General features: G+C 43.8%; 2 protein-coding genes and 2 non-coding genes across 9 annotated transcripts; 3 read left to right on the top strand and 1 right to left on the bottom strand.

The window, feature by feature from the left end:
* Nucleotides 1–3,483: 3,483 nt before the first annotated feature.
* LOC114808538 lies at nt 3,484–3,621 on the top strand. The gene has a single exon (XR_003756385.1). It is a non-coding gene; the product is annotated as a small nucleolar RNA SNORA7 (small nucleolar RNA).
* Nucleotides 3,622–45,744: 42,123 nt separating this feature from the next.
* On the top strand, nt 45,745–233,795 carry LOC100088891 (guanine nucleotide-binding protein subunit alpha-14). The gene is made up of 7 exons (XM_029056338.2): nt 45,745–45,997; nt 156,597–156,781; nt 224,167–224,321; nt 227,626–227,754; nt 228,616–228,745; nt 231,357–231,510; nt 232,595–233,795. Exons 1-7 carry the CDS (start codon nt 45,871–45,873, stop codon nt 232,783–232,785), a joined length of 1,071 nt encoding a protein of 356 aa, XP_028912171.1. The 5' UTR covers nt 45,745–45,870; the 3' UTR covers nt 232,786–233,795.
* Nucleotides 233,796–234,922: 1,127 nt separating this feature from the next.
* VPS13A (vacuolar protein sorting 13 homolog A) lies at nt 234,923–398,091 on the bottom strand. 6 transcript variants are annotated; one of them, XM_029056117.2, is made up of 72 exons: nt 397,835–398,090; nt 379,265–379,308; nt 377,793–377,835; nt 373,238–373,333; nt 372,607–372,708; nt 371,087–371,193; nt 370,858–370,917; nt 369,434–369,493; nt 368,870–368,950; nt 366,722–366,779; nt 365,452–365,579; nt 365,137–365,243; nt 364,791–364,962; nt 361,238–361,300; nt 357,745–357,874; nt 356,250–356,344; nt 354,790–354,932; nt 350,583–350,769; nt 350,375–350,489; nt 347,725–347,864; nt 345,577–345,709; nt 339,252–339,369; nt 335,503–335,641; nt 334,709–334,793; nt 330,677–330,846; nt 329,653–329,812; nt 328,068–328,147; nt 324,368–324,427; nt 324,125–324,281; nt 323,224–323,340; nt 323,041–323,144; nt 322,430–322,597; nt 319,376–319,680; nt 315,568–315,715; nt 315,126–315,273; nt 314,345–314,472; nt 313,340–313,509; nt 312,075–312,292; nt 310,292–310,524; nt 308,548–308,640; nt 305,138–305,494; nt 303,190–303,291; nt 302,075–302,233; nt 301,309–301,564; nt 299,303–299,463; nt 297,701–297,804; nt 295,340–295,622; nt 294,246–294,641; nt 293,808–293,912; nt 293,561–293,707; nt 289,283–289,411; nt 288,907–289,040; nt 287,436–287,565; nt 285,341–285,576; nt 281,809–281,962; nt 280,770–280,916; nt 278,019–278,100; nt 276,569–276,638; nt 274,914–275,019; nt 274,067–274,180; nt 272,240–272,385; nt 270,860–270,941; nt 270,075–270,188; nt 268,003–268,078; nt 267,743–267,906; nt 266,310–266,355; nt 266,106–266,229; nt 263,909–264,023; nt 245,742–245,827; nt 244,713–244,836; nt 243,932–244,006; nt 234,923–238,501 (listed from the first exon to the last, which is right to left on the bottom strand). In XM_029056117.2, the coding sequence occupies exons 1-72, from the start codon at nt 397,932–397,934 to the stop codon at nt 238,451–238,453; spliced, it is 9,540 nt and encodes a 3,179-aa protein (XP_028911950.1). In that variant the 5' UTR covers nt 397,935–398,090; the 3' UTR covers nt 234,923–238,450. The 6 variants fall into 6 exon arrangements, 4 of the variants coding, with proteins under 4 accessions (XP_028911950.1, XP_028911953.1, XP_028911952.1 ...); XR_003756046.2 differs by lacking the exons at nt 234,923–238,501; nt 243,932–244,006; nt 244,713–244,836 and adding an exon at nt 246,070–246,168 and having other exon boundaries at nt 397,835–398,091; XR_003756044.2 differs by lacking the exons at nt 234,923–238,501; nt 243,932–244,006; nt 244,713–244,836 and adding an exon at nt 251,901–252,255 and having other exon boundaries at nt 245,757–245,827; nt 397,835–398,091.
* LOC114808536 lies at nt 278,429–278,564 on the top strand. The gene has a single exon (XR_003756383.1). It is a non-coding gene; the product is annotated as a small nucleolar RNA SNORA7 (small nucleolar RNA).
* Nucleotides 398,092–435,041: the final 36,950 nt, after the last annotated feature.

Below are 435,041 nucleotides of genomic sequence, written 5' to 3'. Positions count from 1 at the left end.
ATGTTCACTAGCACAAGAAAGCTGTAATATGTGTTTTAAGAAAACTTTAAACTTGCCTTTGTCTGAAACTTACTGGCAATGTCCTGACATACCAAGGATAATGCAGCTGTAAGGGCAGTTTACTTTTTATAAGTCAGACTATTTTGATTGTCAAGGTGTATGAACTGTAGTTTTTAAATCATACTGCCACATGATTGTGAAATCTAATTCTGTTTAAGCTTGGAAGTGAAGGAGAGAATGTAATCTGGATTTCAGTCAGAACTGACTGCTTTATTTGCAAAAATGTTAAAGGGGGGAAAGGGCTGCATATTAAGATACTGCAAGACTCCCAGCCTTTGGTGGTTTAAGATGCAAATGACCTTCCAACTGCTCATCTTAATAACCCTTTCCTGTGTTTTCCATTCCTCATAAGAGAGTGAAATAATAAAACATAGCAAAATGTTAACCCACATCAAAAATAAAGTGTACCTAAATAATGTATTATGTGCTGCTCTTCTTGAAACTTCTGTAAGGATGACCCAAGCATTTATTGGTAAATTGACAATCACTGTAGTTCATTTAACCAAATAAGTGGGTGCAGAGTGTGTTTTACCTGGCCTTCTAAAGACCTACCTTTGCTAACACACATTAGATCTGTAAAAATAGTTTCTCTCCATCTCTGTATTTGCAATGATAACTGGATCAATCCTGGTCTTTGAGATTCCATTGTGTTGCTACCATCCAACTGGGAAAAGAAAATGGCGGATTCTATGGAGAATGCCCATATTGTGGGCATTCCGGCATCTGCTGTTTAGTCTGCTGTCTAAACTTTCCATTTGTTTTCACTTAGTATACCAAACGGTTAGCATTGAGTAATCGTTGGACTGCCTCTTCTCCAGTCTACTAGTGTAAGTTCAGAAACACTCTCGCCGACCAGTTCCCCAGCACCATATGTTCAAAGGAGTAGGTTTGTCCTCACCCACTTCTGACCGTTTGTTCTTCTGTATGATTCAGAGTTCCAGCCGACCAAAGGAAAAATCACCCAGACTATGAGGACATACATTCGGCCCTTGATATTATTGCCCTGCTCCATCTTTTTGTGGTAAAGGGTATTCCATGACCCCGTCAAACGGCAGGGACTGTCTCTATCTGTTGCCGACTTGTTCATTCCAAGCGCTTAGTACAGTGCTCTGCACATAGTAAGCGCTCAATAAATACTATTGAATTGAATGAAAAAAGTTTGGCTGGCAGGGGCAGAGGGGATGAATACTGAGGTGCAGTGGGAGTGGATGGGGTGGGGGTTCAGTTGGTTGGAAGAAATGGTTCTGGTCCTTATTTTTCCCCTCAAAAGGTGTTCTAGAGTATAACCAGCTGCTGGACCCCCTCACATGTCATTATGGTGGAAACTCTTGAGACTTGCATAGATAGGGAGTTTGGTCAGAAACATTTTTAACTGACAATATTTAAGAGACTCATCTTTGCTGTTCTTAAAATGTCATTCAAATGCATGTATTGTCTATTGTTTGGGGATGGGAAATAGTTTTTGAAAAAAAACTAATATTGTATGATCATTCCCCAAATTCTCTTGCTGGTTAAAAATAGTGGTTTTGGCGGTCATTGTGTACCACACTATTCTTCATTCCTTGAGTTGGGCTTCTCCTGAAGTACTCCGGCTTCCTGTCGTTCTAGAATGCATTTCATGATGATGAGAATCGGAATAAATCTCTTTATTCCATTGATATGTTAGACTGAACATGTCTTTCCTAATTAGACATATTGAATACTTTCTAAACATCAAAGCCCTTTTTCAAGACCAGTAGATTTCCAACCCAAAGCTTCAGTGACTTTGAGACTTTCTTTCTGTTGGGGAAGGGTAGGATTAGCCTTGTGTGATGTCCCTAGGAGATGGGACAGAGACAGCCTGGCAGGTGGCTGCCATCAAACGCCCTTGATCTCCCAGAAAAAAAGTTGGGGGTAGACCAACACTGCTCATCTTAGAACAAATACCACAATTATAATTATTACCGCTAACATGAGCTGTAGTAGGTGGAAAAGATTTTTAAAATAGTGAAATAGGTACTCATCACTGTTGATAAGTATGTGGTCATGTGTTAAAAAATTCTATGAATGATTTTTTTTAATTCAAGTAATGTTGGGTTTCAATTTCAAAAATTAGCAGTTTTCTTTTAGCTCAGATTTGTAGGATCGTATGCAACATGTGCAGACGTACGCATATTGCCATCCTTCACCTTTGAAGATGACGCTTTGAGGACAAGGGTCTATCTCAAGCCTGATGCAGGGTTGACATACCCTCCCACACTGATCGCAAGCAGGATAGATCCTGGTGACTTTCTGTTATTGCACAAGCAAGTTGAAGTTTACCAGGCATGGTCCTCTGCAGAACCAGGTCTGAGGTTGGTGAGGTCGGTAAAGTTTAGGCTACCTTTTCTAGCCCCTCCCTCCCTCCACCCCACCCCACCCCACCCCCGACTCAGGGTGACCAGCACACCTCTAATAGGGCCGCTAACCAGGGTTTCACCAAATGACGCTGCACACATGAAGCGCTCAACAACTACCATTGATCGCTGACTCACCTCCTCAGCAATCCAACGACTAATGTCCCCAATCGTCTATTGGCATTGGGCTATCGTTTAGGGGCAGAGGAGTATCCCACTGACAGTAAGACATTCGCTTGAGAGGACTTTTCAGTATTAGCGCTGGTTTGCGGGGTGCTGCTTTCTCTCAGCCTGTGACCAGTAGCAAGAATTGCAGAGTGGCAGATTGGGTGGGTATATTTTCAGGCTTTTTCAAGTTAAATCCTAATTTGGAAAAACCAACTAGGTTCAAGTTCAAGTTCTAGGAAGAGAAGCAGAAAACTATTTCCTGGTCTGTTAAGCTGCTGACTAGCATGATAGACCAGAACATACAGTATGGTTCGTTTTACTGTGTCCATTTCAACACTCATGTGGTGACTCTGACAACTCTCACATCATCAATCGCCTTGAGAAAAAAAATTGGTTTGGCAACATGTTGTGAACTGTGGTACTTGAGGGACTACATGGTGGTCTGAACCCTTGAAGTTAGCGAACATCTCGCTTGTGTCTAGGGACCCGGTGGCAGTGGGTTGATAGTGACAATGACTTTCTCCAGAAGGCCAATGCACTGGGCAATGGTTTAAAGATACAACAAAAGTTAAATCTCCATGTCTCCCTGGGTGGAAGGGATGGGAAAACCTTTGGCTTGGCTCCTATGCCTCATGGATCAACAATGTGGAATTTAGTGCCTTTCAGGTAATTACACAGGGAAGATCTTAATCGACCAATCAATCAATCAATGCTATTTTTTGAGCCCTTACTATGTGCAGAGCACTGTACTAAGCACTCGGTAGAGTACAATACAGCATAGCAGACATATTCCCTGCCCACAAGGATCTTACAGTCTAGAAGGGGAGACGGACATTAATATAAATTAGTTACTTATATAATTTAAAGGTATGTACATAAGCCCCTCTCAGGGTCACACCTGGAGAGTTTGCAGTACTCTACCAGTCAAGACTACAGGAGTGAGAGTGAAACAGAGCCATACCCATTCCATTCCTAGCTTGAGCAGCAGCTAGTGAGTGGAAGGCAATCTGCTACAAGTCAAAACTCACCTGTGCTGGGCAGCAGCGGCATGGGAGGGAGTCGAGGGCAGAGACTCATTTACTGCGCGAAAGGAGATGATGGTAAACCACTTGCGTATTTTTACCAAGAAAACATTATGGATATGCTACTGGAACGATTGCATATGGAAGCGGGGCATTCTGGGAGAAATGTGTCTATGGTGTCGCTATGGGTTGGACACGACTCGACAGCGCAAGACAACAACAAAGGTACATAAGCGCTGTGGGGTTGAAGGTGGGGCGAATATCAAATGCATCAAGGTCACAAATCCAAGTGCATAGATGACAAAGAAGGGAGAGGGAGCCGGGGAAAAGAGGGCCCAGTGGGAGAAGGCCTCATGGAGGAGATGGGATTTTAGGGAGAAGAGTCACTTGAGGGGCGCCTTCTACTTGGAAAAGCCTTCCCCTCAGTCCCTGCGGACACGGTGTCATTGTTACAACTGATAATTCTGAAACATTTACAATGAAAGAAAGTATGGCACTGAGATGCAGTGGGGTGATTACATGAAACTCATTTCAGACACGGTCCCTATTCCACAAGGGGCTCCCAATATAAATTAAGGGGGAGGGAGGCATGATGAGTCAGACACATAGAACATTGGGAACCTAATTTGAACAGGAAGAATCCTAGTTAAAATTCATCAAATCAGAATGATTAACAATCAAAAATATGTAAGAGTTCATCTCTGGACACTCCTCCAACTTGAGGCCAGAGGGGTTCTGGGTGAGCAAGAGCCACGATATTCTAACTTCCTGAAGGTGGTCTCAGCCCTCAGATCTATCCGGGGTGTCCCCACAGTCCGGTGAGGGGGGAACCCCAGGCTGGGTCGTGTGGCAGGTAACTTCTGAGCCCAAGGAGCTGAAGGTCTGTGGTAAATGAGGTTAGTGATTCTCCGGCAGTGGGGTAAGGATCTGAAAAGGGACTGCTATTAACAGCACAGCTAGAAGGGCTGGTTCTCAGTAGAATGCTCGCAATAATTACGCGCCACATGAGCCATCACCTTGACAGCCTTTGCTCTTATGCCAGGGACACTGGTCTTGCTCATGGCTTCAGTCACTACATCAAGAGGAAAAACTAAAAACGAATATTTGAACCCAAAATATCAATCCTCTAAGATGGCTTGAGCCCAAGAGAGCAGGTTGAGATGTTGATGCATAGGCCGTGGACACAGACGGCGAAATCGTCCAGCCTGCGTATCATAAAGCATCAGCAACAAAAGTGCTGTTTTACGCAGACATGTTTTTATGCCACTGTCATGCATCTCTCTGCCCCCCATCCCCATTTCCTCTTGCTGAATTCTCTTCAAACTCAATGTTCTCCCTTCCCTTTTCCCAGTGTTCAGTCATTTCCCTGTGGTGCTAAATGAGTCCAAGGACATATTAGGACAAGGAAGGTGGAGCTGGGACTCTCGGATCATTTTTGATTGTTGAAGTCTGTGGTTAGTACCTGTGAAGGACTCACCTTGCAGCCCTCTACCCACTCTGGCAGACGTTTACCACCCCCACCACATAGCGGCTCTTCCGTTACTGTTCATCCTCCAAACTTCTACTACCGAAGCAGCTGTACACCTCCCTGTCCTTCTCCCTGTAAAGTTAGCAGTGCTTTAGCTGCAGCTGCTTCAAGGAGGCACGAACTCAAGTGAGGGGGGGAAAGAGGAGCCCTATGGTGCTGGGAAAAAACACCGTAACCCTCCCATTCTTACCTAGCAACACTCAAACTTCAACCAGTTCCAGGGTCCCTGAATTTGGCCATTTTAAAGAACAAGAGGTTCATTTAGCAAAACCCTCCACCCCCACTCTCAATTATCCAGGAGTGGAATTTTCAATCAGTGGCTTATCCTTATGCTTCCTTTCCTCCCTGAAGTTTCCTGGGTAGGGATTGTCTCTATTTGTTGCTGAAGTGCTCAATAAATACGATTGAAGGAATAAATGAATGAATGAATTCAGAGCACTGTACTAAGCTCTTGGGAGAGCCCAGTACAACAGAATTAACAGAGCCGTTCCCTGCTCGTGAGGAGCTTGCAGTCTAGAGAATGTCCCATTGAGAACGATGGACAAGCCTCAGGCCTGAAACCCCAGAAAAGAGAACCTGCACAGAGGAATCGATTCCAATGCTAGCGGTCTGGTCGGAGTGTGATTCTATTGCTAGCGGTCTGGTTGGAGCGTTGGTGAGTTCTCATCCCTGCCTGGCAGGTTCCCCCTGGGGCACCTCAGCCAGCAGGGGGGCAGCAATATAGCGCCAAGCTTTTGATTTTTTCAGCTGCAAGGCCAATTTATTATAATGATAATGATGGTATTTACTACGCCTAGATTCAAGATAGTCAGATTGAACATGGTCCTGTCCCACCCGAGACTCACAGACAAAGGGGAAGGGAGAACAGGGATCTTAACCCCATTTAACGGATGAAACTGAAGCACAGAGAAGCAGGCAAGTGGTGAAGCTGGGACTAGAACCCAAGTCTTCTGACTCCCAGTCCTTACTCTTTCCCCTAGGCCATGTTGGCTCCCAAAGGGACTGCCACATACTTCCAACACTGGGCAGTAGTGCCATGCCTTGGAGAGCAGTTGCCTTGATAGCTGCTATGGTCATCCTTACCCACACTGGCCAGCTGTTTTTCAGGATTTCTGTCCACTTTATGGAGCATGCTAGGCAGTTTTGGGGGGTCAGAAACCTTCACCACTGATGGCATAGCCCCATTCAATCAATCGATGGTATTTATTGGACACATTGTGTGCAGAGCTCTTGGGAGACAATCGTATAGCAAGAGTTGGTAGACATGTTTCCTTCCCACAACCCAGCAGGCATTCCCCAACTTGCAGAGCTTGGTCATGAATCCAGGTTTCCTTATTCCCAGAGTTGTGATCGTTCCACTAGAGCAAAGACAGGACTAAAAGAGTTACCTAAAGTGAGGATTCAATACCTGTTCTCCCTCCTACTTAGACTGTGAACCCCAATGCGGGACAGGGACTGTGTCCAACCCAATTACCTTGTATCTATCCCAGTGTTTAGTACAGGGTCTGGCACATAGTAAGCGCTTAAGAAATAATGATAATAATAGTGTTGGTATTTGTTAAGTGCTTACTATGTGCAGAGCACTGTTCTAAGCTCTGGGATAGATACAGGGTAATCAGGTTGTCCCACTGAGGCTCACAGTCTTCATCCCCATTTTACAGATGAGGGAACTGAGGCACAGAGAAGTGAAGTGACTTGCCCACAGTCACACAGCTGACAAGTGGCATACCTGGGATTCGAACTCATGACCGCTGACTCCCAAGCCCAGGCTCTTTCCACTAAGCCATGCTACCACAATTATTATGATCCACTTAACAAATACGATGATGATGATAACAATAATAATAAGTTACTATCAGGAGATTTGGATTAACCAGGTAAGCTCTTTCCCCAGCGGCTCTAGTCCTTTGGAAGTTGGCCGGAGACGATAGATGAATCCCAAATCATGACCCATTCTAAGTCGGAAAACCATGATATGACAAGGCTTCAGCTACCTCTATGTGGACACCTCCCAAATCTACCTCACAAAGCCCGAGCTTCTCACCTGCTCTTCACTCTCATATTTCCTCTTGCCTCCAGGACATCTTTGTGTGCCTGTCCCACTGACACCTTAAACTCAACATGGCTAAATGGAGCTCCTCATCTTCTCTCCTAAACCCACTCCTCCTAACTTTCTTAATACCACCATTCTCTCTGTCTCAGAAGCCTGTGGTCTTTGTGCCTTCTTTGAGTCCTGGCTGTCTCAACTCTCACATTCAGTAAATCTAACAGCGATGCCTGTAACCTTGGCATCACCCTTGACTTGGTATCAGTATCAGAAAATCTACCAGTTTTCGCCTCCAGTGCACTTCCCAGCTCCTCCTCTTTCTCTCCTCTCAAATGAAGGCACCCAAGTTCAATCTCTCACTACTTCCCAACTGCTGCATTCCTTTCCTCACTGGTCACCCTGCCTCCAACCCCTCCCTTCTTCAGTCTATACTACCCTCTGCTGGCTGGATCATTGTTTCTAAAACATTGTTCTCCACACTTATCTCTTCCTCAGAAACTTCCAGATGCTGCCTGCTTCTCTCCACATTAAGCAGAAACTCTTGTTCATGGGCTGTAAGAACCACACCAGCTCTCTCCATTTTACTTACTTGCTCTTTTCACCTGCTATTCTCCAGCTTGCATTCTTCATTCCTCTGAAGCTAATCTTCTTCTTACTGTGCCTCACTCTCTGACCTCTTGCTCACATCCGTTTCCTTGACAGGAACTCCCTCCTCCTTCAGCTCTCTTTAAACACTCAGCAGGGCATAGTCAAATAGTCATGGAACTGAGAGAGTTCTAGATCCCTCTCTGCCTTTGACCTGTGTAACCTTGAGCAAGACATGTAATGTCTCTGTGCCTCAGTTTCCTCATCTGTATAAATGGAGATAATAATATCAGCCTCTCCTTAGCTCACCAGGATGTTGTGAAGATAAAAAGAGAACTGATGTAAAAACACTTTGGGGAAATAAAAGCCCTAGAAAAAAAGATGGCATTATCATTATTGTTATTATTATTCTTATTCAGTTACTGAATCCTGTTAATTTTTCCACCAGATCTACCTTTTATTGAGCACTTACTATATGAAGAGCACTGTACCTAGAGCTTGGGAGAGTATAGCAGAGTAGGAAGACATGATCCCTGCCCTCAAGCCTCTTACGATCTCTAGAATGGTCTAAGAAGGGTCAGGCATTAAAATAAATTAAAGGTAAGAGGAGCAACCAAGTATAAGAACATATATGTATGCAATGTGGGGAATTGTGATGGGGAAACAGGGTAAGTGCTTAGAGGAGATGGATTCAAGTGCATAGGTAATGCAGCATGGAAGGAAAATGGGATGGAGAGATGAAAGATTAGTCAGAGAAGGCTTTCTGGAAGATATGTGATTTTAGTAGGACTTTGAAAATGGAAAGAGTTGTGATCTGTCAGGTAATGTAGAGGGGAGGAATTCCAGACAGGAGGGAGAAAGTGTAGCAGCAAAGGAGATGAGAGCTAGATACAGTCAATAGGATGGCATTAGAGGAACAAGTGCATGTGCTGGGTTTTAGGGGGAGAGGAGTGAGGCTAGGTAGAGGTAAGAGAACCGATTGAGTCCCTTAAAGTCAATGCTGAGGAGTTTCTGCTCAATGCAGAAATGGGTGAACAACCACTGGATGTTTTTGAGGAGTCGGGAGACACGTGCAGTAGAATTTTTTAGAAAAAGAATCTGGGCAACGTAGTGAAGTATGGGCTGGAGAGGGAAGAGGCTGGAGGCAGGGAAGTCAGGGAGGAGGCAGATGCAAAAGTTGAGACAGGATTTGACGAGTGTTTGGACGTGTGGTAAGTAATTTGGGTGGAGAGGAATGGGCACTGGAGATGTTGTAGAGACAGAATCAATCAATCATATTGATTGAGTGCTTACTGTGTGCAGAGTATAACAAAGTTGGTAGACACGTTCCCTGCCCACAAGGAGCTTACAGCCTAAAAGGAACTTGCAGTGTAGAGGGCTAACAGGATTCCATGACAGACTGAATATATGGCTTGAATGAGGAAGATGAGTCAAGGATGAAGCCATGTTTATGGGCTTGTGAGACAGGGAGGATGGTGGTGCCTTCCTCCTGCCTGGAATGCTCCCAACTTTAATTCCATCAGACACCAGGCCTCCTTATCTTCAAAACTCTCCTCCAGGAGCTTTATTTTTTCTTTTCCTCAACTCATATTCACTCAACTCTCACCTCAGCATTTTTGTACCAATTGACTTACATGCTGTCCTATTTAAGCACTTTGTCAACCACATATCTTTCCACCCACTTCTTCTTCTTCCTATCTGCAAATTATTTTGTGTCTGTCTACTCCATTAGGCTGCAAGTTCCTCGAGGGCAGGATTCACATCTTCTCCTTTTCGGCTGAGTGTTGACCCTGTGTGGAGGGTAAGGAAGGGGCTCTCTCAGGAACCCATTCTGCTCAAAAGGGTGGAAATGCTGACCTAGGCCATCCTGCCTCTTCCTTCGCTGCCTCCACCGTGAGTCTTGCATGGGGACTTCAGCAGGGACGTCCCCTATTCTGGTGGGCCTCACCTGCAGCTCACAGCAATGGGGCCAGGGAGATGAGCCCAGTTAGCTGCCCTTCCCACTCCTGCCCACCCCACCAGCCCTTTCCACAACCCCTAGACCTTCCCACCCTACCAGTTATTTTCTAACTGGTGAAATTCCTTTCCAATAGGCATGGTAGTGAACCACCCCAACTGGGGGTATCTGGTGCAGTACAAGGGAAGCAGCGAATGGTGCTGGTGGATTACCTGCAAGTGGGAGTTTTCAGTCCCATCTCTCTGTGTTCAGCCACAAAGCCTGACCTCATGCCCAGAGGAGCCCCCTCACCACTTCTGCCTTTTGGCAAATATAAACATCTTGGGATCCTGATGCCATTTAAATGACTCAAAATTGGAGAGGAAGCTACAGGGATGGAACTTTAGAACAATTACCACCGGATTCACCCTTCTTGTCGCCCCTGCCGGGAGGCAGTGTCAATTAATGGGAAAGGACACAGGTTTGGGAGTCAGGAGACCAGCTTTGTCATGGGCTTCCTGCGTGACCTCTCTGAGTTCACTTCATAAAAATTAATAATTATGGAACTTGTTAAGTGTTTACTATGTGGCAAGCACTGTTCTAAGCGCTGGGGAAGATACAAGTTAATCAGGTTGGACACAGTCCCTGGCCCACATGGGGCTCACACTCTGATCCCCATTTTACAGATGAGGTAACTGAGGCACAGAGAAGTTAAGTGACTTTCCCAAGGTCACACAGCAGACAGATGGCGGAGCTGGGATTAGAACCCAGATCCTCTGACTCCCAGACCTGTACTCTATCCACTAAGTCAAGCTGCTGTGCCTCGGTTTCCTCATCTGTCAAACCAGGAGGATAATACCTGCCTCTTCCTTCCCTCACAGGGGTGCTGTGAGGACAAACTAAGATAAGTAATGTGAAAGTACTTTGAAGAAATAAAAGCACCGTACAAATTCAAGGTATCATTATGATCATACAGCATGGGAAGGAGAGTCGTGCCACTGAAGCTGATAGGATACACATTCCCTGCAGCACTTTCTCCAAATGACAGAGGCTTTCAGAGCTTTCAGGAAAATGTATGAGACACTTCAGACTGAAAAGCCTGGACCAATCCAAATGAAAACCATCAGAGATTATTAAGAAGGATGAAAGCTGGGATTTTGAAGACCTGCTTCCACGCTGTTTGGTGCCCCAGTGATTTTCTTAGCTTGGGAAGGGAGAGACTTCTATGGGGTGGAGGTTGTGAACTTATATCATTTGTGAGGGGCCAAAGTTAAAAGAAATCGTATTTTCAGAATGATATTATGTTGTCAGAGAGAGCAGCCAAGGTTCCAAATGGCATGTGTGTCCTGACTCCTGAACTCAAGGCTATGGAGAAGAAGACTGCAGTTTTTGGAAGAACGTTCTTCCCTAGCACACAGTGAACAATGAGAAAGTGTCTAATCAAAACAGCACCTGTTATAGTCATCCCCACGTGCACAGACCTATAGACCTGCAGCCTCAAAGAGAACGGGCTTAAAGAGACCAGGCGTTCCACTATACACATCCCCTTTAAGGAGGCAGTGTGGCCTAATGGAAACAGCACAGGCCTGGGAGTCAGGTGACTTGGGCTCTAATCCCAGCTCTACCACTGGCCTGCTGGGTGACCTTGGGCAAGTCGCTTCACTTTTCTGGGCCTCAGTTTCCCCATCTGTAAAAAGGGGATAAGATACCTGTTCTCGTTCCCTCTTGGACTGTGATGCCTGTGTGGGAAAGGGACTGCCTTGATTATCCTGTATCTACCCCAGTGCTCGGGAGATAGTAAGCACTTAAATAAATCCCCTAATTAGTCATTATACGCCCACTCTCAACTGCCATAGTGACATTAAGAAGGGAAGGAAGAGGAAGAAAGAAAAGAGCAGGCTGGAGGAAATCCTCACCATTCCCTGAGCCTACCACCTTCTGTGTCCCCGAATCATTATGGAGCTGGAATTGGTGGGGATCTGACTTTCTCTTTCCCCCTTCCTTCCATAATAGTAGGAATAATAATAGTTGCAGTAGTCCTAACTACTAGGAATAGGAGTAGTAATAATAACGTGTATCAGGCATCCCCTGCCTGGAGTGCATGGTACTAGACACTTGGGAAGTACAAAACAAGTGACGTTCCCTGTCCGCGAGGAACTTACTCTATAACAGTGAAGCCACGGGGAAAAATCCACAAGCAGAGTATTCAAAATGAATGGTTGAATGTACAATTGAGTGAACATATAGACAAAACTGCTGAAGAGAGGTGTGAATAACTATGTAAGTACTAGAGAGGGCTGCTGAGTTTCTATAATTCAGGATTCTGGGAATTAACCGGGGAAGGCTTGTCGGAGGAGGTGGGATTTCGGGAGGGCTTTAGATGTGGGGAAAGCTGTGGACTCTCAGATTTGGGGAGGGAGAGAACTCCAGGCTGGGGGAACTGCAGGAGTGAGAGAACTGAAGCAGGGGTATCCCCTCTTCAGAGTCCACAGTGGAGCAACTGCTCCAGAAACCAGTAAAGTGAGCCTTTCAAGTATATTTCCGGGGCTGCTTTAACTCCTTCTTTTCCCTGAGCCACTCCTACAAAAGGGACCCCGTAAACCAGAGGGCAAGGCTCCAGGTAAGAGCCTGTCCTGAAGTTATACAATAGAAAAAGATGTGGCAGCTCAGTTAGGTCTGGTCTTTGGAAGAAGTTAGATTTTTATTATGGAACCAGGAGATGAGGGCCCCTCTCAACATGAGTCTAGGGATGCTGCACCTGGAACACTGTGTTCAGCATAGGGCACCTCAGGACCAGAAGTAATAGAATTGGAGGGAGGCCAGAGAACAATAAAATCAGTTAGGGAATTGCTGGGTTGGTTTTGGATGGAAAATGAAGTGAATTCACTATTAGCTGAAAGATGTCATCTACATGTATTTGCATGCTGAAGCCACCATAAAATAATTGGACTAATTTAACCTAAATCAAGATGAAAAACTTGTATGGGTAAAACACCACTCTACCCCACGTAAGCAAGTCGGGGGACAGCTTGGGCAAAGCAATGCAGTTTAATTAATCAATCAATCAATCGACATTTATTGAGTGTTTACCGTGTGCCTAGCACAGTACCAAGTGCTTGGAAGAGTACAACACAAGAGAGTTGATAGACATGATTCCTGCCCACCAGGAGTACACAGTCTACAGGGGAGAACGACATTAAAATCAAATACATGTAGGGGAAGCGGTAGAGTATAAGGATATGTACATAAGTGCTGTGGGGCTGGGCTAAGTACCAAAGCATTTAAGGGGTACACAGCCAAGTGCTTAGCAGACATGGAGGGGAGGACAGATGGGGGAAATGAGGGCTTATGGAAGACCCTTGGAGATTTTAGGAGGGATTCGAAGGTGAATAGGGTGGTGGTCTGTTGGATATGAAGGGGGAGGGAGATACAGGTCAGAGGGAGGATGTTGGCAAGGGGCCAGGGACGAGATAGATGATATGGAGATACAGTGAGTAGGTCTGTGTTAGAGGAGTGCAGAGCGCAGGTTCGGTGGCAGTAAGAGAGCAGTGAGATAGAGTAGGAGGGAGAGAGCTGATTGAGTGCTTTAAAGCTGACGGTATGGAGTTTCTGTTGATGCAGAGGTAGGTGGACAACAGTTGGAGGTTTTTGAGGAGTGGGGAGATATGGACTGAATAGATTTTCAAAAAAATGATCTTGGCAGCAGAACGAAGTATGGACTGGAGAGGGGAGAGATAGGAAATAGGGATGTCAGAGAGAAGGCTGATGCAGTAGTTAAGGCAGGAAATGATGAGTGCTTAGATCAGCATGGTAACAGTTTGGATGGAGAGGAAAGGGTGGATTCTAGAGAAGTTGGGAAGATAGAACCTACCGGATTTGGCGACAGATTGAATTTATGAGTTAACGTGAGAGGAATAGAAGATAAGGTCAAGATTATGTACAGGCTTGGGAAATCAATCAATCAATTGTATTTATTGAGTGCTTACTATGTACATAGCACTGTACTATATGTTTGGGAGAGTATAATATAACAGCTGTGAAAGAGGGAGGATGGCGGTACTGTTTATGGTGATAGGAAAGTCAGGGGCAGGATAGAGTTTGGGTGGGAAGATGAGGAATTCTGCTTTGGCCACATTAAGTTTGAGGTGTCAGTGGGACAACCACATAGAAATGTCCTGAAGGTGGAGGAAATGTGAGACTGCAGGGAAGAGAGGTCAGGGCTGGATGGGTAGTTTTGGGAATTATCCAGGTAGAAAAGGTAGATGAAGCCAAAGGAGTGAATGCATTTAGAGGGACAACAGAAGGGGACTGAGAATTGAGCCTTGAGACACTCCCACTGTTAGAGGGTGGGAGGCAGAGGAGGAGCCTGTGAAAGAGACTGAGAATGAGTGGCCAGAGAGATAGGAGAACCAGGAGAGGACAGTGTCAGTAAAGCCAAAGTTAGCTAATGTTTCCAGGAGAAGAAGGTGATCCACAGTATCAAAGGCAGCTGAGAGGTTAAGGGGGATTAGGATGGAATAGACGCCATTGGATTTGGCAAGAGGAGGTCATCCGTGACAACTGAGTGAAGGGAGCAGATGCCAGATTTAAGAATAATAATAATAATAGTAATGGAATTTGTTAAGCACTTACTATGTGCCAAGCACTGTTCTAAGCTCTGAGGTAGGTACAAGGTAACCAAGTTGTCCCAAGTGGGGCTCATCCTCTTAATCCCCATTTTACAGATGAAGTAACTGAAGAACAGAGAAGTTAAATGGCTTGCCCAAAGTCACACAGCTGACAAACGGGGGAGCCGGCATTAGAACCCAAGTCCTCTGACTCCCAAGTCCGTGCTCTTTCCACTAAACCACGCTGCATCTCTTTAATGGAAAAGAGCATGAGTCTAGGGGACTTTAACGGGAGAGACAGACATAAGACTATTTCCTTGATTCTATTTAGTTGCCATTGTTTTTACGAGATGTCCTTCCCCTTGACTCTATTTATTGCCATTGTTCTTGTCTGTCTGTCTCCCCCGATTAGACTGTAAGCCCGTCAAACGGCAGGGACTGTCTCTATCTGTTGCCGACTTGTTCATTCCAAGCGCTTAGTACAGTGCTCTGCACATAGTAAGCGCTCAATAAATACTATTAAATGAATGAATGAACAAGTCATCAGGATACAAAATTGCATGGGCAATTGAATAACCATATATACATAAGTGCTGAGGAAGGGTCTAAGTAAGTACATAAGCGTATCAAGGTGAGGATGATGGAGCAATAAGTGGCCCAGCTGTTCCTCAGCTCTGGAGAAGATACTGCACAAATGCCCTCCCCCTCACTGACTGGATCTCCCATCCTGCTCTGTACAAGCACGGCAGGGAGAGGGCAGAGCGGCGACAGGCCTTCCAGACTTTTAGAACACTGAGGTGGCTGTGCCTGTGGTGACTGTTGGACTCTGAACAGCCTGACCCGAGCAGTGAGCAGCATCAAACTGTTCCTTCGTCACAGTGCTCTTTAGCTATTTCTGTACTCATTGTTGTCCTTGGATTTTGTTTTTTTAAGTTGTCTTTCTGATTCTGTTGTTCCACATTTCTTTATGTGTCTGTTGCCCACATTGTGTCTGTTGTCTGTCTAAAACCTTCTCCTACTTGTTTTAGACTGTGAGCCCCTTGGGGGCCAGGGACTGGATCTAATTTTCATCTGTGCACTTTTTCCTCCAGTGCGCAGTACAGGGCCTTGCACACAGTAGAAGCTTAATAAATACTACTGAATGAATGAATGAATGGACGGATGAATGAACAGATGGATGAAACTGCCGCATTCATTCATTCAATCGTATTTATTGAGTGCCTACTGTATGCAGAGCACTGTACTAAGTGCTTGGAGAGTACAATTTGGCAACAGATAGAGACAATCCCTACCCAACAACGGACTCACAGTCTATGTGACCTTGGGCAAGTCATTTAAACTTTCTGTGCCTCAGTTTCCTCATCCTTAAAATGAGGAAAATAATACCAGCCATGGGGATAGTTTGAGGATCAAATGAGATTATTGATGCGAAAGAGCTTTGGAAATAAATAGAAATTCAAGATAGTACTATTCATTCATTCATTCATTCAATCAATCAATTGTATTTATTGAGCACTTACTGTGTGCAGAGCACTGTACTAAGCACATGGAAAGTACAATTCTGCAACAGATAGAGACAATCCAGATCATGTTCATTGGGGGGGTGGGCGGGGCTTCCAAAGACAATGTGGGTTTGGGGGGCGGGGGGGTGGGTTGTCCCAGAAGGAAAGGCCTAGCAGGAGAGCTGAGGTCCAGCAGCTCAAAAAATCCTATGGTTACCATCCCATGAGGATCTGACTGCCCCAGTCCTGGGGAAAACCTATCTGCTCTGCTAGGAATCCAAGGAGCAAAATCCCAGAAGTCATCCTCTTTGGAATCTGTTCCAGTCTACCCTGGGAGGAAGTTTATGGGCTCAGAACCTCAAGCTGGGAGATTGTTTCCTGAATGGGCCTGGCTGAGGCATCCCTTCCTCTTCCTCTCCCTCCTGTGCTCAGATCAGTTCAGCTAGCAGCTAATGCCAATACAGCCTTAAGCGCTAGGCCTGCTGATTCATCATTCAAGACTTTGGGGACTTGGGCTAAAAGCAAACGAGTCCGGTCTTTATGAATTGGATCCTGGGCTGAATCAGCAGGCACTGCAGTGCCCCGCCCCCCGGCCCCCCTCACAGCCCTCGCCCCACCCCCACCCCGAGGCGGAAATGCGGAAATAGCTCCTGGGTTCTCATTAGTGAACCCTGGAGGCCACAAATTCCTTGCATTAAGAACAAGATGATGTGGTCAGGCAGCTATGTGAAGCCCATACTTTAATCATTTGTGCATTTCTGGTATGATGAAATACCAAGAAGAACGAATGGATCCTGATCTTTAAAATGCCCCTTCTTTGTGGCCTGGCTCGCCCTCAGATAACCCTCAGACAAACAAGCTAGGAGGAAACATTAAATGGGGAGCAGGGACCCAGTTCCCCATTTCGTGCTAGTCCTCTGCTTGTTTCTCTGAAATGATAGAGCTGACACATCCATTAACTCCTTCCACTCCCATGGGTGTCCTTCTGTCTGGACTTCCAGATTGGCTGTTAAAAGACAGTTGAGTCTTGAGTCTTGATTACCCTAACAGATATTACCCATAATCCAGCTGTTGGGAAACATGGCTCAGTAGGCCGACTCTCTCAGATGGCTCCCAGCCTCCAGTTGCAGCCCATTGAGCAGACAGCAGGAATTTAATTCCTGAAATCCATAGCGGTGATGGTCATGGCCTTGCTAGAAATGCACTGCCAACCCAAACAGATTCTCACACCAGAGGTCTCCTGTCCAAGTGTGAGCCATTTAATCAGTGAATCAAATCAATTGATGGTATTTATTGAGCGCTTGCTATGTGCAGAACACCACACTAATTGTTTACATAGTAGAAACATCCTGAAAGATTGGGATTTGCCAACAAACAGCACCAGAGGGGGCGAGGGGCTGCTCAGTGCTTGGGTGTCACTCTGGCATTGAATTCAGCCTGTGAATTCAGCAATGGGGCTGCAGGCTTCCAGATGTACATGTGTGCTCACTTGTTCAGGGTGGGCCTCATTGGGTTCCACCTCTCGGGGTGGCGCTGGATTGCCACAGTGATGTTGACTGGACTGTGAATTTTGCTGGTAAGAAAATGGATAGGGGGCAGGATCTCCAGGCTCATCTTCCTCTCTCCTGTTGCTGTGGGTTGCAGGGGCATGCCCTGCCTCATTTTGGGGATCTTCCCAGTGGAGCCCCTTGAGCAGGGATGGTGGGAAGGGGAGAAAAGCAGGATGACCTGGTCCAGCAGCACCACACTTTGGGGGCTGGATTCACCTGTGCTAATCTGGTGCCCAGAACAGGATTTCCTGCCTAGAACACCCTGAAGTCCAAATTTCCACACTTCACAACTGAGCACCCTCTAGTAGGTTCTGTGTTTTTTTAGAGGCATTCAGCATCCTCTGAGAGAGGGAGCCTGAGACTTCACAACAGAGACAATACCACCACAGTCTAGACCCCAGAACCAAATGTGCCCTCCCATCTCCACGGGAGGAGCGGGCTTGAAATGGGCAGAGAAAGGATGCAATAAAAGGAGGGGGAAGGGAGAGGGAAGAGCGTAGGACAAGAGGAGATGGGAGGTAAAGGACAGAGGAAGAGAGAGGAGCAAGCGAAGGAAAACAAGTAAAGGAATAGGCTTTTCTGGACAAAGACAGGGTCCGAAGGATAGAAAATTCAGGCATGAATTGGCTGGAAGCACAAATCTCCAGCCTGTCATGGAATTGTCCTTGGAGGAATTCCAAGACCAGTAAAACAACTTGGTAAAAGCACAAGGGGGGAAAAGAGAACCAGCTCACCAATAATAAACAAATCAATCAATTGCAGGGAGATCTCAGAAAGAAATAATCAGGAAGCAACATTCAATCCTGTGCTGCATGTCCTTCCCCAGCCAAAAAAGCTTGTAGTGAGTCGTGAGAGCTTCATGAGCTTCGCCAGAGAAAGGGTCTCTGGTTACATTCATAGTTCAAGCCAGGGCAGTGTCTCCTCTTTGGGATAAAGTGATCCAGACTGGAAAACCAATGTCCTGACTAACGGGCCCTTAGAACCTCTCCTTTCAATGGTGAAACTCATGTTCTGAAGAGAAAGAAGGGAATTATGGTGGAAGTGATTTGTTTTGTATCGGAGGAGTGATTTAAGAACTCGAGCCATTCCAACATAATTCCCAGCATTCGAATGGTGTCACTGAACACTAAGTACATGCTTGGTTGCATTTATGGTAGGCTGCCATGAACAACAGGCCATTTAAAATGTTTGCTCTTTGCAAAGCAGAAGGCATGTGGCAAAGCAGTCATTTGTGAAGTCTGTCCAAGACCCTCTTTGCTCACACCACCCTGCTGTCAGTTTGCAAATGGTTCTCACCACTTAAAGGGAGAGCTAGCATTCACTGGAAACTGTAGCCTTTCATTAATCCTGCAGAGACATGCAACTCCAGTAGCTAGATGCTCCGGGAGTGTGTTAAATCCATTGACAGAATTTTCAAAGATGTCACACTCACAAGGAAATGTGTGGGAGAATGATAAGGGGGAAAGAGTTTTGAAAATGAATGTACCTCTTGGGAATATTCATTATGTAAAAGAGAGGCAGAATGCCAATAGACCGGTGGTGGAGCCAATACAAATACATCTAATTGTCTCCCACCCAGAAAGCCTTTGGATCTGCAGTCCACGCCGATGTTTTCTTTATTCAGTGGCTACTGGGTCTCTTGCAGATTAGTAACTTTCGCTTTTCCAATATGGAGCTCAGGAGTCCTTGATTCCCCTATAGGGGCTGTCAGAGAGCTTTTTGGTCAGGTTCTCATTACAGCCCCTGCACTCATTTTTAAATAAGCTTCCTCTTATCATCAACCTAGGAGGCTTACTATTGTCTAGGCATGTTGAACGAAGGAAGCTGCGTTGTTGGAGAGAAGGGATGTGTCCATAGGGGAAATTAGTCTTGAGAGCTTTTACAATTGGGTGAAGGGAGGTTGGGGGCTAGGGAAGGGGGAAGTGCCACAGATGCACTGACCTAGGAAGCCCCCTGCGGCTGTCAGGGAGGACCCACTAGTCTGATCTCAACAACACCCTCTCTGCCTCCCCCATCCCCTCTTTCCTCCACCATTATTCCTGCCCTGGGCTAAAATAGGGGAAGAGGGAGGAGCACAAGTGTGGAGCCTGCCAGGGGAACTCATTCTTGCCAGGGTGAGAAATGGAAGAGGTAGGTGGGATTTGGGCTTTTCAGGCCTTCTGGACCTTCTGGACTTCCACTAGCTTTGGCCGCACACAGCTTCACTTTGGCTCTGAATTCAGTGAGATGTTTAGCCTGTCTACTTTGAGATGAGTAAGGTTTTTCCCTTAAAAGAGCTAGTGAAAGGGCATAACTCCCAGGAGGAGGCAATCAATCAATCAATGGTATTTATTGAGCACTTGCTGTGTGTAGAGCACTGTACTAAGCCCTTGGGAGAGTACAATATAACAGGCGGAAGGGACTGAAATGCTGGTTTTGAAAATGAGCCAGAGGGCAGGTTTAATTCCAGGTCTTCTTCTATAACCTTGGCTAAGGAAATGATGTAGAAAATGTCTAGGTATCTTTTGGTCCAGCTGCTTTCATGAATTACTTTCCACTTCAAGCACCACTGATCACCCAGGAGAAGAAGAGTTGAAATATGGACAATCTCTGTAAGGCCAAGTTTATAGAAGAGAAAAACACAGCTGAAATCACTCTAATGAAGTGCACTTGGAAAGCTGTTAAACTCAGAGGAAACGGGAGGGAGAGAATTCTATTGCCAAATACGGGGAGATGTAAAACTGTTTCTGCATTCCTTCAAACGATACCTCTCCCCTGCCCGCCCTCCCCTTGATTAAACCAATTGTGCAGTGTTCAGAAAGAAAAATCACAACAGCCATTTTGAAATTCTCATTATCAGTGAAATTTTCTTAATAATTTTGGAAGATCTGGTTTGAGGGATGTATATTTCAATATTTGAAGGAAAGGTATTGCACTCGCCCCCAGTGCGACCCTCAGAAATGTTGAAATAGAGACTTTCTTATACTTTGGGCTTCATAACGTGACATCTGCCCTTTCTTTCATTTTGTCTTAGGGATCAGTAATCAGAGTGGGAGGCAGAAGGAGGCAGAGGGATGGCAATGGCAACATCAGTGCACATCTCTCTTCTCCTCTTTCTGTCCCCCCGTTCTTGCCACACACCCATTCTCCCTACCTTGACCAACCTAGTCTGGGATCCACTCCAGCCCCCACCTCCACCCATCAACGTGCAAATTGCCATTCTGCCTGCTGCGTATGCACTCCTGCTCCCTAGGCAAGGCACTGCTCCCTCTCCTTGAGATGTACCAGCTTAAAAACAGGGCAGCCCCCGTGGGGACACAGCTGGGATGTGGAGACCAGTGTTCCCGAGAGAGTCAGACCTTATTCTTTACAGAATAATCCCACTCGAGGTTTCTCTCCACCCTACTTTTTGAGAGCATTGGACTCTTTGCCTAAAGTTCAGAAGGCAAATACGTGACTCAGTGGAAAGAGCACGGGCTTTGGAGTCAGAGGTCATGGGTTCAAATCCCGGCTCGGCCACTTGTCAGCTGTGTGACTTTGGGCAAGTCACTTAACTTCTCGGTGCCTCAGTTACCTCATCTGTAAAATGGGGATTAAGACTGTTAGCCCCATGTGGGACAACCTGATTCCCCTGTGTCTACCCCAGCGCTTAGAACAGTGCTCGGCACATAGTAAGCGCTTAACAAATACCAACATTATTATTATTATTATTAAATACGTTTCTCCTTGCATCTACATTCCAAAGTTTAATCTGGTGACAGGCAAAGAATAATTTTGGATTCAAGATCACATTCTAGACTTGTGGATGTGCACAAGGTGGTCAAAGTCAGTAGCCCAGAGCTTTCCGAGTATTCTGTTCTAAATCAGGTAGTTAGAAAAGAGGAAGCGAGAAGAGCAAAGTGGGAATAGATATAAAAGAAATGTTAGAAGGGCAAATCAGCAGTGATATCATCAGTGATATTTACTGAGCACTTACTATGTGCAGAACACTGTTCTTATCAAAAGGAGTCTTTGAGACCCATCAAATAAGTATGTAAGGATTGTTAGGATTGCATCAGGGGAAGCAGCGTGGCTCAGTGGAAAGAGCCTGGGCTTCAGAGTCAGAGGTCACGGGTTCGTCTCCCGACTCTGCCACTTGTCAGCTGTGTGACTGTGGGCAAGTCACTTAACTTCTCTGTGCCTCAGTTACCTCATCTGTAAAATGGGGATGAAGACTGTGAGCCCCACGTGGGACAACCTGATTCCTCTATGTCTACCCCAGCACTTAGAACAGTGCTCGGCACATAGTAAGCGCTTAACAAATACCAACATTATTATTATTATTATTATTATTATTAAAATGGGGATTAACTGTGAGCCTCACATGGGACAACCTGATTACCCTGTATCTACCCCAGCGCTTAGAACAGTGCTCTGCACATAGTAAGCGCTTAACAAATACCAACATTATTATAACATGGTATGGAGGCAGAAGGCTGTGGGAAACCTCGGGAGGTCACTTGGGCAGAAACACAGTAGACCGTCGTGGTCTAGACTTTAGGTTACTGAAAATGTGGATGGACAGATTCTCAAACCTGTGGCTCTCTTCCTTTATAGCTTCAAGAAGGTAAGAGATAAATTCAGGAATGTCAAATCCATAACAGCTTACCGGAGGGAAACTTTAAGGTCATCAGATGGTTCATCCTAACTATGCTGTTGGATGTCAAAAAGAGCCAGCTCACAATAGTCTTCGAAGCTCCTTGTTGCACAATGTCCGAGACAGAATATTGGACTGAATGTTCCATGGTCAGACTCGTTAATGACATTTTTTCATGTTCTTTCCCATTATGGATGGAACTATTTTATCTCTCTATTGGAAGATGCTGCTCTGTCATAATGCCTCTATCAGGGAAATTAAGCTGTAGAGGTTTCCTTTGAACGTAGGAGGAGATTTGGGTAATTCAGTATAAATTCAAAACTCTGCTACTTTAACCCCAGACTAACCTGCCTGGCTACAAGGATCCTGTTTCAGTCCACTTTTCTTATATCCTTTAACTATCTAAAAACATGACAGTTCTAATACTATTTATTGAATGCCCACTAGACGTAGTGCACTATACTAAGCACTTGGAAAAAAGTAAAAGAAGCATTAGACACATTCCCTGCCCACAACATGGTAACAATCTCTGCCTTGACTTTGCAACTGAAAATGACAGTTCAGTGGTGAGCACACAGAAACAGCTGAGGCCATATCGCCACTGTCATGAGATGATTCAGATGATAACTTCCTCAGTTCCTGCTGATTTGGGCCAGAATGAATCAGTGATCTGGCACAGGAATGCCACACTTACCCGTTAGTTTGCCAATACCCTGCCAGCTTCATTTCCATGTTTCCTGTTTGCCTGCAGTACTTTTCTTTCACCGTTTCAACATTGCAGGAAATTACTTGTGGACCTTTGAGAAATAATAATAATAATAATAATGTTGGTATTTGTTAAGCGCTTACTATGTGCCGAGCACTGTTCTAAGCGCTGGGGTAGACACAGGGGAATCAGGTTGTCCCACGTGGGGCTCACAGTCTTAATCCCCATTTTACAGATGAGGGAACTGAGGCACCGAGAAGTTAAGTGACTTGCCCAAAGTCACACAGCTGGCAAGTGGCAGAGCTGGGGTTCGAACCCATGACCTCTGACTCCAAAGCCCGTGCTCTTTCCAGTGAGCCACGCTGCTTCTCAATCATAACCTGTGTGTAGAGGGCTTAGAATGGCTGTCATGTGGACTCAACAGCTGCATCCTGGAATTGAGTCTTTTTCACCTAATCACTTCTGTAAGAGTTTTGGGGGGTTTTGGGGGGAGGGTGGCTTGTTGTTGTTGTTTCTAATGGAATTTATTAAGTGCTTACTATGTGCCAGGCACCATACTAAACGCTGGGGTAATGATGATGATGATGAAAATGATAATGGTATTTGTTAAGCGCTTACTATGTGTTAAGTACTGTTCTAAGTACTGGGGGAGATACAAGCTAGTCAGGTTGGACACAGTCCCTGTCCCACATGGGGCTCAGTCTTAATCACCATTTTACAGAGCAGATAACTGAGGCACAGAGAAGTGAATTGACTTGCTCAAGGTCACACAGCAGACAAGCATTGGAGCCGGGATTAGAACCCAGGACCTTCTGATTCTCAGATAATCAGATCAGTCAGAGTCCATGTTCCACACGGGGCTCACTTTTACATATGAAGTAACTGAGGCACAGAGAAGTGAAGTGACTTGCCCAAGTTCACATAACAGACTTGCCCAAATCCTTATGACTCTCAAGCCCTTGCTCTAACCACTAGACCGTGCCAGTATCTGAGAATGAAAGTGTCTCTCACTGGCCAATCTTATACAGGCATTACGGTCCTCTTCAAGGTGTATGTGGTTGCCAATCTGCAGGCCAGATTATTTAGGATGAGGGATTGGAATGCTGAAATCAATGTCCTTCACAAGAAAGCATGGCCTTCATTCTCCAGGATGCAGAATACAATATATCTCACTCTTTAGCCTCCCTCAGTGAGTAAAATTATGAAAGACAATGATGAGTACTGACAAGTATGGGCCTTTGGACCAGCAGAGAGAAAATGCAGGCAGAGGTTCCATGCAGTGATTTCCAGAATTTTAATTTTTTTTGGAGTTTCTGAAGTTTAGCAGACCCAGAGCTAATGCCTTGACAATAGGGGTGAGAAGGAAAGTAGGAAATCTGGCTTGGGCCAGAGGGAACTGGGAGGATGGGATGGAGAGAAGGAGGAGAGGATGGGGAGGAGAGAAGAAGGAGCAGAAACAAGAGGAGATTCCAAGCATGTGCTTCCCAGTTCTGTTCCTCTCCACCTCTTGCCCAACTCTCAGCACACCTCCAGGAGGGCTGAGTGAATTCTTTTATACTTGGAAACAATGTGGTGGAGCAGTAATAATCCATCTGAATGATGGGTAAGAGAGATATTTTCCTCTCCATGCCTAACCCCACAGGGGGGCTCACCTCCAGGAACTGACAACAGCTCATTCTGCCCCCTAGAAGAGAGAGTTAGGCTCCTTCTTCCTAATTGAAAGTGAACCATCCCAGCAGGACCATCTCCAGGGGGATTCTGGACTCAATGCAGACAGTGAGAAGGGAGGTTTGTGGGGAGGGGAGGAGATAAAACTTGGATTCCCAAGTGCTTCTGGGAAATGCCAATAGAGAAGTAGCATGGCTCAGTGGAAAGAGCCCGGGCTTGGGAGTCAGAGATCATGGGTTCGAAGCCCAGCTCTGCCACTTGTCAGTTGTGTGACTGTGGGCAAGTCACTTCATTTTTCTGGGCCTCAGTTCCCTCATCTGTAAAATGGAGATTAACTGTGAGCCTCACGAGGGACAACCTGATTACCTTAGCGCTTAGAACAGTGCCCTGCACATAGTAAGCGCTTAACAAATACCAACATTATTATTATAATGTTTCTAGCACTCTATGTACCAGAAACATTTAGGGCAGCACTGAAGGATCCCGTCTCTGCCCCCACAAACTTGTGTTTCCTTGCTTCGGCTAAGCTGCAGAGGGAAAACTGTGGCGGGGCGCTGGGCTTCTCATGAGGACAGCTGGAGTGCAGTTGCAGTGGCAATCGTCCTCCAACGCAGGTAAATGTGAAATATCTGCCCCGGCATTGATAGAATGATTTCCGTTAGAGAGCAATGTGGCTTTTTACTCAAATTCTTCTCAATTCCTGAAATCACCGGCAGAAATGGACACCATTTTATGCCCTGTGAAAAGAACTGAATCTGGATTATTTTCCCCTGCACCATCATTTTGGGGTCATTAAGCCTGTCAGACTTGTTTGGACCAGTCAGTCGGTCTCTCCTTTCAAGGCGTACTGCTACTGCAGGTTACCGGGCAGTCAAACACGCACTGTGAACATCAAGAGCCAAAGAAAATAAAGAAGACAGCTGGAATGCAGCTTTATCATTCACTGAAACAACAAGACAAACAGAAACTTAAACACCAATCTGAAAAAAGAATTTAATCTTACATTATTTTGAAATCATTCAATGGCTGCTTCACTTTGCTCTCTAGATTTTGGATGGAACAAGTCATCTTTCAGAAAATCTTCCAGATTTCAGGGATAGGTCCCTGAGCATTCTTAACACCTATCTTTCCCCAGGGTACCTAAATCACAGAGAGTTTATAGTAAACCTAACGTGTAGAGCTAAACTTAAAGAAGGAACTGTAGCTTATCCACAAAATGTGGCAAAATAGAAATTTCAGGATGCTGTTTGGGGTTTTGAAATTGGACCATTGTACTGTATATAAACTAGGGATCTTTGGAGAGGTGAAATCTTTTAAAATTGTTAATCCAAATAGTTGCCCATCCACCGCCCCATCAAACAGAAACTCCTTACCATCTGCTTTAAAGCAGTCAAACAGCTCTTCCTCTTTTACCTTACCTCGCTGATTTCCTACTAAACCCAGCCTGCACATTTCACTCCTCTAATTCCAACCTACTCACTGTACCTGATCTCATCTACCTCGCCACTGACACCTTGCCCACATCCTCCTTCTGGCCTGGAACTCCCTCCTCCTTCATACATGATAGACCACCACTCTACCCACCTTCACAACTTTATTAAAAACACATCTCCGAGAAGCCTTCCCTGAATAACCCTTAATTTCCCCTATTGTCCCTTCCTTCTGTGTCACCTATGCACTTGGATCTGTACCTTTTAAGCATTTGATATTCACCCCACCCTCAGTGCCACAGCACTTATGTACATATCTGTAATTGATTTTCATATCTGTCTCCCCCACTAGACTGTAGGCTCCTCGTGGGCAGGGAAGGTGTACCAATTCTATTGTATTGTACTCTCCCAAGCACCTAGTACAGTGTTCTGCACACAGTAAGTGCTCAATAAATACCACTGATTGACTGAATGATTGCACCTATGCCACATCTATCTAGGGCTATCTTCCCCTTCCTCCTAATAGAACTAGTCTGTGTTCAGGTTAATTCTGTGACAAATATCAGATTTTTTTACCATTAATATTCCTCACAGATATTAATAATACTGTAATCTGTCAGCACATTAAGAGAAGCAGCATGGCCTAGTGGATAGAGCACAGGCCTCGGAGTCAGAAGGACCTGGGTTCTACTCCCCACTCTGCCACTTAGCTGCTGTGTGACCTTTGACAAGTTACTTAACTTCTCTGTGCCTCAGTTACCTCATCTGTAAAATGGGGGTGAAAACTGTGAGCCCCACGTGGGACAAGGACTGTGTCCAACCCGATTTGCTTGTATCCAACCCAGCACTTAGTACAGATCCTGTCACATAGTAACCACTTAATAAATACTATAATTAAAGTAATCACTTAGCAAGGACCATTAAAAAAATTGGATTGCTGCTGCGAGTTCTCCTCTCTCCTCCCTCCATCACTACCCCTTGTTTCCTGATTCTGGACCACTTCACTTAGGCTCAACCTGTTCTTGGGCAAAAATTCACCTGATGGTGAGAGGCAGTGGCTAGCTATTGGATGGGTTATTCACTAACTAAACAACCCAGTGAAATTTCTAGGTAAAACAATGCCTAACTACTGAATTTAAGTTCTAAGGAAGCTGTGTGAGTGAGGAGAGGCAACACTGGTACCTGAGTCTATTAATTACAGTGAAAGTCACTCCAGTGCAGACTGTAAATCTTACTACTATCACTTAATGGCACTCTTCCCTTTTTCTCCAGGTTGAAGTTTAGATAGACATACAGCATGGCATTTGCTCTCTATTAACAAAACAGCAAATGCCATGCCATATATCTCTGAGTTTATTATTATCAGGGAGAATTACCATCTCTATTAACAAAAAGATAGTACTTCCATCCAATAAAAATAGCTTGTATAAACCTAGATTCCAAGTACCATGTAGGCATTCCGTCAGTGTTCACCGAGGGCATCATGCCAGAGTTGAGCCAAAAAAGCAACTGCTTTCCATAACATATGCAGATTGTGAGCCCTGAGTGGTACACAGACTGTGTGGATGTGATTATTTTGTATCTACCCCAGTGCTTAGCGCAGTGTGTTGGCATCTTGGAAGTGTTTAATAAATAATATATGGTTATTAAATCAACCCTTAATTATTACATTGATTCTTGTTACTGATAAGTCATTTCTGATGGGATACCAAAGGATTAGGGGATTTACCTAATTCAGCAATTTGCTGATGGAGTTGGGCTGGATCGGTTCTCCCATTAGTGGAAAGACCATGACTGGGAATCAGAAAACCTGGGTTCTAATCTCACTTTTGCCTGCTGAAGATATGCCAACATTGGTGAAGGATCACCTAGGGTTTGTTTTTTAAATGGTATTTGTTAAGTGCTTACTCTGTGCTAGGCACCGTATTAATCACTGGGGTAGAGACGAGATCATCATGTTGGATAGAGTCCGTGTCCCACATGGGACTCACACTAATACCCATTTTACAGATGAGGTAACTGAGGCCCAGAGCAGTGAAGTGACTTGCCCAAGGTCACACAGCAGACAAGTGCCTCAGTTACCTCATCCGTAAAATGTAGACTTAGACTAAGAGCCCCAAGTGGAACAACCTGATTACCTTTTATCTACCCCAGTGCTTAGAGCAGTGCTTGGAACATAGTAAGCACTTAACAAATTCCATTATTATCATTATTATTATTATTATTAAATGGCAGAGTCGGGATTAGAACCCAGGACCTTTGGACTCCCAGGCCCATCCTCCATCCTCTAGGCCACACTGCTTCTCCACACGGAGTCTGTGAGGTGGACAGGTCCATCAGGAAACCTAAAAAATAGCTGTTCATGTGGATGGTAAAGATCACCTTGGAAACCAAAGCAAATTCCCAGTTGGATCATGGTACTATACGGTGGAGCCATCGGCACTGTGCCTTGATGGGTCACTTCTTCTGTAAATAGGTCCTTCACGCAAAAATCCTTGGTGTGCTGTTGGCAGCGTGCTGCACCCCCATCTGCCTGATCGCTTGTTGAATTCCATACCTCGGTGGGAACATGGCTGAAAGGGACAAGGGAATAGGAGTGGATCACTGCAAACCACCAGCATACTAATCAATTCCTTCACACAGGTTCTTGTTCCTAAAGTCTGAAGATGGAGGCTCGTTCGTTATTCTTGATCAGAGACTCAGTCACTGTTAGTTCTACCGTAGGCCACATTGCCTCTTCCCGAGAAAAAATTTAGGCCAATCAGTCAAAAGGCGGCCTTATTTGTTTCGCCTCCAGAGTGCTAGGTTTGGGGTGGAAAAAGCTGAAGGGAAAATGGGACAAAGATAAAAATGAAAGAAAGGGATACATATTGGGAGTGGAGATTGAGGAGTGAAAAAGAAGGACCAAGACCATCATCAAGTGTAATCTTCAAGGTATATGAATGCCCTAAATTTGCTTTCCAAATAATGGAACAGGACCAAAATTCAGCTCCAACTATGTACTGAATTTCTGTGCTTTTAATTGTATGTCAATAAGGGAGGGTCTGAAGGGACGAATGGTGTCTTTGCTTATTACACAAATGACAAGTTCTGCTCTCTTCTGCACTCATGTCTTCAAATCTACAAGTGGCACTGTGCACAAACCTTGAAACTCCTTGGGACTTTTGGGAGGATTGCATTTGTTTAAAATAAGATAATTTATTTTTCTGCCTGTTGAGGTTTGAAGGATATATGAAATATTTGAGGTTCTCTCTCTCTCTCTTTCTGAGAAGACTGATGTGTGACAGAAAGGTCCCAACTTTCCATATTGCACAAATGTATAGGCTGTGCTTTTGCTCTGCACAGTGCCTGGTGCTGTTTTCACTTCTCCCTCTTGGTGTCAGAATCGTACCAAAGCCTCTGCTCCATTTGTGATGGCTCCTTGCCAGGGTGACCTGTCTTCTGCTTCTGCTTCCCAACTCTCAGCTGCTGAGCCACATCATTTGAGGTTTTGCCTCATTGGGCCTTTTTCACATTTCTACCGTCCATCCTGCTTGCTGTTTCCCCATTTCGGGCCATTGAAGAGGTAACTGAGAAAAAGCATGGCTTAGTGGAGAAGATTAGGCAGCTGCTTAACTTGTGAGGAGATGCAGCAGTAAACACAGTAAGCATGAGGGGGGAGCCTATTCGAGGAGATTTGGGTATTTCTCGGTTCACTCATTTCATCCTCCAATAAAGCTACAGAGCCTGAAACAATTTTCTGTGGTCTTCAGAAGATAACTTCCCTATCCAGCCCTAAGTGGTGATATGGTCTACTGTTGAATACAAAATACATTTTCAAATTTGCCATTAAAAAGCTTAGCTTGAGGTCTGTCTCTTCCAGGCCATTAAAGAATCTTTGGGTTTGAGTTTGTTAGATGTAAAAGACATATATATCAAACAATCAATTGATCGACGGCATTTACTGAGCACTTACTGTGTACAGAACACTGTACTGAGCGCCTGGGAGAATATGACATAACAGAATTGGTAGACATGTTCTCTGCCTATTAGATCACCGTGACATACCCATATGTGTTGGTTGCAATGCTTGGAACTTTCCAAGCAAGTCAGATAGCCATGTCTCTGTAAACTCCTTGAGGGAAAGGATTCTGTCTACACACCCCATTGTATTACACTCTCCCAAACACTTAGTACAGTGCTCTGTGCTCAGTAAGTACTCTAAAAATACCAGTGATTTACTGATTAATCTCAGCGTTTACACATTAGGAAATTACACCCTGGAAATGAGGAAAAATAGAAAAGTCGATATTTAGAATATGAGTATGACACCCCAAAGAGGTAAATAACTGATATTGTCATTGAAAACCAGGACACTGGTAAATCATCTAAGCTTGTATACTTCCCCCTTCCCTCTTGGCAACTGTGAGAAGTGGGCAGGGGAGGAGAGTATGGAATTAGAATCCTCCAGCACTCTGAGATTTTGCATACTACAGATCCCAAAATGCTTCGGGATTTAAATTGAATATGAACTGAGCTTGCTCCAGGCCAGATGGGAAAACTGAAGCATTTAATATGAGCAAGAGTAACTGGAGGTTGGTGCATGGGAAGCTGCCCAGTTTGCTCAGAATAATTTTGGGAAATCTGTCTAATTTTGCTGCCATTCTCCGCACTTATGTATGTAGATTAAATTCAATCGTATGTTCAAGTAACTACTTCATTTTAAATAGTTTTAAGTCTGTCTCCCCTATTATCAATCAATCAGTCGTATTTACTGAGTGCTTACTGTGTGCAAAGCACTGTAGTAAGCACTTGGGAGAGTAGAATAGAACGGAGTTGGTAGACACGTTCCCTGCCCACAACGAGCTTACAGTCGAGAGAAGTGTGAATGCCTTATGGACAGGGAACACCAGACTTCTTTGTTTTGCTTTTCCCCAATTCTTAGAGTGCATTGCATCCAGTGGACTTTCAGTAAAGTGCTTAGTACAGTGCTTTGCACACAGTAAGTGCTCAGTAAATCCGATTGAATGAATTACTGCTACTGCTGTTGTGAGTCAGCCAACAAAAGTCCTGAGGTGTATGGATATACTAAACTGAAACAAATGGTTAGCCTAGGGACAATCCCTCATCAGCTGTCAGTCTTAGTGGTGCTAGTAAAAGCTGTAGTATCAACCAATCAATCATTGATATTTATTAAGCACTTACTGTGTGCAGAGCACTGTACTAAATGCTTAGGAATGCACAGTACAATGGAGTTGGCAGATGCATATCCTGGGAGCTGTCCAACCTGATTACCTCATATCTCTCCCAGCATTTTGTATAGTGCCTGGCACATACTAAGTGCTTAGCAAGTACCCCTGAAAACTTGCAGCCTTTACTGAGAGCCCATTTGGTGCGGTGGACTACACTGGACTCTTGGGCAGTACTAAATAGCAAAGTGACACACTCTCTGCCCACAAGGAGCTTCCATTCGATTGGGGGAGACAAACATGAGGATATTTATACCAAAGAGGTCAAAACCAAATGAATGAATAGGCATATTCGCACAAATACCCGCGTCCTCACCCAGGAAGTCCCCTCTCAGAATCGCACCTGGAGAATCTCCAGTACTCCACCAGTCTCGACTATGGGAGAGTCAAGCAGAGGCATATCCATCTATTCCATTCCTAGCTTGACCAGTGGCTAGCAACTGGAAGGCCATCTGCTACAAGTCAAAACTCACCTGTGCTGGACAGCAGCAGCATGGGAGAGAGTCGAGGACAGAGACTCGAGTTTACTGCGCGGAAAGAGGCAATGGTAAACCCCTTCCGGATTTTTACCAAGAAAACTCTATTGATCCACTACCAGAACGACTGCAGATGGAGGTGGGGCGTTTGGAGAGAGACATGTCCATAGCGTCACTATGGGTCGGAGATGACTCGACAGCATAAGACAAGACAAGACATCCCAGTAAGTATTTCTCTCCCTGCTCCTCCTTCCTTGCCCTCCCTGGTTGCTGGTGCAGATCTCCTACACTTTCACCCCAGACCTTCAGCTTGTCCACTGCTCCATGGCCTAGTGAATACAGCATAGGCCTGAGAGTCAGAAGGACCTGGGTTGTAATCCCGCCTCTGCCATTTGTCTGCTGCATGACCTTGGGCAAGTCATTTAACTTGTCTGTGCCTCAGTTCCCTCATCTGTAAAATGGGGATTAAGACTGTGAGCCTTATGTGGGACAGGGACTGTGTCCAACCTGTGCCCACTGTGCCTAGAACAGTGTCTGGCACATAGTAAATGCTTAACAAATGCCACAATTATTATTATTATCCCCTCTGTCCCCCGCACTCCTCCCTTGCTAGAAGTCCACCATCCCCCTATGGCTTTTCTTAATTTTTCTTTAAAATTTCTCTTTGAAACTTAAAGTGGCCAGGCTGCCTCTGACCCTGGGCCTTGGCTGGGATGGGCAGGGTGGGGAGGAGCTGCAAGCTGGGGAAGGGAAGTAATGGAGAGGGTGATGGCAGGAGAGCTAAATGAAAAAGAAAAGTGAAAAAAAAGGAAAACTCCAGGCCAGTGGTAGGGACTGGTCAGTGATTTCCTCTGGGCTACAGACTACAGTTGATTTCAGCTGTGGGCTGAAAGGCTAACAGCCTCATAAACATGTCAACACCCAACAACTTAACTATCTGGATTGCTAAGCTCCTAGGGGACGGAAAGGAAGCAGTTTAATTCACCACCATGGGCTAGACAGAGGAAATCAATTCACTCTCCTCCCTGGTTGATCAATTTATCTCCAACGCAACACCCGTTATCTACATCTTCCTCCAAACCATTAGCAAATTTTGAGGCAAAACCACAGTAGAATTAGAGATGTCAATAAGGACGGTGGCCATTCTGAAGCAGTCAATCTTTCCAAACAGTTCCCAGCAGAGCATCTAAAAAATGTGATTCTAGAGACAACTGCAATTTCTAAAGTGTTCTTCCCTGGCCCAGAACTCCTTCCTTCCCACACATCAGACAGACCACAGCTCTCCCCACATGGAAAGCCATCCTAAATCCCTCCTCCTCTAACAAGCTTTCCCTAGTTCATTTCCCAGCACCCTGAGCCATATCAGCCTTTCAGCCAACTCCAGCTCTTATGAATTGATTTGCATCCTCATTAATGTCATGAGCCCATCTCTGGGGATTCCCCTCCCCCTAGTTTCAGGCACTCAAGTTATGAACCAATTGCTGGGGATTCAACTCCCCCTAGTTTCAGGTGCTCGGGTTATGAGCCCATCTCTGAGGTCCTCACCTAGCTCAGCCTCCCCAGAGGTGATTAAAGAAGGCCTACGCCCTCTAGACGCCCCCTGACCTGTTTGGCTCTGAGCTTCTAAGGATCCCCCTCTGTGTTGGGGCCTGAGACCAATCCGGCTTCCACCATGCAGCCAGACCTAGACTTTAGTCAGGCACTCAATGACAAGTTCAAAGTGAAACCAAACCATCACTATGTACAGCGAAAAGCTTTATTCAATTGTTAGTCTATTAAAGGGGTAAACACATACATGCACACACACACACACACACACACACACACACACGCATCTACCCGTCCGACCGTTTTCCCCAAGTTCAAGCAGATGGTCCCAAGTCGGAGAAGTTGGAGGAGTCCAGTTGCCCGCAGCACGGCGTTCCGGTGCAAGTCTTAGGTGGTTCCTGGCGACCGTGCCATAGGCGTCTCGGGACGAGTCTTAGGTGGTCTTGGCCCACTCTGCGGGATCTGGTTCTTTCCCCCTTTTTATTCACTCATGGTGGTTGTTTCGGGGGATCGCGTGGGTCTTGATTCGCTGCTTTGATGGTCTGCTGTCTCAAGCCCATTACCCGGTAAAGCCAGGTGGGACGGCCACTTCTCTCTCCGTGTCCGCGGGCTGTTTTTGCAAGATAGCTTATCTGGTGCACACCTCCTGCAGTCTTTCTTCTCCCCGACAGAAAGACAATTCAGTGCCTCCTCAAATTCCTCCTTTGATGTTGTTGTTCCCGGGGGTCAAAGAACAGTCTCTTATAAAATGGCTTCTGTGTTACAAAATGGAGTCACTCTTGCTCACCACAATTAGAACTCATAATACTAATAGTAACAATAATGGTATTTATTAAGCACTTAATTGTGGTATTTATTAAAAGTTTACTATGTGCCAAGCACTGTATTAAACCCTGGGGTAGATTCAAGATAATTAGGTCAGGCACAGTCCTTGTCCCACGTGGGGCCCAAAGTCTAAGAGGAAGGGAGAACAGGTATCGAATCCTCATTTTAAAGATGAGGAAACTGAGACCCAGCGAAGTTGAGTGGCTTGCCTAAAATCACACAGCAGACCAGTGGTGCGGCCAGATTAGAACACACCTCCTCTGACCAGCCCCATGATCTTTCCATTGGGCCATGCTGCTTCTCTTTCTCGTGTATATATATCCACTTTATTTATTTTTGACTTCTCTAATTGTAAATATTTTTGTTTGTCTCCCCCATTAGAATGTAAGCTCCCTGTGGGCAAGGAATGCGTCGCTTCTTGATTCTGTACTTCCCAAATGCCTAGTACAGTACACCATACCAAGTAGGTGCTCAATGCACATTGCACCTGCTGCTGCTCCTGCTGTCACCGCTGTTGCCGTCATTGCTAGAGAAAGTAGCGTGGCCTACAGAAAAGAACACAGGCCTGGGAGTCAGAGCACCCGAGTTCTAATCCCAGCCCCGCCACTTGTCTGTTGTGTGATCTTGGGCAAGTCACTCCAGTTCTCTGTGCCTGTTTCCTCTTCTATAATATGGGGGTTCAAATTATATAGTATGAGACTGGAACAGGGACTATGTCCAATCTGATTATCTGTGTCTTTCCCTTGCTTAGTCCTTTATAATTATTTTTATTATCACTACAGTCTCTGCAGGAGGGTGGTAGCTATGCCTCCATCTCCTCTTACTCCTCCGCCTCTCCTAATCAAACAGCTCACCTCCATGAATGTAGATTTAGTTTTATGTGATCTCGGCACTGTTTATTCTTGTTACTCCTGAAGTAATTCATTAAAATCCAGATTCTCACCAATGGCTTACATTCAGGAAGGCCAACCCCCCCCCCCCCACCCTACCTTCAGGTAGAATTTGATGTCACAGAATATTATCTTGATGGCCTCAGAAAGTTATTCCACTGCCCAGGTTTATTACCAGAGGGACTGACGCATTTGGGAGAATAGTGCAACAGTTGATCACCAGGTACACTTGGGCTCCCATACACGTGTCTGCACAGAGTAAAATCATCAGCTAGGAAAGAGATGTCCATGGAACTCGTCTATATGTTTAGTGACCCATGTTAGCCAGCTATCAATAAAGAGATTTGTAACTATGTAGGCCACTAGTTATCACACTGCTGAGCATACACAAATTACTGGGTCCATGAAAATAGAGGGTAAATGAAAGAACACTAAAATGAAGGAAATTAATGTATTATCAGGATCCAGAAACATTGACCCAAACAATATGAATATAAGCAAAACAGGGATTCACAAGTACCAATCATAAAACCATTTTGCATTAGATTTCTTGGGGTTCATATGTAAATACAGTACTTAATTTTTAAAGTGTTACTTTTCACATCCCATTCAGCAAAATAACATGGGAAGCAAAGTGGCCTAGTGGAAAGAGCATCAGCCTGGGAGTCACAGGACCTCAGTTCTAATCCCAGCTCCATCCCTTGTCTGCTGTGTGACGTTGAGCTAGTCACTTAACTTCTTTGTGCCTCAGTTACATCATCTGTAAAATGGGGATTAAGATTGTGAGTCTCAAATGGGACATGGACCATGTCCAATCTGATTAGCTCGTATCTCCCCTAGTGTTTAGTACAGTGCTTGGCACATAGTAAGTGCTTAACAAATGCCACTAAAAAAAAGTCAAAAAGCCTCCTTGGGCTACCAGATCAATCCACAAGTGTTATTTATTGAGCGCTTATTCTGTGCCAAGCTCTGTAGTAAGCACTTGAGAGAGCACAATGGGGTTAGTAGCCGTGATCCCTGCCTCAAGGATTTTATGATACAGTGTGGGAGTCAGCCACTAAAAATACATAACAGATAAGGGAAAGCAATAGAGAGTAGAGATATGTACATAAGTGCAAGGGAGTTCCCAAGTGATGCGGAAGAGCTGAATGGTCATCACAGAGAAGCAGTGTGGCTCAGTGGAAAGAGCCCGGGCTTGGGAGTCAGAGGTCATGGGTTCGAATCCCGTCTCTGCCACTTGTCAGCTGTGTGACTGTGGGCATGTCACTTTCTTCTCTGTGCTTCAGTTCCCTCATCTGTAAAATGGGGATTAAGACTGTGAGCCTCACGTGGGACAATCTGATTACCCTGTGTCTACCCCAGTGCTTAGAACAGTGCTATGCACGTAGTAAGTGCTTAAACAAATAATACCAACATTATTAAAAGAAGAACCTTATGATGGGAGAGGGTGAGAACCTATTTTCTTGAAAGAGTGGAGGGAGCCTTGGGAAGTTCCCTATAGCTTTCCATATCAGTGTCTCCTCTGTCGGCAACAGGAATGGGAGTCTGGAAACATAGGTTTTAGTCTCAATTCTGCCATTTGACTGCTGCAAGGCACTGGGCAAGACATTTAATTTCTCTGTAGCCCAGTTACCTCATCTGTAAAATGGGGATGAGATAGATTGTGAGCCCCATACAGAAAGAGACTGTGTCCAATCTGATAACCTTGGTTCTAGCCTGGTGTTGGGCATACAAAAAGTGCTTAATAAATACTTTGATTATTGTAACCGGGATATTGGGAGAATAGGAGACATATCTGCTGTTCTCAGGTCTTGGCCCCAGAGCTCCACGAGTCAGAGTGACCTAGAAGTAAACTAGGAGTTAAAAGAGTCACTAACACTGCTCTGGGAAAGCCCGGCTTCTGATGAAGGATAGTGCATGGAGACGGGTGATAGATGCATCTTGTTTAGGAGAGGTGTTTCTTCATCAAATTGATCTGTACAGCAGTGGGAGGTATAGACTGGAGCGAGGAGGCTAACACATTAGTCTAACTATGGCAAGACCAGAGCTTGTACCAGGGTGGTAGCAGGTGGTAGAGAAAGGGATAGATCAGGGAGATGTTGGACAAGAAAGACCAGCAGGATTTGGCAGTAGACTGAAGGTGAGTTGAAGGATAGCCAAAAATTGAAGATGACACCGAGTTTGTGGCCTTCTGGAACAGGGAGGATGGTGGTGCTCCCACCCAGACTGAGCTCCCCCTTTCCCAGACTGAGCTCCCCCTTTTCCCTCTGCTCCCTCTATCCCCCACTTCTCCTCTCCGCAGCTAAACCCTCTTCTCCCCCCCTTTCCCTCTGCTCCTCCCCCTCTCCCGTCCCATCCCCTCAGCACTGTACTCGTCCGCTCAACTGTATATATCTTCATCACCCTATTTATTTTGTTTAATGAGATGTACATCACCCTGATTCTATTTATTTGCTATTGTTTTAATGAGATGTTCTTCCCTTTGACTCTATTTATTGCCATTGTTCTTGTCTGTCTGTCTCCCCCAATTAGATTGTAAGCCTGTCAAAGGGCAGGGACTGTCTCTATCTGTTGCCGATTTGTACATTCCAAGCGCTTAGTACAGTGCTCTGCACATAGTAAGCGCTCAATAAATACTATTGAATGAATGAATGAATCAAAGTGGTAGCTATTAGGAGGCGGTTGTGCAGACAGACGGTTGCTGGGATCAGGCCTCCCAAAACCGCCCGGGGGTAGAAGTGACTGTTTGATGCTGCTTTTCCGCTCCTCTGCTCCCTGGAACAAGTGCCCCGGCCTGCATTTGCCCCCTTCTGATGCTCCTGCTGTTTTCCTGCTCCAGTCCATCCAGCTCTGAGAAGGACAACTGTATTTTTTGTTGTTCTGCTTTTATGTTTTATTTATCATTTTTGCTTTTGATTTTCCCCTGATTTTTCCAAAAGGATGAGGAAGATCTCCCCCAACCCCTTCCAGATCTCCCCCAACCCCTTCCAGCCGTCGCTCGACCCTTATTAAATCAAACTGAGTATCCCAGTCAATGATGACTCATGAATTGGGTGAAGGCAAAGGAGTGCTGTCTGCTGCTGTTGCCATCTCAGAGATATTTGTTTCTGTGTCCTGGGGCTGCACCTGTTTTCTCTATCAGTCATTGCATAACTGAGCCCAGGGGCACTGGGTGGGAGAGTGCCGGTGGCTCAGTGCAAACCATCACCACCACTGAAGAAAGGACTCAAAGACATATCCCGCTGAGGATAAGGCATGTTTTTCCCCCTCTTAACCACTGATGTCTATGCAGTACTTACCAGAATGGTAAGGGACCCCAAAGAAGTGCACTAATGGATGTTACTTGGACTAAATGCACCACAGTCTCCCTCAGTTGTAGTCATGGTTACAATTCCATCATTTTTCCTGGAGTCCCTGCCCCTATTGCTCTGTTTGCTGATGTGGCCCCCTGAGATCTTTTCTATATAAATAGGGATTTACGTGACAGGCGGGTGGATTGATTGGAGGAAAAAGCTCCAGTGCTAATCAATGTTAAGCAACCGTATTGCTTTTTGTTACAGTTTAACGCAGTGAGTCAGAGTCAGGCAAATGGACCAGTTTAAATGGGAGTCTTCTAACTGGGCCTGACAGTCTTGCATTCTTTCCCTTACTGGCATCTGTTCTCCTCTGGCCTGAAGTCTGCCTGGACTAGGGGAACTTCCCTGAAGCCACCCAGGGCAGCAGTAAGGTTTGGGGACAGGGCAAGGGGAGATGTAAAGCCTGAAATACTCTCTTCAATCAGGGTTGTCATCTTGCCTGGCTGGCACCATCCTCACCACAGTTCTCACATTCCTTCTCTCCTTCTCCATCCCTGCACTGACTCTCAAGGACTTCCATAGCCATGTGAATGTTCCCAAAGACCTTCCCACCATCCGCTTCCTCTCACTCCTCCACCCTACCGACCTTCTGCTCTATCCCACCTCACCCACTCACCAACTTAGACATCATCTTTAACCTTACCAACTCTGAAACCCCTTTATCTGAACACAGCCTCCTCACCTGCCTTCTCTCCCAAATGGCCTCTCCCCTCAAATCTGTCCTGTTTCTCCACAAAGAGCTTCAATTACACTTTCCTCTTACCCCCTCATTGAGTCACCCTTCCTTCCTGAGTTTCCCAAGAGGAGATCTGTCTCCTGTCAAAATCTACTCCCTCCATCTGTACTTCCAACTCCATCCCTTCATACCTTATTAAAACACTTTCCCCCTTCCTTCTTCCCTCCCTGACTCCACTTCTCTCCAGTGGCTCCTTTTCCACTGCTTTCAAACATGCCCATGTATCCCTATGCTAAAAAAACCCCACCCTTGACTCCACGGCTACCTCCGGTTATCACCCCAGCCCCCTCCTCCTGTTCATTTCCAAACTCCTCGAATTAGTTGACACACTCTGCCTCCATTCAGTCAATTGGTGGTATTCACTGAGCACTTACTGTGTGCCAAGCACTGTACTAGATGCTTGGGAAAGTAGAATATAATAAAGATAATAAAGTATCTTATATTAGGGTTAGGGTTAGGATAAGGGCTTAATGAATGCCATCCTTTGTATTATTATTATCTAAGAACAAATATTTGCTATTTGTTTAATTTTTCTTATAAAGTGAATGTGAGCCGTTATGAAAATATCTGACCTGTTCAGAGACTTAGGGTTCAATGGCTTGTTACCTGCAAAGACCAGTGCCAATCCTCTGGACACATCACGTCTTTCTTCGGAAAAGCTGAAGCAGCATAACATTTGGTTTATCTTCCCACTTTTCCTCCTCCCTCCCACAGGGTACCCTCCTACCCTCCCCTGCCCGGACCAGGGCCCCTGCTCTGCCCTCAGCACGGGGGGGGGGGGGGGGTAGGGGGAGGGGGGAGGGGGAGGGTGTGGGGGAGAAGTGGGTCTGGACCCTGGGAGTGGGTGGGGGGGCTGCCCTCCTCCAGAGAGAAGCAAACCTGATGGCTTTTTCCCCTCTTTCATTCATTCAATTGTATTTATTGAGCGCTTCCTGTGTGCAGAGCACTGTTCTAAGCGCTTGGAAAGTAGAATTCGGCAACAGATAGAGACAATCCCTACCCAACAACGGGCTCACAGTCTAGAAGGGGGAGACAGACAACAAAACAAAACAAGTAGACAGGCATCAATAACATCAAAATAGATAAATAGAAATTTTAGATATATGCACATCATTAATAACATAGAGTAATAAATATGTACAAATATACACAAGTGTTGTGGGATGGGGAAGGGGGTAGAGCAGAGGGAGGGAGTAGGGAGTAGATGGGGGGAGGAGGAGCAGAGGAAAAGGGGGTTCAGTCTGGGAAGGCCTCCTGGAGGAGGTGAGTTCTCAATAGGGTTTTGAAGGGGGGAAGAGAGCTAGTTTGGCAGATGTGAGGAGGGAAGGCATTCCAGGTCAGAGGTAGGACGTGGGCCAGGGGTTGATGGCGGGACAGGCGAGCACGAGGCACGTTGCAAGAGTCCTCTGGGCAACGTAGGGCATGCTGCTCCGAACTACTTATCTGGCCATGGCTTTCTTCCTTGCCTGCTGAAGGGATGTGGGGGAAGGTGAGCAGGCTGGAAGCCAGGCTTCCAGCGGCAGGAAAATGGGGGATAAACGGGTGGTCCCAACCTGCCTCCTTCCCTTTCTTGCTGGCTCTTTACTGGCAATGCCACCTCAAAAACGATCCATGTCAGATAAGTCACCAAACAAGAGAACCTCTGTACACAAAGTCGGGTTAGCTTCATCAATCAAATGATCAGTGGTATTTACTGAGCGCTTACTGTGTGCAGAGCACTGTACTAAGCGCTTGGGAGACTGCAATGCAGCAGAGTTGGTAGATACAATCCCTGCCCACAAGGAGCCTTCATGGTACCAGTGTACAGGTGTGCAAGAGCTTAGAAAGTGTGGCCAGATCCTTAGAACAAGGACCAACGACTTCAGCAGGTGGCCTGGCTTCCTATACATTTCAAGAGTAGGTCTCTTAACATTTTGAAATCCCTGTGGCCTGGGCCTAGCCCTAGGATGTAATTATGGCAGTTCTAATCTAATTCTGACCTAGGGGTGAGGCTAATTCTCGCTCTGATCACCAGTGCTTTTGACCACCTGGAGCAGAACAATGTCCTACATGCTTGGGAACATTCAGTGGAACTGAAAGGCACAGTTCCTTCTTGGAAATTTTCGATCTAAATGGAGTTATAACCTAATCTGTAGTTGAACCAGAACTTCAGTGATATGGCTAACCCCTGTGCTGGAGGTGAGCTCATTCTGTCTCTGGTTTCCTGGCGAGTCCCGGTCCTTCATCTCCCACCATTTCAACTAGAAGTTGAGGGCATGGGAACTAGATGAGGTTTCAATCTGGGCTGGAGAATTCTCCATCCTAGTTGCTCAATCTGCTTTAGAAAGAAGGGAAGATTCCCCACCATCGCTAGTTAACTAACACCTGTTATAGAGGGTTTTACAGTTCATGGGAAGGGCCTAGCACTGTTTCTTCTCTTTTCGGTTGCTTTTTGTATATTCTTACTGACTCCTCAAATGCACAGTGGAATATTTTTTTGGATTGATCATCTGACAGTTGGGGAATAGGTGTTGGAGCCCTAACATTTTGACAAAAAATGCTCTATTTGATTTAGTTCTTTGTTGGAAGGAATATGTGATTGGCAAAAAGGTGTACCAAGATCTGTACCGTAATGTTTACACGTTACTGTATGAATGCTAAGTAGGATTTGAGCATTTGAAATTTCCTGTATGTTTTCTGCAGTTATTATATCCCTTTCATGAGTTGGAAAATAAATTTAGGGGTGCACTGTAGAAGTACCGATGTCCTAAGCATTTGAGTTCTTACCCCCTTAGCATTTAGGAACTCACTCTATCTCCCCACCCCCAGTAGTCCTATGTACACACCTTTGTTTGTGTTTGTTGTTGCTTACATTATTTGTTAAGTGCTTCGTATGTGCCAGGCACTATACTAAGCGCTGGGGTAGTTAAAAGATAATTGGGTTGGATATATTCATTCAATAGTATTTATTGAGGGCTTACTATGTGCAGAGCACTGTACTAAGCGCTTGGAATGTACAAATCGGTAACAGACAGAGACAGTCCCTGCCCTTTGATAGGCTTACAGTCTAATCAGGGAAGACGGACAGACAAGAACAATAGCAATAAATAGAATCGAGGGGATGAAGATCTCATTAAAACAATGATATAGTCCCTGTCCCACATATGGTTCACAGGCTTAAATCCCCATTTTACAGAGAAGGTAAGTGGTTTGCCCAGGGTCACACGGCAGACTTTAAACTCTGTTGCTTCTCCCTCCCTGTAATTGATTTTAGTAGTTGTCTTGTCCATTAAAATGTAAGCTTTTTGAGGGTAGGAATCATGTCTAATGACTCTATTGCACAGAATAGAGAAGAACATTGCTTAGTGGATAGAGCACGGGCCCAGTAGTCAGAAGGACCCGGATTCTAGTTCCGGCTCCACTAATTAATTAATGTTGGTATTTGTTAAGTGCTTACTATGTGCCGAGCACTGTTCTAAGCGCTGGGGTAGACATAGGGGAATCAGGTTGTCCCACATGGGGCTCACAGTCTTAATCCCCATTTTACAGATGAGGGAACTGAGGCACAGAGAAGTTAAGTGACTTGCCCACAGTCACACAGCCGACAAGTGGCAGAGCTGGGATTCGAACTCATGAGCCCTGACTCCAAAGCCCGTGCTCTTTCCACTGAGCCACGCTGCTTCTCCCTGCCTACCTGCCTGCTGTGTGACCTTGGGAAAGTCACTTAACTTCTCTGTGCCTCAGTTCCCTCATCTGTAAAATGGGAATTAAGACTGTGAGCCCCCCGAGGGACATGGATTGTGTCCTCCCTGATTGCCTCGTATTTACCCCCAGCACTTAGAACAGGGCCTGGCACATAATAAGTGCCTAACGAATGACATAAAAAAAGAATAGGCACCTAACAAATACTACTGATTGATTAAATACTACTGGTAATGACTTGCTGTGATGTTCAAAAATGTGCTAGTCCCTCTTGCCTTCTTAATGGAGACCCCTTCCTAGATTTTTGAATTCCATTTTATTTGGGGCAAAGGAAGGTTCTAGCCTGCCTCTGGAGTGGAATTGAACTCTCTGGTTTGAAGGTGCATGGCTTCGAAGAAAGAGCATGTGCCTGGGAGTCAGAGGAGCTGACTTCTAATCCCGGCTCAGCCACTGACCTGCTACGTGACCTTGGCAAGTCACTTAACTTCTCCGTGCCTCGGTCACCTCAGACCGTGAGCCCCACATGGGACGTGGACTGTCTCCAACCTGATTAGCTTGGATCTACCCCAGTGCTCAGAACAGTGCCTGGCACAGAGTAAGTGCTTAGCAAATACCATGAAAAATAAAATAAAATAACTGAATAATCTTAAACACATTCTTTTCCACTTACAGATGCACGCCTGCTTAAACACTTTATTGTCTATAACTTTATCTCCTTTAGAAGACATTACATTCAGTAATAAACTTAACTGCCTTTGAAGTATGATAAAATTCTAATAATACCATAACTAGTTTATGTGCCTTGACTGTCTTTTTTTCCAAGTGAAAGAATGTCAAGCATTTGCTCTGCAAGTCTCCCCCCCTGCTGAACCCGCCTCAGTCTACTGCAGTTTGCTCTCATCTTGCTCCTTGCTCCTTCCAGGCTAACTGTTCCTTTTGCTTTCTTCCCTTTTTTTCTAGGCATTTTTTTTCTAGGCTGCTCTTGGCAGAACGTATTCTGTGTCCATCAGCTGGGATGGTCTAACGAACACTCTCAAGTGCACCGTTGCTAATCAATGCCGTGGACCTAAGGGCACAGAAAACTCTCAACCGGGGATCAGCCAGAGTGATAAATGCCTCACCCTAGGGAGCACCCAAATTTGGGTGGCCTCCAGACAGAGGCTTGGGGATTCCCAGCCCTCCTCAGGACTACAGATCGCACTCACATTTTGCCTCCCACACAGCATCCAACCCCTGCCCCCCGACCTCAACTGGGAGACCGGGAGTGGACCTTTTAAGGCTCCTCCAGATCAGACGGGACTGGAGCTCTCCGAGCTGGATCTGCACAGTCAAGGGGGGTGCCAGAATCAATTCAGCCTCTCAGCGATAGGTGATATTATTCTATTATCGCTCTCGGGTTGCAACTGCAGTGACCCTGATGGGTGTGGACTGGGGCCCAAAATTGCTGAACAATCTTTAATGATAAATTTATAACTGGATGTAACAACAGAAAGTAACTATACAATCAAGTTGAAAGGACACTTGGGGATGTGGTCTGAGCACCCTTGAATTTTCTGAGAACTTCAGCTGTTGTAAACTTAAGCAGAACTTGTGAAAAATTGCAGCTGAAAGTTTCGAACCAGTTCTCAGAGAACAGCTTCAAGTCAGATTTTACTCTTCGACGTCCCCATTTTAGATGTTCTAATGCTACTCCTAATCCTGGCTCCACCCTCCTGCCTGCTGGGTGACCTTAGGTAAATCACTGGACCTCTGTGTGCCTCATTTTCTTCAGCCGTAAAATGGGGAGGAAATACCTCTTCTTCTTCCTCCCCCTTAGGCCGTGAGCTCCAACTGGGACGGGGACTGTGTCCGAGCTGATCACCTTATGCCCGAAAGGGTCACCGTTCCCATCAAGCCATTCCTCTTATTGGAAGAAGAAATCGATCGCACTTATTGAATGTTTACTGTGTACAGAGCACTGCACTAAGCGCTTGGGAAAGTACAAAATAGCAGCATCGATCGGAAAAGGGCCACGACGAATACTTAATGTATATGCATCAAGTGTTTTTAGCGCAGGGCTAGGTGACGGACCATAAGGAAACAAGTCCATACCACCAGATTTTTATGCCGCATTAAGTTTTTTTTTAAAAAAAAAATTCATTTCACCGAACCCAGCTCCTGTTCGGGGTACTTGAGGCACCGCCACGGCACTCATTTAAAACGGCAGTTCACCTGTTCTAAATTGGCCTGGTTTGCGCTAACTGGCCGCTGCCCGGAAACGTTAACATCGCAGACGTCGACTCAATGCTCTGAAGAGAAAATGTAGACGTAGAGCTGTCAGGGAAAGGGATCCTTTCTTCAAATGCCCATCTCTACCATCTTCTGGTGAAGTGGGGTCGTGCCTCTTTGGCTTGCACGTCCGCTTCGGGCGAAAGGTATTTTCAAAGACGGGCGTGGGGGAAGTGTCGGAAGTTTAAAGCGCGCTGCCGCAGCTGCAGCGCACCGAATGTGAACCTGGGCGGGAGTGGTTGGCGGGCTCACTCCTTCAACGGGCAGGGGCTGCCAGGCACCTGGCCTGGGGTCGGTCCAGGTAGCCGGCTTGGAGTGCCGAGATCCGTGCCAACCTTTCCTACAGATTAGCATATACAAAACATCTTTCCGTTTTCCATCTCCTCCTTCTGGGAAAAAGGTCAACAGAGGGCTGATGTGATGGGGGCTGGACCCGAACCTGCGCCGAGCGGGCGAGGGCAGAGGACCCCCCCCCCCCCCCCCCCCCCCAGCTCCCGAGCCTAGAGACCTGGGTGGTGGGACGGGGCAGAAGCTCGGGGGGAAGAGGGGGATCGCTGACGCTCATTTCACCTGGCGGCTCCGCCTCTGGCCAAGGCTAGGGGGGGAAAGGGCAGGCAGTCGCGGCTCCCGAGCCAGAGGCTCCCGCGAAGGAACAGGTGCGGAGGCTCTCACCCCACCCCACCCCCCAGCATTTCCCTGGGGGCGGGGGCCCGTCCTGTGCCAGGGAGGACGGGACGCTCCGCCTCCGCCCCCGCTTCCTTCTCCTTCCCCCTCCCCGGTCCCGCCGCCCCCAGCCCCACGCTCCCCCCCGAGGAAAGCAACAGGGTGAGGCGGCGCTCCGTCCCCTCCCCTCCCTCGTCTCCCCTCCCTCCGTCCCCTCCCCTTCGCGCCCCCGCCCCCCCGGCCGTTACCTCTTCCCGGCCCGAGCGCGCCGCGGTACTTAGAGGCAGAGCGCCAGCGGACCGCACCGCGTCAAGTCGGTGGCTCCGGACCCTGACTTTCCGTCGACATCTCGACTTCTGCCGCTTCCCTCCGCAGCCGGGCCGGGTGAGGCGGCGGCGCGATGGCGAGCTGTTGCTGCTGCCTGTCGGCCGAGGAGAGGGAGTCGCAGCGCATCAGCGCCGAGATCGAGAAGCAGCTCCGCAGGGACAAGCGGGATGCGCGCCGGGAGCTCAAGCTGCTGCTGCTCGGTAAGCGATCGCCCCTCCGCTCCCTCCCCCTTCCGCATCCCCGTCCCCTCTCGCCTCTTCCTCCCCATCCCGCACACACACACACACCTTCCCCGCTTGTCCCCCGACTGGAAGGATCCCGGGCCGCCCAAAGACAGGGGCCGGAGATCCCCTCCCTGGGATCTCGGAGCGATTCTTTGGAAACTTTGAGCGGTGCCGCTTTAGCGCGCTCGGCGACAGCTCGGGAGGCTCCCGAAGTCTTGTGTGTGTGTTTCAGGGGACGCTGACTCCGCCGAGGTGGGGGACAGAGATCTGTCTAGGGGTGGCAGGGGTGACCCTCACCTCCCCAGTCCTAAACCCGCCCGGGGGTCCCCGAGACGAACTGTTTCCAGTCCGGAGAGAGCACCTTCAGTTCCCCGCCCCGAAGCGCACCCACATCCCTCATGTGTTGCCCAGACCCTTCTCGGATGGGCGCAAGAGGGAATTCTTGGAGCCTCTGGGTTCTCCTCCTGAGCGCCCCTCCGTCCCCCCAAATCTGGACCCTCTGACCTCCCTCTGTCCGGGTCGTCACCCCCTTCTAGAGAGGGGCACCCGAAGGGGCTACTTCTCAGCTCTAAGGAGTCTTTGGAGACCCGAATTAGAACTCTCGCTCCGTCTGGGCAGTTCCCGAATTGGGAGGTCCGGTCGGCCTCCATCAAGTGCCCGTTCAGCCTTTTCGGGACATCGTAAGGGGCTCCCGTCATCTAGAACGGGGAGTTTTGTGGAAGCAATCTTGGGATTTGTTTCGTCTCGGCTAGTGGATAATGCCCACCCACCCACCTCTTCCTCGCCAGTCAACTGTATTTATTGAGCGCTTACCGCGTGCAGAGCACTGTACTAAGCGCTTGGGAGAGTGCAACAGACACGTTTCCTGCCCACATCTGGCTTACGGTCTATGCCGGCACCTGTTCACGCGTGCGGTACCCTCTCCCCAACTTGGAAAATATCGTTCTGTTTGAATTGATGAATGTCCAAACCTAGAACTTAATTGTGTTTGTTTTAGCATCGCTTTCCACCTGCAGAGACCACAGGACAAGAATGTCAGCCGCAACACAGATTCCTATTTTGGACGCTTGGTCTATGTCTGTTTTCTAGCTTCCTGTAGGATCGAGTCTCCTTGCTGGTCCCTATCTGCACCCGCATTTAACAACCCCGCCCCAGGAAAGCTTCATCCTGAAAGACAGACGGCCATTCTCGATGGGGGCAAAGCTAAGATATTTGTTAACATGATTGTTTGCAATTTTTTTTCCTTCCCCTGACTAGTTTGAAAAGTCATCAGTCCCGTTGAGGCGATGAATGGGGCGAGCCTTTCAGACCGAAAAACTGCTGGATATTATCTTGCCTTTAGAATAGGCATGTAAATGTTGGTGCTTGCACAGAGATGATCTAGAACGTCTTAGGCATGGGCCAACTTAAGCGTATCCTCTAAAATTGCAACCTTTGCCAAAGCTCTTGCTATCCTAAAGCTTCGTTTCCTATCAGACTTTCCTTCTCACGTCGACTCCATTCTCCATCTGTATCAAGCTGCGTGGTGGTAAAGGTATGAGCCGTGACAGCTGCTTAGTCGGTAAACTGAAAAGCAGCTCCTCTTCCATCACAGGAAGAAGAGTGCTGTTTCCTTAAAGAAGTACATGAAAATGCTTCATTTGGGAATTAATGACATCGCCAGGTGGTTCTTCATAGAGCACGGGTTAGCGTCCGGTGCCGAAACATGAAAACTGTAGCCAAGTTCAAACACTTGATTGCAGGTTGTCAGTATGATACTATCAAAGTGATTGAGAAAAATAAAGGAGTCGAGCTAGGAAAGGATGCTCTTCATTGGATCCTGGAAATGGGGAAAAAGTTGAATAAAAAGATCCTCTGCTAACATCTTGACATCTATTTTTCAGGTTAGCTTGGGAAGAGACGGGCTGAAAAGGCAATTGCATTAAATGGAAAAAGAAAAAAAAAAGTAGAGCTCCTCTCCCTCATTTATTAGTCTGGTTAAGGAAGTGAAACCAGAAAAACATTTTTTCTGGTTAAAACTAATGCTATAAAACTCATGAAGGAGCACCCCTGCCTATATTTTAGAGGCTAATCAACAAACTTGTAGTTTACTCCCTCGTTTCCACTTGTCTTAATATTTTCAGTCCCAGGGGTCATTGGTAGATGTTATTAGTTGATCTTAGCTTCAGCTTTAGGTTAAATAAGGATATGTTGAGTGTCAGGTTGGGGTGGTGGTGGGCATAAACCCGGTGTTCCTCTAAAGATCATCCAATTATTTGAAAGTAAGAATTGGCTGTCCAGTCCCTAGAATGTGCTTGGATTTGCCAGGACAAATAGACATCTATCTCTTACTTTCGATTTTTCCTACACACTTGTGGCAGGAAATGCTCTTGTTCTCATCTATAATGATAGCTGTATTTCATATTTGTATTCTAGCGAACATTTTATGCTATACCTTTCATGTACAGATGTCTGACCAAACAGAAAGCCAGCCCCGAGTTCAGCGCTAAAGATAAAGCATAGGGGACATGTTATTTCATTACCAAATCCAAGTAGGTAGATGGGATTATTATGAAGAGCCAAGCTGTAGAGGTAGAAAAGATAAGCTAACAAGAGCATACTTTCTAAACATCCTTCCTCCCCTCTCCCCCCATTTTCTTTAAAGGGCAAGAGAGGGATATTGAAGCATAGATCAATGGGTTTTCAGCTTTTCCACCAGAGGTCTTCAGTGACGGAGGGTGTGGGTTAGGCAGTCAGTATTATAGTGGTCAGGGAGGCAGCGGTTTCTACAAATATCCAGCTGCTTCTCACCTCATCTGGGAATCCAACAAAAGGCAGGACAGTGGGTATCAAGAGCAGTGAGAAGAGGCATTGTCCCCGCTAGTGTACCCATGCCCGTTCCCCCAAAGATCATGTCTTTCAGTAGCATAGCAAGAAGCAGCCCTCACATCCCTGGAAGAACAACCTCTGCTGGAAAGGTGCAGTGGCGAGAGCAGTTTCTCTTCTTCTCTGCTCTGGCTGCTGCTGCTGCTCTATTCCTTTGGCTCTTGTTTTAGAGGATGTGGTGTGTGTGTGTTCGTGTGAGAGAGAGAGTTAGGGTGGGAGGGATATGAGGGGATGCTAGGTGTGTGTGTGTGTGGGAGGGGGCGTCCTCTCCCTCCTCAGTATTTGAGTATGTACTCTATGCAGCAAATAGGATTCATCAAAATAAAATCTCAGACAGGTCTGCATCAAAACTGGGAGTTGATTGTCATAGATGCCTGGTACTCTGCAATCAGGAAAGGAGTGGTTCTGTTTAGAGCAGAAGCTCCATAAGAATCAGGAAACAAAAAGGTAAAAAGGAAAACAGCACCAGGCTCTACAAGGAAACATGACAATACCACAAGGGTCAGCCTTTACGTGTGCACAACATGATTGCATGAAGAGTCTCTCACTGACCTTTTCAGGCACGCACACAAACATGGGTGAATTTCACCATCAGCGATGTCTTTGAGTAGGAAGGACAGCTATAGGGAAGCAGCATGGCTTCATGGAAAGAGCACCGACCTGGAAGTCAAAGAACCTGGGTTCTAATACTGGCTCTGCAACTTGTCTGCTGTGTGACCTTGGGCAAGTCACTTTACTTCTCTGTACCTCAGTTTCCTCAGCTGTAAAATGGGGATTTAATACCTGTTCTTCCTCCTGCTTTGACTGTGAGCCCCAGATGGGAACTGATGATCATGTATCTACCCCAGTGCTTGACACACAGTAAACCCTTAAATACTATAATTACTATTATTATTTTTATGCATACCTACAAGTATATGTTTGTATTTTAATTTACTTTAATTTATATGCTCACATGTGCCAAACACCATACTAAGTTATTGGGAGTACAGAAATATAGAGCATATGGTTCCTGCCCTCAAGAAGTTTAGAAATTACTGGAGAGAGGCAAACACAAATTGCGTGTGTATAAAGGAAACAAAAGGTTAAGTAGGTATTAGTACAAACAAAAACCAAAAAAATTACATGGAATAAATTGATATAATCAAATGATAAGGGTGGCTGAAGGGGATGTGACACACCTTCTGGAAGAAGTGCCTTTTTTGAAAGGAGGAAGGATGTAGCTTAGCAGAATTGAGGTGGGAGGGAGTTCCACCCAAAGGGATAGGTGTGTTCAATGGGTTAGAGATGGGAAAGTCAAGAGAAAGGTACAGGTAGAAGGCTAGTTGAGAGGAACAAAGAGTGCAAGATGGAGTGTAGGTGGAAAAGAGCTCCAATAACTTCCTCTTAAATGGATCTAGTGGGCTCTAATCCATCTTGACCTCTCAGCTGCCTTTGGCACCTGTTGATGACTCCCTTCTGCTAGAAACACTATCTGACCTCGGTTTCAGTCTCTCTCGCTGTCTCTCCTTCCCCCTCCCAGTCCCTAATTGAATGTGCAGCCAGGCTTTGTTCTGGGCTCCTTAGTCCCCTCACTCTATACTCACTGTGACAGGGAGCTCAACTGCTCACATTAGTTTCAACTATGGATGACTCTCTTCACCAGCCCAGAGGTCTCATCTGCTTTACAACCTCACATTTCCTCTAGCCTCCAGAATACCTCTTCAGGGATGTCCTACTGGCATTTCAAACTGTCTCAAACTGAACTTTACATCTTCCCCTGCTGCAAACTCACTCCTTACTTGCCCAGCGGTCGGCAACACCACCTTGGTCTCATCCTCAACGCCTTGCTGTATTTCAATTCTCACCTTCACCCTGTTGCTAAATCCTGCTAGTTTCTGCTCCGCAATGTTTCCTGGCTCTGCCCCTTCCTTTCTACGCTTAGGACCGCTTCCCTGCTCTTGACCTCTCCCTACTAGACTGTCGCATCAACCTCCTCGCTTATCTCCCGTGCCTCCATCCTCCCACCTTTTCACTCCGCTGCCCAGATCATCTTTCTCAAATGCCATTCTCAACGTATCACTTTGGCAAATTCTTCCCATGGTTATCTATATGACTCTGTCTCAAACAATTCTGATCATTGTAAGGCAGCCTTCAAGTTCCTCCACCAGATATTCCCTTCTTACATTTTGCTCCCTTCAGAGTCATCACACCCCATATCCCTCTTCAAACCTTTCTGAAAACCCACCTCTTCCAGGAGTCATTCCCCAAATACCATAACCCAGGTTGAGTAATCCCAATAGCCTCCCTTAGGTATACACTGATTTACAAACACTATTTATTAATTAATTTATCCATACTCTTGCTACTACCAACTGTGCCTATATTTCACCCTCTTGTTCCCACTGTATATGATTTATGTCTGTGTGTCTCCCCACATTCGACTGTAAGATCCTCTGTGTCAAAGGACCATATTTTTTATTTTTACTGTGCTCTTCCCAGGGCCTAGTACACAGTTCCCCATATATAATAGGTGCTCAATAAATACCAGCTGGATGTGGATAGAATCTCCCATCAGAAACAACGGATAGCGTTGGCCCTGAGGCTTCAGAATCAAGAACCTGCAGAAATAGTGAATGGGTGAATGAAGGACAGAGCGGAAAGGTAAGTTGGAGAGATCTGATAGAGAACCTTAAAGACAATTGTCAGGAGTTTGATGTGGAGGGGGCTGAACTTTGGAGGTTTTTGAGATGGGAAGGATGCATTCTGAATAGCATTTTAGGAAGATAATCTGGGCAGCAGAGTATAGAATAGAAGAGACTCAGGTGAATAAAAATGATAATACAGTATTTGTTAAAGACTTACCAAGTCCCAAACACTATGGTAAGCACTAGGGTAGATATAATCAGATCAGACGCAGTCCTTGTCTTACATGGGACTCACCGTCTAATGGGGAGGGAGAACAGGTATCTTATCACCATTTTGCCGAAGAGAAAACTGAAGGTAAGTGATGTGCCCAAGATCACACGACAGGCAAGTAGCAGCATCGGGATTAGAATCCAGGTCTCCTGACTCCTAGAACTCTGCTCTTTCCACTAGAAGCTCGAGATTGAAGGGGTATATACCTAAAAATAATTGGAGAGCCCTAAACTAGATGAAAATAACATTAGGAATTTGTTCGTGGGTACAGTGAAGAAATGATGATTTAGCAGTGAGCTTTGATGGAAAATGGGAGTGGGGATAAAGAATCAGTCAAAACTATTGAGTGCTTACTGTGGGAAGAGCACTATACTGAATACCTGGAAGAGTACAATACAAAAGAGTAGGTATAGACAATCCCTGCCCACAAGGAGCTTACAGACCGCAGCGCGGACAGACATTAAAATAAGTTGCAGATGGAGATATATATAAATAAGTGTTTGGGGGCTGGGGGAGATCAAAATGCTTAAGGGGAAAAGAAAGATATGGATAGTTAGTATAGAGGTGTTGAGGAGTAGAATCACAGGACTGGAAGGATCTTCCAGGAATGACTATATATAGCAGGCCAGGAAGGTGAAACAAGCTGGTTTTTAATGATCTTTAAAATACCATTAAAAATAGTGTAATGGGAGGTAGGGTTTCAAGAAGCTGGGTCCACATTCAGATACGTAGTCTGGACACTGGCAAAAAATTTTTGTAGCAGAATTTTATCAGTTGTAATATTAACGTTAAAGCAGAAGAGATATGAAAACAGAAACTTTCAGGAGAGAGAGAGAAAGAGAGAGAGAAGGAAGGAAAGAAAGGAGGAGAAAGTGAAGTAAGTTTGTGAGTTTTGGTTTACATATGGCATCTTAGTTCATCAAATGGCAGACTTGAAGGGAAGAAAAAGTAATAGAGAGAGATAAACCAGAAAAATAGTGTATGTTCAGAAAAGGATGGAGACTAGAAACTGAGAAAAGTCAGAAGATTATAAGTGGTCAGAACCCAGGGGAAAATACAGTCAAGTAAGCTCACCATGGGCAGGGAATGTGCCTACCCTGTGCCTATTACGGTGGCCAGCACACAGTAAGTGCTCAATAAATACAATCGATTAAAGGAATAATTTGATTTTATGCTCCTTGAGGCTAGGGATCGTGTCTACCAACTCTATTGTATTTTACTGTCTCAAGTGCTTAGTACAGTGCTCTGCACACAGTAAATGCTCAAATACAATTGATCAATTGATGCACTTCAAGGAAGGCAGCACTGCTACTACCAAGTTCCTTGAATTTATACTGCATCTTTCTTCCAAGGCATGCAGAGCCCTTTACACACATTTCATTCTCCACATGCACAGAAGGTAGGTAAGGGCCAAAAAGGTTGGCACAGGGAGGCGAAACGGTCGGCCCAGGGTTTAAAAATGAATCCTCAGCAAAGCTGAACCAATAGCACTGGCTCCCTGAGACCATAATAAATTACACTCCTGGCTCAGAGCTGAGCTTAGCACAGTGCTCTGCACACAGTAAGTGCTTAATAAATGCTATTGCTATGACTACTACGATGACCTCTCCAGCCCAATGTTCTGTCTAAACTGAGTAGTCCCACAGTACAGCTAATTGCATGAGGAAAAAGCAAGACTATTAGACCATTTCTCAGCTATGTTCCTAGGGATTTGAGAGAAACTTGTAGGTGTCTCACTCTTCCTCTTCAACCTCCTTTTGACTTGTTGCTGACTTTCACTTCTTTAAGAAAGTGAATAGATTGAATAGTGGCTGTACTCCTATTCTGTGCCAACCAAATAAGGAAGCATGTATGGACACCTCAGTTACTGGGGGTGGGGGGTGGGAGGAGGTCTTTCTTACTCAGTTAAGGAGGCTGCAGGAGACAGATTGACTTGGAGAGATTGCTGATGGAGCAAAGGGGCTCTCAGTGCATAGGGCAAGTGGTTTGAATTTTATTTCTGCACATGGTTAAATTTTTAACAGCTGCTGTAAGTAGGATGGTTGGAAATCCCAGCCCAATTCCTCGTGGGTAATAAAGACATCCGACTGGGCCAGTCCTAGATGAGCCATGAAGACTAAACCTCTCTGGCAATTAGTTCTGGCAAGCTTGTTTGAATTAGGATTCCAAGATCCACTGTACCACTAGGGAAAACATGAGTGAAGGGGGTAGAAATGAAGAGAACTGAGGAGTAGTGTGTAAAGCGGGAATCAGAAGCAGTATTGATCTAATGGAATGAGTATGGGCCTGGAAATCAGATAACCGGGCTTCTAATCTGGGCTCTGCTGTGTGACCTTGGGCAAATCACTTAACTTCTCTGTGCCTGTTTCCTCATCTGCAAAATGGGGATTGCCATTCTCCCTCCTACTTACATCGAGAGCCCCATGTGAGAAGGGCTGTGTCCGACCTCATTAGCTTGTGTCCATCTCAGCACTTATTACAGTGTCTGGCACAAAGTAAGCGTTTAACAAGTAGCATAAAAAAGCACTAAGGGAACACATACACATACCTGATAATACAAAGAGAAAAACCCCCATCAAAAAAAAGGCAAGAGACAGTGACAAAAAGTAAGAAAAATGGCTTGCTTCTCTGAGATTTCATTGATTTAGATATAGTGAATTTAATTTGTTATACCTTTGTGCTTGATAGGACCTTCCTTTTTCTTGCTACTACCATACTATGGTCTTATTGGTTTAAAGGAAGAAGATGCTGGGTATTCACTGTTTGGGGTCTTACTCTTTCACTTTGCTACTGATGGCAGATTTCTGCCTTAACACAGTGGAGGGACATTTTCTTCCCCCGTTGATTCCGTAGGTTAGTCACCCCTTACAGTGCTCTCCACAGAGTAAACGCTCAATCAGTACCCTTGATGGATTAATCTGAGATGATTTCAAATGATCATTTTATTAAAGTTTAAGGTGGACTGATTTGTTCCAGAGATACAGGAATCAACCTTGAGGGTATGCTAGCTTGGTCCAGTGGTTATCAAGTATGCTAAGTGTCACACCTGCCTGCCATCTAACTTGCAACCGGCATTTACATTCTGGAGACGTAGGAGAAGGTAAGGAAAATAATTTTTGACATGATGGCTATCTGACACACTTTCCTGGCTGCTATCAGCTAGGCTTTTCCTTTTAAAGGGGGAACCAGGAGCTGTGAGATAGCAACTAGAAGTGACACCCCTGCCTTATCCCAGGAGAGCAAGAGGCTGGCTGAACCGAGGAGGAGGTGGTCCTGAAAAGGTTCTTCCCAGAATAATTACAATAATAATAATAATTGTAGTATTTGTTACACACTTCCTGTGTGTCAGTTACGGTGCTAAGCACTGGGGTGGATACAAGCAAATCGGGTTGGACACAGTCCCTGTCCTACATGGGGCTCACAGTCTTAATCCCCATTTGACAGATGAGGTAACGGAGACACAGAGAAGTGAAGTGACTTGTCCGAGGTCACACAGTAGACAGGTGGCAGAGCCGGGACTAGAATCCAGGTCCTTCTGACTCCCTGGCCCATGCTCTTTCCACTAGGCCACGATGCTTTTCTTGAGTTCTTCTTGAGTTGGGAATCCCTTCCATTCTGCCAATTGGCCTTCTTGAGCAGTATCTGCTTTCATTAAAAATCAGTTTAAATTGCATGCTCCTTTTGGGCAGTGATCATATGTCTTCTTTCTGTTGAACTTTCTCAAGTGCTTAGTATAATGCTTTGCACTCACTATATGCCCAATATATAAACCATTAATTGATTCGAGTCTATGGTTTTGTGCAGTGTTTTCACTGATGGGAGAGGGGAGGGAGGGAAATCTCACAGGATGTTGGATCTGGTATCTTCGGTGGGTAGAGAGGAAGGCAGAGGCTGGAAAATTCACTTTCAGTTGCTTCAAAGGGGAGACGGATTGTCCATCTCCTTTTGGTAGCTAGTGACTGTACTTACTGCAGAGGGCTGAAGAACAGCATGGCTCCATATTATGTTTCTCTACTAACATTCTGTTTTTCTCTTTAAATATGTTAGGAGATTTGTGGGCTTCAGTAAGCTTCCATTAAAGTAATTTGCTCAATTTAAAAGGAGGGGGCATTCCTTAGAGGACTTGTTCAGCCTGTGTGTTAGAAATTGGAAAATACATTGTTTATTTTAGGAGGCCGACTAAATTTGTTTAACACAATCCGACAGAAATAATCCCATTGACTCTAAACTGAATATCAAAAAACAAACAAAATGCTGACAGTGGCCTGCTTTAAATTTTCTATCATGAACCACACTTTATACACAAATGTTGACTTTGGGCTGAAATGTCTTGAGCTCTTTAATACTCTTCAGGAATGTATATTTCTTTCTATAAAGAGATCCTTAGAGTATTTTCATGCTTATCTTATGGTTTGAATTTTCATGCTTATCTTAGGGTTTGAAACCTGTTCATCCTTCTGTCATTTGGTGAACTTCAATTCAGGCCATTTAATTGAATTTTAAATAAACGGCAAGGTTGTTCCATCAGCTGATATTTGAACAGTTCATGTTACCTTGAATTAAGGCAGTTCTCTTTGCCAAGACCAGAAGCTCCTCCAAGTATGGATTATTAATATCTAGAATAAAAATAGAGGATGTTTTTAGGAAAATATTTTAAGAGAGCATCATGGACAGCCCAAGTTCCTGAAACTCCTGCAGCTGCCAGTAAGAGACAATCCTTTATAACTTTGTGTGAGACTGATGATTCCTAAACAGGTGCAATGTGAACCAGGAATGCTTTGTTCAGTAGCAGTTTAGTTGTCCTAATTCAAAGATTACCTTTCCCGTAAATAGCATCTCATCGTCTATAAAGTAAATGCAATCACGGGGTCCTCTGTAGTTTGGTGGAGGTCAGTGGAGAGAGTTAAATGGATGGATCTGTTCTATAGATTTCCATTAAGAGTGACTGTCACCTCTCTATCTAGAAGTTACTGTTTTTGACTCTGCATTTCTAGTCATTTGGGAGAGCTCAAACATTCATTGTATGCCAATGCTTGTTTCTCAGGTGAATTCTAAAGGGTGGAGGAGAAAAAGAGAGTATGCTGTGATATGCTTGTAAGACTTGGTTCTGCTTCTTCGGCTGATCTGTTGCTTGACAGGTTTGCTCAAAATAAATCATCCCATCTCTGCATGCCAAGTTAGTCTGTCTGCTCTGGCCTTGGTCAGTCCCTGACCAGCCTTGAGAATCGTCTTTAGTGAGTCTTTGTAGTGTTTCTCTTGCCCATGACTTTTCCCATTTTGACTTATCATCATACAGAATCTGTTTAGGTATCACGGGGCTATCCATACTTACACATTTGTAGCCTAGCAGCATTAGTATGCAGTCAATCTTTTTTTTTCAAATGACTGAGCTCCAGGAACTGTTTGGTCATTTGATGAATAAGTGCCATAATGAAATTGCTTAGAGAATTGAATGTTATGACCATGGCAGGTCAAAATCTCACAGTTTTCTAAGAGATTGGACGTGGCTATCATTCTATAAGCCCTATTGCTTTACCTGATACCATGGCGAATCCACATTCAGTCTGTCAATCTCCTAATTAGCATTCACCTTCCTATTTTTAACATCTTGGTTTATCAGTGCCTCATTATCAATATACCTTTGAACTAGCCAGCTTCAGAGGCAGTCTTTGACTCTGTATCTCTGAAGAGCTTTGGTTACATATAGTATGTTCTGGAATAAGCTGACAGGTGGCCTTAATAAAAATAATTATGGCATTTATTAAGTGCTTACTATGTTCCCAGAATGTTTTTGGTGAAATAAAAAGCCACCATTCTTTTTGGTGGCTTAAACGTGAAATCCTCACACACTTTCCTTGTTTCTTATTGACATCAACTACTGCACCTAGGTGAAGATTTCACCCCCCTCCCCACTATCCCTTTATTCTTACTTGACCGTTATGGTTTCAGTTTAGAGAAGCTGGTAGGGGTCACTGTCATTGAGAAACCAACCCATCTGAGTTCACAATCTGATATCTTCCTTGGACTGGATGTTATAATAATAATTATGGTTTTTGTTAAGTGATTACTATGTTCCAAGCACTGTTCTAAGCACTGAGTAAATACAAGTTAATCAGGTTGGACACAGTCCCTGTCCCACATGAGGCTCACACTCTTAATCCCCATTTTACATATGAGGTAACTGAGGCACAGAGAAGTGAAATGACGTGCCCATTGTCACACAGCAGACATGTGGCAGAGCCGGGATTAGAACTCCCAGCTCATGCTCTATCCATTAGGCCACACTGCTTCTCAGCGTGACCCCATACAACCAGGGGGACTCTATTAATGAGACAGTGAAGTCATTCAACTCCCTCTTCCGTTATTTCTCTCTACCAAAATAACTATTCCTAGTTTAAGTTAAATAAGTAGCTTCTGAAAGAAATCACATAGTTAAATACATTTCACCTTCCGGTGGAGACAGGGAGATGAGAGATTAGTCAGGGAAGGCTTCATGGAGGAGATGAGACTTTAGGAGGGCTTTGAAGACGGGAAGAGTTGGGGGCTGTCAGATATGAAGTGCGAAGGAGTTCCAAGCAGGAAGAAGGGCATGAATAAGGGGTCGATGGTGAGAGAGAAGAGAATGAGATAGAGTGAGTAGGTTGGCATTAACCAATGGTATTTATTGAGCATTTACTGCGTGCGGAGTACTGTATTAAGAACTTGTGAATGTACATAGAATTGGTAGACATGATCCCTGCCCTCTAGATGCTTAAATCTAGAGTAGCAAAGTCTGCAGACTGGGTTGAAGTGGGAAAGGAGCAAGGTATTGTAGGGTGGGAGAGAGAGCTTATCCTTTTCACTTAGTGGAAAGAAAAAGGAGGTTACAGACTTATGACCTCCTGCCCAAACTGTGAAGAATGGCAGTATTTTGACTGCTCCCACATCTTTCATATGAACTTACGGACGGATCCTCTCACAAGACTTACAGTTTTGCTATACTTGTGCTAAAGCAACACGCGTATAGTGCTGCTAAATGGTGTTTTCGGGAAGGGCCCACACCCTCTGTCATCTTGTAATTTTCTTCCTTTCATCTCTTGAGTCAGGCAGAACCTCTATTTTTGATCTCTAGGGCTTAAGTTGAGACATTCTGTGAAGGTGGTTTTTGCCTGTGTATTTTGGACATCCTGTAGGTAAGGGAAAGACAGCCTGATTTGTTGTTTGATTAATCTCTTCGTCTTTGTGTGTGTTCCCAGAAGCATTTTGGTGATCACTGGCATTTTTTCTAAGTCTAAAAACTAAATTGACATCCATCAGTTACTGAGAGCTTACCTCAGACTGGAGCATGGTGAACCACTCTGCAACTTTCATTCTAATAGATTTGAGGATGGAGCAGTCAAGAAGAGCCAGACGCTCCTTTGACTGGGCCCTCGCTCCAAGTGCTTCTCTTGGTTCAGATGGTGGGGACACACTAAAGCAGGGCACCAGTGTTTTGGAGATAGATGCACTCTCAAATTTTACTCTTAGATTAAAACTCCTGGCAAAGTTACCCCTACAAACCTTTCTGCGAAGAGCTGCATGGACTTTTCTTTTTCCCAAAAGCCATAGGTTCCATGGAGCTGGGATTTTCTTGGCACTGACAATTCATCAATTGATATTCTTTTTCCGGTTTAGTCATTATATTCTCCTTTCCAGCCTGATCGAGATAGCACCCATAAATTTTTCATTAAAATGATATCTTCTGTATTTCCCCTTCTCTTCCCTAATTAGGTTGAAAGCCTTTTAAAACTATTCATTACGTACTGAACTGCCCTCGGCATGTTGTTCATTCAATAAATGTTGAAATCAAGGGTAAGAAATTATTGGAAAGGTGACCGGCAATAATAATAAAAAAAAACACAACCAAGCTGTCGTCAGCCATTGCCATAGATCCTGCCTATAATCTCTTTCAAGGTAACTACAGTGGAAATCTGATGATCTGATTGTTGGTTAACCAAACCAACTGGATATAGGAACCGAGGTTAATTTGGATAATGAAGACAAAAATGCCAGATAACCAAGTACAATTGGGTTCATGCCTGTCTGAGGAAGCCAAACAAAATTAGGTTTTCGCTATCTGAAATCGCCTCCATCCCAATTAGTTCAGATAACTGGCTTTCCATTGAACTGCTGACCTTTATGCGGGGTGTTTTCTTTCTGTGCCTCCAAAAACGGATTGGCTCGGTCACTTGTCCTGAATGGTGCCTTGTTGACTGAATGAAAAGTCATTGATTTCTGTGAGATCTCACAGTGCCTTGAAGCACCTTGGTAGCTGACAGAAGGAATTCTTAAACACATTGAGATGAACCAATTTGCAGGAGGCCGAAGGCGAAAGAAAGCTAAGAAAAGTGTTAAGTTTCATGTATAGCTTCTGCGAAAGTGGGCTCAGTTCAGAAAAGTGGGTGAATCCAAAGTGTGGGTCTGGTGTAAGATTTAATCTGCAAGCTTCGATGACTGGACAGAGGGTGGTTTTTTTTTTTAAGATGTCAGAGATGTTCAAGGCAAAGAGCTTGATTCTCCTCTATTGTGAGAGACCTCTTAAATTCTCCTCTGTGGAACTGTATGTCACAAAGGGGTTGGAAAAACACATGTTTATCATCACTAAGTTTTCACTTATAGCATCTTTGCCTCACACAACCTCCAGTTCCTGAATGGAAGAATCAAGCTCAGCAATCCTTTCCAGCTGTGGTAGCATGAGGTAGTTTGAAGAAGAGCTGTGCTAAAACAACAACAAAAAAAATCAATTTCCAGTGATGAATTGCCTAGTAGGAATCCTCCTTAAAGCACAATAATTGCTTGACTTAGTCATAGGTAGAGATGAAAATTAGATGCAAGTCAACATGGTAAAAGTAGTGCCAATAAAACATTTTACTTTTCTAAGAGTCTCCAGCAGCCTGGCAACCAAAATCTAGTGATGACTTGCCAAATGAAATCTTTCAGATGGACTCATCTGCAGTGCCCGAAACTGGATAAAATATAAAATTTCTTGAGTTTTTTTTAAAAAAATGCCAGAATAATTTTAAAGCCCCATTCAGATAGATTGAATGCGCTCATCTGGAATAGCAAAAGAGCTCCAGGACACTGGATATTTATTAAAATAGTAACATGGCAGATGCAAATGTGTGGGGAGCACTGAAACCCATTTTTCCCCTTCTTGTGAAAGCAGGAAACAAGATTAATAGGGATGAGAAACTCTTGCTAAATTAAGTGGCTGACAACGTTTTTAAAGCTCTCTTTGCAGGTTCAAGTATTTTTTAAAGAAGCCAACAGAGTTGGTTATAAAATCAGTTGGAATGATGGTTCCAGTGTAATGGCTGAACATTAATGAAGGCTTTTATTAGACTTTTGGGAGATTGGCCTTTGTAACGTGTTTCATGCCTGATCAGTTAAATAATACTTCCCATCTGCAAAGGCAGAGGATTGGAACATACGATAGACAAATCAGCAGCTAATCACTCTCTGTTCCCCACGACTCCAACAATTAACTCCAGCTTCTCCTCTTACTTCACAGCCGTTTCTGGCCTTCTTCTTGGTTCCTAACTCTTCACTAGTCCAAGGCCCAGTACTAGTCCTGACCTGTCAGGAACTGTGCTGCTAGTCCAAACCGATCTGTGTAGCTGTAGTGATAGTTTCATTCCCGGATATCAGGAGTGCAAGAAGAGGGACATCCCATCCACATGCATCTCAGGTTTGTGACTGAATAGTTAAAGTTTTTGAGTCTTTCCAGCCTGCAAGAAAGAGAAATTCGGTGGACTAAGTACTCTCTCAGTCATGTAGTCCACTTCCGATTGACATTTTCAATGTGGGATAACCCCCCTACCCCAATCCTCCCTAGGATCAGCCTTACAATTTACAAAGTGGGCCACACACATTATTAATTGCTCTGCTTCCTCTCTAGATGGGATGAGTAGAACATTTAGTTTGAACCCATGAGCACAAAGCAGGGGCCCTGAACAATCTCTTGGATTTTTTTGGACAGAATACCAGTTCTGGTTTTTCCTTCTTCCCTGCTTTATTGGTTTTTCTCTCATTGTGCCTCTAGGTGTCTATGCTTGGGAGTTATGTACCAAAAGGTTTCAGAGAAAAAGGGAAGATACAAATAGTGTAGTGAATTATGAAAAGCAAGGAGGATCAGCAAATACCTTTAGCATTGTGTGAAAACCTAACTCAGGATAATGCTTTCCCTTTCCTTAACTTCTACTTAGGCTTTCAGTTTACTTTCAGCCCTGATTTGCATTCTGTTTCATGCAAAACCTTTTCCCCATCTTCTGACTCTATCATGTTATTCCAAAGGATAAGAACCTCTGGCTTACATAAGCTTGTCTATATCTACCGCTTCTATTTCCTTTCCACCAGTTCTCCTCTCATCTCATCAGGTTTTCACCCCTTCCACTTTTTCAAAACTGCACTTTCTAAACTCCCTTACAATCTCTTCATAGCCAGGGCCAATGCGCTCTACTTATAATCCTCCTTGACCGCCCAGCCAACTTCAACACTCGTGACTACCTCCCCCTCTTTGAAACGCTGTCAGATCTTAGTTCTGGTTCTCCTCTCCTGGTTCTCCTCTTACCTCTCCAACCACTCTTCTTTTTTTTTTTTAACTGATTCCTCTTCTACTTTTCATCCTCCAATTGTGGGTGTCCTGGCGTGTTCTGTATCCTTTATTTTTTACCTTATGGTATTTGTTAAATACTTGCTCTGTGCTATGCACTGTACTAAGCGTTGGGGTAGATACAAGTTTGTCAGATTGAATACAGTCCTTATCCTCCATTGGGCTTACAGTCTTAATCCCCATTTTACAGGTGAGGGAATTGAGGCCCAGAGAAGTTGTGACTTTCCCCAAGGTCTTACAACAGACAAGTGAATGTGTCTGTTTCTGTTATTTTGTACTCTCCCAAGCGCTTAGTACAATGCTCTGCACACAGTAAGCACTCAATAAATACAATTGAATGAATGAAAAAAAAAATGACTGAATGAAGGGGTGGAGCCGGGATTAGAACTCAGGTGCTTCTTACCACCAGGCCTGTGCTCTATCTACTAGGTCATACTTTCTCTACTTTTCTCACTCTACACTCACTCTCTTGGGAAGTTCATCTATTCACATGGTTTCAGTACCATTGCTCTACAGATGACTCACTCACCTCTCTAGCCCAGCCCTTTCCACCTCTATTTAAACACACATTTTCTCTCCCTTCCAGCATATCCCACATGGATGGCCCACCAGGTCCTCAAACCCAACACCATTTCTTATCTTTCCCGCTACATCTTCCCCTCCTCCCAACTTTCCCATCCCCATCAATTCCCTCTCTCTCTGAAGCCCTCAACCTTGGGCTCATCCTTCACTGTCATTCAGCTCTCACATTCAATCCATTGCTAAATCCTGCTGATTCTTCCTCCAAAATATTTCCCGGATCCACCCCTTCCTCTTCCCACAGACAGTATCACACTTAAGCTTCTGTATCAGCCTCCTTCTGGTCTCTCTGCCTCTATCCTCTCCCCATTTCAGTTCAGACTCCACACCACTGTTCAGGTCATCTTCCTGAAACATTCATTCATTCATTCAATAGTATTTATTGAGCGCTTACTATGTGCAGAGCACTGTACTAAGCGCTTGGAATGTACAAATCGGCAACAGATAGAGACAGTCCCTGCCCTTTGACAGGCTTACAGTCTAATCGGGGGAGACAGACAAGAACAATGGCAATAAATAGAGTCAAGGGGAAGAACATCTCATAAAAACAATGGCAAATATGGCATTATGATGGCAAACATCATTAACATCTCTCCACTCCTCATAAACCTCTAAAGGCTGCCCATTTCCCTTCATATCAAACGAAAACCTATTGATTCTATTTATTTGCTATTGTTTTAATGAGATATTCTTCCCCTTGACTCTATTTATTGCCATTGTTCTTGTCTGTCCGTCTCCCCCAATTAGACTGTAAGCCCGTCAAACGGCAGGGACTGTCTCTATCTGTTGCCGACTTGTTCATTCCAAGCGCTTAGTACAGTGCTCTGCACATAGTAAGCGCTCAATAAATACTATTGAATGAATGAAAACCCTTACTGTTGGCATCAAGGCTCTCTGCCATCTCTCTTCATTTGACTTATCTCTACTGCTCATCTCTACTGCTATTACTACTTATCTCACTCGTTACTCCCTAATTTGCATTCTTTTGTTCCTTCCAAGGTCACCTCTTAACTGGATCTTGCTGTTGCCTTGCCCTCCTCCAACCGCTTGCTCATGCTGTTCCCGGCCCTGAAGCTCACTACCTCCCCAACTTCAAAACCCTCCTACAGTAATAATAATAATGATGATAATGGCATTTGTTAAGCACTTATTACGTGCCAAGCACTGTTCTAAGTGCTGGGGTAGATACAAGGTAATCAGGTTGTCCCACGTGGGGCTCACAGTCTTAATCCCCATTTTACAGATGAGGTAACTGAGGCACAGAGAAATGAAGTGGCTTGCCCGAGGCCACACAGCAGAGGAGTGGCAGAGCCAAAATTAGAACCCATGTCCTCTGACTCCCTAGCCCGGGCTCTTTCCATTAAGGCATGCTGCTTCTCTAATAATAATAATGGTATTTGTTAAGTGCTATGGGCCAAGCACTGTTCTAAACATTGGGGTAGATACAAGGTAATCAGGTTGTCCCACATGGGGCTCACAGTCTTAATCCCCGTTTTACAGATCAGGGAACTGAGGCACAGTGAAGTGACTTGCCCAAAGTCACACCGCTGACAAGTGGTGGAGCCGGGATTAGAACCCATGTCCTCTGACTCCCAAGCCTGTGCTCTTTCCACGGAGCCACTCTGCTTCTCATGCTAATCCCACTTCAGCTATCTTTCCCTGGTGAAGTCCCAACATTTTGAGTCCTACCACCCCTATAGCCAAATATTCTATATTTATACCCATCTGCAGGGCATATGTATATGTGTATATTCAGTTATTTATTCTGATCACTATATTTGTATGTATTTTTATATCTGTCTCTTCTGTTAGAGTGTAAGCTCATTGTGGGCAGAGAATGTGTGACTTGCTTCTTTGGTATACTGTAGTCTGTAAGCTTCTTGTGGGCAAGGTTTGTGTCTACTCTAGTGTATTGTACTCTCCCAGGTGCTTAGTATGGTGCTTTACACACAGTAAGAGCTCAATATACACCACTGATTGATCGACTGATTGCTCTGTGCACAATAGGTGTCCAATAAATGCTGTTGTTACAGATAAAAGGTGTGGTAGACAATATATAAAGAAGAAAATGAAAATCTACACTTGACAGCAGTATAGTACACGTTAATCACAGTGCTGTGTACCTCATGGATGCTCAATAAATGTTGATGATGAAAATGCTCTAAAGGTAAGCTTGAATTCCTCAGTAGCAGAAGTGCCCATTCTATGGAGGTTAGCCAGCCTCCCTCAGCCCAGTTCTCTTACAAGGCCTAAGAGATTCCAATCTTAGGGCTGCAAAGATCCCAAATGGTGGCTTCCTGGTCTCTTAGCTTTTTGAAGCCTGTCCCTAATGATAATAATGGTGGTATTTAAGTGCTTACTCAGTGCCAAGCACTGTGCTAAGTAAGCTCTGGTAGACACAGGATAATCACCTCTCAGTACTCATGCTCATTGAAATCCCTGCCCTTTTGCTCAAAATGAAAAGTTGGCACTTCTGCTCAGAAGCCAGAATGGTCACAACACTGGTCTTTTACAAGTGACACTGCTTCCCATAGTACGGAAGGGAGGCTCCTGGGGAAGCTTGGTCCCCGCCTGTAGCCTCCTGGCTAACATGGAATAGAGTGAGGGATTGGTCTCTCTATTCACACTGAGCTCATCAGCAGGTTCTTGCCAGAAAGAGGGGAGAGAAGGAGGTGGGATCCGAAGGGCGGGCCTCCAAACACCAAGGACAAGAAGCCCCCTTTTGGAGCCGGACTCTGATCCAGGCAACGGGAGAGAAGCAACCAAGGTAAGTCATTTCTACCTTACAAATTTATAGATAATGTGGAAGTGTCAGAATAGGAGGTCTCTTCAAATCCAAAGGGATAGACCAGACAAAAACATTTTGGGTCACAAATGTTTATCATGTTCTAAGGATGACGAATGTATAAAAACTATTTAGGTACTAACCATAACTCTCAGGGAACCACCCGGTTTATGAGTTGGCCAGGGGGAGAGTGAGTATATTTTTCATCAAGAAGAACAAATACTCGGTGCAACTTATAGTCATTCTGTGGTTTATTTTGTGTCCCTTCCTCTCTCCCTAACCTGGGAAACTTGTTCCAAGCCAAAAACTACTCATTGAACAAGCAAAGAAAAGTTTAAGTTAAGAGTCCCCCAAACAATAGAGTGGTGTGTGTACTCAAAAGGGGGAGCTTCTATCACTGATTTTATATAATGTTTTCCTTCTGCATTTGTTCCACGTAAACCAGTTGAATTGAAATGTGCCTATGATCCTTTGGGAAGTTCCCAACGGGAATGTCTGATAAGATAGTTTTAATCATGGAAGTTTGTACGAAAGGCTCCTTTCTGGTTGGAGATTGGAAAAGGAGTGCTTCCCTCTCCTGTCTCCCAGCTGAGCACTATGTACATCTATCTGTCCTACATATTTGAAGGTGACGCTGTTGACAGTGAAGTTGCATTTATGTGTGGGCATCCCTGAAGGACAAAAATATAGTGACACATCTTACAGTTATTTATTCCATCAGGTTAAGCAGCCCTTAATAGGGCTGCCATGTTTCTCTTTTTGTCTTTTCACAGTGGCACTAAACGTGATGATAACTGGTGATAAATGACCCCATACTAAGCGTGGGTGTAGTTATGAGATAATCAGGTTGGGCACATTCCCTGTCCCACACGGGGCTCATGATCTAGGTAGGTGAGAGAACAGGAATTGAATCCTCAGGTTACACATGAGGAAACTGAGGCACAGAGAAGTTAAGTGACTTGCCCAAGGTCACACAACAGGCCTGGGGTGGAGCTGGGATTAGAACAAGGTCCTCTGACTCTCAGGCCCCTGCTCTTTACTAGGCCATATTTCTTATTATCATAGGAGATTAGTTAAGTGTCGGGGTGCAGAGTGAGAGGCCAAAAGCATATCCTACTACCACAGAGTACTCATTTGAGTTCTTTTTCCAATAATGGTAATGAGATTTACTGAGCCATCTGCACTCTCCTGATTTTTTTTTTTATCTTTCCCCTGACCAGTGGCCAACAGCACTGGTGCGATGTGCCTGGGAGGAGTGGCAGGTGCAGTCCTTGAACAGAATATCTCAGTAAGACCTCCTCAGCAACAGATACCGCTGGGCCTATTTTATAAACCATTTGTCTGAAAACTCGGCACAGAGTAGTCATTCGATCATATTTATTGAGCGCTTACTGTATGCGATACCCAATAGATCCAGGTACCTGGCTGAGGCAAACAGAATGTAAAAAGCTTCCTGACATTATTCAATCTGTGCTTTGAATTGAAAGCCTAGAGCACCATATGTAGCAGTTTGAAGAGTACAGTTGACTGAGACACAGTCCCTGCCCTAAAGGGGCTTTCAGTCGACTGCAGGAGACTGGCACAAAATAATTTACAGATAGGAGGAAACGGAGAATGGAAAAGTGTACTAATAAGTGCTTAGCTAGTAAAGCATGTAAACTGATAAGTCTTAAATGAGATCAGTGGCTATGAATGCTTAAGTGCTGAAGTGGTAGTTCATTCATTCATTCAATCATATTTATTGAGCGCTTACTGTGTGCACAGCACTGTACTAAGAGTTTGAGAAAGTACGATACAACAATAAACAGTGGCAGGCTGTGACCTTTAACCCTGAACTTTTTTGAGAATGGGTTAGACTGCATGAGTAAATCCCATCCTTTGACCCTCTTGGGAATGTTATCATTACCCTTTGTGATCAAGTTTTGCAAATTGTCTTCCTTGAGGTGATTTTGAGGCAGCCAATGCTTGAGTGGCCAGCTCAACCTTGTTCTGCTCTGTTAGTTGTGGCCTTTCCTGACCCATGTTGACAATGACCAAAACTTGGACTTTATAATGAGTAACTGAATAGTTAATTCTGGTATTTGTTAATTGTGGTATTTAACTGCTTCCTATGTGCTAAGCACTGTTCTAAGAACGGGGATAGATGCAAGATAATCAGATCAGATACAATCCCTGTCTTTCATTTATGCATTCAGTTGTATTTTTGAACGCTTACTGTGTGCAGAGCACTGTACTAAGTGCTTGGGAGAGTACAATATAACAATAAACAGATACATTCCCTGCCCACAATGAGCTTACAGTCTAGAGGAGGGGAGACAGGTATTAATATAAATAAATGATATGTACATAAGTGCTGTGGAGCTGGAAGGAGGGATGAAAAAAGTGAGCAAGTCGGGGCAATGCAGAAGGGAGTGGGAGAAGAGGAAAGGGGGGCTTAGTCAGGGAAGACCTCTTGGAGGAGATGTGCCTTCAATAAGGCTTTGTTTGAGCAGGGGAGAGAATAATTGTCAGTATACAAAGGAGGGGGAGCAAATCCCCATTTTACAGATGTGGAAACTGAGGCACAGAGAGATGCTATTAATCTCCATTTTACAGCTGTGACGTGGCCAAGGTCACACAGCAGATGAGTGGCAGCTGGGTTTAGAACACATTTAATTCATATTAACATCTGTCTCCCCCTCTAGATTGTAAGCTTGTTATGGGCAGGGAATGTGTCTACTAATTCTGTTGTATTGTACTCTCCCAAGCACTTAGTGCAGTGCTCTGCACGTACTAAGCCCTCAACAAATACCATTGATTGAGTCTCTCATTCCTAGACCTGTGCTCTTTCCACTGGGCCATGCTGCTTCTCTAATAATTGCATTATTCTTAAGACAAAGGACAAATTCCAAATCCTCTGCCCTTGAATCTCCCATAGGTGAATAATAATAGTAATAGTAATAATTGTGGTGTTTAAGTGCTTATCATTTGCCAAACACTGTACTCAGCACCCGAGTAGACACAAGATAATCAGGGTGGACACAGTCCCTGCCCCCTATGTCTCACAGTTTGTAAACAATGAGTGGCCCTACTAGCATTTTTTGCTGGGTTCTGAAGTCCAGTCAGAATTCATACAAATAGCAAGGTCAGATCTTGGTCTCTTAAAAGGGAAAAAAAGTCTGTCCTTGAATTAGAAATGTTGGAAATCTCCTCTGTGCATTGCCCCCAAGATTTATATCCCTTGAACGTTTGAAGAATAACTTTGGGAGTGAAGTGGTTTCTTTTTAGAGATGAAATAGCTCCTTTAGGTCCTAGATTACCCTGTAATTTACAATACTAACAGTGGAGTCTGAGCAGAGGGGCTGAACTGGTTCCAAAACTCCTACCAGGAAATCCCAATATGAACACTTGGAAGTGGGGATGGAATTTGGGAGCAAAGTTCCTCTACCTCTGTCAGGCCACTCTAAATGGCTCTTTGTGGCTTTCTGTGTGCTCCAGGCAAACAAGGAAACTCTTGGGGCCAGATGTTGCTACTGTAGCCCATAGAGCCCTACAAAGACACTGGACCCCTGAAGGATTTCCTGGAATCTGGTGGGCCAGTATATTGATGCTGGAAAAAAAGTTAATTTTTCTCTAAAAAGTGAAACCTTACTGACAGGTATTATCAGTCCCCAAATTATCATCATTCACCTTGTCATTTTGCCCACAGTTGTTTTACAAACGTGGCAGTTATTTCAAGGCCAATTAAATAGTTTCCCTTGGATTGTGTGCATGGAACTGTACAAGAGAATTAAGTCTATGTAAAATTGTCATTACTGGATCAGACCAGTGTTTCCTCTAGACCATTATTCTGCACAGTAGCAGCATGATGTTGGTAGTCTTCCCTGACATTGACCCAAATTTTCAAATGTGCCCTCGAAAATCCCCACCATCCCCCTCTGTATTCCTATCTTTCCCTCTAGTAATTCATTGTATACTACTCAGTGAATTTATAAATTCGTCCAAAACCACCTTAAACTTAATGAAATTTAGCTGGTAATGAATTCCACATGCTTACCACCAACTGGATAAAGAAATCTTTCTTTTACTGTTTTGAATCTACTAGGTCAAGTTTCAATTGAGTGCTACTTCATCGCAATGCTGTGGGATTTAGTGAGCAATAATTCTGTATCGGTATTGCTCACATACTTCATGATTTTAAAAACTTCAATTAGGCCTCATCTGAATCTGTGTCTTTCCCGGCTGAAGAGTCTTAGTCTTTTCAAGCTATTTTAATTGGGAAATTTCTCCATCCCTTTGATCGCCATGGTTGCCCATCTCTGTCCTTGCTCTAGCTAAATTCTTCCAAAGATGTGGTGACTTGAACTTTACACAGCAGGTGGGGACAGAACATAATTTTATATAATGGAAAAACTGTGCCTTTTTGTGTTTTCTATCTCATTTCTGTCTCAATTAGCAGTAAATGGAATAGATTTTTTTTTTCAAAAGCCTTTGATATGGTTCCACACTAAAGGCTTCCAGGGGATTGGTAGAAATGTTCTGTTATAGATGATGATCATGACAAATATTTGGCTGGCTTTTTTTGGCTGCTGTTGATTTGAAAGAACAATCAATAATGACTTAGAAATCTCTTTTTTCAGTTGTGACAGATAGCCTATCATCATGTAGTTGGCACTTAGTAAGCACTTAATACCATCATTATTATGTAGTTGCAATTTTGGTTTATTTTTCCCTAGGTGCATTAATAACAATGATGATGATGACGGTATCTAAGTGCTTACTGTGTACCAAGCACTGTAGTAAACACTGAGGTAGATACAAGAAAATCAGATCAGAAACAGTCCATGTTCCACACGGGGCTCACAGTCTGTAAGTAGGAGGACGAATAGGTATCGAAACTCCATTTTACAGATGAGAAAACTGAGCCACAGAGAAGTTAAATGAGTTGCCCAAGGTCATACAAAGGAAAGTGGCAGAGATGGGATTAGAGCTCGGGTTCTCTGACTCCCAGACCCGTGCTCTTTCCACTAGGTCACACACCTGTCACTTCTGCTGAAACTTATATACTTTTTTTTCTTTTGTCAACTCGGAAATATATGGCAGGAAGACCTCATAAAATTCTCTACATAGTGTCTCACCACTCAGAAGAACTCAGTTTCAGCTGCAAACTTCTCTGCACTTCCTCTCTTGCATATCAATTATGAAGAGGCTAAAAAACAACAACCACAGTTTAGCACAGATCTCTGGGACATCCCAATATTCCAGTTCTTCTGCCTGAGAGACTGTGGAAAGAGCCCAGGCTTGGGAGTCAGAGGTCATGGGTTTGAATTCCGGCTCTGCCACTTGTCAGCTGTGTGACTGTGGGCAAGTCACTTAATTTCTCTGTGCCTCAGTTACCTCATCTCTAAAATGGGGATTAACTGTGAGCCTCACGTGGGACAACCTGATTACCCTGTATCCCTCCCAGTGCTTAGAACAGTGCTCTGCACATACTAAGCACTTAACAAGTACCAGCATTATTATTATTATTATTTATCCCTTCCCTTTGTTTCTCATCTTACCTCATTTCGTGGCTCAGTGGAAAGAGCACAGGCATGGGAGTCAGAGGTCATGGGTTCGAATCCCAGATCTGCCACTTGTCAGCTCTGTGACTGTGAGCAAGTCACTTAACTTCTCTGTGCCTCAGTTACCTCATCTGTAAAATGGGCATTTAGATTGTGAGCCTCACGTGAGACAACCTGATGACCCTGTATCTACCCCAGTGCTTAGAACAGCGCTCTGCACATAGTAAGCGCTTAACAAATATCAACATTGTTATTGTTGTTGTTGCACAGTTCTTGGTTCTGAAGCCCCCATGACTGGACCAAGGTTTATTTGCCATTGAGACTCCATCCTTATCATCATTTTCTATAACAGAACACTTCTACCAATCCCCTGGGAATCTTTGGTATGCACTATGTCAAATTATGAAAAAACAATCTACTCCATTCATTGTTAATTGAAAGTTCAAAAAACTCTAGCAGATTAGTGAGGCATGGTTTCCCCTTGTTATTTTTCCCCTGAAGGTTATTTTTTCTAGATACTCACTGATCCTAAACTTAATCATCAATTGTATTAATTTGCCCATTTATAAAGCGCTTAGTACAGTGCTCTGCACATAGTAAGTGCTCAATAAATACTATTGAATGAATGAATGAATGAAAGATGGACAAGCTCACCAGGAGTACCTTCAGTGATTTCTCTTTATCAAGTTTTATCTGGTCTAAAACCTCCTGTAGGTTTGATTCAATAATTCTGACTAATCTTCCACCAGCTCCCCCACTAACCGCCCCCCCCAAACCAATTTAGCTATAGGAATCTCTGACACCTTCCTCAGGAAAGACCAAGCTAAGGAATTCAATGAACTCCTTGGCTATCTCCTTTTCATCCCTGAGTGCAATTTCCCCTGATGATCAAATGGCCCTGTTGATTCCCTGTATGAAATGCTCCTTCTGTTCTATTTAGACAGTTTTATTATCTGGGATATCGCTTGCAAAGAGTTTCAAACTTTTTTTTTTTGAACCTTCTAATTTCCTAATTGCACCTGAATGAACACTCATTATGGCTTGTCCCGTTTGCCCACTGGGTGAGATTTCTATTTTTTTGTTGACTTTTTATCTTGCCATGCTAGCTTCCTCTGGTTCCCCCCTACCCCCCGCATTTTTTTGGTTTGTTTTTCTCTGGAAGGAAGGTCTTTGGCCCACAGCTCCTCGGGCTTTTAAAATGGTGGGTTTCTTTTAGTTACCAAGGTTCTAGTAAGTCATTTTAGCCTCTCCTTTCAACCTATTTCTAACTAAGGCCTGCATTTTTTCAGTTTCCCTTCTGGATCCTACGGTAAACTGAAACTACCCTAAATATCCTGCTGTTGCTGCGATAGCAGTGCAAAGCCATTTAGGGCTGGGCAGTTGGCTATGTTTGCTCTCAAATGCATTCTGATTGGGGTAAGCTGTTGGTGCTATGAATAAAATGTTCAAAGGAAGGGAAAACTCCAAGAGCCTGGTATGCCTTGTTAATAGAACAAGAGTTGGTAACCTTTCCACTACTCTTGCTGCCAGGGTACAAAGGAGCTATACATGAAGCATGACAGGAAGGTAACACTTAATGAGGATTTTCCTTAAATTCTGAATGTGTGTTTCCTTTGCAACAGATTGCATTGAAATATTTAACGCTAGTTTCGATGGTGAAAGAAAGAGGAGGGAAGGTGGTGGTATTTAATAAAAAAAAGAACTCTGTGTAACTCCTGAATTACAGTTCCTGTCCAGAAATTGGCTTCTGAATAAAAGGTTAGCTCATTAATGAGCAAACTTCAGGCTTACATTCTCTTGCTCTTTATATATATATATATATTTATGCTCAGCTGCTACTCCATTAGCACCAACTGGATTCAGACACATCTAACGTAGCACCATTGAGTTAAGGGCAATTTTAACTTTTGGTTGCAGTGCCTGTACCGAAACACTTGCTTTCAGGGGACAGATAGGAATCTAACCTGGAAAGTGTTCTGAGGACAGAACCTTCCCTTTGGTCACTCTGGTCTGGAAGCTGCAGATCCAGTCAACAGTTCTTGGCAGTCAGTCAGCCAATCGTATTTATTGAGTGCTTACTATATGCAGAGCATTGTACTAAACACTTGGGAGATTACAATATAACAGTCACATTCCCTGCCCACAACGATCTTACAGTCTAGAGGGGACTGACTTATGGTGTGTGGCTCCAAGAATTGGCATCTCCCCACCCCCTTCCTGAGTCTTCCTTCCTCTTTTTTTCTTCTCTTACTCTAATTTCTGGACCTATTTAAAATCTACCTGGAAAACAAACAAATGCATTGAATTTTTCACAGAGCTTTTGAAATTTTGAAGTTTGGTGGGAGCAAAAATTTGGAAAGCCACCTTCAGTCCCTCTTCCCCACTTTCACCTCCTGCTCAGCAGTGCAATTTGTGCCTGTGCGGAACCCTGGGATCTCTTCAGAAACTCCGGCACCTCTCTGGTGTGAACGATGGTGAAGGAATACTGCTGGCCTGTGGCAGGTGGCAGTCGAACTGGCAAGTCACCAGAGACTGAAATAAGGAGTCCCAGGGGGAAAAAGTAGCTGAGCCTTCACTCTTCAGCCCCACGGCTCTGGAGCACGTTGGCTGAGAGTGAATTTATTTGGCAAGGGCAGAAGTGCCTGTTGTCCAGTTTTCAGCAGTACAAATTAAGCTCCCATGAGCCCTGGAGTTCTGAGCAGATGTGCCCCCATGGCGGGTGAGTATTCACAATTTAGAAGCTAGAGGTAGGAAAGACCTTATTGGGCCACCTCAAAGCAGCATCCTCCCTAGCACAGCATTATTCACTCCAGCATCTGTCTGGGGGATGGAAAGGGCTCTGCAGAAATATGGTCCCAAAGGGAGGCCTCTTCATTGTTCAAAGGACATCTTAAGCCCAAAAAACCCCAGCTACCAGATGGCCTTTTCCATGGCGCTTGGCTACACCCTGGACCCTAGCTGCTGAGAGGTTCAAGGGGCTTGCTCTCCCTCTTTTCTCACCGCCACTTCTCCCATTAGCTGCTGGAGGAAGATATGGCAGTCTATCTATCTCATTCATTCAGTTGTATTTATTGAGCGCTTACTGTGTGCACAGCACTTGGGAGAGTACAGTACAACAATAAACAGACACATTCCCTGTCCACAACGAGCTTATCTCCTGCCACAGTACCAGCAGCAGCTAGGAGTCCTGGTGATAGAGTGACCGTGAACGCTCTCCACAGTTTGAGGGCCCCTTCATTCCAGCACCTGCCTCAGAGCCAGTTAGGGACATCCTGGTTTTGCCCCTATACAGAAAGAAGGAAACTCCAATTCAATCCAAACATGATTATCCCAAGGAGTTGGAGGGAAAAGGAACACCTCAAAATACAGAGGCTCATGAATAAGCCTGCTCCCCTGTGATAGCCCTTAGTTGTCACTTGCTCTCACTGGTTCTCTACCCTGGAATGGTCTCAAGAAGCAAAATTACAAATTTTCATATCGTGTCTTTTCTCTTCTCCTTCCCACCATCTTGTAAGGGTGTTAATGAGCTGGCTAAAAAGCATGCAGTAAAGGGGAGGAAGAGCAGGGGGAAAGATGCTAATCCATATACAAATGGCACTGCCAGTCTTTGGCTAAAAGATAGTTGGTGGTTCATGTCAATGGAGGAATCCATTTTGCTGAGGAGTCTGTTGCACAGGCAACAGTGTGGTCACTGGGGTCAGAACTCATTAACCAGCCATAATGAAAACAACCCACTTTTTTTTTTAGTTTTTGTTACAAATTAACACTATTTTGTTGTAAACATCTGCAGTTGATTAATCAACAGGGCTATGGAAACTGATGAGGATTATTTTGAATGAGAAACAGTGTCTAAGCTACCGGAGAATTACCTCATTTTCTGAAAGAAAATGTCCTTTAGTTGGCTGTCATTCTGAATCAACTCCCAGTTTAAGTTCTTAAAGGGACAGACTGGGCAGATAACTTTACTTTTTCCTTTGGGAATGAATGTTCCATGGAGGGGTTGCCTAATGGGATACCCCATCTGTCTTGCTGTGGCAAAAATGTTCTGCACAGTCTCTGAATTCCCACGCCCCTATCCACCTACCCACTTTTCATTCAGAATTGCTCCCAGGAAGGTCATCATCTAGTCATTATGTGGAATTACAGGCCTCATGTCTACAGGAAGCAGCATGTCTCAGTGGAAAGAGCCTGGGCTTTGGAGTCAGAGGTCATGAGTTCGACTCCCGGCTCTGCCACTTGTCAGCTGTGTGACTGTGGGCAAGTCACTTAGCTTCTCTGTGCCTCAGTTCCCTCATCTGTAAAATGGGGATTAACTGTGAGCCTCACGTGGGACCACCTGATTACCCTGTATCCCTCCCAGCGCTTAGAACAGTGCTCTGCACATAGTAAGCGCTTAACAAATACCAACATTATTATTATTATTATGTTAGGCAGTCCCCAAGAAGGGGGGGATAGACGGACGGGGCAGGGGGTGGTCAGGGGGTGGAAATGGACATGTGTGTATGTGTTTGTGTGATGCAAATTAGAAAAGAGCTTGAAGGGCAAAATATTGTTGCACTTGAATACGGGCGATACCTTTGAGGAGAGAAGCCATATACATAGACACTATTGATTAATGAAGAACTCGAAAATATCATAATCTCTTCTTTTCATCTGTAAAGTCAACGAAAGTGCATGACTCTTTAAGAAATGAAATGGTAATTTTAGTTTGCAAACTTTGCAGGCTAAGCGGTAACTGCATCGGTGATCTTTTTTCCTTTTGTAATAGGGTCTTAAAAGCCATGGTTTCCCAGTAAAGGGTTTATACGGGTGGTAAGATTTTCATAGATGAAGGTAGGCATGTTCTTGGAATTCAGCATTTTGTCACTGTAGAAGGAAAGGAACAGCAAGTACCCAAATGCATTTACATCTCCCCAGCAGTGTGCACGATTGGATAGCAGATTGAAGAACAACATTCACACAACCCAGAAGAGTGAATTTAACACCTATTGGGTTGAAATTGCCTTTCTTGGCCACTGCCTGTCACCTATGAGGCAAAACAAGACAGGATATTCTTCAGATCCCTCTCTCCCCCCACCCCCATGAAACTTGAATAATTCTTCTACTCACTAGAAGTTGTGAGAAGCAGCATGGCCTAGAGGACAGAACAAGGACCTAGAAGGAAGAAGGACCTGCTTTCTAGTCCCAGTTCCGCCACTTGTCTGCTATGCAACCTTGGGCAAGTCACTTAATTTTTCCATGCCTCAGTTACCTCATCTGTAAAATGGGGATTAGGACTGTCAGCCCCATTTGGGACAGGAACCATATCCAACCTGATTAACTTAATAATGTTGGTATTTGTTAAGCGCTTACTATGTGCAGAGCACTGTTCTAAGCGCTGAGCTAGATACAGGGTAATCAGGTTGTCCCACGTGAGGCTCTCAGTTAATCCCCATTTTACAGTAACTGTAGAAGCAGTATGGCTCAGTGGAAAGAGCACAGGCTTGGGAGTCAGAGGTCACGGGTTCAAATCCCTGCCCCGCCACTGTGTGACTTTGGGCAAGTCACTTAATTTATCTGTGCCTCAGTTACCTCATTTGTCAAATGGGGATTAAGACTGGGAGCCTCACGTGGGACAACCTGATCACCTTGTATCCACCCCCTCCATGCTTAAAACAGTGCTCCACACATAGTAAGCACGTAATAAATACCATCATTATTATTATTAATGCCTGGCATCTAGTAAATGCTTAACAAATACCATTTTTTTAAAAGAAGGAGAACTGACTAGGGTCTTACATAATCAAGAGGCAGTCAAGCTTTGTGTGACCTGAGAGGGTGGCCTAGTGAGAAGAGCATGGACCTGGGAATTCGAGGACCTGGGTTCTAATCCTGACTCTGCCACCTGTCTGCTATGTGATCTTGGGCAAGTCACTTCACTTCTCTGTTCCTTGGTTTCCTCATCAGTGAAATGGGGATTAAGACTGTGAGCCCCATGTGGGGCATGGACTGTATCCAACCTAATTAGCTTGTATCTGCTCCAGTGCTTAGTACAGTGTCTGGGACATAGTAAGCACAGCATGGCACAGTGGAAAGACCACGGGCTTGGGAGTCAGAGGTCATGGGTTCTAATCCCGCCCCGGCCACTTGTCAGCTGTATGACTTTGGGCAAGTCACTTAACTTCTCTGTGCTTCAGTTACCTCATCTGTAAAATGGGGATAAGACTGAAAGCCCCACGTGGGACAACCCGATCACCTTGTATCCCCTACAGTGCTTAGAACAGTGCTTTGTACATAGTAAGTGCTTAACAAATGTCATTATTGTTGTTATTATTATTTTTGTTATTAAACAGATACCATTGGAAAAAAAGGGATTCAATACCTGATCTCCCACATACTTAAACTCTGAGCCCCAAGTGTAACAGGGACTGTGTCTGACCTGCATAACTTGTATCTATGCCAGTGCTTAGCACATAGTAAGCACTTAAATATTATTATTATTATCACTTACACCAGAATTTAGTACAGTGCTTGCTATATAGCAAGTGCTTAATAAATACCAGAATTATTGTTAAGGGAGAAAGTTTCCCCTTTGAGTGTGAGCTCCTTGTGGACAGGTTACCTGTCTTGTGAACTGTTGTACTTTCCCAGGTGTTTAGTATTATAAAGCATTATGCCTACTGGGTGTTCAATATTACTAATTCTACTGGGCCCTGTGATACCTGTTTGAGAGGACAAATGGCCTTTCAGCTGGCTGAGATGAGGAATCCTCCTGGGATATCATGCCAGGCAGAGGGTCAGCTGTTGCACTTATGGGTGTCTACCCACAGGGATGTTAAGGAGAGAGCAATCTCCTTCACTAGCACATTCATTCAATCGTATATATTAAGTGTTTACTGTGTGCAGAGCACTTTACTAAGAGCTTGGGACAGTAAAATATAACAAACTGATACATTCTCTGCCCACAATGAGCTTACAGTCTAGACTGGGAGACCAACATTAATATAAATAAATTACAGATATGTACGTAAGTGCTTGAGGAGCTGGGAGGGGAGATGGACAAAGGGAGCAAGTCAGAGTGATGAGGAAAGGAGGGTTTAGTCAGGAAAGGTCTCTTGGAGGAGATGTGCTTTCAATAAGGCTTTGAAGTGGGGGAGAGTAATTTTTGGATTTGAGGAGGGAGGGCATTCCAGGCCAGAGGGAGGATGTGGGCGAGGGATCGGCGGTGAGATAGATGAGATCAGGGTACAATGAGAAGGTTAGCATTAGAGCACCATCAGCTCTTCCTATTTCTAGTTTATCCAATCTTTAACGTAGGATTTTGCAGTTAATATATTTAGACGAAAACACTTCTATCGTGTTGGACACATTTTCCGATGTTTTTTGAATAATGTACTGTAACCTGAGGAGCAAAAGTAAATATTGCAGATTTTGAATTATGACCTACGAAACTAGTTAATCCCTGAGAGAGAGATTTTTTGGCACCATGTAAAATGTCAAAATTGCCATCTTTGAATCCAGGAAGATTTGAATATATGGAGTAGGATGTAACTTTTCTGGGAGTCAAAAGGCTAGGGAGTTGAGGGCAGGAGGGGATAATTAATTAAGAGGATTCATGCCCAAGGTCAGTGTCACTCTGAATAGAGAGTTTAGGTGGGACCCAGAAAAGAATTTTTCCAGGCTGGAACATCCCAACTTGGTTAGTGTGCATATATTTTTAATGGTATTTGTTAACTGCTTGCTCTGTGCCAGGCACTAAACTAGGCACTGGAGTAGATACAAGTTTAATCAGGTTGAATACAGTCCCTGTCCTACACTGGGCTCACAGTCTTAGTCCCCATTTTACAGATGAGGTAACTGAGGCACAGAAGGTAAGTGACTTGCCTCAGGTCACACAGCAGACAAGTGGCAAAGCAAGGATTAGAATACAGCTCCTTCTGACTCCTAAGCCCATTCTCTATCCTTTAGGCCATGCTGCCTCTCTCTATTGCAGAGGGAGAAGGTGAAGCAGGTGATGATTGCTTGGAAGCCAAGGCTAGTGAGAATACGGAGGAGCAGAGGAGATGGAGAGAGGTACAGTGAAGGATTGGGAAGCAGACCGCAGAGAAGGGAAGGAGATCATTGGCAGAAGCAGTTTCTCTAGACTGTAAGTTCATTGTGGGCAGGGAATGTGTCTACCAACTCTGTATTATCCTCTCCCAATTGCTTAGTACAATACTCTGCACACAGTAAGCGCTCAGTAAATACCATTGATTGATTAAATGGAGGTGGTAGAAGCAGACAGACTGGAATAGAGTTGCCATCATTTCAGAACCAGCCTTTGGACATTTTGAGGGTTTGCCCAGCCTGATAAGGCAATATAATAATAACACTGGTGATGATATTTGTTAAGCGCTTACTATATGCCAAGCACTGTTCTAAGTGCTGGGGCACATATAAGGTAATCAGGTTGTCCCACTTGGGGCTCACAGTCTTAATCCCCATTTTACAGATGAGGTAACTGAGAATAAGCTAATTTCTAGCACACAGGAGGGAAGAGGCTGTCAAAGGCAGAGAGAGAATGGAGCTCAGAAAGAAAGCTGGGAATGTGAATGGTCAGTGATTGGATGAAACAAAGATTACGTGCATATGAATGAGACAGGGATTGCTCAGCAAGCCCGATAGCTGTTCTGATCTCTTTGGACAGTGAGGAGGTCAAAACACTTACCCCTCATCTCTGTAATCTACCTAAAGAGTTCAAATGGATAATAAGGAAAGATAAATCTTAAAAAAAAATTTGGAAGGTCTTGGCTCCAAGATAATAATAATGATAATATTAATTGTGGAAAATGTGCAGTGTGCACATTATGCAATGTGCAAAACACTGTGATAAGCACTAGGATAGATACAAGATAATCAAGTTGGGGCTCACAGTCTGCGTAGGAGGAATCAGGTCGGACATAGTCCCTGTCCTGGGGTTCACAGTCTAAGTAGGAGGGAGGAGGATTTAATTCCCATTTTACAGCTGCAGAAACTGAGGCACAGAGCAGTTAAGTGACTTGCCTAAGGTCACCCAGCAGGCAAGTGGCAGAACCGGAATTAGAACCTAGGTCCTCTGAATCCCAGGCCTGTGTTCCTTCCACTAGGCCATGCCGTCTCCCAGAATTATATGAACTGCCTGCATATCGTTTAGGTGGTAAGTGTGTAATGGAGCCATGTGGTTGCACTAGTTTGTAAAGTTATGCTTGAGCGGCTGCCAGGCGGGAATGGTTTTGGATATTAATCGCATGGCTCTTTGTGATGGTTGTTTTTATCCTTTTCCTACTTGGCAGTGACCTTTGCCCTGGACCTTGCCAGTCCCATCTATGCCTAATAAACAGTGAAGCTACAAATATGGCTCAAACCCTAACACGAACAGTACCCAAAGGCAGGGTTGGTAAGTTACTCTCAGTCTCTGGACTGTTGGCTGCTTGCCAGAATAGTCAGTCTCTAGGGCAGGAGCTGAGACTAGGCTAAGACTAAGGTGACTGACAAAGCGGGGGTATGTGTGTGTGTTTGTAGTTGACTTCCATTTTTGAAGACGACCTGGGAAGGTTGTGGCTGAAAAAGATGGCTATGTGACTCACAAGCTATTTCATCCTGAGCACGTGCAAAGACAGCCCTCCATTGCATTGCCGCGTCCACCATTAATGGCGCCTAATTCTAGTTTAGAATTTGCCCCAAGGCATCCCAATCTTCCTGAAGCTTCTACTTGAGAAGACCAATCTGTATCTTGATTGTCACATGCCCAACAGGTACACCTGCTGCCATACTGAGAGAATGGATTGAGACTGGCTTTCGCTGTGCCTTAAGGGCTCCACGCAACAGCTGCTTGGGTATCCTACCTCTTTTACATATCCCTGCTCTAGCCTAGATGGTGAGGGGGAAAAGACTCGAACAAGCTAATCAACTCGACTGCCATGAGATAACTTTGGCATCTTGGTGAGCATCTCATTTTTTAAAATGGTACTTAAGTGATTATTATGTGCCAGGTGCTAGACTAAATGCTTGGGTAGATGAAAGATAATCAACTTAGACTGAGAGCCTGATGTGGGACAGGGATTGTGTCTAAGTTGGAGAGAGGAGGACACAGTAAGCTCTCAATAAATACGATTGAATGAATGAATCCCCAGTTTACAGATGAGGTAACTGAGGCACAGAGAAGTTAAGTGACTTGCCCAAGGTAACCCAACAGAGAAGTGGGGGAGATAGGATTAGAACCCAGGTCCTCTAATTCCCAGACCAATGCTCTTTTTACTAGGCAACACTGCTTGATGCTTCTTGCCAATATCCAGTTACACTGACGGTGTTAAATGCTCCGGTGACTTAGTGATCATGTTTGGTTTGCAACCTACTCGATTGTGAACTCCTCGTGGGCAGGGATCATGTCTAACTATTGTACTCTACCTAGCGCTTAGTACACTGTTCTGCACTCACTAAATACTACTGACTGCATTTTTGGTCTGAAGCTGCCTTATACTTCAGAGAATGTTTAGTTATATTTTCTAGTAGGTGATCCAGAAGAACTCTGGCTAGTTGGGTGAAACTAGCTATATTCTTCAGAGGCGCTGTGGTAGCGTGTATGGGGACATATAGCATCTTCAGGGATGAGTAAAAGGTCATTCAGCATAATCCTGCTTTTCAGCCTTGGTATCTCGCCATAGTTCCATATAATTGATCCTCACATATCCTGAGACAGGCTTTTAAAAGCCTTTCCTTTTCAGGATCAAGAGGAGAAGCAAAGTTGTCCCAGAGCATGTCCTACTCAGTGCTTTGCTGCAAGGAGGTTTTTAATTTATCAAACCAATCTTTGTTATAACCTGTGGAGATGAAAAGTTGATCAGGGAAATCTTCCTGGAGGAAGTAGATTTTCAGAAGGGCTTTGAAAAGGGGGAGAACTGAGGTCCGGCAGATTCGGTCTCCCCCTCTAGACTGTAAGCCCATTGTGAGCAGAGAATGTGTCGACCAACTCTGTTGTACTGTACTCTCCCAAGTGTTTAGTACAGTGCTCTGCACACTGTAAGTGCTCAATAAATACCATTGATTGAAATGGGAGGATGCAGGAGAGTCAGGAACAGGGTACGGTGGGAAGGAGGGCTTGGACCTGATAATCTTGTAACAGTTAAAACAGTTCTAGGCATATACTATATTGTATTGTACTTCCCCAAGTGCTTAGTACAGTGCTCTGCCCACAGCAAGTGCTCAATTAATATCATTGATTTTTTAAAGCCAGTGGTTTGGAGTTTCATTTTGACGACCATTGAAGAATCCTTACAGGGGTCTTCATTCTTAAGAAACTTGCCATTGAGCCATCTCGATGGCTGCTGGAATTGATATGTCATACAGACCTCTCTGCCACACAGTTAAAAACATTATGCCATCAGAGTTAAGACAAGGTTCTAGTTGGCGTGGCCCTTCTGTGGGGGTGGTTATTATTTTGTGATGCAGATTTCCCTCTCCCGTTGCCCCTTCTGTGGCCAATCAATCGTATTTGAGCATTTACTGTGTGCAGAGCACTATACTAAGCAGTTGGGAGAGTACAGTATAACAGTATAACGTTTATTCATTAAATCGTATTTATTGAGCACTTACTGTGTGAAGAGCACTGTACTAAGGACTTGAGAGAATACGATACAATAATAAACAGACACATCCCCTGCCCACAACGAGCTTACAGTCTAGAGGGCACTGGAGAAATTGAAGGTGTGTGAGGGGCAGCTTCCCTCTCAGGGTCACAACTGGAGAGTTTCCAGTCAGTACTCTACCAGTCTTGATTATAGGAGAGAGAGTCAAGCAAAGGCCAGCCCATTCCTAGCTTGGGCAGTGGTTAGAGTGTGGAAGGCAATCTGCTACAAGTCAAAACTCACCTGTGCTGGGCAGCAGCAGCACGGGAGAGAGTTGAGGGTGGAGACTCAAGTTTACTGCACAGGAGACAAGGGTAAACCGCTTCTGAATTTTTACTAAGAAAACTCTATGGATACACTATGAGAACGATTGCAGATGGAGGTAGGGTGTTCTGGGAGAGATAATAATAATGTTGGTATTTGTTAAGCGCTTACTATGTGCCGAGCACTGTTCTAAGCGCTGGGGGAGATACAGGGTAATCAGGTTGTCCCACGTGAGGCTCACAGTTAATCCCCATTTTACAGATGAGCTTTGGAGAAGCAGCGTGGCTCAGTGGAAAGAGCACGGGCTTTGGAGTCAGGGCTCATGAGTTCGAATCCCAGCTCTGCCACTTGTCGGCTGTGTGACTGTGGGCAAGTCACTTCACTTCTCTGTGCCTCAGTTCCCTCATCTGTAAAAGGGGGATTAAGACTGTGAGCCCCACGTGGGACAACCTGATTCCCCTATGTCTACCCCAGCGCTTAGAACAGTGCTCGGCACATAGTAAGCGCTTAACAAATACCAACATTATTATTATTATTAGATGAGGGAACCGAGGCACAGAGAAGTTAAGTGACTTGCCCACAGTCATACAGCTGACAAGTGGCAGAGTCGGGAGTCGAACTCATGACCTCTGACTCCGAAGCCCAGGCTCTTTTCCACTGAGCCACGCTGCTTCCCGAGAGATGTGTCCATGGTGTTGCTATGGGTCGGAAATGACTCGGCATAAGACAAGACCAGAGGAGCAGCTATCTGATTGGGTAGTAGCTGGGACGAGAGCTGAGAGAGGGACCAATGAGAGTTCACACCTCAGGGGCAGAGCAGTTCCTCTTAGCCCATATGAGGATATTAGTTAACCAAAAATGTTCTCCTCATGTGGACATTATCACCTAATGTACTGAAAATGACTGTTCTTTAAAGGAAATAGGTGCTGAGCATTTACTTGCTAAATCCTATGCTTTAAAATGTGAAAGGCAATTTCCTTGATAATGTTAGCCTCAAACTCGGTAAACATGGTGAGTGCCTTACTGTGTTTCCATTTGGGATCTATTTAAAAGGATAGAAGGTAAAGCCAAATGCTGAGTAAATGGACAGAAAGGAGATGCTTACACAGAATGAGCATGTTTGCATTTTAAAAACTAATTATTGGTCCATTTATAAGTGTTCACTGTTGCCCATATGAGGGATTAGAACAAGGGTGGACAAATTATGGCCTGCAGTGACCCATGAGCCAGCTGCTTCCCCCCACAGCAGTTCCTACCTCACTTTCCCACCCCTGTATTCACTCGGCATCTTTCTGGCATGCTATGACTAGAGGCCCAAGGGCATTTGGGAGTTAGCAAAGGTATCTGCCTGCAGCCAGCTCGTGGTCAGAAAGGAGCCACCATGAGCAGAAGTTACTGTACCCTTGGATTTTATACCTGCCCCAACCCTGCTCTTCACTATTTGCTAGCTCGCAAGAGCTTACAACAGCATGGCCTAGTGGAAAGGGCACAGGCCTGGAAGTCAGAGGACCTGGGTTCTAATCCTGTGCTCTACCACTTGCCTGCTGTATGACCTTGGGCAAGTCACTTCGCTTCTCGGTGCCTCAGTTACCTCATCTGTAAAATGGGGGTTAAGATTGAAAGCCCCATGAGGGATATGGACTGTGTCCAACCTGATTAGCTTGTATCTACCCCAGTGCTTAGCAAAGTGCCTGCTACATAGTAAGCGCTTAAAAAATATCATTAAAAAAAGGCAAAACGACCAAAAACACTCCACTGGGCAGGGCATGTGAGAAGAATGGATGACAGCAGAATTCCCAAGTAGCTGCTATATGGGGTATTGAAAGAGAAGGTGGGCAAGTCAGGAGAGCAGACTAAACGCTATGAAGACATAGTGAAGCAGAGTCATGAACAATGAGATGGGGCAGGGGACTATTGAAAGGCTCCTACCTTCCCCTCTCCATAATCTATTTTAATGTCTGTCTCCCTCTTGTGGGCATGGATTGTGCCACCAACTCTGTTGTATTGTACTTTCCCAAGCACTTAGTACAGTGCTCAGTACACAGTAAGTGCTCAGAAAAAAACCACTCATTGATGGATTAATTGATTGACCACTGCAGTAAGCAGGTCATTCTGCTGGGCAAGAATCAGGAGACGGTTGCTCTCCTTGGGCAAAACCTTCACATAGGCCTCCAAAGAAAAAAGTGTGAAAACACTGACAGGCACTACATGAGACAGACCCATAAATGCAGCAAGGGTTCCTCTTCTTCTACATCTCATTATTATTATTTATTATTATTATTAGATAAGCAATTACCATATGTCAAACACTGTTCTAAGCACTGGTGTAGATACAAGTTAGTCAGGTCGTACACAGTCCCTGCCCCACAGAGGGCTCACAATCTAAGTAGTCGGAAGAACAGGTATTGATTCTCCATTTTACAGATGAGGAAACTGAGACAGACGAAAGTGTAGTGATTTGCCCATGGTCACACAGCTGGCAATTGGCAGAACTGGGATTAGATTCCTGGTCCTCTGGCTCCCAGGTCTGGGCTCTTTCCACTAAGCCACACTGCAAATGATGAGGCAGAAGTAGTGTTTTCTGCCCCATGTGCACACATGGTAAAAGTTTTTATGGAACGATGCAGTGCAGTACAGTAAGCACTTTGGAAGTCACAGCAGAAATGTAAGACATGTTTCCTGCCCACAGTGGGTTTACATTCTAATGGGGAAGGCAGACAAACATTTCAGGAGTATTGAAAACCTACTTGAAAATATCCATCTAATTCAAAGTGCCTCTGAGCTATTCACCGTGTCCTTTGGCAGCGGTGAATCTGAGGGTGAGGGTAGCCAGCAATGCTTCTCCTACCTGGGTATGGACCTTAGTGGGGAGAAAGGGCAAAGGGTAGACACGGTCAACCAGGAGTTCCTTTTTGAAATGTAGCCTGATGTTTATATAGCATCTTGAATCCCAAGCAGTCTGTAACACACAGGAAGACGTTGCCACTGAAGTGTAGTTGGTCTGAAACTTGCCAGATGGATAAACAGTGACAGTCGCCCTACTCAGTAACTTTTGGCAGAAAGTGTAGGTGAGATACCGAATCAATCAGAACTTCACGGGGAGCATTTCAGGTAACACTTAACCATTACTTCCTTCCCTGGTATCAGACTAGGGCATCTAGGCCATTCCCTTGGCAAGAGGGATGAGGTTTAGAATAAGTTGCCAAAGGCCATCCTCTGTCTCACCTGGAAGCCCCAAGGCAAGTCCGATTGGGACCAGAACTGGGTGGCCACTTTTGCATTTGGAATTGGACCACCAGGTGCGTTGGGGCTCAGGGAAAGGAAGCTAATTAATCTTAAGTGACCTGTTTGGTTAATTATCTGAGTGATCTTTATTTAGGAAACAGTAAATTGGAGGCTTTGAGCCCATAGCTCTTAAGCCTTTAAACAAAAAAAATCAACTGTGCTAATGTAGTTTCCTATTTGTTGACTCATTCTAGACATTAATAATTCTAAGTTGAAGAACCTTTTCAGTGATTAATTTTTTTTGGTCAATCCAGGTATCAACATCCATATTCCTTAATCATAAAGTCAGAGGAGGTTTATCCCTGAGAATAGTTTAAATGAACTGGCATAACCCACCCCTTCAAACCTTTGGGCATTGGGAATGTGTCTACCAACTTTGTTATACTGTGATCACCCAAGCACTTAGTACAGTGCTCTACACACAGTAAGCACTCAATAAATACGATTGATTAAAAATGGGACAAGGAATTGAATGACTCCCAAATAGATTGTATACTCTTCTCCGAGACTGTAAGCTTTTGGGGGTCAGGTATCACGTCTACTAATTCTATTGGACTGTACCCTCCCAAGCATGAAATGCAGTGTCCAGCACAGCATCAAAGTGCTCAAAAAATATCATTGGAGATTTCCAAATCTGCTGATGGAACCTCTGGCTTTTGAGTCAACCCAGAGCAGGGTGTATGGCTTTGGGCTCCTCCCTCCTCCCCTGGGCGGAGGTGCAGGGGGATACTATCCTGAAAGGGTGGGTGGTTGTGGGTGGCCATTTGAGACACCCCTTCTTGTCTGCAGCCCCTCTGGCATAAATCACCAAGTTTATAAGATGGCTGCCTAGAGAGACCCTTGAAGTGGCTCCAATTCTGTTCACCCAGGCGTCTCTAGGCAGTTGGAGTGATTTCTTCAGGACATGGTCCACTTGAGTCTAGAGAGGCCAGAAATGGATTCTCTGCAGCAGGGAAATGAAATTGTAATTCATTCATTCAATCGTATTTATTAAGCGCTTACTGTATGCAGAGATGGCACCGTATCAGTTGATGGAATTCTCTAGCTGCCACTGGCCAGCAGAGTTGAAATCTCTTTGTGGCTGCCAGCTGTTGTCCAGGTAAGCCATTGCAGTTTTTTCTTTAATTGCCCTGCCACTCGACACAGCTGCTATTCTCACCACCCTTCTTTAAACTTGCATTCCTGCTGTAGCTTCCCTGCTGCCCATCTCCACTGCACTGGTGCTGTACCCCAAAACCTCAAACACATGAGGCAGGGAAAGCTCCCTTCCTTCTCCCTCCCCCAACTCCGTGGCTTTGGGATACCAGGAAAGACCAGTATGTATGAGCCAGTGATATACAGTGCTCTGCACATAGTAAGCACTCAATAAATACTATTGAATGAATGTAAGATGGAGAGAGTTGGTGGAGAATCAACTCCGAATCAACTAATTGATCAAAAGTATTGATTGAGCCCCTGCTGTGTGCAGAACCCTGTATTAAGGACTTGAGAGCACAGGTAGATTCAGTCATTCATTCATTCAATTGTATTTATTGAGTGCTTACTATGTGCAGAGCACTGTACTATGCACTTGAAATGTACAATTCGGCCACAGATAGAGACAATCCCTGCCCAATAAGGGTAGATAATACATGATCCCTGTCCTCAAGGAGCTTATATTCTAATAGGAAAGATAGACACAAAATAATTTACTGATAGAAGGAAGAATATGTAAAACACCATGTACGAAACTGCTGTGGTTGGCTGTGAGTGCAGAAAGAGTTGGAGGTTTCTGAGGAGTGAAGCGATGTGGGCCAAGCAATATTTCAAGAAGAATATCCGGCCACAAGAGGGAAGCAAAGGCTGAAGGGGGATGAGGCTGGAGGCCGGGAGGCCATAGGAGACTGGAAATGTTGGGGAGGAAGAACTGGCAGGTTGTAGCAGTTGATGGAATGTGAAAGATAGTGAGGAGTCCTAGATGACACTAAGGTTATGGATTTTTCAGCCACGAGAAGCAGCGTGGCTCAGTGGAAAGAGCACAGCATGAGAGTCAGAGGTTATGGGTTCGAATCCCGGCTCTGCTACTTGTCAGCTGCGTGACTTTGGGCAAGTCACTTAACTTCTCTGTGCCTCAGTTCCCTCATCTGTAAAATGGGGATGAAGACTGAGTCCCACATGGGACAACCTGATTACCTTGTATCCACCCATTGCTTAGAACAGTGCTTGGCACATAGTAAGCACTTAACAAATGCCATCAGTATTATTATTCGGATAGGGATCATAGTAATAATTACGGTATTTAAGTGCTTACTATACATCGAGCACTGTTCTAAATGCTGGGGTAGTTACAAGTTACTGAGGTCAGACACAGTCCCTGTCTCACAGGGGAAATCACAGTCCAAGAAGGAGGGAGAACAGGGTGGTGAGGGTGGGATATCAAAGTGTTTTTGTGACATGGAAGTTCTGAAATGGCAGAGGGTGATAGAATGGGGAGATGAGAGATTAAACAGGGAAGTTTGAGGAGCAGGCAAGCCGTACAAAGAGAATACAATACCACACCCCCATCTTTCTCTCTCCCTTCCTTTGAAGCCCACACCTCTACCACAAACTCCAATTATTTCTCGCCATTATTTACCATCCCCCAGGTCCCTCCTCAAACTTCCTGAACCATTTTGACCCATTTCTCACTTTCCTTCTCTCTTTCTCTGTCCCTACACTGATCCTCGGGGACTTCATCATCTGAACGAATGTCCCCCACCACCCTTCTGCAGCCTGCTCCCTCTCACTCTTCAACCCCACCGGCCTTCTGCTCCACCCCATTTCACCCACTCACCAACTTGAACACATGCTTGATCTCATCATCTCCCTGTATAGTCTCTGCCCTCACCAACTCTGAAATCTCCCTATTCCATCACAACTACCTCACCTGCCTTCTCTCCCGTACACTCTCTCCCAGCAATTTGTCCTGTTCCCCAACCGAAACCTCTGATCTATTAACCTCCTCCAATTTTCTGAAGTCATCACACCCCATCTCGTCTCCATACCCAAGCTACCGTCCCTTGACACACAAATCCATGCCCTCGATACCGCCCTCTCAACTGAATTCAACTCCCTCCTTCCACTGTCCCTCCTCCAGTTTCATAGCGCCAACCCTGGATCACCTCCAGAGTGTGTTTCCTCCTTTACTTTGCTCGAGCTGCTGGCAGAAATCCAGTCAGCAGGCCGACTTCATCTGTCTCAAGTTCAACTTCATCTGATTTACTTCTGCCCTCTCATCTGCCCGGCAACTTACTTCTCCATCCTTATTAACTCCTACGCTCATTTCCCGACAGCTGTTTCTGACTTGTAACTCCCTCCTAAATCACCCTGTCCCCCTGCCCCCTCCATCTCCTACCTCTAGTGTCCTGTCCATGTATTTTATTGATAAAATTGAAATGAATGATTAAGGGTGATTTCCCTTAAATCTCCCCTGCTCCTCTCCAATCATTCACTCCTTCTGCCCCTTGACTCTCCCATCCTTCCCAGCACTATCTCAAGAGGAGATCTCCTGCTTCCTCACTAATTCTGCTCCCTCCACCTGTGCTTCTGACCCCATCCCTTCTTACCTTATCAAAGCACTTGCCCCCTCCCTTCTTTTCTCCCTTAACACCACCTTCAACCATTCACTTTCCAGTGGCTCCTGCCTCACTGCTTTCAAGTATGTTTATGTATCCCCTATTCTAGAAAAAACCCTCCTTGACTCTGACACCCTCCAATTACCACCCTACTTTCCTCCCCAAACTTCTCAAGTGAATTGTCTACACTCACTGCCTCCATTTCCTCTTCTCCAACCCTCTCCTCGACCCCCTACAAATTGGCTTCTGCCCCCTCCACTCCATGAAAGGAGCCCTCTTTAAGGTCACCAATGACTTCCTTCTTGTCATATTCAGTGGTCTCTACTCCATCCTAATCTTTCTCGACTTTTCTGCTTCCTTTGACACTTTGACCACCTCATTCTCCTGGAAACATTATCTAACCTTGGCTTCATCAACATCAACTCTTCTGGTTCTCCTATCTCTCTGACCACGCCTTGGTCTCTTTTGCTGGGTAATAATAATAATACGAATAATGTTGGTGTTTGTTAAGCGCTTACTATGTGCAGAGCACTGTTCTAAGTGCTGGGGGAGATACAGGGTAATCAGGTTGTCCCCTGTGAGGCTCACAGTCTTAATCCCCACTTTACAGATGAGGTAACTGAGGCACAGAGAAGTTAAGTGACTTGCCCACAGTCACACAGCTGACAAGTGGCAGAGTTGGAATTCGAACTCATGACTTCTGACTCCCAAGCCCGGGCTCTTTCCACTGAGCTACGCTGCTGGGTCCTCCTCTGCTTCACACTTTCTAACTGTGAGAGGCCCTCAAGGTTCAGTTTTGGGTCCCCTTCTATTCTCTATCTACAACCACTCCCTTGGAGAACTCATTCTCTCCCATGACTTCAACTATCATCACTATGTGGAAGATTTCCATACCTACCTCTCCAGCCCTGACCTCTCTCCTTCTCTGCAGTCTCGCATTTCCTCCTGCCTTCAGAACATTTCTACTTAGATGTTCCCCCGACTCCTCAAACTGAACACGTCCAAAACAAAGCTCGTCATCTTCCCACCCAAACCCTGTTCTCCCCCTGTCTTTCCCATCACTGTTGACAGCACCACAATCCTTTCTGTTTCATAAGCCCATAACCTTGGTGTCATCCTCATCTCTCTCATTCACCTCACATGTTCAGCCTTCATAACATTGCCAAAATCCACCCTTTCCTCTCCATCCAAACTGCTACTATGCTGATCCAAGGACTTATATTCCACCTTGACTACTGCATCAGCCTCCCCACTGTCCTCCCTGCCACCTGTCTCTCCTCCCTTCAGCCCATACTTCACATTGCTTCCCTGTTCATTTTTTGACATATGTTCAGTCCATATCTCCCCACTACTCAGAGACCTCTAATTGTTGCCCATAGTAATAATAATGGTATTTGTTAAGTGCTTATTATGTGCCAAGTACTGTTCTAAGCACTGGGGTAGATAAAAGGTTATCAGGTTGTCCCACGTGGGGCTCACAGTCTTAATCCCCATTTTACAGATGAGGTAATGAGGCACAAAGAAGTTAAGTGACTTGCCCAAAGTCACATAGCTGACAAGTGGTGGAGCCTGGATTTGAACCCACGACCTCTGACTCTCAAACCTGTGCTCTTTCTACCTCCACATTATACAGAAACTCCATACAATCAGATTTAAATCTGCTCTCTTCCTCCTACTTAACTTTGTTGATGTCCTTCTACAACCCAGTCCGCATATTCTGCTCCTCTAAAACCAACCTAGTCTCTGTACTTCTGTCTTGTCTCTCCTGCCTCTGACACCTTGTTGGTGCTCTCCCTTGGGCCTGGAACTCCCTCCCCTTTCTTATCTGACAGTCCTCCACTCTCCACACTTTCAAAGTCCTCCTAAAAAATCACACATCCTCCAAGAGGCCTTCCCAGACTAAGCCCTTTATTTCCCATATCCACCCTCCCCTCTTTGTCACCTGTGCATTTGGCTGTATATATCTTAAGCACTTTGATACTCACCCCAGCCCAACAGCACTTATGTCCATATCCTTATACTTCATTATTTCCCCTATCTTTAATTTATTTTAATGTCTGTGTCCCTAGTCAAATTGTAAACTTCCTGTAGGCAGGGATTACATCTACCAACTCTGTTATACTCTCCCAAGCGCTAAATGCAACCCTCTCTGCACACAGTCAATGCTCAGTAAATACCATCGATTGATTTGATTGATTGAGATGTCTTGGAAGCAAGAGGAAATGTGAGAAATTTAGCAGGCATTCAAGTTTGCTTTTAAACAAGTGGGTCTTGACTTTCAACAATAAGGAAATACACTTTAATCTTAAAAGGAAGTTCTAGGTCCCTCCTCTCCATACATTTAAGAGTTTGGCAACTGTAAAAAGTAATCAAAACTCTGCCACCAATTCTTTTAACTCTAAGGCTGTAAAGGAAGCCCTCCAAATGAGGGTAATCATCTCTATTTATAACCTGCTTTCAATTAAAAGAGGAACAAAAGCTTTGTTGTTTTGCCATTTGCTTTTAAAGTTGAGATACTTTGTAATGCAAATTCCATACTCCTTAATTATGGGCTCCTTCTGCTTAATATGCTCTCTTCTTTTATCTTGGAGCTAGAGGTTATGTTCCCAAAGAGCGGATTATATTATTACAGGCTGCAAGCTCCTATCTGCGTTGCAGAGGTTCTTGATGTAACCCCAACTGGATGGCAGATACAGGTAGCTCTGCTCTAACATGGGAGGGGGACTTTTGAATAACTTCACGCTATACTTACATCATGCATGTCCATAATCATTTCTTTCTGCACTGAATCTGTTTATGCCAACATGGACTGTGCTAAACCCAGACCAGACTTATATTTGAGGAAGAACATTCCCTGATTCTATAACAGTACTCTATTCAAATCGGACAATGAAAGGACACGTATTAGCTAGACTTTATTAGCTGTACTATGCATATACTATATTAGTCAATCATATTTGAGTGTTTACTGTCTGCAGGGCACTGTACCAAGCGCTTGGGAGATTACAGTCTAATAGAGTTGGTAGACATGTTCCCTGCTCAGGAGGGGTTTACAGTATAGAGAAGCAGTGTGGCTCAGTGGAAAGAGCCCGGGCTTGGGAGTCAGAGGTCATGGGTTCTAATCCCGGCTCTGCCGCTTGCCAGCTGTGTGACTTTGGGCAAGTCACTTAACTTCTCTGTGCCTCAATTCCCTCATCTGTAAAATGAGGATTAAAACTGTGAGCCCCACTTGGGACAACCTGATCACCTTGTATCCCCCCAGCGCTTAGAACAGTGCTTTGCACATAGTAAGCGCTTAACAAGTACCACTGTTATTATTATTATTTATAGGGAGAGCTTACAGTCCATTTGGGAGGCAGCGTGGTCTAGTCGCTAAAACATGGGGTTGGGAGTCAGAAGGACCTGGGTTCTAATTTCAGCTCTGCCACTTGTCTGTTGTGTGACTTTGGTCAAGTCATTTCACTTCTCTGGGCCTCAGGTACCTCAGCTGGAAAATGGGGATTGAGACTGTGAGCCCCATGTGGGACAGGGACTGTGAGCCCCATGTGGGACAGGGACTGCGTCCCATCTGATTTGCTTGTATCCACCCCAGGGCTTAGTACATTGCCTAGCACATAGTAAACACTTAACAAATACCACAATTATCATTATTATTATTACCCGTGTTTTTGAGAGATAAACTCGCTTATTGAAAACCATCAATTGACTATCCGGCTACTGAGGAAATTTAGGCAAACAACTCCAAAAGTCCATGGTAGAGTTGAAGGAAGTAAGGAAAGGGCAACCAAAATGAGAAGGGAGATGGGACTACTAGGGAAAGTGAAGCCATCAGGCCAAAGTTCCCCTCTTTCCCCCATATCCTCTCTCCCTACTCCAGTGTCCACTCTTTCGTCTTTCCCAGCCACATCTTGGGGCTATCTCTCACCTGCTTTCAGATTCTACTCGTCTTTGTGTCTCTGACCGTATCCCTTTTTACAAAAGCCCTGTATTCCCACCCTTCTTCCCTCCCTAGCCACCATCTTCAATCATTCAGTCCTTGATGGCTCCTTTCCCTCTGCCTTCAAGCATTCTCACATTTCTGCTAACTAGAAAAAAAGTAAACAGAAAAAGCTCTTCTCTGGACCCCACCACACACTCCAGCCTTTTCTCTTCAATTCCTACTGCTAACATGCTCATCCAAGCATTTATCATATCCAGCCTCCAGTCTTCTCAATGACCTCCCTGCTTCCTGCCTCTCCCCATTCCAGTCCATACTTCACTCTTTTGCCTGGAACATTTTTCTAAAATGCATTCAGTCCATCTCTTTCCATTTCTCAAGTACCTCCAGTGGTTGCCCAAGAGAAACTCCTTACCATCGGCTTTAAGGTTCTCAACAAGCTCACCCCCTCCTACCTTACCTTGGAGGGGAAAGGTATGCTTCAACTTAGTTGATGGGAACTGGAGAAGGAGAGTATTCTAAAGTCCATTTGTTGATTTTGGGTGGGCAATGGTGCCGTGTTGTTAAGCAAGCAAGCAGGATCCTGGGATAAAGAAATAGAAGTCTAGATCGGGGGAGCCATGCCTTTTCTACAGTACATTGACCAACTCTGAGCTCCACAACCAAAGAGGAGCACAGAGAACTGGGAGATGATTGAGTGGTTAGAAAGTAGGCCTCTGGGAAGAGGGGAAATGGATTGGGTTGATTTATCCAGAAATGGAAGAGTCTGGGATGATTTAATTAAGCAGTTATTGTACAGAGGACAGTGACTCAGTCTCCATTGATGACATAAAAGAAACTGGGCTCTCATTGCAGCGTGAGATATTTAGGTTAGATTTGAGGAAGGTTTTTCTGACAGTGAGGGTTGTTTAAAAATTAGCATGGGTTGCCAAGTGAAATCATGGGCTCTTTTCTCTATGAGGCCAATTTTCAAAGATAAGACACCAATAAACAAAAAAATTAATAATCTTATCTCACTTTGAGATTTCAGCATTTATGTAATCATCTTCTGTATTGTCTGGGTTATGGTCCCCGGTCAGAACGTCTGGCAGGTCAGAATGTCTGGCAGACCAAATCTGAATGGCATGATAAGAATTTTGAGGACTGGCAACCTTCTATATATCATGGCCAGAAATCCATCCAGAAACCCTTCCCCCAGTTGGGGCTGATATCTGCTTACTTCAAATTCCTCTGTGCCGTTTCACTCCGTCCCTCCAAGACCATCCTGAGGTAGAGCAAATGCCAGCATACTTGGCTCTGGCCATCTTTCCCCTGGAAGTGGACAGAGCCAACTGGAAAGAGATGGCTGGGCCCTTGGGTCAGAATGGCAGGATTCACAGGCTCTCCCTCTGCCCGGCATCTCAACTAGGTCTGGGAGATGGTTGAAGCAGTTTCACTAAAAGCCTCTGGGACATGGAGCAGTGAGATTTGGCAGCCTTTGTGTTCACGGTGGCATCAAAAGTCAACAGCCTCCAGTCTGGTGTAAACATGGCCAGAACCTCAATTAGAAGGTTGGGGTCAATTTTTGCCCAGGTCAATTCACACACCACAAGACTACAAGCTCCTTGAAGGCAGGGACTGGTGTCTACCAACTCATTGTATTGTACTCTCCCACGTACTTAGTACATTGCTCTGCACAGAGTAAGCACTCGAAAAATACCATTGATTGATATTAAGCATATATTTATGGCTTGGGCTAATTTGAGCCTTGCATTTTTTTTTCCTTTTTGAAATTGCCAATATAGAGGTGTTGTCTCATCACTGGGGTCTCTTCTCTGCCTGGCCAGTTTCGAAAAATAAAATTAATACTCTAGGATTAATTAAAAATATAGGATTTCATTCAATAGGTGGTCTATTTTGACAGACATTGGCAGTACTTCATGAAGTGAAAAATCCAAGCTGGAGAATTCAGCGTTACATAAAGATATATAGCAGCCTTTCAAAGTGTAGGCTGTGTTTTTTTCATTTTTTCCTTTCGCCTGTTATCTCTACTGCCACCTCTGTTGGGTATGGATTTTCTCTTGATCCACTGCCAAGTCTCTCATCTTTGAATTTGGGTTCTTGGCTTGGATTGTATAATGTTGAATTTCAGCTCTTGGGAAATTTTGTAGGCTGTTTCTACAGATGTTTTCTTTTGAGGAGCTCCCAGAAAAACGGTAAGAAAATTGGGAAGATTCAAGTAAGTAGAAGATTCTCCAATTTTGCAAGGAGAGCATTAGGTGGTTCTAATCTTGTACACTGTTATGGACCAGGCAAGCCACTAAGAGTAATAATAATAATGATAAAATTGTGGTATTAATAGTAAGCTCTTAAATAGTATTACTCCTATTATTCTTCTTGTTGTTATTACTATTATTATTATTATTCACCCCAAATCCAGGCCTCAACCCATATCATTAACCTAGTGCTATCTCTACCTTTTAGCTTCTCATGGAACTTGCCAGGTTGACCTGCTGGCTGAGACCTCCTGCCTCTGGCCCTGCCTCTGTCTGCCCTTATCAATCAATCAGTGGTATTCATTGAGCGCTTACTGTGTGCCAAACACCCTACTAAGTGGTTGGGAGAGTAGTCTAGGTGCTAGGAGAGTCAGCTTCTTCCCGGGATCTGCAGCTCGATTATCAGGCCCAAACCAAACAACAACATCGACAACTGCATCCCCCCAATTGGTTCGTATTCCAAAGGCATCATTGTTTGGTCAGTCAGTCAATCGTGTTTACTGAGCACTTACTGTGTGCAGAGAACTGCACTAAGCACTTGGGAGAGTATAATATAACAATAAACAGACACATTCTCTGCCCACAATAACCTTGCAGTCTAGAAGGGTGCTGCATCCCTACTGTCTGCTGCCTTCTCATGCGATCTGCCATAAAACCCATTCAGCATTTTAGCACAGATACTCTGTTTGCTTTCTGTACGAAAGGCTTTAAAACTCTGGTAATCATACATCACTTAGAGCCTCAAATGAAGCTGCTTTGCTCTGGACACATTTGGCTTATCTATTGCTTAATGCAGAAAAGTAATTGTTTCCAATTGATGTATACTTACTGATTATGTGAAATGTCCTGTTTGCAAGGGAAGCAGCATGGTGTAGTGGAGAGAGCGTGGACCTGGGTTCTGAGTCCAGCTCCACCACTTGTCTTCTGTGTGACCTTGGACAAATGATTTCACTTCTCTGTGCCTCAGTTACCTCATCTGTAAAATGGGGATTGAGATTGTGAGCCCCAAATGGACAGGGACTGTGTCCAACTCAATTTTCTTGTATCCACCCCAATGCTTAGTGCAGTGCCTGGCGCATAGTAAGTGCTTAACAAATACCATTACTATTATTATTAATAAGAGGGTTTCCAAGCAGAGTCACAGTGTCATGGTCTGAATGACGGGGAAGGCAAGCCTAGAACTAAGTTTTCATGGTTATCAGAAAGCAATGTTTCTTATTCTCAGGTCCAGGAGAACGTCGCATAAGGAAATAGGGACTTGGTCAATGGCATTCATTGAGCACCTACTGGGTGCAGAGCACTATACTAAGCATTTGGTAAAGTACAATACAATAGAGGTGGGAGACACAATCCCTGCTCTCAGGGGGCATACGATCAAGTGGGATTCCCATTCTTCCTTTCAGTGCTTCCACAGAGAAAAATAAGGTGAAAAAAAGTCCCAGCATCATACAGAAAGTGTACCTTCCAAGCCGGCAACGGCAACTGACTGACCCTACTGTGCTGACGGATGGTCGCGTACAGGAGCGGATAGATGGGTGTTATCTGTGTGACTGATGATCCATTGCAGAGTACAGTCATGGCTTCTAAATCTGTGGAGGCTGTGGCATTGGCATTTATATTTTTGTGGTTTCCACCTGAACTTTAAATTCATTTTGATTAAGAACATTTTGATTGACCAGTGGGGTGGGGGTAAGGTATGAGGGGGAACCGGTGGGAGATGCATATGGAAGAAACACCACAGGCATAGGACTATGGCTTCTCTTCCTTAGAACTCTTTGACCCAGGCAGGGCTGTACATCCTGCAATCCTAGCCCCTGCTCTAATTTCCACGAACCATGCAGGCATGCTACTTCTCAGAACTGAAAGGGCACTGCTTCAGCTGGCCTTTATGACAAATCATTTTCTTTCACAAAAGCCTTTGAATTTAGAATTTAGAATGTCCTGCCTTACTGATTTTCAGTCACATTGAAAAACTCAGCAAATAAGATTTCCTGATTTTAAAAAATATTTATGTGGAAAAGTGTCTTTTTATACGAACGTGGGTTGGATAAAACGAACGTGGGTTCGCTTTATTCATACTTCATCTTTTTTCTTTTCTTTTCCCCTCCCTCTTTCCTGCCTTCCAGTATGAACAGATCTGGAAGCAGCTTGGCCTAGGGGAAAGAGCAGGGACCTGAGAGTCAGATGACCTGCGTTCTCATCCTGACGTAACATAAATTACAGATATGTACAGAAGTGAGGGTGGGGTAGATATCAAGTGCTTAAAGGGTATCCATCCCAGCTCAAAGGTGACACAAAGGGAAAGGGGAGTAGAGGAAATGAGGGCTTAGTCTGGAAAGGCCTTTTGGGGTACATGTGATTTTAATAAGGCTTTAAACTGAGCTGTGGGGAGGTTAAGTGACTTGCACAAGGTTTACACAGTAGTCAAGTGGCAGAACTAGGTCCCCCTGACTTCCAGTGTCACGCTTGAAGTGAAACTGGAAAACCTCAACATAGGTAATTTGTAAAGGGAAAGAGAAGTGGATATTTTTAACCCTGAAAGGGCTGTTGACTACAACCCTAATTTAGATACTTGTTTTTACAACAGAAAAAGTGATATGGTTTAGCTGGCCATAGAGGAGATCTGATCCCTTGGGCTCTTTGTGTGAATTTCAGTGCTTTAGTGCATCAGAAAATATTTGAGCCCCAACCCCACTTTTGGGTCCAGTAGGAAGAGCACTGCTCTAGGCAATCGGATGATATGGGATCTAGTTTGGGATTTGCCAGTAGCTGACTAACTTGGATGGAGACTATATATGCCCTTTGCAATATGCAGCATTCCTTTTTATCAAGTAATGAATGGTATTTATTGAGCACTTACCATGTGCAGAGCACTGTACTGAGCACAGTACCTGGCACATAGTAAGTGCTTAACAAATATCATTAAAAAAATCCCCAGAAAACAAAAAGTTTTACTCTCCCAAGTGCTTAGGCCAGTGCTCTACTCACATTAAATGCTCAGTAAATACCACTGATTAACTAAATTGGGAGACTACAATAATAATAATAATTGTGGTATTTGTTAGGTGCTTACTATGTGCCAGGCATTATGCTAAGCATTGGGGTATACAAGGTAATTGTGTTGGACACAGTCCCTGTCCCACTTAGGGCTCTCAGTCTTACTCCCCATTTTACAGACGAGGTAACTGAGGCCCAGAGAAATGAAGTGACTTGTCCGAGGTCACACAGCAGACAAGTGGTAGAGCCAGGATTAGAACCATGTCCTGATATTTGGCAGACATGATTCCTTTCCTCAAGGAGTTTACAGTCTAGCCCTTTGCGTAAGCTCGCATGGCAAATGAGCTCTGGAATCTTGACCTACACCTGATTTATGCAACAGTTTGCAAAGGAACTTTAGATTCTCTAGAGTTGAAGGCAGGCTTTGGGGGTGATCTTATCAGTGGTTACTTCTTGGTTGGTTTTTATGATAATTTTGTGGCTTTCCAATAGCCAGTTCATACAATTACATGGGCAGGGGGGGAACTTGATAAAATAGCTTTAGAGAAAGTGGGGACAAAATATCCACTCTACCAGGGTATTTTGCCTTAAACTAACACGATTAGACAAAAGATTGATGGTAAGTGCTTAGCAAATACCATTACTATTAATATTATTATTATTTCCTCTTCTCCCACTCCATTCTGTGTCACCCTTGCCCTTGGATTTGCACTGTCTATTCAACTCCACTCAGCTCCCCAGCACTTATGTACATATCCAAAGTCTGTCTATTTTTATTAATGTCTATCTGTCCCTCTAGACTGTAAGCCTGTTGTGTGCAGGGAACTTTGTCTACCAACTCTGGTAAATTTTGTACTCTCTTAAATGCTTTGTCCTTCAGTGCTCTGCACACAGTAAGCGATCAGTAAATACGACTGATTGATTGATTGATGTCTGTTACATGCTCACTGTGAATAGCAAGAGGCCAGTATAGGTGCACGATTGGAATTTCATGGGCAAAGTGTGCAAAAAATTCTCTCTCATTGCTACTCAGACTCATGAATGCCATCTCACAATTAGCAGCGTCATCTTCGAACTCCTACGTTTACTAGAGGAACAATGAGCCTGGTTATCCTAGTGTCTACATCACCCTGATTCTATTTATTTGCTATTGTTTTAATGAGATATTCTTCCCCTTGACTCTATTTATTGTCATTGTTCTTGTCTGCCTGTCTCCCCCGATTAGACTGTAAGCCCATCAAAGGGCAGGGACTGTCTCTATCTGTTACAGATTTGTACACTCCAAGGGCTTAGTACAGTGCTCTGCACATAGTAAGTGCTCAATAAATACTATTGAATGAATGAATATTTCCTGATAGTAGGCAAGCACTGTGAGAGGAGCATTAGTTATTTTAGATTATTAGGAGGTTGCTTGGTGTTTGGATCTGAATGTGTCCAGAATCAAGCTCCATATTTCTTTTTCCTATACTGGAAATTTCTCTTGTGACACAAATCTATGTGGTTAATCTCATAAAGAAATGCTGTTCAGGAAGGCAATCTAATAATAATAATTACGGCATATGTTATGGGCTTACTATGTGCCAAGCACTGTTCTAAGCGCTAGGGTAAATACAAGGTAATCAGGTTGTCTCACGTGGGGCTCACAGTCTCAATCCCCATTTTACAGGTGAGGTAACTGAGGCCCAGAGAAGTTAAGTGACTTGTCCAAGGTCACACAGCAGACAAGTGGCAGAGCGGGAATTAGAACCCACAGACCTCTGACTCCCAAGCCTGTGCTCTTTCCACTAAGCCATGCTGCTTCCCGATCTAGGAAGTTGTTTCATACTGTACTCTCCCACATACTTAATACAGTGCTCTGCACACAGTAAGTGCTCAGTAAATAGCACTGATTGACTGATTTTAGTTAAAGTTGTGGTGTTAGAGAGAACTGGTTTCTAGTGGACAGGTGGCATCTCACTTGAAGTATAGTGTAAGCAAAGGGCTTGTTAATATGTCTGTGCTTTTTCTGGGCTAGGTGGTAATTCTGTTTATTTATGCTAATATTTTATTCTTTACTTCCTGGCCTTAGTATATATCTTTTGAACAAAGTAAACATGGAGGAATCTGGTTCTTACAATATATCAGTGTTGTGAAATCCCCAATGATCCAACAGACTGAATTTTATTTGGGTCAGGGCACAAGGACATGCTTAGTACATGAGATCAGTGTTGAGTGTGTGTTCTTGATTAATTTTTTTTGCTGCATGTGATTATTGATACACACTATCACCCATAGATTCACTGACGCCATGAATCCAACTAAATTTTGTTCTAGGAAGAAAGGGTAAATATGCAACCATGGAAACTGAAGGCAATTATAGTCATGTATTAGTATTTTATTGAGTAATGTTTGTCCACCCAGGTACTTAGTGGTGATCTAAAATTTATTTAAAGGAAGAGTTTTAAATGTAATTGATTTGGTTATGCCACAGTACCCAGATAGTGTAAAACACAAAACATTTTGTTAGACAATTCTAATTTAGTTTGGTTTGTCACCCTTTAGAAGACCTTTCTCTTTTTATTCCCTCCATAGAGGGAGGATGTCTTTCCTGACTGTCATATCTAGGTGCATGTGGATCTAAAAGGCAGCTGAAATATAATAATTAATATTGATAATTATGGTATTTGTGAAGCGCTTACTCTGTGTCAAGCACTGTTCTAAGCACTGGGGTATATACAAGTTAATCACGTTTGGACCCAAAACCTGTCCCCCAGGGGACTCAAAGTGTAAATTGGAGGGAGGGGGATTTAATCCCTATTTAACTGATGAGGTAACAGAGGCACAGAGAAGTTAAGTGACTTGCCCAAGGTCACCCAGCAAACAAATGGTGGATCCGAGATTAGAAACCATGTCCTCTGATTCCCAGGCTTGTGCTCCTTCCACTAGGCCTCGCTGCTTCTGTATCTCCACCATATAGGCCCAGGTAACTTTGCATTGTTGATATAGAAGTGGGAATTAGGAGGATTTTATTTTTGCTGATTGAATTCCAGGACTAGTTTCTTTCTCCCAAATTTTCAAAGACGACTTTCAGCACAGTTTCTCAGTCTAGGATTTTTTTATAAGTGATATTTGTTAAGCATTTACCATGTTCCAGGCACAGTACTAAGGGCTGGGGTAGATTCAAGCTAATCTGATTGGACACAGTCCATGTCCCACGTGGGGCTTACAGTCCTTGTTTTACAGATGCGGTAACTGAGGCTGAGAGAAGTGAAGTGACTTGCCCTACGTCACAGCAAGCAAGTGGTGGAGCCAGGGATAGGACTTAGGTCCTCTGGCTTCCAAGCCCGTGCTCTTTCCACTAGTCCACGCCGCTTCTCAAATTTATCATTTGCACAGTGCCACAGCCCCCATCATCAAAGCGTCCAGTTGTTTCTGTTCCAAACACCCTTTAGGTGTCCCTCATACCATCATTCAGAGGTTAGTATTGCTTTCAGAGGTGTGAGCCGATGCCCGAGATTAGCTAAATTTTTCTTCAAGGTCACATGGTGAATAATCATATCGAGAACCCTGTTTGCATTCCAGGGTTGTATCTCCACCTTTTCTTTTACCCTCCCTTCTCCATCTCACCCTCCATTCCCTCCCATGTAAATATCCCCATCATGAGGACTTGAAGCCAGTTCTCCCAGAAGAAGAATATTAACTCTCTCAGGTCACTAGAAGACCGCCGACTGACAAGGTGGTAAGAGTAGTCATAATGATGGGGGTCAAGGTTCTTCAGGTTGATCGCCTACTGAATGCACTGTACTAAGTGTTTAGGAGAGTACAACAATAGCACACGTTCTGGGCCCACAAGGAGCTAACGCTGTAATGAAGGTGTTGATGGGGGGAGATGGGTAGGGAGAGGGTGTGGACAAATAGATGTTAACAAGAAGTAGAATCTGAATACATTGAATATTTGATCACATGTACATATATTCACAAGAGTTGAGGTTGGATACAGACAAATACTTAAATATTAGAAGTTGCCGTTAGAGCGGTATGAATAGAGGTACGGGGAAACGTGTTGGTCAGGGTGGTACCACAGTTTACTGAACAGTGCTAAATGACTCAGTCATAAACACTTGGGAGTAGCTGTTTAACTCCAACCTCAACATCTAGAACCTTTATTGGTTTTATTCCCTCTTTTCCCATCTCAGTCCAGGGCAAATTACCCCACCCCCTTTTTTCCTGAACATACAAGATTAAACAAAACGTTGGCTGTGAAATCCCGTTCTGTTTAGGCCTCACTCACGTTAGAACATGGACTAAACAACCTTTTCCTATCTGGTTCCTTAACCCTAAATCTGCCCCAAAGACCTTTTGGCTTCTGCACAATAACAGAAAAAAAAAATGCGTAACCACATAATGTGCTCATTAGACTCAGAGATTCCACCAGGATGCCTAAAAATGACCTGAATCCCATGGGCTAAATTCACCCTGTTGACTCTTTAAGCTTGCCCCTGATCCATAGGCCCTCAAGGATATCTTTCTAGATGGTAGTGGTCATGGCAGCAACTCCTTTCTCCTATAAGGAAGCGCTTAGTACAGTGTTCTGTACACAGTAAGCGCTCAGTAAATACGATTGAATGAATAAGGAAGTAGGGATAAGCAGGTGGGCCCACTCTTGCTCTATGATGAACCCACTGGCTCCCTAAATTCAATGTAGGAAATACTTGGAATCCTCATTTTCCCCTCCTAAACTACCACCTTCTTTCAACTTTCCCATCATGGTTGACAACACCACCAACTTTTTTTTTTTTAATGGCATTTGTTAAACACTAACTATGTAGCAGGCACTGTAACGCTGAGGTAGATACCAGATAATCAGGTTGGACACAGTCCATGTCCAAAGTACATGAGCCCCCCCCCCCCCCATTTTACAGATGATGGAACTGAGGCACAGAGAAGTGAAGTGACGTGCCAAAGGTTACAGAGCAGACAAGTGGCAGAGCTGAGATTAGAACCCAGGTCCTTCTGACTCCCACCCCATGCTTTTATCCACCAGGCCACCCTGCTTCTCTAAAATGGGACCATCTTCCCTGTCCCAGAAGCTCAGAACCCTGGTGTCATCACCAACTCCTCTCTGTCATTTCTCTTGCACATTTAGTCAGTGTCTGAACCTGGTTGGCTTTTTCTTTCACAGTATTTCCTCGATCTACCCCTTCCTTTCCACCCTTGTCATCTCTCAGCTGGATCATTGCATCAGCCTCCTTGTCCCTTCTGGGCCGCTAGACTCTCCCCTCTTCAGTTTATCTTACTTTAGAACTCTTGTGTATCTCTCATATTTCGTAGCTTACTTTTGATTTTATCATTTTTAGCTGTGCTCTGTTAGGTGTTTTATTATTCAGCGATTTGTATTCTTTTATGGTACTTAGGCGCTGTCAAACACTCTTCTAAGTGCTGAGGTCTTGTCTTGTCGTATACTGTCGAGTCATCTCCGACCCATAGCGATGCCATGGACACATCTCCCTCAGAATGCCCCACCTCCATCTGCAATAGTTCTGGTAGGGTATCCACAGAGTTTTCTTGGTAAAAATATGGAAGTGGTTTACTGTTGCTTCCTTCCGTGCATTAAATTTGAGTCTCCACTCTGGACTCTCTCCCATGCCGCTGCTGCCCAGGGTAGGTGAGTTTTGACATGTAGCAGATTGCCTTCCACATGCTAGCCACTGCCCAGGCTAGGAATGGAATGGATATACCTCTGCTTGACTCCCCCTCTGATAGTCGAGACTGATAGAGTAACGGAACTCTCCAGGTGTGACCCTGAGAGGGGCAGCGCTGGGGTAGATACAAAGTAATCAGGTTGGACACAGTCCCTGTCCCACATGGGGCTCACAGTCTAAGTAAGAGGAAGTAGGATTTAATCCCTATTTAACAGATGAAGTAACGGAAGCACTTGCCCAAGATCACACAGCAGACAAGTAGCGGAGTCGGGATTAGAATCCAGGTCCTTTAACTCCCAGGCCCAATCTCTTTCCACTAGGCCAAGATGCTTCCTTATTTTATTGTTCAGTATTTTGTACTCGTCAACCCCATTAGATTGTAAATTATTTTAGGGGAGGACTGTGTCTTTAATTGCTGTTGTATGTTCCTGACTGCCCTCTGCACATGGAGGTGCTCAATAAATCCTACTGAAGGAATGGATCAGTGAGTAAGTGGGAAAGGGAAACTAGGGATTTGCATAAGAGAATTAGCCCACCAATATTTTTTAATGGTGTCAGCTTGGATATACTATATTGTATATGCATGGTCTGGGTGTGGCATGGATTGTTTATAATGTCGATCTTAATGTAAATTCTTTGAGGATTAGGACTCTGATACTCTATAACCTCTTTCCAGAATTCTTACTCTACTGAGGAATATCTTCGTGTGCCCGTATCTGGTTGGGACACCATTCTTGAGTGAGAAATGCACATCCACTGTACTAATTGTTGGGGTCTTCGAGGAAATCCAGGGCAACGAAGAACAATTATAGAGATTGCATAGCAGGCTGTCCTCTGGTGGGTCAGTAAATATGAGTGGGAGGGTGAGGGTGCAGCAATTTGGAATGGAGTGGCTCTTTTCAACTCAAGGACTTAGAATGGCTGACCCAAGTAAGTAAAATTGAATACCGTGCCAGGTGCTACAAACGACAGCTTCTAGCTGCACACCAAAGGACGGTCTGTTTGTATGTATAGTAGAAAAAGCTATTGGGTCACATCTTGGATTTCACAACCATAGATTCACTCACAAATAGCAATTGCAGACAGTAGCCGCCTCTTTGAACCAAAAATGGGAGCTGAGAGGTTGTGTGCGTGTGTGAGTGCATGAGAGGGAGAGAGAGAGAGAAACACGGAATAAGTTAATTCTAAAATTGTTTTCTGGCTATGATTCGTGCTTCCTTGCTGGACTCTGTATCCTACCAAGCTGAGCAGTGTGAGAAGACCTCTGAAATTGGGCCGCACCATTGCTCAAAGCCAGTCAAGCAGTAGTAATGGTACATATTGAACACCTATTGAATGGATTGTGGTGTACTAAGCGCTTAGGAAGTACAATCAAAACAAAAGCTACATCCCTGACTGACAGGCTAATGGAGGGGAGAGACAGAAATAATTTATAAGTGAATAGACAAATACACACATAAATGGTGAGGGTGTACAAGAGGCATCTGAAAGGTTGATGAGATTCAGGTTAGTTGGGGAGGGCTTTTTTGGAGGAGGTTGGATTTTTGAAGGGCTGTGAAGGCCTGGGTTGAGATCTGGCAGATCTGGGGGAGAAGGGAGTTCCAGTACCTGGGGACCAGGGAAGCAAGGGACAGAGGTGGGCACGACAAGAGTGGGGTACAGCCAGGAGATGGGCTTGGTGAAAAATGTGAGTAGGGGAGTAGCCCGTGAAGAGTGCTAAGGAAGTATGGTGGAAAGAACTGTTGGAGAGTCTTGAAGCTAATTATGAGCAGTTTTTCTTTGCTGAGGCAGAGGAAGCGGGTGGAGAAAGAGAAGTAAGTGAATAATCAGGAACTAGGAGAGAACAATCAAACGTCATGTTTGTCACTGAAAACCCAAGAAGAAACGTTGGAACTCCCAACCTCTCTTTGAGGCCTCAATTTCTAATTCAGAGCAAAAATCTGCTCCAAGATTACTCTTGTAAATTAAAAATAAATAAATACATAAATAACCCGTGGGAGTTCTTCCAAATTGAAAGTTGCAAAAATCACATTTTTTTGCTTTTGTGTTTTCTTTCTCTCAAATGGTATTTCTAAAGTTCATAATACTCAAAATGACACATCCCAGAGTTATCATATTTAATTAAAATCAAATGCAGGAAATGCAAGAGACAGTGTCATACCAGGCAACTCCAGTTACTAATGTTGTTTTAGGAAGCCGAAAGTTTACACAGTGTGTGTTGACTTGAGATTGTTACCAGAGAAAAGGGGATAAAGGTAACATCCAGCTTCCACTTCTTTCTCCACCCTCCTCAAACGACGACAGGAAAAAAACCCCAGCAGATAAGCAACCTTGGTAAAGGCCAAATGCACAGTGGTGTTGGGGAACTAAAATGTAAATGGTATCTGACTTCCAGGGTAGACCAATGAATGGTTGTTCCTTGATGTTACTGAGTATGAAACCTGATTTTCCTAATCAAAATTGACTCTCTCTTTCTATAACCTTTTGCATAAATAAAATTTAGAAGTCAAAGTCAAACAAATTCCAGCTAGACTCTTAACTGATAGGAGTAGATTTCCGATGCAGGGGGTCAGATTTTCAGCAAATTCTCAGTCATTTTTCTGGGCATTACTGTTGCAATAGTCAGTGAAAGACAGATGTGATGAAATCTACCTTTTAAGGAAAATACATTGACAAGAACCTAGCTTTTAATTAATTGGGCTTTGCTACCAATCGATGATTGGAAAATATACAACTAGCAGTGTTTGCACTTCCTTGTGAAAGCAGTAAGGCTTTGAAAATCTCTCTCTCAAAATCACTTGTATACCAGTGAGTTGAACTTTGAAGTTCCTGGTCAATCTGGACACCAGGAAGGGCAGAAATGGCAATGGGGAAGCAAAGATGGCTGCCCCAAAACCCTGAGGCTTCAAGAGTCCACATTCTCCGTAATAGCAGACCCCTCTGTTATTTCATCAGGGATCCAACCTCCTCAAGGAGTGTGAATAAAACCATTCCCACCTAGAATTATCTGGTTTGGGTCCAAACCATCTGGAATTTGGGGGGTGAGATATGAAGGATGTTGACTAGGTTCTGAGGCACATTCCTAGAATTTGAGTATTCAAGTTTCTTCTGTTCTCCTTCCAAACCAGTAAATATCCCAGTTTACCCTTCCTGGGGGACAGGAACCCCAACAGGGAATACAGCCTCCAGATTTGGGGGCCACTGATTCTGCTCCTGGAGAAGAGAGATAGTTTTTGAGGTTTAGTGGCAAATACTGCGGCAATACATTGGGACATTCTGGCAGATGCATAACAGGGCAGAAGAGGGAGAGGGGAAGAAATTGGCTGAAATGGCCAAAAAGTATCCCAGAAAAGGTCAGATACTGTTATACAACTGAACATCTTCTCATAGGACGGTGGAAGGAGACTGATTTGCTATGGGCACCTTCACAGACTTCACTGTAGCAAAGTGCACATCCCTTATAGAGGGATGGCCACAAATCATGATAATAGTTGTGGTATTTGTTAAATGCTTATTATGTTCCAAGCACTGGGGTAGATACAAAATAAGCAGATCAGACACAATCTGTGCCCCACTTGAGCTTCACAGTCTAAGGTGGAGGGAGAACAGATATTTAATCCCTATTTTATAGATGGGGAAACTGAAGCTTAAAGAAGTTGAGTGACTTGCCTGAGCTCACACAGCAGGCGAGGTCACATAGTGGGAAGCAACATTGCCTAGTGGAAAGAGCATGGGCCTAAAGAGTTAGAGGACCTGAATTCTAATTCCAGCTCCACCACTTGTCTGCTATGTGACCTGGGGCAAATCACTTAGTGACTTCTCAGTGCCTCAGTTACTTCATCTGCAAAATGGGGATTAAGACTGTGAGTTTCATGTGGGACAGGGACTGTGTCCAACCTGACTAGCTTTTACCTCCCGCAGCACTTAATACTGTGCCTGGCATATAGTAAATGCTTAACAGATACTATTATTAAAAAAAAAAGTGATGCAGCTGGGATTAGAACCCAGGTCATCTAATTGTGTTTTGTTACTTATTCTGTGTCTGTCTCCCTGCATTATATTTTAAACACCTTCAGGCTGAGGATTGTGTCTTCTACTTCTACCTGCTAGACTGTAGGGTCATTGTGGGCAGGGAATGTCTGTTATATTGTTATATTGTACCCGCCCAAGCACTTTGTACAGTGCTCTGCACACAGGAAGTGCTCAATAAATACTACTGACTGACTACTTGTGTTGAACTCTCTCAAATATTTAGCACTGTGCTCTGCACACTTTTTGCTCTGTTATGCTTTGCTATCTCCTCAGTTTAGACTGTGAGCCCGTTATTGGGCAGAGATTGTCTCTATCTGTTGCCAAATTGTACATTCCAAGTGCTTAGTACAGTGTTCTGCACATAGTAAGCGCTCAGTAAATACTACTGAATGAATGAATGATCCCAAATAAATGCTACTGATTGGCAAATAATATTAGATGCTTTAAGGCTCTCTCCTTTGATTGTTATCCTGAAGGTCTTAGAAAAATCCTTCCTTCTTTTGATTTTCACTCTGAATGCTCAGGAATTTACTTAGAGAGAAACTGGCTTAGTTACTTTTTGGGTGTGTGTGTTGTGTGTGTGTGTTGAATTTGCTGCTGAAACCAAAGCATTTCCAGACCCTGGCTTCCTTGTACAAAAGCTGACTCCTATCCCACTGATGTTTCATCCAAAGATTATTTATGATGTACAAAAAGGAAAGCATAAAGCTTTTCTTAGTTAAAGCCCAAGTTACAGGGTCAGTTGACAAAACAAAAGCACATTTAAGAAATTATTACACATTTGCCACTTGGAGTACATGGTGCAAGAAAGAAAACAGGTACATGCAGAAGGTCCCTGCCTTCAGCAGCGTGACCTAGTAGAAAGAGCAAGGGTCTGGGAGTCAGAGGACCTGGGCTCTAATCCGGGTTCTGCCTGTTGCCTGCTGTTTGACCTTGGGCAAGTCACTTTTCTGTGTCTCAATTCCATCATCTGCAAAATAAGAATCCAGTACCTCTTCTCCCTCCTAGACTGTGAGCCCCTTATGGGACCTGGTTATCTTGAATCTATTCCAGTGCTTAGTACAGTGCTTGGCACATAGTAAACACTTAACAAATACCACAATTATTATTATTATTATTATCCAAGATGATAAAGTGCAAAGGGATGGAAAGCTTTCACATTGCAAGGAATCCCCCATCCTTCCAAAATAAACTTACAGGAACTTGCGGCACTTACATAAAAAGGGGTTTGTTTAGAATCTGGAATTTTCTAAGTCAAATAATGATGCTCTTTCCTTGAACTGAGATATTCTGTTGCCAGAACTTTTACAAAATTTCCAGAGTCTGTTATTTATTTGCCATTGTTAACTCAAACTTTAATAGTCCAGGGTGTAAACTAATGCTCTCTTCCTTGCATACTTTTACAGACCAAAGGTTTTAATGTTTCAAACCCTTCTCTTGTAAATGCTGCGACTGTGTTTCCTGAGCAAATTGGCAAAACCGAGGTAGTAGTACTTTTTCAGTTGAACAGTAAATTTGACCGATTAAAGACCTCGGAACTCAGAAGTCCTTAATGGTGTCGCAAGAATTAGTGCTGCTTGAAAAATGCACCGAGTATCACTTGGAGAAGCCAGACTGAAACATTAGCCATGAGAACGGGAATAAGGATATAAGGAATAAGGATAGGGTGATATTATGTGGACTCAGCCAGTTCACTGCAACCGAATCAGAGGACACAGTTACACTAGATTTTCAGTTTTCCTTTCCTCCCACCCAATCCTGACTGAGGTCCCAAAATCATGCTTGGGGTCATGTGGCTGAAGACATTTTGTGAATTTAAATGGCCAATGGTAAAGGGGTCGTCCATGAAAAAGCTTGGCTGCTGGCATTCCCCTTTTTTTATTTTTTGAACTGAAGTGCTTACTATGTACCAAGCACTGTATTAAGCACTGGGGTAGGTACAAGGTAATCAATAGTATTTATTGAGTGCTTACTGTGTGCAGAACACTAAACACTTGGGTGAGTTCAGAATGCGTCTTTTTAATGTTGTACTCTCCCGAGCGCTTAGTACAGTGCTCTGCACACAGTAAGCGTTCAATAAATATGATAGAGGGAATGAATGCAGTATAACCTAGTTGGTAGACGTGTTCCCTGCCCACAATGACCTTACAGTCTAGAGGAAGAGGCAGGCATTTATATAAGTAAAATAAAATAAATAACAGCCATGTTCATAAGCTCTGTGGGGCTGAAGGAGGGGTGAGTAAAGGGGGCATATCCAAGTGCAAGAGTGATACAGAAGGAAATGGGAGAAGTGGAGATGAGGGCCTAGTCGGGGAAGGCCTCTTGGAGGAGATGTGCTTAATCAGGTTGGATGCAGTCCCTGTCCCACATAGAGCTCACAGTCCAAACAGGAGGAAGAACAGATATTTAATCCCCATTTTACAGTTGTGGAAACTGAGGCACAAAGAAGTGAAGTGACTTGCCCAAGGTCTCACAGCAGACAAGCAGCAGGGCTGGGATTAGAACCCACGTCCTGTGCCTTCCAGACCTGTGCTCTTTCCATTAGGCCACGCTGCTTCTCGGCGGTGTTCCTCTGATCTTTTGGTTTGGGTAGAGCTGAGAGGGGACCGGACCGTGCTAGAAGGAAAGGCAGGGTGTCAAGGTCCCATAGAATGCCTCCTTTCTATCGCACACACAAGTCACGCTACCCCAAAAGTCCACAACTTGCAATTATGCAATGTCCTGTTCTCTCTATGCTTGTTAGGCATGAGAGGACCCAGACAAATGATGATAGCTATGCTTTATTGATCCAGCTGGGGCAGGCCAGAAGCATTCTCAAATTTCAAAATGGCAGCCCCGGCGAGGATTTAGTAGCGGCATCTATCTGCTTTTGGACTTCAATTTGGGGCTAAGGGGAGCCCCATGGTGTCCAAACTTATTTGCTTGTATCCATCCCAGCGCTTAGTACAATGCCTGGCACATATTAAGCACTTAAATACTATTATTATTATTATCGCTTTGGGAGAAAGGCATTTCTGGGAATATGGCTAAAGTGAAGCCACAACTATGTGAGAGAAATGCCTTGTTGCCTATAGATTGAACTGGACAAGCTCTTCCTTGAATCAGTTTCCATAGTGATTTATATGGGGATTCCCAGGACTGGATTGGGGCAAATAATACCGTGGCTCCAAGTTTGTATGGTGGTTTTGTTGAAGGTACTAAAGATGTAGCCTTTAAAGAAACAGCTAATGGGAAACATCACTCTTTCTGAAGGTAACTGTAGACTTGACCTTCCCTTGATGCCAGGAAGGTTGAAGGAAAGAATGGCACGGTACATAATTTGTCTTGGTGAGTTCACCTGAACGCTACTAGGCAATTGTTAAATTAGGCTGTTCTCCTTCAGACAGTGATCATTTAGCTGATTTCAAAGTAGTAGTAATATTCAATAGTATTTCATTTAATAGTATTCATTGAGCACTTACTATGTGCAGAGCACTGTACTAAGTGCTTGGAATGTGCAATTCGACAACAGATAGAGACAATCCCTGCCCAGTAACGGGCTGACATTAGTAATGTTTATTGAGCAACTACTTGGTATAGCACTCTATACAAGCTACTTGGGATGTACAAAATAAAGAAGTGACGTGTTTCTTTTCCAACAAGGAGCTGTCACTCTAACAGGGGAGGGAGCCTGACATTAAAATATTCCAACATTGAATAAATATATATACAAGAGTGCTGAGGAGGAGTCTAAGAAGTTATTCAGTGCTAGAATTGGCTGAGAGAATTAGATGGATTACGGTGCTGGGAAATTAATCAGGGAAGATTTGTTGAAAGAGGTAGGGTTTCAGGAGGGTGTTGAATATGGGGAGAGCTGTGGTCATTCAAATCTGGGGTGGAGGAAGTTCTAAGACGGGGAGAATGGGTCTCAACTTGTTGCATCTGAACATCATGTAGTGTGTAGGTTTAGGTGGCTTTGAACTTCTGTTTATCACCTTTTTACCCCAGAGGAAATCCCAACCAATCCTCATCCTAGCTCTTGGAAAAACCTAGTACTGTTTTATTTTCCCATCTCACCAGTATGTCACAACACCCTCTCCCATTCGAGTAATGTCATTTTTTTTAACGGTACTCATTCAGTGATTACTGTGTGACAGGTTGCGGTAGATACGAGATAATCAGGTCGGACGCTCTCCCTGTCCCACACAGGCCTTAAAGTCTGAGTCAGAGGGAGGAGGATTTAATCCCCATTTTCAGGTGAGGGTAACGGAGGAACAGAGAAGTTAAATGACTTGCCCAAGGTCACACAGCATGAGCCTAATTATCAGTCATTTCTTATACACTACCTTTTTTTTCTAGCCCCCAGCTCTCATGACATCTGTGATGGTGAGTATCTTTGGGTGGCTATGCTTCAGGCTGAAGCTGTGTTATTGAAGTGCACCCAACTCTCCCTAACACGGTGGTTGCATTCTTGCAAAACCTCACTTGAAGGAAAATACGCACTGCAGTACTCACTCGTTCTCATGCCACATACATGTGCACAAACAGCATCGTCTCATAACGTGGCATGCCAAGCTGCTAATGAAATGGAATGGTTTGTGGGGGTGGGAGCGGGGAGAACCACTAATGGTAAGTGACAGGGGATCTGGGGTATTTCCAAATCAGATAATATTTGCAGTTGAATTTTTTGGGCCTCTGGAATTTTAGAAGCTACTTATATTACATTGCTAGGTAGATTAATTTTGGACTGAGGGTTTCAAACATTTTTATGGTTCAACTTGTATTTTGAACTTTTAAGGTGGTTTAAGGTTTGGAGAATAAAGGACTTAAATGTTTTGTGGCCAACCCATGCCCTTCATAGGTCACTACATTTTGAAAGTCAGTTTTACTCCTCACCCAGATTTTTCAAAATGAAACCTGTCTGCTTTTGGGACACGATTCTGACTGCGAGCCTCACAAGATAGCATTGTAAATGAGCTGTCGTCACACCAGTGAAATTGAATTTCAGTGAACACTTGGAAAAAGCTACTTTGTCCTCACAGGAGGAGATGTTTATTAGCATTTTGGGGGGGATGTGGAGGAGAAATTATAATCTCTGCCTCATCACATACAAAAAACCCTGTAATATCTAGCTGAGCTGCACCTATCAATCAATCCTATTTACTGAGCACTTACTGTGTGCAGAGCACTGTACTAAGCGCTTGGCAAAGTACAATATAACAGTTGATGGACACATTCCCTGCCCACCATGAGTTTTCAGTCTAAATGGAGAGACAGACATTATTATAAATTCATTCATTCAATCGTATTTATGGAGTGCTTACTGTGTGCAGGGCACTGTACTAAGCGCTTGGAATGTACAATTCGGCAACAGATAGAAATTATAGATATGTACATAAGTGCTGTGGGGCTGAGGGAGGGGTGAATAAAGGGTGCAAATCCAAGCACAAGGGTGATGCAGAAGGGAGTGGAAGAAGAGGAAATAAGGGCCTAGTCGGGGAAGGCCTCTTAGAGGAGATGTGCCTCCAATAAAGCTTTGAAGGTGGGGAGAGTGATGCTCTGTCAGATATGAAGAAAGAGGGTGTTCCAGGCTGGAGGCAGGACATGAGAGTCAGCAGCGAGATCAACAAGATAGAGGCACAGTGAATAGGTTGCCATTAGAGAAGAGAAAGGTGCCGCCTGGATTGTAATAGGAAAGCAGTACAGTATGGTAGGAGATGGCAAGATGATTGAATGCTTTAAAGCTGATGGTAAAGAGTTTCCTTTTGATGTGGAGGTGGATGGACAACCACTGGAGGTTCTTGGGGAGTGGGAGATATGGACTGAAAGTTTTAGTAGAAAAATGATCCAGGCAGCAGAATGAAATCACACTAACCATACTTTCCAGGAGAAACCCATATAGTGAATTCTTTTCATTGTTGTTTCTTTGGCACTACTTGCTGAGTCACTTTGGAAGGACAACAGTGAAAATCATTTTCTGTTCAGATTTTTCAAGGGGCATGGAGACCTCACTTGTTCTAGACTCAGTACTCTTTCTAGTTTTGCATGAGAGACCATGTGTGCTCAGAGATAGGCTAGTCCTAGGGTTTCCTAGAAAAGAAAGAATAATAATAATAATGTTGGTATTTGTTAAGGGCTTACTATGTGCAGAGCACTGTTCTAAGTGCTGGGATAGATACAGGGTAATCAGGTTGTCCCACGTGAGGCTCACAGTTAATCCCCATTTTACAGATGAGGTAACTGAGGCACAGAGAATTTAAGTGACTTGCCCACAGTCACACAGCTGACAAGTGGCAGAGCCGGGATTCGAACCCATGACCTCTGACTCCCAAGCCCGGGCTCTTTCCACTGAGCCACACTGCTTCTCATATAATTTTGGTATTTAAGTGCTTACTATGTGCCGAGCACTGTTCTAAGCTCTGGGGTAGATACAGAGTAATCACGTTGTCCCATGTGAGGCTCACAGTCTTAATCCCCATTTTACAGATGAGGTAACTGAGGCACCGAGAAGTTAAGTGACTTGCCCAAGGTCACACAGCTGACAAGTGGCGGAGCCGGGATTAGAACCCACGACTTCTGACTCCTAAACCCGTGCTCTTTCCACTGAGCCACGCTATGCTGAGGACATTGGCATTAAGTCTTATGCTCTGTCAACCATGGCGCAGGGTATTTTTTACCAAGTTACCCGATGAAAATGTTTAAATGATAGTTTTAAATAATGAGGGTATTAATTAAGTACTTACTATGTGCCAAAAACTAGGGTAGATATGAGATAAACAGAATGGTCACAGCCCCTGTCTCACACTGGCTCACAGTCAAAGAGGAAGAGAGAACAGAAATTATATCCCCATTTTACAAATGAGGAAACTGAGGCTCAGAGAAGGTAAATGACTTACCCAAGGTCACACTATAGGCAGTGGCAGATGCAAGACTAGAACCCGGGCTGACTCCTAGTCCTGTGCTCTTCAAACTAGGCAATGCTGCATATTTAGAATTTTTCATTTTCCTCCAAGGGCACTCATCTTGAGAGATCCAGATCTTGAAATCCTTTGATTAACAAAATGGGGAGCTTAATGAGGATCTGGGTAGAAGAGAGTGGGCAAAGATTTGACTAAAAAAACTCCCAAAAAACAGAGACTTCCATAGTTCAACCTGATGAATTTGTATCTACCTCAGCACTTAGAACAGTGCTTGGCACATAGTAAGTGCTTAACTGGTACCATAATTAGAGCAGATGGCATTGTTGCTGACCGCTAAAATGTAGCCAACTTGTGTGAAAGAATCAATGCAGTTGAAGGTGCTCAACTGGCAACTTAAGTCAGGGAGCTAAGCTGCTTTGTTATGTGTTCTAAATATTTCTTTTCTTGATAGTTATTAAATGGGGATATATATCCCTCCAACTGCCACTTCTGCACCAACTAAGCACTTGGGTATTCATCAACCAATCAATCAATTGTATTTATTGACCGCTCACTGTACTAAGTGCTTGGGAGAAAACAATACAACAGAGTTGTACTCATCCCCCCAAGTAGCATTTATGTATCTATCTTTATGTACTATTAGTTCCTTCTAGCTGTTATTTTAGTGTTTTTCTCACCCACTGGCCCCTAAGCTCCTTGAGGTCAGGGATCATGCCTGCCAACTCTATGGTCTTCCCTCAGGCTTTCAGTATAGTGCTCTGCACATAGTAGGTGCTCAGTAAATCCTCTTGGTTGATGGACTGAGCCAGCATTCCATTTCCAAGTCAGATACCTAGGAAAACAGCCCCAGCCTGGAAGAGACTTTTAGTGCCTTAAAACACTTGATATAGTTTCCAAAGACTTCCCGGAGATTTACACCAGAGCTAGTTTGGACACTGGAAGCATCCCACTCCAGAAATTTTGACTGAAATTGATGGCAAACTAGCTTCTTCCTAAAGACCCCTTGATAGACTGAAAACCAATTTCGTTGAGGATGAAATTGCACCTAAGGGATGAGAGATTGCTGACCCCTGTGTGATTGATGGGGAACTGGGACTGTGCTGCCAGGTTTCTGAAAGGCAGGTGGTCTGAATGGAGTTTTTCAAGAGAGTTAACCAAATTCACCAAGCTCATAAATTGCAGTCTAGAAGGACGGCCAGGGTTCATTGGGTTCCTTCCCTGGCAATAGGAAGTGCTTGGCTTGGAAACAAATAGGGGGCATCTGCTTCCTTTTTCCCGGGAACAATCAACTCAACTGAGTTGGAGCCCACAAGGCTTGGAAAAATTAAAATGATCTCTTGAGAGATTTCAACTCCAAGATTAGAGATCATCTCCATTATCTCCTCAAACATAGCCCGTTAGGCTCCATTTTGGCAAGCACTATGGTATAACATGGTCTCTAGCTTGAGGCCTTCCCTCTCTAATTGTTTACAGGAGAGCTGGTAACAGAATGTTTTCAGAAGTATGTTTCTGAGGGATGTATTAGATTTATGGAGGATGTATACTGGCACAGTGTTTGAGGGGGAATGCAAGGCTAAAAAGCATAACCAAAAAGAGTGTGGATTTTTGAGATGTTCGAAAAGAATCTGCTGGTATATGGGCATATGGTATATGGTATACAGTCCCCGATTAGACTGTAAGCCCGTCAAACGGCAGGGACTGTCTCTATCTGTTGCCGACTTGTTCATCCCAAGCGCTTAGTACAGTGCTCTGCACATAGTAAGCGCTCAATAAATACTATTGAATGAATGAATGAATGGGTTTGAGGTGGATGTATAAAGCCAAGGTGACGGGATTAAGATTCCTGTGATGATGACTTCATTTGGAAAATCTGATAACTGCATTATGCCCCTGGCACTGTTTTTTTCCCTTTTTGATACTACGTCGCCTCCAGAGGACTTCAGAGCACCAACAGAGCATGAGGAAAATAAGGGCGATGGTTTTAGTGAAGAAGTGAGCAGCTGGACTTAGAACGGATGGAAAGATGAAGCAGAAAAACAGACAAAAGCAAAGCGGGGAGAAATCCAGCCTTCAGAGGAGGAGTGTATATTAAACCTACAAGTCATGAAGAAGGCCGAGGGGAATCAGTCGAGGCTTTCATTCATTCAATCGTATTTATTGAGCGCATTGATTTATTTATTACTGTGTGCAGGGCATTCATTCAATAGTATTTATTGAGCGCTTACCATGTGCAGAGCACTGTACTAAGTGCTTAGAAAGTTCAGTTCAACAACAGAGAGAGACGATCCCTGCCCACAACGGGTTCACAGGAACACTGCAGATGCCAATGACCTAAACAACCCTTGGTAATGGTGGGAGGCAGCATAGACTGGGGGTAGAGAGAAGCAAGCAGCGTGGCTCAGTAGAAAGAGCCCGGGCTTGGGAGTCAGAGGTTATGGGTTCGAATCCCGACTCTGCCCCTTGTGAGCTGTGTGACTGTGGGCAAGTCACTTCACTTCTCTGTGCCTCAGTTTCCCTCATCTGTAAAATGGGGATGAAGACTGTGAGCCTCACGTGGGACAACCTCATTCCCTTGTATCTCCCCCAGCGCTTAGAACAGTGTTCTGCACGTAGTAAGCGCTTAACAAATACCAACTTTATTATTAGAGAGGACTTGGCAGAGAGCCAGAGATTCTGGCCACCAATTCATTCATTCAATAGTATTTATGGAGCGTTTACTATGTGCAGAGCACTGTACTCCTCCAGGACTGATTATGGAGTCTCAGGCCTCAGTTGAACAATCAATGGTATTTACTGAGAGCTTACTTTTTGGTGAGCACTGTAATAAGCACTTGGGAGAGTACAATAAAAGAGAGTTGGTAGACACGTTCCCTACCCACAACGAGCTTACGGTTCAGGGGATTAGGAATTAGTTGTAAAAGGCAGTGTGACCTCACAAGAATGTTGTGAAGAAAAATGAGTTCCCGTACATGAAAGGAGAAGCCCAGATTCCAAATCGGTAGCAATATTCTCCCTATCGGGTAAGGGCAAGAGCGTATGGTCGCAAGTGTGTGGAGGGGATCCTTCCACACACTTACACAAGGGGGAGCAGCTGTGTCTTTGCTGGGAACGCTGCATGTGGTGTCCAGGTGCCTGACAGAGTTGGAGTGCCTGCCTGTAGATGGGATGACTAGCATATGTGCTCAGTGAGTCAGCTGTTGCCTTGTACCTCCTAAACAGTATGACCCAAACAGCCACGTGGTTAGCAAGCAGAACAAACAAGAGGTGCAGTCTCCAACTGGCAGTGATTCTCCCCTTAAAGCAGGCAGGAGCCTTCAAACAGAGAATTAGAGTGGGCCGGGGGGCGGGAAGCTTGCTTGCCCCTCCTAGAGGTGATTTGCAGTCAACCCAGAGTCAGGGTCAACATTATTATTACTGCCTTTGTCAACTGTGATACTGATGGTCTTATTCTCTTATAATTGAGCATCTGGTTGCCTTGGTGACATTAGAAAACTTTCATTCACCTCAATTTCCAAGCTCCTGTAAATGTTTTGGGGCAGGAGGAAATCACTGAGAGTGTACAGTGAGTAATCTATCCTACTTCCTAATCCTTCTTTTGGGCCTGAAAATGACTTTTGGCACAGCTCTTCTCATTCTGCTAATGAGGATGCTTTTAACCTTCTGTTCACTGAATAAAAATGTGATTTTTTTTTCCTGTATTTTAAAAGTTCTGCATCTTCCTGGATCAGAAATTACTGAAACAATGGAATTTGATGAGCTTCTTAGGGACCACCTCTTCTATGGTGTTTTCCCAAGCACTTAGCACACTCCACACACTCTAGGCATGTGATAAATACTATCGATTGACTGATCACCTGGATGTAGAGCACAGAACTAAACATTTGGGAAAGTACAGCAGAAGAAAAAGGCCCAGCCCCTTTACAGTCTAATGGGGGGAGATGGGCTGATATGAGTTCCTTAGAGAGAGGAACCAGCAAGGATGTAAGAAATGCAGCTCTAGACCATAAGCTCATTGTGGGCAGGGAATGGGTCTGATATATTGTTAGATTGTACTCTCCCAAGCACTTAATACAGTGCTCTGCACACAGTGAGCACTCAACAAATATGATTGATAATTGAATGTACAGTTGATCACACAAGTGCTGAGGTTGGATAGTTATATATGAATGCCAAGATAACATTCCTTAGTATTCCCAAGTATTCCTTAGTATTCCTTTAGCCATCCAAGACTCATAATACTGTTGATCTGACCAGTGAGATGTGTATGTGTGGACAGCGTGACTGATAAGACCAATGCAAAACCTACATTCCTTTCCATACGACAAACATTTCAAGGCTGTCCCTTGTTGCAGTTTTGCATTTTGTACCCAATGTCTAGATCCATTTATATTTTGCCCCCTCGATGCCGTGACCTTTCTGAAGACTCTGATGGAAGAAGATCACCCCCTTTCTGATGACCATGCAGGAGGCAGGTCAGACTTGGGCTGCTGTTCCCAATCTCTCTGATTTTGCCATGTTGTTTGGAGACCTATTTGACTGTGCTTCTCAAACATTTCTTTCTGTCCACCCTGCTTAGTTAATCTCATTTCAGCTCACCATCGAGCAGTGGTATAGGTGTCCTGCTGTCTCCTCATATGTCCCATGGAGTGAAGATGTGATGGAGCAGACATTGTTTCAATGTCGTATTTATGGCACCCACCAGGACACCATTTAGTGAATGACTGTTTCAGATCACTAAATTGGTTCCTTGGAGCCTGGGTGGTTAATGAAATTCCATAAAGTGAGCATTTGCTCTTTTTCCTGTGATCTGCTTTGCAATGCCACCGGGGATCAATAGTAAGCAGTTTTGTGTGCTGATTTTTCAGTAGAGACTGTCCCTTTGACCAGTGTTCTGTATTTAAGAGCACCTCTTCTCAATCTCCACCTTCCCCACAAAAATACAGCACTTCAGAATTAAAAAAGCAAAACAAAAATGGTACATTTTAAGTCTCTCTCTCTCTCTTCACACACACTCTTTAAGTCTCACACCCGCTGTCCCTCATGGTAAAAGCCACTGTGGAATGGAGCCAGGCAGAAAAAAAGCTCCTAGAGAAGGTTTTGTACTCAGTGGTGATTGCGAACCACATGGAAGGCAAAGCTTGAAAGCTTACGCCGGGGCTTGTTTTCCCCTGGATGGCTTTCTGCTGACAAGGAGTTCAAAGCCTCTGCTGGGGTAGAACACTGCTTAAAGAAAACAAAGCCCCAGCGTGGTCTACGAGTTCCACTGTGCCTAAAACTGCATGATGAACAAAGCCCAGGAGTGGTATGAAGTGACACGGACAGTGATTGGACCCGGGGAGGGAGGCGGCCAAAGGACAGTGAGGAGTGAGCCATATTGCCAGTGTTTGGTTGCCACATTTCAGGCTTGAGAATTCATTCAATCAATCATATCTATTGAGCGCTTCCTGTGTGCAGAGCGCTGTACTAAGTGCTTGGGAGAGTATGCTATAGCAATAAACACACATTCCCTGCCCACAATGAGCTTACAGTCTAGAGGGGGCATTCTCTGTATGTAGTTTGGCTTCATCCATTTGCCTGCTCTTGCAGAGAGATGAGGCTCATGTTGCTCCAATATGGGGCAACTGTACTTCATATCCACAATGTCTGGGCAATCCAGCCACTCTGCTGTGGGTGGGATGGTTGTCTTAAAGAGCCATTCCAAAACTGGGACTCCCTTCTGCATCACCTATGCCTTGGATCTGTCCCCCTAAAGCACTTGATATTCACCCCACCCTCAGCCCCACAGCACTTGGGTACATAGCCATAATTTATTTTAATGTCTAGACTGTAAACTCCTTGTGGGCAGGGAATGCGGCATACTCTCCCAAGTGCTTAGTACAGTGCTCTCTATGCAGTAAGCGCTCATCTCTAGGCTGTAAGCTTACTGAGGGCAGGGAATGTGTCTGTTATGGTTATACTGTACTCCCCCAAGCACTTAGTACAGTGCTTTGCACAGGGTAAGCGCTCAATAAATACGGTTGAGTAAATACCATTGATTCACTGACTGGAGGTTTTAAAATCTCAATTTAGTTGTAGAATAATGCATTAACTATCTGCTATTAAGGTTCTTTATGGATTCCTTACCTCTGCAAATGATTCCATTTAATCCAATTTTCCTTTTGCCGCCAGTTCTTTTCAGGAAATTCATTTTTCAATATTACCATTTGGTTATTTTATTTTCTACAGATCATAACATTCCTTAATTGCTATCTTTTATGCTTGGATGGCATGGCAGAAATGTCAAAGCCAGGAAAGAGTGAATAAACTTGATTGTGCTCGTGTGTCCTGACGGAGAGAGTTGAAGGGGTCATGTTTCGCTAGAAACAGGCCTGAGTGATTAGGGGACTTGCATTCTCTTCAGATGTGTTTCCAATCATGATAGAGTTCAGCATTTCCTATGTTCTACTTTTCAGTTTTACAGTAGCTCTGTGGCCTTGGGGACAGAATGTGGGTCTCTTTCTTCCCCCTGTGTATCTTCTCCATCTACAGGCTGGCTTATCGATCAATCGTGTTTATTGAACACTCACTGTACTAATCGCTTGGGGAAGTACAATAGAACAGAATTGGTAGACTTCAAAGAGGTCTTGTTAGACTGAGGGCTGCAGCAAGAATTTGGTCACCTCAAGAGGATGGTCCTAAAGTGTCTACATACAGCAGCAGTTCTAGACTTGGTTTCACAACCAAATGCTATGAGAGATGTTAACATTCAACTTGGTTTGCTGTTTTGGATCAATAGGCCATCTGACCTGCATCGTTGGGGTGGGGTCTTCCTCATCCCTGTTTGCATTTTTGGGGATTCCCTTAGTTCCCAGAGGGTGCAAAAATGCAATCTTCTTCTTGACAAGAAAGGCTTTGGGGTAGAAAGTCTGTCTAATCCAGCAGGTGTGGGGAGACACTGATGTTATCAGTCTTTTGCTTTCCCATCAGGATCATTTTGTTTCAGGAAAAAAATAGCCTTGCAATAAATTTTAAAAAACAACACTGGGCCAGCTAAAGGGTGTCACAGCCCCACCCACTTGTTCTTTCTTTACCACAGTTTCTCCGTGGAAAAAATGTGCCAGGATGAAATAGACACTATACATTTTTATTATAGTACTACAGTACCATCTTGTATTTTGTCTGATTCCCAGCCTCATGGTAGGGCTTGTAAGGAACATTACATTTGATATGGACCATGCCCAATTGCATAGTATCAATCACAATTCCATTCTTTTGAGCTCTGTTCTTCTCAGTTCACCCTTAAAAATTTCTGAGCAATTGATCTTTAATAATAATAATAATAATAATGGTAGTATTTGTTAAGCACTTACTATATGCCAAGCACTGTTCTAAGCACTGGGGTAGATAGAAGGTGATCAGGTTGTCCCACATGGGGCTCACAGTCTTAATCCCCAGATTAAGATGAGGGAATTGAGGCACAGAGAAGTTAAGTGACTTGCCCAAGGTCACACAGCAGACAAGTGGCTGAGTTGGGGTTAGAACCCATGACCTCTGATTCCCAAGCCCATGCTCTTTCCACTGAGCCATGCTGCTTCTCTACTGATATTGCAACCACAGAACATTTCCAGAATTGTGCTTTTGAAGCTTGGCGGCTGGTATAGAGCATGAAATAGTTTTTGCCATACCCTTTCCTTATGCTACAATTCTCCTAATATCTTTTAATTAAAATGTCACTTCTATGCTTTTTTGAGGTCTCCATAATTTAGCTTGTTAGAGTTTTCAGAAGTATTGAGAAGCAGTATAGCCCAGTGGAAAGAACATGGGCCTTGGAGCTATGACACTTCAGTTCTACTCCCGGCACTGGCATTTGCCTGCTTCATGACCTTGAGCAAGTCACTAAACTTATTTGTGCCTCAGTTTCCTCATCTGTAAAATGGGAATTAAATACTTGTTTTCTCTCCCTCTTTGAATGTGAGCTCCATGAGGGATAGAGACTGTGTCTGATATGATTACGTTGTTTTCTTGGAGAAAAAATAGCAATTCCCGGAGATACTGTACTGACAGTGTTTCATCTCTCATTTGCATGAGACCAAAAGTCCAGATACACTTGAGTAAATTTTGCCTTTATGACCTTCCCTTAAATTGTACTTTACAATAGGATAAGCAATTTGTATGCTCTGTGTGGCTATCGTTCTCAAACTTAGCATGTATTTTAATTAGCTCTGGCCAATTAGGGAATTGGAGGACATTTCCTACTCAGACCATTGTTCAAAGTCAAATGGATATTAAATCTAGTGTTTCAACAAAGCATTTCTAGCGTTGTTGTACTTCATCTCACCCCCGTCGTTTTAGGAAACAGAATTGTTTATCTGCTTTACCTTTGCAATTTCCCTATTTATCAATATACAAATTTTATCTGAAGCCGGTTGTAAACCAGCATGTTTGCATGACATCTATACTCTGCATCCGTCCTGCTATTTAGGAGAATTTATGACCTTTTTCAAACCTTGGATTAATTTACATAGATGAAATTTTAACCTTCTACCTGAAGTAGAATGGAATCAGCTATACATAGAATAATTGCAGAGGAAAATGAGTTGGTGAGATATTGAGTTGATTATGTCGTTAGCTCTATCATACAATTCTGAATTAGTTTGCATTAAAATAGTTTCTCCTCCTTCTTCTATTTTCCCCAACAGTAAACTGTACCTCAATGTGTGACCCAAGAAAGTCTGTGGCCAACCCAATTGTGCAATCAAGAATTTAACTTCTAAATGTACGGCTTCATCCGTTTACACTCTAATTGTATGTGAGAATTGGGTAATTTTTTGCTCTAACACAGATTTTGAGGAATAAATTCCTCCACCCACTTTTTTATGGTATTATTTAATGATATTTGTTAAGCGATTACTGTGTGCCAGGTACTATACTATGCATTAGGGTAGATATTAGCTAATAAGGTTAGACACAGTCCCTGTGCCATGTGGGGCTCACAGTCTTAATCCCCATTTTACAAATGAGGTAACTGAGGCCCACATAAGTTATGTGACTTGCCCAAGGTCACCCAGCATACAGGTGGCGGAGCAGGGATTAGAACCCAGGCCCTCTGACTCCCAGGCCTGTTTTCCCCCGACCCCCATTAGAGCAGGTAAGACAAGACCCTGGAGTACTGTGTTGCTAAGTCATCCTTCTGCTCTCTTCCCTCCCCTAACATCTCTGCAGGTGCCAGTGAAACTGGGAACTGGGGGGTGGGGTAGGATACTTGGATCAGAGGAGTGGGTTCTTTTTGTGGTGTCGTTTCTGGTTTTTCATATCTCTAGCACCATTATTTCTGGTTGGCCTGGTGAAATAGTTAATTCTGCAGGATTCTTGGAAGCTCACTATTATAGAATTAGAAACCCTAGGGAAGCCTAAGCCCAGCACAGTGAACTTAACAACAGAGAAGGATGTAATATTGCATTCAGCTAATAGCTATACTCTCTGGCTGTTCAGCGAATGCTCTTTGGATGTGATCTGCCACTAGGCCCAATTAGATAAAAAGGTAGCTCTGATATTTACATCCAAGATGCAATACGGAGTTCTTTGGAGGAAACATCACCAAGACCTGTTTTTGAAACCTAAGACTCCACTCTGCATGGAGTGGAATTTGGAGTCTGCTTCCATGGAAACAAGAAAGACATGAGTCTCTGAATGCCAAGGCAAATGAATGGAGCTTTTGAGTCACCTAGAGATTTCTCGGCATTGTTAACTACTAAAAAAGATAGAAAATGGTTTTATATCATGCCTGCTGTTGATTTTGTAAAGTTCTGAGAATGGAAGTTATGAATGAAAGACAAAGGCGTATGAGAAAACATCCAAAACTCTCATTGATAACTGATCGAGCTTAAAATCCGGCTGACATGCAGATATGCTCATTTTATCAAGTAACATGTTTTGCGCATTTATCTCAAGAGTAATTAACATTTTAATGTCCATGCACTAAAACTGGACAGAAACTACTCAAGTTATCTCATCTCCTCTAGGGGGCCTTCTTCGATTAATTTATCTTCTTCCCAGATTATGTACTCACTTAAGCAGGTATCTTACCCTATATTAATTGAACACTAATCATATACGTATATCTACTTTTCCTTATTCCTTCTTTCTGTAAATTATTTAAGTATCCATCTCCCCTACTTCATTGTAAGCTATCTGAGGACAGGGATCATGTCAACTGATTGTATTTTATGCTCTCCCGAAAGCTTAGTATGGTGTAATGCATGCAGTAGGCCTCAATAAACACTAATAATTGAGTATACCTGATTATTCCTAAGGGTTTTAACTGGAGCTTTAATTGCTAAACAGTGAAGATAAACTCATGCTTGCAATGGAAGTTAAATAGTATTTCCATTGGCTAGTGTGTCAGTGGTTAGTCATTGTGATGAACTTTGAGAAGAGTGCTCATAAAAGTCGAAAAAAGAGTCCCAAATATATCACATTCCTTTCATGCAGAGGATATGCCTCCGGGTTTTAGTTTTACTCCGAACCTGTCATTTTCTGGTGACTTCTTTGCGTCTGCTGTACTCTTGATGGTGTTCTCAGTAGAATAAATGAGGCAACAAACTCTATACCAAAGCAAAAGTCTATAAGTCTGTCATGGTGTCCAGTCTCTTATCTGGCTGTGGGACCTGATCCGTCTATAGAAGCCACATCCAAACTTCCCGAGTAGTTTCATCAGCATCACCCATGAACTATATAATACACCGAAAAGCAGGCCAAGATTACCCACCAGGGTGGTCCTAGATCGCAGTCTATTTGCTAGCATGGAAGCTATGCTCACAGCTATGCATCTTTGCTGGGGAGGAGAATGGATGACAGTAAGCAGCTGTTGTAGGATGAGAGGGAAGGGGCCCATGCAAGCTTAGGGGAAACAATACATCAACCAATCAATGGTATTTAATGAATGCTTATTATGTGCAGAGCACTGTACTGAGCGCTTGGGAAAGTGCAGTACAACAGAGTTAATAGACACGTTCCCTGTCCACAATGCACTCACAACCTAGAGAGGATTTAAAGACACAGTGAAACATGATCTCAAACCATGTGAAATAGTGTACAGTTGGGAAGCCACATCAGTTGGGAGACCAGAAAATGTGAGTGGAATAGCTTGCCTTCCACAGAGGTTTCAGTGCAGACTTGTAATGGAGACACTTCATGCAGATTTGAAACAGAGACAGGCCTGGTATAGTGTGAAACAAAATAAAACAATGGGACAGGGAGTGTTGATTATGCATTGGAGGCTCTTATGGTCAGTAGCATCATCTCTGAAAATGAAGGGCAGCTAGATAGATGCTTTTGTCTAGGCATATGTGTACTTCCAGAAACAGGTTTTTTTATGGTATTTAAGTGCTTGCTAGGTGTCAAGCACTGTTATAAGCCCTGGTATAAGTACAAGCTAATCAGTTTGGACACAGTCCCTGTTCCACATGGGGTTCACAGTCTAAGTAAGAGCCAGAAGAGGTATTTATTAGCCATTTTACAGTTGAGGAAACTGAGGAACAGAGAAGTGAAGTAACTTGCCCAAAGTCACACCGCAAACAATTGGAAGAGCTGAGATTAGAACTAGATCCTCTGACTCCCAGGCCCGTGCTCTTTTCACTAGCCCACACTGCTTTTGTTTGTGTCCATCTCTATGTTAATTTGTATAGTTGTCCTTTATGTTCAAAGACGACACTATTCATGGTGAAATTCACTGTCTATGACCTTGTCTTGCCATTCGGTAGTGATTCTGGCCCATAGGATGTAGATGGAACTGCTCAAGAGGATGGGTGATGAAGCAGCATGGCGTATTGGCTAGAGCACGGGCCTGGGAGTCAGAAGGTCAAGGGGTCCAATTCCGACTCTGCCACTTGTCTGCTGCATGACCTTGGGCAAGTCACTTAACTTCTCTGTGCCTCAGTTACTTCATCTGTAAAATGGGGATTGAGATTGTGAGCCCCATGTGGGGCAAGGGACTGTGTCTAATCTGATTTGCTTGTATCTCCCCCAGCGCTTAGTATAGTGCCTGGCACATAGCGCTTAACAAATATCATAATTATTATTAATTACTATTAACCTTGTGTGTGTGTGGTCCAGGTCTCACAGCCATAGAGGAGATTGGACAACACAACAGCTCCATTGAACTTTGGTTTGGAGCCTGGTACCCCAGTCTGACAATCTCCCCAAGGGTGTGCTGCCTTTCATGCTTCAGTATTTTACTTGTTGCTTATCATTGCATTGTTGGTCAGTGTGCTGCCGTGGTAAAGTGATTTTTTTATGGTATTTGTCAAGCACTTATTATGGGTCAAGCACTGTTCTAAATGCTCGGGTAAGTATGAGTTATTCAGGTTGGACATAGTCCTTGTCCCACATAGAGATCACAGACTAAGTAGGAATTCTGTGACAACTTTTAACTCTGTATGAGAAATATAAATTGTTGGTTGTGTATCACATCGTCAGCCTGGCTGACTGCCTGGCTGATTCATTGAAATTGTTTACAATTATTTAGTTGATTAAGCCAGTTTAAAAATCCCTGGGAAGCTCCACAATCTCATGGAGGATTTCAGTTTCACTACCCGATACAGTCAAAAATTCTGCCTCAGTACTTCAAAGTTAATACCAAGCTTTTAACTGATTTGCATGGAGGTGGGTAGCAATCAAAAATAGGATTATTCTTTGTGAGCAGAGGCCTTGGGTGGATTTTGAATGAAGATAGATATCACTACTAATCTTGAAAATACCAGCTGTAGTTACACTGTTTTAAAGAAAGGAATTGTTGATCAGGCATTAGAAATAACTATAACCATAGGTACTATTACCTTCAAACCCAAGGGTGATAAACCCACAGATGCACATAAATACGTACATGTACGGAGGAGTCCTTAATTTTAAAACATGACTGTCTTGTGTTAAAGGTAAAATCTTAACAATATGTGCAGGAGTGGCAGAAAAGACTTATGGGTGATGAACAGTTTATTTCCCATTCCATGTTGCACTGATGTGTTTGCTCTAGGCTTTGAGCTCGTTGTGAGCAGGAATGTGTCTGTTTGCTGTTATATTGTATTCTCCCAAGCGCTTAGTACAGTGCTCTGCACACAATAAGCACTTAATAAATACGATTGAATGAATGAATGAATGCCTGTCTTTGTTTTCAAGGCTGTCCCTTAGCATCTCCATCCTTGTAAAGGTTCTCCTCATGGAGAGTAGCCCCTCTCCCAGTTGCTGCCCACAGGTCTGCTGTTTTTTCACATTTTTTGAGAATGTGCTTCACTCTCTCTTTAAAAAGTCTGTTTGTCCTTACCTCCTGTGCAGGGAACCTGCCTATACATTTTTAAAAAATTTTTATGGTATTTGTTAAGTACTTACTACATGCCAGGCACTGCGCTAAGCACTGGGGTAGATACAAGTTAGTCATCTTGGACAGAGTCCCTGTCCCTTAGAGGGCTCATAGTCTTAATCCCCATTTTACAGATGAAGTAACTGAGGCACCGAGAAGTTAAGCAACTTGCCCGAGGTCCTACAGCAGACAAGTGGAGGAGCTGGGATTAAAACCCAGTTCCTTCTGACTCCCAGGCCTGTACTCTATCCACTAGAGCACGCTGCTTCTCCAACTGTACTTTCCCAACTGCTTTGATTGATTCATGTGTGCTTTCTTAAAATTCACCATATCACAGCTGCTTGAATATTCTGCTCTAATCCTTTTTCCACGTATGGTTGGTCAGCAAAGTTGTACTGCCATGAGCTAGTGAGCTGACTGTATTTCTGGTGATCAGTATCTTTTTCTCAAATGCTGGTCTTTCACCCATCTGGCACACCCACCTTTCATCTTATCCCCAAGTTTCCCCTTATATCTTATCTGCATTGATGGGCTATCATCGGAACACTTCTAAGCGCTTAGTACAGTGCTCTGCACACAGTAAGTGCTCAACAAATGCTATGGAATGAATGAAACCCAGCCTTCTGCCTTACTATTGGGATCCTGCAGGACCCAGCACTTACAGTCCCACCTGTTTTGAACCTAACCCCTCTTTTCTGCCAAAGTGATGTTACCCCTGGTAACACCCACCATCAACTTTAAGGCAGCTAATCAGCTCTCTCCCTCCTACCTATCCTGGCACTTCTCCCCGACTGTAACCCAACCTGCACACTCCACTCCTCTAATACCAAACTTCTCTCTGTACCTTGATCTCCTCTATCTTGCCGATCTCGTCTATCTTGCTGCCGACGCCTTGCCACATTTTCCCTCTGATCTGGAACTCCCCGCCCCATCCCCCATATCTGACATCCACCACTCTCCTAAAATCACATCCCTCTAGACTGTAAGCTCATTGTGGGCAGGGAACGTTTCTACCAACTCTATTATTATACTGAACTCTCCAAAGCACTTAGTAGAGTGCAACACACACAGTAAGTGCTTAAGAAATACCATTGATCCATTGATTTCCTCCAAGAAACCTTCTCTGACTAAGCCCTCATTTCCCGTCATCGCTCCTCTGTCAACTGTGCACTTGGCTGTGTACCCCTTAATCACTTTGATACCCCAGCCAAGCCCCACAGCACTTAAGTCATACCCTACTATTTTCCCTATCCATAATCTATTTTAAGGTCCGTCTCCCCTTGAAGACTGTAAGCTCCTTGTGGGCAGGGATCACATCTACCCACTCTAGACTATTGTACTTTTCTAAGTGTTAAATACAGTGCTCTAAACACAGTAAGCACTCAATAAATACCAGTGATTGATTGATTGGAACTCCCTCTCCATTCATATCCGACAGATCACCACTCTCTCCATCTTCAAAGCCCTACTAAATCCCAGCCTTCTCTGATTAACCACTTATCTCCCTACCCTCCTCTCCCTCCATTCTGTGTCATCTTTGCATTTTTAAGTCCATACTCCCTAAGCACATTGAAACTTACCCCACCCCTGTTCGCATAGCACTCGTGTGTATATCCTTGCACTCCATGATTTCCCCTATCTGTATCAGTCAGGAATTCTGTGCCGATGCTGTGAAGGGATTTTTCTTTATCTGTATGTCTTCTTGAAAATGTGCCTTAAGAGCCCAGACATCAACATACAGAAAATCCTGGATGGCTGTCTCAAAAGTATCACATGTAGCTCTTAATCTGTCGAGAACCTGGGAAATGGAAGCATATCCTGACTCCATCTTCCAGGTCCCTTGTTTCATGCTCAAGCATAGAATAGTTTGACTAGGATGTGTATGACAGAAGGAATGAGGAACAGGCAGAAGCCAGTAAATCAAATAGCTCAGCAAGGAGAAGTCCACAGGCAGCCCACACTAAAAATACGAAGTATATAAATGCAGCCTAAGGTTCAATATAGTTAAGACCCTGACCCTTTTTTTTTTTTAACAGATCTCTTCCCCTAAGAGCACAGCAGAGCCTAGTGGATGGAGCACAGGCCTGGTAGTCAGAAGGACCTGGGTTCTAGTCCTGGCTCTGCCACTTGTGTGCTGTGAGGCCTTTGGCAAGTCACTTAACTTCTCTAAGCCTCAGTTACCTCATCTGTAAAATGGGGATTTAGAATGTGAGCCCCATGTGGGACAGGGACTGTGTCCAACCTGATTACCTTGTGTATTCATTCATTCATTCATTCATTCATTCAATAGTATTTATTGAGTGCTTACTATGTGCAGAGCACTGTACTAAGCGCTTGGAATGTACAAGTCGGCAACAGATAGAGACAGTCCCTGCCCTTTGACGGGCTTACAGTCTAATCGGGGGAGACAGACAAGAATAATGGCAATAGAGTCGAGGGGAAGAATATCTCATAAAAACAATGACAACTAAATAAAATCAGGGTGATGTACATCTCATTAAACAAAATAAACAAAATAAATAGGGTGATAAAGATATACAGTCGAGCGGACGAGTACAGTGCTGAGGGGGTGGGACGGGAGAGGCGGAGGAGGAGAGGGAAAGGGGGGAGAAGAGGGTTTAGCTGCGGAGAGGTGAAGGGGGGGAAGAGGGAGCAGAGGGGAAAAGGGGGGAGCTCAGTCTGGGAAGGCCTCTTGGAGGAGGTGAGTTTTAAGTAGGGATTTGAAGAGGGGAAGATAATTAGATTGTTGGAGGTGAGGAGGGAGGGCATTCCAGGACCGCGGGAGGACGTGGCCCGGGGGTCGACGGTGGGATAGGCGAGACCTAGGGACGGTGAGGAGGTGGGTGGCAGAGGAGCGGAGCGTGCGGGGTGGGCAGTAGAAAGAGAGAAGGGAGGAGAGGTAGGAAGGGGCAAGGTGATGGAGAGCCTTGAAGCCTAGAGTGAGGAGTTTTTGTTTGGAGCGGAGGTTGTGTATGTACCCCAGTGCCTAGCACAGTACCTGGCACATAGTAAAAGCTTAACAAATATTATAAAACAAAAGAAATGGTACTGCAACACTAACTTTCAGGTTTCTTGTTTTGTCACTAAAAAATGTATGGGGAGAATAGTTTGAAGAAGCCTAGACCCACGTCTACCCTATGAATAACGGAAAAAAGCCTGAGACAAGACATTTTCATTTGAAACACTTAGTCAATCCACTGCTTTCCCTGTTAGGTATACTGACCCAACCTAAAAATAGAGCAATATTTAGTGAGCTTTCTTGTTAAGACCCAGCTTCTTCAATCCTGGCTGCCGGCATCCAAGTATTGCCTTTATGTTCTTTTCCTCCTTTGTGTTTACAGTATGGCCTAGTAGAAAGTTCGCAGGATGGGGGGGGGGCAAGAGCCCCGGCTTCTAGGCCCAGCTTTGCCACCAGCCCAATGGATTCGCAGGGGCAACTCACTTAACCACTCTGGGCTTCAGTTTCCTGATCCATAAAATGGGGACAATATAGATTGTGAGTCCCATGTGCATCAGGGACTGTGTCCAATCTGTAACCTGTATCTACCCCAATACTTGGCAACAATAGTAAGCACCACAATTGCCATTATTATTTAGCTTGTTGATTAGGTTTGGCAAACTTCAATGCTGAAGCAACTCGAAAAAAAACCGAGAGAGTTTCTTTCTCTTCCATTTGATTTTTCAGAAGGATAGCACAGCTCTGACTTTCTCCTATTAATTCATCAAAAGAAAATTAACTTATAATAATTTATTTTTAAGGATCTTGAGTGTAGGGTTATAATTTGTTTTACATGTCCGTAAATTCTTTTGGTTGCCGTGCTTATGTTTAGGGGAGTAAAACGTAAAATATTTTGGTTTTGCCGTTCGCAAGGCGGAAGTGAAAACATTTTTCTCACAACACCCAGTGTATGCACACTTGTGCATGCACACACACGCACACACACACTCTCTCTCTCCCTTTCTAACCCTCTCTCCCTTTTTTTCTCCCTCTCTCCTGGTCACCTAATTAAAGACTTTCCCAGAAACAAGCTAATTAATTAGGCATTAAAACAATGCTGCAACAAGGTATACCTAAAAGTCTTTGTTTTGTTTCAAAACACTAAATTCTGAATAATTGGAGAAGAAAAGACACTCGTTTAAATGAGCAGAGACAGGCTATAATTTTGGGGGAGAAGCAAGAAGCAAGGACAAGGACTGTGAAGAGCCAACATTGAGACCATAGAGGGAAGATTGTGTCCCTGGTTTAAGGTCACAGGAGGAAGCAGAAAATTTAAATGACGAAGTGTGTGCCCAAAAGGTATTGGGCAGTGCTACATAAGAGGATGAGGTTTCAACACCCCTATAGAAGATGGTTGCTGTAAATCAATTACTTCAGTCCCCACCTGCAGGGCCTAGGTTGTAAGCTCCTCCAGGACAGGGATCATTCATTCAATTGTGTTTAGTGAGAGCTTATTGTGTGCAGACCACTGTACTAAGCGCTTGGGAAAGTACAGTACGGCAATAGAGACAATCCCTGCCCACAACGAGCTCACAGTCTAAAGGGATCATGTCTCCCAACTCCAGTTCTATTGCATATCTCCCAAGTGCTTGGTACAATGTTCTGCACACATTAAACGTTCAGTATGTACCATTGCTTGCTTGATTTGGACAGACATTTGTTTTGCAGCTGATGTGTCTCCTTCCTGGTATGGATTAAACACAACATTATGTCCAGTATTTGGGTTTTAAACATCCAGCCTATCTCGACTTCATCTCCTCTAAGCAAGGCCCACAGTTTGGAAACAGCATCCCTGCCTCTAGCCTGGATTACTGAAATGCTGCTTTTATTGTTGACTAGATATTTTTCTTCTTATTTCCTGTGAAAAAGGATCAGTTTAATGTGGGCCAGTCCCTGTTCTCTGTTAAGGAACTTAATATTCATAAATAAATTTTATTTGGATAAGGAAGTTTGATTAAATATATCCATGTTTGTTCTTGAACATTCAAAAATGAACAATAACCAAGGCTTCCCTAATTTCATTTTCATTTTGTTCATTTGTCTTGTGTGCTGACTATCCTCCCAAGGGAAGATCCTATGAGAAACACAGTGGCTCTGGAGCAGAGGATGAGTGGATGGGGAGAGGTGGTCAGGGTTCCCCCAGAAGAAATGCAGAAATGCCCTAAATTTGGGGGGACTAGAGTACAAGCTTCTCCAGTGGAGTGTATGTCTCTTGTTGGGTGGGAAGATGTGTTGTGCAGCTGTTCTACTTTCCCGAGTGTATAGCACAGTGTGTTTCATTCAGATAGTGCTCAACTATACCATAACATCCATTTCACTATTTGCCCAGCACAACACAAATAGAATCACTTGAATCTAGGGGTCAGGTGTCTGCAAGTGCTGTCAGTGGTCACTCTATCAGGGTTCCTTCTAAGGAAAGGAGGATTCTTGGGGATGGCAAGCCCCAGATATGCTCTTTAGAATTTGGAAACTAAAGGAGTGTACCCCAGTGGAAAGAAGCTGGGTTCTAATCCCAGCTCAGCCAGTTTCCTGCAGCGTGACCTTGGGCAAGTTACTTTATTTCTCTGGGCCTCAGTTTCCTCATCTATAAATGGGGATTCAGTGCCTGTTCTGCCTCCTAGAGCCCCATGTGGGACAGGGACTGTGTCTGACCTGATTCATTTCTATATACTCCAGTGTTTAGAACAGTAATAATAATGATAATAATTAATGGTAAAAAGGGTGACAAGTTCAGGATTGCAAGGTCCTCGATGGCAGAGCTCACATCTACTAATTCTACCATACTTTCCCAGGTGCTCAGAATAGGCACTCAGAGAAGTGGCATGGCACAGTGGATAGAGCACGGAACTGGGAGTCAGAATGTCATGGGTTCCAAACCCAGCTCTGCCACTTGTCTGCTGTGTAACCTTGGGCAAGTCACTTCACTTCTCTGGTCCTCAGTTCCCTCATCTGTAAAATGGGGATCGAGACTGTGAGCCCCATGTGGGACAGGGACTCTGTCCAACCCTATTTGCTCGTATCCACCCCAGTGTTTAGAACAGTGCCTGGTGCATAGTAAGCTCTTAACAAATACCTCAATTAATTAATACTATGGATTAATTAGAAGTGAGAGCTCCTGGATATGGGGTACTGGGATTTTCCAAACCCTGCACATCCACTGACCAAAACCTAAATTGTAATTGGTTTTGAAAGAAATGGAAATTGGATATTGCCAGGGTGACCAGGCAATAGTCCTGATAAGGAAAGGTTTCATCTCAGATACATCCTAATGAGACAGTATTTGAGACTTTCAAATAACTGGCCATTCAGGCATTTCGAAAGCAATTGCATTTATACCTTCAAGCACTCATGACTGCATTGGCCACCTGAAAATGGAGTTAGTCCAGTAAATCACTGTGGTTTAAAAAGAAAAATGGTCTTTTTGGCATCTTCTAAGTTTTATATCCAAGAAGCTATGTGGCTTGAAAACATGTGCTCTCATTGATCCTCTCACCACCCCTGTGAGGCAAGACCCAAGTTGTAGTTGATAGATGAGGAAACACATGGAGATGTGAAGTTCCTGGGCCTCCCTCCCTCACTGCATCTGGCAGACCAATGCTCTCCCCCATCTTAAAGGCCCTTCTGAAGTCAAATTTCCTCCAAGAGACCTTTCCTGATTAATCTCGAATTTCCTCAGCCTATTTCCACCCCTTACTGACACTGTGGCTCTAGCATTTAACCTAAGCACTACCCCTGTTGCACGTATATGCTGAGAAGCAACGTGGCCTAGTGACAAGAGCCCGGGCTTGGGAGTCAGAGGACGTGGGTTCTAATCCTGGCTCCACCACGTTTCTGCTGTGACCTTGGGAAAGTCACCTAACTTCTCTTGTGCCTCAGTTACCCCATCTGTCAAATGGGGATTAAGAACTGTGAGCCCCATGAGGCACAACCCGATTACCCCAGCACTTAGAACAGTGCTTGGCACATAGTAAGCACTTAACATATACCATTACTATTATTATTACTATATGTATACTATATTGCTTTCCCCTTTCTGGAATTTATTTTACTGACAATCAATCACATTTATTGAGCACTTACTATGTGCAGACCACTGTACTAGCACTTGGGAAAATCAATAGAGTAAATAGACACAATCCCTACTCTCAAGGACTACTACAGTCTACTGCGGGAGATGGGCATTAAACTAAATTACAGATAGGGAAAACAGAGTGAAAGGCTATAAATTCAGGGTCCCCAAGGACTGAGTACCTAAGAGCATAGGTGGCACAAAAGGAAGGGAGAATAGGGTGGGGAGATGAGAGATTAGCCAGGGAAGGCTTCTTGGAGGAAATATGATTTCAGTAGGGCTTTGAGGTTAGGGAGAGTGCCAGTCTCTCAGGGAGGGAGCATCAGGTAGGAGGGAGGGCATGACGGTGGCGAAAGAGGTGAGGGTGAGGCAGTGAGTAGGTTGGTGTTAGAGGAGTGAAGCGTGTGGGGCTGGGGCAGTCCCCCTAACTAGATAGCTAGGTCCTCCAGGGTAGGGATCATGTCTACTAACTCTATTGGATTCTCCCACCCTATTTCCAAGTACTCTGTAAATACTATACATTGATTGAAGTGGGAAACTCAAATAGGTGACGCGGCCTAGCTTTCCTTGGAGAAACCTAGCATCTCTCCTCATTTTTCTCTTGATTAGGTCTCTGACTTCAGTGCTTCTTTAGCAGTTTTATCCTGTGTCACCACTCAAGGTCTTTCCCCCACTCCCTGCAACTTCTCCAGAAGTGAACAAATAAATAAATGAAGGACTCTGGCAGGATATCTGTATTTTGGTTAGGGGAGGATAGTTGAATCAGGATTGTTGGTTGGGCGGGGGTGCGTGGTGTCAACGGGGAATGAGGTGATGGGGGAAGGGCAGGTAGGGGAGCAAGACAACTGGAAAAGAGGGTGTCAAAGGGATCCCATGGGAGAAGGAGACTTGGGCATGACCAGCCCTGCCAGCATTCAGCAACCAGGTGTTCATGTCCCCGGTCTCCATTACCCTTCATAACTTCTCTTAACTTTCCTGGTTGGAGAAACTCTGAGCTAGCTTAATGCCACTCACATTACCTGTTGACAAATAATTTTTGTCCTCTTGTTGCCCTTGCATGGATCAAGGGCCTTGATGCAGGTCATTACCTTGAGGCATCCATTTTTGTCTTATGTAATGAAATGCAGCTTTATCGACCACTGGATTTTTGTTTTCCTTATTCTTGTCAAAAAGGATCAGCTTTATGTGGGCCAGCGATATAAGTATCGTAATGCTCCTAATTAAATATTGCTTGGGTAAGTGGAGGAGAGAAAACTCTATGGATACATTACCAGAATGATTGCAGATGGAAGTGGGATGTTCTGGGAGAGTTGTGTCTATGGAGTCACTATGGATCGGAGACAACTCGACAGCATAAGACAAGACAAGTGTGGGGGATGAACAGTGCTTGATAAAATGAATCCATGCTTGTCCTTGAATGTTCAAAAATGGGCAAGAACCAAGTATTTTCTCTGACTTTGTTTTCATTTTGTTACTTTGTCTTGTGTGCTGACTATCCTCCAATGGGACAGACAATATGGGTGAGAAAGCTTTGGACTAGTAACTAACTCCTTGGATATAAGATATATTTGGTCCTTTCAAGACCCACAGATTCAATTATAACAGTTCTCTAACTGGCCTCCTGGAGGCTTAAGAGGGTTAGCTCATGCATTTCCAAAAAAATTTACCAACTTACATTTAGGATCGCTAACCATTTCTCACTTCCAAAATACCTCATATTCAGGTAAACTAAAATAGAAAAAGACTCAGCTTAACCACAAACACGCAATGCAGCCATGAATATCTATTCTACAATTAACTAAATAAACCCATCAGGTCAAATAGGATGTAATCAAGCTAATGAGTCTTCCTGCTGAGATTTACAAACCTACACATGGTAGGGTAATGTCTGCCAAGATTTAAAAAGAAAATGTATGATTGTTTCTTAATGTAATACATGTGACTTCTTCAGCCAAATACTGTCAAAAAATATTTGGCATCATTATCTTCAGTAATACAAATATTCTACATGGAACAATTCTCTCAAGCGCTTAGTACAGTGCTCTGCATGCAGTAAGCACTCAATAAATATGATTGAATGAATGAATGAACAATATGTATAATCATTATCTTCTCCACATTATCACATACTAAGAACATTCCACCGATCACAAGTTTTGAATCCTTCACCTAGAAAATGAAAGGCATGTGTGCACCACGTGGGACAGGGATTGTGTCTAACCTCATAAACTCGTATTTACCCCCGTACTTAGAGCAGTGCTTGACACATAGTAAACACTTAAATACCATAATCAGCATCAACATCAACATCAACCAGTGGTATTTGTTGAGGTCTTACTGTGTGCAGAGCACCGTATAAGCATTAAGTTTAGGACAAACAGCTTTACCCTTCTTGCTATTACTATGTAACCACAATGAAAAAAATAATGAATTTACATTATTTGGCAGGAGGGGAAAATCTTTTAAAATTTAATGTCTTTGCAGACTTATAGACATCACAGTGCAGTCACCTGGACACCTAGACATAGAATACTGAAAGAGAAATATTTATGGTATTATTAAAGCATTAACCATTAAAATCATAAATCAGAATTTCCACAAGTGAAGTAATTTATGGAGATGCTACCCTAATCAAACAGGAAAGTTCCCCAAAATGAAACTATGACTTTACCAAATCCACATGTTTTAGATTTCTCATGAGGTACCTGACAGTCATTTGCATTTCAAGTGAAACATCTCCCTTTCAGATAAAAAGTTTGTTGTGAAAATCCTAAGTACGTCATTCATTTCAACCTGCTCCATTATTAATCCTTAAGCTAGAGTTGCTCTCAAGCAGCAAAATTGGCAGATTTGAATTGAACTTCTTCTCCTTTCTCTGTTTGATTGTGTCTTCTATCTCTGTTGTGCTCTCCCAAGCAGTTAGTACAGGATTGATTGAGTCCGTCTTCTCTTGGTGGGAAAAAGGAATATTGATATGGTGACAAGGGAGACAGCAGGAGGGGAGAGAAAATGAAAATAAAAATTTCTAATCAATCAATGTTTATTGAGTATCAACTGGATACAGTGCTCTGTACTACGCATGTGGGAGAGTACAAAAGATAGCCTATTGATTAGCCGATCAGTCCTGCTGACTGTCTTATTAAAAAAAAAGACATTTTGGATGTCTTCATCAAGCAAATGGGCTTGTTCTTTAGAAATTAGTTATGTGTATTAATGTCTGTCTCCCCCGCTAGACTGTAAGTTCACTGTGGACAGGGAACATATCTGCCAACTCTCTCCCAAGTCCTTAGTACAATGCTCTGCATTGAGAAGTGGCATGGCCTAGTGGAAAGAGCACAGGCCTGAGAGTCAGGGGAACTGGGTTCTGATCCTGCTCCACCACGTCTCTGCTGTGTGAGCTTGGGCAAGTCACTTAGTTTCCCTGCGCCTCAGTTTCCTCATCTGTGAAATGGGGATTAAGACAGTAGGACAGAGAGTGTGTCCAATCTGATTATCTTGTACCTACCACCGAGTACCTACTCCAGAGCTTAGAACAGTGCCTGACACATAGGCAGCACTAAATAAATACCACAATAATTTTTTATTGTTATTATAGTAAGTGCTCAATAAGTACCACTGATGATTATCCTTTATCTTGGAAGATCATCATTTACCACACACCTACCTCATGCAGAGCATTGTATAAAGCACTGGATGACACATGGTAAAGTTGTAAGACATGGTCCCTCTTTCAAGGAGACTGTCATTGCCTCCCCCTCTAGACTGTAAGCTCATTATGGGCAGGGAACCTGTCTGCTTATTCTCTTGTATTGTACTTTCCCAAGCACTTAGAACAGTGCTCTGCACATAGTAAGTGCTCAGTAAATACCACTGATTAATTGGTGAAATTTTCCTATGAAGCATTAACAGATCCGACACTGATTAATCAATCATTATTGAGTGATTACTTTGTGCAGAACACTCTACTAAGCGCTTGGGAGAGTACAATACAACAGAATTAGCACACGTTTCCTGCCCATAACGTGTCCTGCTGAGAGGGCAAGGATCAGGATCTATTATATTGTTCTCTCCCAAGGGCTTAGGACAGTGTCTTGCACACAGTAAGTGCTCGCAATCCCCTTTTTGACTCATGATCCTTTGAAAGCTTTTATTCCAAAAGGTCCCTGTACCACACCCAGCGTTTGATTCCCTGAAGGCACTTTCATTCTTTCATTTATTCAATCGTATTTATTGAGCACTTACTGTATGCCAAGCACTGTACTAAGCACTTCGGAGAGTACAATATACAACAAATAGACACATTCCTGTACAAGGAAGAGGTCACAGTCTAGAAGGGGAGTTTTACTCTGGTGAAAGGGGTCTGTCATGCTAAGTGTAAATTTGAAGGCTAGAAATCTGTCAGTTGGAAGGTAAGGATGATCACACGCATACAGATGTTTACAGTGACTCTGTCCACAGTTACATGTCCTTCAAATAAGAAAAAACCCCACAGAAATGAGCTTGGGCAATAGGCTGTGGAAGTGATACATAGTGTGCTGGCAGGGACACAATTGCTGACCTTTCTATGTCTGTGCCACATACATTGGCATACAATCAGGGCAGAAAGCCATATAGAGTATGACCAAGCAGCAAGCACAACTTCTCCAAGAGGCCTTCCCCAACTAAGCCCTCATTTCCTCTACTCCCTCTCCATTCTGCACTGCCCGTGCACTTGGATTTACAGACTTTATTCAACCCATTCTCAACCCCACAGCACTTTCACCCATATCCATAATTTATTTTACTGTCTCACCCTCTGGACTGTAAGCTCCTTGTGGGCAGGGAACATGTCTACCAACTCTGTTACACTGTACTCTCCCAAGAGCTTAGTACAGGGCTCTACACACAGTAAACCCTCAATACGATTAATCGATTCGTGCCTCAAACCCTCTTTTTGTCAGGCGGAGGCTGCCGGCAGGAGTCTGTGCATGCACTGAGTTATTTTAACCCAGCACAACTTAGAAATAAAGGTCAAGTAGTGCTGCTTTAAAATAGCTTACTTTATGCGCAGACTCTTACCTGTAACAACTTGGCCAGGAGTGCGGGCACCCTGATTCCAAACATCCATTCCTCTGATCCCCCCAGTCCAACTAGAGCTCAACAGAGCTTAAGTCTGGTCAGGGTCCCCTCTCTTGGGGGGCTGCTGCAGGTGAGGCTCCTGCTGGTATTCGGTGGGGGTGGTGAAACTGAGGGAGAGTCATCTTCCAGAAATCCAGGGCCACACTCTGTATGCTCATCCCCCTCTAGACGCTGAGCTTGTAGTGGGCAGGGAACGTGCAATTCTGTAATAGTATATTCTCTACAGTACAGTGCTCTGCCCACAGTAAGTGCTCATTAAATACTACTGATTGATTGATTGCATCTTCCCAGCTACAGAACAGTTGCTGGCAGCATCTCCAGTCAGCCAGAAGGGTTTAGACTGTCCCACTGTGGGACTGGGATTGTGTGGGACCTGATTCACTGGTATCTACCCCAGTGCTTAGAGCAGTGCTTCACACAAAGTAAGCACTTAACAAATGCCATAAGCAAGGGGCTGGGCAGAGCCAGTCAGGGAGGGTGTGGTCTGATCATCTGCCTTCTGCTGCCACCCACTGACTTCCTGAGGAGAAGATCATCACTATGAGTGCCTTTAAGTGTGAAGGTGTGAGAGAGACCCATCTCTGGCTCTGTTCCTTTCCTGCCTTTTTCTCCCCCGATCTTGGATTGATTGAGATCTAAAATTGGAACCTAAGAAATACCAGGTTTCTATTCTGCTTGTTGATTTAACAGCTTGAAACTGCAAAATGTGAGTTTATGAATTACCTAGTTAGTACCTTTTTTTTTTTTTGGTGCTGGATGGCAATTTAGTCCTAGAGACAGAAAAACAAGTTGTCTCCATAGTTACTCTGATAGGTTTTCAAGAAATCCCTCCCCTTAAGAACTGATTGCTGTTTCTAAGTGATGGTCTAGGAAAGGGGCGGGGGGGCGGTGTAGAGAGAGAGGGAGGGAGAGAGAGAGAAATTGACTGTCTTAAAAGCCCACTGATGATTAGAAATGCTCAGGCAGAAGGCACGTGATGGCAGAGTGGCTCAGTGAGATGTTTTTATCGCTTGACTAATGGAAAAAAAAAACCCATCACACATCCCCTGGTCTATAGAAGAATTTTGAAAAACCCAAGTAAAATAATAACCATTCTTCAGGTTATTCGGGGGATGCTTCGCTCTTGTATCAGGGTAAAAATCATTTGCTTCAGTAAAGCCATCTGGTGTATGTTTTCTCCACGTGCTTACTATGTGGCCTGGGGCATGTCATTTGACCTATCTGTGCCTCCGTTTCATCACCTAGGGTAATCACTCTTGGTAAAATGTCTTTGAGAATCCTTATGATCATCATTTTCGTTGATATTAGTAACCGGTCAGGGTTTTTTAACATAAGCACTAGCAGATGTAACACAGGACAAAAAGGGTTCTATGAGCATTTTCAGCTGAACTCTGGAGCATGAGAGTGGGAGTAAGAAGTGAGACTCCACAGCCATCTGCTGCTTCCAGGTGTCTGACTATCTTCTGTGTTTAGTTAACCTCATTCATGTACCCTCTTAGGCTACCTGGACTTCTTTTCTTCACGGCAAAAGGCTCTAAGCCAAGCAGTTTTCTTGACTTCCACTTCTGTTCACCCCAGCTTTTCTGATCCTGGACAGAAAAGAAATCAGCCAGCACAACAAAACTCCTGAATAGCGTAGTGCTCTCCATACAGTAAGCAGTCATAGAATGCCATCGAATGATTGCTAAGGGTAGTGGCACCTTATTTGAATGGGAGACTCTTTACTTATGTGTGGTTGCTATATCTGCTTCCAACGTACTAAGCCATTGGCCAGTGTTCATGTCTGTCTCCCCATTTCTCTAGCTTTATTTCTTATGTTATTTGTTAAGCACTTATTATGTGTCAAACACTCTTCCAAGCACTGGGGTAGATACAAGTGAATGAGGTTGGACACAGTCCTTGTCCCACAAGGGGCGCACAGCCTTAGTAGGAGGGAGAATGGAATATACCATTTATTGATTGATTGATTAATCATCAACCTCATCATCATCGATGGTATTTATTAAGAGCTTACTGTGCACGGAACACTGTACTAAGCACTTGGGAGAGTACAGTACAAGAGAATTGGAAGACAGGTTCCCGACCCCCAGTAAGCTTACAGTCAGTCTAGAGGGGGAGACAGACATTGATATAAATAAATAATTTATAATATAGAATTTATAGAACTAGTACCTGTTTGATTGATGCACAGATGTAACACTACTCTGACAATGCCTGAGGAGTAAATTTTTCCTCCATAGATGAATCATAAGGGTAGACAGCTTTCTGGAAACAAAGCTAACCCCCTCCACTCCCTCAGACCTTTCCTTGGTTCTTTTCTGAGTGCTGTCTGGAAGTTGTAGTGCAACACTGGTAAACCACCAGTAGCTCTCTTTCAATGTATTTTTTTTTCCTGCACATTTAATGAATGAGAAGCAAGAGACCACCGCGTAAGCTGGAGGCAAGGTTTAGAAGGTGAGGTCAGAAGGGAATAAAGATCATAGGGCCAGTTGAAGCGCCCCTGGGCGAGTGTGAATGACTACTGTCTCCCAAAGTTTTCTGGCTGCCATATGTGTGTCCGGTGAAATGAGGCCAGGCTGGGGGATGCTGAAGGCTGCGTGATCAATTGTCATGACCTGGATAAAGGAAGTTTGACCCTGGAGACCTTACTTGGATGCTCAAACGAACTTTAGGTTGCTGGAAGCTATTAGACTTGTCAACAAGTGGCATAAAATGGAGTACTCTGGACAATCATGGAAGGGAAGAGATAATTTTGAAGGAAGAATCAGTTAATGATTTTTCTATACGACAACTACAAAAGACAAATTAAGTTCATACTGTGCTTGACACAAGTTTTGCCAGTCACGCATTGGTCTTTTGAATCACACTCACATATGTGGATAAAATTCTCTGCAGCATATTTTTTGCACATGAAGGGCAGTGCTACATGGATATTACCATTATTTACTCTGCTCCCTCCTTTGAATAAAGACGTGAAAATTACTGCAGAATTCTGATTTAGTTTTATAAATAATATATTTGGTCTTTATTCAAATGACTGAATTCATCAGTAAAAAGTCCTGTCTGGGCTGCTCAGTGTCTTCATCAGTGATGTGCAATTTGACTTTTGATTTCCATAAAAGTTTCTAAGGTCTTTTTGAAAATTGACCCCGATGGTGTAACTAGGAAGGGAGAGCCTTGAGTCTGCTCTGGAAATTAGTTATAACTCAGCTTGTCGCACCAGAGAAAGAAAATGTAAAAAAGAATATTTTAATATGCAAAACACAACCTTTATTGATCCTGTTTCCTGCTTGCAGGCAATTCAGGCTGTGCAAAAACTCCATCAATGTCACCTCCTTCCCATTTCCCAATTACTCTGCACAGGCATCAGGGTTTACAAAATGTTTCTGTAGACATGGCAGAGATGAACCGATAGGGTCTGCTTGAATGGTGTGGAATCCTGCTCCATTAAGAATGCATTTATAAAATCTGTCTTCAATTACTCTCATCAAAAGTAAAGCACATGGTGGAGTTGGCATGCGGGAATTTTAAGAGGTCTGAGTGATTAATCATCTTGATTTACATTCGGTTAAAGTCTGTTGTTGTAATGTTTAAGTTGCCTGTTCGAGTACGAGATGAACTACTGTGATGTAAGGTGGTTTGAAGGTAAATTTGCTTCTCTAAAAATGGTTTGGTAGAAAAGTTTTCTCCGTATCATTCTCTTTGGTTCAGGAATTTTTCAGAGCAATGGAAAGCAGCAGTTCATGGTGTGAAAATCATTAGGGGGGAAAAATTAAATGAACTAAATCTTGGGGCATTCTTGATTCCCACCCTCTTCTTCCCCCTTTTCCCACCTCTCCGATCCTCTTTAGGTGATAGGAGCATGGTCACGCTCTTAAGTTCAATACCAGCTCTGCTGCTAGCCCACTGGAGCCCCTGGCAAGTCAATTAATCTTTCTACCTCAGTGCCTTTGCTGAAAGATGAGGGGGCCACCACATATCTCACAGAAGGATTGTGAGGAGTGGTATAATGAATAATAGACATTGCCCTTCATTCGCATGTTTCCTCCCGCGAACTCCAAGTGCTTTAATGATTGATGAAAGTGCTGTCTAGAGCCTAGATTCATGTTTCCCATCTCAACTCTTCTGAGATGGTCCCCCTTTCCTTCCCCATGAGGTCTTCCCACTTGACTGCATCACTGCATCCTTTATAAAGGCTTGAGACTCAGAAGAGGAGAATCCATGGGCAACAAGCAATATTTGATTTTTTTCATTTATATTGGGTTTAAAAGAGGCATTTGAGCAGCACTTGAAATTTTACCAAGTGGATTGTAGTCACTCTACATATTAGAATGGATCTGTGTGCATGCATCTACATGCATTTATAGACATTGTACTGTTTTGGGTAAGCACCCTCCCAACTAGATACATTATACCAAATAATGTCTGAATGCCAGATGTGATCCTCCATCTTCTTAAGCGATAGTGACTTGTTTCCAAATTCTTGATTCAAAATGTATTTTTATAAAGAAAAGGAATAGATATGATTTGTGATTTCCCTCTCCTCCCCAGATGAATGGATTATGATGCTAGTTACTAAGCCTTTATGTAGCTAGCCCTTACTAAGCACTGAAAGCACTGGGCTAATTGCTGGGGTAGACACCCAGTAGTCAAATCGGACCCAGTCTCCATCCCAGCCAATAGCTTTATGCCCACAGCTTCTTGGTCAGGCAGAAATCAGAGCTTCAACCCCCATACCTCATCCCGGGAGGATTCCCCAAGGCTGCCTGTGGTTGGAGACCAGAGCCTGGTGGGGGTGAGAGCAGATACATTGATCTCCCTCTTTCTTTTCACCTTTTTCCCTTTCTTCCTCTCCCCCTGTCTTTATCTCCCTCCCTTTATCTCCTTTATCTCCCTTTTCCTCCATTTTTCTTCCAGGTCCCCATCAAAGACTTGCCCCTTCGATACTCTTCCCCCAGTGCCCTACCCCCCCTATGTCTCACCACAACTTCACCCCCCATTCTCCACATGAAAAGTTGGCATGCTGGGTATCAGGAGCACACATATAGAACTCCACAAGGTTTGAGTGCAACTGCCAAGAAGTCAAGAAGTGTACTGTCCATTGGGATCTCACTGCTTATATGATCAGCTCACTTCTAGATTTATTGTTTTTCATTGATATAAGGATCTTATCTGGGTCCCTTTCTGTTTTAAATTAAAATCTGTACTTTCTTTTTCCTCATGCTTGGAAAATGGGAAATACCCCTAAACAAGTTCACATCTCTAACTCTATGCCAGCCAACTCTGAATATTCTTCATCTTTAGGCTCACCTCTAGACTGTAAACTCCCTAAAGAACCTGTCTACCAACTCTCCCAAGCGCTTAGTACAGTGGACTGCACACATTAAGTGCTCAATAAATGCGATGGATTGAATGATTCATCTTTCCAACTGAAAGTCACAGAGACATATTCAGCTGAATGAAAGTGATCATATCTTGGACAAAGTTAATTTAGAATAGGGTAAGTGTACAGTGTGTGAGCACAGATAGTTTCAATAATAGGTCCGTTTTCCTTTCTTCTAATAATAATGTTGGTATTTGTTAAGCGCTTACTATGTGCCGAGCACTGTTCTAAGTGCTGGGGTAGACATAGGGGAATCAGGTTGTCCCACGTGGGGCTCACAGTCTTAATCCCCATTTTACAGATGAGGGAACTGAGGCACAGAGAAGTTAAGTGACTTGCCCACAGTCACACAGCCGACAAGTGGCAGAGCTGGGATTCGAACTCATGAGCCCTGACTCCAAAGCCCGTGCTCTTTCCACTGTGCCACGCTGCTTCTCTACTTCTCTACTTCTCTACTTCTCTGCTTCTCTACTTTGTTTTGATCCTAAGCCTAGAGATTTAGAGGCGGTGGCATGTTGCCTAAGTTGGATAAGGAAATGTCTTGCTAGGCCTATGTTTGAAATAATGACTGCTGTTGCTAAGACCAACTTTAAAGGTTGTCATTAAGTTCAAGATAGTTAATCAATTTAAAATTAGTCTTCTGAAGGGCAGAGAAGGTTATTAAAGTTGGGCCCTGTAAAATGAAAGTTTTCTTCTCTCAAAGGGACAAAACTTAATTAGGACCGGGGTAATGATTCTTGTAATGTGGTACCCAACACATTTCGCACACAACCATCTAGATGGTCAAGTCTGCAACAGTCCTCTTTATGGATCTCTTACAATCCCTGAGGAGCTCTCCTGTGAAGCCCAGGCTGGAGCTCTGGGGAAATTTCTAGGCTATCACTCAACCGAGGTTAGTAAGGTTCCCCTCCCCTCCCTGAGTCCTAACTTCCAAAGGACGGGTATCTAAGGGATGCCCAGGCAGTTTAACGAAAGTGGTTCCCAAGTCTTTCACCCCCCTCTACTGGCCGAGAATTGGAAACCCCACTGCGGGGACAGTTTTGCAGCTTGCATGTTTTGCTGTTTTATGCTGCAACAACTGAATTCCTGGCTTGTGTTTAATTACAGCCTTAGACAGAAGATAAATCAGATCAACTTCTGGTGGAATGATGTAGGTTACTGGAGTCATAGGTAATGAGGAAGATAATAGTCTCATTACTAGATTTCTGGGGTTTGTAGCCATTTGAATGAGGCCTTATTTTTTGTATAATCGCCTTTTTTACTCACCCTAGGTAACGAAGCAGCTCCCTGAAAGATGGCTTTTATTCCTGGTTTAATATCAGGGTTACAAAATACATTCCTTTGGTCTAAATAGCTATCCTCCTCCAAAGAAAGTGGGAGCTGATTCCTTTTGTTGTTGTTTTTGTAAGAGAAAGATTTTTTGTTTTACATGTCCTGTCCTCCTTAGGATATTAAAGTGTGGTAATGGTAACAATATTTATTGAAAGCCCACTGAGGGCCGTGCATTGTACTAAGCACTTGGGATGGGAAAACACAAAGAAATGATGCTCTTCCTGCTTACAAGGAGCTAACATTCTAATGCTCGCCGCGTACGTAGATACACATATTTATGTAAAATACTTACATTCGTTAAAATATTTTACTACTGTATAATCAAAATAAAGGAAGCAGAATCATATAGCATTTAGCCAGCATTCTCTGCCTTTAGAAAGGGCCCAGTAAAATCTTCCAAGTCACGCATTTCCTATTTTTGGAAACCCTCAAGAGAAAGATATGTGTGGGGAGGATAGCAGGAAAATGTAGATGCTATAGACAATTTTCCCTTTTAGTGAATAAGGCTGGGATCACAACAGTGGGAAACTATTAGCCAGGGAAAGATCCATTACCCCGCAACTCTCTGCTGGAACAATTTGGAGGATAGATTAGCGTCCCAAGTTATTGAACCTTTTCTCCCTATGTAAGCTCTAGGAATATCAGATTAAAGCTATTTTTTTAAATTTCTAGCAGTAATAGTCAAGTTATTTATTGAGCACCCACTAGGTGTGAAGCACTAGGGAAAGTACAACTGAAGCATGAAACACATTCCCTGCCCACAAGGAGCTTATGCTCTAACAGGAGAGACAGTATAAAAATGTTTATAATATATTTCTCATGTTATACGTTGGAGGAAGGAGTAGTGGAAAAGCAAATTTAGAGGGTCTACCCCAGCAAGCACACAAGTGTGCAAATGTTTGAAGAGTAATACAACCAAGGTTCCTGAAGGAAGTCATTTCTTTTTTCACTTTTCTGGTGGCATTTACACACTCACGTGTGTGAAACGGGAATATTTATGTGGATGGTACTTATTACGTTTTAGTTCTATGTCATAAGGCTGGGCTTTGCAAATTGTTTTGTTGTTGATGGCTAATTTAAAACAAACAGAGGAAGTCCTGACAACACAGAATTTGATAATGTGCCTTTGTAGATAAGGGAAGTGAAAAGAATCTCTCTAAAGTACCTCGGGTCTGATTCCCTGGAATCATCTCTTTGCTTCTTGTAGAAACCTAGTTCAGATACAAAGATACCTACAGAGGCTGCAGTGAGCAGTGGACACCTTTTAACCTGTTTATGACAGTGCTTGATGGTTTCCCTTTTCAAAAGAATAAAACAATACCGAATAATGAGTGCCAACCACAGTGAGCAATCTCATGAGGCTATTCAGCAGTAAGATCAGTTACAATGTTATAATTTTAATGCAATGACAGTGATTCTTCAAGTACTGATTTACTAAAGTTCTGGAAATCTGGGTCTTTTTTTTGGGGGGTAGAAAGTTGATTGGTATACAGAGCATTTTGCAGGCTCTGCAGTGTTTATAAACAGGGTTTTTGCCGGTTCTTGTTCCCCTTATTCTTTTAATAGCTTGCACATGTGCCTATTTACACATTATCAGCCAAACCTATGGCACTGTAGCTATTGTTATGTGTACTTCAAATTATAAAAATGGAATGAGTTTTAAGAAAAATTCAAGAAAACTTAATTTTCAGCAAGTCACATGAACTCTGAATCATGTATATATCTATGCAGAGTTATAGAGCTAAATAATAATAATAATAATGGTATTTGTTAAGCACTATGTGCCAGGCACTGTACTAAGCACTGGGGTGGATGAAAACAAGTCGGGTTGGACACAGTCCCTGACCCACTTGGGGCTCACAGTCTAAAATCCCAATTTTCCAGATGAGGTAATTGAGGCCCAGAGAAGTGAAGTAACTTGCCCAAGGTCACACAGTGGACAAGTAGCAGAGCTGGAATTAGAACCCATGACCTTCTGACTCCCAGACCCGTGCTCTGTCCACCTCGCAATACTGATAATTTATAGATATTTGCCTCTTCATAGATAGGACACATATGGAACAGGAAAAGTAGGAATTATTATTATTCAAGCTTCCAAAAGCCAGGGATGTGGTAATTAATGAGTGTGTTTGGTCACTTTTCACAAGCCAACAAGCAGAGCCATAAGTGAGCCCCAAGTGGGACAGGGACTGTGTCCAATCTGATTAGCTTGTATCTATCTCAGCATTTAGATCAGTGCTTGAACACAACGTAAGCGCTTAACAATTACCATAAAAAAGTTTCTTTCCTGTCCTTACTGAATTTTTTCTAAGATTTTTTTTTTTGGGCTGCCCTTAATTTTAATTTGGAAGTAGCATGGACTAGTGGATAAAGCACAGGCCTGGGAGTCAGAAGGACCTGGGTTCTAATCCTGGTTCCTCTACTTGTCTGCTGTGTGATCTTAGGCAAGTCACTTAACTTCTCTGTGCCTCAGTTATCTCATCTATAAAATGGGGTTAAGACTGTAAGCCTCATGTGAGACAGGGACTGTGTACAACCCAATTGGCTTGTATCCACCCCAGCACCTAGTGCAGTGCCTGGCATGTAGTATGCTTTTATTATTAATAATAATAATAATAATGGCATTTGTTAAGCACTTACTCTGTGCAAAGCACTGTTCTAAGCACATGCCATAGTTGTTGTTATGGGCAGTATGATCTGTAATTCTTAGTGCTTAAGACATCTGTTTATCCAGAGTAAGGCAATTTCTTCTTACCTCCCAGCGGAAATCTCTAGGTTTGATATCTAAATGATTTGAGGAGTTAGAATGAAACCCTGAAAACTTTATCCCTAATATCTTTAGCCTATGGCTGAGACATTATGTGAATTCTAATACTTTACATTCCCACTTATGGCTGCAGAAAAATTCCTTTTTTAAAGACTAAAACATGAAGCTATCCCTGACCCTGCTCACAGCAACTTTTCTGCTTCCACTACTCACCAGTCTGAGGATTTCTGGGTCTTTCTGGATTCTCAGTCTCCCCTCTTCATTATATCCCACAGTGCTCGACAATTACTCTGCCTACCTCCAAAGACTTATTGAAAGCACATCTCCTCCAAGAGGTCTTCCCTGACTAAATTCTAATTTCCTCTTTTCCCACTCCCTTCTGCATTGCCCTGACTTGCTCCCTTTATTCACCAACAGGCCCCTCAGCCCCACAGCACTTACATCCATATCCATAATTTATTTATTTATATTAATGTCTGTCTCCCACTCTAGACTGTAAGTTAGTTGTGGGCAGGAAATGTGTCTGTTATATTGTTGTATTGTACTCTCCCAGGTGCTTAGTATAGTGCCCTGAACACAGTAACTACTCCCGTTTTGGGGTAGGGATTGTCTCTATTTTTTGCCAAATTGTACTTTCCAAGGGCTTAGTACAGTGCTCTGCACACAGTAAGCACTCAATAAATATGATTGAATGAATAAATATGATTACTTGATCGATTGATTGCTCCCAACTGCCCTGTTCCCTGGGTCCTGTACCTGAATAATAATAACAATTGTATTAAACACTTACTATGTGCCAAGAACTGTACTAAGTCCTGGGGTAGAGACAAGATAATCAGATCAGACACAGTCCCTGTAACACCTGGTGAGGAAGTGGGCAGAGAGCAGGTATTTAATCCACATTTTACAGATGAGGAAACTGAGGAACAGAGAAGGTATGTTACTTGACCAAGGACACACAGCTCACACACGGCGAAGCCAGGGTTAGAACCCAGGTCCTCTGACTTCCTGGCCCTGGGTTTGGGTTTTGCAGGGCTGCATCTGGGAGGTGACTTTGAAGGCAAGGTGCCTCAACAGAGGGACGATGATGTTGATATATCAAAGACAGCCTTTAGCAGACCAACAGAACTTTTAAGAAAGCCGAGCTATTATTGAACAGCTTCACAATGTGCAAATATGGTAATATTTAGCTCTTGTTAATAAATTGGGGCACTCTAGTGACTTTCCCAATGAATTAGTTTAAGGCAGGTGAGGAAACAGCATCCCCATTTGCCAACTTGACTAAAGCTGTGTAAATTCTTCCAATCCCATCATGCTCCTGGGCAGGCAATGTAGCAGAGGGGGATAGTGTGGGTACCTGGAGCCCTATTATGAGTTATTGACAGAGTTAAAAATAGAGTTCTTGTGGCTTGATTTCCACATTAGTAAATTATACCTTTGACAGTACAGATAAGGAAAGGTCACGTAGGTTGGGAAGCCTTTCATGATACACAAGCCAAAAGTAGCATTTCTACCTTTTAGAGCCCACAATTTAAGTTGATTGAAACGTGAAGGTGTGTTTGGTTAAGAGGGTTGCAAGATGAAAGCGCAATCCTATTTGGGATAAGTGTAGAATTTCCCAGGACAGTGCCATCAAAATAGAACAAAATAAATGTTTTTGATGAACGTCTCAGAGCACTTCACTGTACTTTAATCTGGAGTAAGAGTACCTCTGATTGTCTTGTATCAAAAGCACAGACCTAATAATATGAAGTTAAAAAAAGATAGGGACCTTCATATCTTCTCGATTAGTATATGAAATGGAATTGCATTTTGTACAATGTTCTCTGTGGGCTACAAATGTATTCCTGCATGAAGTTACCGAGTAAGGAATTTCACATGATATACTAATATACTTTTTTTCAATGTTTATGTAACTTTTGGGAAACTCAAAACCCCAAACTGACTTCTGACAAAATGGTTTTTCTCTTCAAATGCTCCTTTACAGCTTCTCACTTCAGCCTGATTCACAAAGGCCCAGATATCTGCAATATCTGTTAGTTGATTTACAGGGAGTTGATGTCAGGGAATGGGGTAAAAACATTTTTCATTGAGAAAAGTGACCAAGTTAAATACATCGTTTATATACCCTTTAAAAACTGACAGATGAATTTGGAATGTGAAAGCATTATATTGTGATTAAAATAAAAGACTGTTTTATTGGCCAGATGATCACACAATTCTGATGTGTGCTTTGGTTTCTCACATGATAAAAATGCCTATTCCTTCCTTTGATTTCCCCTGCTATATTGTAAGCTCCTTGAGGGCAGAGGTCATATCTACTAATTCTATTGTACTCTTCCAAGTGCTTAGTACTATGGGCACTCAATAAATACCTTTCATTCCTCGACTCATCTCTCTCATTCATCCTATGATTTTGCTCCCAATGCTATCAACCCACACGTTCAATCTGTCACCAAGTTCTGTCAGTTCTGCCTTCATAACATCATTAAAATCACTAAAATCAACCTTTCCCTCTCCTCCTAAACTGTTACCATGCAATTATCAATCAATCATGGTTATTGAGCACTTGATGAGGATTGCATCAGCTCCTTGCTGACCTCCCTTCCTCCTGTCCCTCCCCACTCCAGTCCATACTTCACTCTGCTACCCAGATCATTATTCTAAAAAAAAGTTCAGTCCACATCTCTCCACTCTTCAAAAAACATCCAGTGACTGCCCATCCACTCCTGCATACAGCAAAAAACTTCTCAACTTTAAGGAAGTCATACAGCTCGTCCCCTCCTACCTTACCTCACTGATCTCATACTACAACCTAGCCCTCACACTTTGCACCTCTAATGCCAACAATCAATTAATCAGTAAAATCACATCTCCTCCAAAAGGACATCCCTGATTAGGCCCTCTCCCTTCTGCATTGCCTATGCACTTGGCTCTGTGGCTCTGATCTCACCCCGACCTCACCACCCTGGGCTTCAATAGTAGAGATTGGAATTGGCCAACGTGACACTTTCTTAGCTGGGGTTTATCCCCAAAGACCATTAAATTCTGAAGTGGCTGAAGTAATGCCTGTAAAATGATCAACAAAACCCTCTCTTGACCCCATGACTCCATCCAGTTATCACCTTATCTCCCTCCTACCATTCCTCTCCAAACTCCTCGAGCAAGTTGTCTATGCCCACTGTTTCCACTTCCTCTCTGTGACCCCCTATAATCTGGCTTCCTCCCCCTTCACTCCACAGAAACTGCCCTCTCAAAGGTCACATTTGGTTCTTGCCAAATCAAATGGCCTCTATTCCATCCTAATCCTCCTCGACCTATCAGATGCCTTCGACATTGTTGACCACCCCCTTCTTCTGGAAACATTATCCAACCTTGGCTCTGCTGACACTGTCCTCTCCTAGTTCACTTCCTATCTCTCTGGCTACTCCTTCTCAGTCTCTTTCACAGTCTCCTCCTCTGCCTCCCACCCCTAACTGTAGGAGTCCCTCAAGGCTAAATTCAGAGTCCCCTTCTATTCTCCATCTACATCCACTCCCTTGGAGAACTCATTCACTCCCATGGCTTCAATTACCATCTCTCCATGGACAATTCCCAAGTCTACATCTCCAGCCCAAATCTCTCTCCTCTGCAGTTTCACATTTCCTCTTGCATTCAGGACAACTCTACTTGGATATCCCACCAACTCCTCAACCTTAACATGTCCAAAACAGAACTCCTTATCGTCCCACCCAACCTCTGTCTTTCTTGGGACTTTCCCATCTCTGTAGACAGCACCACCATCCTCCATGTTTAATAAGCCCGTAACCGTGGTGTTATCCTTAACTCCTTTTTCTCATTCAGCCCACATATTCAATCTGTTACCAAATTCTGTCAGATCAACCTTCACAACATCAATAAAATCCACCCTTTCTCTCCATCCAAACTGCTAATCCAAGTACATACACACACACACACACACACACACACACACACATTCAAAACATTCGATCACCCTACACCCTCCTACTTCACCTCACTACTCTCCTACTACAACACAGCCCACCCACTTCCTTCCTCTCATGCCGACCTACTCACTGTACCTCATTCTCGCCTATCTCGACATCGACCTCTCATCCACATCCTACCTCTGGCCTGGAACTCTCCCTTTATTCACCCCCTACCAGCTTCACAACAGTCATGTCCATATCCATAATTTACTTATTTATATTAATGTCTGTCTCCCCCTCTAGACTGTAAGTTTTTTGTGGGCAGGGAATGTGTCCATTATATTGTTGTGTTGTTCTCTCCCAAGTGCTTAGTACAGTGCTCTGCACACAGCGCTCGATAAATACGTTTGATAGATTGATTGAACAGTAACAATAAGAGCTCTAGTGCATTACTGTTAAAGGGAACTGTTTTCAGGTTCTTCACCCTTCTGTTAGAGCTGACCCTAATCCAGCAGTTACAACCTCTCCAATGTGTAACAGCTCAGGGTCTGCTTTGTCGTATTCCTGCAGGTGATGATAGGTGGAGGAGTGTAGCATCACTCGCTAAAGTCAGAGGTGTTCAGTGTCACTCGTCAGCCATACTCTAGATCAAATGATAGGACAAATTTAATCCTAATGAGGCATTGGGGTCAGCTCAACCACAGTATTCACAACAGCACACTTTCTCTGGACAGGGCATGTTAGGCAGATAGATGGATGACAGTGGGATACCCAAGTGCCTTCTGGAGATGGGGAACTGAAAGAGGGCACTCGCATGCCTAGAAGGCAAAATAAACAGTTTTGAGATATAGTGAAGCAACATCTCAAACAGTGTGGTACAGTGATATGGGATTTATCAACTGCCAGCTAGTTATGTATTAGGCTTTTTAGCCTTGACCCCGTGCGTGTAAAAGATTTCTCTGCTAGTATCATCATTTTGAAAAAGGATACCCACGCATACATGCAAACACACACACACATGAATATATGTATATGTATATATATATATATATATATATACATATAGGTACCTATATAATTGTATGTAATTGTAAATATCTGTACATATTTGTTGGGTAGTTACCTGCACACTGTCTCCCCTATTGCACTGGAAATTCCTTGAGGGCAGGGGCTCTTTGCCCCTCTCAGGGTCACACCTGGAGAGTTTCCAGTAATCTACCAATCTCGACTATGGGAAGGAGAGTCAAGCAGGGGTCAACCCATTCCATTCCTAGCTTGGCCAGTGGCTAGTGAGTGGAAGGCAGTCTGCTATAAGTCAAAACTCACCTGTGCTGGGTAGCAGCGTCATGGGAGAGAGTCAAGGGTGGAGATTCAAGTTTGCTGCAAGGGAGGCAATGGTCAACCACTTCCGTATTCTTACCAAGGCAACTCTATGGATACGCTACCAGAACAATTGCAGATGGAGGCAGGGCATTCTGAGAGAAATGAGTCCATGGTGTCGCTATGGGTCGAAGATGCCTCAATAGCATAAGACAAGAAACTCTTCTCTTCATTAACCTGTATCTCAAGCACCTAATTTAGTATTACGTTTCTGGTAGGAGTTCAGCTACTTGCTGAGTTACTGACAGATTCCTAAATCTGTAGCTTGGTTCCCGGATATGCAGCAACAAGGACTATTTTACATGTGTACAGACTCTGGACAAATAATCACTTCATTTCTGGGGTCATTTCTACTGTTTGAAACTTTTGGCTGACTCTACATTTACTTGGTTCTTACTTAAGGTACCGGAGAGAGTGGCAAGAGCACCTTTATCAAGCAGATGAGGATTATCCATGGATCCGGCTACTCGGATGAAGATAGAAAAGGCTTCACGAAGCTGGTTTATCAAAACATATTTACGGCCATGCAGTCGATGATCAGAGCCATGGACACTCTGAGAATACAGTATGTTTCTGAGGAGAACAAGGTAAGATTTGAAAAATATTTTTATTCAAGTGGATTTGTTTCAGTCTTTGGAAGCAGTTAAGGAACTGGAAGCTGGGTTCATTTTTTAAAAAAACAGCTGCCAGACTTTGGCATATCTGGCATGTGTGTATCCAAAAAATAATTAAGTGCATCTGGTTGAACAAAAGAATATTCCAAATAAGGAGATCCTCACAGTGTTTCGGGCACCAAAAGTGCCCTTGAAGCTTTGATTTGATTTGAGATACTCCAGAGAAGTCTTTATAGACTGTTCTTTATCGAGGCTTGGCCTTATGAATGTAGGAGTCACCAAACCTCCCTAGTTACAAGTGCTCAAGATGGATTGAAAGGGGGATAAGGATGGACAAAGTGATGCATCTGAGCTTAACCCAACTACAAAATTGTAAAGAATCTTCAGTGCTGCCGTTCAATTTGTCGATGATGATGATTTTTATTTATGATATTTATAAAGTGCTTACTATATGCCAGGCATTGTACTAAGTGCTGGGGTAGATGCAAGATAATCAAGTTGGACACAGTCCATGTCCCACATGAGGCTCACAGTCTTAATCCCCATTTTACAGATGAAGTAATTGAGGCACAGAAAAGTGAAGTGACTTATCCAGGGTCACAGAGGAGACAAGTGGCAGAGCCAGAACTAGAACCCAGATCCTTCTGACTCCCAGGGCCGTGCTCTATCCACTAGGACATGCTGCTTCTCTGATTTTGTTCAATTTGTGGATCTGATTACTCATTTGGGGTTTAGGGACCAAGAATTTTCAAGTCTTTTCTGTCCAATTTGACTTCTTGTTTCCTTGGTGTTTTGCCTGCAGTGTCCAGTGTTTTTGTTGTTGTTTTTTTAAAAATAATGATCCTCCTTAGATACAAACCTCAGCCCCACAACACTTAGGTAAATATCTGTGTACTCCACTGATTCCCCTCTCCGTAATGTATTTTCACATCTGTCTCTTCCCGTAGACTGTAAGCTCCTGGTGGGGAGAGATGTTGTCTACCAATTTTGTTGTATTGCACTTTCCCAAACGCTTAGTACAGTACCCTGTACCCTGTAAGCAGGCAGTAAATGACTTTGATTCTTTAACTGATTGCAGAACACACTCAATACATCACTGGACTGGCCTTGTTTCATCTAGAAGGGCAACATAGCATTCTTGACAACAGAGTGCCCATGGCCTAGCCTTTTGAGGAGGCAAGAGTGGATGGGCTCCTAAGGCAAATGGACGGTTGCTGTAATAAGTATATGCATGCCTGAGCTTACAAGACATAGTAAGAAAATAGAGGTAGTACAGGAAATAAAAGGGCAGGTCTTAAAGGAATAGGAAATCACAAAGCTGCTATTATATTTGTTTTCCTGTCGCCACCAGCTACTTGAAAAAACAACACTCCAACAGTGACGTGTTTTCAGACCAAGGAGAGAAATGCAGAGAAGGGAGGTGGGGAGAAGGGGAGGGAAAGCAGTGACTGAGGAGGGAATTGGGTTTCTTTATCTTCACTTCTCATTTTGCCCTCCATTTAAAGCCTGTTAATGTTTCCTGCAGTCTGGAAATTCTTTACCAAGCCAAGCCTGTCAGCTATCTCTAAGAGAGCATGAGCTTGAGAACTGTAAAGTATGACTGAAGTACCACTTTATAGGCTGGCTCTGCTATCAGTGTGTATAGAATGGCCTTCCCCCAGGCCTCATTCTTTATTTAATAATAATAATGATGGTTTTTATTAAGCGCTTACTGTGTGCCAAGCACTGTTCTTGATATTCGGCCAACCCCCAACCCCACAACACTTATGTACCTATCTTTAAATTATATATTATAAATTACCTATTTATTCATATTAATTTCTGTCTCCCCTTCTAGACTGTAAGCGTGTGATGGGCACATATCTGGCAGGTATTAGGGAATGTATCTGCTAATTCTGTTGGATTGTGCTCTCCAAAGCGCTTAGCACATAGAGAAGCAGCATGTCGTAGTGGATGGAGCACAGGCCTGGGAGTCTGAAGGTCATGGGTTCTAATCCGGGCTCTGCGAAATGTCTGCTGTGTGACATTGGGCAAATCACTTCACTTCTCTGTGCCTCAGTTTCCTCACCTGTAAAATGGAGATTGAGACTGAACCCCATGTGGGATAGGGACTGTGTCCAACCCAGTGTGCTTATATCCACCCCAGTACTTAGTGCAATATCTGGCATATAGTAAGTGCTTAATAAATGGAAGTGGGAAGCAGCGTGGCTCAGTGGAAAAGTCAGGGCTTCGGAGTCAGGTCATGAGTTCAACTCCCTCCTCTGCCATTTGTCAGCTGTGTGACTGTGGGCAAGTCACTTAACTTCTCTGTGCCTCAGTTTCCTCATTTGTAAAATGGGGGTTAACTGTGAGCCTCACGTGGGACAACCTGATTACCCTGTATCTACCCCAGTGCTTAGAACAGTGCTCTGCACATAGTAAGCGCTTAACAAATACCAACAACAACAACAACAAAATCATGATTATCATTAGTCTACTACTAATAGTAGTAAAACTGAGTAGTAAGTGCTCAATAAATGCCATTGATTGATTGTTTCATTCATTCATCTTCCATTTCCCAGTTGGAATCCTTTGCTTCCCTCAAGCATGTCTCCTTTCTATGTCCTTGGTTCCACAGCCTGGGAAACCAGGCTCCAGTTAGTCTTACAATGATCTTACCCTTATTTCTATTGTATTGTACTTTCCCAAGCACTTAATATCGTGCTCTGCACATTGCAAGTGCTCAATAAATACCACTGATCCTTTGATTGATTGTATCTTGCTAGTGCCTCCTTCAGACCTGCTTTGCAGGCAGAAACCCGTGTTCCCCCCTACCCCCCCAAGAATTTTACCCCTTATTTCACATCCCTTTCATCATATCCCTTCATACTTTCTCATATCCAATCTCTGTACTTCTGCAGTTGTTTTCATAATGTTCCCTATGAATGTCTTGTGTAATTTAGAATACGAACCCACTAAATATGCGTGGGGTCTAATTCTGTGTTTTGTCAAGGGTCTTAGGAACTTTTTGTACTCAAGAATTCTAAGTAATTGGAGTAAACTTGGAAACACGCCCTGCCCCCCTCCCCCCACCCCCCACCCAGGCCACTTCCCTCCCCCAACCCTCTCCAAATTTTTACATATCTCAAAGTTCAGGAATGGACAAAACATTGTAAAAGGCCTTTAATAGCTCTGGAATTCTTCTTTCATGTCTCATTGATAAGACCTCAGTGTCTGTCTGCACAAATTTGGATTGCATTTTGGTTCAGATATTCAGGTTGCGTAGAAAGTTAAGCATGCCGCAGTGCTTCCAAGATTATTGTTCAGCTGAGCTTCTAGTCTGAGTGTTTCAGAAAGATTTATGCTTCATGGAAGATGATTCAGAATCATTTCAAATTCTTGCCAGTCCAAACTCCCACCTTCATCTCCTCACCTGCTTTATTTAGAACCTGAAAATCCTACATCTCTGGGGCAATTCGAAATGATGCTAATGGTCTTTCAAAATTTTAATCAGCCAATTAGTGTGCTGGGTCACTGAAAGTTTCTGACAGTTCTTAGAAAATGTACAAAGACTGTGACATGGATTATCAGATGCATATTGGGCTTTTTAGCCACATGCACATGCTTAGCACCTCACTATGAGTTATCTTACCTCTAAAAAAAAGGACCGCTACATATGAATAATAATAATAATTGTGGTATTTGTTATTCATTCATTCATTCATTCAATCTTATTTATTGAGTGCTTACTACATTTAGAGCACTGTACTAAGTTCATTCATTCATTCATTCAATAGTATTTATTGAGTGCTTACTATGAGCAGACCACTGTACTAAGTGCTTGGGAATGTACAATACAACAATAAACAGACACATTCCCTGCCCACAACGAGTTTACAGTCTAGAGGGAGGAGACAGATATCAATACAAATAAATCAATTACAGATATGTACATAATGCTGTGGGGCTGGGAGTTTGGGGTGGAGGGGGCGGAGAATAAAGGGAGCAAATAAGGGTGACGCAGAAGGGAGTGGAAGAGGAAAAGAGGGGCCTAGTCTGGGAAGGCTTCTTGGAGGAAATGTGCCTTCAGTAAGGCTTTGAAGGGCAGGGAGAGTAATTGCCTGTTGGATTTGAGGAGGGTGGGCGTTCCAGGCCAGAGGCAGGATGTGACCCAGGGGTTGGCCGCAAGACAGGCAAGATCAAGGCGCAGTGAGAAGGTTAGCACTAGAGGAACGAGGTGTGCGGGCTGGGTTGCAGAAGGAGAGTAGCGAGGTGAGGTAGGTGGCAAGGTGGTGGACTGCTTTAAACTAATGGTAAGAAGATTTTGTTTGATGTGGAGGTGGACGGGCAACCACTAGAGTCTTTTGAGGAGCCAGGAGACACGTCGTGAATATTTTTGTTGAAAAATGATCTGGGCAGCAGAGTGAGGTAAGGACTGGAATGGGGAGAGACAGGAGTCTGGGAGGTCAGCAAGGAGGCTGATGGACTAATCCAGGCGGGGTAGGATGAGGGATTGTATTAGTGTGGCAGCAGTTTGGATGGAGAGGAAAGGGTGGATTTTAGCGATGTTTTAAAGGTGGGACAGGCAGGATTTAGTGATGGATTGATATGTGGATTGAATGAGAAGCAGAGGAATCAAGGATAACGCCAAGGTTACGGGTTTGTGAGACAGAACTTCCTATGTGCCAGGCACTGTACAAAAATGCTGGGGTGGATACAAGAAAATCAGGTTGGACACTGTCCCTATTTCTTGTGGGGCTCAAAGTCTGAAGTCCCCCTTTTACAGATGAGGTAACTGAGGCCCAGAGAAGTGAAGTGACTCTCCCATGGTCACACAGCAGACAATTGGCAGAGGCAGAATTAGAACCCAGGTCCTTCTGACTCCCAGGCCTATGTTCTATCCACTAGGCCATGATGCTTCTCATGAATAGGTGGATCTTCATCCTTTAAGCACTTGATATTCACCCCACCTTCAGCCCTACAGAATTTATGCGCATCTCTGTAATTTATTTTAATGTCAGTCTCCCCATCTAGACTGTATGCTCCTTGTGGGAAACGAATATGTCTACCAACTCTGTTGTACTGTACCTTCCCAAGCACTTAGTATAGTGTTCTGCACACAGTAAGGGCTCAATAATTACCAATTGAATGATTTATATTTGATGAAAGTTAAGGTTTATATTTACCAATATATTTTCTTGAACCAAGATGCATCCTGTTGGAGATGATTGCTTGTTCCCTGCCTGATTATTATTTTTTTTTGACAGATGAGTCAGACTGATGTATTTACTTAGTCTATACTTTACACTTTACATGGAAATCTTGCAGAAATGTGTTACCAGCACAAAACATCATTTATGATTTCTTTGGAAAGATACTATAGCAACAGTTGCTTAGAAGCAAGGCGCTTAAGTCTCAATGAGATGGAAACTCATTTTTGTTAAAATTAGTAGGTTAGACTGACCAATTTGTGTCTGTCTAGGATTTGGGTTCTGGCAAGCCCTGAGATAAGTGAAAACCTACACATTCAGTTTTGCCATAAAGCGTATTTTCACTTCACTTTTTGGCTAGAATGTTGTTAAACAATCAGTTAATGTTCATCCAACAACACGAGCCTGGTTGGATGCAGCGTGCAGAGGTATCAAAAGAAAATGGCTTGTGAGTTTGGCCTCGAAATGGATGCATACTACAGCACGAGTTTTCCTGAACATCGGGTTTTCCACGTAGAGCCACCCCAATGTTCCAAATAAACTGCATCTGCCTATTTGTGTACTGCAAATCAAAGTGAAATTTCTGAAACCACTCTCCAAGATCTACTCTGCATAGATTAAGTGCTCAATAAATACTATAATCGATTGATTTGCATTCCAGATTATACCCTTTTAACTTGTTAATGGAGAAGTCAATGAGTCGGTCAAAATCCTTCCAAAAGCAGTTGTGCCCAGCAACTCACCCTGTTTACAAGTGAATATATTTGGTGACAGTGGGAAGTCTTGGGAAAATTTGTCTCACACTGGCCTCACCTCTTGGTGGGGACGAGCCTACATTTACATGAACAACACCACCACCATGGTGAAGTCACAGAAGGCATTAGGGCTCTAAATTGAAATCCCAGGTTCATTGGTCTCATGGGTTCTGATTGCTCATCACCTACTGTGGTATCCTTTGAATATTCAGCCCAAGTTTTCATTTCAGATGAGGAAGGAATTTAAGAAGACATCACCACCTAGGTGGAGGCTAATTGAGGTTTTGTCAAATTCTGGGTGATGGTAGGAGCAGGGTCCAATAAGGGGAGCTGCCTAAAAGACCAAACTTTGGGTATGGGGTGGGAAAGTAAGTGTTTTCTGGATGATGATTGAGTCTGCCCACTAGGAACTGCTTAGTTTGTGTTGGAGTCACAGTCCTGTCTGTGGCCTCTGTGATTGTGATCGGGAAGGCACTGGGGGTGTTCCGTTCTCCTAATCCCAAGCATTTTGCAGTTCAGATGAGAAAGTGTGGATGATTCAGGGTAATCTATTCTCACCACTGGAAAAATAATGCAGTTCTTTCCCTGCTGATGGTGAGATAATCCACCTCCCTAACCTAAACGCAAGTCCCATGCAAGTAAGTGAGTTAGGATGGCTTGACTGCTAGGTAGAGCCTGGATGTTTGTGCACTTTGGGAGAGAAGGATGTCTGTGCACTTTGGGAGAGAAGTGAGGTTAGGTAGGATGGAGAGAGCTGATTGAGTGCCTTAAAGCCAAGGGTGAGGAGTTTTTGTGTGTTGCAGAGATGAATGGACAGCCACTAGAGGGTTTTGAGGAATGGGGAAATGTGCGCAGAAGATATTTTTGGAAAAATGATCCAGGCACCAGAATGAAGTATGGGCTGGAGGCAGGAAGGTCAGTGAGGAGGCAGATGCAGTGGTTGAGGCGATATATTCTTCTGCCTTCCTTGCTTTCCCAATTTCAACTCTCCTGCTTGTAGTTCAGGTCTCACAGTGAAAGAAAAGGGTGTTTAGACCATAGGGACAGCCACTAGATATACAACTAGAGTAGCAAAAATAAATGAATTGAGCAGATATATTATTCATGAGTGCTAAGGAGGGTGTAAACAAGTTCACAAGTGCTAGTGGTGGCTGGCATGATATGGCTTAGGGTGCTGGGGAACTAATCGGGGCAGCAGGCTTGTTCGAGGAAGTAGGATTTTAGGAGGGAGTTGAATGTGAGGAGAACTGTAGTCTGCTGGATTTGGTGAAGGAAAGTGTGCTCCAACCTGAATGGAATAGTGTTTTTTGTGAAGTTCTGCATCTAAACTTCCAGGACCTCAGTCTGTACCCAAGAGCAGAATTCAGTGTTGAGAAGGTGGGTGGCAGGTGAACTATGGCATGCATCAAGGGAGGAAGATGCCAAAGGATGCTTCCAGGAAAAGGACTTAAAGTTTGATGTGGTTGACACCAGAGAAGAGAGCCCCTACCCCAGGCCTTCGAGTCTACCCTGTTGCAAAAGTTGAAAAAGGCAATTTTTTTATTCCATTCTTTAATGCTGTTGTCAAAATCCATATTACTCAAACATCCTCTCCACTGACTGTGAGGGAAAAAGTTCATTCATTCATTCAGTCATATTCATTGAGTGCTTACTGTGTGCAGAGCACTGTACTAAGCACTTGAGAGGGTACAATACAATACTAAAGCATCACATTCCCTGCCCACAATGAATTTACAGTCTGGGGTGGGGTGGGGGGAGACAGACATGAATACAAATAAATAAAATTACAGATATGTACATAAGTGCTGTGGGGCTGAGAGGTGAGAAGAGCAAAGGGAGCAAGTCAGGTGACGCAGAAGGGAGTGGGAGATGAAGAAAAGTGGGGCTTAGTCTGGGAAGGCCTCTTGGAGGAGATGTCTTCAATAATGATTTGAAGTAGGGGAGAGTAATTTTCTGTCAGATTTGAGGAGGGAGGGCATTCCAGGCCAGAGGCAGGATGTGGGCTAGGGGTCGGCAGCAAGACAGGCAAGATTGAGACAGGGTGAGAAGGTTAGCACTAGAGGAATGAAGTGTGTGGGCTGGGTTGTAGAAGGACAAAAGCGAGGCGAGGTAGCAGGAGGAAAGGTGGTTGAGTGCTTTAAAACCAGTGGTGAAAGCCAATGGTGAGAAGTTTTTGTTTGATGTGGAGGTGGATGGGAAACCACTGGACTTTTTTGAGGTGCAAGGAGACATGTCCTGAACGTTTTTGTAGAAAAATAATCTGGGGAGCAGAGTGAAGTATGGACTGAAGTGGGGAGAGACAGGACTCTGGGAGGTGAGCAAGGAAGCTAATGCAGTAATCCAGGCAGGATAGGATGAGTGATTGTATTAATGTGGTATCAGTTTGGATGGAGAGGAAAGGGCAGATTTTAGTGGTGTTGTGAAGATGGACTAGTCAGGATTTAGTGACAGGCAGGACAGGATGAGTGGTTGTATTAACGTGGTATCAGTTTGGATGGAGAGGAAAGGGCAGATTTTAGTGGTGTTGTGTGCATTGAATGACAGACAGGTGTCAAGGATAGTACCAAGGTTACGGAAAAACCAGAGAGGAATTTGAAACAGCGGGTGTAGACAGCTCACTCAAGGAGTTGTGTAGACAGCTCACTCAAGGAGTTTGGAGAGGAATGGTAAGAGGGAGATGGGCAATAACTGAAGGGAGACATGGGGTAAAGGGAGGATCTTTTTTTAGGAGAGGGGAGACATGGGCATGTTTGAAAGCAGTAGGGAAGAAGCCACTGGAGAGTGAATGGTTGAAAATGGCTGTTAGGGAGGGAAAAAGTGAGTGGGCGAGAGTTTTGATAAAGTGTGAAGGAATGGGGTCAGATACGCGGGTGGGGAGGGGTTGGCATTTGAGAGGAGGCAAGTGATCTCCTCTAGAGATACTGCTGGGCAGGATGGGAGAGTTGAAGAGGGGGCCGGAAGGGGGAGGGACTGAGGAGGGGCAGGGACCATTTTAGGGAGCTCACACCTGATGATGTCAATTTTCTTAATAAAGTAGGCGGCCAGCTCACCGAGGGCAAGGGAGTGGGGAGTTGAGGGGACAGGAGGCTGAGGAGGGAGTTAAATGTCTGGAAATGTTTCAGGAAAGATGCAAATAAGTTCCACTGAAATAAAAATAAAGTGTTTCTGAAAGCCTGTACCCCAGAATACTCCTCAAAGACCACACAAACCAATTTCATACATGAGTGCTTCTCAGGGAAACGTCATGAAAATGAAATTCACTTCTGGAGATTGTTTTTTTCTCTTTCTCTCCCCACCCTCCCACCCCCATTATTTTTATTAGTTCTTGGTAAAAAGACAAGGAACATGTATCAAATTAATAGAACTCTTCAGTACTCTTTGAACAGTGAAAGGTTTTTCAAAAAAACAACCACAACAAATAGAAACTATCACAGAAAACTCTTTCATATATGGTCTATTCAAATTATACACAACTCCTTGTTTTTCACTCTGGATTTTCATGCCATTTAGCTGTCAGCTTTATGGAACGATTCTTATTCCTTAATTGCTGATGAAGAGGCCATTGGTTATCCCTCTCTTAAAATCCTGTAGACTAGTTGACATTCTGACATAGATTTGTCCTCATTTGCAGAAATTAACATTCATGGCATGATGCCAATTAATGAACCCCCTATAAAAATATGAAAAGGGAAAGCAAGATCATTCTTTGCACCTGTAAGAACCCACGATAATAATAATGATAATAATAATTATGGTATTCGTTTAATGCTTACTTTGTTGTGACTTGGCTGAGACGTGTAACAGGTCGGTAATGAAGTTCAAATCAGAGCTCTGTTACTTCTACCCTGCCCCTTTGGTTGATTTGCTGGGTATTATTCCCCTGCAGCCCACACACTTCACTCCTCTAATGCTAACCTACTCACTGTACCTCCATCTTGCCCATTTGGCCAGCAACCTCTTGCCCACATCCTGCCTCTGGCCTGGAATGCCCTCCCTCTTCATATCTGACAGAAAATCGCTCTCCCTCCTTTCAAATCCTAACTGAAGGCACATCTCCTCCAAGAGGCCTTCCCTGACTAAGCTCTCTTTTCCTTTTCTTCAACTCCCTTTTGTGTCACCCTGACTTGCTCCCTTTATACATCCCCGCCTCAGTCCCACAGAACTTATGTATATATCCATAATTTAGACATTTATATTAATGTCCTTCTCCCCCTCTAGACTGTAAACTCATTGTGGGCAGGTAATGTATCTGTTGTATTGTACTTTCCCAACCACTTAGTTCAGTGCTCTGCATATAGTACTTAATTGATTGCCTGGGGATTGTAAGCCTGTTGTGCCTGTGAGCCCCATGTGGGACAGGTACTGATCTTGTATCTTGTACCTATCCCAGTGCTTCGAACAGTGCTTGGCACATAGTAAGCACTTAACAAATAAAAGTATTAATTGTAATAGTGATAATGTTTTTAATAATAATTCCTGCCATCTAGAAACTTGTGTCTTGAGCAGATGAGGTTATTTTGTTTTACAGTCAGTGATAATTATTGGAAATAACTCTTGACCTAAGCTCTTTGAGGGCAGGGAATATGTATACCAACTCTATTGAACTGTGTTCTTCCCAAAGCTTAGTACAGTGCTCTGCAAACAGTAAGTGCTTAGTAAATATCATTGATTAAAATACTGGGGGACAGGGAGCTGGCCAAGGATAAGCCACACCTCCTCCCACATTGACACTTGTCTGCTGTGTGACCCTGAGCAAGTCATTTCACTTCTCTTGGCCTTAGTTACCTCATCTGTAAAATAGGGATTGAGACTGTGAGCCTCATGTGGGACAAGGACTGTGTCCAACCTGATTTGCTTGTATCCACCCCAGCGTTTAGTACATGGCCCGGCACATAGTAAGCGCTTAACAAATACTATTATTATTATTATCATCATCATTATTATAAGAAGTGGCACGCCCTGGGGGAGGAGTCAGACAGGAAAATTGATTTTAGCTGCTGTGGGCAAGAACATATCAGAGTAGGTAGAAGTTGGAGGCTGAGGGATCAGAAGGGATGAGGTTAGAGTAGCCCTGAAGGGAAGTGACCAGATTGTAGACCAGGGATTAGCGGTGGAGGAAAAGAGGAACTGGACCCTCTAATGTTGAAGGTAAAGAAGCAGCAGGATTTGACAACTGACTTCATTCATTCATTCACTCATTCATTCAGTCACATTTATTGAGCACTTACTGTATGAGGAGCACTGTACTAAGCTCTTGGGACATATAAACAGACATATTCCCAGCCCACAGTGAGAGGAGGGAGGGAAGTGGGAGGAAAGGCACAGAGGATGGAAGGGTTTCAAAGGTTTTCCCAAGTTTCCATGCTTAGACTATAGATAGAATCAATCAATCATATTTATTGAGCCCTTACTGTGTGCAGAGCAATGTGCTAAGTGCTTTGGAGAGTAATAATAATAATAGTAATAATGGTATTTGTTAGGTGCTTACTGTGTGCCAGGCACTGTACTAAGTGCTGGAATAGATACGAAGAAATCAGGTACAATATAACAGAGTCGGTAGACACATTCCCTGTGCACAACAGGCTTACGATTGTGGAGGAATAGTGTCATAATAGGAGCAACAGGGAAGGCATCATCTTCGGTAATCTAGTCCTAGCTCCACCACTTGACTGCCTTGTGACCTTGGGCAAGTCATTTCACTCTTTGTGCCTCAATTTCCTCAACTGTAAAATGGGGATTCAATACCAGTTCTCCTTCCTACTTGGACTGTGAGCTCCATGTGGGATAGAGACTGTGTCTGACCTGATTAACTTACATCTACAGCGTGGCTCAGTGGAAAGAGCATGGGCTTTGGAGTCAGGGCTCATGAGTTCGAATCCCAGCTCTGCCACTTGTCGGCTGTGTGACTGTGGGCAAGTCACTTCACTTCTCTGTGCCTCAGTTCCCTCATCTGTAAAATGGGGATTAAGACTGTGAGCCCCACGTGGGACAACCTGATTCCCCTATGTCTACCCCAGCGCTTAGAACAGTGCTCGGCACATAGTAAGCGCTTAACAAATACCAACATTATAGAGAAGCAGCGTGGCTCAGTGGAAAGAGCATGGGCTTTGGAGTCAGAGGTCATGGGTTCGAATCCCGGCTCGGCCACTTGTCAGCTGTGTGACTTTGGGCAAGTCACTTAACTTCTCGGTGCCTGTTACCTCATCTGTAAAATGGGGATGAAGACTGTGAGCCCCACGTGGGACAACCTGATTCCCCTGTGTCTACCCCAGCGCTTAGAACAGTGCTCGGCACATAGTAAGCGCTTAACAAATACCAACATTATTATTATTATTATTATATCTACCCCAGTGCCTAGAACAGTGCTTGAGACATTAAGCACTTAACAGATACAGTAATGAACAATAATTGAATCAGTAGCGATTGAGCATCTACTCTGAGTGGAGCATTCTACTAGGTAGGTACTTAGGAACATACAATAAAAGATGTGGTCCTTGCCCTCTGAATTTGCAATCTAATCGAGGAGTGGAGGGAGCAAACAGGTACAGATTGCAAACATATGATAGGAACAATCCATCAGTTAGTGGTATTTACTGAGCACTCACTCTGTGTGAAGCACTGGACTAAGCACTTGGGAAAGTAAAATAAAATAGAATTGGTAGACACCATCCCTGCCCACAGTGAGCTTACAGTCTAAAGGGAGAGACAGACATTAAAACAAATTATGGGTATGTACATAAGGGCTGTGGTGTTGAGGGTGTGGTGACTATCAAGGGAAATGAGGACTTAGAACAAATGAGACAAGAGCTAGGGACATAAAAAGAGCAGGAGTGCTAAATGTTGCATAGTGTTCTTGGAGGTGACATGACAAGGGAGGTGGACATAAACTGGAGAGTGGCTCCAATGGCGAATGAATGACCCAGCACCAGGATCCTTGTGGGCAGTGAACATATCTACCAACGCTGATAGATCGGACTCTCCCAAAAGCATTATACAGTGCTCTGCATACTGTAAGTGCTTGATAGATACCATTGACTGACTGGAGACGCTGCTTGTGTTTGGCAAAAAGCACTGTGCTTCCTCTAGATTTAGCTGAAAGGGTGATGCTATAATTAATAATAATTATGGTATTTGTTGAGTGCTTACTAAGTGTGTCCAAGTGCCATTCGAAGTGCTGGGGTAGGTACAGGTTTATTAGCATGGACACAGTCCCTATCCCAGATGGGGCTCACAGTCTAAGTAGGAAAGAGAACAGGTATTGAATCCTCATTTTACAGATAAGGGAACTGAGGACCAGAGAAGTGAAGTGATTTGCCCAAGGTTACACAGCCTTCAGATGGTGGAGGCAGGATTAGAATCCAGATAATAATAATAATAATTGTGATATTTGTTAAGCACTTCCTATGCACCAGGCTCTGTACTAAGCACTGGTGTGGATGAAAGCAAATCAGGGCCTCTGGCTCCCAGGCTTGTGCTCTTTCCACTAGGTCATGCTGCTTGTATGCCTCATCAATTTTGCATTCTCACAAACATCCTTCCAGTGAAAAGAATTGTTTGCCTTTTTCTGGTCCCCTCCATGGTTGAAATGGCAGTCCCTGTCCACCTGAGCCTTCCTAGAGAACAGATGGAATTTTGGAAAGCAGAGTTCTAGACACAAAAGTTATAGAGGGATCAGCCAGGGAGAAGCTTCCGAGGACAGGGATGATATGGTTAGTGTCACATATGTGAAGTAATCTGGGCCCCACAAGAAGGATAAACTAAAGGCCAGAGAGTAGGTGGCTTTAGTATTGCGGGCGAGAAATAACCCAAATGTGGTTAGGAAAGTCTGGGTAATATGCACTGAGGAAAAAGAGCACACATTTTATAAATACCATACATGAAAGGCTAGGGAGATTTGGCAAGATATGGAAAGGAGGAATACGGGGATGGGAGTTCCCAAAGTCTGAGGATCAGAAGGAGAGTACACTGGAAAATCAGAAAATGGGAAGAAAGGAGGAGCATTTAGGAGAAGAGCCTGAGGAGAGAGGGGAAAGAGAGTTGAGGGAACACAATGTCGAGTGAATGGAAGGAAGGGGATTTCTGATCCTGATTAAAAAGTAACGAGTGGGAGAAGAGAAAAGGGCAAGTTCCTGGCAACTGCCGTTTGACCTTTGAAGCAATATGCCAGATCCTCGACAGAGATGGTGAAGACAGAGGATAAGGATTAGGCTAAAGGCTTAAGGAGAGCACTGAAGTTAGCAAAGTGCAACTTGGAGGTCAGACTGAAAGGTTCGAGAAGAAAAGAAGAGCTATTTAAGCCATTCAGGAAAAGCAGAAGCCACGATAGATAGGAAAGGCAAACCTCATAGGAAGCTTGGGGTTTCCTCTAGTCCACTTGACTAAGCTCTTTGAAGGCAGGGATCATGTCTTCCTACTCTAGTGTACTCTCCAAAGGACATAGGTACAGTGCTTTGCACACAGTAAGCAGTCAATGAATGCCATTGGTAAGTGATTAACCAGGAGCTGAAAATGCTTTCAGAGCTAATATTGAAAAAGAAAGATGTAAAAGCCTGACAGAAGGAGGAGAAAAGGTAAACTGTACTGAAAGTGAGAAAAAAAAATCAAAGTGACCCAGTGGGCTTAGTAGAGAAGTAGAAGAGATGTAGCATGACTGAGTGGAGAGAGCATGGGCCTGGGAGTCAGATGGACCTGGGTTCTAATTCTGGTGCCTATACTTGTCTGTTGTGACCTAGGGCAAGTCACTTATCTTCTCTGTGCCTCAGTTACCTCATCTGTAAAATAGGATTTAATATTGTGAGCCCCATGTGGGACATGGACTCTGTCCAACCCGACTAGTTTGTATCTGCCCCAGCGCTTAGAATAGTGCCTGGCACATAGTAAGCGCTTAAAAAATATTATAAAAAAAGAGGAAATCACAAAAGGGTTAAGAGCTAAGGGGGGGAATTGAAATCAGAAGTTGAGGATAAAGCCCTGGGTGTCGTCGATAGAGTGGAAAATGATAAAACTGGAGGAAAAGGGGCAGGTTCAAATGGAAAGACGTTGAATTAGTGGGAGGATCAGTCAATCAATCAATGGTATTTATTGAGCACTTACTATGTGCAGAGCCATGTACTAAGCATTTGGGAGAGTGCCATACGACAGAGTTGGTAGACACGTTCCCTGCCCACAAGGTGCTTAAAGTCTAGAGGAGGAGACAGACATTACAATAAATAAATATTTTTAATATATAATTTAAAGATATGTGCATAAGTGCTGTCAGGTTGGGAGGATGAAGGAGATTGTTTTTCTAGGAGACTGAAAGCTGTTCTGAAACCCCTCTCAGACCATCTGGGCTGAGGGGCAGGGTGCTAATTAGAGGACCAAGCTGTCCATTAAGATTTCTAAGGAAGAAAGTGAAGCTGACAGTGACTCTCCTCCCCTCTCCTTTCATTCATTCAGTCATTCAGTCATCTTTATTGAGTGCTTACTGTGTGCAAAGCACTGTACTAAGTGCTTGGGAGAGTTCAATATAACAACAGTCACATTCCTACCCACAACGAGCTCACAATCTAGAGGGGGAGACAGACATTAATATTAATAGATAAATAAATAAATTACAGGTATATGTACATCTGTGCTGTGGGCCTGGGTGGGAGGGTGACCATATTTTTGATGTAAAAAGGAAGCAGGAAAATACCTACTAACTCCTGAGGCATTATTGCTCTTTGTGTACAGAGTGGAGTTTTGTGTCACTAATGTTTGGACACTTCTTCCTCTTATTTGTAAATGATTTAATGACTCTTTCCCCCTTTTGCCTGGAAGCTCCTTGTAGGCAGGGATCACATCTACCAACTTTATTGCATTGTACTTTCCCTAGAGCTTAGCACAGTATTCTACCACACAGGAAGTGCTCAATAAATACCACTAATTGATTAATAGAATAGAGAGGCAAACTGGAGAACAGCATGAGCTCCTACAAAAGGCACATTCTCCAGTGCCACAGAAAGGTTTGTGGGTGTGCAGCACTACCCATTTTAATCACACCCACACATGTGGGTCAAATTCATCATTGGGGGTGTCACCTGTGAGTACAAAGAACCCCTAGATCCATCCCTAACCATGAGCATTGGCGTTAAGGGCAGCCACAATAATGATATTGTTTGTGATATTTGTTAAGCACTTACTATGTGCCAAGAACTGTACTAAGCATTGTAGTAGATAGAAGACAATCAGATTGGATACAGTCCAATTCCTCTCATTTGTAAATTCCTTTTATTTATAAATGATTTTATGACTGTTTCCCCCTTTTGACTGGAAGCTCCTTGTAGGCAGGGATCCAATCTTGGATATTTATTGTTCTCTCCCAAGGGCTCAGTAGAGTGTTCTGCCCCCATTATATGCTAATAAATACTACTGATTAGGGATGCTCCTGAATATGAAATCTTGTCCATAAGTCTGAGGAAAGTGGAAAGAGCTGGTATTTGTTAAGCGCTTACTATGTGCAGAGCACTGTTCTAAGCACTGGGGTAGACACAGGGGAATCAGGTTGTCCCATGTGGGGCTCACAGTCTTAATCCCCATTTTACAGATGAGGTAACTGAGGCACAAAGAAGTGAAGTGACTTGCCCACAGTCACACAGCTGACAAGTGGCAGAGCCAGGATTCGAACCCACGACCTCTGACTCCAAAGCCCGTGCTCTTTCCACTGAGCCACGCTGCTTCTCCAAGAGCACAGGAGTGTGAGCACATGGGATTCAGTCTGAAGGGGAGGGAGAACAGGAGTTTAATGTCCATTTCACAGTAGAGGAAACTGAGTCCCCTAGAAGTTAGGTGATTTGACCAGGGTCACACAGCAGACAAGTGGCAGAGCTCAGGATTACAACTCAGGGCCTCTGACTTCAAAGCCTCTAGGCCATGTTGCGCCTCATAATAGTCCTCCATGTGATACCACCACAGTATTCCTCCACATGAACTTTGGTGCCACTTTGGGACCGAACACAGCTGGGTGGAAAACTGGTTTGACCCAAAACAGCATTTCTAGGTTGTCGCCCATCTAGAAGGGTTATCATTGTTTTTATGCCTTGGCTTTAACCAAAGCAAGGAGAGTTGTGAATGCTTGCATCTTCAGGGTTTTACTTACTCCACCGTAGTCCTGAGGCCCAGATCAGCTGCCTCATACAAGGCAGGTGGGGAAGAGGAGCCAGTAGGAAGCCACTATGCTTGTAAATCATTCCACCGATAATATTTATAGAGGCTTTTCTTGACTAAAGCCCTCATTTCCCCTATCCAAACTCCCCTCTGCATCAACTACAAGCATGGCTATGGACCCCTTGAGCACTTTGACTCTCAACCCAGACTCACAGCATTTATGTAAATATCTTCATTCTCTACCATTTCCCCTCTCTGTAATTATTTTAATATCTGTCTCCCCCTGTAGACTGTAAGCTCCTTGTGGGTGGAGATCGTGTCTACCAATTCTATTGTATTTTCCTAAGCACTTAATACAGTGCCCTGCAAACAATAGGCATTCAATAAATACCACCAATTTATTGATTGAGTGAGTGCCCAATGTGTGAAGAACCCTGTACTAAGCACTATGGAAGGTACAATAGAATTAATAATAATAATAATGTTGGTATTTGTTAAGTGCTTACTATGTGCAGAGCACTGTTCTAAGCGCTGGGGGAGATACAGGGTCATCAGGTTGTCCCACGTGAGGCTCACAGTTAATCCCCATTTTACAGATGAGGTAACTGAGGCACAGAGAAGTGAAGTGACTTGCCCACAGTCACATAGCTGACAAGTGGCAGAGTTAGAGTATGTGAACCCTGTCCTTGAGGACCTTAAGGTCTAGCAGAGGAGACAGGCATGAAAATAAAATAGAGATAGAAGAGCTGAAAGGAAAACTAGAAAGAGAGAGGAGTAAGTACTTAAATAGGGTCTGTGATTTACAGAATATGTCCAGAAGTGCTACGGGTGCCTAAGTGCATAATTGGTTCAGAAGTGCTGAGATAACAGTGGGAGGATAAGAACCTGGTAGTACACTTCCTCATACATGAATAAAAGTTCACTGCTTTTTGTCTACAGCTCAGCTTAAATATGAGAAACAGCGAAGTTAAACCTGAGATCTGACTGTAATTCCTACCTTTGCCTCCTGCCACGACTGGCTTTCTCCTATTCTTCAGTTTAGGCTAACCCTAATTGCCACTCTCCCAGTTCAAAGCAGTGTGGCCTAGCGGAAAGGACGAAGGCCTGGGAGTCAGAGGACCTGGGTTCTCATTCCAGTTCCACCACCTGCCTGCTATGTGACCTTGGGCTAGTCACTTTACTTCTCTGTGCCTCAGTTTCCACTCTAAAATGGGGATGCAGTATTTGTGTTCTCTCCTACTTATGGGGCTCACAGTTGTGAGCCCCATGTGGGACATGATTATCTTGTATCTACTCCAGAGCCTAGTAATAATGATGGTATTTGTTAAGTACCTACTCTATGCCAAGCACTGTTGTAAGCGCTGGGGTAGATACAAGCTACCAGAGAAGTGAAATGACTTGCCCAAGGTCACACAGCAGACAAGTGGAGGAGTCAGCATTGAGAACCCAGGTCCTTCTGACTCCCAGGCCCATGTTCTATCCATGAGGCCATGCTGCATCCTATACAGTGCTTGCCACATAGTCAGCACTTAACAAATACTACTATTATTATTGTTATTATTATTACCTTTTCTGCTTAGTGCACTTCACCCCACAGGGCTCCCTAAGAGCCAGACTGATTAGGGAATCGACCTCCAAACCAGGAATTGGGGGTTATTTTCAGCTCTGCTCAATGACACAGGGACAAGTGGGCTTTTGTAGGTTAAAACCTTTAGGCCTGGGTCCACCCCTGCCCACTGGGGACATCCCAGAGGGCTCACCTTTCAGGGGTATTCATCAACATCATCACCAAGAAGCAGCATGGCGTAGTGGATAGAACTCGGGCCCGGGAGTCAGAAAGTCACGGGTTCTAATCCCATCTCCACCACTTATCTGCGGTGTGACCTTGGGCAAAGCACTTCGCTTCTCTGGGCCTCAGTTCCCTCATCTGTAAAATGGGGAGTGAGACTGTGAGCCCCATGTGGGGCAGGGACTGTGTCCAAACTGATTTGCTTGTATCCACCCCAGCGCTTAGTACAGTGCCTGGCACACAGTAAGCGCTTAACAAATACCACAATTACTATCTATTGCTTATACAGTACTGGGCTGCCGCCTTCACAATTGTTTTTCTGGGCTGCTGGGACCTATAGCAGGAGATAGATCATTTGAGGAGCCCAGAAGACATAAATGAGAATTTTAAAATTTGTGGATTCCTCCTTCCTCCACCAATTAAAATATCAGAATCAGCATCAGACATGAGTAGATGAGGTCAAAGGTGAAAAGATTTTGGCAGCTGTTCAATGTTGATAATTCCGCTCTTTTTCTGGTGAATGTTAAACTCTGGGCCCTTCTTCCTGTCTGCTGGTGGACATTAGAAATCCCATGACACCTTTTTTTTCTTGCTAAGAACATGGTGTCCTAGCCAACATTCCAACCACAGATAAAGATCCAAAGACCCAGCTGCTCTGTTTGCCACCACAGATCCCCATCCTGCTCGTGTTTACCTCAATTGGTAAATTGCTCAAGAATCACACTTCTTTGAGTGGAGATACTACCTTTTTTCCGATCAACTAGAAACACTTGGCAAATATGCCACTGATTTTCCTGGGAAAATGACAAATGGGTCTACCATCCGTAATGAGATGATTTAGGCCAGAGTGATTAGCGACTTTGAGGCTTCATGGCTCCTCGATCCCTGAGACTCTGAGGCCATGACAGTGGGTTGGCAAAGGTTATAATGTACATTTTAACCACAGTCTGTGTGTGTGTGACAGATATGTAAATGCATTCAGCGGGGCGGGGCGGGTGTTAGTTGGGGGAGAGTTGGCAGCAAAGAAACAGGATCCTGCCATAAACTCAGGAAGACTTAATTTGTTCCTTTACTGGGCTGGGAATAATCCCACATCTCAAAGATTCTGGGAGGTGAGTGTCTCAGAGTCATAATGATAATAATGATGGTATTTACACTCACTATGGGCCTCTTTTTTAATGCTAATTATTTTCCAGCATTGCCATAGGAAGCAACTACTCCTTTATCATTGTTACTTGGCTTAGTGGAAAGAGCGCAGGCTTGGGAGTCAGAGGTCCTGGGTTCTAATCCGGCCTCTGCCACTTATCTGCTGTTTGATCTTGGGCAAGCCACTTCACTTCTCTGTGCCTCAGTTACCTCATCTGTAAAATGGAGATTAAGACTGTGAACCCCACGTGGGACAACCTGATTACCTTGTATCTACCCCACTGCTTAAAACAGTGTTTGGCACAAAGTAAGCGCTTAACAAATACCATTATATATATAACATATATATACTTGTAATGATAACAAAATGTAACCTACAAAGGAGAATACTAAATACATTGAGACTTTCAAATAGGGGAAGAATAACAACCAATTAATCAGTGGTATTTATTGAGCATTTACTATGTGTAGAGCATTGACTAAGCACTTAGGAGAGTACAATACAACAGAGTTAGCAGATACATTTCCTGCCCACAATGAGCATACAGTCTAGAGGGAGATAGAGGTGTTAATGCAAATAATTTATAATATATAATTTAAAGATAAGTGAATCTTAAGTGCTGTGAGGTTGAGGGTGGGGTGAATATCAAATGCCCAAAGGTCACAGATCCAAGTGCAACATAGAAAATGCCATTCCTGGATTGGAACAATGGTTTGTGCAGCCCAGCATTCTGTCTCTGAGAGCAACAGTGGCGTCTTTGTGGAATCACGGGGTGGTTGCCCTTCTTGAAATCCATCATCTTCGTTCAGGACAGACCATGAAACTTCTAGTTTATTTATCCTGCTGGAGCACAAAGGAGTAGGTGCCAAAATTCCTCTCTCCCTATCAATCATATTTATTGAGTGTATTTATGGTGTGCAGAGTGCTGTACTAAGCTCTTGGGAGAATACAGCACAACAATATAACAGGCATGTTCCTTGACCACAATGAGCTTTTATTTATTGAGTGTTCATGCAGGGCACAGAACTAAGAGCTTAGGAAAGTACAATATGCTATTATTAAACTGTATTGAGGGCTCCCTATGGCTGTGGTTTACCAGATTAGGTCTGCTGCTTTTCCCCTCACTTCGTCTCTTGACTCATCAAATAGAGATTTTTTTCCAGTGGTCGAGAGCAGACGTGATGGGACACTCCCTCTTCCAGTTCTTCTTCTCCAATGTGGCTCCCTTATGTACACAGCTACAAAGCTACTACCCAGCTAATTAGGCATCATAAATATGCTCAGATAGCTCACTTCCCAGTTGGATTTGTTTTGGGGACATGCCAAGAAGCTTACCTGTTCAACAGATTATTGGATTTAGAAGATGCTTTCCTTCTTGAATAGAGAAAGGAAATGCCATACTGCACCGAGCAACACATTCTGAAAAGCTTTTGTCGTATTTGGGGGAGAAAACAATGAAAAAATGGAAAGCTAAGGGATAGACAGATGATTTATGCTTGGTCCAAAAAGACTCTACCACAGTGACTTAACAAATACCATCATTGTTATTTGTGGGCAGAGTATTATATTAAGCCCTTGGGAGACTATGATGAATTGGAGAGGGTCTTCATGGAGTCTGTTCCTGGAGTAATAATAATAATAATGGTATTTGTTAAACAGTTACTATGTGCCAGGCACTGTTCTAAGCACTGGGGTGGATACAAGCAAGTCAGATTGGACACAGTTCCTGTCCCACTTGGAGCTCACAATCTCAATCCCCATTTTACAGATGAGGAAACTGAGGCCCGGAGAAGTGAAGTGGCTTGCCCAAGGTCACACAGTAGACAAGTGACAGAGCCAGGATTAAAACCCCTGACCTCTGATTCCCAGTCCCATGCTCTATCCACTACACATGCTGCTTCTCCACTACATGAGTCCAAATTCTGTGGTGGCTAACATGTTTATTCCTGCCCTTGAAAATTGCTCTAGGCAAATCACTGACAATAAAGCCAACTGTGGAGTACAGGCATATTCATTCAATCATCCAACATTAACTCAGGAAAGAACCAAGCATTGTTCAAGCCAAGTTTCAGCAGATCCTGGAAGAGAAAACAGGACCAATTTCTGCAAGTGACTACCATCTCTTTGGGGATGGAGAGGGGTCCATTTGAGACCCCCATACCCTATACGGAAGAGGCAGATCTGGATTCATCCCAGGTGATTGTGTTATATTCTTCCATGGCTGGCTCCTCTCTCTGTACTCTAAGCCACTTGTGGGCAGGGAACACGTCTGCCAACTCTGTTGTATTGTAATCTCCCAAGCACTTACTACAGTGCTCTGCACACAGTAAGTGCTCAATAAATATGATTGATTGATTGATTATTAGAAGATTTTTGTGTCCTTGGAATTTTTAACCTAACTTACAGTTGCAAGGGAAAAAGATCATGGTGTGTTTTGGACCTCTCTTTATTAAAAGGTCTCTTTCAAAGCCTATTTTGGAAACTTGGAAAATGGAACTTCATGATTCTGGAAAGTTGGGACTGTAAATATTTGTTTTAGAATTTTATGAACAGTAGGCAGTTTTAACCTTAAGCTGAATTCCTCTGCCGAGGTATATGATCTGGGATTTCAAAGAGCATTGATTCCTGAAACTCAGAAAGTGTAAAAATTGGATGAAGTTTTGGGAGTCCAGGAATAAAAGTAATGGTATTTACAGAAAATCACAGAATTGAGTGCATTTCTGAGCGCCTCTGTCATCAAATGTAAATATTGAATGGGAGTGTGGGATCTGAGAGTCAAGAATAGTGGATGATATTTTCCTGGCTCTGCTGCTCACTTCTTGTACAGCTGTGGGTAAGTTACTGAAACTTTTCTCTTCTTCCACAAAATGGGGATAATACCGTGTCTTAGGCATTTGAGATTTCAAGACAAGCAGCATGATCTATCAATCTATCAGTGGTAATGGTTGAGTGCTTACTATGTGCAGAGCACTGTACTGAGCCCTGGGGAGAGTAGAAAACAACAGAGATGGCAGAAACTTTCCCTGCCCACAATGAGGGAGGGAGTCGGAAATAAAAAGAAATCAGTAATTTATAATATATTGTTTAAAGATATGTACATGAGTGCTGTGAGGTTGAGGGCTGGGCCAAATCAACTGCCCAGATTTCATAGATCCGAGTGCATAGATGATGCAGAAGGGAGAGGGAGCTGAGGAAAAGAGGGATTAATTGGAGAAGACTTCTTGGAGGAGATGTGACCTTAATAATGCTTTGAAGGTGGGGAGAGTGGTGGTCTGGCGTATGTGGAGGGGGAACGAGTCTCAATCTAGGGGAAAGTCATGGGAAAGGGGTTGACAGAGAGATAGATGAGATTGGGGCACAATGCGTCAGCTGACACCCGAGGAGCAGAGCGTGCGGGCTGGGCTGTAGTAGAGATCAGTGAAGTGAGGTAGGATGGAGTGCTTTAAAGCCAATGGTAAAGAATTTCTGTTGATGAGGAGGTGGCCGGGCGGCCATTGGAGGATCTGGTGGAAAGAGCTGTGTGAACCTGGGCATTTCACAGTGGCTCAGTTTCCTCATCAGTAAAAGGAAGATCAAAAACCTGCTCTCCCTCCTAATTAGACTGCGAGCCTCATGTGGGATAGGGGCTATGCCCAGCCTGATCATCTTGTATCTACCCCAGGACTCAGAACAGTGCTTTTCACTTAATAAGTGCTTAGCTATGTGTCTACCAACATGTCTACCAATTCTGTCATATTCTCCCAAGCACTTAGTACAGTACTCTGTACACAGTAAGTGCTCAATAAATATGATTGATTGATTAACAAATACCACAGTAATTACCATTATTAAGTACTTTATGGAGAATTATTGAGCTTCCTGGATGTAAGTTACTCTGGGTAACTTTATCTAAAGTTCAATTTATTATATCAGCCCTGTTGGGATTATTTCCCTCATGTAGAAGCAAGAGCGTTAGAAGAACAAAGCTCAAACCAGATTTGGAAATCCAGTTTTTGACATGGTTAGTGGTTAGGTACACGAAAAGTCTATTTCATTCAATAGTATTTATTGAGCACTTACTATGTACAGAGCACTGTTCTAAGCACTATATTTGTCCTGCATGTCACCTAGACACTATCTCATCAATGCCATTCTCTCCCTTCCTTCACCATCTCCATTTCCCTGTTCGGTTCCCCTTTAGCCTAGGAGAACAGATATCTGCTTCGTGGCAAATATACTCATTGTGAGAAGCAGTGTAGCAAAGTGGCTAGAGCACCGGCCTGGGAGTCAGGAGACCTGAGTTCTAATTCTGGCTCTGTCACTTGCCACTCTGTGCCTCAGTTTCCTCATCTGTAAAAAGGAGATTAAGTAGCCGTTCTCCCTCACCTTGGGCAGTGAGTGGCATGTGGGATTGGGACTGTGTCCAGTATTCATTACTACCCCAGGGTATGGGTCAATGCTTGTCACACAGTAAGTGCCTAACCAATATTATTATCATTATTATGCCCCCACACATTCAGATTTGCTTGGAAATCAAGCAAAAAGGGATAAGAATGAGCAGAATCTAATAATCAAGCTCTTTGAGGTCCAGTACAGGTACTCCTTTAGACTTGAACAGAGTTATTTGGGCTCTGGACCTGTAACTTGTGAACTGTTTTCCATTACTAAATAAGAAGATAAGAAAATAGGTACTAAAGGAACCAGGAGAGGCTCTATTACAGTTTTCGAGTTCCTTAATACCATGTCATCCACAGGAGTTGTGTTTTTGTAAACTACTGGAATTGGGAAATAATTAAAGTAACAGGGTATACAAGGTTGAGTACCCACATTTGTTTACCTCTGGTTTGTTTTTCCATGGATTTCTTCCCCCCTGGTCCCAGGTTAGAGAAGCAGCCTGGCATAATGGATAGAGCACAGAACTGGGAGTCTGAAGGTCATGGGTTCTAATCCTAGCTCTGCTACTTGTTGTCTGCTATGTGACCTTGGGCAAGACACTTGACTTCTCTGTTCCTTAGTTACCTCATCTGTAAAATGGGGATTGAGACTGTGAGCCCCATGTAGTACAGGGACTGTGTTCAACCTGATTTACTTACATCCAGCGCTTAGTACAGTGCCTGGTACATTGTAAGTGCTTTGGAGTCAGCGGTCATGGGTTCAAATCCTGACTCTGCTACTTGTCAGCTGTGTGACTGTGGGCAAGTCACTTCACTTCTCTGTGCCTCAGTTACCTCAACTGTAAAATGGGGATTAAGACTGTGAGCCCCACGTGGGACAACTTGATTCCCCTGTGTCTACCCCAGCGCTTAGAACAGTGCTCTGCACATAGTAAGCGCTTAACCAATACCAACATTATTATTAAATGCCTAACAGATACCATATTTATCATTATTATTATGACAGAACAAGTTTATACTAACTGAAGGGGTGCATGCTGCTGGGTAGGAGCCTGGATAAAGGGATTGTGGGAGGGGACTTTGTGGGTAGGAAAAGAATGGGGTAGGTGTCTCTGGAGGCATGTATTTCCCAGAGAAAGTCTTTGAGAAGCAGTATTATGGGATCTGTCTCCCCCTAAACTGAGGTTGGACAGGAGCAGAGGACAACCCCTCCCTCCCATCCCACCCTCCCCACCAAAAAAGGACTATCTCCTATTGCACCTCAATGATAAAGATCACAGCAGGAAAGCAAAATGATATATGTGAAAGCACAGTGAGGTATTACTGTGTATGAAAGGCGGCCTTGCAGAGATGAGGATTGAATATAAAGAATGGTCTAAATTCTAGCATGATAGATTTAAATGAGATTTAAACTTCCTTGTCTGAAGTTTTCTGAAATCAGATGGCTTCTTAGCTGTCTGGGAACATGGGCTGTTCTGCCTGAAGCTGTGGAAATGAATTCTTGGCTAAACCTGCCCTGACCAAGGGTATCCGGGGAGATTACATTTTATTAGGTGTGCCTCATGGAGGCTCAGCCTATGATTCTGAATAGCAAATCCATTCCTTTCCTTTCATTGTCATCCCTAATCAACAGTTGCCTTCATTTTAAGTTTTAGTTGATATTAGCCATCAATTTGGTAGGAGAAAACTGACTGAAACTGAGGAAACAAACAACCCAAGAGTAAAGATTTACTTTAGACAAAAACAGAAAGGCAGAGGCCCAGATAGGAATGGACTTTGTAGAATTAGTGTTCTAGAGGAGAAGCTACATAATCATTCATAATGGGAATGTCTCGTAACCCCATTGTGTGCCCTTGTAAACAAAAAGAACCCCTCACTACTGTCACCTTAGGCTCTGAAAACAGGAAAGAGAATCAACAGTAACAATTACAATGATGATTACTTATGATTTCTCTTACTCTAAATAAATCACCTGATACCAATAGTAATATTATACTATTATAAGCACTCAATAAATATGATTATGTGATTTATTGAATAGCAATAGTAGTATTATCAATAGTTTTATTTGAACGCTCCCTGGGTGCTTAACACTGTATTAAGTGCTTGAGAAGTACAAAATAGAGAAGTGACAAATCCCCTGCCCTCAATGAACTTAAACTCTATCGGGGTAGACGGACATAAAAATATTTGCAAACAGAATATTCAAGTAATCGAATGTACAATCGAATAGCATATGTAAGTGCTGGAGCATTAGTGAGGGAAGGCTTGTTGGAGGAAGCGCGATTTGGGGAGGGCTGTGAATGTGGGGAACACTGTGTTCTGTCAGATTTGTAGGGGGAGGGAGTTCCAGGCCCCGGGGGAACCGAAAGGGCAAGGGGACGAAGGCAGGAGAGCAGAGCGAGGCACAACTAGAAAGTTAGCTTGAGAGGAGCAAAATCAGCCAGCTGGGGATCGAGTGCTGAGCGCTGTACTAAATACAGGACCAAGTACAAAATAAATAATGAAGACACAAACTTTTGCTCCTAAGGGTTGTCCCCCCCCCCCCCCCACACTCCCTGACCCCCTAGGTCCTTTCTCATCGCTGCTGACTCCTGGCAAGAACATTGGCAAACCATGGGTTCAATTAACTGAGCTGGTTGCAGCACCTGCCTCTATCAATCTGGGATAGAAGTACACAATACAGAACTCAGAGCTTCCTTTTCAGTAGCTGAAAGGTTGCCGAAATCCTCCTTGTAATTGTCAGCCTTGAAAAGGGAATGTCCCCAACCTGAAGCAGTCTCTACATTTAAAAAACACCCCTATGGAAAGATAAAATAAAAAGACCCCAGAGCAGTTCAGGCGTTTTTATCTGGCTTGGGATCGGGTGAACCTCATGACCTCGGAGGGTAATTCAAGCGTTTTCCCACATGATTTAATTTTGGGTTTGCCTCCTTGCCTTTGGGACTGTGCTATTTGGCCAAGAGCAACAGTGAGCACACATGGCTGGGTTTGTTATTTCCTAAGGAAAATGGTTAGAAACTTTTCTTGCTGCCACAGATTCTCCTGATGACAGAGATGTGACATGGTCCTGGGGGCATGGGCTTGGGAGATGAACATGTGATGTGTTTTTGGGGCTTGTAAGTCAGAGATCACTCTCTAGCCCAGAGTCAGCTGGGGGTGATTTGCTGAATGCACTGCAGAGAAGTGATCAACCCATAATGGTTCTGTTTATTGACAGGTTTGATTTACTTGGGTCATGAAATATATTTGGCCTTCTGGGGAACTAACACTCTAGACTGTAAGCTCGTTGTGGGCAGGGAATGTATCTGTTTTATTGTACTTTCCCAACTGCTTAGTACAGTGCTCTGCGCGCAGTAAGCCCCCAACAAATAGGAATGACTGACTGACTTAACTCTTTCCCAGCTGATTTCTTTCATTGGTTCTCAGGGCACTGTAAGGCTGTGGAGGTGGCAGGGAAGGGAGGGGTGCTTTCTCACTGTGGGAAGGAGATTGAGGGAAGAAGGAAGGGTGTGAAGGGCAGCTAGTTAACACCTGAGGAGTGAGAGATGGTGTGTATCCACTATCCCAAATCCTCTCCATTCATCCTTCCAGAAAACCCATTAGCTTGCTGGACAAGCAGAGTTAGCATAACCATCCATCAATATTTATATTAACGTGATCTAGTAGAACAAAAGATCTATATAAATGCCAGATCGCTCAGTTGGATGTGAGGGAAAAGGAATTACAAACTCCTGCATTTTTTACCACCTTTCCTAGTTGTCCCTCCACCCTATTCCATCACTGCTCCGATTTGAAAGAAAACCCCCTTAAGTTTGAAAGTGGTCCTGAAACAAAAAAGAATCACATGCATACTTTATGCATGTATGATTTGAATTTAGTAAATCATGACTCATTTGTTCACAGGGTCTGCACATTTATGTTTAACATTGTGCCATTTAAGAATTGACAGGAATACATCTTTTAATGAATCTCATACTTCATTGTGTCTACCGGACATAATAATGATGGTATTTAAGCGCTTACTATGTGCCAAGCACTGTTCTAAGCGCTGGTGACTGCTGTACTGTCACAGACCAATACAATGTAAAGAACAAATTGTAAAAGGCTTCAAAATCAAAGATTCATTCATTCATTCAATCGTATTTATTGAGCGCTTACTGTGTGCAGAGCACTGTACTAAGTGTTTGGAATGTGCAATTCGGCAACAGATAGAAACAATCCCTGCCCAACAATGGGCCCACAGTCTAAAAGGGGGAGACAGCCAGCAAAACAAAACAAGTAGTCAGGCATCAATACCAATCAAGATAAATAGAATCATAGATATATGCACATCAGAGATGAAAAGTGTATGTATGCAAACCTATGCATATACAAAGCAACACAATGAAAAAAATCCTCAACAATAGAACTTAGTCTACAAGAGGTAAATGTAGGTGAAAAACTCAGAAGCAGAACTAGTTTGATTGTCTCTTCTACTGATCTTTGAGGATGCTGGCATTTGAAATTTCAGATTAGTTGCCAATAGCCAATTCTCCTCTGCCTTATCACTTTATTGGTAGCAACACCCAGAATGATTTTTACCCCTTTTCTTTCATTAAAACATGGTGGTAAGGTGCTTGGTTTGATGTACTGTCAGCTCAAGACTGTCAGCTCCTTGTGGGCAGGTAAGCTCATCCCTCTAGGCTGTAAGCTTGTTGTGGGCAGGGAGAGTGCCTGTTATAATGTTGTTTGTATTCTCCCAAGGGCTTAGTACAGTGCCTTGAAAACAGTGCTTAATAAATATGATTGGAGCATGTCTACCAAATCTGTTATATTGTATCCTCCCAAGCACTTAGAACAGTGCTCTGCACACAGTAAGCACCCAATAAATATGATTTATTGATCGACTAATGAAGTCTGAATAGTTGATATACATTCCATTGAGTAAGCTAGAGAGGATGGTCCTTCTGTCTGAAACCGAGATGCAGAAAGAATGTATAAACCGGACATTGTTACAGACTCCTGGGGTCATTTTCCAAGATGATACAAGTCACCCCTTGAGAAGGGCTTCCCAATGCTAGAGAATCAGGAGATAATCTCCAAAAACTACATCCTTCATGTATGTTCTCACAGTGGTGTAGCTAGGGCGATTCAAAATTCCAGCAATTTTAGAATTAGTATATCCGTTGGATGCCCCAGAGATCAGGGGAAGAGGAAAGGCCACTGGGGATTTGTCCTCCACACTCTCTTTCTGCTTCTTTGGAGGTCAAATCAAGTCCAAATGACTGACTCCTCTATGAATGGGATTTTAGCTTCCATGTCCTTTTCATAAATGGGGTTTTAGCTTCCATTTCCTTGAGAAGCAGTGTGGCATACTGGATAGAGCATGGGCCTGAGAGTCGGGAGGACCTGAATTCTAATTGCGGCTCCACCACTTGTCTGCTGTGTGACCTCGGGCAAGTCATTTAACTTCTCTGTGCCTCAGTTCCTGCATCTGTAAAATGGGCATTAAGATTGTGAGCCCACGGTGGAAAGGGATTGTGTCCAACCCGATTAACTTGTATATACCCCAGTGCTTGAACAGTGCTTGGCCCATAGTAAGCACTTAACAAGTACCATCAATATTATCATTATTATTTCATGTCGATGGGATTTTTTAAAAACATGCATCCGGCTGGAGGAGCGCATCACTCACCTACTTGTCACCTTATTCAGCAGTAGTCTGTCCTTACTTCCCTAGCCGTATCAAGGCAGAAGAGGGAGAGGCTGATGGTCATGGCATTGCCAACATAGGGAGCACTGGCCATCTCCCCAGGTTCAAGACTCAGGACAATCCCCCAGGAGGTCAAAGGGAGGCCTACAGCATTCCTTTTCTGCCCTTTTCTATATTGAGCTCCTAGGATATAATTAGGAGAGTGAGCTGGGAGAACAGATGCGAAGGGAGCAGATTCCTGGAGAGTTGCCATCGAAAGGAGAGTCAGAGCAGTAACGAGGGTCACTTGCATGGGTGATGGTCTGTGATGGATGTTTTCTTTGGAGTTTATAACATGAAGCTCTTGCCCAGTACTTGATTACTGTTTTCTTTGCTTTCTCCCCCATTCTGGCTAGATGACTGGCTACTTGCAACCCCAGTACCCTACCCCACTTGTTGTAGGGAAGTGAAAAGCTGACGTGGCCTGCAGAGCGAAGCGCCAAAGGCAGCAGGCACATGAAAGAGATTTCACTTAGAGCCAAAGTCATGATCCAGGCAGGGCCAGATTAAGGTGGAGGTAAGGGAGGTGCCCAAGCTCCCTTCTGAGCCACTGCACAGCTCTTGTGGCTGGGGCGGTCCCCCCGACCCCTCGCCCCCCTCCTTCCCACACTCAGCTGGGCCAGGAAACATAAGCTGTACTTACCATAAACATAAAGAGTACCCTCTCTTTTTTACACTCTTTTTTCCCCACTTCTCCCTCTGGCCCCCTCTTCCCTGTTTCCCTCTCTTCTCTTCTCTAACTCTTTTCCCCATTGCCTAAGGGGCCCATTCCAACAGTTCAGTTTTCAGCTGGCTTGTCCCCATCATGTTATGCTGCTTGCCCGATATAACACAGACAAGGTAAAGTACTGACATCATGAGAAGCAGCATGGCCCAAGGAAAGAGCATGAGCTTGGGAGTCAAAGGATCTGGGTTCTAATCCCAGCTCTGCCAAATGCTTGCTGTGTGACCTTGGACAAGTCTCTTCACTTCTCTGGTCCTCAGTTCTGCTGTTCTCTCTCCTATTTAGACCGTGAACCCCATGCAGGACAGGGATGGTGTCCAACCTAATTCACTTATATCTACCCCAGGGCTTAGAGCAGTGTTTGACACATAGTAAGTGCTTAACAAATATGTAAGCCCATTTTCCCCCACATCAGGGTGGCCAAATGTCTGAAGGTGGCCTTGCTCTGGACCCGGCCCTGTCTCCAGAGCTTCTTTTCTCTGCTCGGGAATAGGTGGGATAACTCCTGGCACCACTTTTCAGAGTCACTTTCCTAAACGCGAGGGGAACTAGCAATTTACAAAGCTCCAAATGATAAGTTCCCATGCCGACCAACATGTAATTATTCTGCATATAAGGTTTAGGACAGTCGTAGCCCAATGAAATTGCCAATTCTTTTTTACCAGTTATCAAATATACAGTCCTATCCAAGGTATCTATCTTTCTGTCACCTCTCTTGATGTTCAATCTGTCTCTGAGGCCATTTCCAGGATCCCACCATTCTCCTTCATACCCTCAGACACATTTGTAAAGTCAAGAGGCAGGTGGCATTTTCACTTGTTTCTTTTCATTTCACCACTAAAAAACAAAAGGTGAAAATTCCACATACCAACTTCCTTAAAATAGTGTCTGCTTTGGGGCTGGGGGAGAAGCCATTTGAGGAGAGTGGAGGAAAGGTCAAAGTAAGATGTTAATCCATCTTGATTTAACATTTGAAAGTAAAGCCTAACTAAATCCACTAGATGAATGATTACTAGATAAAGCGGGGGAAAGCTGGAAGTTTTCCTCAAGACTTTTGTTTGCTTGCTCTGCCAGAGCAAATGCTATGTGTATTGATAAAGCAAGATGCAGCACATAAAGTTTTACTTGAATAAAAATAGAGAAGCAGCTGTTTCGTTAAACCAGATATGAAGATACAGTTTTTAGAATTCCAACAATGTCCGACTTTGGCGACATTTTCTCCAAATGGCTGATATTTCTGTAAAGTAATTTTGCTAGGACTATAACTTCTCCAAACGTTCACTTCCTTGCTTAACCCTGCTGCATAAAATAATAATATCTTATATTTGCAGAGTGCTTTGATTTTCCCCAGAAATTTTCACATTGGTTATCTTGTTTTTGTCCTCACAACATCCCCGTAAGGTAGGGAGAGGCAGCAGTTATTTCCCTATTTCATAGTAGGCTAGTGATGGAACACACTGCCTCTTTGCCTAATGATAATTTTAGGGCATAATCATTAAAATGAGTGGTTCTCTTTCTTGACTACTAAGCCTTCTAAAGATTTCTCATCATTTCTGCTTTTGAAGGTGTTGGTTGAGTGAGAATAATGTTTGAGCTTGAAGATTGTCAATTCAAGACAAACAAAAGGAAACCCCACCCAGCAAGTAGTTATCCTGTAGAATTTACCAGAGAAGTTAAGAAGGAAGAAAATATCAATTGGTTCAAGAAAGCCTCTCTTGGCCGCAGGGTCCCCTTCAACTATCTGTCCATTTCCTTGCTCCCATTCCTATCCAAACTCCTAGAACGGGTCATATACACCCACTGCCCTCATTTCCTCTCCACCAACTCTCTCCTTGGTCCTCTGCAATCTATCTTTCCACTCCTTTACTCCACTCAGCCTGCTGACTCCAGGTCACCAATGACCTTGCATAGGCCATTATAACATCTTAGCATTATAGGCAAGTCTATACTCTGAGCCCGATCCTCCTCGATCTCTGTACTGCTTTCAACATTGCGGACTAGACTCTAGACAGTAAGTCCCTTGAGGGCAGGGATCACGTCTAGCAATTCTATTGCACTCTCCCAAGCCCTTAATACAGGGCTCTGCACACAGTATGTGCTTAATAAATTCCATCAATGGATTGATTGATCACTAGCCTCACTGTTTTCCCAGCCTCCATTCTTTCCCCCCTCCAATCCCCACTGCTGCCCAGATCATCTTCCTGAAGTATCACTTGACCCACATTTCTCCTCTCCTCAACATGCTCCACTGGATCCCCATGTCTCTTTTCAGCAAACAAAAAATCCTCACGGTTGGCTTTGATGCTCTGCACCATCTGGCTGTTCAATCACCCGTGTCTCCACTCTTCATTCATTCAATCATATTTATTGAGCGCTTACTTGTGCAGAGCAGTGTACTAAGAGCTTGGAAAGTACAGTTCAGCAATAAAGAGAGACGATCCCTGCCCACATCGGCAAGCCAATCTTCTATCTGTACCTTGCTCTGAACTTTACCACTTCTGTCCCCTCACTCATTTTGTTCCCCATCATGGAACTCTCTCCCACAGACCACAGCTACTACCATAGTCAAAACACTCCTAAAATCCCACCTCCTCCAACAAGCTTTCCCAGATTAATTTCCCAGCATCCTGAGCCATACCATCTCTTCATCCATCTCTAACACTTGTGAGCTCATTTACACCTTCCTTAGCACTCATGAATATATGTCCGTTCAATTTATTTATATTGACAGAGTTGTAAATACTTTTATGATTGTCTCCCCCCATTAGAGTACAGCTCCTAGTGGGTAGGGAGAATGTCCCTTTGTCATTCTGCACTTTCAAGCATCTAGTACAGTACACTATACTAAGTGGGAGCTCAACAAGCATTTCTACTATTACTATGACACTAATGAAAAACGATGGTCCACGATGATGGGTTATTAGAAGGGAAGGTTAGGGAGGTTAGAAAAAAAATTCTTAACTATGAGATGGACTCCACTGATGCCTGTGTCGAAGACAGATTATTGGCTTCAGTAGAGAGTTGGTCTGACCCAGGATTTCATATTTGATGCTGGTCAAATTGGGTGGAATAGAAGGGAGCAGAGAAAAGTTATTATTATAACTAAAATCCCTTATCTTTTCCTCTCAATTATCTACAGAATGTCTGAAAATGTCCCTCTTTATATCTCACCTTGTCATTTTCTGGGATTTTGGACAGCCAGCTGCTGTTCATTGTGGTCTCTGTTCTAGGGGACAATACATGATGTAGGTTATGCAAAATAACATTTTTTAATGACATTTAAGTGCTTACTATGTGCCAGGCCCTGTATTAAGCGCTGGGGTAGACCCAAGCTAATCTTGTCAGCTGTGTGACTGTGGGCAAGTCACTTAACTTCTCTGTGCCTCAGTTACCTCATCTGTAAAATGTGGATTGACTGTGAGCCCCACGTGGGACAACCTGATTCCCCTGTGTCTACCCCAGTGCTTAGAACAATGCTCTGCACATAGTAAGTGCTTAACAAATACCAACATTATTATGTTGATTGAACACAGTCTCTGTCTCACGTGAGACTCACAGTCTTAATCACCATTTTACAGATGATGTACCTGAGGCACAGAGAAATTAAGTGACTTGCCCAGAGTTACACAGCAGACAAGTGGCAGAGCCACAATTAGAACCCAGAATCTTCCTTTAAGGGGCTGGAAGAAACCAAATAATTGCATTAGTACAGACTATTATTCAGCCACCAGGTCAAAGAAAGACTTTATTGTAGAGAAACTTTAACACACTTTCCCCTTATCCCTCCGCATTTATTCTGTCCATTAAACTGAAGCCCTGCTTAGCTAGACTGGCTGTAGAAGGTATTCTGTCTTGGCCTTTGTGGATTACTTACAAATCCTTACACAAAACGAGTAGGGGCCATTAACACTAAATAGGTTCATCAACAGAGAGAACTATTTTTTCTGTGATGATTCATTTTTTAATATATGGCTCTAATCCTAGTCTTTATTGAAATAGGTGTTGGGCTTTTTGATGAAAAGAAAAAAACCCACCCACTTTGTCAGGATAGAACTGCAAGAAGACAAAATTCTTCAGTGAAATAAACTTGTGGTCACGACTAGCTCAGCCAACCAAGTCTGGACTGGATTTTCATTGTATAAAAGAGAAGCATTTTGGAAAGGGACAACTGAAAACTTGTTCACGATCATTCATCTTTTCAGGACCCCCCCCACCCTACTTCTTAAACATTTTTGGCTTTCTGCCTTTGGAAGAGAAGCCTGTGTGGTCGGATCAGCCAGGATGGATCCCTACAGTTCTGGTTTACTGTGTGCACAGCCTTATGGAATGAAAATCTGGTTTGTATAGTCATGAGGTAGGGATCAAGCATTGTTTATGGGAGCCCTGAACACAATCCAATTCAAGCAGATGAAAGTCACTTGAACATTTCTGATACAAGCGAATTGTTTCCATTACATACAGTTTCAATGGGGAGTATTGGAGTTTTTTAAATTCTCCGTTGTCAGATGGAAACTTAACAAAGTGATGAAGCCAATTGGAACTGGTTGTCATTGGTGGGAAATGCTATAGAAGGTGAAATGGCAGTTAGCTGGCTTTATTTCTACGCCTGATTCCCTATTTGCCTTTCACAGTGTAAACCTCGCTCTCCCTTTTTTATAGGAAAAGCTAGCCTTCACTGTGCTTTAAATTGACCCTTGGGCTGCACATTATAGAACGTTTTGAGCAATTTCAATATGTATTCATATCTCAGATGAAAAATCACCCCAAATCACCCCAAACTGCAAACAGTTCACTTTTAAGGTTATTTTTCACCTAGCATGATCCTCATAGTATCTGTCGGGCGCTTCAAATAAATCCATTAGAATCATGGGTAAGGATCTATGTATGGTGAGTTTGAATTTTTTGAGTGGTTTACTAAAGGTCTTAATTGACCAGTTCTTCAGAACATTCAGGACATGGACATAAATGACCATGGTTAAGGAAAACAAATATAGAATGGTCATTTAAGAAAAAAAAAATCTGTTCCCCAGATTATGGGAACTCACAATTGCTACCTCAGCACTCCTGTACCATCTGTGCGCCCGTGTACTCAGAACCTTCCACTTCAGAACACTCAGAACACTCATTAGACTGTAAGCCCGTCAAACGGCAGGGACTGTCTCTATCTGTTGCCGACTTGTTCATTCCAAGTGCTTAGTACAGTGCTCTGCACATAGTAAGCGCTCAATAAATACTATTGAATGAATGAACCTTCCAAGTCACTTGAGAACACTGCTTCCATACCCTAGTATTTAAGCACCAGCTCAAGGCCTTCTATAACCCCTTTTCCATCTTCTTCATAGCCGTCATTCCTTTTAATATCTGTCTTCCTAGCTAGATTGTAAACGAATTTAAGGCTGGGTCATGTCTTCCAATTCTATCTGTCCTCTCCCAAGTACTTAGTATAGTGCTCTGCACACAGTAAGGACTCAATAGATACTACTTATTTATGGATTTTTTTCATAAAATTTTGAAATAGCTGGCTTCATCTTTCTGATTTTTGTTAAATTTCATTTACTACAACACTTTTTCATCACTGTGAACTTCTGCGACTGGACGATGGATCTGTCAGTTATAGTTTCAAATTGTAGTCTCCTGAGAGCTTAGAACAATGCTCTGCACACAGTAAACGCTCAATAAATATGATGGACTGACTGACACAGAAATGCTTTTATAAAATATGAAATTGTGTGTGATTGAAGGATGACTTTTATCCAGATGAAATTGGGCTATTTTTCATGTACAAGTATTTGGCTTTAAATCTTCTTTTCGAAGGAGTGGGGGAGGCCAGGGGATGGGAGGAAAGAATTCCTTTTTGTGCATGCAGCACTTTCCTAGTGTTGTTTTCCTGAATCGGTAGACTGTGACCGATCTTCCTACTCCTTTTCAGAGGATCCTGCATTACAGGGTTCACTGGTTAACTGACATAATGGGTCACTAAATCTATTTCCTTATTGGGTCCAAAAAAACTTAAGTTATGGCCCAGAAATATTTCCAGGCAGGAGCTAGCCAACTCAGAAATTGTGAACTGTGATCTAAAAGCAATCCTGGAAAAAATGGCTGTACAACTATACAACTGCGTCCTCTTCTGGACACTCTGTGTGGGTGTCCAGAATCAATGCATTTTCTCACTTGGATGGGTGAACTAAATATGCAGGTCGAAATATTTTTGGCACTTTTCAGAAAGCTTTCCATTTTGCTTTTTAAGGCCTATTTTTTGATACAAAGATGGTGGCAAAATGTATTATGACAGGTATCAGGAAATTTTTCTGGGGAGGCAGGGAAGAGGGGAAGGGATTAATAATGATAATGATGGTATTTGTTAAGCACTTAGTATGTGCCAGGCACTGTACAAGCAAATCAAGTTGGACACAGTCCCACGTGGGGCTCGCAGTCCCAATAGCCATTTTCCAGATGAGGTCATTGAGGCACAGAGAAGCGAAGTGACTTGCCCAAGGTCACACAGCAGATGAGTGGCTGAGCCGAGATTACAACCCATGGCCTTCTTGACTCAGTCCCCTGCTCCATCCATTATGCTATGCTGCTTCTTTGTTCAGGAAGGGAAGGGAGAGGATAAACCATTCAAGTTCTGCAGGGCTTCTTTCCTGCTTTCCTCTGTCCCGTGCCTCAGCCTGGGATCCAAGGCTCCCCTTGGTTCTTCTGCCATCCAAGCAGAAGAAGAAGCAGACAGGAGAGAGGGCTGCGGGAGCCTGGAGGTTATGGTACAGATGCTACTAAGAGAGTCCCAGAGCTGAGCAAAATGTGGCAACCCCAGAACTCAGACCAGAAGTTGGTGAGTCAGGCAGAATGGCCAGGCATGCCACCCTCTGGTCCACACGCTGGGAACTGCCGATGCCAGCATTAGGCCACATCCACATGTCACATTTTTTTGTCCTAGTGAAATGATTTACAACTTGTCACTGAATCAATGAGCAATAGATCCCGAGATTGCAAATGTTACACAACTGTAGTGCAGGCAGGATTGCAACATGGTGCAAGCTTCACAAATCTTTCAGTATGAATAGAGACGAGCATGACCCCACTAGATTACAAGCATGGAAATCAAAGGAAGACCTAAGAGATCACCCCAAGGGGGAAATTCAACGGCTCTATCCTTCCAACCACATGATCTTTGGGATTGCAGAGACCATTTCTGGAGATAGGAGAGGGAGATAGAAGGGTGGTTGGTCATGTTTGTCTTTCTTCATCATTGTCACTCCTAATTACTGGGTACTGACATGGTGCAATATTCTGTACTAGCCGCTGAGAGGAATTACAAGAGGAGAATAAACAAGATCCCTGCCCATCAGGCATCTTTTAACTCCTGGTCTATCTATTTATTTGTCTCCCTCTGTAGACTGAAAGCTCATTATGGGCAGGGAGAGTGTCCACTTATTCTGTTGTATTGTGTTCTCCCAGCCGCTTTGTATAATGCCCTGCACACAGTAAGCACACAATAAATAGGACCGATTGATTGTTCTGCAAATAGTAAGTGCTGAATAAGTACCATTGATTAATTGATTGATTCCATATTCTTGGTTTCCTTGCCTACCATTGTTTTTTATTCCTTTGTGTCTCTTATCTTACCCTTTGGCCTGTTATATGCTGCCTGCTCCCCACCAAGGGGCCTTTTTCATTCCTCCCTCTTGGTGTCACAATCTCCTGGACGCCTCTCCAGCGAGTTGCCCATTTTGAATTGTAGTGCACCGCCCTAGCATGTCTTCTGTGATTATCTCCCCTCTGTCTACTGCTGTGCTACATCATTTTAACAAATACCACAACTAGTATTATTATTATCTGTGATTTTTACTACAATGTGTCTTTAAAGGGCTTCTTTTGTCCTCCCTCTTTCCTCTCTCCCTGATTCAGCTCAGCATATAACACTTGTTGGGGGATCCATATTCCTCACAATGGAAGTGCACAGGACTGAGAGTCAGAGGACCTGAGTTCTAATCCCAGTTCTGCCACTGGCCTGGCGTGGAATCTTGGGCAAGTCACAATTCTCTATGCCTCAGTCTCCTCACCTGTAAAATTGGGATTCAGTACCTGTTCTCCCTCCTTCTTAGACTGTGAACCCTGTGTGGGACGGGGACTGTGTCCAATCAGATTGTCCTGTATCTGCCCCAGTGTTTAGAATAGTGCTAAACCCAGAGTAAGCACTTAACAAATACCACAGTTACAACAATTATTACAGTAGAATTGCTTGGAGGTTGGTGGACTGACTGCATTCCAGGACCATTTTGTTCATGATCCTCCAAAGCAGCCTCTTAACTATCTGTTGCTCTCGATTCTCCTGCCCGTCACCCATTGCTCATGCCTTTCCCCCTGTCTGGAATACCTTGCCCCCCCAGTAACCCAAGCCACTGATTACTCCCTTCCTTCATCTGCTGTGTGATCCCGGGCAAGTCACTTCACTTCTCTGTGCCCCAGTTACCGCTTCTGCAAAATGGAGATTAAGACTGTGAACCCGATGTGGGACAGGGACTGTGTCCAACCTATTTTTCTTGTATCAACCCCAGAACTTGGTATAGTGGCAGGCACATAGTAAGCACTTTACAAATACCACAATTATTATTATTATCATTATTATTATTCAAAGCACCTCATCTCCTCCAGAGAGTATTCTAAGGTTAACTTAAGCACTCACGCATTAATGGGTTTATTGATTCACTGGTGTCTATTGTTTATATCTAGTCACTCCTCTTTGCTATATTTGTCCATTTCTGCCTGCTATCTCCCCCATTAGATTTTAAGCTCCTTAAGGGTAGGGATTGCCTCTTTAACTTATTTCCATGTTCCTCAAACACACAGTGCAGTGTTCTGCACTCAATAAGTGCTCAATCACTACTGTTGATACCAGTATGGATCTTGTGTCACCATTTGTTATATGAACTACAGATGACACTAGTACATCTGCTCACTGTGGTGAAGACAGCTGATTTGAATTTGATTCTCTAAAGGTTGAGGAGATAAATGAGTGAGATGGCTTACAGGACATGCTGGGTTTCATTTTAGCATGGCTGAGAGAGGTCATAATCTTGAAATGGCTCAAATAGAAGTGAGGCCAGCGGGGGAGGCAAAGCTTGCCCTTTTCCTCACGACACTGTACGAGTCTTAATATACCTCTGAAATTCCCCACACAGTCAGTTTCACCATCTTTACCAATCTGGAACATGCCGTATCATTTGCTCCACATCATTCATCAGGCAAATACAAGGGCCAAGCCACCCATTCAGCCCCATCCAGCAGTCAGCATTTCTGTTGCTTGGATCCTGGAAACCATCGTGATCCCTCTAATAATTATGTTATTTGTTAAGCGCTTACTATGTCCCAGGCACTGTAGAGTCCGATTGTTGCTGGGCACTTTTTCGCTCTGCTGCCCCATCAAAATGCAAATCATCGGGGAGGCTTTGCTGGCCGTTCCTATAATAATAATCATAACAATAATAATAATCGTGATATCTGTGAAGTGCTTACTATGTGCCAAGCACTGTACTGAGATACAACATGATCAGCTTGGACACAGTCCCTCTCCTACCCGGGTCTCACAGTCTTAAGGGGAGAGAGCAGGTATTAAATTCCCATTTGGCAGATGAGGAAACTGAGGTATAGAGAAATGAAGTCACTTGTGCAAACTTATCCATCAGTCCAGTGGCAGAGCCAAGATTAGAACCCAGGTCTCCTGGCTCCCAGGCCCATGCTCTTTCCACTAGGCTACACTACTGCAGTCAGCCATCAAGGAAGACAACTGGAGAATGGGAAAGAAGGTGGTGGTGGTGGTTCTGGCAGGGAGTGAAGTGATGCTAGGAAACCTGCAGTTGATGTTGAGATCATGAAGCATTAAGGAGTTGGTGATAGAAGGCTGCGCAGATCAGGGAGGGATATTTGGAAACAGATTTCCAGGGGTTCCAGTGTCCTGTCAATTGGCATGTGCCCGAGAACAGTAGGTGAGGGTGGGATGATCATCAGCTGAGGCGTGCCACTGTCCAGCCTTGAGGTGTGGGTTAGAGCTGGCTGGGGAGGGTACAGGCCTCTTCCTGTCTAGAGGTTGGGGGAAGGGACTGCTTCAAGCCTAGGCCTGCCCTGGAGATCTGCTGAACCCCTGGGGAGGATTGTTTTCCCCTCTCCTTTAGGGTCCCGATAGCACAATCTCTTGGTCAGAATAGAACCATCCCACTCGCATGGCATCCTCAGGCCAAAGAGTCACCTAAACTTGAAGCATGCACCCTAGGGAATCCTTACATATATTGGGTCCAGAACCAGTGAGACCTGTGAAAAAGAGCAGGAAGGAACATGGCCTGGTGGATAGTGCATGGGCCCAGGAATCAGAAGGACATGGGTTCTAGTCCCTGCTCTGCCGCTTGTCTGCTGTGTGACCTTGAGCAAATTACTTAAATTCTCTGTGCCTTAGTTACCTCATCTGGAAAAAATGGGGATTAAGACTCTGAGTCCCATGTGGGACATGGACTGTGTCCAACCTGACACCCCTGTCCCCGCTTCACATCACTTATGTATATATCTATAATTCTATTTATATTGATGCCTGTTTACTTGTATTGCTGTCCATCTCCCCCTTCTAGATTGTAATCCTGGGATGGGCAGCGATTGTCTCTCTTTATTGCTGAATTGTACTTTCCAAGTGCTCAGTACAGTGTTCTGCACACAGTAAGTGCTCAATAAATACGAATGAATGAATGAATGAATGAATGAATGAAAGAAGGAATGAATGAATGATTACCTTGTATCTACCCCACTGCTTAGAACAGTGATGGGCACATAGTAAGCACTTAACAAATACTGTAAAAGTAAAAAAAGAGAGACATCCTGTGGTCTGCTGGCATCCACTGGCACTTCCACTTATCAATGAGCCACCAGATTTAGTTACGGCAAATACTGCAAGGGAAAGACCAGCAGTCCACCGAAGCAATCCCCGGAGGGGGCCTTCATGGCAGATCAGTGTTTGAGAGTCAGCTTTTCTCTTCAGCTCTTCCAGCATACCAACTTTAGATGAAGTTCACACAGGAAGAGGTGCTTCAGAAACCCCTGTTACTCTTGAAACAGCCAGCAAAGGGAAAAGGTACAGTTCTCCTCCCCAGCCCTGGCCGATCCCACCCCCAAGTAACGTGAGAATGCTTAATCAACAGCAGATTCCTCCTACTCCACAAGGAACGCGATGTTGCGACTACAAACACATGTGGCAATGGCATTTAGAGGCAGTTCTCCTGACAAAGGAACAGGTTACTCTAGCCTGAATACCCTGCCCTCTCCCAGATTCTGGTCATGATAGGTTTTTGCCAGAGGTGACTAAATGTTATTGATTAGCGGTAGCTCTGTTAGCAAAATTTTATTGTTTTGGGGTACTCAGGGCGGCCAGGCAAGCATAGCATTGATATAAAATGTTTAAATACACCAAGCAGCATGCACCAGAAGAACAACACCCAGAGCAAAATTCAGACACCAAATCCAATAGGACTGTAGCTAGAGAAACTAAAATATCTTCGATGGGTGCAAGAGTATCTCTTCTGTTAAGTGTATCTATTTTGGCAGGCCATATGGCTCATTTAGGGCAACGAGGAAAGGCCGTTTTCATTTGTCTAGGAATGATTCAGAAATGAGCAATCAATCGGCAGTAAGTTGTAGGGCTAAACTCTTTTCTTTATTAAGGGGGTAAATAGATTAATAATGGGCATTTTTAGCCAATTTGAGACATGGTCATTTGCCTATACAGCTTTCAATCGATAAATCAAGATATGGGGTTTCCCAATCAGCTGGCTTTAGCCACGTGGGGAAAAAGGTCCACGTCAAACATTCTGAATCGAAAAAGGTTTTCAAAGATGTTATGTCTCCAGTCCTCTGAAAGTCACTCTTTGCTACGAGTGGGAAAAAACCGTGAATTCCTTCCCTTCTCTTGTGGACCCACTGAAAGATTCCCAGGCCAATTTAGATTTACTTTACCCATGTACTTAGGGAATGGCAGACACATTGCCATGATTGCTTTCCTGCAATGGCTTCAAGTATCCAAAAGGCCTCTCCTTGAGTCCTTGTTCCTTTTCCTACCAAGAGGGAAATCCGTGACTAGTAAGAATAATATTACTGAAATAAGCCACCCAGTCCACTCACGGTGACTATATAGTCTCTCCTGGTTTCTCATCCACATGCCAGACAAACGAGAGAGAAGCAGTTCCCAAGAGTCCCACAGGTCGTCATCGTATTATGACGCATTCCGTACTAGCTGATCGTGTAGTAGTTGATGTAACAGTTAATGTAATATATAGTTAATCATTTCGTAATCCATTCTGATGTTTACCAATTCTTCCTGTTAGGAAACTCTTCCTTATGTCTAACTAAAGTCTCCCATGCTGTGCTAGCTTTAATCCCATTTTTTCTCTTTTTTTTATGGTATTTGTTAGTCAATCAATCAGTGGTATTTATTGAGCACTTATATTGTGCAGAACACTAAACTAAACTCTTGAGAGACTACAATACGACACAGTTGGTCGACACGTTCCCTGCCCACAATCACCTTACAGTCTAGAGGGGGGGATGGACATTAATATAAATAAATAATTTATAATAAGCACTATGTGCCAGGCACTGTACTAAGCACTGGGATAGATACAAGATCATCAGGTCAGACACAGTGCCTTTCCTACATAGGGCTCACAGACTTAATCCCCATTTACGGATGAGATAACTGAGGCACAGAGAAGTTAAGTGATTTGTCCAAGGACACACAGCAGACAAATGGCAGAAAGGGATTAGAACTCAGGTCTTCTGACTCCCAGGCCCATGTTCCTCCACTAGACACACTTCTCTTATTTGACCTACAGTAGAAAGGGATAAGTTCAGGAACCTGTCATCACTAGACTCTCTCAAGCCCAACTCTCTTCACATTCAGAGGCTTTCTCAGCCTTCTCACCATGACTAATCTCGTTGCTGCGTTTTGAAACTCTCTGTCCCCATTTTTAACCGTGGAGAGTGGCATTTCTTCTACTCCAGTTACCAATCTTACATTTTTAGTTACTGCCCATTTCTCTGCGCCTGTTCAAAGGGGGAATATGTTATTGATAGGATAAGGTGGGAAAGTCCGCTTACCTGGAAAGGCTTGTTGAGGGTAGGGAATGCATCTGTTTATTGCCGTATTGTACTCTACCAAGCGCTTAGTACAGTGTTCTGCCCACAGTAAGCACTCAATAAATATGATTGAATGAATGAACCTTGGTTAAGTGGTGTGTCAGGGTGCTACAAAACAAACTGGAATCACTGCGCTGGAAGAGATTGTTGGTCCAGTCTTCTGCCTCTATACCATCCAAGCTAGCAGATTGTCCAGCCTACTTTTAAAGATCTTCAGGAGAGGTACTTTCACCTCTCTTGACAGTTTCAGAGTTTGATCATTATCTCATCATCCTCACAGAAAATAAGCTCTTTCTTTGGGCATACATCTTCCCTGTTCTAACATTTTCTGTTCCAGCAAACACTCATTACGTTCCCTCTCCATCTTCTCCAGGGTAAAAAATTGTAACTCCTTTAGCCTAAGGGACACAGAACTAGAACACATAGAATTTTCAACTCGACGCTCAGTGCTCAGTCACTGAGTTGTGCTGCCTCGAGTCTGGGTTGTGATATGGAGTTCTGGGCATGAAACCCTTGTGTCTCCCCTTAGCGCAATCCACAAAAGTGAGAGGAGACAAGCTGGAAGGATTTCCTTGCTAACACTCTCCAGTTCATCGAAAATCAATTACGTAAACCTCCGTATAAAGGCTGTTCGATTTGGTAGTGCTGGGTTTGGGGATGAAAAGTGCTTCAAGTTTGCCAGTTGACAGGAAGTAGCAAATGTCTTGTGTTTTATTTGCTTTTCTGGCTTTGTTGTGTTTATTTGGCCTATTGATTATGAAAGTTATTTTTATGACCAAATGTGGGGGAGGTACATGGACCATTTCAGGCCATTAAGTTGCCATTGTATTGTGATGCATTCCATACTAGATGATCATGTAGTAATAATTAATGTAACATATAGTTAATCATTTAATATTTTGCAATCCAAACACACATGTATACGTGCGTGTGTGCGTGCACGCACACACACACACACCTGTCCCCCCGCCCCGGGTCCCCTAATTTCCAACATTTTCTTCAGTGGCAGGTTACCAGGCAGGGTGTGGATGTGGTGGGGAGGAGATGCTGGCAAGCCTCAACCAAGGCATCGTGGAGGGAGGGAAGCAGAGGAGGAGGATTAGCAGGAATGGAGTCCTCCAGTGCTGCTGAGACTTCCTTCCCCTGATATTCACACACTCCCCTGCCATCAGCACACAAGAGGTATAGCAACGTCTACAGCCTCAGCCAACCCTGAGTCAAGGGACCAGAGGAGTTATTGTAACCTTTCAGGATATATCCCATGGCAAAAACACTGGCTTTCTTATAAATAATTACCAAATTTCACAATGAAAACACTGGTAAATTAACTTATTCTTTAGCAGGCGATGTAGATTTACTTCAAATCAGCAAGGATTTCACTAAAGCAATATCATCTTAATGAGGTTCTATTGATGAATGAGCTCGTATTCTCTCCCGCCACATATCCCTAATCCTGTCAGACCACAGCTCACATCTGTCTGCATTTACAAAGCCCTCCTAAAATTCGATGTCCTCCAGGAAGCCTTCCACAATTCATTAGAAAGACATCAAGCCGGGTCCACCCAACAGTCACTCTTAGAGCTTAAGTATTTGATGCTCTTCCTCAGTAGTAATAATTTTGTAATAATTACAGAATTTGTTAAGCACTATGTACTAAGCACTAAGGTTAGGAGATCAGGCACTGTCTCTCTCCCTCAAGAGGCTCATAGTCCGTTATATTCACATTTTCCAGATTAGGAATTGAGATCCAGAGAGGACAAGAATGACATGCCTAGAATTACCCAGCAGGCCAGTGGCAAAGGGGGATTAAGAATTTGGGTCTCCTCACTCCCAGCGTCATGCTCTTTCCACTAGGCCACACTGTATGTATCTTTATAACTATCTATATAGAAAATATTTCAATCTTTATTCACTATTGCATATTGACATATTCCTAATGCTATCTGTTATATCCTTGTTTTCCCTCCTGTTCTGAGTCTTTGTAAATATTTTTTATCTAGTCATCTCCCCTTAAATTGTAAGCTCCTTGAGGACAGGGAACTCGTTCTTTGTTTCTTTTGTATTCTTCCAAGCACTGCATTTGGTTGGTTCTCAATAAATATCATTGATTGATTGACTGACTGCTATGGAAGAAGTCTATTGGTTCCAAAGAGTTTGTGGCATTCCCTTCTGAACCTGAAAATCCAGGGTTGTCCTCTCCAGAGTTTGCTGCTTTTTGAAACAATGGAGAATGTGCTATAGGTACTTTTCTTTTCCGCTACTCTGCACGTATGAGGAAATTGTTCCTGTATTACTTGGAAACTCATTATCTTCTGAATGTCAGTCTGTAACCTTTGATTTGAGTCTTGTTAATTACCTGAAAATAGCTCATGCCTCCACCTCCCTCCAACTGGCCCCTTCCTTCTAATATCCTGACTGTTTTGAGTTGTACAAAGCCCATTGCAAAAGTGAAAGAGATACAGGCTGAAGAGATGCTGCACACCTGAGCAAACAAGTCACTGGCCTGTTGTCATACACCAAAAGCGTGTGTGTGTGTGTGTGTGTGTGTGTAATATCCTGCAGCCTGGACAGATTAGCAGAGAAGACCTTTATCCCAATGTTTTTCAGTCTCAGGCTGCAGAATTCTTATTGAAACCTAATCTTAATGTGCCAAGTGAGTTATTACCGAAAGAGCAGTTATGGTAGAGGCCTTAGCCCAGCCCTCAAAAGCAGTGCCCCCCAAATTCCCCAATTCTCCGGTTGAGACAGTGAATCCCTCTTGATTTTCAAGACACCTCAAACTGTATGCTCCTTTCTGGTCGGGCAGAGATCAAGGTTAGAGATACAGCAAGGCAGGAATCTGCAGAATGATTTTAAGTTCCAAATCTCGAGCCTGGATCTTCCCCTTGCGTGGGAGTGGTGTCGATGTATGGGGGGGATAGCATCAGGGGATTTAAGCAAGGGAGGGGGGGATTCATGCCAGGAAAAAGCTGAATGGGCAGTCATTCTCGTGACACTAGCAGCTCCACTGCTCGTCTGCTGTGTGAACTTGGGCAAGTCACTTAACTTCTCTGTGCCTCAGTTATCTCATCTGGAAAATGGGGATTAAGACCGTGAGCCCCATATTCATTTCAATCGTATTTCTTGAGCTCTTACTGTATGCAGAGCACTGTACTAAGCACTTGGGACAATACAGTACAGCAATAAAGAGAGACAATCCCTGCCCACAACGGATTTACAGTCTTGGGGTGGGGGGAGAGACCCCCCCTCCATTTAGTCACTCATTCCATCATATTTAGTGAGTGCTTACTGTGTGCAGAGCACTGTACTAAGTGCTTGGGCAAGTACAACACAGCAATAAAGAGAGACAAGCCCTGCCCACAACGAGCTCACAGTCTAGAGGCAGGGAGACAGACATCAGTACAAGTAAACAGCCATCAAGGCATCAATACAAGTAAACAAGCATCAATATAAATAAATAAAATGACAGATATATACATAAGTGCTGTGGGGCAGGGTGGGGAGAAGAGCAATGGGACAGAGACTGTGTCCAGTCTGATTGGCTTGTATCTACCCCAGTGCTTAGTACAGTGCCTGGCACATCATAGGTGCTCAACAAATACCATTTAAAAACAAAACCAAAAATTCTAGTGTGCTCCTGCTTGAAACTGGACTAAACAACAGGAGGAGAGAACTTGGTTTCCCTTACTTAGCTCTGGGGCAGGGGCGGGGGGTGGGGGGGAGTTTCAGATAAGAACATTAAGTGATAATCATAATGGCATTTATTAATCAATCAAGCAAAGACATTTATTGAGTGCTTACCGTGTGCAGAACACTGTACTAAGCTCTTAGGAGAGTACAATACAACAGAACTTACAGTCTAAAGGGGGAGTGTGTAGTCAAGCATAATAAAAATCATTAAAACTATTTTTGGAATGACCAGTACCTGTTACATTTAACTCTTTTTCTTTTCTAACAATGATACAGAAATAGTGGCTTCGCCCTCCCTTCCCTCTCTTGGGGACCCATGAGAAGCCAAACAACCACTGATTTAAGAATCTTTGAAGGAACAAGACATTGGCTTTCATTTGTATCAAGGCCTGGAGAGATTGAGGATTTGTGCAACTGTGCCCTTTCCCCACAGCCGGGTGGGTTGTGCTCTAATTTGGCTCTTCATTTTGAAATCCATAAATACTTAGAGCAGAAATAAGAATTTTTCAAATACCAAGCTTGATGCACATTGGAAACTGACCTTCTCCATAGCTGAGGATATTTTTTAAGGGGAAGAAAAGAGAGAAAGGAAAGGAGAGTCGAAGGCTGAACTGTGTGGTCAATTTGGCTAATCTGAGCCAGCCCAGTTTGAAGACTCTGTCTTGTGACTCACAGGCCCGCTCAAGAGCATCTCCTGCTCTGGATTGTAAGCTCATTGTGGACAGGGAACGTGTCTACCAACTCAATGCTACTGTGCTCTCCCAAATGCTTAGTACAGTGCTTTGCACACAGTAAGCACTCGAGAAATGTGATTGATTGCTTGAATACTTATCACGACTCATTGGGCTGAACAATTGTGACCAGGCAATCGCAAGAGAATTGGGCTGCCGGTGTTTTTGCCCCATTCTAGGCACTCTCTCATGAAGAATGATGGAAATGATCTTTCGGGGGGTTGGGCAGGTGGATTTAGTGATTTTGGTGTCATTGTTAAGAAATTAGTCTGAACTAACTAGAGAAGGGCCAGTAGGGGCTATGCAAATTAAGAACAGTACTTTCTCTGGACTTTCACCTGACCATGTAATAGGTGTGTCATAGTAACGATGCTGTGAGCTTTTTAAAAATGTTGGCATTTGTTGGATGACATTGACCATGCTGTGGTAGGTCATGACATTTTTCCTTTAAGATTCCATGCTCATTTGGACCTGGTTCCAAAGTGTTTTTGTTAGCCGGGCTGAGGCGCAGGAGGAGCAGGATTGAAAATTACCACTGGCTTCTCCTGAGCTGTGGCAGATGTTTTAAGATGCACAGCAGTATGGGTCTAATTAGAACAGGGTCCCATAGTAATCTTTTCCACTCTGGCCTGAAAAGTGATTGCTGTTTACTGGGGCAAGAGAATAATGCAATCCACGTGCTGCTTCACTCACTTCTGGCTCTTCGGCAGATCCAAAATGACCAGCCAAAATGCCGTGTGTGTATGTGTGTGTGAGAGAGAGATTTAAAATTGAGTGCAGTACTACAAAGAGCTACAGATAAGGATTCTGCAGAAGATTCTGTGCCTGTTGACAATTAGAAAAGCTGTAAGCTTTGAACAGGCCCAAGGATTGGTCTCACAGCTGAAAGCCATAAATCTGCAGACCACATGATTTAACACTTTTTCTCCCCCTCCCACCCTCCACCCCATTCCCCAACCCTTTCCTGCTACCTCGTCCCCAGCAGCAATAACTCACAAAAGCCACGCGTAGTGCTAGAGTCCATAACTTTTCCATTTACTCTTGCCCAGAAGAAGATTCTTAACAGACTGGGGCAGCCGAGAGGCTCCTATATATTTGGTAGGGACAGATGGCCTAGCCAAAAGTAAGCTGATTGTGAAACATTTGCAAAACACATGTCCTTCTTTTAAAAAGTTTGAAGATAAAAATGTCATTAGAAACTCACACACTCTAATTATTCCCTGAGCATCCTTATGGTAATTATTCCTTTCCATGTACCCAGACCTTCACACCTCTCTCAGCTGGTTCCTTGCCAGGACCAAAGTGACTTTGTGCCGAGCCAAGGCAGTGAGTTAGAGAGACAAGGGAGGCTGGAGAGTTATTTGGGCCAGAGATCGGGTGAAAGCCAATGGTGTTCTGGCCAGAAGCTGGCCACAATCAATTACAGTCATTTGTACGGTGCTCTCACTTCTGCTTCTATTTCTCTCTTGATTCTCATCTCATTTTTTCCCCATGTAACAACCCTTAGGGAGCACCGGGACGTGAAAGGAATTTGCTGAAGGTCAGGGAGTTAATAGATCGAGGGCTCTTTGATGCTGAAGGGCACATCAAAGAGAAAAACATGTTCCAGGCTTCGGAGGGCTGAAATCAGTCAGTCAGTGTTATTTACTGAGTGCTTACCACATGCAGAGCACTGAACTAAGCAGTAGGGAGATCATGATACAGCAGAGTTAGACCCCTTTTCTGTCCACAGAGAGCTTATAGCCTAGAGGGGGAGACAGGTGAAAATCAATTATGAATTTGTACATAAGTGCTGTGGGGTTGAGGCTGAGGTGACTATCAAGTGCTTAAAGATCCAAGTGCATAGACAATGAAGAAGGGAGAGGGAGTAGTAGGGAAAATATGGGCTTAGTCAGGGAAGGCCTCTTGGGAGAGATGCAATTTTAGTAAGGCATTAAAGTAGAGGAAGAGTGGTGGTCTGTTGTACATGAAGGGGGAGGGGAGTTCCAGGCCTGAGGCAGGACGTGGGCAAGGAGTTAGCAGTAAAAATAGATGAGATTGAGGTTCAGTGAGTAGGTTGGTGTTAGAGAAGTGAAGTGTGTGGGATGTCGGGAACAAGAGGAACAGGGAATGAGTCGACCAGCTCTGTTATATTGTACTCTCTCAAGTGTTTAGCACAGTGCCCTGAATACAATCAGAGCTCAATAAATATGATTGATTAAAGAGCTATTTCAAAAGAATCTAGGGATAGCAAACCTTGTCATTTGCTAGTAGCCATCTTCAGTAGTCAAGAATCAATCAATTGAACTTACTAAGTACCTACTGTATACAGACTCCTCTCCCAGGTACTTAGTAGACTACTCTGCACAGAGTAAGCACTTGATAAATGCTATTTACTCATCACAGGGCAGTAATGTAAGGAGACACGATCCCTGTTCTCAAGTAGCTTCAATCTAGCAAACCAACAGATCTGCAGTAAAAAAGTCAATCAACAGCAAGTAATAGAATTCCGCTAATCTCTGTGGCAAGGAAAATTAAGGCATCTTTAACTCTGAGATTCTAAAAACCAGACACCAAATGTGCCCTAAATTTTTCACTTGCCTGGGTTGTGTCTTTGGCGCCAAACCCAGTTTTCTCCAAAGGCATGCTTTAGATTTACATCCCTAACCACTCTCTCTCCCATCTGAAAAACTTCTTTTTCTGCTCCCGATATGCATATGGTTCACACATTTGACTCACAAAGCCCTCCTTTCAAAATCTAGGTAACTCAAACTTCTTTTACATTTGGTTTGAAAGACTTCATGCAAGAAGGAAGTCAACATGTTTGAAGAAGAGAAAAATTCTCCTGGGAACCTAACTGGTGTGGATTGACTGAATTGTCTTCAATTTCATTTTGCCATATGAACTGGAAACATTCCAACAAGCATCATGCATAGAAAATGGGGTTTTCTGTGAATGCCCATTTTTTTCACTGGCTATATACAAGTAGATTAGTCAACCTCCCAATTTGGGACTTTTGGGGAAACCTTTATTTCACTGGGCGACAGCCTCTTGTCCTTTCAAAGCAGAGGCAAGGAACTGAGGGAAGATTTAGATTTCATTCATTCATTCATTCATTCAATAGTATTTATTGAGCGCTTACTATGTGCAGAGCACTGTACTAAGCGCTTGGGATGAACAAGTCGGCAACAGATAGAGACAGTCCCTGCCGTTTGACGGGCTTACAGTCTAATCGGGGGAGACGGACAGACAAGAACAATGGCACTAAACAGCGTCAAGGGGAAGAACATCTCGTAAAAACAATGGCAACTAAATAGAATCAAGGCGATGTACAATTCATTAGCAAAATAAATAGGGTAACGAAAATATATACAGTTGAGCGGACGGGTACAGTGCTGTGGGGATGGGAAGGGAGAGGTGGAGGAGCAGAGGGAAAAGGGGAAAATGAGGCTTTAGCTGCGGAGAGGTAAAGGGGGGATGGCAGAGGGAGTAGAGGGGGAAGAGGAGCTCAGTCTGGGAAGGCCTCTTGGAGGAGGTGATTTTTAAGTAAGGTTTTGAAGAGGGAAAGAGAATCAGTTTGGCGGAGGTGAGGAGGGAGGGCGTTCCAGGACCGCGGGAGGACGTGACCCAGGGGTCGACGGCGGGATAGGCGAGACCGAGGGACGGCGAGGAGGTGGGCGGCAGAGGAGCGGAGCGTGCGGGGTGGGCGGTAGAAAGAGAGAAGGGAGGAGAGGTAGGAAGGGGCAAGGTGATGGAGAGCCTTGAAGCCTAGAGTGAGGAGTTTTTGTTTGGAGCGGAGGTCGATAGGCAACCACTGGAGTTGTTTAAGAAGGGGAGTGACATGCCCAGATCGTTTCTGCAGGAAGATGAGCCGGGCAGCGGAGTGAAGAATAGACCGGAGCGGGGCGAGAGAGGAGGAAGGGAGGTCAGAGAGAAGGCTGACACAGTAGTCTAGCCGGGATATAACGAGAGCCCGTGATAGTAAGGTAGCCGTTTGGGTGGAGAGGAAAGGGCGGATCTTGGCGATATTGTAGAGGTGAAACCGGCAGGTCTTGGTAACGGATAGGATGTGTGGGGTGAACGAGAGGGACGAGTCAAGGATGACACCGAGATTGCGGGCCTGCGGGACGGGAAGGATGGTCGTGCCATCCACGGTGATGGAGAAGTCTGGGAGCGGACCGGGCTTGGGAGGGAAGATGAGGAGCTCAGTCTTGCTCATGTTGAGTTTTAGGTGGCGGGCCGACATCCAGGTGGAGACGTCCCGGAGGCAGGAGGAGATGCGAGCCTGAAGGGAGGGGGAGAGGACAGGGGCGGAGATGTAGATCTGCGTGTCATCTGCGTAGAGATGGTAGTCAAAGCCGTGAGAGCGAATGAGTTCACCGAGGGAGTGAGTGTAAATGGAGAACAGAAGAGGGCCAAGAACTGACCCTTGAGGAACTCCAACAGTTAAAGGATGGGAGGGGGAGGAGGCTCCAGCGTAGGAGACCGAGAATGATCGGCCAGAGAGGTAAGAGGAGAACCAGGAGAGGACAGAGTCCGTGAAGCCAAGGTGAGATAAGGTACGGAGGAGGAGGGGATGGTCGACAGTGTCAAAGGCAGCAGAGAGGTCAAGGAGGATCAGAATGGAGTAGGAGCCATTGGATTTGGCAAGAAGGAGGTCATGGGTGACCTTAGAGAGAGCAGTCTCGGTAGAGTGGAGGGGACGGAAGCCAGATTGGAGGGGGTCTAGGAGAGAATGGGAGTTAAGGAATTCTAGGCATCGATTGTAGACGACTCGTTCTAAGATTTTGGAAAGGAAGGGTAGTAGGGAGATAGGACGATAACTGGAGGGGGAAGTGGGGTCAAGAGCGGGTTTTTTTAGGATGGGGGAGACGTGGGCGTGTTTGAAGGCAGAGGGGAAGGAGCCCTTGGAGATTGAGTGGTTAAAAATAGAAGTTAAGGAAGGGAGGAGGGCAGGGGCGATGGTTTTAAGAAGGTGAGAGGGAATGGGGTCCGAGGCGCAGGTGGAGGGGGTGGCACTTGCGAGGAGGGAGGAGATCTCCTCTGAGGATACTGCAGGGAAGGATGGGAAAGTAGGGGAGGGGGTTGTTGGGGGGGAGGGGAGAGGCGGAGGGGTGACTTTGGGGAGCTCAGACCTGATCGTGTTGATTTTCGTGAGGAAATAGGTGGCCAGATCATTAGGGGTGAGAGATGGAGGAGGGGGAGGAACAGGGGGCCTAAGGAGAGAGTTAAAGGTCTGGAACAATCGGCGGGGGTGACGGGCATGGGTGTCGATGAGGGAGGAGAAGAAGCTTTGCCTGGCGGAGGAGAGGGCAGAGTTAAGGCAGGAAAGGATAAATTTGAAGTGTGTGAGGTCGGCTTGGTGCTTGGACTTTCGCCAGCGGCGCTCAGCAGCTCGAGCATAGGAGCGTAGGAGGCGGACGGAGGAGGTGATCCAGGGCTGTGGGTTAGTGGCGCGAGAGCGGCGGAGGGAAAGGGGGGCGAGAGAGTCGAGATGAGTAGTGAGGGTGGAGTTGAGAGCGGAGACCTGATCGTCGAGAGTGGGAAGAGAGGACAGGGCGGCAAGGTGAGGCGAGATGCTATTGGAAAGACGGATGGGATCGAGAGAGCGGAGGTCTCTGTGGGGCAGTAGCGAAGATTTGCAGGGGGAGGGAGTGTGAGAGATGAGGCAGGTGAGAAGGTTATGGTCCGAGAGAGGGATTTCAGAGTTGGTGAGTGAGGAGATAGTGCAGCGGTAGGAGATGACAAGATCGAGGGTGTGACCGAGTCGGTGAGTGGGCGCGGTATGGTGGAGGAGGAGGTCGGCAGAGTCGAGGAGGGATAGCAGGCGGGTGGCAGAGGAGTCGTCGGGTACATCCGTATGGATGTTGAAGTCTCCAAGGATCAGAGTGGGCAGAGAGAAGGAGAGAAGGAAGGTGAGAAAGGGGTCAAGGTGGTTGAAGAAGTCGGAGGTGGGACCGGGAGGGCGGTAGATGACGGCGACAAGTAACTGGAGTGGGTGGTAGAGGCGAATGATATGGGCTTCGAAGGAGGGGAAGGAGAGGGAGGGGGGAGGAGGGATAGTGCGGAAGCGGCATCGGGGCGAGAGGAGGAAGCCGACGCCTCCTCCCTTACCGGTGAGTCTGGGGGAGTGGGAGAAGGAGAGGCCTCCGCTGGAGAGAGCGGCGGCGGAGACCGTGTCTTCGGGAGAGAGCCACGTTTCCGAAAGGGCGAGGAGGAGGAGAGAGCGGGAGAGGAAAAGGTCATGGATGAAAGGTAGCTTGCCTGTAACAGAGCGGGGGTTCCAGAGGCCACACTTGAAAGTAGCTGTGGGTGCAAGGGGAGGAGGGGGGGAGGGGGGGGGGGGAGGGGAGGGTTTGGATGGGAAGGAGGTGGCGGGGCCCTGGACGAGGAGAGGGGGATGAGGGGTGGCGGTGGGACAAGAGGACTGGGATGGGGCGTGGGTGGGGAAGAGAGAAGGGGGAGGGGGTGAAGAGGGGGTTAGGTGGGGGGAAGAGTAGGGGGAGGGGGAAGAGGGGTAGCGCTGGTAAAGTGGGGTTCTAGGGCGGGAGAGAGGAGGGGGGGAGGAGACAGAGGAGAGAGCGGGAAAGAGCTGAGCGAGAGAGGGGAAGGGGAAGGGGAGGATAGGAAGGGGCGGGAGGGGGGAGGGGGGGAGGAGGGACATGGCGAGGCCAGAGAGGTGGGTGGCAGCACTGACAATAAACAGTAATAAACGAAATCGGTAATATAGCAACATGATACAATATGATACAGTACAGTGGTGCTAATATAGCAACATGATACAGTATGATACAATATCGTCGTGTTAATAAAAGGGGTGATGACCAGGGTCGGGGGTAGACTCGATTAAGGGGCAACCTGATCAAATTCAAAATCTGACGACAATAAACAATAAAAAGCGAGATCGCAAATATAGCAACATGCTACAGTAAGGCACACTACAATAGTGTTAATAAGCAGGCGATGACCAGGGTCGGGGGACGAGCCGACCCTACCCGATCAGACTCAAAGTCAAGCGGCCAGCGGCCGAGAGTGTCCCAGAGCTCATGACCAAATAACCCTGTGGCGGCGGGGGGGCCCTGAGGTTGTCCGGGGTGGGTGGCGGCCGTAGGCGGCGGCTAAGGCAAGGTAACATGGTGAGAACAAGGACGTCGTCGCCCGGGGCGGGGGCGGGAGGGATGAATCACCTCAAGAGGGAAGAGGGAGTGAGGCCTTCCCAAAATGGCCGCCTCAGGCAGAGTGGGGGCTTCCTAAAATGGCCGCCTCGGGCGGAGTGGGGGAGCGGTTGGGGAGCACAATGTCCCCGGGCCCGAGCAGGGGGACACAATGTCCCCCGAGGACACAATGTCCTTGGGGCCGAGAAGGGGAGCACAATGTCCCCAGGATCGAGAAGGGGAGCGCAATGTCCCCGGGCCCGAGCGGGGGGGGGGGGGGTGGACTGGAAGCTGGTGGCTGGGGGTCTGTGGGGGCGAAGATCCGTAGTATCGGAGTTCCCGAGCGGGGGTGCGGAGATCCAGGTTGTGAAAGGCTGAGGCGGGCGCGGGTCCGGACGGTCCGAGGCTCAGCTCCCCGGTGGAGGCGGAGGAAGCGCAGATGAGTCAGCGAGCGGTAGGCGAAGGGGGGCTTGTCGGGAATCGGGGCAGGGGCCGGGTGGGCCGAGGTTGCGCCTCAGGGGAGCAGAGATCCCGGGCCCACGTGGTAATGGCTCCAAGGGTCCGGGCGATGACAAGGCTCAGCTTCCCGGGAGAGGGGTGTGGTCTCGGCGTGGATGAGTCGGCGGTCGGCGGCCAAAAAGCCGCTAAAGTCGGCGGTCGGTGGCCAAAAGGCTGCTAAAGAGCTAGGCTGGAAACGGGGGGCAGGCAGCCCAAGGAACCACCGCCTGGGAGGAGAGCTCCAGAGTCCATGTGGTGGTCGATTCAGCCCCAGGGGAGCAGAGATCCCGGGCCCATGCGGTAATGGCTCCAAGGGTCCGGGCGATGACAAGGCTCAGTTTCCCGGGGGAGGGGGCTGGTCTCGGCGTGGATGAGTCGGCGGTCGGCGGCCAAAAAGCCGCTAAAGTCGGCGGTCGGTGGCCAAAAGGCTGCTAAAGAGCTAGGCTGGAAACGGGGGGCAGGCAGCCCAAGGAACCACCGCCTGGGAGGAGAGCTCCAGAGTCCATGTGGTGGTCGAGTCAGCATGCAGTGAGCTGCTTTCCAATTGCATTTATGAAAGACAGCCAGTTGGTGAAAAATTAGCTGCTTTCCAGTTGTATTTATGAAAGACAGCCAGTTGGTGAAAAATTAGGCAGACTGGTGTACCAATCTTGAGGTACTTAATTATTGATAGTTGCCAGGGCGGGACAACTTTTCATTTTGAGCTTGGGGTCTGAGGATGGAGGGAAGATCTATGAAGGAATGAGTTCTGAGGGGACAAAGAGAGGGAGGGGAAGAGGGAGGAGGAAAGTGACAGAAAATAATTAGGGGGGAGCAAAGGGTGCAAAAGGAGTAGCACTTGTTCATTCTCTTCTGGCCCCTTTTTGGTCCTCATGGGGCACTGGGGCTGACCACATGCAGGGGCTGGGCACAAGAATTTCTTCTCCCTCTTGCCCTGACACTCCCTGAGAAGGAGCCATTCAAACAACTGCTTTACCCCTGTCTAATAATAATGATAATAACAATAATAATTAAGAAGCAGCATGGCCTAGTGGAAAGAGCATGGGCCTGAGAGTTAGAGGGACTGGGTTCTAACTATAGCTCTGTCATGTGCCTGCTGTGTGAGTTGGTGCAAGTGATTAACTGCTTTGTGCTTCAGTTTTCTCCTTTGTCAAAGGACCTGGGTTCTAATCCTAGCTCTGTCTATTGCTTGCTGTGTGACCATGGGCAAGTCATTTCACTTCTCAGTGCCTCAGTTTCCTCAACTTTAAAATGGGGATTCAACACCTGTTCTCCCTCCTGTTTAGACTGTGAGCACCATGTGGGACAGGGACTGTGTTCAACATGATTAACTTTGTATCTACCTCAGTGCTTAGAACAGTGCTTGATGCGTAGTAATCATCTTCATCATCAACAATCGTATTTACAGAGCACTTACATGCAGAGGACTGTACTAAGCACTTTGGGGAGTGCAAGACAACAGAATTAGCAGACACATTCCCTGCCCATAATGAACATAAGTGCTTAACAAATACCATAATAATAATAATAATAATGACATAAAGTAATTGAGTATATTTTCAAATGCAAGAGGTGTATATATACATATATATGTATGCATACATATATATATATCTGTATGTATATATATATATCTATATATATATAGATTCACACACAGAGATATAACATATTTTAGAACTTTGGGAAGTTTTGATTGTCATTGCACCTGGAGCCCCCTACAGGTCCCCTTCACCACCAGACTTGCTGGACTCTTTCCCTTTTAAGTTCCTTTTTGTATTTCTTTTATTTCATCTTTCCTATTTTGTCTATTGCCAAACCCCTCTCCCAGGTTTTTTTAGTTTGTGAGCCCTAGAGGACTAAGGACTGTGACTAACATTCACCTGGGCATTTTTCCCCAGTGCTTAGTACAGTGCTCTGCACAGTAATAATAATAATGTTGGTATTAAGCACTTACTATGTACAGAGCACTGTTCTAAGCGCTGGGGTAGATATAGGGTAATCAGGTTGTCCCACATGAGGCTCACAGTTAATCCCCATTTTACAGATGAGGTAACTGAGGCACAGAGAAGTTAAGTGACTTGCCCACAGTCACACAGCTGACAAGTGGCAGAGCCGGGAGTCAAACTCATGACCTCTTACTCCAAAGCCCAGGCTCTTTCCAGTGAGCCACGCTGCTTCCCCAAGCAGTAAGCACTCAATAATTACTACTACCACCACTAAGTGCTAAAGATGGGTGTATATAAATATACCAATGCCAGAGGTGTCTGAAAGGTTGAGAAGATCTGGGATGCTGATGACTAGTTGAGCAAGGCCTGTGGGAGGATTTTAGCAGGGCTTTGAAGGTGGGGAGGGCTGCAATGTGGTGAATTTGCTGGGGAAGGGAGTTCCCGGCCAGGGGGACAGTGGACTAGGGGTTGAAGGTGGGAGAGTTGAGAAGAAGGCATGGTTAGAAGGTTAGCTTGCTTGGAATGATAGGTTCGAACAAGAGAGCAGGTTTTGAAGAGTTTTGGCAATTTCATTTTTTCTTCAAAGTAAATTTAGAATGTGAAGAATAAAATGAATTAGCACACAGTTAGTGCTCAATAAATACGATTCATTGATTACCAGTGTTGGTCGATGGTAGCTTCTCTGGTTTCTGGTGGGGTTTGGATGGCATGTGCAGAGAAAATATCTTTCAGAAATAGGTACTGAATTCCCACAGACCACATTAACCAATTTAACCACATTAACCACATTAACCCCTGCATCAAAGAAAACTCATGTTTAGTCCACATGGCTTCACAAAAGGGGCACATATACACACAGGCTTTCTTCTAGACTGAAAGCTAGTTGTGGGCAGAGAACATCTTTACAAATTATGTTGTACTGTACTCTCGCAAGCACTTAGTACAGTGTTCTGCACACAGCAAGCACTCAATAAAGAAGCAGGGTGGCATAGTGGAAAGAGCACGGTCCTGGGAGCCAGAGAACCTGGGTTCTAATCCCACCTCTGCCACTTGTCGGCTATGTGACCTTGGGTGAGTCACTTAACTTCTCTGTGGCTCAGTTACCTCATCTGTAAAATGGGAATTAAGACCGTGAGCCCTACATGAGACATGGACTGTGTCCAACCTGAGTAACTTGCATCTACCCTAGCCATTAGTACAGTGCCTGGCACATTGTAAGTGCTTAACAAAAACCATTAAAAAATAAATAAATACCATCGATTGATTGATTCTGACCACATCATTTTCAATCCAGAGAGATACATGTTGTCAGAAGAACTTCCTGAATTCCCACAGTGTTCTCCCCGTGGAGTGTTTAAGGAAAAAGACTGAATGTCCTGGACACTAAGTAAACTCAAAGGAATAGATATCAAATTGCTTATAGCATTAGTTGGGGCAGAAAGATTGCTAGCCTCGTCAGAGAGAGAGAACAGGACATCCACTCTGGTAACTGGAAGGGGTTTCTTGTAGAATGAGCAAATTTCTAGGCAGATGAGATGTCAGTCATCAAGATATGACCCTGAGCTATAGAAGATAGGAAATGCTTCTTACCCATGCCTGTGGCTTCTCCTTGTACAATGAAAGCAAAGCAAAAACTGCATAAAGGATTAAACCACCATTTCAAATGCAAATCATTAAAGCAAGCTGTGACCCAAATATTTGTTGTGGCATTGCTCAAAACCTTTCAGCCTATTGAAAAGAGTGGAAAAAATAAAGCACCAAAAACAGATAGAGCAAGAATATACCAGAATTAGGCTCTGGAAATTTTACTACATTTATTTATTTTAATTTAAGCTTCAGAGTATGTGAAAATTGGACAAATTATGCTTAAAAATTGAATAATATTTAAGGCTTTGCTGAATATCCTTATGAACGGACCTGATAAAATAGGAAGAAAAACCTCACATGGACCTGGGAAAATTGGGAATGGAGAATTTGGGAAGCAGGGAAATGTGCAGAGAGCAGACAAAATAGCAAAAGCCTCACATGGCCACTTAATTTTCGGGAAAGTTGCTTACCCTGTAATGTTCTTTTTCTCACCTCATAACATCACCTACCTGTTGGCCTATGGGGAAAACTGTTTCTGATTGGTGAATTTCATTAACTCTGAAAAGCTGTGGAAGATGAAATAATTGATTTTTTTGTGACTCTGTTCTCATGGTATGGCTTAGGGAAAGGTGCTTAACTACCTGCCATCTATATAATTGCCTACAAAGCGTGCACCCGTAAAAAATGAGATTTATAAAACTCCCTTAACCCCAGGAGATCAAAGTGCTTCATAGGAAGGGAGGATGGGCAGAAGCCCCAAACCACAGGTCCACTGCCCCCTCCCTATTCCTATGGCAGTAAAGCTTCTCTCACAGTGTTTAGGATATTAGGAAGGTTATAACAGGGATTTACTAAGGAGAATTTTTGCCTGAAATGGAGAAGGGCCCAAGAGCCCCCTCCTCCAAGCAGTCCCCCACAGTCCTATCACACAAAGATCGTGTTCTTGCATAATTCTGTGAAAAGGAAAAAGTTGATCCAACACTGTGATCCTTACCTGGCTCACAAGCCTAGAACTTTGGCATTATCCTTGACTATCTTTCTCCTTCTATCTGCATATTCAGTCAGTCTGTTTCCAAATCCAGTCAGTTCTACCTTCACAGTGTCTTACCAAATATGACAATTACCACAATTATTAATTTCCCTAGAGATTTCTTATAGGATATAGATCATGTCCAGTTAGCATGCGGTTCCAACCCAGGTGGTTTCTGACCCAAAGGAAACTAAGGCAAACTTCTCACCCTCTTGGAACGCAGCCAGAGTCCTGCATTTTGATAACTGGGAGTAAAGCACATTCTTGGATATGAAATGCAGATTTTGCAATGTAAATTTCCTTTGGATAACTTAGGCTTCCTCCCCCCATTTGGTTTAAACAACTGCATATCCACATAACTATTTGGGAAATCGTGAAGCCATTGAAAGAGGTACTGACATATTTCAGGACTATAGTTATCTTCCAAATATTTTTGTATGACTTGCAAAGTCAAATCCCTTTCTAAAGATTTCCAGAACCCAGAACAAATGGTATTGTAATAAGTGAAATATTTTAATGCTCTGGAAACTGCCTTGTCATCAAAAGTAGATTCCTCGGACAATGTAATTTCACAGGGTCTTATCAGGAGACAGAGATGGTTGAGGAACTAGTTTAAACTCCAGTTAGAAAAAATAGAGGGGACACTGAGAGGGAAAGGGAGAAGGAAAAGTTCACCAGAGATGTGACGCTTCTTTGAATCTGTGGAGTTCGCCTCCCAAATCCCTTCAAGGCTTTGTCTGGGTGCTTCTTTGAATCTTCTGTGTTGATTCTCCAGGATCCCCTGCGGATAACCTTGTCTCCAAGTAATAGAGACCATGTGACCATCAACGGGAAGGGGATTAGTAGTCCCCACTTATTCCTCCTCTAGACTGTGAGCTCACTGTGGGCAGGGAATATGTCTGATGTTATATTGTACTCTCCCGAGCACTTAGTACAGTGGTCCCTCACCAGGCTCCGAAGCCAGGCCGGAGACTTCGGTCCGGCCTCAGAGCTCAGTGAGGATAGTGCTTAATACAGTGTTCTGCACACAGTAAGCGCACAATAAATACGATTCAATGAATGAATGGGTGAGCCAAGGCAGTCCGGTGTTGGAGGGCCTGGGAGCCAGGCAGTCGCCTGGGTTTAGGAAGCACTATGGCAGCCATCGGGCCAATTTTCATATACACAGTGCCATCCCCGAGTCTGAGATCAAAGACCGCTGGCTCCTGCTATTTCAGCAGCAGCAGCCCTGGCCCAGCCAGACCACTCTGACCTGGACACTGTAGCCGCTTCGCCTCTGTGTCGGCAGCAGCAGTGGCAGCAGCAGGTAGTGTGGACGTCTCATGACTTCCCCTCTCTCCCCTTCTTCTTCCTGGGTGGACTCTGGTACTGGCTGGGGTTTTGGGGGGGGGGGGGGAAGCAGTGGGCTCTGAAACTGGGGATCGGGTAAGGGATTTATTCCTTCCCACCAACCTCAGGAATCAGGCTATCTGCTCTCTCACTGAAAGCCTCACCCCAGTAAATCCTTGCTTCTTAAATCCCCACCCCCTAAGCTCCACCCCAAGTTGGCCCACATTCACTTGGGAAAGGACAGCCAAAACAATGAAAGGGTGTGGAGCAACTTCTGAAAGAAAATTGAGAACAGTTGGATTTCACCCCTCCCCCCAGGGCCCACAGCACTTTTTTACATATTCACCTGTAATTGATTTTAATGTCCCATCCCCGGCTCCTCCACCGCCGCCCCCCCCCCCCCCCCGCCCTGCGATTGTGGGCTCGTTGTAGTGTACTCTCCCAAGTGCTTAGTACAGTGCTTTGCACACAGTAAGCATTCAATAAATACGGGTGAATGAATGTCTTTTTTCCTCTCTAGTCTGTAAACTCCTTTTGGGCATGGACTATGTCTGGCCTACTGTATTGTATTGTACTCTCCCAAGTGCTTCGTACAGGGCTGTGCACACCGTACGCACTCAAAAAAAAATTCATTCATTCAATCGTATTTATTGAGCTCTTACTTATTGAGGCACAGAGAAGTTAAGTGACTTGCACAAGGTCACACAACATACAAGTGATGGCGCTGGGACTAGAACCCATGACCTTCTGACTCCCAGGCCTGTTCTCTATCCACTAGTGGTAAAAATGGCATCGATTAATTGATTGTGTGTCAGCTGGGGCAGATGAAGGATGCCAGAGCACTTAGTAGAGTGCTCTGCTCATAACACTCAACAAATACCGTTGATTGATTGATGAATGAAGTCTATCAAATCAGGAAGGATATTTCTGTGTTCGACTTCCTGCTCTACCTCTCAAATTCCTGAAGTTGCCCTGACAATGATAAACTGAGGCCTGGCTCCACCTAGTGGATCATTCATTATCGCCTGAGCAATACTTTATGCAGAAAGCTGGTTCTGCTACAGACCAGGAGATTTTTTTTCTCCATGAACCCGTGTGGCTGACAAGACCAATGCAAAACTGACAGTTTCTTTCACGTTGTGTGCATGGAGAGATTGTCCGGCTCTGTACTGTTACATTTGCTTCCCTGACTGGCTGACACCAACCAGTGAATCAATCAATCAATCAATCGTATTAATTGAGAGCTTACTGTGTGCGGAGCATTGTACTGAGTGCTTGGGAGAGTACGACTGAATGCTTACCGTGTGCAGCACACCGTACTAAGCGCTTGCGAGAGTTCGATAATACAATAGTATAATAGTACAATAGAGTTAGTAGAACACACTCGCTGCCCACAAGGAGTTTACCAGCTTTGTTTCCCCTCCTTTGTGCAGAAATCTTTTTGAATCAATTGTTGGTAATTATTGAATGCCTGCTATGTGCTGAGCACCGTACTGAGCACTTAGGAGAGTACAATACAACAGAATCAAGCGGGCACGTTTCCTGCCCGTACCGAGCACGGTCTATTTGCTGCTCACCCGGCGGGGTGCCCATCTTCCGCTGCTGCCTCTCAACTGTCCACTGTCATTGCCGTGTTGTTTGAAGTTTTGCCTCAATGCCTTTCTTCTGTCCACTCTATTTGCTGTTACCACATTTCAGTTCACCAGAGAGCAACTGTCTGCAGGGCCGGCTTCAGAGATTTGTCCTTTCGGTGGATGGGGGGAAAATTCCATATAAACTCATTCATCAAGCTGCATGTGCAGGCTATTGTTTTAATGAGATGCTCTTCCCCTCGATTCTATTTATTGCCATTGTTCTTGTCTGTCCGTCTCCCCCGATTAGACTGTAAGCCCATCAAAGGGCAGGGACTGTCTCTATCTATTACCGATTTGTACATTCCAAGCGTTTAGTACAGTGCTCTGCACATAGTAAGTGCTCAATAAATACTATTGAATCAATGAATGAATAACACCATGCTGTCATACAGAAGTCAGCTTGGCCCGGCGGATAGAGCATGGGCATAGGAGTCAGAGGACCCGCGTTCTAATCCCAGCTCCGTCTCTTCTCTGCTGTGTGACCTTGAGCAAGTCACTTCGCTTCTCTGGGCCTCAATTACCTCATCTGTAAAATGCAGATTAAGACTGTGAGTCCCATGTGGGACAGGGACCATGTCCAAACTGACTCATCTGTATCTACCCCAGTGCTTAGAAGAGTGCTTGACACATAGTAAGCACTTGATAGAGAAGCAGCGTGGCTCAGTGGAAAGAGCACGGGCTTTGGAGTCAGACGTCATGGGTTTGAATCCCGGCTCGGCCACTTGTCAGCTGTGTGACTTTGGGCAAGTCACTTAACTTCTCGGTGCCTCAGTTACCTCATCTGTAAAATGGGGACTAAGACTGTGAGCCCCACGTGGGACAACCCGATTCCCCTGTGTCTACCCCAGCGCTTAGAACAGTGCTCGGCACATAGTAAGCGCTTAACAAATACCAACATTATTATAATAATAACACTGATAATAAGGACTCGAGTGCAGAGGTGATGCAGAATGGCGAGAATATATGATGGGAGTTGAGGACTAGTTTCTGGATCCGCCACTCCATGGTTGAAAATCTGTAACAGCAGGGGCACAACTGGGAGGGAAGGGAGCAGGGGAGAGGAGAAGCTGGAGGGATGGGAGAGGTGTGGGGCTTGCAATGCAGGTCTCCAGGGCAACCCCCACAGAAGTGGCATTTCAGACCTAGACATGGCATTGCCTCTCCTAAAATGGGCACGAGTTGCCTTGTCTACCTTCAGTAGATGCAGTGTTGGTTCCAAGCTCTGCTAGTATCCCACAGGACACACTAAACTTCTTATTCTGTTTTCTACCCTTAGTCCATCCTTGCATTGTCGGAGACAGTGCCGCTTGGGTAGAAAGTTCAGTGACATCATTGATCTCTGTCATCAGTTGAGATTCGTGACTGTGTGAAGTGTCGAGTATGGGTTGGCACATAACCTTGGTCCTCTTCAGACTGGTGGTCTGACCAGAGTGCTCTGCTGATTCCATAAAAGAGCTTGATTATCGATCGAGCACCTACTATGTGCAGAGCACTCTTTTAAGCACTTGGGAGAGCAAAGCTTGTGCACTGGGGTGTAGTGGGAAAAGAGAATGCAGAAGAAAGAGGGAGAGAGCTTAGGCCAGGTTTGGGAGGAAAGTGCAGCTAAATGTTTGTTTAAACTTTTCTGATGTTCCGCCTACATTTAAGGCTGGCAATGAGATGTGGGTTGCTAAAGCCATGAAGCATAAAATGTATTTTTAAAACTACGTATGGGGAGCCAGAGAGGATCATGGAAAATGTTCCCCCTTATTATATGGGGAGCAAAAACTGATGCATAGAAATGAGCAAACTCGGTAGAAGTATTGAATGCTCATTTTTCTCCATCATTTCAAAGAAGTGCGTGGACTAGGAACGGAGAACGGGGACTGGGAATTTTCAGGTTGGGAGGGAACAGAAGACTTAAAGAGAGAGAAACTATTTATCTTAGCTCCAAAGGGTATTGGTAACTCCTGGCACATTGCCAGAGAATAGAATGCCAAGCCATCCAAGTTGGAATTTCCAGCTTTGGGCCATGCCAGGAGTACGCATGCCCATTTTAGGAGAGGCAATGGCATGTCTAGGTCTGAAATGTCACTTCTGTTGGGGTAGCCCTGGAGTCCTGCATTGCAAGCCCCACACCTCTCCCCTCCCTCCAGCTTCTCCTCTCGCCTGCTCCTCTCCCTCCCAGTTGTGCCCCTGCCTTTACCAATTTTTCAGCCACGGGGTGGCGGATCCAGAAACTAGTCCTCAACTCCCATCATATTTTCCCTCTGTTCTGCATCACCTCTGGACTCGAGTCATTATTATTAGTGTTATTATATTATATTAAGTGCTCAGTATATGTCAAGCACTGGACTAAGCACTGGGGTAGCTACAAATTATCAGGTAGGACAGAGTTCCTGTCCCACATGGGGTTCACGCCCTAAGGAGGAGGGAGAACAGTATTTAAACCCCATTTGACAGTTGAGGAAACTGAGGCACAGAGAAGTGAAATGACTTGCCCAAGGTTACACAGCAGGCAATTGACAGAGCTGGGATTAGAACCAGGTCCTCTGACTCCCAGGCCTGCCCTCTTTCCACAAAACCATGCTGCTTCCCTCTAAGAACTTTGGTACTCGCCCACAACCCCACTGCCCTTTTGTACGTATCCTTCTACTCTGCTGCTTCCGTTATGTGTAATTCATTTTAGCATCCCTCTCCCCCACTGGACTGTAAATTCTTTGAGGGCAGGGATCGTGTCTACCTATTCTATTGTTGCTCTCTCCCAAGCACTTAGCACAGCATTCTGCACTCAGTAAGCCATCAATAAATATCACCGATCGATTGATTGAGAAATGGCAATGGCAGATGGATTATAGCCGCCGTTCTTTCTGACCCTTCCTCCCAGGCAGTTTAGCAGGGCCTGAGCTGAGTATAGAGAGTTTCGGTTTCTCCCCTTCTTCGAAACTATTTACAACCCATGTCCTTTTTTCTTTATGGTATTTGTTAAGCACTTACTATGTGCTAGGCCCTGTTGTGAATGCTGGGGTAGATAGAAGGTAATCAGTTTGGACACAGTCCCTGTCCCACATAGGGCTCACAGTCTTAATCTGCATTTCACAAAGAAGTGAAGTGATTTGCCCAAGGTCACACAGCAGACAAGTGACGGGGGCAGAATTAGAACCCGGGTCCTTTTGAGTCCCAGTCCCGGTCTGCTACTATACCACTACGCTACTTCCCCTAGTCCTCCCTCTAGTCTTCCTGATCAACAATTACATCATGGTTTGTCCCTTGTGGACAGGGAGAGTGTCTACCAACTCTGCTGTATTATATGCTCCCAAGTGATGAGTACAGTGTTCTGCACACAATAAGCACCCAATAAATACCACTGATTGACTGTAAAATAAAAAAAGGGAGCAGCCTGAGCCCCAGTGAGACCTTAGGCTCAACCTTTCCTTTCTGTAAAATATTGCTCTGCCTGAGTCAGTTCCCTCAAAGACAGGGCCCACGCCCATCCTTTCACGTACGCCCCAAGTATCCAGGACAGTGCATCACACCCTGTTGGGGCTCAGTAACCACTTGGTGGATGACTTCTTTCTATCATATTCCTCCAGAACCGCAAACTCTTATAATTAATCTTAGCGGGAGTCGTCGTGGTCGTCGTGTCCCTCCTCCCCCCGCCCCCCGGTAATCTCAAGCATCTGTAAAGACCTTGGTACCAAGAACCCCTCAAAATGGTCCTGAAAAAGGTTTTGTTGACTTAAAGCAAATGACTAATGGAAGCCTCTCCTTTCAACTCTTCGATTAGGAAAATGCCCAGATGATCAGAGATGTGGAGGTGGATAAAGTGTCCGTTTTGCTCGGGACCCAAGTGGCCGCCATTAAGAACCTCTGGGAGGATCCAGGAATCCAGGAGTGCTATGACCGAAGGAGGGAGTATCAACTCTCAGACTCGGCTAAATAGTAAGTGTGCCGCCTCTTCCGGATCGACAGGGGCACCGAATTCACGAGGATCTGGGCATCGTGGGAGGTAAAACCGTCATCTCCCTCTCCTGCTCCTGTTCCATGCTATCCAGACCTCTAGGCCTCCTCAGTGAGAACCGGGCCACTTCTCTTTGCTTCTCCCTTTCCTTACCCTGCTAGCTGCAGCTCTTGACTGTACTCACGGGGGATAGGAAGGGAGAGAGGTGAGAATGACTGGGACTCGTGGGAACTCGAGTGGGTGCCTGTATTTTGGTAATAGTAATAATGATGGTATTTATTATTTGCTAAACACTGTGCTATAATGTTGGTAGTTGTTAAGTGCTTACTATGTGCAGAGCACTGTTCTAAGCGCTGGGGTAGACATAGGGGAATCAGGTTGTCCCACATGGGGCTCACAGTCTTAATCCCCATTTTACAGATGAGGTAACTGAGGCCCAGAGAAGTTAAGTGACTTGCCCACAGTCACACAGCTGACAAGTGGCAGAGCTGGGATTCGAACTCATGACCTCTGACTCCAAAGCCCGTGCTCTTTCCACTGAGCCACGTGTTATGTGCTGGGATAGCTGCAAAATAATCAGATCACATGTGATCCCTGGCCCACATTGGCCTCACAGAACAGGTATCCATCCCCTCCCCATTACACAAATGAGGAAACTGAGGCACAGAGCAGTCAGGAGACATGTCCCCACGATCAGGCAGCAGGTAAACCAGAACCCCCATCTCCCGACTTCCAGTCCCTGGTGCTTTTCACTAGACAGCTCTGCCTCCCGGCATAAAGAGTGACGAATAATGAACGACAAACAAAAGGATAAATCTCGGAGGGCTGAAAGGTCTGGGGAGTTGCTCTGTCCAGGAAGGTGTGAGAATTACTCGAGGACGGTCCCTGGGTGTAAGGCAGAGGATCTAGAATATTGGCTTTGTCCAGCATGGGAAGAGTTTTCTTAAGTCAAGAGGAATCTGAGTTCTCTGGAACCTTCCCGTGCCCGAAATTTGAACTTTTGAATACTCACCAGCCCCTGAGGTGATGTCGGGGGGGGGGGGGGGGGGGGGGGCGTTTTTAAACGCAATGGCGTAGTGGATAGAGCACGGGCCTGGGAATCGGAAGGTCACAGGATCTAATCCTGGCACCGCCACTTGTCTGCTGTGTGACCTTAGGCAAGTCACTTCACCTCCTCTGTGCCTCAGTTACCTCATCTGTAAAATGGGGATCGAGACTGTGAGCCCCACGTGGGACGGGGCCCATGTCCACCCCGATTCGCTTGGGTCCACCCCAGCGCCTGTCACTTAGTAAGTGCTTAACAAATACCACAATTATCAGTATTATTATCATTACTATAACTGGTAGTCTCCTGAGCAGGGCCTAGATGGCTGGAAACCTAGCGGAGCCCCAGGAGATACTGCTATTGGTGATCGGGGCTCTCCAGAGATGCCACGTTGCAGAGTGGAGGATCCGCCCTTCGGGTCCTCTTCAGCGGGAGGTGGGTCCGGCTCTCCGCGATTCGGAAACGTTTCCAGCCCAGTGTGGGAAAGGGCTTTGGGCACGGCTCCAGTTTCTCTGGTGCTTTCTGGCATCCGGGACTGGTCTCTGATCTGCTCCTGACCTCTAGTGGGGGAGAAGGGAATCTCAGACTGGATGGAAGGAAAACCGGAGGGTCAACAGAAATGTGTGGCCCAAGTCCACAGGCTCGGCAGGCTGAGCCCGACCCGGAAAGGCCAGCTGGTCAGGGGTTCCCAATGAACGTCAAAATTAGGCAATCGAAGAATAATGGTTTTCAGTTGAAAGTAATTACTGAACTTAGAACCTGATAAAATGCACCAAAAAAATGAAAATTTCCAGGTGAATGTTGACTTTTTTGATGATTTCATTCATTCATTCATTCAATAGTATTTATTGAGCGCTCACTATGTGCAGGGCACCGCACCGAGTGCTTGGAATGGACAATTCGACAACAGATAGGGACAATCCCTGCCCAGTGACGGGCTCCCATCGCTATAGACACCATCACCATCCTTCCTGCCTCACAAGCCCCCAACTTTGACATTATCCTTGACTCATCTCTGTCCTTCAACTCACATATCGTCAATCATCAAATCTTGTCGATTCTATCCTTTGTAACATCTCTAGAATTCACTCCTTCCTCTCCTTCCAAACTGCTGCCTCACTAGTTCGAGCACTTGCCAAATCTTTTCTCGACTATTGCATCAGCCTCTTTGCTGACCTTCCTGCCTCCTGCTTCTGCCCTCTCAGGTCCATATTTTACTCTGCTGCCCCGATTCTTTTTCTAAAAAAGCATTCGATCCGACGTCTCCCTGCTCCTCAGGTGACTCCAGTGGTTGCTTATCCATCTCCGCATCAGGTAGAAATTCCTCACCATCTGATTCAAGGCACTCAGTCAGCTCTCTCCCCCTAATTTATCCTCACTCCTTTCCCATTACAACCCAGCTTGCACACTTTACTCCTCTTAATACCAACCTGTCCTTCGCTTTCACCTCATCTGCTGCTGACCCCTTGCTCACATCCTCCTTCCTGCCTGGAACTCCTCCCCCTACATATCCGACAGACCATCACTCTTCCCATCTACAGACTGGTACTGAAATCAGCTTTCCTGGACTAAGCTCTCATCCCTCCTCCCCCCTTATTTTCCTTCCCTACTGCCTCTCCCAAGCACTTAGATACCTCCCCACCCAGCTTCCACCCCCACAGAACTTACTGCTTCCCTTACCAGTAATTTACTTTGGTGTCTGTCTCCTCCAGCTAGACTAGAAACTCCTTGAGTTCAGGATTGTGTCCACCCATTGTATTGTTCTCTCCCAAGTACTTAGTACCTTGCTCTGAACACGGTAAAGTGCTCAATAAATACGATTGATTGATTTCTATTACTTGTTTTCCAGGGATGGCCGCACTTGAGAAACCCTGACTTCTCTCTGTCCTCAGAAAAGTAGTGCCCCACCTCTTTCCTTCTAAACCTCCAGAGAAGGAACCCCTCCTCCCCCTACCTACCTTGGCAAGATGTTGTGGCCCCTCCAAGCTGGGAGGGCCTTTGGCTACTGGTTTCTGTCCCCCTGCTCTCTACATTCACTCTCTCTCTCTCTCTTATGTGCACTTTTTCTTCATTTTCACCTCTTCCCCTTCCTCCATCTGCAAGATTTGGGCCCTTTTCTGGATTCTCCCCGACCTGCCTGGGCAGGGCAATACTGAGTCCATCCATCCCAGGCCCAGCTCCCCGAAGGATCTGTAATCCTTTGGACAATCATCTCACCTCCCATTTTTCTGCCCCGCTAGTTACCTGAGCGATCTGGACCGAATCGCCATGCCGTCCTTTGTGCCGACTCAACAAGATGTTCTCCGCGTCCGTGTGCCCACAACTGGAATCATTGAGTATCCTTTTGATTTAGAAAACATCGTCTTCAGGTAAGGTTAGCCCCAGAGCCGGACAAACCTCTGAATCCAGAGCCTGGGAAGCCGGTTGGATCGGTAATCCTAGAGGTGATCCCTGGATATGTCCTAGGAAGCCTGGCTCCTCCAGAGAGTTTAATCCTGCACCCAACTCACCATCTCTCCCAGACCCTCTCACCACCCTTCTCCCAGGGGCCCACAGAGCCAAGAGAGGAGGTCCGCCTCCGGCCAGCTCTAAAAAGAACCAGCATGGATGGTTCTCGGCCGGGTCGTTTCCTGGCTCCCCTCATCTTTGTCCCCACTGCATCACCATGCTTCACGGGGCACGGACTGTTCCCCCCACCCCACCCCCTTCTCTGGCTGGGAGAATCAGAGGCTTCTGGGTTTCCTCTGAGGCCTCAGGCGGGGAGTTGAGAGCAGGGGGAGAGATTAGCAACTTCGGGAATAAGCAGGATCCTGCCTTCCTATCTCAGGCCTGAAGGAGAACACCGTGGGCCAGAAGGAAGTTGGGCAGCGGGGGAGACCAACCAGGAAGGGAAGAGTGCATGCGTAGCATCTGGAAGTGTGGGAGGGGACAGGTACGATTTGGAGGGCCAGAGAGGATTTTGTGGACATAATGCTGCTCAAGAATGGTTTGCCAGGCTCTAGACTGCCCCAGGAGCCCCCTCCTGCCGAGGACATCTAGTCCCCTAGCGGCCCCATGGTGGGCCAGGTGGACTCGGGGTACAGGATTCTGCAGTCGGAAACCAGAGGCATCCCGGTCCCCACCCCTGGCTTGGCACCAGGCACCCGTGGTGGGGAGACCCGTGCTCTTTGCTCCACGGAGGAGTACAGACACGTAGTCAATGAGCCGTGTTTTGTGCTTCTGTTGAGCAGGATGGTGGATGTTGGAGGGCAGAGGTCAGAGAGACGGAAGTGGATTCACTGCTTTGAGAGTGTCACCTCCATTATTTTCTTAGTAGCTCTGAGTGAATATGATCAGGTCCTGGCAGAGAGTGACAATGAGGTAAGCCAGACAGACTACTGGAGAGGCTGTTAGCAAGCAGTAAATCAATCCTGGTAACAGCCTTTCTGCCCCCTCCCCCCGCCTCGGGTTTGGCCACCAAGAGCAGGATTGGACTACCCCACTGGGGTCCTGTGACTGCTTGGCAAATGCACAACCTGGAGTCTAACCCCTAGTCTGCGAGCTGTGGACTCCTTAGATCCAGTCCCAATCAGGCTCACACTAGCCCAGAGGCTCCTGAGAGGTCAAATCTGGTCGGTGTCTCTTTTCGTATACCCTGGAAGGGACAGGTTTCAGGAGGTGATCTCGTGGGATCCTCCGGTCTGTGCCGCTTCAGACTGGAGCTCCCTGGCCCACCACGGTCCATGGGCCAGCGACACCAGAGTTGCTCTTCCCCTTGGGCCTGCAATTTTGTAGTTTTCTCCTGATCCCTGTGTCCCCTGAACTCAGAGGGGAATGGTCTTCTGCACTCCGGGATACTCATCATGAGACCCAAGGTCCACCTTGGGGGAAAGAGGCTCCCTTACCACTGTCATCATTGTCGTCATCAGGATCATCACCACCACTGCCACTGACAGCCTTTACCAAGCACCTACTGTATGGGGAGTACCGTGATGGGCGCGTGGGAGAATAGAGTAAAATTAGTAGACACGATCCCTGCCCTCGGGGAGCTGGAGATCTAGTGGGGGAGGCATACAGACCGAAGTTAAAAAATATACAGTAGGAAAAGAATAAGAGTGAAGGTGTCATGACTGAAGCACATAAGCAAGTACTTAAATAGATACTCATAAATGATAGGACATCACATGATCATTCTTCTGCCAGGGCCTGCTTTCCTATAGGGCTCACCTCGGTATAGGGCCTAAAGCCATAACCCCCTCCTCCCCTCACCCCACAGCATCTTACCATTAGCAAAAAGCTCCCCAGCTCCTGATCAGGAGTACCTCAATCAAGTACCCACCATGCCCTGTGTTTCCCCAGAGCTTTTCTGACTGAGCTCAGAGCATCTGGGCCATTATCTAATTAGGGGAGGATTAGCTCATTTAATCATGTGATTGCACAGACAGGTAATGGGGGCTGCACACCTGCTCCTCCAAGCTGGAAAATTTTACAGTCAAATAATCCGGGTTTCTCACAGGAAGAAAGCACCCTGAGGGTTCTTTCTCAGTAAACCTGGTGGATCTGTTGGGGGCCCTAGAGACTAGTGAAAACATCTTGGCCCTTAGAGATTTGGCCAGCCACCAGTCAGGCTGTCTTGTTCCCCTGTGGGCCATTCTTGTGGGGGCTCCTCAGGATGGGATACCTGTTAGCACGCCCCGATATGACAGCCACGGGCCTGGTTGTTGACCCCTCCTCGACAAGCGTGCTCTGTCTGTCTCTCTCTGTATCTCTATCTCTCTTTCTCTCCCCTCCTTCCCCCCCTCTTGGAGGCAGGAGGGGAAGCACCTGAGTCCTCTTCTTTCAAACTCTGTTGGCTGTTTGAGGCTCACCCATTTGGGTTGTGCCAGCTCAACAAAACTTTCCTCTTTCAAAGAGAGGTGGGACTTTTAGGGGACTGTTTCCTTCTCTCTTCGAATAAAGCTTGGATGAGTTGCCTCTCAAGAGAGGTTGCCAGATGGCCTTCCCTGAGGGCAAGGCGGACTCCTCTTATCTCCTGTCCTGCTCCTCAGCTCCGCTGGCCCCTGGCTCAAGTGCACTTGTGGACCTGACAGGTCACCTCGGCCTTCTTGGTTGCTGTTTTTGAGGTCATAGAGACCAATTTTTAGGTCGTCCTAAACTCCCGCCGGGGTTGACAAGGACCCCTCCTCCCCCTCTCCTCACCCACCCCCAACCCCATGAAGGATTCTGATCCGGGTTCTATATTCCAAAGCTCAACTGTAAAGGGGGGGCGGTGAAAGCAAAACAAGCTTGGAGTTGATAAATGCCCTCTGTGATAGCTCTGCTGAGCTGAAACGTTTTCGTTGCAAAGTTAGGCAGGTCAGTTTCATCCTTCGTTCCTAATATGCCCTGTCTGCTTCCTTCCCCCAGGCATCCGGCTTGATGGGCTTTGGTCCAGTGTTCATAAATGTATTATTGTTCTGTGTGCCGTCTCTCATCACTATCAGATAAACATTTAGTAAGCCTTCCACCTCCATTCCCTGGCACAGGCGGCTGGGCTGGGCTCTGGTACAGAGTCAGGTACTTTCCCGGCTTAGTCCAGGTCGATGCCCATGGGCACAGAGGAACATTTCTAACGCCTGCCAAGGAGGGGGCCTGACAACATGGAGTCTGACGGCGACAGTTTCCACGTCTCATCATTTGGGGTTTTTGCTACGCTTTAGATTGTGTGGCTGAGTGAGAGCGAGGGGTTCAGGGAGAAGGGAGGAGGTGAGAGCAACCAGAGGGGGAAGTCAGCGGGGAGCCCGGATGGGTAGGAGATGGGGATGGTGTCAGCCAGGTCCCCTCCTGCCCACCAGCCACAGCCCAGGGAAGATGGACAGAGCCAAGTGCCAGGATGACTGAGGGTGGGTGGGTCGGGGTAATGGCTCCAGCCAGGTGGAGATGGATGGCAGTGGGATCCCTCCCTCCTGCTCCTCACGCATGTTGCATTCCCAGCCCCTTGTTTTTCTCCTAGAACCGCATGGAAGAAAGCAGAGCCTTATTTAAAACCATCATCACCTACCCCTGGTTTCTGAACTCGTCCGTGATTTTGTTCTTGAACAAAAAGGATCTTTTGGAGGAGAAAATCATGCATTCTCACTTGATCAGCTATTTCCCTGAATACACAGGTAAATGTTCAGCAAGGGAGGTGCTCTTCTTTCCTCTTCCCTCACCCTGTTACTAGCTCTATTGCTTCTCCCATTGACACCAATGTCACCTTATTATCGAAGTTAGGGATTACTAGCATGGAAATTTGGCTTCAACTTTATTTTCTTGTAGTGGGGTGAGGCAGAAGTGTGGATAATTATCTGTGCAGAAAATGTTCCTCCTCCCCAATCCTGGTGCCAGTTCTCTGTTCAACTTAAGGCGTTCAGCCTTGAGTTGAATCAAGATCCATTTTGACCAAATTCCATTTAGATCCTCTTTGTTGGTCTGAAAATTGAGGCTGGGAATAAGCCAGTAAGCAGGATTCATGTGGCTAGTTTTCCTATCCTTCACCACCCCTGCACTTCTCCATCAGTCGATCAATGGTATTTACTTTGCGCTTACTGAGTTCAGAGCACTCTACTAAGTACTTGGGAAAGTACAATATACTAGAGTTGGTAGGTGTGAACGCTGACCACAAGGAGCTTACAGTCTACAGGGGGAGACAGACATTAAAATAAATTACAGAGAGGGGAAATAGTAGAAAATATTAATTCAATTCATTCAATCATACTTATTGAGCACTTACTGTGTGCAGAGCACTGTACTAAGTACTTGGGAGAGTACAGTACAACAATAAACAGACACAGTGAGCTTACAGTCTCGAGTATAAGGATAAGTACATAAATGCTGTGGGGCTATCATGAGAATCAAAGTGCAAAGTGCACAGTCAAGTGCAGAGAGGAGGGTGGATAAGGAAAATAAGGACTTAGTCCTTCTCCTGTTCCCCTGCAGATTTGGGTCAAAGCTACTCCTGTAACTAAAATGATGCTCGGGGGTTCAGCTGTCGACTTCCTCAGTCTACGCTCCCCTCACCCCTGCCCTCTGCCAGTCCCCAGCTGAGAGTCAGGGGTTTGAGGACCCCCCCAAGTGTGGTCAGCTGTCTAGGAGCCACAAAAACCACACTTTATGAGTGATCTGATGCCACACTCTCCCTTCCCTTTTCCCCTCCACTCCTTCCTTTCCCCCATTCACATTTCTCCTTTCTCTGGCTGGGTCTTTGATCAGGACCTAAACGGGATGTCAAGGCTGCCAGGGACTTCATCTTGAAGCTCTACCAGGACCAGAATCCAGACAAAGAGAAAGTCATTTATTCGCACTTCACCTGTGCCACAGACACGGAGAATATCCGCTTTGTTTTTGCTGCTGTCAAAGACACCATTCTGCAGTTAAATCTGCGGGAGTTCAACCTGGTGTAAACGGTGGTCTCTCCACCCCAGGGATGGCAAGAGGATGGCCATGGGTCTCCTCTTGTTCCCCTTGGCCCAGGCAGGGTCTCCTCCTCCTTTGTGTAACTGCCGTGACAAGCAACACCGTGGCCTCCCCCCGCTCCCTATTTTCCTGTGAGTGTAGTGCTGGATCCTGAGATCCTCGTGTCTGCTTCTTGGCCAAACCCTTCTCGGGGGGGAATGGCAATTTACTAAAAACATTCCAGTCTACGGAGGCCTTTGTGATGGTGTTTTTGTAAGCTTTGCATTTGTGTCTTTCCCTGAGTCTTGGTCTGTGATATGGCTTTGTGTGTGGCAAAGATTCAATTTAAGGCTATTTAAGATGAATGTTTTAGAGGATGCTCTATAAAGCCACTGGCAACTTGCTCTTCTTTTCCTATGTGTTTGACTAATCATTTAAAATCATGCAGTCAGCTTTTGACCAGAGATGCCTTGGAATATATAGAAATGCTCTTAGAGGTGTAGGTAAAGTCTTGTCAGGGTGAGCTTTTTAGTGTGTTCAAGGCTCTCGAGCTCTATGATAAATTTACTCTTGAGAAGTGTGGGGAATGAATCTCTCCTCTTGTGTCGAAGCTTCTAGTTTCTTTAAATGTTACGGAATAACTTAAGCCGTCTTTGGTGTGTGCTTGTAATTTAAGTAAGAGCAAACAGGACCAACCTGTAATGAATTCGCTTCCTGGCCTCAAAGCTAACAGCGGTGGGAAGTTAGATTTACAATGCTGAGTAGCAATGAAGGTTGAGTAGGCTTTGAGGAGAAACCTCCCCACACAATTAGCATAAATAGTACTAGTGAATAATGTGAATTTCTGTTTTTAAATGTTTAGGGCTTTGTCTTGTGAGCTGGCCACAATTGCTGTGTTAAGACAACCTGTAAACTCTGTCTAGCCCCTCTGTGTGAACTTAGTGACAAAATGTTAAGACTGACCCTGTGCTGTGCCTTGTTGTGAAGATAAATATACCGTTCTGTTCTGAGCATTTAATTTGACTTCTTGGTTTTTGTTTTCCACCGTGGGTTTCAGGGGTTCCTTCTTCGTGTGGCTTCTGATCCTGGCTGATGGGACCCTTTGGGGGCTGGACTCGATACTGGGGTGAGGGGCCGGCCTTCCCAACCCTACTTCTTACCCCTGAGGTGGCCACACATCTAGCCTATTGAGTTTCCCAGATTTGGAACACTGGTGCTTGGGCTAAGGGAGGGAGGAAAAGTCCCAGGAGGGGCCATCTGGGTGTCCAGCGGCAAACCGGCCCTTCGCTCAGGCGACAAGCCACGGCTGGCTGCTGCTTTGTTGAGAAGCAGCCATTTGTAGCTGAACATCCTGCGAGACCACACCCATTGTGGCGTGACTCTCCTGGGTGAGGTCCTGAGGGTTCTCCCAGAAAGCTGCCTTCAGTGCTCAAACGCAGCACTCCTGGGAGGGGGAGCTGAATGAGGTCCTAGGCTGGTAGGCCTCCCGCCTGCCAAGGAGGACCTGCCACTTGGAAAATGGGACTCCCTCACCACCACAGGGGGAAGATAAAGGGAAAGGAGGTGAGAGAGGGTGGTGGTGGAGTCAGCCTAATAGGGGATAAGGGGCCCCTGGAGGCCCCCCACTTGATCTGGAAAGACAGGTGTTCTGGTCAAAATGAACTGGCCTCCAAGCCTGCCAAGAGGAGAGTCTCCTATCATCCCGATCTAAGGAGCCCAGCTGTTCAGGCAGAAGGGTTCCCCCTCAGGGCAAGCCCAGGCAGACTGAGGGAAAGGGAGCTGACCTCATGCCTCCTTTCCCCATCCCCTCCCCTGACCAAGACTGCTATTTACTGAGGAAAAACATCTCCTGGGAGGGGAGAAGGTTGGGGTGCTTTACTTGGAGTAAGTAAAGCCGACTGATGCCCGAGCAAGAGCCGGGGCTATAATCCCCTTTTCTGTGCATGACGAGCTGCCCACTTTCCACCCCACGGTCTGCCTGGAAGACAGGGCAGAGGAATTTCAGCATTGCATTCCATGAGGCACGTTCCCCAAAACAAGAGGCATTTCAGGGGCTTTTAAAATGGCAGAAATAAACGACATCAAGGATTTCACGTTTGTCCTTTTCCATCTGAGCAAGGGCTGTTCACGAAAACCACATTGGGCAGATTTGAAGTCAGAAAGCTTTATTTGAGTCAGTTCATCTGAAGCGGGCACACAATTTTGGTTACACTTGCACTGCCAAATATCCACAAGGATTCAGTAATCAAAGAACCAGGGACTCCGCCGCTTTAGGGGATGGGAAACATGACTCTTCATTGGCCAGGTGATTCTTTAGGACAAATGTCTGTTTGATTTTGTTTGGAAGAATCTTGTAAATTTTTGTGGTTAAAAACTTTCATTTCACCAAAAGAAATAAAACAGGAGAACAGACAGAGTCAATGTTTTATGGGGCAGAGGCACCTGGGCCAGAGGCCTACAGCAGAGATATAGAGAATCTAGAGAAGGGCTATTACAAAACATAGAAAGGAGAGAAAAACAATTATCTAAATGGACAGTGCCCATTTTTAATTGCACATTTCCTCAATAATTTACTATATACACACACACACAGACTTGGTAATTTAAAAAATCCACTACAAAATGTGTTGACGCTTAATTAAGCCACAGACTAAATGCTCGATCACTGGGAAAAGGAGGCGGAAGGATTCCAAACGCCCTGAAGAGGTCCTTTGAAAATGGCAACAGTTTCAGTCAAAAGGACAAAAAGAAAACTAAATCTTCCGAGCAGGACACCCTGACCTGTGATTTAGGGGAAGGGCCTCCGATAATACTAACGGGATCAGAACAGCAGGAAATTAATATTTGCATTGTCAACACTTCAACTATTTCTCTTATCTAAATGCAGCGATATCAAAGTCCAAAAGGAAGAGTCTTATTGAGGAGGCAATAAACATTAAGATAGACAATGATAGAATTTAATTTTAAAAAGCCCCCAAACCACACTTTCTAAGATTTTTGAGAGCCACCCTAGCTTGCAAGCCAACACAAGCAGCTTTGTAAAAATCACAACCATCCGCAAGGCAACCGTTAAAACACTCGGGACTCCTTCTTTGACCCATGGTATCACAAAACATTCCCTTTCCCCTTGCCTGCTTATCTACGATTTGTAGGCAGAAGCAGGGCCTCAGTCCAGGAACTGATCCTGAGTGGAAGTAAACCCATTCTTGGGACACTGCACCGCCACAACAGTGACACCCAACTGAACCAATGTCTGTCCACTCTTCCCCCAGAGCACCTCTGAAGGGCCTGCCGGAAGCTGCCCTGAGCAAAGTGCAATAAAGGTCCAGCTTCCAGCTGAACAGAAATGAGATTCTGACGTTTAGGGGAGAGAAGAGGAGCAACCTCTATGGGCTGCTCAGTAGGACACCCGAAAAGACCATTAAGCACCTTCACCTAGTCCAGCCACCTCTGTGCTGGCAATGGGGGTCAATGGAGGAGCACATCTTCTGATGGGATATTACTTCAGGGCAGCCCAGATGCGAAGGCACCATTAACTAGGCTATCCAAAGGAAACCAAACACACAAGAAGACTTACAATCCTCAAAAGAAAGAAGTCCTCAACCATACAGATTAGATCATTTCATAATATCTGCTGATCTAAGGGTGCCCCATGGCTTTGGGTTCCCAATTGATCATTTGCTTTGGTGCCTCAGATGGTTACTCCACAGAGGTCATCACCGTGGCCACCTACTGGGATGTGCAACCATCAGCTGACGGTGAAGAGCAGGGGAGGGGGGCGAGTTGACAGGCGGCTCCTGCCTGGCTTTGAGCCAGGCACGGGAACACTCGGTGACGCTTCCCACACCTCTCTTCTCCGGGTCCTGGCGAGCTGGGTGTACTTCCTTCCCGCCAGAAAAGACGCTCCGGGAGTGAGACAGTCCAGCTCCAGAAGGTGGGGAGGGGCAATAGTCAGGCACTCCCCAAGGCCTCTTCACTAACTAGCGCCCAGGGCCGGTTTCAGACTCCTCCTGCTTCAGGTAGGCTGAGGGAATGTGGGCTCTGTGCCCCACAGGCAAGAAGCAGCAGCCTGGGGCCCAGGGGGAGGCTGCTCCCGGAACTGAAGCAACCCCCATTCGCAGTCGGGGCTTGGACCTCGGTGTCATCCCTCGACCCGATTGCCATTCATCCTGGCACACATAAAGACATTCCCTATCAACCACCAAGCAGCAGCACAATAGATTGGTTCACCCAGATCAAAGAAAGAGGGAAAGAAAGTAAGTTACACCAACAGCTTGGCATGCCATTTACTTTTAACTTTTACAACACAGCAAGGGTTTTCAGAGCTCGAGGAGAAGTTTACAGCCACTGACTCTACACGTTCCAGTGGCCTTGGGGAAGGACTCTTTAAGCAGCAGACAAGAACAGCATGCATCCAGAGATATCCCATCCTCATCAACAACTAAATGTGCAATCAATTCATCGACACCAAGCATTATTATAATTCCCTTTCACGTTTCCCCTTGCTTGTCCATGTACCCCATCCCTCTGTCGCTCCTGCAGTGGACGAGGGTGCAAAATCTCTAGAGGGAGGCCAAGAACTAAAAACAAATTACTGCAGGTTCTTTTCAAGTACTGAGTCCAAATCATCTTTTTCAGCTCATCACGAGTTTGGAGAGGCAACCCTGAAGTAGTCTAGTCTAGGAGACTGGGACGAGTTCCACTTGAATAATGACTTCCAATAAAAACCATCTACTTTTCTACCCACTGCAATTGGCTCTGTGTCTTGGGGCACATGCTTGGCACCCTCCGCATTAACGATCACCTCTGCATTCCCAATCACTTCCGCATTCCCAGTCTCTGGAGTAAAGTGGGAACAGTGCATCTGTAAGGCTTCTAGAAGTTATATGTACAAGTTGGACTTCCATTAAAAACATGATTGAGATCAACCCAAAGCACAGGACCCAGTGATTTTACGTGAGGACAGTTCTAGTGTGGCTCCACCACTGTCAGAGCTCCTCGTCATTCCTGGGGAAGCCAACCATTTTGCTCATCTTCACAAGCGACACATTTCTCATTCATTTATTTCCATCTTGAGTTGAGGCATCAGTGGGTTCCCTTAATAAAAATAGTAAGTACAGACCGTCGTGATACCTCACTTCCCCGTGATTTGAGCTTGCCATTGATAACGAAAGTAAAGAAAATCAACCCGGAAGTTCTGTTAGTTAAAAAGAAGCACAAAGAGTCGCCGGGCTCCCCCCGCACCGGTAGGGCTGATGGAAGGACCCTGGCTTCGTCCCTGGACGAGCCTTCCGCTTCCGGCAGGAGTGGACCCTTGACGAACATCTCCAGTATTCCTTGGCATAGAGGAGGCTGGTTCCAACACTGACTTTCTGGATTCTTCTAGAGGAAGGGTATCTTTATCTTTTGTATTTATTCACAAAGGATGTACCTACTTAGGTTCATCTTTTAAAAAAACCCAACTGGGTGCAAAATGGCTGAGTATTTGGATTACGTGGCTATTCTACCTGACTGATTGTCCCAGTGGGCGGCGACCATCAAATTTAAGGGTACGTGATGCTATTTTTACAGTCAAAGGTGTACCTTTGACAAGCAAACTAGCAGCAGAAAGCAGCAGCTAAGCATTCATTGTGGATTCCACGTGCTCCAGAGTCCAGCACCACCAGTCAATGGTTACAATTGGGACCGAAGCTCTCTCACTTCATCAAGCTTGCCGAGGATCCACTGCAGCAGGGGAAGTCAGGAAAACGTGCCGTCAGTAAAACAGGGAGATCAAACAGTGGGCCCCAAACACTGCTCCAGATCTGACCAACCGACCACCCAACCGTAGAAATCCACATTGACTTTCGGGACAGTAAGGGCTGCCATAACTAGTCTGTAAACTCCTTGAGAGCATGGATCAGGCTTACATAACAATAATAATTGTGGTATTTGTTAAATGCTTACTATGTGCCAGGGACTGTACTAAGCGCTGGGGTAGATACAAGATAATCGGGTTGGACACAGACCCTGTCCCACAGAGGGCTCTCAATCTCAATCCCATTTTACAGATGAGGCAACTGAGGCACAGAGAAGTGAAGTGACTTGCCCAAGGTCATACAGCAGACAAGTGGTGGAGCAGGAGGGAGAGCAGGCATTTAATCCCATTTGATGGTTGAGGAAAGTGAGGCCCAGGTAAGTGAAATGACTTGTTTAAGGTCACACAACAGGCAAGTGTGTGAAGCAGCATGACCTCTCTCCCCCTGCAAATCTTCGCTACTGCCCCACAGAGACCTCCGCTCTCTCGATCCCATCCGTCTTTCCAATAGCATCTCTCCTCACCTTGCCGCTCTGTCCTCTCTTCCCACTCTCGATGATCAGGTCTCCGCTCTCAACTCCACCCTCTCTACTCATCTCGACTCTCGCCCCCCTTTCCCTCCGCCGCTCTCGCTCCACTAACCCACAGCCCTGGATCACCTCCTCTGTCCGCCTCCTACGCTCCTATGCTCGAGCTGCTGAGTGCTGCTGGCGAAAGTCCAAGCACCGAGCCGACCTCACACACTTCAAATTTATCCTTTCCTGCCTTAACTCTGCCCTCTCCTCCGTCAGGCAAAGCTTCTTCTCCTCCCTCATCGACACCCATGCCCGTCACCCCCGCCGACTGTTCCAGACCTTTAACTCTCTCCTTAGGCCCCCTGTTCCTCCCGCTCCCCCATCTCTCACCCCTCAATGATCTGGCCACCTATTTCCTCACGAAAATCAACACGATCAGGTCTGAGCTCCCCAAAGTCACCCCTCCGCCTCTCCCCTCCCCCCCACTAACCCCCTCCCCTACTTTCCCATCCTTCCCTGCAGTATCCTCAGAGGAGATCTCCTCCCTCCTCGCAAGTGCCACCCCCCCACCTGCGCCTCGGACCGCATTCCCTCTCACCTTATTAAAACCATCGCCCCTGCCCTCCTACCTTCCTTAACTTCTATTTTTAACCACTCAATCTCCAAGGGCTCCTTCCCCTCTGCCTTCAAACATGCCCATGTCTCCCCCATCCTAAAAAAACCCGCTCTTGACCCCACTTCCCCCTCCAGTTATCGCCCTATCTCCCTACTACCCTTCCTTTCCAAAATCCTAGAACAAGTCGTCTACAATCGATGCTTAGAATTCCTTAACTCCCATTCTCTCCTAGACCCACTCCAATCTGGCTTCCGTCCCCTCCACTCTACCGAGACTGCTCTCTCTAAGGCCACCCATGACCTCCTTCTTGCCAAATCCAATGGCTCCTACTCCATTCTAATCCTCCTTGACCTCTCTGCTGCCTTTGACACTGTCGACCATCCCCTCCTCCTCCATACCTTATCTCACCTTGGCTTCACGGACTCTGTCCTCTCCTGGTTCTCCTCTTACCTCTCTGGCCGGTCATTCTCGGTCTCCTTCGCTGGAGCCTCCTCCCCCTCCCATCCTTTAACTGTTGGAGTTCCTCAAGGGTCAGTTCTTGGCCCTCTTCTGTTCTCCATTTACACTCACTCCCTCGGTGAACTCATTCGCTCTCACGGCTTTGACTACCATCTCTACGCAGATGACACGCAGATCTACATCTCCGCCCCTGTCCTCTCCCCCTCCCTTCAGGCTCGCATCTCCTCCTGCCCCACCACCTAAAACTCAACATGAGCAAGACTGAGCTCCTCATCTTCCCTCCCAAACCCGGTCCTCTCCCAGACTTCTCTATCACCGTTGATGGCACGACCATCCTTCCTGTCTCTCAGGCCCGCAATCTCGGTGTCATCCTTGACTCGTCTCTCTCGTTCACCCCACACGTCCTTTCCGTTACCAAGACCTGCCGGTTTCACCTCTACAATATCGCCAAGATCCGCCCTTTCCTCTCCACCCAGACGGCTACCTTACTGTTACGGGCTCTCGTTATATCCCGGCTAGACTACTGTGTCAGCCTTCTCTCTGACCTCCCTTCCTCCTCTCTCGCCCCGCTCCAGTCTATTCTTCACTCTGCTGCCCGGCTCATCTTCCTGCAGAAACGATCTGGGCGTGTCACTCCCCTTCTTAAACAACTCCAGTGGTTGCCTATCAACCTCCGCTCCAAACAAAAACTCCTCACTCTAGGCTTCAAGGCTCTCCATCACCTTGCCCCTTCCTACCTCTCCTCCCTTCTCTCTTTCTACCACCCACCCCGCATGCTCCGCTCCTCTGCCGCCCACCTCCTCACCGTCCCTCGGTCTCGCCTATCCCGCCGTCGACCCCTGGGTCACGTCCTCCCGCGGTCCTGGAACGCCCTCCCTCCTCACCTCCGCCAAACGGATTCTCTTTCCCTCTTCAAAACCCTACTTAAAACTCACCTCCTCCAAGAGGCGTTCCCAGACTGAGCTCCTCTTCTCCCTCTACTCCCTCTGCCATCCCCCCTTTACCTCTCCGCAGCTTAACCCTCTTTTTCCCCTTTTCCCTCTGCTCCTCCACCTCTCCCTTCCCATCCCCACAGCACTGTACTCGTCCGCTCAACTGTATATATTTTCGTTACCCTATTTATTTTGTTAAAGAATTGTACATCGCCTTGATTCTATTTAGTTGCCATTGTTTTTACGAGATGTTCTTCCCCTTGACTCTATTTATTGCCATTGTTCTCGTCTGTCCGTCTCCCCCGATTAGACTGTAAGCCCGTCAAATGGCAGGGACTGTCTCTATCTGTTGCCGACTTGTTCATCCCAAGCGCTTAGTACAGTGCTCTGCACATAGTAAGCGCTCAATAAATACTATTGAATGAATGAATAGTAGATAAACCACAGGCCCAGGGGCCAGAGGACCTGGGTTCTAATTCTGCTCCTGCCACTTGTCTGCTGGGTGACCTGGACAAATTACTTAACTTCTCTGGGCCTTAGTTTCCTCATCTGTAAATTGGGGATTCAATGCCTGTTCTTTCTACTTGACTGCAAGTCCCATGTGGGACAGAGACTATGTTCCACCTGACAACCCTGTATCTACTCCAGTGCTAAGAACAGTGTTTGGCACATAGTAAATGCCTAACAAATACCTTGTATTTTTCTTTTTTAAAATTTTTTTTAAAAAAATTGGCAGATCCAGGATTAGCCCATGCTCTTTCTGCTAGGCCAGGCTGCTTCCCACATCAATTCTCTTCTGCAAGCACTGCTCTTCCAGACAGAGGTCTGTACTGGGCCCGCCTTCAAATAAACAATCTTTTATAGAGGGCCAGGGATACCGCAACTGGCCTCTAGAGCTTAGGAAAGTCACAATGTGGCTCGCACTCATCACCCAAAAGGATAAAAAAAAATCACAGAGGAGGAAGGAGATACAATCTAAACCATTCTGTCAGGGCCATTAATCACTCCCTGACCCCATTTTAACATCCCTAGTAGTCCTACCCACCAAACTGCAGGTAGTTTGTAATTCTGGTCTGATGGAAAAGTTCATTTTGAATTGGTTGCCATGGGGGAAAAGATTAGCTTAATTATAATTGCAATTCAAAATAGAATAAGGAACTGCTCATTTTTTAAGCCACGTGTTAAGCTAATTGCAATGAAAATGTAGTGATACTAAAAATGTGATTTACTTCGAACAAGGAGAATGAACAGTTTTGTCTAGTGATGTATCTGTAGAAAAAATCACTTTTGCCTTTTTATAGAAATGTCTACTACACTATTCCTACTCAAACTTGAAGACAACAACAAGCCTTCACATCTGTTCCTCATGAACGTGAACTAAAGTTAATTTCTAACACTGTGCCACTGTGAACGTGGCAGCCCATGAACTTTTCCTACTAATAGTACAGGCATATTTTGGGACTGCTTCAAAAAGTAGCAGTATGCCAATTAGAAAGGCAATAATGAGATCTGCATAGATTTCTGTCAACTCCAAAGCTACGGATCAATCTCTCGTATTTACTGAATGCGGAGGAGTGTGCTAAGCACTTGGGACAGTATAATACAATTACTAGACAAGATCCCCTGCCTTCAAGGAGTTTACAACCTAGTAGGGAAAACAGACACTAAAATCAATTAAAGCTAGGAGGAAGAGGGAAAAAAGGTTTCCTACATGAGTTTGTGCTCAAATAAAAGGGTGCCTAAGATGGCACCGAAGTGGTATTTGTGGGGCAGAGTGGGATATAACCTGGGGAGATATGGGTCATGCGTATTTTCTAGCGAAGCAAAATCAACATTAGGCATTGAATGTCAATACTGTGGTAAATCTGAAGAAAAGAAGGATGTCATTCATCCTAAAATGGACCAATTCTTCACTCAGATTGAAAAAGAACTAGTGCAGTCAACGGGACAAGCTTCTGTTTATTCTGCCTCCTACAAAACTTATGAGAAGCAGCATGGCCTAGGGTCAAGGGCACAGGGCTTGAGGTCAGATCAGAAGCATCTGGGTTCTATTCAAACATCTGTATGACAACCAACAAACCAATCCAAGATGCCTAATGCCTTTAAACTCAGTGAATGCAGAGGTTTTCATTGCAAATTCCTCTGGCACGTCATAGGATTACAAAGACTATGGCAATTTTGGCAGGGAGCTAGGGGAGGAGCAGAAGTATATTAGAAGAAAAATTCCTCCTGCTCTTCCAATCTTCCCAGAGAGTCTGTGTGTCGAGGGGAGTGGTAAACATGATGGGTGTGAGGGGAGTTTGGGTGGGAGATGAGCATAAAGAATGAAAGAGCAGGTGTGAAGAGGGTGAGTTTCAGGGGTCAGATGTGTGTGTGGAAGGTGAGGGGAACTTGAGGAATGGATGGTGGGAGTATTCAGTATGAGGGGAGAGGAGGTGGAAGAGCACAGGGACCCCAAGTGAAACCTTGTGTTGAAAGCTGTCAGTTTCTTAAAAAAGTTGGAATCCTCCTGCATTGACATTTTATTTATTAATAGTATAAATAATAATGCAAGCCCAACCTTAAAGGTAATCAATTCGTGCCACATTTTAATTATGTGTGCTAAAAAAAAAAAAATTAAAACTAAGAGTTAACTTCTTAGACTAGACTGTGAGCCCCGTGCAGGATAGGGACTGGATCCAATCTGATTAACTTATACCTTCCCCAGCACTTAGACCAGTGCTAGGCACAAATTAAGTGCTTACCAATAATAATAATAATAATGATAATAATGATAATTTGTTGAAATGAAGGGTTCACATTATTTGAAATTCTTTCAAATGCTTTGTTGTTTACCTTTGCATCATCTGAAGTCTTGAAATTAACTATTTTTCCAAGCTCTTTGGCATGAAATACAGACTTGATTCGTTCCTACAGGCCAAAGAAAAACAATCTTAATTAGAGTGAAACAAGTCCTTGCCCAGGGTAACAACGGGGGACTTGTCCCTGGTGTTTGCCTTCAGAATTTGTCCTCCCAGCTCTATGGGTGAGTGAGGAAAGCAGACACACCCCTTCCCATCCCAGATTGTACCTGAGGGCCAGAGTGTCCAGGCCCGGGGCCAGGCTGGACCCTCTGGGGCATCAGCTGGTGCCTCCGGCTAGTCCAGGACTAGGAGGGACTCATTCCTGTGGCTCGGAGCTAGTAGCAGAAATCCCTGCCCAGCCACGAGATGCCAAGCGGCGACAATGACCGTTAATTGAAGCAGCGTGGCACAGTGGAAAGAGCACGGGCTTTGGAGTCAGGGCTCATGAGTTCGAACCCCAGCTCTGCCACTTGTCAGCTGTGTGACTGTGGGCAAGTCACTTAACTTCTCTGTGCCTCAGTTCCCTCATCTGTAAAATGGGGATTAAGACTGTGAGCCCCACGTGGGACAACCTGATTCCCCTCTGTCTACCCCAGCGCTTAGAACAGTGCTCTGCACATAGTAAGCGCTTAACAAATACCAACATTATTATTATTATTAAAACGGCATCTCTGCTGACTAAAATGGAGCTTTCTGACTGGGAAAAACATTTACTCAATTTCAATGTTTTCACTGCCCTCTTAAGCCTCTTTTGGCATGAATAATCCCCATACCTTGGCCTCGATGCGTAATCTTCTGTCTTGGATAATGAAAGGCTCTTTGGTAAACTCCTCAAAACTGTACTGCCACTCACAAGTCAGCTGCCCGAACAATCCTTCAGTCACAAACAGCACGCCGCTACAGATAAATGGAAAGCCAGTTTAGAAAATGGTTAAATCGCTTTTTATGTAACAGGGAGAATTTTAATGGAATCGATTTGCGTATTCGCTCTCTTTGGAGAATGTGCACCCAAAGGCAGGGTCTAAACTGAACTGAGCACTTTCAGAAGCACAAATGCTAAGGGCAAAGGGATCAGGACTGGCTCAGGGGCTTTGAAATGGCAGAATGTGACTCTGTGGCTCGAGGAAGCAACTGTTTGAGACTCTGGGGAGAGACGAAACTGTTGAGTGAAGTTCTCATTGAAATCCACTAACCAATAGGTCCAGAATGCAGCTTCTCCTACTGCAAAGCAGGGATATTGTACCAATAAAGGCTTATCATTTACGGAGGCAGTGGAAGGAGGCAGTCAACAAATGCCTTTCATGGTCTCAAGAAACTCACCTATGATTTACCATAATTAAGCGTTGGTATTAGAGTGTTTACTGTGTGCACAGCTCTATACATAGTGCTTGGCAAGATACAACACAACGTAAGCAATAGGCTCTCCAGTACTCTTCAATTTGCTCTTTTCCCCTCGAGAGCTACTTTATTCGATAAAGAAGTCATTTCCATTCACATTTTAGTCCTCTGCTTTATGGACTACAACCAAGCATAAGGCATCTGGAGGAAGACCAGGGCAATATCTTTAAATTACATATTATAAATTATTTATTCATATTAATGTCCATCTCCCCCTGTAGACTGTAAGCTCATTATGGACAGGGAACATATCTAATTCTGTTATATTCTCAAGCACTTAATACAGTGCTCTGCACATAGTAAGTGCTCAATAAATACATTTGATTGATTGAAAACAAAAATATCTGATTAATCCAGCAGCTTTGGGAAGTGTAGTTAATAGGAAAGCAGTGCAAACAGCTTACGTTTTGGTTATCATGAATAAATCTGTACTATTGACCATGGAATGTGTAAAGTATCTAAGATTGGAATATCTTCCATCTTCCATTTTCTAAAAAGAAATGAGAGAGACAGAGACAGAGACAAACACAGTTTGGTAACTTTCTTTCTCTAATTCATACATTATGCTCTTCCAAAAAAACCAAAACCCCCCCCCCAAAAAAACAGGTCTAAAGAGATAAGGCCACCATAACATTTGATGAATACATCTACGTTAACAAACAAACCCAAAGACAAGTAAAGGCTATCAACACCGCACTCATTTAAATTAATATCTGAAAGAACCTCTCTCACAACAACTAACAGCACATCTTCAGTCAACATTATTCAGCACTTGTTAGGTCAGATTTCCCAACAAATTCAGGTTTCTTGAAGAGATCCACGAAATCTAATCTGTGAACAAGTAATTGAACAGAAGACAGTATGGGATTGGTATTGTATCCAAATGCATTATTATTCAACAACATTACCCTTTTCATTATTAAGGCTCAACATCATCTCAGCTAGTCCACAGTACTAATTTCATTAACACCGATAGGTCTCCAACATTGTAAAGGAATCGCAGCCATCTAGATTTTCTATGCAATCAAATTAGGATTTAACTTACATTTCAATGACTCTTTTGGAACAAATACGAATAGATATCGGACGAAGAAAGTTGTCATAGGTCATTACTAAAAAGATGAATATTTTAACATATTTCATGCCCAACTAACTTTCATTTTTCTTCTGTAATTGTGGTTTTTATTTAAACCAAGAAATAACTGTCTGATATTTACAACTCTGACAAAATGCAAAACGAGTCAAATCCTGAAAATCCCTTTTACAATAACCCAGAATCCATAAATTAGAGACTCACTTCTGCCCCAACCTCTACTTTTGGTCACCTCCTTCTCTATGCTCTTTCTCTTCCCCAGTACATGAATTCCTGCCTCAGCTCTGAGTGGCTTCTGGCACTTTCATATGACTGACCCACAGTAGTTCAATTCTTCAGCAGCGCCTTGTAAGCAAGAATAAAGATCTCACCAGGTCTTGACATTATTTTTACCCTCCCATTTTCTCCCATGAGTCGCACTGATAATAAAATGAGTGAACTCCATATTGATTTCACCTCTTTTTCTACCACAGTCGTCCTCTCCTTATAGCAAATGGTTATACCCAGCACTGACATTCAGATGATTGGGGCATGTAATAAAAGTTTCCTTTTTCACTGTTCGTGGATAGCAATAATTCAATGAGAGCAGGGAACCGGGACAAGAATTATACAAAGAAAAGGGATGTGTAAAGAGGCTGGATATGGAGTTTCAAAACTTACAGAGCTCAAAGGAGAGTGGCAGAGATGATTACAAAGTCAGAAAATGAGAATGTGAATAATTTCATTGGGAGGAAGCAGAAGGATGGTTGTTTTAAGGAAGGTTACTAAAGTAGCCTATTGTCAGCTGCTCACTACTTCATGCCTCAGTGCAGCCCCTCAGCCAGGGCATACTTTTCCTTAGGCCTGTTGTAGAAGCCTTTGTGTATTTGTCTGAGTTGTGTTTTGATGTTTCATCATTTCTGATGTGCCCGTCTCCAGGCCCTTCTCCCCATTTAGACTCTTAGATGTGAGCCTCCCCTCAAGGGACAGGGACCATGTCTAATTTCCACCTAATGTAGTCTCTCCCAGCATTTAGTACAGTGTTCCACACACTGTAATCAGTGCTATTTATTGAGTGCTTACTGTGTACAGAGCACTGTACTAAGCACTTAAATTCTATTACCGTTACTACCACATGTGTCTCATCCCTTGGTTGGGAATACTCAACCCTTAAGCACAAGGGTGGGGAGGCGGGAGGCAGGGAGTTTATGGAAACCTTTTCACGGGGTGGCGAGGTCCCCATTTTGAGCATGTGGATACATATGCACTGAAATCCAAGATGATGGCACCTACAACTCTCAGTACCGAATCCCAAAACGAATCAATATCAGACATATATTGGCTGACAACAAGCAGCTGAAAGGATTCTGTGGGAGCAGGGGAAAAGTAGGAGGAGGGGAGACTTTATTCTTAATAAGGGCTTATGGGGGCTAGCGTCCCATATGCATCGCCTATGCACTTGGATCTGTACCCTTTAAGCACTGACATTGTCCGCACCCTCAGCCCATAAGCATTTATATACATATATGCAAATCTTGTCTCCCTCATTAGACTCTAAATTCCTTGTGGGCAGGTATGGGTCTGCCACCTCTTTTGTATTGTATTCTCCAAAGCACTTAGTACAGTGCTCTGCACATAGTAAGCGCTCAATAGATGCCATTGATTGATTGTCAGATATCAGAAGTAGGATATGATAGTCCTATCAAGAACACAGTTCCCACAGGCCTTTGAGAAGCAGTAGCTCGCCCCAGGACCCTCGAAAAGCAGTGTAGCCTCGTGGAAAGAGCACAGGCCCGGGAGCCAGGGGACCTGGGTTCTAGGGGCAGAGCCTGCTGTGTGACAGTGGGGAAGTCACTTATCTTCTCTGTGCCTCAGTAATCTTATCTGTAGAATGGGGATTAAATCCTCCCCTCTCTGACTTAGATTCATTCATTCATTCATTCATTAGTATTTATTGAGCGCTTACTATATGCAAAGCACTGTACTAAGCACTTGGAATGTACAATTCGGCAACAGATAGAGACAATCCCTGCCCATTGATGGGCTTACAGTCTAATCGGGGGAGACAGATGGACAAAAACAAGACAATAGCAATAAATAGAATCAAAGGGATTTACACCTCATTAACGAAAAAAAGGGTAATAAAAATATATACAAATGAGCACAGTGCTGAGGGGAGGGGAAGGGAGAGGGGGAGGAGCAGAGGGAAAGGGGGAAAAGGGGGGAAAGGGGACGTAGCTGAGCGGAGGTGAAGGGGGCAGAGAGGCAGCAGAGGGAGCAGGGGGAAAAGGAGAAGATCATGAGCTCTATGAGGGTCAGGGGCTGGGTCTGACCTGATGATCTTGCATCTATTCCAGAGCTTAATACATACTAAGCACTTAACAATTGCCATAAAAAAAGAGCCCTGAGAAGGGCAGTAGCCTCCAGATCAGACAAGCACTACATCTCCAAGCAAGACACCCCCAAAAATCATACCTCTGGGGCACTACCCTGGTCCAATCAGGCTATCCAGTTCCCCAACCACTAATTTATGGGCCAACAGCAGCCTAATTTGGCACTGCAGTATATGAGCACCTGACTAGCCTCAACTCCTTTCTGGCCCCATCTCATCGTTCCCTCCCTTTAGTCTCACCTACCCTGGAAGACTCTGCCCTTCTTTTACAGTCTCTTTATGCCCCTCTCTCTCTGACTTCCTCATGTCTTCTGAGGTCGTGACCTGGCTCCCTCCAGTTGAGAAGCAGCAAGGCCTAGCGGATGGGGCATTGGCCTGCCAATCCCACTGGCTCCATTCGCTCCTCTCCACATGAGACATCTATGACATCTCCACATGACTGGCAGGTGGCAGGGTCCTGATGATCCAAGGGGCTTGGAGAAGGGGAGCCCTATGACCATCATGCCCTGCTTAACCACTGCCAAACCTGGCCCAGTCCTATTCTCTAGATCCTCAAGTGGAGACCAAGGGGACAGGAAGATGAATTTGATTAAGACCAAAGACAGAGCCACGTAATTATCAGCACACAGAACTTCAGACCAAAATGTCTCATCTCTCCTCTCTCAGTTAAAGAACATGCTATTGCAGAAGGGAAAACACTTACTTTTCACAATGAATAAAAGGAATAAAATGAATCACATGAGTGAAACTACACACAGCCTGGACTAGTGGAAAAAGCACGGACCTAGCTACTAATTCCGGGCCCACCACTTGCCTGCTTAAACGTCTCTGGGCCTCAGTTTCCTCATCTAGAAAATGGGGATTAAATACCTGTTCTCCCTCCCATTTAGACTGCGAGCCCCAAGTGGAATACTCAGGTCAGATGATCCAGTACTTAATCCAGTGCTTACCACAGTGTTTGACACATACTACGCACTTTAATAAATACCACAATTATCAATAGTGTTAAGCCCGTCGACTGGACTGTAAGCCCGTCAATGGGCAGGGATTGTCCAGGGATTGTTTCTATCTGTTGCCGAATTGTACATTCCAAGTGCTTAGTACAGTGCTCTGCACAAAGTAAGCACTCAATAAATACTACTGAATGAATGGTGTTTCTTGGAATCAATTAAATAGCCAATAAATCATTGAATTAAGGCACTTAGCACATCTAGAATAATATGACGGTATATTCTTGGATAATATGCCATACAAAATCTTGCCAAACTAAAGTTTTATATGATCTTCTGACCGATAGTTAATTGTTAAGCAGCCAGGAGAATATGAGAAGTCAAACCAATACACCTTAGGACAAATGGGAGCCCGGGAACATCAGCTTGGAATAGAAATGGTTCTATCACACCAACAACAGAGAGACCATCGTCCAAACCCACCCCAACCAGAAAGTGACAGTAAATTCACTCATCACTGCCAGGAGATACCTGAATTCACAAATGGAGGTAAAGGTTAAAATGTCCATCTTCATATCTTCCACAAGGATGGGAAATTATATCTCATAAGAGAAGACTTTCTTCCCTCCAAGCACCTGTAAAAGTAGCCTGAAGGGAAGCAGTGTGGCCTAGTAGAAAGTGAATGGCTTTGGGGAGTCAGAGGACCTGGGTTCTAATTCCAGCTCTGCCACTTGCCAGCTGGGTGACCTTGGGCAAGTCACTTAACTGTTCTGTGCCTCAGTTTCCTCCTTCGTAAAGTGGGGACTAAATACCTGTTCTCCCTCCTACTTAGACTGTGAGACCCATATAGGGCAGGGATTGTGTCCAACTTGATTATCTTGTATCTGTCCAGTGCTTAATACAGTGCTTGGCACATAGTAAGCCTTTACCAAATAACACAATCATTATTATCTAGTATTTTTCATGCCTTTAATGGATAAATCTTTCCAAATCTACTACCACTCTACTGTACTGTTCCTTCCCAAGCACTTAATAAAGTGCTCTTCACAAAGTACACACTCAAATGCCATTGATTGATTGACTAAATTGCCCAGAAAAGGAAAGACACAGAAACTTGGAAATAAATATAGGATTTTTTTTTTTTTAACCTCAAGGTACTACAGCAGTTGATAAATTTTTTTCTAGGGAAATGAAGCAGCCTCCATTCCTAGATTGGCTGGAGTAGACACGCTTTCATGATATTTCATTGCCTACTTACACTGGAAGATTTTAAGGTCAGGCCCATCTAAATTCTGGAGAACATAAGAACTGCCTCTTTCATCATGGCTTCCCCTCCAACTTTACTAAAGATAGGAGGGCTCGTTTAGGGTTGAAAGCTGTAGTCATAAGACAGCTAAACTATTGTACCAGAAAAGCCGAAGGCGGTTTTTTGCCATCCTAGTTCCACCATCTGATCCGGAATAAGGTTTATGATCATTACTTGTTCATTCTCAGGGGCCTGGAACTTCAAAAATTCTGCCATGGTTCTGAGGGCTTGGAGGCTGCCAAAGAAATGGTACCCTCTTAACAACTGGGAAGTCCTCCCAAGAAGGGAGAGAGGTACCAGTGGAGAAACAGTGTGGCCTAGCGGATAGAGTATGGGCCTGGGAGTCAGAATGGACCTAGGTTCTAATTCCGGCTCCGCCACTTGTCTGCTGTACGATCTTGGGCAAATCACTTCACTTCTCTGTGCCTCAGTTACCTCATCTGTAAAATGGGGATCAAGATGTAGAGCCCCATTTGGGACATAGACTAATGATCTTGTATCTACCCCAGAGCTTAGTATTCATTCATTCATTCAATAGTATTCATTGAGCGCTTACTATGTGCAGAGCACTGTACTAAGTGCTTGGAATGAACAAGTCGGCAACAGATAGAGACAGTCCCTGCCGTTTGACGGGCTTACAGTCTATCTGGCACCTAGTAAATGCTGAACAAATGCCATTAAAAAGAAAAAAAAAATATCTAGGTTTCTAACAGGCCTCACTGACCTAGATAACCAAATATGACTTTCTCCTCAGCCTCAATGTCCTTCTGGAGAGGAAGAGAAGCTGAATGAGTGGAGCTCAACAAGCCTTCTGGGGAGGCGGGAGGTCTACTGTCAACTTACTTAAAGTATTCAGGTGAGGCCAGGAACACTGTTCTGACTGCCTAAGTAAGACCCCTCTTCCAGACCAGCTGTGATCATATCATCTTCCTGAAGCAAACATCAAGTCAGACATCCAATTGCTGTCAGGGGAGTGCTTGAAGCTATTTGCAAACTTGTCCAATCTCTGAAAGAAAAGAAACAGCACGAAAACCAAAAACACCCCCATCCCCAACATACATTCCCAACCCACCAACAAACACCATAGCACATTCTTTATAAAAGACACAAGGACATGACGACTAAAAAAGAAAAAATGGACATGATGCAGAATATATTACTTACAGGGGTCAGGTGAGCTGTCAATATTCTTATTCCACTAGAGGGCATAAGAATATAAATTATGAGAAACTAAAATGGTAAAGGGAAAAAAAAACAACCAAGGGAGCATGGTGAGGGAGGAAAGGAGGAAAACTGCCAACTCACTTGCAAGAACACACAAGAGCTTCTGCTTCCCCTCAAAGGAAAGACATGATCCCACTGGCTGCTTGAAAACAGGCAGCAAGGACTGGATTTCTAGATAGTGGATGGTAACCTTTTTAATTTTTAAATTTCATTTCCAGGAATATTTGTAGAAAATATTTTTTTAACTCCTTCTGTAGGAGTCTGGGAGCTTATTTTATATCAAAACTACTTTCCTTTTTCTTCTGCATCATGCATTTGAAAAACATTCTTTAGCACCATGCAACTTGGTTAGAATTACCTCTTAAATGAAGGCATGATAATGATAATGACATATTTACAAGCTACATTTTAAATCATAAAAGATACATTTTCAATGATAGAAAACATATGTACACCTCAGAGCACAGATTCAACTTAACCCTGTTTTCATTAATTAAACTGTATTGACTGAGTGTTTGCTGTGTGCAAAGCACTGTACTAAGTGCTTGGGAGAGTACAATAATAAACAGACATTCCCTGCCCACAGCAAGCTTACATGTTACACACCTTCATATATAACACTTTATAACTGTAGGATTTTAAGTACTATGTGCCAAGCACTGGACTAAGCACTGGGTAAATGCAAGATAAGCATATTGGACACAGACCCTGCCCCATATTGGCGGGGTGGGGGGTGAGGAGGAGGGGTGTGCCAGGGAGTGAAAGTTAACGCATATTTATATTTGTATACTATTTTATATAGTTGTATTTGTTAAGCGCTTCCTATGTGCCAAGCACTGCTCAAAGTGCTGAGGTTAGATGCGGTCCCTGTCCCATATGGGGCTCACAGTCTAAGGACGAAGGAGCACAGGCATTTAATCTCCACTTTAAAGTTGAAGAAACTGAGGAACAGAGAAGTTAAGTGATTTGCCCAGGATCACATAGCAGGCAACTGGCAGAGCTGGGTTTAGAACCCAGGTCTTTTGATTCCCAGGCCCATGCTCTTTCCACTAGTCCATGCTGCTTCCCACTTATTCAACTTCAGATGTCTACAGATTTCAGGCTCATTAGAGAACCAATGCAAAACTGTAAACTGAAGGCAATTCTAACAAGATCATTGTTGGACAATTACAAAATCATTTTTGGTTTTCAATTATTTGAAAAAACGCATAAGACATTTAAGTAGGTGCACGTCATCAAGAAAAAACACTTGTTATTGCTGCTCTACTAATCAGATTGGGAGTCAGGTGAGATCTCAAACTGAAACTTTTCCAGTACATCCTGGTGGATAGTGGGCAAACAGTAATGCTCTAATAGCATATTTGAGAGAGTGAATAATGTCAAGCCTCGTACTTAAAAAAAAAAAAATTGAAAGTCAGAAATATATGAATTGTCCTCCAAAAACAAACCATTTCTCTCAATAGTTAATATATTTAAATCCCCATGTGAAGTACACGCCTCCCTACCTGGGCAGCACCAAGCAGACTGTCTCTAATATTCATTCATTCAATAGCATTTACTGAGCGCTTACTATGTGCAGAGCACTGTACTAAGCGCTTGGAATATATAATATTGTTCATAAGACAATGCATATCTCCCTTCCACTTTCCCCATCTGTGTACCCACCTTTAGCTTTTTTGCTGCTATACATGGTATAAATGAAGTGCATAAGGAGGAGCATAAATTAAATCAGTGTTCTTAATTACCCACCTAACAAAACGTAACTCACCCTGGGCTAGATATGAGACAACTCCTGTCCCACATGGGGCTCGCAGATAAACTCCTCAAGATAGTGAGTGTAAAGTAGGGGATTAAGAACAGAGCCTTGAGGAATGTCGATAAGACAATGGATAACATTTCTTGAAAGGAAATGGCCAATACACTCCTCACTAACTGCTTAAAGAACCAGTGTCATAGATCCAGATTTAGAGTGAAGCCTATAAAGAAAATTCCATTATATGCAGAATTTCCCATCTTGGAATCCATTACCAACCACATCTTCAACTCATTCAGGTAAAAGATCCCTGAATAGAATCGCTTTACTTTTCCACAACAAACATTCCCTCTTTGTTCAGTCAAGCCGACAGAGAAGTTAGGAAACTTGCCTATACGGAACATAAAATTACCCAAATGCAAAGGCATTTCACTTAATGATTATTGTTTATAATAATAATAACAGTCATTAGGAGTACTAGTGGCAGTAGCATTTGTTAAGCACTTACTATGTGCCAAGAACTGTACTGAGCAGTGGGGTTAGTATTCATTCATTCATTCAATAGTATTTATTGAGCGCTTACTATGTGCAGAGCACTGTACTAAGCGCTTGGGATGAACAAGTCGGCAACAGATAGAGACAGTCCCTGCCATTTGACGGGCTTACAGTCTAATCGGGGGAGACGGACAGATGAGAACAATGGCAATAAATAGAGTCAAGGGGAAGAACATCTCGTAAAAACAATGGCAACTAAATAGAATCAAGGCGATGTACAATTCATTAACAAAATAAATAGGGTAACGAAAATATATACAGTTGAGCGGACGAGTACAGTGCTGTGGGGATGGGAAGGGAGAGGTGGAGGAGCAGAGGGAAAAGGGAAAAAGAGGGTTTAGCTGCGGAGAGGTAAAGGGGGGATGGCAGAGAGAGTAGAGGGTGAAGAGGAGCTCAGTCTGGGAACGCCTCTTGGAGGAGGTGAGTTTTAAGTAGGGTTTTGAAGAGGGAAAGAGAATCAGTTTGGCGGAGGTGAGAAGGGAGGGCGTTCCGGGACCGCGGGAGGACGTGACCCAGGGGTCGACGGCGGGATAGGCGAGACCGAGGGACGGTGAGGAGGTGGGCGGCAGAGGAGCGGAGCGTGCGGGGTGGGTGGTAGAAAGAGAGAAGGGAGGAGAGGTAGGAAGGGGCAAGGTGATGGAGAGCCTTGAAGCCTAGAGTGAGGAGTTTTTGTTTGGAGCGGAGGTTGATAGGCAACCACTGGAGTTGTTTAAGAAGGGGAGTGACACGCCCAGATCGTTTCTGCAGGAAGATGAGCCGGGCAGCGGAGTGAAGAATAGACTGGAGCGGGGCGAGAGAGGAGGAAGGGAGGTCAGAGAGAAGGCTGACACAGTAGTCTAGCCGGGATATAACGAGAGCCCGTTGCAGTAAGGTAGCCGTTTGGGTGGAGAGGAAAGGGCGGATCTTGGTGATATTGTAGAGGTGAAACCGGCAGGTCTTGGTAACGGATAGGACGTGTGGGGTGAACGAGAGAGACGAGTCAAGGATGACACCGAGATTGCGGGCCTGAGAGACGGGAAGGATGGTCGTGCCATCCACGGTGATAGAGAAGTCTGGGAGAGGACCGGGTTTGGGAGGGAAGATGAGGAGCTCAGTCTTGCTCATGTTGAGTTTTAGGTGGCGGGCCGACATCCAGGTGGAGACGTCCCGGAGGCAGGAGGAGATGCGAGCCTGAAGGGAGGGGGAGAGGACAGGGGCGGAGATGTAGATCTGCGTGTCATCTGCGTAGAGATGGTAGTCAAAGCCGTGAGAGCGAATGAGTTCACCGAGGGAGTGAGTGTAAATGGAGAACAGAAGAGGGCCAAGAACTGACCCTTGAGGAACTCCAACAGTTAAAGGATGGGAGGGGGAGGAGGCTCCAGCGAAGGAGACCGAGAATGACCGGCCAGAGAGGTAAGAGGAGAACCAGGAGAGGACGGAGTCCGTGAAGCCAAGGTAAGATAAGGTATGGAGGAGGAGGGGATGGTCGACAGTGTCAAAGGCAGCAGAGAGGTCAAGGAGGATTAGAATGGAGTAGGAGCCATTGGATTTGGCAAGAAGGAGGTCATGGGTGACCTTAGAGGGAGCAGTCTCGGTAGAGTGGAGGGGACGGAAGCCAGATTGGAGGGGGTCTAGGAGAGAATGGGAGTTAAGGAATTCTAAGCATCGATTGTAGACGACTCGTTCTAGGATTTTGGAAAGGAAGGGTAGTAGGGAGATAGGGCAATAACTGGAGGGGGAAGTGGGGTCAAGAGCGGGTTTTTTTAGGATGGGGGAGACATGGGCATGTTTGAAGGCAGAGGGGAAGGAGCCCTTGGAGATTGAGTGGTTAAAAATAGAAGTTAAGGAAGGTAGGAGGGCAGGGGCGATGGTTTTAATAAGGTGAGAGGGAATGCGGTCCGAGGCGCAGGTGGAGGGGGTGGCACTTGCGAGGAGGGAGGAGAGGATACTCCTCCCTCGGTGTCAGGATACTCTGAGGATACTGCAGGGAAGGATGGGAAAGTAGGGGAGGGGATTAGTGGGGGGGAGGGGAGAGGCGGAGGGGTGACTTTGGGGAGCTCAGACCTGATCATGTTGATTTTCGTGAGGAAATAGGTGGCCAGATCATTGGGGGTGAGAGATGGGGGAGCGGGAGGAACAGGGGGCCTAAGGAGAGAGTTAAAGGTCCGGAACAGTCGGCGGGGGTGATGGGCATGGGTGTCGATGAGGGAGGAGAAGAAGCTTTGCCTGACGGAGGAGAGGGCAGAGTTAAGGCAGGAAAGGATAAATTTGAAGTGTGTGAGGTCGGCTCGGTGCTTGGACTTTCGCCAGCAGCGCTCAGCAGCTCGAGCATAGGAGCGTAGGAGGCGGACGGAGGAGGTGATCCAGGGCTGTGGGTTAGTGGAGCGAGAGCGGCGGAGGGAAAGGGGGGCGAGAGAGTCGAGATGAGTAGAGAGGGTGGAGTTGAGAGCGGAGACCTGATCATCCAGAGTGGGAAGAGAGGACAGGGTGGCAAGGTGAGGAGAGATGCTATTGGAAAGACGGATGGGATCGAGAGAGCGGAGGTCTCTGTGGGGCAGTAGCGAAGATTTGCAGGGGGAGGGAGTGTGAGAGATGAGGCAGGTGAGAAGGTTATGGTCAGAGAGAGGGATTTCAGAGTCGGTGAGGGAGGAGATAGTGCAGCGGTAGGAGATGACGAGATCGAGGGTGTGACCGAGTCGGTGAGTGGGCGCGGTATGGTGGAGTAGGAGGTCGGCAGAGTCGAGGAGGGATAGCAGACGGGCGGCAGAGGAGTCGTCGGGTACATCCATATGGATGTTGAAGTCTCCAAGGATCAGAGTGGGCAGAGAGAAGGAGAGAAGGAAGGTGAGAAAGGGGTCAAGGTGGTTGAAGAAGTCGGAGGTGGGACCGAGAGGGCGGTAGATGACAGCGACAAGTAACTGGAGTGGGTGGTAGAGGCGAATGATATGGGCTTCGAAGGAGGGGAAGGAGAGGGAGGGGGGAGGAGGGATAGTGCGGAAGCGGCAACGGGGCGAGAGGAGGAAGCCGAAGCCTCCTCCCTTACTGTGGCTGTAGTACTGTGGCTTAGTGGAAAGAGCACGGGTTTGGGAGTCAAGAGGTTGGGGGTTCTAATCCTGGTTCCGTTACTTATCAGCTGTGTGACTTTGGGCAAGTCACTTAACTTCTCTATGCCTCACGTACCTAATCTGTAAAATGGGGATCAAGCCTGTGAGTCCCACTTGGGACATCCTGATTACCTTGTAACTACTCCAGGGCTTAGAACAGTGCTTGGCATATAGTGAGTCCTACACGGGACTCAGAGTCTAAAATGGAGGGAGAACAGGTATTTATCCCCCACTTTACATAGGAGGAAAGTGAAGCACAGAGAAGTAAAGTGACTTGCCCATGGACACACAGCAGGCAAGTAGTGGAGTCAAGATTAGAACCCAGGTCCTCAATTTCCAGGCCTTGCTCTTTTCTTTTCTCCCTATAGGTCACTGTCCCAACATTCAGTATTTTAAAATAAGGTTAGATGATATTAAAAAGATTTGATCCTGAGGTTTGGTATCACTACAATAGGATTTCCATTCTGTTATCTCATCATCAGTTCACATAAAGACCCATTTAAATGGAAGTCTCACATTAAGAAGGGTCATAATACATAAGGAAAATCTAGCATAGTATTTTCTGTACTCTCCACAAAGGCAAGGACCATGCCTTCTCTTTGCTCTGGATTTTTCACCCAAATCAACTAGGACTGTGTCACATGCTAGGGATACTTCGATCCATTCAATTAACACTTACTGCCAATCAATTTGTGTCTATTTTCAAAAACACATTAAAAAAAAACATAAGACCCTGTCGGGGAAGAAAACATAATACTGGAGTAATCATGCCTATCCTAACAAAATAGACTAAATGAAATCCAATTACATCAATTAAGTTTTAATTTAAAATTCATACATTATAAGGTGGAATGCCAAAGTTTTAAACACCAGTTTTTGGAATAGTTGCACCACTCAAATATTCTTTTCCTTAAAGTCTGTATGATTTGCCTCACCATTTTCTTACCCCAAATTAACAAAATAATTCATATCAGTATTGTCCACTGGTAATTCATTGCAAAAATGTGTGACTAAATCAGGTCAGATTTCTCTTGAAAACTGAAGGCCACAGCACAACAGTAAATTCTCAAAATATACTATTACCATTATTTACGGGACAACTGGCTTAACGGGGCCATTTGTCGTCTGACTTTCTCTGGAGAGCGAACTGGAGGAAGTTGAAAGTCAGGCAAGTCCTCATCAAGCCCGCTCCCTCCTTCGATGCAACAGTGACCACAGGAAACTTCAGCCCTAATGCAGCCAGCCCCCTGGCTTCTGGTGCCCTGGGGAACCAGACACTTGGGAGCATGACTAGGACCAGCCCTCTGAAGGGATGACAAGGGCACTGGTTATAATAGTGATTGAAAGCTCATTTTCCCCAAATGACACAGAAAAAATAGAACTGGGTGACACTGGAGATGGCGACTGTATTCCAAGACTTCACAAGGGCTCTCCAGCCACCAAGAACCTGATTTGGGGGATTTGATATACAAAAGTAGCTCTACCTTCTTAGCATTTTCTCCCAAGTGCTTAGTACTCTACGCTGCACACAGCAGGCGCTCAAGAAATACTATTGATCGACTCATCGATTCTGTCTTTAAAATCCCAAAAAGCCTATTTTCAAGGCACACAAAACAACAAAGGACAGCTTCTAAGACTTTACCATTAAAAACACGATCAGAATACGTAGCCTGAACTGAAGCATGTGTCCAGTTCAATCACAAAATCACTGACTTAGCTTTTCTGTTGATCAAGAAGCTAAAGATCAATCATCGAATGGTATTTATTGAGCATTTATTGTGTGCAGTGCACTGTACTAAGCGCTTGGGATAATACAACAGAGTTGGTGGATGAAATTCCAGCCCACAAGGAACTTACGGCCTATGAGGAGAGACAGACATTAAATGATTAAAGATCACTTAAATATCTAAAAATATGAAGTATATTTGTCCATTGTCTGGAGCTCTAATTAATGGTAATTCACTTCCTGGAAAGTGATTGTTTAACATCCACTGAGCAAACATGGGCAGGACATACAGTAACTTATATCCAAAGACAATTCCTAATTTTAAACAATATGCAAAAAGCATTCAGCATCATAACATAAATGCCCTATCTGGCAGATCCCTACTCTCCCCATCTTCAAAACCATACTAAAACCACACCTCTTCAGGAGGCCTTCCCTGATTAATCCCTCGCCTACCTGACTTCCACCCCTCCCCCACTGCACCACCACCCCTCCACTTGGGTAAGTACCTCCTAAGCACTTTGAAACACACCCCACCCTCACCCCACTTATGCACATATCTTTAAACTCTGCTGCTTCCTCCTATCTGTAATTTATTTTAGTGTCTGTATCTCTCACTAGAGTCTTAGCTCTTGAAGGACAGAGATCAGGTCTAGTAACTCCACTGTACTCTGCACAGAGCAAATCCTCAATAAATACTATTGACGGCGATGATGATAATGAACAGAGCCTAAAAATCCCTCTCCACATTCCATTTGGAGCATTCTTTTTAAGTAAACTAAGGGACCCTGGTTCTTAACTTACATTTCCCTGAAAAACATTTTATCAAACAATGAATTGATCTGACATAATTCCATTTATATCTCCAAATGATGTGTTAAAATTAATGTTAAAAGGTCATGGCACAGGGAGAAAAATGGCAATGAAATAAAGTGAAAACAAAATAGCTTTGCCATTTTCTCAGGCCAAATAACTATTCTCACTAAACTTCTTAGGATAAAACCTGGAGATTTCATGTCACAGTAGTTCCACACACTATGAGTAATGATGTTGGAACAGAACAACAGATTCACTTTTTTTTTTCCAAACGCTACAAGTTTATTTTTAATATGAGAAAAATCAGACAAACTTTTGAAATTGTAAATAAATCTAATATATTGATGGGTTGTTTTACTTTCCTTTTAATACACTATTACAATAAAGACCAGAAGGGTTACATTGGCATTTATATAAGAAAGGCATTGTTCAAACAAACGAGGTAACTTTAAAGGATTTTAAAGTAAAACAAATGCATACGGAAATGAGAACACAGTTATTTTTTATGAATACAGCCAAATATTGCACTGTTCTTTAGACAAGAGATGCTTTCTAGTTTGTTGGCTTAAATTATGAAAGTATATTTTCTTACTTTTGCAAAAATATTTTAAAAGGGAATATGTAATTGAACATCCTCACTCATTTAACTATGGCAGTTTTACTAGCAACCACACACAGTAGCAACTAATGCATTCAATGAATGAAAAATGGCAAAGGATGCATGCATTTTAATAGTGCACATCTAACTAATTGTCATCATCACTACTACTATCGTGAGTCTTAATCCATTCCCTGTAGGTCTGAGTTTTCTGAAGGCATGATAAAGGAAAAAAAAGGTATATGAGTTAGTTTAATCAGTAAACTTATTCTACTAAAGTCACACAAAATATGAAAAGTTACAGGCTTTAGAATACTATTTGCAGCATTCCTGTTGGATACTATGTAGTTATATAGAGAGGCAAGATGATAAAAAAACAGTTTTGTTGATTTTACTTTAAGTTTTCGCTATTCTAACCTTAGCCCCAGTCAACACTACACATTTCAGGCTTAATACTTAACTGGCTATTACCCTGGTCAGAGTTACTTGGGAAGGCATCTTCCATCAAAGGCTATTACCCGCTGAGAAGGCACATATTAGAAAAGCATTTAGACCCTTGCTTTCTTTCACATTCCACAAACTGCCTGATTATCTTGCAAAGTTCAGATCTTTTTTTTTCCACACCCACATAAGAATATCTTAGAAACGTATGAGGAAACCCCTAAAAAGATATGACTGGCACTTTAATGGAATTATCAATAAACAACACGGATTAAGACCAAACCAAGTAAACTTCTTGAGGGCATGGATTGGGTTTACCATCTCTATTGTATTGCACTCTCCCAGGTGCTTAGTACAGTGCTCTGGCCACAGAAATCACTCAATAAATACCACTGATTGAAAAATACTTTACTGCAAAATTCTCACACTTGTAGCCTTCTCTTTCAAAGTACAAGTATTCAGAGACATTTTTAATAATTTTTTCAAATGGTAATCCTAAAAATATGACAAGGAAGAACAAAATGTCAGCACCATTGGGAGTTTAGAACTACATCTGGTGCTATTGCTTACATTATGGCAAGCTTATATTCAGAGCTTTGATGTATTTAGTAATTATGTAACATGCAATTGATTAGAAAAACCCAGCTTATCGAATAAACCCCACATAAATGTTTCATCTATGGAAGTTCAACACTTGCAAAAAACACCTTTAAGTGGTGTAAGAGGGATTTCTTTGGCTTTGTGATTACAATGGGAATTCTGACAAGGCACTTGGAGGATCTCAAATGTATGAAGTGGTTCATGGAAGCTCTACCTCGGCAGAATCTCTTTTAGTAGTGTTCCTTTGCTAAAATTTAGAATTACCTCAAAAAATTGTTTTTGTAGCTTCCAGAAATGGTGAACTGACATTGGTATAAGTGGAAATTACGCTATATTATATGCAGATGCTGGTCAAACAAGGGATGGAGGAGCACCAGATGGGTAACATTACTCAGGCAGGGATAAAACCACAAGTGATAGATCTGCTCTGTTAGTTTCCTCGGCATGTTGTTATTCTCAGTGGTCTGAAACCGCTGGATCAGTGCCTGTTGCAGAGCAGGAACAGTTTGGTTTGGCTCCTCCGCTTCCTGGGGAGTCTACAGTTTTGGGAGCTCCAAGTGGAGGTTATTCCCAATTGCGCTTCTGCCCCAATAGCTTTCCCTACCCCTGCTACCTTCGTCCCTGCTCCCAGCTTTCTCTTCAACTTGTGCCCACACCACATTGCACAGATCCCCGAGCACCAAACTGTGAAGGAAACATACTCATCACGCAACTCGCACTGCGGTGCCCATCGGTTTTCAGACTCTGGAGGAAGCTAAACCCATTTCAAATGATTTTAAGCTGGAGATCCGTTACACACCCCTCTGCTCAAAATGGTGGGCTGTGAAGGAGAAGCTGCCTAAAAAGCAATCTTCAAACTTCAGAAGCCTTCGGTGGTGAATGCTGACCAAGTTGAAAACCCCATTTACCATGCGCTCTTGAATTATACATGTTCTTCATGTGCCATATTTTTATTTTACTTTTGTCATCTTAAAAATGGCATTTTGTAATACATGGCCATGAGTGAGAATGGCACTTCTAAAGGGTATTTCAACAAAAACATATTAAATGGGACAAAAACTGAAAAAGCAATTTTTAAATAATGACTCCTTTTGGTGGCATAGATTCACAATACCAGAGCTACTTAAAACTGCTATAGGCTGGTATTCATTATCCAAAATTTACCTTTCATAAGCCCACTCGAGGAGGAATGGAAAAAAAAAAGAATTCCATAGAGTTGTCTACACTGCAAGAGGGGCCTCCATGGTAGAAAAGATGCCTCCATTGCAAGGCAGAATCACAGCATGAAACTACTGAGTGCAAATTCACCTGAGATTTCACAACCCAATATTCTGTGAACACACAAGGATGGACGACATAACAGCATGTTCCCGAAAATATTGGAATATCTCAGACATCTGGGAAGTTTCTCTCTCACGTTAATTTTAACTGTACCCATCAGAACCCATTGCAAGATCACTTCAACAAATTACATCTAAGTCGCCGTGGGGATATAGTTGATTTACTGGAAAACCAGAAGACTCCCAAAAGATTACAGGGATATTGTAAAATAAATGTTATCTATTCAGAAAGACACAAAGGACGCCTTGGCTATCACATCTACCGCGAAGATGCAAACATATTTGGTTGAAAGTTTATCCCATGTAAAACTGAAATACTACTGTATAAAGACATCTATACTCAAATGAAATTACCCTTACACAAACTTTTCATTTTATTTAAAATATTCTAATCTTAAAACTTTCACACTATGCACAACTGTTGCTATAAAAATCTACTGTTGGCTTTCATTTGTAAAGTCATTAATTAACTGCTCATATCAAACTGTGACACCTGTATAAAAGAAGAAACGACCTTACAGTGAATAAGGATTCCTTAAATAGTAGACATATCTTAGAGACATGTCTTTATCTTATACGGGATATAACTGATGCTGGTAAAAAAAAAAAGTCACTTATTTTATAATGTATAAACATTAAAACAAATTCAATTAAACTCCGTTTTAATTTTAACACATGCCCAAATCCCCTTAAATTTATAATGCATTTCATTCACCTGTAATATCTGATTTCCAGTACCATCTCTGAGCCTGAATGGTCTGATAACTCCATCCTCATCAAGGAATCTAGGAGGTCGTAGACTCTCCACATCGTCATAACTTTCTGTAGCTCTGGGGGAAAAGGCAAATACAAGGTGGGATTAACAGAGCTTCCCTGAGTTGATCGATAGTTCATGGCAAAAGTACACTATAGTTGCTAAACCTGACCCCTGCCCTGAAGGAGTTTACAATCTGGTGGGAGAGATGGGCATTAATATAAATTTCATAGAGGGGAAGCCCTTGCACTTGGATTTACACCCTTAGCACTTATATACATACATAGCCAAATTTTTTTTATTTAATGTCTGTCTCCCCCTCTAGACTCGTGTAAACTCGTTGTAGGCAGAGAACATGTCTACCAACTCTGCTATACCGTATTCTCCCAGTTGCTCTGCACATAGTAAGCACTAAATAAATACGACTTATTGATGTGTACATAAGTACCGAGGGGGTGGGTTGAGTTTCAAAGTGCTTGGGGGGGCAGACCCGAGTGCAGAGGTGATGCAGAAGAGAAGGAGACTGGGATGGGGAGATGAAAGACTAGTCAGGAAAGGTTACCTGGAGGAGAGCTGACTTTAGTAGGGCTTAAATCATTTCAGTATTAAAGATAAAGCCAATATCCATGGAAATATAATAGCAAAATGTTTTCTCCCCACAGCAGATTTAAAATAGCTTACGCTTAGCAACCAGAAAAATTATACTGTCAAAATGATTATGATTGGTAGAGTTTTCTACAAAATTCGGTAAGTCCTCACTATACTACTCTTATGTGACAAAACTATTTTATGAACCTGAATGGTGGAATTCAGAAAAGCATTAGCAGGATTAAAACATCAAAATTAAAATCGCGGAGTTGACAATGTTTTCTCCGTTTAAAATGAGCTTTCTTTTAAATGCAAATATATTTTAGGTTCTCTATTTTTGCTTTTCACACACTTTTGGTAAATTGCTTTTCACAATCCAATCAAGTACTGTGCTTTGGCTCTTGGCATGATTTGTTCTATTCTTAAAAATATCCATGTAACAAAGCACAATAGTCATCCTCTTTCAGACAAGTCAGACTTGGAAACCAACATGACTAAATGTATTTGTGGCTAATCAATAAAGATCCTGAATGCTTTACAAAAGAAATGGAAGTAAGGATTATGATAAAGATAGTGTTTGTGACAGCATTGCATTTAAGTCTGAAAAGGACAATTAAAAGTCATTATCCATCAAAAGCCCTCTCAAGTTTTCAAATAACTACATACACAGAATCATTCCTGTGTTGTGACATTTGGGGGCAACTGACCTGGGCCCTGCAACATTTAGGGTCGTCTCCCTACCAGTGAGTGGCGGAGCCACAAAGAAGCAACTGAGGCACTGAAACTCTCACCCCTCTCAATACCTGTTCTCCCTCCAATTTAGATAGTGAAGTGGGACTGTATCTGATCTGATTATCTTGTATTTACTCCATTGCTTAGTACACAGTAAGGCCTTAATACCACCATCATTATTATTGCACTGAGTACCTGGGAAAGTATAACAGAAGCACACGGCACATATACCCTGCACACCTTAAACACATGGATGTCAATTTTCAGAAGAAAAAATACATGAATGAAATTTATGGTTGAAATAGTGAGTTCCTGCCACTCTGACAACAAAGTCTCAGGATTGTGAGAAAAGCAAAGACTCATAATTCTGACTGTAAAATTCTTTCTAGATTGGGGACACAATAATTCCTCACATCTAGCAACATGGGGTCTACTCCATTCAGGTTCCATTAAAAAAAATAGATGGAGGTGAAGATAATCTTTTTCGTGAGATCAGAGTTTAGCATAAACTGACGTTTTGGGAAAAAAAAAAAAGATCCCTAAATTTTGGGGCATATATGTGCAACAAATTGTCCAAATTGTTTAAATTCAATATTAGGGGATATATCAAGGAAAGTAAAAATCCATAAGTACAAGTCCAGAACACTGCAAGGTTTTAGTAAATGAGAGGGCACTGCATACTGTTGGAGTTCCACAGTAGAAGGTCTGCCGACACTTCTAAGAAATGACATGCAGGGGAAGACAGAAATAGTAGGAGCAGTTTGACACAATGTACTGCTTCACCTGGCCAGCAGAGTTGCTTTATGTAAGCCCCCAGCTACTTCCTCCTAGTATTTACCTTTTAATACCCTGAAAGGTGCTACTCGCCATGTCTATAAGTCCTCCAGTCGGCCTCGCCACTGCTCCTACTAAGCCTTTTCCAACACCTTTGAAGAAACCAGATGCTCCTCCTTTCTGGGCTCCTAGAAAGAACAAGGTAAAGGGTTCGTATGAATACAAGCTTGGAAACTCAAGACTCAACTGAATTAATTAGTATACTTGCCTTTGATGGGTTTTGTCACTATTCCCGTTATCCCACTTACAAAGCCCTAGAAGAAAAACCCAATGGCATATTTACAAAAGTGTTCTCAAACAAATGTCATGAAGTGCAATGCATATCTGAACGTGACTAATATATTCTCGCTCTTCTTCCCAGGCCCAACATCTTAAAACCAAAATTCCATAAAGAGAAGAGAGAGAAGTCGTTGAAAATCCTACAGTGCTCACTGATCACACACTACACGTCCCCAGTTGTTCCTCTCACAAAATTCTTCATTCAGTAACTTTAGGTAGTATTGCATAAGAAGCATTTAAAGCAAGTTGGAAGCTGGAATTTGCAATGGAGGTAGAAGACAAACTGGCCGAGAACTGGTAGGTAGCAGCTACGACTTTCATCCATTGTCGAACAGCTGTTATCACCAACGCTGCATCACTATCAGTTGGCAGCGTGGCCTAGTGGAGAGAGCACGGGCCTGGGAGTCCAAGGACCTGGGTTCTAATCCCGGCTCTGCTACCTGCTTGTTGTGTGAGCTGGGGCAAGCCACTTCACTTCTCTAGGCCTCAGTTCCCTCATCTGCAAAGTGGGGATTCGATATCCGTTTTCCCTCCGACTTAGACTGTGGGCCCAGTGAGGGACAGGGACTCTGTCTGACCTGACCTGGGGAAGCAGCGTGGCTCAGTGGAAAGAGCCTGGGCTTTGGAGTCAGAGGTCATGATTTTGACTCCCAGCTCTGCCATTTGTCAGCTGTGTGACTGTGGGCAAGTCACTTCACTTCTCTGTGCCTCAGTTACCTCATCTGTAAAATGCGGATTAAGTGTGAGCCTCACGTGGGACAACCTGATGACCCTGTATCTACCCCAGCGCTTAGAACAGTGCTCTGCACATAGTAAGCGCTTAACAAATACCAACATTATTATCATCTTGTATCATCTACCCCAGCGCTTAGTGCAGTTCTTGACACAGACTAATTGCTTAAATACCACCATTATAATTACCATGGGTTGTGAAAAAAGGAATCTTAGATGCTATCTACAGATGCTAAGCCCAGGCCCCCACACCTATAGAGTTTAGTTCTCTGGTTACTGTCAGCGGGACAAATCAATCTGTCAGCTTTCTAGACACGGATCTCCAGGTTTCAAAGAATTCATGCACCTAATTCAGCTAGCTTTCTCTTTGCATATACATAAACACAAAGACTGAATTTTGGTAGCTCCTTTCATTGGAGACTGTTAAAGTATATTAGAAATTCTAACATTCATTAGCCTGTACACCAATTCTGAGAAGTAGGAAATTCATGAATGTATGGTCTTAATTTTCATTCATTCATTCAATCGTATTTATTGAGCGCTTACTGTGTGCACAGCACTGTACTAAGCGCTTGACTTTCATTTGAACCTTGGGAAAGTTAAATCATATCCCCCGGGGAGCTTTCTTACAGTTACTAAGCCTTTTCCTCCTCGAGTGATGCCTTCTCTGATGCCAGCTGGTTTTGTATTCATGTTTTCTCGCCTCCTCTGTTGGTAGTCTTCGTCCATCGTTATTGCTGCTACTCCTTTGGCCATTGCACTAGTGATTCTCGATGCAGCACCAGCAAGACCGCCTATTAGAGGTCAGATAAGTTTTTACACGTAACATCACCACATTATTAATTGGCTAGCACGAATCTGCATCGTAAAGAAAATACATATTTGCTTACCAACAGCTCCCCCAACTAGAGCCTTAAGTCCTATTGCCATTCCCTCTATAAATTCTTCAGGACCCTGGATGGCTCCCTAAAAGGATCACAGGAATGCAAAGAAAAGGATAAATGCAATTTTAGTTTACAAAACTCCAATGATTAAAACAATCTGGCATACTGAAATCAACTTAAATCGACCAACTCCCAAAATACTAGGGGGAAAAGTTTGAGAGGTCTGAATTCAAGAAGAAATAACAAAGGAGAGACCCTCGAGCAAAAGTTATGCATGACGCAAGCTGCTCTAAAAACAGTGTCTCCAAAAGTAAGCGTGGAAAGCCTCAAGGGGAACTAGTAGCTTTAGGGGAAAGATCAGTGCCATAAGTTCATGTGGCAAATTGGAAGGAGGGAAAAAAAAAATCACAGTGAGATTTATGAATGAGAAAGCAAACCTTACATTAGTCAGAGGTACAATCAACTTAGATTCTCTTTACAGCAGAGAAAGCAGGCACCTACATGAGAAGCCAGGTCCTCTGACCCCCTAGGCCAGTGCTCCCAGTTCGCTCTCTTATGCTAATACAATCAAGCCCATTCTCTCTTTGGGTAAGGAAGAGAAAAGGCCATCTTCTAACCACAGGGGTTGTCTTCTGAAATACTGGATGTTTACTAGGGTGAATAATAATAATAATAATTATGTTGGTATTTGTTAAGAGTTTACTATGTGCCAAGCAGTGTTCTACAAGGTAATCAGGCTGTCCCATTAGAGTGGCTCAGTGGAAAGAGCACGGGCTTAGGAGTCGGAGGTCATAGGTTCTAATCCTGGCTCCGCCACCTGTCAGCTGTGTAACTTTGGGCAAGTCGCTTAACTTCTTGGTGCCTCAGTTATCTCATCTGTAAAATGGGGATTAAGACTGTGAACCTCACATGGGACAACCTGATTACCCTGTATCTACCCCAGCGCTTAGAACAGTGCTCGGCACATAGTAAGCGCTTAACAAATACCAACAGTCTTCATCCCCATTTGACAGATGAGGTAGCTGAGGCACAGAGAAATTAAGTGACTTGCCCAAGGTCGCACAGCTGACAACCTGGGATTAGAACCCATAACCTCTGACTCCCAAGTCCATGCTCTTTCCACTAAGCCATGCTGCTTCTCAAGGGAACACACCCCTCTCCCCCTGCACACAACACGAACCAGGGGTTAAGGAGTGGGATTACCGGTGGTGATTTTGCCACATGTGAGCCACCACAGCCAGACAGTGCCTTATGTAGCTGAGTTCTAATCTGTAAAATGGGGATTAAATCCTCCTCCCTCTAATTTAGACTGTGAGCCCCATGTGGGACAAGGACTGTATCCAACCTGATTACCTTGTATTTACTCCAGCGCTGGGAGCAGTGCCTGGGACACAGTAAGTGCTTGACACGTACCATTAAAAAATGAGTGCTTTGACTGGGGAATATTAATTTAGAAGTATGCAAGTGGAGCGATATGGTGGAGAGGCATGGATTTAATAGAAACCTAAAGGAATACATTTACATTAATGGAGGTCAATAGGATAATCAGTGTTGAGGCTAACAAATTGCATTTCATATTTTAAGGCAGCACCGTAGGGAAATCTGGCTGCATCTAAAGGTACAAAGAGTTTGATATATGAAGCATGGAGAAATTTCAATCAGTGGAGTTGAAAAAGTCAGAAGAGATTTATTTTGGGGGGCGAAAAAGGGAAATATATCTTAAATGGTGGCTAAACATGAACACAGTAAAGACAAAATGGAAAAGTGATCTAATTTTTTTTTTATCAACCAAGTGAAATAATTTCAGACTCTGAATCATCAGATAATAGTAAATGTGTTCTCAGTTGCTCTATCTCACATTCAAATAGGTGAGTTGATCTTCCTAAGGTATTCAATATAGCTTATACCACTTTGTTGGCTCTCTCAACTTGGAATAAGGCATTTTTCAAAACACTGCCAAATGCTTACAACTCGGTCCTTCCAGGGACCCAATTGCAATGAAGGTTTTTAATGTGAACATCTTGAATAGGGAGAAATTTTATATTATATTTCACATAAAGCAAAAGAGATTAGTTTACCTGATATGGCTCATAGAAAAATGCTTCCACTCCTTCGGAGAAATCTCTAAATAACCCATATGGATTTCCTAATACTTCGAGCCCAAGAAGAAGGACATACATTTGTCTAATGGCCTAAAATAAAGACAGAGTCATTAATGATGATGATACTAACTGCCTCAATATTCACTTAGGTTATTAAAGCCATTTTTGGCTCAAGCCTTCCATTTTTATACTCTCATGGGGCTTAACTTTTCTACAAACATATACCACCCAATGGACCTATTTACATTCACCTCCATATTTAACTTCAGGTGGAACCCCAAGGATCCAAAGGTATGGTTTCTTTAAAAAAAGCTTGCAAAACTCTGCAGTCTATTACATTTCTTTTCACTTTCTCACATCCACATTAAGCATGGGTCTTTCTGCTAGTCTTTTCAGAAAGAACTTTCTTTTTGCAGTGGAAAAATGTGCTTCATAAGTAACGTAGCAAAATGTAGGGCTTGTACTGAAGCAAAATCATGTAAGGATCTAAAGAAAATGTTTCATTTACATTTAGCATTTCATCACTGCTCTGAGATGGCTAGGTTCCAAAAATTCACATGTTCATTTTAGTATCAGAATTATAGGTCAGAGAGGTTAGTGACTTTTCTAATTTTAAACAAATCAGTGACAGAGAAAGAAACAGAACCTAGGATTCCAATTTCCAATTCCTGAATCCAACCACAAGGATGACTTTTTCTATTCATCTGCACAGCTATAAATGAATGTCCACCCCTTCCCCTGTGAAATGGCATCAGACTAACCTGTTTTGAGTAGTGCTTTATAACCTCATACTGTAATTGGGGCCTAGTGTGGAACTGATAGTTGAGTTCAAAGTAAGCCAGCCTAAAAAAAGAAGTATGTTATATGGAGAAATTGAAAGCCACGTTAGTCATTTCAAGCACATTTAACCCCTTGCCCAAGTTAGATATTCTACTCGTTTGCCTGTCTCTCAAATAACGCAGAAACTTGGGACTTATTTTGGACCCTTTGCTAGTCTGTGCCTTACTTTTCTGGTCAGTTATTAATCCCACCATCTTGTCCTAGATCTTTGCCCCCACCTGGCACCAAGGCCCCTCTCTGTTCACTTCTTTTTCTTCATCCATAACCCAGTCAGTTCTGGCCTTAAATACTATGAATCCCTTCTCCCTAGTTTCCCCTTTTCATTCATTGCCTCTTAAAAGGATGTCACTTTCCAAACACACCAATATCCTCCTGCCAAACATTCTCGATGCTCCCCATCACTGTTCTTCTCAAATTCTAATTCCTGACTGTATCCCCCCTCCTAACTCCCTGCCCCAATTTGCTGCTCATCTTCAACCATACCATTTCACATTCTTGCTACACTAGTTTGATCATTTTCCCAGAGTGTCCCATATCTCCTCCCATGCCCATCTTTGCACAGTCACTTTTGCTGGATCTTAAGGTTGGAACACCCTCACTTCTCCCCAGACGCCACGCAACACCCCACTCAATCTTCCAAGTTTCTTGACCACTTCGTGGCAATGATAACAATGATAATATCATTATATTAATTAATTAATATGCCCCACGCGGGACACATTATCAACTGTACTGTGCTTCTTTGAGGCAACATATTTCACCTTTCTCCACACTAACCTGGACTTAGCTGCACATTTCACTATTTTATCTAAGTAGACTACGTTGTCCAAGGACAGGGACAATGCCCTTCCTAAATTCTTTTACCCTCACTCAGACAATGTAATAGAATGACAAGTACCCTCTGAGTGTTCAAACATAACCGACCTGAAGTAGTAGCAAAAGCATTAATCAGTCGATCACATTTACTGAGCGCTTACTGTGTGCAGAGCATTCCTTCATTCAGCTGCATTTATTGGGTGCTTACTGTGCGCAAAGCACTTTATTAAGCATTTGGGAGAGTACAATATACCAACAAAACAGACACATTCCCTCCCTGTCCACAATGAGATCACAGTCTAAGTGCTTGGGAGAGTGTGATACAATATAACAAATATATTCCCTGGCCACAACGTCCACTTGGTGCAACACACAAAACTGCAAAAAAGAACCAACTCGCTCCCTCACCACAAAGATCGTACACGTCATAACTGAAAGGAGAATTAGGTACTTAATCTCATTACCAATTCTTTGACTGAACCTACTTGAACACCACATCTTGTACGTCTGTAAGAGTTGCACCAATACTCTTCAACAGGATGTTCACAGAATTCACTGGTATCAGTCTTTCCTGCCTTTCATCTTTGATGGTTTCCTCTCCACCCAACCTGAAGGAAACACTGAAATGCAACTAAAGAAAAATTCAAAAGTAAATAAAAGCATTTTTCTTGGAACAATTTGTGAATGTCTTTAAAAAATCTCAACATACTGTAAAACATGCACAAAACACATCTCAAATTGATCTCATAACATAGATCCAAGTCAGCTTTAAGACAAGGCAATGCCGGCCTCTTTTCTCAAGCTATACACTAAAAATGTTTTCAACATTGACATATATATGCACTGTAAATTCATCTGACTTTTCATTTACATACAAAAATTCTTGTTTGATAAATTGGTCCCATCCCTTGTGGCGATAAGTTCAAAGACCATCGTTAGGCTTTTCTGAGAGATTCATATTGTCTCACATTAAATTGATCAAAGTTTATCCTGCAAATACATGACATTCTCAGATGACTTGGATTTGAGTGAGACCACAGAGCCAATTGAGAATACATTGGTATTACACACATATACTTATTGGTAGGTTTGCAAATATAATTAACTTTTTCCATTTACTGTGCTCTAGTCTCCATTTGTAGCGAGTTCCAGGTGCAGATAGAGGCCAGCAGTGGGTGAAAACGTAAAAAAAAGCTCTAGCTGCCTGGCCCCTCTTCCACCTAAGTACCAAGACTGGATGTAGAGCCGAATGAAGCTACGCGACCGGACAGAAAGAGGGCCTGATCCTTTGCTTCCAATTATTAAATGCACAGACTTTCCCGATTAAGCCCTCATTTCCTCTTCTTCCCCTCTCTTCTGTATTGCCACTGCACTTGGATTTGCACCCTTTATTCGCCCCACCCTCAGCCCCACAGCACTTATGTACATATATATATGAACACAGCACTGCAACAGCCTACCATACCACAGTCCCTCAGGTCTTGCAGGAACTGAATAGCGAGATAGGGAAAGAGGGAGACTAGACACCCCACTCCACTTCAGATCATCCCCAAGCTCAACTAGGCCCTGGTTGACTTGGTTGAGTTCTAGGCATAAAGACATGGCCTTTAGAATTCCCACTCCCTTCAGGGCCATAAAAAACAAAAAAAACGGTTCCCTACCTGAATATTGCTCAACATGAAAACATTAGAAAATTGTGCTTTTGAAAAGTTAATTAGCAAGAAGTTTCAGCAAAATATTTAAAATTTTTAACAAACCCAGAAGTTACTTATTTAAATTATGAAAATTATTACAGCTTAAAAAGAAAAGTACATTTAACAAGGATATACTCATTTTCTATTCTTAAAAGCCAGCTAATCATTTTTATGTGCTTAATGATCTGAAAATAATTTTAAACACTAGATTTGCTAGTTTGCCAGCTAGAGGTCCGCTGGATGTAAGTGACCCAAGAGTGATTGAATCGAGTCTCAATTATTGTGAAATTTACTATTAAAATAGTCTCCCCTTATAAACTGCTTATGGGGAGGCATCATATCTACTAACTCTCTTGAACTGTACTTTTCCAAGGGCTCAGTACAGTGCTCTGTACACAGTTAGCTCTCAACAAATACCATTGATTGATATGAATATTTAATAACAATATAAATCAAAAGAAAATATAAACAAGATTAATGGACACTTATAGAGTATAAATTACAATTTATAACTCCAGATTTTAATGGAAGCAAATAGTGTTCCTCTGTATTAACTATTTTAATAATAATTAGATGATCAAAAATTAGATAAACCTAAGTAATTCTGTTTTTACATACCTTGATAGGAGAGATATGAAAGTATTCATACAGACTGACTTGTGAGGTGTCTGTTAACTGGACTGTCTTGAATTCTTCTTGGAAAAACTCAATGTCCTTCTTGAAAAGCTCAACCTATGGACACAGTTTTGTAGCAGTAAAAATTACATCTTTTCCTTGATGTACTGTAAATCAAATACCTGGTCAAGGTGAAAGCTATGCAAAATATCTGTTCTATGTAAACAGATATTTATACACTTGCCTGTTTTGGGCTGTAGCTTTTCACTTCTATAGCTGTTGATTCTAAAGTCCAAATCCCTGTCATTATTGGAACAGTCCCCTGCTCTGATTAATGTTCAGACGTACAAAGATGCAGCCAGAAGTCCAAGGGTAATTCAGGCTCCCAAGCCTCAATAAGGGGGTCTAGCTGGAACACGCCAATCGGCAGGGCCAGCAGCCAAGTGTGATTGGCAATTCAGGCACTAGTAGATTGGGAACATTTACTGTGCTATCAACAGCTTTTCCTTGGATGGTGATAAGCAGTCAGATAGGATCTGCAATGCTGATCTACTGGAACTCAACCTTGAGAGTTAGGTGTCTATTCATCCCAGTGCCACAGTACTTATCTAAGTATTCTTTTACTCTACTCTTCTCTATTTCCCCTCTCTGTAACCTATTTTAATGTCTGTCTCCCACTGAACACTGTAAACTCATTGTGGGCAGGGATCGGGCTTACCCAGTCTGTTGTAGTGTGCTCTTCCAAACGCTTAGCACACTGCTTTGCACACAGTAAGGAAACAATAAATACCACTGATCAATTATCTCCACTCTCCCCACTGCCCCAAATGACAATAATCATTTTTCTTACCTCGAGTTTTTCAGTCACCTCAGCTTGTGTAAAAAGGTCAGCCAGAGCAAAGAGAAAGCCAAGGTCTAATCTGAGATCCATTTCTTGGATCAACACTTTGAAGTATCTATATGAAACAGCAGAAACTATTAATTGAGCCTCAGTTTCTTTTATAATCATAAGCATAGCCTACTTTCAAACAGAATTCCAGGGCATAAAATCTTTCTTACAATGAAAAAGTTCAAAACAAAACAATTTTACACCCATTTTTTTTTGTTCCCTCCTACAAAATGCTTAGTGGATAGAGCATGGGCCTAGGAGTCAGTAGGACCTGGGTTCTAATTCTGCTCTGCCGCTTGTCTGCTGGGTGACCTTGAGGAAGTCACTTCACTTCTCTGGGCCTTAGTTCTCTTATCTGAAAAATGGGGATTAAGAATGTACGCCCTATGTGCGACAGAAATTGTGCCCAACTTGACAACCTTGTATCTACCCCAGTGCTTAGTAGAGTGCCTGGCATATAGTAAGTCCTTAACAAATACCACAATTATTATTCTTTTTAAAAATCTAGTTTTTACATAAGATTTTGCCATAAAGAGAACAAAAATGTTGTTTTAGAAGTCTCTTTCAGAATTCAAAATTTTTGAGGCAACACTGTCGTAACACTTAGTGCTTAGGCCCCCAAGTCAGAAACTCAAGAATATCTTCCAAACTCTGCTACGGGACACCAACATGGCTATCCATTTGTTTCTACATCAGCATCTGTGAAGAAGCTAACTTTTCCAGATAACACTTGTAAAGTGTTAATAAACCCAGACTGGAAAGGAACTACGGAGCAGATTATTCAAAGACAAATACAATGGCATATTTTAATAGAATATTGCCAATATAGAAATTGCCTTGAAAACACAATCTACTCAAGAAGATATGCGAATCATTTACTTTCAATAGGGCCTTATTTTGCTCTCTTTAGCTGATTTGCCATATTGAGCCTGATACTGCTATTTAGGAGTAAATTCTATACATAATCCCAACAGTACTAACTTTGAGTTTGTTTTAAATGTGTTATTTTTCGCATATCAACTTTGCAGAAATAGTTAAGAATCATCACCTAAGCTTAGAGAAAAACTGGCATTGATTAATCTGTCTTAAATCAATAGAACTACCAATATAAAAAGAAAAAATATACATCTTAACTCAACAAGAGTTGATATTAGATAGTTCTCAGAAATTATTCTAACCAGACACCGGCCTGGCTGCTTCCCCTGACAAGTCACGTGACCTTGGGCAAATCACTTAACTTCTCTGTGCTTCAGTTACCTCATCTGTAAAATGGGATTAAGACTGTGGGACATGGACTGTGACCAACCTGATTAGACTGTCTCTACTTCAGCGCTTAGTACAGTGTCTGGCATATAGCAAGCACTTAACAAATACCATTAAAAAAAAGTTGCAGAAGGACCCAAGTGACAGCAGCAGCAGGGCCTGAGAGAAACTCTTGGAAAGCTAGTTCTCTCCTGAGCACCTCTAGGAAGACCGCCTGGGGCTGGCAAATGCTCCCATCAAGATGCCCTGGTTTAACTCTAGCCATCTCTCCTGCCATAACTTCCTCTCCCCCAGCGCACCACCTCCATCGCTTGACTGAGCTTTATATTAATACATTTCTGTAACATACTTACTTAATACGTGCAATTTTGGAATGTCCCGCAGATCTCATGACAATACTGACCTCTGCAAATGGCCTGGGAGCTGTCATGGAATTAAGTCAGGGGTCAACACATTTGTGTAGTGAAGAAGCACATTTGAAGATTATTCTTTTTTCTAATAATATATTATTATAATAATAATAGCACTGATAATGGTACAATTTCTAATCCAGCGTTGAGGCGTATGTTCTCGAATTAGAGGCTCATGTCAAAACTCAAAAAAGAATACACTGCATCATCCTCAAGTGTCCAATGCAGGTGAAATTATAGTAAGGGTAGACTGCAAGATAGGCTTTAGACTGTAAATTCCTGTGGGCAGGGAACAAGTCTACCAACTCTGCCACACTGTACTCTCCCAAGCACTTAATACAGTGCACTGCATATAGTAAGTGCTCAATAAATACCATTGATTGATTGATTAATGGTAGGAAAGACTAAAGTATAAACAAATATTGGTCTGGTCCTTTAACATTTGACATATACGACGCTGTAAATCAAATCTAGCTCCCCCTAGAAATACCAGTTCACCTATTCACCACAGCTACCTACAAACAGAAGGCCACATGGGTGGCTGTATGGCTGACTTGCTGTGGTGACGGTCCCATGGTTTATGGGGATAGAGGGAAGAGGAGACCAGCCAACAACAGGAGACTGTCAGCCTCCTGCCTCTCCTAGTCAGGGTACCCACCACCCCCTTGTCAGGATGGAAGAGGACTGCGAGACGAAGGTCGGTTGGTTTTGGAGGTGTTTTTTTGCCTTTCTTAAATTTCCAATTATTTAAGTTCACATACTTGTATTCTTGTGATTTCAAAAGCCTGTTCAGTAACTGAAAGATCACCTACCCATTTCTATTGTGAGAAATTTTTAGGCCAACTTTTAGGTAAAGAGTCCCTTAAACCACACATAATGGATAAAGGACTTGAGTTCCAAGTAACAGCTTTGCTAAAGTTTATACTTAAACTGCTTACAAACTATCGTTACGACTCGTCTTGTACTTCTTTGGTCTAAGGAACTTTCATAGGCAATCTACTGTAATATTTGTTTTAAGACATATAATACCAGATAGAGTACATTTTAAAATAACATAAATCAGGCCACTCATTTAATGTTAAATAACCAAAATTAATGTTATATTTCAGCATCAAGCCTACCAAGAGTAAAAAAGTCTTTCTTTTTTAGCTCAAATTAAGAAAAATCTTTGATAATTAAAAACACCCTCCCCCCCCACACACATTAGTTGAACACAGCTGAATGGAAAATACTTGCCAGTCCTAACGTGTGAGCACGATATAACTGACGTTCATATTATTGTGGGAAATGAAGAGAAATGCTTCATTTCACCCAAAATTTTGCCAAAGACAGCTTTTTAAAAGAAGAACAAGTAAAGCAGAGGTTCAGGGAAATCTCAAACTAAACAACACACCTGAATCCAGGGCAATCGACTTTGGAGGTTTAACAGGAAAAAACACAAAGGGAAAGACAGCTCCATTTATCTGGTTTTGAATCTAAAAAGAAGAAAAAAGACAGGTCAAGATTGTGTTATGATGTCAGTGTCCATTACCTATTGCTTTGGATTTTTTTGGCTAGAAAAGGAACAAAACACAAAACTAACTAGATGTTCATTTATTTTAACTGAAAAATAAAACTACTGCACTGAAACAGGCACTAAACTACATAGTTTTCCAAAGTATACACTAAACTTTAGGTCACACAAGGTTTGAGGGAACAAGGCTCCCTGCACTACATTATAACCTAGCTGCAGTTTAACGGGGGTCCCCTGGATCCCCTTCTCTGACCAGCACTTTGGGAATAAAAACACTCAACACAAACCAACCCCTCTCAGGATCACCCCTGGAGACTTTCCAGTAGTCTACCAGTCTCGGGTACGGGAGGGAGAGTCAAGCAGAGGCATACCCATTCCATTCCTAGCTTGGGCCATGGTTAGCGAGTGGAAGGCAATGCTACAAGTCAAAACTCACCTGTGCTGGGCGGTATGGGAAAGAGTCGAGAGTGGGGAAACCAGTTTACTCTGCGGTAGAAGGCAACGATAAACCACTTCGGGAGTTTTATCAAGAAAACTCTATGGATACACTACCAGAATGACAGCAGATGGAGAGTGGGACATTCTGGGAGAGTTATGTCCATGGAGTCGCTATGGGTCGGCGACGGCTCGACAGCATAAGACGAGACAAAACCAAAATCCTTTAAACCGTAACAGAAGGGGGCTGACTGGGAGGAAGAAACACCAGTTCAGTTTTGATTTAGGGACTCCGCCCCAGAATCAGAGAAGTCCGTTATCTTTCTGAGTGCATGCTTGCACCTGTGTATAGGCCACTCTACAGGTACAGTGACTCGACTGAACTCTCCCAAGCACTTAGTACAATGCTCGGCACACAGTAAGCGCTCAATAAATGCCATGGATCGATTGAAGTCAATGGTATCTGATCTGGAATACATGACATTTGAAATTTCCCTGGCTATTTTAGAAAAGAGTAATGGAAACTATTATAATATTTATCAGTTAGGGACGAAAAGCTTACTAAAACCAATTACTGAGTATCTAGGGTCCTTAAATAATAATTGCGGTATTTGTTAAGCGCTTACTATGTGCCAAGTACCATTCTAAGCGCCAGGGTAGGTACAAGGTAATCGGGTACATTTCTATCTCTAGCCCTGCACCTTTTCAGGCTTTCACTGCTGGTTAACACTGTCTCAAAAGGAAGGCAGAGGGAAGGAGAAGAGGCAAAACTCAAAAATCTATTACTCTGGCTAAAATCAGTCGCTCAATCAATGGTATTTATTGAGCAATTACTGTGTGCAGAGCACTGTATAAGTGCTAGGGAGAGTACGACAGGGTTGGTAGTCATGCTCCCTGCCCACAAGGAGCTTACATTCTAGAAGGGGAGACAGACATGAAGATAAATAACTTTTGGCTATGTATGTAAATGCTAAGAGGCTGAGGGTGGGGTGACTAATCAAATGCTCAAAGGGTACAGATCCAAGTGCATAGACAGCACAGAAGGGAGAGGGAGTCAGGGAAAAGAAAGTTTAATCAGAAAAGGCTTCTGAGATGTGACCTTAAGACTTTGAAGGTGGGGAGAGTGATGGTATATGGTCCAACCAGTGGGGGGGGAGAGGAGTCCCAGGCCCACAGTGAGCAAGCTGGCTCTGGAGGAGCGAAGTATGCGGGGTGGGGTGTAGTAGGAGATCAGTGAGGTAAGATAGGAGAGGTCAAGCTTACTGAGTGCTTTTCAAACTAACAGTAAGGGGTTTCTGTTTGAGGTAGAGAGGGATGGACAACACTGGAGGTTGGTTCTTGAGGAGTGGGGAGATGTGGACTGAACTTGTTTTAAGAAAATTATCTGGGCAGCAGAGTGAAACATGGACTAGAGTGGGGAGAGAGGAGACAGAAAGGTGAGTGAGGAGGCAGACGCAGCAGTCAAGGTGAGAAGCGGCATAACCTAGTGGATACAGCATGGGTCTGGAAGTAGGAAGGAATTGGGTTCTAATTCTGGCTCCGCCACCTGCCTGCTGTGTGATCTCGGGCAAGTCACTTCACTTCTCTGTGGCTCAGTTACCTCATCTGTAAAATGGGGGATAAAGACTCTGACTTGACTTTGATTTTGTGGGACATGGACTGTGCCCAACCTGATTTGCTTTATCTACCCCAGTGCTTAGTTTGTGCCCACCAGCTCATAGTAAGCACTTAACAAATACCATTAAAAAAAAACAACTGTCTTCTTTGCAGGGCTTATGGATGCTGGGCTTTTACAGCAATTAGCAGAATGGCCTAATGACAAGAGCATGGGCTTGGGAGTTGGAGGTCATGGTTTCTAATCCCAGCTCTGCTCTTGTCTGCTGTGTGACCTTGGGTCTCAGTTTCCTTATCTGTAAAATGGGTATTCAGTATTTGTCTCCTTCCTACTTAAATTCTGGGTCGCATGTGGGACAGGGACTGTGTCCAACCTGATTATTTTGTATTTATCCCAGAGCTTAGAACACATAGTATTTAACACTTAGTAAAATTATGAATTATGATTATTACTAGCACCCAGTAAGCACTTCAACACCATAATTCTCATCATCACAGCTTTCACAACTTCAGTTGTTCTTTTTGTACCTTTCTAGGGATTTCATTCATGATTTCCATTTTCTTCTCTTTAGGAATACTCACCTGTATCCTATAAATTTGCACCCTGAAGGCTTTTTGATGTTCAGAAGTACTATATTCCACTTTTATGGCTGGTAGGTAGTTTCTTCTTAGTGGTATAACATTTGGCCGGAGAATTTTCATGTTACTGCCACTAGGTGTTAAATAAACCTGAAACATAAAAGAAACCAGAACACTTTGTTTTTAAATCAACTGCTAAATCAATCAATCAATGGTACTAATCTGTGCTAACGATCTATTTATACACCAAATACTGCGAACATGGAAACACGTCCTATCTCTGGACCTAATTAGGCTAATTTGTGTTGAAAACTGGTATATACCATTCTTAACTTACCTTCCCCTTCCATCTAGGTGACCATGAGAATGGAGGGGGTGGGGGGGGAAGTCAGTTTGAAGCTTATGTCCTCCAGCACCCTGGAATATGTGTACCACATGTCCTAGAATGGCTGTAGAACTTTATAGACCCTAAACTGACCAGGTAGTGAGCATGCTCCAATCCAGATGAAGAAGTCTAAAATCCTCCCTCTACACTGTAAGTTTCTTGTGGGCAGGGACCAGGTCTACAAACTCTGTTGTACCATATTCTCCCAAGTGTTTAGGACAGTGCTCCACACATAGTAAGTGCTCCAAACCACAGTAAGTGCTCAATGAATATGATTGATTAACATGAGCAAGAGCAGCTGGGAGACTGCAAGGTATGCTGACCAATTTAATCAAGATGGTTAATTCCAGGACATATGTAGATTTTTCAAAAATTGTCCAGTGCAATCTTTAAGATTTGTAGTACATTAAAAATAACAAAATTAAAAGCCCCTATAAATCTCAGATATATATATATATATGTGTGTGTCTTAATAAAGAGACTCAGACCTATGAAAATGTTCAGAGTTGTCTAGGAGTGCACTTATTAGATCAGTGCAGAGATGGCAAAGGTGAACCACTAGGCCACCTTGTGATAAAGGTTTTCAAGAATTTAATCTAAAGGTGGCAGGTGAAGATATAAAGAGGATTTTTTTAAATGAATATTTCCAAACATTACCGGAATATTTGATTCCAACTCAATGATCTTGTCCTCAGAAGGTGACGGCTCGGTGTAATCCCTAAACTCTTTTTCCAGCTTCTCAGTTTGTTTTACACTCAATGGCTTCCATCTCGATTTCTTCTTGGGCTTACTCTCCCAAATGATGTCCGAGCTTGTAAACAAAGCAGCATTGTGTCATCATGCAAAACCTACAGTTTCAACCTTCCGATTTCATATTTGATCAATTGAACCCACAACGAAACACTGACCCAGCCTTAAATAAAAACATTTGAGCAGACATAGCCTCCCATCACTCGCACAATGCAAAATAAATAAATCTGAAAGCAATCTTAGGTTATTTTAATCTTTTCCTTTTAGCTGCCATACCAGGAATGTATTTCTTCATCCCTCTCATAATCCTGAAGCTTAGTCTCATCTCCCCTTTTTCCACATTGTTTTACTGTGCATCAGCATAAGTAAAGTCATGAAAGAAGGAGGGTCAGATTTTGGGATCCCTGCTTGCCAAAATGAAGGGTCTGGGAGGATCACACGGTAATGTGCTAGTTGGATAAAAGGTAGCAAGTCCTCCCAGGGTAGGTGAAGAGTCAGGTACCTGTTGGCACCAATGACGCTGAAAGGCCGCAAGGTGGCGCTAGAGACCAAAAACTGGGCATCGTCAGGAAGGGGATAAAGAAATAAAAGGATGGATTTTTCTACTCTACAAAACCAGGATATGTTTGCACCAGGAAGACTTCGAGCAGTTCTGGGCGCTTCCCCTTCAAGTATGAAAAGCACAGAAAATGGCAACAAGGATGCAGCATGGCTCAGTGGCAACAGCCCAGGCTTGGGAGTCAGAGGTCATGGGTTCAAATCCCGACTCTGCCCCTTGTCAGCTGTGACTGTGGGCAAGTCACTTCACTTCTCTGTGCCTCAGTTCCCTCATCTGGAAAATGGGGATGAAGACTGTGAGCCTCATGTGGGATAACCTCATTCCCCTGTATCTACCCCAGTGCTTAGAACAGTGCTCTGTACGTAGTAAGCGCTAAACAAATACCAATATTATTATGAACAGGGGGTTGAAGAAATTTCTACATGAGGATAGACTGAATGGTTAAGATTTTTCAGCCGGAGAAGTCTCAGAGGGAACAGGAGAGAAACCCACAATAATCACCAACAGCGAAGAATTGTTCTTATTATTCTTGTATCTGTTAAACGCTTGCTGTGTTTCAATAACTACTCTAAGCAGTGGGGTAGATAGAAGTTAATCAGGTCGGACACAGGCCCTATCCCATATAGGGTTTACCAGTCTAAGTAGGAGGGAGAACAGGTATTTAATCCCCATTTTACATTTGAGGACACTGAGGCACAGGGAAGTGAAGTAATAATAATAATAATAATAATGTTGGTATTTGTTAAGTGCTTATTATGATGTGCAGAGCACTGTTCTAAGCGCTGGGGTAGATACAGGGTAATCATGTTGTCCCATGTGAGACTCACAGACTTAATCCCCATTTTACAGATGAGGTAACTGAGGCACAGAGAAGTTAAGTGACTTGCCCACAGTCACACAGCTGACAAGTGGCAGAGCCGGGATTCGAACCCATGACCTCTGACTCCAAAGCCCGGGCTTTTTCCACTGAGCCACGCTGCTTCCCTTGCCCTAGGTCACACAACAAGCAACTGGCAAAGTCAGGATTAGAACCCAGGTTCTCTGACTCTCAGGGCAGCGCTCTTTCCACTAAGCCATTGCTGCTTCCCAAATCTCACACTACCAGGAAGAGGAGGCACCCATTAAGGCTCAAAACAAATGGAACAAAGGAAAGACTTATTTAGTCGGCCAATCATATTTATTGAGTGCTTACTATGTGCAGAGCACTGTACTAAGCGCTTGGAAGAGTAAACTATAACCATAAACATTCCCTGCCCACAAGGAGCTTCCAGTCTAGAGGGGGAGATAGCCATGAATATAAACAAATTATAAATATGTGCATAAGTGCTGTGGGGATGGGGGGGTGAGGAGGCATGAATAAAGGGAGCAAGTCAGGGCAACACAGAAGGGAGTGGGAGAAGAGGAAAGGAGGGCTTAGTCAGGGTCGGCCTCTTGGAGACGTGACTTCAATATGGCTTTGAAGGGACATTGTGGGAGGTAAGTATATGGAATTCATTAGTACAAGATCTTGCGCACGTTAAAAATATCAGTCGAGTCAGGAAGGGCATGGATAAATTCATGGGCAATAAGTCCGCCAGTGGTTACTAGAGGAAAAGTTAGAGATGTAGAAGAAAATGTTAAGGCTTTTGACTTACGCAGCTAACTAAATATTTGGGTGGCTGTCAAGGAAGATGGTCAGCACACAGTTCTACTATTCTGTTGCCACTCTAAAAACTAGGATATTGGACTGAGTCTAGGAATGGCACTTCCTAAATCTTAACTGTTTAGAAGATGCACCTAGGTTCTAGTCCCAGTTCCCCCCCTTGCTGCTGTGTGTTTTTGGACAAGTCACTTAACTTCTCTGGGCCTCAGTTTCCTCATCTGTAAAATGAGGACAGGTATCCACTCACCCTATCTCAGTCTGTGAGCTCCATATAGAACAGGGACTGTGACCTGTCTGATTTTCCTGTATTTACCCCTGTGTGTATAGCACAAACATCAATGCTTAAACTTTTGAAGGTTTTTCTGTGAATCACTTATGTTCATAAAAGTAAATGAATTTAAATGTCCATTACTAAAATTAATTTTGAAAAATGGTCTTTCTCCACAATTCCTCAAATGTTCATAGGCGAAACCACTGCTAATGCCTGATATTTGCCTGGCTCACAACACTCTCCTTCTCTTCCCAGTCTACATCTGCATTACTTTCCTTTTAAAAAAAATGTTCTTTTCCCCTTCTGGATGCATCGACACTCCCAGAAAACTACACTCCCACCAACCAAAGGCCTGTAGACATGAATATTGGCAAAAACACTAAGGGTAAGGTTGAAGAAAGAAAGCAGAAGAAAAGAGGAGTTCTAGAAGAAAAGCAATTCCAAGGGGGCAAAGATTTGCCTGCAAGGAACACCCTCATATTCATTCACTGTAAGTCCTGCTCCAGGTTCCTGTTTCAGATGCAATCTACATGGCAGACTTTATCGAGAATTTGTTGCAAAAACAGCCTAGCGAGGGGGTGTAAGGGTGCCCTATCCCAGGACCCACTTAGATCTCAGACAGGACCTTGGTTTTCCCTCACTCCTTTGCAGGCCTGGGTTCCAGAATCTGCAGAGTGAGATGAAACCCCGGTCCCATTTCAGATCTGAACGTGAATTACTGGAAGTGGGAATAAGGGAAAGAGAATAATAACTCTCAAATAAATAGTTACCACAAAAGGAAATGTCTGCATATTGCAAGTAGGTACACACACTGGGAGATGGCAACCCCATTTGGAGGCATATGGGATATCTGTATAAGTACATAGACGTGTTAACACACACACACACAGTCTTAAAATTCTGATATTTTTTCTACTTAGGCTTCCAGAAGCACTAATTGTTATTGAGAGACTGCAATTCATCTGACCTTGTGATGCCAATATAGGCCACTTCTTGCTTCGTATAGTTATTGACCAGAGAAATCCCAACATTTTGTAACGCTACTACAATTTCTTGCTCCGCTATCTCTGCTTTTTCACTGTCATATGCCACTTTAAAGACTTTAGGATCTTCAGTGAAAAGAACAATGCGCTGTAAGCCTTCGAAGAATGACACTAAATAAATGGTCTTTTTGTCGCCCATATTTATAGGAGACATCATATCCTGTAACGAAATAAAAAGCTATATTAGTTATGGAGTTATTGGTTACATCCATTTTCCCTGTTAAAAGCCAACATAACCAAAACAGAATTACTAGGTAGACTTAAGGTAAGAAAGGAAAACCACCTTCTATATTAAAGCATGCATTTAAATTATTTCCAAATTTAATATTTAATGTTAATTTGTTTGTTCGGGTGACGAGTCAAAAACATCGTTCTTTTTTCCTTAGTTTTGTCTCCATATATTTCCAATCAATAGTATTTATAGAGCACTTACTGTGTGCAAAACACTGTACTAAGTGTTTGGGAGAGTACAGTATAACAGAGTTAATAGATCCACTCCCTGACCACAAGGAGCTTACAATTTAGAGGGGGTGACAGACATTAATATAAAGAAATTAATTATGGATATGTACATAAGTTCTACAGGGTTGAGGATGGGGGTGAATATCAAGTGCACAAAGGATATACAGATCCAAGTGCATAAGCAATGCAGAAGGGAGAGGGAGTTGGGAAAGGCCTCTTAGGAGATGTGACCTTAATAAGGCTTTGAAAGTGGGGAGAGGGGTAGTCTGGCATATGTAGAGGGGGAAAAAAAAACCAGAGGGAGAACGTGGGAAAGGAGTCGATGGCAAAATAGACAAGGTCGAGGCACAGGGAGCAAGCTGACGCTAGAGGAGCATAGTGTGCAGGCTGGGCTGTAGTAGGAAATCCATGAGTGAGGTGAGGTAGGAGGGGATGAGCTGATTGAGTGTTTTAAAGTCGATGGTAATAAGTTTTTGTTTGATGAGAGGGTGGATGGATGATAATAATGTTGGTATTTGTTAAGCGCTTACTATGTGCCGAGCACTGTTCTAAGCGCTGGGGTAGACATAGGGGAATCAGGTTGTCCCACGTGGGGCTCACAGTCTTAATCCCCATTTTACAGATGAGGGAACTGAGGCGCCGAGAAGTGAAGTGACTTGCCCACAGTCACACAGCCGACAAGTGGCAGAGCTGGGATTCGAACTCATGAGCCCTGACTCCAAAGCCCGTGCTCTTTCCACTGAGTCACGCTGCTTCAGTGGGGAGATGTGGACTGAACATTTTTTTTTTTTTAGAAAAATGACCAGGGCAGCAGAGTAAAGTACGGATTGGAGTGGGGAGAGACGGGAGGCAGGGAGGTCAGCAAGGAGGCAGAGGCAGGATAGGATAAACGTTTGGATTAACGTGGTAGCAGTTTGGATGGAGAGGAAAGGGTGGATTTTAATGATACTGTGAAGGTAGGACTGACGGGATTTTGGTGACAGATTGAACATGTGGGTCGAATGAGAGATGACTCAAGGATAATTCCAGGGTTCCTCAATTGTGATTTAGGAAGGATAGTGGTATTGTCTACATAATCCAAAAAAGTAAAGCAGTCCCTAAGAAGACTATATGACTACCTCCAAGTTCACACTGCTCAAGCAAGTGAACTTCCAATGAAAAATGAAAATGGTATAGCAATTGGGTAAATCCACACTTTACAAAATAAATACTGTTCAATAAATTGGTCTCTCCCATGACTCCTTCTATGCAGTTTTCGATCTTGCTGCCAGAAGGTATCAAAATCAGAGTCAAAGAACGTAACGTCAGTTCGACTCCATACTCCATTTCTAGAACTTTCACCAGAGCCTGCAATTCAGGCTCCTCCCCATCATCACCATTTCCACAACGTGTGGCAAACCAGGCAGGAGTTTGGCCAGCACTCCTAATTCAATATTTTGGAGAATTGAAAGTGGCTTTCAAAAAATCACTGGCACGTTTCTGGGAGTTTATACTGAAAGCCATTTCTTAAAATGATCGAGCTAGAAAGAGGATCTCATCTTAATCACCAAAACATACATCCTTCTGGGTTACTTCACCATGGCTCTTTCCACATTTCCAGTACAGTTTCCGAGAGCCCACTGGATCGGCCCAAGTGTAAAACGTCGCTTTGCCGGGGGGGAGACAATCTTCCAACTCACTGCGAGAACTACAGTACATAATAAAATAAGAAAGAAAGAAATATGTCTACAGTTCAATATAGTCTTCAAGCTTTTGCATTATAATTAGAATTACTCTAAATTCCTGCTACTTAACTGTTGATCATTTTGCTCAAGTAAAAATATGTGTGTAAAATTCAGGCAGAGAAATCATGTCCAATTATCGAAATAGGCAAAGGATTCTGGATTCTGCACTAAATTTAATACTGTACAAATCGAGGTCTTGCATGAGTGGGAAAGGAAGTGGGCAAGAGCAAGGCTAAAGGAGGTGGCTAATGGTGGTATGGGAAGGAGGGGAGGGGAAGGTGCCACTTCACGTTCTTCCCCCTCACCTTCATAGTCGTTCCAATTGCTCAGATTGCTGTGGCCTAATGCTCTAAGGCTACTCTGCTCTATGGCGACACTAAACGTATATGCTTGATATAATTTATGCAAATTCAGAAAGAAGGCACTCCAACAGCATACTAAATCCACTGAAATCTACTTTACCAACCACAGGATCATTAAAAAAAAATACAATGGCCTTGTGAGCCATAAATTCATCACTAGATTTAATATATTGAGACAAATAGTGATGCTACGCACATACACTATTTTAATGAGTTTTTAGTAGGAATAAAACTACACACCAGTTACAGTCTTATATATACCACTGTGTTTGAAGGTTGTTTTTTTAAATGAGCAGCTTTCTTGGTCATATGACCTGAATGGCTGCCAATGGTTTGAAAGTTCTTGAGATCACTGCAGAGAAGGAGCCTGGCCTAATGGAAAGACCACAGACTTGGGAGTCAGGACACCTGGGTTCTAATTCCAATTCCACAATTTGCCTGCTGTGGGACCTTAGGAAGGTCACTTTGCCTTCCCTGTGTCCCAGTTTTCTCATTTGTTAAAAACAAAATAAAGAATGGGGATAAGAAACCAGTTCTTCTTCCCTCTTTAGACTGTGAGCCCCATGTTGGGAAGCTGGGACTTATATTATCTCTAACCCAGCGCTTGGGAGAAGAGGGAGTAAAAATTATATATTTCTTTTTCTACCAAACCCTCATATAAAAGCTGTCATGGGTAGATTTAGGACAGCCCACTTGCTTGAATTCCGAGGTTAAGAGGCATATGAAAAATCTGTTAATTCTAATATGAATAAACCATTTTAATGTTCAGAGTTCACCTGGAGAAATAAAGAAGAGAGATATACCTATATAAATGGTTGCTAAAGCTGTTACACAGACCCAATGTTGCCCTGAATTTGAGATTTTGAGCATCCAGAGCCTCACGGCCCACATTATCGACTGCCTCTAAATCACTTGGTACGCACATATTTACACAGATCTTACCTCTGCCTATATTCAATCACCTCATTGTTGGTGTGATTTATTATGAGGAACGGTGCTGCTCCATCATGGTAATCTGTAAAAGTAATTACAGTAGAGTGCTCGGCCACGTTAACATCCACAATAATGCCGCCAAGCTATCAGAGAAAAAAAAATAGCATAGGGACATTATGTGAATGCTTTTAATGGCCATCATCAAAAATGGGCAATATTAGGGGCAAGAGGACCTCAGTAGCCCATGTTGCCCACCCCTTCCGTCCCCTTAGCGCTAAGTTTCTTACCCCAGGTTTGCAACAGGACATTCAGTCAAAATGACTGACATCACAGGCAGGGTATCACACTCACAAATTACAGCTCACGTAAAAAAAAAATAATTTACCTTGCTGCCCAGGTGTAATAGAATACAATTTTCCTGTTTAGTAAAATTCAATTTCTTTATGAGTCCTTCACTATTTTCAACTTGAATAAGCAATTTGTTGGCAGCACTGTCAGGCCAGAAGGGGATGCACTAAAAGGAGAAAACATTTGGCATTTCCCATGAATACCCAATAGCATTTCCACCCCAAAACGAAAATTGAAAATTGAACAAATAGATTATTCTGGAAATTAAAAGGCAACCCATTCACCTTCACCAAAGTGGGGGGTTTTGATAGAGAGAAGACACAATTAAAAAGGACACATGCAGTTATTGCCATCTGTCTTGGTGAGGGAAGGGGTTGGTGCTGACAGGGAAGCACCCTGGCCTGGTGGAAAGAGCATGGACTTGGGATTCAGATGACCTGGGTTCTAATCTCACCTCTGACACTTGTCTGCTGTGTGACCTAAGGCAAGCCATTTAACTTCTCTGTGTCTCAGTTCTCTCATCTGCAAAAAGACGACTCAACACCTGTGCTCCTCCTACTTAGAGTGTGAGCCCCATGTGGGACCTGATTATCTTTTATCTACCCTCTAGACTTTAAACTTTTTGTGGGCAGGAAATGTGTCGGTTATATTGTACTCTTCCAAGCACTTAGTACAGTGCTCTGCACACAGTAAGCACTCAAGAAATACGATTGACTGACCCAGAGCTTAGTACAGTGCTTGTCATATAGTAAGCACTTAATAAATGCCACTATTATTATTATTATTATTGGAGGTACGGTCATTAACCAGTGACACCATTCCTTTTATCTGAGGGCAGAAAGAAGTGGTAGTGTGGCTGACTATGAGAACTCCTTTGGCATGGCTACCTTAGCTAACCATAAAAGTCACTGTGTCAGGTTTCAAGTTAATCAGCATTGGAAGCCCTGCTTAAATCACATCTCCTCCAAGGGGCCTTCCCCAACTAAACCTCATTTCCCCTACTCCCTCTCCCATCACCAATGCACTTGAATCTGTACATTTTAAGCACTTGATATTCACTCCACTCTCAGCCCCACAGCACTTATGTACCTAGACATCAAAATAAATTATGCTTATCTCCCCAATTAGACTGTAAGCTTCTTGTTTGGCATGGATTTTGTTGCATTGTCTCTCTTAAGTGCTTAGTAAAGTGTTCTGCACTCAAACACTCAATAAATACCACTGAGTGATTTCAATTTAGTTTAATTACCTAACATTAACACCCATAGAAAGGTACAACGGTCACCTGAAAGTGACATTTCTACTATTTAGGGAATCAATTATTAGAAAGCAAATTTAGTTTCTTCTGCCTGGGCCTTTCCCCATCCTCTTTTGTTCTATTAACAATTTAGTAGACTAGATTCTAGCACTTTCCTTCATTCATTCATTCAATCGTATTTGTTGAGCATTTACTGTGTATAAAGCACTGTACTAAGCGTTTGGGAGAGTACAAGATAACAACAGACAAATTCCGGTCCACAGTGAGCTCACAGTCTGGAGGAGGAGATGGACATTAATATAAATGAATATCGCACTGTTGAGGAGGGGAGCAAGGAGAGGAAGGCGAATGATGATTAAGGATGATTACAGTACTGAAACACCCACAACGTGCCCAACATTATGCTAAGGATTGGAGTAAATAAGAAAATCAGACTAGACACTGTCCTCGTTACACATGGGGTTCACAGTCTGAGAGAGAGGGAGAGCAGGTATCATCTGGCCATTTTACAGACAAAGAAACTGAGGCCCAGACAAGTTGATTAATCAAGCAACTTTCCAAGGTCCTAAAGCAGGCAAAATGGCAGAGCCAGGACTAGAACCCAGTGTCCCTACTCCTACCTAATCTCACTAATCTCCCACTCCAATCCAGCCAACACATCTCGCTCCTCTAATGTCAAACTTCTTCCTGTACCTTGATCTCAAAGCTCTTGATGTTGACTCCTCGTCCAGAGTTCCCTCTGGCTGGAACTCCTTTCTTCTTAATATCCAACAGACCAGCACTCTCTTCATCTTCAAAGCCTTACTAAAATCATATTTCCTCCAAGAAGCCTTCCCAGATTAACCTCTAATTTCCTCACTTTATTCTTTCTCCCCTCTGGGTTGCCAATGCACTTGGGTCTGTATCCCTTAAATGCTCTGATGCTCACCTGACCCCTACAGCATTTACGTACATATCCTTCTACTTTGCACTAGGAATTTGGGAAAATACCATGGAATCCTCCATCAATGGCACTTGCTGAGTGCTTAATATGCGCAGATCACTGTACTAAGCTCTTGGGAGAGTACAATACAATAGAGTAGGTAGACATAATCCCTACCCGCAAGAAGTTTACAGACCAGCGTTGGAGACAGATGTGAAAATACATTACAGATGTACATAAGTGCTGCAAGTATGAGTCACAGATCCTATCCTCAAGGAACTCATAACCTCTGGGGTATGAGGGGGAAAGGGTAACTGAAAGACCCAAGTCATTCAAAAATGCTACCGTTATAGCAAAAATATAGAAGAGAAATGTAACGTAACCAATTTCGAGATTATGTAAGCTCCCTCTACACTCTAAGTTTATCATGGGCAGGAAACGTGTCTTGTTATATTGTTATATTGTACTTTCTCAAGCAGTGCTCTGCACACAAGTAAACACTTAATAAATACGATCGACTGGCTGACCGACAAGCCCCTGGACTATGACGGTAACTGTTTGGGCAGAGATAGAGAGGAAAGAACAGATAGGCTGTGGATGAAGATCAGAGTTGAAATATAATGAGGAGTCAAGGATAAATAGCAAGACTGTGGGCTTCTAGACTGTGGGCTGAATGAGGCACAGGGACTGTGTCAGACCTGATCCTCTATCTACCCTAGTGAATAGTACAGTGCTTGGCACCTAGTAAGCACTGAACAAATACTATTTAAAAAATACTTTTTTTAAAGGTATTTGTAAAGAACTTACTATGTGTCAAACACTGTTGTAAGTGCTGGGGTAGATACATGTGAACTAGGTTGGACAGAGTCCCTGTCCTGCATGGGGCTCACAGTCTAAGTAGCAGGGAGAACAGGAGAACCAAGGCATGGAGTAGCTAAGTGACTTGCCCAAGGTCACAGCAAGTATTTGGTCGAGCCGGATTAGAACCCAGGTCCACTGACTACAAGGCCCGTGCCCTTTGCACTAGGCCATGCTGCTTCTCTAGTCACCCTTGCTATTGAGAAGCAGCGTGGCTCAGTGGAAAGAGCACAGGCTTGGGAGTCAGAGGTCATGGGTTCAAATCCCGGCTCTGCCACTTGTCAGCTGTGAGACTGTGGGCAAGTCACTTAACTTCTCTGTGCCTCAGTTCCCTCATCTGTAAAATGGGGATTAAGACTGTGAGCCTCACATGGGACAACCTGATTACCCTGTACCCACCCCAGCACTTAGAACAGTGCTCGGCACATAGTAAGCGCTTAACAAATACCAACATTATTATTACTATTCTTATTGAGAAGGAAAAGGGGATGTGTGCTATGTTCTAAGAGTTAGTGCTTAAGAGGCAGGGTAAGTATGATACATACATGAGGGCTATGGAAGGTTAATGATTTTATGCGACTAGAATGAGGGTAGCTCTGGCAGCCCGGACTTATTCATCTGTCTGTAGAGCCAGAACAACCAACCACTGAGATCCCGGAGCCCCTGAGATCCTAGAGAGGATCTCAAAGTGCAAAGGAAGGCAGGATTTAGGAAATACATGTGGTGCTACTCCTTTTTTTATGGTATCTGTTAAGCGCTTACTATGTGCTAAGCACTGTACTAAGCACTGGAGGAAGATACAAAATCATCAGGTCAATCAGGTCAGACCCGGTCCCTGTCCCATATAGTGCTCACGGTCTCAGTCCCCATTTTCCAGATGAGGTAACTGAGGAACAGAGAAATGATTTGCAGCAGTCACACAGCAGGTAAGTGGCGAAGGCAGATTAGAACCCAGTCCTCTTAACTCCCAGGCCTGGGCTCTATCCACTAGGTCATGCTGCTTCTGTTTTCATTCCCTGCATGGAAATAGAGAAGCGCAGGACTCAGGAAGGGTTAAAGCCTTGCAGGAAGGGAGAACAGCCTGAACTCCATGCCCAGCCACAGAGTTTGGCTGAGTTTCTAACTCTTTTTCACAACTCTTTCTCATTCGGCCTTTTGGAGTTCCCCTCCCATTCATCCCCGTGCTCCCCATGCATAGTTGGGACCCATAATATTATTGGTATTCTCGATAATCTGAAAAGTTTGCAAAAAATAGCAATTACAGTTCTTGTACCAACCTGCTCCAAGTCAACAGCAATCCATTTTCCACTGCCCTCTTCAGACACCTTTACCTGATATTTACTTTTGTTTGTGATCATAAAGAAAGGGGTGAACGTTACAATTCTCGTAAGGTTGAAACTACTGAGGTCTATGGTGATACCAACCTGTCCAAATTTAAAAAAAAATGTTGTGGTTAGGGTTTTGTGCTCACTCTGTTCTTTAAATAAAACAGAACCTGATTTGCTGCGGGCAAAATGAACTCACTTGGTATTCTATCTTCTGTTTTTTACATTTAACAGATCCGTGACTGCCAACTGTGTCAATTGAAAATTGATCTGACAAATCACTGTCTGTGACCAAAAGCTGCACCTGCCAAACCAAAAAACATATACTGTTATATTCAATGTGTCTCAATTTTATAAAATCATAAATACTCATAGTGAACTAAAGAGAATAAAATGTCTTTTGGCTTTGTTTGGGTGACATTTGTCAAACTCTCCACTTGCTAGGAAAACTTAGTTTGATGCCATTAATTCTAAAAGTTTCTCTACCATCAAATGGAAGATGAATATTTTACCCTGAATTAACTACTCACCATGGCAGACTACTTCCCAGAGAACTGACTACTCTTCGCAGCACTAAAAGGTCAAAGAGGAGAGGTGAAAACTAAAACTCAACAAAATGAAGTTTATAGTCACATACCTTGTTATTATTGAAAAAGTTCTTAGGTTGAAAAGAAAAAAGAACTGGCTTCCTGTAATCAGGGGGGTGTTTCCGGTGAATGCCATCAGCTTTGTACTGCAGTAATCGGCCCGTTTTATTCACCATCCAATAAGGGCTGTGAAAGGCAATGACTGTCTGCCCAGTGTTGTAGGTTATATGGATGGCGATGTCCAATTCTGCCACTTCTAGCTCAGTGACGCTGGTGAAGGTGATGAAGCTAATGTCGCTTTGCTCGGACTTTACATCGTAGTTGCTTTTCCAATCACGATCAAGATAGTCAAGTAACTCCAAGTGTATCCTGGCTTTATCCAGCTCTGCAGTATAAAGTTGGGCTGAACAGCCCTCCTCTAGAGTTAGAAGATCATGACCAGATCCCTAGAGTTTCAAAAAAAAAAAAAAACCCAACAAAAACCAAATACACCAAATTAAAACAAATGCTCCTGTATAGATCTTCTTCATGCCAAGCAAACCACATGATCTCAAAACTATTTCCAAAACTACAGAGAAAATTTCACCCCCGATTTTCGCTTTGAAATGAAATGAAATCTCGATACGAACCATATTTGAACGGATAGATTATCTACGTGCCCAGAACCCTATGCTCTACCCACAGGAAATCTTGAAATTGGGAAGCTGGGCAGTGCAGGGAAAGGTAGGTAGCAGAAGAGAAAGGACTGCCGTTCCTTCTAATCCTTTTACAAGAGAGGCAGGTTGAGGAAGAAAGTGAGGCAACAGACACAGATGGTGGTAAGAAGTGGCCACTGACTCATCATTATCCCTTCATCCCCGAGAAAGGGGAAAAAGGGGAGGAAATGGGGTAACAAAGGGGAACAAAGTAAAAAAAAAGAAAGAAAAAAGAGGAGAAAGGAAAAGAAAACTGTAATTACGTACTCAAGTGACTATTCTTTCTCATTTGAGGTCTTTACTAAATGACCCCCCCCCCCCCACCTAATACTGTTTTCATTACTCCTTTTCATGACTGCAGTGTTTAAAACATAAGACCTCTAATTACCTGAGCCTATGCACTCTTACCAAAATAAAAAAAAATATAATATTATAGAAATAAAAGTCACCTCAACAGAGTAAACCATTTCATAAGGCAAGAGGTTGCGGAGAAGAATGGGAGGCCACAAATGGATCACATAGGGTAAATCCCATCCATCATTAGAATACACTGAACGTGAGGATAAGCTATCTTCTACTGCAACAACATTAAGGATAAATGATGTGTTTTCTTCATGCAGAATTTGACATCTCTTCTGTATGAGGACTCCAGAATTATTTATAATTTCTTCAAAGGTAATTGCTTCACACAGGTTATAATTCTCACCACTAGGTTTCAAAAACAGTACTGATCTGCAGACAATGAAAAAAATTAGTTAGGGAATACTACTAAAAAGATGCGCTGACAAAATGAACAAATTTTGAAAATAATATAGACAGCCTACCTAATAGGTTATTTTGTATTTCCCATGTGCTCTTAGTTGTCCTATTCACTAAATTTAAGATTCTGGTGACAGAGTCGATAGTGAAAGCACTCTGAAATCTAACAAAATGAAGAAAGAATTTTCTTCCGTCCCTCAACTTTGCAATTTCATTTATCTTAGGTAACATGTCTCCTAAACATATTACACAGAACTCTATTTATGAAGTTAGAAATTCTACTGAAAACCCACAACTTCCAAATTAGACTGCTTCACTCTGCTCACGGCACTCACACCTAGGGTTTAAGAATTTAAATATTCTTAGGATTAAAAAATCTCTCTATAAATCATGTGTTATGTTTCTGTGTATACATTTATCATTCTTCTTGGGTCTATGTGAGCCACTACTGCATTATTTCTACTTAAAGGTTTGTGCAATTGTGTCTGGCCTGACTCTGTCATTCAATTCTAAACCACACCAGAGTAGTGACACGCTCTATTCTTCTTTTAGCACTCCCTAGAGTCATTACTGCCTCAATCTCACCTATCTCACCACTGACCCCTTTCCCATGTCCTCCCTCTGGCTGGGAATGCCCTCCCCCTCCATATGAGTTATACCACCATCTCCACCTTCAAAACATTTTTAAGGTCACAACTCCTCCAAGAGGCCTTCCCCATTTAAGCCTTTTTTTTCTGCCTTCCTCTCCCTCCTGCCCTGCCTATGCACTTGGATCTGTACCATCTGACCACTTGATTGTCACCCCACCCTCAGCCCCACAGCACTCAAGTACGTATCCAAAATTCACTTATTTATATTGATGTCGGTCTCCCTGTCTGGACAGTGAGCTCCTGTGGGCAGGGAACGCGTCTACCAATTCTGTTGCACTGTACTCTCCCAAGCGCTTAGTGTGGTTCTCTGCTCCCAGTAAATGCTCAACAAGTACCACTGATTGATTATAACCATGGCATTACTCTTAACTCATCTCTCTCAATCACTGCCTGTTCAATCTTCCCAACATCGCTAAAATCTGCCTTTTACTCTCCACCTGAACTGGAGAGTTATCATGTTAATTACCATGTTAATCCAAGCACTTTTCTTATCCCACCTTGATTACTGCATCAGCCTCCTCGTTGACCTAACTCCTGTCCCCCCCTTTTCAGTCCATACTTTATTTTGTTACCTGGATCATTGTCTACAAAAAGGTTCAGTCCATGTTTCCCCATTCCTCAAAAACCTCCAGTGGTTGCCCATCCACCTCCGCATCAAACAGAAACCTTTTACCATCACCTTTAAAGCAATGAATCACCTTGTCACCTCCTACCGCGCCATCCTGATTTCCTACTACAACCTAGCCCACATACTCTGCTCTTCTAATGCCAACCTACTCACCATATCCTCCATCTCAACCATCTCCTCACCGACCCCTCATCCAGGCCCTGCCTTTGGCCTGGACTGCCCTCCCTCTTCATATCTGATCACTCTCCGCACCTTCAAAGTTCTACTGAAAGCACATCTCCACGAGGCCTTCCCCGATTAAGCCCTCACTTCCTCTTCTCCCACTCCCTTCTGTGTCACCCTTGCACCCTTTATTCACCCCTCCCTCAGCTCCTATGACCCTCATGTACATATCCATAATTTAAATCAATGTCTGTTTCCCCCTCTAGACTGTAAGCTCATTGTGGGAAGGGAACATGCCTACCAACTCTGTTATACTGTACTCTCCCAAGTGCTTAGTTGGGTGCTCTGCACACAGTAAGCGCTCAATAAATAAGGTTGATTGATAGTGCTCTGCTCACTGCAGATGCACAATAAACACTGCTGACTACCAGGCATTATGGAGCTTTCATAGAATAGACACTTCTTTGAAGCAGATTCAATATAAGTGTTGTCATATTTATGCTGCTGTTAAAGAATCTGAAGCAGGACAAGATAAAGCATCCCAAAGTGATATACTAATACATTTATAGGAAACCTTAGAAAACTACTGAGAATTTAAAAGAAAAATTCACCGGTAAGCCGTCAATGGAATATTAAATTCGTTGTCTGGTAAAGCAGTTCCAAGTAATGTGGCCTCTTCAAAAATATTCAGTGGAATTGAAAAGTGATTTCTAATCTGTGAAAGCAAAATGATAAAGTATGAAATAATTGGTACTTATTAAGTATCATTCAATTGAGGATCTTTATGTTCCTTTAAAAACAATTCTCTCAGCTCTAAATCCCCATCAGAGGATATGTTGTGCACTACTCAAGTTCAAAGAAAGGGTCATTCAGTTCCCTAATTCTCTAATAATATGCTAGCCAAAGCACAAAGTAAAAAAAGCAGTGTTCCTAGAGGCTAGAGCATGGGCCTGGGAGTCAAAAGGTTCTAATCCCAGCTCTGCCGCTTGTCAGCTGTGTGATCTTGGGCAAGTCACTTTGCTTCTCTGGGCCTCAGTTATGTCATCTGTAAAATGGGAATTAAGACTGTGAGCCTTTTGTGGGCCAGGGACTGTGTCCTACCCGATTATCTTTTATCTACCCCAGTGCTTAGTGCAGGGCCTGGTGCATAATAAGCACTTAAATACCAAAATTATTATTATTATTTTTATTAGGTTCTGATATATTCTCATTTAAAACTGTCCTACTATTAACAATGTTAGTACAGATTATAAAGTGCCTTAATGCTTCAAATGAAAGCTCATCCAATGAGCCATTTAAAGAACAAAAAGAATTTTCAAAAGTATTAAAAGTTGCTCTTTAGGCAAGTGTTTTCATTCATTCATTCATTCAATCGTATATACTGAGCGCTTACTGTGTGCAGAGCACTGTCCTAAGCACTTGGAAAGTACAATTCAGCAATAAAGAGAGACAATCCCTGCCCACACTGGGATTACAGTCTAGAAGAGGGGAGACAGACATCAAAACAAGTAAACAGGCATCGATATAAACAGAATTATAGATATGTACATATACACACGTGCTGTGGGGGGGGAGACGAGTAGAGCAAAGGGAGTGAGTCGGAGTGATACGGAGGTGGGGGGGAGCAGAGGAAAAGGGGGGCTTAGTCTGGGAAGGCCTCTTGGAAGAGCTTTGAAGGGGAGAAGTGTGATTGGCAGATTTGAAGAGGGAGGGCGTTCCAGGCCAGAGGTAGGATGTGGGCCAGGGGTAGACGGCGGGTCAGGCGAGAATGAGGCACAGTTAGACAAAGGGTGATTAAAAAGAACAAAAAGTGAACAAAACATACACAGAGCAGAATAATATTAATAATAATAATTGTGGTACTTGTTGCATTTGTTAAGTGCTTACTATATGCCAGGCCTTGTACTAAGCACTGGGATAGATACAAAGTAATCAGGTTGGACACAGTCCCTGTCTTACACAGGGCTCAATTTTAATCCCCATTTTATAGATGAGGTAACTGAGGCCCAGAGAAGTGAAGTGACTTGCCCAAGGTCACAGAGCAGACAAATAGTGGAGCCAGGACTAGAACCCAGGTCCTTCTGACTCCCAGCCCCATGCTCTATCCACTAGGCCAGGCTGCTTCTCTTATTCGATAGTTCTATCCAAGTGGCTGATGATCATAAATGCCTATGAACAGATAAATAATCAGTTAAAAAAATGTAAATGAGTACCTGTAAAGGGGAGCGTATTGTCACCATTTTACTCTCTTCCACTGTGTCAATTTGGCAAACAACAGATCGTTCAACTCCAGACTCTCTGTGTCTGACGGTGTAGAGAAATCTACCTACTTTGGTTAGTGGAATTTTGTCAGCTGTAGAGTGGTTATGAGGAGCTAAAATGAAAAAGAGGAATAAAAAGGTTCATAAATGATAGCTGGAAGAAAGATTTAATCTAAAAATCACTTCATGTAAATAACTGAAGTTCCAGGATTATCCTTTATAGACAGAAAAACATAAGATATGCCTTTTCTGGGTCAGACCAAGAGTCCGTCAAATCCAGTGTGCTGGTCTTCAAAAATGGCAAAGGCTACTTAGAGACAACATGCAATGATTGACCTCCTTGACATCTAAAGAGATGGTATTACAAAAAAAAAACTGTATTCAAAACTATGCATCGAGCAATCAAACATATTCATGCAGCATTCACCCCGGGAACTGAAAGCACTTTGCAGATAAACCAGCAATAAAATATCCCTGAGGCAGGGGTACCGACTTTTCATTTTGAGCATGGAAGGGAAGAGCAGAGGAGACAAAGAATGGGAGTGGAAGAGAAAAAGAAAGCAGGGGAGGGGAAGGGAGAGGGAAGAGAGAGGAAGGAAGAGAGGGGAGGGAAGAGAGAGGAATGCCAAAGTTTTCATCCTCGACATCAAGCTGGTTTCCACCCTGGACTCGATCTGGCCCCATGGGTGCATGCTGCCACAGGGGATCCAGAATTCTTTGCCGAGGGCATCCCGCATTCCACACAGCTGGGTTGTCCCCCAGAAAACCCGTGCTGGCCCCCAATCTATCTTACCGAGCTCCAATCCCCTCCCACCTTGCACCGCCGCAGCAGGCGGAACAGAAGCAGCCCCAGCACGAGGCCTCTGCAAAATGAAGCGAGTTGGGAAAGCCAAGGCAGCTGCTATTGCTATGACCGGCACCAGTCACCCTGAGTCGCAAGGAGCCCAGATCTCGGCTCCTCTAGCCACGGTACCTTGTTGTTGTTTTTTTGTTTTCAGTTGGTGTATTTGTCCCTCTTTTTTACATGGCTTTTCTGTTATTCCCGTTCCGTCTTTCCTTGGGCCTCTACTGCCAGTCCCCTCTCCCTACTTTTATATTAGATCATGGCACTCAGGGACTGAGTCTAATCCCAACAGTGTATTTTTTCCCCAGTGCTTAGTACACTGCTCTGTACATAGTAAGAGCTTCATAAACACGACTACCACTACAACTATTCTGACCCCAACCCCATCCGTGGAGGACCCACCAGGAGGCCTGAGGAGACCAGGCAGGTTGTGGCGGGGAAGAAAGCAATTGATTGCCGCCCCCGCACGATGGAGCTGTGAAGTACTTCCAGATGGATAACAATAACAACAACAATAATAATGGTATTTGCTAAGCGTTTACTATGTGCCAGGCACTATACTAAGCACTGGGGTGGATACAAGCAAATCGGGTTGGACAGTCCCTGTACCACATGGGACTCGCAGTCTTAATCCCCATTTTCCAGATGAGGGAACTGAGGCCTAGAGAAGTGAAGTGACTTGCCCACAGTCACCCAGCAGATAAGCGACGGAGCCGGGATTAGAACCCATGGCTTTTTGACTCCCGGACCCATGCTCTATCCACTACACCATGCTGCTAGACCATGAATTTTGAGTAACTTCCCTTATATGGCCCAGAGTCGAGAAAGAGAAGTTGAGAACTGTCGACATAATGGCAAGCCAAGCAGGATGGTTTGGCAAGCCATTCTTCAGCATACGGGTCAATCCATGACATCTTAATTAGGTACTGTGACTACTCTAGGCTTCCCAGCTCTTAAACGGCTGTTCCATATTAATGTCTAAAATGCTTGCATCTTTTCTGCTGGCTATTGCAAGCCTTGGCATTTGTTACAAGGTACCATGAACATACATCAATCACGGCAATCGAAAGTGGTTCGCAAACAAAAAGGCAAACGGTGACGATGACCCACTTACTGATCAGAATGAAGAAGAGTTTGCTGCTTAAACTGGTCATTGCGGTGAACAGATCGTTGTCATTAGTTCTGACATAATCCAGATTTAAAGTCTCCTCGTTTTTCAATTCGAATGCTTTCACTCTAGGTGCACTAACAATTTGAAAGTTATCACTTGTCGAGATCGAGATGGCGAGTCCCAGAGAATTTATAATTATAAATGGGGCCTGATCTTTGGTGTAAATATCTTTAGATCCACTGGCGGCGTTTGCAAATGCCTAGATAAAAAAAATAAAGAAGTTTTTCAACCCCAAAAGACTGGGAGTCAAATGGCACCAATACAGAAAGTACCAGTGGCATATATTAAATCTAATACTGAATGTATTGGTCAAGAGGAAACACGGTGCAACTCAAAATAGACCCTTTTATTTAATAATAATAATAATGATGACAATAACAATAATTGTGGTATTTTTTGAGTGCTTATTAGGTGCCAGGCACTGTACCCGGCACTGGGGTAGATCCAAGACAGTCAGATCAGACACAGTCCCCTCTCCCACACAGGGCTTACAGTCTAAGTAAAAGGGAGAAAAGGTATTGAATGTCCGTTTTACAGACAAGGAAACTGAGCCAAAGCAAAGTAAAATGATTTGCCCTAATGTCACACAGGTGGCAAGTGGCAGAGCTGGAATTAGCACCCAGGTTCTCTGACTCCCATACCCATGCTCTTTCCACTGGGCCACAGAGCTTTCCTGTTCTATTTAAACACTCAAACTTAAATGTCTTACCTGGCCTAAATTATTCATCATTATAAGGCCACATTTAGATAAAGTTATGTTCAGTTGGTCCTTTGAAAAAAAAGTAATGCACGTCTTATATTCTGGCACCTTGTAGTTTTCTTCCTCAGAATCTGATTCAACAATTGCCCTTTTAGATTTCTTCTTCATCTAAAATATTACAAACAGACCTCAATGTTATTTAAAGACTAAAAAAAAAAGTGAGACTCTTTACATTTGCACGTTGACTAAAAGTATTAATATTAACTAATGCCATTAATTTGATATTTTCCACCTAACAAAACCCTCTTCAAAGTTGAATCCCATCCGCATCCAGGGGCTAGAGATGGATGAGAATCTGCTACCTCAGTTCCTCCTAGAGCTAATTGATTGAATCAATCAGTGGTGTTTTTTGAGCACTTACTGTGTGTGGGGAACTGTACTAAGTACTTGGGAAAATACAACACAACAGAGTTAGTTGACTGGATCCTTGCCCACAAGGACCTTACAGTCTACAGAAATAGAAGGCAAAAGTTGGGGTCAACCATAGCTCGTGTGGGCAGGAAAGGGCAGAAAGGGGAACCATGCAATGCTGAGCCACGCAGTGGCAGCCTGCCTCCTCCATAGACCAATAATGAGAGGATAGCATGCGAGGAAGAGGAAAATGGCTTCCATTAAATACCCAGTGGCATGGGTCTAGGTGGCTTATCCTATCTGCAAAGGACCCCAAAATCAATTTTACCATTTGGCAGGAAAAGACTATGGGAGACCCAGAAATGGTTGGAGAAATGACTGTGAATCCACAAGAGTGGTCCAGGGTGCACGGATATGAGTGAGAAGCTTGAAAGAATTAAACTTGGCCACTGGGTGCTCTGCAGAGAAAGCAAGATGCCAGCTATTTGCATCTTCCTTAACCAGCTAAAGAGCAGGGACGTTGGAACTGGATCGCTCCTAGACTTGTTGAATCATATTTAGCGATCAAATAGGAAGGGAAGAAGAGTTAAGTCCCAGGTGCCAATCCTCTTTAATAGTCTCTGAGCAGGAAGGGGCCAAATTACCCTACTAGGTGCAGAAATACTTCGAGTTCCTCCGCTTCACATCTGACATTCTTTAGAAATAAACTGTACCTTGATTCCAAGATTCCATGGCCTGAAATCTTCAGTATCTTCAATTTCTACAGGTTCAAGCAGAGGTTCCCATACACCAAACATCTCATTGAAGTAATGCACCTATAAAGATATATTTCTTAGACACTCAATAATAATAATGATGATGGTATTAAGCACTTATTGGTGCCAGGCACTGTACTAAGTACTGGGATGGATACAAGTAAATCTAGTGGGACATGTTCCCTGTACCATGTGGGGCCACAGTCTCTATCCCCATTTTACAGTTGAGGTAATTGAGGTATAGAAGTGAAGTGACATGCCAAGTTCATACAGCAGACTAATGGCAGAGCCGGAATTAGAAACCATGACCTTCTGACTCCCAAGTCCATGCTCTATGCACTACGCCATGCCGCTTCACACTGTTAAGTCATTATTTCCCCAAGTGAGGTTTTGATTTGTCCAGGAAAATCGGGATACGACTGATGAAAGAGTTCTAGAAACCCAGAATCTCACTCCATTTGGAAATTGGATACCAGCTTCCCTATGAGAAGCAGCGTGGCTTAGTGGAAAGAGCACGGGCTTGGGAGTCAGAATGTCATGGTTTCTAATCCCGGCTCCACCATTTGTCAGTTGTGTGACTTTGGGCAAGCCACTTAACTGCTCTATGCCTCAGTTACCACATCTGTAAAATGGGGTTTAAAACTGTGAGACGCACCATGTCCTGCCTCTGATCTGGAACACCCTCCCTCCTCAAATATGACAATTACTCTTGCCCACTTCAAAGCCTTACTGATGGCACACCTCCTCCAAGAGGCCTTCCCAGAATAAGCCTCCCTTTTCCTCACCTCCCACTCCCTTCTGCATTGCCCTGGCTTGCTCCCTTTGCTCTTCCCCCCTCCCAGCCCCACAGCACTTATGTACATACCTGTAACTGTATTTATTTGAATTGATGACTGACTCCCCTCCTCTAGACTGTAAGCTCGTTGTGAGTAGGGAATGTCACTGTTTACTGTTCTATTGTACTTTCCCAAGCACTTAGTACAGTGATCTGCACACAGTAAGCACTTAATAAAAAATGGTAAGAACCTCCACTTGCCTCCAGAACCTCTCCACCTGAATGGCCTGCAAGTACCTCCCACTCAATAAGTCTTAAATGGAACTCCACATCTTTTCTGCTAAACCCTCTCCTCCTCCTTTCTAACTCTCCTATCTGTGCCAGTAACACCATCATTCTCCCTGTTCTCAGACCCCATACCCTCAGTGCTAAACTGGACTCCTCACTTTCTTCCAAGTCTCACAATTCAGTCTACTGCCAAATTTTGCTAGTTCTTCCTAGATTGATCTTAAGAACCCACCTGCTCCTCTCCTCCCAAACAGCTACCACACTGCTCCAAGTTCTAGTCATATCTCTGCTAGACTAATACATCAATTCTTTGAAGCTGGTCTCCTCCACCCACCTTGCCAGCCTTCATCCACACTGAAATTCCTGCCTCCATTTCACCCCTTGTGCTTTAGCACCTCTAGCTCAGAATTTGCGATTGAAATCAATCTCATTGGCTAACTACTTAAGATGCACCTGTCACCTTTGCAGGATAGAAGTTCCCCTACAGTAGTCTACGAATTAGCAGGTGTGTACCTCTGAAAAGCATTTTTCTGTTGAGAAATATTCATCTGCAGTAATTAGGTTGAAGCAAAAATACATTAATAATGTTAAGGACACTTCTGTATTAGGTGTAATGCTTTTAAGAATAATTCACATTTTCATTATGGTCAATTAAATATACACTATAACAGGACCTTTCTTATTAAGATTTTAAAACTAGTTCCAAGAATCTCCATTTACAAGGGGTTCACTGACAGTGTCATAGACAAAATGTTTTTTTCCCCTCCCAAGACTAACCCATTAGAATGCCTTTTTGTTGCTATATATCCTAGAGGAAGCAAAATATGTATATGTAGTCCTTACTTCTAGTTGAAGTTGACAGTGGAGGTGGATCAGACTAAGAAAGTTTTTGGCTTGTCCCAATAAAGATGACTTAGCCAGAAGCATAGGCACAGTTCTATGACCGATTCCAGCTTCAAGAACTATGAAAATAGACTCAATGGACACTTTCATCATCTCTCCTCTGGGAATCAATTCAGGTTCAGTTTCAGCCACGTCACTTTCGTTTGACTCCTCCAGAAACCACATTTTCAGTTTCTTTGTATCCACCTTTTCCCATAAATCTACTCGAGTTGAACTTGCCGCTTTCTCTAAAGTGTCAGAATCTGGGTAAAGGGCTTCTGTAATGGTAATCACCGTATTTATGATGATTGGTGAAACCTAAGGAATAAAAAACAAATTATTTTCCATAATCAGATACTCATAAATGAACAACATAAAGTCTAAGTGCATTGTTTCCTTTTTAAAAAATATCAACTATATTCCCCAAACTGCAGTCCTTTAGTCATTATTTTTGTTTTGATTTCAGGCTTTTACAATATTTAGGGGGTATAAACTGGTCTCTGATCTCTGACCCTTTTTCCAGGCTATCCTTTGTGTCAAACTTCTGGTATTCAAGTAGCCTCTGAAACCTCACTGCCTCCATAAAGCATTCCTTGACTCACTGAGAGGTAGTGAGAATCCTTTACTCATCATCCCATTGTGTAAATTCACTTCTTTTGCAGGAACAACATGCTAAATGTTGCATGTTTGAACACAAATTAAAAATGCAGTGAAATGTTTGCATCTTCTTTATACTGTATCGGGCTCCTTGATGGTCTTCCTGCCTCCAATCAGTCAATGGTATTTTATTGAGTGCTTACTGCAAGCAGAACATTGAATTAAGTGCTTGGAAGAATACAGTAGAGTTGATAAGCATGATCCTTGCCCTCTAGGAACTTACAATCTAACGGAAGCCTCCAGCCTCTCCCCACTCCAACGTATAATTCTCATTGCTTTAAGTGTCACATGGTGCACTTCTCTCTACACCTCAAAATCCTCCCCTAACTTCCCATTTCCCTCTGCCTCAATCAAAAAATCCTCATGGCCAACTTAGCAGCACGGCCCTGTGGAAAGAGCATAGGAGGGGATTAATTAATGTTGGTATTTGTTAAGCGCTTACTATGTGCCAAACACTGTTCTAAGCGCTGGGGTAGGTACAGGGTAATCAGGTTGTCCCATGTGAGGCTCGGTCTTAATCCCCATTTTACAGATGAGGCAAATGAGGCACCGAGAAGTTAAGTGACTTGCCCGAAGTCACACAGCTGACAGGTGGCGGAGCCGGGATTGGAACCCATGACCTCTGACTCCTAAACCCATGCTCTTTCCACTGAGCCGCGCTGCAGACCATCACTCTCTCCACCTTCAAAGCCTTATTAAGGTCATGTTCCCCCTTACTCCCCCTCCCTTTTGCATCACCTATGCCCTCAGATCTATATCTTGGAAGCACTTGATATTCATGCCACCCTCAGACCCAGGAATTACATTCATACCCATAATTTATTTTAATGTCCGTCTTCGCCGTTAGACTGTAAGCTCCTTGTGGGCAGGGAACGTGTCTACCATCTCAGTTATACTGTACTCTCACAAGTTTTTAGTACAGTGCTATGCACACAGAAAGCATTCAAAAAATACCTCTGACTAATTGAACTCTCCAAAGTGCTTTGGACAGTACATTACATCCAGTGAGGGTTCAATGAACAGTAGTAGGGCCATTACAACAACTATCTGTTTGATTTAGAAAGTAAACTCACACAGGGCAAGGTCCGTGTCTCAGGTCACTTTATATTGTGGTTTATACAGGACCATGAGAGTAGTAGTAAGGATAATAATAATAGTATTTGTTAAGCACTTACTATGTGTCAGGCACTGTTCTAAGCGCTGAGGCAGACACAAACTAATCAGGTGAGACAGAGTACCTGTCCACATGGAACACATAGTCTTAATCCCCATTTTACAGATAAGGTAACTGAGGCCCAGAGAAGTGAGGTGACATAGCAAACAAGTGGTGGAGCCAGGATTAGAAACTAGGTCTTTCTGACTCCAAGGCCCGTGCTCTATCCACAAGGCCATGCTGCTTCCTATGCATTTATAAGTCCTTAAAGATTTGGGATGAATATGGAACTATTATTATCCACTCTCCCCATATTAATTAATCAGTGGTATATATTGAGCACTTACTGTATGCAGAGCACTGTACTAAGCACTTGGGAGAGTACAACAGTTGGTAGATATGCTCCCCACCCTCAAGTAGCTTCAGTCAAAGAAAGGCATTAATATAAATTAATAATTCCAAATCATAATAATAATGTTAATAATGTTGGTATTTGTTAAGCGCTTACTATGTGCCGAGCACTGTTCTAAGCGCTGGGGTAGACACAGGGGAATCAGGTTGTCCCACGTGGGGCTCACAGTCTTAATCCCCATTTTACAGATGAGGTAACTGAGGCACAGAGAAGTTAAGTGACTTGCCCAAAGTCACACAGCTGACAAGTGGCCGAGCCGGGATTCGAACCCATGAACTCTGACTCCAAAGCCCATGCTCTTTCCACTGAGCCATGCTGCTTCTCAAGTTGATTTGCCTCAACTTGGTGGAATGTCTTTATGAATTGCCATGCTATACTAAGGGCACAAAATCATTTATTATGCAACTGTCTCCCCTACTAGACTATAAGCTTCTTGAAAACAAGGATTGTGTCTTCTAAGTGCCTAGCACAGTGCTCTGCTCACAGTAGGTGCTTAGTAAATACTACTGACTGATTGTTCAGCTGTAATTTCAGATACCTAACCAAATTGGGTGATTTCTGGATGGAGGTGTTTTACTTTCTCTAATGCTTCTTCTGTCAGACTCAATGCATCCGCCTTCCCTCCTCAGAACCCAGGGCCCCTTGCTCCCAACAGGCTCTGCGCATGCTGGGCTGGGGACAGAAGTAGCTGCTGAGCCTTCTCGGGACCCTCACCACATCCCGCCTGAACCAAACCCGCAGGAACTGCAGCCTTGCATCCGATATTACCGCACTTCTAAAAGAACAGAATTACATTTAAACCACAACTTGAAACAATAATAGTTTGACCTAAAATTATCTCCCTAGGGGCACACTCAAGTAGGATTCCACCCCCCGTTAATGATAAGCACAAAACGGATGGACATTTAGCCAAAAGAGAGATTCAAGATGACCGATATAGATTAGGAAAAGTAAGTGAAGGAGGATTTATTAAAGCGCTGGCTCCTCCAGTCAGTGAAAACTCCTAGCTCACGTGTGCAGTATCGTAATTATTACGGAATCTCCCACCCCCGACCCTGTCCAGGCTCTCTGATGGACTCAGACCCGAGGGTAAACCTAAGGGACCTTCTCCCCCACCGCCCCCCAAACTAAAGCCCTGGTTTGACCTACCTTTAAAGTCAAGGACTTTATAGACATATCAATCACTTGTGGATCGGTACCTGCCTGAATATTTTGGAAAAAAAAGTCACAGGGCTGCAAAACCTGAATGATACAAAAAAGAAGAAATGTCAGTAACAAAAAAAGTGTACGAGCCAACTCATACACAGCCCCATCCAAATATACAAGAAATGATCTATGGGGGGGGAAGAAATCAAAATCCTGACTTTGACATTAGGTGAAACAATAAGATAAAGTTTAATATGTTACAGTGGCAAAACTTCAAACTCATCTTAAACAATAATATAACCGATATTGTCACGTTTAAGCCCAGAAGTGTGAAAAAGCCAAAAATTACTCTGAGGAATGCCTCTTCTCTGCTCTGATCCTATATTTGCTAAAGTCGTAAAGCACCCTGTACCTCATATTTCTATATTCAGACCAAGAGTTGTGGGGAAGCTAAAAGCCATTCGGAGCATATCTTAGGGCTTTGGCTTTGATTATGGTAAACCTGGCCCTTTAACTTGCTCTGCCTTCAGGTCTGGCTCAACCCCACTCCTGAGGACACTGGACCTATCGGAGACTAAATTCTTCCAGATCCTGAGGCAGCAGCAAGGCTATTTTAGGCCCCATGGAGGCCAGTGATAAGGGCTGGGAGGTTCTTGAAGGTGGAGGAACAAGGCTCAATTTGGCAAAAATCACCTCATTTGGGTTTCTGAGACCTTACCAGCTGACACATCAAAAGTCAGAAGGTGGCCAGGAAATCGGAGACTCAGTGGGAATAAGCCCAAAGCAGCCAAATGACCCTGACCCACAAGCTAACTGGACACTCCACCACCCCCAGCACTCGTGCTATGGACACTCCCATACCCGGGTATCTGGCCAGGTTTTGCTTCTCCTTGGGCATTATTGGTAGGAAGGGGAGGAAGCCCAGAGTTCTTAGGCTGTGAGCCCACTGAAGGAACACGGATCAGTTCTATATCCCACCTGTGTATTCTCTTCCAGCCCTTAGTACTGTGCTTTGCATATATTGACTTAATACATACTATTATTACTACGGTTGTTGCCTCCCCTCATGCAACTGCTGCTAACGTCCACCATTTTGGATTTGCTAGAGTGGACCTGACTGAACCCAAGACAGGGGAGGAAACAAGCTAGCCCATACTGTCCCATCATGATGGGGTCTCTTAGCTGGAGGGTACTGGCCCTGAATATTTTCCCCAAAAATATTTCTGCCCCCGGGAAAAACTCCAGACAAGGAGGAGGTTTTAGAAGAGCTGGAAATCACTTCAAAGTGAGAAGTCACATGGAGAGGTGTAAGATTACACAGAGAATTCCAGAGGTCTGAAGGGAAGGCAACCATCCAAATCCCTTTCTGGCTCATTGTGGGCAGGGAACGTGTCTACCCACTGTTACACTGTTCTCTTCCAGATGCAGAGTGCAGTGCTCTGCACACACAGTAAGCGCTCAATAAATATAACTGATAATGAGCACAGGGGAGAGGAACAGCATTTGCCATCGAGTAGGTAGAAGAATCATTTGCCTGAACCAAGCCTCAAATAGCAGATCCAGACATTTTCCCCAGGGTCAGAATGGTCACCCAGGCTTTGAGAAACAGGTCATCTCCCCACCGAACCATTCCCTCAAGCATGATGTCTAGGTCCACGTGATTGATAGGCACACACTTATTTCCAAGAGTATTTAGGCTATGTGGGGATCACGAGTCAGAGACAAATACATCCAAACGAAAACTAACAGTAGTGATGTTGCCATCTCTTTTTCCTCGAAGAAACGGACAAGCTTGTACTTGAAGATCTTTAATGATAGCAGTAATTTTATGCGCTTCTGGAGTGTTTCTCACGGAGAGCTCACACTGTGTAGTAACTACTAACGAAGGAGCGTCACTTCTGGTTAAATCAGCCACAAATACGATTTCAGGATTTCGAACCATAACATTAATATCAAGCTTCGGGACCACCTGAATAGACCCTGAAAACAAATACAATAGGATAGTAATAAAGTTCAAAGCTGAACGTTTAATGTATAATGGTTTCACTAGAACTCAACACAAAATGCCACTTCAATTATTTCTCTTTTTTAAAAGAAGTGAGGTTGGCTGGAATTGAAGAAATTGCAATCAAAAAATTTCCAAATTTTTGTTATCCATTAAATCAAAATTTCTCTAAAGAGAAGATCTAAAGATTAAAAAATATCCAAATTCATTCTAGGGATTTTTATACAATGACAAAATATTTTCACACAAAGCAGAAAAACAAGTTCATCTGGGATTTGTCAGCTCCTTGAGGGCAGGGATCATGTCTACCAACTCCACTATATGCTCCCAAGAGCTCAGGATGGTGCTTTGTGCACACAGTAAGAGCTCCCATGGCTTCAACCACCATTTCTATTAGGTTGATTGCCAAATCTACCTGACAACCTTGACCTCTCTACTCCTCTTCGTCTCGCATTTCCTCCCGCCTTCAGGACATTACTACTTAGATATCCCGCCAACATCTCAAGCAAAGCATATCCAAAACAGAAAACTACATCTTCCTACCCAAACCCTGTCCTTCTGCTGTCCTCCCCATCACTGAGAAAATGCCACTCTCCCGCATGTCCCACCAGCCCATAACCTTGGCATTATCCTCTGCTCATCTCTCTCTTTCAACCTACATATTCGAACTGTCACCAAATCCTCAGTTCTACCTCCAAAATGTTGCTAAAATCCACCCCTTCTGCTCCATCTAAACTGCTACTGCCCTGATCCAAGCACAATCCGCCTCGTCACTGACCTCCCTGCCTCCTACTTCTCCCCACTCCAGACCTCACTTCACTCTGCTGCCCATATCATTTTTCTAAAAATACATTCAGCCCTCATCTCCCCATTCCTCAAGAACCTCCAGCCGCTGCCCATCCACCTCCACATGAAACAGAAACTCCGTACCGTCGGCTTTAAAACATTCGACCAGTTCACCGCCTCCTTCCCTAACTCACTGATTTCCTACTACAACCCGGCCTGCATGCTTTGCTCCTCTAACACCAACCTACTCGCTGTACCTCAATCTCCTCTATCTCCCCTCAACCTACTGCCCACGTCCTCCCTCTGGCCTGGAACTCCCTCCCCCTTTTATCCGACAGACAATAAATTCTTCCCACTTTAAAGCCTTACTAAAATCACATCTCCTCCAAGAGGCCTTCCCCGACTAAGCCCTCTTTTCCCCTACTCCCATCTGCGTCGCCTACAGACTTGGATCCATACCCTTGAAGCATTTGATATTCACCCCATCCTCGGCCCCACGGCACATCCATTATTAATTTTTTATGCCTGTCTCCGCCCTCTAGACCATAAGCTCACTGTGGGCATGGGTCTCCCAAGCGCTTAGTAAGATGCTCTATAAGCGCTCAAATAATACCACTAATTTTGATTGCTTTTGAAACGGTGATAATGACTCAAAAAAACCAAGACTGAAGTTACCATTCTTGGAAGCAAACACTTAGAGGGAAGTTAAAAATGAGCTGCCAGAGAACGATGAACTTACCTTGTTCTTTAGTGGGCAAGGCTTGTATGAGTTTCCGTGCAGCAGCGCTTTTCTCATTGGCCTGCAAAAATATATCTGCAACAGCCTGCAGAAATTCCACACTAGCACAGAGATATATTTCTTGAATAACTGCATCGATGAGAGCTCCATCTCTGCTATGTTTGTAAGTTACGTCAACCATGTCTTTTGTTTCATACCCAATCGTCATTCCCATCATTCTAAAAAGCATAAAGAGAATGCCAATATCACGTATTATTACACAACCCTGTTTTGCCTCTCAATAACATATTGATGTTCTTCTAGAATCCCCCACATTTCTTGTTTGTACATGTTTCCAGCCTAAAAAATATCATTCTATGAGAATTTAAAAATACAACTGTTGCTATCGTTTTAGGGAAAAGACATTTCAATATTCATTAAAACTAAGGGTGCACGAGAGGTATACCCTATGTTCCTATGAAAATAGAATTAAGTGCCACAGTGCCTGGTTGTTAGGGGCCTGTTTGGGTCCAAATCCTAGGCTGAACTCTCTTCCAAATAAAGACCTAGGGTGCACAGTATGGCACAGAGTTGCCTCTTGTGAGGCATGTCCTCTATTCTCACCCCTGTCCAGAAGCCCCCCACCCCACCAAGAGCCTTCCAGCAACCACTACTCCCTCCGTCCAAAGGGGGCCCAATCTAGAAATGCATAATATGGCCCACAGACAGCCTATCTTCACCTCAGCCTTGCTATGGGTCTAGTTGAAAGAGCCTGGTTTGGAGAGTCAGGAGAGTCTTGGTTAGCATCCCGGCTCGGCCACGGACCACCTGTGAGACCATGACAAGTCACGCAGTTCGGGGGCCTCAGTTTCCCCATCTGCAAAATGGGGATAACGCCATCTGCTCTTCCTACATCACAGGGATGTCATGAAGACAAAATGAAGTAAATTGTTTCACGTACTGGGAAAAATTGAAGCACTATACAAATCTGAGAAATGACTAATGTTATTCTGTGATCGTATTTATTGAGAGCTTACTGTGTGCAGAGCACTGTACTAAGTGCTTGGGAGAAAACAACACAACAGCACAACCCACCCCATGAGCCAGGTCAAGATTGGGTCTGGGGTTTGAAGTTAGCGCAGCAAGGCTCTCAGGCGATACTATTTTGAATACCGTCTAACACATTTTAGCATTTTGTTCATTCTGCTGGTTTCATTTTATGACCACCACTAACTACAGGCACAACTTTTCGTTCATCAACTCACGTGACTATTAGGAATACACACCTCGGTGTTGCCTTCTGCACATGCACCCGTTTATCTTCCAAACCACAATTTTTTAAAGTAAATGCAGCAAATATCGAGCTGTCTGTCGAGAGGCGGACAGTGGATAAAATCTTATCCAATTTAAATTCTGCAACTATCAGTAAAGAATTCCGCTTTTGTAAAGGGAAAAACTTTGAGGGGAAACAAAAACAGATATTATATTAATCGCAGATTAGAAATTCTTTTTAAAATGCATACTACCCTCAATCACTGACAAAACCTTTTAAAATATACGTTTTCACCTATGGACTTAGGAACTAATAATCTGGGTTTTCCTCTGCCAAGACATGTCGGAAAAGCATTCCAGCAACATTTTTCACCAGGTAGAAATCTTACAAGCAGATTCTCTGGATTTTCTTTTTTTCCATCTCATGTCTGTGTGAGGCAAAAGCAGTGCCTTTATCTCGCTATCAGTAGCTTGAATTCCCATGGGTCTTAATTGCACTGTTTCCTGTCCCCGTCACACAAGCAGGAGAGCAGCGGTGTGGCCTTGTTAAAAGAGCACGGTCCTGGGAATCAGAGGACCAAGGTTCTAATCCTGATGCTGCCACTTGTCTGCCACGGGACCTTGAGCAAGTCACAACTTCTCTGAGTTTCATTCTGTAAAATGGGGATTAAATCCTTCTCCCTCCCCCTTAGGCTGTAAGCCTCGAGTGGGACAGAGACCTTGTGCAATCTGATTAGCTTGTATCTGCTCCAGCACTTAGTACACTGCCTGGCACAGAGTAAGCACTTTTATGGTGAGTACCATAAAAGAAAAGAAAAAGCCAGCAGAAGCTTCCAGAGTTATTCCCGCAGCATTTCCCCCCCACCATCTAACTGCCCCCAACGAAAAAGCACTGGGAACGGTATGTAGTAGAGGAGGGGGTGAATGAATTCAATTAAAACTTTTAAAAATGAGAGACCACTAGAAAAACTTTAATAGAAAAAGGTGGCAGTGATTAGGTTTCCCCATCCTAGACTTACCTCTTCAGTAGTTCCACTATACAGTATCAGGGTGAGGGAGTCAATCCTGAAGTTCATGCTCAGTGTAGTCTTAATCTTTTCCTGTTTTGGATGAACTTCCACTACAGCAGCTGTCACTACAGTCGTTCCTTAGAGAAGATCAAGGTTTTAAAGGAGTGAAGATGAAAATCAAAAATATTCCGTTTTCAGCTTAAATGTTGAGTGAGCAGGGAACACGTCTGCCAACTCTGTTGTCAGGGAAGGTGCCTATCATCTCTCAGCAGACAGTAAGCACTCAATAAATATGATTGATTCACTGACCCTCAACAATCTCATTCCTGCCCCCCTTACTCCATTGAGACCACACGCTCCGAGGACACCAATAACCTCCTCCTTCCTAAATCTGATGCATTCTACTTTATCTTCCCTTCAGCCCCAGTTACCTCATCTGTAAAATGGGGGTTAAGACTGTGAGCCCTTTGTGGGACAGGGACTGTGTCAACCCGATTAGTTATCTGCCCCAACACTTAGTACAGTAAGTGTACTAAGTAAGCGTTTTATGCAATTGAAAAATGCATAAACAGCATTTATGAAATGCCTAGAGTCAAACTGGACAAGTTCTACCATAACAGGATAAATCAAAATTTAAATAAATATTTCCATCAAGTGGCTTGAAATGTCTTTTTTTTAAAAACTACACTCTACAATGCAATATTAGATTACGAAAATTTATGCCTAGGAACAACGAATTTCAAAATAACTGGAATAGAGTGACCTTCTTGCTTAAGTTTAAAGAACATACTTGACAGTTGGGAGACATTCTTAGCAAAACCAGTATGGCTAGCTTGATTTTTGAATACAGATGAAGGGTCATCCTCAATATAACTGTCCCAAACGTTTTCACGCAGTGTCCTTAAGACAGTAGTTATGTCTTCTTGGCTGAGAATTAACTGTTTTTGAAGAAAAAAAAATCACATTATAAATCTTTCTTTACTTCCAAGTATTAACGCTGCACTTTAAAAATGGCCATATTGAAAAAGTGATCATGAAGAAAATCGCACAATGATTTGAGTGTTCTTATACAACTGGTTGCTTTAAAGTCCCAAATTAAGCAGAACAACTCACAACAAGCTTTCAAAATTACAGAAACTTATTTGCCCATGAAAAGTCTCTCTGTTGCATAAATTCCACAGGTCGCAGTGCAAAATCCAAACAGAAATGAAGACCGAGTACATTGGATTTACCTGCATAGGTTTAAGGTTCCCAGTTATTTTAATGTCTGGAACATCATGATACCACTCAGAAGATAAGTTTCGCTCAACATTAACTTCTAGATTTAAGGGCTGCAGTAGCTCAAGTACTTCCTGCAATGAATTGCTTATAAATTGGGACCTGTAATTAGGAACAAAACAATTCCGAGGACTCAACATTGAAATAATTTCTATTGACCAATAACGTCTGAGGCTTTGAAAATTAAAGGAAAAATGCTATTTCATATCTCCAATGCACTGTTTAATTCCAATAAATCTCAACTAACAAAAGCATTGGAGAAGAGAGGTAACGGAATTACACAAGTCGATCCAAAAACCCTCAATTTACCAATTATTTCAATGTTCTCCTTCTCAGACCTTCACAGCGAAATTGCTAACCATTAGCAGAATCAAATATTTTCAGTTCAATCTAATCTCACTGCTCTTCAACACACATTGCCCCAAGCAAGATCAATCTGTGACCTGACTGGCAAAATATACCCCATATTTCATCAAACGATGGGGCTACAGGCCACTCCAGGTCACTTATCCAACCCCACTTAACAAAATCCATTTATCCAACCCCCACTAAAAAACTGGTTAGTACATTGCAGCAATATATGCAAAAATGAGAAGCAGCATGGCATAGAGGATAGAGCACAGGCCTGGGAGTCAGAAGGCTGTGGGTTCTAATCCAGGCTCTGCCACTTGTCTGCTGTGTGACCTAGGGCAAGTCACTTCACTTCTCTATGCCTCAGTTACCTCATCTGTAAAATGGGGATTTAGACTGTAGGCCTCATGTGAGACAGGGACTGTGTGCAATTCAATTTGCTTGTATCCACCCCAGGGTTTAGTACAGTGCCCGGCACACAGTAAGCACTTAATAATTGTGGTAGTTGCTATTATTATTATAAACAGATTCCGAAAGCTCAGAAAAGTCTAATGCTTTCTCCTTAAATATCCAGCCTACTTATAGAGTATAGCTTTTAAGCATCAGGAGATATGGCTAAATGATTCTAGTAGATATTCTCCTCCTTTTTTTAAATGGTATGTGTTAAGTGCTTACTATGTGCAGAGTACTGTAATAAGCACTGGGGTAGACACAAGCTAGTCAGGTTGGACACAGTCCATGTCCCTCTTGGGGTTCACAGTCTTAATCCCCATTTTAAAGATGAAGGGACAGACAGAAAGGAAGTGAAGTGACTTATTCATTCAATCATATTTATAGAGCACTTACTGTGTGCAGAGCACTGTACTAATCGCTTGGAGAGTACAAATGGGCAACAGAGACAATCCCTACCCGACAACGGGCTCACAGTCTAGAAGGGGGAGAAAGACAACAAAACAAGTAGATAGGCATCAATACCATCAAATTAGATAAATATAATTATAGATATATACACATCATTAATAAAATAGAGTAATAAATATGTACAAATATACGCAAGTGCTGTGGGTAGGGGGAAGGGATAGAGGAGAGGGAGGGAGTAAGGGTGATGGGGAGGGGAAGAGGATCAGAGGAAAAGAGGGGGCTCAGTTTGGGAAGGCCTCCTGGAGGAGGTGAGCTCTCAGTAGGGCTTTGAAGAGGGGAAGAGAGCTAGTTTGGTGGATGTGAGGAGGGAGGGCATTCCAGGCCAGAGGTAGAACATGGGCCAGGGGTTGACTGTGGGACAGGCAAGAATGAGGCTCAGTGAGGATGCTAGCGACAGAGGAGCGGAGTGTGCGGGCTGGGCTATAGAAGGACAGAAGGGAGGTGAGGTAGGAGGGGGCAAGATGATGGAGAGCTTTGAAGCCAATAGGAAGGGGGTTTTGTTTCATGCGAAGAATGATAGGCAACCACTGGAGGTTTTTGAGAAGGGGGTGACCTGCCCAGAGTGTTTCTATAGAAAGATAATCCGGCCAGCAGAGTGAAGTATAGACTGAAGTGGGGAGAGACAGGAGGATGGGAGATCAGAAAGGAGGCTGATGCAGTAATCCAGTCGGGACATGATGAGAGATTGTACCAGCAAGGTAGCAGTTATCCAGGTCCTTCTGACTCCCAGGCCCATGCTCTATCCACTAGGCCACGCTGCTTCTCCACTATCAATCCATCAATGGTATTTATCAAGTGCTTAATTTTTGCAGAGCACTGTATTAAGCGCTTGGTAGAGTATAACAAAATTAGCTCACACTTCCCTGCCTATAACGAGCTTATAGTCTAGAGGGGGACAACCCCCTAAAAAACTAAATATTTAATGACAGACCTCACTACTTGCTCTTGACTATCTGCTAAATTAATTAGGAGGCCCTTAATAATGCCACTGTTCTTTGAAATACTGGAGATTAAAGTGTGAAATTGATTTTATAGTTCCATTTGTAAAAGAGTGATAGGATGAAGCATATCATACTAGAAGTGCAAGCTTAAAAAAATCCCATTTCTTCTTTACAACCTTTAACATGTTGGGGTACTTCTGACAGCCGAAACCTACCTAATTCAGTGGTTATCAAAGAGTTTGAAAGCGTCAATCTGATAGAAGTGAGCAAAGTCATCCAAATTTCTACTGTGATTGCATGGTTAAACTTGCAATCGTCACTACAGTCGTAGATATTAGACCAAGTTATTACAATGATTAACTATCACGCTAATCAGCGTTGTTCATAAGAGTTTAACCCTCAATCCCCTAATGAGCCTTTATAGTTTGTATCAATCTATAGATGTCGGAAACACCGACAACTAGCCTCATGGGGTTGCTCTTACTATGACACCAGTCTGGATCTTCGGACACATTATGCATATGGAGGGAAAGGCACGCCATATTTTGCATATGGAAGGGAAGGTGCTAAACATTACTTCATTTACTATCACTAAGATTCTCCCTTCAAGACAATGCTCTTCCATTATTTAAAGCGTCTCCTCTTTGCCACATCGCCTTCATTCATTCAATCGTATTTATTGAGTGCATACTGTGTACAGAGTACTGTACTAAGCGCTTGGAAAGTACAATTCAGCAACAGAGACAACCCTGCCCACAATGGGCTCACAGTCTATAAGTGGGGGGAGACAGAGAACAAAAACAACAAAACAAGTAAACAGGCATCAGTAGCATCATTATAAATGAAAGGAATTATAGCTATAAATATCTAATTAATAAAAATAAATATAATTATAAATATGTACAAATATACACAAGTGCTGTGCGGTGGGGAGGGGGAGCAGAGGAAAAGGGGGGCTTAGTCTAGGCAGTATATTTTCTAAAATGTGAAGAATGTTTTTACAATTTGGCGAGTTTCTTTCCCATTACCTATCTGCAAATCCTCAAGGAGAAAGTCTCCTCAGAAACTAGGCATTGAATACATGTGAACATTTAAAGGTTGACTAGGAGGTCATTCTCCCTCCACCACTGTCTGCTGTGTGACACTGGGAAAATCACTTAACTCCTCTGTGCCTCAGTTACATCACCTGCAAAATGGGGATTGAGGCTGTAAGCCCCGTGTCGGACATGGACTGGGTCCAACCAAATCAACGCTTAGTACAGAGCCTCTAAACTGTAAGCTTGTTGAGGGTATGAAATGTGTCTGTAGATTGTTGTAGTGTACTCTCCCAAGAGCTTAGCACAGTGCTCTGCGCACAGTAAGCACTCAAATAAGATTGAATAAATGGAACATAGTAAGCGCTTAATGAATACCATTAAAAAAAATGCCCACATTCTACTTAGAAGACTAGTTCTGGGTCTCCACACACACCTAATCCCTCTGAAAAGAATGACATTGACATTATATTGCCTGATGCTAGTCAAGGACACTATAACACAAACTTAATTACCTGTAAAGTTTCATTTCACTCAGTTTTATCGTTATAGAATCAATAACAGGCGGAGGGTTATACTTCATCTTCGACATCATGTAGAATTTGTTCTTTATTGTGATCAGACCAAAATCAACCACCAGAACATTTTGGGACACTGGTGACTGTGGAATGACCACAATGGGTGCCTTGACATTGATATCTAATGCCATCCGGTAACTTCTCTGGGCCAGTTCCTTCACCCCTGTGGCGGCTTTTCCCGCTGCCTGAACAGTTGCTTCTGTCACTGCTTCCTTAGCAGCTTGAAAGTTGTCAACAAAAGCCTATGAAAATTAGAGAATTACATTTTTGCTGTTAGAATAGGCGAAGATTCAGAGTCACTGGAAAATCTCCTAATAACATCCAAGTCAATTTGGAAATGTAACTCAAAACAGAATTTAACAAATATTTGGAATTATAAACATATTTATGCAGGCTCTAATTTTCTCCATACAATTTTTTATTTTCTGCTGGTCCATTTAAAAACCTTAGAAAGATGGGCACTTGAGATATGCTATGTTTTTAAAAAGGCTACTTTTCAGACAATAAAATTACATTTGCTTTGTTATAAGTGTATTATTGAACAATTTGTTTCCAAGAACTCCTTCGGTAATTCTTACAAAATCGGTTTTCACTTTCTGTTTCTGGACTGAGGATGAGGGAGGAAAAAGGGAGGAGAAAAAATGAGCAGTGGTAGGGCATGTTACCTTTGATAGTCAATTGATGTCTTATTGTTTTTGTTTTTCCCACCCTAATTTGTAAATACTTTGAAAGTAACTCCACAATCTCTACTCTCAAAATATTTACAGATTTACAAATCCTAAATTATAAGATTTTCTGCATATTCCCATGCAGCTAGCACAGCACTGGACAGATAGCAGTTGCTCCAAAAAGGTCAGTCATTAGTGAATGATCTATAATATTCATTATATACGAAAGTTATGATGAGCAATATAGCAGGCAATAATATGGATAAATCGGAGTAAAAATGCATGACTGATGGGGGTTGGAAACAGGGAAGCATGAGTGAGACACAATTAGAAGGTTAGCCTGAAAGGAGAAAAGAGTGCAAGTTGACATGCAGCAGAAGAGAACCAATAGGTAAGAGGAAGACAGCTGACGGAGAGCCTTTAAACCAAAGTTTTTAGTTTTGTTTTAGGATGAGGCAATGGGGAGCCACAGGCGACTTTTGAGGAGGAGAGTTTTGTGCTGTGACTAGTATTTTTAAAAAATGAAATAGACAAATTAATGTGTGTGTGTGTGTGTGTGTGTGTGTGTGTGTGTGTGTGAGAGAGAGAGAGAATCTTGTTTCCAAAGATGACAGCAGCTGGAAAAGGGATAAACTAGAAAGTAGAGAAACTGCAAGCAGGGAGCCATTAAGAAATCTGTTACTATAATTCATGCAGGCTTGTTTAGACATGTAATAGGAAGTATGGGCAGGAAAGGTAGCTCTATGAGATAATATAGAGGAAAAACTGCCAGAGTTTAGAGACCAAAGTAAAGAATGTGGAAAGTTAAAATGTGGAGGAACACACACAGAGTGAGAAGGGTCCAGGGCCCAAAACTAAGACTTGCAAGATGGCCTTTAAAGGACAAAATCCAGGTTGCATGGAGTTGAGAATCAATGAATAGTATTTATTCAGTCAATATATTGAGTATTTGAGTCCTTGGGAGAGTACTACAGAGCTATCAAATAATCTTATTTATTGAGTGCTTATTGTGTGCAGAGCACTGTACTAAGCAGTTGAGAGAGCCCAATATACAGAGTTGACAGACACGTTCCCTGCCCACAATGTGCTTACAGTCCAAAGGGGGGGTTGCTTACAGTCTAGTAGAGGGGGACCCTAGACTAAGTAGACACTAACTACCTACTACATAGTTAGTAGACACGATCCCTGCTATCAAGGAGTTTACAAGCTAACAGGAAAGACAGACACTAAATGAAATACAAGTAGGAGAAGAAATAGTTTAAAGATGTGTGCATTTAAATGTTACTGGAAGGTAGGGCAAGTGAATACCCATGTGCTTAGATGACACAGAAGTGCTGAAGTGGCAGTTGAGTTTGGGGAAAAAGGGAGGGGAGATAAGAGTTCAATCAGGGAAGGCTTCCTGAAGGGGAGGTGATTTCAGAAGGCTTTGAAGATGGGGAGAGCAGTGGTCTACCAGATGTGAAGGGGAAGGGAGCCCCAGGCAGGAGTAAGAGTTTGAGCAAGACGGTGGTGAAAAAGATGCGAACGAGACACAAAAGACCCTTGGTAGAGAGGAAGTGAAGGCAGCAGAGCATAAAAATTGCTCAAGGAATTTAAGGAGGAATAGAAGGTGAGAACTAGAGGACACAGTGGGGTCTGGGGGTAGCTTTTTCAATAGGGCAGGAGAGATATGGACTTGTTTGAAGGCAAAAGGAAAGGAACCAAAGGAGAAGAAGTTGAAGATAGCAATGAAAGGGCAGGAGGAGAGAACTAGGATTTCTAAGTGGGGAGAAGAAAGATCCCAGGCCCAGGCTCTATCCACTATGCCATGGGGCTTCAGAGCTTACTCTTCCCATCTTCAGAGACTTACTAAAATTATATCTCCTGCACAAAGTATTCCCGGACTAAGCTTTTAACCCGAGCCCTATGTTCTCCCCCTACTGTCCTCCCTACTGTCTCAATCATGGACATAAACCCACTAACTATGCACTTAAGTACCCCCAACACCCCCACTTCCCCAGCACTGAAGTACATATCTTTATTCTTGGCTGCTTCCCTTAACTATAATTTAACATCTGCCTCCCCGACTAGACAGTGAGTCCCTTGAGGGCAAGGATCACATTTACCAATTGCACTCTCCCAAAAGTTTAGTACAATAATCTGCACAAAGTGCTCAATAAATATCACTGACTGTAGGAGAAGTATTTCTTTTCCCTCTCCTATCTTTTATGAACAATTAGTAAAAACAAAACAAAACAAAAAAACCCCACAAACTACAAAAGCTGGATTCATCTGGGAACCATCCTGAAAAGACAAAACAACACTGAAAACTTCATATACTTACCAACACGGAAGAAAGAAATTTGTTGACAAAAACCACTTGAATGCAACCAACAGTTAAATAAATGTGACTGTCAACTATGTTCATATTTGTATATGCAGCACCAGCAGTAGCACCCACATACGAAATCAGGTGAAAGGTGAAGACTTCTCTCCCAGTGATAAAAACAGCCTTAAAGAAAAAAGGCACTTAAAATAACATTCCACCATAAATCCCCCTCCCGCCCCCCAATGCCTATGCCTACAGGATTTTCAATCATCCGGAATTAGAAAACCAGAAGGAAAAATGGTTATATTTGACTAAACAGTCAAACTAGAATTTTTCCCATATTTCTACTAACAGGGTGGAAGAAACTACTTAATATTGCTAATAGAATGGAGTAAGTCTACATTCACAGACAAAAAGCATATAATTCCTCTTTAGCAAATACATTCCCACTGCTATATCACGATTTCCAGGCTAGTAGAATATTTGCCAAAGCTGGTGACCAACTGAAATATTTAAAGAATCCAATCTCATTTGCAGTAACATTGAGCATATACTCAGACTAAGAATTTAACTCACAGATTAGCAAATTATTTAGACGTGATACATGGCATGCAAATATTTCATACCTTCTTATATACAGCCATTTCATCAGAATCCAAGATAGTGATGTTCTTTAGTTTTGCTTTTATTTCAGTTGCTGACTGTCTCATAATCACCTGTGCATCAAGCCCTAAGGAAACAATAATATTAATCAACATCTGTGCTCTCATTTAATAATTGTTAACTCAATTTTTAAAAAGTTCTGTTACCTTCAATCCTAATTTCAGAAATTTTGCGCTTTTGCTCTCGAATAAAGAAACGTAAACTTTCCAGTTCTGCAAAAACCTGAAAATGTATGATATCCTCATGCTTGTGCTTTTTTGATGCTATGAAGAGAATCAATATGGTTATAAAATGGGCAAATTATTTTAGGAATCTGCAATTGAATAGTCTGCAGATAAAAACAGTCAAAACAACATGTTAGGTTTCCTCTCACAAAATATTATCGAAGAAATTTGTTTCATAAATGAAAATAGATGGGTTTGTCTGCCCAGGTGTCCACTACTAGAGCTCTGAACACCTCTTTATTTAATAGAAAAAATATTGAGCTAAAATATCAAAGAGAATTATAACTTAATCAAGGGATTTTAGTCCTGGAACCCTAAGAGGTCTCAACATCAGTAGTGGGTAAGTTAACTGAAACTTGAAGAGATATCCTTAAGGTGATTGCTAACATATTGGACTTGAGTTTCCCAGTGGTAAACTAAAACTTAGTGATGGTTTTTTATGTGATATGTGACCCAAGCAGTTCAGTTCTATAACTGAAACATCATTCAAAATGTGAAGGAATTGAGCTGTTAACCTTATTCTATTTCTTTGGTATTTTTCTCAGCAACTAATCAGACTTAATGCACCAACATTCACATTAAAAGTTCCACCTTAGGTACCGCATAGAATAGGAATCTATTTCTTCCAATTTTCAAAATTGCTATACAAATCAATTTAAGATTTCATCCAGGTTCTGTGAGCTAAATTCTGAATGGACAGAAATTAAGCCTAGTAAACATGAAATATAATAAGTACATTATGCAGGGTGACCTTAAAAACTGGACAAAGAAACTGATAATCTAGTGAAAATGTGCAGCAGAGAAAAAAATTGAAAGGAATTACCTATTTTTTTAAGTACTTCCGTTTTCTCTGCACTTTCTAGTGTTTGATCTTCCATGGATGGCTTTTTTTCCACTTGTGGAAGGAGATTACTTAAATAATTCATGGTACTAAGTAGTGCTTCAGTGTGCAAATGTACATCCAAGGAGGAGAAATTAACCTAGAATCAAGTGTAATTTAAAAGTAATTGGAAATGGGGGACATATATTTCTGTAATGAAATTTAAAATTTGCTATGTACCCATACCTTTAACTTCTGTTCAATATTACTATAGGCTGAGGCATGTCTAGCTCCACAAATATCGGTCTGAAGAGAAAACAAAATTATAAAATTTCATTCTTTAACAAGCCAAGTCTTGAGACCCTGAAGTAAGACTGGGCCAAAGTAATTCTTTGTACAGTCATCTAAGGATCCTTTGCTGAAACGTTGAAGACCAAATGCACCTACCTGGCTTCCTAAAACACCTATGCACTTAAGTCCTTATCCTCTGGGTATTGATGAACTCACCCTACCCCACCCCCACAGTACTTATGTACATAGCCTTACACCTTACTGCATCGCCTACCTACATTTTATTTTATTTTCTCCCTCTGAAGGCAGAGGTCAATCAATCATATTTATTGAATGTTTACCTTATGCAGAACACCATGTTCAGCGCTTGAGAGAGTATGATGAGTTGGTGAGATAAGTTCCCTGTTCAAAGGGAGCTTACAATCTAGAGGGGGAGACAGGCTGTAATATAAATAAGTACATTATGGGTATGTACATAAGTGTTGTGGGACTGAGGGAGGGGTGAATAAAGGATGCCAGGGCTATGCAGGAGGGAGTGGGAGAAGAGGAAATGAGGACTTAGTCGGGGAAAGCGCTGGGAGGAGATGTGCTGTGAATAAGGTTTTGGAGGTGGGGAGGGTGATGGCTTGTCGGTCATGAAGGGGAGGGAGTTCCCTATCCTCCCTCTGACTTTCCCATCACTGTAGACCACACCACCTCCTTTCTGTCTCAATCATAACCATAAACTTGGTGGCATCCCTGACGCCTCTCTCTCGTTCAACCCATATATTCAATCTATCACTAAATCCTGTCCGTTCAACTTCCACAGCATCGCTAAAAATCCATCCTTTCCTCTCCATCCAAACTGCTACCATGTTAATCCAAGCACTTAACATAGCCCGCCTGAATTATTCAAGAAGCCTCCTTGCTGACCTCCATGCCTCCTGGCTCACCCCACTCCAGTCCATACTTCACGCTGCTGCCCAGATCATTTTTCTATAGAAACATTCAGTCCCTGTTTCCCCACTCCTCAAGAACCTCCAGAGGCCTCCCCGTCCTCCACCACAACAGACACTCCTTACCATGGGTTTTAAAGCACTCAATCATCTTGCCCCTTCCTACCTCATCTTGCTACTACAACCCAGGCCGCACACTTCACTCCCCTAATGCTAACCTTCTCCCTGTACCTCGATCGGTCTATCTTGCCATCAATCTCTCGCCCACATCCTGGCTCAGGCCTGGAATGCCCTCCCTCCTCATATCCAACAATTATTCTCCCTCCCTTCAAAGCCTTACTGAAGGCACATCTCCAAGAAGCCTTACCTAAGTCCTCTTTTCCTTTTCTTCAACTCCTTTCTGCGTCACCCTGACTTGCTCCTCTTATTCATCCCCCTTCCCAGCTCCACAGCACTTTTGTACATGCCTGTAATTTATTTCTTTATATTATTGTCTGTCTCCCCTTCTAGAAAGTAAGTTTGTTGTGGGCAGGGAATGTGTAAGCAGAGAATGTCTGTTATACTGTCATAGTGTAATAATAATAATTATGATATTTGTTAAGCGCTTACTCTGTGCCAAGCACCTGTTCTAAACACCGGGGTAGATACAAGGTAATCAGTTGTCCTACATGGGGCTCACAGTCTAAATCCCCAGTTTTAGAAGTAATTGAGGCACAGAAAACTTGGCTTGCCCAAGGTGACACAGCAGACAAGTGGCAGAGCTGGCATTAGAACCCATGACCTCTGACTCCCAAGGCTGTGCTCTTTCCACTAAGCCATGCTCCTCCCAAGCGCTTAGTACAGTGCTCTGCACACAGTAAGTGCTCAATAAATACGATTGAATGTCTAATCACTGAACCTCAATCTCATCTATCTTGCCACCAACCTCTCACCCGCATCCTGCCTCTGCCTCAGAATGTGACTGTTATATTGCTAAATTGTGCTCTCCCAAGTGCTTAGTACAGTGCTCTGCACACAGTAGGAGATCAATAAATACGACTGATTGATTGATTGATTCCAGGCCAGATGGGTGAGGGGTTGGTGGAGAAATAGATGAGGTAAAGTGAGTAGGTTGGCGTCAGAGGAGTGAAGTGTGCGGGCTGGGTTGTAGTAGGAAGTTAGAAAGGTAAGGTAGGAAGGGGGGGCAAGGTGATTAAGTGATCACATCTACTTACTAACTGTACCCTGCATACAGTAAGTGCTCAATAAATCGCTGATTCATTAATTGAAGGTGAGCTTCAAAGCCTTTCGGGGGCTGTGGGTAGGAGTAAATTCCAAGGAAGGATGGCAAGCATACTTCCTTGGTATTTTTTTGTACCACTAGTGCTAACCTCTTTGCATTACTCTGCTGGGAATTTCTTGTGTAAACATTTTGAGTGCAGGATGCAGCGTGAAGCTGCAGGACATCTTCAGGATATCTCTACTTGGATGCCCTGCCAACACCTCCAACACAACATATCCAAAACAGAACTCCTTATCTTCCTACCAAAACCCTGTCCTCCCCATGACTTTCCCCTCACTGTTGACAGCACCGTTATCCACCCAGTCTCACAAGACCGTAACCTTGGCATTGTCCAACTCAACTCTTTCAATCATATTTATTGTATGTAGAACACTTTCCCACATATTCAATTTGTCATCATCTCCTGTCAGTACAACCTTCACAACATCACTAAAAATCTACCCTTTCCTCTGCAACTACACTGATCTGAGCACCTACCCTAACCCACCTTGACTATCCTCCTTGCTGACCTCCCTGCCTCCTGCCTCTCCCTTCTCCAGTTCAAACTTCATTCTGCTGCACAAATCATTTTAAAAAAAAATTCAATACATGTCTCTCTACTCCTCCACAATGTCCAGTGATTGACTGCCCATCCACCTCCACATCAAATAGAAGCTCCTTACCATTGGTTTTAAAATATTCCATCATCTAGCCCACTCCTATCTTACCTTGCTGATTTCCTGCTACAACCCAGCATGTTCACTTAGCTCCTGAAAAGCCAACACACTCGCTGTAACTCCAACTCAGCTAACTTGCCACCAACCCCTTTCCCATGCTCCCTCTCTGGCCTGGAACTCCCTACCCCTTCATATCCAACTGAACACCATTCTCTCCACCTTCAAAGCCTTAGTAAAATCACATCCCCTCCAAGAGGCCTTCCCCAACTAAGCCCACTTTTCCCCTACTCCCTCTCCCTTCTGCATCACCCTTTCACTTGGATTTGTATCCTTTATTCATCCCACCCTCAACCCCACTGCACTTATGTACATATCTGTAATTTAACATCTGTCTCTCCCTCTAGACTATAAGATCCTTGTGGGCAGGGAATGTGTCTGCCAACTCTGTTATATCATACTCTCCCGAATGCTTAGTACAGTTCTCTGCACAAAATATGTGCTCAATAAATACAATTGACTGTCTTTCCTTTTTCCCCCCAACGTTTTCTTTCTTCTTTTCCACTTCTGTTCCTCTGCCTGCATTTATTAAATCGAATAAAGTTAAAATTAGCAGCATATCTACTACCACAAAACCATTGCTGAGGAAGTGTGCTAAGTCTAGAGGACTGGTTAACACGGCTCTATCATTTGAAATAGAATACTTCAAGATATCTTCCATGGTATTTACCACCCCCACCCCCCCCACACAAAATGGAGATTAGAAAATTTAATTCTTTACTTACTTTCACATATTCCATTGTCAGCAGATCATCTATGGTGTTGTCTAATGTTGTAATGATATAAATTGTCTTGTTTTCTTCATCTAAAAATAATTTTAAAAAAGGTTACTTCTACAAGAGAATGCACAGTCAAAAACAAAGCTATAAGATGGGGACAGTGGTCGTCTACTGGATGTAAAGGGGGAGGGAGTTCCAAGCCCAAGGAAAGATCCGGGCAAGGAATCGATGACGGGCTACATGAGATTGAGGTACAGAAAGTAGGTTGGTGTTAGAGGAGTGGGATGGTCAGGTTGGGTTGTAGTAGAAGATCAGTGAGGTAACCAATAGTATTTATTGAGCGCTATGTATAGTGCACTGTACTAAGTGCTTGGGAGAGTACAACACAAGAGAATTAGCAGATACATTCACCGCCCATAATGAGCTTACAGATAAGGCAGGAGGGAGAGAGCTGACTGGATACCTTAAAGCCAAAATTGATACTCACTTGTTATTGAACTGCAATCAGCATGTTCTAATGGAAACAGCATGGGACCCACCTTCAAAACCCTCCTCAAATTACATCTCCTCCAAGAAGCCTTCCCGAACTAAGCCCTCACTTCCCTCCCCTTTGCATCACCTATGCATTTGGCTGTGACCCGTAACTACTTGGATCCTTGCATTTATGTACATATTCTTATACTCTATTTCCCCAATCTTTAATATATTTAATGTCTGTCTTCCTCTGTAGACTGAAGGCCACCTTTGAGCAGGAATTCAAGTCTACCAACTCTATTATACTTTCCCAAGTGCTTAGTACAGTTCTCTGCACACAGTGAGCATTCAATAAAGATCACTGATCGAGCCTAACGTTAGGCTGCTGCTGCTTTCCAAGGGAGTTACAATAATTGTGGTATTAAGTGTTTACTATATGCCACTTATAAAAGCTACCAGTTACTTTGCATTTTGAAATATATTTCAACTTCAGTTGAAGTTTAATGTCAAAAATCCAAGAATTTAACATGTCCAAAACTGAACTCCTCACCTTCCCTCCCAAATCCTCACCTCATAGTAATAAACTGTGGCATTTGTTTGTTTGTAGCTTGCTTCTCAACCTGCCTACTCATTGTGCCCCACTCCCATCTCTCTCTCTGCTGACTTCTAACACTTGCCCTCCCTTCTGCTTACTCCTTCACATCTGACAGACCACTGCTCTCCCCATCTTCAAGGCCCTTCTGAAATCATATCTCCTCCAGGAGACCTTCCCTGATTAATCTTGCATCAACTCCACACTATTTCCTTCCATCACTTCAGCACTTCCACGTCACTTTAAGCCCTTGGCTAGTCACCTTTCACCACATAGCAGGCAGGTCTAAATCTTTAAACCCTGTTGCTTCCCCCTAAGTATAATTTATTTTACTCAACTAGATGGTAAACTCTGTGAGAGAAGGGATTGTGTCTACTAAGTCTACTGTACTCTACCAAGCACTTGGAGAGTGTTCTGCACACAGCACTCAATAAATACAACTGATTGATTAATGGAAGTAATTTTTTTAAAATATTAAATTGGTGGAATCAGTTGCTCCATTTTACAAATTAAACAGATTCGCACCCAGGTACTCTGGACATTTTAGGCAGATTTCCTTCAGAAATGCAGATATGCTCATATCAAATGTTTTAAATTGAACTTCTGTGCCTAATCCAATGATATTCAGCTCCATCACAGGCTGTTCAAAGTCTTCTGTGGTAAATTGACACAACTGAATTATAACCTGGGGAGAAGATGAAAGGGGAAAAAACGATTAAATGAAGTATAAAGCCAATCACATGAAAAATGTCTTTTTAATACATCTTTCAAGGATCTACAAACATTTCCTATTTTCTTTTAAACAGTCAGAAAAAAAGTGTATGAGACGAGAACTTCAGAGAACTTTGTTGACCTTATTTATTGGAAATTTAAACTGATTTTTATGAGCAGCAGAGGCAGCAATTCCAAATTATACACAGAAATAGGAAATAAATGCCAAAGATCTTAAATTTATGAAGAACCAAAAAGTGCAAAGTGATGACAAAGGTATTCAGATCTTTATGAAGTAAAGAAGAAATCTTACGAGAAAAAAAACACAAAACTTTTCAGACAGTTACACTCAACATGCAAGAATCGTCGAGGCAGAAAAGTTGAACATTTGTATGGATAAATTCATGAACAAGAAGCCCTGGAGCACTGGAGGGAAATGTGAAGGATGTTGGGGGGGGGGGGGTTTGGAGGTGGGTGTTAGAGAAGTTGAGAGGTTTAAAATGAACTTATTCTTCACAGCAGAAGGAGAATTTGGGATGCTAGCATATCCCTAAAGAGGAAGGCAATCATATTGAGGTTCCACTAAGCATCTGTTGGTGCTGCTGTAATGCCAGAACTCAGGACCTGACCCTGAATGTCTTTTCTTATGTTAAAGCAAATCTTTCCTTAAAACATTATCAAGAGTAATGGCAATGTTAAGGAAGATGATAAAGCACAGTGAAGTGTTCTGGCTGAAAAGGGAGTGAAAATAATTGGGAGATTGAAAGTGCTCAGGAGTAAATGTAAAGATATACAAAAGGTATAGAATTGAATTCATCTACAAATGCTATACATGTACCTCAGGTAACTCAAATCTTATTTTAAATTCAGTGAGGTTCTTCAAGGACTCTCTCCTCTGAAATTTTCCATGACTTATACCGCATTTCTGGGTGGGGAACAAAGGACGGGCCTCACTGTTCGGTGACTCACTCACTGGACTGGTTGGTGCATCGAAAAATTCCTCCTCATCTAGAAGTCAGTGAGATTAATAAAAACTGTGAAAACTCAAGAGGGTTAGTCAACAAAATAGTAATTTTAACAACATGTATTTCAATTATAGAGTAGCATAATTTTCTGGAATAGATATTCATATCAAAATTTCAAATTTAGATCAGGAATCCACTGAAATAAGACCAAGAAATAAAAGAAATGGATTGTAAGCAAAATGATATATATGAAAAATTCCAAAATCGTCATTCCAAGAAGAAACATGCTTGGCTGATTCTAAAACATACAAACACTATGAAAAGATTCCAAACCAATGATACAATTATTTCAATGTACTATCCTACACTAAGCATTTAGATTCATAGCACACCCATGATAATCCACATTGCAAATTAACCAGGGAAGTTTGTGCCTATTTTTAAACCTGGCTCTGGTGAACTTACACTCACCATATCTGTCAGTTCTGGGGATATTAATTACAACCTGCCTCGCAGAGGCCTCCCTGCTTGCTCTAGACTGTAAGCTCCTCTTTGTTAAAAAAAAAAAATAGTATTTGTTAAGCACTATGTACCAGGCATTGTACTAAGCACTGGGGTAGATACAAGGCAATCAGATTGGACACAGTCCCTGTCCCACATTTTACAGATGAGGTAACTGAGACCCAGGGAAGTTAAGTGACTTGTCCAAGGTCACATAGTAGATAAATGGCAGAGCCAACATTAGAACCCCAGTCCTCCTGACTCCCAAGTCCATGCTGCTTCTCCTTATGGGCAAGGAACGTGTCCACCAACTCTCCTGTACTGTACTCTCCCAAGGGCTTAGTATAGTGTTCTGCACAAAGTGCTCAACCAATACCATTGATTGATGGACTACTGCAACTCTTCAGGCTTGCCTAACGTGCCCTACTAGAACTGGAGGGGAATTCTCTCCTCATTCAGCTCGGGGATTTCCCATTCCTTAACCCTGCCAGAACCTCTGGGGACTTCCCATTCCTCCCCATCCTTCTGACCCTAGAGGGAATATACTCCTCCAAGCTACGCACTCTGTGCTGCTACTTTCCCTGCTCTCACTGCTCTCAGGGGCTTAAGCACCCTGTGATGCCCAGACATCAGGGGGAATGCCTCAGCTAAACGCGCCCAGTCCGAGGCACCTTCCCTAGACACCAAGTCATTTACAGCAGTGCTGCCAGAGCAGTTGGAATGGAAGGAAAACCCCTCGATTCTGTGAGGAATTTTCCTGGAGACCCAGATGCGTGGTACTCACATTAAGCATTAAGGAGGCTTTCCCAAAATAACCCCTCCTGATTCCTAGCAATCCAATAACTCCAGGTATCCTCAGCACTCGTTTACCATGATACATGAATTTGAACCTCCTTCTGTTCATGGCACTTTAGGCATTTTTATGTTCTAAGCTTCTATTACTTAACTGTGTCTTATGTATTATGGCTCATTCCACTCCCCCATTAAACAGTCTCTTGACAGGGACAGTGTCTTTCCCCCATAATATTCCATTTCCCATGAGAATGTTAGCCCCGTGTAGGACAGGGACTCTCTCCAACCTGATTATCTTGTATTTACTCCAGTGCTTGGCTAATAGCAAATGATTAACAATACCATCTGAAGTTCATCTTTGCCTGCTTTACCTCTGCCTTCTCTGCTGCCCAGCAACATTATTTCTACATCCTTATCAACTCCCATACCTATTGCCCTCACCAGTTGTTTCAGATGTTTAAGTCCCTCCTCAAACCTCTGTCCTCCCACCTACATATCTCCAGCTCTTAATGTCCTGGCCATATACTTTATTAAGAAAATGGAATCCATCAGGAGTGATCTCCCTAAAATCTCCTATACTCATCTCCAGTCCCTCCCCACTCCTGCTTCCTCTTCAACTCTCCCATCCTTCCCAGCAATATCAAGAAAAGATCTCCCGCCTCCTCTCAAAATCCAGCCCCTCCGACTCCATCCCTTCACACCTTACTAAATTGCTTGCCCCCTCCCTTCTTCCCTCCCTGACTGCCATCTCCAAGTGTTCACTCTTCCATGGATTCTTCCCCACTGCTTCCAAACATGCTCATGTATCCCTTATCCTTATACACCCTTCCCTTTACCCCATGGCTCCCTCCAGTTAATCGCCACATCTCCCTACCATTCCTCTCCAACTCAGAGAAAGCTGTCTACACCCACTGCCGCCTCCACTTCCTCTCCTCCGATTCTCTCCTTAACCTGCTCCAATCTGACTTCCACCTCCTCCACTCCACCAAAACTGCCTTCTCAAATGTCACCAATGATCTCTTTCTTGCCAAATCCAACAGCCTCTACTCCATCTTAATCCTCCTTGAACTCTCAGCTGTCTTCTACATTGTCAACGACCCCCTGCTCCTGGAAATATTATCCAACCTTGGCTTCACTGACACTGTCCTCTCCTGGTTCTCCTCCTATCTCGCTGGTCACTGATTCTCAATTTCTTTGGGGGACTCCTCCTCTGCCTCCCACCCACTAACCGTAGGAGTCCACAAGCCTCAGTTCTGGGTGCCTTTCTATTCTCTATCTACAGCCACTCCCTTGGAGAACTCATTCAATCCTATAGCTTCAACTACCATCTCTATACAGATGATTCCCAAATCAACACCTCCAGCCCTGATTTCTCTCCCTCTCTGCAATCTCGTATTTCATCCTACCTTCCGGACATTTCTACTTGGATGCCCCACCGATACCTCAAACCTAACATGTCCAAAACAAAACTCATTACATTTCCAGCCAAACGCTGTCCTCCCCTGACATTCCATCACTGGAGACACCACCATCCTTTGTCTCACAAGCCCGTAACCTCGGCATTATCCTTGACTCATCTCTTTCATTCGACCCACATATTCGATCCGTCACCAAATACTGTTGGTTCAACCTTCACATCATTAAAATCTGCCCTTTCCTCTCCATCCAAACTGCTACCACGTTAATCCAAACACTTATCCTACCCATCCTTGATTACTGCATTCGCCTCCTTCCTGACCTCCCTGCCTCCTGTTTCTCCCCACTCCAGTTCAGACTCCAGTTCGGACTTCACACCGTTGCCCAGATCTTTTTTTTTTTTTTTTTTTTTTTACAAAATCATCCGGTCCATGTCTACCCTCTTCTGAAAAACTCCAGTGGTTGCCCATCCACTTCCGCATCAAATAGAAACTCCTTTCCATGGGCTTTAAAGCACTCAGTTACCTTGCTACCTCCTACCTTACCTTCTTGATTTCCCACTACAGCCCAGCCCACACACTTCCCTCTTTGATGCCAACCTATTTACTGTACCTCAATCTTGACTATCTTGCTGCCAACCCTTGCCCAAATCCAACGGCCTCTACTCCATCTGCCATCCTCTGGCCTGGAACTCCCTCTCTCTTCACATTTGACAGACGATCACCCTCCCCACCTTCAAAACCTTATTAAAAGCAAGAAGCCTTCCCCAACTAAGCCTTCATTTCCTCTTATCCCACTCCATTCTGTGTCATCCTTGGATTTGCACCCTTTCTTCACCCCTCTCTCAGCTCCACAGCACTTACGTATCAAGCATTTAGTACAGTGCATTGCATACAGTAAGCAAATACGACTGAATGAATACTGCAATTTATTTATATTCATGTCTCTCTCCCCCTCTAGACTGTAAGTTCAACGTGGGCAGGGAACGTGTCTACAAACTCTGTTATAGTTTACTCTCCCAAGCACTTAGTAGTGTGCGCTGCACACTGTAAGCGCTCAATAATTACAGTTACGATTGACTGATAATACTGCTATTGATAGTGATGCCATTCTTCACTTGTGTCCACACTACATTTTGGTTATTTGATTTTTTATCAGAAACAACTCTCAATGATCCATGAATAGCTCCACTTTACCAGATTCCAGAATTTTAGAAAGTTCCAAGCAAGGAAGTCCTCTCTGGGATACCTGTGCTGTTGCAAGTGGAAGGGTCATTTGAACCTGAAATAAGAGTAATGAGTTAGAATGCTTGATGCAAGCTTTATTTAAATCCATTGATCAATTTTGACACATGCAGTTATTTTAGTCAAATATGCACAAGATTTATGATATAAAGCCAGCTGGCCTAGTGGAAAGAGCACAGGCTTGAGAGTCAGAGGACATGGGTCTTAATCCTGGCTCTACCACTTGTCTGCTGTGTGACCTTGGGCAAGCCACTTAACTTCACGGTGCCTCAGTTACCTCATCTGTAAAATGGGGATTAAAGCTGAGCACCAAGTGGGACAACCTGATTACCTTTCATCTACCCCAGAGCTTAGAGCAGTGCTTGGTCCATAAAAAGTGCTTAACAAACACCATAATTATTATTCTAGAAGAGAAATAGAAAATGGTCAAATGTCCAGAAAACTGTAATTACTGTACTCAGTAATTAGAAATTTGAAGCAAAAATGTCACACCACCCCAATTTTTGTTATGCATTTGAAAAATACGTGTTGCAATTCCTGAGTATCATAATCTCTGTGTGAGGTAATAAAAGGTAATGAAAACTTGGTTTTCAAAGATAACTTGGATTTTCCTTCCATTGAATTGGTTGACCGTTTACTTCAGAAAAAGTAATAAATGAGTGACTGATTTTTCAATTCAATTTTTAAAGCCTTCACTTTAGAAGCAGTACACTTTTTTTTTTTTTTTTTTTTTTAAGAAATCTTACTTGAGAAGGTCTTGACTGGGTAGAAGGATCAGGAGGGCTTGAGAATCTTGGAATACTTTCAATTAATTCCAAAATCCCCCTCAATTTTTTGTCTGAGATTCGCAGAGAAAGCAGAGGCAGCTGTCCACAAAGTTTGAATCTATTTCAAAAGATAAACAAATCCCTGGGTCTCAATGAAATAATTCCTGGGGTTAGTTACTTTCAAAGTAATTGTATACTACGGAAGACAAAACAAACACATATAGCTTCCCTTTACCAACCCCAGGGACTAGGTGCCTAAAAGTTGATAACACCCAAAAATTTTAGGGACAAATGGGACTAGAGAATCCATTGCTTCAATCACACTGGGTTATCCTCACTTTCCTTAAAGGGAGGTCACCAAAATACCACAGAGATTATGCACTTTCTTCATGTACTCGATCAGAGATTCGAAGTCTTTTAGTTTTTTGGTGTGGAAAAGCCAAACGTGATGACATCATCACATCATGTCATGCAAAAAGTGACATAATTTTGTCTTGTTGCTCCCTGAAGTGAAAGCTGCTTCCCAGCAACAGCTTTTGACAGAACTATGGGTGGGAATGAGGCAGCGAGGAGAGTGGAAGGGAAAGATGGGAGGGGGTTGGAGGAAGAACCGCCAGCCAACCAGCCAGAAGCTTTGCCACGGAATCACTTTGCCCGAAACTTTGAGGACAGAGGGAGGGGGAATGAGCACTGATGGGTCCCCGGAGCAGGCAGTGGCGGCAGGAGCCAGAGGCCTTGACAAGGCCTAAGCCCACCCTTCCTCTTCTCCCACTCCCTCCTGTGTCACGCTAATTTGTTCCCTTTATTCATCCCCGCTCCCAGCCCCACAGCACTTATGTTTATATCCATAATTTATTTACATTCATGTCCATCTCCCCTTCTAGACTGTACGTTCGTTGTGGATGGGGAATGTGACTTTTATATTGTTATATATTGTTATACACTGTACTTCCCCTGGTGGTTAGTACAGTGCTCTGCACACAGTAAGCGCTCAATAAATGCGATTGACTGACAACTCACCCGTCAGCTCGCTGCTCTCCATGGTCAGGCTGCGCTGCAACGCAGGGTGGGCGACTTCTTCTCAGAGCAAGGCTGGGGCTCGCCAAGCCATACTTGGTTACAAGAAGGCCCAGATGCAGCCTGACAGCTTTGTGTCATTGACACCTGTACTCGATGATCCAACAACTGCTCTTTCTTTGCCAAGGGCATTACTTTCCTTGCCCTCTTCACAAACAGTGTAGTTATTCCTCGCTTAGAGGCCATTATGGAGAAGCAGTGTGGCTTAGTGGCTGGAGCCCGGGCCTGGGAGTCAGAAGGACCTGGGTTCTAATCCCGGCTCCACCACAAGTCTGCTGTGTGACCCTGGGCAAGTCACTTCACTGGGCCTCAGTTAACTCATCTGTAAAATGGGGATTAAGAGTGTGAGCCCCATGTGGGACAGGTTCTGTGTCAAACCTGATGAATTTATATCTACCCCAGCACATAGAAGAGTGCTTGGCATTTAGTAAGAACTTAACAAGTACTATTATAATTATTATCATTATTATTAAGAGTAATGAAATCAGCAGAAAAATATGGAGCACTGTGACTGGATGTCAATGACACAAAGCCCAATATGATGGGCGGGCCTGAGTGACCCATGAGAGTGTAGATGACTCAAAATGGCAGGTTGGTGGGCTGATTTGTGAACACAGAAAATGGTGGTTTACTCAAAACCTTTCACTGTGGTAATCAATCGTGGATTCTCAAAACCCAGGTTTGGCAAGACCCTGCTAAGTGGGGAAGCTTGTATGCAATCCTTTGTCTTAAGAGTTTACCACGAAAACAGACTGCACTAAAAGTGTCTCTGATTCAGCCCCACAGCACTTATGTATCTGTAATTTATTTATATTAATGTCTGTCTCCCCCACTCTAGACTGTAAGCTCACTGTGGGCAGGGTATGTGTCTATTTATTGTTGCATTGTACTCTCCCAAGCGCTCAGTGCAGTGCTCTGCATATAATAAGCACTCAATAATTATCATTGAATGAATAAAAAGAGTGCCCAGATGGGTAAAGCAATGGCTAAGTGGCTAATGGCCTGAGGTATTAGACTAAATAGGGTCTGCTCGGAAAATAATTACAGGCAGCTGCTCTGGAAAAAGTGGAAGATCATCCCTTACTAGTCTACAAGGTTTGAGTTGCTCTGAAAAGAAAGCGGTCAATAGCTTCCCCAGCTCCTGGGGCTATTTTAATTAAAGGCAAAAATTATCCAGGCCAGGACAATTCATTGCTCCCAAATCCAGTCACTCAACCTCTAGATCACAAGTTCACTGTGGGCAGGGAATTTGTCTTCCACCTCTGCTATACTGTACTCCCCCCAGCACCTCATACACTGCTCCGCACACAATAAACGCTCAATAGATACCACTGACTGCTTGTGTAACCCCACGTCCTCACCTTCAACCAGCAACAGTTGAGAGACAGAAACTCAACTCCCCTGTCAGAAAACATTAGAATTTCTGGAAGCAGAAAGTATGGGTGGGTAAATTGTAGTTGAACACCTTCTCTAAATGGACTTAGAACCCAATCAATCACATTTTCTGAATGCTTGCTGTGTGCAGAGCACTGTACTAAGCACTTGGGAGAATACAACAGAACAGAGTTGGTAGATACATTCTCTGCCCACAGTGAGCTTACGGTCTACAGCGGGATGTAAATTCCGGATGTATAAAATAATTCCAGATATATAAACACATTCCAGAAGCCAATAGTCTTCACTTCCCAGAAACCGCACTAGTGTAATGACCCTCATGGAAATGGCTCCAGAATGGCATGCTGAACAATAAAACTTTGCAAGAGGAAGAAAGGTGGCACCAACCACTCACGTGGCTCTTGGAGAGCAAGGCAGTCGTTCCGTGGAGAAGATTGCTCCTACGACCATTCGTGAATTTCCTTTGCTCGGTCCTCTTTATCGTTGAGTCCCACCTTCCTCCCTCTAAACTTGCTCCCTCAGGATGGTAATCCAGTTTTGCTGTTTCCGACTAATCTGAACATGGATCACTATGAGAGCTATCCCTGTACCACCAATAACAAGCAATATTTCTTTATTTTCCCCTCACTGAACTGCCCCCAACTCTGTGGATTGAAGGCCATCCCATAATGTCCTTTAGGTCATAATCTTGAATTAATTGGAATTAGGTACCTGGTTGATTTCACCCAAATCCCTGGTCTCAACAGAGGCCTTGAGGCACTCCAAGATCAGCAAAGACTTTCAGTTTGGACCTGAAGTGGCTTTGGAAGGCCTTGGATGCTCCAGCCTGCAGGAGCCTAGGCCAGGGGTGAATCCTGCTTTAAGAACCCTTTCAAGGATTAAGGTAGTTCTATTTTCTGCCTCTCCCTCTCTTCCCTTCCCCTCCTCCCATCATCCCACCTGGAAGGTACTGAGCACCTAAAGGGGAAGAATCACCTAGAGCACCAGTAGAGAAATCAGGCAGTCCACAAAACACCCCAGGAGCTTATATGAAACACTTAAATCCCAATGGCCTCTCCACAAATAGGATAATCCTATTGAACAAAGAAAACCTAATCCACTTTAATTTGCCCCAATTTAGCAACATAGTTCCTGACTCACCAACAGCTTGGGGGGTTTATTTTCGGTATTGATTTAATGATGTCCAGAGAGAAAATTTCCCCTTAGTTACCCAGATTGTTTTCATTCTCATGACAAGAGGTAAGTCTAAATCATACTTGGGCATTCTCGCATCAGTGACAATCATGGCCTTGCAGAATTCCACCTTGAGGTGCATAGGATCCAAGATATGCTGAGAAGAATGGGTGAGCTTTCGAGCCTCCTTCCAGTTTTCACCTAGTAATCAAAAATAGCTCGATATGGCACACAACATTAAAAAGCACAGCCAAATAACTGAAGCAAGGGTTGCTTATCATAACCTTAATTTTCCAAAGGTTAGGAAACATGGACCTGTCCTTGTAAAGCTTGAGGGGTTGCCTCCCTAGATAACAGATACACTGACCAGAAAGAGGTGTGAGGGGTGTGAAGCCTAAGGGGGCGGGGAGGGGGCCCTCTCCCCTCCAATTTCCCAATAGAGCTGGAGCCCTGCTAAAAAGAGAGCAAAAAAAAAAAGCCATCGCCCTCAAGCAAGGGAAGGAGGATGGGTGTGATCACCTATGGTTCCAAACACTGTGGAGAACTCGGGGTGTAGTAGATACCCACCTCTGAGGGGACCCGCCAGATGCTCACTCTTGTAGATTCCGAGGCTGGTCCCGGGAAGGCTGTGGTACTGAGGCTCCTGAAACAGGTGCTGCAGAATGGATCTACTAAAACCAGCCACTCCAGTAGAAGCTGAGTCCAAACTATGTAGCTCCCAAATATGAGTGGAGTAGTCTTGGAAGATGTTGCTTGGAGCCTCTGTGGTGGCTCCCTCGCCCCTGATGGAGTGGGCCAGGATCAGCCTTGGGAAAGCAAGTCCCATGCCCCCCAATCTCCTCCACATACACCCCACCTTCATCACAAAGCCTCGATGCTTCAAGGTCAGCCCCAAAATGAGAACACTGCATCCATTTCCACATTTGGGGAAACCTGGTGGCGCTTTCTGGTTTAAATGGTTCTGACACATCCAAGCTGTCCATTGCTACCTGCTCAGGAGTCATGCGGCTTGTGGCACTGTCCAGGGAACTGGATAGCGTAGTTTGGTGCAAGGTTAATCCCATCCAGAGAATTGGGTCGTCAACACTTTGCGGGGGTAGGGGGATGTGGGGGCGCATTCTTGTTTGGCCTTTCAAAGAGGAACCCACGAGGATTAGTCTTCCACCTTGATCCCTCTGCTTCGTTAGAACCTTGGACATCAGGGGAAGAGGAGGAAATGTAACCGGAACTGATTCTTCTAAACCACTGTCAGAATGCTTGTGGCTGCTGTCCCTGCATCTGGTGACCTGGAACAAATATTGCCCGGCAGGACTGTGCTTTTCCGTTGAGGCAACAAAGCCAACTTCTTGCATTCCCCAATGATGGGGAGCCCTTGTGAAACTGGCAAATATCTAGAGAACACTGGTGGGGAAGCAGGGCTTCTCCCCTCAGTTTGTCCAATAGCCCAATCTCTTCAATTGACAAGAGAGTTGCAGAAAACCAAAAGTCATCTACTGGTCAGTTTCAAGAGAGGGTTCTGAAGTGAGTGGGCCTCTTGCTTAGATAGAAAACTGTATGCTGATTCCCTCTCAGGGCAGATTAACAAACAAATGACTGGAAAGCCTTCAGTAGCACTTTGATTTCTAGCATGTTGATAAGAAGCATCTCCTTAGGGGTAGGGGTGGGGCAGAGCGAGGGCATGTTCTCTGGGCATCATAGACACGTCCACACAGTAATGAGGCTAAACCATGAAACCGTGGACTTTCGATGAGTTTCCTTTCAGGATTATCCCCAGAGAGGGCCAGAGGACTTGCCGACCGGCTCAGGTCTTGAAGGACAGAGGCATAAATGCCAAGGGACATATTCAGAGGGGAGCTAAGGGGAGGCTGGCCATGGCTACCCTGAGGATCAGGAGAGACTCCGGGTCAGTCCTCAGCAGTGTTCTTGGAAACCAGTTGATACTTTGAAGATAGGTCCAAAAGGAGCTAGGTATTGCACGAACCTTCCCGAAATCCCTCATCTGTGGGGTGGAAGACAGAGGGGGGAGTTCCATTATAAAGGGCATAGTCTGTCCCACATTCGAAGATCAAGCAATGGTATTTACTGAGAGTACAGCACTGTACTAAATATTTAGGAGAGTATAATATAATAGAGCTGGTAGACAATGAATTTATAGTCCAGAGAGGGGGAGACATTAAAATAAATGATCCAATGGGTCCTTGGGGACTTCTGTGAATGAGGCCACGGGTTCACATGAGTTCCGCCTGGAATAACTCAAGTGAGGCTGCTGCCTCAGAGTCACTATGACTGTCACTGATTGGTTTAGGAATCCTTAAATGCAGCTGACTCATTAAAGAGTAGAGGTTCTAGTTTGATGTATGGGGATGTTCTATAGTACCCTTCCAGATTGACCTCCAATGGCAGGGAAGCCAGACCTTGGCTGGAGAAATTAGCATTCATAAAGACTGCACCTCTCTGCTCATGCAATCCAACATAGGCTGAAGAAGGAATTCCACTGTATTAGAAGGTGCCACTGAGTGAGGGGCGGGGCAGGGCAGGAGGACCTGGAGGAGGTTTGCAATCTATGATGAGTGCCAGGATGAACCCCAATTTCAACTCCGATAAAAGATTGGGAAGGCTTTCAGAACACCTACAGAAAACATGACAGACGAGCTTCAGTTCCATCGAAGACTTGAATTCCTTTCCGCATGTTCTGGGCGGTGATCAGACAGCACTCTCCCATTCCTACCAGCTGGGTTTCCGCCAGGGTACGGAAGCAACAATCCAATAGGCGGGTGGGCAGGGGTGCAACTCACCGCAAAGGGCACTTGAGAGTTTTACCGGTGACACCCACTTAGGACCAGAGCAGCCGCCGCCGAGTGCCCGTGCCGGGCTACCTTCACTGCCCGTGTTTGCCAACTATCTGCAGGATTCCCGCCGGGCTCGGCCACCTCGCGAAGCGCCCTGGGGTGGTTCTTCGCTCAAAAACCTTCATTGCTGACCTCACCTCAGGAAGCACTTCCCGACTTCTAGTCTCTCCACTGGCCCGCCAGGGTGAAATGTGGGTCAGAGTAAGCCCAGGCAGCCCCAACAAACTTTCTGGGGTTCCCAGATAGGAAACACTGGCGTGAAAGCAGTCGGTTTCTTAGGGATCTTAAAGGAAAAGGGGACTCAAAGAAAGACCTGTGGAACACAAAAGATGCTGTTGGGAGGGTGGAGGGGAAGATGAGGGGAGGAAGCCAGGCTGGACTGTATCCAGTGAGCTTTTCCCCTCCCCAGGAAAGGTGGGGTATGACAGACATTGCCAGGGAAGGAAACCAGACTTGAGGGGAGGGAGTCCTGAACTGAAGGACTGGGAACCCTCCCTTGATTCTGGGGTACTCAGGCAGCAGGAAAAGGCAGGAGGCCCCAGCTAACAAGACGTGCGAGTGTGAATGCAGCTGTATTAGCTGGGAGCAAGAAGCCAAAGGTCACATAGGGCGGTTTGGGGCCGGGGGGAGAGGGAGGGAGGAAGGTTGGCTAGGCTCAGGCAGACTACACCTAGGGAACTCCCTAGGCTGGTGGGCTTTGGGGTGGGAACTTCCCTCCTCATCACCCCTGGGGGCATAGAGTGAACAAAAGGAGCCAGCACCAATTATGGAGTGCTGGAACCCTGCAAGCTTTTAGGACATGGGACCCCTAGTAGTCATGCCAAGGGGTGGGCGGGGGGAGGGTATAATACCCTCCCACATGTCCCAGCCAAGTCACCTTACCTGAGGTGTCTCTGAGGTCTTCGCGGCAAGGCGTCAGTAGGGAAACGGAGGGGAGAGGGGCTCGCCTCCCTAGGAACGTGGGAGGGGCACAGCCTGACCTCTTTCTGCTCAGACTGCCTGTTATTCAAGGAGGCAGCCCCTCATGTTTTACAAGGCCATGACCAGGGTGTCCGGGAGCAGCTACCAGGGTGATCAGCTGGCTTGTCCCTTACCCACCTTTGGAGAAATACACGATTCCGCTGCATAGGAAACATGGAAATGTTCCATTTTTACAGAAGCTATGGTCAGGTTAAAGCACTCGGTTTTTAAGCCTTCATGCCTCCTCCCTCATGAGAGTACTGGTCTCTCATCTGGCACCTGCCTTGTTTTGCTCTAATCCACCTCTGCCTCAACTTCCCTCCTTCGAGGAGGCAATTCTTTGCCACCTGATGCCTGTTTGCCCCAAAGCATTCAGTTCCTGCTCCAAGGGCATTCTTATTTTACTTCTTTACTTGAGAAGCAGCATGGCCTCGTGGAAAGTGCATGGGGCTGGGAGTCGGAGGACCTGGGTTCTAATACCGATCCTACCACTTGACTGTTGGGTGACCTTGGGCAAGTCACTCCATTTCTCTGGGCCTCAGTTTCCTCAACCGTAAAGTGGGATTCAATACCTGTTCCCCCACAACTTGGATTGTGTGGCCCATGTGGGGCAGGGACTGCGTCTGAACTACCTAGTATCTACACCAGTGCATAGTAGAGTGCTTGGCACATAGTAAGTGCTCAATACCACAGCTATTCTATCAAAAACATTTTAGCTGGGTCTTTCCACCCTAACTGTTCCTCTGCGATATTCCTTCTACCGATCTCTTCCCACTCTTATGCCCCCTTCATTCTTCTCTCTTCCGATACAGTTCATTTCTTCCTTGCTATACTTCCACTCCAGTCTCATTTTCTCTCTGAGCCACCCTTTTCTACGACTACCGGACCTCCCAGGGGAAGGGAAAAAAGTAGAGAGTGTAAGAAAGACATCAATTAAAAAAATAAATCTTCCTAATTTTTATTATAATCCCAATAAACAAAATTCCAGCTTTCCAATGCATCAAGCAAGACAGGAAAATGTTAGGTTGCTGGGGACAACCGCTTCCTGGAAGAGTAAATTCAATGCTCATCATGACAGTATAAAATAATACTTAGTCACTGAAGGAAAACTATACTCTCTGTTTTCTAATCTCAATGCATTCCAGCATTATCTACTAAAAATGAACTATTAAAAAATAACTACACAAAGTCCTTGGACTCTTGACAACTGGTTGAGGAAATCTGTTGAGGTCTCGTAAATTGGCACCAGTATCCTCATAGGAACGATGTTATAAGTGAGGGCTTGGTTCCTGAACAAAAGTTGGAAACTTCATTTTTACCCAAATTGCCAGAATTGTGTACTTACTTATAGGTCATTAACATAGCTACATTAACGTACTTTTATCCAGTCGGAGCAGTTCCAGAATAGGGCGGCCAACTCTGACTTTATCGGAAGTAGAACAGACATGTTCACCCTGCTTGGTGACTGACTGCTTATCTTTTGCCATTTTCTTGGTGACTAGGTCTGGTTATCTGCTATCATTTTGCTGACCACTCCAGTTTTAAACTTTCTATCTCCCACTTTCTTCCTGCACTGTGGTATTGTAAATTGCCTCCCTTCTTCCCAACTGCTCCCTCGTATGCCCTGGTGTCTTCAGAGCAAATGCCATTAAGGAGGCTGGTGTTACTGAATCTGATCCGATCTACTGCAAAGCTAAAGCGAGGTGTTAATTTAGAAACAGTGTAAGTATCATTCCTCTTACTCCGAAACTCTTATTACAATATGATTGTGGCCTAAAGTGGACCTACAACCGCAGTTAGAGTTCCTAATCTCTAGAGATTGTAAACTCTTGATGGGCAGGGATCAAGTCTACAAACTCTATTGCACTGTACTTTCCCAAGTGCTTAATGCAGTACTCTGCATACTGTAAGCACTTGATGACACCATTGAATAATACATCGATAAGTCGATAGCTCTTTGGTTTTGATACAAGTCCTCTGGAAAGGATTTCAGAGTGTGTGCCCCAAGGAAAAGGGAAGCAACTGTGATCATGTCACCAACTTAACAGGCTTATAAGAGCATATTGGACCTCATACAGGTCCAAACCCAGGAACCCATTTCTCTTATTTTCATGGCCCAATTCACGCACAATTAAACCCCGCCAATAAGACCAGTAAGGGTCCTCCCATAATGCAAAGAATTACAATTGGACGTTGTAGGCAAAATGGAGGTTAGTGCCCCCTAAGAGAGCACAGCAATGGCCAATATCTGAAACCTCTCCAAGACATCCATAGGGTCAAAGGAGGAATGAAGGGTAAATAATTCAACCCATCCACCCTCCGCCAGCCTCCGTCATCCCCCAAGTCTCCGGGTGGGGACTGAACAATGCCTTGTTCCCTAACTCATTTGTAAAACTCAGGGAATACAGGAGGCTCTCCCTGCAGAGTATTCCAAACCAATATTGTCCCATTCAAGGTCAAACATGCTGGGGATTTCTCCATCCAAAGGAAAAAATGCATGTCTAGAGACCCCTCTGTGAAAACATCCTACCTCCAGTAGATTACATTTCAAATGTTGCAAGAGTAGCAGAATCAATAGTGGGTTTTTTTGTATACTTACCGACTCTGCTATAAAGTAGCTGTATGCTACTCAGCTGAATGTCAAAAGTATCATAAGCTCTAGACATGATATCTTCAATACTGGCCCAGCCTGCTCGGATGTCTTGCAATTCGGAGCGACTTTTGCTAATCATCTTAAAAGGTAATACAAATGAAAATAATCATTACCTGAAACAGTTTAAATCATCTGGTTTTTAAAACATACCTCAAATAAGATATTATCTAGAAATAATTAGTGCTATATGTTGAACACCAAAAGTATTTTCAAATTCCTGTACATTAACCACATGAAAGATCTGCTTTAAACCCTTCTTTTTACAGCATTGGTGCAATTGATCTAGGCAAATCAACAGTTTTCATGAGCTAGAAAAACAATGAACTGGATGGAATGAATGGAATGTTTACCCAACTGCCAATGAACAATTTTCAACAGTAAATTGAGGGGCAGCACAGCCTAATGGAAAGCGCACAGTCCTAAGAGTCACAGGACCTGGGTTCTAATCCCAACTCTGCCATTTTCCCGCTGGGTGACCTTGAGCCAATTGCTTAACTTCTCTGTGCCTCAGTTTCCTCATCTATAAAATGAGGGTGGAATACCCATTCTACTTCCCTCTTAGACCATGAGCCCCCTGTGGGACAGTGACTGTGTCCATTCTGGCTATCTAGAATCTCCCCCAGAACCTAGTACAATGTTTGGAACACAGAATGTGCTTAACAAATATTATTATTATTATAATCATTATTAGTAACAGTACTTTTCAAGCCCTAAAAAAAGGAATTGCTCTTTATTAGGGCGCTCACAAAAAGTATAATTTGAAACAGCCTCCAACTTGGCAGCTACAAGGCTCATTCCTCCTGCCATTCCAAGCCCAGCTCTGAGGTCACCTCCTTCAAAAGCCTTCTTCGAACGAACTGCTGTTCAACAGGTGTGCAGCTCATTTAGTGCTACATTATGACTTGTTTGGCCTAGTGGAGAGAGCACAGGCATGGAAGTCCGAAGGACCTGAGTTCTAATCCTGACTTGGCCACTTGTCTGCTGAGTGACCATGGCAAGTCACTTTACTTCTCTGGGCCTCAGTTCTTTCACCTGAAAAATGGGGATTAAGACTGAAAGGCCCATGTGGGACATGGACTGTGTCCAACCTGATCTACCCCAGTGCTTATTTCAGTGCTGGACACATTGTAAGCGTTTAACAAACACCACAATCATTATAATTATTATTATTGTCCCCCTGGATTATATACCTTGTTGGGCCATCGATATTATTTACACTAATTAAAAATGGGAGCATACTCTTTATAAATGGGCTCTTTGGAGAAGGATGCTGACCAGTTGTTTTCCAAGTCCACCAAGTCCACCAAGGACCAAACCGAGAGTGGAACAAGGAATAGTACCACGTTGGACTGCCGGGATCACCTTTCCCAGAGCTTTTTTTTTTTAAAAAAAAAAAGAACAGAAGCCATCTTTCTTGAATGACTTCAAGGTTCATTTGCTTGACGACAGGGAGCTGGATCAGATTACTTACAATTTCCTCTTATTTCTGTGATTCCATGATATTCAAATATAGCTAGACCCAGCTAGGCACCTCCAGGCCCAGCCTACCCCAACACAGACCACTTGAACTCTTGCAGAGAAAACAACTGGAGCAACAAATTCCAGGCAGGAAACCCGTGTCCCATCTGCAGTACAGTGCTAAGCACTTAGTACAGTGCTCTGCACACAGTCAACGCTCAATACCACTGATCAATCGATACATCAAGGGAGTGCGTGCAGAGAAGCAGCGTGGCTCAGTGGAAGAGCATTGGCTTGGGAGTCAGAGGTCAGGGGTTCTAATCCCAGCTCCGCCACTTGTCAGCTATGTGACTTTGAGCAAGTCACTTAACTTCTCTGTGCCTCAGTTACCTCATCTGTAAAAGGGGGATTAAGACTGTAAGTCCCACATGGGACAACGTGATCACTTTGTATTTCCCCCCCAGTGCCTAGAAGAGCGCTTTGCACATAGTAAGCGCTTAACAAATACCATCATTATTATTATTACCCTGATGCGAAGAGAATTAAATTCAGTACACTGCAATAAAATCATGATAGTAAACTGCCAACTAAAACCACAGTAAAACCATCTAGCAAGTGCTTTATTATAAACTATACCTTTAGATGACCAAGATCCAAAAGAAGTATATTTGATGACTCTTGATTTAAGGAGCCATGCTGTGGGATGATAATGTATGAAGCCTTCAAATCAATTTTGAGATCAAGAACTTTCTGAGTTTCAATGACGTACAACACTCCTTCAAAATAAGAATGAATAGGCTTACAATCAACAGTTTTCATTAATTGACAGAATTCTAGAAGCTATTGGATTTGACTACCAAAATTTGATGATGTTAAATTTAAAATACTTAAAAGAAAAATCCTGCTTATGACAAAAGAGTTCATTTAAAACACTGCTACAATGGAGGTGTAAGACTGAAAATATTTTAACTGAAGTTTACTACAACGTTTATAGGAACACATGTTTTTCCATTGCTTATGCCCAAGTTATAAGATACCTAAAGGGTATTTTTTAAATCTAAATACACCAAAGTCAATACTGACTAAAAAACTGCTTTACGTTTTGTGACTATTACTGAATATGCATTCTAATGGAGAGGACTGAAATAGAAAGGAGAGCAACAAACAGAAACTTATGGAAGGCATAGGCCTGCCTTACTGAGGACCCTGCAGATCAATTAGCAAAGAACTGAGCACAAAAGTATGGCTCAAAATTTCTTTTTTGAAGACAAAGAAAATTCACTGTCGGTTTAAATAAAAAACAGTAATAAAATGATGGTAATCTGTAATGACAATCTTCTACGAAATATGCGACATCAATCATCTTTATTGAGTGCTTACTGTGTGCAGAGCACTGTCCAAAGCACTTGGGAGAGTACAATACTGTAACAGACCCATTCCCTGCCCATAATAAGCTTGCAGTCTAGAGTACCATGGCATGGCGTAGCGGATAACATAGCGGGACTGGGAGTCAGAAGGTCATGGGTCCTTATCCCGTTTCCGCCAGTTGTCTGCTGTGTGACCTTTCATTCATGGATTCATTCAATCGTGTTTACTGAGTGCAGAGCACTGTACTGAACACTTACAACATAACAACAAACAGACATATTCCTGCCCACAACAAGCTCACAGTCTAGAGGAGACAGAAAAGTCACTTCACTTCTTGGTGTCCCAGTTCCCTCATCTGTAAAATGGGGATTGAGACAGTGAGCCCCACGTGGGACAGGGTCTGTTTCCAATTCGATTTGCTTGCATCCACTGCAGCGCTAAGCACAGTGCCTGGCACATAGTAAGCGCTTAACAGATACCATCATTATTATTATTCAGTATGTTTGTGTTTCAACCTAAAAAGACAGTTGCTGAGATCTTGAAACTACCGGGGCCTTTTATCACTAGTCAAGCTGAAATCCTGGGGCCTAGCCTAGCTCAAAATAAGCCCTGGAGCATGAAGGTGGAGCGGGGTGGTGGGTAATATCACAAGCCTGGCCAGGCCCAACTTTGCTTCTGGGATGGTATGTCACAAATGTGCAGTTGCCCCTCTAGGCTGCTGGGGCAGGCAATCTCAGAAGTGCTCAGGGATGTGCATGCCTTTGTAAGTCCTCCCTTCACATGCCACACTTGCCAGGATTGAAGCCTCCCCCACCTTATAGGGACCAAAGGGGCAAGCCAGAGAAAACCCTTCCCCAAGCACGGCCTAGGTCCACGGTTGCACAGCAAACTACTTCTTGCTACCCCGTGGCTTCTTAATTGTCCAGTTTGAATTACACAGATTATATATTACACAGATATATTGTACATTGTATATATTGTATATACATACAATATATATTGTATGTGTATATTGTATATATTATATATTACACAGATATTATAAAGTATAAATTACATATTTATATTAATGTATGTATCCCCTTCTAGCCTGTAAGCTCACTGTGGGCAGGGAATGTCTGCCAACTCTGTTGCAGTGTACTCTCCCAAGTGCTTAGTAGAGTGCTTTGCACACAGGAAGTGCTCAGTAAATACCATTTATTGATTCTTTGATTTTTACTAAAAGTTCCACCAACTACTACAGTTTATGACAAAGGGCATCTTTGCAAAAATTTTCAATTGGCTCCATAGAGAGCCAAATGGGCAAAAGATAGGGTGGAAGAAAGGGAAAGAGAAGCAGCGTGGCCTGGTGGGAAAAGCACAGGTGGGGAGTCAGAGGACCTGAGTTCTAATCTCGGCTCCACCACTTGTCTGCTGTGTGACCTTGGTAAGTCACGTAATTTTTCTGTGCCTCAGTTACCTCATCTGTAAAATGAGGATTACGACTGTGAGCCTCACATGGGGTGTGGACCATGTCCAACCTTTATTAGCGTGTATCCACCCCAGCGCTTAGAACAGTCCCTGGCACAGAGTAAGCACTTAAATACCCTTTAAATAAAGAAAAAAAGAAAAATTATTATGCACAAATCTCTCTATATAGATATATCGAGAGAGAGAGAGAGAGAGAGATCTCTGGTTCACTAAAAAAATCTTATGCATCTTTCTTTTAAGTGAGATGAAGATGTGCCTTGTCAAGATGCTCATGTCAAAAGCTAAAAATCTAGTTTGTTGTCACTGAGCTTATTCTGCCTAGAAAAATGGAATAAAAACATTAGTCATTGCAAAATGTTATTATCAACATCCAAATACAGTGAATAAGGTGCAACCTAAAGATTTAAACCAGTACGTAATCAATTCACTATATGTCTTTGGCATTCACCTGCTGCAGTCTTCTCACGAAATTCTTCAAGTTTCATCAGAGTCACTGAAGTTAACTGGGACAAATGTACTTTTTTCGGGGGTCGGAAAAATTCTATTAAACTGTTCACTGTCATCTGTTAAAACACAACCAACTCTAATTTAGGGCACATGTGTATGACAATACAAAGATTTAGAAAATAAAATAGCTAACAAATTATTTTACTTACTGCATCATATATAATTTCCATAGGCTGAGCTTCCACTCTACACTTCTGATCACAGGTTCCATCTAACGGATTGGTCTCAAAAAAAATTGTCAAGAGGGAAGACGATTCTCCCATTGAAGAAAGAAGTGGGCATTCATTTTTATTTGACTGGCCAATAACTTTAAATGAGTCAATTATGGCTCCAAATCTGTGTGAAAACAAATAACATTACAAATCAGAACCTAATCGAATTTTACAAACTTCTTACTATATAGTAATAGCGATAAAGATTTGAGGAAAAAAGTTTCCCACAACTATTACTTCCTGCTATCCATTTTACTAAATATAGAGAAAGATTTATTAATAATAATAAGGATGATGGTATTTGTTAGGCGCTTACTATGTGCCAAGACTGTTCTAAGCACTGGGGTAGATACAAGGTAATCAGGTTGTCCCACGTGGAACTCACAGTCTTTATCGCCATTTTACAGATGAGGGAACTGAATTACAGAGAAATTAAGTGGCTTGCCCAAGATCACACAGCAGACAAGTGCTGGAGCTGGGATTACAACCCGCGTCCTCTGACTCCCAAGCCCGTGCTCTTTCCACTTAGCCATGCTGCTTCACCAGTGGGACGAATTACAGCTAACACTTTAACACAGCTATGCTGAGACATGTGAAAAGACTGAATGACAGTACGATACCCAAACAATTTCTGTACGGAGATCTGAAATGGAGAAACTGAAAACACGGAGGGCAGAGGAAACATTTTTAGGACACAGTACAATAGAGCCTCAGACAATGCTGCAACCCAACTGAAAACTGGGAGTCATTTCTTTTTTTGAATGGCATTTGTTCATTCATTCAATCGAGCGCTTACCTAGTGCAGAGCACTCTACTAAACTTGGGGAAGTACAATGTAACAATAAACAGACACATTCCCTGCTCATAATGAGCTTACAGTCTAGAGGGAGAGACAGACATCAATATAAATAAGCGCTTAATGTTAAGCGCTTACTATGTGCCAGGCACTGTCCTAAGCGCTGGAGTAGATACAAGTTAACCAGGTTGGCCACAGTCCAGGCTCCACATGGGGCTGAGAGTCTTAATCCCCATTTTACAGATGAAGTAACTGAGGCCCAGAGAAGTGATTTGCCCATGGTCACCCAGCGGACAAGTGGTGGAGCTGGAATTGGAACCCAGGCCCTTCTGACTTCCAGGACCGTGCTCTCTTTTCTAGGCCATGCTGCTTCTCAACTGCCAATTGCCAAGGACAGACCTGCGTGGCCCACTGCCAACAAGAAGGGAGTGCTCTTTATGAGAAACCCTTTGGAAGGAACAAGAGAAGAGGAGGAAAAAGAGAAAAGAACTCCAGGCGCTGCCAAAAATGAACAGTACATCACAACAAATGAAAGACGCTTTGTGGGCACAATCTAGATGGGACAAGGGTTTCCGCACTGGCCTTTTCAGACCCATGTGGACACATAAATGAATTTCACCATCAGTAGCGTCTTCTTCGACTGAAAGATGACTATCCGAGTAAGGTTAAACAGAGATATATACAGAAAATGCTTTGAAAGTATTTTTGATGGACAAGTAAAAAAGTTGCCCTAAAGGGCTAGCATTTCATATTATCAAAAAGCTCGATTTCAAAGAAAGCCAAAGAGCAAACTCCATAATAGGGATGAAGAAAGCTATCCTTTATTATGCATGTGTACGTGTGCCTGCCTGCACGCCCATCTAGATTTGTGAACTTACAGAGTAGTAGAAAAAGTTGTCCTCTGGGGTTCAAAATGCTGCAGACTGTGAGCCTCAGCCTCATGAGTGTGTCTGAATCTCTTGGGCACTTCAACCATGAAAATACAATGGTGTGCCCTTTTTGATCCAGACATCAATCAATGGTTAAAAGGAATCAATTATGCTCTAGCTGCTGGAAGATTACATCTGCCAACTCTGTTGTATCGTACTCTCCCGAGTGCTGAGTATGGTTGTCTGCACATAGTAAGCATTCAATAAATACCAGTGGCCTTCAGAGTCGAAGGTTACACTGCTAATGGTGAATTCATGGGGTTTGACACACCTTCCCCTCAGGTTTATCAAAGCATGGTGTCCCTTGGAGTCGAAGACAACCACGCTGAAAACAGACTTCACCCAAGAGCGCCCATGTGGCTGTAAAGGCCGATGTGGGATCCACAGTCCCAGGAACCTTGTGCACCCAGAAACTCATCATTCCTTTTTTGTATTGTTGTGTTTGACGTTAGCGCTGTTTTTTTTAGCTTCCCTGTCTCGCTTTCCTTATGAAGCTTACGCACCAAGAGAGCCACTCCCTTCTTGAATTCTACTGGAGAGGACTGAAATCAAAAGAATGGCAAAAAACAGAAGCTTCTAGAAGGCACAGTCCTTACTGAGAACTCTGCATGGCAATCAGCACAAGAGCAAGCAGAAAATAATTGCTTAAAATGTATTTTTTGAAAGAATAAAGTATACCCCTGGTTCGCATAAAGAATAGCAATAAAATGACTGTAATCCAATCATTCAGTGAGCACTCACTGTGTGCAGAACACTGTATTAAGCATTTGAGAAATCACAATACAATAGAGTTGGTAAACTCAATCCTTGCCCATAAAGAGCTCACAATCTAGAGGAGGGGACAGACATTAAGATAAATAAATTACAGATATGTACATAAGTGCTGTGGGGCTGAGGGTGTAGTGAATATCAAGTGCTTCAAGGGTACAGATCCAGGTGCATAGGCAACAAGTGAGGGACAGTAAATAGGGGTAAAGAGAGCTTAATCAGGAAGGCCTCTTGGAGAAGTTGTTACCTTAATACGGCTTTTAAGGTGGGGAAGAGTGATGGTCTGCCATATATAGACGGGGAGGGAATTTCCAGGCCAGAGGAAGGACGTGAGCAAGGGATCAGCAGCGAGAGAGACAAGATCACAGTGCAGTAAAAGTTGGAGTTGTAGGAAATCAGTGATAAGGTACAAGGGGGCAAGCTGATTGAACGTTTTAGAGCCGACGGTGAGGAGTTCCTGTTTGATGCGGAGATGGATGGGCAACCACTGGAGGTTAGATGAGATGTTTCGCTGCCCTTCCTTTAAGTAACATCTTCTAAACAAGAGAAATATTTTGGATGCATGATACATGCAATCAACAGGTTTGCTTTTCAATGTGGACCACTGGTTTCCAACTGTGAACATTCCTTATACAAGTCAGATGGAATGGCAGTTGAAGAAAGTTTGGGGATCCAGGATGTTTCACCACCAAGAGGCAGTGCGGTCCAGTGCAAAGAGCACGGGACTGGGAGTCGCCAAGAGAGCCCACCGCCATTAATATTATAAACCTCAGCAGCCTTATTTCATGTTTTTAGATGGAATTCATCAGTGTAGGACTCAAACCAACTAGGTTGAGCTCAAGTGGATGGGTGAGTTTTCTTGTTTGCCTTCTCATTATTTTGCAAGTCCACAAAATGGCAAACACTGCCAGATTGTCGCAAGTAGCCTGGGCTCCCACCCTGACTCACCCATACTCTAGAGATTGCCCTGACCTTCAGGCAGAGAGCAGGGTGAGGACACAAAGCTGGGAGGGTGGAAGCTGTAAATAGTCTGCATCAATTGGACACACTGTCATCCTATCTGAATTTCTAGGGTAAATGGAAGCTCCTTGTGAGCAGGGAACATATCTACCAACTGTGTTATAGTGTACTCTCCCAAGCACTTAGTACAGCGCTCTGTGTACTGTAAACGCTCAAAAAATACCAAATATTGGATGTATGCCCCCCCAAGCTTGCTTTGTCTACCGACTCAAGATGGTCTCAAAAACAAACAGGATAGAAATGATCCTTTCCAAAGAAAACTTCACTTCCCCAAACATTTGAGCCTTATGCAATTACCTCAGCTGGAAAATGGAGATTAAGACTGTGAGCCCCATGTGGGACAGGGACTGTGGTCAACACAATTTGCTTGTATCCACCCCAGCACCTAGTACAGTGCCTGGCACGTAAGCACTTGACAAATACCACGATTGCTATTATTATTATTAGACCTGTGGTGAACGTTCTGTACTTGGCATGAAATGATTAAGAAGATAGAATATTATAAAATGGTACTCACCTGGTACTCAAAGGTTACGGATTATGACAGAAGACAGGAGGTTCTGGAGAAATTATATCCATAGAGTCACTATGAATAGGGAACAACTCGACGGCACTTGATAATACTACTCACCTGATTGATTGGGCTCCCGGCCGCTGTACTATTTCCGTGTTCATTTCTCCTAGTACAAATCTTATCAACTCAGGTTTGTTCTGCTTTTCCCGTATACAAATGGACATGCTTTGCAAGGTGACAACTAACTTCATGGATTCGTACTAGACAAAGAGATGTGTATTGCATTATATTACAAAGTATCGCTACTAGATCAAATACCTTTTCAAGCAGTATAATCCAATTTATCAACATCTCAGTCCTCTCAATCATCATGTGACAGTATGCAAGTGGCAACTATTATTTATTTTGGAGATATAGATTCTTCAAGACACTAGCAAGTCGGAGGAATATATACTCCTTTATTATTTTCAATTTAGGGGTTCCAGGAAGCGAGTGGTGACAAAGCCATAACAATTATTAGCTCCTCCCACTGCCAAAAAGGAGCAGCTAGGTCCAAGAAGAGGCTTTACGACCTATAGAGCCACACAAGCCAATATGATCTACTCAAGATTTATTCACATTATACCAATTTGGCAGGAATGGCTTGAATTCTGGTCATCCATTCTAGCTGTGGCAACACATATTAAACATTTGCAAGAAAAAATCCAAGTGGTTTTATGCCACCAGGGCTATTCTCTTCACATTATCTGCATCAACCATGAGGGAAGAATAGAGGAATGTAAAGCATGACAGTGGAAAGAGTAGGACTGGGAATCAGAAGCCCTAGCGACCAGTCCCAATTCTGCCACTGGTCTACAGTGGCACCCTGGGTAAGGCACTTGACCTCTGGGCCTCAATTCCCTCATCTATAAAATGAAGAGATACATTCTGAGCCCTACATGGGACAAAGACACAACACTGTATCTACCCCAGTGCTTAGCACATAGTAAGCACTTCAGAAATGCCATCATCACCACCACCTGGCTGTGAATGGTTATAAATGCTGTTTAAAGCAATTTGCAGACTCACATGGAAACCTTGTTATCAATCCCTCATTAATACTGCAACAGGAATCAACTGGAATTCGCCGTTTACGAGAAATTGATTTTTAGGCAATGCCGATTGGGTTCCCTAAGGTGTAAGTGACCACTGATTAAGTATCGAGTGTCAGAGAAATGCCAGAGAAAGGAGTGAAGTAGCTCATTTCATCTCCCACAACCTTCTTGCATTTCATCAAGTGTAATGAAAGCCATGTTTCAAGTGTTTTCAAACCATCTCTGCCCTGGCTTCTTATTTCCCATTGAAACAATTGTTGACAACCCGAGTTTTGGTGAACATGGAGGTTTACAGGAACCTAACTACTGCAATGGTACAAGAAATGCCTGTATGTGCAAAGATGTAATAATAAGAATTAGAATAATTGCACATAATTAGAATAGATACAAGAGAAAAACAGAAGAAAGGATTCCACACACAATCACAGAGTCCAACAATTGGCAAATTTCCAAGAGAAGCATTTGTGAAACATTCTTACGTACTGATTTTGGCAATGAAGGATCAACAGCTGTTTCACTATACCCAATTGCTGCATATAATTTAGCCTTTTCTTCAGGTGTCATCAATTCCTCAAGACCTGACACAGAGAATGTGCTTATTTTCAAAAACCACAAAAAGTTCATGCACAATTTAACCATCTGAAATGAAGGCAATATCTCTTCAAAGATGTAATAAGTCCAAAACTTTCTTTTGCAGTACGTCACTAGAAAAGTGGCAAAGGTTATGTTAAAAACAGCTATATGAATGCTTGTCCTTTCTGAACTATTTTGAAAATATAGATTAAGGGGACTGAGGCAAGGATCAACTGGGGTCCAGTTTTCAATAGTGGGCACCATAGGTGTCAACTCCGTGACAACGACGGGGGCCACAGCTAGTCTGCCCCAGCCCTTGGGAGCCATAAAGGGAGTAGAGGTGGAGTCACAATGGCAGCAGATGGAGCCTAGGGCATCCAGCTCCACCTCTTTCCTAGTGGATCAGAAGGGCCACCCGAGTGGGGAAAAGATAGGTGGGAAGACAGGCCCTCCTCAAAGGGTACCCAGCAGAGACAGCCACCTATGCCTAACCCCAATGCGGATCCAAAAAGGAGAAAAAACACCAGTTGGTATTTTTTCCTTCCTCTTCCTCCCCCTACTCCTCTTTTTCCCCCCATCTACCTTATTTCCTCCCCATCCCCATGTTTTCTCTTCCCTTACTTTTCCTCCCCAATTCCCTCAAAGGTCACCCCCCCGCAACTTCCCACCCCATCAATTCTCTGCCTTTCAGTTCATCCCCATTCTCAGAACTGAGAGTTGACACTCGTGGTTGGCACATCTACAGCCTCAGACGGAATCAGAGGACAGAAACTGCCTAGGCTGCTAAACACTTGGGAGAGAACAACAGAAGACACATTACCTGCCCTCAAGAAGGTGACAATCTAATGGGGTAGATAAACAAACAAAAAAAAATTTACAATAGCAGGAAGAAGAACGATGCTCTAACAGGAAGGAATACAAATAAGTTAGGATGAAATAACCAAATAACTGAATAGACCAAAAAATTACACATGTCCATAAATGCTGAGGATAGGACTCGGTACATAAAGTAAATCACGGTGGCTGTTAGGTTGACATGACTAGGGAATGAAAACATTGTTATTTCGATGAAAAGAGCTCTTCAGTGAAAAAGTTGAAGGATGAAACATTAATGCAGTGACTTAGTGACAGGGTGATACAATCTATTAATGGTATTTATTGACCATCCCAATAAATACAGCTTTTACTCAGACAAATGATATAAACAATGTATTATTATAAAGAGCAGTGAGGAAAATACGAAGAAAATTTTTATGTTAAACACTACCAAAAAGCAACAATGAAAGAAAGGAAGTTGGTCTGGGATTTTTTGTTTTGTTTTATAAAAGTTCACTGTGATATAACCAAATTTTCCTTTCATATATGCATACTATTAAAAGCATTAGAATAAGCAAAATGAACTTACTTCCAGTTCTAACTTCTGGTCTCGCCTCAGAAGGACCTGTCCAATCCCATATCCAACTGAACCAGCCTCTGGAATTTTCATCTGAATATTCTGAAACAAGTTTGTGTACCCTGAATCCAGATTTCTTTACCTAGGATATATTAAATGTTATTTTATAAGTATATCACATGGTTCTGCAGTTGGTAGGCAAAGAAGTATATACATCTAATCTCCCAGGCCAATAAGGTTGGGCACATGATGAATGCAACTAGTGTATAAATTTACAATCGCCATAAAAACACATTCAGTGAACCACAGAAAATAAAGAGGTGTAGACTGCTGTCCACTTTCCTGGCTCCAAAAGCCAGGGAAGAAATTATCCACTTTTTGAATTACTATATCCTCCTATAGTCATTTTTTCTTCCTCTTCTTTATATTTTCTATATGTATTCAATACATTCAGTCATTAATTTGCATAATACCATAAGTATAATCATGTTTTCCTATTTAAAACAGGTTTTAGCAAGAATCCATCATCAGCATTGAGTACCTGCATGCAGAGCACTGAGAACAATAGATTCAGAAGACATAATCCCTCCCCCTAAGGCACTAAAGAGTCAAGGAGAGGAGAAAGATAGAAAATAATTTACAGATAGAAATGAAAATAACATTTTCATTTGTGAGTGTGGACTTGCTTCACAAAAGAAAGACATCATCATGCCTTTCTTAAATAATCACTGGTTAATCCACAATTACTAAATACGCCAATGGCCAAGCCACTTCATTTGTTGCTGTCTGTTGAAAAATACTGTCCCTCCAACTGACAGTTACTTATACTCCTATACTTTTCTTTCCAGAATTTCTCTTTGGAGAAAATATAGAGCCAGAGTATTATTATTCCATAACATTAAAATTTCCCTTTTAAAAAAGAGGCAATATAAAAATTGCTTGCTGTGTGACTTTGGGCATGTCATTTAATTTCTCTGAGCCTCAATTACCTTATCTGCAAATTGGGGATTAAACCCTCCTCCCTCCAATTTAGACTGTGAGCCCCATGTAGGACAGGAACTGTGTCCTCCCTTATACACTTGTATCTATCCCAGTGCTCAACATATAGTAAGTGCTTAAACACCATAAAAAAGTCCTCCCATATATCATATCCTATACTTTTCTCTGGAAAAATGGAAATGGATTATTGAGATCAAGATTCCAAGTTTAAAAATACAAAATACATCATAATCATCATCAGGAACCACTTATCTTCTAAATATCCAAGGTAATTAGAGGTAGGGTTGTTTTTTTCCCAGACTGCCTAAAACAGCTGGGTCTAGTGGAAAGAGCATGGGACTGGGAGTCAGAAGGAACTGGGTTCTAATCCCAGCTCCAACACTTGCCTGCTGTGTGGCCTTGGGCAAGTCACTTCATGTCTCTGTGCCTCACTTATTTCATCTGTAAAATGGGGGTTAAGACTTTGAGCCCCATGAGGGAAAGGGATTGTGTCCACCCTGACAACCTTGTATTCATTCAATAGTATTTATTGAGCGCTTACTATGTGCAGAGCACTGTACTAAGCACTTGGAATGAACAAGTCAGCAACAGATAGAGACAGTCCCTGCCGTTTAACGGGCTTACAGTCTAATCGGGGGAGACGGACAGACAAGAACAATGGCAATAAATAGAGTCAAGGGGAAGAACATCTCGTAAAAACAATGGCAACTAAATAGAATCGAGACAATGTACAATTCATTAACAAAATAAATAGGGTAATGGAAATATATACAGTTGAGCGGACGAGTACAGTGCTGAGGGGATGGGAAGGGAGAGGGGGAGGAGCAGAGGGAAAGGGGGAAAAGAGGGTTTAGCTGCGGAGAGGTGAAGGGGGGGTGGTAGAGGGAGTAGAGGGAGAAGAGGAGCTCAGTCAGGGAAGGTCTCTCGGAGGAGGTGAGTTTTAAGTAGGGTTTTGAAGAGGGGAAGAGAATCAGTTTGGTGGAGGTGAGGAGGGAGGGCGTTCCAGGACCGCGGGAGGATGTGGCCCAGTGGTCGACGGCGGGATAGGCGAGACCAAGGGACGGTGAGGAGGTGGGCGGCAGAAGAGCGGAGCGTGCGGAGTGGGCGGTAGAAAGAGAGAAGGGAGGAGAGGTAGGAAGGGGCAAGGTGATGCAGAGCCTTGAAGCCTAGAGTGAGGAGTTTTTGTTTGGAGTGGAGGTTGATGGGCAACCAACCTACCCCAGCACTTAGTACAGTGCCTGGCAATAAAAAAAAGCCCAACATTTTTCAAGCAATCAGTACAGTGCTTTGCGCACAGTAAGTGCTCAGTGAATATAATCGATTTGAAATTGAGTTTCTTTCCTTCCCTTCCTTCCTGTTCGTATACTGCCTGTGGTGGAAGTACTATCAAACACGGTAATAATCAAAATGTACACAGCAAGAAGTACAAAGCCAAAACCCTGACCATACTGTACGAATATCTGTATAATCAATTCACAAAAACACTCAGTTCTCATATAATACAGAGGCAGTGTTTTGGCTAAACCCCACATTAAGGAAAACTTGGAATGTAACACTCATTCCTTCCAGCACCAGGCATGTACGCTTCCAATTCCGTGGCATGTGTTTCCAAACACACTCACTCTGTCAGGTGAACGTTCCCTAATTCTGGTCTGGTCAACATGTGTACTGCAAATATACATTGTGGCAGAACTGAGTGTAACCGAGACAAAGAGAAACAGTGTGTCCTAGTGGAAAGAGCACGGGCCTGGGAGTCAGAGAACCTGAATTCTAATCCTGGCTTTACCAATTGTCTGCTGTGACACCTTGGGCAAGTCGCTAAACTTCCCTGTGCTTTAGTCGCCTCATCTGCAGAAGGGGGATTCGATACCTGTTCTCCCTCCTACTTAGAATGTGAGCTCCATGTGAGACCTGAATATCTTTTATCTACCCCAGCGCTTAGTACAGTGCTTGACACACAGTAAGGGCTTAACAGATACCATGATTATTATTAACAAGTACCCACCTGCATGAGGTGCTATGCTGAACACTGTACAATAATAATAATAATAATAATATTGGTATTTGTTAAGTGCTTACTATGTGCAGAGCACTGTTCTAAGCACTGGGGTAGATACAGGTTAATCAGGTTGTCCCACATGAGGCTCACAGTCTTCATCCCCATTTTACAGATGCGGTAACTGAGGCACAGAGAAGTTAAGTGACTTGCCCACTTTCACACAGCTGACAGGTGGCAGAGCCGGGATTCAAACCCATGACCTCTGGCTCCCAAGCCCGGGCTCCTTCCACTGAGCCACACTGCTTCTCCAAGCAATTCAGACACAGCCCCAGCCCTTTAGGGTCTTTCAATCATAATAAAAACTCAATTGGAACTTGTCCAGATATCATCCCTTTGCACCACCACAACTGAAGGGATAAATACAATTATTATTACTATAATTCTGACTGTATCCCATCCCCCAAACTTTGACTTTTTTGCTAGATTTGAAGAATCATGTGGATTTACCTCAACTTCTGCTTGCTGCCTTGCCAAAGTAATGTTGAAGACATCCAAAGTCTTTTCAAATTCCTGGAAAGTAGAAAATAGAAGATATATCACTTGACAAATCATTTTCATTAAAGACCTGAAGTGGAGTGACAGCAGAAACTCTTCAAAGGACACAGTGAAGGACAACTTCAAAAAATTCTGGAAAGTCAAAAGAGCAGATGGACCAAGTTTGCATGCAGCAAGCAAAGATGGGGTGGTTCGTTCCGAATAACAACATTGTGCTGCTGGGATGTCACAAAAACAGGGTCACAAATAGAGTTAGCAGGGGCTCTGACTGCAGAGAAAACGCCAGGTTTCACAGGTGCCCCATATGGAGAGAATTGACAGCTTCACATCAGTCTGGCCTAGGAGAACCACCCCGGGCCTGGGAGGCAGACCACCCAGGTTCTAATCCCAGCTCCGCCACTTGTCTACTCTGTGACCTTGGGCCAGTCACTTCACTTCTCTGTGCCTCAGTTCCCTCATCTGCAAAATGGGGATTCAATGCCTGTTCTCCCTCCTACTTACACTGGGAGCCCCATGTGGGACCTGTATCTACTTCAGCGCTTAGTACAGTGCTTGGCACACAGAAATCACTTAAATACCACAGTCATTACTGCATCAGTCGTTTCAGCCACACGCAATTTTGTTCAGAGAAAAATCAACAAGAGTCTGTCAACCTGAGAGTATGGCATTATTCTATCTTCAGAGTGCTAGAGAAATGTATGATATACATCGTGTTAATTTAATGACTTGTAGCTTGATAAGTTCCAGGAAATCATAATTGCTATTTAGTGGCTGAACCCCTCAAATGTGGTACTGGTTAAGTGCTTACTATGTGCCAGGCATTGTAATAAGCACTGGGGTAGATACAAGCAAATCAGGTTGGACACAGTCCCTGTCTCACAAGGGGCTCACAGTCAATCCCCATTTTACAGATAAGGTCACTGAGGCCCAAAGAAATGAAGTGATTTGTTCAAAATCGCCCAGCAGATAGAGGGGCTGGGATTAGAACCCAGGTGCTTCTGACTCCCAGGCCTGGGCTCTATCCATTAGGCCATGCTGCTTCTCAAGCCCTCAAACCACTCAGGCCCTTGCTTTCTGCTCTTTTCCAGGAAGCAAAAAAGTTTTTCCTTTGGGAGATGATGGCCAAATTCTAAAACTGGAAGAAATCAACTCAACCTTGCCCTAGAAAATTCTATTGCTTCAGAAAAGTCTGAAGAGGTTTTAAATTGGAAAGAATGCAATTTGGTTATTCCTCTTAGAAGTAGCCATAAATTTTTAAATCATTTGGAAAATTGGAATTTCCATGTATTTCTTGAAATCAAGTCCCCATTTCATCCAACTCCCTGCAAAGGCTTTCAAAAATTAGAGGCTTAAAAACCTTTACAGAGTACATAGTGGCAACATTTAAAAATGGATAAATCATAGAAAAAACTATCTTGGCCCCCTAGCCCAAAGTTAATCTTTAATCATCTTTAAATGGCTGTCTATACATTAAGTGCCAGTCAGCCTAGAGTCCCTTCATGATTTCTAAAGATGATTTTAAGGATAGAAAATGGATAAGAAATATGGGTAGGCACATTGAGCTAGAAGCAAAAGACTAGAAAAAGGAAAAGAAACCGAGCCACAAAGAAAAGAGAATGCAGAACCAGGTGGGAGTTGGAGGAGCTAGCTCTTGTCTCTCCCCACTTCAGTCTATACTTCACTCCACTGCCCAGATTATCTTTCTGCAGAAACGCTCTGGGCATGTCACTCCCCTCCTCAAAAATCTCCAGTGGTTGCCTATCAACCTTCGCCTGAAGCAAAAACTCCTCACTCTTGGCTTCAAAGCTCTAAATCACCTTGCCCCCTCCTACCTCACCTCCCTTCTCTCCTCCTACAGCCCAGCCCACACACTCAATTCCTCTGCTACTAACTCAATGTGCCTCGTTCTTGCCTGTCCCACCTTCGACCCCTGGCCCACATCCTACCTCTGACCTGGGATGCCCTCCCTCCTCAAATCTGCCAAACTCTCTTCCCTTCATCAAAGCCCTACTGAGAGCTCACCTCCTCCAGGAGGCCTTCCCAGACTGAGCCCTCCCTTTCCCTCTGCTCCTCCTCCCCTCCCCATCACCCCTACTCCCCTCCCCATCGCCCCTACTCCCTCCCTCTGCTCTACCTCCTTCCCCTCCCCACAGCACTAGTATATATTTATTGCTCTATTTTATTAATGATGTGCATTTATCTATGGTTCCATTTATTTTGATGGTAGTGATGCTTGTCTACTTGTTTTGTTGTCTGTCTCCCCCTTCTAGACTGTGAGCCTATTATTGGGTAGCGATTGTCTCTATCTGTTGCCAAATTGTACTTCCCAAGTGCTTAGTACAGTGCTCTGCACACAGTAAGCGCTCAATAAATTTGATTAAATGAATAATCCCAGTTCTGCCTCGTGGCTGCTCTCTACCTTTGGGCAAGTCACTTCACTTCTATGTGCCTCAGTGACCTCATCTGTAAAACGGGGATTAAGACTATGAGTCCTACGTGGGACAGGATGTGAGCAGGAACTGAGTTCAACCTGATTACCTTTTTTTTTTTTAATTCTGGCATTTGTTAAGTGCTTACTACATGCCAGGTACTGTACTAAGAGCTGAGGTATATAATCAAGTGGGACACAATCCACATCCCACATGGGGCTCACAGTATTAATCCTCATTTTACACATGAGGTAACAGGCACCGAGAAGTGACTTGCCCAAGGTCACACACCAGACAAGTGGCTGAACCTGAATTAAAAGCCCAGGACCTTCCGACTCCCAGGCCTGGGCCCTATCCACTAGGCAACACTGCTTCTCCACTATCAATATAATGATCTTGTATCTACTCCAGCACTTAGTATAAAGTCTGCAGACATAGGAAGCACTTAAATGTCATTTAAAAAAAAAAAAAAGATGGAAGCCAGGAGCCAGGAAGGCTGATCCAGGGGCCAAAAAAAGAAGAGATGGGGTTCTACAACATGCAAGGAGGCTTTCATGGTACTCTAAGTGGAAACTGAGTGCAAAGCAAGTAAAGAAAATAAAATGAGGATGAAAGAACGGTGGAGTAAATGTGAAGGAAAAGAAACACAGAGACAGCAACGTATTCACAATTCCGGGTAGTATACACAGCGCCATCGAATGCCAACCAAATCAAATGCCAATGGATACTGCACAGTAATAAGTTCAATGCAACAGGTGAATTGGTTTGAACACACAAATATCCTCTTGAGGATAGTACAAAAATGCTATGGCACATTTTCAAAATACTTCAAACCTACTATGTCTTTGAAATACATTATGTAGTGCTGATCAAAGAGGCATTAAGCTCCAAGCATGTGCTTTAAATAGGCAACCAGACATAAACTTCAACAAATATCTCCCAATTGATGTATTTAAAACTGTACTTTTAGGTACAACTGATTACGTATTGGATCTACAGTAACCTAATCTGTTGCCATAAATATTTGAACCACTTTTAAATTCCCTTGCAAATGACTAATTGTTTAAAATACTGACCTCCAAAGGGATTAGAATTTCTCCTCCTGGCTTCTTGCTTGATATCTTTTTCTTATACAGGTGTTTGTACCTCTTCACTTTTTGTCGGTGCTGTTGAATGTACTTCCACGACCACATGCGCATGGAAGGCCGGATATTTACTTCAAGAATACCTTTTATGGCATATCCCCACCTAGTGGGAAAAAAAAAAAGAGAGACATACCACACAATCTCTCTCTTAACTAGGGCAACTGAAGTGGCTCGCACTCAGTTAACCACATCCCGGGTAGGGCAGAAACTGCAGTGAACGTACAACTAGTCATATTTCCTTAAAGTGAAAGCTGAAAGAAAAACTAAGTTACTTTACCATTTCTTGGCATGATTGTGCACGGGTACATCAGGTCTGTATTTCCTATACGGTAGATTTTGAGTCATCATATCAATAGATTCAAGGAGCTCCATGACACTGAAGTACTGATGAAGAGAAATCCAGAAAGTTCTTGAGTCTAACAATAGGTTTTATATTTACAGTGAAAGGCTATATTGTTCAAAAACTACAGTATTTGAAGAAAAAGTGTAAGGAGGACATTAACTATATGTTGCAATTAATTTACAAGTATCTAAAATTCTATTAGAATGTAGACAACCAACACCTTAAAGTGGGTCATAACTGAAAAGTTACCTGTAACTTATTCAATTCAATGGTTATATCATCTAGTTTAACATCCAAATCCATCTTTGGTGAAGAAAAATCAGACTCAGCTCGAGGATTCATTCTAAGTTTGGCTTTGGCTGATATAGGACGAAATACTAAAACACGTGAAACGAAAGAAATTGTGGAAACGAGTAAGTCATTTCAGAATTTACTAGGGTCCTCCATCCCTCTAAAACACTTAAGGTAGACAAGAGTTCAGAATTCAGCTTTTACCTTTCTCTTTCCTCTTCTCACCTAATTTTCTCATTTCCAATCCTCATCACCCGTACAACCCTGGACTTTTAAACAGCCACCAGCTGGTCAAAAACAGCAGTGTTATTTTAACTAATTTTGAGGGTTGTTCTCTTTTCTCTCCCTTTGTAGCTACCTTGCTAGGGTGCAGTGACTTAACTAAATCACAAAAGAACACCACAAATTCAGCAAAATGCCAACCAAGAGGCTCTAAACACCAAAAAAACCCCTCATTACAATAATATGACTCTATACTCCCATTAGCATAATAATTCTATGCTACCATAATTCAGTTAACCTCAAACAGCAAGGTCCCGACCGATCTCTGTCTTTGGAGCAAGTCTCGGGATCATTTAAAATGCCTCCAGCTATGGCAATGCTTAGCTTTTTCCAGAGAGCATGGCAACCATACATTTCTAATTATGTTCAACCTGATGCAAAATGATTTTTTTTTAAGAGTCCATTTGTAACAAAACACATCCCAGTGTCACATCCCCATGCTAAAGTAGCTGGAGAATGTAACTACATTAAGATACCGTATGGCATTCCAATGCACTGCCTTCAGATTGCCAAGCCCAGGTAACTCTTTTCAAAGAAGAAATCAACCAATCAGTGATATTTATCGAGTGCTTACTGTGTGCACAACAGTGTAATAAAAGCTTAGGAAAATTGGTAGACATATTCTCTGCCCATAAAGAACTTCAGCTTTTAGCCTATGGTAAATTATATACACTGAAAATATCAGGATATCTGTAATGGGACTTCAAACCACTTTCCCCATCCTGCCACATACAAAAAATGTGCTACTTAGAGACCTAGATTTATTATCACCATTTGACCATCTACAAGGTTATTTCCCCAGTCTCCCAAACTATGAACTAAGCAGAATAAAATTACCTTGAAATGGAAATGAAGAATCAGTTCATTGATATTAATTGTATCCTTTAAAATTTGTTCTGGTAAGTCATTAAAGCACAGATAAAGCAAAGAAGCAGTTACTACTCACCAAAATCATAGCCTTCTGGAGTCACGTTTCTGCTGGCAATGCCACCCTCTAACAATTTCTATTCAGAGAAAAATGATTTTAATTTACAATAAATATCAATATATCTACACATTTCAAAATAATGCTGTGCAAAGGACATCCTGCAGTCAAAAGTTTTAAAAATCAATCTTTTAACAAGAAGATCAGCAGCTTTGTAATGGTAAACAGAAAAATAGTCATTGAAAAGAATGATCTTGATTTTCCCTTCTCTGAAGAACACCTAAATTCAGTCCTTTCAGGCTACAAAGACAAGTGCTGTAAACACACACCAATCACCTCTCCGTTCCCATTCGACACAGTGTCCCTCCCTCCCCTCCCTAATCATATGAATCTGAATTTACAGCCTCTTAAAGTAAGGGAGAATTGAACTTAATCTTTTACAAAACCCAGTAATAATCACTATGGTATTTGTAAAGCGCTCCCTGTGTGCCATGGACTGTACTCCCTCTAGATTGTAAGCTCACTGTGGGCAGAGAATGTGTCAGTTATCTCATTATATTGTACTCTCCCAAGCACTTAGTACAGTGCTCTGCACAGAGTAAGCACTTGAGAAATGCAACTGACTGACGGGTACTGTAAGCATGTGTTTCTTGCCTGTCCTCCGGGCTCCTGAGTAACTTCAGCTGCTCTCCATCTGGATCAGCAATCAGTTCTGCTCTTTTTTCCATTGTGCTTCTGGGAGAGGACCCATATTCACAATGGAGGAGGGAAAGGGGAACATCCTTGGACCCAACTGGGACTCAACTTCTCTTTGCCTCAGTTACCTCATCTGGACAATGGGGGTGAAAACTGTGAGCCCCATGTGGGACAACTTGATTACCTTGTATCTCCCCCCAGCGCTTAGAACAGTGCTTGGCACATAGTAAATGCTTAACAAATGCCATCAATTTTATTATTATTATTACTATTATTATTAAACAGCAGAGAACTCTACAGGAGCTGTACACAAGAACAGGGAAGCAGAGTGGCCAAGTGGAAAGAGGCCGGGCCTGGGAGGCAGAGGACCTGGGTTCTCATCCCAGCTCTGCCCACTTATCTGCTGTGTGACCTTGGGCAAGTCACTTCGCTTCTCTGGGCCTCAGGTTCCTCCACTGTAAATGAGGATTCACTACCTGTTTTCCCTCCTACTTAGACTGTGAGCCCCATGTGGGACGGGGCTCTATCCAACCTGATTAACTGGTATCTATTCCAGTGCTTGACACAGAGTAACAAATATGATTATAATTGTCATCATTACAGTCCCCGAATCTGAGATCCCAAGACCGCCTGGGCTGGAAGGCCACAGCCTTTAGGTGAACTAGAATGCTGAGAAGCTGTCTCGAGCCCAAGGAAATGGTTCCAATCCAAGAATAGGTGGGATGTTAAGAAGCCACCTAGAAGTACCCGAGCCGGGTGGGGCAAGGGGAGGAAGGCTGGAGCCCAGGGGGAGTCGGGGGAGCTGGCCCGGGGAGGCCGGCAGCCAAAACGGGGTGGCGGCAGCCAGGCCCGAGGGGGAGGGCCAGAGCCGAGGAGAAAAGATCAGGCCAGGAGCAAAGGGCGGACCGGGGGCAGAGGTTTAACCGGGAGCAGAGGTTTAGCCGGGAGAAAAGATCAGGCCGGGAGAAAAGATCAGGCCGGGAGAAAAGGGCGGGCCGGGGGCAGACGTTTAACCGGGAGCACAGGTTTAGCCAGGAGAAAAGATCAGGCCGGGAGCAAAGGGCGGGCCGGGGCCAGAGGTTTAACCGGGATCAGAGGTTTAGCCGGGAGAAAAGATCAGGCCGGGAGAAAAGGGCGGGCCGGCGGCAGAGGTTTAACCGGGAGCAGAGGTTTAGCCGGGAGAAAAGATCAGGCCGGGAGCAAAGGGCGGGAGGGGGGCAGAGGTTTAACCCGGAGCGGAGGTTTAGCCGGGAGAAAAGATCAGCCCGGGAGCAAAGTGCGGGCCGGGGGCAGAGGTTTAAACGGGAGCACAGGTTTAGCCGGGAGAAAAGATCAGGCCGGGAGCAAAGGGCGGGCCGGGGCCAGAGGTTTAGATGCACAGCTAATCTAAATTCAGGCAATGCCACTTGATAAAAATCTTATAATACAAAATAGGTATGTGCTGTTGCTCATTTCATAGGAAAATATACTTACCAAAGAATTATGATAATCACCATGGTAAAACAACGGGGACTTTACATTCCAATAGGCAAAAAAGTTATCCAGTCGAATGAGCTGGGAATAGAAAAGGTTAGGAAAAGGTTTCAATTTAGCTAATGGTTTCATGTTCATGTGTTTTCAATGAAGACAAAGTTTTCCGTGGGCTTTAAGTATCCTGCTTAAATAATCAAATGATCACTCATTATTACTTTTTCTTCTCTGTCTTCTTTTCCCTTCCCAAAATAAAAGAATCCCGGCATTTTTAATGTTGGTATTTGTTAAGCGCTTACTATGTGCAGAGCACTGTTCTAAGCGCTGGGGTAAACACAGGGGAATCAGGCTGTCCCACATGGGGCTCACAGTCTTAATCCCCATTTTACAGATGAGGGAACTGAGGCACAGAGAAGTTAAGTGACTTGCCCACAGTCACACAGCTGACAAGTGGCAGAGCTGGGATTCGAACTCATGAGCCCTGACTCCAAAGCCCGTGCTCTTTCCACTGCACCACGCTGCATCCCTTCCTTGGCTATGAAGCAAGTCTGTATTCCTAAATTTTACCTTAAAGAACAACTTGGCAGCTTCATCATGTAAACATGGATTCCAGTTCTGATCTGCTGTCTGAAGAGGGAAAGAAAGAGGTTTAAAAATTGGAGTGAAACAAAACAGTCTTATAAAAGTTAAAAACTATACATTTTGACATCATTACTCCTCAGATTTCACAGAGTAATCATCAAAGGTGCAATCATACTGCCCTGATCTAAATTTTAACTTGAGTAAAGTCTACCCTCATTTTCCTGAAGCATCAATGTAACAAATTTTTTTATGGTATTTCCTAAGCACTTATTGTGTATCAAAAACTGTTCTAAGCGCCGGGGTAGGTTCAAGTTAACCAGGTCGGGCACAATCCCTGTCCCACACAGGGCTCATTGTCTAAGCAGGAGGGAGAACGAGTATCGCATCTCAGTTCTGCAGTGGAGGAAACTGAGGCACAGAGAAGTTAAGTGACTTGCCCAAGGTCACACAGCAGGCAAATAATAACTATGGTTTTGTTAAGCACTTACTATGTGCCAAGCACTGTTCTAAGCACTGGGGTAGATACACGGTAATCAAGTTGTCCCACATGAGGCTCAGTCTTAATCCCCATTTTACAGATGAGGTAACTGAGGCACAGAGAAGTGACTTACCCAAAGTCACACAGCTGATAAGTGGAAGAGCTGGGATTACAACCCACATCCTCTGACTCCCAAGCCTGTGCTCTGACTCCCAAGCCCATGCTCTTTCCACTAAGCCATGCTGCAGAGCTGGGATTAAAACCCAGATCCTCTGGCCCCAGGCCCATGCTTTATCCACTAGGCCACGCTGCTTTTTGAATGCCATGTACACAAGTACTTGTTTTTTGGTCTCTAGCCCAAAGTAATGGGCATTTTACGTAGATGCACACGTTTAAGCTATTTGCAAATGACTATTTTTTTTCATTCAAACGCTCAACTGTTAAATTTATTGTCATTTCATTAATAGATTACCAACAGTTGGCCATCACAACATTCTACAGCCGTGCAATTGGCAGTTCTTCTGCACCTTGGACAAATTAGGGGTGGGTCCAGATGGATGAAGGAGAGGGAATGCATTAGGGAGAAGTAGGGGATGGAGGTGAAACCTAGCACGGCAAGGATTCAATTTCTTTAAAAGGTGACGGCCCTGCCATCTTTAAAGTCATCGGAACCACTGGCCAATTTTTGGCTTCTGATATCTACCTTTCTAAATCCATTTCTGTTCCAAGCAGGAAAACTAGTGAGTAGAGATTTTTTTTAATTGGCTGGGATATATTAAACAAATAGATTTATTCATTCAATATTATTTATTGAGTGCTTACTATGTGCAGGGCACTGTACTAAGCGCTTGGAATGTACAAATCGGTAAGAGATAGAGACAGTCCCTGCCCTCTGACGGGTTTATTAATCTACTCTTGTTAAACAGTGTACCTGCAAACTGAGATTTTCCAGGGAAATTCCAAATGACAGTGGATTTTCATGATTGGTAACCTAAAGGAAAAAAAAATTGGGATTTTGTCAAAGGGAACAAATTACTGTTCTCTGTGCACATATATTTCTAGCATAGTCTACGCTTCTGCTTTATTGTTTCAAGCATAAAACCACCTCAATTTTTCTTGAGAACACAGAGGAAACACCACATAAACATAAAAACACTTACATCATCTTCATAGCGGATGTGAATGCTGGAGATCTTCACATGAAGATTTTTGATGATTTGAGTGACTAATTTTTCTAAAAAAGTATCCTGTTTCTCTTGTGGATTTTCTACAAGTTATAAATATATATTATTAGTATGAACAATGCATTTCACGAACATCCGCCTCATGTTACACAGTCTCTATTTACCGGCACAGTCGGATAATAATTAGTCAACTCACAGGCCATATCCACCACCCATCAAATGATTATTCTGACCTCCTTACACTAAGTACCTAAGCCCTTGCGGGAAGATAACACAGGGTGCAGACATGACTCCTGCTTTCAAGGGGCTTTCAGTCTAACAGACACTCAGTCTAACTCAGGGAGTGCTCGATAAATAGCATTACTATCACTACCAATAATGACACTAAGCCCACGAGTGCACCAAGATTATCAGTTGGGGAAGCAGCATGGCATAGTAGATAGATCATGGGCCTGGGAGTCAGAAAGTCACGGCTTCTAATCCTGGCTCAGCCACTTGTCTGCTGTGTGGCCTTGGGCAAGTCACTTCATTTCTCTGTCCCTCGATTACCTCATCTGTAAAATGGGGATTGAGACTGTGAGCCCTATGCGGGACAGGGACTTTGTCCAACTTGATTTGCTTGGATCCACCCCAACGCTTAGTACAGTGCCTGACACGTAGTAAGCACTTAACAAATACCATAAATATGATTATTATTTATTAAGCTCCTTTGTACTCCTTGAAAGTGGGGATTGTTCTCTACTAACTCAATGGTAATCTTTTAAGGGTTTACAGTACTCTGCACCCAGTAAGAGCTTAATACTATTGATTTCTGCACAGTGCTGTACTAGTTTAGAAGAGTATTATAAAAGACCAAGTACCTGCTCTCAAGGAACGTACAATCTAACGGGAGAAAAAGACAGATATAAATTGAATACCAATAGTAGGAACAGGAGGGAAGACAGATATAAGCAGCAATAGTGAGCGAATGGAAAAGGCAGAAGAATAGAGTTCATACATCAATATATAAAGACTTGCCAAAGGTGGCTTTGGGGTGGCATGACCAAGGGCAGTGGGAAGTACTTGGGGAAGACCTTCTGGAGGAGGTGGGTTTTTCAGAAGGGAAGATTGGAAAGGGCATGGCCATTTCTAAATTAGAAACTGGAATTGATATGTCAGAGGTCATGGGTTCCAATCCTGGGTTTGCCACTTATCAGATGTGTGACTTTGGGCAAGTCACTTAACTTCTCTGTGCCTCAGTTACCTCATCTGTAAAATGGGGATTAAGACTGTGAGCCCCACGTGGGACAACTCGATTACTGTGCATCTACCCCAGTGCTTAGAACAGTGCTTGGCACATAGTAAGCGCTTAACAAATACCGTCATTATCATTATGAACTGCTCACACGTCATTTTAAACCTGTGTATGAGTACAAAGATAAGTAACACTGTCAGGGAAAGGGGAAAACTACTGGTAACACATCAAGGGTTCTTTATATTTTCTGTTGGACTCTTACCTTTATCAGCCATTTTCTGTTTTGCTGCTTCTATTCTACTTAGTTCCCTTTGCCTTGCTTCTTGGATTTGTTTCTCTTCTTTTTCAGCATCATATTTTATGCCTATATATAGGAAAGAAAGGACATCCAGAAAAGTTAATTTCAGGTGTTTAATCCTTAAAATGGGTGTTTTTTTAAAAAAAATACCCCTATGAGAAAGGTAAAAGTATTTGCTTTATTCATTGAAAAACACAACAAATACATTTTGCATGCTTCCAAATCTCAAATACTCAGGCACAACATTCTAGGAATAATCATTATTAACTATAACTTTTGTATGGTATTTGTTAAGCGCTTATTATGTGCCAGGCACTGTTCTAAGCGCTGAGGTAGACACAAGGTAATCAGGTTGGACCCAGTCCATGTCCCACATGGGGCTCACACACTTATTCCCCATTTTACAGATAAGGTAACTGAGGCCCAGAAAAGTGAAGTGACTTGCCTAAGATGAGAAGCCAGGTCCTTCTGACTCCCAGGCCTATGCTCTGTCCACTAGATCACGCCACCCCCCTCCACAGGCAAAGATGACTAATTTTACAGTTAAAAAGGTGACAATGAATTAAAATTATTTTTTTATCAAAATTCAACTTACTGGCTGTAGGCACAATGAGCAAATAAATTCCTTCCAAAACTGCCTCAACTGGTTGAGTATAAAGGTTTGTCCATGGAATTGCCAGGTTAAGTTTGTCTGTATGAAAAAGAACACAAAACATTAAAACGATCCTATTGCTGTCAAGGAGCAGAGAATACAACAAAAGACATAATATTGTAATCGGCACCGATGAAAACTTGGCAAACTTTTTTTTTCAAGATTTTACATTGACTATTTAAGGCACTTCCTGGCTTCAATTAATAAATTGCAGTTATCAGACGCTTACTGTAAGCAAACCAATGCACTATGCATTTGGGAGAATGCAATCTAGTAGGTAGATATGATCTCTTCCCTCTAGAATTTACAATCTAGTGGGAGAGACAGACACTGAAATACATTATAGGCAGGGGGAAATTTCAGAGCTTAAAGAGATGAACAGATGCACTGTGAGGGTTGAGGGTGAGTACTTAAGTGCTTAGGGGATGAGGACTCAAGTGCACAGACCATCACTACTTTTAGATTACGTCAATAAATTTTCCCAACTCCTTAATAATCTCATATAACTGCAAAAAATTTACCATGAATACCCAACTATCAAATCCTACTCAATACTTGTACAATAACTTGCAAACATTAGAGAACCTGGTACACCTGTTTCCCAACCGCATAAACCTGGCAACAAGAACTAAATCAAATATACCAGCATGTTTTGTCAAACTCTTTGGGCTCCATCATCTATTCCCCAATTGTCATAGGATTCAACAAATTATTCCACTGTACAGTAGAAGAGTCTTTTAGTAACGAAATACTAAAAATAACCAAAAAGAGGAAAAAAAAGTGACAGAGAAACAGCGTGGCCTAGTGGAAAGAGCACGGCCCTGGGAGTCAGAGGACCTGTGTTCTAATCCCGGCTCTGCCACATGCCTGCTGTTTGACCTTGGGCCAGTCACTTCACTTCTCTGTGCCTCAGTTACTTTATCTGTAAAACTGGGGTTAAGACTGTGGTCCCCATGTGGGCCATGGACTTTGTCCACCTGATTAACTTGTAACTACCCCAGCACTTAAAACAGTGCTTGACACATATCAAACATCATCATTTTAATTATTAAAACCCTTTGTAACTGGTTTTCGTTAAATAGAGATGGTGGGTAATCTTCCCATCTTTCCAGGGCAGATTGAGCAACTAGGATGGAGAATTCTCCAGCCCAAACAGAAACCTCTTCTAGCTCATATGTTCCCATGCCCTCAACTTCTAGTTTAAAAGGTAGAAGCTGAAGGACAGGAGTCGCTGGGACACCAGAGTCAGAACAAGCTCACCTCCAGCACAGGGCTCAGCCGTATCCCTGATGTTCTGGTACAACTACAAGATTAGGTTGTAACTCCATTTAGATAAACAAAAGTTCCCCAAGAAGGAACTGGCACTTATAGTTCCACTGAACGTCCCCAAACACATAGTGTCTTGTTCTGTTCCAAGCAGTCAAAAGCACTGTTGATTAGAACAAGAATGAGCCTCACTCCAAGGCCAGAATTAGATTAGAACTGTCACAACTATGTTCTAGGGTTAAGCCCAGGCCACAGGGGATTTCTAAATGTTGAGCCCTACTCTTGAAATGAAAAGGAAGCCAGGACAAGGGCTGGAAGTTGTCTGTCTTTGTTCTAAGGATCTGGACACACTTTCTTCTCTAACCTTATAGAGTTGTCCCTCAATTTAAAAACAACACTGCTAATGGTGAGACTGCATCCATGAATGTGAGTGTCAAAAGGAGAAGCCCTTGCACGATGGGACCAAGTACATTTTACATGGTTACCTCCACCACGTAAATTCTCCCCCTTAACTCCTCCAAAATAAAAGATCATCTTTGTAAGCAGTGGCTGGAGTAGGAAGAAAAGAAGGGTCAGAATGTGTTAACTCCATCGACACAGGCCTATGCCTATAGAGGGAGTCCACTTATCTCCAGGTAGGAGAAGAAGAAGAGGTTAATTTATTGAGTGCCTAGTATGTGCAAAACTTGGACAAGAGCTACAAAACAGATGCAGGCCCAAGGGCCCTTTTAGCTTTCTCGTCTTCTCCCCCACTTTTTCTCTTCCTTTCTCTTTCTTCTCCTGCTCCCCTTATTGCTGGACTGAATTTTTATATGATTGCCCATGTAATAGGCCCTCCTCTATTTTGGAATTACAAGAGTTATGCAACCAATCAGTCAATCAATCCACGATAAGCATGGCACTGTATTAAGTGCTTGGGAGAGTGCACTACAAAAGAATAGAGACAATCCCTGCCCACAAGGAGCTTACGGGAAGCAGCGTGGCTCAGTGGAAAGATCCCGGGCTTGGGAGTCAGAGGTCATGTGTTCGAATCCCGGCTCTGCCACTAGTCAGCTGTGTGACTGTGGACAAGTCACTTCACTTCTCTGGGCCTCAGTGACCTCATCTGTAAAACGGGGATGAAGACTGTGAGCCTCACGTGGGACAATCTAATTACCCTGTATCTCCCCCAGTGCTTAGAACAGTGCTCTGCACATAGTAAGCCCTTAACAAATACTAATATTATTATTGTTACAAGACCAGAAGGAGAGACAAACATTTAAATAAATTACAGATGAGTATTTACATAAGTGCTGGGGGGTTGGGGGGAAGCCCGTCAAACGGCAGGGACTGTCTCTATCTGTTGCCGACTTGTTCATCCCAAGCGCTTAGTACAGTGCTCTGCACATAGTAAGCGCTCAATAAATACTATTGAATGAATGAATGAATGAATATCAATGAGCTTAAACGGTACAGATCCAAATGCACAGATGATGCAGAAGGGAGGGCTTAGACAGAGAAGTGAGGGCTTAGTCAGAGAAGGCCTCTTGGAGGAGATAAGATTCTGTAGGGCTTTTGACAGTGGAGAGAGTGGTGATCTGTAGGCTATGAAGTGGGAGGGCATTCTAAGCCAGAGGGAGGATGTAGTTTCAGCAAGAGATCAGATTAGGGCTATTTACGTTTCACAGGACTTTCAGGCTGAGAGAAAAGGGAAAAAGAGATTGAGTTCTTTATGCGGTAGTGATGGTTTGCCTTCAGCTCAATCACACACTCTCACCCAATGCCCCAATGCCCAGTAGCTCACACTGTGAGACAGCTGGCAGCGATAGCAAATGCGTTCTGTTACGGAAAAGAATATCGCTGACGCTCAGCGAGGCAAACGCCGTTATGCTCTCGCCCAAGTTGGAGAAGCAGCGTGGCTCAGTGGAAAGAGCATGGGCTTTGGAGTCAGGGCTCATGAGTTCGAATCCCAGCTCTGCCACTTGTCGGCTGTGTGACTGTGGGCAAGTCACTTAACTGCTCTGTGCCTCAGTTCCCTCATCTGTAAAATGGGGATTAAGACTGTGAGCCCCACGTGGGACAACCTGGTTCCCCTATGTCTACCCCAGCGCTTAGAACAGTGGTCGGCACATAGTAAGCGCTTAACAAATACCAACATTATTATTATTATTATTAAGCCGTTGTGGAATATGACACGGAGTGATTTAGTACGGGGTTGGTGGGTACACAACGGGAGCATCAGAGCGGGGAATATGTTGGATAAGGGCTGTTTCAGGGAGGTAATGCTTTTTCACCAGATGGTCACTTCTCAGTCTGGGCATATTTGGAGGGCCTGAGCCCAGCCACTGTCAGATTGCAAAACCACTTCCCATGCCAATGAGGGAAGGGCTCTCCAAAACAAGGTACATCCATCACCCACTCCTGAGCCGTTCTTCATCTAGCCGGACAGTCTCACCCAGTATTGACATGGGATATCAATACCACACACATACACAGTTAGCCCACTTTTGTAAATTCTTAGCTCTCTAGTACATTTTGGAAACTAAACTTTAATATTCAATTGGACTTTCATTTTCTTTATTCCAATATATCAGGCAATGGCCGGTCCTGCTCCTGCCCCCTGCCCCCGGGGCCTGGGGGGCCTGAGGGGCCGTCGCCATCATGGGTGGGGGAGACCTGAATCTGAAGAAGAGCTGGCACCCCCAGAGGCTCTGCAATGTGGAAAAGGTGTGGAAGGCAGAGCAGAAGCATGAGGCGGAGAGCAAGAAGATCGAGGAGTTGCAGCGGGAGCTGCGAGAAGAGTGGGCCCGGGAGGAAATGCAACGCTACGCCGAGGACGTGGGGGCCGTCAAGTGAGTGGGGAGCTGGCCGGTGGCCACCTCGCCCGGGATTAGTGTTACCCTCGAGCCATCTGGTGCCATCTGCCATTTATTGCTATTGTTTTTGTCTGTCTCCCCCAATTAGACTGTAAGCCCGTCAAAGGGCAGGGACTGTCTCTATCTGTTATTGATTTGTACATTCCAAGCACTTAGTACAGTGCTCTGCACATAGTAAGCACTCAATAAATACTATTGAATGACTGAATAAATGTGACTGTCCCTAGTACATCTTAAAATTGGATTACGACTGGGCACTACCTATAGCAATTTTAACTGATGATTAAAATCCTCTATAAGAACATGTGTAGGCCCCATACATAAAAGTGTTCATGCTTTTGGTATTCAAATGTGTTTCACTGCCAGATTCAACTTACGTATATGTCCAGCTTTAACTTTAAAAGGCACATCCAACTGACTCTGCAGAGAACAAAAACATATTTCAGCATTGAATGAAAGTTACATTATTTGTTCCTTCCCAATCCTAAAGCCCTGTTTTTTGGGGTTTTTTTTTTTTTGTTTTTTTTGTTTTTTTTTACTAAAGGCCCGTTTTCATTTACCATGAGTACTAACGGAAAACACAATGAGTGGGAGACAGCTAACCCTGAAACTATGATTTTCCTTCAAAATTGAATAATATTGAATTATTTAAGCCAAAGTTACTTTTCAAAACTCATTTTTTAAGGATGAATAAAAAAATTATCTTTTTAAAAAGTGAACAATGTCTGAGCTCGATTATCAACTGCCTACTGGTGACATGAAAAATTAGTCAGCTGTTAGATCTATCTTTTACAACATGACCAATGAGAATTTACGGTTACTTACAAGAAGAAATATCTATAATTTGGAGATTCCCATAGGCAGAAACCACATTCATATAGTCTCTCTTCACTTTAGTCTAGCAATATGAAGCTGAAGACTAAAAAATGTTTTCCTAACTTCTACAGGTAGACCTATTTGCTTGTATCCAACCTAGCAATTAATACAGTGTTTGGCACATAGTAGGCCTTTAATACCACAATTATTATTATTAATAATAATAATAATAATGTTGGTATTTGTTAAGCGCTTACTATGTGCCGAGCACTGTTCTAAGTGCTGGGGTAGACACAGGGGAATCAGGTTGTCCCACGTGGGGCTCACAGTCTTAATCCCCATTTTACAGATGAGGGAACTGAGGCACAGAGAAGTTAAGTGACTTGCCCACAGTCACACAGCCGATAAGTGGCAGAGCTGGGATTCGAACTCATGAGCCCTGACTCCAAAGCCCATGGTCTTTCCACTGAGCCACGCTGCTTCAAGAATGAAGACATCAGTTCAGGTTTGTTTGTTTTTTTAAATGGTATTTGTTACGTGCTAGGCACTGCACTAAGCCCTGGGGTAGACATAAGCTAAACATGTTGGACACAGTCCATGTCCCACATGGGGCTCACAGTCTTAATTCCCATTTTAGAGATGAAGTAACTGGGGCAGACAGAAGTGAAGTGACTTGCCCAAGGTCACACAGCAGACAAGTGGCAGAGTTGGGATTAGAACCCAGGTCCTTCTGACTCTCAGGCTGATACTCTATCAACTAGGCCTTGCTGTTTCTCAAGCTTAGGTTTTCAATGTAAACTAAATGTGCTAATGCTGTAAAAGTCAAAAGGTGAAATCACTGAAATATCATGAGGAGAAACTCTGGCCCTACAGCATGACTGGATAAAACACATTTTAAAAGCAAGATCAACTTCATTGTTCAGTAAACCACAATTTACTTGAGCGATAAATCAGAAATCATTACATTTCCAAAACTGACTAAATATCACTACATCCATTAACCTCGTCCCAATTTTGCATTTTCAAAGCTTACCAAAGCATTTTCTTTAATTTCAAGGTTCTTAAGTGATACAGCGCCTAAAAGTGAATTTAAAAAAAACAAAAACATGTAAGTAAATATAAATTCTCTATTGTTAAAAAAAAACCAGTTGAGACTAGTTCTAGAATGCATTAACAGCAACAAGAGTGTAGTAATCCTTTCATTATACTATAGACTGGTTAGACCTTTACTGCAGTATGTCCGATTCTCATCATCACATTTAAAATAAAATTTGCTGAGAAAGTGGAAAGGAGCCTAATAACAACAACAATAATAATAATAATAATTATACATTTGCAATGGGCCAAACACTCTAAGAGCTGGGATATATGCAAGATAATCAGATAAGAACCAGGCCCTGTTTCCACAGGGCTCACAATCTAAGAGGTAGGGAGAGTAGGTATCATACCCCCATTTTACTGATGAGGAAAGTGAGGCACAGAGAGGTTACATGAGTTGCCCAAGGTCAAGCAGCAGGTCAGTGGCACAGGTCTCCTGACTCTCAGGCTCATGCTCTTTCCATCAGGCACGCTGCATACACACTTTGATCTCATCATCACATGTCTGCACCATTTCAAACCTCACCAACTGCAAAATATTACATTCAGACAACCTCCTAATCTAAAACTTCTCTCATATCCCTGCTCCTGATAAAACTGTTCTGTAGAGACTTCCAATTTCCAGCCTCTCCCATCCCACAACCCAGTTATTCATTCATTCATTCAATTATATTTATTGAGCACTTACTGTGTTATCCCAAACTATCATGTACCAACTGGACTTCTAACTTCCCTCGCCTTCTATGATGCAAAATTCCAGTCTCAACTTTACCCTCTACAACCCCCACAACTCCCCAGCCCTGGATCACCCCTACAGAACATTTCCTCCACTCCTGCACTAGTGCTTCAAAACACTGTTGCCAGAAATCCAGGCATTAGGCCAATTTCTGCTTCTTCAAGCCCTTTCTTCTTCACACCAACATAACTTAGAGAAGCAATGCTGTCTAGCAGATGGAACACAGGCCTGAAAATCAGAGAGCTCTGGGCTCTAACCCCAGCTCTGCCACTTTACCTGCTGTGTGACCTTGGCCTTCTCTGTGACTCAGTTACCGCAGCAGTAAAATGGGGATTGAGACTGAGCCCTGTGTGGGACAAGGACTGTGTCCAACCTGATTAGCTTGTACCTACCCCAGAGTTTAGTACAATACCTGGTACACTAGATGAGTAAGCACTTAAATACCATTTAAAAAAAACCCCAACACTTCTATCTCACCAACTTCCATCACCACCACCAATTAGTTCAAACCTTTAAATTTCCTTCTGAAGTCCTTTGGACTCCCTCCACTCCAACTCCGGCCCCTGAAGACCGACTTATTTTAGCAAAATTGAAACCAGTTCCCCAAAGTTCTCCCCTCAGCTCCCCCAGCCTGCTTCCACCCCAATATAAACTCTCTCAGTTTTGTTTTGCTGTCTATCTCCCCCTTTTAGACTGTGAGCCCATTGTTGGGCAAGGATTGCCTCTACCTGTTGCCAAATTGTACATTCCTCTGCAAACAGTAAGCACTCAATAAATATGATTGAATGAATGAATGAATGAAATCCTTCTCAGCCATCTCTCAAGTAGCGATCACTGGCTTGAGATCAAACTCTACCCCCATCTGTAACCCTAACTCCACCCCTCACCTTCTAAAAGTACTTGTGTCCACTCTTCTTCCTCCCTGCCTGTCATGATGGCTCGCTCTCTGATGGCTCCTTCCACTCTGGCTTTCAAAAATGCTCTCCTCTCCCCTATACTGCAAAATGACTTACCTGGATCCCACAGCACCGCCCAAGTATTCATTTCCCACATCTGTCCCTTCCTCTCTACCCAAATGGGCACCTCCCTGGGTCCAGGTACTAGTAATATCCTGAATTGACTACTCTCTCAGTTTTCTCACTGGTCTCCCTGCTTCCAGCCTCATCCCTTCCTAGTCCATATTTCACTCTGTTGCCCAAATAATCTTTTTAAAATGTCATTCCACAAACATCTTTCCATTCTCCAAAAACGTTCATTGCTTACCCATTCCTCTGCAAAGAGAAATTCCTGACGGTGGGTTTGAAGGCACTCCATCAGCTAACTTCCCCTCCAGCCGCCACTTTTACCAAGCCACTCTTTGGTCCTACTGCACCCCAGCTCACAGTCTTCATTCCTCACAAGCTCTCCTTAATGTATCTTGTTTCCCTCTCCGACCTCTGGAGCATACCTGGAACTCCCTCCCCACCAAATCCACCAGAACTCAGCTCTCCCCATATTCAAAAGGCTTCTAAAATCTCATCTCCTCCAGGAAATTTTCCCAATTACATTTTTCTTCTCAAGTTAGAGCCTCCCAAAAATCACCTCGGCAATTTTGTACTCAAGGACTCCTATTTCACTTTTGTACATGTGTATTTACATAATCTACTTTTCCTCTCAGAAAATTATGTGTCAGTCTCTTCCATTAAACTGTAAGCTCCCTGTGAGCTGAGATTCTGTCTCCTACACTTTCCTTCACTTTCACTCTGCAAGAGCAATAAAAAGGGTTAAAAGGATGAAAAATGGTTTTTAAGAGGAAAGGGTAAAGGGAGTGAAGACAGGTGAGGAAGTTGTGCTCAGACAGAAGAATTTCAGAGTTCATTCATTCAATCGTATTTATAGAGCGCTTACTGTGTGGAAAACACTGAACTAAGCACTTGGGAGAATATAATAAAACAAGAGTTGGCAGGGTTAGAGTTGATAAAATCAAGTTGGTGAATCGGTAAGGTAGAGTAGAGCAGGAGGTTGGCAGAGTTGAGGAATGAAAGGAAACAGGAAGCGGGAAGGTCATCGCGATCATTCATGTTGGAATTCTCCATTAATTGGAGAAGCAACATGGCTCAGTGGAAAGAGCACGGGCTTGGGAGTCAGAGGTCATGGGTTCTAATCCCGGCTCCACCACCTGTCAGCTGTGTGACTTTGGGCAAGTCACTTCATTTCTCTGTGCCTCAGTTACCTCATCTGTAAAATGGGGATTAAGCTGTGAGCCCCAGCGGGACAACCTGATTACCTTGTATCCCTTCCAATGCTTAGAACAGTGCTTGGCACATAGTAAGCGCTTAACAAATGCCATTATTATGATGTGGATACTGAAGTCCCCAAAGACCAGTGTAGAGATGGAGAAAAAGAGAAGGTTAAAAAGGGAGCAAAATGGTTCAGAAAGTTGGAGGTGAAGTAAATGATGGCAACCAGCAATTGGAGTGGATGGTCAAGGTGGATGATGTGGGTTTCAAACGAAGGGAAGGAGAGGAATGGGGAAGGGGGAGGTGGGGAGGGAAGGTGCTGTGAAAGAGGCATTAGGAAACAAGAGCTCAACTCCTCCCCTTTACCCAGTATGTCTTGGAGACTAGGAGAAGATGAAGCCCCCTCAGGAGAAAGTGGCGGGGGAGACAGTGTCATCTGGGAAGAGTCAGGTTATAGAGACTTCTCCTGGAATTTTTCATTTCCTAAAATGACTGTCCTTTAAAGACAGGGAGATTCCTGAGAATGGGTTTCAAACAGCCAAGTTCCCCCTTCTTCTGGAAACTTAAAACCAGTGCAATGAAGTTTCTGGTTTAGAACTAAAAAAAGTTCTTATTTCAGCCAGGCAGGCAGGGAGTGGTGGATTTACCTTTTCCAAAATACACATAAGCTAGGGGACTAGGAGACTCCTAAGGTAAATTCAACAGGGCCTAGATAAGGAATTCATGGTCATCTCTGATTTCTTGGTAGTCCAACACCCTGTACCCTCAGAATCAGAAGCGTCTGTGGAAATGGTGAGGCAGACATTCAGTGCCTGTGACTGAGATCCTTAGGTAATCAGACTAATTACTAGTCTGTAGGAGACAACCACAAGGAGGTGGTAAAGCTTGTTTCTTTTTGCTATCCTTTCCAAGGGTATGGATTTTTGTCTTTGGAAAACAAAGTCCAGGTTTGGGGACCACACATCCCTCACCCCAAGGAGGAGACGGCTAGTATCATATTCTTCAATGAGAGTAATTGCTTGTTGCCAGCAGACTGGGGCAAGCAGAATTAAAAACAATGGGAAGCTTGAAGCAAACGGAGCTAAAGTTCAGGAAGATCATATGGAAAGTGTGCTTATGTAACTTGTAATTACCTTTGTTGCCGATCAAGGATTAGGATATTAGGTGTGTTTTAGATGCTGCTGAGTGTATGGGAACCCCAGTAACATATGTAATCAGTCATTTACTCAAACACGCCCCATTCCAGAAGCCTTTGAGAGTAGGTGCACTCACAAATCATTCAACCTAGGAGGCGGCAAGCTTTCCAGCTCAAGGGACTTCCACCTCTATTTCATCATATTCTTGTCTTATGCTGTCGAGTCGCCTCCGACCCACAGCGACTCCATGGACGCATCTCTCCCACAAAGCCCCACCTCTATCTGCAATCGTTCTGGTAGTGAATCCAGAGAGGTTTTTTTGGTAAAGCTATGGAAATGGTTTATCACTGCCTTCTTCCTCACAGTAAAGTCAATGCTAAAAATCAAAGAAGGGGAGTGCTAACTGTGCTCCCTACCCCCATTCATAGGGGTACTGCACTCCTCTAGGAGGGAAGGAGTGCCTTCAAAAGAGATGCTTTTCAAAACTACAAATATTGTACAAACTTTTAATGTTCCCTAGAGTCCACATATAAAAAAATATACAAAAACACATATACTGTTCATGATTTTTGTTTAACGTTATAGAAATCTTTAGCATCAGATGGGCAAATAAAAATACGGAAACACTCGAAAATATGACTATGTTCCATATTCATCCCATGGTATATGTCAATCACAGGGGCCGCACCTCCTTATGGAGTCGTAAGCCAACCCCGCCGAAGGATTCACAGAGCTGACAGATGCCCAGACAGATTCGTCTTCAAAACCCTACTAGAATCACATCTCCAAGAGGTCTTCCATTCACTCATTCAATCTTATTTATTGAGCACTTACTGTGTGCACAGCACTGTACTAAGCGCTTGGAATGTACAATTCAGCAACAGTAGAGACAATCCCTGCCCAACAACGGGCTCACAGTCTACACCTTCATTTTCCTTACTCGCCATCTATCCTTTCTGCCTCTTTGGCCTCTCTAAGGCCTTCTGCCTCAGAATGGCTGTCTGAAACCCATCCTGCCCATCAACCCATCACTTGGATTTGTACCTCTTTAGTAAGCTGATGCTCCCCCGCATTCCCAGTCCCACAACACTTCTGTACCTATCCTCATACTCTACTGTTCCCCCTATGTGTAATCTACTTTAAGGTCTGACTCCCCTAATACATTGTAAGCTTCAGTAGGGCAGAGATCATGTCTACCGACTGTATTGTACTCTCCCAAGGGCTTAGTGATAATAATAATAATAATTGTGGTATTTGTTAAGCACTTACTATGTGCCAAACACTGTTCTAAGCGTTGGGGTAGATACAAGGTAAATGGGTTGGACACAGTCCCTATCCCACATGGGGCTCACAGTCTTAATCTCCACATTATAGATGAGGTAACTGAGGCCCAGACAAGTGAAATGATTTACCCAAGGTCACACAGCAGACATGTGGCAAAGACAGGATTAGAACCCCCATCCCCTGACTCATTCAATAGTATTTATTGAGCGCTTACTATGTGCAGAGCACTGTACTAAGCGCTTGGGATGAACAAGTCGGCAACAGATAGAGACAGTCCCTGCCGTTTGACGGGCTTACAGTCTAATTGGGGGAGACGGACAGACGAGAACAATGGCAATAAATAGACTCCAAGCTCGTGCTCTTTCCGCTGGGCCACGCTGCTTCTCAACAGTGCTCTGCACTCAGTTAAGCCCTCAATAAATGCCACTGATTGACAAACACACAAAAAGCTGGTCTGTTCAATCCATAAAAGCACATCAATCATATAAATTACATAAAATGACCACCTTTTCACATTTTTAAAGCTGGGTTTTTTGCTACTTAGTACATGGAGAAATAAGCTTTCAATATCTGCTCATTTGATTCCTGTCTATATTGTACACTAACCACAACAGAAACTTAAAATGCATCATCATCATGTTTATCAATCAACAGTATTTCTTGAGCGCTTACTGTGTATCAAGCACTGCACAATACAATAGCTTTTATATCCTGGCAAGTATATACTTAGCAGTAGTCAAAGGTTTATTCATTTTTAATTTAACCTTCAAATATTAGTCTCAGAAGGTTTAAACATGGAGGAGGGGACATGAGTTCTGTAGGTGCCTTCTGAATTTTCCAATTGCAAGAATGGCAAAAATGTACCCATTTGCAAGTGACTTAATTGTAAATAATATTCTTTTTTAATGCTGAATGCTTGATAAATGTTTGGAAAACCATATGTCCATTCTAGAAAACCAATCCCTACAAATGAGCAGCATATTTTACAATTTTAGGAGTAAATTATAATAGTCATTTTATTTTCTGAAAGCCTGAGTGCTGAACATCATACTAAGCCCTTGAGGAAATACAACAGGAGAAAAACTCATATTCCTGGTCGCAAAGGAGCATACAACATAACGTGGAGAGACGGACCAAAAAATATTTTAAATAGTAGGCACCAGAAAGAAGAAAGATCAGATAGAGTAGAACAATCTTGTCATGATGAAATAGCAGAAGGACTGAATGCATAAAGGAATAGATGTGTGCATATGTGCTGAGGATGGGTATGAACACATTCATAAGTGCCAGAGGTGGCAGTGGGCTTGACATGACAGGAGGTGTTGGGAATTAATCAGGGAAGACTTCCTGGAGGAGGTAGGGTGTTTTGGTTGCGGTGGGGGTTCTCTTTTATTTTTAAGAAGTCTTTGAAGATGGGGAGAAGTGTGGCTTGAGAGCTCCCAGTGGGGAAGGGAGTTCCAGGCCCTGACAATAATAATAATGTTGGGATTTGTTAAGCACTTACTATGTGCAGAGCACTGTTCTAAGCGCTGGGGTAGACACAGGGGAATCAGGTTGTCCCACATGGGGCTCACAGTCTTAATCCCCATTTTACAGATGAGGTAACTGAGGCACAGAGAAGTTAAGTGACTTGCCCACAGTCACACAGCTGACAAGTGGCAGAGCTGGGATTCGAACTCATGACCTCTGACTCCAAAGCCCATGCTCTTTCCACTGAGCCACGCTGCTTCTCTAACAATGCGGGCAAGGGACTGGGGATGGGCCAGTAAGTCAATCGTATTTATTGAGTGCTAATTGTGTGCAGAGCACTGTACTAAGCACTTGGGACAGTACAATACAACCATAAACAGATACATTCCCTGTTGAGAGCCGGGTTGACTTACAGAGTGAGCTTGGGAGGAGCAAAAACTGAAAACTCAGGAATAACAGGTGAAGAGAGCTGACAGTCAATTGGAGAAAGCTGGTGGAGAGGCTTGAAGCCAATGGTAAAGAGCTTCGACTGGATGCAAAGGGAGATGGGCAACCACTGGAGTTTGAGGAGCGGAGAGACGTGTACTGAGCGACGAATGCTTCGGGAAGGCTGACATTTTGTGGAACCAATGTTAACACATCTTAAAATCCATATGCAAGTGACCGAACCATAAAACTGAAAGTAGGCGAGTTCAGCCGCGACGACTTGGGGACTGAGAACATGTACCAGAGAATTTATGCTAGTCCAAGTGGCTTGATCAGCATCATCTTTGCTGTTCAGATTCCTGCTGGTGCAGAGGGGTGCAGTGAGTGAGTCAGCAGGGATGCAGCATGCTGCTAAGCATATGGATTTTATAAATGAAATTCTTGTATTTACAAAATCCATTTGTATTGTACTCTGCTCTCCTAGGTGCTTACTACAGTGCTCTCCCAACAGTAAATGCTCAAATACCATCAGTGGATCAATTTACAGCCAAAGTGACCACAGTGTATAATGCTTGGGCTGTGCCATAGCACCAAAGACTGGTAGGCTTGGTTGTCAGAGTAGTCGCTGCGGTCTTCAACACCCACATCAGCCAGCTATTTTCAGAATTCTTGCTGAGCCAGTCCACCTCATAAAACACACTAGGAGATTCATCTGGCAGAAACCTTCACTAATGATTTAGGCCCAATAGACATATTATCCCTACTTCTGGACCCTCCTCTTTCCAACCACCTACCCACTGTGTGAGGTGTCCACGCTACAGATATTTAGGGGGAACCTTTATTCCCAAGATTTCAAGAGACTTTGTAACCTTTGCCCAATAAAGCCCTTTAGTCCATATGAAACAAGTACTGAGTAAGATCCAGGAGGCACCTTTCAATAACTGTCCGAAATGAGATTAAGCATTTGTTTTTCTGGGAATTATGCCTCCATTTCGGGCCCCAAACTGCATAAGGCCAACTACACTTGAACTATTAGCAACAATTGTACCGCAGAAAAAACTAATAATTTTGGAGCGACATACCACTATTCCTACCTCAAAGCCTATCCAACAAACCTTAAGGACAGCATAATTACCAGATAAACAGAGAGCCGTTTAGGCTTTTTCACCACCCAGCCCCTCTCCTTGGAGATCATCTGTGTTTGGTTGGAGACTGTCCCCAATAAGACTCCTATGATCAGAAAGAATCTCAATCCGACAAGGAAGGGTTGATGCTAAAAGGAGACAAAATTTAGCTAGTTTCTGGCTTTGGAATCATTCATTCATTCAATAGTATTTATTGAGCACTTACTATGTGCAGAGCACTGTACTAAGCGCATGGAATGAACAAGTCGGCAACAGATAGAGACAGTCCTTGCCGTTTGATGGGCTTACAGTCTAATCGGTGGTGACAGACAGACAAGAACAATGACAATAAATAGAGTCAAGGGGAAGAACATCTCATAAAAACAATGGCAACTAAATAGAATCAAGGCGATGTACATTTCATTAACAAAATAAATAGGGTAATGTAAATATATACAGTTGAGCAGACGAGTCAGGAGGAGGGCTAGTAGCAGAATAAACTAAAATCAATGGCCATTGACAGTTATGCAAATAGCCATTCACCTACTGGCCTTTAGGCAAATTTACCCCATACAAGAAGTCAACTGCATACAGTTTACTGTTATATGAGTGTCCTTCAGATTCAAAGCGTAAAGTACCAAAGATGCCTTTTTAATCAAAAAGCTCAATGCATGACTGACAATCCACTTCAGGGCAAACTGTTACACATCAAATGTGGCAGATGGCGATTTTGGTTGAAAAAGTGCTCTGAATTGGCGGTGGGAGGGGGAAATTACGAAGTGAGTGATTCCTCTCAGAGGTCACTGAGGTGGAGCTGTTCACCTGAGTCTCACCTTGTCCTCCTAGTCTGCCTCTTCCCCCTCTCATCTTTCTTTCAAGATTTCCACTGGAAGGGAAGGGTCACTTTTCTTTTTTTAGTAGTATTTGTTAAGCACTTACTATGTGCCAGGCACTGTACTAAGCACGAAGGTAGATACAAAACAGCTGGGTTGGACAGTCTCTGCCCCACACAGGACACACAGTCTTAATCCCCATTTTACAGATGAAGTAAATGAGGCACAGAAGTTATAGTGACTTGATTAAGGTCCCGTTTAGACTGTGAGCCCATTAGTTGGCAGGAATTATTTCTGTTGCCAAATTGTACATTCCAAGTGCTTAGTACAGTGCTCTGCACATAGTAAGCACTCAATAATTACGATTGAATGAATGACTTTAGATCATGCGGCAGACAAGTAGGTAAGTTAGAATTAGAAAACAGGTACCTGCTTTTTCCCCTAGGCCCCACTGCTACCTTAATTTATGTTGCTGAAAAAGTTGTTCAGCTGCTTACTCCTCTTACCACCTGTGCAGCATTAATTCCACGTCTGCCTTAGCCATGCAGTTATGACAGGTTTTTAAAATATTATGTCTTTATTGAAATATTATTTCTAGTCCTTCAACCCGAGAGACCAGGCTTATGCTTCTGTACCTCTTCTTACCCCTTTCTATATTCCTGTTTCCAGATCCACTATTGATGAAATTATGACACAGAGCAGGCTGACTGTGAAAGAGTGACCAACTTTACTTCACAACTGTCAGGTAAGAAGTTCCTCTAAGTAGCAGCAAACCAGTAAATTCATTTTTCAACTCTGAATCATATTATGGATGAAAAGGTTAAACATTAACACAGCCCACACCTTCATTCTTTTCCTGTCGAAGGCAGGCCTAGGAATGACAACAGGGCAGAAAGGCAGGGTAACTGCCCCCGTCTCTCCCCTCTCCAGTCCATACTTTACTCTGCTGCCCGGATCATTTTTCTGCAAAAACGTTCAGTCCACGTTTCCCCACTCCTCAAGAACCTCCATCGGTTGCCCATCCACCTCCACATCAAACTCCTTACTATCAGCTTTAAAGCACTCAATCAACTGGCTGCTTTCCTATTATAACCCAGCCTGAACGCTTCGCTCCTCTAATGCCAACCTACTCACTGCACCTCAATCTCATCTATCTCATCTGCTGACCTCTCACCCATGTCCTGGCTCTGGCCTGGACGCCCTCCCTCTTCATATCTGAGAGACGATTAGATTACTCTCTCCACCTTCAAATCCTTACTGAAGGCACAACGCCTCCAAGGGACCTTCCCTGACTAAGCCCTCGCTCTTTTCCCCTTCCCTTCTGCATCGCCCTGATTTGCTCCGTTTATTCATCCTTCTCTCAGCCCCACAACACTTATGTACATATCCACAATGTATTTATATTAATGTCTGCCTCCCTCTCTAGACTATGAGCTCATTATGGGCAGGAAATGTGTCTCCCAATTCTGTCATATTGTACTCTCCCAAATGCTTAGTACAGTGTTCCGCATACAGTAAGCGCTCAATAAATATGACAGATTGACTGAACTCTGCCTTTGCCCTGATCCTTCAGGGATGGGTTCACGGCTAAATAATTGCTATTCACCAAATCCCACAACACCAGGAAAGGGGGTACCCTTGGAAGCTTGATCTATCAGTGGTATTTACTTAGTCCTTACTGTTTATAGCACTTGAGAGGGTGGATTCAAAACAAACAGAAGAAATCAACTCAGGAAGTTACAAGCATATGGAACCCATTACCAAAGGAAATTGTGTAAGCCCCAAATATTCCCTGGTTCAGGAAGACTTTGGCTACAAAGTTGATTTGGGGATACTAGAGGGAAAGTTAGGGACACAGGAAACCCTCCTTAGGAAACAATTGTTTCCTGAAAGCCATGTCTTAAGTCAAAACATTGTAAATCATGATCTATAAATTATAGATTTATATATTAATGTCTCTCTCCCCCCTCTAGACTGCAAGCTTGTTGTGGGCAGGTAATATGTCTACCAACTGTTACACTGTTTACTGTACTCTCCCAAGCACTTAGTACAGTGCTCTGTGCACAGTAAATGCTCAATAAATACCACAGATGGTGAAATCAGAACCAATATTCTCACAGAAGTATTTATTGAATGCTTACTGTGTGCAGAGCACTGTACTAAGTGCTTGGGAGAGTACACTATAACAGAGTTGGTAGACATGTTCCCTGTCCCCAATGAACTTACAGTCTAGAGGACTATATTTGTTTCCCGGTTGCTGAAGCACTAGCATCTCTTGGCAACCCTCTTGGTATCTAGGTGTTTACTCCCTCTCATTGTGGCCAATAAATATGGTGCTCAACAAATATGATTGATTAAGCAAGGGAATAGAAAGGTTCTCTGCTATCTTTATATGGTTAGCACAAAATCTTAGACAATGCTGTAGCCTAGCTGAAAACTGGGAGTCAACTGTCACAGGCACACAGCAATCAAGAAAGGAGCCTCTCTTTTTGAGCAGAAACTTCATAGAAATCATAAGGAAACAAGTGAAAATAATGCCAGGGGCTGCAAACAGACGGGGTGGCAGAGGCGGAATTAGAACCCAGGTCTTCCTCTCTCTCCACTAGGCCACGTTGCTTCCCAGTGGAAAGTTCACGACACCACTCAAACTACTACTCCTTTGTGTGTGGACAGTTTGCTCGAGACTGGGGATCCCTCATTGAGCTTTTCAGGCACTTGGACACCTGTAGGTCAATCTCACCATCAGGATTGTCTACTTCGAGCAAAAATGACAAATATATTTATGGTAAGTGTAGAAGAGACTCTTTTCAGCCACAATTCCACACGGGTGAAATTTCAGAGTCTGCAGCATTTTCTTCCAACAGGACAGTCAGCTATTCATCAGGAGCACATCAGCTTGTGGAGTGCAGCCAAGGAGAGGGAAAATAGAGTGGTCCAGCAGGTAAAATGGCCAAAGTTCAAAGTCTCCATAAACCTGATAAACTCACTAAATGGAACTTCCAGAAAATGAAACAAGTTAGAACAATTCAGTACCCACATTTATTCATTGAACAGTATTTACTGAGAGCTTACTATCTGCAGAGCACTGTACTAAGCGCTTGGAATGTACAATTCGGCAACATATAGGAGACAATCCCTGCCCAATGATAGGCTTACAGTTTAATCAATGAGAGTGTTATTAGTAATGGGGGATGTCTGCGGCCTCCCCCAGCCTATCTTGGAGCTTCAGCCTTCCTTTATATCCTGGCAACAGAGTTGGAGTGCATATTTGTGACTGCTGTTTTTAATCTGCTTGCACCCGCCTATCGAAGAAGAAAACAAAAGCAAAAAGGTAGAAAGTGTCTTCTCTGAATATGCTAAATTATTGGAAGAGCTAGTCCAGGAGTGAGAGCCCACAAGCCAGACAGGCACTCTCCAGTCACATTCTGAATTTGAAAGTTAGCTTGGCATCAAAAATCTACTTCCACTGGAATTCAACTCAAATTATATAATGAAAGTCACCAGGGAAATAGGTTTCAGCAGAAATAACTTTGCTCTACAACTTTTCAAGGACTAGTTTCCTATACAGGATGCCCCCAAATTCCATAATTTAAGTGGGATATGCAGAATTTAAGAGTATTGGAGAGATATAAAGAAGATCATGAGGTTGGGAAATAAGATCTAGGAGGAATGTTCACGGGATTAGCAAAAGGAAAGGCTGAGAGGCAATTTACTAACAGCATTCAAGACTTTGAAGTGTTATGCTGTTACTAGAATGCTATCTGTATTTTGTCATAACAGGAAGGAATAAAATAACTACAATTTAGCCTACAATGTGAGGTTCACAGGCAATATTCAAATTAAAAGGTGAAAGCTAAATTTAGAAACATATGCTTTAGGAGTCATTCTAAAAATATTAGAAAAGTCAGCAAAAGCTAATGTAAATGCAACTGGGGAAAATGAAGGTTAATGTGCTTATATGCCTTTTGCAATATTAAGGTAGTGTAAACAAAGTTAAACAAATAAACCCTGGTATAGCCAAAAGGGTACTAATTTTTAAGAAATCTCAAAAGTTAAACAGAAGTACCATATACTCATAAGGAAAACAAATTCATGACCTGATAGACATTAAAAGGAAGGAAACATCACAGACAAGCCATGGAAAGGCGAAATCCAGGTACTGATAACATAACCATCATAATCCCTCCTACTTAAGTGCTTAACAAGTGCCAAAAAAAAGAGCCAAACAGTTGTTAAAATTCAAACAAAATATTGTATATGTGAAAAATACTATTATTTCTGAATTCTAAATCTACATCCTGCAAAATATGACCTCAACCATGACCTCCTTCTTGCCAAATCCAATGGCTCCTACTCCATTCTAATCCTCCTTGACCTCTCTGCTGCCTTTGACACTGTCGACCATCCCCTCCTCCTCCATACCTTATCTCACCTTGGCTTCACGGACTCCGTCCTCTCCTGGTTCTCCTCTTACCGCCTGGTTCTCCTCTTACCTCTCTGGCCGGTCATGGTCATTCTCGGTCTCCTTCGCAGGTGCCTCCTCCCCCTCCCATCTTTTAACTGTTGGAGTTCCTCAAGGGTCAGTTCTTGGCCCTCTTCTGTTCTCCATTTACACTCACTCCCTCGGTGAACTCATTCGCTCTCACGGCTTGGACTACCATCTCTATGCAGATGACACGCAGATCTACATCTCCGCCCCTGTCCTCTCCCCCTCCCTTCAGGCTCGCATCTCCTCCTGCATCTCCTCCTGCCTCCGGGATGTCTCCACCTGGATGTCGGCCCACCACCTAAAACTCAACATGAGCAAGACTGAGCTCCTCATCTTCCCTCCCAAGCCCGGTCTTCTCCCAGACTTCCCTATCACCGTGGATGGCACGACCATCCTTCCCGTCTCTCAGGCCCGCAATCTCGGTGTCATCCTCGACTCATCTCTCTTGTTCACCCCACACATCCTATCCATTACTGAGACCTGCCGGTTTCACCTTTACAATTTCGCAAAGATCCGCCCTTTCCTCTCCAAACAGCTACCTTACTGCTACAGGCTCTCGTTATATCCCGGCTAGACTACTGTGTCAGCCTTCTCTCTGATCTCCCTTCCTCCTCTCTCGCCCCGCTCCGGTCTATTCTTCACTCCGCTGCCCGGCTCATCTTCCTGCAGAAACGCTCTGGGCATGTCACTCCCCTTCTTAAACACCTCCAGTGGTTGCCTATCAACCTCTGCTCCAAACAAAAACTCCTCACTTTAGGCTTCGAGGCTCTCCATCACCTTGCCCCTTCCTACCTCTCCTCCCTTCTCTCTTTCTACCGCCCACCCCGCACACTCCGCTCCTCCACCGCCCACCTCCTCACCGTCCCTCGGTCTCGCCTATCCTGCCGTCGACCCCCGGGCCACGTCCTCCCGCGGTCCCGGAATGCCCTCCCTCCTCACCTCCGCCAAACTGATTCTCTTTCCCTCTTCAAAACCCTACTTAAAACTCACCTCCTCCAAGACACCTTCCCAGACTGAGCTCCCCTTCTCCCTCTACTCCCTCTACCACCCGCCCCTCACCTCTCCGAAGCTTAACCCTCTCTTCCCCCCATTTCCCTCTGCTCCTCCCCCTCTACCTTCCCATCCCCTCAGCACTGTACTCGTCCGCTCAACTGTATATATTTTCATTACCCTATTTATTTTGTTAATGAAATGCACATCGCCTCGATTCTATTTAGTTGCCATTGTTTTTACAAGATGTTCTTCCCCTCGACTCTATTTATCGCCATCGTTCTCGTCTGTCCGTCTCCCCCGATCAGACCGTAAGCCCGTCAAACGGCAGGGACTGTCTCTATCTGTTGCCGACTTGTTCATTCCAAGCGCTTAGTACAGTGCTCTGCACATAGTAAGCGCTCAATAAATACTATTGAATGAATGAATGAAAAATATATGTTGATCAGGCATGGAAAGTGTAACTGCATTCTGAAGATTTTTTTTTAATCATTAGGATTTTGGTCTAGTACTACGAATAGGAGTTCAAAGTCCCTCTCTATAGTACACCATTATCTAGGAGAATGATATAATTCTAGATACTTCTGCAACAGAAAGTTTCAACAACCTAGATGAGATATTAAACAACATGAGAAATATAAAACAAGGTCAAAACAATCAGTTCATTTCATATATCCACAAACACACACCCCAACCCCTACATATGTTAACAGAGATAGAGATTATTTACTAAGTGCTTACTGCACCGGAAAGAATACAGAGTTGGGAATGGACCCTGGCCCTGACCCTGAAGGGGCTTAGAATTTGAGAATACAAACCAGGGATAAAGAACTGGCAACCACACTTAATGGACAATGAAACAATAAATCAGTAAAACCTAGATAAGGAAGTATCAGTTGGCCAGGTGACAATGAAGGAAATTAGTAAATCTTGTTTAAGAATCTTCTGAATAGCAAAGTGTCTAGTGTTATTTGGGGGGGGGGGAGGTTGGGAGGGGTGTAGAGATGAAAGAGTGGTTAGAAAACTGAACAGGTTAAGAGGGATCACTGGAATTATAGGAATGAGCAACAAAGGTCTAAAGTGAAGACCAGAAATTTCCCAGTGTAATAACAGTTCATTCATTAGCAATCACCTTTTAGTAATTTAATACTGGCAAAAGGCTCAATAGCCTATGGACTGAACATTCTGGCACTGACCTCTAGAGAAGAAATTTATCAACTAATAGGCTTTTCTTACTGTGTCTAGATTCCTGCGCTTAGAATAGTGTTTTACACATAGTAAATGTTTAAATACCAACATTAATTCTAAATGCCTACATGAAGTTGACTAGAAAAATGCTTTGCAATTGTTACCTTTAAAATACTTTACTTAGGAGAGCCTAGACTACCAAAAAGATTAAAAGCATAGAGAACTAATTATGAGTGTAAACTATTAATTTTTCCTATTATAAACAATTAGTTGTCACCAGGCATGACACTCTTTTTCCACTGATATTACACCTTTCAGTCAGTGAGCAACAGTCACTGAGCACCCGTACCAAGTGCTACAGGAAGTTACGAAGAACATTCATTCATTCATTCATTCAATAGTATTTATTGAACGCTTACTATGTGCAAAAGCACTGTACTAAGCGCTTGGAATGAACAAGTCGGCAACAGATAGAGAAAATCCCTGCCGTTTGACGGGCTTACAGTCTAATGGGGGAGACGGACAGACAAGAACAATGGCAATAGAGTCAAGGGGTAGAACATCTCGTAAAAACAATGGCAACTAAATAGAATTAAGACAATGGCTTGGCTTCAAGGAACTCACGGTGTATCTCCAGATTTACAAAATCTATCGGTAAATCTCAAAACATCCTTTGAAAGGGGTTGAATCAATTATTAATATCTTAAATGTTTTAACAACTTTCCTTCAAAGATCTTATGGGAAGCTGCTGTTGAGGCTCAGCATATTAAGTAATTTGCCAAAAATTACATTGTTGCAAAGGCTCCCTACTGATTACCCTCACTCCTCCCAAAACAAACCCATTGTTACAAACGCATCTAAATAAAGTCGTTTTGCATAAAAACATACGTTGTCAAAGGAAATCTGGCGGGCAGGGAAACAGAAAGAAAAGCCTGCACAAGTGAAATAGCACTAGTCAAAATCATAAACCAGAACAATCCTATATGAAGGGGTGTTTTTAAATTCATCTTAACAGAAAAGCAACTACAATGCTGTTTAAGCCAACGCTGATATTTTCATTCGACTCTGTGTACAGTCAGTAATGCTGCAATAACATGACTGATCCAAGCAGATGGGGCACTATAAATAAAGCTGTCTTTAAATGAGTTGCTTTTTAAACCCTTGTGGAAACTGACACAGAGCAAAATTCATTTTCACCATTGGGGCAGCTAAATGGGACATATTTCCTTCCTCCCTACCCCCGCCCAAACCACACCTCTGACAGCATTTGCCTACCAACTGTCCCAAGCGAGAAACGCTCGATCATTTTTCTCCTATAAACTCCCGGTTTGCACCTAAGACACTCTTTGCCTGAAGCCGCGGGGAGACCGGGGACTCCGACCTCCTGTTTATTTGCTCGTTCTGACATCGTTGCCTTAGTTTGACTCTGCCGCTCGCTGTTGCCGCAATACTTTGCAACCGTTGTTTTTATCTGTCTAAACGCACAAGGACTGTGCGCCCGTTGTAGGACAAGACCACTGTCTGCTCTGTATATGCGCACCGATCTCAGCGCTTAGCACACAAAATCCCAAAGGGGTAGGGCGGGAAAGGAGGCCGGGGGGGAAGGGGGGATCGCACGGAAAAGACCGAAACACAAGAAAACCATCTCTTTCTGTTTTCAGCCACGTCCAGGCGAATGACGGTGAGACCGGGAAGAGAGGCGAGAGGGTCTTCCAGCGGGCTGGCACGTCGAGAGACACTCGAGATCTCTCTTTCGGGCCTTCCCTATAACGGGAAAAAAGTGGGAGAGGAGAGAGGAGAATAGAAAGGAAAAGGAAAGGGGCTAGAAAGGGAAGCAGAGTGGTCCAGTGGATCGAGCACGGGACTGGGAGTCATCAGGACCTGGGTTCTGATCCCGGCTCCGCCACCTGTCCGCCGTGTGACCTTGGGTAATTCACTTCACTTCTCGGCGCCTCGGTTCCCTCATCCGGAAAATGGGGATTAAGACTGTGAGTTCCACGTGCGACATGGGCTGTGTCCAATCTGATGATCTTCTATCTACCCCAGCGCTTAAAACAGGCACATCGTAAGTCCTTAACAAATCTCGTTTTTTTAAAAAAAAAACAAGGAAGGGGACAGGAAGCGAACGGGAAAGGAAAAGGAAGAAAAGGGGAAAGGGAAAAGGGAAGAGAGGGGAAAGGAAGGAAAGGGGAAAGGTAGAGCGTCACTTCCTAGGAGGGAAACCAAACTCGGTTCCGGTTCAAGATCTGCAGGGCTGCAGCCATCCTGCCCAGCCCCTTCCTTGTGCCCGAGGTCCGGGAAGGTGGAGCTCCCCCAAAGTGGCAGGCCACGGGATGCCCCCGTCTCCGCCCAAGCTTGTGAAACTTGCCACGGGAAAGGTGTGGGGAGAGAAACAAGTAGTCGGAAATCGAGGCAAGGGAGGGTGGGGGAGAAGGCGGCGGGGCCCGAGCCCTGGCCGAGATGGCCTAGAGGCCGGGACATGGGAGAGGGGACCGCGTGGGTGAGTGAGAAATTAAGACAGAGAGGGAGAGAATGCGCGCAAACCGGAGGTCGCCAGGGTAAGCATCGGAGGGCGGAGGTGAAAGTAGGGGGGCGCCCGGGGCTCGTTACCTCCCCAGATGCCCAGAGTAAGCTGGGAACTGTCCAGGTTGACCACGTAGTCCCCTAGGAACCGGTTCAGTACGTCTACGACCACCGACTCGAACACCATCTTCCGCAGCCACGGCCACCGCCGGGCCCCGCTCCCGTCGGAAGACTCCCCGCCCGGCCCTACGGGCTCGGGATCCTGCCGGCTGTGGCGGCGCTTCGGCTCGGTGACCCCAGCGGAGCCGGGAGGCGGGGACGGGGGTGGAGTGACAGCGGCCGGGAAGGGGCGACGGCTGCCGCTGGATGGAGGACGAGCGGAGGGGCGGAGAAAAGGCCGTTCGTCTACGCATGCGCGTTCGGCGCGGGAGGGAGGCGGGGGGACGGCCCCCAGCCTTTCCTTCCTCACTCGCCTTGGCTTCGGAGAACGGGTTGTAGAGCTGGATGCCTCCGTCAACCCACCAACGATCTGCCGGGTTGCGGGGCGGGGGGGGGGCGTCCACGGGCCGCGGAACTCGGACGTCAGCAGCACTGCCACCGATTTGGGGATTTAAGACCCGCCACGCTGTCAGCTGTGTGACTGTGGGCAAGTCACTTCTCTGTGCCTCAGTTCCCTCATCTGTAAAATGGGGATTAACTGTGAGCCTCCCGTGGAACAACCTGATCACCCTGTATCTACCCCAGCGCTTAGAACAGTGCTCGGCACACAGTAAGCGCTTAACAAATACCAACATTGTTATTATTTTAGACTGTGAGTCCGTCGTTGGGCGGGGATTGTCTCTATCTGTTGCCGAATTGGACATCACAAGTGCTCGATCCAGTGCCCTGCGCCCAGTAAGCGCTTAATAAATACGATTGAATGAGTGAATCCCGATTCTACTGTTCCCTTGTCTCTCTGCCTTTCATTCATGCATTCAATCGGATTTATTGAGCACTTAACTATGTGCAGAACACTGAACTAAGCGCTTGGAAAGTACATTTCAGCCACAGATAGTCTCTGCCCACAATGGGCTCATAGTCTAGAAAGGGGAGACGGAGAGCAAATTCGATTAATAATAATGGTGGTATTTGTTAAGCGCTTACTATGTGCAAAGCACTGTTTTAAGCGCTGGCGGGATACGAGGTGATCAGATCGTCCCACAAGGGGCTCACAGTTTTCATCCCCATTTTACAGATGAGGTAACTGAGGCACAGAGAAGTTAAGTGACTTGCCCAAAGTCACACAGCTGACAAGCAGCAAAGTGGGATTCGAACCCATGACCTCTGACTCCCAAGCCCGGGCTCTTTCCACTGAGCCACGCTGCTTCTCGCGTATATCTATAATTCGATTTATTTACATCGATTCTATTGATGTTTACTTGTTTTGTTTTGTTGTCTCTCTCCTCCCCTTCTAGACTGTGAGCCCGTTGTTGGGCAGGGATTGTCTCCGTTGCTGAATTGTACTTTCCAACCGCTTAGTACAGTGCTCTGCACATAGTAAGCGCTCAATAAATACGATCGAATGAATGAACAAGTAAACGGTTATCCGGTGTCCCTGCCCCCTTCTTGCCTTTTCCTTTTTCTGCTTCCCCACTTACTCCTCCCCCCCACCATCATCACTCTTAGGTCTCTTTTCTCGTTTCCCAAATCTTTCCCTCTTGGAGACCGTAGTGATGGTATTTTCCGCAGCTCAAAGTGGAACGGGGACTAGGAGTTCCGGGCACGGGGCCAATAATTCAGGCAAGAGGATGGGAGAAATAAAAATCAGGAAATGAAGATGGAGCGGGAGGCAGAGACAGCAACAGGGACAAAAGACATAATAATTGTGGTATTTGTCAAGCACTATACTAAGTGCCGGGGTGGATACAAGATAATCAGGTTGGACACAATCGCTGTCCCACATGGGCCTCACAGTCTTAATAGGAGGAAGAACAGACTTTCAAGCCCTATTTTGCAGATGAGGAAACAGAGGCACTTGCCCAGGGTCACAGAGCAGGCGAGTGGCAGAACTGGGATTAGAGACCAGGTCCTCCGACTCCCAAGCGAGGGCTCTTTCCACATCTAGCAAAAACTTCTGACCGCCGACTTGAAATCATTCATTCATTCACTCCAGCCCTGATCTCTCTTGCTTTCTCTGCAGTCTCGCATTCCCTCCTGCCTTCAGGACATCTCTAGTAGCAGTATCTCTAGAAGCAGCGTGGCTCAGTGGAAAGAGCATGGGCTTGGGAGTCAGAGTAGCATTAACTGACCCTGCTGGCTAACCAGGCAAAACAAATTTTAGGTATGAGTAACATGAGTGGTTCACCTGTCTTACCACAAGTCACAAGTGACCTAGCTTCCTGCCTTGCTCTTCCCCACCCCAGTGGTGTAGGTGTTTGGTGGCTCTGGGCAAAAATGACATTTTGCGGTCCTGAGCTTTGGAGGAGGGGTGGTGGTGGTATTTAAAGAGCAGGGCTATTTAAATTTGTTCCTTCTCTGAATCAAACTTGGGATGTTATGGGACCCTTTTTAAAAAAAAAAATGGTATTAAGCACTTACTGTGTGTCAAGCACTGTTCTAAGCACTTGGGGAGACACAAATTAATCACTCATTCAATTGTATTTATTGAGTGCTTACCGTGGGCAGAGCACCACACTGAGCACTTGGGAGAGTACAGTACAATATTAAACAGACTCATTCCCTGCCCACAACGAGCTCACAGTCTAAATGGGGGGAAATCAGTCGGTCACAGTCCCTGTCCCACGTGGAGCTCACAGTCTAAGTAGGAGTGACAATATGTATTGATTCCCCATTTTGCAGTTGAGGAAACTGAGGCAAAGAAGTTAAATGACTTGCCCAAGGTCACACAGCAGGCAATGGCAGAGCCAGCATCAGAAGCTAGATACTCTGGCTCCCAGGCCCCTGCTTCGTCCACTGGGCCACGCTGCTTCCTCCAATGCACCTTGGCCCAGTGTCACCTGGATTTGATCTGGGAAGGCCCCAGTTTAAGGAGTAGAATTATGAAAGGAGTCTACTTAAGGAGTAGAATTACTCCATGCCCTTGGGAAAGCAATTCGCTCCCATGGCTTCAACTACCATCTCTATGCAGATGATTTCCAAATCTACATCTCCAGCCCTGATCTCTCTCTTCCACAGTCTTGTATTTCCTCCTGCCTTCAGAACATCTCTACTTGGATATCCCGCTAACACCTCAAACTTAACATGTCTAAAATGGAATTTTTCATCTTCCCACCCAAACCTGTCCTCTCCCTGACTTCCCCATCACCATAGGCAGTACCACCATCCTTGTCTCACAAGTCTGTAACTTTAGCATTATCCTTTTACATTCCCATCTCCTCCAAGAGGCCTTCCCCAACTAATCTCTTATTTCTTCTACTCCCTCTCCCTTCCTCATCACCCTTGCAACTAGATTGTTTTGTCAGCCCCACAGCACTTACGTACAGTAAAGTGTATATAACTAGACTAGACTGTAAGCTCATTGTGGTCAGGGAATGTGTCTACTAACTCTGTTATATTGTACTTTCCCAAACCTTTAGTACAATGCTCTGCACACAGTAAGCACTCAGGAAATGATTGATTGATATCCATAATTTATTTATATTAATGACTGTCTCCCCCTCCATACTACTCCTTGTGTGCAGGGAACATGTCTACTAACTCTCTTATATTGTACCTCTCAAGTGCTTAGTACAGTGTTCTGCACACAGTAAGCACTCAATAAATGTGGTTGACAGACTGATGGATCCTCAACTCATAGCTCTCATTCAACCCGCATACTCAACCGCATTAATCCAAGCATTTATAATAGCCCATCTTGACTATTGCATCAGTCTCCTTGCTAACATTCCTTCTCCTGTGTCTCTCTCCACGCCAGTCCATACTTCACTCTGTTGGCCACGTCATTTTTCTAAAAAACTGTTCAGTCCATGTTTTCCCATTCCTCAAGAACCTCTAGTAGTTGCCCATCTACCTCCATATAAACTTACCAGTGGCTTTAAAGTACTCAGTCACCTTGTCCCTTGCCTCACTGATTTTCTACTACAATCCAGCACGTTCACTTGGCCCTAACACCAATCTATATCGTACGCCCCAACCGCTTAGTCCAGTGCTGTGCACACAGTAAGTGCTCAATAAATACAATTGATTGATTGAGTGAGTGGCAAGTAATTCCACTCCTCAAACCTTTGCCCACCCTGAACAAGGGCCACAGAAGCCTGGATTGCCTAGGACCACTGAACAACTAGCACTAGCCCTCCAACCACAGTTCCCCAACGTGCCTGCCTGGGGTAGCACCTACAGGAAGGGTAGCCTTCTCTGGGATTGACAGAGGTGGTTGTTATCTCCTCTTGCTGCTGTTGCTCAACTCTATGCTAAACTCTTCATCCCACCTTTCCATGCCCCTGCAATAAATCCCACCGTTGAAAGCAGTACTTCTGTGGGTCCGACAGGACTTTCGTTGGGCATGAGGAACCCAAGTCAAGAGCGGAACAGCTGATCATATTATCCATCCCAAATTTAGGCACTTGGTTCCCCTGCCCTTCTCTCGATCTCTCCAATCCCCTCCAACTAAGCAGACATCCCCTAGTCTTGCACTTGCCCTAATTTTAGCCAGGGATTCCCTGGGATTCCTGAAACTCAGCTATACTTCCCGGGGGTTTCCAGAAATTTTCTAGCTCCTGCCTCTTTGCCCTCCCTTGGGATTGGCTGTGCTCCAGCTGATGACATCAAATGAGTGATTGACATCTATGAAAATAGCTTTTCTCTATGGGAGCGTTCTTGGAGGAACAAGCAGTATACTTGTTCTAGGGACTTCCAGAAGCGTCCATCTATGTTCATTCAATTGAATCGTATTTTATTGAGCGCTTACTGTGTGCAAAGCACTGTACTAAGCGCTTGGGAGAGTACAACATAACAATAAATAGACACATTCCCTGCCCACAACAGCTCATGGTTTAGAAGGGGAGACAGACATGAATATGCATAAATAAATTAGTGAATTACAACCCATGGGGCCGGGAGGGGAGATTTTAGTGAAGGGAGCAAGTCAGGGCAATGCAGAAGGGAGTGGGAGAGGAGGAGAGGAGGGTTTAGTCAGGGAAGGCTTCTTGGAGGAGATGTGCCTTTAATAAGGCTTTGAAGCCTTGGGGAGGCCTCATCTGGTCCTTCATCAGAAGTGAACGTAAACTGGAACCCACTTTACGACTCACCAGTAAAAAAATAACCGCGAGTGCAGACATCCCACTATGAATTATTTCAAAACTATACTTTTTTTCTTCTTCAGTGTTGAGGCTCCCCCTGCCACAGCTCTAGAGAGGGGCTGCCATTTCTGACTGGGTGGTCTGGACCGGGGGACTTGACAGTGCAAGGGAACTGGATGTCCCTTACTGCTGACCATCAATGCCACAATAGACAAGGAAGTAGAAAACGAAATCAAGAAGGCCAGCCCCATCTCTGGGTAACTATGAACGAGAGTGGTGAAAGCATGGAATTAGTAAGCTCCAGACCAAACCAAAGGTCTGCAGAGCAGAAGTGTGGTCCATACTTTCCAAATTTTTCTAAGGCTGGGAGACCTGGACTCCCCCCAGCTAACACATCCTACCTCTTGAGCATTTTTTTTTTACGGTATTTGCTAAGCACTCACTAAATGTCACACTGTTCTAAGTGCCGGGGTTGATACATGTTAGACATGATAGGGAGAACAGATATTAAATCCTCATTTTGCAGTTGAGGAAATTGAGGCCCAGAGAAATTAAGTGACTTGCCCCAGATCACACAGCAGGCAAGTGGCGGAGCCTGGATTAGAGCCCAGGTCCTCTGGCTCCCAAGTGTGTGCTCTTCCCACTAGGCCACGCTACTTCCCTAATGGAATCCATCATCGTCACTTACAGGCTCTATTCAACATCAGAAGGCGAGCCAGGATCGCAAACTACAAAATCTAAAAATGGAGTGGGTCTCCAAACACTAAAGCTTCACACACCTAAACACAACTGCATCTGATGAGGCATGTGAGGAGAATGGATGACAGAGGGATGCCAAAGCAGCAGCTGTGTGATGAGCTGAAATTGGGAAACAGAAAGGAAGAAGGACAGAAGAGACACTTTAAGGACATGGTAAGCTGAAAACTGGGAGTCAATTGCTGCAGACAGATGGGCAATGGCACTGCAATCAAGAAAGAAGCGACTGTGTTTCGGCAGAAGCTTAAAAAGGATCATGAAACAAGGAGACAAAGGCACAAACAACGCCAAGCATAGCAAACAACAAACTTGCCAGCACAGCAAGGGACAGTCTTTGTGTATGTATAATACGGTTGGGAGTGGTCCCACGTGGGTGTTTTCAGTCACATACACCCACAGGTGATTTACACTCTCAGTGGTATCTTTTTCTGAGTATGAAGAATAAGTCTATATGCCTTTATCAATGCTTATATATTTCATTATACTTTTACCCCACTCTTTTCTTCTACCAAAGGCAGTTACTATAATTAACTTTTCCACTCCCACCTTGATAGATTACACGGAAGTAGACTTGGGAGCACGCATTCAAGAATATTGCTGCCCCTAAACCCCAAGGCCCTTTTGTATGTATCCATTTCCCCCTATCTGAAATTTACTTTTATTTTTTATGGTATCTGTTAAGCACTTACTATGTGCCAGGCACTGTACTAAGCGCTGGGGTAGATCCAAACTAATCAAGTTGGTCACAGTCCGTGTCCCCCATAGGGCTCACAGCCTTAATCCTCATTTGACAGATGAGGTAACGGAGGCACCGAGAAAGTGAAATGACTTGCCCAAGGTCACACAGCAGGTTGGTGGCAGAGGCAGGATTAGAACTCAGGTCCTCTGACTCCCAGGCCTGTGCCCTTTCCACTGGGCCACACTGCTTCCCTGAATGTCAGTTTCTCCCTCTAGGCTCTAAACTCCTTGTGGACAGGGATCACCTCTACCAACTCTATTGAATTGTACTCTCCTAAACACCTAGTACAGTCCTCGGCTCACAGTAAGCCCTTAATAAATACCATTGATTGATTATCACTATATAACTAACTCTGCTCCTCCACTAGGACTGTAGTTCAAGGGCGATGGGTGGTCACTGGCCACACGTTTGCCTTTTGGCAGTGGTGTTCTTCCTTTCCATATGTCAGGGAGACCTGAACCCATCACCCACCATTCAAGATCATTGATGCTCTCTAAGCAAAATGGCTGGAGTTAAGGAATTCCCCATTTGCACCTAAATTCCCATATTTGAGGAACCAACACACTTGAGAGAAGCGTCATGGCAAAATGGAAGGAACCTGGGCCTGGGAATCAGAGGACCAGGGTTCTAATCTCAGCTCCACCACTTTCCTGCTGTGTCCCTCAGTTGCCTCATCTGTAAAATGGGGATTAAGACTACGAGCCCCATGTGAGACATGAACTGTGTCCAACCTGATTACCTTGTATTTATCCAGGGCTTAGGACAGTGTCTGGCACACAGTAAGTGCTTAACAAATAAGATTTGAGGAACCGACACACAACCAACACAGTCTTTCTTCTTCTTTGAGGTATTCGTTAAGCACTTACTATGTGTCAAGCACTGTTTTAAGTGCTTGGGAAGATATACAAGTTCATTCATTCATTCAATCGTATTTATTGAGCACTTACTGTGTGCAGAGCACTAAACACTTGTAAAGTACAATTCAGCAACAAAGAGAGACAATCCCTGCCCACAACGGGCTCACAGTCTAGAAGGGGGGAGACAGGCATCAAAACACATAAACAGGCATCAATAGCATCAATATAAATAAATGGAATTATATACATATCAGAACCAGTAAAACAGACATCCATATAAACAGAATTATAGATATGTACATATATATACAAGTGCTGTGGGGCAGGGAGGAGGGGTAGAGCAAGGGGAGAGAGTCTGGGCAAGGTGGGGCGGGGGGGAGGCTGAGGAAAAAGGGGGCTTAGTCTGGGAAGGCCTCCTGGAGGATGTGAGCCTTCAGTAGGGCTTTGAAGAGGGGAAGTGTGATTGTTTATCAGTTTTGAAACACAGTCCCTGTCCCACATTGAGGGCACAGTCTAAGTGGGAGGGAGGAGAATTTAATCCTCATTTTACAGATGAGGTAACTGAGGCACAGAGAAATTAAGTGACTTGCCCAAGGTTATATAGCAAGCAATTGGTAGGGCCAGGAATAGAACCCAGCTCCTCTGACTCCCAGGCCTGTGCTCTTTCCACTCTGCCACGTTCCTTCTACAGGCCTCTAGACTGTAAGCTCATTGTGGGCAGGGAAGGTGTCTACCAACTTTGTTGCACTGTACTCTTCCCAGGGGCTTAGTACAGTTCTCTGCATATAATAAGTGCTCAGTAAATACCCTCGATTGATGGATTGACTTCGAGGAATTCACTATGAAGACGAGTCTACAATGGTCCCAGTTCCATGGGGTAATTCCACTTGTTCCTCTCTCCCCAACATTCAAAAGGAAAAATGGGTACTTATGCAACCCCACATTTTTAGTCATTTCATTTACAAGCCCAGAAAATGTTGCTAACCTAGGATACCCTGTTTAAATTGAAAATGGTCTCCTGAATGACACAGGAAAGAAGCCAGACACAAATACAAGGACCAAAAGAAAGATATTTTATGTTGAGCAATCACTGAGCTCAGATCTGTTATGTCCCCCATTTTGAGCATTTTAACAAATATTTTAGAACCCTACTCACTAAAAGCCAGCTCCCTACTTTGTAATAACTCGTTGTGTTGCTTAGTCGATAATTTGAATAAATGATAAACAGTATGTGTAACCTGTTGAGATACAGACACACCCAAGCAACCAAGGATCTGTAAGAAGTTGGAAAATAACCAGTCCTAGAATCCCCAACCACTCCCCCAGATGCCCAAATTTCAAGCCTGGGAACTATCAAACACACCCTTCTTGCTCTACTTTGGAATCACTCTGAGCTCCTGATCAACTAACGGATAATGCCCCATGGCAAAAGTACCCATAGAGGTGTTCTCTGATTTAAAGATGATCCTGCAGATGGCGAGACTATATTCATGAATGGGTGTGTCTCTGTGAGAAAATCCACTTTATCACACTTCATCCAGTTGGCCACTAAAAGACATGCGCAACATATGCGCAACACCCAACTACTTCCACTTGGCAGTTGGCCAAGAGGGATTAGGAGGAGGAGACAAGGGATTTATAGGGTACAAAGGTCTGGATTCTAGGTGGAGAAATGCAACTACCCTCTTGCAGCAGCCCTCTGCTTTCCCTAACACACTCAAACCACCACATGAAGGGTGATGGGCCCAGACTAAAGGCACCAGTCACATTATTCCATCCACATGCCCAGATGTGTCCACTAAAGCAACTAAGACCTTAGAGTTAAAAGTCTGAAATTGAGCCTAGAAGCAGATTGTTAAACTGCAGATGGTGGGACACAGGTATTGCGTGATTCCCGTTGCACGGTTTTAATCAAATTACCTCTCTCAATTCCACTTTAGCTGGACCTTCCAAATAGTCTTTATGGCAAGTCAGAGTTTACCTTTATCTTCAAGCTCTCTCTGTCTCCCTTTCCTTCTAATATTCTCCCCAGACTGTTTGGTCTTTCATTGTATTTAATTATGGAAAACATTCAGCATTGTCCAAGGTATGCGCTCAATAACAGCCATTGATTGTTTGATTGAGTGCTTATAAATGACTCTCTAGAGCTGAACAGACCCTGTTCTCTCTGCTTTTTTTTCCTGGTCTGGTCTCAATCCTGCATCATTTATGTGCCAACTTAGTCAAAGTGATGCTGACTTGGCAGTTTAACAATGCTATAATACTTCAGAATAGTAAATAAATTAAAATGGCAAGAAATGGAAAAAAAAAGCAATCTTTAGTTTTTCTCTTCCTTTGGTTTTCTTGGATAGTGGGACTAGTGTAAACTACAGTGTAGTAAATCCAACAGGAATATGAAAGAATTTCAGTGGTTTTCTCTACAAGTCTTTCTGAGGGAACTACCGAATCGTAATAAAGCGCTTGCATAATAAGCGTGGCTCAGTGGAAAGAGCATGGGCTTTGGAGTCAGGGCTCATGAGTTCGAATCCCAGCTCTGCCACTTGTCGGCTGTGTGACTGTGGGCAAGTCACTTAACTTCTCTGTGCCTCAGTTCCCTCATCTGTAAAATGGGGATTAAGACTGTGAGCCCCACGTGGGACAACCTGATTCCCCAATGTCTACCCCAGTGCTCAGAACAGTGCTCAGCACATAGTAAGTGCTTAACAAATACCAACATTAATGATGATGATGATATTATGTGCTTGCTATGTGCCAAAGCACTGAGAAAAGCACTGGGATAGATATAAAATAATGAGGTTGGCTGCAGTCCCTGTCCCACACAGGTCTTACAGTCTTAACGGCTAGGGAAAACAGGAATCCAGCTCTGATTGGAGCAAGCTAAAAGCAAAGCAGCCAGCAGGTATGAAAAGTTCAGTGGTCAGGCTCTCCCATTTTGGCATGGCCTAGTGGAGAGAGCACAGACTTGGGAACCAGAAGGTCCTGGGTTCTAATCCCGCCTCTGCCAACTGCTGATATATGAACTTGGGAAAGTCACTTAACTTCTCTGCGCCTCAGTTTCCTCAATTGTAAAATGGGGATACCTGTTCTCCCTCCTACTTAGACTGTGAGCCCTATGCCAGTCAGGGACTATGTCTGACCTAGTTAACTTGTATCTATCCCAGAACAGTGTTTGACACATAGTAAGTGTTTAACAAATACCATAAAAAAATATGGATCTTAACTATATGGTAAAAGCTCATAAAGGAAGGACTACAAGCTGGGCCGAGTAGTATCATGAGAGATGCCTCTTAAGAAGTCTTTCTAACTGCTTGAGTAAAACTCTTGGTGATTGCTATGAAAAAAAAGGAACACCTTTCTCACCCTTCAGAATTTTCAATCTGGAAAAACCACTGAAAAGAAACCATCCTGCCTGTGAGCTCAAGTACTTTTATGGGCATGCAAGCACTCTGATCTCCCAATACGCCCAAAGCATTTGGCCCTTCTGAACTTTGTGATGCATAGATGAAAGGGGAATAATTGACCATATAATGCTGTAGTTGCTGCTTCACCTTTCTTTTTTTTTTAATGGTATTTGTTAAGCGCTTGCTATGTGCCAGGTACCGCATTAAGCACTAGGGTAGATACAAGTTAATCAGGTTGGACATAGCAGTCCCTGGTCCACACAGGGCTCAAAGTCTCAATCCCCGTTTGGCAGATGAGGTAACTGAGGCCCAGAGAAGTGAGGTCACTTGCCCAAGGTCACATAGCAGACAAGTGGTGGAGTTGGGATTAGAACCCAAGTCCTTCTGACTCCTAGTCTGTGCTCTATCCACTAGGCCATGCTGCTTTTCTTTTGGTTTCATTGCATTGGATTTCAGTGCTTGAAAAACCACCTCGGTTCTCCAGAAAGCCTACTAGTATTTGTCATCACAACTAACAAATTGCTGCCCTCTCTACCATCAGTCAAAAATATTGGAACTCTTGAGCAGTAAAGTAGTAGCTCAATTATTGGGTTCAGAAGGCACCATCATCCTAAACTGAAATGGAGCCCAGTAGCTTTCATAGTTATTTGGAGTTCAGAGTTGGGTTGCTATTGTTTTTGGAATGTAAGAAAAGAAAAGAAGAACCCAAGTCCTCTTGTGGCTGCCAGGAGAAAGAAACTGTCCAGAAACAGCGCAATTTGTGATTTGTCCCCTGCCCTAAAATGAAAACATTGCTTAACACAGGGTGATGAGCAAACAGCAGATGTGTAAACTAGCTGATTTGCCCCCCCGCCAAGAAAAGTCCACTGAGTCCTGGCTTCATTCTGAGCAGATAATCATCAGCAGAATGGGTCATAAATCCTCAGGTGGAAGCCTTAATTGTTTCCAATAATTTTTTCTCCCCCTCCAAAGAAGAGAGAATCGGGCTGCCGAAAAATAATACTGCAGCAAGGCAAGAGTAATTATTACAAGAGTTGAGATAAGGAAGAATCTAGAGCATGATTTGCACTATGGCAAACAATTTTGCTTTGTCCTAGAAGATTCATCTCCTGCAATTCTTTCCTTGACCCCCTCCAATCTGGCTTCCATCCCCTTCACTCCACAGAAACCACCCTCTCAAAGGTCACAGATGAGCTCCTTCTTGCCAAATCCAACAGCCTCTACTCCATTCTAATCCCCCTCGACCTCTCAGCTGTCTACCTCTCAGCTGTCTTCGACACTGTAGACCACCCCCTTCTCCTGGAAACATTATCCAACCTCAGCTTTACTGATGCTGTCCTCTCCTGGTTCTCCTCCTATATCTCTGGCAGCTCCTTCTCAGTCTCTTTTGCTGGCTCCTCCTCTGTCTCCCACCCCTAACTGTGGGTGTCCCTCAAGATTCAGTTCCGGGTCCTTTTCTATTCTTCGTCTACACCCACTCCCTTGGAGAACTCATTTGCTCACATGACTTCAACAACCACCTCTATGCAGATTATACCCAAACGACCTCTATGAAGATGATACCCAAATCTACGTCTCCAGCCCTGATTTCTCTCTCTGCAGTCTCACATTTCCTCCTGCCTTCAAGACATCTCTACTTGGATGTCCTCCCGTCATCTCATCCTGTCTCTGTCTTGGAAGGCCCTCCCTCCTCATATCAGAAAGACAATTGCTCTCTTCCCCTTCAAAGCCCCATTGAAGTCTCCTCCAAGAAGCCTTCCCTAACTAAACCCTCCTCTCTTCTCCCACTCTCTTCTGCGTCCCCCTGACTTGCTTCCTTCATTCATCCCTCCTCCTAACCCCCCGGCACTTATGTATATATCTGTAATTCATGTATTTATGTATATTGATGTCTGTCTCCCCCTCTTGACTGTGAGCTCATTGTGGACAGGGAACGTGTCTATTTATTCTTATATTGTACTCTCTCCCAAGAGCTTAGTATAGTGCTTTGCACATAGTAAGAATTCAATAAATACGATTGAATGAATGAAAAGAGCTTACACTCTACAGCAGGAGAGAGACATCAAAACAGATTAGGGATAGGGGAAACAGTACAGCAGAGACAATAGTAAAGATAGGTTTGTATTACGCTGACTGGGGCCAAATCATACCAAAAAACAATACTCAAACATTCCCTCTAGACTGCAAGCTCATTATGGGCAGGGAACATGTTTGCTAATTCTGCTGTCAAGCACTGCACATTGTAAGCGCTCAATAAATACCATTATTGATCAATTGGTTGATTATGCTTGCCCCAGAAAGACATGCCTCTAAGTACTTTGGGTTTTTGGATAAGCAGTCTCACAGTTGAGACATCTGTGATGTGAAGAAAATTCAATCATAATCACCAATTTGGCTTTTTTAAATTTGGGTTCTTTCAGGGTGTGAAGGTTGGTATACCTACTCAATACCAGGCTAATCAAACATATTTATGTTTTTCTCTACAGGTACAGAATATGCAGATAGGGTGCTGAGGCTACCAGATAACATTTGCATATACTGTTTTTTAAACAACACATATAACCCTAAATGGAGACCAGCGTCTATAACAATAATAATAATAATGTTGGTATTTGTTAAGCGCTTACTATGTGCAGAGCACTGTTCTAAGCGCTGGGGTAGATACAGGGTCATCAGGTTGTCCCACGTGAGGCTCACAGTTAATCCCCATTTTACAGATGAGGTAACTGAGGCACAGAGAAGTGAAGTGACTTGCCCACAGTCACACAGTTGACAAGTGGCAGAGCCGGGATTCAAACCCATGACTTCTGACTCCCAAGCCCGGGCTCTTGCCACTGAGCCACGCTGCTTCTCTATGTCACTGAATAACTACTACATTTAATTTCTGAAGAAAAATTAGATGAAAAAAGGAGAAACAATGTCAGATTAAACCTATTATCCTCTAGACTGTAAGCTCATTAAGGCAGGGAATGTGTCTGCTAATTCTGTTGTATTTCATTTTCCCAAGCACTTGGTACAGTGCTCAGCACAGAGTAAGCACTCGATAGATACCATGGATTGATTAAGCTATCAGAACAAGTTCTCGCTAAATAATTTTGAGTCACATTCAGAAAATCAAGTAACCTTTTTCAGTATCTTTCTAATCATAAAGTCTAGTTCTGAATGACATAGTTGAAAATCATCAGTTCAAAGAGATCATACATTTCATTTTAACGTGTGTCTCCCCCAGTAGAGTGCCCTTGAGGGCAGGAATTATGTCTAGCACTTCTATTCCATTGTACCCTTCAAGCTCTTAGAACAGTGCTCTGCACACAGTAAGAATTCAATAAATATTGATTGATCAGCTGCCTGTCAATGTTTGCTAACTTTTATTATTAATTTTTTGATAGCCTTGATTTTAACTGATAAAATCTTGACATCTTTTCTCATTTAATTAAAAATAAGGTTCATTTGTTATTTGCTACTTTCCCTTTTTACTGTTTCCTTTCCAAAGCTTATCATAAGAGCCATCGCCTCCTGTGGGCAGGGATAGTCTATATTGCTGTACTGTACTTTCCAAGCACTTAGTACAGTACTCCGCACACAGTAAGTGCTCAATAAATACAATTGAATGAATGAATAAATGAATCTCCTGTTCACCAGTGTGCCTGTAGTGGTTTCCACAGCAGAGTATTTTGTTTCTGCACAAACAACAGAAGATAATTGTTTTTCATCCAGACCAAAAACATTTCTTTTTTAAAAAATAAAACGTGATGAGGGAGAAGTGTATTCTTAATATTGAAAAAAAAAATACACTGCTGAACCAGTAGAGAATTCTTTAAATTGCACTGCCTGTGCTTTGCTCAGTAAATAACTTAAAATCACCCTTTAATCAAACAAGATTGTGGGTTGCTTTTGAAGCTTTCCCTAGTCTGAAGAAAATGGAAGGAAAATTGGTAAAGTTGAAGTAGTTTAAAATGTTCTGATAACTTTTATTAATAATTGAATTTGCTGTCTACCAAAGTGGACACTCAAAAACAGTATATGAATCAGATTGGACAAAATAGGGTCTGTTGCTGGGAAGGAGACCCAGAAATATTCTGTTTCATGATCAATCAATCAATAGCATTTATTGAGTGCTTACTGTGTGCAGAGCACTATACTGAGGACTCGGGAGAGTACAATATAACACTATAAAAGAGTTGGTAGACACATTTCCTGCCCACAAGAAGCTTACAGTCTAGAATGGGATATAAACAAAGAAATTAGAGAAGCAGAGTGGCTCAGTGGAAAGAGCACGGGCTTTGGAGTCAGAGTTCATGGGTTCGAATCCCGGCTCGGCCACTTGTCTGCTGTGTGACTTTGGGCAAGTCACTTAACTTCTCTGTGCCTCAGTTCCCTCATCTGTAAAATGGGGATTAAGACTGTGAGCCCCACGTGGGACAACCTGATTCCCCTGTGTCTACCCCAGCGCTTAGAACAGTGCTCGGCACCTAGTAAGCGCTTAACAAATACCAACATTATTATTATTATAAATTATGGATATGTACATAAGTGCTGTGGGACCGAGGGAGGGGTGAATAAAGGGAGCAAATCAAGGTGACTCAGAAGGGAATGGGAGAAGTGGACGTGAGGTCTTAGGGAAGGCCTCTTGGAGGAGAAGTGCCTTCAATAAGGCTTTGAAGGTAGGGAGAGTAATTGTCTGTCGGATATGAAGAGGGTGGGTGTTCCAGGCCAGAGGCAGGATGTGGGCGAGAGATCGGCAGCGAGATAGACGAGATGGAGGTATAATGATTAGGTTAGCATTAGAGGAGCACAGTGTGTGGGCTGTGTTGGACTAGGAGAGCAGCAAGGTGAGGTAGGAAGGGGAAAGGTGATTGAGTCCTTTAAAGGTGATGGTAAGGAACTACTGGAGGTTCTTGAGAAGTGGGAAAATCTGGACTGAAGATTTTTGTAGGAAAATGATCCGGGCAGCAGAATGAAGTATGGAGTGGGGAGAGACAGGAGGCAGGCGAGTCAGCAAGGAGACTGATACACTAATCAAGGCCAGCCAGGATAAATGCTTGGATTAATGTGGGAGCAGTTTGGATAGAGAGGAAATGGTGCATTTTAGCAATGTTTCAAAGGTTGAACCAACAGGATTTAGCAACAACATGTCTTTGGATGAAATAATATTTGTGAAATTATTGAAAAGAGAATTTATGGAGAAGATTAGTGTCACCCAGCCTTAGAAGATTGTCATTCAGTTTTAATTGCCAAGCAATTTCTGACATTGGAAAAGATTCCTAGGTATTTTGATTTTTTTCCTCCAAAAGTTGGCCCAAACTCTGCAAGTTGGATAAACGCTTGTCAAAACAAACTTATTCATTTACTCAAACCAACAGCTGCAGCTCTTGGGGGAAAAAATGGCTGATATTTTCCCATCATCGCATTTGTCAATTCTGAAAGTGAAAGCTTAAATTAAAATAGCAGCACTGGAGATTTCAGCAGGACTACAGGAATGTCACACACCTGGAGGATGCTCAAAGGAGTGTTAGGCATTTTCTGCAGGTTGAGTGATAGAGGGAGTAGAAAAAAATCCACTGCTGGGAGGCCTGGGACAATTTTGTCAGGTAACAGAAAGAGCAAATAAAGTAAAAGGACAGATGGTACATCCCATCAATGAGGCTCTTCATAGTAAGGCCTCAAAAATGGTAGAATTTTAAAGTTGGCCCTATGAAGAATAGTAATAAGAGTATTAAGAACTTATTGTGTACAGAGTCAGTCAATCATATTTATTGAGCACTTACTGTGTGCAGAGCAGTGTACTAAGTGCTTGGCAGAGTACAATACAACAATAGAACAGACGCATTCCCTGTCCACAAGTACTGGGAGAGAATACATTGGGTCTCACAATCTAATATGGCCGTATCCTGATGTGGTCCTTCAAACATGGATGTATTGTGTATGGCTGTATTGTTGGGTACGTTTTTCCATACACTTTCATGCAGTTGGTCAGTCAATCATATTTATTGAACACTTACTGTGTGCAGAGCACTGTACTAAGCTCTTGGAACAGTACAATATAACAACAGACACATTCCCTGCCCACAAAGAGCTTGCAGTCCAGAGGGGGAGACAGACATTAATATAAACAAATAAATTACAGATATATACATAAGCACTGTAGGGCTGAAGGTGGGGTGAAAAAAGGATACAAATCCAAGCCTAAAAGTGACACAGAAGGGAGAAGAAGTAGGGAAAATAAGGGCTTAGTCGGGGAAAGCCTCTTAGAGGAGATAGATGTATTAAAAATTCCTCGGGCTTTTCTGCTCCCCTGTGCCCCAAACTCAACCCCCTTCTCCTCTGTCTCCCCAACCATCATGCTCCAGTTTTGTAGCCCACTTGTAGCCCCATTTTCCAACCCCAGCTCCAATCACCAAGTGGGGAGGGGGGCCGGGGGAAGTGTATGGGGAAAGAGGAAAGAGGAAAGGGGAGGGGACAAAGCAGTGGGGAAAAAGGAGGGGAAAGGGGCAGCAGCACGGCAGCACTGGCATTGGTGTCCAAAGTGAAAGTTGGTGACCCCATCCTGCCCCGCTCTGTGACTGACTCCATTCCCACAGCTGGGGCTGGGATGGGGAGGTCGGTTGTAAGTGGAAACAAAATCCTGTCAGTTCTACCTTCAAGACATCACTACAGTCTGTCTTTTCCTCTCCATTCAAACCTCTGCCATGATGATCCAAACATTTATCGTATGCTGACTTGATTACTCTATCAGCTTCCTCCCTGCCTCCTGTCTCTTCCCACACAACCAGTTCATACATCACTCTGCTGTCCAGATCGCTTTTCGAAGAGTTGTTTACTTGTGAGAGAGAGAGGATAGGGAGGGAGGGAAGAAAAGGGAAATGAGGAGGGGGGGGGGACCAAAGGAGGGAGAGTAAGGGGAGAAACGAGGAGGGAGGAGGAGAGGGGAAGAGAAAAAACCTCTTTCCTGAATTTAAAAGGCCCCACCTGGTTTATTGCTACAGCCACACCCAGAGAATTCTGGGACATGTAGTTCTCAGGGAGCAGCTGTTGGAAGAATCATTCATTCATTCAATCGTATTTATTGAGGACTTACTGTATGCAAAGCACTGTATTAAGCGCTTGGGAGAGTACAATATAACAATAAGCAAACACATTCCCTGCTCACAACAAGCTTATCAGTTTCCTACTTCCCCTGCAGCTCCATCTCCAATGGGCGCTTGATAATAATAATAATAATAATGTTGGTATTTGTTAAGTGCTTTCTAGGTGCAGAGCACTGTTCTAAGGGCTGGGGAAGATACAGAGTAATCAGGTTGTCCCACATGAGGCTCACAGTCTTAATCCCCATTTTACAGATGAGGTCACTGAGGCACAGAGAAGTTAAGTGACTTGCCCACAGTCACACAGCTGACAAGTGGCAGAGCTGGGATTCGAACCCATAATCTCTGGCTCCCAAGCCCGTGCTCTTTCCACTGAGCCACGCTGCTTACCGCAGCCAAACTCTGACAACATAAAAAATCTAAAAATAGAAATTTACAAAAACTTTTTAAATATTTCAAGCATTTTGCTTTTTCAGGTTCTTGTGTTTCTATACTTAAAAAGTGAAACCCATAAAAATCATTTATTAAAGACTCACCGGTGCATGGCACTATTCTAGAAGTAGCCTATTTTTGGACAAAAAAACTCTATTATTCTGGGTAGAAAGCACAGGGTACTGAGGCATTAATAATAAGGGCAAGTCACTTCACTTCTCTGTGCCTCAGTTACCTCCTCTGTAAAATGGGGATTAATTGTGAGCCTCACGTGGGACAACCTGATTACCTTGTATCTACCCCAGTGCTTAGAACAGTGCTCTGCACATAGTAAGCGCTTAACAAATACCAACATTATTAATATTAATGATAAAAATAATAATAATGTGATTGACCACATCCATGAAGAAAAATCTCATGTTTCACTTGGTGAAAATATGGAAAATATTCTTTGAATGTAACATTGCTGTTCTAATATAATTTCTAAGGTGTTCCTAGTGTAAAAGTTTGGAAATATATTGTTTCCAATTGATCCCGCAAATGGAACATTCCCAGCATCACTTTGGGGAAAACAGGCTTTAAAACCCGGGCAATATTCTCTCATTTGTGGGCAAACCTAGGCATTGAAAATTAATTATTAATAATAATAATGTTGGTATTTGTTAAGCACTTACTATGTGCAGAGCACTGTTCTAAGCGCTGGGGTAGATACAGGGTAATCAGGTTGTCCCACGTGAGATTTACAGTTAATCCCCATTTTACAGATGAGGTAACTGAGGCACAGAGAAGTTAAGTGACTTGCCCACAGTCACACAGCTGACAAGTGGCAGAGCCGGGATTCGAACCCTTAACCTCTGATTGCCAAGCCCGGGCTCTTTCCATTGAGCCACGCTGCTTCTCTGACAGTCATACTTTTGTTAAATATCTGCATTTTCTTACCTCCAAGGACATTTTGGGTCAACTGCACTACTTTAGCGAACATGCAGTTTGCTGATTCAGACAGTCACAAGGGAGTCCATTCAGCTTCTAGTCAGAGGTGGTAGATATAGTACCATCTAGTGGCAGCTAGCAAATCTATCCACAAAAAAAGTACTGTATCAGAAATTAAAGGTCTTTTATTTTGTTGTTTCGTTTTTTACGGTATTCGTTAAGCGCTTACTATATGCCAGGCATTGTACGAGGCACTGGGGTAGATACAAGTTAATCAGGTTGGACACAGTCCCTGTCCCACATGGGGTTCACAGTCTTAACCTCCATTTTACAGATGAGGTAACTGAGACACACAGAAGTCATGTAGCTTGCCCAAGGTCACATGACAGAGAAGTGGCAGAGCAGGAATTAGAACCCAGAGCCTTCTGACTCTCAGGCCTGTACTCTGTCCACTCGGCAGAAGGTTGTTTTCAAATCAAATTAGTATAATGTCCATTTACTGTTTTACCCTGGGACAGTCCCTGTTTTTGAAGTTAGCGTCATGGCATCTGCAAAAGTTGTGTGGGAATGTCTTGTTTTTTTCTATTTGTAATCATTTTTTATAGTGCTGGCTCTATTCTGATATGGCACAAGGACTGAGTCAAATCTGACTAACTCGTATCTACCCCAACACTTAGTATAGTGATCGGCACATAGTAAGCGATGAGCAACTATCCTGTTATTAATAATATTGTTGTTATTATTATTATAATTACTACCTAGCCAAATTAAGGTTATGATGGGTCAAGTTCCGAGTAGTTATAGTAATAGTAATACAGTAGTATTTTTGGGGTGCAGATGTAGTAGATAATTTTGGTCTTTAAAGAGTACTTTGTTCCTTTATAGTCCCCGAGACCAAGCACAAGTTCCTCTTTATTTGGAGGATCTGAGGCTTCAGTCAACTAATCTTCTCGATCAGGATTTTAATGTGCCTGATCTGATGTGGGCCCGAGTGGTTCAGATCGACCTATAGACCTTGCTCTGACACTGCCTTGGAAATGATAGTATTCTCGACAGCAGCAGGAAATGAAAGATCTCACTCCAACTTTGCAGCTGAAGCTACAAAGCACAGCAAAGAAACAATAGGACATCACTGCAGGGTAGTTACTTATCCTAAATCATTTCAAGACCAGTAGGTCCTTTCCTACTAGAGATTCAAATGCTTTGGAAGCAAATGTGGAAAAATATATAAAATCATGGAGATTCAGTTTTGCAAAATTATCTACAATTTCTTTGGTGATTGAGGCATCCTACAGGGACAGACAATCCGGGTTCTGGGCAACTATGTATCATCCATCAACTTTATTAACATGTAGAATCAAGTCCATAACATTCACAGGCCAGGTTGAATTACCACCTAATACGTTTGGGGTATGTAGGGCCAACAATGGCTAGATACTGTATAAGGCAGAGGTAAGCATCATTAGGGCCAGGTGGGCCCAGCAATTGAAATTCAATAGACAAATAAGACCAACAAAATAAGGAAGAATGTATACTTGAGGAAGATCAACTGTATTTCTGGGCCGGGGGTGGGGGTGCCCTAAATCTTGGCTGAAGCAGGCCCCAGAGTCATTTCAGGAGTTCCTGGACCTTCGCTGGATCCTAAAACCCTTCAGTTCATCCCTCAACCCATTAGGCACTGGATCCAACGGTACAGGTTTGTGATGTCAAGTAGTTCGCTGTCACTTAGTTAGCAAACACGGGTATGATACAGCAGCTGTAGCCAAGGAGGACCAACAAGACAACTCAATTCTGCCTGCAGTTGCTGGTATCACGCTTCAGAGTGAGATGGTAGGTTCTGAGTTAATGCTAATTAATAATAATTATGGTACTTGTTAAGTGCTTACTATGTGTGGAGCACTGTTCTAAGCACGGGGGTAGATACAAGTTAATCAGGTTAGATACAGTACCTGTCCCACATGGGGATCACACTTTTAATCCCCATTTTTGAGATGAGGTAACTGAGGCACAGAAAAGTAAAGTGACTTTCTCAAGGTCACACGACAGAGAAGTGGCAGATATGACAGTAGGCCTGACAGGATTTGGTTGAATATGTGGGTTGAATGAGAGAAATGAATCAAGGATAATGTCAAGGTTTGGGGTTTGGGAGAAAGGGAAGATGGTGATGTTGCCTACAGTGAAGGGAACATGAAGGGGAGGACAGGGTGTGGGCGGGAAAATGAGGAGTTCTGTTTTGTAAATGTTAAGTTTGAGGTGTTGGTAGAACATCCAAGTAGAGATGTCCTGAAGACAGGAGGTAAAGTGAGACTGCAGAGAAGGAGAGAGGTCAGGGCTGGAGTCCTGACCAGAGGATAAGAGTAAAGAAAAGGTAGATTTGGGAATCATCCATGCAGAGATGGTAATTGAAGTCATAGTCAAGCTATCAAACTGTAGGTTCAAACTTAACAACACTACTAGAATTCACCCTTTCCTCTCCATCCAAACTGGTACCACGTTAATCCAAGCACTTATCCTATCCCATCTTGATTACTGTATCAGCCTCCTTGGTGACCTTCCTGCCTTCTGTCTCTCCCCACTCCAGTCCATACTTCACTCTGCTGCCTGGATCATTTTTCTACAAAAAACATTAAGTCACATATTTCCCCACTCCTCAAGAACTTCCATTGGTTGCCCATCCACCTTCTCATCAGACAGAAACTCCTTACCTCCTCAATCACCTTGCCCTCCCTTACCTCACCTCACTACTCTCCTACTACAACCCACCCCACACTCTTAGTACCTTCAATGCTAACCTACTCACTGTACCTCAAGCTCAACTATTTCGCTGCTGACCTCTTGCCCACGTCCTGCTCCTGGGCCAGAGCACCCTCCCTCTTCACATCCGACAGACAATCACTCTCCCCACCTGCAAAGCCTTATTGAAGGCACATCTCCTCCAAGAGGCCTTCCCTGACTAAGCCCTCCTTTCCTTCCACTCCCTTATGCATTGCCCTGACTTACTCCCTTTATTCAACCCCCCTTCCAGCTCTATAGCACTTATGTACATATCTGTAATGTATTTATATTAATGTCTGTCTCCCCCTCTAGGCTGTAAGCTCATTGTGGGCACGGAACATGTCTGTTATATTGTTATATTGTACTCTCCCAAGAGCTTAGTACAGTGCTCTGCACACAGTAAGCACTCAATAAATATGATTGATTGATTGGTTGATTGAATGAGTTTTCCAGGAGAGTGGATGGAGATGGAGAACAACGAATCCCCAGAATACTTGGATACTATGGAGAAGTAAAGTAAATGCTTCCTACAATAGTAAGCGCTTGACCTAACAATCCCAACTTGTGATGTCCCTTGTGATGTCACATTGTTCTCAGTCAGTTAGTTGGCAACCAGTACTTGAAAACACCCTATGAAGCCAGGCAGATCCCATTCGCTGGTTTAGCCAAGAGGGACCAGTGAGAAAACTCAGCTCTGCCCTCCGGTGCTGGTAGTGGAACTATGAGCTCTATGGTAGGTTCTTAGTTAAGGTAACATATTAAAAGAAGGAAATCCATAATTTAATGTGGGCACTACCTCTGGGAGATTGCTCAAAAAAATCAATTACCTGGACCTCACCATACAAGTTGAATCAACGTGAAACCACCTTATTATTGCTCCTAAGAGGTTATTGTTAGCAGAGTGCATTAGGACCCATTCCGATGTTAATTCTCTTTGTGGTTTTCTTTGTTTATTTTTTTTTTTCCCCAGAAATCAAGCAACCACTTCTTCTCCTGTCATGGGCGTTGTTCGATCAACAGGTTCAACAATGTGAGTGCTGTATTTACCCAAAGGGCCCTACTGTAGTCATCTCCTTTGTCTGTATACAGAGCCCTGCTTTTAGCTCTAATATTGTATCACGTGACACTGCAGCTCGTCCAGAAAATCCTGGGCAGCGTCTCAAGGGGGTTTTCTGACCTAACCTGCTATTTTCTCATCTATATTATCCCAGGGGGATAATGTAGGAAGAGAAGTTCCAGGCAGTTTAGCACCTTAGTTGGTGTATTGAATTTGGCAAGTGATAATGGGAATAAGGATCACAGGGGAGGACAGTTCCTAAGTATGTGCAGACTGGTACTTTTTGTGGCTCCATTCATTTGGGGTATAGGGTAAGGGGCTGAGCTGCTAATTCACATCTTCCTGTGTCCTGTTTCAGGATTTCAGAAGGTCAGAGGATGAGAATAAAGACATCAGCTTTAGCAATATTCTCGCATGGAACATGACCGGGAAAGAAGTTGAAAACCGCATACCACACATTTCAACCTATCAGCATGATTTCAACCAACAGAAAAGCCCCATACGTGGGCAGTTGCTCCTTCAGAACTACAGCTTGCAGGGGAAAGCGAAGAAGTTTCAGCAGACACCACCCAGTACATATCAGCAACATTTCTGCAACCCTTGTAAGACCTACCATCTGAGCAACAGTGAGGAACCAGAGGTTAAGATCAAGCAGGACGTTAAAGGTCCAGAGGAATTTTCAAAGTTCCTTCAGAAAAAGCAAGAAGGAAGGCCATCTCAATGAATTTTACCCTTTACAACTGCTTAACTTGGCCAGCGTCATTAAAATAAGCCAATCTCAATGCCGCAACTTCAGCAAAAGCCTATTGTGGTTTCTTTTTCCAGTAATGAAAACAATTTTTTCACTCCTGCAGGATGAAGGCCACTGTTACCTGGCCACTCATGAGAGTTCTGATTACCTGGCTGAGAATCTTTCCCTTAGCTCAGGTTGATGTGGCCATCACCTCTAATAATAATAATGATAATAATAATGATGATAATTATGGTACTTGTTAAGCACTTACTATGTGCTAAGCACTGTGTTAGATACAAATTAGTCAGGTTGGACACAGTCCCTGTCCCAAATTGCGCTTACACTCTTAATCCCCATTTTTTACAAGTGAGGCAACCTCTGCAAACAAGTTAATGAATGGCAGAGAACAAACCAAATTTAAAAATCAACCAATTGTTAGCCCCAACCTCAACCCCACAGCACCTATGTACATATCTATAAATTATATCTGAATAATTCTTTATATTAATGTCCATCTCCTCCTCTAGACTGCTCAACGTGGGCAGGCAATGTGTCTACCAACTCAGTCGTGTTGTCCTCCCCCAAGCGCTTAGTACAGTGCTCTGCACAAAATAAGCACTCGATAAATACCACTGATTTATTGATTGATTGATCATCCTGTGTTCCTTCCTCCCCAGCTTCTTGGGAAGTCCCACCTCCCTCTTCCCTGGTTCCTCCTCTTGTTCTCCAGACCTAGTAATTCAAACAGAGAGAGATTGCCCCATAGACATTTTAAAATGTCACCTGGTAAATCATCGTGAAGGCTAGTAAGTGATGAACAAATACCCTGTTATTATTAATAATATTGTTGTTGTTATTATTATAATTACTACCTATCCAAATTAAGGTTATGATGGGTCAAGTTCTGAGTAGTAATAGTAATAGTAATAGAGTAGAATTTTTGGGGTGCAGATGTAATCGATGGAACTGGTCTTGGAACAGCATGTCATGGAACTGGTCAAGTAGGAACATGATAGACAGTTCCTTCTACATAGAGTCATGCTAAGCTCACCGCTACCCCTCTCAGGGTCGCATCTGGAGAGTTTCCAGTCTCGACTATGGGAGGGAGAGTCAAGCAGAGGCATATTCATTCCATTCCTAGGTTGGACAGTGGCTAGAGAGTGGAAGGCAATCTGCTACAAGTCAAAACTCACCCATGCTGGGCAGCAGTGGCATGGGAGAGAGTCGAGAGTGGAGACTCAAGTTTACTGCATGGAAGGAGGCAATGGTAAACCACTTCTATATTTTTACTACAAAAATTATTTGGATACACTACCAGAACGATTGCAGATGGAGATGGAGCATTCTGGGAGAGATGTGTCCATGGTGTCGCTATGGGTCGCAGATGACTCGACTGCGTAAGACAAAAAGGCTCACCGCTAGACTGTACATTCCTTGAAGGCAGGGATCGTTTCTACCTACTCTATTATACTCTCCCAAGAGCTTAATAGAGTGCTTTGTAAACAGAAAGTATTCAACACACATCAGTGATTGATCGACTGATGGATTGATCTGTGTTCTCCTTTCCACTTCCCCATTCAGTTTAGGCATATACTGCAGTCATCTATTCTTCTCACATGTCCCACCCATGGGAGTTGTGTTGCTGTAAGCATTGCTTCAGTTCTGGGTGTGACATTTTCAGGGGTTCTCAGCCCTAAATCCTGGCTGAAAGAGCCCCCAGAGTCACTTTAGGGGCACCTGGACCCTCTAGCCTGCATTGGGTGCTAAAGCCCTCCAGTTCTTCCTTTCCCAGGGCATTCAGATATGGGGGATCTCTGCCTAACACATCCCAAATCCCTGCACCCCTATTCCTGCCACTACACCTTATCTCAAGCCCAGGCATCTCCATGAAGACAATATTAATAATAATAATAATAATAATGGTATTTTTTAAGCACTTACTATCTGCCAGGCACTGTACTAAGTACCAGGGTGGGCACAAGCAAATTGGGTTGGACACAGTCCTTGTACCATATGGGGCTCACAGTCTCAATCCCCATTTTACAGACGAGGTAACTGAAGCACAAAGAAGTGAAGTGACTTGCCCAAGGTCACGCAGTAGACAAGTGGAGGAGCCGGGATTAGAACCCATGACCTTCTGACTCCCAGGCCCGTGCTCTATCCACTACCCCATGCTGTTTCCTAAAACAAGCATCTCACCTGGAGACTCACCACCCCTTATCGGGGCTGGCTGCAGGAAGGTCATGGAGAAAGGGCTCCCCCTCCTCCCACCCACTAGGCTTCCAAGATCCACGCTTCCTCCTGACACCTGGAGCTTCTCCTCCAGCCCGACTCCAAGATCAGAGATCTCCATATGTTTTAATAAACATATTGCAAGTCTTCTTAATGCATTAATCATCAGGAGACTCTCTGCCATGCCTCCGTCCAAGGTTGGGAGCGGTGGATTTTATTTTCTAAAGATGTCTGGGGAGCTTTGGCTTGCTTGGTAGGTTTTTTTTACCTTTGCATTCTGTTTATAAGGGATTTACAGCAGCCAGAAAAATATTCATATTCCCCCATTGCCCAGGGTTTTGAAGCACTTACAGTGGGCTGAACAGAAATCAGACAGTCTGCCTAAAAGGAATTGAATATGCTCTGCCCTTCCCTTTAGGTTTGCTTTTCATGTTATCATGAGACTCTGTGTTCATTCATTCAATAGTATTTATTGAGCACTTACTATGTGCAGAGCACTGTACTAAGCGCTTGGGATGAACAAGTCGGCAACAGATAGAGACAGTCCCTGCCGTTTGACGGGCTTACAGTCTAATCGGGGGAGACGGACAGATGAGAACAATGGCAATAAATAGAGTCAAGGGGAAGAACATCTCGTAAAAACAATGGCAACTAAATAGAATCAAGGCGATGTACAATTCATTAACAAAATAAATAGGGTAACGAAAATATATACAGTTGAGCGGACGAGTACAGTGCTGTGGGGATGGGAAGGGAGAGGTGGAGGAGCAGAGGGAAAAGGGGAAAAAGAGGGTTTAGCTGCGGAGAGGTAAAGGGGGGATGGCAGAGAGAGTAGAGGGAGAAGAGGAGCTCAGTCTGGGAACGCCTCTTGGAGGAGGTGAGTTTTAAGTAGGGTTTTGAAGAGGGAAAGAGAATCAGTTTGGCGGAGGTGAGAAGGGAGGGCGTTCCGGGACCACGGGAGGACGTGACCCAGGGGTCGACGGCGGGATAGGTGTGTTGGTAGAGGAACTCTGTATTTCCTTTGGCCAGAGGCGGAGTCTCATTAGCTGATACTTGGGGAGCCCTGGGACCAGAGGAAGGATGACCAGCAGAGTGGAAAGTCTCTCTCTCCTTCCTCTCCCCCATCTCCATTCCTCTGCTCCCCCCCCCGCCGACAGCAGTGCTGCCAAGTGGCCCCTGACCCCGAGTCACTTCCCCCACCTCTGGGGACTGCTCCAGTCCAGATCCCACCAATCCAGGAGGCAGAGAGTGGGGGGGAGCAGCAACCACGGGGACCCCCAGAGAGGAGTCACCATGATGGCCCGAGTACTAGGGAGTGCAGGCCCGACCTAGCCTTCACCTGGCTCTGAGAGTAGTCAAACTCAGCTCCCCGAGGGCAAGGATTGGTTGGGTCTTCTAACTCTATTAGAAATCATTCATTCATTCATTCATTCATTCAATCGCATTTATTGAGTGCTTACTGTGTGCAGAGCACTGTACTAAGTGCTTGGAAAGTACAGCAACAGAGACAATCCCCACCCACAATGGGCTTACCGCCTAGAGTGGGGGAGATGGACATCAAAACAAGTAAACAGGCATCAATATAAATAAGCAGAATTAAAGATCTATACATATTTACATAAGAGCTGTGTAGGGGGAGAAGGGGGGAGGAGCAAAGGGAGTGAATCGAGGTGAGGAGAAAGGGAGGGGGAGCTGAGGAAAAGGGACTTAGTCTGGGAAGGCCTCTTGGAGGAGGTGTGCCTTCAGTAGGGCTTTGAAGGGGGGAAGAGTGATTGGTGGATTTGAGGAGGGAAGGCTTTCCAGAGGCCAGGGGTCAGTGGGGAAACAGGGTAGATCGAGGCCCAGTGAGAAGGTTAGCACCAGAGGAGTGGAGTGGGCAGGCTGGGATGGAGAAGGACAGAAGGGAGGTGAGGTAAGAAGGGGCAAGGTGATGGAGCGCTTTAAAGCCAGTAGTGAGGAGTTTTAGTTTGATACAGAGGTGGATAGGCAAACACTGGAGATTTTTGAGGCGGGGGGGTGACATGCCCTGAACATTTCTGTAGAAAGATAATCTGAAGTATGGATTTAAGTGGGGAGAGGTAGGAGGTTGGGAGGTCAGAAAGGAGACTGAAGTAGTAATCCAGTTGGGCTAGGATGAGATACTGTACTAATGTGGTATTGGGGAAAGTCCTCTAGACTATAAGCTCACTGTGGGCAGGAAACGCGTCTACCAACTCTGCGTGGCTTAGTGGAAAGAGCACAGCCTTGGGAGTCAGAGGTCGTGGGGTCTAATCCCAGATCTGCCACTTTCATTCATTCAATCGTATTTATTGAGCACTTACACTGTTCTAAGCATTTGGAACTTACAATTGGGCAACAGAGACAATCCCTGCCCCACAACGGGCACTTGTCAGCTGTGTGACTTTGGGCAAGTCACTTAACTTCTCTGTGCCTCAGTTACCTCATCTTTAAAATGGGAATTAAGACTATGAGCCCCACGTGGCACAACCTGATAACCTTGTATCTACCCCAGTGCTTACAAGAGTGCTTGGCACATAGTAAGTGCTTAACAAATACCATTATTATTATTATTATTATACATCATCCTCTCCCAAGTGCTTACCTCAGTGTTCTGCACACAGTAAATGCTTAATAAATACCATCGCTGGATTGATTGACTAACCAACCAAAGAATTATCTAGGACATCTCACATGATAGGCAGGTTCATTAGGAATCCTGACAATAGCTGGCTTCCGTGGGTGGCGAAGACCGTGGGACCTACTGAACCAGCTACCCTGGCAACTGCCGGCGGATCTGCATTATCCTGGGGTCACGTTGGCCATAATTGGATTTTTGTATATGAAATGATTGCAAGCATTTTGTAGTGTGCTGCATCCCTGCCAACTTACTCACTTGTTGCACCTTCTGCCCCCACGGGAACACGACTGACAGGGACAAGAGCGGGCCAGTGGCACCTCGGAAACCTCTAGCACAATAATTAATTCCTTTGTACATGTTCTCAGCCCTCAGTCTTTGGGACTGGACTGAGGCTCATCCATTGTTTAAAATAGGACACTCGTGTATATGGATGTAAACATCATTCACTTCTAGAGATACATAATATATGCAGGGATGTCTAAATGCACACATATAAATGGATAATATAGATATGCAAAGCCTTGCCAAACAATGGAAACAGAACTCCTGATTCCCACACTCAGCTGTAACTGCTAACTCGTTTCCTCTCTTGGGGCAATTTTCTTCTTTGCACTTGCATTTCTTTACTGTTTTAGAGGTTTTATCCACCAACCTTGGAAAACAGGCCATGTTAATTGATCCTTGCAGATCCTTTCTACAGGAGAATCTGGCACAGAAATGGCAAAGCTGATTAAAGAATCTAGCAATTCATTTTTATTGACATGAATACCAGGAGTTTATGAATAATACGGGCAATGTATTGCAGGGAAAAGTATGATTTTTTTGGTATTATCCATCTACATCTCACAAGACTGCTAACATATCCAACCAAGCATAAAGAAATTTCTGGAGAATAAATTCACTTTCAGTGGAGAGTTCAATACCCACACAAGCCAGAAGAGTGTGATATATCTCCACGTTCCAAAATCCTCGAATTTTTTGGCCAGTTTACTAGAATTTATCAGAAAGATGGATATTAGATTTTTTAAAAGTTTTTGGATATATATCCTTTGACAATTTTGCCTAGTCATGGTTTGCTTTTTAAAGTGTTAGAAGCCGTTAAGAAAACAAAGAAATAAAATTGCCCAAAGCATGGGAAATTACTGATTTTTTTCTTCAAAACAGCTGTCCACCTAAATCCACATGTTTATTCTGGATGGAAAAAAACAACAACCAAATTCAGAAGTGTTTAGGATAACAAAAAAAAGATAGATGTTAATCCTTGAAACAAAGATGAAATATCTTTTCACTTCATAATTCTTTCCCAGGTTTCCAGACCCTCAACTCTCCACAAATAATTAGTAAATGTCAATCCAAAGCAATGAAATCTTTGTTCCCAGACTAAATTTTTCCAATATAAAAAAATGTAGTGATTTAGTTTATAATAAGGTATGTGTTCCCGCATACACATGCATTAATTTTGTTCATTACATTTGGAGTATTATCACAATATTTATGGATAACTTAATATAAAAATCAATTAAAAAATAAAGAATGGACTAATCACATAACATCTGCCAAGAAACAGACCAGTTTTTTTCTGAATTAATTTTGCTTTCCATTCAAATGGCATGTTAACATTTTTTCCAAGATTTATGCAGGACCTCAAACAATAATGTATGTTTGCATGAAGGAAGAGCTGTCCTTTGTATACGAGATGGTATGGTGATTTTTTTAATATGGTACTGGTTGAGCACTTACTTTTTGCCAAGCATAAGCACTTGGCACAAAGCACTTAGTACACTGTCTTTTCACTCATCAATCAATCAGTGGAATTTATTGAGCACTTACTGTTTGCAGAGCACTGTACTAAGTGCTGAAGAGTACAATATAATAAAATTGGTAGACATGAGTCCTGTCCTCCACATCCCAGAAGTCAAAAGCCAAAATGTCCCCTCAGACTATCAGTACAGATTAGCCTAGTAGAGAGAAAGCCTGGGACTGGAAATCAGGAGACCTGGGCTCTAATCCCATCTCTGCCTATTGCTTGCTGTGTGATCTTGGACAAGTCATTTGACATCTCTGTGTCTCATTTTCCTTATCTGTCAAATAAGGATAAAAAAAAAAACCCTGTTCCCCCCACTCTTACACTGTGAGCCCCATGTGGGACAGACAGGGACTGTCCGATCTGCTTAATCAATGCCATTATTATGATGATTGAGATATTATTGAAATCTTCTAGACCAAGATTACTGATTCTAGTCTACAACATTCAGATAGTCACTTCCTCAAAGCATCAATTTGGGAGACTGTGGAAATTTATTTTGGATACATTTCATAAACTGACAAATTCCTTAATATCAAAAATCTTGTGTAAACTTAGATTTGCTGGACTTTAAACTTTTTACCTACACATTAAAGAAAAACTGCACCTAAGTAATGTAGACTTGCAATAAAAATGGTCTATCTAATTTCTTAAAGAGATTTGAGCACATAAATAGTTTTCAAAGGTCTTTATAACATTATCATTACATTTATGCTAAATTGTACATTCCAAGCACTTAGTACAGTGCTCTGCACATTGTAAGCGCTCAATAAATACTATTGAGTGAATGAATGAATGAATTTGAATGTAGACCATAATGTGGTCTAAAGGCCAAGATATCCAGCAGTCCTAAGATTGCCAGAAATCCCATATTTGTGGAATTGTCCCTTATTTCATTTCTGTGTCCCATTTTCCCAGAGAGGAATGCTTAATTGCTCTGTCTTTGAGTGACCCAGGTTCTGGCTCTCCAGAGAAACACAGGGTGGGTGAAACCGGACTGCTACCAGGGTCCCCGTACTCTGAAACCTGGAATCTTTCCTGCTTGAGCTTGCCCTAATTCATTAACAAATGGCTAAGGGTATGTGATCCACAGAATGTTGCCCTTGGGTGACAGTGGAAGTTGTGGAGGGAGAGACAGGAACTTCCTCATATTTATACAGATCAGGGAAGGAGAGGTGACAGCTTTTTCTGCAGGCCCCAGGAGCGTGGCAACCTTCTCTCTTCCCCTCCATCATTTACCACTCCCAGTCCCCTCTAAAACCTTTCTGAACCCAGGAAAGCAGGTCCTCTGTCCCCGTCCCCAGCAACATCTGCCACCACACTTGTATAGTTGCAGGGTTTTATATGACAGTGACGGGATCCTTTAGAAATTTGACTGGAAAATTCTGTTTTAGTTTTCCTGTGTGTCTTTTTTAAAAAATAGTATTTGTTAAGTGCTTACTCTGTGCAAGACACCGTACTAACTGCTGGGGTAGATACAAGCTAACCAGGTTGGGTATAGTCCATTTCACACATGGGGCTCGCAGTCTTACTTCCCATTTGACAGATGAGCTAACTGAGGCACAGAGAGTTCTTAGATTAGATTAGACCCGAGATTAGAACCCAGGTCTTTCAGACTCCCAGGCCCATGCTGTATCCAATAGACCATACTCCTTCTCATATGTTAAAAAAAGGCCCATGAAGAAGAAACATGCCATTGAGACATTAAAAATTAATTTCAATAGCGTTTTACCCTACCAGTTATGAAATTCTTCTTTGTTTTTCCTCATGCTCCCCCCCCCCCCAATTTTTCCTAGATGCATCTGGTTAAAAATGAGGGTATTATTGAGAAATGCAGATGGTGTGTTACAAAAACAGTTTGTGAAATTTCATTTCTAAAGGTGCCCAATTTAATAATTGGGTACTGAATTAACCGTGTATGAAGTTCTACAGATTTTGTTTGAACACTTCAATCTCCCCTCCCCAAAATGCCTAAACGAAGGCCTATTTACAACATTACACAAGCCATTAGATAAGCTTATGTACAACTAAAGGGTATTGCATAGAAACAACAGAAAGTGCAAAAACATTCAATTGCCACCTTTCCTGATCTATGAACTGTTAGGAATCCGTAATTAGAACCCATATGATCGGAGCAAGTTCACCTTGCTTAAAAAGGAAGCTACCTCTGGTAACTTCGGTCTCCAGCCTAATGAAAGTCAATAGTGATTTTTATCATGATCCCAGAATCATTAGGGCAGCAGAACTGAAGCACAGCTGAGAGCATTTCAGGAAAAGCCAGAGGGGCCCAATGCCAGTCATCACTGATGTGAGGTAAGGGATATGTCAAAGATGAAGACAGTCATGTGGGAATTGCATGGAGGAGTTGAAGCCCATCATCTTTCGATGCCTCTGATTGGTGGAACTTTGTGTTTGAGTTTCATTCCTTGTTCTGGCATTGCCAGAATGTAGGCCGCAAACATCTGCCTCTTCCAAAATCAGGTATAGGTATCAGGTATTGTGTATATATCTATGATTCTATTTATCTTGATGGTTTTGATGCCTGACTACTTGTTTTGTTTTGCTGTCTGTCTCCCCCTTTTAGACTGTGAGCCCGTTGTTGGGCAGGGATTGTGTCTATCTGTTGCCAAATTGTACATTCCAAGCGCTTAGGACAGTGCTATGCACACAATAAGTGCTCAATAAATACGAGTGAATGAATGAAGTATAGATTGAACTACCTTTATTACCATTACCAGTCATTCTCTTCCTCTTAAAGGCAAAGAAGTGTTGATTTTATCATTTTTTTCCATGTAACACTCCAGAAACATTAGTCCTGGGAATTCACTGATTTAAATCTGCTGGGTTTGTAGGCCAAAAGGAAATAACTAAGGGCCAAAACTCTTGTCATTTCTAAGCTCCAATGGGTGAGATGGCAACCAGGAAGCAGTGTGGCTTGATGGAAGGAATACAGACCCAGGGGTCAGGAGAACTGGGTTCTAATCCTTCCTCTACCACTTGCCTGTTGTATGACCTTGGGCAAGTCATTTAACTTCTCTGTGCTTCATTTCCCTCATCTATAAAATGAGGGATTAAATACCTGCTTTCCCTCCTATGTAGGCTGTGAGACCCTTGTGGGAAAAGGAACTGTGTCCTACCTAATTACCTTGAATCTACCTCATCACTTAGGACAGCTTGTTATATAGGACATGGGGCTGAATGGGTGAATCTTCAAAAACCCTTGAGAGGCAAGTCAGATGCCAAGGTTATTATCCTCATTTTGTAGGTGGGGAAACTGAGACTGTGAGTTTAACAATTTGCTCAAAGCCACCCAGTAAGTTGGTCCCAGATCTGGGGCAAGGACTCCATTAACCTTTAGGTTTTAAGGCCCTTAATGGCATGAAATGTGGCTTCCAACTTTATTGTACTATCCCAAATTCTATCTCATTACAGAGTCCTGCACAGGTAGATGATTAATAAATACTATTGATTATTTTGTTTGTCACTACTCCCAAGTGAAACTTTCAAAACCTTTTTAAAAACTATTTCAGATAACCTAGTGATCTGATATGTGTTTTTCTTGTCTCTATTCTATGGGCATTTTTGTCAGGTTGGAAAACTGACAACATGGGCAAACTCCCAAGATCTTACTTTTTTTTCCCTTAAACTCTTTTTTTTGTTGCTTACTGCTGTTGCTTAAATTGATACCTTCTTTAACTCAGTCCTGGTGTATACTAGAAAAGCCTAGAATTCTTACCAAGGGAAAATTCACTATGTAAATGGGATGTTGTTTCTATAATGTAGGGGACCAGAGAACCCAAGGATAGCTGCCTTCTCCATTTCCTTCCTATTTCTGGGCTGACCCAAGGGGCATAGCTTTGGGTTGTGTCCCAACTCCTCCCATACAAATGGTGATTTGTATCCACATGGATGCCTAGTTTCAGTTTGAAATTTGAGGCTCCTCTTTGGTGAATGAGAAAGTGGAGATAGCCATTCATTCAATAGTATTTATTGAGCACTTACTATGTGCAGAACACTGTACTAAGCACTTAGCACTGTACTAAGCACTTAATAATGTTGGTATTTGTTAAGCACTTACTATGTGCAGAGCACTGTTCTAAGAGCTGGGGGAGATACGGGGTAATCAGGTTGTCCCACGTGAGGCTCACAGTCTTAATCCCCATTTTTAAAGATGAGGTAACTGAGGCACAGAGATGTTAAGTGACTTGCCCACACAGTCACAGTCACACAGCTGACAAGTGGCAGAGCCGGGATTCAAACCCATGACCTCTGACTCCCAAGCCCGGCCTCTTTCCACTGAGCCAGGAAAGAAAAAGAGTGCATTTCCTTCTAGGGCACTCCCCACCCCACTTCCTATACATTCCTCTAACCTAGGATGCTGTGAAATTGAGACTGCAAGTGCAATCCTACCACTTCACTCTTGAGTTTGCTTTCTTTTTTTATGATATTGGCTAAGAACTTACTATGTGCCAGGCACTGGGATAGGTGCAAGCTGATCAGGTCGGACACACTCCATGTCCCACATGGGGCTCATAGTCTTCATCCCCATTTTACAGATGAGGTAACTGAGACACAGTGAAGTGACTGGTCTGAGGTCTGTTCTCCCTCCTACTTAGACTGTCATGCCCATGAGGGACAGGGACTGTGTCCAACCTAATTCACTTTTATGTACTGCAGCGCTTAGAACAGTGTTTAATACATAGTGAGCGGTTAACAAATACCGGCATGAAGACAAGTGGCAGAGCCGGGATTAGAACCCAGGTCCTTCTGACCCCCAGACCCGTGATCTTTCCACTAGGCCACTCTGCTTCTCGTGTTTGCTTTTGTCTTCCCCTGCGGACCAACCAGTCGTCCCCTAGAACAGGCTGCATCAAAAAGATAAGATTTTAGTGAGCCCTCTCCTCCACACCGATCTACCATGACTCCCGGTTCTGTTCCTTTTCTGTTCAGTAGCACGCAACCACCAGCTAACTCCTAGCAGATCACTGCAAGGTCTGAGACTCCCTGCCTTCCACAGCCAAGTCAATTTACAAGTTGTAATCTAGACTGATGGCTGGGAAGTTAACTGGATAGTTAGATTCATTCCATGACTGCTTGGTTGCAATTGTATCCATCGCCCCCAGATACAGGTTAGACCTCGAAAACCCCAGTGTTTAGAGGAAAGGGAACTAGACCCTAGCTTTGGCCCAGGATTGGAGGAATGATGATCCCGTAAGAAGTGTTTTCTCTTCTTCTTTTGGTAGGTTTCTTAGTCAGGTGCTTAGAGAAGCGGAGTGGCCTAGTGGATAGAGCACAGGCCTGGGAGTCAGAAGGCCCTGAGTTCTAATCCCCGTTCCACCACTTGTCTGCTGTGTGACCTTGGGCGAGTCACTTTGCTTCTCTGTACCTCAATTACCTCATCTGTAAAATGGGGATTAAGACTGTGAGTTCCATGTGGGACAGGGACTGTGTCCAACCCGATTTGCTTGTATCCAGGACTTAGTATGGTGCCTGGAAGAGAGTAAGCTCTTAACAAATACCACAGTTATTATTAGGTGGCAAAACTGCACCTTCTGAGTCACATAGAACTTCTGAGTAATGCTCTACTGACCACACTGCAGGGTACAAACCTGAGTGTGTGTTGGGGGGTGTCGAAATGGCAAGGCAACAGGGGAAACTTTCGGCTCAAGGCTGGCCCTAATGCTGGGAGCAGCCCACAGCTAAAGATGTCATAAACCCATTTCATTCATGTAATCTTTCCTGGAAAGTCACAGAAGGAAGTGGGTCACCTTTGAATGCTTTGTTGAAAGGAAAAAAAAAACCACAAACCTGCTACAGTGGCCATTGCCCAATTGGAATAGAAGAACTGGAGAAGGGAGGTTTTGTGGGGTGGTGAGGAAGCTATGGAATTGCTGTTAATCAATCAGTGGTATTTATCGGGCACTTACTGTGCGCAGAGCATTGTACTAAGCATTTGGGAGGGTACGATATACTGTCTTATCACAAGCACAGGAGTACTAAGCTGGACACCATCCCTAGTCCTTAATGAGGATCTAAGTATTTAGTCTACTGGATTGCATCAAGTGGGCATTCAATAAATCCCATTAGTGTCACTGAATCATCACCTGAAAAGCTACCTATCTTTCATCATCTCTAGGTGCTGGCAAGCTTGGTGTGGGAGCAGGGATTACAGCTATCCACCGGTTATTTCCCCATTTAAAGTTTATTCTCCAGAGTTTCCTCTGTGGAACCACCTCACTGCAGGGAAAGATCCCCAAGGAGCAACTTGCCCTAAGGGGAAAATCTCCAAATTAAATGTAAATGTAGATTTAAACCACAGGAAAACATGGCCCTCCCCTTTCCGCCCAAATTCAGAGCGGGCTGGGATAGCAAACCCCAACCGTGATGTTGTGGTCTTGGGTGTCATTCAAACCTTTTTTTAAAATGGTATCTGCTCAGCACTTTCTTTGTGCCGGGCACTGTTTTAAGTGCTGGGGTAGATACAAGGTAATCAGTTTGGATGCAGTCCTAATCCCCATTTTACAGATGAGGTAATTGAGAAGTTGAGTGACTTGCCTAAGGTCACACAGCAGACAAGAGGCAGAGCCCAAATTAGAACTCAGGTTCCCTGACTCCCAG

The sequence above is a fragment of the Ornithorhynchus anatinus genome, chromosome X5, assembly GCF_004115215.2.
Source record: "Ornithorhynchus anatinus isolate Pmale09 chromosome X5, mOrnAna1.pri.v4, whole genome shotgun sequence".
NCBI classification, from domain to species: Eukaryota; Metazoa; Chordata; class Mammalia; order Monotremata; family Ornithorhynchidae; genus Ornithorhynchus; species Ornithorhynchus anatinus.
This window is presented reverse-complemented; position numbering and strand designations above follow the sequence as displayed.

What these genes read in the sequence shown, in the direction of transcription:
- LOC100088891 (XM_029056338.2), top strand. Translation starts at nt 45,871, where the DNA reads ATGGCGAGCTGTTGCTGCTGCCTGTCGGCCGAGGAGAGGGAGTCGCAG. An exon ending in GCTCAAGCTGCTGCTGCTCG is followed by an intron (nt 45,998 to 156,596) that starts GTAAGCGATCGC and finishes TTCTTACTTAAG; the next exon opens with GTACCGGAGAGAGTGGCAAG. An exon ending in CTCTCAGACTCGGCTAAATA is followed by an intron (nt 224,322 to 227,625) that starts GTAAGTGTGCCG and finishes CTGCCCCGCTAG; the next exon opens with TTACCTGAGCGATCTGGACC.
- VPS13A (XM_029056117.2), bottom strand. Translation starts at nt 397,934, where the DNA reads ATGGTGTTCGAGTCGGTGGTCGTAGACGTACTGAACCGGTTCCTAGGG. An exon ending in CACAATCATGCCAAGAAATG is followed by an intron (nt 364,963 to 365,136) that starts GTAAAGTAACTT and finishes TTTTCCCACTAG; the next exon opens with GTGGGGATATGCCATAAAAG. An exon ending in TAAAGTCCTTGACTTTAAAG is followed by an intron (nt 305,495 to 308,547) that starts GTAGGTCAAACC and finishes TTTATTCCTTAG; the next exon opens with GTTTCACCAATCATCATAAA.